General features: G+C 31.4%; 18 protein-coding genes, 1 long non-coding RNA gene and 4 other non-coding genes across 34 annotated transcripts; 12 read left to right on the forward strand and 11 right to left on the reverse strand.

Annotated features, from left to right (window-relative positions):
• Positions 1 to 4,205: 4,205 nt before the first annotated feature.
• On the reverse strand, positions 4,206 to 4,278 carry TRNAK-UUU (transfer RNA lysine (anticodon UUU)). Its single transcript has one exon. It is a non-coding gene; the product is annotated as a tRNA-Lys (tRNA).
• An 8,245-nt stretch (positions 4,279 to 12,523) lies between these two features.
• Positions 12,524 to 14,152, forward strand: LOC149032110 (uncharacterized). Its single transcript, XM_089173832.1, has 2 exons — positions 12,524 to 13,702; positions 13,795 to 14,152. Exon 1 carries the CDS (start codon positions 12,749 to 12,751, stop codon positions 13,328 to 13,330), a length of 582 nt encoding a protein of 193 aa, XP_089029958.1. The 5' UTR covers positions 12,524 to 12,748; the 3' UTR covers positions 13,331 to 13,702; positions 13,795 to 14,152.
• A 1,041-nt stretch (positions 14,153 to 15,193) lies between these two features.
• On the reverse strand, positions 15,194 to 15,266 carry TRNAK-UUU (transfer RNA lysine (anticodon UUU)). The gene has a single exon. It is a non-coding gene; the product is annotated as a tRNA-Lys (tRNA).
• Positions 15,267 to 17,137: 1,871 nt separating this feature from the next.
• LOC149032112 (uncharacterized) lies at positions 17,138 to 17,885 on the forward strand. Its single transcript, XM_089173921.1, has 2 exons — positions 17,138 to 17,245; positions 17,387 to 17,885. Exons 1-2 carry the CDS (start codon positions 17,138 to 17,140, stop codon positions 17,675 to 17,677), a joined length of 399 nt encoding a protein of 132 aa, XP_089030047.1. The 3' UTR covers positions 17,678 to 17,885.
• A 10,633-nt stretch (positions 17,886 to 28,518) lies between these two features.
• On the reverse strand, positions 28,519 to 29,132 carry LOC149032113 (uncharacterized). The gene is made up of 2 exons (XR_016177033.1): positions 28,977 to 29,132; positions 28,519 to 28,701 (listed from the first exon to the last, which is right to left on the reverse strand). It is a non-coding gene; the product is annotated as an uncharacterized LOC149032113 (long non-coding RNA).
• A 1,005-nt stretch (positions 29,133 to 30,137) lies between these two features.
• LOC149032114 (uncharacterized) lies at positions 30,138 to 31,573 on the forward strand. The gene is made up of 3 exons (XM_089173984.1): positions 30,138 to 30,176; positions 30,344 to 31,390; positions 31,484 to 31,573. Exons 1-3 carry the CDS (start codon positions 30,138 to 30,140, stop codon positions 31,496 to 31,498), a joined length of 1,101 nt encoding a protein of 366 aa, XP_089030110.1. The 3' UTR covers positions 31,499 to 31,573.
• An 875-nt stretch (positions 31,574 to 32,448) lies between these two features.
• On the forward strand, positions 32,449 to 32,521 carry TRNAK-UUU (transfer RNA lysine (anticodon UUU)). Its single transcript has one exon. It is a non-coding gene; the product is annotated as a tRNA-Lys (tRNA).
• Positions 32,522 to 33,390: 869 nt separating this feature from the next.
• Positions 33,391 to 35,660, forward strand: LOC149032116 (uncharacterized). 3 transcript variants are annotated; one of them, XM_089173835.1, is made up of 3 exons: positions 33,391 to 34,354; positions 34,431 to 34,812; positions 34,886 to 35,660. In XM_089173835.1, exon 1 carries the CDS (start codon positions 33,706 to 33,708, stop codon positions 34,276 to 34,278), a length of 573 nt encoding a protein of 190 aa, XP_089029961.1. In that variant the 5' UTR covers positions 33,391 to 33,705; the 3' UTR covers positions 34,279 to 34,354; positions 34,431 to 34,812; positions 34,886 to 35,660. The 3 variants fall into 3 exon arrangements, with proteins under 3 accessions (XP_089029961.1, XP_089029960.1, XP_089029962.1); XM_089173834.1 differs by lacking the exon at positions 34,886 to 35,660 and having other exon boundaries at positions 34,431 to 34,813; XM_089173836.1 differs by lacking the exon at positions 34,886 to 35,660 and having other exon boundaries at positions 33,391 to 34,330; positions 34,431 to 34,813.
• Positions 34,869 to 35,086, forward strand: LOC149032117 (small nucleolar RNA U3). The gene has a single exon (XR_016177059.1). It is a non-coding gene; the product is annotated as a small nucleolar RNA U3 (small nucleolar RNA).
• Positions 35,661 to 35,663: 3 nt separating the features above from the next.
• Positions 35,664 to 40,280, reverse strand: LOC107073352 (odorant receptor 13a). The gene is made up of 8 exons (XM_089173837.1): positions 38,358 to 40,280; positions 38,105 to 38,224; positions 37,805 to 37,922; positions 37,463 to 37,715; positions 36,899 to 37,021; positions 36,670 to 36,760; positions 36,435 to 36,571; positions 35,664 to 35,906 (listed from the first exon to the last, which is right to left on the reverse strand). Exons 1-8 carry the CDS (start codon positions 38,499 to 38,501, stop codon positions 35,684 to 35,686), a joined length of 1,209 nt encoding a protein of 402 aa, XP_089029963.1. The 5' UTR covers positions 38,502 to 40,280; the 3' UTR covers positions 35,664 to 35,683.
• Positions 40,281 to 40,680: 400 nt separating this feature from the next.
• On the forward strand, positions 40,681 to 43,142 carry MED8 (mediator complex subunit 8). 2 transcript variants are annotated; one of them, XR_016177051.1, is made up of 6 exons: positions 40,681 to 41,400; positions 41,478 to 41,723; positions 42,097 to 42,267; positions 42,445 to 42,562; positions 42,643 to 42,784; positions 42,882 to 43,142. XR_016177051.1 is itself a non-coding variant. In XM_015333961.2 (5 exons), exons 1-5 carry the CDS (start codon positions 41,236 to 41,238, stop codon positions 42,720 to 42,722), a joined length of 780 nt encoding a protein of 259 aa, XP_015189447.1. In that variant the 5' UTR covers positions 40,682 to 41,235; the 3' UTR covers positions 42,723 to 42,858. The 2 variants fall into 2 exon arrangements, 1 of the variants encoding a protein (XP_015189447.1); XM_015333961.2 differs by lacking the exon at positions 42,882 to 43,142 and having other exon boundaries at positions 40,682 to 41,400; positions 42,643 to 42,858.
• On the reverse strand, positions 42,710 to 44,861 carry LOC107073357 (methyltransferase-like protein 25B). 2 transcript variants are annotated; one of them, XM_015333959.2, is made up of 6 exons: positions 44,427 to 44,861; positions 44,082 to 44,300; positions 43,385 to 43,976; positions 43,186 to 43,320; positions 42,865 to 43,106; positions 42,710 to 42,769 (listed from the first exon to the last, which is right to left on the reverse strand). In XM_015333959.2, the coding sequence occupies exons 1-6, from the start codon at positions 44,634 to 44,636 to the stop codon at positions 42,764 to 42,766; spliced, it is 1,404 nt and encodes a 467-aa protein (XP_015189445.1). In that variant the 5' UTR covers positions 44,637 to 44,861; the 3' UTR covers positions 42,710 to 42,763. The 2 variants fall into 2 exon arrangements, with proteins under 2 accessions (XP_015189445.1, XP_015189443.1); XM_015333957.2 differs by lacking the exon at positions 42,710 to 42,769 and having other exon boundaries at positions 42,808 to 43,106.
• A 989-nt stretch (positions 44,862 to 45,850) lies between these two features.
• On the reverse strand, positions 45,851 to 49,556 carry LOC107073355 (presequence protease, mitochondrial). The gene is made up of 2 exons (XM_015333955.2): positions 49,398 to 49,556; positions 45,851 to 48,968 (listed from the first exon to the last, which is right to left on the reverse strand). Exon 2 carries the CDS (start codon positions 48,953 to 48,955, stop codon positions 45,878 to 45,880), a length of 3,078 nt encoding a protein of 1,025 aa, XP_015189441.2. The 5' UTR covers positions 48,956 to 48,968; positions 49,398 to 49,556; the 3' UTR covers positions 45,851 to 45,877.
• Positions 49,557 to 49,995: 439 nt separating this feature from the next.
• LOC107073351 (uncharacterized) lies at positions 49,996 to 63,926 on the forward strand. Its single transcript, XM_015333951.2, has 7 exons — positions 49,996 to 50,358; positions 50,476 to 51,186; positions 51,958 to 52,212; positions 52,317 to 52,509; positions 52,636 to 52,849; positions 52,912 to 53,054; positions 53,135 to 63,926. Exons 2-7 carry the CDS (start codon positions 50,549 to 50,551, stop codon positions 55,718 to 55,720), a joined length of 4,029 nt encoding a protein of 1,342 aa, XP_015189437.2. The 5' UTR covers positions 49,996 to 50,358; positions 50,476 to 50,548; the 3' UTR covers positions 55,721 to 63,926.
• Positions 63,927 to 66,037: 2,111 nt separating this feature from the next.
• Positions 66,038 to 70,278, reverse strand: YME1L (ATP-dependent zinc metalloprotease YME1L). Its single transcript, XM_089174037.1, is given in 13 exon segments — positions 66,038 to 66,304; positions 66,396 to 66,542; positions 66,630 to 66,776; positions 66,863 to 67,105; positions 67,368 to 67,605; positions 67,698 to 67,830; positions 67,926 to 68,169; positions 68,260 to 68,354; positions 68,439 to 68,670; positions 68,761 to 69,189; positions 69,268 to 69,312; positions 69,315 to 69,398; positions 69,833 to 70,278. Coding segments are annotated over 13 exon segments (2,304 nt in total). The 5' UTR covers positions 69,860 to 70,278; the 3' UTR covers positions 66,038 to 66,064.
• Positions 70,279 to 70,790: 512 nt separating this feature from the next.
• MED16 (mediator complex subunit 16) lies at positions 70,791 to 77,902 on the forward strand. The gene is made up of 14 exons (XM_015333953.2): positions 70,791 to 71,108; positions 71,198 to 71,344; positions 71,431 to 71,629; positions 71,710 to 71,956; positions 72,046 to 72,201; positions 72,282 to 72,451; positions 72,540 to 72,867; positions 72,954 to 73,161; positions 73,255 to 73,429; positions 73,507 to 73,653; positions 73,767 to 73,977; positions 76,085 to 76,194; positions 76,721 to 76,866; positions 76,963 to 77,902. Exons 1-14 carry the CDS (start codon positions 71,047 to 71,049, stop codon positions 77,084 to 77,086), a joined length of 2,430 nt encoding a protein of 809 aa, XP_015189439.2. The 5' UTR covers positions 70,791 to 71,046; the 3' UTR covers positions 77,087 to 77,902.
• Positions 73,984 to 76,005, forward strand: LOC149032118 (uncharacterized). Its single transcript, XM_089173760.1, has one exon. It carries the CDS (start codon positions 74,366 to 74,368, stop codon positions 75,593 to 75,595), a length of 1,230 nt encoding a protein of 409 aa, XP_089029886.1. The 5' UTR covers positions 73,984 to 74,365; the 3' UTR covers positions 75,596 to 76,005.
• Txl (Thioredoxin-like) lies at positions 77,810 to 80,781 on the reverse strand. Its single transcript, XM_015333954.2, has 4 exons — positions 80,516 to 80,781; positions 80,005 to 80,272; positions 79,132 to 79,415; positions 77,810 to 78,450 (listed from the first exon to the last, which is right to left on the reverse strand). The coding sequence occupies exons 1-4, from the start codon at positions 80,611 to 80,613 to the stop codon at positions 78,237 to 78,239; spliced, it is 864 nt and encodes a 287-aa protein (XP_015189440.1). The 5' UTR covers positions 80,614 to 80,781; the 3' UTR covers positions 77,810 to 78,236.
• A 289-nt stretch (positions 80,782 to 81,070) lies between these two features.
• LOC149032119 (uncharacterized) lies at positions 81,071 to 82,309 on the reverse strand. Its single transcript, XM_089173986.1, has 3 exons — positions 81,486 to 82,309; positions 81,278 to 81,407; positions 81,071 to 81,197 (listed from the first exon to the last, which is right to left on the reverse strand). Exons 1-3 carry the CDS (start codon positions 81,631 to 81,633, stop codon positions 81,071 to 81,073), a joined length of 405 nt encoding a protein of 134 aa, XP_089030112.1. The 5' UTR covers positions 81,634 to 82,309.
• A 46,009-nt stretch (positions 82,310 to 128,318) lies between these two features.
• LOC107067324 (uncharacterized) lies at positions 128,319 to 450,208 on the forward strand. Of its 4 annotated transcripts, XM_089174040.1 has the most exons (12): positions 128,319 to 129,181; positions 210,787 to 210,913; positions 242,042 to 242,088; positions 315,278 to 315,425; positions 325,610 to 325,717; positions 386,577 to 386,655; positions 410,674 to 410,691; positions 432,173 to 432,330; positions 434,870 to 435,004; positions 437,996 to 438,216; positions 442,667 to 442,888; positions 445,576 to 450,208. In XM_089174040.1, exons 3-12 carry the CDS (start codon positions 242,065 to 242,067, stop codon positions 445,669 to 445,671), a joined length of 1,209 nt encoding a protein of 402 aa, XP_089030166.1. In that variant the 5' UTR covers positions 128,319 to 129,181; positions 210,787 to 210,913; positions 242,042 to 242,064; the 3' UTR covers positions 445,672 to 450,208. The 4 variants fall into 4 exon arrangements, with proteins under 4 accessions (XP_089030166.1, XP_089030167.1, XP_015178213.1 ...); XM_089174041.1 differs by lacking the exon at positions 210,787 to 210,913; XM_015322727.2 differs by lacking the exons at positions 128,319 to 129,181; positions 210,787 to 210,913; positions 242,042 to 242,088 and adding an exon at positions 272,244 to 272,270.
• A 4,450-nt stretch (positions 450,209 to 454,658) lies between these two features.
• On the reverse strand, positions 454,659 to 455,652 carry COX7C (Cytochrome c oxidase subunit 7C). 2 transcript variants are annotated; one of them, XR_016177052.1, is made up of 4 exons: positions 455,638 to 455,652; positions 455,281 to 455,563; positions 455,076 to 455,185; positions 454,659 to 454,791 (listed from the first exon to the last, which is right to left on the reverse strand). XR_016177052.1 is itself a non-coding variant. In XM_089174042.1 (3 exons), the coding sequence occupies exons 1-3, from the start codon at positions 455,365 to 455,367 to the stop codon at positions 454,785 to 454,787; spliced, it is 204 nt and encodes a 67-aa protein (XP_089030168.1). In that variant the 5' UTR covers positions 455,368 to 455,476; the 3' UTR covers positions 454,659 to 454,784. The 2 variants fall into 2 exon arrangements, 1 of the variants encoding a protein (XP_089030168.1); XM_089174042.1 differs by lacking the exon at positions 455,638 to 455,652 and having other exon boundaries at positions 455,281 to 455,476.
• Positions 455,620 to 461,703, forward strand: MAN1 (LEM domain-containing inner nuclear membrane protein MAN1). 4 transcript variants are annotated; one of them, XM_015322742.2, is made up of 12 exons: positions 455,620 to 455,747; positions 456,005 to 456,190; positions 456,336 to 456,994; positions 457,051 to 457,153; positions 457,233 to 457,441; positions 458,002 to 458,219; positions 458,288 to 458,416; positions 458,543 to 458,672; positions 458,948 to 459,221; positions 459,325 to 459,546; positions 459,659 to 459,843; positions 460,279 to 461,703. In XM_015322742.2, exons 2-12 carry the CDS (start codon positions 456,006 to 456,008, stop codon positions 460,428 to 460,430), a joined length of 2,466 nt encoding a protein of 821 aa, XP_015178228.2. In that variant the 5' UTR covers positions 455,620 to 455,747; position 456,005; the 3' UTR covers positions 460,431 to 461,703. The 4 variants fall into 4 exon arrangements, with proteins under 4 accessions (XP_015178228.2, XP_015178230.2, XP_015178227.2 ...); XM_015322741.2 differs by having other exon boundaries at positions 455,692 to 455,849; XM_089174038.1 differs by having other exon boundaries at positions 455,693 to 456,190.
• Positions 461,704 to 490,096: 28,393 nt separating this feature from the next.
• On the reverse strand, positions 490,097 to 504,017 carry LOC107067350 (ATP-binding cassette sub-family G member 1). The gene is given in 12 exon segments (XM_015322778.2): positions 490,097 to 491,044; positions 491,127 to 491,245; positions 492,789 to 492,944; positions 493,045 to 493,145; positions 493,610 to 493,778; positions 493,923 to 494,047; positions 498,736 to 498,846; positions 499,146 to 499,356; positions 499,465 to 499,562; positions 499,565 to 499,637; positions 501,113 to 501,426; positions 503,685 to 504,017. Coding segments are annotated over 12 exon segments (1,887 nt in total). The 5' UTR covers positions 503,872 to 504,017; the 3' UTR covers positions 490,097 to 490,821.
• Between the last annotated feature and the right edge of the window lie 7,387 nt (positions 504,018 to 511,404).

Raw genomic sequence — 511,404 nt, forward strand, 5'->3', positions numbered from 1 at the left:
TTGTTTATTTATACTAAAGGTTTCTAATCATAAGATGAAACAAACATAATTTGAATTATTATGAATAATAATTTTAATATTTTAATAAAAACCACACAATGTATATTTTGTATATTTATAAAAAAAAAAACATGATGTATCAGTTAGACCTAATTAGATCATGTAAATATGAATAATTAAAATGAATCTGATCTGAAAAATAAATACAAATGAAGATATTTTTAATTTCTTATTCAATTGATATTATTCTAACTATCTGTTAGAAAGATAATACTTATTTTTATTTATCTCACCTTCAAATTGAAAATATATGATAAATTGTTTATTGTAATCATTAGTAAATATATATTATTTATTCTACCAAGGACAATTAGATTTAAATAATAAGTCGTTAATTATATGTCAAACTGTCAAGATATTAAGTTAAACATTTTTAAAGTTCATTCTCGTTAATTTGATTATCTTCATTATAAATAATCATTAGGAAAAAAATAATGAAAAGAAAAAATACAAAATCATATAAATATAAATGTTCTTAAATAAAAATTACATGATAAAAAGTTCATTGAGTTTTATGTGGTAATTGTGAAAAAAAAAAGAAAAAATACTTAAGTCAGAACAAAAAACAAAACAAAAAAGAGAAACATTCGACAAATTATCCTTTTACGTGCAATTCATAAAAAAAAAAAAAAACGATTATTCTCTTTATTGAAATATAATGAATGACGATAATTCGTTAGATCAAATTCATTGTTATCAAAAACAAGCTCTTAAAATGATGCGTATTTTCAAACCTGATACAGAAAGGTTTTTTTATACGTGGTTAAATCGATTTGAGTATGTAGCTGAAACGATCAAGGTACCGCATGATAAAATGGTTAAATTTTTTGTTGCAATGGTGCAACATGATTTCCATGAACATATAAAAATGACTCACATATCTGAAAAGACTGAATTAACGTACAAAGATTTAATATATCTTTATCGAAGTTTTTTCAATCTGTCCAATGAAATGAATTTCAATAGATATCGTTTTGTGTCACGATATCAATACGAAAAAGAAACGTTTGAAAGGTATGCGAACAGTTTGAAAAAAATCTGCAACCAGTGCAATTACAAATGTAATATAGAAATCATTTTACGTAAACAATTCATCAATGGAATACGTGACAAAGTTATTAAATCTTTATTAAATAAAATATCTGTTATAAGTAAATTATCGTTTGATCAAACTGTAAAACGAACTATTAAATTTTCCAAATCAAATTTAATAAATTATTACATAAATCACGTTTCATCAATGATAAATGCTTATTATCCGGAAAAGGAAGGTCCATTTTTCATTTGGTTAAATAAATTTGAATATGTAATAGATGATATTGGTGTAACAAATGATAAAATCGTCGAATTGTTCAACAGAATGGTTTATAATTCTGTTCATCTTAGTATTGGTTATACCTTTCCTACTATAGATTTTTCTAAACTATCATACAATGGTATTGTAAATCGTTACCTTCGTCATTTTCATCCGCATGAAGCTGATTTACATATAAATCGTTTACTACATCGTAAACAATATCAAAATGAATCGATAGAATCTTATGCAAATAGTTTATTTAGATTGTATAATAAGTGCGAATATAAAAATAATATTGAAGGTGGATTAGTCAGATTATTCATTCGTGGTTTACGCGATAAGATTATCAAATTATTTTCAAGCATTAATCAATCATTACCATTTGATCTGATAGTAGTTAAAGCTATTGAATATTCTAAATTTGATTTAATGCCTTATTATAAAGAGCTAGCATGTATGGATATTAATCCATACAATCTAGCAGAAGGTCAATTTCACGTTTGGTATAATATATTTGAATATCGTGCAAAAAATATTGGTATACCTGATAACAGGATGATCAAATTTTTCGATATGATGATTGACGATGATGTACAACAAAATGTCAAGAGATCATTTCCTTCGGTCAATTTCGATATTATTTCGTACGATCAAATAATAGATTATTATTTACTTTATTTTTCTAACGATTATGAATACGATTTACATAGAAAACGTTTTTATTGTCGTAAACAATATCATACTGAAACTATTCGAACATATGCCAATAATCTCAGTGAAATATATAAAAAAGTTCGACATAAAAATGACCCAGATAAAGAACTATCCGCAATATTTATCAACGGATTATACTGCGATGATATGAAACTTCATTTAATTAATAATCAAAATGTATTATTTCATGAATTGGTAGAAGAGGCTATTAGATTTGATATAGAAGAGATTCATAAATTACATGAATAATTCTTCTACTTAAATGAACTATTTAGTATTAAAGAGTAAATAAATGGACGTAATATAATCAATGTAAATTTACAACGTTCATAATTCCATCAAAATAATCGATTAATTAAATATTATTACATCATGTTAATATCTGTCAGCATAATTGTTGCATTAACCCTTTGCATTCGAGTGTTAATCAACAACTCGAGACGATTTCGGCCAAATGACGGAAACAGTTTACATGTACAAGTCATTTATAAACAAACAAACGTATACAAATAATCAAATTTCACCAATTTATTTATTTATTCATCTCTGTAATTAGTTTTTGTATGATATTTCGTAAAACAATATCTAGGATGTATCCTAGGTTTATCAGGACACGTATCACACTTACTTTCAGTTGTATTACGATCAGAGCAAACCTTACAGTCCCTTGTCAGCCCTTTATGTATTATCTTTAAAGAAATATTTTATCACACATCGTAAATAAGCAAATAGAGTTAAAACAAAAGACTTGAAATCAGCCGCTGGGCGCCGTATCAGCGCCTCTCGACTTGCCACTTAATAAATGTACCGTGCGTTAATTCTGCGCTGCTCGAGTTCAAACGGGTTAATCATTTTTTTAATCTCAATGAGATTTTATTAAAAAACAATAACATTTATCAAGGAAAAAAAAGAAATAATAATAATAATAATAATCATAAAAGTTGTTACTGGTCTTAAACAATATTCCTACGAGTTACTGTCAAAGTTGAATGATTTCATTTTGGATTTTACAAAATTATGAAAATATTTTTATACTTAAGACGCAAACATTTGTTTTTCACACTAAATGTTTTTAATCATAAGACAAAACTAAACAATTTTAATTATTATTAAAAGTATGATCAATTTTAATTAGTTATATTTTGTTCTGAATATAAACTCAATGTATATCCTATATTTTATAAAAGAACCAATGTATTTTATACAGTTTTAATTAGATCTTACAATTATAAATAATTAAAGTGGATTTATTCATAAATATGTAAAAATCCACAAAATGATCAATAACAGTAATTTCTTAAAGTTTGTAAAGTTATGACACCCTTAAGAAAATAATGTAATGTTTAATGTTACTAACATTTCAATTTTACAAAATGTGCAATGTATTATTTATTTTGCTCATTAATAAATATATTATTATTTCTATTAAGAACAAATTTAAAGCGTTGAATATTTTTACCCCTTTTTGCAACAACATTTACACAATAATGTTCAAATAATTAGCCATTAAGATATTAGTTTGGATATTAATGAAATTTGTTTTTTTTTTATTTATTTATTCTCGTCAATTTTGTAATTTTTTTTATAGTGAACATTTCTTTAGAATGGGAGTGATATTTGAAATCGAATACAATGAAAAAGCAGCAGATAGCCATACAAATATTAATAGAAATTAAACTTTATTGCAATTCTTTAAAGTTTTATTCAATGTCTTTTCATTTTTGAATACAATTTAAACATTACAAAAACAAAGAAATTAGTCAAATAGTATCAAACATAAATTATTGAAAAGTAATATATTAACAGATGAATGGTGTAGCATTCTTGTTTCAATTGATACAATCATGATGAGTTATACAACATCTGGAAAAATACGCAAGAGTTCAAAATTAATGATATTTGGAACAGAGTTGTTGAATTTTAGTCAAGGTTGCTCTCATTTAGAAGTATGTATGATACAAAAAAAATAAACACGTTAAAAAGTCAAAAAAAAGTATTGTTTATCGATCCAAGTTCATAACTTAGAGATAACTGAATTGAGTCTCATTGGGTTGATGAACTTGTTTACAGAAAGTTCGATTTCTTTTTCTTATTTAATAAGTTCATGTTTTAATATATAGTAAAAAATATATTTCGCCCAAACAGGGACTTGAACCCTGGACCCTCAGATTAAAAGTCTGATGCTCTACCAACTGAGCTATTCAGGCATGTTGTACACAGTAAAATCTTCTCAGTATAAAGATGAATCGATGAAACTGTGATGACGAGTTGTTATTCTCCTTAGTAATGTCAAGACTATTGAGAATATTATTGGTAAACCAATGGGGTCGTTCGAACCTTTTACTGAACACTTTAAGGGACCGAAGTTATTTTATAAGGACCATTGTTCTTTATAAAGCAATTTTTGTGAAACATTCAGAAATTGTATAACAGTTATTCATTTAAAAAAATTAATTTGTACGAAATTTTTATAAATTATAAAATAGGATGCAATTTAGGTATTATTATTAAAAAAAAAAAACTAATATTTTTTTAATAATCATGATAAAATTGTATTTCAAAATAAATTTCGCCATAGTTTCTAATAGTTTCCTAAGCCTTAGTACTGCGTTGTCGCCGTTGAGGCGACATTGAATCTAAGCTGATAGCTACGTTGTCGTCGCTACGGCGACAACGGCATGTCGGCATCTATTGTATCTTTATAAGGGTAGGAAAATGTTTCGCCGTACGATTAGTGTGTGTAATCGGTCTTGTGATCAAGCTTGCTAGGAAATCCTTTGCAATTTCTATGAAACTTCTTAAAATCAAGTTTCGAGAGAATAAGACGAATGTACAGTATCAAGAGTAGGATAATTGTAGGATTTATTTATTATAATATTATTACCATATATAATAAAGGTCACCGGTATGATTAGTGAATGGAATAGACGATAAAAAGTACACTTTTCCAAATTCTACCAGTGAAGATAGAATACCGAATACAATAACCATAGATAGCCATAAAAATCGTCGAATGTTTATCGACGGAAGGATTCTCCGTTCCAACCTAAGAAAATATAATACATCCTTTTGTTAAACTCAGGTAGAATATAATTTGTTCTGTGAATTTTCTTCCCCTCTTTTCATTTCAGTTACCTTGCTTTAAATTCTTTCCTCTTTCCTTTTCTTCCTTATTGCTTTTCTTTGCGCAGCTCGTTTTTTTTTCATATTGTTTACAACACATTCTTGAAACAGCTTTCAATCTTGGGATTGAAAGTGGTCTCACAAATTGGAGGTGATCCCATGTTACTTTCTATAGATGATTTGAGAATAATTCTTGGCACGTCAAATTTTTGTGCAGCTGTTCTTATAGGCATTTTTCGTAACTTAACATATACAATCGCTACCTTCATTGTTTCTTCAGAATAATTTTTAAGAGCACCTTGATACAAGGCATCTTCAGTTCAGTATATTATAATAATATATTAAATTATTGCATTTGTAAGTATACTTAAAATTTTGGTTAATTTTAATAATTGTAAGTAATGATTTAGGATAATGGAAACTAAATCATATCAATAATTGACGCAGCTTAAGGGGGGTAAGGTTAATTCGTACAAAAAAAAGGCATGTTTTTGTGAATTTGTTTGTGACGACACAGTTAAAATCTCTTTATTAAAACCAATGGTATACATTAAAGTATGATATTCGAAGAATATTGTATCAAATTTTCACGAAGAAATATTCAAAAATATGACAATTGCAACAATTATTTAGACATGTCTCAGGAAAAAAGTACAATTGCAGTGGCCCTCATAATTTGGTGCTGAATCATCTGAAATTAAAAAATCAAAGTTCATTCGTCAGATAATAGTGTTCCCCAAATAACGTTGGAAGGGTTTTTCGAAATTTCTTTGAACAGAAAAATGCAATTTTTTGTTCGCAAAAGTAAATTAGATGATCTTTGAATAATTATTTTTCCCAATTTTCTCACACTATTACAATTAACAAAAAGAATATACTTTAGATTTATTAATTCGAATAATTTTACTTTTTTATTTAATTATACACTTGTCTCATATACGAATTAAGAACTGTCAATGTTGACTAAGTCACATTTATTTAGTAGTGCTTTCTTCCACCACTTATTTTTACTGAACTCCCCTCCAACATTCATTCTCCTTCATCCAATCATATCATTCGTGTTCAATTCTTAACTTGCAGTTGGTCAGCAGTGTTGCCACTTACTCATTAGAATTTTAGGGTAAAAATTGTAAAACACTTATGCCGTCTGCACTCTTCTCTTCGACACCATTCCCACTCACTTCTTCGATCTACTCGTTCAACCACAGCATTCAAATCGTTATTGCTACAAATCATATTAAAAAGTGGAAGAAAACATAGTTCGTGATCAAGAGACTGCTCGGAATTAGGTCATTAGAACAATATTCTAGAAAAAAAAAAAAAAAAGTCAGGACAACAAATACAGGAGTTTATACAGAAGTATTGAAAAATTAAAGGAAACACTGAAAAAGAAAGAAAGAAGCAACAAATTTCATAGGAGCGAAGCTTTTATCAAGTGAAAACTACCCATTATTCTTGCGTCTAATGTGAATACTTAATTTATGCACAAGGACAGTCTCTGGGACTGGGATCGAGCATTTATTAAGGTGAGTTGTTTCACGGCAAAAACACAATATCCAAATATGCTAATAATAGTAATCTGTTGTCATTTGATAAACTTATGATCATCGTCAGAAGGATAATGTTTGTTTTAATATTTCCCGCGTATCAATTTATAATATACAAGGAATTGTTTATTAAGTTTATCGTTATATATACTTTATATGTGTATATTATTATATAAATTAAGGACGCGAATGTATGTAAAACGTTGAATATTTTCTACTTGTCACTTCTATCTGAAAACAAATTAATTTGAAATTGTGAATAGTTGAGTATACTTTAAATCATTAAGATATTAGTTTAAAAATTTACGTGTTTAATATTGTAAATATTATAGTTTTTTTCTTTTTTTTTTAACAATTTTTGTTAATATTCGTAACAACATACAAGATCTATAATTACTTTTGTATCATAGAAAATATAAAACGTTTACGTGTTATTAAACGAATAACTATTGTGAATAATTGAGTATAGTTTAAAAATTTACATGTATAATATTGTAAATATTATAGTTTGTTTTTTTGTTATAAACAATTTTTGTTAATATTCGTAACAACATACAAGATCTATAATTACTTTTGTATCATAGAAAATATAATAACGTTTACGTGTTATTAAACGAATAATTATTTTCACTAACATTTGGAAAAAGTGTATGTTCGTTGTTATTGATAAAAAAAAAAAAAAAAAAAAAAAACAAACAAAGTGATATTAAAATCCGAAGAAAAAAAAAAAAAAAGATAATCTATATTTACATAAAATAAGTAATAATAAATTTCTTTGAAAGAATAAGAATGTTCAAGGATATATCGGGGGAAGAAATAATAAACATTTATATTTTTCGAAATCGTATGTTACAATACATGGAAATTTATGAATCGGAAGAAGTGGAAAACTTTCACATTTGGTTAAATAAATTGGAATATTTATCATATAGTTTTGGTATACCAATTTTAAGAAGAAATTTCTTGTTCATTAAAATGATGTCCAATGATATCAATGATAGAATTAAAGAAATGACTCCTAATGTCAATATGAAGAAATTATCATACGATCAATTGATAACACTTTACGTTCAAAATTTACTTACAATTACTGAATTAGATATGCACAGAAAACGTTTTCTCATTAGAAAACAATTTCATAATGAATCTATTGAATGTTTTGCTTATTGTTTAAAATACATCATTAATAAGTGTAATGCGAGAAAAATAAAACATAGATTGCGCAGACAATTTATTAATGGATTACTTGACGACGATACCAAAATTTATTTAGAAGAAAAAATTCATAAATTATTATCGTTCAGGGAAATAGTTGAATTGGCCATTGAATATGAAAAGAAACATTTATTATCGTATTATTTAAATAAACTTCATTTCGATATTGGTAAGTACAATGTAAATGAAGAAATTATCTTTTATGATTGGTTAAATGCATTTGAGTATGCAATTGAAAATTTACGATTACCAGAACACATGATTATCGCATTATTCTTCAAAATGATAGATTATAAAGTAAATGAAGCTGTTATAAATGCTAATCCAACTGTCGATTTTACTAAACTTTCATACGAGAATATATTAGAATATTATTATCGTTATTTGTTTCCTGATTCAACAGATTTCAATATTAGCCGTGTAAAACTTCGTTTTCGATATCGTGATGAAACAATCAACCACTATGGTAATCGTTTAAGAAAAATACTCAATATAGGTAATTATTATTCAAATATCATTGATCAATATTTATGCGAACAATTTTACGTTGGATTACGTGAACCTCTTATTAAAGAATATTTAGATAAAATACCTAGACCACCGTTTGAAAAAATTGTCCCATTAGCAACTGAATTTGCCAAACAAAATCTATTATCGTATTATAAAAATTTATTATTGATCAAAGTGTCTCCTTTCATGTTAGAAGATAAAGATGAATTTCACTTTTGGTTGAATAAATTTGAATATGTTGCGAATACGATCGAAGTACCGGATAATAAAATCACTCAATTGTTCATTCAAATGATGCACATTGATGTACAAGAACTTGCACAGAGAACTTATTATTATCTTAAATTAAATGAACTTTCTTACGACCATTTAATTGGTTATTTCGTCCTTCTTTTTGTCAATTGCATAATTAATTTCAACAGATTACGTTTTATCTATCGTAATCAATACGAAGATGAAACTGTAGAAAGATATGCCAATAGTTTACGAAAAATATTTAACAAGTGTCATTATCGAAGTTACTTGCATGATAAATTGTGTAAACGATTTAGAAAGGGATTGCGAGATGTGAATGTAAAAAATTCCTTGTATAAAATCAATTTCACGTCTTACGATGATATGGTTGATAAAGCGATTAGTTATGAAAAATTAAATCCATTAAATTATTACGTTAAATGTGCATTATTAAAGATCGATATTTACAATCCACAATGCGATGGTCCATTTTATCTTTGGTTGAATAAATTTGAATATATTGCGGATAGGATGGAAGTACCTAATAATCTAATGATCGAATTTTTTTCTAAAATGATATTAAACAATGTTCATTTAGCTGTACAAAAGAAAAATTCAACTGTTGATTTTTCCGCAATTACATATGATGAATTAATAAATCATTATCTTCATTATTTTTCTCCGAACGATGTTGATTTACATAAATTACGTTACAAGACTCGAATGCAATACGAGGATGAACCTATTGAAAGATATAGGGATTGTTTACGAAAATTATTAAAAAAGTGCAATGATAATGAAATTAAAACAGCAAAACATTTATGCGTCAAATTTATCGTAGGCTTGCGAGAAGAAAAACTGAGAGATCATTTAAAAACACTGTTTCCCTGTTCATTTCATAAAATCGCTACAAGTGCAATTGATTTTGCAAAAAAATATCTAATCACGTATTATTCCGATCGTTTTTTATTAAAAATGGATATTTTTCATTCAAGATATGGATATGAATTTTATCTCTGGTTAAATAAATTTGAATGCTTGGTAGATATGATCGATGTACCAAAGAAAGAAATGCTTGTCGAAATATTCAATAAAATGATTCATAATGATGTTCATGCAATTGTAAAAGAGGCTTATCCTAATGATACATTTTCTTCATTAATGTATCAACCATTAGTAAACAAATATCTTTCATATTTTTCACCCCATAATGATAATCCCCACAATCTACGTTTCTTATGTCGAAATCAATACGAAAATGAACCTATTGAAATTTATGGAAATTCTTTAATAAAAATAATTGTATTATGTACCGAGCATAAAAAAGATCTTTCTTATATATTATGTTCAAGACTTTTAATGGGATTACGTGAAAAAAAATTAATTGATTGTTTACCTATGGAAATTTGTTCGATCCATGATATGTTGGAAAGTGCTTATAAATATGGTAAAAATAATCTATTAACGTTTTATACCGATCGTGCTATTTTAAAGATGGACATTTTAACTAATACAAGTGTAATTAAGTTTTATAGTTGGTTAAATAGATTTGAATATGTCATGGGTATTATCAATGTACCGAATAGTAAAATGATCGATTTATTTTTTTCTATGATAGATAATGATATTCATATAGGCGTAAAAAGAGTTTATGCAATAAACAGTTTTACTCATCTGTCGTATGATGCAATAACGAAAATATATTATCATTATTTGTGTAAAATTAATAATATTGATTTAAACTTAAAACGTTTTTTTGCACGAAATCAATATGATGATGAACCATTGCATGATTTTGCTAATAATTTAAAAGAAATGCATAAAAAATGTAAATTTAAATCTAAATCTAAATTGGAATATATATTATATTTAAGATTCATCAATGGAATGCGCGACAGAAAATTATCACGTCAATATTCAACATATGGTATCAATAATATAGATCAGTTGTTACTATATGATTTATTAAAATAAATTTATTATTAATCGAACAATTACAAATTATTATTAACAATTTTTTTTACAAATGCAAGAATCATTCGAAATCAGTGTAATTGTTTCTTAAACAAATTTAAATGAAAAAGAAGAAGTAACCAAATCAAAAAACAAAAAGAATAAACTGTATTTCTTTTCTTTGAAACAGTAATCTTGCGTTTTATTTAAAAATTTCAAATAATAATTTTTTTTTTTTTAATTATGCGTAATTATAGAAAAAAAATGTATTTTTTATTTTTAAAATCAGAAAAATGTTTTTTCCCGAAAATTAAAACTTTTGTTAAAATAATATGTAAAAAAAAACAAAAAACAAAAAATGATAATTGTAATTTATATCAAATTTTTCATTTCATAAAAATACAATTTATATATAACATTTGTATATATAGTACCATTATGAGTTATTATTATTATTATTATTATTATTAATTGGCATTAGGAACTCGAAAATTCATTGCCGCAAATATCAAATTCCGGGACCATTGTTTCCGTCCCTGAGCGCGATCCTTCCATTCGCAGTCTTCGTATCCTATTTCTTTCAGGTCCCTTCTAATATTATCCTCCCATCTACGTTTCGTTCTACCTAATGGTCTTTTCCCATTTGATATACCGACCAATATTATGTGCGCCGTTCAATCCACCCCCATGCGAGCCTAACTTACAATTTTTTAACTTTTTCAGTATTGTTTTGCGGAAAGGGGAGCTCCGCCCCTCCCCCCAACCTCCCGCCGGGGCTCTGTCCCTGGACTCTGCCGGAGCTCCGCCCCTGGACCCCAATTATGTACCAAATATGTGCCCGCATTCGTAATAAAAAATAATTTTCACCACTTCGTGCGAAAAGTGTCAACTTTTCGGCCGCTGTTCAAAACGAAGTTGCCGCTTTTCGCCTACTTCGAGCAGAACAAAAATATACACACCATGGGCAATAAATGCCCATGAAGCCGAGCTCAACAATTACATGTGCTCTGAGGAGCATTCCTTACTTTACAGCCTTAGGTATGTAATATGCTAATATGCAACTAGTGCGAAGTTGTCGATTGCCCACGTGAGCAAAGTTGAGCGCATGAGCGAAGCGAGGGCGCTCATTCGCTCGAGTGGGCAATCGACAACTTCTCGCACTAGTTGCATAATATACTATTAAGTTTACAAAATAACAATGAAAACTTTTGATATGTCTCACGTTTATAAATTTGTAATATATTAAGTGTTTATATTATTTTAATTATTGTATATTATTACATCGTTATAATGTATGTGTGTATACCAATAAATATGTTAAATAAAAACGATAAATTTTGGAATGTATGCGTATTTATATTAATAATATCACACGCTTCCTATATATATATATAGAATAATAGAAAAAATCAGCCATTGGGAACAGATTCAGAGATTCAAAATCTTCATATTTATGACATTATTTTTTTTGAAGGAGGATTTGGTTGCAGACCTGTGTAATTAACACCCTCTATTAAATTAAGATATCAAAAATACAAGTATGTATGTATAAATGTATGTGTTGTGCATGGTGATTTGATAAAACTAATTTAACGAAGAATTATTTTGAAGAAAATGATGATTATTATTGAAATAATTTGAAGAAATAGAAACATATTCTATCAGATCTTGAATACATTCTGTTTACATTATCTGTTATATTATTATTATTATTATTATTATTACTTTCAATAACTGATGTAAGGACGTTGACAATATGTTTCTCGCGAATTTCTATCTAACGTAAATAAAATTTAAATAGATTCAGTCGTTAAGTATACGTTAGATCGTCAAGTTGTCTCATTTATATTGTTGCCTGTTATTTATTTTTAACATTAACGGTGGTTTAACAATTTTGTAATCTACATTATAAAAATTATATAAATAATTGATTTATTAAACAAAACAAAAGAGTAGGTAACGTGTTTAAGAAAAAGTTATTAAGTTTAATTGTAAATGTGAAATCGATAAAACAACGAGGAGTAACCATTGACTTTTAAATAAATTTAATTATTATTACGTGTAATAAAAAAAGAAAGAAAGTAAAATAATAAAAATGGTTTATAACGAGTATTGTTATGGCAGATCTGATGAAATATTTGATTTTCAATTAGGTAAAGCACGTTCAATGTTACAACCGTATAATTTAAGAAGCGGTTATTTTTATGCATGGTTAAACGATTTTGAATATGTGGCACGTGTCGTTGGTATAGCTCATCACAAAATGCTCGATTTTTTTTTAATGATGGTGGATAATGAAGTATTTGAAATGAACAATGATCTACGACCACGTTGTCGTCAACCTTCTAGCATTACTTACGATCAATTGGTGGAAAAATTTCATTATTATTTCTCCGTACCCTATCATGTATCATATTTACATAAAACACGTTTCTTAATTCGATATCAATATGAAAATGAAACAATGAAACAATTCGTTGAAAATTTGTGCTCAATATATCTCAAATGTGAATACGTAGGTCCTCAAGAATATGATTTACGTGCACAATTCATACGTGGAATTCGTGACACGGAAATAAGTGCTGCATTGCGTAAACTTCGTAGGATGAAATTTCACGAGCTTGTTAGAATAGCAATTTTACTTGAAAGAGGAAAAGATACATTGATGACTCCCTGAAACGAATGAAATGAACTAAAAAAAAAGGATCGGTTTTAAATAATGAACAAATGAAACAATAAGAATAAACAAAAAAAAAAAAAGAAAGAAATCAGCGTTACTTTATAAATCGTCAATAATTGAGAAAAAATTATGAAATAATTTGACAAATATCGAGAATTATTATAACAAATTTAGAATATATCTACATTTGCTAAAACAACAACACGTTTTTTTCGTAATGTGTTTTTTATTTGTAAACAAATAATCTTGCAGATTATATTGAAAACAAAAAGTTGGAAATTGTAATCCTGAAATTAATATATGTACGTTTATAGAAGAATTATATTCATAGTGAATATGAAAAAATTTTTAATAGAAAAACGAAAAATGGTAATTGTTATTGAAAAAAAAAAAGATTATAATATTTTCTTTCATAAAAAAAAGAAAAAACCAATAATTTATTTTGAATATTTCTTATTTAGGAACTGACCGATCAGAGGAAACCATTTCAATTGACAAAATTTGTGATAATGAAGTAATATTTATCAAGATATTGACGAATTGTAAAAGAGACTTTTCTAAATAGGAACATACCAGAAAAAAAAAAGGATACTCGAATGGCAACATTGAATTGATGATAAACAAACAAATCGGTAAACCACCAATTTTGGTAAAAGTTCGAATTTTCTTTACATCTTGAAATGAAAATTATATTTATCGTAATTATTGTTCCTTTAAATTTTAAATGTGATGTCATATGGTATTAAAATGTTACATTATTTCGATAACTTATAACTTCAAATCAAATATTTTCAAATTAATAAGACAATTGTAAAAACGTAAAGACATTTTTTGACTTGTGACATACATTAGATATAATTTATTACTTATTTACAGAAATTTATGCAAAATTAATATGACAAATATCTTAAAATTACAAAAATATCATCCCCTTTATGCAGAATAATTTTTCTGAAAAGAATTTTAAACAAACAAATAGATTATTATTTTTCTTATTTTTTTTTACGAACTTTTTTTTCAAACTAAAAAAAAAAAACCCAGACAATTTCTGTAATCTTCAAATTTATTTAAGATATTTAAAGAATTTTTGTTAATCAAATGCATAATGTAAATAACGTAGAGTAATGTAAAACATTGTGGATATCATTTTTTGTTTGTATATAATGTTTATCGAATTACATTGCATAACAAATTTGTACAAAATAGCTACAAAATATTATGTTGTATCTACAAACTTTTATTTTGTTAGTAAAAGTCACGTAGCTTAAGTCCGAATATTTAAATTATTAATAAAAGACTAATATTTAAATAGATCTTTATACAAACTACTTCTCAATTCGACATATTTTAGAATTTGTGTTGGAATTGTTTTAAACGTATTAATTAATTTAGTAGGCTAAGATTTTGTATTTGAAAATACGAAATTTGTAAATTTTATTAAAACAAATCAAATGTATATTTTTAATTTTGTAAATACTTATAATACTACTTTTCTATACAGACTATTATAATAATAATAATAACATAATAATTAATATTTAAACAAATACCTATTTTTATAATATATTTACATTTTACACTACAATGTTATAATGAACTGTTTTTCATGTCAAAATAAAATAAAAATAACTTACAAAGAATTAGTTTTATTTTAGAATATAAGAAGTTGTGGTGTAATGTTTTTTCCAAAAATGGTTTTTTTTTTCTACATCTACTAAAGACAAAATCAATATAACCCAAAAAATGTATTATATTATTAAGACTAAAGGTCCAATTGACAAATTATTATCAGACTCTAACCTTTCTATCTCCTATGAGTATAAAAAGTTCATGTTTTAATATATAGTAAAAAATATATTTCGCCCAAACAGGGACTTGAACCCTGGACCCTCAGATTAAAAGTCTGATGCTCTACCAACTGAGCTATTCAGGCATGTTGTACACACTAAAATCTTCTTAGTATAAAGATGAATCGATGAAACTGAGATGACGAGTTGTTATTCTCCTTAGTAATGTCAAGACTATTGAGAATATTATTGGTAAACCAATGGGGTCGTTCGAACCTTTTACTGAACACTTTAAGGGACCGAAGTTATTTTATAAGGACCATTGTTCTTTATAAAGCAATTTTTGTGAAACATTCAGAAATTGTATAACAGTTATTCATTTAAAAAAATTAATTTGTATGAAATTTTCATAAATTATAAAATAGGATACAATTTAGGTATTATTATTAAAAAAAAAAAACTAATATTTTTTTAATAATCATGATAAAATTGTATTTCAAAATAAATTTCGCCATAGTTTCTAACAGTTTCCTAAGCCTTAGTACTGCGTTGTCGCCGCTGAGGCGACATTGAATCTAAGCTGATAGCTTCGTTGTCGTCGCTACGGCGACAACGTCATGTCGGCATCTATTGTATCTTTATAAGGGTAGGAAAATGTTTCGCCGTACGATTAGTATATGTAATCGGTCTTGTGATCGAGTTTTCTCCATTTCTTTCGATCTTTTTTTTGTCTGTAGCATAATATACAAAAAAAAAAAAAGAAAACGAAAGTTGAGAAGCGATCAGTCCAACGCTTTGAAACTAAGACTGATTTATGGTAGGATTCTCGTAGACAGTCTGCTACAAGACACACCTGTGACTCAGACCGGACCTTAAACCATTGATGGCTGGTGGCCCTAAGTCACGTAGCTATCGAGGGTTTAAAGCGTCTATTGTTGGTTTGTTAGTCCGCATGTTGAAGTAAGGTAGGCGGTCCTAGGTCGTCTTGTCTGAAAATGCACATTTTGAACGTTACTGACCTATCCAAGGAGTTGAAAAAGCAGACATTAGTTCGATATCATCAAAATCTGTTGCTGGATTCCAAAGCTATTCTTAACTGAACAGCTAAGCTTAGTTATACAGCTATTTATAATATTAATTATATTATATATAAATAATACGAGTAAATATATTTATTTATATATTATATATAAATAATTATTATTCATTCTTATGAAACCTTATCAAGGTTTTATTAAACGAGCCTAATTAAAGGTAGAAACATTTCAAAAAATTGTAGAAATATATTTTTTATATTAATATAAATACAGTTAAGTGTGTATAAACTTTTGCAATAGTATGTATTAAAACTAGTCAGGTTTTTTACAGCTAGTCTTTGTTTAGTATTTAAATAAATTAATTCAATACTACCATCATGTTGAGAGATCATGCAGTATTTTAGTTACATTCTTGAAGAACAATAGAAAAAAATTGAATTTGACAAAATCATGAGCTCGTTAGAAGAATGATAAATAATAATCAAATTTGTAACTGTTAGTCTTAGTACATGTTTACATTTTGAATAATCAATAAACTGTTTAGAATGTTCAATGATATTGATAATTTGATATTGATACTTTAAAATCTATCCATGGTTCCTCTTACCACTTAATTATTGAATTTAAACTGTTGAGTCGATCAGTATTCGTTAGATGGTTAAGATATCAGTTGATCTTTTGTTTCAATTTGTGTTAATTTTATACTTTCATACTGTAAACATTTTTATTATTCGTTACAATATTGATTAAAATATCCACTTTTTTACAAATACACGTATATAAATAATAAAATAGAAGACAATATAAATTATTGACGTATTTTCAAGAACAAATATTATATCAAAGTAAAATACAAAAAGGAATAGAGAACATAGTGTTAATTGGTGAAATTGAAACCAAAAACAGAAAAAAAACTTGAAACATATTACATTTACGTGATATAAAAAAATTATCAAAAGTTTTATTTGTTTAGTGGAATAATGGAAAATTTAGAAGAGGATATCAGAAATTTTGGTTTTCGTTTCAATAAAAAGTTTAATCCTGAAACGATGAGTTTTCTCGAATGGCGAAATGATTTTGAATTTATAGTTAAGTTACTTGAAATAAAACGTAAAAATCATTATTTATTAAAAATGCTTGAACCATCGGTTATCAATTATATTTCGAAACATGTAGAACCATCAAAACCTAACGAAATTCCATACGAAATGCTCATATTGATATTACAGGAAAAATATTCACCTTTAGGTTTATATGATTCAACTCGGATGCGTACGGCGTATCGAACTCAATTTCTTGGTGAATCTGCACAAGATTATTATAACGCTATAAAAGAATTAGTATATCAATACCAAGATGGACCTCAAGTAAACAAACTGATACTGAAACGATTTATAGCTGGACTAAGAAATAGGGAAACTCGTGCAATGATGGAAATGATACCAGATATAACACTGGGAGCTGCATTATACATTGCCAAATATACAGAACTTGTGGAGAATCCATTAATACGTACTTAATTATTCAATTATTAATTGCAATAAAATCAATTATTTAAACAAGTTAAAAAATACGATCCATACAGATGAGCCTGTTTAAAAGACATTTGAGAACAATTTTATGGAAAATCATGAATTTTATTAAAAGATTCGATTCATTACTGAACGTTATAATATTATAATATAATCTGTGAACACAAGAAGTATTGAGAATCAATAAAATTGTTACTTTATAGGTATATTTCTATCATCCAAGATGAAACTTCATGTTTTATAACTTGTAATACAGTATTATTGTTTTTTCATTTCAATTATTGAATCATAATAATTTAATTGTATTAGGAAATATATAATCATTTTAATCAAACAACATGTATGTTTATAATAAATGTTCATAAATGACTGATACGTAAAAATCAAAACTTATGTGATACAGACTTCAAAAAGCGAAACCTTTTTTTGATATTGTTAAAATATGTATAATCGTAATTGCAATAAATTCTTTTCGAATAAACACTTATGAAGACAAATTAAATTATAATTGGGCTTTTTTTTCTTATTATTAATACATCCTCTTTATTATTATTATTATTATTATTATTAACTGGCATTAGGAACCCGAAAATTCGTAGCTGCAAATCTCAAATCCCGCCATTGTTCACGCCCTGAGCGTGACCCCTCCATTCGCAATCTTTGTAGCTTATTTCTTTAAGATTTCTTCTTATATTCTCCTCCCATCAACGTCTCGATCTACCCAATGGTCTTTTCTCGTTTGGTATAACGTCCAGGATTTTATGGTACCGTTCTATCCTCCCCCATGAACGCCATATGACCAGCCCATCTTAATCGGCGTGATTTTACAACGTTAATAATAGCTACTTTGTTGTACAATCGATTTATAAATAGTTATAAATGTATAATTATTTAATGTTAACTGTATATGAAGATATTTATTTAAATTTTTTTTTTGTAATATTTAATATTAACTGTAAATGAAAATACAACGAACTTACATACGTCTATCAGACAAAATAAATTTGTTTTTCAAATAATGCGTTAAATAATATTTTAACGAATGACTGTATAAGTAATTTTAGATCTGACATATCAAGGTTTTATTAAACGAGCCTAATTAAAGGTAGAAACATTTCAAACATTTGTAGAAATATATTTTTTATATTTATTAGTTATCTTAAATAATATAATACAGTTAAGTATGTATAAACTTTTGCAATAGTATGTATTAAAACTAGTCAGGTTTTTTAAAGCTAGTCTTTGTTTAATATTTAAATAAATTAATTCAATACTACCATCATGTTGAGAGATCATACAGTATTTTAGTTACATTCTTGAAAGATAATAGAAAAAAATTGAATTTGACAAAATCATGAGCTCGTTAGAAGAATGATAAATAATAATCAAATTTGTAACTGTTAGTCTTAGTACATGTTTACATTTTGAATAATCAATAAACTGTTTAGAATGTTCAATGATATTGATAATTTGATATTGATACTTTAAAATCTATCCATGGTTCCTCTTACCACTTAATTATTGAATTTAAACTGTTGAGTCGATCAGTATTCGTTAGATGGTTAAGATATCAGTTGATCTTTTGTTTCCATTTGTGTTAATTTTATACTTTCATACTGTAAACATTTTTATTATTCGTTACAATATTGATTAAAATATCCATTTTTTTACAAATACACGTATGTAAATAATAAAATAGAAGACAATATAAATTATTGACGTATTTTCAAGAAAAAATATTATATCAAAGTAAAATACAAAAAGGAATAGAGAACATAGTGTTAATTTGTGAAATTGAAACGGAAAAAAAAAACAACTTGAAACATATTATACTTACGTGATATAAAAAATAATCAAAAAAATTTTAATTTGTGTTGTAAATAATGCTATGTGTACACAGTACTACTATAACTTATCCACCTATCGTGAAAAAATTTAATTTTCAAACGATGAATTTTCTTCGATGGCGAAATGATTTTGAATTTACAATAATATTACTCGAGGTGTACGATAAAAGGGATTATTTGTTAAAAAAGCTCGAACCTTCGGCTATTCAGTTTCTTTCAAAACATGTAAGACCTTACAAACTTTTCGACGTTCCATATGAAATGTTAATATCAATATTAGAGGAAAAATATTCACCATTAGGTATATATAAATCACTTCGTAAACGTTCAGAGTATCGAACTCAATTTATTGGTGAATCTGTACAAGATTATTATAACACTATAAAAAACTTAATATGTAAATACCATAATGGACCTCAAGTGGATGAAATAATACTGAGACAATTTTTAGTTGGATTAATAAACCCGGTAGTTCGTGTAATGTTGCAATCGATACCAAATTTAACACTTGGGTCTGCATTATACATTGCCAAATATACAGAACTTGTGGAGAATCCATTAATACGTACTTAATTATTCAATTATTAATTGCAATAAAATCAATTATTTAAACAAGTTAAAAAATACGATCTATACAGATGAGCCTATTTAAAAGACATTTGAGAACAATTTTATGGAAAATCATGAATTTTATTAAAAGATTCGATTCATTACTGAACGTTATAATATTATAATATAATCTGTGAACACAAGAAGTATTGGGAATCAATAAAATTGTTACTTTATAGGGATATCTTTATCATCCAAGATGAAACGTCATGTTTTATAACTTGTTATACAGTATTATTGTATCTTCTATTAATTTAATTTAATGTTTTCTTTAAAGTATTATTATTTTTTCATTTCAATTATTGTATCATAATAATTTAATTGTATTAGGAAATATATAATCATTTTAATCAAACAACGTGTATGTTTATAATAAATGTCCATGAATGACTGATACGTACAAATAAAAAGTTATGTGTTATACAGACTTCAAAAACGTGGAAAAAAAAATCAAAACCTATTTTTAATATTGTTATCATAAATATAAACGTAATTGCAATAAATTCTTTTCAAACAACAATTTCACAACATTTTATTTAAAATTGATCGGTGTACGAATACTTTTTACATTCACTGTATATCTTTGTCTCTGTTGAAAAGTGAAAACTTTTGAAGTAAAAACTTCTTTGCAATTGGGATGATTTAAAACCGGAAAGAACAAAAAAGGGAAAGCTGCTTGATGAAATTGGACACGTTTCATCAAGCTAAGAAAAGAGAAAAATATATTTACATCTTTTCCCAAGTCCCAGATAAAGGGGGAGGGTTTGAGGACGAAGCTGGCAACCTAACATAGTCCAAAAAAAATAATCTCTCCTAGAACTAACAAAATAGCTACCCTAGGTCCTCTTCTAAGAACAGGACGAAGTCCTAAGAAGAAGAAGAAGAAAGAGATATATATCTACAGGTTTTAGCCTGCAATAGAATGAAATAGGAAAAAGTTATACAGCATTTCCTATTCTCAGTCTCCTCTTTGTGCAGTGGCTTTGTATTCCCCACTTTTGGTTACTAAGCGTTGTAAATTTGTGTGTGTGTGTGTGTGTTTGAGTACGATGCATATTGCGAAGCATAAATTCATATTAATCTACAGTGAACCAACAGCTTCAATTTCTAAGACGTTTATGAAACTGTATAAATTTGAATGGGTTCGGTATTGAAAAATTTCTTCAATCAATCTACCCCCACCCATCCACATTTGATTAGATCGGCTGGAATCGAGTCGTTTCTCGGTGATTTATGATTTTTTAACTTTTGAATCGCATTTTTTACATCTGCAATTGTCGGTTCACTGATCATGGATGTCCCATCGTGTGGAATTCGAACCGACCTTTAGTCGTACGGATAAAAATTCCTATTTGGTATAACTCAGAGGATCCGTATAGAGAAGAAAACGGTGAGTTTCTTTTTCCTTTTGAAAAACCTTATGGGCCAGGAAATGAAGCAGACTTTCCATTGATCAGGAACGTTCCTTTTTGACCTGTTCTCAATTTTGTCGGTCTTAATAGCATTTCTTCAAATTTTTTTCTTTTGTCCTGTAAAATAAAAATCATGGTCTTTCAAACACTTTGTCATCATAAGAACCATTTGGTTTGCATTAAAAAGGGTCTCTTTTTCAAAAAGTATAATCAAATTCAAAAATTTTACAAGATATAACTCAAAGCAATCACGCATCAGTACCAAATTCTTCTGATCGTTTCATCAATTTGTTCTTTACACTTTATTATTGACTAACTTTTACAGTTTAACAAATAGTGAACAAAAGTTCAAAGTGTAAAAAAGAAAAAAAAAATTAAAATAAATAAATAAGAATAAATTGAATTGGAAACAAATTAGAAACAATTTTCGTTTTCATTGATCGCTCAATCACAATAGCCAATAAACAAAGAATGTGTGTGTTTGTGTGTGTTATGTCTTAAATATTACTTTAGTCCCCGTTCTCCGAAATCGAACAAGAAGACATACCTGCTCGTTGTCGTGGCTTTGGAATCTTGGGCGTCAGAAATGATGTCCTTGTGACCACCCTCAACATTCAACTGGGTAGACTCGAGGGGAACCGGACTGTTGCGCTTCGCACGGGAGAGGGGCTGCCGGCGGGATCACCACAATGATAGGTGCTCCCCGCAAGGGGCCCAGGCACAATGGTCTAGGGACTGAACGTCCTGGATAACAAACCACACGAAAAAAGGAAAAAGAAGAAAACACATTGCCAGTCGGCAACCTAGAAGAAATTTAAAACCTGAGCGCCGGCAACGTATCGGCCCCTTAAACCCCGAACGCCGGCCTTATTCACTTTTTTCTGATCACTGAATAAATAGCCACAAAAAAATGTTTGCGGAATACGCTGCACAAGAGTGATTCTTGCCTGGATTGTTTCTGAACCATTGTATATGTTTTGTATTTAGAGTATAACAAATGAAGATCGGCGTAACCATGACAAGTAAATACAAATTGATGTGTAAGACACTCATACCAGCCAAAAAAAATCCACATTATTGTAGGGCAGCTACTCAAGCGACAGTCTCAGAAACCCGCGTTTTCGCGGGGCCGGCTGTCAATGTGTTAACACGTTCGTTGCTCAGCCCGTTTCGATTGAGTTTCTCGCCAGGCCCAAAATTCGATTGTCGGCGCGCCTACGTAACGTAAAGAAGCGATAAGTAGAAATATCAACAATGCAACCCGTGTAATTATGGTTATATTATATTTTATTTACCGAAAATAATTTTGTTTCGAAATGGGAATTGTAATAAGTTTTATTTTAGGTATGATAGGATTTATTTTAACCTAAAATACGCTTATTGACGACTGCTTCTTTTTCTTTTTATCCACACCTTGATACGTAAATATAAAAGAAGTCAATGTGTATTTATTAATCGCAGTATACACGTCATAATTCGTACATGACAAGATTTAATAATACAGTTTCTTCCATCATTTCATCTCGAAACGAAAAACGATATTCAGCTGCCAGTTTCTTCGCAAAGAAAGCCAAATATTTCCTTTGATTTGGATATATGCATCTCGTATAAAAGATTTTACTGAGATGAAAGTTGCAACCTTTTAATCCAAGATTTTAAAAATCCAACTTTTCATGACGAATACAAAAGAATCCAATCTGGACAGTTCCATTCCAAGGCCAGCATATTGTTGTCCAAAATCCCAACAATCGAAGTTTTTATGATGAATACAAAAGAATCCAATCTTGTCGGTTCTATTCCAAGGCCAATATATTGTAAGACCCATAAGACCCTTCTATCCGCCTTCTGAATCTATGGAATTTAGAAAACCCTGAGGAAAAAGAAAATGATTTGATGGAATTTGTTGAAAAAAGGGAACATAGGATATGAATGATTGACACGAAATGAACAGAGGAGAAGAAATAACAATTTCTAAAATTTTAAGATTTACTTACAACAAAGAAAAATATTGTTAAATACTGTTAATAATTAAAAATTTTAATATAAGTCATATTCTATGGTAGATAATTTTTCTTGATGAAATTAAAAAGAAAGAAGCAGAGTTAAAAAAAGGTAAATGGGCCGATATAAAATTTAGCATAGATTTAAAACAGTTTTTATTTTCTTTCATCTGATACTGTCGCCATAACCCTGACGCAATCCTGACGCAATCCTGACGAAACCCTGACGCAATCCTGACGCAATCCTGACGAAACCCTGACGCAACACTGACGGTTGTTGTGTGCAAACAACAAGATTGTTCTTTATTGGCGCATTAGCGAAATTTTTGCTGCGCATTGCTGCGGTGGCGTTAATATGTAAGTACCCCATTTATTTAAGCCAACAGTTTGTAAATAAGTAATATTACAGATATTGTTAGGACCTCACGAAAAAAATTAACAGAAAAAAATACAACAAAAAATTTAATTTATATTTCAGTACCGTGACTTTCAAATTGTCTACTTTTATGTATATATTAGGTTATTAACTATGAAATGTCTGATTACTCGAATTATTTTCATTTCGAAATCATACATTTCATATTTAATGACCTAATAATGCGAGAACAAAAATAACAATTAATGGTTCGATGGGTGCACGTGTTGTTGTTCAAGGTTTAGCCTGTTTTCCGTACCCTGCAGGTCGAGACACGTTTTGACGAATAACCCAACTCAGTAGTTCTCAAAAATGTTTCTCCTACCGCTCACCCTTTCAAGAAAAAATATTAACTATCGTCCTCCTGAAAATTTTTGGTTTCCTAATTTTTCTTTTTTTTTGGTAACTGAAAATAAAATTTAATCGACCTTACCTCTCCCCAAATGCACTTTTATGCATCTGTGCTGTGCTGTGACCATCCCCGTCTCCCTGAATTGCTTCATCGCATCCTTTGGGAACCACTGACCTAACCAATACCATTGCTGTTTGGAATATCCTTCTTTTTGTGTGTGTTGAGTATTTATATGTGTTAATAGCTTAGGAATGAAATGAAAGTAGCTTAGGAAGCTATGAAAGGAACAAAAAAAAAATGAAAAAGGGAAAGAAAAGGAATGTATTGAAAAAATAAGGAAATACCAAGAATTCTAGATTCCAGATACTGACCATCTGATTCATTGTAAAACGTGAAAAAAAAAAAAAAAGATATGTTCTACCAACCCTAAAATTCTAAATCTTTACTTTTCCTGAACATATTTAAAATCTATCTGTGATCGTGTTTTTTGTACGATTATTTTAAATATAGTGAATATTTGTCTTGAAAAAATCTAATTTAACATGTTCGTCGCCATGTCACCGTATACAATGACGAGTATGCTTCCTTGGGGGCCCCGTCACCGTATACGGTGACGCTCTTCTTGTTGAAGTTTTATATTTGATTATTTTCGATAAATAAAATATAATAATATAATATAACAATAATACCCGGGTCGCATTGTTCATATTTAATGTTAAATATTAAAAACTTACGCGATTGATATCGAACCGCTGTAAAAAGTTAATGACTGTAAACGTCATTTCTAAAATTATTACCGTATTTATACTTTTCTGATCTGACTTTGTACAATTCTGTTATTACTCTGTTTCTTTTAAGAAAAGAAAAGAATGATGGTAGTGGGTATGGAAAAATAAGAAAGATTGAAAAGCGGAAACAAAACAAAAAGTATCGGAATCAATTGTCTGATGAGTAAATACAAGAATTTTATGTTTCTTTGTTTTGTTTTCAAAATATTTTTAGAATTAACGACTCAATACGTAGACATATTGTATTCTTTAAATAAATAATTATGTGCTTTTGTTCTTATCATATTATTGAAAATTATTTGAATATTAGTTTGTCCGAAAGAAATTTCTTTCAATTATAACTACATTACAAATATATAATATTAACTGTATATATGTGTGTGGAAATATATATATATGTATAATACAATTTTGTTCTTTTTAAAATCTATATCGAAATGTAAATGCATTTGAAACTAAATACAGTTTTCGATATTACCATATTATAAATAATTATTTCAATATTAGCTTGTTCGAAAGAAGTTCTCATACATGAACACATGAATTATTATTATTATTATTTATTATTAACTGGCATTATACAGAAACTCGAAAATTCCTAGCTGCAAATATCAAATCCCGCCTTTGTTCACGCCCTGAGTGTGACCCCACCATTCGCAATCTTTGTAGCTTACTTCTTTAAGATTTCTCCTTATATTCTCCTCCCATCAACGTCTCGATCTACCCAATGGTCTTTTCTCGTTTGGTATAACGTCCAGGATTTTATGGTGCCGTTCTATCCTCCCCCATGAACGCTATATGACCAGCCCATCTTAATCTGCGTGATTTTACAACGTTAATAATAGCTACTTTGTTGTACAATCGATTTATAAATAGTTATAAATGTATAATTATTTAATGCTAACTGTATATGAAGATATTTATTTAAAATTTTTTTTTTTGTAATATTTAATATTAACTGTAAATGAAAATACAACGAACTTACATACGTCTATCAGACAAAATAAATTTGTTTTTCAAATAATGTGTTGAATAATATTTTAACGAATGACTGTATAAGTAATTTTAGATCTGACATATCAAGGTTTTATTAAGGGAGCCTAATTAAAGGTACAAACATTTCAAACATTTGTAGAAATATATTTTTTATATTTATTAGTTATCTTAAATAATATAATACAGTTAAGTATGTATAAACTTTTGTAATAGTATGTATTAAAACTAGTCAGGTTTTTTACAGCTAGTCTTTGTTTAATATTTAAATAAATTAATTCAATACTACCATCATGTTGAGAGATCATGCAGTATTTTAGTTACATTCTTGAAGGACAATAGAAAAAAATTGAATTTGACAAAATCATGAGCTCGTTAGAAGAATGATAAATAATAATCAAATTTGTAACTGTTAGTCTTAGTACATGTTTACATTTTGAATAATCAATAAACTGTTTAGAATGTTCAATGATATTGATAATTCGATATTGATACTTTAAAATCTATCCATGGTTCCTCTTACCTCTTAATTGTTGAATTTAAACTGTTGAGTCGATCAGTATCCGTTAGATGGTTAAGATATCAGTTGATCTTTTGTTTCAATTTGTGTTAATTTTATACTTTTATACTGTAAACATTTTTATTATTCGTTACAATATTGATTAAAATATCCATTTTTTTACAAATACACGTATGTAAATAATAAAATAGAAGAAAATATAAATTATTGACGTATTTTCAAGAAAAAATATTATATCAAAGTAAAATACAACAAAGGGAAAGAGAACATACTGTTCATTAGTGAAATTGAAACCGAAAAAAAAAACTTGAAACATATTATACTTAAGTGATATAAAAATTATCAAAAATTTTATTTGTTTAGTGAATAATGAGTTATTTATTAGAGGATTTCGAAAATGCTGGTCTTCAATTAATTAAAAAGTATGATCCTGAAACGATGAATTTTCTTCTATGGCGAAATGAGTTTGAATTTACAATGAAGTTACTTGATATAAAACATAAAAGTTATTATTTAATAAAAATGCTTGGACATTCAGCTATCAATTTTATATCAGAACATGTAGATCCTTACAAACCTATAGAAGTTCCATACGATGTGCTAATGACAATATTACAGCAAAGATATTCACCACATGATGTATACCATTCACTTATAAAACGTTCAGAGTATCGAGTTCAACTCCTTGGTGAATCTGTAGAAAGTTATCTTAACGCTCTAAAAGACTTAATATATCAATACCTTGATGGACCTCAAGCAGATAATATTATATTAAAGCAATTTATAGCTGGATTAAGTAGCTATCTATGTCGCGAAACGTTGGAAACGATACCAAATTTATCACTTCGGGATGCATTAAACTATGCCAAATGTATGGAATTGAATGAGAAGTCATTAATATGTTTTTAATTACTCAATTATTAATTGCAATAAAATCAATTATTTAAACAAGTTAAAAAATACGATTCATACAGATGAGCCTGTTTAAAAGACATTTGAGAACAATTTTATGGAAAATCATGAATTTTATTAAAAGATTCAATTCATTACTGAACGTTATAATATTATAATATAATCTGTGAACACAAGAAGTATTGGGAATCAATAAAATTGTTACTTTATAGGGATATCTTTATCATCCAAGATGAAACGTCATGTTTTATAACTTGTTATACAGTATTATTGTATTTTTTATTAATTTAATTTAATGTTTTCTTTAAAGTTTTATTGTTTTTTTCATTTCAATTATTGTATCATAATAATGTAATTGTATTAGAAAATATATAATCACTTTAATCAAACAACATGTATGTTTATAATAAATGTCCATGAATGACTGATACGTACAAATAAAAAGTTATGTGATATAGACTTCAAAAATGTGGAAAAAAAATGAAACCTATTATTGATATTGTTAAAATAAGTGTAAGCGTAATTCCAATAAATTCTTTTCAAATAAACACTAATAAAGATAAATGAAATTATAATTAGACTTTTTTTTTCTTATCATTAATAAATCATCTTTATCATTATTATTATTAATATTATCGTTAATAATTTTTATTCTATTAATATTTATTTTTTTTATAGGAGTAAAATAATAGGGAATTTTTATACTGTAAGGTTTAAAACTGCAAGAAATTTATTGAAAAATAAACGAATACTAACTCATTTTTATTATATAACTATATTACATTTAAAAGTAAAATTTTCTTATATTGTAAGAAGTTTTAGGAACTACATCATATCACATTAAATGGAATATTATTTTATCAATGATTAACCTTTTAGCTACTTAAGCTAAATGATTACATTCCAAATAATAAGCAAACTGTTTAAAATGTTCAATCATAATTAAAACTTCGAAGAAGGACTTTTTATAACTACAACTAACTGACTCGTCAGTTGGGATATATCAGTATTTGAGTTAATAGAAAAATGTTATACTTACTGTACAATTGAGATGTTGTCTGTTTTCTCAAGTACCCTTAGGTCGACTTGCCAAACTTTGTCTTTTTCAAGACTCTCGATTCCTTCCTTTAGAAATCTCACGTAGCTATCACCAAAATTGTTACGCTGAAATATTTATTCGATGTTAAATTTCTCTTAGTCGAATTTAAAATCTTGTCAACTCCATTAACTCCTTCACCATGTAATTTATTTTCTAACGGATCAATCACATTAGTTACTTCTTCTTTAATGTTAAAAATCGATGGTGTAGTTTCTTCATCTTGCATTACAAGATGTATTATCCTAGCCCATGTTCTGATGGCCATCTAAAATAATTTTAATCTATCAAGTATAATAATAATAACAAAAAATATTATACTAAAAAATATAAATTTTAATACCATTGTAACTTTATGACCTTGAATATCGCTACCCAAAGCAACTTCCTGCAATCCACCAACGATACCTAGTAACATTAAAATTATATGCAATTATAAAAAACAACTTTATACCAGTATCAGTTAAGTTAAATAAATGAAAATTGTTATACATACCCTTTTTAGGTTCATTCTTGTCATAAATTAAAGATAAAACAATAGTATATAACTTGTCAAAAGCTTTATATTTTGTTATTTTACCTTTTGATAAAACAGCTCTTATGATTTTTACTAAATGTTCCTTGCAATGTTTAATAAAAATAAATAGAACAAACAAATGAAATGACACAACATTCTTATTAAGGTTATTAAAATATATTATGCATTATTATTATATTACCTGACAATTTCATTTTGTAAATGTACAATTACAGGAAATAAAATGTAATCATATAAATCTTGAATAGCACCATCGGAGATTGTTTTTATACACTCAATAATCTCCAACGAACAATTAATACTTGGATTTTTCAATAATGAATCACAAACTGGTTTGTGAAGTAAAACCTTGTTGAAGTTCATGCCGATCCATTATTTTTAAATAATAAAAATAAATCTATCAATTTTGATCTTCGATAACATTAATATGTTAATAAATACCTTAAGAGCTAGTACTTTTATACGTCTTCTTAATTTGAGGTTATGTTTTTGAACCATCGTTAATAGAAACATTTGTTTACGTGAATGGTCGGAAATAGTCGGCAATTGTCGAAATTTACCAACGGTGAAGCCAGATGGTAGAACATTTCTACCCCTTCTCTCGAGCGTTCGCAGCATGCCTAGTACACAACGAAATGTTACGTGTCGGTGTGTCGGGAAACCGAAAGAAGCTGAGGGAAGCCGAGATTAGCTACGCGACAGAGGACAAAAAATACCCCCACCACGCGCTGCGGAGAAATACATGGAGACAATGCATATTTGAACAATGTTTAAAACAATGTCGCTGGGCTCGAGGGAAGGGGTAGAAATGTTCCGCGATCTGGCTTTCACTGCTCTGACGTTTGGCGATTGTTAAACTTACAATAAAAACGACAAACTTATGAAAAATATTGTAGTATGATGCTAGTAGTCAGAGAGAGAGACAGTTCAGAGTGCAAGAGAAATAGCGACGACGGCGCAACTGACATGTTTACAAGATGGCGTGATTCCAAATGTACATGTTTGGTTTGTGTTGTTTTTACTGTTTATTGTTAAATTTTGTTACAATGGCCAGTAATAAAATAAGATGTGTTTTTTGCAAAAAGAAAAATGATAAAAGAGTACTTTTCGTGAGTAAAACACTAAACAAATGCCAGGAAATTTTGAAAATACGTGTGAAATATAAATTAAAGTACAATGACATCGAGTTGCCTACACAAATAAATAACACAGATGGATATCATAGACACTGTTACAATCGTTTTACAGCTTTAATGGCAAGATACCGCAATTCATTGTCAGAAACAGATTATGCTAGTAATTCCAGTTCACCTACTTCGTCATCGAATACTCCAGTAGATATTAGTCAAACTATTCCAAGAAACGTAACTCTAAGCTCAAACAGTGAGATTGCATGTGAGGTTGCTTCTTCAAGTTCAAATAGTAAGATAACATCAGGAGATTCTGAACTGAATTTAAACAGTAAATTAATACCAGAAGATGTTGCTCCAAGTTCAGATAATCAGTGCATGTCAGGACATCCTTATCAAAGTATTAAGAGTGAAATACTATCAGAAGATGCTGATTCAACTTTAGATAGTCAGACAACGTTAGGAGATGTTGCTTTCAGCTCCACTTGTGATTCAATTGACATTTCTTACATTAAAATTGAATATATTGAACAACTTGAAAATATATGTTTTTTTTGTGATAAAAATCGTAAGCAGACTAAGGGTAAAAGACAAAAGCTACATTCGTCAAACGATGCAAAAATTTATGAAAATATCATGGAGTGGATGGAAAAACTCAATAATGAAGAGTTGTTACAGAAAATTGATCTTTTTAAATCCACAAATAGATCAATTCTTTATCATCGTGTGTGCGAATTAAAATATTTAAATGATTATAATAGAGTAGTTACAAAACTTCCATATAAATCTTGGCGTGAATGTCGTAATATCCATAAAGATATTTTTAATCATATCGTGTCAATAATAGAAGAAGAAGTTTTAAACAAAAGAAAATGTGTATTGGTATCATCTCTTTTTGATACGTACAATAATAAGTTGAAATATGAGCAGAAACTTCAGCCTCAGTCAGATATTAATTTAATAACTAATCATTATCTTGAAACAAAAATACAAAAACATTTCAAGAAATCAATTAGAATACTATCGAGACGAAAGAAAAAAATTATTATTCACAAAGATTGCAGTTTATCAGAAGATGATTTGACAAAAGTAAGTATGAAATAGAACATCTATCAATAATAACTAAAGTATCATATAAGAAACGAAAAGAATTAACGCTAATGTTAATTTATTTTGTTACAGATGATAGAAGATTAAATGACAACGACGATTCCCAAGACGATGATGATTATGAAGATGCATCCTTCTTTTGTAACACTATTAAGGACTGAAAAAATGAAAAAACTTAAATACCTCATTGATTGAGGTGATGATTTGCAATTCGTGTGCAAATTCTGTGATGACCAGAGCATTTGAAATAAAAAATGTAATTTTTAAATCTTTAATAATGCACTTTTAATATCCTCCTTTCTAACACAGTTTTATTCTTAATTTTATTTTATTTTTTATCTTAACATTTTTTTATTGGGACTTGTAATTTTGTAATGGTTTTCTGTCTCCTTCTTAGCAATATATTCTGCAATTGTCTCTCTCTGATTACTAGCATTATACTGCAATACTTTTCATACTTTTCAAGTGTGATCTGATGTTATGTTAGTGCTACTTGTGGATTGAGAAAAACCGTCCCGGTTCACTTGGGATAGGCACGAAACAAAGTAATCCTATGACGTGGAGATACTGTTCGCCTATTCCCTGCGGTTTAAAAACATTTTTTTAAAATTTAGGATTATTACCTGTACAGGTAAAATGTGCACTATTAAACGCAACCACTACCGCCAGCCAGGTAGTCCAGGCTCTAATTGAAAGAGCAAGAAGAAAGAGAAACATAAAACAATCAGCTGACCTGAAATTATTGTTTTCCCAATGTTGCTAACTCCCGTACTACTAGCCGCCCACCGTTTTGTTGCCTGACGGACCATGTTTCATTTTTTTCAAATCACTCCCTATTCTAAAGAAGTTTTCACTTCAACAATGGTCCTTATAAATAACTTCGGTCCCTTAAAGTGTTCAGTAAAAGGTTCGAACGACCCCATCGGTTTACCAATAATATTCTGAACAGTCTTGACATTACTAAGGAGAATAACAACTCGTCATCACAGTTTCATCGATTCATCTTTATACTAAGAAGATTTTAATGTGTAGTACATGCCTGAATAGCTCAGTCGGTAGAGCATCAGACTTTTAATCTGAGGGTCCAGGGTTCAAGTCCCTGTTTGGGCGAAATATATTTTTTACTAAATATTAAAACATGAACTTATTAAATAAGAAAAAGAAATAGAACTTCACACTACTTTGTTTTTTTTATTGACTTTTTAAGGGGTTTATTTTAGCACAAAAATTACGTAATATTTTACAAAAGAAAATAAACAAAAAGTTTGAAGTATAATTCTTTTCAGGTAGGCTTAATTTAAATAATAATTAAATAAGAAACTAAATAATAACCAGTAGCTTATTTAATTTCGCTAAAGGAAATAATTAATAATAATCCCTGTAGTAGAAGATAAGTTTAATCTTTAGATTAAAATTTTATATTAGCATCTAAGCTAAACAATGACTATTTATTTGAGTTGCGTCGAAAAAAAGGAAGCATTAAAATTTGGAGGAGATCATATCCATGATTTGAGGTTGCCCTAGTCAGGACGTTGGGTGCATTGAAAAAATTGAAAGTCAAATAATTGTAACATCATGCACACCCATTCTGTAAAAAAGTTTAATTGAAAGCTTGGCAAAATGGAATAAGAATGCAAAAGAAGTTATTTTTCAGCATGAAAACGACCCTAAAGACTAGAAAGAAATCATCAAGGAATAGTTAACAGCTCATGGATTTACTTTTTTAGACTGGCCCCTACAAACTTCTGATCTGAACCCAAATTTACAAAGAGATGAAACTAACGTCAAGAGAACAATAAACAAAACTATATCCGTCGATTTCGGTTAAGGTTCAAATTCATCATATTTAAACACACTGTTTATTATGTTTATTTACAGTCATATTGATTTATGTAACAAGGACTTATCCTTTCACTGAATAACTTTCTTTGTCTTGTTAGTCAATATTAAAATTTTATTAGACAGTCGATTAACGTTCATTAAACAATCAAGAAACTGGTCGGAAGTTTTGTATTGTTAATCTTATTAGAGAGTATTCCACTTTTAATAAAACCATTATCAATCTTAATTAAGAAACAAAGATCAGATGTAAATGCATTTACATTTTGTTTTGTTTATTTTTTTCTCTTCAACAAATAATTGACAAGTATATTACGAAAAGTGAAGTGTGTTTATTGGTGAAAGTGAAAACGAATTTCCACCAGGTCATCTACTTAACGTGCATAAAATATAACAGACTATTAATTTTTTTCTTGATATAATATAAACTATAATTTGAAACATTGAAAAAAAAAATGACAAACCAAATACATAATTTGCTTTCAAAGTTTGATTCAGATATGATGGAATTTCTTATATGGCAAAATGATTTTGAATATTTTTTCGATTATTTACAAATACCAAAACATTTAAAGGGTCCTACTTTATTAAATATGATTGAAGAAAATACTCGTTCGTCGGTTTTGAATAAAATAAGTTCTATGAAACGTTATGATGTTTCATACGATATACTTATAGATATATTAGAAGATATGTTCTCGTGGTATCGAGGAAATATAGCTGCAAGATATCGTTTTGATCATCGACATCAATTTGATGGCGAGTCAGCAAAACATTATGCCGACACATTAACGAGTTTAATTGTTAAATGTAATTTTAATTATGACACAACCTCAATCTTACTCGATCGATTCGTTATTGGTCTAAAAAATAATCGAGTTAAAGACAAATTGATACAAGTACGAGATTTAACGTTGGTCGATGCAATACGTATGGCAGAAATTATTGAATTTCATGAGAAACAATGTCACGACGCTAATAAAAGAATTGATGAAATTTGCAATAACTTTGAAAAGTTTTTAAAATAAGACATGGACACAAATTTTAGAAGAACTCCAAGAATCTGCCGTTACAATATATGTAATCATTTATTTTATTGAGATAGTGAGTTGATTAAAGAATTCGAGAAAACAACAGCATATAATTAATGGATATTGTTTCATATAATCTTTTGTTTCAGATATTTTTACAGGGATTGACATAACAGATGGTTCTGTTCAGATTTTTTATGTATAACTAACCCTTTGCACTTCGCACAACTTTCGACGCTGGGTAGCAGCAACTTTGCACAACTTCGCAGCAGAAATTGCACATTTACAGACCCTCGTATTATTATTTAATATAACTTTGGAACCAAATAACGGATTTTAATGATATTGGACTTATATTAATCTGTAGACATCAAGGAACATATTTACTTAAAAAACTTTTACCAAAAGAACTTATTTACCAAAAGAATGTATGTGTGTAATAGCGTTGCAATTGAAAAAAAGCGTTCACTTGAAAAAATCAGTTAGTTCTTTGACTGAACACTAGATGGCAGATTCCATTTACCGTTTCTCGTAAGTAATACTATACTTCGAATTGTATATAACGCTTAAAAAATCACGGTAGAGTTAAGATCATACTTCACAGGATCATTTCTGTAGTATATCTTCACAACTGTTTAGCGTAAAGCTGAGACGTTGCAACTACGATGACGAGTTGTAGTTCCCTTTCCTGAGCGTGAGGACGATTCAAGATCTTGATTGAAATTTCAAGATTTTGATCACCGATGATCGTTCACTCCTTTTACTTTGTAAAGGGAGCTATGGAAAGCGGAGCTTTCTGAGTAGTCAATGAACAATCAACCAAAAACAGAAATCATTTCAGTACAATTATACAGAATGTGACTTTTAAGGACTTATGAAATTATTGTTAAGGAATTTTCATAATTAGCAAAGGGGCGAGGAGTTTGTCGAAACTTCTCATGCTAAATTTTTCAGGATAAAAAAAAATTGCATTAAAAAAAAGATCGCACAAAAAAGAAATTGCATAGAAAAGGACAGCACAAAAACAAGCTCTACTGTATTTTCTTATTTTTGTATTACTTATAAAACATGTTAATAAAATTACATTAAAAAAAAAAAACAGATTTTTGGCAATCGTTTTTACACGTGCACGCGTATAAAGATATCTTAATCAACGAGATTGTATTTTATTTTGTTTAATATATTTTAAATATTTTTAAATAATAGATAATTTGTTTATTAGGTTTATAATATTCTCACAATCAGTGATTAAACTGTAATAAATCTTATTTCAATATTTATATTATACATTTTTCACAAATTTTGTAAAATTTTATTGAGCAGTACGCAGAACAGTGAAATACGACATGGATGTACGGACAATCTTAAAGAATAAAAAGAAAACAAAACAATTTATTTATTACTATATATATATAATAAAATGATACATAATCGCGTAATATAATCGAAAAATAAAAAAAGAGTGAAAGAAAGAAAATGAATTATTTCTTACCGAGCTAAAAGTTTCCATAGATATGACAAACATATTTGCAGCAGTTAATGTGCAAGGTAATCTTGATCTAATTAACATAATATTTATTATTTTTCTTGTTCTAATAGATGTTTGATACCATTGCACATTTATTCTATAATAATTAATAATATAATTATTAAAATAATAAATATTTAGGGGTACTTATGCCACCGCAGCAAAAATTTCGCTAATGCGCCAATAAAGAGCAAACTTGTTGTTCGCACACAACAAGCTTGTTGCTTGCACAAAGCAACCGTCAGAGTTTCGTCAGGGATTTATCAGAGTTTCGTCAGGGTTTTGGCGACAGTATCAGGTGAAAGAAAATAAAAACTGTTTTAAATCTATGCTAAATTTTATATCGGCTCATTTTCCATCGAAATTCGACTGACTACTTTTTATAAATTTTGAATTTTATAAGTTTGGAATTTTTCAAGTGTTTTGATTTTAAATAAAGTTTTTTATTCTATGTTTTGTCGCAACAATTTTAGATGCAAATTGGCGCATTAGCGAAATTTTGTTGCGCTTGCGTTAGCATATGCGTATCGTAATATATTTTATAACGTTTTGCGTTAATTTCAATAATATTATAACTAAACAAATAAATAAATAATAACTTAAGAATGTATTATTATTAACTTACAAATGTTCATGCATTCGATTACTATGATCTATAAGACGTTGAGCACTTATACATTCAAAAAATAAATGAAGTAATTGTGCATAAGAAAATACCATTTGTTGAAGAAACTTAGCCATTTCGTCCATATACGTAAATGCCTAGAAAAACAATTGTCTATAATTATGCGAAAATAAAATGCATATACTTAATTATTTTTTCAACATTGATCACAAAATGTATATAATGAGGGATGTACTTGTAAACTCGTAAGACTCATCGCGATCATATTAAGTCCTGCCTGTAGAAAGAAAGACGTGGAATAAAAGGATTCCATCAAATTAGCAAACCTTAATAAACAAAAGAAAAAATTATTATTGCATTTTTTGTTCTTCTTTCTATTACAATTTTTTTTTCATCGTACGATATCGTACAAGATATAATTTAGTTTAAAAAAAAAAAAAACAAAACAAAAAAGAATTACGAACTCTATCGCTTTTTGATGCCTATAAATACATTCGGCAATATTTTTATATGGTTTGTCATCTTTTATAGCAACATTTACATCTAAATCCAATGTTTCTTTGTCTGCCAAATGATAAAGTTGATATCTGCAAAAAAATATTATTTTTTAATATTATTGTGTACTCGTTTATAACACAATTTGTAAAGACTTAAATGTGTTGATTTTTGAAGAAAACATTTTATGAATAATGTCGGTAATATAGGTGTGTCGGTACACACGACCTTATGTAGTACGTGCATAACTTATCGATAGGGTAGTTACGTAAGTAACTTCTTAATCTGTGCGTCGTTTGAGTATCGTATGAGTATAGTATGAGTCACGTCGAAGTGAAAGTTCTCTTAACTATTGCGTTAACTTACTAACAAATAATCTATTTTTTTATTTAATTTTATTAATAATATTACTTTGCTTGAAGATAATTATTAAACACTAATTATTAATACTAAATATGCTATTGGATAAAACGAAAAAACTTTTGATTTGAAATAAGGTTTTGTAAAAAGAAACAATAATTAAATATACATACCCAATCGTTGAAAATAATCCGCAAACGTGTTGTATAAAAACAAGAAACATTGTGTCAATTGCAATAACTATTGATATACAAATAACAATGGTAACGTAAGAATGAAGAATAATAAAATAATAATATCTTTGATTATCCACGAAATATTCAACGTGATGTACCATTGGTCGTTCATCAGTTTCGTTTAACGTATTCAAAATAAGTGGTTTCAATGGCGTAATCATAAATACCACCATTATTCCATACAAAACACCTAGAATCAAATCATTTATATTCTCTATGATTTATTTTTTTGATTTAAAAAATCGTTTTTTTTTTCATTTAATTCTATTTTTTATTTACTTGCGTATATAAGTGTAAATTTTCTACCATCTTTTGCGTATTCTTTAAGTGTATGAACTTGATCAGCTTCGGTATATGAAATAATATCCGTTTTAATACGATTAACTAATATCTTCATCTATAATAAATAATAATAATAATAATAATAATATTCATTTATATTAAATCATGAATAAACATAATATATAAAAATAAAATACATGAATTATAAACTGCAATTATTGTAACAATACATAATACTACTACAAGTATATATAATATAATAATTTGATTTGTAAAATAGGACATGATCGTTCATACCTTGTTCATTTTAAACGTACAATTTAATAATTTAATAAAACTAATTAAATCAATGATGAACGGTGACAAGTTTTCCAATAAAACGTCTATTTCATTGAACGAATTTATCAAAGCGAAGAACTATCAAAGGAAAATCAAAAAAAGCACAATAATATTAACAAAATGTTATCTATGATAAAAAGAAAATTGTTTAAGTTAAGACAGGAGGAGAAGAGGAATGGGTTGAAAGGGATTAAAACAATTAATATAATACCTTGGCTAAATATTGTGTACCAGCTAAAGACAATAAGATGAATAAAGTGAAATTTCTTCGTGTTATCGTTTGATATGGCCATTGTCCGATAAAGGATAATAAAACTTTATTGATCTTATAGTGACGACTATCAAAGAAGTCCATTACGTTAGTGTACTATTTTAAATAGTCACTAAGAGAGAAATACACGTTACCATATGAAAGTGAACATAATGCATTCACTCGTTTTCTTGTCATTTAAGATTCCCTTAGTGACGATAATAGCTGTTAGACGATAAGAGGACATTTGTAATTATGTATGTAACATGTGTGCATTTACACACGTACATTAAAACAATGTACGACTATCAACAATTATTTCCGATAGTTTTCCTTTGGAGTTTCTAAGACTGATTATTATTATTATTATTATTGTTTCTCTTTTATTGTAGTAGTAGATTCAACATAGTGAAGAGGATATAATACACTTTTCTATTTTCACCTGTTTCTATTGATATTTCTAATATACTTCATTTGTCTCATTGTCAGTGGTTTATTTCTAATCTAACATATTTAAGGTAAAGGCACTAATGTGTTCGACCAGTTAAAAGAAATGTTTATCTTAAATAGTGCTAACTTTTTTCATTATTATTGAATAGTAAAAGTATTGATGCATAAAGATATTCTTTGAACTTTGGACGTCATATCATAACGAAGGATATTTTGTTGAAAAAAGTTGTGTTACACGAAAATAATAAACATTAATGGAAAGTTAAATTTCTTATGCTTAACCCCTTACCCAAAAACATGAGCTCTTCCATCGGAAGACCATGGTGAATGGACCCTCCTACTATTAGAGACTATTGGATCCCCCATTAAACAAGTGCCCTATAAAATCGGACTATAAATTCAAGAACGAATCTCACGGCAGTTTAGATTACAGATTTGATGTGAATAATGAAATATTTTGTGTAACTTGAAAAAACAATAAATGTGTTAAAGTCTTGTCAAATTGTCAAGGTGTACAATCGTTAAACAATGTAACTAAATCGTCCAAGTCTGAGAAAGAACAAATCAAAATAGTTCAATCGTATTGCATAAGTAACTTTAATAAGTTTATGGGAGGTGTTGACAAACTGGACTGGAATGTTAACAAATACAGGATAACAATTGGTGGAAAAAAGTGGTATTTTCCTATTTTTATCAATATCATCGATACAACAGTTGTAAACATCTACGTATTATATTGCCATGCTAACAAAGCCCCATGCCATTATTGGAATTTCGACGAAATATCGTCCGAACATATTTGCAGCAAGTGTCTCCTTCTAATCTTAAAAATTAGAGGCGTAAGGACGGGCCCAATAAGACATTACTTAAAAAGAACTCTTGAAGGAAAACAAAGAAAATGTGCAATGTGCAAAACAAATGTAAGAAAACAATGTGGCAAATGTAACGTCGGTTTACATGTGGATTGTATGAAAGAATGGCATAAGTAACAGTTATTCTTGTATGTATGAGAAAATGCATATAATAAAAGAATTAGTTTCCTATTAATTTTCTTTCATGCAACCTGCCACAATCTCCATTTGGGACTTTTTCAAAAATATTAAATATTTTCAAGACAAAACATAATTCAAATATAATTATACTGCTACACAAACTTTTGTGCATATATATATATATATATAGTTAGTGAAAAATGGTCAATTTCTGGAACATGGTCGATGACTGGTGCCTTCATCCTACATTTATTTTCTAGAAATTTATATTATTTAAATATATATAATAATAATATAAAAATATTTCTTTTTTATTATATTATATTGAAATATTAATATAATATTATTTAATTTAAAATATTAAATTATAACAATTATAAATATATTAATAATATTAACCCACATTACCCGCCGCCATATTACGAAAGTGCAGAAAAAAGCAAATTAAATTAACTGCATAATGATATTCATACTAATCAAATAGAACTATTTTTGCAACAATTTTTTTTTATTTATTTAAATATAAAAATTATTGATTTAAAATAAAATAGTGTGAATTTTTAATATTTTCACGCAGCACGAATTTCATTCTGAGGTTGCAGTTATTAAAAAAAAAAATGCGTCCTAATAAAAGGCCATTGGCGCGAGTAATGGATTAAATTAATTATTAAAATAATATTATATAAAATATTATATAAATTAATAAATATTAATTAATAATATAATAGAAATAAATGTACATAATCGTAAATTCAAATAATTTATTTCAAAGTAAAATCGATCGATCTTGTATTTGATTTATCGAGATATATCGAGAGTAGTAGTTTCATAATTCGTCGATAGAGGGAAGTAAATTGAACTTTCCTAGTACAATGTTTATGAGTGATCATGATCAGTGAAGAAATTGTATGAAATCTGTTATTCATTTTTATTAACATAATAATTAAATATTTGTAGAATTGTTTTATTAATTGATTGTTCGATATATTTAGAAAATATGTGTAACGTTAAATGAATTATATGTAACTTTGGTTACACACACCATATATAGTTCGATCTCACTAATCCAACACTATTAAAAACAACCAGAGGTTGCCGGATTATTGGATTACAGTGAAAAAAGTGATAAGTTTTGAGGTTAGACTGCTACACGGTCTCACTAATCCAGCATTATTAAAAACCAGAGGGTGTGGAAATATTGGAATGTTCGGATTATTGGATTACAGTGAAAAAAAGTGATAAGTTTTGAGGTTAGACTGCTAGACGACGACGCAGCGACGGAGCGCATAAGCGTAGAGGGACGTAGGTGGCGCTAGCGGGGGGTGCCGGATTATTGGACGTATCGGTCTATTGAAATATATATATTATACTTAAAGATTTAAATAACAATTGAAAAGATGCAACGTGAAGAAAAACAATTAGATGCTACCTTAGAGGCTACTATTATGAGAGTCAATGATTTGAAAACATCCATTGCATCGATGATATTTAAATTAGAACACGAATATGAGACATTAAATTGGCCAAATTTTCTTGACAACTTTGCTCTTATTTCTGGACACGTATGTAAACTTATCTATTATTATATTATACCTATATCAATATTCAATATATTATAAATAATAATTCTTGTTTATAGTTGACCAGTTTATCAAAGATACTCAGTCATGACAAGGCACCAAATTTAAGAAATCTTACAGTTTTGCCTTTACGTTTAAATCCTGAAAAGGACGAAGAACTTCTTCGATTAACCGAAGGTAGAATTCCAACATTTGCTCATGATTCAGTACCGGATTATTTGAGAACCAAATTGGAACCTCAAGTGGAACAAAAAATGATGCAGTTAGAAGCCAAAGCAGCTAATTTAAATCATGAAGCTTCCCACGTAAGATAATTCTATATATATATATATATATATACAATATATATTTTCTTGGTATACGTATTAAGTGTAAAAATATTGTTTTACAATTGAATTTGTTTAGATAAATAAACATTAAAGTAATTTATTCTATTTCTTTGTTAATGTGCTAACTAAACCACACGACTATAGGAATATAATGTAAGCTACTATCAGATAGCTTGTATTTTTTATCAGTTCCATTAACTATGGACTGTGATTAAGATAAAAGCTTAATTCATATTTATATATATATATATATAGTTTATAATTAAGCATTTGTCATATACAGTCCAATGGAACTCACAAATGACATATTATGGTTTAAATTTCATACGAGTTTTTATATGAATTTCAGAAACAAGTCACGCAATACACTAAAGTTATTAGTCATGTTTGGGATATAGCAAATAAGGCACGTGAGGAATGGGAAAGTGAAGCTGGTAATAGAGCAACACAAGCACAAACGAGTAGTGCAGCGGATACTCATGCACTTGTCGCTGCTGTTGGAATGGGAAAAGGATTGAAAGTAATTAATCGTATTTTTTATGAAACAAAGAATGGTGTTTTTGTCATTAATAAGTGCAGGACACTTTTCATGGTGTTTTTTTTTTTGTACTATTTGTATCTGTTATAGTAGGTAAATACGAAAAATAGATTCTACATCGATACTGTAAAAATATTATTGTTTAATTTACTTGTATAGTCAGATTCAGTTCCAATGGTTCAGTCAAATGTTAATCCTGTACCAAGTGGTATGATGGTTGGCAGACCCGCAAATCAACAACAATCTGGAGGACAAGGACCTCTTGGAAATACACAAAGTAATGAAATAGTTTTTAAATCATCGTATATAATACTTAATAGAATAGAATTCTATTAATTTTCAATGATTTTCTTATAGTGGGACAAATGAATAAAGCTCCTAGTGCAATCAAAACAAATATCAAAGCTGCGTCACAAATTCATCCTTATGGAAGATAGTGAAATTATTAATATTTTAATTAGAATATGTGCAACATAGATTATTGCTGAAAAACAAAAAGGTATATATTATACACGTTGCATATAATATTTATACATTTTTATTTCTTTTGAAAATTCTGTTTAACGTAATGTTGTTTACTTTTTGTGCTACAATAGCATTAGATCGTGGAGATAATATATTATTCATAACAGGAATAATAATAGCATTTAAACCTTGTTCTCGTAACCAACACAATCGATCTTGTAAGACCATTGATTCTGCTGATGCTTGTAAAATTAATTGTAAACCAGTATAAATCTCAACTTGTTGTAATCTTTGACAATGATGTTTCCATAATTCAGTTATTTCATTTTCAATCAATTCGTGATCATTCAATTTTTCTTAAATACAAATAAAATTCATTTTATGATATTATACGTGATAATCTCATGTGTAACCATGATACATATATTATTTTACCTTCATTTCGTGGTACAGTTTCATTGATAGGCTCCAAAGTATATCGCAGTAAGGTATCCTTCACATAATTTTCAATACTAGAACATTGTGATAGTCTTGTAGCTTTTCGAACTTGCTTTTTTAAATATAATTTATCTAAAATCAATTATATGAATTATAATATATATATACACACACACACACACACATGTTTACTTACTTTGATTTACATATAATTCAAACACAGCTCTAGCAAGTACATGGAAAGCATGTATATCATGTGAATCCTGTGACATATTGATCCATCTTTCAGCAGGTTCTTGACATGCTAGTCTTAAAAATGGTTGTCTTAAAAACATACTAGTATCTAAATTAGAATAATCAATTGCTTTCTTAAGGCATTGCGACATTGGAAAATGATCAAAATGTTGTACAACACCATTAGAAATGACATTTTCATTTTTAGATACAGTAAGTTTATGGTAACAACAAGAAATTAAAATCAATAATTGTGCATTCTTCATATGATTGAATATTTTTGATACGTATACGCTTAAGTCACCGCAAGCATGTAATCCAATAAAACAAAGATTATCAATTTTTCCAAATTCAGATAATATTAGAGATTCTATTGTTTCTATTGTTTCTATTGAATGACACGATAATTTACAGTAGGCATATTTAACATGATTTACAGATGTTGGATAGATATTCATTTGCCTATTACGTGCTACAGTTATATTTGCTTCATTACCATCTAATCCAAGCACTTTATATCCATATAAATGGTACAGTAATTGACTGACATATCCCTACAAAAAAAAATAAGAAATTATATATACTTTACAGTGTATAATATTATATATTCAAAATCTAAATTATAACTTCTGTAAAACAATACATTCTTGATATCTTACCAGACCACTACCAAAATCAACAATAACTTCAATCTTTAATGTTTTACATTGTGCATGTATCAATTCTGCCAAATGTATTATTTCATGTTGTTTTTTAGGATTTAACCGTTTTATAAATTGTTGCGGCACTTTCAATGTTGTTGAAGGATTTACACGTGATAACCTATTAGTATATTTACATTTGTCTATGAATTCTTGAAGTGTTTTAGGCCATACTGGCTGTAATATTTAAAAAAAAAAAATAACAATTATCAAATGTTTATAGATGTTGGAAAATATTTGTATTATTATTAAATCATTTTTATCATCACTAAATTCATATTATTCAAGTATACTACTACTTACCAATGTTTTGTTAACAACAAAGTTATTTAATTTGTTATTTGATAAACTTTGCAATACATCTAACCATTCTTTAGGAATAGCATCTAACGATCCATTAATTAATATTTCAGTAACTGGATGATTATAAATCCATTGTGTTTTATGAAATAAACATAATGCTTCGAGAAAATATTGAATTAACAATTCTTCATCCCGTTGAGAAAACATCATAGTTATGTGATAATTGAGAGATTAATAATTTGAAATTTTCTATCACGTGCACAATTATGATTAATTTATTAATTAGATAAAATATCATTTGAAATTATTCTACATTTGTTACTTTTTTTTCATGTTTTAACTTGAATCAATCTGATCTGGTCTGTTTTATCATTTAAGGTATAGTTGTGTAAACGGCCTGCAGAGGCGTGACTGTAGATACGTGTCCGCCACACTGAATTGATTGAAGCGCCTTCATGCCTTGACGCGCGAATATTTCAAATTTCTTTTTATACGATAGAAACACTGTTGATTTTTTTTTTTTTAGAAATAAAATAGAACAACGGGAAAAGGAATATTTTTTATTTAAAAAAAAAACAATAAATAAAAATATTAATATAATTATAGGTGTAACTCTCTGCATACAAAATTATTACAAATATATTATTATAAATATATTGTTACATCACAGGAAAACAAAACCTCTTATTTCATCTATGTAATAACCAAACAATAACATTCAATAATAACATTTATATACACACTATTAATCTTCTTCAAAATATTAAAGTAACTTTTTTAATTTAATTATTATATTAATTTAAATATTTATAAATATTAGTTTGCTTGTTCTAATATAAAATAATATCTTTTGTTTTATATTCAATTATGAAGATTTTACACTGCCATTACTGTGACGCGACGTCAACGCCAATGTTTATTATTAAAGACTCTGTCGGTAATGTAGATTTTCAATGTATGATACTGATTAATACTATATATGATAACTGTACAGAATACCTACACACTTTGCGTGTAAAAAGTAAATTATTAATTTATATTTTCACATACAATTTACTAGATTTATGTGAGACGATGATTATAAATTATTAAATTACTTATACACATTCTTAATAACGTGATGTTTTATTTGACAGTTTTGTTATTATAAAATTCTGTCAACATTTGATACTTTTATTTGTTGGAAACAAAATATTTGTTTCTAACTATTAAGTTTGATTATTACTTTAGGTTTACCTTTATGTCTTCAGATATAAATTTTCCTCAAAATTATTTTCGTTTAACATAAATAGACATGATATATATATATATATATATATATATACACTGTATACATTTTCTTATATATATCTTGAAAATAATATTAATAATTTCGAATGAATAATATAATTATTTGATAATACTTATTTCAGTTGATTATTAACTTTATTGTTTTTTTTTTTTTTTTTTTTTTAATTATTATAAATAGTCCAATTTTCCATTTGTCTTTGCGACAAATCATTATTCTGTGGTCCAAGAAGGGCACGACCAATTTTAATACCTTTTTGTTCTGGTTTTAAAAATTTGTCAACAACTTCCATAATCTGTTCTTTGTTAACACTTTTTAATTGTTCTCTTTGTACTTGTATATCATTATCGGTAATTTTATTAGTAAATTTAAGTAAACCACGTTGGGATGGAGATAATGGAGCATCAATTTGTTGAAAAACGGCTAATTTAGCTTCGTCTATTTCTTTGTCAGACAATTTGTAATTTTGAAAAAATTCGTACGACTTATCAAATATATCAAATGTTTTAGTTGAATTAGGATCTCGATAAGAATAGAACGTAAATGTTCCTGAAGTAGTCAAGTAAGCTCCACCACCATAAGCTCCAGCCTTTTCACGAATTTCAGGATGTAAATAAAGCGATGTAAGAAGTTTCGATAATATTCGCAATTTGGCATATTCTGGATCAACATATGGCACTGTTAAAATTGCCTTTGATGAATAATTAACTGTATATGGTAAAACATAATGTATTGCATTTTGTTTGCTATTATTATCATTATCATCTGTAGCTGTAGTTATAATATAAGGTTCTTTGATATCATCTTTTAACGATTTGTAAAATGAATTGATACTTCGTAAGATATTTTCTTTATTTTCATTAGAAAAATTAAGTGCAGATCTTAAATGTTTTTTGTTCAAAACATATCCAGCTATTTCGTTCATTTGATTTAATATCGGTGTTAAATCATCAAGTTGTGCTATGTTCTTCATTCTTTTTATAAATTGTAATCCAGAATAATTTTCTTTAAGATTAGCTACAGGTGAAACCAAGCTACTAGCAATCGTGGATGCATAATGATGTCCTTGATTAGCAATACCACTGACTAAATATGCCGCATTCGTTTTAACTAACGTTTCAAATCTTTGAAGATCATCTAATTTAACATTATTGAATAATTCTAACCATAATCCCCACATATCATTTATATTTCGATCTAAACAATATGATTCTATCATAATACCTTCTTCGTATTGCATGACATTACTTTTATGTTGAGCTACGTGAGTATCAAAGTTTAATCCACCAGTTTTTAATTGTATCATTTGATCAAAACTTCTGTAATCATAATTATTAGTAGCCATTTTGTCTATAATAGAAGTGAACAGTGGTAATAGATCTTTTAATTCTTGTGGTAATCTTTGCGTATTAATTATTCCACGATAATAAGAAATTCCATTTGTTGGTTGTACTGTTACTTGTAATGGAACACCAGAGACATTTACGTTCAATAATTGATATCGTGTTACATCCTCTTTCAAATCCTCTATTTTTAAAGTTGGAAGAAGATCTTTATTATCCTTTTTCTCTTTTTCCTTTAATAACATTTGTCCTTGTTCATATATTTGATCTAATTTTTCTTTGGACAGTTCATTCAATTTAGTTTTTAACAATTCTTGTTCGGCAACAGCTTTTTTATCATCATATTTTTCATCGGGTGACATTGTTACCGTCAATCTATGATTATTATTTATTAAATATTTCTGCACCAGATCTTGAAGATAATTAGGATTGTTTTTCATTTTATCTAAAAACTTTGTAACTAATTCATTTATTCTCAATGATTGTTTAATATCACAATCATGATTCCATAGAGACATTATTTTAAATAGAATACCCAATCCAAAATTAGATGATTGATGTTTAACGCCTAATTCGACGCCATGTAAAACAACTTCTATTTGATTTTGTTCGAAACCCTCTTCAATAACTTTTTGTAAAGTTTCGTCAAAAATTTGTTCTACTTTAGAAAAATCTTCAGGTTTGACACCTTGTAGACTTACAGTAAACATTGTATCTTTACGTTCAGATTCATATCCAGTACTTGAACCATAGCCAGTACTTATATTTGATTCAATTAAGCTTTTATAAAATGGCGAATTAGGACCATCTAATAATAACTTAGCTAAAACAGCCATTTCAAATGATAATTGTAAATCAGTTATATCATTACACAAAAATCCTATTGCAATGGAACCATTTCTACTTGGATCTGCGATCATAGGATCTGGTCTACAGAAAATATGTTCGTGTTTAGGTTTATCCCATCGTTTTTCTGAAGGAACTAACGGTACTGGTGTATCAGTCTTATTCGATGATGAAAGATATTGATCATTGATAAACTCCAAATGACCTTCAAGTGGAAAATTGCCATAAGAATAAAATCTTGCATTGGATGGATGATAATAAGTATTATAAAAGTTTAAAAGATCGCTGTGTTTCAAAGTAGGTATAACAAGAGGATCTCCACCAGATACATGAGCATAAGTGTGACTTGGTAAGATTGAATTAAAATATTTTTGAGCTAATATCGTTTGATTTTCATTAAATACTCCTTTCATTTCATTAAATACTACACCCTTAAATATAATAGGAGAATTTTGATCATTAACATCGGTATGTTCTAATCTCCATCCTTCTTGACAAAAATCTAATTCTCTTAAATTAGGTTTAAATACGCTATCTAAATAGACAGATTGCAAATTTCTGTAATCTTTCAAATTTTGCGTAGAAAATGGATACATCGTATAATCTGGAGCAGTAAGGGCATTCATGAATGTAACTAAAGATCTTGACAACATTTGAAAGAATGGATCTTTGCATGGATATTTTTCACTGCCACAAAGTGTCGTATGTTCTAATATATGTGGTACACCTGTAGAATCTTTAGGTAAAGTACGAAATGCAACACCAAATACATTATTACTGTCATCTCTTGCCAAATGTACATATTGTGCTCCAGTAGATAAATGTGTAAGCCTTATCGCAGTAAGATATATTTCATCTATTTTTGCTATTTCATCTACCATAAAACCATGTAGAACAGTTCCCTTCTGAAATTTATCCGACAGACTATCTATTCCTTCGTGATTTATCCTTTCACATTTTACATTTACAGAATAAGATCTCTTTAAGCTATGTAATGTAATGTTCTTTTTCTTTAAATAGTTTTTGTTTATGAGTTTCAGTAATCTTAACATTGTGTGATTATCACTAAAAAAAAGAATCAATAAACATGTGTCAATTAATTAAATTGTATGAATAATTTAATGTTATGCTTTCAAATTAGTACAATTGATCAGATTTTTATCATTAATCAAAATAATGTTACAATTAATACAATAATAATTAATTAGAAGATGAGTAATAGAAAGTATTATTGAAAAGTAATAAAACTCGCTAGTATTTTACTTTGAATTATTATAAAATGAATGAAAGATATTTACTTTATATAATGTCCACAATATATTTCAATGTCTTATTTAAAAAAAAAAAAAGAAACGTTTATTGAAAGAATTCTTAACAACAGATATACAAATTGTACAAATTCTGATGCAACAAAGCGGCATTCATCGATGATGAATTATTACGAGAAATTATATCACAAATTAATGATTTTACAAATGCAAATTTATTTATTACCTTATGTTATTGTCTTCCTATGTAAACAAGTTTTGACAATCTAATTTGACACAATAGATTATAACTTTTTATCTTTTCGGTTAAAAATCAAATTGAAAACGAACGGTTGGTTGATTGAGGAAGTTTAACCGATTTTACTCGAGCAAGGAAATAATAATCATAAGAATAGCCATTTTATATTCATAAATTTGCAGTCTCCAAAATAATGGCGCCATTGCAATGGAATTATGAAAATTCGTTTAACACTTTTAGATATATATCACGGGAAAACTATTAAATTTATTATTTCATTTTGTATTTATTATGAATAATAAAATAAATCAATGATTTTTCTTTAATTCGTAACAAGAAATACGTTGTATCTTTGTTAAATATAATAAACAAAATATGAAAGAATCAAAAGAAACGTGAACGAACATTGAAAAGAAGAAAGATGATTGGCCGTTGAAGAATTGAAGGATTGAATATGATTGGTTAATAAATTTTCGAACGGATCAATGGGACGTTATCAGCTGTCACAGAGGGCGCCGCCATTTTGCGGTGAAATTTATAAACTCGTTGAATTCTTTCGAATACGTAATAGAGGTGCGTCGCGTCGAATAAAAGGCTTAAGTTCTATGACGAACGAAAGAACGCGCAAAGTGCTATCGGTCTGACTTCCGTGGGCAATACATAGAGAGAGAGAGAGAAAGAAAGAGAGAGAGAGAGAGAGAGACCGTCAACCGATTGTCGTGTAAGACTGTTGTGTGTTAGAGGTCCAACATGGGCCGCGGATGAGTGCTATCAACCGTGACCGATTTATGCCGGAACGATCGGCGTTAAAGTGTCGAGCGTTGTAGTTATGAGGGTGAAGCGTTTACGATCATATTGCAAGCGCTTCGGCGAATTGTCGGTACGCGCGAGTGGAGGCTCTCGAATGGCGCCCACGCAGGACCTAGACCGGAGAGTGCGATGCTAACAAGTAGTAATAATAATAGTAGTTGTAGTTGTAGAAGTAGTAGTAGTAGTAGTAGTAATAGTAGTAGTAGTATTAGTAATAATAGTAATAGAAGTCCAGCTGACTCTGACAAAATGGTAGGGCCCTCTCTGTCGGCGGGAGGTTATAGATTCGTACGTGCTACATAATCCGGTACCGTCGCGGTTAGGGTACGATGAGTACTGATAATCATGATCAGTCCAAGCCCAAACCACCACCATCATCGTCAACATCATCATCATCATCGTCAACATCAACATCATCTTCATCATCTTCATCTACATCATCGTCAGCAGCAGCAGCAGCAGCAGCAACAACAGCAACAGCAACATTACCACCACCACCGCCGCCACCACCGCTACCACCTCCACCTGCGATACCGCCATCGCCATCACCACTACTATCATCATCGTCTTCTACGCGAAACAACGTACCCATCGACGAGTACGCTTTTGACGGTACGCGCATCAAGAAAGAACAAAGTGACACTTGTCTCGAGAACGGTGACGGCGCCGGTGCCAGCAACAACGTCAGTGGATCAAACAGTGGTGGTGGCGGTGGTGTTGGTTCTGGTTCTGGTTCTGGTGCTGGTGCTGGAGGAAACGCTGCTGCTATCACAAAAGCCGGTATCAACGACAACAAGAGAGGACCGGGGGGTACCCCCGCTACTCCAACTGCTGGTAGACTCTCCAACGGGTTCCACGAAGGCGACCTACTTCAGGACATCATCGCGGCCAAGTTCACGACCCTGGCGAATCACGGTTCCACCGGCAAAAACGACAAGATTCGTCTGATGATCGAGGACAGCGTCAGGTTCATATATTTAACATTATTTGTTTTCTCTCATAACTTGATTATTTCATTATTTTCATTCATAAGATTTTCATATCTTCTCTTCTTTCTTTTTCTTTATTAAGATTTATATTAAGAATACATATTAATGATTTATATTACCTTAAAGTTCGTATTTGATTAATTGAAGAGGTAAATCAACGCTAATCCTAAATCGACAAGTACTTTATTAGTTACTTTATTATATATTAAAAGATATATAAATAAATTCTTACTTGTATTATTACTTTCTTTATTTTATTTTATTTTTTTTTTGTATCACATTGTATATCTTTTGATGCAGTTTTCCATACCTGGAAAAAAATTGTTCTCTTTATTTATAATGTATTCTCATTCATTCGAGTATAATTCGTCCAAACGTTTTATCAAATAAAATAATATATATATATATTTTCGAGTTAGACCGAATAATCAATAGCATGATTATTTTTCAAATTAACTTTTATTTATTTCGATTTGTATTTTTGACGCTTTTGTTATTTAACAGGAAGAACATAAAAAAAAAGAAAGAAACAATTGGCATAAAATAATCATAAAAGTATCAGCAGAAATATTTGATGAATAATTATTGTCAATCATTATTTTCATATTCATGATTTGTTAAAATAAACAAACGTATCACATTCTCATCGATTTTTAATGTTGAGATAGATTTTCTTTGTTTCTTTTTTTTTTCTTTTTTTTAAATACATCATAATTAATGAAGCTTTCTTTGTATGTTTAAATATATAGCGAAGAATCAAAATCACGAGTTCAGGAAATATTTTCCCAAGTTGAGCAACTTAAAATAGAAGAAAAATTGTTGCTGTATCTGAAGCTACCATTGTCGTTGAACAATACAGGAGGAACCGTTGATCCATTGAGGCAGCCATTAAATCCATTAGGAAATCGTTATGAAATTCATCAGACTATTATGTGGATTAAAACACATTTGGAAGAGGATCCTGAAGTTTCATTACCGAAACAAGAGGTCTATGAAGAATATAAGTATGTTTAACATAAATATATTATAAATATACACTGGATCTCTGTAATGAATTTCTTGTAATCTTAAATAAACCGTAATATTTATACAATATTTATTTTTTTAGCATGTACTGTATAAGGAATTCTATGAAACCGCTATCAACTGCAGATTTTGGAAAAGTTATGAAACAAGTTTATCCACGGGTACGTCCTCGAAGACTAGGCACACGAGGCAATTCTCGCTATTGTTATGCAGGAATGCGCAAAAGAGTTAAATTGGAAGCTCCAACGTTGCCTAACATATCTGGAACACAAACTGTGAGACGCATCTTATTTTGTTTGTTTGTTTTTTTTTTTTCTAATATCTTATATGTATTATATAAATGTTAAATATAATACTTTAACGTATTAATAATGATTATATCAGTTGTTTGATATTTTTAGGAGGATGGTACGGAAGAAAATATTACTGAAGAAATGCTAGGTGCTGCTTCAACGTTAATTAGGGAATGGGCAGAAAATCTGTTAGGTTTTAAATTTCCAACATTGAGTGCCTTAGCACGTCATCTTGTGGATAATGTTTGTGTCGATGTACGATCGTTAGCTGCCATATGCATTTTATCTGCTTCAAGGAAACCGGATACTTCATCCAACGAAGGTATATACAATAAAATATTTATAATATTTTGATACTAATCAATAAATATATTTAATCGATAGAGTCAACAACTGATTTGTCAGTTACATCGATAACTGGAAAACCAGGAAAATTAAGAGAAGCGCAGATACAATTACAACGTAAGCTACAACAACGAGAACATATAAAAGATCAAAAGCATAGGCACATTGACAATGTTACACTGGTATGATATTCAATTATTCATGATATTAGAAATTCCATATAATTAAATATATATATAAATATAAATAATATTTTTCACAGAATCAGAGTAAAGAGAAGATAGTTGATAATAAAGCAGGAGTGAATAAGGGAAGTAAAAAAGTTAAGACCAATCAATCGCCTCAGGGTACAAATACGCCAGCTGGACAATATGTGTTAAACAAACATAATCTACCTGCCACTGTTACAGTTCGGCAGAAAAAGGTTCTTAAAGCTAGCAGTCAAGCTTGCAACAACGTTTCTCCGGAATCTAACTGTGATAATATAGTGGTACAATCGATCGAAGATGTTCAGAATAATAGCAGCACTAGAGTAGTAACGACCAATTGCGTTAATTCAAAGCGAGACGTTAAACCTAAAAATTCCAGAAAGCGTGCCAATCTCAATGTACCAAATCAACCATCGGAATCCAGTCCTGAGAAGCAAACTAAACTTGCAGAACAGCAGGTACATGAAAATGTAGAGCATTCCAGTATGTTGTTACCTAGGCTCTCATCTGTACAACGTGCGGGGAAAATATCAGTGATATTAGCTAGTAACCTGAAGCCTACCAAGTGTAAAGCCACAGAGGCTGTTAGTAATCAGCCTGCCAAAAACTGTGATATTGAATTGCCAATATGTTCCAAAAATTCCATCAAAATAAATGGTTGTCCCAGTAATTTTGATTCCAATGGAAATGGAACTGAAACATCGACTCTATTAACCAAGGATCAACTAAGATTGTTGCAAGAAAATTCAAACCTCATAAGTAAGAATGATAAGCTATGTTCCCTCGATGCGGATGCTTTGGATGATTATTTAAACGGGGGTAATAATTCTCAAGAACAAGAAGAGGAATTGTTGCAGTATTTTCAACAGAATAGTTCGTCTAGTTCAGATGTAGAGGCAAATGCCATTACCGGTGACACAGAACAAATTTCAAGATCCGACAAAGTGTCTCAGCTAAGATTAATATTAGAACAAAATTTAAAGGCTGGTACCGAGCACCCACCTATCGACATAGTATCCGCTACTATTGTCAGGCAGAATACGGTTAGTGAAAAACAGGAGGTTACTCAAACGCATAATTTGATACTTCCAACATTGTTAAATCATTCGAATCAGACTAATACCAGACGCAGGGTTAGTTTTGAAACGAATGTCGTCGAACATGTACAAGATTCCAATGTTGTTGCAAATACCGTACCTCAAAGCCCAAATACGCGTCGTAGGATATTTAATTTCACACCAATATCGCCTGGTCCACATTCGCCTATCAATGGTCGTGCTTCCAAATCTAATTCAGCAAATGCGAGTCCCTTCGTATCACCAAGAAATACACCAGTGCCTCGATCACGGAGTAATCTACAGGGTGGCAGTTTTAGATCACGAGCGAGTCAAAAATCATTGTCGCGTTCCATATCATGCAGCATGCCATATACTGGAAAGAACGATACATTTGTAGTACCTACTAGTGGTCCTGAATTAGTACGACAGGTGTCCATGCCGCAATCACCTCTTACTTATACAAAGTCATCTGAAGTACAAGTTGGTGGTAGCACGACGCACATTGCTATAACATCCAAGCAAGAAAATCAAGGATCACAATGCCCTCCATTTTTAGCATCTGATTTGGCACCGCAAAAACAACTGCTTATTAATTATCCAAGCCAAGAAAATTTACAAGAGATTAAGAACGTTTATCAAAGATCGCAACCAACAGATCAGGAGATCAGTGAATTATTGCTTGGCAATAAACAGTTTACCACAGAACAGCTTTTTTATAGATCGCAATCTGTTCCTTTACATCGTATGGTAAATCCAGCGTTAATGTCTCCTATCTCAACGCAACAGTGTATCTCAAGTTTTCAAAGTCATAGTTTTAATCCATCAACAAGCAGTTCAATAGCTCCTACTCCTGTACCTAGTGAATTCAATGACTTTGGTTCTATAGGTCAATCAGAAGGGACTTCTTATTTATTAAATGACGTCGATCCTAACTTTATATCGGACGATCAACAATTTTTAATGAACGACAAAGAGATTTCAACGGAAAATATAACTAATATTCTTAATATACTGAGTGAGGAGGGATCACAAAGTTTACAGATTTTACCTGAACAATCTGGTGAAGAAGATTTGATAGATAATAATGGAATAGTTTTAGATACTTTACCTAATTCTAATATCAATTTGTCTGAAGAGGACATGTTAGACTCTTCTAATGTTCTTGATAGTTCGGTGAATGGAGCATTGCAGAAGATCATGCAATCTCGTTCTTATCCAAATACGCCACTTCCTGCACCGGTATCAACGTATACACCATCTTACGCTGAAGATAGTAATGGTTCAAGATCGTATCCATCGACACCTTTGCATACAGTTCAATCTCAGGAAGTTTATCAAGAGTCTAACGAACCAATGCTCTCAAGTCCTACGTTAAATTCATTGAATTTACACGGAGACACAACGAGTATTACAACATCGGATAATGGTTGTAGGAACGTCGCAGATTTACTTGGAACCACCTTCCTAGAAGAGCACGACGGTGAAACAGACGATTTGGATCCTCTTAGCAATTTTGATGGATTGCAAGATGTTGATCCATTGACTCCTTTGTTCAATGAAGTGACAGAGCCTAATCGTTGAAAAAAAGGTCTATTATTGACACGAGGTAACTCAGATATTATATTGCATTCTTTATAGAAATTTATTAAATATTTTTTTATTTAGTAGTTCTCTCGCATGTTTTTCTCATCAATTAATTATATATATATATATATAAATATATATATCATATATAAGTACTTTGTAAAATAATAAATACACAAATGTATTATTATTATTATTATGCAAAGTACTTTGATATTATCGTTATCACAAAGAGAAATTTTAATGAATTTTTTTAGTTCATTCACGGTGTCACAGATGTCAATCTATTTTTATTAAGTTTAATGTTTAATTATGAACATTTTTTTGTATTTTTCAATTTTCATTATATTCTCTTTTTTTTTTCTTAGGCTGCTATTTTTTTTTTTGTTACTTCAATTATTTTTATAATTATTGCAAGATTTGGACAAATTTAGGATCACCTTTTTCTCATAGTTTCATTGCATAAAATTAATCAATTTTACTCATTGATATAAAAAAAGGATTATAACAAGAACAACAACAACAACAACAACAATAACAACAAAAGAAACAAATAAAGTTTAAAAGTAAAGATGCGATGGAACAATTTTTGTAGTAGCCTGTTTTTTTTTTTTGTAATATCTGATATTGACAATATTTTCCGATGATTTTACGAGAACACACCAACACACATGATGTTCTCGAATATTTACAGAATAAAAAAAAACCCCCCCAAAAAAAAAAGCTCATATAACTGCCGTATTTTTAGAAAACTCGCGTATTATTTGAATTGTCGTATATCTAATTTATATTAAACAATAATAAAGGCACTGTGACACGAGAAGAGTTTTAAACTTTTGATAGTGTTTTTTCTGACTGCCAACTGTCAAAACATTATATGAAATATAAAATATTATAATAAGGATTTTAAAATCTTTTGATGCAAAATTAAAATTATTATAATAATGTTAAAATAATGGACAATGAATAAAGAAGAAAAGAAAAGAAAACAAAAAAAAAAGAAAAGAATTGCTCTCAACTGAGGAGGAGGACTTATTGCTATCTTATATCATCTTACATTAGATATGAGAAAGAGAGAGAGAGAGAGAGAGAGAGAAAACAAGTTGATTTTATACAAATACTTTAATATTCGTCGTTTTCAAGTGCTTGTTTCTAACCAGGAGACCGATGGTCCGATCGTCGCCCCTCCAATTTTGTTTGAAATTTGGTACACTTGTAGTAGTAGTCCATGAGAAGATTCATGGTGCTTTTAAACTTGGCGCATATAACCCAGTTAATATAATTGTACAGGCTACAATTTTATTCCACATATATAAAATACCACAAGTATAGACATAATATAATAAACAAACCTATCAGTATGAAAGGTAAGAGATCAGGGACACCAGCGACAACATGGAAGAATCCTCTCCGATCATTTGATTCCACAAAAACTTGAAACAATTCACAAAAGAGCGCACACCGCCAAGAATGATTACATCAGATCTGTTACAGACAGTCCTCCTTGCAAGGTAGTGCAATTATATGACAAGTTTGTGGACTCAGGCAGTGTTGTAGTCTCACAACCTGTTGATTCTAAAATAGGTGGGAGGAAACCAGTGGAGAAATCCTCGTCGAGGGCTCCAACAACACCTGTAATTGTTTCCCCAACATCTACAATCCCTGAGGTGTCAGAACCTCCCCCAGAGAGTGAGACACCCTCTCGTGGTACTTCTCCTGATGATCAGGAAGCTCGTTATCATGGGATTGGTGCAGATGATATAGATAATGATGACATTACCAATCTACCGGTAGCTCAGAGTACACCAAATTATGGTGGCAAGTATGGAATGGATAATGATGTGATGAATGTCTGATTCGACACACAAAAATGGAACCCATCAGGTTCAAGGCTGTGATGGATCTCTGGTTCAGAAATAGATGGGACAATCTGACAAATCCCCCAGCTGAATTGGAAAGCATTCATTATCTCTATTGTGTCCCTGCTGAAACCACTATTCCTCAGGCAATTGAGGTTTTACAGTATGTTAGTAACAACCTGGCAATGGCTAGGATAAGGCAAGGACTAATGGCGGAGACAGTCACCCCCTCAAAGACTAAAATCATGGCTGACTATATGGGCCAAGTTTAAAGACACAATGAATCTTCTCATGGGACTACTACAAGTGTGCCAAATTTGCAAAAAATCGGAGGGGAGGTAGATCCCCTGGGTAAGTCATTTAAGAACATGTTAATGTGACTCTGTTATTTAACCACTCTATGAAATATTAGCAATCAACTGTTAGGCATTGGTATTGTGCGGTATTGAAACCAGTATATATAATAGAAAAACGTATATACTTTATAATCCTATAATTGATTAGTAATTACATTATTTTTTTTTTTTTTTTGTAATAAAGTATACAGTCTTAGTTGATTCTATTTTTTTATTACTTATCAAATGAAATTTATTCAAACGGTGTTTTGTTTTTTGTTTTTAAATCTTATTACAGTGAACGCAACGTTTTAAAAAACCCCCTTGCATATACTTTGGTATATATTATATTAATTTTTATATCATTATATTAAAAAGAACATTATAAATTATTAGCTGTATATTAACCAGTTAAGCGTGGCGATGATCTGTGCGCAGAGTGCGCGCTCTGGTGTGTGTCGTGATAATCAAGCGACGACGGATATAGTCGTCGGAACACGCTTAACTGGTTAAATCTTCTCGCTCTTCTTTTTCTTATTTTTTGTTTTGTTTTGTTTCTTTTGTTTCTTCTTCGTTTTTTTTTCTTCTTATTTTTAATAATGAACGATTTGTAAAAAAGAAAAAAAAAAGAAAATTGATCTCTCTTCCAAGAGAATGTGTTTTATATTTTATATTTATATAAAAATTATATATATATATGTATATTAAATTTTTATTCTGTTTATAAATCAAATATATATTTTAAATCTAATTTGTTTGTTACATCGATCGGTTAAAAAAAAAAATCTTCTTTCGTTCTTTCAATTATATATTTTATGAGACGAATTAGGAACAACGGGGTTAAAAGTTTTATCGGATTGACACACTTTATAACACGTGTAAAATTTAAAATTTATGTTTTACAACATAGAACATAAATGTGTTGTATGTATTACGTACATACATTACGTATGTAATAAATAAAAATACGGTGATCGTGATTTATTCGCATTTAACTTATACATAAATTATTATTATTATTATTATTATTATATATTTATATGGCCGTATATATTATATATATATATATAGCATATGTTATATAAATATATATATACATAAATTGTTATATTAAATTATGTAATTAAATGTTTTTCTTGATTTTTTTTTATTTGTTTTTTTTTTTAAATCAAATTTTAATCCTTTCTGTGACTGACGTATATATACGGCACCCGTCGCGAAACAGTTTTAATAAATATTTTCTTAAAAGGTTGATTTATAAAAAAGAAAAAGAAAGAAAAAAAAGAAACACTAAAAACACATACTTTTCAATATTTATTTGATTCTTTTTAACACTAGATATACACCACCATTTTCAGTATACCTCTTTCTACTACAGTAGTCAAAATGACTGGTGTATACAAACAAAAAAAATGCTTTTTGAGACTTCCAATCTTTATTTACTCTTAAAAAATAACAAAAAAATGTTTAACAATAATAATTTTAATAGTTAAATGGATTGATTAGACATTTTTAAATAACAAAATGTTGAATTACTTACAGAAATTAAATGTTATCATGAAGTAGACATTTTGAATTAAAAAATGGCCGACCCGACCAGTCAAAATGGCTGGTCTGATATATCTAGTGTTTAATTTCAGGATTATTACTCAATTATTTCTTAATAACAATAAATATAAAATAATTTGTAAAAATTAAAGATGAAGAATCATTACACAGAGATTAAACAAAATATCAAATAAAATTTGATGAACGACTTATTTTTTCTTTCTTTTTTATTCAATTATTTTCAAAAGATTAAAAAAGCATTTAGCAAAATTTCGATCACGAATTTAATTTTGTTTCAATTTGCGTTTTGCTGCAACGACAACGAATTATGTAAAAAAAAATTAATGAGGATTTGTTCTTCTTTCTTCTTTTTTTTTTTTTGCTTTTTGTTTTCTTCTCTTTCATTTTTTTGTTTTTTTTTGTTCTCAAACGCAAAAATTATTCGATTAAGATTGTTTTTTATATTGCATTAACGAAAATCGTTGTGCATAAAGTTATTATATTTGTACAAATATTAAAAATTGATTATTAATAATCAAGTAGTATATATAAATATATATATATATGTATTTGTGATAGGGGAAAGAGAATAAGAAAAGAAGAGAAAAGAAAGAGAAAGAGAAAGAGAAAGATTTAATATAATTAACGAATAAATCGTGATAGAAAGAAAGAAAGAAAGAAAGAAAGACAGAGAGAGAAGATCGTATTTGAAAAAAAAAAAAAGAAAAAAGGAAATAATATATAAAACCGGATTTATATTCACAAACGTAACTTAATTACTTACGAAATATTCTTGTTGTGAGAAATATATTAAAAAAAAAGTATTTAAACAAAAACATTCGACCAATTCTCAAAAAATCTTTGCGAATTTCTATAAGAAAAAAAAAACAATTAAAATAAAATAAAAAAGAAACTGCTACTTGTAATTAAATATAAGTAAGGAACACGTATTATGATATTATAATTGTTACACGCACAAAAAAACGATTTATAGCTAGAAGTTATTATTCCAATATAATCGTATAATCAGGGTTTATAGCCAGTTAAGTGTAGCGATGATTTGTGCGCCGCAGAGTGCGCGCTCTGGTGTGTGTCACGATAATCAAGCGATGACGGTTATAGTCGTCGAACACAGAATAAGTGGGTGTGCGGCTGTTAAAATATTGAATAGTCAAAATGACCAACTTTATTTTAGAAAATAATGAACAATTTTGTTAGTAATTTACACACAGTTTCTTAAAACGAAAAAAATTAGAGAATAAATCGAATATTTAATGAGCCTTTTTCCTTGGGAAGATTAAAAAAAGATCCGCTAGGAGGGGCAGCACCAGTAGGGGAGGGATGGTTTCTTATGTTTTGAATTATCTATTGACAACAACGTTAAACGTACGTCTTATTACTATTAGAATAAATAAATATTGTGAACAAACAAAATTATCATGCCTACAAAACATTGTGCATTCGTTAATTGTACATCTGATAGTCGGTACAAGCAGGATGTGGTGTAAAATTCACATATGTACCCTCCCCCCCAGGCTCCCACTCCACTGGTGCTGCACCTCCTAGCGGATCTTTTTTTAATCATCCCAGGAAAAAGGCTCATGGAGGTTAAGTATTTATTCGTGACTTTTTTGTTTGTTTTTGTTTTTTGTTTTTCACCTCTAAACATTTTAAACATATTCAAATTTACGAATATAATTTAATTATTTGCTAGCAAAATTACAATTGAAAATATCAAATTGTAAGAAAGTTTTTTGCGCATGACGTATATAGACGTCATAACACGAAATTTTGTCACACCTCCCATGACGGATATAGTCGTGAAACACGCTTAACTGGTTAACGTACTGTCGTACGTGCTTTTTCTATTTATCTAGATACAAGTTTAAAAATAAATTTAAAAAAAAAATTTATATATATATTGGGATCTCTGGCAGGGACGTAGCGTAGCAATTCGACCTATCTAATCTAATTTTGAATTTAGCCACCAGATAGCGTATTCAAGTGCTAGAGATCCCACCAAGTGGCATAGCAATTCGACCTATCTAATCTAATTTTGAATTTAGCCACCAGATAGCGTATTCAAGTGCTAGAGATCCCAATATATATATATAGCTATACATATATAAGGAAATAACTTGTATCTAGATATATAATTAGATTTTATTTGCAAAAACTGAAAATTAATACACGAACATAAACGCGTAAACATATATACATATTATATTCATATACACAGAAAAAAATCAATACATGTTTTAAAAAAATATATATATATATATTTGCAAGAATATTAAAATAAACACAGTTATATTTAAAAAAAAAAAGAAAAACAAATGGGTGGACAACGGTCTTGTCCGAAATATAAAACAAAATAATAACAATTTGAAAATAAATTAGACAAAACTGCCATGAAAATTATTCTAATTATGCAATAATAAAAAAAGACAAGAAAAAGAAGCTTTTTTTTCTGAAAGTAATAAATAATCAATAATTGTATTGTTGAACGTGTGACAAGATCGTTTGTTATCTCAAAAGAAAGATAATATAACAGTAATTTTACGTCTTTGTGTAATCTATCCAACACAACAACACATTTTTGTGTATTCATTTTCTCCTTCGATAGTTGGACGATCCATTTAAAAAGATCTAACGATAAATAATATTATGTTTCAGTTTTTTTTTTTTTTTTTTAAATCTATCTCGATTGATTTTAACTAGTTAAAGTGTGGCGATGATCTGTGCGCAGAGTGCGCGCTCTGGTGTGTGTCGCGATAATCAAGCGATGACGGTTATAGTCGTCAAACACGCTTAATTGATTAACTTATTGTTCGATTAGATTATTTTTTATCTATTCGAATCATATAAAAGATAATTATCTGAAGTGTTTTCTTTTTCAAAGTTTAACCCTATGCACTATGCGAATTATATTTTTCAATTTTGTTATCAATAGAGCAATTCTTAACCCTTTTTCTTTTTTTCTTTTTCTTTTGAACGTTTAAATTTGAAATATTTATTTATCAAATCAAAGGTAAAATTTAGAATAAAATAAATAAAGTAATGAAACACATATTCAATTATAAATAATACTACCATTTTATTTATACAATTGTTGTGTTTTGTAATTTTCAAATTGTACGACATTAAATATACCACCCACCATTTTCAGTCTACCTATTTCTACACCACACTAGTCAAAATGACTGGTGTATACAAAAAAAAAAGATGCTTTTTGAGACTTCCAATCTTTATTTACTCTTAAAAAATAACAAAAAAATGTTTAACAATAATAATTTTAATAGTTAAATGGATTGATTAGACATTTTTAAATAACAAAATGTTGAATTATTTACAGAAATCAAATGTTACCATGAAGTAGACATTTTGAATTAAAAAATGGCCGGCCCGACCAGTCAAAATGGCTGGTCTGGTATATCTAGTGTTACAAAATTTTGATGACGAGTCAGACTCGACATAGGAGTGAAGGGGTGAGAAGGGAGGATGTGCAAAGGGTTAAAAGTATATTTACAAATTTCGAAGGAGAAAAATGGTTCCATCGAAAGAAAAAAAAAGAGAGAGCAAGAGAGAGAGAGAGAGAGAGAGAAAGAAAAAAAAGAAACAAAACTATTATTACTTACATTAGATATCAATAGTATTGCATGGGGTAGATCAGTGAACTTATACATTACATATTACAAAAATATATATATATATATATACACATATATATACATATATATAATATCAAAGAGGAATCGTAGAATACAATAAATTTACAAATGATTTTGATTGATGTTGCAAATGAAAAAGAAAAAAAAAGGCCCAGACAGGCACCCCATATGTGTGTATGTATGTATATATATATGTATATACATGCATAAAAAATTCTAATCGGTTATAATAATAATAATTAGATCTTTGAACAACAAAAACAAAAACTATAATTAAAGTCACTTCGATTAATTAAATTTATATGCGGATATGAAAAAAAAAAAACAAAAAAAAAAATAATAATAATAAAAAACATAACAAAACAAAAACATAAAAACACCGTTTTGGTATGAAAAGAAAGGGAGGGGGGAGATATATCGTTTATCGAAATAAAAATAAAAATAAATAAATAAATGAATGAAACAAAAGGAAGAATGTATGCGAGAGAGAGAGAGAGAGAGAGAGAGAGAGAGAAAGAGAGAAAGAGAAAGAGAGAAAGGTGGAAAAATTAGAAAAGAATTGAAAAAATAATTAGTATGAAATAAACAAACAAACAAACAAAAAACATTGGATGTATTAACGTTTTACTGACATACATTAATTAAATGTATTACCGTTGATATATTGTTATCTTGCCAGGACGTGATCTATCTGCGTTTTTGCGACAATCGCATTATTTTCACATCAAGATAATAAATCTAATGATATATCGTATAAATAATAAAAAAGGAAAATGGTTAAAAAAAAAAACATAAAATAAAAATAAAACAAAACAAAACGATCGCACAGGTGAACATATATATATATATATATATATACATATATATATATATATATATATATATATAGATCTTCCTTGAAGAATAATTGGTTTAAAACGATATTATTATCAAGAAGATTCTTTCATTAATATTTATATATATGTATATATATATAAATTATAAAAAAAAAAATTACAAAAAAAAGTATATAACAGAATAAAAAAAAACCCATAATAAAATTAATATTAATAATTAATATTAATAATAATAATAATATTAAATGATAATGATAATATTAATTAATATTAATAATAATAATAATTAATAATAATAATAATAATAATAATAATATTAAATGATAAATGAAAAAAAAAAGAATGAAATTTCCTTGATCTTTTGTACCGTCGAATGTTCAAGCGAATAATAAAATCAAACACAATTGGAAAAAAAGCGGTCTCTTCCGATTGTGTGAGTTTTCTAATAATCGCTTGTTATTCGCTTTTCTTTGTAAATAAAAAGTCTTTTTTTTAGAAAATGTTATAAACAAACAAAAAATATTATAACAACGATGTATTTTGTGTCCATTTTACTATTCCTATTCCTTTTCAAAGTCCTTTACCAATAATATATTGTCGCAAAGTGGATGATATTTTATTTAAAAAACTAAGTGAATGAATTTTTTCGCAAAAATTAATTAACAATAATTTAATTAAAAATACCAGCGGTCACATTTTGATAGAAAATTTGGTAGATACATATTCTCCTAATCATAAATATATGTAAAAATGAGGTTTATTGCAAAAATCTGTTAGAATCTCGTCGAACTAACAGAAATAATCATGATTCTTTGTTAATAAACAAATAATTTGATTATAAATTGAAATATAAACTATCCTATCTTTCAAGTTAGATGAAACTGCACACAGTGTACACAATTTGATTAAAATCGGTTCAGTAGTTTAGGAAGTTCATTGCGAACAAACAACGTGACACGTAATTTATACATATTAAGAAGAAGATATAGTATATATAGTATGTATACTATATATATACTATAGTATCAGAGAATAGGTAAGAAAAATATACAAATTATAAAATACATATAAATATATATATATATGTATTATAATTTTGTATAATTTATAATATCTATATGCAATGATAAATAAAATGTTAACATTGTATGGCCTAAGTATTATTCATTTTTGTCAATAAATGTAGGTAAGTAAGTACATTATATGTTCGATATTAATATATAAACTATTTAAAAAGGTATTTTTTCAAATATAAAGCATGTGTATTGAAAAATCAAATATAAATTGTCAAAAATGATTTTTATAATATCCTCTGACGGTATTGTTCTAAAAGAGAACATTCCTTTTATTGTATTAAAGATAATCTAATACAAGACAGAACAATAATAACTTGACAAAAGTTAATGCACGTTATTAAATATCTAATGATCAAGTTATTTAGTGTTGACAAATTGAAAGTGGTGAATAATATCATCTATTATTATTATTATTATTATGTGATAACATAAAAAAGTAGTCACAAATTTTTTGAAATATAATACACAACTTCTTATATATTATCTATTATTATGCATCCACAATATTCTGTGGTTAAATAGAATATACTAGGATAATTAATACGAGTATTCAATTGACTTTATAATTGATTTAGTGTTACTTAAAAAAAAATTCTATCTAAATCATTTGTGTGTTTTCCAAAATATTTATAATAATAATAATAATTTCACTGTAATTTTTGTTTTTTTTAATTTTATTTACCAATTATAAAGTCTCAGGGATATTAAGTGTAGTGTTTGAAAGAAAAGCAAGAAGAAAATAAAAAAAAGAATTCAATAAAAAGTGGATTACGACGAATGATGTGAACGTTTTCAAGAAATATTTAAGCATAATGAATTTTGTTTTTTTTTTTTTTTACTTTGAGATATGGAATTATAGGAAAATTGTTGTTAACATTTGAATTTTTTTTGTTTTGTTTTAATTTTACGAAATTATTTCTTAAATTTACATCCACGTGATAAATATGGTACATTGTGTCTATAAATTGTTTCAATTTTCACAACAAAAGTTATACTTTAGTATAGAATATTATTAATTACATTTTATTAGGTACATCTAAGAGTCCCGTATTAGTTGGATGATTAGGTACATTCTTATTAGGTACATCTATAATTGTTGCTTTTTTATTTGGAGTTTCATTTCTTATTTTTTTTCCATTTATTACAGCTTTTATCTCTTCAGAATCTAATATTTCATATTCGATTAAAGCATCAGCTAATTGTTTGTGTTCCTTAGCATGCAATTTCAATATGTTCTTAGCACGTTCATATGATTCCTAAAAGAAATATATATAAAAAAGAATAATATATATGTTTTATCAATTTTCTAATACACATATGAAAAATCATGATTTTATTTATACTCACTTGTAAAAGTCTTTTAATTTCGTTATCAAGCATTTCATTAGTACTAGGAGCATAATTCGAATTCTTTTGTAAATCGTACATCCTAACTCCAACTTTATCAGACATTCCATACGTTTGTACCATAGTTTCTGCTATCTTTGTAGCATTCTACAAAAAAAAGAACAAATATATAATTATTAATAAAATGTGAATAATAAAATATATAAATGTTAATATATATGTATATATATATACTTGAAAATCTGAAGCTGCTCCTGTAGTAATTTTGTCAGGACCAAAAATTAATTCTTCAGCTGCACGTCCTCCCATCAAACAATCCATTCTAGCCAATAGATGTGATTTGGTTGTAAGGTAATTATCTTTTTCAGGAATATATGAAGTCTACAATAAATAAATAGTATAATAAAACATTATTAATTATTATTAATAATACGTGATTAAATATAAAATAAAGTTTTATATATTACATGTCCTAAAGAAGGTCCTCGTGGAATAATTGTTACTTTATGAAGTGGATCTGCCTCTTTTGTATATAATCCGACTAATGCATGACCAGCTTCATGATATGCTGTAATACGATTAGTTTCTTCATCAGGGATTTTAGATTTTCCTTCTGGACCCATAAGAACTTTGTCTCTTGCATACTCCAGATGTTTCATAGTTACATTTTCTGAATTAAGTATTGCTGCTTGTAAAGCAGCTTGATTAACCTGTTACAAATATGAGTGGTCATTGAAGAATCAGATTGTTAACAGATTACAGATATAAATAGGGGTGCCCCGCCACGTGTTGCTGTGGCTTACAATCAGCCCGATACTTTGTTAATAAACAAATAATTCGCAATAAATTAAGATATAAACTATCCTATCTTTCAAGTTGAATGAAACTGTACACAGTGTGTACAATTTGATTAAAATCGGTTCAGTAGTTTGGGAGTCGATTGCGGACAAACTAACAAATCATTGTATATACCATATTTTCTATATCTGCTCCAGTAAAACCAGTTGTGCCTCTTGCTAAGTAATCTACATCAATATCACGAGTCATAATTTTTGCTAAGTATAATTCTAAGATTTCCTTTCGTCCTGTATAATCTGGTATTCGAACGTTAACTTCAACGTCGAAACGACCAGGTCTCAATAATGCTTTGTCTAAATCATCTCTTCTATTTGTAGCACCTAATACAATGACTCCTTCATTTCGATGAAATCTACAAAATTTGTTAACAAAATTATATACGAGGAGTTCATATAGAATTTTATAGAATTATTAAAAGAACAGAAAAATTAATAAGAAATTTACCCATCCATTTCTGAAAGTAATTGATTAATAGTTTGATTTGCATATGGATGAAGAACCGAAGGTGTTCTCGTTGCACCAATAGAATCAATTTCATCGATAAAGATCACACATGGTGCTTTTTCCTTGGCTGTTTCTGTAAAGGATATAATATAAATGTGAAAAAAAAAACCAAACTGTTGTTTTATTAAGATATATTATAGATATTTGTTTTTAATTGATAACACATACTGAATAAATCTCTCACTCTACGTGCACCTTGTCCTACTAAAATTTCATCAAATTCAGGTCCAGCTGCATGGAAAAATGGTACGCCAGCTTCGCCAGCTACTGCACGTGCTAATATCGTTTTACCAGTTCCCGGTTGACCTACCAATAATACACCTTTTGGTAATTTTGCACCCAATGAAGTAAATCTTTCGGGATCTCTTAGAAATTCCACTATATCTTTCAATTCTTGCTTAGCTTCCTCAACCTGTACGTTTAAATAAGCAAATAATTGTGTTTAAGATAGTAAAAATCAATTAAAAATTTGTTCTTTATAAATAACATTGCAATTACTCACTCCTTTGATATCATCGAACGTAAAATGAATTTCTTCTGGATCAATTTCACTTTTGTTACTAAATGAAAATCTAAATACACTTCCTAGGTTGGCAACTATGTGAAATTAATACAATAAAATATATATTAATAGATTTTTACAAGAGATTTAAGAAAATGATAAATCTATTATGTGCATACAAGGGAAACATATGATGAGCACCAACAATGCTATAGACAACCAATTAATAAATTTTAACCATCCCTTGCGATTTTTAACTTTTGCTTGTAAACCTAAAGCATATCCCTCAGCAAAAGCTACTTTGGATTTTTTCGTTTCACCAGTAACATCGTTCATATTTGCAAAAATCTTGTTCATAAATTCTATATCCTGTGGTTTGAGATCGCTAGGAAACGACGTCTTATGAGACTCCTAAATAAATCAAATGAATATATTTATTAGAATAATTTTGAAAAAGAAAAATAAATAAATAATAATAAATAAATAAAATATATATTATACCGAAGATAGACCAAACGAATCAAACCATTCCTTCATCCTAGTAAATACCGATGGATTCCTTTTATACGTTACTTTTATGTCACGTTCTGTTTTAAAAGAACGTACTTGTACATTATAATCTGATGGTATTATATTCCATACATTATGAAATGGTTTATATTGTTTTTTAAATGATAAACATATTGTTGGTAAAATCATAGATTGTGTAAGTTCCGAGCATGGAAATTTTCTTTTATTTTCAGTAAAATTACTTCCTGATTTATATGACACATTCCATTTGGAATCTATTCTTAATGATTTCTTCTTAGACGTTTTATAAAAAATATTATCCAATATTAACCACGAATTATCATTTTTCGTTCCACAGATATTTCCAATGTTGTTGACATTTAATTTGAGAATTGGCAAATTTTGACAATTTTTTGCTACCTATAAATATATAAATAAATGATTATCACCATATTGAACGATGTGATCAAAATATAACAATATGTTTAGAAAAATTACCTCGACGAAACTGTCTAAACAAAGATCTTCATTCCTATGAATAGGTGGTTTGCTTTTTTCTCTTCTTTTACAACGAATGGTACAAATCTGGGATTAATGCTTGATGTTAATTGTGTCAGATGGAAGAGCACCTATACAAATTGTATATTTAAAAAAAAAAAAAATTCATATATATTTTCATTGCATTTAAATGTATTTCAAAAATTATAGAATTTGTATATACATGTTGTTTTATTAAATTAGTAAACAAAGATAATTTTTAATAGAATAAAATTAAAAAGAAAAACAATCAAAATAATCAAAAACATTGTTTTTTACTAATAAAAATAACAAACATTTCATAAGATAGGTTATAGGATAAAAAACGTATGAATGACATCTACAATGACACTGTTTCCAATAATTTAAGGTTAGAAACTATTTATTTTTATATATATTTTTTAATAAAACATACGAAAGAAAAAGAGAACGAGAAAATAACTGTAAGATAATAAATTAATAAAAAAAAAAAAATAAAAAAAAACAGAAAAAGTTTACATCATTCAAATAAAAAAATGGTACAAACCTGATTATGTGACTGAAGAGTGATCATTTCCAATTACGTTTTTTCTTCTGTACGTGAAAATAATAAAATACACAACAATTTGTATACTTTATGCAAGGGATAAAAAAAACCACACACACACACACACAGATTAATTATAATGAAATATTAATTTAATTGAAAAATGATAATATACGTGTATAAAATCGTGCTATGTCAAGTGAACTGAAAAAGATCATGGCTTCGGTCTGTCTAATGATAGGAAGGTAACGGAAATGATCTATAGGTTATATTTCCGTGCAATTTTTTAAAAATAGAATTTCTTTAAATGACCGTTAATGTATTTTTCTTTTGATTTTGTAAAATTATTCTGTAAATTTGATTTATTAACTTTTCGATATAAATGACGGGAAATTGTTTTGACAGGTGAGGGGGGGTGTGAAACGTCAGACGAAGTTAACAATTTCACAATCGAGATTTTTCGATAGTTGATAAACAACAATAAATCGCAATACTCCGTGTTTCTCTCTCTCTCTCTCTCTTTTTTTATCTCTCCCTCTCTCTCTCATTTTTGAAACTTTCGTTATGTGTGTGTTGCAGTGTTATATAAATAAAACTATTTATTTCTAATTATAAATATTCTATTTCATTCTATTTTTTATTTTTATATACTACGATATACTACACAATATTTAAATCATCGTTGATTTGTTTATTTAAAATCACGCGCTCAAATTTAACCAATGACATTTTAATATTTGAATTTCGCGCGATTTGATTTATTCAAATAATGATTAATTATTTATTATATTTATAAAAAAAAGAAATATATTTATATTAATATTTGTAAAGTTTTTAATATATAATATATAAAATATAAAAGAAAAAATGAAACGAAAGCGAAATCAAAATTAAATTACGAATTTTCACACTCGTTCTTTTATATCGAACGCTTATTGGTCGATTATCGACCATTCGACGATTTATCGATTGTGACATTATACGCGTGATGAGGTTAACGTGACACATCGTTGAATGTTTTACAAACGTTTATGTTATTTTTTAATACTTATCGTATTATTAATTGTTTAATTAATTATAATTATGTAACTTTATTTATTTATCAATAGTATATATAATTTTTTTACATTCCTATCATTTTGATTTATAAATAATATACCTATATATACATATATATAATTAGTGGTTAGGAACATTTTATCTTTCATTAAAAAATGGAATTGCTTTATACCGTCAATAGAAAAGTATTCTCTAAATCATTCTCTAATCAAGAAAGGTATGTATATTTAAATTATCAATTGTTAATAATTATATAAACATTTTTATGATATTATCATTTGATTTTACTTTGATTTGAATTTTTAGTCTTTACAATGGACAATCATTATGTACATTGTCTTGTCGTAATATTGCTGCATTTACGACAGTTACAGAATTAGATGATAACAATGGTAAAACATGGGGTTCTCATGTTTACGTTGTTGATTTAAATATGCCATGGCACGCTCACAAGTAAGTTGAATAAAAATCAAAATGCGTTTTATGATCAAAATTACATTGTATATTATTTATTCTAATTGTTTTCTCTTTTGTTTTAGAGTGTTGTCCAGTAAGCATTCAATTACAGCATTAGAATGGAATTTACCTGGTGACAAACTTGTCGTTGCTAATTCAATTGGAAACGTTCAATTGTGGATGTTCAAAGACCACGTTCTCAACGATTGGACATTAATAGGTTGCACATGTTTTGTTGGTGAACACATATTAGGCGCAGCTTGGTTTCACAATGGAAAAAAGGTTTTACACGTGATAAATAATATATAAATTATTAAGAATATAATCCTAGGTATTTATTATATATTTTATCATTTTGATAGACTGGTTTAGTAGCTGAAAAGAAAGATAGTATTCATTATAGCGAGAAGTTCAGTCATTTACCTTTCGCTCCTTCTGTAAGACAATTTGGTGGAAGAGCAGCTGAAGGTGTATTAGTAGTTTCAACAACAGGAATGGTCGGTGCTGTAATGATTACAAAAGACTTTCAAAATCCTATATGTTCCTCTACCGAAAGTTTAGGCAGTACTCGGCATAGAATAACATCTGTTGATCTTTGTTATGGCAAAAGTATGTATATTTATTAATATCTTTTTCTAACAATATTTAAATAATTCTATATATATAATTTATAAAATATTGTTTTTATATTCTTACAGATGGACATTTTTTGGTAGCTGTTAGCAGTGGCAGTATTTGTTTACCAATTAGATGTTACAGAGTATTGGTACGTAAAACCGATGAGAAATGTACAATTACATCACAAGCATTGCCAAGCTTTTTTTTACAAGATGGAGCACCTAAAGATAATACTTGTAAGTTTAATATATTGACATTTGTTGATTAATCTATATATGAATTAATTATTAATAATTATTATTATACTTTTTTTTAGGTACTAATGTTACGCATCTTAAGTTTGTTGTAAGAGAAGATGCAGATTCTTTAGTAGTTGCAGCAAATAGTGAAAATGGTGGTTTCGTAGAAGTTTGGGAATTAAGGGAGAAATCACAACCGGTTCATAAGTTATTTCAACCAAAGACTTTGGAACCATTTAAAACGGTGGTACGTAGATGCATACATTTATCCTAATGATTAATTATAGATATATAAACAAAAATACAAATTAAAATATTAAATATTTTTTTTATAGGTTTGGCAACATCAGTCACAATATCGTTGTCAATCACCGGTTACTGCGATAACTACTACCAAATTGCCTATCATTACAACTTTACCTCCACCGAGTTATGTTATAGTTGCATTAGCGGATTCTTCAATTCATTGTCTCAATCGTGATTGTTTGAAAGAAGTATCATATTCATCGTTAAATATGGCATGGAGACAAGATGAACCTACTAATAAATATTTCAAAAGTTCAACATCCTTAGCTCACATGGATATTTCATGGCTTGGATGTGTTCTATTGGCATGCGATAATTATGGGAGTTTATATTTATACAAACTTTTACCTGACGGAGGTATGTTTCCAATATTATTTGTTTAAAAGTTCATTATTGTTCAAATATATTATATGTAATTTTTATTATAATATTTATACTTTTAGGATCATCATTAACACTTGGTTATGCTTGTACATTATTGGAATATTGTTTAGTTACTGGTTTAGATTGGTTGGATGTACTTTTATGTTTAAGAGGTTCAATGATAGAAACATTGTGTGAACGATTAGATGCTTCTTATACGAGACAAACACAACCCATACAACAGTACCTTTATGTGCAATTTCTCTCTATTAAAACATCTTTGTATAGGTATATATATATATATATATTAAATTATAAAATATATCAATCAAATATAGTATGACAGAAAAACAAATGAATTCTATTAATATTTATTTATAGAATGATAGTATCTGGTCAAAACAAAGCTGCTGATTTATCTTCCTTACTTATGGTACATTCAGTGGCAACAGCTTTTAAATCATTGTTAAGACCATCGGATTTAATATCTCATGATAAAGGACCTGCTGAAAGTTTAGCTGCAGTAATTACAGAACCTATTAGTGATGTCGATAAAGTATGTTGTTTTCTCATCATTATATTATAAATTTGATAATATTTGAATTAATGAAATAATATATTCTATCATTTAAGGTACTACTACATCTTGATCCGAAAGAATTTACAGTTGAACCGAGCACCCTGCAATCTTTACAACAATTAATTCAATGGGTTGCAGATTTAGCGTTAAATCTTTTAGCACGACTTCCTGAACAACGAATGCAAATGAAAAGTGGCGGTGTTAGTATATTTATTTATCTATTTATCTTTTTGTTATTTATTTGAAAAATGTCTTCATTTCTACATATAAGTATCATTTTTTTTCTTCTTCTTATATTTTGTTTCAAATGCAGTACGAATTACTCAAAGATCATAAGGCACTTAACACAATAAGAGAATTATTGGTCATCATACGAATTTGGGGTCTTCTTCGTCCATTGTGTTTGCCAGTATTTTTACGCAGTGCGGATAATCTCGATGTCTTGGCATTATTATTTCGATTATTGTCCAAACTTGTACAACCTAATGGTGAAACACAACAACAAATAGATGACGGTTTAATAGGTAAGTTTTATATTTCATATCATTTCAATTTTAATTATTATATGAAAAGATTGTATTATTAGATATTATGTTGCGTATTTATTACAATATAATTAAGAAAGTATTTTATACATGTATATGTAAGTTGCTCTGTACTATTTCTTTTTATCAAAGATATATTTAGTCTGTATAGGAAGTAAGATAAAGATACCACTTCCTGACTCATTTATATGTAAAACCTAAAGGAAAGTTTCTTGATTCAGTGCATATAAATTCAAGTGATCGTTTAATACGTATAAAAATATTAATGAAAAAAATATATTTTTTCGTATAATTGTTAATGTAAAACAACGGTGTGATTTTGTTTATTTGTGGAGTTATATAATAATTAAATTTTTTCATATATACAATGGCCAATAAACTTGCGGTTAAACACAAAAATTCATTGGCATTGAATGAAAATAAAATGATATCGAGAGAAAGTGAAGGAGGATCTAAAAAAATTGTACGATCATGTTTAAGACCATTTGGAATATCATCTTTTTTGATAATTATGTGTTGCATATTTATAGGATTTTGGTTTATCATGTGTCCATTGATATGGACTTTGTGTTATTCATCTTATATTCTATATGATTGGCCTAAATACTGGCCTATTTTATTTTGGATAGTAGCTTTAATTATTTGGATTTTAATTGTAACATTGCTCGTATATATTTGGAAATGTATGAAGAAAAATGTAAAACACAATGCAAATGTAAAAAGAAGATCGTATGGTTCGGATGATACAAATAATCATACTTATTTAATGAGTGAAAATGTTCAATCAACGATAGATAATGTGAATAAAAAAAATGATAAAACAGACATTGATATTGAATCATCGTTATTAGATAATAAAGATCGTGATGAGAAAAATGTTAATGATTCTAATGTAGATGGTGGTGTTATTCGAAAAAATTCTAAAAGAAAAAATGATCTACCACCTTTGGTAATTCATAGAGAATCAAGAAACAACATTGACAATATTAATTCAAATAATATGAAAACAAATAATGATAAGGAATTAAAAATGAACGATGATATACGAGATACTACTAATGACGTTGATAAAAATTCGATGAAAGATTATTTGACATTAGTTACTGTAACTCCATTTGAAGAAGATACTAATACAAATATTTTATCATCACCAAAAACACCAATGTCTCCGAGAGATTTATTTTTTATTGATTTGATACGTCAGGCAGAGCAAGCTGAGAAAAATAAAGATAATAATAATAAGGATGATTTAAACAAAAGACATTCGAGATTTTTTCCAGAAAATTCATCAATACCATCATCTACGATTGATTCTGTTGACAATAAATCAAATAATAATTCTAATGATAATAAAAAAGATGATAAAGAAAATGATGAAAATAAAGCACAAAGAAAATCGGAATATTTTATTGCCGAAGTGGAAAGTCCGAAACATGAAATAACTGAAGTATTTATAGAAGTTGATGATAAAACTATTAAATCTGATAATAAAAAAGATAGTTTAGATCTTTGTACAGTTAAAATGAATGATAGTAACTCGGAATTACCCGTATTAGAAATTAAAACTATCGAGAAAGATGATGCGAATAAAAATTAAAAATATATAAAATGTAGATTAATAATTAATTTTAGTTTAAGTTTTTTTTTTATATATATATATATAAACAAGATTAAATTTATTAGAATTATTTAGAATATAATAATAAAAAAAATATAAAAGAAAGTATACAAATACTAGGGGTGCTGCCCCGCCACGCATTGCTGTGGCTCACAATCATTCCGATACTTTGTTAATAAACAAATAATTCGCAATAAATTAAGATATAAACTATTTTATCTTTCAAGTTGGATGAAACTGCACACAATGTGCAAAATTTTATTTAAATTGGTTCAGTAGTTTGGGAGTCCATTGCGGACAAACAACGTGACACGTATTTTTTATATATTTAGATAAAGATAATGATTATAGGAGTGGTATATTTATCGATAATTTTGGATTGTAAATAAGTAAATAATATTAATCTATAATAGATATATAAATAAGTTAGAATTAACAGTATTATTTCAATGATTTGTTATATTTCAGATGATTGTTGTTTGTTACCAAATCAAATAATGATACCTCAGTTACATCAAGGCAGTAGTATTACAGCTTTAACATCGCCAGTTGTTTTTTATCAAAGTCTTCCTTTGCAAGTAATTAAAAATTAACCTTTTTTTTTCTTAATAAGTTTATAATTATAAAAGTGGTCTAATTGTAAGTCATCTGTTTTTTTTTCAAGATATTCAAAGGATTACATTTGAATACTAAATTAATATGAAGTAATATTGAAATAACAATTACGATTTAACAATAACGTTAAAATTATATTAAACTAGGGGTGCCCTGCCACGCGTTGCTGTGGCTCACAATCAGTTTGATACTTTGTTAATAAACAAATAATTCGTAATAAATTAAGATATAAACTATCCTATCTTTCAAGTTGGTTGAAAGTGCATACATTGTGTAAAATTTGATTAAAATTGGTTCATTAGTTTAGGAGTCCATTGCGGACAAACAATTTAATTTAATTGAAAATAATTTGTGACGTGAAATTACTGATAAATTCATTTTGTTTTTTTTTTCTTAATTTTGACATAAACCACTTTTATAATTATGGATAAATATATATATATATATTTTTGTATAAATATGAAAATAATTCTATTACATTGAATTTAGTTGGAATATGGTATAGAACCTGAACAATTATTATATACACCTGAATTAAATCCAGTGGAGGGATGTATGCATAGTGGACAAGTAGTTGACACCATTCGACATTTATATCTTGGAAAACAACCGCTTCTTGTTAAACAGTGTACAAGGTATTTTGTTAAAAATTGCATGTACAATTTGAATGTGTATACAATATAAAAGTATATATATATACATCATGTATGTGTAAATATATATACTTTTAGATGTGGTGGTAAAGTTCAAGTTCAAAACATGACAAGAACAGCTGCTATCAGAGCATGGGATCAAAGATGGACACGTGCTTGCAGATGCGGAGGATTTTGGAGAATTCACAAAACTTGTTTGTAGATATTTATAAGAATTAATTAGTTTTTAAAAGTCTCTCTCTCTCTCTCTCTCTTGTAATATAGTAGGTTACATTAAGGTTTTCTATTGTATATTCCATTTCAAATTGGAACACATTTTTATATTTAAACCACGCGTTACTGTGGCTCACAATCCAGTCCGATACAGACGTCTCTTTAAGTCAACGAATTACTTTATACCGCTGTCTGTTAGAATCTCGTCGAACTAACAGAGATAATCATGACTCTTTGTTAATAAACAAATAATTTGATTATAAATTGAGATATAAACTATCCTATCTTTCAAGTTGGATAAAACTGCACAAAGTGTGCAAAATTTGATTAAAATTGGTTCAGTAGTTTAGGAGTTTATTGCGGACAAACAACGTAACACGTAATTTATATATATTAAGAAAGATGTTACGCCAAAAAAAAAAAAAAAAGAAATGTATTTATGTACGTATAATGTGTATGTATATAAACACAATTTTAATTATAATTCTTATAAATGATATAGAAAACTTTTGGAAATATTATTTACTGTATAATTTAATTGAACAATTTCTACGTTGATTTTATTTTATTTTCTTTTTTTTTTACAAATACAATATATAAATACAACAAAATGCATGAAATTTTGTTTCGTAATTTTTCAATATAGGCTGACTGACCATGGTCCAAATATGATTAAATTAACATGAAACAAATAAAATACGCATACAGTATGTAAGTTTATAGTTTTATTATTATTATTATTATTTTTTTTTTTTTCATTATTACGAACAATCGTGTTTTTCACAAATAGCAAAGAAATGAAAAATCCTTGGAAAATATATTTCAAAGTAATTTAATATTCATAAGAATATGGGATGATAATGTGTTTATACCTTGGTATAATTAGGTTTACATATTACAGTATATATCTCAGGATATATCTTATACAGTATTTGAACGAATATGTAGGAAAAGAAAAGAAAAGAAAAAAAAAGTTATAATACACGAAGAAACTTTTTACTCATATTACAATATTACGTAAATTGTAATATGCAATCTTTATATTTAAGATTTAACATTTATTATATCATTACGTAACCATGGTCAATTATTATTTTAGAATAGAATTCTTTTGAATTCATTTTGTTTTCAATATTACTTTAATGACTTTCTCCCTTTTTACCAGTTACTCTTTTAAATTCACCCATATTGGTTGTTGAAATTGGTGATCCATATATAATCAATTGATCGATTCTAGTAGTATCAGTTCCAGCTTGATTAGTTTTTATAAATATTTGAAGATTCTGTACATTTTGAAATTTCACGTAACGCAGTGGAATTGGATTTCCTTCTTCGATATCTTTTGACGATAATCTATAAACAAATTTCACATATATATAATAATATTGAAGGCAGCATGAGAAAAATGTAAGTGCAATTATAAGTGTAAGTCTGAAGGAAAGAGACAAAGAAACACAAGACCAACTGTAAACCAACAAGATACACGAAACGAGGTACAACAGGAAGTATACAAGGATAAGATCAGCAACAAGACTAGAATACCTCAACAGGTGTGAGAGAGGAGAAAGCCAGAGATTAATAGCAAAGGCGAGATGTGGAAACCTAGCTAGAGGAGTTCAATAAGTATTGGTTAGATGAGCATGAGAGGAGATGTTGACTATGTAGCGTTGAGGCTGGGACACTGAGGCACCTGATGGAAGGTTGCACAAAGTTAGAGAGAACAGACCTGAAGGAAGAGAGGAAAATGAACGAACAAGTGGAGGGATGCTTGAGATATGTGGAGAAACAAAGAAGGATTTGCAGTGAACATAACAAAGGGAGAAGAAGTGAAGAGACAGGCCTAAGGGATGATGCAAGCAGGAGAAACAATAAGGAATGAGTGGGATGGATGAATGAAGAGGAGTGGATGGATGAGTGGAGAAAGCAAAAATGTAAACCAAGTCACACACACCACATGGCTGTAAAGCTGGGTTAATTAAAGATTATCTATTTATCTATCTATCTATATATGTATAATAAATGAAAAATATTTACGTAAGATCTTGAACACTAGTATTGGAGTCTGCCATATCAAAATCTATAGTTCTAGGTTGATTGATAAAAAGCTTGACATATTTTGGTCCCGAATCTGTTGGTGCTTTGATTTTTAAGGAATGTACTTTAACAGCTTGTGTAAAAGTAATAGATAATATTAATTGTTCATCGCAATCACTCTCTAAATATCCATCGTCGGTTGTTAAGCATTGAACAAAGTTGTGATCGTCCGATTCATTTAAACATTCGCATTGCGTTTTAGCAATGAATGTATTTAAATCCATCTGCAAATTAAAGACATTTTTATCAAATTAATCTATCAAATGGGATTGTACAATAAAAAAACAAACAAAAAAAACAAGATAATTAATAATTGACGTATAATATTATTTGAAATGAAGCTTTTATTGCATTAATGTTGTGTAATTAGAATTATTTTAATTACACATCGTTAAAACTACTTGTACAATATATTATTATTACTTTAAATTCATTTTTAGTTGATGTTTTAGATGTTTGTTTGATGATAATCAAAATAAAAAAAAAGATAAAAAAAAAAGAAGAAGAAGATAGATGATAAAATTAATAATACGTAATACTAGAATAATATACGGAATGTTTTAAAAATATCAAATGTAAGATTCAATGGAAGGCTTGAAAAATCATCAACGCTTGCCACTTATCAAAACTATATTTGTTTGTAAAGCCAATAAATGCTTTGTTTGACAATGAAATGTTAAAATTCATTGAAGAAAAGAAAGTTACCGCACAACTTTCTTATTGAATTGGTTGATACTTATTCCAATATACGAGTATTGCAGCAAGTAATATCATTCCAAATATATGATAATAAGCATTAGTGCTATTTCGTACATGTCCAGTAACTGAACTCTCAGATTCTTCGTTATCACCATTTCCATAATATTGTTGTATTTTCGATTCGAGTCCAGCTGCATCTGCTCCTTGACAGGAACCCAATTTAGTTCTGTTGCGATAGAAAATAAAAGTGGGCATTACACTGACACCTTGGGAAGCTGCAATTTCTGCACATTTGTCGACGTCTACTTTGAGAAATACAGCGTTGGGATATTTAACTGAATATTGTTCAAATACCGGTGCCATTCTTTGACATGGTCCACACCTACAAATAAATTTCATATTTTTTCATGATATTTTGACATTAGTCATATGTGTCAATGAAACTTTAAATGCAATCAATTTTTTTTATAATGTTATGTATGTTACACATTGTTATAAATAAAAGTATTGTCGTAATTGGTAAAAATAACAATTAAAAAAAAAAAGAGATATTAAAAAATTGCAATATTTGTAATACATGGAGTTAAAGGGGGAAAAAAAATTCTAACCTATAAAAAAAACTTACCACGTAGCTGTATAATCTACAACGACCAATTTCGTACCAGCACCAGTCAATTGACTATAAAATTGACTTTCATTGTTGATTACACGTACAGATCCCATTTTGTTTGATTTGATTTTATTTGTAATAGTTTTTTATAACATTAATTACAACGTTAAGAAGCACAAAAGAATCGGCTTAAATTATCGAATGACTGGCAGGTTTCAGTATATTCTTGTTACACCGATTTTCTGTTTAAAGGTGGATCCACTAACGCCACTCTTTATACGTTTTATAGTTCAAGAAAAAAAAAGAGGTAAATTCGGTTAAATTATACAAATATTTGAGTTATCATTTGAGTCATTTCAATGGTAAAACAGAGACCAATCTGTTTTATCGGTAATTGATTTTTAGTAAATAGTTTTCTACGTTACCGACAATTAACAAAATTGATACGTCGGTATATAACGATATTACAGAAATACAATGTTAAATATATATATATATATAATTATATGCAATTATACAAACAATTTATAATTTAACTTTGATTTGATTTACATCGTTATTCAATTATCTTTATTTACGATCAATCGTGTAAGGAAATTTGTTTTCAGAAAATTTGATTCCTAAATAAATTTCACATCTTGGACAAGTGTGTACGGTATCTTTGAAGTTGATAGAATAATACGGCAAAGCGCATATACTGTATAAAATAAAGACAAATTTAATAGGGTGGGGGTTTATTGTTATTATAAATATTATAATAATTTATGAATATCTTACCATACTGGTAATAAAGTTAAAGCTATCAAATGTGTCACACGAGTGTTGTAATGTTTTACATTGGTTTCAATGTAATACAAACAATTTGGACAAGTTGTTTTCGTCGAATATTTATCAAACCTAGTATGTTCTATAAAATTGATATATATATTTTAAAATGATTAGTATAAATTTGAACGTGGTGTATATTTGTTTAAACAATTCTCACCCCACATTGATCGAGGTTTTTTAATACGCTTCCTGCGATATTTCGATTTAGAATAATTCAATACTCTTTGCAACCATTTCCTAATTTTAATTCTTCTTTTCTTTTTAGGATGAGATTCTAAGGATGACAAATCCGCATAAAAGGACATTTTGTAGCGATTAGTGTTATCCGAGAATATATCTGGAAGATGTAAAAATGTTGAATTTCATGAATCATCATCAATTCGATGATTCTAAACTTTTACTATTAAATATGGAAGGTAGTTTAAAAGTGTCCAGCGTTTTCTGAAAATAACAGTTCAAAAACCTTCCAGAATGGCACTGGTGTAGACAAAAGGTATAGTATGAATGTAGCAATTGTAAACGAATTGAAGTATGCCGAGTAATGTAATAATGTAGTAAATATAACCTTAAAGAAAGAAAGAAAGAAAGAGAATAATTATATATTAATAGACGAGAGGAAAACGTGACAAAGTTCCACGCTTTTGAACATAAACAACATGATACTGACTTTACCATGAGAACATATATACTAGTTTGTATAACATATTCAAATCGTTTTCTAAACACACGTGACCCAATGTTGCCTTAAGGTTCGCATTCTCTCAGTGCAGTTTAACGTGCTAAACAATACAATAAAGTTTCCTGAAATTGTACAAATCAAATGAAATTGCAACAAATGTGTGCTTTTCTTCTAACAACATTTTTATTCTTAACCTTTGTTAACCACCCTTCCTTAAGTAACACGCTTACCACACCCGGGTCCTTTGGACCCAGGCGATAAAAACCTTTATAAAAAATAAACTATTGCATAGATTTACTTCAAAATTGTTTTTGACACTTCTTTAATACTTACTTCAAAAGACTATATAGGTTTTATAGCTTAAAATTAAATGTAAATATGTTTAAAACATTACCAAAGTTGAACAATTGAGAATAATGAGGTTGCAAAATAGGTCTAGTTCCTTTGGACCCAGGCGATAAAAACCTTTATAAAAAATAAACTATTGCATAGATTTACTTCAAAATTGTTTTTGACACTTCTTTAATACTTACTTCAAAAGACTATATAGGTTTTATAGCTTTAAATTAAATCTAAATATGTTTAGAACATTACCAAAGTTGAACAATTGAGAAAAATGATATTCAAGTTGCAAAAAAGGTCTGGTTACTTTGGACCAAGTGTGATAAGCAAAGGTTAACAATGATTTTAACGTGATACTCACGTAAAACTCGACGATTAGATGTAGATGGGATTTGATTTTCTTCCATTATATTTTGTTGTTTAAAGAAATTTTTGATTAGAACAAAAATTATGGGAAGTGGAAGTGGTGTTAACCTCGTTGACAAAAAAATATGACAGAAAAATAGAAACAAAAACAAAAAAAGCAAGGAAATAAAAACAGGGTCTTCTTGTTCCGCTCCTTTTTTTACAGCTGATTAAAAAAGAAAAAGAAAGAGAAAGAGAAAGAGAAAGAGAAAGAGAAAGAGAAAGAGAAAGAGAAAAAGAGATGATACAAATACAAGAATAGAAATTGATTGAATGATTGATTGATTGGTTTATTCCAGTTGCTTATTCAATTAGAAAATAAATGACTCAAGGTGAACACTAAACAAAGAACAATTCAATAACTAATTTATCCTTAACCTCTTAGACATGGCTGAATGTTGCGTAGGATTGTTTCTCTGTACAACAGCAGAGTTCAGTGAGAATACGTGTAAACCAGTGATTCCCAAAGTGCTAAAACGAAAGCCACTATAGTGGGACATAGTAACTTAAGTTATACTTAAATTAATTAATATAATGTTATTTATTTATTTTTTTTTTAGATATCTAAAGAATCAAACAATCGACAAATTAGTTGATAAAATCAATCATCAATTAAATGAATTTAAAACAAAACGAATGATAAAATTGGTGCTTGCTTGTTTATTTATTTAATGCAATAATTTAAAGATTGTTGACACTTGAAATTACATAGCAATTGATTTTTACGATAAGTATACCTATTTGCGTTACATTTAAATTTACATTCACATTTTTTGAAAATGTCAAAGGTATCAAGAGATTATTTTATTGTTGTTTGACGTTAAATAATATTTCAACAACAACTTCTTGAAACGATACTTTAACGATATCGAAACTGTTAATGTAAACACAATTTTACACTTGTAATTTCCTTTATTAACGAATTGAATCAATCCACATATATTAACTAAATTATCGATAAAACAAATACTCAATCATTTTTTTCTTACTTCTTTCCCATTTTATTTTGTAACATTCTGTATATCTGTATAAATCTCGTCAAAGTACAATTGAATTTTGAGGGTGAATTTTGGGGATGGATGAAAAAGAGAGAGAGAACAAAATAATAAAAAAAAAAGAGGTAAAATAAAAGAAAAAAGAAAAAAGAAAAAAGGAAATAAAGGTTAAAGAGAGTGAAAGATGGAAAGAGAAAAAAAATGAGAGAGAAATAGAAAAAGAGACAGAGACAGAGATAGAGAGACAAAGAGAGAGAGAGAGAAAAGGGAATAGGGAAAAGGGGAAAAGGCCTTCCCCCGAAGATCCTAAAGTGGTTGGACTCGATCGAGAAGCGATAGGAAGGAGAGAATAGAACTCTTAGTAGCCCATCGGGGTTGCCACGGCCTCTCGAACATCAATATCGGACAAGATCAGAACTTAAGGCAATTGCGCACTGATACAACAAAGAGCATCGTCTAACGCGGTTATATGTCTCGTAAGCGAAACTCTATTGCTATATCCCCATCTCTCCTTGTCTCCTCTCTCTCTCTTTATATTGGCCCTTCTCTCGTACTGAACACAACTATTCTCTCTCTCTCTCACTCACTTTCATTCTCTCATTCTCTCTCTTACGCATACATCTATACACACTAACACATTTACCTATACACATCCTTCCTTCCTTCCTTCCTTCCTACCTTCCTACCTTTACCTTTACTTCCTTCTCTTCATCTCACCCACTATTTCTCTCTTTCTCTTTCTCTCTCACACTCTCTTTCTCTATCAATACCAACCTAATCTACTTTGCTAGCAAATAGTGTTCACGTTCCCCAGACAATGCTTCTCTTCTCTTCTCTTCTCTTCTCTTCTCTTCTCTTCTATTCTATTCTATTCTCTTCTCTACCCTTCCTTCCTTCCCTTCACTTCACTTCTCTTCCCATCTTTAGGTCTCTCCATCTTCCTCTCAGCTCCTTTAACCCCATCTCACCATCCACGTACATATCTACTCGATATCTACTTCAACTAGTTCGCTACAGTTTCCATGTTTCATGAGTTTCGTTAATCGTTTCGTTCTTCTCCTTCTCCTCCTCCTTCTGTTCCTCCTCCTCCTCTTCCTCCTCTTTTCTGCTCATCCTACATTTTTCTTTTCTTTTATTATTTACTTTGTTTTGTTCTTTTTTCTTCTTCTTCTTTTCTTCTGATAAGAACAATGTCAAAGAATCTTAACAGTTTAAGAAAAAACAAAAAAAAATCAATTTATAGCCGTTTCATTTGTTTCAAATCAGTCCTATTCTAAAGAAGTTTTCACTTGAAAAAAATGAACACACACACACACGCACATACAGTTCGATCAATCGTGTTAACCTAACCTAACTTTCTTGACTAATGTAAGTTGTTCGACGAGAGTTAAGATCGAAACCAACAGGTTTACTCACCTTCCCCACCTATTCTTGGAATAATAGTCAAAGGGATGATCGAACTAGGTCGCTTTGTAACATCATTGATCACCAATAGAAGGAGCTTACCTTTGCACTACGAATGCATATAGATTAACGAAGGAAATTCGAAGGAGAAGATATCCTTCCTATATTACTTTATGTACTTAACTATATATACATATATATACATGAACACCGAATGAACCAACATGGTGATTGGTTACGTCGATAATATTACCAATCAAAAAAGAAAAATATCCAATATTAATGATGACACTTCTATGAAAATAATGATCTTACAGATAACGTATATTTGATTATTATGAATTTTATTATTATTTCATGTTTTTTTTTTGTTTTTTTCTTTTCATATTTTTTTGAAGATTTATTTTTAACGAGTTACGTGACTCATCCTTGTGTATACTCCCACGTTTTTTCAAAGTCATTCTTCTCTCTTTTTCTTTCATTTTTTATACTCTACTTTTTTCTTCTTCTTTTATTTTTGTTCTTTTTTAAATTTATACTTCATTACTTTTTATCCCTGATAGTTGAACATATCTTATTGCTGAATTTAAGAGAAGTTGATTCTGGAAACTAGATCGGAATATTCGAGGTATAATAGTGAGTTTAATTAGGTGTCATTGCAACGGCATTCGTATTATCCCTATATCTGATGTTAAACCATTTTCTTCTCTCTCTCTCTCTCTCCTTCCCTCCCTCTCTTTATATATATACTAGGGGTGCCCCGCCATGCATTGCTGTGGCTCACAATCAGTCCGATACTTTGTTAATAAACAAATTATTCGCAATAAAATAATAATTATAATAAAATAATACTCCTATCTTTCAAGTTGGATGAAACTGCACAAAGTGTACAATATTTTATTCAAATCGGTGATGTTACGAAGCTAAGAAACCGAAACGGCTAAGAAACGGCCACAATAGTAAATAAGAAGTGGAAAAAAGAGACGAACATATTGGATTAAGACTGCGAGAGAATGAGGCAGAATATAGTTATACAGTATTTTCCTATTCTCGGTCTCCTCTTTATGTTATGCTTCGTAATTATCGTTCCTGGTTGTATATGTGTTTTATAGGATAACGTGTTGTAGGAGGGTTCCCGCAATTATGAATCGTGTTATAGCGAAACCGTGTTGTTGGAGGGATACCTGTACTGTATAACTATATTCTGTCTCATTCTCTCGCAGACTCAATCCTAGGTATTTGTCTCTTTTTCTCTTTTTATTGAGTATCGTGGTCACTGTATCGAGAATCGTTACATCGGATCGCTGCATCGCTGGCGCGTTTCATTTTTTCAAATTACTCCCTATTCTAAGAAGTTTTCACTTCAAAAATAAATTTATACCATTTTCAATATATACCATTGTAGATTCGAATGATGAGACACGAGAATGGAAGACGAGTTCTCGTCGATTTTGGAATAATCAGGTGCGTCCGCGTGTAGACGGTTTCGAAGTTTCTATTAAAATAGGAATAACTCTTGAGTAGAGGTAAAGAGAGAGAGAGATGATGAGAGAGGGAGAGAGAGAAAAGCATAGTCGGTTTCTCTGGACGTTATGTTTCGACTCAAGCCATCGAAACGAGAATTTTGGTGTACTCATCTACGGATATAGCGTAGAACGCGATAATTATTCGTACTTGAAATAGAATTAGGATGGTAGAATCTCGACTATTCGTAGCCGTGTGTTACGTTGACTTTAACATTCTCTGCGAATTACGGGTCTCGAATGTCACTGTACTGTGAGAGAAAGAGATGAGAAGAGAGAGAAAGAGAAAAGGGAAAGAGAGAGAGAGAGAGAGAGAGAGAGAGAGAGAGAGAGAGAGAGATGGGAAACGATGCACTTTAATGCTCTCGAGTTTAGAACGTATCACAATGTTTCGTCGAGAAGTTCGAAACATTAAACTGTTTCTACGTATAGTTATACGTGTATATTATAATTATGGTTGTTCTGTTATCTTTATTTATTTATTTATTTATTTTCTTTTATTATTATTTTTTTTTGTATGGTTGTTATTCTCGAACGAGTGAGAACAGTTTCTGAAACGTATAAATGTGTCCTTTAAATCTTTGATTGTTATATGGACATATGTATATGCGTTTGGTTAAATTTGTCAATGTAGTTTATCGTCGCATACAGAGTGAGTCACTTAATGTGACGTTTCAAAATAACTCGTAAAATATACACTTTATGAGAAAATATTTCCTGGGTTACTTACGTATTAACGCCATAGTACCGCAGCAAAAATTCCGCTAATGCGCCAATAAAGAGCAATCTTGTTGTTTGCACATAGCAACTGTCAGGGTTGCGTCAGGGTTTCGTCAGAGTTTCAACCGAAATCCGATTGACTACTTTTTATTAATAAAATGTTTGGAATTTTCAAAGTGTTTTGATTTTAAATCAAGTTTTTTATTCTATCATTTGTCGCAACAATTTAAGGTGTAAATTGGCGCATTAGCGGAATTTTACTGCTATGGCGTTAATACGTAAGCACCTATTTCCTGTATAGTTTCAATAAATTTGGGTATAAATGTAATGGTAAATAAAATCTTTTTTTTTTTTATTGAATAATTAATATTTATATTAAAGTATCGTAATATATTTAGTAATAATATATAACTCTAATGCAATTCCGTTATTATTATAAATACTGATCAATTATTTATAAGAAAATAAAATATTCATATATTTATACTAACAATTTATTTTAGATAATAATGAGATTAAAAAATATTTAAAATAATACAGATAAATAGAAGTATATTATTATTATTGTTATTATTTATGGATATTGTAAAACTTATTACGCTTTAACGATAAGTGTATCAATAATTTCTCTTTATCGGGAACGTGGTAATGAAAATTCTAATGCGAGATAGTCTTTCTTGCAATATTTCAGAAATGCATGTATTCATTTTCCAACTTTCAACCGACGGTTTTACGCGGTGAGAGAACTTGTGCAGCACTAAAGAAAGAATGAGAGAAAGAGAGAGAGAGAGAGAGAGAGAAAGAGAGAAAGAGGGGCGAGGCATGGGGGACGGGGGGAGGGGGAGGGGGAATGAGAGAGAAAGGAGAACCGCGTGCGTGGAAAGCGAGATTGAATTTTTCACCGTTTCTCTGTTGGAGAGGAAAAGGAAAAAAGGGGGACCGGGGCGGGGGGCGAAGGCGAAATAAAATAAAATGGAAAAAGAAAAAGCAAAAAAGAAAGAAAAAAAAAATAAAAAGAAGAAGAAAAAAAAAAAGCTCTTCTTTCTTTCTCATTCGTTCACAAAATGTAGAAAAGATAATTGCATACCGTCGTCGAATAACGAAAGTGTGAACAACACTTCTCTCTCGTCTTGGTTTCGTATCATTTGAAATAATAAAAAAAGAAAAAAGAAAATAATAAAAAGGATACACTTATTATATGCGTATAAATGTAAAATATCTATTCATGGAAACTGATATTATCTGTTCTAACATATACTTGTCACCCCCCTTTGTTTGTTATTATTTTAATTTGATCTTAGAGAAAATGAGAAAGCATTTCGTTTCAGGGTTAAGAAAAAGATTCGAATAATAATACGAAGTAGAATATGGATAGACGTGGATTTTCTATACGTTCAAAAAACTTTCATCTTATTAATCTGAATAACTTTTTTGATGAGATACATATATATGAATTACGTGTCACGTTGTTTGTCCGCAATGGACTCCTAAAATATTGAACTGATTTTAAAAAAATTTTACACACTTTGTGCAGTTTTATTCAACTTTGGAAGATAGGATAGTTTATATCTCAATTTATAATTAAATTATTTGTTTATTAACAAAGAGTCATGATTATCTCTGTTAGTTCGATGAGATTTTAACAGATGGCGGTATAAGGTAATTCGTTGACTTAAATACGTGTGTATTGGATTGATTGTGAGCCACAGCAACGTGTGGCGAGGCACCCCTAGTAGATATGTATATTTTTCCTAATAACTATGGAGGGTAGAGGTAAGGAGTGACATCTCTTATGGGAAAAAAAGTGTCCAACTTTTTTTCTATAAATAATAGTTCAAAAAACTTCCAGAATGGCGCTGGTGAACTTAGAAGGTATGGTATGAATGTAGCAATTGTAAACGAATTGAAGTATGCCTAGTTATATAATAATGTAGTAAATATAACCTTAAAGAATTATTTTGAGAAAATGTGTAGCTAAAGTGATTTTATTTCGTCAACTGTAAATAATACGTTTATTGATTTAATTTTATCATTTAATTTTATGAAAAAGTATGTGAATAACAAAACAGTTATGGGTAAAATTTGTGTTGTGAAAAGTTGTCGAAGTGGACGTAAATCCCTCTACGTACTGTGGCGCCATCCTAATTGAATGCATTTCAACGGACACTTTTCATATACAGAGATGTCACTCCTTACCTCTACCCTCCATACGGATAACATACAAATGAAGAGTTACGAGTTGTTCACAACTGTAAAACTTGGAAAAAACAAAACGCGAAGATGGTTATTCACTTATAGAAAATTAAAAAAATCAAAACAAAAAAAAATAATAATAATAAACATAACCGTATAAATGATTCTTTGTGTGTCAATCATGTCTGTGAATGAAAGCAGACAGAATACACCATGATTTCAGCTTCTCTCCACCCCTCTCCACCCGGTTCTTTCCATTCCATCGGAAGGTTATTCATTGAGGGATAAATTTTGTCGAGGATTTTCCTCGCGAAGGGCCAAAAGAGCTAGAGAGCAGTGCTCGTTTTATAAAAAAGAATCGACAAGGGTCTTCTCTTCTTCCTCCTCCTCCTCCTCCTCCTCCTCCTGCCCCGGCCCTCTCCCTTCCTCCCACTTCGAGCAAAACGAAAAGGCTTCGACGTTAATTCACGGGAAATGTCGGGGTAGGAAAGATTGGAAGGCAAATCGAAAAAATAATCCTCTTACTCGCACGATTATTTAAAAAAATTGTGGTTACGTCGAGAACGGGACTGAGAGAGAGAGAGAGAGAAAGAGAGAGAAAGAGAGAGAGAGAGAGAGAGAGAGAGAGAGAGAGAGAGCTACTACGTGAAATCTCAAAGCTATTCTCTTTTTCTTTCTTCTTTTTCTTTCTTTTTTTGTTTTATTTTTCTTTTTTTTATTTCTCTTTCTTTCCTTCTTTTTCTCTTTGGTACTTTTCAACATGAACGTATACAGGGTGTGTCAGAATTAATCGGATACCTGAATATATCTGTTGGATTTAAATTCTGTTATGAAGTATGTCAATAGATTATAATCAATATTTTCCGATTGCACATGACCTTCAAGTCAGATCTTTAACTTAGAAATATGAAATAAATAAAATCTAGAATTTAGGATTTATTTGTTTTATTTAGGTTATATTTGAGCTGAGCTTATGTTATAATTGAGCTTGAGCTGCGATACATTTATTTAATTTTTAAAGAATAAAATTCTAATACTCTTTAATTCATTTCAGAGAAAATCGATGTATAAGTTTGATTATTCTTTCTTTCATGTTTTTTTTTATGGTGTTTGATTTCCCAGATAAACTTTATTTTTCAAAAATTCATACAGATAAAAATCAAGAAGTATAAGATCTAATTACCGAGCTGACTATTATATGAGTTTGTTCATCAAAGATCGTTTGAAGGTCATATTGTTATAATTAACAATAATTAATAATTGTTATTTAATTACGATAATGTATAGGAGAAATAAAAAAATATAATTTCATTTAAAAAACAACAAAAATGTTGATAACATAAAAAACACTTAAACACGATATTACGATGATCAAGTGTGTCCCTTAAAACCATTTAGATTTGGACATAGACATACTTCGTAATTTTGAATCCAAGATATTTAGGATGTCTGATTAATTCTGACTCACCCTGTATATACATATGCAACTTCAATACATATACCGACATAGGAAGCGTAAACGAGACCTAGCCTGCAGCGAAGCAGGTGGGAGAGAGAGAGAGAGAGAGAGAGAGAGAGAGAGAGAAAGGGAAAGGAGCGAGTGACCGAACCGTTGCTAAACAAACATGAACAAACCACGTTGTTTTACGTGCCATCGGCGATTCGCGGTTGAAACGCACTAGCTTATATCTACACGCATTTCCCTTTATCTCTCTCTCTCTCTCTTTCTCTTTCTCTTTCTCTTGCTTGCCACGCCTGTAATTTAGTAATGAATACGTACGTGAAGTGGTACCTGCTGATATGTAGGTACGTAACATCTGGCGGCCTATGAAACGCAGGGTCGAGCAGTCTGCAGTTGAATGTTACGACCAACAAGAGTTATGAGCCTCGACTCAATCTCCGGGTGCTTTCCAACATTCCCAGACCGTTCCCATCTCTAAACTTCCCTTTCTGTTTTATCCTTTTCATATAATTGCGATATAATAAAATATTATATACTTTTCGTTAAACTTTGGATATATGAGTCTGTAAGATATTTTTTGATCTTAATCTTTGTATGAAAGATATAGGTTAGGAAAATCGAATTATTTGTTTTGATAATATAGAGGGTAGAGATAAGTTACTATGTCCCACTATAGTGGCTTTCGTCTTAGCACTTGGGGAATCACTGGTTTACACATATTCTCATTGAACTCTGCTGTTGTAAAGAGAAACAATTCTACACAAAATTCAGCCATGTCTAAGAGGTTAAAGATAAATTACTTATTGAATTGTTCTTTGTTTAGTGTTCACCTTGAGTCATTTATTTTCTAATTGAATAAGCAACTGGAACAAACCAAACAATCAATCATTCAATCAATTTCTATTCTTGTATTTGTATCATCTCTTTTTCTCTTTCTCTTTCTTTTTCTTTTTTAATCAGCTGTAAAAAAAAGGAGCGGAACAAGAAGACCCTGTTTTTATTTCCTTGCTTTTTTGTTTTTGTTTCTATTTTTATGTCATATTTTTTTGTCAACGAGGTTAACACCACTTCCACTTCCTATAATTTTTGTTCTAATCAAAAATTTCTTTAAACAAAAAAATATAATGGAAGAAAATGAAATCCCATCTACATTTAATCGTCGAGTTTTACGTAAGTATCACGTTAAAATCATTGTTAACCTTTGCTTATCACACTTGATCCAAAGGAACCAGACCTTTTTTGCAACTTGAATATCATTTTTCTCAATTGTACAACTTTGGTAATGTCTTAAACAGACTTTCATTTAATTTAAAGCTATAAAACCTATATGGACTTTTAAAGTAAGTATTAAAGAAGTGTCAAAAACAATTTTGAAGTAATTACATGCAATAGTTTTTTTTTTATAAAGATTTTTCTCGGCCGGGTCTAAAGGAACCAGACCTATTTTACAACCTCATTATTCTCAATTGTTCAATTTTGGTAATGTTTTAAACATATTTACATTTAATTTTAAGCTATAAAACCTATATAGTCTTTTAAAGTAAGTATTAAAGAAGTGTAAAAAACAATTTTGAAGTAATTACATGCAATAGTTTTTTTTTTATAAAGATTTTTCTCGGCTGGGTCTAAAGAAACCAGACCTATTTTACAACCTCATTATTCTCAATTGTTTAACTTTGGTAATGTTCTAAACATATTTACATTTAATTTAAAGCTATAAACCATATATGGTCTTTTTAATTAAGTATTAAAGAAGTGTCAAAAACAATTTTGAAGTAAATCTATGCAATAGTTTTTTTTTTATAAAGATTTTTCTCGGCCGGGTCCAAACGAACCAGACCTATTTTGCGACCTCATTATTCTCAATTGTTCAACTTTGGTAATGTTTTAAACATATTTAGATTTAATCTCAAGCTATAAAACCTATATAGTCTTTTTAATTAAGTATTCAAGAAGTGTCAAAAACAATTTTGAAGTAAATCTATGCAATAGTTTTTTTTTTCTAAAGATTTTTCTTGGCCGGGTCCGAAGGAACTAGACATATTTTGCCACATCATTATTCTCAATTGTTCAACTTTGGTAATGTTTTAAACATATTTACATTTAATTTAAAACTATAAAACCTATATGGTCTTTTTAAGTAATGATTGAAGAAGTGTAAAAAACAATTTTGAAGTAAATTTTTGCAATAGTTTTTTTTTTATACAGGTTTATCTCGGCCAGGTCCAACGGAACTAGACATATTTTGCCACATCATTTTTCTTAATTGTTTAACTTTGGTAATTTTCTAAACATATTTACATTAAATTTAAAGCTATAAAACCTATATGGTCTTTTTAAGTAAGTATTAAAGAAGTGTAAAAAACAATTTTGAAGTAAATTTTTGCAATAGTTTTTTTTTTATATAGATTTTTCTCGGCTGGGTCTAAAGAAACCAGACCTATTTTACAACCTTATTATTCTCAATTGTTTAACTTTGGTAATGGGCCGATAATAAATGCCGGTAATGGGCCGATAATAACTGCCGGTAATGGGCCGATAATAAATGCCGGTAATGGGCCGATAATAAATGCCGGTAATGGGCCGATAATAAATGCCGGTAATGGGCCGATAATAAATGCCGGTAATGGGCCGATAATAAATGCCGGTAATGGGCCGATAATAAATGCCGGTAATGGGCCGATAATAAATGCCGGTAATGGGCCGATAATAAATGCCGGTAATGGGCCGATAATAAATGCCGGTAATGGGCCGATAATAAATGCCGGTAATGGGCCGATAATAAATGCCGGTAATGGGCCGATAATAAATGCCGGTAATGGGCCGATAATAAATGCCGGTAATGGGCCGATAATAAATGCCGGTAATGGGCCGATAATAAATGCCGGTAATGGGCCGATAATAAAAGCTTTAATAACTGCGTATGGAACATGGCACCTAAACACCTGTTTAACGGCAAAAAAGTTGTTGAAATTGCGTGCAAAGTTTCAGCATGTATCTTTAACGAAGGATTTCAAACAGTGATGAAGATAATGGAAACGATGGGCATGAAACTTGGGCCAGGAGCGATCGACTTTGCTAAAAGACGCGACGACCGACGTATCGAATCTGCGAACCGTCGAAGCTCTGAGTGCTCAAAAGATACCAGATCAAAGTGGAAGAAGGCAAGACTGGAAGAAATTGAAGAATATGAACAAGAAGAAGGTCTATTGTACGGTCCAGGCATCGCAGATTTAGGTAAGAATTTTTAACGATTTTGAGTAGAAAAAAAAAACTTTAAACGCGTTTATCTCGAAACTATGTTTTGAAATACTAGCTCCATCGTATCTCACGAACCAGTAAACCGATTTTTATAAAATTTAATCCACATATTCTACACATGAGCTGTAACAAAGTGACGGAGAGTTTTTTCTTATATTTTAATTTTTACTATTTATTTTTAGTTAAAAACAATAAAAAAAAGGTCAAATTTACGTTTTTTTTGTAATTTGTCCACCATTTTTTTATTTATTGATAAAATTTTTATATAAAACTGTCACTTTGTAGCTGAAGTCATACAGAATATAAAACCATTTTACTTTTATGTTTCAGGTAAGCCATTCTCAAGTATATAGTTTAAGACTCAATTTAACAAACCCAACAACTTTTAGATCGATATCTTTTATAGTTTTCTTGGAAAAAATTCGCGAAAATAGCCTTTTTTTTAGGTGCTCAGAGTAGAAGGTCCCCTTAAAGCTATAAAACCTATATGGTCTTTTTAAGTAAGTATTAAAGAAGTGTAAAAAACAATTTTGAAGTAAATTTTTGCAATAGTTATTTTTTTATACAGGTTTATCTCGGCCAGGTCCAACGGAACTAGACATATTTTGCCACATCATTATTCTTAATTGTTTAAGTTTGGTAATTTTCTAAACATATTTACATTAAATTTAAAGCTATAAAACCTATATGGACTTTTAAAGTATGTATTAAAGAAGTGTCAAAAACAATTTTGAAGTAATTACATGCAATAGTTTTTTTTTTATAAAGATTTTTCTCGGCCGGGTCTAAAGGAACCAGACCTATTTTGCAACCTCATTTTTCTCAATTGTTTAACTTTGGTAATGTTCTAAACATATTTACATTTAATTTAAAGCTATAAAACCTATATGGTCTTTTTAAGTAAGTATTAAAGAAGTGTAAAAAACAATTTTGAAGTAAATTTTTGCAATAGTTTTTTTTTTATATAGATTTTTCTCGGCTGGGTCTAAAGAAACCAGACCTATTTTACAACCTCATTATTCTCAATTGTTTAACTTTGGTAATGTTCTAAACATATTTACATTTAATTTAAAGCTATAAAACCTATATGGTCTTTTTAAGTATGTATTAAATAAGTGTTAAAAACTATTTTAAAGTAAATCTATGCAATAGTTTTTTTTTTATACAGGTTTTTCTCGGCCGGGTCCAAAGGAACTAGACATATTTTGCCTCATCATTATTCTCAATTGTTTAACTTTGGTATTGTTCTAAACATATTTACATTTAATTTAAAGCTATAAAACCTATATGGTCTTTTTAAGTAAGTATTAAAGAAGTGTAAAAAACAATTTTGAAGTAAATTTTTGCAATAGTTTTTTTTGTATAAAGATTTTTCCCGGCCGGGTCCACAGGAACTAAACCTATATTGCAACCTCATTATTCTTAATTGTTTAACTTTGGTAATTTTCTAAACATATTTACATTAAATTTAAAGCTATAAAACCTATATGGTCTTTTTAAGTAAGTATTAAAGAAGTGTAAAAAACAATTTTGAAGTAAATTTTTGCAATAGTTTTTTTTTATACAGGTTTATCTCGGCCAGGTCCAAAGGAACTAGACATATTTTGCCACATCATTTTTCTCAATTGTTTAACTTTGGTAATGTTCTAAACATATTTACATTTAATTTAAAGCTATAAAACCTATATGGTCTTTTTAAGTAAGTATTAAAGAAGTGTAAAAACAATTTTGAAGTGAATTTTTGCAATAGTTTTTTTTTTATATAGATTTTTCTCGGCTGGGTCTAAAGAAACTAGACTTATTTTACAACCTCATTATTCTCAATTGTTTAACTTTGGTATTGTTCTAAACATATTTACATTTAATTTAAAGCTATAAAACCTATATGGTCTTTTTAAGTAAGTATTAAAGAAGTGTAAAAAACAATTTTGAAGTAAATTTTTGCAATAGTTTTTTTTGTATAAAGATTTTTCCCGGCCGGGTCCACAGGAACTAGACCTATATTGCAACCTCATTATTCTTAATTGTTTAACTTTGGTAATGTTTTAAGCATATTTACATTTAATTTAAAGCTATAAAACCTATATGTTCTTTTTAAGTAATGATTGAAGAAGTGTAAAAAACAATTTTGAAGTAATTACATGCAATAGTTTTTTTTTTATAAAGATTTTTCTCGGCCGGGTGTAAAGGAACCAGACCTATTTTGCAACCTCATTTTTCTCAATTGTTTAACTTCGGTAATGTTCTAAACATATTTACATTTAATTTAAAGCTATAAAACCTATATGGTCTTTTTAAGTAATGATTGAAGAAGTGTAAAAAACAATTTTGAAGTAAATTTTTGCAATAGTTTTTTTTTTATACAGGTTTATCTCGGCCAGGTCCAACGGAACTAGACATATTTTGCCACATCATTTTTCTTAATTGTTTAACTTTGGTAATTTTCTAAACATATTTACATTAAATTTAAAGCTATAAAACCTATATGGTCTTTTTAAGTAAGTATTAAAGAAGTGTAAAAAACAATTTTGAAGTGAATTTTTGCAATAGTTTTTTTTTTATATAGATTTTTCTCGGCTGGGTCTAAAGAAACTAGACTTATTTTACAACCTCATTATTCTCAATTGTTTAACTTTGGTATTGTTCTAAACATATTTACATTTAATTTAAAGCTATAAAACCTATATGGTCTTTTTAAGTAAGTATTAAAGAAGTGTAAAAAACAATTTTGAAGTGAATTTTTGCAATAGTTTTTTTTGTATAAAGATTTTTCCCGGCCGGGTCCACAGGAACTAGACCTATATTGCAACCTCATTATTCTGAATTGTTTAACTTTGGTAATGTTTTAAGTATATTTACATTTAATTTAAAGCTATAAAACCTATATGTTCTTTTTAAGTAATGATTGAAGAAGTGTAAAAAACAATTTTGAAGTAAATTTTTGCAATAGTTTTTTTTTTATACAGGTTTATCTCGGCCAGGTCCAAAGGAACTAGACATATTTTGCCACATCATTATTCTTAATTGTTTAACTTTGGTATTGTTCTAAACATATTTACATTTAATTTAAAGCTATAAAACCTATATGGACTTTTAAAGTAAGTATTAAAGAAGTGTCAAAAACAATTTTGAAGTAATTACATGCAATAGTTTTTTTTTTATAAAGATTTTTCTCGGCCGGGTGTAAAGGAACCAGACCTATTTTGCAACCTCATTTTTCTCAATTGTTTAACTTTGGTAATGTTCTAAACATATTTACATTTAATTTAAAGCTATAAAACCTATATGGTCTTTTTAAGTAAGTATTAAAGAAGTGTAAAAAACAATTTTGAAGTAAATTTTTGCAATAGTTTTTTTTTTATACAGGTTTTTCTCGGCCGGGTCCAAAGGAACTAGACATATTTTGCCTCATCATTATTCTCAATTGTTCAACTTTTGTAATGTTTTAAACAGACTTTCATTTAATTTAAAGTTATAAAACCTATATGGTCTTTTTAAGTAAGTATTAAAGAAGTGTCAAAAACAATTTTGAAGTAAATCTATGCAATAGTTTTTTTTTTCTAAAGATTTTTCTTGGCCGGGTCCGAAGGAACTAGACATATTTTGCCACATCATTATTCTCAATTGTTCAACTTTGGTAATGTTTTAAACATATTTACATTTAATTTAAAACTATAAAACCTATATGGTCTTTTTAAGTAATGATTGAAGAAGTGTAAAAAACAATTTTGAAGTAAATTTTTGCAATAGTTTTTTTTTATACAGGTTTATCTCGGCCAGGTCCAACGGAACTAGACATATTTTGCCACATCATTTTTCTTAATTGTTTAACTTTGGTAATTTTCTAAACATATTTACATTAAATTTAAAGCTATAAAACCTATATGGTCTTTTTAAGTAAGTATTAAAGAAGTGTAAAAAACAATTTTGAAGTAAATTTTTGCAATAGTTTTTTTTGTATAAAGATTTTTCCCGGCCGGGTCCACAGGAACTAAACCTATATTGCAACCTCATTATTCTTAATTGTTTAACTTTGGTAATTTTCTAAACATATTTACATTAAATTTAAAGCTATAAAACCTATATGGTCTTTTTAAGTAAGTATTAAAGAAGTGTAAAAAACAATTTTGAAGTAAATTTTTGCAATAGTTTTTTTTTTATACAGGTTTATCTCGGCCAGGTCCAAAGGAACTAGACATATTTTGCCACATCATTTTTCTCAATTGTTTAACTTTGGTAATGTTCTAAACATATTTACATTTAATTTAAAGCTATAAAACCTATATGGTCTTTTTAAGTAAGTATTAAAGAAGTGTAAAAACAATTTTGAAGTGAATTTTTGCAATAGTTTTTTTTTTATATAGATTTTTCTCGGCTGGGTCTAAAGAAACTAGACTTATTTTACAACCTCATTATTCTCAATTGTTTAACTTTGGTATTGTTCTAAACATATTTACATTTAATTTAAAGCTATAAAACCTATATGGTCTTTTTAAGTAAGTATTAAAGAAGTGTAAAAAACAATTTTGAAGTAAATTTTTGCAATAGTTTTTTTTGTATAAAGATTTTTCCCGGCCGGGTCCACAGGAACTAGACCTATATTGCAACCTCATTATTCTTAATTGTTTAACTTTGGTAATGTTTTAAGCATATTTACATTTAATTTAAAGCTATAAAACCTATATGTTCTTTTTAAGTAATGATTGAAGAAGTGTAAAAAACAATTTTGAAGTAATTACATGCAATAGTTTTTTTTTTATAAAGATTTTTCTCGGCCGGGTGTAAAGGAACCAGACCTATTTTGCAACCTCATTTTTCTCAATTGTTTAACTTCGGTAATGTTCTAAACATATTTACATTTAATTTAAAGCTATAAAACCTATATGGTCTTTTTAAGTAATGATTGAAGAAGTGTAAAAAACAATTTTGAAGTAAATTTTTGCAATAGTTTTTTTTTTATACAGGTTTATCTCGGCCAGGTCCAACGGAACTAGACATATTTTGCCACATCATTTTTCTTAATTGTTTAACTTTGGTAATTTTCTAAACATATTTACATTAAATTTAAAGCTATAAAACCTATATGGTCTTTTTAAGTAAGTATTAAAGAAGTGTAAAAAACAATTTTGAAGTGAATTTTTGCAATAGTTTTTTTTTATATAGATTTTTCTCGGCTGGGTCTAAAGAAACTAGACTTATTTTACAACCTCATTATTCTCAATTGTTTAACTTTGGTATTGTTCTAAACATATTTACATTTAATTTAAAGCTATAAAACCTATATGGTCTTTTTAAGTAAGTATTAAAGAAGTGTAAAAAACAATTTTGAAGTGAATTTTTGCAATAGTTTTTTTTGTATAAAGATTTTTCCCGGCCGGGTCCACAGGAACTAGACCTATATTGCAACCTCATTATTCTGAATTGTTTAACTTTGGTAATGTTTTAAGTATATTTACATTTAATTTAAAGCTATAAAACCTATATGTTCTTTTTAAGTAATGATTGAAGAAGTGTAAAAAACAATTTTGAAGTAAATTTTTGCAATAGTTTTTTTTTTATACAGGTTTATCTCGGCCAGGTCCAAAGGAACTAGACATATTTTGCCACATCATTATTCTTAATTGTTTAACTTTGGTATTGTTCTAAACATATTTACATTTAATTTAAAGCTATAAAACCTATATGGACTTTTAAAGTAAGTATTAAAGAAGTGTCAAAAACAATTTTGAAGTAATTACATGCAATAGTTTTTTTTTTATAAAGATTTTTCTCGGCCGGGTGTAAAGGAACCAGACCTATTTTGCAACCTCATTTTTCTCAATTGTTTAACTTTGGTAATGTTCTAAACATATTTACATTTAATTTAAAGCTATAAAACCTATATGGTCTTTTTAAGTAAGTATTAAAGAAGTGTAAAAAACAATTTTGAAGTAAATTTTTGCAATAGTTTTTTTTTTATACAGGTTTTTCTCGGCCGGGTCCAAAGGAACTAGACATATTTTGCCTCATCATTATTCTCAATTGTTCAACTTTTGTAATGTTTTAAACAGACTTTCATTTAATTTAAAGTTATAAAACCTATATGGTCTTTTTAAGTAAGTATTAAAGAAGTGTCAAAAACAATTTTGAAGTAAATCTATGCAATAGTTTTTTTTTTCTAAAGATTTTTCTTGGCCGGGTCCGAAGGAACTAGACATATTTTGCCACATCATTATTCTCAATTGTTCAACTTTGGTAATGTTTTAAACATATTTACATTTAATTTAAAACTATAAAACCTATATGGTCTTTTTAAGTAATGATTGAAGAAGTGTAAAAAACAATTTTGAAGTAAATTTTTGCAATAGTTTTTTTTTTATACAGGTTTATCTCGGCCAGGTCCAACGGAACTAGACATATTTTGCCACATCATTTTTCTTAATTGTTTAACTTTGGTAATTTTCTAAACATATTTACATTAAATTTAAAGCTATAAAACCTATATGGTCTTTTTAAGTAAGTATTAAAGAAGTGTAAAAAACAATTTTGAAGTGAATTTTTGCAATAGTTTTTTTTTATATAGATTTTTCTCGGCTGGGTCTAAAGAAACTAGACTTATTTTACAACCTCATTATTCTCAATTGTTTAACTTTGGTATTGTTCTAAACATATTTACATTTAATTTAAAGCTATAAAACCTATATGGTCTTTTTAAGTAAGTATTAAAGAAGTGTAAAAAACAATTTTGAAGTAAATTTTTGCAATAGTTTTTTTTGTATAAAGATTTTTCCCGGCCGGGTCCACAGGAACTAGACCTATATTGCAACCTCATTATTCTGAATTGTTTAACTTTGGTAATGTTTTAAGTATATTTACATTTAATTTAAAGCTATAAAACCTATATGTTCTTTTTAAGTAATGATTGAAGAAGTGTAAAAAACAATTTTGAAGTAAATTTTTGCAATAGTTTTTTTTTTATACAGGTTTATCTCGGCCAGGTCCAAAGGAACTAGACATATTTTGCCACATCATTATTCTTAATTGTTTAACTTTGGTATTGTTCTAAACATATTTACATTTAATTTAAAGCTATAAAACCTATATGGACTTTTAAAGTAAGTATTAAAGAAGTGTCAAAAACAATTTTGAAGTAATTACATGCAATAGTTTTTTTTTTATAAAGATTTTTCTCGGCCGGGTGTAAAGGAACCAGACCTATTTTGCAACCTCATTTTTCTCAATTGTTTAACTTTGGTAATGTTCTAAACATATTTACATTTAATTTAAAGCTATAAAACCTATATGGTCTTTTTAAGTAAGTATTAAAGAAGTGTAAAAACAATTTTGAAGTGAATTTTTGCAATAGTTTTTTTTTTATATAGATTTTTCTCGGCTGGGTCTAAAGAAACTAGACTTATTTTACAACCTCATTATTCTCAATTGTTTAACTTTGGTATTGTTCTAAACATATTTACATTTAATTTAAAGCTATAAAACCTATATGGTCTTTTTAAGTAAGTATTAAAGAAGTGTAAAAAACAATTTTGAAGTAAATTTTTGCAATAGTTTTTTTTGTATAAAGATTTTTCCCGGCCGGGTCCACAGGAACTAGACCTATATTGCAACCTCATTATTCTTAATTGTTTAACTTTGGTAATGTTTTAAGCATATTTACATTTAATTTAAAGCTATAAAACCTATATGTTCTTTTTAAGTAATGATTGAAGAAGTGTAAAAAACAATTTTGAAGTAATTACATGCAATAGTTTTTTTTTATAAAGATTTTTCTCGGCCGGGTGTAAAGGAACCAGACCTATTTTGCAACCTCATTTTTCTCAATTGTTTAACTTCGGTAATGTTCTAAACATATTTACATTTAATTTAAAGCTATAAAACCTATATGGTCTTTTTAAGTAATGATTGAAGAAGTGTAAAAAACAATTTTGAAGTAAATTTTTGCAATAGTTTTTTTTTTATACAGGTTTATCTCGGCCAGGTCCAACGGAACTAGACATATTTTGCCACATCATTTTTCTTAATTGTTTAACTTTGGTAATTTTCTAAACATATTTACATTAAATTTAAAGCTATAAAACCTATATGGTCTTTTTAAGTAAGTATTAAAGAAGTGTAAAAAACAATTTTGAAGTGAATTTTTGCAATAGTTTTTTTTTATATAGATTTTTCTCGGCTGGGTCTAAAGAAACTAGACTTATTTTACAACCTCATTATTCTCAATTGTTTAACTTTGGTATTGTTCTAAACATATTTACATTTAATTTAAAGCTATAAAACCTATATGGTCTTTTTAAGTAAGTATTAAAGAAGTGTAAAAAACAATTTTGAAGTGAATTTTTGCAATAGTTTTTTTTGTATAAAGATTTTTCCCGGCCGGGTCCACAGGAACTAGACCTATATTGCAACCTCATTATTCTGAATTGTTTAACTTTGGTAATGTTTTAAGTATATTTACATTTAATTTAAAGCTATAAAACCTATATGTTCTTTTTAAGTAATGATTGAAGAAGTGTAAAAAACAATTTTGAAGTAAATTTTTGCAATAGTTTTTTTTTTATACAGGTTTATCTCGGCCAGGTCCAAAGGAACTAGACATATTTTGCCACATCATTATTCTTAATTGTTTAACTTTGGTATTGTTCTAAACATATTTACATTTAATTTAAAGCTATAAAACCTATATGGACTTTTAAAGTAAGTATTAAAGAAGTGTCAAAAACAATTTTGAAGTAATTACATGCAATAGTTTTTTTTTTATAAAGATTTTTCTCGGCCGGGTGTAAAGGAACCAGACCTATTTTGCAACCTCATTTTTCTCAATTGTTTAACTTTGGTAATGTTCTAAACATATTTACATTTAATTTAAAGCTATAAAACCTATATGGTCTTTTTAAGTAAGTATTAAAGAAGTGTAAAAAACAATTTTGAAGTAAATTTTTGCAATAGTTTTTTTTTTATACAGGTTTTTCTCGGCCGGGTCCAAAGGAACTAGACATATTTTGCCTCATCATTATTCTCAATTGTTCAACTTTTGTAATGTTTTAAACAGACTTTCATTTAATTTAAAGTTATAAAACCTATATGGTCTTTTTAAGTAAGTATTAAAGAAGTGTCAAAAACAATTTTGAAGTAAATCTATGCAATAGTTTTTTTTTTCTAAAGATTTTTCTTGGCCGGGTCCGAAGGAACTAGACATATTTTGCCACATCATTATTCTCAATTGTTCAACTTTGGTAATGTTTTAAACATATTTACATTTAATTTAAAACTATAAAACCTATATGGTCTTTTTAAGTAATGATTGAAGAAGTGTAAAAAACAATTTTGAAGTAAATTTTTGCAATAGTTTTTTTTTTATACAGGTTTATCTCGGCCAGGTCCAACGGAACTAGACATATTTTGCCACATCATTTTTCTTAATTGTTTAACTTTGGTAATTTTCTAAACATATTTACATTAAATTTAAAGCTATAAAACCTATATGGTCTTTTTAAGTAAGTATTAAAGAAGTGTAAAAAACAATTTTGAAGTGAATTTTTGCAATAGTTTTTTTTTTATATAGATTTTTCTCGGCTGGGTCTAAAGAAACTAGACTTATTTTACAACCTCATTATTCTCAATTGTTTAACTTTGGTATTGTTCTAAACATATTTACATTTAATTTAAAGCTATAAAACCTATATGGTCTTTTTAAGTAAGTATTAAAGAAGTGTAAAAAACAATTTTGAAGTAAATTTTTGCAATAGTTTTTTTTGTATAAAGATTTTTCCCGGCCGGGTCCACAGGAACTAGACCTATATTGCAACCTCATTATTCTGAATTGTTTAACTTTGGTAATGTTTTAAGTATATTTACATTTAATTTAAAGCTATAAAACCTATATGTTCTTTTTAAGTAATGATTGAAGAAGTGTAAAAAACAATTTTGAAGTAAATTTTTGCAATAGTTTTTTTTTTATACAGGTTTATCTCGGCCAGGTCCAAAGGAACTAGACATATTTTGCCACATCATTATTCTTAATTGTTTAACTTTGGTATTGTTCTAAACATATTTACATTTAATTTAAAGCTATAAAACCTATATGGACTTTTAAAGTAAGTATTAAAGAAGTGTCAAAAACAATTTTGAAGTAATTACATGCAATAGTTTTTTTTTTATAAAGATTTTTCTCGGCCGGGTGTAAAGGAACCAGACCTATTTTGCAACCTCATTTTTCTCAATTGTTTAACTTTGGTAATGTTCTAAACATATTTACATTTAATTTAAAGCTATAAAACCTATATGGTCTTTTTAAGTAAGTATTAAAGAAGTGTAAAAACAATTTTGAAGTGAATTTTTGCAATAGTTTTTTTTTTATATAGATTTTTCTCGGCTGGGTCTAAAGAAACTAGACTTATTTTACAACCTCATTATTCTCAATTGTTTAACTTTGGTATTGTTCTAAACATATTTACATTTAATTTAAAGCTATAAAACCTATATGGTCTTTTTAAGTAAGTATTAAAGAAGTGTAAAAAACAATTTTGAAGTAAATTTTTGCAATAGTTTTTTTTGTATAAAGATTTTTCCCGGCCGGGTCCACAGGAACTAGACCTATATTGCAACCTCATTATTCTTAATTGTTTAACTTTGGTAATGTTTTAAGCATATTTACATTTAATTTAAAGCTATAAAACCTATATGTTCTTTTTAAGTAATGATTGAAGAAGTGTAAAAAACAATTTTGAAGTAATTACATGCAATAGTTTTTTTTTTATAAAGATTTTTCTCGGCCGGGTGTAAAGGAACCAGACCTATTTTGCAACCTCATTTTTCTCAATTGTTTAACTTCGGTAATGTTCTAAACATATTTACATTTAATTTAAAGCTATAAAACCTATATGGTCTTTTTAAGTAATGATTGAAGAAGTGTAAAAAACAATTTTGAAGTAAATTTTTGCAATAGTTTTTTTTTTTATACAGGTTTATCTCGGCCAGGTCCAACGGAACCAGACCTATTTTGCAACCTCATTTTTCTCAATTGTTTAACTTTGGTAATGTTCTAAACATATTTACATTTAATTTAAAGCTATAAAACCTATATGGTCTTTTTAAGTAAGTATTAAAGAAGTGTAAAAAACAATTTTGAAGTAAATTTTTGCAATAGTTTTTTTTTTATACAGGTTTTTCTCGGCCGGGTCCAAAGGAACTAGACATATTTTGCCTCATCATTATTCTCAATTGTTCAACTTTTGTAATGTTTTAAACAGACTTTCATTTAATTTAAAGTTATAAAACCTATATGGTCTTTTTAAGTAAGTATTAAAGAAGTGTCAAAAACAATTTTGAAGTAAATCTATGCAATAGTTTTTTTTTTCTAAAGATTTTTCTTGGCCGGGTCCGAAGGAACTAGACATATTTTGCCACATCATTATTCTCAATTGTTCAACTTTGGTAATGTTTTAAACATATTTACATTTAATTTAAAACTATAAAACCTATATGGTCTTTTTAAGTAATGATTGAAGAAGTGTAAAAAACAATTTTGAAGTAAATTTTTGCAATAGTTTTTTTTTTATACAGGTTTATCTCGGCCAGGTCCAACGGAACTAGACATATTTTGCCACATCATTTTTCTTAATTGTTTAACTTTGGTAATTTTCTAAACATATTTACATTAAATTTAAAGCTATAAAACCTATATGGTCTTTTTAAGTAAGTATTAAAGAAGTGTAAAAAACAATTTTGAAGTGAATTTTTGCAATAGTTTTTTTTTTATATAGATTTTTCTCGGCTGGGTCTAAAGAAACTAGACTTATTTTACAACCTCATTATTCTCAATTGTTTAACTTTGGTATTGTTCTAAACATATTTACATTTAATTTAAAGCTATAAAACCTATATGGTCTTTTTAAGTAAGTATTAAAGAAGTGTAAAAAACAATTTTGAAGTAAATTTTTGCAATAGTTTTTTTTGTATAAAGATTTTTCCCGGCCGGGTCCACAGGAACTAGACCTATATTGCAACCTCATTATTCTGAATTGTTTAACTTTGGTAATGTTTTAAGTATATTTACATTTAATTTAAAGCTATAAAACCTATATGTTCTTTTTAAGTAATGATTGAAGAAGTGTAAAAAACAATTTTGAAGTAAATTTTTGCAATAGTTTTTTTTTTATACAGGTTTATCTCGGCCAGGTCCAAAGGAACTAGACATATTTTGCCACATCATTATTCTTAATTGTTTAACTTTGGTATTGTTCTAAACATATTTACATTTAATTTAAAGCTATAAAACCTATATGGACTTTTAAAGTAAGTATTAAAGAAGTGTCAAAAACAATTTTGAAGTAATTACATGCAATAGTTTTTTTTTTATAAAGATTTTTCTCGGCCGGGTGTAAAGGAACCAGACCTATTTTGCAACCTCATTTTTCTCAATTGTTTAACTTTGGTAATGTTCTAAACATATTTACATTTAATTTAAAGCTATAAAACCTATATGGTCTTTTTAAGTAAGTATTAAAGAAGTGTAAAAACAATTTTGAAGTGAATTTTTGCAATAGTTTTTTTTTTATATAGATTTTTCTCGGCTGGGTCTAAAGAAACTAGACTTATTTTACAACCTCATTATTCTCAATTGTTTAACTTTGGTATTGTTCTAAACATATTTACATTTAATTTAAAGCTATAAAACCTATATGGTCTTTTTAAGTAAGTATTAAAGAAGTGTAAAAAACAATTTTGAAGTAAATTTTTGCAATAGTTTTTTTTGTATAAAGATTTTTCCCGGCCGGGTCCACAGGAACTAGACCTATATTGCAACCTCATTATTCTTAATTGTTTAACTTTGGTAATGTTTTAAGCATATTTACATTTAATTTAAAGCTATAAAACCTATATGTTCTTTTTAAGTAATGATTGAAGAAGTGTAAAAAACAATTTTGAAGTAATTACATGCAATAGTTTTTTTTTTATAAAGATTTTTCTCGGCCGGGTGTAAAGGAACCAGACCTATTTTGCAACCTCATTTTTCTCAATTGTTTAACTTCGGTAATGTTCTAAACATATTTACATTTAATTTAAAGCTATAAAACCTATATGGTCTTTTTAAGTAATGATTGAAGAAGTGTAAAAAACAATTTTGAAGTAAATTTTTGCAATAGTTTTTTTTTTATACAGGTTTATCTCGGCCAGGTCCAACGGAACCAGACCTATTTTGCAACCTCATTTTTCTCAATTGTTTAACTTTGGTAATGTTCTAAACATATTTACATTTAATTTAAAGCTATAAAACCTATATGGTCTTTTTAAGTAAGTATTAAAGAAGTGTAAAAAACAATTTTGAAGTAAATTTTTGCAATAGTTTTTTTTTTTATACAGGTTTTTCTCGGCCGGGTCCAAAGGAACTAGACATATTTTGCCTCATCATTATTCTCAATTGTTCAACTTTTGTAATGTTTTAAACAGACTTTCATTTAATTTAAAGTTATAAAACCTATATGGTCTTTTTAAGTAAGTATTAAAGAAGTGTCAAAAACAATTTTGAAGTAAATCTATGCAATAGTTTTTTTTTTCTAAAGATTTTTCTTGGCCGGGTCCGAAGGAACTAGACATATTTTGCCACATCATTATTCTCAATTGTTCAACTTTGGTAATGTTTTAAACATATTTACATTTAATTTAAAACTATAAAACCTATATGGTCTTTTTAAGTAATGATTGAAGAAGTGTAAAAAACAATTTTGAAGTAAATTTTTGCAATAGTTTTTTTTTTTATACAGGTTTATCTCGGCCAGGTCCAACGGAACTAGACATATTTTGCCACATCATTTTTCTTAATTGTTTAACTTTGGTAATTTTCTAAACATATTTACATTAAATTTAAAGCTATAAAACCTATATGGTCTTTTTAAGTAAGTATTAAAGAAGTGTAAAAAACAATTTTGAAGTGAATTTTTGCAATAGTTTTTTTTTTTATATAGATTTTTCTCGGCTGGGTCTAAAGAAACTAGACTTATTTTACAACCTCATTATTCTCAATTGTTTAACTTTGGTATTGTTCTAAACATATTTACATTTAATTTAAAGCTATAAAACCTATATGGTCTTTTTAAGTAAGTATTAAAGAAGTGTAAAAAACAATTTTGAAGTAAATTTTTGCAATAGTTTTTTTTGTATAAAGATTTTTCCCGGCCGGGTCCACAGGAACTAGACCTATATTGCAACCTCATTATTCTGAATTGTTTAACTTTGGTAATGTTTTAAGTATATTTACATTTAATTTAAAGCTATAAAACCTATATGTTCTTTTTAAGTAATGATTGAAGAAGTGTAAAAAACAATTTTGAAGTAAATTTTTGCAATAGTTTTTTTTTTATACAGGTTTATCTCGGCCAGGTCCAAAGGAACTAGACATATTTTGCCACATCATTATTCTTAATTGTTTAACTTTGGTATTGTTCTAAACATATTTACATTTAATTTAAAGCTATAAAACCTATATGGACTTTTAAAGTAAGTATTAAAGAAGTGTCAAAAACAATTTTGAAGTAATTACATGCAATAGTTTTTTTTTTATAAAGATTTTTCTCGGCCGGGTGTAAAGGAACCAGACCTATTTTGCAACCTCATTTTTCTCAATTGTTTAACTTTGGTAATGTTCTAAACATATTTACATTTAATTTAAAGCTATAAAACCTATATGGTCTTTTTAAGTAAGTATTAAAGAAGTGTAAAAACAATTTTGAAGTGAATTTTTGCAATAGTTTTTTTTTTATATAGATTTTTCTCGGCTGGGTCTAAAGAAACTAGACTTATTTTACAACCTCATTATTCTCAATTGTTTAACTTTGGTATTGTTCTAAACATATTTACATTTAATTTAAAGCTATAAAACCTATATGGTCTTTTTAAGTAAGTATTAAAGAAGTGTAAAAAACAATTTTGAAGTAAATTTTTGCAATAGTTTTTTTTGTATAAAGATTTTTCCCGGCCGGGTCCACAGGAACTAGACCTATATTGCAACCTCATTATTCTGAATTGTTTAACTTTGGTAATGTTTTAAGTATATTTACATTTAATTTAAAGCTATAAAACCTATATGTTCTTTTTAAGTAATGATTGAAGAAGTGTAAAAAACAATTTTGAAGTAAATTTTTGCAATAGTTTTTTTTTTATACAGGTTTATCTCGGCCAGGTCCAAAGGATATAACCTACAATTAATTAGCATAACCACGTGTATTAAAAAGTTTGAAATTTTTGAATTTAAGACGTGTGTATCTGCCTGATTGTGAGCCACAGCAACGAGTGGGCACCTCTAGTGTAATATATATGTAACATTACATAAAATTAATAACACATAATCGATTAATATTCTGAAATTAAATGTTCGTTCAAAAATAATGAACTATTTACCTGGAATTATGATTGCATATTAATGGGTAACTGGATTGCTGGCTTGTTTCAGGAGCGTAATTTGAACGATTGTAACACTAATAATAGATTAAAATGAGATTTTGCATTAGTCGTAATAATAATAATAATAATACAAAGAATAAAAATTCTTTCATTGTTACGATTCGTTAAGAAATTATATTGAAAAGAAACAAAAAAATATACAAGAAGAACAAATGATTATTCGTGTTAAACGTTTCTCTTTTTCTATTCTCTCCTCCCATTTACGATCGACTGATTTTTACAATAATCAACGAGAATTACAATCTAAAGATATAACCAGTTTGAATCTGAAAATATTCATAATGAATCGATAGGATAAATGACTGTTTTTTTTGTTTTGTTCCTCTGAAAGAAAAAAGAAAAAAAAAAGAAAGATAAAAAAGAAATTGTTGTTATTACATTTGAGGCTTTGATTTCATTACGTCTCGACATCTCGACCGACGTAACGAACGTAAAAAAAAAAAAAAAAGAAAAATAAACAAAAAAACAAAACTGAAGAATAATATTGTTTTCTTTTTTTTTTTGTTATTTTTTATTATTTTTTTTTTTTTTTAATAAGCCGATATTCTCTCCTCCAACAACAACTCCGTTGGATACCTTTACTATCTACTTCGTTACGATTCTTTCAATCTCATTCTCTTTCTCGTTCTTGTTTATTTCCCAAAGCGATATCGAACGCGTGCATCGTTAAAACCCTCCTAACCCCACCTCTCACCCCCACACCACCACCCCCCTTTTTAGTTTAAATCTGACAAACATCGTCTGTCTCGTTTTCCAAAGTAAGTATTGAACGAAAATAAAAATAAGTATTGCTATCTATTTTTTCTTGTTTTTGTTTGTTTGTTTTTTTTTTAGATTCTTTACAAGAAATGATGATGGAGAATTGATTTATGCGACCATAATTATGAAGGTGATCTATATAAAAGTTTAAAAAAAAAAAAGAAAAAGAGGAATATACATGAGACTTTATTATTTATTTAATATCGCATTATTTTCAAGGAAAATTTATTTCACAAGATTATTTTTGTTTTCTTCATTTAATTAGCGTTCAAATTGTTATACCTTTTAAATATCTCAAAACAAAAGATATTTTTTTTCCCCCTGTCAAATAATCATTGTGATATTTATTGTTTAGAACATATTTTTATATAATTAATAGACACAATGATCATACTGACATTGATAACTGATTTTAGTATTAAGTTCTGACTCATATTTCGCCGTTTTTATTATAATATTCATATTTTTCAATATTTTATACATTATATGATACGTTAATGATAAAAAATCAATAAACGTACTATTTACAGTTGACGAAATAAAATCACTCTAGTTAGCTACACGTTTTCTCATAATAATTCTTTAAGGTTATATTTACTACATTATTACATAACTCGGCATACTTCAATTCGTTTACAATTGCTACATTCATACCATACCAAGTGTCTACACCAGCGCCATTTTGGAAGGTTTTTTTGAACTATTATTTATAGAAAAAAAGCTTCACACTTTTTCACATTTTGTCCCATAAGAGATGTTATTTCTTACCTCTTCTACCCTTCATAGCTTAACCTTTGTTTCGTTGTTTGTTCTTTTGTAATACAACACTCCCTATCGTTTAATTCAGAAACTAAAGTTCGTACCGTAATCTACCATTTTTTAAATAACTATTGTTACGATTAAGTTTGTATAGAAAAAAAATGTGAATTACATTTTTTTTTCTTCTTCTTTTTTGTGTATGTCTCTCGACGATGATCAACGCGACGAAAGATAAGATGAAGTTGTTCATTGAAAATCGTGAAAAGAGTGTGTGTGTGTGTGTGTGAGAGAGAGAGAGAGAGGGCTTGGGTAGGACACGATATAAAATCTACGAGGATCTTTTGATTCCGACTTTCGTCTAGAATTCTCTCAGCAAAATATTTCGCATCACTCGTCTGAGTTTTCTTTTAATGCGAGCAAGTACTGGGCGTATCCTTTTTCCCCCGTGAATCCGATATGGCAATTTAAGTTTTCTTTGCACGTATAGGTAACACAAATTTTTATTCCGATGCTTCTTTACCTTCTTCCTATTTCTTGTTTTTTTTTTCTTTTTTTTTTTTTTTTTTTATCTCTTTTTTTCCTTTTCTTATTTTACATTTTATATTTTATATTTTATATTTTATATATATATTTTTTTATTTTTTCGTCTTTCTTTTCCGCAAGGATATTTCAGTCAAGGAATGAATATACTTTTGCACGGGGTTACTGTAAAAAGCGTTTCCCCCTACCTTTACCTCCGCCCCTCCCCTCCCTCTTCCCTCCCCCCACTTACTCTCTTCTTTTACTCCTCCTCTTACATTTGGCTGACTTTTTATTTTGTTAATTCGCGTCGCATATTTTCAATAAACTTTTTTCTTTCTGGTTCATTCGTCGATTAATAAAATAACCATCAAGTAGACGTTTATATTCGTTCGAGTGAAGTAACCACCAATGAAAAAGTATATTTCAATTGGGAGTTTACTTACAACATTTATTTATTTATTCAATGTAAGCAGTAAATGTGAACGTTTATTTTTTTTTAATATCTATTTATATTTTATATTTATACTTTAAGTAAGAACTTTTAAAATTCAATTATAATTTTCATCTTAGATCAATTGTGATCGAATAATAATAGTTCGCATTTAATTGATTCACGCTGGCAAAATATTAGAGGACAATCAAGTGAGTTAATACGATCGAACGTGATCAGGGGTGGTGTGTGTGTGTGTGGGGGGGGGGGGGGGGGTCGTGGGCGAGTTGGTTGAGTTGGGAAAATATGAGGGGATGAGATGTATCGGTAGGGTAAGCTTAGGGATGGTGTTGAAATTATAGTTACACCGATACGGCAAATGAGATAGAAAGAGACAGAGAGAGAGAGAGAGAGAGAGAGAAAGGGATAGAATGAACGAGGGGTTAAAGGGTGGAAGAGGAGGGTAGGACAAGACTTCTCCCTTTGGCAGTAAGCACGCGATCCTTTATTACTCATAGGCATAAATTGATATTGATGTGACGTTCCTTTCAAGAAAACTGATCGATATTAATGCGACGCACCTTCCAAGGAAATGGCTATTTAACTGGTCTAATGTTCTGCCGGACTTCGATGTTAAATGCTCTCACGTTTTCCCCAATTTCTGGATAGTTAACTTTTCAATCGATTTTCCTTTTTTGTTTTATTTTTTCTTATGTTTTTCCAATTTGTTTGTTTTTTTTTTTTTTAATTTTCTCACCGATGATGAGTTATGAATCATTAGACGTTCGTTACAGGGATATGAGGAATCATCAGTCATTTCACCTTTTTCTTTTTTCTCTCTCTATAATACTATATAATAAATTAAAAATATAACTTAGTATAATATGGAATAATAATGTGAAATTAAATATATGTAAAAATATAATGTTTGATTAATAAAAAATATCTAATATAAATTATTCTATCTTTCAAGTTGGATGAAACTGCACAAAGTGTGCAAAATTTGATTAAAATTGGTAGAGTAGTTTAGGAGTCCATTGTGGACAAACAATGTGACACGTAATTTATATAAATTAAGATAAGAAGATATAAAATAACATAAGCAAATATAATACAAATATAATAAAACAAAAATAGATAGAGAAAATATATAATAAATATATGAATAATATAAAATAGAGAAAGAGAGAAAGAGTGTGATATCAATATAAGAGAAGGCACTTAAATGGGAACACCTAAACGTCTTGATTGCTTATGTATGTATGCTAATATTTTCCCATAGTGAGACTACACCGCTCGTAGAAATAAGTATAACGACAAGGGATAGAAAGAAGAAGATGAAGAAGAAAAACAAAAATAGTAATAATAAAAAAAAAATAATTATTATTTCTTTCACTTTTTAAAGGATCATACTTTTTCTATTTTTACAATTACTTTTTTTTTCTTATTCATTCATAAACAAACATAATAATAATATCGTTAAAGTATTATTTTTAACGTATGTATATTTTATCATAGAAAATTTTTAAAACAAAGCTATTAAACAATGCAATTTATTTAAAATGCAAGAATCATTATTTCTCGAATAAAATTCATAAATTAAAATTTAATTCAGGTAATATAATAGTATAATTAACAAATTACCGAATAAAAAGGAAAAATCCCTTAACGAGTTAACGCTTAAAGAGATTTATCTCCATCTACTTTCTTTATCTATCTTAGTTATATTCTATATTACAATAGTATACACGTATTTTAGGTTAAATGCCAGACGTTAAAGTGCACGTATTAAATAACCTAGAATGATTATTAACGTAAAGGTTATCTGACTAGCAAAAGTGTCAAGAAAACAATACCCAATTGTTGTTCGCGTAATTTCGTTTCTATAGGAATAGAAACCAAAACCTAACCTAACTCTTTTCTTCTCATCTAACCTAACCTCACTACCACTAATCCTCTCCATCATCGACTTCAACCAGTAGTAGCAGCAGCAAGCAGCACATCATCCCCCTACAACAACAACAACAACAACAACCACAGCAGCCGATAGTCGAAGGCACACCATTTATCAAAAACACGTAACACCTATGCAAGAAAAATCGACAATGTTTTACCTCGGTGGGTACCTTTTAAGCCCTCTCTCCCCCTCTTCCTGCTACTACCTTCCTAACCTCCCTTCCATCCTCTCATCATCATTCTCATCCTCTTACTTCTCATCTCTTCCTTTTCGTCTCTCTCTCTCTCTCTCTCGTTGAAGAGACCTGGTGGTGTGCTTATGACACGAGAGATGGATGTTAGAACCGAAACCTTGTACATTCTACTACCTAGCAAGAACATTATGTATTATACGTTGATAGTTTGGGGGGTTATGCGAGACCACGTGGTTGTTGCCCTTTCCCTTTTCTTCTCTTCTCCCTCTCTCTCTCTCTCTTTGACTTACTCCTCCATCCCAACTCCTCGATCAAATTCTCGATCATTAAAAAATACAAATTATTTTCTTTTGTTGAAGTGAAAACTTCTTTAGAATGGGTGTAATTTGAAAAAATGAAACCCGGTGATGTAGTGGGAAAAAGAAACCGGGGATGTAGTGAAGGAAAGTATTCAATTTTTATCATTATTTATACAAATATTTGATTTGCAGACATTTTTTTAAGTGTTTTATTATTTACTTTCTTTGTAATTAACATAAAAATTCGCGCTTGTATAAATGCAACCGTCCAGATACATTTTGAAAATGTTGCTTGCGAGCACCATCTGTCAGGATAGAATTTTTTTTGCCCGAAAGATAGGCAACCCGTCATTCATTCGTGTATAAACAGTTTTGACTGCAAAAAAATTCCGTCTCAGTAGATGACGCTCGCAAGCAACATTTTCAATGTGTGTCTGGAGAGTTGCATACGAACAGGCGCGAATTTTTATGATAAAATTATTAATTAAATAAATAATTACAAATTAAAAGTACAAATTAAGATTATATAATAAATTATCTTCGAAACTTATTTATTTGAAGGTTTCACTTCTAAATTGTGTGATATGCACACATGTTTTTTTCTTTTTCTGGTTAGAAAAGTTCTCAAATTGTGGATGGGTTTAGGAAAAGGAGGACATTTTGTTTGCAATTAAACGAATTTTCTGACATAACTTTTGAATTATCGCGCGAAAAAGTTTGTTCAATGTTATATAGAAGATAACGAAGCGGTTAGACGGCATTTTAGATTTTAACCTGAATATCGATTTGAAGATGAAGTTTTGGTTTTGATTACCTCACGTTTATTTGACTTTTAAGCTTCAATATTTCAACGACGTGTAGTCGTCGGGAAATTGATTAAATTGTTTGAATCGATAATATAGGAACGGAAGGGTCTAGAATATTTAGATCTTTCCGGATCAGTTGAATTAGTTATCACGGATTTTTCGATCATGTCAAAATTTCCAATAGTTTTCTGCTATTTTATGACATCGTTAAACGATCGTTCTAAAAAAGAAAAAAAAGTATCGCGATTGATGGCCATGTTGTTGAAGTTTTTTTTTCTCAAAAACTCTCGGTGAGTAAATGAATCAATGTACATTTATAAGTATTCGTGGGGAAAATCTGTTTGACGTGAAAAAAGAATGAAAAAAAAGAGAGAGAGAGAGAAAGATCGAAATAAACTAATATCCGGAAACTTCAAATTCGGTTTGCATCGTTCATGAAGCGTAAACGTATTTAGTCTAATTAAACGCTGAACTATGATTAAAATGCGTTTTAACTTAGTTACAATTTATGGAACGTTGAAAAACTTTTGCTTAAACGTATGTCGCCAATGTTAAATCCCATTTACATCGATTATAATGTTAAGAGATCCTGACCTAACCTCAACAACAATTATAACATTAAATAGTTCAAGTATGAGTAATAAGTGTACAAAGTATATTATTATGCAATACCACATAGTCTTTTTGTAAATCGTATTAAAAATATTTCCATCATTATTCAATGGAAAAAAAAAATAACAAATGTTGAGGTTAGGTTGGCGCACATACGTTTGCCCGAAATTCAAATTATCGTTTTTATTCGAACCTCTTTGGCGTTATGGTAGCGTAGGGTACTAACACCGGTGAGCCGTGTAAATCAAGCAGACCTCGTTTACTAATCCCCATTAGAACGCGGTGTGGTACATAAATCACTGGGGGGCCTCTCATCTATGTTCTCTGATAGTGTAGCAAGTTGTACCGGTGTCGTCGAACCCTTAACCTCTTAATCATCAACTTTATTATGTAACATCCGATAGGAATAATATTTTTTTTTTGTCTAGAATTAATTCATTTTAATTTTAATGAAATAATGCGTGAGTATAAATAGTAATACGTAAATCAATCGATATTAAACAAAGTTATATTGAATTTTTTTTTTAATAAAAAGGTATTTTTTAATAAACCTTCTTTTGAAAATAATATTTCATATTTTGATTTCATTCTGACGTTACGAGTAGTAATCCCTCAAAAAGGTTTTTTTTTTTTATTGGGTTGATATGCGAATACGTTTTGGTGTATTATGAGATATCCATAATTCTCGTATTGTATACAATGTGTGTGTATTTTTTTTTAATCGTTGTTTTGTGTATAGAAATAAAATGATCTTTTAAACGGAATTATTTTTTTTGTATAATAGAAGAAAAATCGCATTTTAAAATATCAATGCAGGTCAGGTGGTTCATTATTCCGTCAATAAATTTTAATGTGCCAACATCAGGTGCACTCTTGTAACCCCTAAAACAAGTACGGAACTTTCATCGTGTTTCTCCGTTGGTCGTAAGTTTCTGATTTCAGTTGTTCATTTTTTTTTTCTGTTTCTCTTCAAATAGAACAGTGTCCATTAGATTTGAAAATATTAAACATAACTCTCGTCTTTAAAAATAACTCTTTTTCCGATACTCCATTGATTCGTTAATATTATTATTTGTGAATTTTCAATCTTTTCTTTTTTTATTCGCTTCATTTACAAAATATTTTTCAATGGTCTTTGTTAACATCAATATTTTTAGTTTACCATTGAAATCTAATTTTAATAAATAAATTTAGAACATTGAATCTTGCTTGAAGCCTTCTTTAGAACCTTGACAACCACTTGACCCAAGCCCCTTACCAGGTGAAAAGAAAACATTCTTTCAGTTCTTCCAAAAAAAATCAAAATTTTAACTCCGCCTAGTTATTATCTAGATAATTAGATAATATCTAGCTGGTCCCAAGCCCAGATAAAGGAGGAGGGTTCGAGGGAAAGGCTAAGAAACCTACCCTCGGTAAAAAACAATAATTGCACCCAGAACTAGCAAAACAAACTCTTTAGGCCTCTTTAAATCTCTTTAAGCTATGAAGTTAGGGATAACATGATTTAATCCCATTAATAATAATAATAATAACAATATTATTAAGAAGAATAAAAATCACGCCCATTCCAAAGAAGTTTTCATTTCAAAGATTTCCTATCTCGAATAATATTGTTTAACGATTGAACGTAATTTCACGTGAAACTGTTGAAGATGTCTCGTATAACGATAGGGGTCCTGTTAGGGGTTCGTTTAGAAACAAAGAACAATTCGTACAGAAGGAATCGAAGTATAGAATCTGTCCCCTTAATGGTTGTCGAGAAACGTTACTTTTCAACAACAACGGACACCGTCTCGTAACTTTGTCCGATCAAGAACATCTGTTCTAAGTGACCGGTACAGATTGAACGTGCTCACAAGTTGCTCTTGCAATCGACAAATTTCCGATGGCTACTACTGCGTTGATCGCTTTCTTGACATTAGTTGCTGCAGGCTTCGAGAAACATCCGGTCTATGACAGTATCGATGCTGCTTGCTTCCGTGAAGCTAAGGTAAACCGCGCATCCAATCGAACAAGCCAACCAACCAACCAACCAACCAACCAACGAACCAACTAACCAACCGGACATTTGGTTTGTTGAACCGAAACGTTTCTTCGTTTTATGTAAATACAATTTTATTTTCGTACGAAATATATTTTACCTTTCCCATCACAACCCCCCACCCTAAACCAAGCTCAAATCCTTCCAATTCTATCCCCCAAAAGTATTTCTATTTACATTTTCATTTAATTTTATTTTATAATTAAATATAATAATTAAATACAACTGCTGTATAATACATTTTAATCAAAATATTTTAAACGACAACAATTTCGCAAATATTTTCGCGAATTAAGAGAATTGTAATAAAATTTAGTCTGATGTGAGGTGTTGATTATACCGGGTGTTAGAAATAAACATTATCTGCATTTTTATCAATAATAATAATCGAAGATAAAAATATACGAGCCGAAATTGTTGTAAATGATACACATTGTATTAAAAATTTGATCGAACTTGTCCAAAATAAGATCCATTGGTCTATTCTTCTTCTGTAACCATAATCATAGTATTATATTGTATCAACGTATTTCTCTGGTAGTAGGAAACTTTATCAAGCTTTTTGTTCAGAGACCTCTGTACTATAACGTGGGAAAGATAAAAGACAAATATAAAAAGAAAAGTGTCCTCCTGGTACTGTTGTAAAATTACGCAGATGCACGGAATTGTTTTCGCGAAAGGATTGGTTGGGTGAATTAAAGGAAGAAGGGGTTGGTGCGGGGGGTTGGTAGGTGATGTGGGAAAGGGTTAGGGTGGGGGCTGTTGTGCAAAGTCCGCGCTATTTTCGGGCGCGTAACTACCTGGCGGATTATTCACGCGGCTGTAATGTAATCCAGCTCGTACAGGAGAGAAAGAGAGTGAGAACTAGAATGTGTGTGTGTATGTGTATGTGTGTGTGTGTGTGAGAGAGAGAGAGAGAGAGTAGTGGGTAGTTTAGGTTAGAAATTGGCGGTAGTTTCTCTACACGGAATAGCACGTCTATTCTTCAGTCTGCGGTTACGCGGGGAATATCTTGTAGATACCTTCGTGGAGACCATGTAATCCTAGAAGGGCCGAATAGTAAGTACCTTAGGAGTAGTATTCGGATTAAACATCGACGTGTTTGTAACATTGTTAATCGCAAATCACGTTTTCTATTGAAAAGTACAAAGGAAAGCTCATTATAGCCGGTAATTTGATTATTGTTATTATTAATTACTGATTTTTGTTTTTTTTTTTTCAATATTTATTTTTAACATTAGGTGTCACGTGAGATGTGACAACTGTACTTTGTCTCGTTACAATAATTATTATAATAATAATAATTTAATAATTATAATTTAACATTAAGTGTTAGGTTTTTTTAATATTAAGTGTCACATCTCACACGTGACAACTGTACTTTGTCGCACTAATAATAATAATAATAATGATAATTATAATAATTATAATAATCTTGATATTTGTATAATTATTCCTTGGAAAAAAATATACAAATAATTTTTAACGATAATGTTATTTTAAAAAATAATGCAAATTTGTTGTTTGTTTGCCTATTTTTTCTCGAAACAACTAACAATACCTGGTGATAATTATTTTACAATATGCCGTGACGATCAATAAAAGGGTTAATCATTTTGATTAGTTTTTTTATTATTATTATTATTATTATTATTTTTTAAATCCCTATTTTTCCGAAAGTCAGATAAATTTCATTTTGAATATTTAACGAAAGGAAAAGGAGAATGATCATCATGGAAAATGGAGTAGTAACTTTTTGCATTATTCGATTTGGTTTATAATAACCAATGCGTGTATGTAGACACTTTCGCATGAGGTGTACCAAATGGGTGGATGGATATACGCATAGGAAAGGTATAATACAGTTGTATTGAGAACAAAGTTTTCAGTGAGTTCGCTATGACCCGAACCACCCCTCGTCCGCGCCCCCTCCCCATCCTCACTTCTCACTCCTCCCCCCCTGTTCAAATTGTGATCGATTGTTCCTATACGAAATTTCAGAATAAATGGAACGTCATTTCGGAGTCGTATTCAATGGTTGGTTTCGATCGATAACCAGAGGCTTTTTAATGTTTTAAACTACGTACGCATTGTTGTATGAAATATACGCGCGATATATGAACGATTATATACATATATATATATATATATATATATACATATATGTATTATGTTTGTGAAAGTTTTGATAGACATTGTAGAAAAACAATCAAACCGATATTCAAAGGATATATATATGTATATATGTATAGAAAAGATAGAGAAAATGTGCAAACAAAAAACAAAACAATACGAGGGATGGGGGGTGGAAAAAAAACAAATGTTTTAAGTTTTAGGGTAGTGGGGGGCTTAATCAAAGGAAAATTTGTAGACGTGAGATAGGAAGGCCACCTATAGAGAAAGTAAAGAGTGTTGTGTGGTGTTGTTGTTGTTGTTTTGTTTTGTTGTGTTGTGTTTGGTTGTGTCGTCGTCATCGTCGTCGTAGTCGCGTCGTTTGGCTTCTCTATGCAGATACGCATTGAACAATATACCCAACGTTCAATGGAATTGTTAGTTGTTGATCGAGCGAACGTAATTTGTGGGTCCACTCGATATTCCCTTCTGCTTCTCTATTGCGATCGTCGGTCGCCCGTCAAAACGTTGCGTGAGGGTGCACGCTAGCGCACAAGCGCACAAATGTGAGTGTATCGTGTCGACAACGGCCGTAGAAGTTGATCCAATAAACGATGGAAAACTTTACGCTTGCGGCGTAATACTACTAGCACCCGGTTGCTAGTAGTTGTTGCTGGTACTGTTGGTGCTGCTGGTGCTGCTGGTGCTGGTGCTGGTGCAGGTGCTGGTGTTACTGTTTGTTACTGGCCTATTGCAATACGATTTCTACGCTCGAGTTAGATACGGAAATGGATCGGTTAAAAAGTATATACACGTATCATCTTTTTTTCTACGTATTTAAACCGTTTATGTGATACGGGCGCATATATGCGTCCAACTAAAGTAATCTGATTGGACTAAGGATTCATATATGCGCTTAACAATTTGTTTGTTTTGAGGATTCTTGTCTTTTTTACCGTTTGCTTTTATATGGATCAAAATAGTTTGCATTAGCAGTAAAATCATTTTGTACATTTATAATTTTTAATTCACTGTGTATTCTGGACGCATATATGTGCTTATAATTTTTTTTTCCTTACTCGAAATTCTTTTTCCTTTTATTTTTTTTGTATTTTATCCCAAAATGGTTAAACGTTTACAAAAAAATCATTTCTCGTTTCCTATGATTGAAGTTAGGCGAGTTCCGCATTCAAAGAATTAAGCATAATAAATGTAATAGTTATTTACATGCATGCATAGATATATACATATATCTATTTACATAATGTACATCGTTTTTCGTAATATATTAAAAAAAAGTGAAAAGACCAACGTGGTAAGATAAATTTATGTATAACTTTAAACGTTCAACCGTAAAATATCGAGACGCATTTCTCTATCTTTCACTTTCTCACTCACTCTCTCTCTCACACACACACACACTCTCTTGGGTTTTTGAGTACATAAATTTATCGTCTCTTAGCTAGAAAACGACTTTTTTCGCGAAACGGAAGAGTTCGATCCGACAGGAATGGACTTTCGATTATCGAGTAAGAGTCTCTCGTGAGAAGCTAGAAGATCAATTTGAAAGGGGGTCGGAGGTTTCGTTTTATTGAACGTATTTAAATGTTCCTACTAACCTTTTTCTGCTTTTCATGATGGAAGAGGAAGAAGAATTTTCACCGATAGTGCCAGTCCTACCGGTATAATTCCTGTCGTTTCGCGTTTGCCATGTATTACGCAGGCATTAACAACAAATGCAAACTCGTTTACAAATCGCCCTCCTGGGATTGGTTGCGTGGTTCTTCCGCGGCAAATATACACGGAACCGACACCGACGTTCAACAAGATATTCTCTCTCTCTCTTTCTCTCTCTTTCTCTTTTTCGAAAATAATTTCAATGAAATAAAACCGTACTCGCATTACGTTTTTACATTTATAATACAAAAAAATGAAGAAAACCAATTATCAATGATATTCATAAGCCAATTATTTTCATGTAACATCTAACGTGTATAATAATTATTTGATACAACATAATTTATAAGCATTGAAAAGATTTCATCGTAATGAAATAAATTAAATGATGTACAAATTATTTTTACATACAATGAATTCCCTTCTCCCCCTTACCCCATTTTGTGGAAAAGTTTGTCTCAATTATCCTTGGACAGACAATAAACGTATTATATAATTGCGTTGTTTAATATTATTAGTTGATATTTATTAAAGTCTTCTATATTATTTATCGTTAAAAACAATTCTTAAAATATGCTAACCCCCTTCCTCCCCTAGATTTGGTCATCGAACGATATAAATGATTATATCATCTACATACGTTGGGTATGAAATCGGATGATAATCAATCATCATCGATCAGCCTTACTAATAGACGGAAGCCTAATTAATATTCTTTATAATGTTTTTAAGTCTCTCTCTCTCCCACACACTTCGCATATGAGAGATATGTTTCGTTCGAGGGAACATAGTAGAAAGAGATAGAGAGATAGTGAGAGAAAGAGAGTGAGAGTACAGGGAGCATGCGAGATAGAAGCGATAGCATATCGACCGGATAGGAGTTTCAACCGGCACGGATCGTACGTACGCCAACACCCGTTGCTAACAATAATAATTATCGCAGGGTAACCTTTCGCATCTAGCTCATCAGCCGGCCTTTGTGCACCGACATCCGACGTTTAGCGTTCGGCGTCGTTCCTGAACACATTTACCCCGTTGCCGTTGCCGACACTAACGCCGCTGCTGCTGGTGTTGGCACCCCCTTTCCAAATTCTCTGTTCATCCTCCAAGTCCCTACCCCAACCCCAACCCCCAATTCTCACACTTTCATCCTTGTTGGATAGATGCTGGAACGAACAAATGGGCGTCTGACGCCACTTTGTGTACACGTTGCGTGGATCAGTGCCGAGAAATGGTGGATCGAAGATGGGGGAGGGATGGGAGAGAGGGTGTGAGAGTGGAATTCCCAAGAGGAACATAAAGCTGTGGACGGGTTTAGCAAAGCGTCGCGACGCCACCCTCTGAGGGAACCCCCTAGTCTCCCTCACCCACACCCTTACTTCCCTTGCTACACCTCCACCACCTTCCGGCGTGACGGCGGCGTCCTGACGCGGCATCCTGGCGTTACTATCGTCTCTTTAGACCCTCTGTGTGTCTCTGTGTGTCCTATTCACGTTTGTGTGTTCGGGGGTGTATGTATGCGCTTTACACCGTTGCAGCTAACAGGAGCAAGAGAGTGAGAGAGGGTGGCAGGGAAAGAGGGGAGAATGTTGGCGAGGCGACAGACGAGCAACTGTTGCATCCGCGTTACCAGCAGCTGCAACCGTCGCCACTTTCCGTATCCCGGCTTTTACAATACCCTACCTAACTAGCTGGGGGATTCGATGAAAACCGGAACAAGTCGGGAAAAACCGCGATATAAATACGTGCACGCGCCTCGTCTTGCGGTTTACCTTGACTAGCTTCGGGCTAATCGATTAGATCGAAAAAATAAAAAAATAAAAAACAAGAAAAAATAACAGGTTGAAAAGGAAAGAATCAACAACTAAATAATAAAAGGAACACATAAAAAAGTCCCTTTTATTGGGATCAATTGAACGATGGTACATTGTAATAGGTATTGTTTTGTGGAAGGGGAGGGAACAATTCTCAAAAGGATTATTTACCTTATTGTAAATATAATTTGTTAACTTAACTATTCCCATTCTATAATTCTGAGATGTCAAAGAAATTGGAAACATTTCTGAGTTAGGTGCAATTGATTTAGGATGATTTCTGTGATGATATTATTAATCCAATCACTCCCAACCTAAAATCATCACCCCACCACCCTCAACCCACGTTTGAATATAATTCAGAGATGTCAAAGAGTAGGAAACACTTCCGAGTAAGGTGTAAGTGTTATAGGTGATAATAAAACTAAAAAGAAAAATCCTTACCTGGGATGACCCTAGGTAAGTACTTAGATAGGTTAGTGTCCCTATATATATATATATATATACCGTGTCAGAATATCGTCTTTGTCGGCAAAAATAGGAGGATGGGGGGACATGAAAAGGCAAACAGTGATTCTTTGTGCACTGTAGGAGATAGGTAGGCAGGCAACAGGGAGGACAGTTACAAAGTCGCGTAGGAGCGTGCGACGAGCAACTGTTGCGTCTCTTGCCTCCTCATTCTCACCTAACCCTACCCTTCCCTTCCTCTCTTTTCCCCGTTTCTCGGGTTTCCCGTTCTCGTCTTTCCATCTGCACCTCTCTCTTTCTCTCTCTCTCTCTCTCTCTCCTCTTCCATCTATTCAACTCGAAACCGAACTCCTCTTTGTCCCATCTTTCATCTCCACTAGAGTACGACACATGAAAGGGTTGCGCGTGCAAAACAACTGCTCGACGACGGTTCTCGGTTGCCTTGTCGGTTTTCACTCTAAAGTTTTTCTCTGATATAAGCGTACACGTTATATATATGTATTTACTTAGGAGGAAGTGTTAGGGGTACGCGAATGATAACATGAAGATGAAGAAGAAGAAGAAGATGATGAAGAAGAACACGAAGATGAAACGTTGTTAAAATGTTCGTACTGATATTACTCGACCGATTCAAAGATGAGGTTTTTTTGTACTTAATGGTGAGAAAAGGCCGGCGTGGGTTGGGGGAGAGACAAGTGAAGCAAAAAAAAAAACAAACAAAAAGATGAGAACGACTTTTGCTTACAGTACAAAGAATCCATTAAAAACCAAATCGTATCTTTACATTCTGCTTTTACACGATATATATATATATATATATATATAAATATTTTTAACCCCCTTACAAAAAAAAAACCAGGATAAAGATAAAAAGTAGGATTACGTTAGATTTGGTTGAGAAAAAAAAATTTATTGCGCGAAATTTAAGGTATTCCCCTTAAATAAGGTAGATTCTTTTGTTTTTCTAGTAGTACGAACATATATTTTCTCCGACAAGTCGTAAAAATTGTATATATAAATACTCGGTTTGGTGTGTGTGTGTGTGTGTGTGTTTATATTAAAATAGTAATACTGTAAATATGTAGATGACGTGAAGTAAAAACAGTAGAAAAGGTGAAGGACTAAAGGTAGATATTATTTCTCGCGTGGGATTGCACGTGAGAAATTTTGCCATGTTGTATTTTGGCTTATGTTAGTGGTACCTCGCATGAGAAGGTTTATCATTTCACGGCAAGTTCTACATGACCGATGATGGTTCCGAGACGTGTGTAGCAAAGGACGACGACAAACTGAAGCAACTGTTGCATCCCTTCTCTTACCCTTTCCCATTCCCTTTCCATCCCTTTTTCTATCCTTCCTCTCACTCTCTAATTCTTTTTCTTTTATCTGCTTTACTTCGTCGTCTACCTATTTTCCCTTTCGGTATTCCACAGACTTCGAGTGTCTCGAAATTTATCTGGATTTCTTAACGGCCTTTTCCTTTTGTACTCGGTTTAAATTGCTTTCCCCCCTACCCCTTACCCCCTTACCCCCCCTAAAGTGGTGGGAGTAAATTAAATTCTTCAACGTCTACGAACGCAAAAGATCGAACAATTATAACAGGGAGGGAGATTTAGGGGTGGTAGAAAGAAGTTAAGTTATATCGTTGAATATTTTGTAAGTATCTTATACCGTGTCGTAAAGATAATTTGTAACAAAGGGTGATAACATTGATACAATAATTAATTGTTTTTATGGGAAATAAATTTTTTCAATGATTTATAAACATTTTTCGAATGAAGGGTTTAGTAGAGGATGAGGAATTAATATTTATGTATATTTCATAAGGTAATTAAAAATCAACATATTATGTTTCTAAAAAATAATATTTAAGTTTTGTATATATTGTAATTAAATTATTAATGAGTCAAATTGGTTAAGTCAGTAAATCTGTAATTTGTATTAAAATATCTGATATAATAATTATACATGGTGTTAGAAAAAAAAATCATTCAATATTTATATGGTATATAAGATACATTGCACTGACAATGAGTTAAAAAAGTTTAAGTTAACATAAGTCAATAGATTAACCGTTTATGAGATGTCAACATTTTTGTTTGTTATTATCATAATTGTCTTTGACCATTGTATTATTTATTTTGACACAAAATTTTCCACCTGTGTTCACTTTGAATTTTTACACACGTTTGGTCATTTTGTTTTGAACAAAATAAAAATGTTATTATAATATTTAATATAATTGAGAAAAATAAAGGGAAAATATATCGTAAAAGGATCAAAAGTAAATGGTTGAATTATAAAAAGAATTTATGAAGATATGGGCTTGGTTTGTTAGACAAGTGGTAGCCGCCACGAGATGAGCAACTGTTGCATCCCTCGAGTTTGACGATCCCCACCTTTCCACCCTACGAGTTTACATTCTGGGTCTCACTTTCTCATCTACTCTCTCTCTCTCTCTCTCCCTCTTTCTCTACTTCTCTCTCTCTCCTTCATCGTCACACTTGCCAAACTAGAACTATCCCAATCTCAACCCTTGAAACGTGCTCGATTCATTCCAAACCGGTATGAAACGTCAAATGTTAGATAAAAACCATAAATATTCGTTCATTCTCAAGCGAACGAAGTTAATTATCCGAATGGATTTGAAGGTAGGTTAACATACGAAATGAGAATCATTTGTCTTTTTTCTTTTTTTTTTTTTTTTAAATAAATCTCAAATATCTATTTAATAATACGATGTAAAATTGAGTGTATTACTACTAATAGTTTTTTTTAAGGTTGAGCCAGGGATTCGTTTTATCCATTTGCAAGATATTTCACGGATTAATATGATTTGACGATGGGATGGGTTAAGGTTAAAAGAGTGGAATCTTTTCTAATGCATTAAGTGCGGTCAAGAGGTAGAAAAAGATGGAAGAAGAAAAAAATTTGAAAAAGAAAAATCGTAAAAAAGAAAAAAAACGAAATAAAGGGTAGTGAAGTTGAAGAAGATGAAAAAGAAGATGAAGAAGAAATAGAAGAAGATGGAGAAGAATGTGAAGAAGAAATGGAAAAAGATGAAGAAGAAGATGAAACAGAAGATGAAATAGAAGAAGAAGAAATAGAAGAAGATGAAGGAGAAGAAACAAAAGAAGGAACAAAAAAAGAAACAAAAGAAGAAACAAAAGAAGGAACAAAAGAAAAAATAGATGAAGAAAATGAACAAAACAAAAGAAGAAACAAAAGAAGAAATAGAAGAAGATGAAGAAGATAAAGAAGAAGAAGAAACAGAAGAAGAATGAGAGAAAGTATGTTTGCAGGTAAGAAAGAAAGATAGAGAAAGATAAAAGAAGAAGAAGAAGAAGAAGAAGAAGAAGAAGAAGAGGAACGGATGAAGAAGGTAAAGTGGGAGGGACGATGAGGGTAGTAGCCAGAGAGGGAATTTAGATAAAGAGGGGAAAGCTGCGAGGGGGAGGGGGATGGGAAAGAGGTAAGAGAGGGTAGTAGGGACGCCTAGCGTCGTGGCGCGTCACGCTGAGTGCAACAGAGAGAGAGAGTGAGAGAGTGAGTGAGGGTGGGAGGAAGAGGTAAAGGGTGAGGAAGAGAGAGGGTGAGAGGAGGGTGGGTGGTGGTGGTGGTGGAAAGAGTGAGCCGCGCCGTGGCTCAGCTTTCGAGTCAGTCTGCGTCCGCCAGTCGTCGCGACGTCCTCGCGAAATTGTCGAATTGTCCAACTTTTGCAGAGAAACTAAACCTGCCGACTGACCTTTCCTTATTACCTTAGTACCTTTTGACCCTTATTTATCGTCCCTTTTTTCTTGTCATCTTTATATCGTATATATATAGATATATACGTTTTTTTGTCCTTCATCCCATTTTTTTCCTACGGCGGTATTTATAAAAATTCGAATTTATATTACACTCGGTATATTTTTGGTTGTTCACTTTGATCAAAACGGAATATTGTTTTTTTTTTGTTTTTTTGGTTGAAAAACTTAAGAAAATTTTTTTGAGAATTGTTTAAAAGTTAATAAGGAAAAGGGGGTTAAAAAAAAAGATTTGGAAGAAGTTGTTTTATATTTTAATTAAAAAAAAAAAAAAAAAAAAAAAAAAAACGAAACGTTTGAAAATTGAATATAAAATAATAAAGGATAATATATAGTTTGAAGTGGTATTATTCAAAGTAATATATATATATATATATGTATTCTTGAATTGTTTGTTTTTGTCAAGAAAGTGGTTTTATGATAAACAATATAATATGTTTTATTGTAATAAACATATTTGATTATTATTGAACGACGTATATAATTACAGTGATAAATATACATCATATATATATTTATATATTCGTGATAAAAACGAAGAAAGTGGAGATTATTGAAAATAATATATGTAGAATAAGACTTTTGATCTACGGGATAAAAAATAACAAAAATAAAAAATAAAAACAATTGTTTTAAATAAATAATTCTGATTGGTATATAAATAAATTGTTAAATTGATTTCTGTACGAATGAATTTTACATCGTGACGAGAAACGGTATCAAAATTTCTCGTAACTTTTATTATTCCCACGTTATCTGTCATACGTAAAATAAATTAATTAATTAAAAAAAAAAAAAAATAATAATAATAATAAAATAAAAAACCTGTGAAGAAATATCGTCGAAGAAATTTGGATAATATTGAATAAAAAAAGGGGGAATATAAACGTGGTGAAATAAAAATCTCTTTTCTTGAGAATATATTTACTCGTGCCATTCAAGAGAAAAAGAGAGAAAGAGAGAAAGAGAGAAAGAGAGAGAGAGAGAGAGACAGTTCGATCGTTGTACATCGTTCGAAGACAACGAAGATAAAAAACTACGGATGGGTACCCCCTTTTGAACTTTCATCGAACAAGAAGAACAAGAAGAAGAAGAAGAAGAAGAAGAAGTAGAAGAAGTAGAAGAAGATTTTTAACTACTTTTCTTTCTACTTTCTAAGTAAGTAAATCAATTTCATAACACGTAATACAAACTCATTCTTCTTTCGTTAGTTTATTTTGATTTTCTTTTTTTCTTTTGTATTTTTTCATGTCATTATAATTTATTAAAAGAACGTTGATTATTGGAGGGAAAAAAAAAATAATTTAATAAATATAGGAAACAAAGAACAAAAAAATATATATATATAAAAATACGATTATAGTATTAAATTAACGAATTGTTAATAGGTATTATAATATATTTTTGAAATTATTTTTAATCATTATAAAAATAACAAATATTTGGGCTTACACGTATGTATCTACACACGTACGATTTTATTATTATTTTTTTTTATTTATATAAAACTATTTTCTATGTTTTGTTTTTCTTTCTTTCTAATTTTTTTTTTATTTTATTTTATTTTTTTTTTTTTTTTGCAAATAAATAACGTTCGACGGATCGTACGAATCCGCGTGCTAATACCTTTAATCGAGGAGATTAATTCGCACGGAATTTCGCAGCTGCCGAATCGAGTAGATTTATTATAGATTCTGCGATTTAACTCGAACGATCTCACTCTCTCGTTATTAATTCGAGAATATAATACATATATATATATATATATATATATATATATATATATATATATATATATATGTATACAAATGTAAGGATCATTAAACATATTCATAATTAATCCTAGAAATTGTGTAAGCAAAGAAAAAAAGAATGAAATTCTCTTAGATCATTATCGATAAATAATCAACGTTAATAAGTATCATTCATTACGTGTTTTAACCGATTGACCCTTCAACGATGCTCGACTGTAATAAATGAAAAATCTTAATTAAATTCTTTCATCTAAGTTAATGACACTTTACAAATATTCGTCAGTCTAAAAATCGAACAATTAGATTTTAATTTAAACAACATTCGATTTATTTATTAAAACTAATGTCGCACGTCAGATAAAAATCATGCGTCTTATGCACGTTCGTTCAAAAGTATCATCTAAGTGTGTATTATCACGCACCTTTAGAAACTAATATTATTAACCCTTCATTCCACGTGACTTACAATCGATAAGGGTTGCAATACAATTAATAATTTATCATATATTTCTAATACTACTTCAAAACAAATACATACAATTTCTAATAAATAATAAATTAATTATTCTTATAATACTAAGAACAATTATGTTGCATAGTTACCCTCAAAAAAAAAAAAAATCACTTACAACCTATTATTAATTAGCATCATCAATATAAAAATTTAAAGGACCGATAAGGGTTAATATTATTTGTTCCTTTTCTCTTTTCTTTCTTTTACCATCCACGATTCTACGAGTTATTCCGTTTTCTAATGCAACGATGATAAAAAGCAAGCAAAAAAAACAACAGAGAGTATGGGTGGGGGTAGGAAAGGGGGGCGGGTGGGTGGATGAGATAGAGGGGGATGGTGAGGGTGTAAAAAAAATACACGTTAGTTCGATGATCGATCGATTAAAATGATAGTTGTGTGAGCAGCCGGCTTTTGTGTGAAGGTAAAGGATAAGGGGTAAAGGGGTGTGTGGGAAAGGGTTAGTGTTGAACGTAAATGCGGCATTAATGTTTCGCGGGGATGGATGTTAATGCGCTACCCCACGCATTATTATTTATTCAACGAGCGTGCATTAACGAACGAACCACCTACACGCCCGTAAATTACCTGGCCGTGCCGCCGTGCTGCGATGTGCGACTGACTTATCTGCATCGATGACAACTCGACCGCACCACCGCGAACCCATACGTGGGTTTACGTTGCAGCAACACCTCCCCAGGTTGACTATAGTGGTAGTAGTAGTAGTAGTAATACGACTAACGCACCAACATCATCGTCCCATCACCGATATCAAATAGGTCTGCTAGTCGTGTCGTGAAATGCATGCTAGTAGGCATTAATAAAACATCGCGAATAGTGGGAAAATTGAAAATCGTCACGTGAAAAATTGCGGATTGACGGCCGATTTGCGTTTTACCTTTAACCACACCCCCTTCCTCAATTCTAACCCCCCATCCGTAGATGAAAAAAATACTAATACGAAAAATGAATAGAATAGTATGTGAAACGAAACTAAACTCAACTCCTTGTTTCAACAAGAGAGAGAGAGAAATAGAAATAGGCGATAATAAATAAATGTATGATAATTTTTATGATAGTTTCAAATAATTATTTATCAAGTTTTTAAAACGTATGATATTTTTTTGGAAACAATTTTCAACATGAAGGAATGCTTTTCTGTTGCAATTTTGAGTGGTTTATTCGTTGTCACTTTTCACGTGACGTGCGACTGCAACGACAAAGTACCGTTGTCACGTGAGAGAGAGGTGACTTATAACTGTTACAGGGTTAAATATTCATCAATGATCAAATGCAACATCTACATCGATATTCGGTGGTGGTGATTGGTGGTATAAATGTAAAATGTTCTGCTACTTTTACGGTTGGTCTTTGTCTTCTCTTATTTCGTCTAATTTTCGTTGGATAGGTGTAAGTAAATCTGTGAAGTACTATTACTGGATATAGAGACCAGACTCAAGTAGGAGTAGAAGGATTAATTCGGCGATTATATTCACTGTAAATCAACTGAGGCGGTACCAGCCTAGGCAAAATTTCACAATTTAATCTTCGGCGACACTCTTGCGATACGTCGTCGTCGTCGTCGTCGTTTCTCGTCGCAGTCCCCGACACAGTAGACTCTACCAACGACAACGAAGACAACGATGCTGAACGTTAAGTCTCTTTAAGCACGCACGTAACATTTTCTCACGAAATCTGCTACGGCCAGGCCAAAAGTTAACGTTAAACTCGGGAATGCACGGTTATATATCCTAGTTTTCGAGTAAATTAGCAAGAGTGTACGACAGAGACACAAAAAGTCTGAGTGTGTGTGCATGTGGGTATGTGTGTTGAGAGAGAAAGTAAAAAGAGAAAGGTAGGAAGAGAGATATAAACCCGACAAAGACAGTTCTTAGTTTGTACAGACCATCGTGTGAACTATATATACGCTTTTCAAAGTTTCAAGATTTATATTCGAGCCACCACCATGGTAGTAACCGCACCTATGGAGTTTCAAGAGTACTCTGACAATGTTGATTGAAAAAAATGGCCTAACATACTACACACTTTCTTTCTTTCTTTCTCGTTTCATACTATTCACGATTTTATCAACTAATTTCAAGCTAAACATTTCTAATTTTTAATACCTTAGAGTGCTATGAACGAATATATGTAATCTGTATGGATTTAGAGCGCATATATGCGCTTATTATTTGTTCTCGATTTTCTTTGGTTTTTAAGATTCTCTTCTTTTTTATTTTGTTTTTATTTGATCCAAATAGCTTGCATTTTGGCAGAAGTATAATTAAGTAGATTCCTTATTTTTAACATTTTTAGTACTGCGGACGCATATATGCGTTTATCAATTGTTTTGTCGACATTTTTTGATTTTAAAGATTATTATCTTTTCTATTTTACTTTTATTTCATCAAAATAGTTTGCATTAGCAAAAAAATCATTACGTTTCTCAACGATTGCATTCAAAAAGTTGAAAGATTACTTGCATCGAACTAGTTTCTACGATGAGGAAAGAAGAAATATTTCGTTTTAACCAAAATTGAGGATCTTTTTCGTAAGAACGAGTGAAAGGAACAAGAAGAAGAAGAAGAAGAAGGAAAAGAAATAAAAAAAATAAAATGAAACAAGATTTCAGTGACTTTTTTTTTATGATCGTACGAAACGGAGAGAGACAGAGAGAAAGAGAGAGAGAGAGAAAGGTAAAGGAAGAAGAAGAAAAAAAAGAAGAAGATGAAATCTTTTCTCGTCGTAGCATTCGAGATACGATTCTTCCTTCCCGCGAGGGGGTTGGGGGATGAAAAGTGAGGGGTGATGATAGGGGGTTGAGGATGGGGTGTCGGGGATGGGGGAAATACGGCTCGCTTTACTTCTGACGAGCGTATATATTTTCCAATATCTTCTGAATGGAACATCCAATCGAAGTGCACCTTTTAACTGCATGAAACATTGGAGGCAACTCCTTCCGTATTCGCCTTTTAGCATGGTTGAAAGAGCTACGGAGACTTTTGTACGTTACCTGTGTTTCCGCGTTTCTTCAAAAAAGAAACAAAAAATAGAAAGAACCAAAAAATAAAAAAAATGCACGTTTATTTCTATCGTAACGCGTATTGGGGTTGGTAGTGTAACGTGTAGTCCCGGAGAAGCGGTTAGAGGAGTGGAAGGGGGTTGTATAAATAGATTCGATGCATTACTTCGATATCGAACGGATCATACACCAGAACCCAACACGTTCATTTTTACGCTTTTACTTTCGAAAACGTCGAATTGAAATTTTATGTAAACACATCCACCCACATACACACAGACACACATATACACATAAGTACACGTACGTACACGTAGAAAGGAAGTACGCAAAATCGCATTTACGTAAGGGATAAAGAATTTTCGGGTAGACTTTAAAATAGTTCAAGTTAATATCATCTTCAGATAGGAAAGTGTGTTTAGTTTTGTGATATTCTTTTCATTTTTATTTTTGTTATTTTTTAAAAGTCTACGATATTATACACGCCAGGTACCATTTCGCCAGGTCTCTTTTGTGAGCTAGGACCCCGAGATGATAATGAAACAAAAACATTGATAACCATACGCGTATATATTACCCACAGTGAATATTATTCCGAATTTACGTCGTTCGCACAGGCGGAAAGCATTGTATTAGATTAATCGCTTATTAAATCACGATAAATATTTCACGAATATCCTGTTGTTGAAGAGAGCCCGCGCGCTTCGGCCACATTTGCAAGCTGCATTCTTGGTTAATGGCCATTGTGAAGGTGCATTGCTGCTGTTGCTACTGCTGCTGCTGCTGCTGCTGCTGGTTCATGCACACCATCCACTCGCGTCAACGTAAATATTTTCGTTACGATTTTCTTTCTCTCTTTATCTATCTTTTTCTCTTTTCATCTCTTTTATTTTTGTCTTTTGAAACGAGATTTTTTTTTCTATTTTTAAAATTACGAAAATATGCGAATTTTCAAATATTTCATTTTAATCATTATTCTATTTATTTAAACCTTATCTATCGCTAGCTTTTCATAGGTTATAGTTAGTTTCGGTAAATATGTTTTTTTCAATTCACTCATTGTCACCTCCCACGTTACATGCGATCGCAGCGACAATGTAATGTTGTCACGTGATGTGCGATCACAGCGACAAAGTAATGTTGTCACGTGACAAATTACTTACGATCATTAAAAAGGGTTAATAGATTTTACAAAATGTAAAATTAATTTTATTTATGTTGTCTACAATATTTTAGTTAATTAATTTACGAAAACACGTTGATCGTAGTTCAACAATACGTTCATAAACATAACCTAATTATGCGTTTGATTTTAAATTTTACGCGGGAAAGAATGAATCGTTCAAATGGTGATGGTGGGGATTTAAAACAAAAGAACGACAAACAAGCGAACTCGGATAAAGTAACTTCAACGTGGGGATAGATATCAGGTAGGTAACAGAGATGCTAAATGATGTTCTCTGTTCTGTCACTCGGCGAGACTGCAAAAAGCGATACGTTTGAATCGAAATGATCCATTGTACCAGTTCTATACGAGAGTGTTACCACCTAGAACACGCGTGGTTTTGATGTAAATGCCTTTGGTGGTCGACTTGCTGCTACGTAATTTCACTATACCGAATACCACCAATACCAAACCGATACTACGAAATTTTTCAAACCCCTCTCCCTTTTTTTAAACCCCTTATACTATGTTCTATCACTTTCCTATCGCAAAGAGTTATAAGGTAATCCCATGACGGTTTTATTACTTCATTTTAAAATTGCGTTTAAGTTTTGCAAATATTCTTTTTGTCCGGTTATATTGGCTATCTAAAAAAAAAGGAAATAAAAAAAGAGATAAAAATTATCAAAACTTTATTTCTGGACTAAATTCGTATCATCGATAGTAGACTATACAACAACACTTATCGGATACCTTGTAAGAAGAAAAGATATCAAAATTTGTCATCAAACGTGATTATAAATTTGTCGATACGTGAGCCGTATATAACCGGCATCTATCTAACAATCTAAAAGTATAATTTAATCCTTTTTTTTTTTTAATGTGAACCCACAATATAAATGACATTTATCTAATAACGTATATCCGGTAGTATTCATTGGATAATGTGTATGTACGGATGCCGGATATATCCGACATCTATCCAATTGCTTGTATACACGAACACCGGATATTGTCTAACTTGTTTTTTTTTTTTTTTTTTGAAATTAGTATTGATCACGTGATGTGTGTATGTAAAATGATTACATTTTTTCGAGAAATATAATATTCACGATCTTTTGATTATATTTCAACAATTATTCCATCTGAAAAGATTTTGTTGAGAATTTTCTTTCATTTGTTTGCTTAATTATTATTGTTTAACAGTTACAAGAGAATTGTACTGTCGTACAATTAAAATAAACCGTATATTTGATTTCAGTATTATTACAATATCATTTTATCACATTGTTCAACATTTATAGCATTGTACGTTAGTTCGGTTAAAGTAAAACGTATGTTTTATTATAAACGTTATTACATTTCTTTTTTTCTCTCTCTCTCTCGTTTTTTTTGTCCTTGATAAATCATAAGTAAAAAATACCGTCAGTTTATTCTCCACCCTTTTTCTCGTTTCTTCTCGTATTCCAAGGAAATATAATGCGTCGGTGGATACGTAAATCGTAGCCAACACGCGGTATATATTTACAGGAAAACGTATACGAAAAAGTCGCAGAACGCATGCGACTCGTGGGACGAAAGAAAGCATTAAAGGGTGAGAGGAGAAGGGGAAGGGAGGAAGGGAGGGAGGGAGGGACTTGTTACCCTCTACAACCACCAGTACTACTACCACTACCACTACAACCCCTTCTTCTTTCTCACACTCTTTTTATTACGGTTTCTGAAAAAAGGAAGAAGAAGAAAAAATAGAAACAAAGAGAATAGAACAAAAAAGAAAATAAAAGCAGCAACAACAAGAAAAACAGAAGACAAAGGGATGATGGGTGACGAGTACAAAAAAAAAAGAGTTGATAAAGAGTTGAGTGGGGGGTGGGGGTTGGGAATGGGGGATCACCGTTCGGGGTTGACAGTTTACTACCATTGGTCGGAGACTCGCCGAATTTTACGGTAGCAATTTAACACATTATACACACATTATCGGGTCCCAAATCCAACGGGTTGCGGAAAGTTGCGATAAACATATGTGGAAATTCACGTGAGGTTCATGCCTGCGGATGTTCAACTGAGAGAGAAAAGCAGCAGCAAGTGTGTACACGTACGTACGTGTGAGTATCAGAGAAAGGAGGGTTGAGTTTAGGGGTTGGAGGTTGGGGAGGGACCGGGGGAGAGACAGAATACCTCTACCATAGGTTCATCGTTATACATGAACGGGAGAGAGCGTCGAAAACCCAGAGGAGTTTCAACCTACGGGAAAAATAGGACTCCAGAGTCCTCTTAGCATGTCCAACTTACGAGCCCTGTTACCGATACATTTCGCATAACGATGTAACCACCCTGGAAAATCTTTCGATCCTGTTTCCCACCCCCCATCCCATCCCATTCCCCCTTTTTCTTCCACCTACCCTATCTTTTCACATGATCTTATTCCAACCTTTATTTCTGACGTTTAATCATTTATTATCGATACTTTGGATGTATTTATTTTATATATAGTGTTTAATATATTTTTTAAATCCATTATTTTTTACAAATATAATACTACATATATATAGATAATACACTTGTGTGAAATTATGTTTTAATGGTTTATGTAAAAATGTTATGGTGTAATGTAACGTAAAAGTATCGTGCACCGAAATAATCTGACATTTTTATTAATTTTTTTTTTATTTACAAGAAACAACAGAGTCCAATTGATGGGATACTATTTGTTGTTGTTGTTGTTGTAAATTTTACACGATTATTTGTTTGGAATTATGATCACATATTGTGCAAATGGTAAGATTCAATATTAAATCGTTTAAAAGTGAACGTAAAGGGGAAAAAGTTTCACCTGCATTCCTGTATATAATAGTTCGGTTTTTGTTTTTGTTTTTTTGTTTTTTGTTAGATGAAAAGTTTGAAATCAAATACAAGGAGGGTTGAAAAGTTTTGAGCCAAATAAAGGAAAAAAAAGAATTGGGGGGGGCGGGGGCGGGGGAGGAGGCACAAAAGTTGTTGATTGAAAAGTGTTGAGCTTTAAGATTTTCCACATCGTGTTTAACCTCAAAATTTTGCACGTTGAGTTATCAGACTCAAGGCTTTTCAAACTTTACATTTATTTTTCTATTTGAAATAAATTGTGGTATATAAAAAATATATTAAAATGATTATAAGGATTGGGTCTTACAATTTGTAATGGTGTATAATGATTGATACTGTATTTTTTTAGAATCAACAGAAAAATTGGTTTCTCGTTAAACTAGGCCTTTCCTTCCGTTAACCAATTGCAGTGAAAAAAACGTTCCACGCACGTCGAGATGCTTTTGTTACTGGAACACCACACACGTGTTACACACGTCGTCAGACAATTGTTTCAAAAGAGAAATGACGTGCGTTTTACGTCGTCAATTGTTAAATTACATTGCTCCGTGAGTGGTTAAGTTGATTAAGTTAATGAATTAGAATTTATTTTTTTTTTACGATTTAAACAAAATTTCATATTGTTGATCATTCAATTTATCTTCTTATTTTATGATCATTCATCATCATCATCATCATTATCATCATCACCATCACGATCATCCAATTAATTTTCTTGAATCGTTTCAAAAAAAAAAACAAAAAAAGAAACAAATTGCAAATAAGATAAGAAAAGGATCTCGTGTTTAAACCATTAACTAAAATTTTACATACAACATCGACGAAATATTCTTACAAAAAATCGTAGTGTTAGATTCTCTTGGTACCATCACGTTAATTAAAATAGTACCAGGGTTGAGTTTAATTGGAGGTCGAAGGAATATTGATTCCAAATAATAAATTTTGCCGTTGGAATGAAGCGAAAACGCTCCTCGACTAACTTGTTATACGAAAAACTACGGAATGAGAGAGAAAAAGCTTCGATTTTATCCGTGTAACGAACTATTGGGAATTATTAGCGTGATTTAATAATGGATCCGTCGAAATTGTACCGTTCGTGAAAATCACTGAATTATAAAATTATCGACTGGCACGTATATATAGGGGGGTTGGGAAGTGGGGGGTAGTATACTACTCTCCCTTAGTACGATGAAACGATGTGCGTGCGTCACCCCCTCCCCCCCTACCCATCCCCTATGAAAGAGAAATTATTGCCAAACAAATTGAGGGAGAGAGAGAGAGAGAGAGATGAGAATGATGTATTCCTGTAAACTACATTTTAATCGACGTGTATATATATATATACTCACAAACTCACACAAAAAATGGCTAAATAACAACTGCAAAATACGGTTTTACTGTTAATCGAACTAGAATTTTACTTTCGTGTATATATATATATATGTTGTAAAAGCAACTCAATTTTGTAAATCCAATTATTATAACCCAGATTACGTAATAACAGAATCGAGATTTATCTCAGGTAATTTTTATTTCTTTCACTCTTCATTGAGAATATTCTTTTTAATATCAACGAATTAAGTAAATCATTTATTTCTATATCCTTCTTCTTCTTAATATATATAAATTACGTGTCACGTTGTTTGCTCGCAATGGACTCCTAAATTACTGAACCGATTTTAATCAAATTTTGCCCACTGTGTGCAGTTTCATCCAACTTGAAAGATAGGATAGTTTATATCATTCTAACAGATGGCGGTATAAGGTAATTCGTAGACTTAAAGATGTATCGGACTGATTGTCAGCCACAGCAACACGTGGCGGGGCATCCCTAGTATATATATATGTATGTAGATGTATATTTTGTTTGTTTGTTAATGCATGAACAAAATCGTTGAAAAAATATGTCGAGGTGGAAACGTTTGGTAGGATATTTCGTTGGAATGATTTGCGAAGTGATATAAATATGAATAATATAAACGATATGTTTTTTCGGTATTATTGTTTGATATCATTACAAGGAGGAGAGGGGAGAGGAAAGGGGGAGGAAAGGGGGGAGGAGGGGGAAGGATATACGATTGTATCAAAAAGAACGACGACGACACACGCTATATTTTTATTATTATATTCGATACGAGTAATTCATGAAACGAGAATAATACAAAACCGTAGGAGAAACCGGCATGACTATAAATTCTTCTTCCTACGCTTTACAACGTTACTAAAACATTCGACGTTATTTCGAATCGCAGTAGGGTAACGCGTTGGTTATTTTTTGTTTTGTAATTTTTTTGTAATTTTTTATTTCTTTTTATTTTTCCTTCGAGAATAGAATCAATGTTTTTGCAAATTTTATCTACATTTTTTTTAATAATGAAAAAATTAATTTTTTATTGTTATTTTATCAAATTTATGATTCATAGCGAATTGGATTATATATTATTCGTTAACAATTGAGATATTGGATAACTAAAATTGAATAATTTTTACAAGCTGTGATTTTTTTAGAATAAATGTTTTAGTAAATTGTAGGAAATTTTTGTCAAATTTGTTGTAGATCAGTTGTGAAAATTGATTATAACATTTTTATCTTTGTAAGTTCAGAGACAGATTTTTTCAAATTGGGTTTGATTTCAGAAACTATAATTGGTCAATCCCAACTAGTTGTAATTTTAAAAATAAACACTTTGAGAAATTGTAGAAGTTTTAGTCAAATTTGTTTTGCAATTAAACTACAATAGTTTAGAAAGTTAATCCTAACATTTTTACTTTTGTAGGTTCAATAAGAGACAGATTTTCAAATGAATTAATATTAAAAGTTGTTGTTGTTTTTATATTATTATAATCTTAACTTTATAACTAAATATTGAATATTTAAGAAGAAAATGAATAAAAATCTAATACAGTCTGATTAAAATCCTCAACTTATCAATTAATAATCCAATTAATTAACTCGACCTTTGAAGGTAGTCCTGGTATTATATTAACCAGTTGTGTTATCCTAGTTAATTTTACATAGTAACGATGTAAAATAACACGAAATCCCTTTTCTCCAAGGAACCCAAGTGTATTCTCTTTTTGCTTAACAGTATCGAGCTGTAACACCGTATAGATATTCACTGGGATCAACCAACACAGTCAGTCGATTTTACGTCACGATCGTAGAAAGCAAGCAAGCCAGCAAGCAAGCAAGCACACAGGGTGTAAGTTAAAGTTGCCCCCTGGAATTAAGTTGGGTGTGCCACGGGGAGTAACTTCAATGGTGAAAAAGGGTAGGATAGAAGAAGGGTTGGCAGTTTAGAAAGGAGAGGAAAGGGATGAAGGTGGCGTTTGGTGGGAGTTAGGGGATGGGGGTGGGGTAGGTTTCACCCGATTTTACGCAATGCATTTTAATCGTGAGTTTAACGTTACGGGACTCTTGGACGCTAGAGAAGGGTCGTTTCGGGAATCGACTTCATGCTGTCGTTCCACATCCAGAAGAGAGAAAAAGAGATAGATAGATAGAGATAGATAAAGATACAGAACAGGATAAAAAAGGAAAAAGAGAAGGAAATAAAAGAGAGTAGAAAAAAATTTGATTCGACGAGCAATGTGTTGTGCTCGAGTTAAAAAAACCTGCTACGATTTTTTGCCCATTCGATTCAGGGTCAGCACCCTCTCTCTCTCTCTCTCTCTCTTCATTCTCATTCTTTTTTCTCATTCCTTTTGGTTTCTTGCCCTTCGAACACGTTAAACTTTATGCTAATTACTAATCGAACGGGAAAATCTTTTTCGCTTCGATACGCTTGAAATAAATTCACCTCCTTCGATAGTACGATTATCGACGTAATGTTTTTTTTTTTGGCTTTTCTTTTCTTTCTTTCTATTCTTTTCTTTTCTTTTTTTCTATTTTTCCGCACCAGCCACCTTGAGGGTCGTCCACCCTTCAACCTCTTCCCCTTTATTACTACTACTACTACTACTACTACTACTACTACTACTGCTACTGCTACAACCCTCATCTTCCTCGCACACCTTCTATTCTTGTTCTTTAAAACTATTTCCATTATTTCTTTTTTTTTCTTCTTTTTTATATTTTAGTTGAATTAGTTGAATTCAGGACGAGGTTTGTTTTCATTTCTTATAACACGTTGGCAAAGTTTCAATTCGCGTACGATTACGAATAGATATAAACTACGATTATTTTCAGATTTTTCTAAATAGTTATGACAGGAATACTACGAGACAGAAACAAAATGAAATAGTAACAACGAGACCATGATGAATGATCGTCGTTTGATTTTTGTTTTTTTTTGTCAATTTTAACCTCTTAGGCACGATTGAAAGTTGCGTGGGTTGTTTTTCTGTAAGGCAGTAAGGGTTCAACGTGAATTACGTGTAAAAAATAAAACTACCGATGTATGACGAACAATGGCTGTTCTTTTATGCGACTACATTACACAAATGAAGTTTTTTCATGATTTAATTATAATTAATAATAAAACTAAGTATGATATATTTTAAAAAATGTTATCCGCGAAAGCCATTATAGTGACGCGTAGTGCCTATAAGGTTAGAAAACAAAAGAACAAAAAGCTGAGCTAATTTTTGCGAGTGTCTCAACATTCGTTTCCGTTTCTGTTTTCGTTTCAGCACCTCTTACTTTCCTCCCCCCCTACCTCCATTATACTTTCGTGAGATCTCACATCTCGCGGACTCATAATTAAAGTCTCCCGACATGGAGTATTTTCTATTAACATTCCTAGCTAACTCAGCATACTCAAAATGACCGAAAGCCATTGCGGTATGTTGCACGTGTTGGCATGGCACACTTCTAAGCAACGGGAATGTCACGAGTAGGAGTCTATCTCACCCCCTCTACCCCTATCTTTCTCTTTTACTTCTCTTATCGTCCACTACATTCTCAAATGGAATACCTAATCTGCTTTAGTGATTCATTCACTCTCTTTCTCTCTTTCTCTTATTCTATCTTTTCTCGTTTTTCTCAAAGTTTTTGTCTTCTAGTATTCCATTTTAAATCTTAACTGTGAAGAACAATTAAAATACTCCTACGTTTCTTTTCTCCCCCCCCCATTTCTAATCTTTTTCTCATTTTATCATAGAATATTTTTCAATGTGAATTGTTAAAGATGAATTTGATTTGAGAATATTCATAAAATGGTGTTACCAATTGGTATAATTGAATGGGTACGTATGTCAAACAAAATGCTACGTTTGTTAGAAACGTTACCATCAGAACTGGTCAAATTTGTTGCCAAATATGCAACTGCAAGCAACGTTTCACATTTGTCTTTTGTTTCGGATAAAAAGGTTGGGATTTTCGCGTTACAATGGTGGTATTTGAGGGATTCAGATCGTTTCGTTACGCGTTGTTTTTTTTTTTTAATATTCGTCATTTGTTAATTGTAATGCAACAATGTGTAAAGATCATCTGCAGTTGAATGATATATTATAATAATTATTAACATATAAAAATGATATCATTTTAGTTTGTAATATTAAGAAAAAATGCTAATTAATGATAATAAAATTTTATGAAATAAAATAACGTGAGTTGTGAATAAGGGTTGGACAAACTATGTATGCATGGTCACGAATAGAATTTGAAGTATTCATAATAACGGAAAGTTGGTCGTTCGTGATAATATTTTTCAATGGTGGTCAACAATTTGAAGTATTTAAAAGATCTATTTTTAAATTAAAATAATAAAATAAGAAAAGAGTGTAAAGAAATAATTAATCTCCTTGTTGTTAACTTTTTATTTCTCAGGTTACGATAAACATCGAACTATTATCATTAATATCAGTTTATCATTTTATTAACATGTTAGTCATAAGGGTTGTTCAATTCTTATAGAAAATTATAACCTAAAAGTAATATTACATATAATTAAAATAAGAAAATATCGAAAACAATTGAATCACGAGTCTGACACGTGTTGCTTACAATTGATCCTTACGAAGTAAAACATGTCAGGCTTGTGTTAATTGTTCTAGGTTCAAATTTCTCATCACGTGTCTCACTTGTGTTAATTTATGTTTCATTCGAATGAAGTATCACGAGTCAGGCTCGTGTTAATTGCTTTTTAATTTGATGAATGTGTACTTTTATTGGAATGATAAATAACTTGATTCCCATTGAAAAATCATAATTTACAAAACGATTATCTTACGAGTCCCATATGACAATTAATCATGGTCACTAATGTTACAAGAAATGAAAAGCAAATTTATTTCGAACAATCATCGGAACAAAATGCTGTTGATCAAAACAAAATTACATAATACAATATAGCCCAGATGTTATATTAACGTCATAAAATCGTGTAGATTAGGACGGCTAAGGGGATCACGTGGCACGTATGGATGAGGATCGAACCACGTATAAAATATTAAGTGGTAGAACTAATGGTGGGGCTGGGGGGGGGGGGAGGAAGGGATGGGAAAAAGACCATTTAGTAGACCAAGAAGTAGATGGGAAGACAATATTGCAATAGATCTTCACGAATTAGGGTACGAGAGCCCAAAATAAAGGGGATCTTGTTCGAAAATGGGATTTGGTATTTCCCACAATGAGTTTTCGTATCCCCACCCCCAACTAATAATAATAATAATTTATAAATTGTATAGCAAAATAGATGAAAAGATAAATTCGTCAGAGAGGTTTGATCTTTTTCTTTTTTTTTGATTGTAAATGTCGATAAAAGATTTTTCCCTATAAAATAAAACAAGTAAAGTAAGTTTTTAAGTTGATATTTTTGTGTGGTTAACACGTGAAAGTTACCAGGATCGATATATCACGATAAAACAAAAAAGAAAGTTTATTTGGAGCTTCATCAGATAGATGGGGATGCAAAAGGAGGATTGGGAATGTTAAGAGGAAGATTGGGATGGAGGTGGGGTTACCAGACTGGCTAGTATAATCGTCCGGACGTTTGATCTTAAATACTTTTCAAGTCGAGGTTGTGATGCTAGCAAGGTAATCGTTCGCGGAAATTAGGTATTCCAAGAGTATGAAAAGTAAGATCCGAGTTTTTCATGGATATAGGAGTCTTTCCTAGTTCTTAACTGGTATTCCTGATGAAAATAGTGGGCGGGGCGGGGGGGGGTAGGAGGGGTATATAAGAAAAACTATTCCAGGTAGTAGTTTAACCAGAGAGTGTGATATTTGCGTTAAGTAAAATCCCCCTAGGTTCTTATACAGGGAAACTATGGGTCAGGAAAGCATGTTAGGTAAGTGGTGTAACTATAATCTAGTATGATGTAGCTTAATTTAAAATCCCCGCCATGAACTTTTCCAACAGCTACCAACCAACACCAGGGGTAACGATAGGTTAGGTAGATGCAACAGTAGCTGAGCAACACCTGGAACATTCTTTCTGCCCATCCCAACCCCCCTTCTTCCCTTTCTTCCATCCCTTTAGTTGCTTATCCAAGTGGACTGGTTATTATCAAATTTGTTTGGAATAAACGAAATAATGAATTCAATGGCTTCAGAAGGAGTTTATAAATATTCCGTGTGATGTTGGTACGCGATTTTAACGATACACACTCGTACGAAAAAGGAATTATTATTTATTTATATATATATATGTGTATGTATTATTATTATTTGCATGAGAGAATATATTTTTGAAACAACGATTATTATTTATTTATTTATTTATTTTATTTACACGATAGAGAGAATAATTATATCAAAGGATATGGGTTTATAAAGCGTGTGCTTTTGACTCGTTCATTTTATATGCGTGAGCGTAAAGTTGAGTAGGTGAGGGGGTGAGGAAGGGGAAGGAGAAAGGGGATTCAAATGAGTTTATTAAAAATGTTTAATTAACTCTAGGACGATTTATGTTATTTGAAATATTTTTCTAAATTTTATACAGGACGTTAGGTTGAGTCAAGAAAACGAGATTTTTGTATAAAAATGATACGGGAAAATGCGTTTAATTAATTCGTAGGACGATTTATCAGGGTGAAATAAAAGTTCGTGAGTTTATTGTTCTATTAACTAAATAATCATTGATTATTTTTATAAAATTTATTTTGAAAATATTAATTAACAAATATATGAAATAGGGCTGCCCTGCCACGCGTTGCTGTGGCTCACAATCAGTCCGATACTTTGTTAATAAACAAATAATTAGCAATAAAATAATATTGCTATTATAAATTGAGATATAAACAATTTTATCTTTCAAGTTGAATAAAACTGCACACAGTTTGCACAATTTTATTAAAATTGGTTCAGTAGTTTAGGAGTCCATTGCGGACAAACAACGTGACACATAATTTATATATATTTAGATGATGTTCATCTTCATATGTTCTTTAAAAGTCTTTTCCAAATTTTATATATGGGAAAACGTGTTTATAGGATAAAAATGATACGCGAAAATAATGTTTAAATAATGATCTATTTTATTTGAAAAATATTTCCATAAATAATCTCACGATTATCTCAAATCGAACTTATCTCTTAGCAAAAGTCACGATTACAAAAGGTACTTCTATCTCTCTCTTTCTTGTACCAAGATACCTTGCGGACGAACACAAAACGATTAATCTTTAGCAATGAGAGAGAGAGAGAGAGAGTCACGTTAACCTAACAATAGATATATTATCTCGTATAGCAGTTGGTACTTTCGAAACGATCTCTCATGAAGTCTATTATACTTCTGCCAGGCTTACCTACCTTGCTAATTAATCACCCGGTAGAATGATTAAAAACTGGTTAACATGGGTCCGATCAACTGGTAGTAGTATTCGAGTATTACGTTCCTCAGTGGGCTATCATAAGAGAAAGAAGAATAAAAAAAGAACGGTCAGGGAAACGAGGAGAGTAACCTTTAACAAAGACCCTTTTGTATATACGATGTGTTGTTTTGTGTCATGCTCGTGTGTAGGGTTAGTACGGAGGAGTTGTTGAGTACTAATCGTTCGTCGTAATGCAAACCTATGGGATAATGCACACACGATCGGTATGGGTGCGGTGCGTGCGTTAAGATAAACCATTCCCTTCGTCGGAAGGGTTTCCACTACCCCCTTTTGATTACTTTCAGTGTACGTTTTCCGTTATGAGAAAAGAAACCGAGAACCCCTTTTGCTTTTTGTTCTCTCGAAGATTACCTAGGTTTCACTTTCTTTTTTTGTTTTTTCTTTTCTTTTTTCCTTTTTTTTTTTTTTTATAACGCGTATTTAAAAACTTTGATACATATATTTATAAATGTTTCGTATTTTATTCGTCAATGTATTAAGTTGGCACAATTATAAGTTTTATGATTAAATAATTAGATTTCTGGATGCGTTTACATCTTCTTAATATATATAATTTACGTGTCACGCTGTTTGTTCGCAATGGACTCCTAAAATACTGAACCGATTTTAATAAAATTGTATACACTGTGTGCAGTTTCATTCAACTTGAAAGATAGGATAGTTTGTTCAATTTATGATTTGTTTATTAACAAAGAGTGTGTATGTGTGTGACTGATTGTGAGACCCTAGTAAACTATAGAAAGTATTCGTAAATTGATATATTTGAAACAAAATTTGTACTAATTAGATAACTTGTTTTTTTCTTATAAAAAAGAAACATGAAACGTTTATATTCTTCGAGATCTTTGAACACACGAATAGTAAATATTATAAAATCGATATAACGTTCTTATTAAATGTTAATTTAATATTTATTTGAATTTTCTTTCCTGCTCAATTACGTTCAAATACTCTATTTATTTATTTTTTGTTTTTTAATTTTAATGATATTTGCAAAAAAAAATTATGATACACTCATTAACCTACATATTTCAGCTAAATATAATATTCTCATTTATATCTAATTAATTTCATAAATTATATAAATAAATGATTATTCGTCGTTGCATAAATAATATCTATTTTAGAGGATTACGAAAAATATCTCTCTTCAATATTTCTCGTTGATAAAATATTAATTAATGTAGAACAATTTAATATTCAAAGCATTGTTTAAAATTGAATACGTTGAGCGAATACTTTTCTACGAGCCGGTTGTATATAATGCACAAATATATTTTCTACTTCCCTCCTCCACCCCTTGCCCACATCCCCTCCCCCTTCCTTTCTACCCTGTGTTCGTTCTTTGCGGATAACTTTGATGTTATGCAAAACGCAGGAACAGTATTTTCGGTATATTGTTTTCACGCTGTTTTATTTAGATTTCATATAATTCCGATTGATCGTATTAGTATCCCTCGGCTAATTCGAACGTACGCACGCGGTTAATTGCATTTTAACGTTCCGTTCCGTTTGAAGTTACGAACGTAAAGGTAGAGGAACTCGTATACGTATATCGGGATAGCTTAATTAAATCTTCTTTCCTATGGTGAAATAACGTTGAATGGGGGTTTTTTTTGTTTTTTACCTATTTTTTTCCCCCTTTTGTTTTTAACATGCTTATTTTATTTAAAAAAAAAAAATAACATTCATAAATATCTTTGTTCGTTAAATTTTTAATTGTATTTATTTATATTTTGATAATATAGTATGATAAAGAAATAAATAAATGAAGAGATTGTAATATTTTGACTGATATAGACGCATATATGCGTTTGTTCAAAATTGTCAGCTTAATCTTTGTCAATATTAATGATAGAATAATGTAATGTTAGTTTGAGTATTAATTATTGTTTCGAGTCTTGTCAAAAATGTTACACGTGGCCTAGAAATGGCAGAAAGTGTGTTAACGAATAAAAATCACTGGCAAAAAAATAATTCGAATTATGAAAACATTTAATATTCGCGTAACATTTCAATTCTGTCAAATACAAATTTGATTCGTCGTTGAAAACGACCTCGGTGTGGAGGTGGTCTTTTGGTAAGTGGCTCTTCTCGACGCGTTCACTGATACGAGAAGCTCGTGTAAAGTGACACCCCCCTTCACCCCCAACCAACCACCTCTTAGACCCTCGAAAATTCTAGTGGAAGAAGGTGGGGAGCTTTTCCCCACTACGATTTCGTCATTGCGATTACCTATCTTCAAAAACGATTTTATATCCAACCAACCAACTTTAAACTGTGAGATTTAATCCAAACAAATCGTTCGTAGACTACCATTATTCTTTCGTTACAATAGTATTTCTTGTCGCTCAAATGATTATCATTTATTTAACATCTCGTATTTCAATGTCTTGATAAAAAAATCTTTGTCTTATTTCTTCTCATTTCTTGAAAACGTAACCCATCACTTTTATCCGTTCAAAATCTCACACATCTTCAATTTATATATCTGATAATGTGTTTTATTAAATTTTCAGAATAGCATGTGTTTGATCGATCATTTCATTTTAGATTCAATTATTAAGAATTCTGATTAAAATTATTTGAATTTTGCTAAACATTTCTACGATCTGATTTTAGCATACATTTTAATAAACACATGGTTTAAAGTTTTAACATGTCAAGGTTAGTTTTCACTTAAAAATCTCCGAAAAATTGTTGACTCAATAGTTTTTTGTTATGCAAATTCATATAAAATACTAGGGGTGTCCCGCCACGCGTTGCTGTGGCTCACAATCAGTCCAATACTTTGTTAATAAACAAATAATTGGCAATAAAATAATATTACGATTATAAATTGAGATATTAACTATTCTATCTTTCAAGTTGGATGAAACTGCACAAAGTGTGCAAAATTTGATTAAAATCGGTTCAGTAGTTCAGGACTCCATTGCGAACAAACAACGTGACACGTAATTTAAGATAACAATTGTATTATTTACGGTTTAATTATATATCATAAGTATTCATTCGTTGACCTAAACATCATTTATGTGTAATCCTGTCGTTATCAAGGCTACGGGTTAGCATTAATTAATTAATTAATGTTAGATAGTACAAAATTGAATTTCAGAAAGGGACAAGGTACTTCATTAATTTAATTGGAGGTATCTAAATAAAATTTTCTTTTCGACAAATTAGTATCTCGTTTATGTTAACAACAAATATAGACCAACATAAATTTACAAGTAATTAGAAGATTATTCAATATTATATTACTATTTTTCTATATTTGAAACAAAAAATAATAATAAATAGTTTTATTACATTTGCGAGGAAATAATCATAATTTTCGCGTATTATGAAATACGTGCTTGAAAAATCAAATAACACACGTACACACACACTCACACACACATATATATCGTATAAGATGTAAATATGTTGAGAATATTTCGATCATTTTCCGTGTCGCTGGTTCCGTGAAATAGCATAAAAAACCCTTTTGAAGAAAAGTGACGTAGAAGAAGTAGAAGAAGAAGTAAAAGTAGAAGAAGAAGAAGAAAAAGAGGTAGAGAGAGACTTGCATTCGCTGTAAAAGAGGATTTGTGAACTCAAATGAAAGTTCTACGGTTGATCTCTTGGATTTTCTCGCGATGATCTTCCACGGGGGTTGCTAAAAGTTTCAGTAAGGTGGGTAGGTAGGTAGGTAGGTAAGTAAGGTACGGATGATCGGCGATTCCGAAATTCTTCTTCGGTAGAAAATCCATTTCGGGGTTTTCTCACCCCCTATTCTACCCCCTATCCCCCTTACAATGTCGAAATCAATTATATAGCAAAAGGGATGATCGTTATTGGTTCGCACAAAGTTTTCTTACTTTTAAATCGTTTTTAACTGGCGTGCCAAGTGCACACAAACACTCACACACGCACACACATATGTACATACATACATATCTATATATATATACACACACGTATATCTCTAACTTTGTTATTAATCTTCTTCTTTTGCATTATGTTCCCGATTCTTCGGTTATTATTTTATATTTATTTAATTTTATCGTTTGTTTATTTGAAAATTAGTATATTAGTACGTTTGGTTTTTTTTCTTTTTGAAAAATAAATGGTAATACAAGGTAAGATTATTTTTTTTTTATAGTAGAATTAATGAACTTTACTTTAAGTTGAGAATGATATTATTTAGTGGGAAGAATAAGAGTATAAAACAAGGATATACGATAAGAAATAGGCGTATAAGTAACACCACAGACGATGATTCGCTACACGTACACATATATACATATATATATATGTATAGAACGTGTACCTATGAGATTCAATTTTCATGGTGTTTACACTAAGCAAGTCACTACCGATAATGACTTGAACAAGTTTCTTGCTCAATTTTCTTGCTCGCTCTTGGAAAGCCAACTTCGATGGTAAATGCAACCCAGCGACGTAAAGAAGCTAACGCACGTGAAAACTTCTTAGTAGTTGCAATTTTAGCTAGTGCGAACGACTTTCAAAACCATCGGACACGTTCATACAAAAAACTTTCCGTACAAACATACATACACACATATATACTTACGTAGAGACACATACACATAAATTCATTTTTGTTCTTGGTAGATTATAACTTAAATGTTTTCACCGATGTGCTACTGTATACACCTTCTCGTTTTTTCATTCATTTTATTGGTTTATACGGACAAGATAGAAAAAAAAAAGAAATAAAAGAATATACACTCCGTTAGAACGAATTATGGGGTTGTATACAAATAAAATGTATTACAGTAATTCTTTTGGAATCAAATCGTAAGGTTTCTTTTTCTTTTTTCATTTCTTTTTTTTTTTTGGAATAAATTACAATAAAATATTATATAAAATCATGATGGTTATAGACGAGTCTATTGTTACACGTCAATAATTTGATTATTAATATTCCATTGTCGTTATAACACCCCTAAGGCATGCATTAAAGATCACATTGATCCTATCTATTTCTGCATATTTATGAAGTCAACGATGTTATCGATTTAGTCGGTGCTCGTACGATGAATTCAAACCTTTTCTCTCTTCCTTTTTCACTTTAATATATAGTAAAATACATAACATTTGTTGTTACTTTGTTAATTTTAAGATTATTAAAAACAAGCAACAATAAAAAAAGATTTCAAAAAATGAGTCAGTAAGTTAAAGGTAATGGTAGTGGTGGGGGAAGTTTGTACAGGATGAGATAAAACAAACAACAGTAAAAATGATTTTGAAAAAAGAATTAGAAAGTGAAAAGTGATGGTAATGGTGGTGGGAGAAGTTTGTGTAGGATGAGATAAAACAAACCAACAAACAAACAGTAAAAATGATTTCGAAAAAAGGATCAGAAAATTAAAAGTAATGATGGTAGTGGGGGGAAGTTTGTGCAGGATGAAATAAAACAAACAACAGTAAAAAATGATTTTGAAAAAAGAAATAAAAAATGAAAAGTGATTGTGGTGGGGGAAGTTTGTATAGTATGGTATAAAACTCGAGATAAATTTTGCAATGAAGTATAATACTCGCATTATTCTCAAAAGCTTGTAGAGTGGGGATGACAATGGTAGATAAGAAGATTGTAATTAGATGAAGTTATTAATAGAAAATTTCTTTCTCCCTCTTTCTCTCACATTCGATTTAATATCTGCGTTCTGGAATGATGAAACTAAGTAAGTAATATTAGAATTAGAATATGATAGAGAGAACATAGTTGTGAATATAATTAGAAACGAAGAACTGTGGTTGGGTAGGTGGGATAAATACGCGCTTGAGAAAAATCTATTCTCGCGTAAACATCGGGTTCGTGTTACTCATCTGTGAGTTGGTGGAAGGAGGGAGAGGTGTAGGTAATGGGGGGAGAGGGTAGGGGGTGGTGGTTGTGGTGGTGGGGGGTTGGAGGCTATTCCAACAACGATAAATCAGTGCCATCGTGGTCTTGTACCGACGTCGAATCGGTACACTGGAACGATGTTTACGATGACAGATTGCCCGCAAAATTATCTACAAACCGAAGAAAGGTACGCGAGTTTACGGTACTAAAAGGGAGAAAAGGGGATAGAGGGTAAAAGAAAAAAAAAGATAAGGTAGAAAGAAGGATAGAGAGAAAACGGCGTTTTTTCTTTTTTTCTTTTACTACGAACGTTTGTCCGTCTGTCTCAATTTTATCTTGAGAAATAGATAAAGATAAAGATAGAAAGTATAAATATAAAAGAATGAAACAAATGAATACGTACGTTTTATTTGTTTTCTTTTGTTCGAATTTTTTTTCGAGTTATCTAACACGTTTACATTTATATGGTTGTTCTACGAAGTTAGATCTTTCTTTTGTTTTTTTTTCTGACCACTTGCGGTACAAAGAAATTTTAACAGTTGACGATTGACGTGCCACACACGTCATTATTCTTTTTGAAATATCGCCTGTTAACAACGTTTGTAACACGTTCCGGTAACAGAAGAATTTCGTTTTGTCAATGTAAGTGTGTTTGAATGTATACAAAAATTGTATATTTTGCCTATAACGTAATTTGGAATGAAATATGGATAATAATTTTGGTTTTTTTCTTTCTTTTTTTTTTTATGGAGATTACATTGTATGGAAAATACGTGAGATACAGTTTTGTAGATATTGTAGAAAAACTGTATATACTTAAATGGAAACTTGGATATGGTTTATTGGTATTTAGGAAAAGAACATCGGAGAACCATAAACTTTGACGCTCGTACAATCCTGCTTTCTTCGGTCGAATCGTACTGTAAAAGGGCAAAGGGAGATAGGTCGAAGAAAATAGGGAAAAAGGGATCGAAAGGTGGGATGGGGTAGGGGTTAGGGGTGCCGAAGGGGGAAGGTGCATCTGCATTTAAAGTGGTTGCGCTTGGCAGACACTACCTGCGTCAAATCGAAATCACGTGTGCGTCACGATACACGTTCATATATACAAACACACATATATGTATACACATTTATACACACGTATGTATGTACATATCGAAGTGAGTAACATCGAAGAAAAACGCGATCTTCTTATCTCGAGAAAAAAAAGGAAAAAGGGAGAGAAGATGATAGCGATAGGATCTCGTAAGGTAGAACTATTCCCTTTGAATAGTGAACTTTTTTCTGGTAATGCAATATATGTATAAATATTTTTTTTTTCATCTTAAACTTTAAAACATTACTAGGGGTGCCCAGCCACGCGTTTCTGTGGCTCACAATCCAGTCCGAATCACACCTCTTTAAGTCAACGAATTACCTTATACCGTCATCTATTAGAATCTTATCGAACTAAATTGAGATATAAACTATTCTATCTTAAAAGTTGGATAAAACTGCACACAGTGTGCAAAATTTGATTAAAATCGGTTCAGTAATTTAGGAGTACATTGCGCACAAACAACGTGACACGTAATTTATATATATTAAGATTTATGACAAGCAAATACAATGGCTTGTTAATGATTTGATCAAATAAATCGATGAAAAAGAAACAACATTATTTTTTAAACCGAAGGTTAAATTATTTAAAATATTCCACTGAAGTACGCTTAAACAATTATTTGTTGGAAGAGGGCGCAGTAGAATAAACACATTTCCTCTCGATTACGTTTTCGTATTAATTGTTTTTGTCAATGTTTATATTTCGTAAACATATATGTACGAACAAATGGAGGATTTAATTTTTGTAATTTTTAGTTAGTCCTCTTATCGATCCTAATTACGGGATGGTAAATGGAAATACAGTTGAGTATTATAAAGAAGAAAGATATACAAATAATTGTTATATAGATAAATAAATATGGTATTGTTTATTTAATAAAACAAAGATATTTAATCTATTGTACCGTATTTTAAAGAGTCTAACTTGTGATAACAATTTTCAATAATCAAACACGAATATTACTAGTCAGACTAGTAAAAAGAAATGCAAACATAACCTCAAACTAACGAATGTTAATTCCTTTACTTCGATTTATTTTTATACGATATATATATATATTGATATAACAATTTAGAATATAACCAAACACAAATATCACGAGTCAGATACTAGTGGAAAGAAATGCAAACATAACCTCAAACTAACGAATGTTAATTCCTTTTCTTCGATTTATTTTGATACGATATATACAACAGTGAATCCATTTTTTTCGAACACGTTTTGCATGGATATATATATATTATATTTTAATTGAAAAAAGAAAGTAATTTTTGCGTAAGAGTTAAGACCTAAAATAAAGGGAAACATAGGAAATCTGATATAGGGGAACTAGTAGGATATTAGTCAAGAGTCATCTTAACGTCCGTGAGAGGTAGTTGCGATGTATCCTCGTTTCTCCACCAGAGAGCATCCTGCATAAATCTAAACACAGTAGAGTTAAGGACTCTATTAAGCTTAAGCTTAAGTTAGGACGAGAAAGCGGTGATAAACAAGGCAGCCAATTTGCCAAGAACTCGACTTATTACGGATAAAGGATTCAACGATTCTTCGAAACTTTTGTTTAAAATATTCGAATGAAAGATATATCTTTTTTTCTCTTACTCTCTCATTTTCCTACCTTCTTGTATATTTATGGTGTTTATTTATTTATGTAATATCTTACAGAAAGGGTTAGTCGTGTTACGTTCTTGAATTTATAAATTTGATATAACGTTGGTCTTTTTCATCAAAGAGATCCCATCTATCTTGTGTAACGTTAATTACATTCACCATCGTTTAAAGATACCTCATTACGAAAAAAGCATCCTGCAACAGGGTGGTTGTGTAAATAACAAGAAACGTACTTATCCAACGTTTTCTTTACTTATTTCATTTTATACAGATACTCGAGTACTCTGTTTGTATTATTTCGAAAAATGTTAAGTAAAATAATTTAAAGTACAACTTTTAATCAAAATAAGATAACAATTGAAGATTGTGGAGTAAATTTTTTGTTATGATAGAAAATGATTTTAGCTTTGTCATTAAAAACGACGACTATTGTCGGCATCAATGCGACGTTTAGTGTACACAGGTGCCGATTATAAATCGTCAATAAGATTCTACTTTAATTGTTGAGTATTATTTGATTTTATTCATCCGGTATTAGATGAATCTTACAAAAAGTATATTTTTTAAAGTCAAGTCAAAATAAGTTGCCAAAGAACACCGAGGATTATTAAAGTGCAATGTTCAGTTGCATTATTTCGATGAAACGGATTGCAATGAAAAAAAAGGTGTTTAGAATAAATCGTCAAAAATCAATCTTTCTTTTTCTGTTAAAAACAAAAAAATGAATTATTTAAACAAGGTAGAAAAATACATATGGGTTCACGTCAAATACGTGACATGTGAGACTTTTATAGTTCTTCTGAACCATTTTGAGTATTGTGCTATATTATCTAGTGGGTATAGGAACCAGAAATAAAAAGAAACAAAAAAAAAAAGCAGCAAACAGTAGAAAACAGGGTGATGAGTGTGATACTGCAATATAACAACCGGTATATGAAGGTAAAAGACATGTTGCAAGCGGTTCATATCAGTGAGACAAAGATCGTGTTATAACGTATGCATATTTGTATTCAAAGCTGTGAACAACCTGTTAACGAAAAAAGTCAAACAAAAAATAAGTTAAAAATAGTAGGAGGTAGGACAGGTAGTGTAACGTGTCAGGGGTTGTTGACATTCCTATACAATTTAAAGAGAGAACACAAAAAGTGTTTAAAAGAGTATGTTTTATGATAACGTGAATATGTACAATGCTTTACCAAATATGGTCAAAATTTTGGTGACACAATTGACCAATTTAAGGAAGAATATTCTTAACATAATTTTGTACATAATTAGGATGAGATCAGATTTGATTAAATAGATTTAACGATTAATATGTAATAATTAGGATTAGATATATTTAGGATTAAATTAAATATAGTAAATATTATTATTTATTAGGGGTTTATAATAAATTAAGGTTTAATTAGTATTAACCCTTTGCAATTGTATGTTTAGTTTCAGCTATGAAAACTTTTTTACCATTCCAACTACTAGTAACAGCTAAAAGTACATAAATATATTTAAAAATATCTTAAATAATAATTTTTCTTTAAATAATTATCTACATTAAATATTAAACAATGAAAATTAATGTCGAGCAACATTATACCTACGTATAATACATAAAACTTAATAAGACCGTAAAAAGGTTTGATAATAACACATGATATGCAAATAAATATTAAAATAACAATAAAATAGTCGATAAATCGTAACGAATAAATGTTAATTCATTCATTTATTCATTCATTCATTCATTCATTCAAATTCTATTTCTCTTTCTATTTCGAATTAGAACCGTTAATTTTATCGAACGACTGTCGAACTGTCCGTAGGATTAATAAAAGACTTTCGTTGGGATCTGGTTAATCTGGTTTACCGTAATTGTGCTCACCCTAACGAGATCGTACTCTCTGGTATGGCTGCTCGGTTGTTCGTTGTACGCGAGCGTCATTAATGGCAGTAACGTTGAAGTTACGAACAAATCGATGTGTGGCAACCGTAGCAATTCATCCCGCTCCAAAGTTCAACAGCTGTTAACGCCGAGTTGAGACTCGCATTAAGGTCCCACCCCTTCACCCAACCACCATCCCCACCCTTCCACATCCTCACCCCACCTCGTATACCTCTACAAAGTGATTGGTGCAACGTTGTTGGGAATGGTAGTCACCGTTCATCTCGTATTGTTGTTGTTGTTTTTTGATTTCTCTTGTTCAAACCTTTACATGTATCGTTTTTTTTTTAAGGGAAAAAGGGTGAAGGAGAGGGAGGGGAAGCAAGAAAAAGAAATTATTCATATCAATGAATATCAGGTTATCTATCGTTTCAGTTTCCTAACCTTACTTTTTTCTAACCTTCTCTTTTCGTTTATAATTCTACTCGCGTTGTTTTCCTTTAATTAATATCTTTAAACGAATTAAAAACAATGCGAAATGTCATTCGTAGTCAGATTGTATCGAATGCAATTTTTAATAAGTTTTTTCTTTTTTTTTTTTTTCTCGTAATATATTTCGTTAAATGATAATTCGAATTGATCGACGTTAATCAACAACACGATATCGCCATCATTAATTTCCACGATGCATTGGTTGTTTAACGGTTTAAACGTAATTACGATTTATCGTAGAATATATAAATATATTATAAATGTTTATCAAATTTTCTGATTTAAGTCATTTTATCAGTTGGTAATATATTTCTTTTGAAAATGTGTTAAACGTTCAGACATTTTGACATCTTCACGAGCTACGGGAGTTTTTTTTTTTTTTTTAACCCTCTCTTTCTCTCTTTCTCTTTCTCACGATGATGAAAGTTTAATTAAGCTTTTTTCTCTTTCTGTTTCGAAAAAATAAAAAAATAAAAATAAATAAAATAAAATTCAAGAAAATGAAATTTAAAGAAGAAAAAACAAGATACAAATTTGAAAAAATGAAAAGATGAGGAAAATAACAAAATAACACACACACACACACACGTAAAAAGAAAAAAAAATAGGAAAAATAAAAAGGAGGAAGATAGAGGAAGTTGTAAAAAAAAAAAAAAGGAAATAAAGAAAAAGTAAAAAAGAAAGAACTGAGAGAAGACCAAGGAATAAGAAACATGGTAGAGGAAGAAGATCTATTTTCCTTTTTTATTCAAGTACCCATTCTTTCCATATCTCTCTCTCTCTCTCTTTATCTTTATCTTTATCTTTATCTTTCCTGAACAATCTAGAAATTTCTGCGTTGATAATCCCGTAAGGAAAGTACCGTGCGTAGATTACACGGAGGTCACCGAATAGTTACACAACCCTTGAATGCAGTAGAACTGGCAAGTAAGGAAACTAACGATGATGATGTTGCTGTTACTGTTGTTGCTGCTACTGTTGGGGTAGATCTCATTCTGTGACGTAAGGACGTTTACGAGGGTAAAAGGGAAGAGGAGGAAGAGGAGGAAGAGGATTAGCAGAAGTAGGAGTGGGGAGAAGGGGAAGAATTGGAAGGAGGTGGTGGAAGACAAGAATGAAGGACATTGTTTGTATTCCCACGCGTCTACCAAAGGTGTTCCTTGAAAAGCTCAGCCCATAATTTTAATGTTTTTTTTTTTTACTTTCCCCCACCCTTGATTCTTTTTCCCTTATCACCTTCTCTCTATCTTCTCTCTCTTTCCCCCTCTCTCTCTCTCTCTCTCTACCATTCTCTTTCGTTGGAGCCTTTATCATCCACGAGTTGGATGAAAGCTCCGACCGCATGAAAGCGCGCCTTTTTGCCCGAGGAAATAAAAATTACCATGTCAGACATAAACCGTTCTCTCGTTCTCTCTCTCTCTCTCTCTATTACTCTTACTCTTCTTCTCTCTCTCTTTCTTTCTTTCTTTCTCTTTCGTATTCTATCTCCACTTCGTTCGTTCTATTCGAGACAACAAAGATTTTCTCCTGTCATCTTTCTCCACTAGCAAACTCGACTCTAACCACTGTCCTTTTCCAAGCTCACATACACAAACACACATACACCCATACACATACACATACATGCATACTATATTTCTCTCTATCCTTCTCTTTCTCTTTCTTTTCTGGAGCTTTATTAACGCGACATTTAAGCCAGGACGCATACAAGCCCGAACTCATCCTAGGTCTTACGCGTAATTACGAATAAGTATTCATCCCCTTGTGCTTCTCAAAATCGCGCCCTTTCTTTTCCTCGACGTTACTTGTCATCCTAAGCTTATCTCTTTCAAACTTATTATTATCGTATAACGTTACCATAGTAATGGAAACAATTTTTATTACGTTGGAATTTATATCGCAACTATGACGATGAATATTTCATTTTCATCTTCATCTTCTTCATCTTCATCTTCTTCTTCTAATTTGTTTATTTTTCAATAAAAAATTCAACAATTATACGATTATGATTTCGATTTATTTCGAAATGATTAAAAATATTTAAAATGTCTAAGAGGGTGAGGGGTGTATGCACGTAAGAGGAAAATAAAAACACGTAGAAGAACCAATTATGATTTAAAGTTATTCCCCGAAAGTTCGAACAAAGGGTTAAAGGGGTAACCAAGGGGTTGTGGTGAAGGGTGATGCGGGGTAGAAGGGGTGGAGGAATAAGTAAGACTTTCGTTCTTCCTAGGAAAGAACGTACACTCCCCCTGTCTCCCTTACTCTCGTTTATATCAAGTTTCTACTACCTTTAAGCAGTCAGTAGAATTTGCCCTGGTGCTGATGTTGCTTGGGTTCTCTTGGTGCGCTGGCTTAAACAGTCTTCTGTATGAATAATAGTTGATGAATAATAGCTAAAGGTGTCTGTTACTACTGCATTAGGTAATTCCTTAGTTATTATTCGCGATTCAATTTTAAAACCTTCGTACGCATACATATACTTTTATGTATGTATATATGTATTATATTTGTAATTATTTATTATGTGCATTATAATTCAGGTTGCAGGATAATGAATTAAAAAATTTGTTTCGTGTTTTTATTATTGTGAATTATTATCGATTCTATAAATGAATAAGAAAATAATCGGTTAAAATTCGTTTATAAGAATATTTTTTTGTTTTTGTTTTATAAGAAACTAGGGGTGCGTCCTCCCACTCGTTGCTGTGGCTCACAGCACGTGTCTTTAAGTCAACGAATTACCTTATACAGCAATCTGTTAGAATTTTATCGAATTAACGGAGATAATCATGACTCTTTGTTAATAAACAAATAATATTGCGAATTTAAATTGTGATATAAACAATCCTATCTTTCAAGTTGGATAAAACTGCTCATAGTGTGCTAAGTTTGATTAAAATCGGTTCAGTAGTTTAGGAGTCCATTACGCACTAACAACGTGACACGTAATTTATATATATATTAAGATAATAATGTAATAAATTTTGGCAAACTAAGCTTTCTTCTCTACTTTTTTTTCTCCACATTATAACATTTCCCGTGTCATTGTGTTATTAATTGTTTATTAAATACTTATTAGAAAAAGAAACTTTTGAGAAATTCATAATAAAAAGAAAACTTCAAAAACGTAGAAATATCTTGAAAAAAAAAAAAAAACGAACAAACTTTTGTTAGCATAAGCGATCGATGAAATCATTAAAAATTTCTTCTCGGAGAATTTTTCGAAAACGGGGGAAGGGAAAAATTTTGGCCATCGAATCAAGAACATTTTAACCTCCCCCTCTCTTCACCTCGTGCCTCCTGTTCCATATCCTTGAACTATTAATACTCGTGTTCAAATTTTCAACGAACATCCGTAATCGCAGTTAGACGATGATTTGAAATTTAACGAGTAATGGGAATTCTATAAAACACGTAATTCCGGTTGTGAAATAGAGGGGGGAAAGAAGAGAGGAGATGGCAGGAGGATTTTGTCTGCTATTTTTTTCCTTCTTCAGATTTAAGTTTAGAATAATTTTCTCGATTATTCATTAATGATCTGATTCGAATGAAATAACGCAAGAAGAAATTCAAAGTTACTGAAGGGGGTTAATAATAATAAAATAAAATATAACGGTATTGTTATGGTTGTTCCTTTATATTATTCTTCCACATAAACGCATATATATACATACATATACATGCACACACATACGTAACCATGTTATTATAATATTCAGACAGACCGCAGTGTTCGATATACCTTGCTTGCATTAATTATCTCCTGCGGTAAACATCCCCGACGCCTATTTATCAAAACCGTTTGCTTTTCGTGCCTCTCTCTCAGTTGGGCTCCTTCTTTCCAGCGAATATTTATCATCCTAAACGGAACCGTTTAGCCTCGGAGAATAAAATGAAACGTTCAGGCTGTCGAGAAACAAGCTAAAACATTTTGAACATCCCCTCTCTTTCCTACTTTACCTCCTGGCTAGCACTCCCATTCCACACACACCACAATCCGACGAAACAGAAATGGGGAAAAGAGAGAAAAAGAATTTTTCGGTTTATGTCTTGTCATTGTCAAATAACGTATAAAGTCAGTCATAAGTGATTTTAAGGGGTAACACCTACGTAAATTGGTTTTTGTTTACAAACCTTAAAATAAAATCAGCTTTAACTGAGAGAAAAAACATTTAATTTATGTCAAAAAAAAAAAAGATTATAAATAAATTTTGTTTGTTTCATAATACTGTTACAATCTTGTGAGATTAATTATAATAAAATTATTTCAATTATATTTTGTGCTAATTCGATAAATATAGTTTTGAGATAAACATGTTTGAAATTTCGATTAATAATTTTGCACATATGTAAAATGGGAAACCTATAAATCTTGAAAATAATCAATTTTTGATTATTCCGTTAATAACAGTTCAGTTTTAAGAGCTTATAAAGTATTCTAACTATTGTTCTTACAGACGCCGGATATATCCGACATCTGTCTAATAATCTTAATGAACGAGCACCGGATATTATTTAACATTGAAGGAAAATGTTCGTATAAAATATGAATGATCAAGTGCTATGCGTGTGTGCATGTATGTGTGCGCATTTTCGGAATAGAAATACTCACGGTGGATGAAACGTAGAAAAAAGTTTAAAAAGAAAACCAAAAAAAGAAAAAAAAGAAAGCTAAATAAAATAATGAATTTTTTGTGTGTAAAAATTTATGTAAAATTGTAAAATATTTCAATTAAAAATCTTCTCATACAAATTCACATTAAAAAAAAAAGAACTTTGATAACAGTCAGTATCTAAATTCGTAAAAGGATTTTGTCGTTTTTTTTTTTTTTTTTTTTTTTTTTTAATTTAAATAAGAGTTACGACTTTTTTTAAATGAAAAATATTTCAATGAAAAATTTTCCCCATTGGAATTTACACATACACACACACAAAAGGAACTCTAATAATAATAATCAGTACTTAAACTCGTAAAACGATTTGTCGTAGGTTGGTAAGACGGTGATTAGAATCATTTAAACTTGGAAAAGGTTCAAGAGTGTAAAGTGGATAAGCTTTTGCGTAGAAAATATTGGAATGAGAACGGTTGGTAGAACGTGATTGGGTATGTATGTTCACGCGTGCGTTTTTCCAACGGAAGAAGCTTTCGAGCTTAAAACGGATTCCCCCGCCCCCTTGACTTCTTATCTCTAAAAATAAACAGAAAAAGAACGTGTATCTTATGTTAGTTTGTTTTGTTGTTGTTGTTCCTTTTTCATTACGCTCCTTTTTTTTTTACTCACTTCTATTCCCTTGTACTTTTCTAATCTTTCTTACGTTCCTCTAATTCTCACATTCTCTTTCTTTTTTCTCTCTCTTTTTCTTCTGTGCTATTCTCACGCTTTATCTTCGTTTTTCTTCTTCAACTCGACGATATATATATATATATTATATCTCTATCTCTTTTCTACGAAGAACCACACGTACGTGTATTAACACACACATATATATATATATATATATATATATATACCATACCCAACCATACTAACTCTCAACGAAAGAGCCTATGAATATTTCAACGCTCGAATCTCGACACTAACAGTAAATCGTCTGCATGGTAGACGTGCGTGCCACGAGACTACGTTTGTGAAAGAGAGTGAGAGAGAGAGTGAGAGAGAGAAAGCGTGTCTATTATACACGTTTGTGTAGCTTACGTTATATCTACCCGTGCGAATCTCTGGCTTCCGCAATGACGCGATTTTCTAAATTTGCGTACCTTACAAAACCGAAAATAGAACGTGATAACGCGAGAATAGAATATTCGGATAAATTAGAAAGAATTTTTAGATAGATACGATCACATACTTACTTCAATTTCTTTTTTTTCTGAAGTGAAAACTTTTTTAGCCTTTTAGGAACTACGCGCCACTATAATGGCTTTTGTGGATGTCATATTTCAGTAGGATGCACTACTATAGTAGCTTTGCGGATGCCATCTTTCAGTAGGATGCGCTACTATAGTGGGTTTCGCGAATGTTATGTTCCAGTACGATGCACTACTATAGTAGCTTTGCAGATGCCATCTTCCAGTAGGACGCGCCACTATAGTGGCTTTTGTGAATGTCATATTTTAGTAGGATGCACTACTATAGTAGCTTTGCAGATGCCATCTTTCAGCAGGATGCGCTACTATAGTGGCTTTTGTGGATGCCATTTTCCATTAGGAAGCACTATTATAGTGGGTTTCGCGAATGCAATGTTCCAGTACAACGCACTAATATAGTGGCTAACGTGAAACCGATGAAACAAAAATGTTTCATTAAAAAGAGACAAACGTATATACATTTATAGGAATTAGCGTGCGAGAGAATGAGATAGAAGACAGTATACATTTGTTTCCTATTATCTCAGTCTCCTCTTTGTGCGGTGCTTCGTAACTTCGTAGTCTCCCCACTCTTGACTACTAAGCGTTGTACATATATGTGTTTGTATGTGTATGTGCCTGCATATTTAACCCTTAGAGTTCTATGGACGCATATATGCGTTTGGTAAAAATTACCAGAGTGATCTATCGACGTATATTCGTGTTTGTTATTATAATAATAATGTAAAATAATGTAATGGTTATATTAATTAATTAAATTTTATTCAGAAACAGTTTTTTTAGAAGGTTTCACTTCTACCATATGTGTAATCTACACACATAATATTATTTTTTACACTCTTTCTCTCTTTTTTTTCTTCTTTCTTTCTTACTTTTCCAAGTGAGCCATTGGTGGTTAAGGAAAATGAACGAACTAAACGTATAAAGCATGGGATTAGAAATGTTCTTCAATCTTTCTCTTAATCAAACAAAAGTTCGCGAATCGAGGAGAAGTCGATTGTTGAAATCAGCAAATTCGAAGAAGATCGGAATAATGTAAACTTTTCTCTCTCTCTCTCTCTCTCTCTCATCTTTCTTTCTTTTTCTCTCTTCCTCTTTTTCTTTCAAAACCGTCTTCAAGTGAAATCTGCTGAACGTCGTTTTCGCGATTACATCTCTTCTTCGTGTTTTTCTTTGCCCGATAGGTAGTCGTTTGTGCACCCAGTAGACTCTCTCACACACACACATACACATACATACATACATATACCAATATACATATTCAACCACACACATACACATACACATACAGATAGGAGACATAGTTGGATAGAAAACAGACCGTCCCTCTTGGAATGATTCTTGTTAAATATTTATGAACCTCCTGGTGTATTTAATGATTCATGGAACTTTACTCTCATTCTTTCTTTCTTTCTTCTTTCTTTTCTACTTCGCTACATTCATTCGGTTGCTGTCTAGCAAAAGATAGCACTACCTATCTACAGTTACCTTTCAATCTCAATCGATATATGTAAATACAATTTTGCGTACTTTTAAACTTCTTCTTTTTTTTTCTATCTCCACCTCGTCATAACTCGGAGAGTTTTTAAGAAGTATCGTTAGTTGATTTTATCATTAGATACATAAAAAATGATGATACCGTTTAGATAATATCGTTTCAACAAAAGGATCTAATATACTTTAAAAGAGAACTTACCTATGTTGATATTAAAATATTCATATAAAGGTATTTCTCTTATAAAAATATATATACCCTACGACACACACACACACGCACACATGCCGTTTAGGTATCGCGAAATGTTACTAACCCAAGCAAACTTGTTAACAGTTTTGAATAGGAATTACATATGTCCTAACAGAGCATAGTTAAGAACTGCTCGAGGCATACAGAGAGATGCCAACAATGAACTTTGAATAGCTAGGATTACAAACGGTTTGACAAACAGACAGAGACAGTGACAGACAGAGAGAGAGAGAGAGAGAGAGAGTAGGGGTAAAGGGATAGGGGTAAAAGGAAAAGGTACTTTGACAGAAAGTCTAACGGACCATCCATATATCGGCATTTTAACAGCATTGACAGTAGGGAATGTTGAATAGCACCCTTGTTGTTGTATTCTTCTCTTAGCCTAGGCGAGTTAACCAACTTCGTGCTTGTTAGCTTGGGGTTGCTTCTTTTACTTCGAGCATGTACTTACTACTACATTAACACTGTCGGTTAATTAAAATTGTTCTTAACGGTGTAAAGTTATCTCGGCGATTAATTAAAATGAGTCCGCAAGTCTCCTTTCATTTTCTCTCAGACACACCTTGTAAAATTCGTTTTATGATTTGACCCAAGAGTCACATTGTAAAATCGTTTCCACTATGTTATACTTGTCGTTCTTTTATTCTGAATACATAGACCTTATATATATATATATATATATAAAGTTATGTTACATATCTTTATATAGAGATGAATAGAGATGATGTGAAACGTTTTTCCTTTTTTTACAAAATGTTTCCTCTCGAGCGTGATGGTTCCACGCGCGTTAATCTCGAAACTGAAAATTGTTATGCGTCATTGAACGATATTGTTGCGAATAAAAAAGAAGAAGAACGTGCATTTAATAGTCGTATAAAGATTGACAATATACATCGAGCAAGTGTGTATATATATCATAAAGAGAAAAAAAAGGAACATTAAAAAAAGGGCTGAAGGGGTCAAGGGACGATGACGTTTGAAACCTCTCTTCTTCCTAGTTCATTGTCAACGAGTATGATCGATGAGGGGTAGAGAAGTCTATTGATAAAACTTGAGGAAGAAGGGATCCCTTTTTTTCTTTCCCTCTTACCTCAGCAACCCTATCAAGCAAGCAAGCAACCAACCCTACCGAGCAACCAACCAACCAACCAACCAACCCTATCTACTGACAAATGACTCGCGCGAGCTTACTGTAATCGAACGCGAATCTGAAACGCACGATGCATCATCGGTAGCAGCACACAACGTAATACTTGTACGTTGTGCACCTATTCTATTTCGCAGATAGGTAGGTATGTTTAAAGCTCGATTTATCATATTACCTTTCTCGATACTTCACCTCATTTCTTACCCACCCACCTATTTCCCCATCACCTCTCAACGTTTGTCGACTTATTCTATAGACGAAAAGGCTCTTGGAATATAGTAGAATAAAGTTTCATTCTTTATAACGGGGGAGTAGAAACGTATAGTAGTTAGATACTTAAGTTATTGTTGTACGAGAATATGATAAATTATAAGGGTTCTTTTATTAATATTGAAAATCTTATCGTACTACTAAAAGAAAATATATTTATATATATTTTGTTGTTAATGATTGAAATTGAATAATGTTAAGATTCACAAGATTGGTGTATGTCCGAAATATTGATCTACAAAGATAAACTCAAATAATTTGGTCTTTCATTGATGTATTTATTTCGTATGTGTTAAGATTCACCATGTGAATCTTGACATTCCCCAATTTTGGTTTTTCATAGTAATACATATATGTATATACCATGAAATATATATCTTAATATATATATAAATTACGTGTCACGTTGTTTGTGCGCAATGTACTCCTAAATTACTGAACCGATTTTAATAAAATTTTGCACACTGTCTTCAGTTTTATACAACTTGAAAGATAGGATAGTTTATATCTCAATTTATAATTGCAATATTATTTTATTGCGTGTATTTATTTAAAACGTGTGTATCGGACTGATTGTGAGCCACAGCAACGCGTGACGGGGCACCCCTAGTAGGATATATAATTATTCTTTAAGAATGATTCCCGTCATAGTCATTTAAATATAGTAACAAAAAGGATCTTATTAGGTTTTATGCAATAGATCTCAAATGGAATGAGGGAAGGACATCGAGCAGAAAATTGATCTCCATGAGATTAAATTTATCGCAGGTATCTAACTAGCGACGATTTATGATCGTGGATTATTTCCGAGTCTCCTCATTCTCTCTCTTTCTCTCTCACACATACACACTCTCATTGTCCCTCTCTTTCTCTCCTTCTGCTACATTTCTATCCCCTCTTATGGAGTGCTTTATGAGGTAGACTTGACGATCGTACCAGCCCGTTATCCCAGGGCTTTTTAATTCGCCATTAAATGAGTGCCACACCCCCGTCCCCATCCCTTTCATGTGAGGGAGAAGTCTTTTATACCTTTAACGACTAAATGTTATCATTATTTCGTATTCTTCGATTTATTATTCAAAGTTTTTTTCTCTCTCTTTTATGGTATTATTTTTTCTAAACTTTCACAACGAAATGAAATCTTTTGTGTCTTCTAATGTGAAAGTTTTTTTCTTCTTTTTTCTTTTTACTATAGAAAAATAAGAGAAAAAAGAGAAGAAATAAGACTGCGAGGGGGAGGTCTGAAAAATAAAAAAAATAAAAATAAAAAAATAGACGGGAAGAAAGAAAAATAAACAGAAAACTTTGGCACGTATCTCTAAAACTTTTAAAGCTAAGCAATCTTATAAACTCGCGGAAACAGAACTACGTAAGAGAGGAGATCAACAGACTGTTACCTGGATCGAGGAAGATCGAGGAAAAAGGAAAGAAAAGAATGAAAGAACTATAAAAAGAAGAAAAAAGAAAAAAAGAAAAAGGAAGAGAGAGCGAGAGAGAGAGAGACAGAAAGAGAGAGAGAACAGGACAAACAGAGGAGTCCAGAGTAAAGGGTGTTATCGAAAAAGAGTTTTTCTAACGAGCAAAGCACACGGAAAAATCAAACGGGGGTTTGAGTGAGCTAGGGTGAGCGACGGGAGGTTAAGGGGTAAAGGGGATAGGGAAAGGAACTGCTAAATAAAAAGCCTAGTAAGTCGTACCGAAAAACTTTCATCGTAGTTTTACGTTACTAACGGAAACCCTCTTTTTTCTTTTTTTCAACTTTACTCTTGTATTTCTTTTTTCTTTTATTATTTCTTCTTCTTCTTCTTCTTCTTCTTGATGTTACCGAGCTTCATTAACTTCTACGAGTAGGAGTGGGATTCCATACATTAGAGACGCGCCTTATCCAGGTGAAACGTATGGACTGTTCGCGTGCGTGAAGTTGAAAAAGGTCCGAGTTTGTGTATCCGAAGGAATAACAGAGAAAGAAGAAGAAGAAGAAGAAGAAGAAAGGGGCGGACTGATATTTGCTGCTACCAACCTATGAATCGTAATAGTAGTAGTGTATAGTAAATAGTAGTAATGTTGGTTAGTATTGGTGGCGGTGTTTAGTAATAGTAGTGGTGATGTTTAGTAATAGTGTTAGTGGATGTCTCGGTATCGGGAAGGATCTATAGATCGTGGTACCTGTCCTCCATGAATCACACCCCTATCTACTGGAATACGGCTTGTATTTACAACGTCACGCTAACCCTCCCACGCATAGACACTGACATACACATATATATATATGTAAATGTAGGTATACGTAAGAACGATTGCAAGTGAAGCTTCATTCATATATACGTACTAGCACATACACATGTATATATACACCACGTACATGTATATGAAAAGTCAGTAGCCGCGCCTATATCTTTCTAATCAACTGTTTGTCTAATGTCTATGTAAATACGGTATGTTAATTATCTCTTGGAAGGTAACGTGTGGTTTGACTATTAATCTAAGAAACATGGTTCTTCCTACCTAAGTTAGGTTCACTTCCTCTTTCGATTTTGTCCTACAATCATCTGTATTTCTGTCTGTGTTCGTCTGCTGTGTGCCTGTCCGTCTGCTGTGTGTCTGTCTTCCTGTTTGGCTGCTGCGTACCTGTCTGTGTGCCTGTCTGTCAGTTTGTCTGTCTGTCTGCTGTAGGTTTATTTTATTTTGTTTTTGTTTTGTTTCTTTTCATTATCCGTACGTTTTCATCGTCTACCGTTGACGCGTACAACGACGTTGAGAATAGACGAGAATCTGTCGGAGGTACCAGATCGATTTATATCTTTCGTTCGGATTTAATCGGACACGCTCGTCAAGAACGTTCTTTTACCTGGTGTGTCCCACGATCGATCTAGTTCGTTTCATTGCGTAGTAGTAGTAGTAGTAGTAGTAGTTGTGTAGTATCGAAAAAGAGTTGGTGTGTATATGTGTGTGTGTGAGTGGGGGAGGGGGGTGAGGAGAGTGAGGAATCACCAAGTTTCTAGTGTGTGTTGTATCGTTTAAACGATTGGCGAGGAATAGTTTGAAAGGACAGAGAAGTTGGAACAGCTTTGTTGTAAAAGGAACTTGTTACAGTGAGTTAAAAATGTTATTGGTATATTTCGAATTTTTATTTATATTAATTTATTAATATAAATTATATAATATAATAATAATATTTATTATATTATATATTTTGCTTTATAAAAAAAATATATAAAATTGTTTAAAAAATTTATCATTAGTTCATTCTCTTTATGAATACATCGAAGAAAAAAGATATTTTTGAATATATTCAATACTTTTGTCAAGTGATAATAAATTTTAAGAACAAAAATAATCTAATAAATTTCATCGCTCTTAAAAAGAAATAAATTAAATTTGTAAAAATTGATGATCAGTCGCGTAACCGTCTTCGTGGAAATAATAAAGAAAACAAATCTCGTAAAAATATAATAGTTAACGTGATGATGATCAGTCGTAACCGTCTTCGTGGAAATAAAAAAAGAAAACAAATCTCGAAAACAGTCAACGACTTCTTTTAAGAACGGAACTATGTTAATCACTACATTTATAAGTAAACCTATGTTTACTTTTTTCTTCGTGACACACATGTAAACACTCGAGAGACAGTTACAGTTCGGCCGTTCTAGTGTACACAACTCGGATTCCAAGTGTATCACGTAAGAATATTATTTGTTTTAATATTTCATTGATTTTATATTAATTGTTTAATAATTATTTATTATTAATTATTATATATCTTTCGTTTTAACCATATCGCATTTTATTGTCTACATCATTTTCTAATAATTTTTCATCAAATCATAAGTGAGTTTTTCTTTGACAAATAATCAATTTATTTTCTATATTTTATTTTATATTTAAATTAATGTTTTATTAATTTGTTTATTTCTTTAACAAAATATTACTTGTATTTTTATTCTCGTTAACATTGCGAAACAAACGACAATTTGTATTGAACAGCTGATCAATTGTCAACGAATTAATATTTATACAAATTTTTATTAACAATTCATTATTTTTTCATCATTTATCAAACTTCTACAAATCACAAGAAAATAATCTTCAAACATTTCATTTATTATGAATAATTTCATCAATATTTAAACAATTTTCAATAAACCAATGATCCAATTTGGTTATCATTTCAAATCTTTGATTCATTAATTTTCATCATTTCTATTTTTCATTTCGAATCTGACGAAAAAAACAAAAAAAATGAAATATGACGATTTAAATCAGACTGAATGTATTTTTGTTTCAACATATGAACGTTTTGTTTCCATGCACCCATTGAATTCAGCTAAAGTTTTATCAACAACCGATCAATTTCTTCTCTACCTTTTTTCCCCCAAATCATATTTCAAAACTGTCTTTTAATGCAATAAAAAGACTACAAATGTTTTTCACCTAGTTGTATTTTTCCTCTAGATTATTTCTTTCTCTCTCGATCTTGTCGTCTTTTCTTCAACGAACATTATTATTATTATTATTATTATTATTACTTTATGTTATGTGTCGCACTTTTCTCTACGTTATTTCATTTCTTCCTTTCATATCTTCCATCTTTGTTTTCTGTTTTCTTTTCTTCTGCTCGGTTACCTCTAAACTCTCATTCATTTTCTCCCTCTTTCGTTTTCAACAGGGTGCATACACACATATACAGACATAGACACACACATACATGAACATACAAACGTATCAATGCACTAACAAACGCACTCATGCATACACTTACATGCCAACACTTGGACCTGTAACACCCGTTGTTTTTAATGAGCATCGTTCACACCACTTAAGAAACTTCGTCGTATACTATTTTGAAATATAACTAGAGAGAAAGAGAGAGAAAGAGAGAGAGAGAGAGAGAGAGATAGATAGATAGATAGATAACAGTAATCGTATCATTATCTATTATTATTTTTATTCTAAATTATCTTACCGACTGAACTCTATGATTTTTGAGAAACATTTAGATAATTTCATTATTTTTAATTAATTCCATTTTAATATTCGCAACGTATGAAATGATAATTTATAATAGAATAGATGAAATAATGATGTGAGTATGTAACATTAATGTAATATGTATTTACAGTAATGAATTTTCAAAAAGATTCTATATATATATATATATTAATTATATTGTTATTATAAATTAATATTTACATACACATATCATTAGATAGTAGATAAAAAATCATTCAAAATTATCAATCAATTAAATAACAATTTTTCCAAAATTATTAAAACAATTTTATTAATTTTGATTGAATTCACACAATTGAATCAAATGAAATAATGACTGTGATATACATAACATGAACGTATGTATGTATATACATATACGAGAATGAATTTTCTAAGGTATTGCATATTTATGTACTTACACGTACACGTCGTTAGAGTTAGTAGGGAAAGAGAATCGTTTGTCTCGATCATTATCGTCGGTTAACTCCCTCACCGAGGTTCCTTTTATTTATCGATCGTTTTGGAAAACACGAGGACGTTTTTACGGTTCTCGTAGATCGCTTAAATCTCACGGAAGATGTTTTGCCTGTACGAACGAACCAACCAACCAACCAACCAACGTACAAACCAACCAACCAACGAATGAACCAACGATCGTTTACTTTGCGGTCAAACGCTTGGTTGAATGTTAAACGTTAATGAATATACATACTCGTGTGACTTGCATCCTGGCAGGTAACGTTCGTTCATGCTGTATATGCAGATCGATCAATTCCGAGAACAGTAGGAAAGGGAAGGAAAGGAAAGAATGGAAGAGAGAGAGAGAGAGAGATAGAAAGAGAAAGAGAGAGGGATGGTAAAAAGGGAACTATCGCGTGAGTCTCCAATTTCGAAGGTTGAAATCGAACGTTTCTACTTGGACGTCGTTTCGTAGGAAAATCTACTCGATCGGAAAAATGTTTTTCGATAGCGCGAGAATGTTTGCATAGTACGTGCATCGTCAAAAGTTTCCACTTGCTTGCTTGCTTACTGCTACAGTATTATTCGTTGTTGCATAGTTGCATTAAAGGTCGATAGGATTTTTCTTTGTTTCTTTTTTTCTGAAGTGAAAACTTCTTTAGAATAAGGAGTGATTTGAAAAAAATGAAACGCGGTTCCATCAGGCAACGGAGCGGTAGGCGGCAAGGCAACGGAGCGGTAGGCGGCGAGGCAACGGAGCGGTAGGCGGCTATGCAACGGCCACGATATTTAGTAAGAAGAGAAATAGAGACAAACATATAGGATTAAGCCTGCAATTATTTTTTTTTTTTTATATATTCATAATCAAAATTTATGTAACTTTTATTGGAATATTTTATTTATTTAAATATGATCGTAATTATGAAAATCATAGAAATTTGTTATATCTTTTGGTTTCGAGATATACAAATGATTATATTTTGGCAGTAAATATAATATATATTCATATATATCATATATAGCATATTAAATATTATATTAAGTATATATTATTATATATTAAGGTGAACAAACAATGTTCATGTGTTTTCAGATTTTTAAAATAAATTTTACAAAAACAATTTATTATGCAGTTTCAAAGTAAAGGTTCATTTGATGAAACGCACAAATTTTTGATTTAACCTAATATTTTTTATTATTTATGAATATACATACACATGCATTATACATATTATATAATATGATATATATATATAAATATGATATAACGAATGAAATAACGAGCATTATCTAATAATAATATCCAAATTACATTGAATTCATTTAGTTTAATATAATTTAATGCGAAATAACTAATATGATAATTTTGTTCTTTTTCATTGTTCTTTTGACTTACAATTAGATCACTTTTATAATTTTGTGCGTAATTATGAGAGTGGTTTGAATCATATATCTCTTGTTTTCAAATATTTAAATGATTACATTAGAACAACAAATGATTATGAACTAATGTTGAAATAACGAATACTGTTAAACGTGTTTATTTTTTGAACAATATCATCTAAATTACGTTGAATTAATTTTATTTGAATTAATGTCACGCAAAATTAAGCGATAAATTTATTTATATTTGTTCATTTTGACTAACATTAAACCACATTCATAATTATAAGTCACAAATAAATGGCTTTTTTTGTTCTTTTTAAACAAATAAAAAGTATTATCTTTTTACAAGTATTTTTAATGTTTCATTAATGAAATACAAAAGCTACTTTGTAATTAAAACGCGAGTTAGATCAAAAAGAAAGAAAAAAAAGAAAAAGAAAGGTGGAATATTCGAGTCGTAGTATTTGTTTTTTTTTTAAGCAAGTATACCGACCCTTTTTCTGTTTCCCATAGAGAGGAACAAAAAAAAAACAAAAGAAGAAGAAAAAAAAAGAATCATGAAAAGGATCTCTTCGATGTGGCTTCGTCTTTGGTCAAGGGATCCAAAAATAAAACAAAAAGAATGGAAGGGAGTAGGGATTCGTAAAACGAAAGGGGGAGAAAACCGCAAAATGTTAGCGAGTAGAGGAAACCGCTAGGAATGGTTTACGTTAGTACTGTGAAAAGATAAGACTTCTGTTGCTCGACTTATTATTCTTCATCTTCATCTTCATCTTCTTCTTATTTTAATCTTTCTAATTAATTTTTACGCCCACCGACGTTGATTATACAACGAATTTCGAGTATTTCGCGGTTTCACGATAGTAAAATCTTGAAATTTGTTCGTATGTTATTAACTAAAGTACACCATAATGAAGAAGAAGAAGAAGATGGTACCACTTTTGAGAGAGAAAGAGAGAGAGTGAGGTTAGGTTTCCCTTTTTCGATTTCGTGGAACACAAAGTCTTTGCGTTTTAACGTGGTAGATAAGAAACGAAAGATAACGCACGATTATATCTTCCTTAGTCGAGGACTTGCAAAAAGATTTCAAAGCACACTCAAGGTAAGGTGTATTCAATTATTATACTTGAAAGGGAGAGAGATGGAAGAACATTTGCTTTTTTTTTCTTTTCTTTTCTTTTCTTTCCTTTTCCTTCCTTCCTTCCTTCCTTTCTCTTTCTCTCTCTCACACACTTTCTATCTTTATTCGTAGCAGACGACTACAAACACAAAGACGAGACGACGACTAGAACGAGGACGTAGTGATGGTGATGGTGATGGTGATGGTGATGGTGGTGGTGGTGGTGCAGATTGTAGACTTTGAAGTTTCGCGAAATTCCTTCGTTTGTGCGAAAACCCGGGCAAGAAGTTGTCTTATACAAAGCTGAAAATACAATTTTCTTGCTCCTTACGTAGGTACGAATTGCAGTGCCGTCTGTTTGAAGATAATTAAAGTTTTCATTATCCGGTAAATGCGGATGTACCTTCCGGGCTCAACAAGTTCCCTTTCAACAATCCCTCCCCTACCCCCTTCCCCCTGAGTCTTCTACAACGATGCAGAGCAAGCGCCATGCGAAACTAATGATTAGCGAGCATTTTCATTTTAATAAACTACCACTTTCTTCCCTATTTCCTTCGAATAACTCTCTCTCTCTTTCTCTCTCTCTCTTGAATTTTTTTATTTTAATTTTTCTTCCTCTTCTTCTTTTATCTTTTTTTTTCTTCTTTATCTTTTTTTTCATAATTAGAAATGTTAGCACAAATGTAAAGTCAAGTGCTTATTGTCAGGTTCAATTGCAACTTTGAGACTCAAAGATAAACTATCTCAGATTTTCACATTTTATCAGAAAATATTAAATATTTGATTATAAAACTAATACATTTTTAAAAATCTGTATCTTATTGAATTTACAAAGACTGAAATGTAAGGATCAACTGTTAAAATCAGTCTAGAAGTAATTTGATCATAATTTTGTACTATTTTTAAAAATGTTTATTTTTATAATCAGGAAATGAGATTAAGACACTTTTTAAAGATTTGTCTTTTATTAAACTTATGAAAGCAGAAGTCTACAATAAATTTGACAACAATTTTGTATTATTTGTTAAAATGTTTATTCTTATAATTAATTACTTATTGAGGTTAGTTTACTCTAAGTTTAAAATCACATTTTAAGAATCTGTCTCATATTGTAACCTACAAGTTAAAAATGTGTAAGGATTTACTTTTAAAATTGGTCTAAAACAAATTTGACAATAATTTTATACAATTTGTTGAAGCATTTATTCTTAAAATTACAGCTAAGTGAGGTTTAGTCTACTTTGGTATTTTAAAATTACATTACAGTTTAAAGATAAGTCTCTTATTGAATCTACAAAATTAGAAACGTGAGGATTTACTTTAAAAATTAATCTAAAATAAATGTAACAAAAAGTTGTAGAATTTTCTGAAACATTTATTCTTAAAATCACAACTAAATGAGGTTAATAGTCCACTTTTTGGTATTTTAAAATTACATCACAGTTTAAAGATCTATCTTCAATCTAAAAATTGAACTTACAAGTTAGAAATATAAAGATTTACTCTATCAAACCTAAATCTACAAAATATTGAGAAAAATTTGTACAATTTTCTAAGACATTTAATTTTTCAAATCATAACTGCTGACACTGCGTGTTGGTCCATTTTGATTTTAAACGCCCCAATTGAGAATACAAATTGAAAAATCACAGGTAATTGAGTTTGATCAGAGACATTGATAAAGAAGAAGGAAGTAAGGTAGGGAAAGGAAGGAAGTAAGCTTTGGTAGACAAGATTTGGCAAGTTTTCCGTGCACGTACGCTTTAGATTTCACAATTTAGCTTATCAGGTGGGGGGATCCGTTACGCCTCACATGAACAAACATAAACTCAACGCTCGATCTCGTGACGGAGTATCGGATTTGTGTCTGTCAAACGGCTATCGCACATTATATATGTACAACGTGTATCACCGTGTGTTCCTTGTCCTCTCATTCTCGCTCACACCCCATTTCGAATCAACCTGCCTAAGATCTTATCGCATTGTAACGTTTATGGCGTACCTTAAGCTCCTTTGAAAACCTTATCTGTGTGTGTTAGAACGCGCTTTTCACTGTTACCATCCTCGCGAATGTTTCGGCATAAATTTATCGCGTAAAAACAATGGGGCCTGGCTACGGTTACGAATTTTCTTCAACAATGGAAACAACGAAATTCGTTATAACATAAAAAGAGAAAACAGACACACATTGAAAGAGAAAGAAAGAAAGAGATAGAAAGTGTTGTTGTTCCGTTTTGTTTTGTTTTGTTTTTTATTTTGCAATATTTTTCTCTCATTTTTCTTTTTTTTTTTTCATCTTTTTCTTATCATGTTATCAATTTTTTTGTTCTCTTCAAAATAATTTTTGTCATATTTATTGTTAGATAAGATAAATCGTACATCATTAGATTCTTTTTAGAGAACATTATTACTGTAAAAAAAAAAAGTATATTTTCTATTTGTTAGAGATTTTGTTTTTTTCATTCTTTTAATCTCGATGAAAAATTGAAAAAGGAAAAAAGCACAAACATTTGGATTAGGATAGAACGTGTTACAGGTGTTTAAACGATGAATGAAAATGTAAGAGACGTTCGTTTATTGGGTTGCGTGTTAATCCTTACCATCTTAGAGGGTTTTCTTTTTGTCTTTTCTTTTTTTTTTTTTTTTTGTTGGGAAAGGAAATAGAAGTAAATTCAATTGACTTAATACCCGTTAAGGACAAACGTAAAAGAAGAGAAAACGAGAATCTTGTCGAATAAGAAAATAACTTTAAGCTATGCTGTAAGAGATTTGTCTTTTACATATTCCTTGATAAAACAGAATATTTTTTTTCTTTTTTTTTTTCTATTAAATTGTATTTTATTTTTCTTTTAAGACAACAGACGTTGAGAAAATCTTGCTAGGAGTAAAAAGAAATAAAGTCCTGAGTTACATCCTGTCCTATTATCGATTGGTATAGCAAAAAGTTTGTTCGATGGGTCAACGATCTTCGAAACCATTAGAAAAAGAAACAAACTAAAAAAGATCTTTTGCTCTGTCTTTCTGTTTTTATCTATTTTTCTTTTTCTTCCGCCGATTTTTTCAAAACGATTTACGATAAATCACCGTGCACAGTCTCATCCCTTCTTCAGCTTGTTAACACTTTGCAAAGAAACGTCTTAAAGTTGGTCGGTACTCTCGTTAGAGATCGAAAAATGAACTTTTTTCTTGTTTCTTTCCTTTTATACAACCTATAGATATATATTACGGTTAATTTGGAGAAAGGTGGATTCTATAAATTTCCGGAAACAAATGAAAACAAGTTTTGAGCGTTCTACAGATTGTCCGAAACAAATGAAATCAAATTGTGATCATTTTATAGATTGTCCGAAACAAATGAAAACAAATTTTTAGCAGTCTACAAATTGCTAAAAACAAATGAATAATTTTTAGCATTGTATTGTTTGAAACAAATGAAAATACGTTTTGAGAATTCTACAGTTTGTTCGAAACAAATGAAATCAAATTGTGATCATTCCACAGATTGTCCGAAACAAATGAAATCAAATTGTGATCATTCTACAGATTGTCCGAAACAAATGAAAACAAATTTGTAGCAGTCTACAGATTGCCCGAAACAAATGAACAATTTTTAGCATTGTATTTTTTGAAACAAATGAAAATAAGTTTTGATAATTCTACAAATTGTCTGAAACATATGAAAACATGTTCTGTACATTCTACAGGTTGCTTGAAACAAATGAAAGTTTTAGCATTCTACAGATTCTCAGAAACAAATGAAAGCAAGTCTCGAGCATTGTTTAAATTACCCTGGACCTGTGTTTAGGTCAATAAGTTTTTTATTTTGCTGTGTTTAAACAATATCTTGAGATTTGTTTCTCTCCTTTTCGTGTTCAAAACGCACCCCATTGTATAGGGTTATTCACTTGATTCACCAGGTATGTAAAACAATGAAGATACAATGTTACAATACTAAGTTCAAACAATATATACATTTATATACTTTAAGTATCTTATTTTAAAATAAAATATGTGTAATAGAATGTGTATATATGTGTATGTATGTGTTTCTGATTTCACAAAAGTTAGAATTTCAAACTAAAGCCTTTTAAATTGATGAATCCCTTATAAATAATTTGATACATTATTTATGTTTAAAAATGATTGTTTCTATTACTTTAATATTGGTATCAAATATTGCATTGATATCTTTTAGTTGTATACTATTAACTGAAGACTTGATATCATCTACAATCAATCAACTTTTTAACAATCAACATATTTAAATTCGAATTATTGTTAGAATCTTGGTTGTTAACTAAGAAACAAGAATATTTAGTTTTCAATGTTGTTTCATCTGTACCAAGATTACTTCTATTATTCATTCCCATGTTATATGCACAATAGATGAGATATTATGTTATTACAATGATTTTCCTGGTACTTAAAAGTAGGAATTATAATTTTATATACGCTATTGGAAAATTAGTATAATTGTAAGATAAAAATACAATGAATTGTAGAACTTATTAAATCTATTCTGACTATTGTAATTAACAGAAGAAATAGATTAAATTATTTCTACTTGATGGTTTAAATAATTTTTTGCAAACTTTCTAGATTCTTATATATTATGATTATTATAAATAATAAAAAGATACAGACAGTCATGAAGATCATTTTTATTTAAATGAAAATTATTCAATGATTAGATTCCTTTTGCAATAGTGCAACAGTTTCTTTGTAAATATAATTTGATATAAATTTTAAACAAAAGAAATATTATAAGTGTATTTCCATTTATATGATTCACCCTGTATATATTCTTCCTTGGTAAGGAGATTAAATCACGAGAGAATAGTCCTTCTCCTTGAAGAAAACATCGTAGACCGTATTCGTCAGTAAGGTGCGTAATTAATGAAAGTAATTAATAATTGGTGTTGCACAGGAACGTTCGTTGAGCCTGTAAACACTTAGACGATAAATGATCGGTCCGGGTTCCTGTAATTAGTATGCCGTCTTCTCCGCTAGAAAGGTTCGAAAATTAAAAGTTCATTATGCTGTCCAAAGGCGTACTATACCAGGACGTTGAGTGTGTTAGTACTTACTTACTTCAGGATAATTCTAATAAGGGAAGTTTTCAAAGAAAAGAGAACAATTCTTGCTTGATATTATGTCGTCCTTAGTTCTTCAACAAAGTACCATGATGTCTTATAAAATCTACTATATATTATTACGTTATTTGATATTGATTATTATTTCAAATACCAAAATCTTAATAGAAGTATAATATCGTGAATAAGTTCATTCACTGAATGGTATATGTATGTGGCTCACAATCAGTCCAATACACACGTCTTTAAGTCAACCATCTGTTAGAAACTTATCGAACTAACAGAGATAATCATGACTCTTTGTTAATAAACAAATATTGCGATTATAAATTGAGATATAAACTATCCTATCTTTCAAGTTGGATAAAACTGCACAAAGTGTGTAAAATTTGATTAAAATCGGTTCAGTAATTTAGGAGTCCATTACGGACAAACAACGTGACACGTAATTTATACATATATATGTATGCATATTTAATGAATCTTAACATTCATAATGGGAAACTGATTGAAAGGAATGAAACTTTTCGAAGGAGTACAATTCTTAAACGATATTATGTCGTTCTTAGTTCTTCAATGAAGTACCATGGTGTTTTATAAAATCTACAATATATTATTACCTTATTTGATATTGATAATTATTTCAAATACTAAAGTCCTAACAGAAGAATAATATCTTGAATAAGTTAATTCACCGAATGTTATATATATGTATATTTAACGAATCTTAACATTAACATTTATAATGGGAAACTGATTGAAAGGAAAAAGAAACTTTTCTAAGGAATACTCCTTCCTCTTGTAGATTCTTCTCATCGTTCCACCTACTACTGTGTGTATTCCTAAGAAAAGCATGAATATTCTTAAAGTATCCGTGCTATAATTTAACGCGGTTTAACAGCTTCGATATCTCAAAGTATTCGGTGTTGGGGAGTGCTGCGGGAGTGGGGATGGGAATAGGATTCCTCGTTGCTTCATCTACCTGGTTACATTTACTGTACCAGCGAAAGATGAAAAAGACGAAAACGAAGAAAGTAGATCAAGAAGAAGAAGAAGAAGATGAAGATGAAGATGAAGATGACGATGAAGAAGAAGACGATGATACCACTTTTTCTTCGTTTTCATCCTTTTTCAACTGAATATGCAAGGAGAGTACCACTTGAAATTTCCATTTTCGCTCGAGTTCGTTGCAAGTGCAACATCGAATATAAAGTTTTACAGACTGTGTTCCGATGGACCCGGGTAGAACTCGCGAATCCCTTTAGCTCTACCTCCCCCTCATCCCACACCACCCCTCCCCTCATTTCCCCCTTCCAGATGGTAGAAGAAACGAGTGCACGAATAATAATCGCCTTGGAGGAATAATGTTGACGATTTTGCAGACGCGAATTATTTATTCCCTACTCTCTTTTACGTTATTACAACATTTTTATTAGCTTTTTTGTTTTTTGTTTTTTTTTTCATTTCCTCCTTTTTTCTTTTCTTTAACTTTTCTTTATTTTATGTATATAGTAGAAAAGATGGAGTATACAATATATATTTTTCTATTTCTATTAATGTATATTGAAAAATTGTATCTATGTGTGTATATATATATATAAGATCATTGATTGCTTAGTGTATATCCAAAATATTAATATACAAAAATGAACCCCAAATCTTAGGTTTTTAACCAACTATACTTATGTTGATATTTACTGTATGAATTTTAACATTCTCCAATTTCGGTTTTTCACTGTAACACATATAAATACCATAGAAAACCTAAATTGTAGAATGTTAGGATTCACATAATCGCTTAGTGTATGTGTGTGTGTTCAAAATATTAATATAGAAAAATATACCCAAATATACTCGGTCTTTCACCAATCGTATTCGGTACGTGTTGACATTTACAACGTGAATCTTGACATTCCCCAATTTCGTTCTATCACACTAACATATATACATATATATATATAAAACGTTGTAGAATGTTCTCATGAAATCTTTTCTCCATTCGTATTTTACTTTTATTCAAATATTGACACACGTTTAAAGCACATCTTCTGTATCTCCCTTACGATGTCTGGGTCCTCCTATTCATCGGATAAAACGGGAATATATAGAAGGAAGTATGTTTCGATCGGATATCATGGAGCTTTCTCGTTTTACTTTCTATAAGTTGGCTCCGAGATAAGGTGTAGGATATCGCGAGTTCAAACAGTTGAATTCTCTCTCTCTCTCTCTCTCTCTCTCTTACTTACTGTGTGTGTTTCTGAACCATTTTCTCCCTTTCCTTAAACTCCGTCAGTTAGCTAGAAAGAGAACAAAATCTTGCTTTACGTTCTACGCCAATGGATTTGATACTCATTGCTGGCCTCGCTCAGCAACCGTACCTTCTCTTTCAAACACTGTGCTATGCAAATTTACTTCGCTAGGTGTAGTAACTACGATCTATCTCTTCTTCTTCCTTCCTATACACCATCATCATCATCATCATCATCATCATCATCATATACCCCTTATCATACTATTCTCTAAGTTTAGGATAATGTTCGGTTAGTGTAATAAAGACTTCTAGTAGTAATTGGCAATTATGTAGAAGATCCTGACGTGTTCTTCGATTACATCCAGGTTTTAAACCTTAAGTCCAATTACTTAGTTTCTTTTTTATTTTTTTTTTATCTTACTACTTTTTTTTTTTTTTTTTTAATTTTTCAATTGATCGTACACGTTTGTTTGATATTAAACAAAAATAAAGAAGATATGAAGAATATGAAGAATTCTGTATAAACTTGACACAAAAAATTATGTTTGTTCTTTTTTTATTTATTTATTTTTTTTTTTTTTGAAACAAAAAATATATATCTTAGATCAATGAAACGTTCGTTCGTAAGTTTGTACTTTAAATATGTGTGTTTGTAGGAAATGTTAAGAGTACAGTTTACCATCATACTGATCGCAAATTTCAACAAGTCAACCTGCCAGTTTTACTTACTTACTAACTCTTGTGTTAGCTATGTGTAAAGAGTAATCTTTCTCTCTTTCTCTCTTTGTCTCTCTTTCTCTTTTCTTATCGATCAGAACTAGGGAAACAAAGATAAAACACATTGTTGATAACATAGGCACCTATGTTGATTCTTGCCTAGTTGATCTACAATTTGTAACTAGCTAGATGTCGTTTTTCTTCTTTGTTCTTTTCTGTTTTCTTTTTTTTTTTTTTTTACATGAAATTTAAGTCGACTAAAGTACGATGGACAATTTTTGAATAAAGCAAATATACCTATGTACTTTTTTTTATTTCTAGTAATATAAATCGAGTTACGAGCTCGTTGAAATTGAAATCAACTATCGTGGATAATATAAAAAGTACATACACGTGCACACGTGTATACTCACGTTCATGTTTAACATATGATAATATTATCGATATTTTTATGTTAGATAAAAAGTATTTGATAAAAATACAAAATTCATCCGGTTGAATAAACTGTCCCTTTTTTCCAATATATATACTAGGGGTGCCCCGCCAGTCGCTGTGGCTCACGATCAGTCCGATACACACGTCTTTAAGTTAACGAATTACCTTATACCGTCATCTATTAGAATCTTATTGAACTAAATTGAGATATAAACTATCCTATCTTACAAGTTGAATGAAACTGCACAAAGTGTGCAAAATTTTATTAAAATCGGGTCTGTAGTTTAGGATTCCATTGCGAACAAACAACGTGACACGTAATTTATATATACATATATATATGTATACTATTCTTGTAAGTTATTATATTCTTCAAAATTATCAGGATACTCGTAAATTATTATATACAATATCGTTTAAGTATGAATTTTATTCGTTATTCAAATTACAATGATTCGATTAATTAGCGGCTAAAATAATATACTACATATATATTTATTGTAATAATATTAATGTGCGATACAAACTCGTTGAACAATTAGCAAATAATTACTGAAACCTTATACCATTACCGCGATTATTTAAAAGAATATTAAGAAAAAAAATATAAATTAAAATAAAATAAAATAAAATAAAAGAAATCAGGTAAATTATAAAACGTTGTAGAAAATTATATATTTAAACTAGGGGTGCCCCACCACCCGTTTCTGTGGCTCACAATCAGTCCGATACACACCTCTTTAAGTCAACGAATTATATTTTTATTATAATTATTAATTATTTATGATAATTTCACGCGTAGATTGTTGTTAGTGATTTATACTGTTTATTTCTACCTTGGTAAATCCTAGAGTACTACTACGCGTTTATGAATTGTATATATACTTATATACAAAGGATATATGTGTATATATGCATTATTGTATATATTGTTGTCGTTGTCGTTAACCAGCATGACGGTTGGAAAGCAGGGACGAACGTATGCAATAATACGGACGTAGTTTCGCTTTGGTAGTCATTTAAAACGAGATGACATGGAAGCTACGCGTTTCTGGATTCGGTGAGGGTATGAGGGAGGAGAATGAGTAGGAGGAGGAGGAGGAGGAGGAGGGGTAGTACATGCTTTATTCATAAATCAATTTTTCTCTCCCAACCAGTTCAAACCATTCTCATTCCCCAAAGCTTCCTTTATCTTCCCCGTCAATGTTCTTTTTCTCTCTTTTTTCTTTTTTTTTTTTCAAATTCACCTTTCTTTGATGAAAAATAAAAAGTCTTAACAATTTTCTACTTCCAAACCTCCCCTGTACCACGCGTCTTACGTTTACAATAATTAAAAAAAAAAAACCCACCCTAACTATATAAATATATTCCAAAAAAAGAATCAAATATTTATTCCTATTACCTTGATATTATATACGGTGTATTCCTTAATGTGAAAACAAGAAAAAGAAAAGACAAAAAGGGCCAAGAATTTTGATTAATGATAATGAAATAGAAATGAACGTGGTAGAATCGTTAATTTTGCCTAAATAGAAACGTACATATACACATACATACACATACATATATATATGTATAAACATATAGATGAGTGTGCAGCAGTTGGAACGTGTCCGCCATGACAGCTGGCCGGTGCATTATATTTTCGGCCGTCATACTGATATTACTGGTGCCCGGTGCTTGGCAGTTGCACTAGGGGCTGCTGCTGCTGTTTCTGCTGCTGCTGTTGGGGTACTCGTCGTACGAGCTGGCTGGCCCGCGTGTTTGTTCCGCATGGCCGCAATACACCTTGCTGGTTTGCTGTTGTTGCAGGTGGATCATCCTGGTTTCCTCGCGACTCATCGACCAGACTTCACCTCTTGTGCTAGCTCAAATCTCTCTCTCTCTCTCTCTCTCTCTTATACATACACTAGCCCCCTCCCTCCACACACATATACACGCACACATACACATATATATTCAGTGTCCGAGGCAGCCGGGTCCATATTCATAACCCACTTGTAGTTTTGAATAATGCTCGTCATCCCGCTTGGAAAAGCATCGTCCGTTGGTCTTGCTACCGTTGAAAAATCGACCACTGCATTTCCACCCCTTATCACCCCTCTCCACCCTCTCTTTTTCCCAACCCCATCCCCACTTCACCCCACCCTCAACCCCTAGTCCGTCCCTCCTCCTTCGAAAACGTTTTTAAACCACGTGAATCTGTAGCTTCGCGTTTCCGAATACTCATCCTGCTATCCTCCACCCTCCCATGTGTGTAGAACCGTGACAATTTTATCCCCCTTTAAATTTCCACGCTGAACCTCACCCTCTTTCACCTTCCCCCAAAAAGGTTCAAGTAAAGTGCTCGTCTCTTTTTATTTCGTCTATCTCTATGTCTTTCTCTCTTTTTCGTATGATGAGAGGGATGAGGAAGAGGTTGAGGAGAGAGGGGGTAGGAGGAAGTGGGACAAAAAAAAGATAGTTTGGTTAGAGAAAGTACCGTTCGAATATTTTTTTTTTGTTCTCTGATACTCCTTCCCCCACTCCCACTTCCACCCCTTTTCTTCTACCATCTTTAGCTACTTCGTTTTCTTTTTAATACGAAAGTATTGTTTATGGAAAATTGTATAGGATAATTTTGTATATTTATATTGTATATTGTTTTTGTTTTGTTTTGTTTTATATTTCTGTGCGTAAGTTTTTTTTTTTTTTTATTATTTACACATCGTTAAGAATGAAAATTATTTAACGGGGGTGTAGTAGAGCGCGAGTTTAACTATAAAATATTCTCTTAATGCTTTGATTATATTGTTTATGCATTTTATGGCAGATATATTAAAATCATGGAAAAAGAAATACGTGTAACAATGTTGATTTTTCCTTCGTGAAAAAAATATATATGTATATGTGTATATGTGTATATGTATGTATTATAATAATCTGTTTTTCCTGGCATATATTATTTGTGTAGTTATATTTCTCTCGATCTATCGAAACTGTTCTCTGTTTTCTGATAATTTGAAAATACAGTTGAGAGAATGTTGCACGTTAAAATAACTATAATTCGGTTGTACTCTTATGATTACCTATTACAACATTCGCAAATATGACGTTTAAATATCCTAAATGTTATTTCCTAAACGTAACAACAACTGTGTTACATAGCCACGTGAATTTAGTTTCGTTGAAATTGAAATATATTAGTAATTAGATATGGTACACCTTTCTCTCTTACCTTTGTGAAAAGAACAAATAGATGAGAGATTAGTTGGAAAAAAATAAAATAAAATAAATTAGAAAATACTATTATTTTCTTAATTAAAACATAAAAATATGAAAATATTATGGATATCACATTTTTATGGGGAAGGGTTGAACGTTATTTGTAAATTTTGTTGTCTTCCTAAAGTTTGTTAGGGTTGTGTCAGAGTTACGTCAGAGTATTGGGATTCGCTAAAACAGGAGTTCATTTATTGGTTTCAATGAAATTCAACACTAATTCAAAAATTTTGGCGTAAAATGTCTTGAAAAGATTTGTCCTCGTGTTGTAACAGAAAAAAAGAAGAAAGGTTACATCAAAGTTTCGTCAGAGTATTGGAACTTGTAAAACCATAAGTTCACCTCTTGGTTTTAAAATAATTCAACACAATCTTAGAAATTAGGTTCTCAGATATCTTTGGAAAGATGTTTTCTTCTATTGTAACAAAAAATTGTCAAAAAAAAAATTGCGTCAGGGTTGCGTCAGAATTGTGTCAAAGTATTGGGACCAGTTAAACCAACAAATCACATTCTGGGTTTAACACAATCCAACATTACGTCAGGAATTGAGTCCTTAGAAAGATTTTGAAAGATTTTTTCCTCCTATTGTAACACGAAAATTAAAAAAAAAAAGGTTTTGTCAGAGTATTGGTAGCATCTAACTAGAAATTCATAATTTGGGTTGAAAGAAATTCAAAACTATTTCTAAATATGTTCTCCTCATATATCTTTGAAAAATCTGTCCTCCTGTCATTACCAACAAAAAAACTATTCACTTCAAAGTTACGTCATAGTTATGTCAAAGTTTTTGTTCTTATTGTTTCCTTATCTCTTTCTACTTTATCACCAGATTCTTTCAAAGTAAAACAAAGGTACCGTTTCCGCAATAAATGACCATTGGAATTCTCCAAGTAGAAGAAGAAGAAGAAGAAGAAGAAGAAGTTAGGGTAATAATCGTTTGGTTCGCATAATAATGTGACGTGAAAGTTGAATTCTATTGCGTTTGTCCTAGCAAAAGTTCAAATATGCATCTAAGTACACGTATGTGTGTGTATGTGTGTGTGTGTGTGTGTACCTTTATCTCTCTTTCCCTTTAACGTGTTATACGTCAAATAGTTTGTGTATTGCTCGTGGTATAGTTCTGGTCTTTCCACGTGTAGAAATGGTTGTACACTTACGGAAAAGGCTAACGTTAGACAACAGAGCAAACGTCTGTTTATTAGCTTCCTCTCTTCCACACCCTTGTCCTTGTCCTTTCCTTCCCTTTCCCTTTCCCTTTCCTTTTCCTTTTCCCTTCACGAGTTTTGAATGAACAAACCTCGAAATGAGAGAGACGGGGACGGTTTCGAAGGTGGTATGCTGCGACAGTGAAAAGCGCCAAACGAACCCCCATTGTGATCCCGTTTGTTTGATCCACTCGAGTTTACCCAACCCACCATAATTTTCGTCCATTATGAGAATCCTTAATGAGACTACACTAGTATTCTCATCTTAGAATCAAAATTACTAACTTATCTGTCAAACTCTAGCGCGATTTATCTTTCATCTAACCTATTACTGTTATATGGAGATAAAAAATCAACCGCTCTTACATCCCCTTCCCCATCCCTTTCCCTAAACCATTTGGTGGCTTACGAGGAGCTATCATGTTCAAGGATTATGAATAATTTCATGGAAAATTGCATGAAATTCTCACGATTATTTATTTTTTTTTTTTTTTTTTTTTATTATTAACTTCTTATGTTTTTCTTTTATGAATTACTTAATGTTTTTTTTTCCTTCTTAATTTTTTTTGCTCTCTCTCTCTCTCTCTTTCCTTTCTTTTTCTTAGCTACCCTTTCATCCATTATTTTGTTTTATTTTCTTTTTTTGCTCAACTAATCTAACTTTTACGAAGTAGAGAAACGAGATTGATTTTTGTTAAAAATAGTAACGTTAGTTTTCCATGAATTTTCATCTGGATTATTTTATGGTGTAATATTCTTATGATCAATGGCATATAGTACTTGGTTTTCATGGTTAATCCTCTTTCTTTGGGAAATGTTAAAGAAAAAAAAAGAAGAACATTCAAATGGTTTGATTTATTTGAAAAATGCATTTTTTTTCACAATTGTAAATAATAGGAAAATAAGAGGGAATAAAGGGTTGAGGTTCGGGATTATGGAAGGAAAAGGTTTTTATATATTACTACAATTAATATTGCAATATTCTTTTTTTCACCATTAATCGTTTCGTTTTAGTGTGAAATTATTTCACGAATGGTGTGGTGAATTGAGGTTTTGTTTGGTTTGGTTTGTCGTTGACGCGTGATATTATCATGGGTTGCGTTTGTACCGTGTGTTATTATTTTTTTTTTTTTTTTAAACAATCCTTCCCCCTTTCCTACCCATACCCCATTTTTCTATACAAATCCCACATAACCGGAACACCCGTTATTTTCCGTAAGTCGAATTAAATATGCAGTTGGATTAAACGTTCGTTCCGATATATCACGTACATACACACACACATTTATATATATATATATGTATATTATAGGTGTATGTGCATACGTCGAGTATAATCGTACATTGCAGTTAGGTATTGTAGATACAGTAGAAATAGGTGAAAGCTTTATCTAATCAACAGGTAACAAATTCACTTTGCTGTATTGCGAGAGAAATGAAACGCTTTCGTTTGAAAATTGAACTTATTTTCTGAAACGTATGAACCTTTCTCTTCTCTCTCTTTCTCTTTCTCTTAATAAAGGTATTTTCCCTTATTATTATTATAATGAATCAAAAGTTCGTACAATTTCTTTTTCTATTAATATTTCATAAGTAAATTTTATGAAAACCAATTGCTTATGCAATTTGCAGCAGAATAAAAGTGCGAATTAAATCGTGAATAAATAAATACAATATATTAATTTATATTATTATTATTATTATAAAAATATTTTGTACGTTTAAAATATAAGAAAAATATTATTAAATTATTATTAATATAAATAAATATTAATATAATATTTAATACAAATGATATTAATGAATATCAATAATAATAAATAATAATATAAATGAATATGATTAATTATTATTATTATAAAAAATATTTTGGCGGTTGAAAATATTACAAATACATGTTGACGTTTTTACAACGTTACGTCGTTGATTTTGTTAGTTAGTATGCTTTCTAAAGAAAAGGAATATGAAGGTAAAATGTTCGTACATAAAATAATTCGATAGTCTATGAATGAAAGGATGGAAGAAAGAGGAAGAAGGAAGAAAGGAAGAAAGGAAGAAAGGAAGAAGAAGGCAACACAGCACCCATGTATTAATTTCTAGCATGTTTGTTAACGTACTACCGCACTACCTTTAAGCACTCGGTTATGCTTTGCCGTAGCTACAAAAGCACAGCTTAGTCATGAAATTTTGAAGCCAGCCAATTACGCGTTAAAGAAGAGTAAGAGAGAATGAGCTACTATGAGAGAGAGAGAGAGAGAGAGAGAGAGAGAGAGAGAGAGAAAGAGAGAGAGTAAGTAAGCGTCGAGTAAACCGTTGAGCACGATCTATGCCCAAGAGTGTTTAATCTAATTCACTGGCGCCTCATGCATTTAATCACTGGCTCAAAATTCCTGGAACGGCCGGTTTGTTTTTCTTCCTTCTTTTATATATATACTTTATGTTTGAGGAGAAAAAAAAAGAGAGATAGAAATAGTATGACGAACACGTTAAACGATAAAGCACGTTATACGGTTTGTGTATTTTCTCACATTGAAAATCTTTTTCTTCTTGTATTACTCTAGTTTGGTTACACGTATTTTACAGATACACACACACACACATATTTATATACAGACACATACATGTATTTATACTAATATATAACAAAATCGTACTGAAGAAAAGAGAAACATAGGAAACACAGCATGTAATATAATACATACTGAAAATATACATTTTCGTACGTTTCGCGATATAAAATCGCACGAACGCTCACGTTAGAAGAAGAAAACTAACAAAACTTCTTTTTTCTTTCTTTTTTCTCTCTTTCTCTCTTTCTCTCTCTCTCTAACCCCCATTTTGGATAAATTAAATTCCAGTAGAGAGAGAAAGAGAGAAGATGGTTGGTAGAACGAACGGTGGTTCTCTTCAAAATTTTTCTTTACGCGCGTATACTCGAAAATGTACGAACGAACGAACGAACGAGAACGAATGAAATACACATCTACACATATACAGAGATACACAATATATATATATATATATATATATATATGCGAGTATGTTTTATAATAAACATAACTCTTTTGCTATTTTTTTTATTTTTTTATTTTTTCTTTCTTTTTCTTTTTTTTTTCGTTTTAAAACGCAGCTTATGTATCTTAATATACAGAAACGTTGGAGTAGGGGAAAGGAATTTGTTTAAAAGGAATTTTTTTCACGATGGAAAATGACATTTTTTCAAAAACGTAAAAGCATTTATTATCTCTCAACTTTATACATATATATATATATATTTTATTTTTTCATGGTTACATTAGCAAATTCGTTTCTTAAATCCAAATGGGTACGTTTGAGTTTAAGTCGATTTAATACGTACTCAATGATAAAAGACAAAACCATGAAATATTTACCTAAGTTATGTATATATGTGTGTGTGTTCTTTATCTTAATACATTTTAGATAATTAAATTATTTTTAAAGGTTAGTTAGTGAAATACTTTAACATGTGTGAACAATCGAGGATTATTTTAAAGTATTTTATTTTATAATTAATAAAATACGAAAAATGTAATAAAATAAATATAATACAATTAATAGTAATAAATAAATTAATTAATTAATAATAAGTAATAACGGCCGTAGCCGTGCTAAGAACACATGATCTCGTTCGATCATTGCGGTCAAGCAGCACTGGACACGGTTTAGTAATTGGATGGGTGACCCGCTTGGGAACACTGTGCCGCCAATTTTTTAACAATTTTAATCCGCCTGCATGATCGATCACTGGGTGGGACTGTGTTGTTGTGCAGCTCAGTTTGGATATGTTGCCGGTCCCAAACCTTGAATTAAAGGATGAGGGTTGTGAAAAAGGGGTGGTTAGGTTTTTTTAGCCTCTCCGGCCCGACGTAAAAAATCCCCTAAAATAGGCTCAAAGAAAATCCGATGACTCGCCTGGCGAGTCGTGATGAGAGAAAACAGGAAAAATTGTGCCTCTTTTGAAGGAAGAAGAAGAAATAAATAAAAATAAAATATAAATTAAAATAATTTATAATATAATAAATTTATGTGATAAATATAATAAAAAAAATAAGAATATTATATATATTTAATATAATTGAAAAAATAATTCTAAACTATTTAGAGTAAATTATAACAACATATAAAATAATACCACAATTACACAATATAATACATAAAATAATAATACAGGAAAAAATATAAAAAGTAAGGTTAGCTAAGTTCATATGTAAATCTGAAAAAAACGTATAACATGAATAAATTGAAATAATTGAATTATAATACAGTGCCATATTTTGAAAATTATAACAATACCTAAAGACTTATATAACCTTTAAATAATAAATCCTTAAATTAGCAATAAAAAATAAGTAATTGCGATAAAACTATCCAATATCCTAAGTTGGGAAAAATCACATAAAATACAAAAAAATATTTCAATTAAGATTTGTTCAGTAGTTTTAAAGTTCATTGGAAATCAACAATGTGACACTGAATTTTATGTATACATATATGTATACTCTTATATACTTTATTTATTTTTTAATCTTCAAATGGGTGGTCAAAGTAATATGATCTAATGTATATTAAACTTTATAGTAACATGTAGTATATGGTTATGTAAGTATTACGATATATCAATCGTGGATATTAAAGTCATTTAAAAAAAGAAGAAAAAAAAGGAACTATTAAGAAAATTTGTTGCTTTTCGAAGTATTTGGATTAACGACACGTTTTCCAAAATGGTCTTTCTCGAGATTTATGCGATACGATTCTAGACTATGAGATTCTCTCTTCCATACACACACACACACACACAAACATACAACCCTCAGAACTTTCCGTAAGGTCGAGCAATCGTAAATTATTCGAGTTGGTTGCAATGCGATCAACGTGTTGCTTCCTACCTACAAACATACATGTTTCTACTACAACGTTTTAGTATTATCTGAAAATTACGCAATAACGTCTACACGTACCTATATCATTTGTATATATATGATAGTGTTGAAGTATAGAAATCAGTTATTCTGTAAATTAACTAGGATGATCCATTAAAGTATCAAAAATTGTTTAACTTCTCAAATTACTTAAATAATTTGAGAAATTATCTATGAATTACTTACTAGGCACTCGAAACGTGAAGTGAACGTGAACGTGAAAGTTCACGTCGAAAGTATAAATTACGTGTCACGTTGTTTATGCGCAATGTATTCCTAAACTACTGAACCGATTTTAATAAAATTTTGCACACTGTGTGCAGTTTCATCCAACTTGAAAGATAGGATAGTTTATATCTCAATTTATATAATCGTAATATTATTTTATTGCCAATTATTTGTTTATTAACAAAGTATTGAATTGATTGTGAGCCACAGCAACGCGTGGCGGGGCATTCCTAGTTTAATAATAAAAATAATATAAAAGAAATACACTCAGGCTTGCAGGCATACAAAATACAAATAAATATAATCAATAAAAAAGAAAAGGACAAAAAAAAGTAACAAAAGCAAACAACAAAAATAGAATATGAGACAAAATAGTGTACGCACAGGTATGCAACGTTCTCGTAAATATAAAAAAAAGAGGATAAAAAGGGAAAAAAACGAATCTGAATAGGATGGAAATGTCACTTCACGATCGGATTATCGAAACGATTCCGAGTCGCAGTAGGAGTAATCGAACGATTGCTATTATGTTTTGTTGGCGTTCAGCCTATGTACCATCAATATTGGTAGATTGTACTGTGTACAAAGAGGGGTAAAAGAGAGAGAAAGATAAAAAGAGAGAGAGAGAGAGAGAGAGAGAGAGAAAGAGAGAGAAAAGTAAATATGAAAACAATGATATATAGGAAAGCAAACAAGTCGGCCTCGCCTCACCTTTATCGGTGACCATTGAACGTCCGATGTACAATTTAAACAAATCGATTCGTCGATCGACGACCACTCATCGGTTAAAAAGTGACATCGATGCGGTGGTGTTAGTCGAGGATGACAACGAAACGCGAACTACGACGAGAAACGGATACTTCAGGGGGAAATGTTACTATCCCCCGCCCCTCTTCTACCCCTTTTTTATTTTTTTTATTCATAACTATATCGTAGTTCGGTATAACTATGAAAGTATATCCAAATATTTAATATTTGTTTTCTAGTTATTGTTGTTTTTCTTTGTCTTTTTTTTTTTTTTGTCGATGATAAATGCAAAATGGGATGAGTTTTTTTAATACGACTATCTTAAATAATTTGTAGGTTATTCGTTATACTAACTAACAAAAGGATGACAGATTTTTTGGTACCATAATCTGGTTTTTTTTTAGGTTAATGCATTTAATGTGGAACTCGCTTAACAATTGCAATCGTAGGGAACGAAATGATCTTTTATTTAACCTTTTTAATTATTTTGTTTAAGTAAAAGAAAAAAGGAGAATTTTTCAGGCAAGGAAGTTCGACAAAAATTGCTAAACACTTGGTCGATGAGAATTGCATACTATTTTAAGAGGTTACTTTAAGTTTTTCTTTTTATTCGAATTGAACGTCTAAATATTTTTTGCATTTAATTCGACTATTCGAAAATGAATGGATACGTTTAAATATATATTGTTTATAGGTTAGGTATTATACAATTTGTTTACATATAGTAAATAAAAATGTTACAGATAGAAAAGAAAAGAGAAATGAATTGGTAAGAAAAAAACTAGTTAGATTTGGTATTTATTTGATCCATATATATAGGTCAGTAGTAAAACAATGAAATATTTAAATGTTTCGCCGTGAGAAGCAAAATGTTGAGGTAGAAAGAGGAAGTAAAGGAGGAGTAGGTAAAAGGCAATATATGCACGTTTTATGATTTATGGGGTTAGGTGAGAAACGACAATCGACTGACCCCCCGTATAGAACGAGAACCTCATGTTTTCGACCATTTGGGAATTTCAAAGATTTATAGAGAGATTTTAGTTGTGAGATGTGCCACTAGTAGAACGTGTCTCCGTTTTTCGTATTTTATGCGGCAGATGTCTCTTTGCAAAGTGAACTACGGGAAAGATTAAATTACGTTTTGCTTGGTATTTACCATAGTCAACATTTATTTATTTATTTATTTATTTGTTTATTTTATTTTATTTTACGGAATAAATTTGTTAATACCAAATGTACAAAAAGATGGTCAGGTAACAAACAAACAAACAAACAAAAATAAACATAATTACAGATAATTAAAGTAAAAATAAATTTACGTAACAATTGGTTGTTTCAAAGTTAATTTTGTAATATAATTTTTTGGTATATTTTATTAAATAAATTAATAATACATTACACAGAACCAATATGGATAATGTGTATGATATGAAGCACTGAACAAGAAACAAATTGATTGATTACGTGATGCAGATGATTATACAGATTATAATTATCAACAACAACAACAAAAATATCAGAGTCAACATTAATCATGAGAACTTCTTTAATAGATTTATCATGATTTTACATAAATAAAAATACAATAAAATATATACACATTATCAAAAAAAAAAAAAAAACTTAGAATTACATTTCTCCTTTAAAGCAGATTGCCAATTTTGATATTGTATTGGAGAATGTACGTTTAAAAACTAAACAAAAGAATAAATCAAATAACGAACTTACTGGTTCTAGAAGTTGGGGGTGGGGGAGGAGAAATAATGAACTGCTCTAAAGTCGTTGTGTGCGTATTATATACTGGAATTGGGGAGGGGTAAAGATAGGGGGTTGAGAAGGTTCGGTGCACGTAAGCTGTACTCTTTCCTGTTTGCTTTCGTTAGTTTACGTGAGATATACAACAAACTTTCCTTTCGCAATGGAAACTAAAATCCATCTCTTTTACTTAATATATATAACGATAACGGCAGGGAATGGGGGTGGAAAGTGGGGGATAGGGGTGGGTATCTGGCATATCTAAAATAACGTTTACTCGTTACCAAGTAGAGAAAATTTTCCACTTTTCTCTCATTTTCCAACGCACAACGCACACAATTTAACTCGGCTTATATTATATTATTACTACATATATATACACACACACACACATACACATGTATATATATTGTATATATAACCCTTCCTTTGCGGACAATCTCTTTTGTTCGTTAACGAACCTAGAGTCTGAGAGTACACGAAGGAAAAGGAATTAAAAGGCGATTCGGAGTTTCTCCTACCTAAGGTTTCGACAAATATTACTAGCAAATATTCTAGGAACGTTTGAAACGATTTTCAACGAATCTGCAGTAACGTTGAAACCGTTGATAAGAACTCCGAACGACTGTAGCTAACCGAGAAGCTTTTCCATGAACATTCGTAAGAAGAAACATCATAGCTGAGGTGTTCTCTCTTATCGAATGGTGGCTTAAGGGGGTTGGAGTGGTGGGGTAGGGAAAGATAGGGGGGGGGATGAACGCAAAGAGGACGACGACGATGACGACGACTACGACACACAATGAAACGGAAATCTGGTGGAAAGAACGGATACCGTTCTTTTACTGGTGAGATAAAAAAGAGAAACATACAAAGAATATCACATTGAACAAAAAAAAAAAATAAAATAAAACTGGAAAAAAAGAAAATGAAAGAAAGAAAGAAAATGTTTTCCTTCTATAACGCGGTTAACTTCCTACTTACGTACCAACTGGAAGAAAATATAATGATGAATAATAGCAAGCAAGCAAACAAGAGGATGAATACAATGATCGTACTTCAATATGTGATGTGCAAATAAGAATTCCTGCCTAGTTCACGGTTCATGTTTATAAAGTTTCTCTTGAAACTACATTAGCTCTTTATCTATCTCTCTTTTTCTCTCTCTTAGCAACCCCCCCCCCGTTCCCTGTCCCCCACCTTCAACCCTATTCCCGTAATTTCATTATGCATGGTGAGACATATTTAGTCTCACTTCGAAATATTGCAATAACTTCACGCGTATAGGTTTATTAATCCTTTCGCTGCTAACAGCGCCTTTTGGCGCTCGGTTATGGACATTTTTCCTGAGCGAACAGCGCCTTGTGGCACCGTGAATTTGATTTACGAAAAAAATTGTGTCGTCCGTACAAACAACCTACTATCGCGTCGGCTGCTAAGAGAGCATTTCATTTTTAGGCGCTCCGCAACGAAAGGATTAACTTTAACATCTTATTTACTTAAATCACACAGTTGATAATATTTCTTTTGTTTTTTTTTTTTATTTTTACATTACGCCATACCCTTATTAATAATAAAAAAAAAATATGTCAATATTGTTTCATTTAAAATACAAATAAAATTTCTCTACAACATATTATTATTTTATTATCTGAAATTTTGAGTGAAGCAAAGAGTTCAAACTAATTTCATTTCTACTTTCTAGCTCGTTGTTTCTCTACTTTAGAACGGGGGGAGGGTGGTGGGTAAAACGGGGCAAAAGACATTACTTTTCCTCGGCTTTAAATGACATTACTTAACCGGGAGATCTCCTACTAACCCCTCCCCCATTCTCCCCCATCTCTCTTTCCAACTCTCTTACTTGACGCTCGACATCAATTACTAAGGACAATGATAAATGTTTCCACCATTGTTGATTCGGGTCTTGATTCTCAACACCAGTATGTTTCTCTTGCTTGGTTGCACCAATACTTTTATTCACCTGCACTACCGTTACTGTCAAGGGGAGGTTTTGGGGGTAGTTGGATACGAGAAGGGGAGTGGTTGGGAAACGAGTTAACGCTTTGAGGTTAGGTCGACCGCGTTCGAAGCCAACGCGATTGAATTCGATAGACGGCCGTCACGCGCTATCGCGTTATACAGTTTTCCGTTCCGTTACGGATACCGGAGAGAGAGAGAGAGAGAGAGAGAGAGAGAGAGAGAGAGAGAAAAGGGACGATTTTCACCCTACCCGCACACACCAAAACCACGTACTTTGTTCTTTTCGCTTTGTTTTTCAATACGCAACACTCGTTTTTCCCTCGATTTTAAAACTCACCTACTAACTTTAACGCTTATCGATTTTATTTTTCGATCATTTTTTTTTTTGGTTTTTGTTTTTGTTTTTTGCATTCTACGGAATGCAAGTGGACAGTAGATTTTTCTTTTTTTTTTTTTTTTTTTTTTTTAACGATACCTGAAAGATAATGCGAGTAGGATTTTAATTGTGCAAGATTGTACGAAAGGAAAATTTATCGATAGGAAATATTCGAGAGTCCAGGTAATTTGTTCATTACAAATTAATTACATTTTTATTTATTAATTATATAATAAATAGAAATTTCTATAATTATTAATTATATAAAATTATCGATAAGAAATATTCGAGGAAGGTAATAATGAGTACGTTGTGTTTTGATTCAGATAATTTGTTTTTTTTTTTAAATAAAATAATTTTATAATTGGGAGAATAGATTTTCTTGTATTATTGGTCATTATTCTTTTGTTTTCATATACATTCATACATACATACATTCATAACACATTCTCAATACTCTATCATACATTTGATCCTGATTTGTTTATAATTTCTTGTTAGCCAATCATTGTACATCCTTTCGGATTGTCTTCTTTCCTTAGTAATTTTGTTTTTTAATAATACAGACCTTGTTATTTTACAATAAACAACGTGAATTTTAACTTTAGCAATGCTTAAAATTTATATTTGACTAGGGATGCCCCGCCACGCGTTTCTGTAGCTCACAATCAGTCTGATACTTCGTTAATAAACAAATAATTCGCAATAAAACAATATTGCGATTATAAATTGTCATATAAACTATCCTATCTTTCAAGTTGAATGAAACTGCATAAAGTGTGCAAAATTTGATTAAAATCAGTTTAGTAGTTTATATTTCTGCCACAATGTGCGCTTCGATCAATTTCGATTTCCCCCACTCTATGATTGCGCACGTTCCCTATATTGTATACTCGTAAAACTAAGGTTAAGTGATTAAATCATATGACTGAGACAAAAACGAAGGCATTGAATCCTCTGAAACGTCAAATCATTTTTTTTTTTTATATGTTTCTATATTCTCAACGTATGACAGGACGACAACGTAAACTCAAAGCATAGGATGATACATATCGAAGAAAATTGAAAACCTTTGATATATCAAAGTAGAAAAAAAGGGTATGCTTGATTAAACCGAGCAGATATTTAACTTAACGGAATCAATCACGAGATCTAAGTTCTAAAAAAAACAAAAACAAAAAAGAAGTAAAGAGAAAATAGCTAAACGGAAATTGATCGTCTATCTGAGAAATAAAAGGAACAATTTTAGCGAGAATAAGGTATAAAACAGGTAACTTAGTTTTACCTGAATTATCTACGAACCTACTTCTTAAGTAAAAAAGCTCTCGCTACGGATATTTCCCCTTCTTCTTCTTCTATTACTACTTTTTCTTCTTCTTCTTCATCTTTTACATCCTTTTTCATTTTTTTTTTATCCTTATTCCATCAGATGAGGGAAAAGGGGACGGATGGGAAAGTGGTAGGGGGGAGTAGTAGAAGGGCGAAAGGTAGGCGTACTTTCTGCTTGTTTAGCTCTCCACGTTGGATTAATCCGTCTGTCGATGAAGAACAAGAGAACGGAAGAGAGACATGAGAGAAAAGAAAGAGAGAGAGAGAGAAGGAAATAGGGAGAGGACTGGAGTAACTTCAGAGAGAAGGGTTTGAAAAAAAAAGGGTGGATCATGCTAGCGAGTTAGGTACATATGTATGCACGTTGTGAAGGCTTACTATTTCTTTCCCTATCTCATCTCTCTCTCTCTCTCTCTCTCTTTCTCTTCCTCTCTCTCTCTCTCTATATATATATAAATTTAGTATTACATTGTTGGTTTGCTATGGACTCCGAAACTATTCAAAAGATCATAATGACATTTTTTTTTACTAATTTAAGGATTTATTATTTAGAGGTTATCTAAGTCTCTGGGTTCTGTAAGTTTTCAATAGATAGCGTTGTATTACAATTCAATTATTTTGATATATTCACGTCAAACGTTTTTTCTATAAGATTTAAATATATGACATAACCTTACTTTTCATATATTTCGTGTATTATTATCTTGTTTATTCCATTCTCTAATTGTGGGTATTATTTTGTGTGTTGTTATAATTTACTAAATAGTTTAGAATTATATTAAATTCAACGTTTTATAATAAAGCCACAGTAACGAGCGGCCGGACCATCCTAGTATATATATATATATATATATATATTTTTTTTTTCTTTCCATCTTTGGATAAACTGACGAAGGCGCGTCGGGATTTGTGGCCTTGATTTATGCCAAAACTGGCGCCGTTTATTATCGGTAGCGTTGAATGTGTGCATGCGTGAAATTGGAAACGCAGACAAGCGTCCATGCAAATTTAACTCGTCCGTCTACCTTCGCACGCTATTCACCGTCACCCGTCCGACAAAGAAACTTTACTGTCTAGCCTCGTGTTACCCTTTTCCCTTCCCTTTTCTCACTATCTCTCTATTTCTCCTATGAAGTATCGTAACTTCAACTCTACGGGTTGTCCGTATGTCTGTGTATGTGTGTGTGTCTCTACCTTTAACCAAAAGCTTCCCTTTCATTCTCTCACCCCCGTACAAATTCCATATCCCTATTTCGCGAAGGGAAGAAACCCTCAACGCGCTGCCAACCCTTTTATCGCATTTCAGATTGCGATAAGTAAAAGCAATCCGACCAACGGATAAGAAAGTTCTTTTTAACTAAGAGTGAAATAATGTAACCATTGTTAACGTGTATCATGAGTAAATATTAGTTTTTTTATTAGTATCAATGTTTATTTAGGATTATTATTGTTTTATAGTCATTGAGACATTACATTTGTATTTTTACATCTTCATTATAATGGTCTGATTCGTTGAAGCAATGCCACTGCAAAGTATGCACATATTGCTTGCTCATTGTAGACCTCAGTACTTCTGGATGATTTATTTTGTTGTTTAGAATATATTAGGTGACCTCAAATTATGCTTTCAATTGAATTAATCCAATTTTAGATTCATTAGGGGATCAAAAGATACTCTATAGATAAAGTAGAATTTTATTGCTGATTATAATCAACACTCGTATACTCAAGTCGTTGTATTGATGCCGACTATAGTCGGCACTCCTAACAAAAAGGGGTTAATAATCATTGTTTATTTATAGAAAGAGTAATTCGAATCGATGTGAAAATGTATTTGTTTGTTTAGGTACGTGATATTACTTGAAAGAGTCAGTCTTCTAATGTTTTCTCAATTATTTTTTATTGAAAATAAAAATAGAGAAAGATAGAAGACAAAGAAAAATGAGAAAGGATTCGCAATAATTCAGTTCAGTTCAGTTTGAATCAGTGCTAGCTGTTAAATGGTAAACTAATAGATGTGTAACATTATATCTGTGTAATCTGAATAAAATTACATTCATTGACTATTTACTGCTACTTTTATCTTATCTTTACAGATATATGTATACAGGTAACCTTCCTGTAAAAAGGTAGATAGGTTTCTAGAAAATGCTGTGTTAATTGAAACCCTGTTATATGAGACCAAAAGTTCATTAATTTAAGGTGATTTAGTTTTTAAATATGTTAAGCGAGCATTGTTTTATTCAGTGCTGTATCACAAGATTTTTAGCAAATTATTTCTCTCGTATTAAAACGAACTCATTTTGCAGTAGGGTTAATTGTATATAGAAATAAAAAAATCAAAAAAATCAGAATTGAGTTTAGTTGGATATTTAGGAAAGTACATCGGTAACTAATTGAAGTAATTCGATTGTATCGTATTCGTGACGATACGCGTAATGGGCTTAGTCAGTACCGGTATGAAGGAATTACGGGTGATCTGTAGGCGATTCGAGAACTCTGTGGTGCATGCGTTGGTGGATGGAACCTTGGCGAATGACGAAGGCACTAATGGGGAGTGACAGTAGCTAATTAATTAGTATCAAATGTAACTCCCGCACGACTACGGTAACGGGTACGTACCGTAACTACGCGGATCTATGCGCATAGCTAGGCTCCATTCCTGTATACGGCATTTGATACAGCCGTTGGTGATTAAGCGCACGCAGGATAGAAACCAAATCCGTGTGCGCGGATCGTCGAACGCAGAAATATCCCTGTCGACGTGTTCTACCCGGACTTTCATTGAGACCTCGTAATCGCGAGCAATATTTTACCCGGAAAAATATTCCATCCCTTTTATTTTTTTTTCTGTTTTACAACCTCTCTCTCTCTCTCTCTCGCTATTTTTATTTTTATATATATATATATGTATTTTTTTTTACGTCACCAAAAAAGCGTCGGGCCACCAATAACGATTGCAATCGTCAGAATACATGTGTTTTTTTCACGTTCGTTAACCTATATTTTTCTCTTTCTCTCTCTCTCTCTCTCTCTCTCTTTCGTTTTTACGTCGTCATTGTTAGGGTGGTATGAAAAAATACTACCCAAATAAATATGTCGTTCTGGTAGGATAGAGAAAGAAATGATTTTTCAAATTGTGTCTCGATCGACGTTGATTTGTTTTATTGTTTTGTTTTGTGTCTAATCGTAAGTAGCATTTCTACGATTGAGGTTATGTTCGTGACGGGGAGGATATAGAAATATAAGATAGAACACGTTGATTTTGTTTTTACAAAAGAAATGAAAGATATATTTACTCTCTCGTACGCGGTTTAGAATTTTCTCCTTTAAAAAAAAAAAAAAAAAACCAGGGACGATCATCTCTCTACGTTCTAATTAATGCCGATCTTTCTTTTTACATCGACGTAATTAACATGCTCAGTTCCCGCATATTTATTTACTTTTCGGGGAAATGAAAATTATATGAAAATGTACGGGACGTGAGTTGAATCGAGTAGAAGCGAGAGATGATAATTAGTTTTCTAATTAACCACATAGACACAAACACGCACAAACGTACATACATAAATATATATACACACACGAATAGATCAAGGTAAGCTTGCAACTATATATACACACACACACGTTCTACGCTACTGGTTTTATCTGTGTATATGTGTCTTTGTGTGTTTCTACGCGCCATCGTATATATTTTTGACAACGAAGTTTAACTCACAAATAATAATTACCCCAACATGTAAAATCTCGTCTCGTATATATATTGTATTTGCTTTTATTTATTATTAATATTCATCGAATCGTAGAAACGCCAAAAGAAAACTAAAGATTTAACCGAGCTAAATAATTATGATTAATTAATCGTTAATTGTTCTTATACCTTACTTCGTACAAATTTAGAGAAGAAAAGGAAAACAAACAAAAAGAATGCAAAAACACCATACTCGAGAATAAATAAATTATTCATCCGTCAAGTTAGACATTTCTTTATCTCGCGCTCATCCGACGATCTTTTAATCTTAACAATTGTACCACAACTCTTCGTCCCTTTTTTTTTGTTGTTGTTGTTTTTTTTTCTTTTTTTTTTAGTACGTTCCCTTGGCCCCGTTTCTTCTTTTCCCGGTACTACTTGGTACTTTTTCCCTTACGTTAGAATGTTCCAGCGAACCGACATGAAGGAAAAAAAAAACCTTGACGGTTGCTCGGCAAATTAATAGAGTAAAGAGACTAGGGAAGAAGATTACAATGCTTTGCTCGTGTCCTCGAGTACCTTTTTTTTTTTCTTCAGCCCCCTCCCCCTATCCCCGTCTCCACTCCCGTCCCAACTATTACTTCCTTTCAACTATTTTAAAGTATGAGCAAAAAAAAAGGTACTTTAGTCAGAAGAAGTCTGTCACTCTTCTTCTTATTCCCTCGTTTCAACCGTCCTTTTTTTTGTCCTTCCTTCTTCTTCCCTCGAATAAAATTATTACACTTTTGATAATATTAACATTTACAAGTTGTTCGTTATCCTTGTTATCAAGAGAGAGAGAGAGAGAGAGAGAGATGGTGATAAAACTTTGGAAAATTTTTAACGACGTTTAAGAGCAAGTAGGTATATCGGAGCCGACCATTAAGCAGGTCATTAGTAACAGCTGTTACGTGCCATCAACACACACACACACACAAACCTATACACACAGATATATACATACAACTTGGCTGATATTTGATGTTACTGGTTAAGGATCCGTCTACTATCTCACTCTCGGCAAGTTTCCATCGTCTTGGTTTGAACGTTGCATGAATCCTTAGAGACTTCACGGGTTTCTGATTAACTTGCTATGAAATTATCCCAGGTAGACCGTCTCTGTCTCACTTTGGCGACGACGGTTTCACACCTCGTGCCTCGACCATCCTAACCCTTCGCTCGCATGTCCGATGCAAGCCACCGTCTCGGTTGCAACTACAGTTCCCATGTGTATCCACATCGACGACATTAGTTACTATCTGATTAAAGACGATATCTCATCTTCAATGAAATATATTTCCTGTTACGAATACCATAGAATTTACAATTTGTATTTTTATAATATAAATATGTTTGTAATCGTTTGTTGTTATCTTACTTTTGATGAATTACATATTGGGTTTTTCATTGATTTCTTTAATTGATCTCTAAGATTGATTAATATTATCTTTAATTCTCAATCTCTAATATACTTATCAACATATAACAACTATATCTTCTTAATATATATAAATTACGTGTCACGTTGTTTGTACGCATTGGACTCCTAAACTACTGAACCGGTTTTAATCAAATTTTACACACTTTGTACAGTTTTATCCAACTTGAAAGATAGGATAGTTTATATCTCAATTTATTGCGAATTATTTGTTTATTAACAAAGAGTCATGATTATCTCTGTTAGTTCGATACTAACTGTTCTAACAGATGGCGGTATAAGGTAATTCGTTAACTTAAAGACGTGTGTATCGGACTGATTGTGAGCCCCAGCAACGCGTGGCAGGGCACCCCTAGTTAAATATAATCTATTATTAGACTTTGGTTGATAATAAATTATTCCTTTCCTAGAAAACATTTTAGGTAAAAGTATTCAGCACTCAAAGGGTTAATTGTTTCATAATACAATACGGTTTTCGATACCTTTAGTAAATCAGTCTTTAAGTGATCCTTTATCACGTTATAACTCAAACATTCTTAGCATAACTAAAGATAAGATTTACACTAAATAAACAAAAGGGTCTATAGTTTACCCGCATGACAAATCTACATCAATAGGGAACCGGTTTTTCTTGAATTCAGTTGACTTCAAAGGATCTTTAATACCCAGATACCAACAATGTTGAAAATACCTCACATTTCGTACAATCTAATCTCATTCACTAAACATTTATTATATTCATAATTCTCTATTATGGATGTATCTATTTAAAAATAAAATAAAAAATAATAATAAAAAACAAGCCAACCCCATAGAATATTCTTAAGTATAATGGACGTGTTTGTTTTCCGATGTCTAGACAGAAACATATAGGGGGTAGGTGAAGGGTAGAAGGGAAATACGTAGGGTAGCAAGCAATAGGCTCAGACGTGTGCGGTAATGTCGGTGGATACGGTGTGCCAGTCAAACGCATACCGTATTGATTTTAATATCCGTACGACTACCTACCGACGCGGAAGCTGCCGTCCACAACGTTCTACCAAGAGAGAGAGAGAGAGAGAGAGAGAGAGAGAGAGAGAGATACAGATAGCGAGAGAAGACGGCACGTTAGGTATTCCAGTATAGGGTTGATGCACACCTAGGCAAACAGCAACAACGTGGCTTGGTAGCAGCAAGCAACGTTGTTAAACGATCGTGACAACCTGCTACATTATCTTAACTATTTCATGATAGTGTTAGTAATAGTAATACTAGTCTAGTAGTAGTAGTAGTAGTAGGAGGAGTAGTAGGAGTAACAACGGTGAGCTGCTAACATTTCTCTTTTCTTTCACGGAAGTAGAAGAGAGAGAGAAAGAGACAGAGAGTGAGAATGGGAAGGGGTTGGGAAGGGGTGAAGGGATTGAACGATGTTCTCACAAAGGCGTCGAAGGGTGACGACGCCAACGACTAAGAGGAGAACTGGTAGTAGTACGGCTAGGTTGTAGATGATGTTGGTAGGGGGGAGGAGGAGAAGGAGGAGGAGGAGGAGGAAGAGGATGACGGGAAGAGACGACGGTTGCTTTGCTTTTGTGTCAGCCGTAAACGCCGCTCTTGTTTGCGCGTTAACGAGGAGGCACCTGTGGCTGATACATCCGCAACGAGCCATCCTTGACTCCGGCTGACTATATATATATGTATATATGCTTCTATGTACCAACTTTATGTATCTATCTTTATCTATTTCTCTATTACAGCACTGATGTAATACGACAATCCTAAATCATAGTTTCATAGTTTTGTATGTATGTTTAAAGATGTCTTCTCAATGTTGGAGTTCTTTAGTTGTTACGAATAGGTTATTTTGAGGTTATGATAACAAGGATTTGTAAAATAATAGAAATAATTGTGGCTTGATCAATAGAAATTGTGAAAACGTTTTATTGGTTAGTTTGAGATAAGAATTATCCCTTTTTTTATGGGTGTATGAGTAGAAAGATTATGAGTATGGTGTTTAAATGCCATGATTGGTTTTCGTCCATAATTTTTATTCGCAAAAGTATAGAAAAATGTGATGGGATTTATAATGTATTTAAAAGTAAATTGAGATATTTTATTCGTTCAATTAAGGTCGTCCTCAAGGTCGTCCCAAGTGCAAAAAAAATATAGTGCGAACGGTTTTGGAAATTGACAAAGCAGGTGGCTTGCTACTGCAACGTTGATGAAAAGTGGAAAATTTCGGAAAAAATTGACGCACACTTTTTGAATATGTAAAATATAATAGGAATATTTTGTTTTTTAGATTATAAAATAATCCTATGTAAATATTGGAATATTTTAATTTTGAATATGTAAAATATATAATACCTGTTTCAAAGATGAGATTTTTGACAAATAACAATTTATGGATATTGACGAGAATTTTTCTACAGGGTGAAATATTTGTTTCTGATACTCAACTATAACTGAAAAAATATTTTCAGAAAAATCAAAAATTCTGACGATGCAACCCTATAGATGGGCAGTACCAGCGAACAAGTGCTTTTTATTCAAAAATCACAAATACACAAGAACGAGATAAACGTGACGAATTGCATAAGCTGAAAACAAAATATCATAGGAATCAATTACCAATTGGATACAACCTTTTGTTCAAAATTGTATACAAAAAAAAAATAAAAATGTAGATTTTGTAGAATAATATCTACTTTTCTTTTTTTTATACATATATGTTATTAGAATAATTTCTATATCGATTGGATACTATCAATTTAACCATATTGTACGACTCTAACGAATAATATTGCTTTTTCATTTGAAGTCAACGTTGACAGAAACAAACAAAAAAATATCATTCTCCGAGATTAAAAAGGGTTTTTATTTTTTGATTTTTTTTTGATTTTTTTTTTTTAGTTGTTCTAGGAAATTCACGTTAAGTGTACTCTCATTGCTATTGTGTCCTAGCATAGAAGAGAAGTGTAATTCGTAACTCGTTTTTACGAGGCATATATCCACAGAGAGAGAGAGAGAGAGAGAGAGGGAGGGAAAAAAAATCGATTATTGCTAGTTTTGTAAAATTCAGAAAAACTCTTCTCATCTCTCTCTCTCTCTCTCTCTGTCTCGCTCGCTCGTTTGGTTTCTTTCGAGCCATCGGTTTTAACCAATTCCGAAGGGCGCTTTAGTTCCGCTCGTTTTCAATCTACTCGAAAGTTGAATGAAATGTTTTGATAAGCGTCCTCCGGATTAATTCTCGTCGCTGGAAGAGATCAAACGAATCGGAAATTTTTTCCTTTTTCGTACGTCCCCGTTTGAGTGTTGTACAGGCGATTAAGCACATTTCAATGTATACATGTGTACACGTGTACTAGTACTAGTGCGTATGTATACATATATATATATATATATATATATATATTTTAAATATTCGCGAGTGAAATGAGACGTTTGAAAAATATTACGAAATCAAACATAACCTATCGAGAATTTCTAATCGTATCAATTAATGTTAAGATTATCGATCTAAATTTATATATCGATCCTGTAATTTATTACTAAAATCTTTTGAGAAATAAAAATATATTTGTTGATTGTATGCACAAGGTATCTTGGTTGCTAAAGTGTTGTCTCAAGTTAATTTACTCATGCATTTACATTGAGTTAATTGGTTAACGTTTTTTACGCTAGGTTGCAGCTCATACCAACAACAACATAACCTATCTGAGATAACTCTAATCGTATTAATTAATGTCAAGATTATCGATCCAATAATTTATTAAAATTTTCATAAATGAAAAATATATTTTGACTGTATTATTTTAATATAAATCATATACAAATTTATATGTTTTCATTATACACATGGTATCTTGGTTGAAAACTCTTCGCAATTGTATTTTTTTTTCTCGAATTAACTTGCACACGCATGTCGAGTTAATCGGTTAACGTTTTTTTTTTTACGCTAGATTGCTGTTAGTCGTACAAAGGTGGTAACATAATAATGTGACACTTCGATGACGATGACAAGATATCAAATTATTCATACGTGAAAACAATCACTCTTTCTTTCCCTGTCGTATGTGGAAAAGGGAGAACAAGATAGAAGGGGTGGAAAGGGGAGAACAGGGGAGACAGATGAAATAGTAGTAAATGAATTCAGCGTAAACTAGCGAACCCGGTTGCTGTAGATGAATACGCGATAAAACCGATCCCGACAACCTGTTTACAGTTTTATGGGGTACTGAATAAATGTAAAATGCGTTGCTTTAATAATTCTAGCGTGATACTAGAATAGAAATTCGTCGAGAGCAAGAAAGAAAGAAAAGAGAGAGAGAGAGAGAGAGAGAGAGAGAGATATGGCTAGACGAGTAGTTTGGTTTTACTCAAGAGTTGGTGGTGGCCTTTTTAAATTAACGAAGGAAAAAGGCTTTTCTTTTTATTTCATTTTTTTTTTTATTCCTTTATCTTTTTTTTTGTCCTTTAATTCCTTTTTCCACCTGCCACGAGTGAAGTTGGTTAGACCAGGATAGAAAGAGTAGTACGTTAACAACGAACGAGTTTATTAAATTATTTAATATAGAGTTACGAACGATCCGTACACGCTTTTGTTAAAACTACCACTACCACTACTATGGGGTGTTACTTAATGAAAAAAAGAAAACAAAAAGAAGAAGAAGAAGAGAAATAGAAAAGTGTTCCCTAGAGTTATAATCTAATATTACCTCCCCCTTCCCCATCCCCTTCCTTCCCTCCCTCTAGCCATACCCCCAACATCTATCTCTTTATTTTATCAAACGAAGAAGAACACAATTAATATTGCGATCAATTCTCAACAACTTTTTCAAGATTTTTTCTAATGATATTAATTTAAAGAATATATATATATCGATCGATCGATTAGATCATTTTGTTTATTTCGAATTAGTATTTCTAGTATACTAGAAATGGATGCTTAAAGAATTGTTATACGATTTGATCTCGCGTGTCTGAGAGACATCATCATCACGACACGGGATTAGGGCAAAAGATTATAAGACCTGTCTCAAACTTGTTTTCTTCATCCCGATTGCTCTCTAATGTGACCATTTACGATCTAATAAACTGGCCCGAATGATACCTTCGAATATAGTTAGTCTAACGTTATGAGCACTCAGGGAGTATCATTAACTTGGATATCGCGAGATTGATAACAACCTATTCGAGTATCTGACAAATAGTTCAGAATTGATTAAAAATATTCAACGAATAATTAGGCACGAAAAATTGATATATGCCCTTTAACCCTTTAGTTCCAATAAAATATTAATATCCATTGAATGTGAGTAGTAATCCACGCAATAGTGTGCACATTTGCAAGTATGTAAAAAATTATTCATTTTATTTTATGTGTTACCATGAAAGATGAGATTGTCTGGATTCACATGGTTGTATGCTGTTGATTTGAAAATAACCTAACTGTTAGATCTTTCATTGAAGTATTTGATATGTGTTGACATTCACCATGCGAATCTTGACATTCTTCTAATTCAATCTTTCAAGGTAACATGTCTACTTTTTAGTTTAAGTGTTACATTACTATTGTTTCATTGTATTATTTGAGAAATCATAAAAGTAAATACATTTTATGGGAGCACGGCATGGCTCAGTCGGTAGAGCGCTCGACTCCCACCCGGAGTTTGCGGGTTCGAGTCCCCGCTCTCCGACATCAATCGAGGGGACATGCCTGCTCGTCGTCGTGGCTTTGGGCTCGCGCGGGCGTCAGAAATGAAGCTTTTGGGACCACCGCCAACATTCGACGTGATGGGCTTGGGGGGGACCGGACTGCTGCGCCTTCGCACGAGGGACGGGGTTGCCCGTAAGGGGCCCGGGCGGACACAATGGTCCAAGGGCTTGAGAGCCCCCAGGATAACAACAAACCACACGAAAAAAAAAATACATTTTATGTATATTCAGTTATTTGATAGATGGTTCATGGTATAATTGCCAACTATAGTGATCGTTAGGATACACTTGTTTGCCACATGGTTGGTCCATTATAGTTGATGCTCGTAATGGAAAGAATTAAAGTTTGGGAATATTAAACCCTAAAGAATTATTAGTTTTCAAAGAGAAAATTAATCAGTCATAAAGACTAATAGCTCCGTTACTGATGAAAAAGAGAAAGAAAAAAATAGAAGTAAGAAAAGAAGGAAGGGAAATAAGTATAAGAAAAATTATAAGATGCTTTTTCTGAAAAGAGTCAAATCCTGTTTATGGCGTCCTCTCGTTCTAGGGACATTTCTCTCGAGTCGTTCTTTTAAAATACCCAACACATTTACTTCTTACATTAAGCTTAACTTTTGAGCTATTAAGTTTAAGCAGCTTCGAGTAAGCAGCAGTAGCAGCAGCAGAAGCAAGAAAAAGGAGAACGACTAACGTTATAATAGGATGTGTTTGTACTACGCTTTACCGGTAACACTAATGTGCAAAAATTCTTGGTTAAAATGGAAAGCGCTCTTGGTAAGAGAGAGAGAGAGAGAGAGAGAGAGAGAGAGAGAGAGAGAGAAGCTGTGCTTTTTACCGTCTTCGAGACTTAACGCGCGCCAAGAACCAAGTAACTTGAATTATGTACGATCTTTTTATGAAAAAAAAAGAGAGAGAGAGAGAAAGTGAACGGGGAGGGGGGGATGAAACAAGACAAATCTCCCGTTCCATAAAAATATATATTTTTATCGGATGATAGTTTTAAATCATTTCTCTGATAAAATGTTTCTCTTTTTACGGTTCAAGTACTTCAATAAGAATTTTTATCTTTAGCTTTAATTATATAGTCTCCTTTTAACGAAGGTAAACGTTATATTATACTTCTTTTTGGACAATTAATCAAAAGAATTATACTGAGGGAGAGAGAGAAAGAGAGAATATTTCGTCTTCGATTAATCTTAATTATTATTTTTTTTTTTTATCGAAAGGATTAACGATCTTTTGTAAATTAGGTTCATTAAACTAAGAGTATTGTAATTGAAATGAAAATCCTTATGGTACTTGTTATTATTATTATGTGAGACGAATGCCTCCATGCCAAACTTGTTAAGCCATTCGTGGAAGGGAATTGGTTGGTGGGTCTTGGATAGCTCAATTGGTTAAAAGAGCAGTCGCCCGGAAAGCGACAGATCCGTGGTTTGAGTCCCTCAGTCCAGTGTCAGTCCAGCGGTCCAATTTTTTTCCCGAAGCTTACAATTATGAAAATAAAAAGATAAGAGGAAAAATTATTTAGATTGACTTTAATATCAATCATGTTTTATTGTTACAGGATCGGTTGGATTTTAAAAATTCCCTTTTTCGAAGGGATACGGTTCCTTCGGTCGTATATGTTCGAGTTCCTTGATTCGCAGGTGAGATCACGTCGGCGAACTGGGAAGATTTCACGAGAGAAGAAAGTACGTCATTTTTTTAATTCTATTTTTTCTAATTAATAGGTTAACATTCTTAAATCAAAAGTGAAAGTGTAAAAAAAAAAACGTTTTATCATGTAAACGAATAGCTTTTTCTTAATTTGTTGCTTCTACATGTGCAAATGAACGTTTCCATGTCAAATTCCATGAAAAAATATTCGTGAAAAAGTTAAATGTAGGCCTCGGATAGCTCATTTGATGAAATAATCACTCAGAAAGCAAAAGATCATCCTAATCTTAAGTCCCCAGGCCCAATCAGTTCAGCAGGGCTTAATTTTTTCACGAATTCTATAAATTGTGGGCCTGTTTCAGCATATGGAGGTTTGTTTCGTAACATACTCCAAAATCGTTGTAACAATACGAGAAAGTGAATAAAAAGAAGATCGAAACAAATGATTGAAGACGATAGTAGCGACACGATCGGTAGGCTGAGGAAATTAAATTTAAATAAACGCGCCAAACACGTTCAGAGTTTTTAAAGAATTTAAATGAAACATTTAAGGTTAAATGGTTGTTGCAATGGGGAAGAGTTTTGAGATTAAATGCTTCCATGTCATAAACCATTAATAAATATTCGTGTAAGGGTTGATCCATGTGTCATGCATAGTTCAATAGATAAAACAGGCACCCGGAAAACGAATGATTATTCTGGGTTCGAGTCCCTAGGTCCAATCAGCTCAGCGGATGCAATTTTTTTGCGAATTTTACATACACATACACACGTATAATAGATACATTATGAAAAGCAATAGACCTTGTCAACGTTGAAATATAACTTTACCCTTCGTTCGAAAAATGATTAGATCCTGTGCTAAAACGTTAACCAATTACAAAAGAGAAAGAGTGAAAGGGAGTGTTAAGAGAGGGGGGATTGGAAACGGAGATTGGAGAAACGGGGGAGGGGGAGGGGGAAGGGGGAAGGAGGGGAAAGTGAAAAGTGGTATTAGAAAAGGATTTTCGATGGGAAAGGGTTGGACTCTTGTTTTTCCGGGCACAGGAAATTTAACTGTAGGACTTGACTGGTTTTGCGTCTAGATTCGGGTGGAAAATGTACAGACCAAGTTTGCTATTGGATTACGATGGAATGATGGAATGATTGCAGTCTTAATGAAGAGGGGTAGGGGCAAACTGGTTGCACCAGTAACTCTACTATATTCCTGTTTCTACCGTACAACTCGAAACAGAGTTATTCTCTCATTGTCAATTAGCGAAGAATCTATTTCACTTTTTCTCTGTATACTGTAAAACCAATACCTTCGTGTGATTTACTCGTTCTCGAATGAAAAATCAAAAAAAGAATGTTTAAACAAAAAGAAATATTATTGAATATGATTCCTTAAAAAAAAAGGGTATACAAAAAAGAAACTACAGTCAGTAGAACTTTCTTTAACAATTTGATCGAATATTTCTAACATCAGAGTTAACTAATTTCAAAGAAGAATATAAAAAAGAAGCATAAAAAAGAGAAAGGGAAAATAAAAGGGAGGGTGGGGGTTAAAAAAAAAAAGGTAGGCAGACACTTTGATGGGCGGCTCGTTGCCCCAGAATTATCCGGTTAGCTCTCGTAGTCTCATAATTATTCGTGGAACAAAAGCACCGCGTGCCTTTGGGGGAGAAAAGAATTGTAGGCGCGCGTGTGCGCAACAGAGTGGCACGCGAACCCCGTAATCCACCGGGTTAACACTTTGTAATCATAATGCTAGTTAATGCGAGTGAAAACGAGAGAGAGAGAGAAAGAGAGTGAATATCGCTTTATTAAGGTTCTTGTTTATATTCACTTCCCTCGAGATGAAAAATAAGGCTGGCGAGCGCGCGAGCGCATGAATGAAAGAGGCGTTACAATAAATTACTTGCAATCTCAGTTTCTACGTTCAATTAGTAACTTACTGCGATTTATCGTGCACACTATATAACTATCTTAACATGCACGTGCAATAATATTTCCTACATCTAACAAATATCGAGTTAATATAATCTTAATTTAATTTAATTTTTATATATAAATAAATAAACGTTATGCTCTTACCTCGAGTCAAATGAATTTGAAAAATGTGCAAAGAAAAAACAACAGAAAAATTAAAAGGGTGAGTAAAGCTCACCTAATACCAATATTCACCTAACTATTGCAATTACTGCAAATGGAATAATTTTTCTATTAATGTTAAACTATTTTAATAAAAAAGAATTTCGAGTCAAGGAAGGTCGTAAAAAAATTGATAAGCGCATATATACGACCATAGTCCACTCGAATTGCTTACGTTATATATGCGCTCATTGCAATCAAAGGGTTAATTTAATGCACCGAAAAATGATTTTGTTCGTAGGCTACAAAGCTGTTAAGTAAAACAGTGACGGTGATGGTGGTGGTTACGTCGTATTGGCGAAACTCTGAAAAACGATCGTAATATTTGTTGGGAGGATAAATAAATGGGTACGTAATGGGCGTATGGGTGTTAGTGAAACGCGTCGTTTCTGTTTTCCAGGGACACTCGAGTTTCCCCAACAACGGACAGAGATTCGCTTTCGGGTTTTGGGCGCAGTTAGCTCGGGCTGCTGCTGCTGCTGCATATTCGTGTGTATGTTCAATGAATGTTTGTGGATAGGGGAGATAGAGAAAGCTATAATGACTTGGGAACCTGGTGGCATGGGGTGTTATAGGATGTTTACCACGGAGTAGGATCCTTTGTTACGTCATATCCAATTTGCTCTTTGTGATATGGACGATCGGGATTGATCATTAATGCCAATGGGGATTCTATCCACGCTATGTGAGATCTTCTTTTTTTTTTTTATTTCTCTCCTCTTTCTATCTCTTTTGTTCAGCTTTGTTTTTGTTTTATTATGCAACTGTTTCACTATTATTTTTCTTTCTTTTTGTTTTTTTTTCTTTTTTCCATTCACAAATATTTTTCATTTGACTTTTCGTCCATTAATTAAATCGAAAAGGTAGTAGTTGATTGATTAGTTTAGTTCATTAGTTCGTTCAATATTTGAGATTGTATATTAGATGTGAGAACGTAGGAGAGTTTATCTTCTCTGAACAAAAAAAAATATAAAATACCGATTTTAACTAAATTAAAACTAAAGTATCGAATAAAGAAGAGGTTTGGATTTTATTGTAAAAATAGTCTAAAGGAATCTATTTAATTCAATTCTAAATTTCTTTGGATCAATTGTCATAAACCGAAATGTAAAATGAGTAAGATAAATTCGAGTTGTCACGTTAATTACCCCCACTCTTTGAGTCCTTCCTCACTCTCATCAAGTTCGTTTTCGTCAACGTGAACAAATATATCCAATAATTCCGACACTTCTAATTTTGTTTTATTTCTTGTCGTCATTCGTTAATATTCCTTTAGTTATTTCAAGTTAAACGAAAATAATAGTATTTATATTCTTCTCGTTATATTCTTTTTACCTTTAGGAATGTACTTCGTTTGAAACGTCATAGACGTGAAACGAGAACTCGTGCCCGTTGCTTGCCATTTTACCGGCTTCTTTTAAAAGTATTTCATTAGCAGCACCAGTACCAGTAACCAGTACCCAGTACAAACTACCAGTACCAGTATACCAGTAGCAGCTTGCAATTAAGAATTCGTGGCAAGCTTCTTCCTTGCTCGAGAACAAAGATAAAAATACACAAATTAAATACGAGTATAAAATAATAAAAAAGAAAAGACGAAAAAAAAAAAGAGAAAGAAGAAGAAGAAGAAGAAGAAGAAGAACGAAATCATTGAGTTAGAAGAAAAGGAAGATGATGATGAAGAAGAAACAAAAGGAAAAAACAAAAAAGAAAAGAAAATGTAAATGGTTGGTAAAACAAAAAAACGAAAGAACAAATGGAAAAAATAAAACGCGGAGTAAAATGAACATTAGATAAGAAGAAGTCAAAAAAATATCATGTGTACAGATCACACGTGTTAGAAATGAAACTTTCAAAAAAAAAACACACACACACACACTTATACAAAGCTTAGTAGACGGGAGTGCGGACTACGAATCGAAGACCGAGAATAGGAAAAACTGTATAGCTATATTTTGTTTCATTCTCTCACAGGCTCAATCCTACATGTTTGTCACTTGTTTTCTTCTTATTAAGTATCGTTACCGTTTCATAGCCGCCTACCGTTTCGTTACCTCGCCGCCTACCGCTCCGTTACCTCGCCGCCTACCGCTCCGTTACATTTTTTCTCAAGTCACACCCATTCTAAAGAAGTTTTTACATCAAAAAAACAAATGATAGCTTTTAATTCTAAATTTAAATATGGTATTGAAAGAAGATTAGCAAACTGGGTACTTTAGATTCCACTTGGCCAAAGTATCGAGTGAAATAGATGATAAATAAAACTACATAAATTAAATACAAGTATAAAATAATGAAAAATAAAAAAAAAAGAGAGAAAAAACCCGGAACCATTGAGTTAGCAAAAAAAAAAAAAAAGAAGAAGATGATGAAGAAGAAGAAGAAACAAAAGAAAGGAAAACGTAAATGGTTGGTAATACAAAACAAAAGTAAAAAAACAAACGCGATAGAAATAATACGATGAAGGGAAAATTAGAAAAGAAGGGGTAAACACACAAAAAAAAACAGATGATAGCGTTTAATTCGAAATTCGAATATGGTATTGAGAGAAGGAAAGGGTGGCAAACTGGGTACTTTAGGTTCCAGTTGGCCAAAGTACCGAGTGAAATCGATGGTTAATGGACAAAGTTGACACCGTTACAACGTCCTGTGGAACCTGCACCCGGAAACTACGTGCATTCGTTTCACTTAGGCTCTCTCTCTCTCTCTCTCTCTCTCTCTCTCTATCTCTCTCTTTCTCATTCTTTCTCTTTCTATCTTTGTCTTTATCCTCTTGTAAGGTACATTAGACCGATATTCCTACAAACTCATTCGTACAAACGTTGTACACGAGTTCTCGATGTAATATTAACCCTACGGGTTTTATCTCCCATAAAAGCTCGCCAAACTTTTTGTTCGAAAAAAAAAAAGAAAAAGAAAAGAAAAGAAAAAAAAAAAGAAGGCGCCTAACAATTGCAATTTCCGCTGAAGACGGAATACGATATTATTTTATAATGTCAACTGTTTTGATCACAAATAAACGGGAAAAAGAACAAAATAATTGACAAGCACATACATATATATATATAAGTCTTTAGTTTAGACGTATTATTTTCGTTGGACGCATATATGCGCTCTATACCATTCAATTGTGTTCAATCAAGAGCAATCGAATTCGATGAGAGATAAATAATGATAGGAAAGAAAATCGAATGAAATCACGATATTACTTTCTAGGTCATTTCAAATATATCACACTAGAGAGAGAAAGAGAGAGAGAGAGAGAGAGAGAGAGAGAGAGAAAAGGCTTTCGTGTTTCCATTCAATTTCTTTTACTTGGCAAGCCTTTCCACGTGTCTATCGTGTTGGGTCTATCGTGTCAACCATTTCATCATTGTTATCTACCTAATTACATAGATACCTTTTACGTGTTATCATCTATGTTACCTTAACATGCACTCTCTAATGTTATTCTCAGTGTTCATTTTTTTTTTTAAATTGTTATCTTTCTACAACAAACTATATGAATTTATTTATCGATTATTATTTCTATCCTTTGATAACAGTACAATTTAATTGATTATAAGATTGTAGAAAATTACAAGGAACTTTGATAAATTGAGAGAAATATTTTTTGTTTTTATGATTCATTTTTCTAGATAAAAATTATACACCCTTATTGTGAGATAATTCGATAGGCGACGATACTTTAAAAATTAAGTGGAAATTTGAATCTTTGTTATCCTCGATGTACGATCGAACTACTACATCTCGAATTTCACGTGGTTGATTTTTATTATAGCAATCTTAGATTTGATATTACAATCAATGTAAATTTGATATGAAAATTTAAAAATAAAAAATTAATAAAAATAAAATTTAAAATAATAATTTCAAATTAATCATCTTGTTAAATCTTGATATACAGTTTTAGACAATTTGTGTTACGTACGTATAATTATTTAATTAATTAATAATATCAATAATATAATTAATTAATACTGATTTAATCGTTTATGTTAATTACTGTTTATAAATTTCTTTAATTTTTTATATATTGCGTAACTTATTGTATTTAAAATTATTTATGTTATTTATAATCATTGATGTTTCATATTATTTCATTTTATATTGTTTGTATGATAGTTAATTTTATTATTATATTTATATTATTTTATCTAAATTTAGCCGTGAATATAGCCTCAATGATTAAAACAGCCGAAAAATCTTGGATTCGTTTTCCGGTTTGGTTTAAATCCAGCGTTTCAATATTTTCACGAATCCTACACACATTATTATTATTATTATTATTATAAAATATATTATTTAATATTATTAAATTAATGACCGCACGTCTATGCAGTCAGGAACCCAGCAATATTTATGAATTATTAATTTATAAAAAACTTTACGCGTAAATTTGCGAAATAATTCAACATTCTGGAACGTACACATTTAAAAGAATAAAAATGAAAACCAACAATAAAAACACATTTAATAAAACAAATTTTACAATGATTTAACAAGAAATTTAATATTTCTTTTTTTTTTATTATGTGATAATAATAATAATGATTTAATAAAATCAAAATATCTAAATTAGGTGAATGGCAAATAAAGTGTTAATAATGTTATTAATATTAAACATTATAATTATAACATAACATTACCACACATTTAATTATTATTTCACAGCATGATCATTAAAATCATGTCACGTGTAAACTGTTAGTAACACGAATGAGTGACTCATCTTAAGAAAAAACAAAATAAAACACAACTAGTGTGCTGTGTTGATTTCAGAAAGATAAAAGCTCAGCTTACGTAGGGCGCTGAGACACAAACTCTAACAAAGCTTACAACAAATAAAATTAGAGTAGCCCAGAGAGCTATGGAGAGAGCAATGCTGGGCCTGTCTCTGAGAGATAAGGTTCCCAACACAACAATAAGAGAGAGAAGTGGAGTAACCGACGCCATAGAGAGGATTGCCAACCTTAAAATGGAACTGGGCCGGACACCTGGCCAGGGTCAGTGATGATAGGTGGACGAGAAAGGTGACAGAGTGGAGACCTCGAGCTGATGCATTTCGCAACAGAGGAAGACCACCCACCCGATGGTCGGATGATGTAAAACGTATCCATTTCAACTGGATAAACGCAGCTCAGGACAAAAGGAGATGGTAACTATTACGGGAGGCTTACATCCAGCAGTGATTGAGGATAGTTGACTGATGATAATGATGATTATGAAAAGAAACCCGAAATTTTGTCCTTAATAATTGACAGTGTGAAATATTTAAAAAAAGAAGTAAATCATACCAGCGTTAAAGGGGTGTGAAAAGGGATGAAACACTTCGTGTTTTCCAAGGATTCTCAAATTGTTCGAATAACTCTATTGATTATGTGAAACTTCATATCACGTTTTTTGTTTTACTTGTTTCCTATTTCTCTCTCTCTCTCTCTCTCTCTTTCTATTTCTATTGGTACTCTTGTTACTGTTCTCGTTGTTTAACTGCATCTGTCTGTGTTTTGGTTCTACGTGTAAATGTGTTCATTACGTTTATAGGTATATACGTGCGTGTATATGTTAGACAGAGAGAATGAAAGAGAGAACGAGAGAGAGAGAGAGAGAGAGGAAAACTCGACAGGACGATTTGTCGCAGCCAAATGCAATTGTCCTCTTATTTCTTCGATAATTGCGAAATCGGGTGATGAAGCTGCTGTTGCAAAAGCACGCTTTGCCTAACAGCAGCAACACAACACAACCTTCCTTCCTCCCCCTGCCCCCCGGGTCCCCCCTTCCCCCCATAGCCCGTTCAATGTTAGCAAGTTAGTACGAATTCGCTAGAGGAAAACAAAACGTTCCTGGAATTTGTAGTAAGCTAGATGGAGAAGTGGTCATTATTAAGACATATTTATAGGTTGGTACGTAATTTTAAGGACTAATTTCAGTTTCTTTTTATTTTTTAAACAGATTTTAACGAATGAAAGAGGGAAAGAGATTAAAAAAACATGATGGCGATGGTTTTTAATTATACAAGAAATAAAATATGAAATATCACTCGTTAACGATGTTTTAATGAAATAAATCATATGTAATTGATAAATGATGAATTGATAAATGATCTATAATGTTTTTTTATTCGTTAAATGAGATATAAAGTTAGAGATTATTCGACGTTAAGCATTTAACCCAATTAGTTGTAAGATAATATAATAACTGTTGATAATATTGTTAACGAACGTTCAAGAACTCGTAGTGGGTAATTTAAATGGAAACGTAAACCGAGATAGAACGTATCTACCAACTGCGTAAGGATTACAAGCTTATCAAGGAAACTATTTCGATTTGCTGGCTAGAACTACGTTATTCCAATACTATTGCATCGGTGAGTATCAAGGAAACATTCTAAGGCTACCGCGAATCGCATTTTCGTTAGAAACTTTAGCGAAAAGCAACGTGTGACGTTGATCGGTACCCTTGTCAGCCTTCAACCACATTCCGAAGAAGATCTCCATCGCGTATCGAGAAACCCTTTTACTAAGGAAAACTTTATCTAACGAGTGTACGAATAATTATTAAATTTATCCAAAGGTAGTAATTTGTTGTTGTTTTGTTTTTGATAAAACATCATAATTTTGTCGGTTATTTTGTATCGTATTATTTTCAAGTTTATTTATTAATTAAACTCAATTCTGATGATATTATATTTAATGTCTTATATTTAACCTACAAAGTTAAGAATCATTTTTTAAAACTGAATTTGTGACGAAAATTTTGTACAATTTATTGAAACATATTTATTATCGAGATCACAACTGGTGGGATTGGTTCAATTCTATTTCATCAAGGTCTCGAATACGAATTGAAATATATTTGTTAATAATTTTTATTAAAATTCAAAATTTGATTTGTTGTCGTTAATCATTTTTATTGAAATTTAAAATACCGATATTAATTCGACAAATTTTTCTATTAGATTTTGTGAAAACGTATTAACGAAAAGGGGATCAAGGAAAACTTGTTTAAATTATTCTTCGTGAGACTACGATAAAATGCTTTTCCTGGGTAAGAGAGAAACAGAGAGAGAGAGAGAGAGAGAGAGGAAAAAAGGTTAAAAGAAATAGCCCAATCCTCGAACGTCGCCTAGGAACACGGAGAAAATAGCTTGGGAGTTAATTTTTCACGCGACAACTTTATAAATAAATTCGCCAACTCGTCGTAGTTCTTGCAACGTTTAAAAGGGTTTTTTTTTTTTTTTTAACATTAATGCAGGCTAACTTATTTTTAGTATTATTTTTTTCTTCTCTTTTCTTTTTTTTTTTTTTAAGGATTTATTTTTATTTTTATTTTATTCTACGAATTCCAAAGTTCAATTCATTTTTATTATATTTTTCCCCTTTGTTTTTTTCGTTCTTTCGTTCGACAAGTATTTTCCATTTAAATACTCTCGATTTGATTGGAACACTTTAGCAGATCGATAAAGATATTTTTAAAAATAAGACAATAAATATATTTGACACGTTTAATGTTATGCTGGGTCACCGATATTGGATTTGGTTGTAGGGTCGTTGCAAGGGGATGCACCGGTGACCGTCAATGCTAAGAATCATTCAAATTATTATCTAAAATAAATATGTTAAGATTTTATTATAGACAGCGGTCTCTAAAGAATTTATAAAATAATTGTATTTATACATAAAAATCTACATTCAGTCGTATTAAAACATTTCAAATGCGAAAAATGTAAACCGAAATAATCTTCGCAATATCTTACCACATTTTAAATATAATTTTATTGCAATGTTGTTTTTTTTTCCGAATAATTCAAACATAACCTTACATTTTTTTCCTTATTTATAACCTAATTTTCTCTAAAGTCTTTTTGAATTATTATTATAATCATATTTTGCAAAATCATTAAAACATAACCTTACATTTCTTCTTAATTCATAACCTAATTTTATCTCGAAGATTGTACACGGATAAACTTAACCTTCACTTTCTTAATCTCGACATTTCATCAAATGCATAATAACCTTCAACAAAAAAAATTGCATAAATGCAATAGACTGCAACGAGAAGTGGAAAAGGGGGTCACCCTAACCCCAATAAGATAAATTCATCGAACAAGATTAGACAACTCAACTAATATCCGTTGTAGATAATAATTCAACGTGAGATATCAATCGCATAATAAATCTTCACGTTGACGCCAAAAGGGACAAGAGGAGGGAGACAGACCGTCGTAAATCCGTGTAAAATCAGCTTGGCATTCGACGTGTTAATCGAGTAAAAAAAAAACAAAACAAAACAAAAGAAAAAGAAACAACAAGAGGTAGTAGTAAGTAAATCGATGAAAAGGTTGTTAAAGTGGAAGGTTCCGTTCGAAAATTTCGCGGCCGTTGTGTGTGGTATGGTGGGGAGGGGCAGAGAGGAGGGGGGGGGAGTAGGATATAAAGGTCGGATCGATTTTCCGACAGGTGGCTTTCGCGCAACGGTTGACAATATGGCGGCGGTGGCGGCGGCGGCGGCGGCAGCAGCGGTAGCCGTAAAACGCGCGGCTAACACACAAATATACACAGACACAAATACACATACTCACATATACAGAGAAAATATCGATCGTTTCTCAGGTACGACGAAAGATTTACCGGCGTGGATGCCAGCCGTGCCTCCTACGAACATATGTCATGTTATTTACGAGCGAGGCATTACTCTCTGCCCGATTTACTATATTTTATGTTACGTGGATGGACTTGCAATTCTTTTGAATAGATCGACGACCAGCAGACGTGACCGGTATGCATGTATTCGTAGTACAGGTCTATGTGTGTATGTGTGTGTGTGTGTGTGTCTGACTGGGTTTATATCCGTGCATTGGTTTTATAAGTTAGTATGTGATGCCCTCGGTCACGTTGGTCATACACGAGAAGTGCGTATGACGTTTCTCTCTCTCTCTCATCTTTTTTTCCAACGTTTTTTTCTTTCATAAGCTTTCTCTCCTGTGTTTCATCGACTCGATTCGAAAATCTCATCCCTGCGAATCTAACCTTTCAAGCTCGTAGTATCTCCTTTTTCTCTTTCTATCTCTCTCTTGGTAGAACTCTCTCATTCCAGGCCGCTCCGCACGGTTATTTAATTAAATCGCTGCCAATTTGTGCCTTTCACCGATATATATATATATGCACTCACTCCTCCATCTGCTTTGTTACTTTTCATCAAGCAACCAGGCACGTTTTCATTCGGTGTCAATGACCTTCCATCCTTGTTCAACCAGCTGCTGCTAGCTACTGCTGGGTAAAATACCTGCTGGGTAGGTTAATAGCCATGAGTCAAGTCAATGAGTCGTTAGTACTTCATTTTCGGAAAAGGGCAAGTTCATCGAAGGCTAAAAGAAGCGGGGAAAATATACCTGAAATATAATGAAATTATCAAAATCTTGTTTCTCCCAAGTCGATCGTTATCTTTCTGATTAATCTATTGTTCCTTCTGATTAGAGTAAGAAAGAGAGAGAGAGAGAGAAAAGTTGTGCTTGTTCGTTCCATAAAAGAAATAAAAAAAAAAAGAACTACAGAAGACTGGCGAGGGTAGAAGGAAAAAAAGAGAGAGAAAAAAAGATAAACCAAGCAAGAAAGTAGATCGAAAATGAATCCGATCGAAACTGGGAATAGGTACTGTGTAGCACACAGTCCCTGAAATTTGTTACTTCGACCGTGAAGAATTTTCAGACGTAACCCCTGCGTACGAGCTGACTCGTCGAACGATCCACCAAAACGACAAAATCGAACATTCCATTACCTTTTGAAATTCGTCGGGATCAAGAAAAGGTGGTGGTGGGGGATGAGAGGAGAGAGAAGAAGTTGAATCGCGCGCATGGCATGCTATACAAGAAAAGGGACCCAGAACCACTAGCTATGAGAGAGAAAGAGAAGGGAAAAGGGAAAAGTACTAGGTAGGAGTAGTGATCGAGAACTTCCGAATGACGTTTTCGAAAAGCAACGTGGTTTCCTTAAGGTTTGATATGAGAACGTGCATTATCGCGGTAAAGGGCCGACCATTCGTCAGAGTAACGCCGGGCTGACCTCTTTCGGAGAATGGTAGCCCCCCATCAGACTTTTCCGATTGGTATTTCTCCCCTTTTTGGAGAAAGCATCTGGTACGACGGTGATCGAGGAACGTCTTAAAAGCCTTCGATTCACCTACCTTCCTACCCACCTACCTACCCAGAGAACCCGATTAATTTGTTTTATTCGGTATATCTTACAAAAAAAAAACCTAACCTATCTACTTATACTCTATTTCCATTTTCTTTCTTACTACACTTTCCGTATGAAAACATTTTTTGTTTTTTTTTTTATTTTTCTTTTTCCTTTTTCTTCCATTTCTTCCATTTCTTCCAATGGAATTTGAAACTTTTCAAGGATGTAAAATATTTTCAATATTCTTTACGTTTATATTATATATATATATATATATATATATATAGAATGTATTCTTTTTTTTACTTTTTCTTATACATACACACACGTGAACACGTATATACGCTCATTTGTTCTTGTATTCCCGTTGTAAAAATCCTCTTGGCTCCTATCGCAGTAGTAAAAAGAGGAAAGAGGGGATAGGAAGGAAGGAAGGCAGGTAGACACGTAAAATCCTTTTCTTTGTGTTTCCCGATCCCGTTCCTGGGATTTCCTTTGACCCAGCAATAAAGAGGCCTTAGACTGTCTGTTTGACCCACGCATTCGGAATGATTTCGTCCTTTCGTTCTTATTTTCCTTCTCTCTCTCTCTCTCTCTCTCTCTCTCTCTCTCTCATTGGTAGGATCAGAGCATAGGGGAGAAGGTTTCGTTTGCTAGCCCTCTTCACTCCCCTTTCATTTGTAAGTCATAATTCGTATCGCCGACGGCGTAATACTTTTTCTTTCGGTAGTGGGGGAAAACGGGAATGGGAGAGGGGGAAAAGAGATTCGAAGGAGTGGGGGAAACGTGCAGACGCTTAATCGAAAAGAAGAAATAATGGGCTGCGGGAAAGGGGAAACAAGTAGGGAAAGTAGTGAAAAGGGCGTGCAAAACTGGTCGGAGGTTCATTTGTTTAATCTTCGTTTAGCTATTTTTAAATAATACTCTGCAAACAATACTGTGATTGTGGTTGTGGTGGTGGTGGTTCTTTGATTTTGCAATGGCTAGTTTTCCTTTATACGATACTCTTTTATTTTTTTTTGCTTACTTTCCCGCCCCCTCCAACCATTATTCAATCCCCATCATGCCATCGTTTTTATTCTTTTCACAGTCAAATGCTATTCGTATTACCGTTACTTTATAATCTTTTGCGAATGGAGTATGAAAGTTACCGAAACAAATTTGCGTCCGTTTCAATATCGAAAGGATGCTGTGTTCTTTTTCGTTTCATATCTACTACCCCCCCCCACCCCCACCCCTACCCACCCTTTCCTCCCTCTTCTATTTCTTTTTCTTTCATTTTTTCAAGTCAAAGGAATATCACGTATACGATTCCTTTTTTTATTTTTTTTTTTTTTTTTACAAAAGTCCGCTTTTCCTTTTTACATTCGGTCCACGACAGTTTTTATCTTCCTTTCAAAAGTCGGATAAATAAAGAGGAAATATTGCTATGAGGTGAACGTTTTAGATTTTTTCATACCATATTATTCGAGATTTATTAATATTATCGATATCCGTTACGTAATGAAAGAAAAAAGGAAATATTAAAATGAAAATTGATGTCATTGAATTTAACACGATATATTAATCATCATTCGGTTCGATACCGATTTTGTACGTTTCTTTTGTAAACGAAATTGATTTTGTCTTGAAAAGAATTGTGGGGTTAGACACAATTTTATTTGAATTTTATTTTTCGAAAGAAATTTCTAAGGAGAAGGGTAAAGATAAAATTGTATGAAACGTTGTGAAAAAAAGGGAAAGGTGTTGTATAGGAATGAAATATTCATAAAAATATGTTAAAATATGTAAAACGTGTGCAACCTATGTAAAATTTGATCCGTTCATTATTTATTATTATTATGTTATTCTTTTTACAAACAAAAAAAAAACCAGTTAGATAAACAAATAGAAATAAATATAACGAATAAAAAATAATTATATATTAATGTAAATGAATTGTAAAGTTGGTTTTCATAAAGAACAGTGAATGGATTTGATATTTAAATCGATTAATTAATAATTATTTGAAAATACATTTATGTTTTCATGTGTATACGAAGAAATATCTTTCCCAGGGTACATGTGCCAAAATCAGAATGTTATAATAATAAATTCGGTTTATTACGAGAGTATATTATTTTTGTTTTAACCTTCGGAAAGTAATAATATAAATAAAGTATCAACAAAAGGAAAATATGACCGATCATGATAGGTGAAAAATGATCAGTTTACTGTTGGATTTCGAAGAGGAAGGTACGTCGAATTTTTTACTCCTTTTGCTTTTAAACAATAATATACATTTTCGTTGATTACTTATCGATCATTTAGGATATTTAACATATTCTATTATTTATTTATTAATATCTCGAATTGTTTAGACAAATAATACATTAGTTTGAAAATTATTGATTAATGATGAATTTTAGTTAATTATTTTCATTTAATAAAATATCAGATCGAAATTGTTTATTTGAATTATATATATATATATATATATAATTCATTAAACAAATGTATTTTGTATTACCCTTATTTAAGTGAATATTAAATAACTAAATATTGCGATAAAAATTATTCTATATCCTAAATTGAAAAGAATTCATACAAAATTAAAAAACCAAAATTTCATTAATATCGCTTCAGTAGTTTTAAAATTCATTGGAAACCAACAATGTGACACTGAATTTTTATATAAAAGCTCGTTATAAAATGTTGAAAACGATTAATCATTTCAAACTAGGTACTTGGATTAATGCGTGCACGAAGAAAATTCAATTTTTCGACGATGCAATTCTAGTTGAAATTATGTATGGTTAAGGGGGGAAGAGGAGGAGGGGGAGGGGGCGTGCAATTATTAGAAGTAGACCTCGACTATACTTCGTGGTAACATTTGTTAGATTAAGATCTGACCTCGCCTACTCTCTCTCTCTCTCTTTCTATCTGATGCGATAGAAGAAAATTATTACGGTGGTACGATAGGTCCTTCGGTTAATAACGTTCCATTTCAACTTACACGCACGTCAACAAACACACACACACACACAAACACACGTATATCACCCACGCAGAAACGAACGAAACACACTTACGCGCATTCTTGCACCCGATGCGTTAACGCGAACGCATTTTAGCGTTCCAGAATTAACGGGTAAAATAGTTCGAGTAACGAATTACCATTCCACGTGAATTATATCAACTCACGTATATATATATATATATATATATAAAACAACGACTTCATGGTTGCTGGATATATAGTATACCCCTCGTTCCAAACTTTCGATACTATTTTCATCTTCCTCTTTTCGTGTTCCCCCGTCCTATACCCCTCTACCGACCTAAATATAAAAGCGAGTACCTAGCAAGCGTATGAAATTGACGCGCCGTATATATTCCTGTTGAAAAAACCCAAAACGCAATTATCGTCGGACGGTTAAAAGTATTCTTCAATGCAAATGGATTTCTCTCTCTCTCTTTCTCTCTCTCTTTTCGTTGTATCTCAAATTTTCTCTCATTGTCAGTTCGATTTCTCTTCCTTCGATTTTGCCAAACGTAAGAGAATAGAATAAAAAAAAATATATATATATATATATATTCACATTAAATAGAACATTTTTACAAGATTATATATTATCATCAATTATTCGTATTATTCATGAGTCAGTTTTTTTGTTTTGTTCTTGTGTTCTTTGTTCAAAGTGTTTTGAACGGTTTTTTTTTTGAATCGTTCTAGTATTGTTTCATTATCAACGATCAAACCCTTTTTCTCTACTTCGTTTCGAGTTATACAGTCTTTTGTAATTAATGTTGAGAATTACAACAACAACAAAAATAGCTTTAAATACATACATATATATATAAATATATACCTGTACAAAAGTTTTAGAGAGAAAGTAATGGAAATTCACGCTAGATGTTTTACTACACTAGTCAGAAACGACACAAGAGATAGTAAGAAGATACAAGGATGAATCTACGTGTAAAGGTTGATATTAAGGGTATCTTCTTTGTAGAAAGAAAAAAAAATGCTTACAAAAAAAAAAAGAAACAAACAAACAAACAAACAACGAAAACAGAAGAAAGAGAAAAGGGAGAGAGAAAAGAAAACAAAAGAAAAGAAAAAAGAAAAAGAAGAAAAGAGAAGGTAAAAAAAAAAAAAAAAGAAAAAGGGAACTACTGCGATACTACACGGAGAAAAGCAGAAGCAGAAGCAGAAGCAGCAGCAGCAGCAGCAGTAGCAGCAGCAAGGTGAATCCGGAAAGTGCATTACACCTTGTTGCAACGCTCATTATTTCGGTCCATTCTGCGATTGCATCGCGCAAAAGGGGCCGCCTTTTACGGCCGAAAATTCCTTTTCCCTAGTTTTCAACGTATCCCGTTTCTTTCTGGAATATATAAGAGAGCAAGAGAGACAGAGAGAGAGAAACATGTATAAAGATATAGAGAGAAAGGGAAAATGTTCTACAGTAACGAGCATGCACATAGGAACGATTCTAATGAAATGTTTCGTGTAACACACACACACACACACACACACACACACACATACTGTGTCTCTCTTCACATCGAACAAGATTCCTGGGATCCTGTTATTGAAAATTCATTAACGTTTCTATGTTCCTTTTTTTTCTATATATATTTTTCCCCGTCCCTTTTTGCCCTAGGCAACGCACGTACAGTTGTATCTACTAATGTAGATTTAAAAAGGGTCTACAAATTGTTACGTGTTTTTTTTTTTCTTTTTTTTAACAATCGTCTCGTTAATTGTATCCCGAGTCCGAGTGTTGTACTTGTTCACCAAAAAGGAACCTTTTTGCGGTACTAAACCCCTTCCCTTTTCTCTCTCTCTCTTTGTCTCATTCTCTTTCTCTATTTTTGCTAAAAAGTTTTACCCGACGTGCCAACTCGGCGGTTACCTTGGCCAAAGAGTCGTACGACGATAAGAAGAAGAAGAAGAAGAAGAAGAAGTTTGATCAAGACGCGTCTTTAAAAGCAATTCGCGCTGCTTTAATTCGCTCGATTATCTTCGAGAGCTTTTGCCAAAAGTCTTGCACCCGTCGTAGCCTAAAGAAATAATCTTCCTTGCCAGCCCTCCTATACCCCCACCTCTCAACTTCCTCCCACTCTCCAGTTACTTACCTCCCCACCACCGCAACTACCTCGTCACTCTACCCCCACTACTTCTCTCGTTGCCACCAATTCCTTTTCCTTGTCTCCCACTCCATTTTCTTACTTCTTCAACGTGGATCGTTCAAAAGTTTCGGCATTTACGATTTGGATTCAAAATGAAAGTCGAATAATGGGGAGGGGGAGAGGGGGAGGGGGGAGGGAAGGAGGAAAATGATTTATTTTTATTCGTGATTATATCCAGATAGTAATTTATATCGTTTCTTTTGCTTTAAACGTTTTGGCAAAGCCGTTGTGGATATATTCAATTGTATGCATTGTGAACGAGTTCGTAAATAATCCCCCGTTACTCCTTTTCATCAGCTTACTAATTTAATTACGACTACGACGACGTCGTTGTCGTCGAGTTTGCGAAAGGGACTCTTTCCCTAAAGGTAAGAGGAGGAATTGTGGACGAGAAGGAAGAGAAGGAGGTTGGAAGAAAACACCACCACCACCACCACCACCATCTTTAACTACGAAAGGGTTTTGTTGTTTTGCTTATTCTTCCAGCGGGGATAAAGAAAAAGATAAAAAGTGAAAGAGAAAGAGAGAAAGAAGATTAAGTCAAGCTTGACTAAACTGCAGTATGCAAAACGTGTAGAATTTTATTACCGAGTCTGGCTTTAACCTAATGATGTACGAGGAATAATTAATAAAATGTATAAACGTGTTGGTTAACAAACCAATATAAAAATTGGCAAACAAATAAGATGCTAGATTTTTGAAAAAAGAAAAAAACAAACAAACAAACTAGGATTCAATTTTGTAAACTAAGAGAATCGAGAGTAAAGCTAAAGGAAAATATTTGCAACTTCAAAAGTGGCAATATTTGGTTTTGAGATTAAATGACATTTTAGAAATGAATAAGTAAACTCCTCATTAACATCAATTTCTAATTGGTCTATTTTGCGCTCAATTACTGGATACTAAAACTGTCAAATAAAAAAAAAAACTATTACTAGTCCAATCGAAATAGGAAGTAATAACGTCACCATATAGCGGATTATTATATCCTAGGGTGTCCCCAACCCTATCTCAACCTCCACCTCCATTAAAAGAGCTACGAGTTTTAAAGTACTGCCAGACCTGAAGACCACCACCACCACCACCAGCAGTCACGGTTCTGGTTGTTAAAATCCAAAAACGTTTTAGTAACAAGCGCAATAAACTTCCACAGTACTCCGAACAGTTAGAATCCACTCGAAACTCTTTCGTGGTTCTGTTAATTATGCGGTCATCCATTACATTCAAGTTACTATATTATATAAACTAGGGGAATAATTGTTTATGCGACATGATTATTTTTTTCTTCAATTTATACGATTCCATAATACTAACTATAAAAGTATTAGAATAATCGAAGACGAATGTTATTAGTAATAATAATAATATTAATGATGATGATGATGATGATGTAAATGATAAAAGAAAGAAATACAAACTTAACTTTGACCACGCGCAATTGATTTTTTTTTCTTCAAATTATTTAATTAATTTTTTCTTTGGCAAATTTTTCTTCGTTAATTTTATTGTATTTTATTTTTGTTATTTCGCTTAACCAGAGCTAGACACCGTAATATACCAAGGCAAAAGCTATGAATCTTAATGCGTCGGTTTACCTTAATTACAAAGTGTAAAGCCTTATCCGTACTTTATCCTATCCGCCTTTTTCTAACACAAGATATACCCACTTTGTAACGTACCACTTGGAAAACGTACATGCGAACCTTACATTTATCTTACTCCAAGTTACAACCGGCTAATCTTTCTCGAGTGTTTTAAAAAGGAGAAAAGAGAATTAGAAAAAAGAAATAAGAATGAGATAGAGCACGAGCCTTGTTTGAACTTTGCGTAGTTACGATAGCCACCAAATTTTTCGCATGAAATATCGCAAAAGAAATACAAGGTTAAAAAGACAAAATAAAAGGCTCACTTACTATAGGAAGGGTTGGGGGTGGTAAAAAGCGAGGGAATGGGATTTACATATAAGTTTGTTTCGTGACGATGACGACAACGAACACGAAAACGTTTCCGCCACGCGTTGCTGGGGCTCACAATCAGTCCGATACACACGTCTTTAAGTTAACGAATTACCTTATACCGCCATCTATTATAAATTCAGATATAAACTATCCTATCTTTCAAGTCAGATGAAACTGCACACAGTGGGAAAAATTTAATTAAAATCGATTCAGTAATTTAGCAGTCCATTGCGAACAAACAACGTCACACGTAATTTATATATATTAAGATATTAATAATAATAAACAAAAATAAAACTAATATTAATTATATTGTATACATAATATTATTCAATAATATCTCATTATTATTATCAATATAATAAGAAGAATGAAAAGTACAAGAAAAAAGAAGAGTCTACTATTTTTTATAAAAGCGCGCGTGCGCATGCTAGAACCAAGAGTTCGGATCTAAGGGTTGTAAAAGATGAATTGAAAGAAAAAAAGGACTAAAGTAGGGGGATGGGGATGGGAAGAGAAGAATGTTTGGAAAAGAAAGTTTTTCGTAGTAGTTTCGTGCGACAATACTATCTGTTACGTCATTACTGTACTTTATTGTTATTGATGAAGTTACGAAATTTTATCACTAGGAGAAATGGTGCAGTGCGACGTTCGCATTTCTAACTGCTCCTGTTATGTGCCATACGTTTCTGTGTGTGTGTGAGTGTATGTGTGTGGTTTACACATCATGTTGTATGCATGTATATAAGAGTACGTATATATATATAATACTATATATATATATATATATATATATATATATATATATATAGTATTATATAGAGGTATTACACATACATAGTGCATCTCTCGTACTAACGAGGCTGTAAATTCTACACGTTTGCTCGGTAATGATTACGCGTTATCACGAGTTAATGGAACTAACAGATGACGTTGCTTCGTGAAAAGTGCATCATCTGCCCTGGGCGCGTCATAACCTACCAACCCCAACCTTCTTTTTACTCTTATTTCATTCTATAGAATTTGGTTCAGTGTGTATTTATTTGTTTGCATTTTTATTTTTAATTTAAAGCAAGAAAAACACATCATCTCTTTGACATAGCAGTTTGTATCATATTTGATTTTTATTTGTTGTTATTGTTGTTGTTGTTTTTTTTTCTTATGGAGGATTTGTAAGGATTGTTAAAACGACGTTTTGTTATTTTATTTAATTATTTGAATTATTTTTAAAAATAGACGTCAAACTCATTGAGTTTGGGTGGTGCTTGTAACGTTGGCTAAATTTCAACTACCACCATTGGGTATAGTCATCGTAGTTGCGGTTAAGGCATTAAATGCAGAAAGTCGGTTTGCCGATGCGTTAGAATCTACAAAGTTCAGTCGTGTATATTCTCTGTATTTTATTTGCATATACGGCCAACGGACGTGGCGATGTGCTTTCATCCGTGGAAGGATATATGTATCCCATGTATGTACATACGTTAAGAGAGAGAGAGAGAGAGAGAGAGATAGAGAGATAGGGAGATTGAGAAATCGAGGTTACGGTGTTTGACTTTAGCGAGATTCATGGAACCGGATCAAACCTTAAACGAATGCGCATATCTTTCGATATGGTGTCCCGTTAAATCGGATAAAATATTACCAACTGACTTTTCAACATTTATTTTACAGCTAAGGGAAAAAATAAAAATGTTTCCTTTCAATATTCAACTTGTGGGACGAATTCAATTATCGATACAAATAATCTAACAATCGTTCGTATTAATTACTCTTGTAAAAATCTCAATTAAATCTCGTACAAATAAAAAATAAACTGATGAAGTCAAACGTATGTTTAGTATTAACCTAAAAATGGTTAGGTTATGTTGATAGAAAATATATCATGATTAATTGTTGATATAAATAATTCAACAATCCTTATAATTAATTATTCACGTAAAAATCTAAAAATAAATCTCGTAGAAAGAAAAGAAAAAGATAAAGAAATTGATACGTCAAACGTATTAGCATTACCTAACCTAAAAATGATTAGATTATGTTTGGTAGGAAATATATCATGATTAATTGTCGATTAAAATAACCCAACAATCGTTCTAATTAATTACTTTTAAAAAAATCTAAATAGTACTCTCTTACAAATAAGAATAAACAATATTACATCAAACGTATTACAAGTATTAACCTAAAAATGGTTAAATTGTGTTTGCTAGGAAATATATTATCATATTCCCGTTCCCAGTTCTACACCACCCTGTTCCGACTCATCCCAAAAAAGTTAGCACATAGAGATAAGTCTTAACAGCAAAAACACATTAAACAACTCTCGGTATGTTCTGCCACCGGCAATAACCCCTTTGGTTTTCTTCTTCGACACGGTCGCGTTTGCGTCGGGAACGTTGGCCGTTGGTTCCTAGCTTCGACCAGCACTACCTACAACCACCACTACCACCTACCACTACCACCTAACACCATTACTATTACTACCACGAGTAACCCTAACACCAAGACACAGAATAGTGGCAGCCGCCGGCAGTAGTAGCGTTGGTATCTGTCGGATCGTATGCAAATCTCTTGTGGCTTAATTACGCGAACACGCCTACTATATGAGGTTTCAGATCGTACGTAACGCGAACCGGAACCCAATATATTTCTCTAGCGATAAGAAGTAACCCTCAGGTGTAGCCTTTAGCTTCTCCGATGCTTTCCCTTCCTCCTCCTCCGCCTTTCTCCTCACCCACCCCAACTCTCATTCCACCGATCCCCTCCCCATCTATTAGCGTTTCTGTTTCTCTCAAGCTTTTTACACATCCCACTATCTATCTTTTTCATCACGTACCCTGCGTGTTCCTAGTAGTCTCCTGGATTTCGCCACGTCCGTTTTACAAGCCTTTACACGGCGATTTTCGGGTATCTCTTTTTTTTCTTTTCTGCTTTTTTCTTTTTTCCCTTATTTGCGAATTCACGAATCCACTCGTTGCCTATAGTTTAAAATTGTTACAGTTCATACAGTTTATTTTCTATTAAGATTATCGGATATAGAAGTGGAAAATAATGTCAGATTTTCTTATCCTTCTTATCATTTCATCTTCCCTCTCCTAACCCCACCCCCTCCAACTCCAACTCCAATCCACCATCACGTGATATAATATAATACCGTTATTTCTTCATTCGTTGCGATGATGAAGATTAAATAGTGAGATTCTACTTATGAGGATGGTGAAAAGGGTAGTTGGGGTGAACAAAACCCTTGGTGAGGCGAATTTTTGCCTTCAACGGAACTAACTTCTTCCTTCAGTTTTTATTTTTTTTTACATCAAATGAAAAGTAATTTAAAAGTAACTAGACTATTCTATTACTAGGTTTTATTTTTCCTAAACCTAATCTATCTTTTTACTCTGATTGTCTTAAATATAATATGCCTTAAGTGATTTATTAAATCACATTTTTCTCATCGTGAATATACGTCATTTTGTTTAGAAATTTATCATACGGGAAAAGTTCGTAAACGTTTCAACGTGATAAAAAAAAAAAAAAGAAAGATTGTTTTGTTTTTTAAAGTTTAAAAAGAACGATGTTATGAAAGTGTAACATTGTTGTTTCAACGTTTGTGTACGCGATCTAGGTTGTGTACTTCTACTAGAGATGCTAGACAACAATTCACCAGTTGGTAAATAAATTATGGTAAACTGTGGCCGAAACAGTTGGCCAACAAACTATCGTAGTGGAAGGCGAAATCTAAAGTGTGTAAGAAAGAGAGAGAGAGAGAGAGAGAGAGTGAGAATAGCAAAGGGTGGATTTTAATCTTTAGTGAACTTTCTCGACCCTTCTCTTTCTATCTCCATCTCTCTCTCTCTCTCTCTCTCTCTCTCTCTGAAAACTATGAAATTTAGTTAGAGTTGTTGATATTACCTAGAAGAACGATAAGTAATGTTTCATAGTATGTAAAAGTCAAATAAATATTAAGAAAATTACGCGTTAGTCAATTTGTTCGCATTGGGATCTTTAGCCCTTGAATATGCTATCTGGTGGCTAAATTCAGAACTAGAGCAGTTAGGAGGAATTGCTGAAAGCTGATTTAAACTACACGATATTTGTGTTGAAATATTTATATTTTTAATTTTATGACTTGCACCAGTCTTGCAATGTAAGTTTCATTTTATTTAATTTAATTAAAAAAACATTATAATAATAATAATAATATAAATCATAATGTTATACACGTTGTTCTCTATTTTGGTTATACAAGTAATGCACAGCACATCATTCAGTCTCTAGTTCATATTTTTGCCGCAAGGGTAAGCCACGCCCCTGCTAAAGATCCTAATAACCAAATAATTATTCGTAAATGATAATTAATTACTACTAACCTTTGTAATATTATTTCAAATAATTACATTTGTATGTTCGATTAGATCCTTTTAGGATTATTTGCTATATCATGGGTATTAATTGTATCCGAAGTTTACGATTGGACTTTAACGTTCACGTGACGACGTCGTGTTGTGCGTTTCTCTACTATAGTCTCGATAACAACGTCACAACGGAATACCGATTAGGGTAAAACTTTACTAGCAATTTCGTATGTCCTTGACGATGTAACGCGACCTGGAGTTGACCCCTTCTCCATGTCTCTCAGAACTATACAAGTGCTATTTTGGGTATTATTGTTGTTGTTAGTTTCGAACAAAATGCAACATCAATATGATGAATCGATGCATCATTTTCTCGAGAGATTCTACAACGTTTGAACGACCGTTTTGAACTTTGTAATTGTAATAAGTTTGTAATAATTCAAAGATAGTCGAATATCTTTTACTCGATATTTTCATTCGTAATGCGTAATCGTGTGAAATTTAAAAATGAAGTATCATGGATCGATTTTTGTCCTTTTAAAAATGTCCGAGAAAATGGGGGAAGTGCGTTTCTACCGTAACGTTCAACTTATTTAAAAGTTGAAAGAAAAAGCGTTTCGATAAAAGTCGAACTCCTTTCGTCTTTCCTTTCTTCGTCTTCGTTCTTCTTCTTCTTCATCTTCTTCTATTTCTTTTTCCAGTTTCTCAGAATTTCCTCGAGGAATCTTTTCGCAAACCAGGTGAACGCATTGCGGGTATGCGGATATTTCTTTCTCTTTCTCTCTCTCTCTCTCTCTTCCTCTCTATTCTCTATTCTCTATTTCTTTCTTTCTTCTTTTCGAGAATACAGTGCTGCTACTAGTTCATTGTTGAACACAAGAAAAAAAAGTACAAAAAAAAAAAAAAAGAAAAGAGCGAATAAATGTTAATAAGAATTCACGCTGAATATTTTTCTTCTTTTCTTTTTATTATTTTTTAAATATTTTTCATATCGCGTTTCACGTCCTCTAACAATTTTCATTTGTTTTCATTACAAAACCTCCTCATACCAATCCAATTCTCTTATCTCACCATTTAACCATTTTTACAAAATCATTGAAAAAAAAAAAAAAAACAGAGAAAACAAACGAATTTCCATATACGTCATCTAAATTTCATTCATGAAGAGCCAAAGGGAATTGGTGGTAGTGGGGTGGGGTGGGGGTAAGGGAGAGTAAACAGGAGCCCTAGAGATGTGTTGGTGTTTGTGTTGGTGGTTGGCAAGAAAAGTGGGATGAGGAAAAGGGATAATATCAAAGAGATAGTCTTCCGTTGGTGCCTAATTCGAAATTATACAGCGTTTATGCTCTTATTAATGCGAGCCTTGGCAGACAGGGGTTGGAGATTGAGGAGGTTGAGTTATGATTCGACTCTCCCCACCCTCCCCATCTCTCTCTCTCTCTCTCTCAGTCTCTCTCTTACTTTCTCACTCTCTCATCCGGTTCCCTACTCAATTCTTGGTGGTTCCTTGGGCGCTTTTGAGCCGGCACCGCCATAATGCCCTGTGATTAATCCCCCGGGGCACGAGCTGGCAGTACCATGGTGCATCTCACCACCTTCCACAAACCCCACTTCGAGCTTTCCAACCCTCTCTCTCTCTCTCTTTTTGGTCTACACTTGGGATCTCTGTATACGTTTGTGTGTGTGTTATATACAGTTTCTCCACACGGATCACTATTTTACTAGACGTCCGGAATTTTAATACGCGGTTTTACCACTCCTATATTTCTCTTTCTTCCTTCTTTACAACCCCACCCTTTTCCCTTTTTTGGGTTGGAGGTGGCTTTGGGATGGGGGAGGGGGAAGGCTGGCTCACCTCGGCACGTCCTGTGGGCGCCTCTCGTGTCAAAATTTATACACGGTCTTGTCTGCCGGCGGCTGATCCATAATTAGCCCACGTGCATCGTACTACGGGTGAGTTGTTCCTTTCCGTGCTTTGCTCATCCTCACCTCACCTCACCCCCCAACTCATCCTCATTCGCTCCCCCCTATATTGTCTATCTTCCTTTTCCCCCTTTTTTCCTTCCCTTCCCTTTCTTTTCTTTTCTTTCTTTATCCCTTCCTTCCTTCCTTCCTTCCTTCCTTCATTCCTTTATTTTCATTTCTCTATGATCCAACGGTGATGCGCCCAAAGGGCCGTTAGTTAATATCAAGCTGGATTTCTTTTTCATTCTCCTAATACTACTCCCCTTTCACTCCCATTTCATTCCTTTTTTTATCATGACAAAACCTGTGTGTTTTATTTTTGTTTTCTATCAACATCGGTAGGTGGTGGTAATTTTACAGACGTTTCTCCGATTGTACAAATATTTTTTTTTTTATTATTTTCAGAATATAATACTTTATTCAATTATAATTTTGTGTAAAAAAAAAAATGTCGATTGATTTCTTACAAGGTTGGAGGGGTGAGTGGGGGGGAGGGTGTTAATAACGTTGAGAATATCCTCTAATAACGCGCATACCTTTTTTTTTCTTTTTCTTCCATTTTTCACCCTTTCATACATGGTACCACGATGGGAATAACTCATCAACGATGTAGAGATTTAAACGCGCCAAGTAATAAGGAATTTTTTAATATTCACAAATCCCCCCCTCCCTCCCTACCCGTCTTATTGAACGATAATTTATAATGGTAGGCAAGCATTTAGACGACCGAAATAGTCGGGGTAAGGAAGGGTGTTGTAGGATGGTTGGTAGGGGTAGAAATTTTCCCTTTTGTTCCACGAATTATTATTATTATTATTATTATTATTATTATTCCTATTATCATCATTATTGTCGATGATATGTTCTAGTGGTAGTACGATGAGAATCAAAAGGTAAAAAAAAAGAAAAAAAGGCGCAATAGGGGGTAGGGGGGGTTAGACAACGTTGGGAAGGATTAATTACGAATGCAGCATATGATTTATATTAATTGGTGCACATGATTTACTACCTTCATATTACTCGCATAAAATCGCGACGTATGACAAAATATCTACCACATCAGAGAGAGAGAGAGAGAGGGGGGAGGGGGAAACGGGAGTGTGGGGTGGGAAAAAGGGAACCATAAATTAGCATCCATTTTCGTCGTACTTCTCGATCGTTTGCCACCAACCGCGAAATATATATATAGCAGTTTATACAATTAATAATTCTCAACGTAGAGACGTTACCATTCATACGTAATTATTATGCCAGTAGTAGTAGTAGTAGTAGTGGTAGTAGTATTCATTATTACCTTAATTTTTTTTTGCCCCTTTAACACCCTTCCCCCTCCCCTCCCTTCCCCCTCTGGCTATTCCCTGATCCCAGTTGGTCCCACAGTCCCATTTGATTTCGCGTTCCCATTTCTTTTTTTTTTTTTCCTATTCATCGTTCAAATAACGAGATGGGGTAGAGAGAGGGTAAGGAGAGAGAGGAAAATAAGTAGGGATCTTTATTGCCATAGTTACAAAAACGAACGATAGTAACGAAACTGGCGTTCATCGTTCAGATTGCTAGTCCATTGTCGTGAAAACGAGGTCCTTTGCTATTTCTGTAAAACTCGTAGCACGATTTCTCTTGGCGCGTTGGAAATTCTCGCAATAGTATCTCTCTCTCTCTCTCTCTCACTAACTCTTACTCATGTGATGACTATAGCTACGGGTAAAAGCAGATTCGTTAGGCGGTATAAGCTGTAATCGTTAGCATGTCTGGGATTAGGGGTTGGACAGGACGAGGTTAGATGGTAGGTGATTAAGAATTCAGTGATATACACGGACATTGGGCAACCGTTCCTAGTTTCGTTCTCTCTCTCTCTCTCTCTCTCTCTTCATCTTTCATACACACACACACACACACACACACACATGCACACGCATAGAGATACATATAAACTTAAGTAGAGAGTAGGAAACGTTCAAATACACGTATTACACATATACATATACATGGATGTAGTCTTCCAACTTCCTGCACAATCGGTGCTATAACACACTACCCTTCTTTAACCCATTCGTCTGTTGGTCTTTCGAAAGTTAAAAAGAGATGAAGTGTACATGTGAGAGAGAGAGAGATAGAGATAGATAGGGATAGATTGTAAGTATCTTTCTCTTTTTCTATTTCTCTCTCGCTCACTTGAAAATTGTTAGAATGTATGAAATCTATGTAGGATACCCCCCTTTTGCGACTTCCTAGAAGTCACAAAAGTTATATTTATAAGCGAGAGAGAGAGAGAGAGAGAGAGAGAGGAATTAATTCGGCGCCAAGGCGAATTAACTTTCTATGGCGTCATGCCAGGCTCACAGTCTGTTGATCCAAAGGAATTCAAACTCGCCATTGGATGTAATTGAGTAGACTTACTACGTAAACCTTCCCGCCAATGGTACTGTTCCTTTCCACACTTTCTTTTATTTTGTCTTATTTTTTTCTTCCCCCCTCCCCTTCATCTTTTCCTGCCTTCTTTTCTTTTCTTTTCTTTCCTTTCTTTTGTTTTCTCTTTTTTACTTTTGTTCTTTCTTCTTCTTCTTCTTCTTCTTCTTCTTTATGCTATGTAAACTATATGGATAAGTCGTTCATCATTTGTTGTTACATTTTGTTTCATTTGTTTCTTTTCTTTTTGTGACTTTAAGAACGAGAAAAAGAATAGATTTGTTTGGGGAAAGTATAATTAGTCTAACAGACGGCTTGTGGATGATTTAATTGCAATATAGTGGGAACGGGAATCTAACGTTTGAAATTTATTTTAAAATGTTATATAATGAAGACGAATTGGCAATTTTTTGTTTAGCAATTATAGAGAAGAAAAATAGGTGAAAGGGTAGGGGACAAAAGTTAATTGAAGCTTTCAAAGATGAAACAGTAAGTTTGTTCGTATATTTAAACATGTGGATTATTAAATAGATAATATTTTAATCTTTAGTATTATCAATATTATTATATCGTATTTTATTATATCAAAGATTATCGATAGATTTAAATTTATTTATTTTTATTTTTTTTTAATCAGGATCAATGTAATAATCAAATTCATTCACATAGTTAAACATTCTAAAGTATTATTTGTTAACAAATAAATGTTTGATGTTATATATTTGATAAATAATCGATAGATAAACAGACAAATTGATAGATAGATTGATAGATAGGTTGACGGATCTAATGACATGATAAACTTTTGTTCAGTTTCATTGAACAAACGAACCACTGAGAACATCAAGCTTTTCGCTCTATCGAATTTCGTGGTGTAAGAGAGATTCTCGATCACGAGTCAAAATGTCGATTGCGGTCCCCTGATATTAACACTATGTTACGAGTTAATAATTAGATCGTTCAACCATCATTCGATCCTAGTTGTAACCAAATTTCAAAGCGTACAAAAGCGTACGTATGTTGTTACGGAACATCCGTTTCTGCTTCTCTCTCTCTCTCTGTTTCTATCTCTTTCTCTGTCTCTATGTTCATCTCTTTTCAACTCAAACCATCTCTTTGATTTGATAGAATGGAATAGTTTAATGTTGCATATCTGACAAGCAAAATTATAATGGTAGAATTGATTGATTACAATGAGAAAGCCTACAATGAAAATGGTACTGTAGTAATCTAAAAATGGCGATAGTTATCTTAATGACTTTGACGAGACGTGTGTATCGGACTGATTGTGAGCCATATTTGATATAAAAGTGCAATGATTTAAAAAATAAAAAATATTCAGGTTATTACCTGCAATTTTTTTTTTTTTGATTATTTCCATTTTTCTATATTTTATTTTATATTTGTGTTAATTATAAAAGTTTTGTTCATGTTTTTTTTGTACAGTCTTGCTATAGGTTAAAATTAATTATTTTTGCAGATTATTTGATTATGAGATAGAACAAAGCAAATGTTTCGATAGTTAAATAACCAAGTTTTGAATATAGTTTACAATTTACACGATGTCTATTAAAAAATTGTATTTGATGCATCCTTCATTTGGTATAGGTTATGTAAAATTTTCCATTAACGTAACAATGCCTATATAAAATAAGTAAATTAATTTTTGATCGTGACGTGTTTTTTTTGTTTTTTTTTTCTACATTTTTAACCCTCTCGTTATTATTTCTTTATTTTGGAATTTTTTCTTTTATATTTATCGATGATTGGCGTTTCATCATACGGAAACTAAAGCGCGCGCTGTTACGTCGATTCGTAAAGTGTTGGAAAATGAATGAAGTGAGAATGAGAGAGAGAGAGAGAGAGAGAGAGAGAGAGAAAGAAAAAAACAAGAGAGACAGATAGATAGTCTTTGTCAGAGAATTAATTGGAAAACGCAATGGATTATTGACAAGCATAGATTCGCGGCAAATAGCGTGTGGACACGTGAGCTATCGAATATTGAAAGGGTTCAATACACGGTACGTTTGTCTCTACTGCTTCGCTCTCCAAAATCTTGCTTAACTTTTCACGAAAACAATCAGGGCTTCATATTCCCTTATTCTTTTTTTGTTTCCCCCTCCATCTTTTTTTCTCTTTATTCAACTGTCAAGGCTTACCGATGTTTTTGTTTAAATCCTACTACAGACATTGAAGTTGATTTGTTTTTTCTTTTCTTTTCTTTTTGAAGTGAAAACTTCTTTAGAATGGGGATAATTTGAAAAAAAAAACGAACGACAATCCATGGTAACGGTAATGAAACGATGAAACGGTTACGTTACTAAAAAGAGAAAACGAGACAAACATATGCACATCTATAGGATTTAGCCTAAGAGAGAATGAGATAGAAGACAGTATGCATTTGTTTCTTATTATCTCGGTCTCTTCTTTTTATGGAATGATTCGTAGTCCCCACTCCTGGCTACTTAGTGTTGTATATGTGTGTGTTTGTGTGCGACTGAATACTACGAAACGTAGACTCCATATCAACTCAATCCACACATTTAAAAATATATGTTAGTTCTTCGATTGGCCACTAGACTATCCACATTTCTCATAAGCAAAGCTGGTTTTTTTTTTATAATAAACAAACCCTACAATTATCTTACTCCTGATTCTCTCAAAGCAAAGGTTTTAAGAAGGTTTCACTTTTAACACGTGTGATTATCTGCACAGATGATATTTTTTTTTATATATATTTTTATTTTATATTCCATTGTTTCGCTCTTATTGTTAATATTATTAAAAATTGTTTACAAATAATTAGATAATATTTCGTTCTATCTTTGATAATACGACGCAAATGATGGATGATACGCCAAATTGTTCGATTCGTTTGATTATTCATATATTTGTTGATGAAATTGTTTGTAATAATCATTAATTAATATAAAAGAGTAATATCTGAATGGTTTCAATGTTTATTTACAAATTTCTTATTAATTTGATTTCAGATAACGGTGAGCGAGTTCTCTGCATGACAACGGGAGTAACATCAACAGTGAGTTAATCTTTGATACGTTTGATGAATCTGTAAAAAGGAAAAGTAAATCGAGTAGTCATATATAAGATATAAGATTATAAATTCCGTGGCTTTGGTGGTAACTGTTAAATGGGACACCTTTAGTGATCATTTATTTCTACGAGTAGTAAAGAATCAAATAAATGTCACTTCCTACGACCCTGTGTCTGTGTTGGATATTTAACGCGAACATTGAGATACTCGTCTAGTTTTCTAAAACCATCGTTGTGTTTCTTTCATGTTACAGGATCTTAAATGAAATTCATTCAATTGCTTACTATTCAAATTTATCATCAATTAATTCAGACAAGAATTGTTTATTTTTTTATTTCTTTACCTTTTATCGAACAAATATTTACATTACATTTACATAATTACATTTTTAAGGTACATGTATTATTGTTCGAGTCAAATTTAGGATCAATTAATGTTCATAATTATTTTTTATCATTCTATATTTATTTATCATTAAAAAGACATTAATTAAAGTTCGAAAAAATTGTCGAGAATATTCAACAACAACAAAATGTACCGCCATCATGATGACGTTACTATCGTACCTAACCTTACATTTATCCAAGCAACACGTAATGGAATAATTTTGGAAGTAAAATAAGCATTTTGTGAATTAAAATAAATAGAGAAAAGAAAAAAATAAGTTAATGAAAATAATAGAAAAGGAATAAGAGGTTTGTTAGATTTATATATATATACATTATAACGTAACTCAATTTAAAGTCTTACCTTTCTGGCGGCCACTTCTCCATAATCAAGCCATCTAATTATAGGACAGCACCTTCCAACTTCTTGGAGGAGAGAAGTTTAGTTCTTACAATTAGCTGGCTCCGAGCTACATCCTAGAGTATGGCGAACCGTGAATCTTATTTCGCATTTAATCAAAGTAATTGCTAACCATAGTTGCTTCCTTGCCACAGAGGACTTCCCCTACCCACCCCCCACTTCTCTACTCTTTTCACCCACTTTATTTTTTATATCTTTTAACCCTCTATTTTCTACGAAGAAATAATGCGTTCTAAAAATACAGAATATTATTATTATCATCATCATCACCATAAGCCATTTTGCAATTCTTTTTGGACAATTTGAAAATTTTTCAATCAAACGTTAAATCTGAAACAAAACCGTTAGGTTTCTTTCAACGGATTGACCCACCAGTTGTCACTAGTTTTTGTTATTACGAAACGTTTGTTCCTCTTTGGCGTTGACAAAAAGATCGTTAGCGAATACTAGGAAGTGCTATATGTATCGATATCGTTTATCGATTCTAATTTACTGGAAAGTCATTAACGGATAAAAACCATTTGAAATGTATTTAACGTTATACCCCGCCTTTTTTTCTATTTATTTATTTTTTTCTCTCTATAATTATCCAAGTGGAGAAATTTTATTCGTATCTACCTCTGTGCATTTACGCGTAATGTAAATTACGTTAATGTATCAACTTTGGGCCGTTTACAGTTAAATACAATGCGCTACTAGTTAACCACGAGTTTCGTTTAACATAATTCAAACAATAAAACGCGTATTCTAATATTAACTTTTACATAGAAAAATGAAAAAAAAAGAAAAAAAGTAATTCAACGACGAATAGGTTACAACGACGACGACGACGACGACGATGACGACAACGACCTCTACATGAAATTTCGAACAAGCGTGTAAATAATGTTAGCGAAAGGTTATTACAAAAGGGCGGCGCATGTTCGGTGCTTTACAAAACTCACGCTTATTACGAAACTAACGAGCAAAGGTAAATATCGATGAAGAGAATCCTGTTTTCGAAAATTATTCCCAATACGCAAGATGGAAATCACGTTAACGTCGTTTTACGCGGCACCGAGTTGAATTAGCGTCTCGATCATTCGCCATTGTTTTCGAATATCGATCGAAACCACTCGCACTCACGTATACACGTACGCATACCATATACAAGCTATGGCATATATGAATACAAATGATTTCGATAATGAAATAAAATAAAGTCACATATTCTCTTATTTTCGATATAAATACAGTAAACTCGCAATGTGTAATTTACAGTCTCAGGGAAATAGATTACTTTTTCAAAGTGTATCTCAAGGGGCGGGGCTAATCATTTTTAAACCAATTACGAGAAAATACTTGTACTTGTTAATTCAATCGAATTATTTTCAAATTAGTGACAACTAAAGCCTGCGAAATTTGAACAATTTTTTTTTTTAAATTTAACGACTCTTTACAGGACGTATAGGGGAGAGTAGGGTAATGGGAGTCACTTAAGCGAGAATTCAAATAAATTTTTAATTATAAGCAAACTATTTATTGCAACGGCCTTTAAAAATCATTTACCTTATTAACTATCATTATAAATACTTCTCAGTGTCTTTGGCAATCAACTTTGGATATAATAAAAGTTTAAAAAAAAAACAGATTTGACTCCCATTGCACCAACATGGGGGTAATGGTGGTCACCCTGTGGGCAATTGGAGTCAAAAAAAATCTAAGAATCGTGAGCCCATAGCCCACATGAGGTGCATCTAAACCACATTAACAGTCTCGTTTGTTTCTTGAAATACTTTGCGCTTCGCCTTTTCAGAACCCTTTTTCTGTATCGCAGTCTTTTTTCCCTGACCTTTACCTTTCCATCTCTTTTCTTTTTCTATACCCCCTGTTTTTTTCTTTTTCTTATTTTCTTTTTCTATTAGGTTTTTTTTTATTGGCGTTAAAGTTATAATTGTTGCGTGTTGCTTCTTTCGACCCTTTCTTGAAATTATAATAGATGTTTTCTCTGGCAACTTGATTAAATCATGCAAATTAGCACTAATTTGGTTTGACGGGCCAGGTACTGGTGATACAATATCTGGTTCAGAACCAAGTGGGCCTACTTGTTTAGACATCCTAAGAACCGGTGAATCTATTTGTTTTGTTTTGTTTTGCTTACCCTATACTTGCGGGTAATAGGAGTCACCTGACTCTCATTTCCCACAATTACACTAATGAGTAAAAGAATAAAATAAAAAAAATCTTTAAAACATTGACATAATCTGAACTGCACATCACAATTTCGAACGTCTAACTAGGCTCGTGTAAAAGTCTTAATCGCATACTGCAAGATATTCGACACTTACCTTCTAATTTGCATTGACGTAAAATTATATCAGCGGAGCACAAAAAAAAATACCGCGCGTATCTCAATAGCGCGGGCGCTGACTAGCGCGAGCCGTTCCAGGTAGTGTTGAGGGGTCAGAGGGAAGCTAGGTACGTTGTTTACGCGTCGCTCACACGTACTGATTCGTAGATGTAAGGGTGACTCCTATTACCCGCTGACTCCCATTACCCTACTCTCCCCTATATTTTTTTTTTTTTTAAATGCAACACAATGACAGATTAAAAATAAATAATACTTAAAATATATGGCTAATAATAAGTTAAATAATTAATAAATGTAAATTATCGCATTTTTATTTGTTAATTTTCATTTGGAGGTTAGGTAAATGCGAAAAAACAACCGCATACAATTAATTTCTCTTCAATTGTTTTAAGAATGAAATAGAATGATGGAAGACTAATTCGAAGATGTAGTTAACTATCAAAAACTTAATTAAATTAAGAGTTTATTATAATTACATGTAATAATATATCAAACGATATTTCATTGTAGTATATTTCTATATTTTACTTTTGAGTAAAGTGAAAAGAAAACTAATCAAATGTTCTCGCTTACATTCTTAATTAGAAAACGTAATTTGGATTAGATTTCCGTAAAATAGAGACTAATCGAACGTCATTTAAATGAAAGGGTTTAGTAATCGCGAGTTTGGGCCAGCAGGTTCGAGCATTTAACTTGGCCCATTCATTTTCGTGATAAAAGCCGTTAATAAACCATAATGATTTTCACTCGGTGAACATTTCTACGAGACTTTAACGAAAGAGAGAGAAAGAGAGAGAGAGAGAGAGAGGGAGGGGTTGAAGAAAGAGGGAAGAGGAAAGGAAGATGATAGATATGGTGGTATATTGGTATCTCGATATTAGAGAGATGGGAATGGCAGTTTGGCGAATGTATACACGCGAGGGTATAATTTAATCATCGATCGTGCTATCGTGCTCGATTACGAGTATCGTTCATGGTACGTATCTGCTTCACCAATACTAACCAACCGAAACAGAACCCTAGTGAAGCTTTCCAACTGGTAGCTTTGGTGGGGTATGGCTTTTACTTGAATCCCAAAAGTAGACGTAGTAAAAGTACTAGAAGTAGAATAAGAAGAAGAAGATGATGATGATGATGATAGTGATAAGAAAGGAAGAAGAAGAAGAAGAAAAAAGATCGTGGGTTGAGGTAAGGTGGGCCAACTTATTCTCTGTGTAAGTCTCAAGGTACACGAGAAGCCCTGTCATTATTCTAATACGAAATAACGGGTTCTCGCGTTATCGATTCGACTTAATATCCATCGTCGAGAAGCTTACAAATTGTTCGTTCAATTTTCATGAAGAAAACCTCTTCCACCTCTTCTTCTTCTTCTTCTTCTTCTTCTTCTTCTTCTTCTTTTTAGAGTCTTTTTACTTCTACTTTTCTACTCTTGTTCTTTACTTGTAGTATTCGCTAAAGCGAGAAAATCGGTGTTTAGGATAGAATGAGATAGTAAGACAGACGAACGGAAAAAGGGGTGTAGGGGTGGGGTGGGGGTGGGGGAGAACTGTACTACACCTACACTACTCTTGTGTCGAGTTGAAATAGGGAAGAAAGATATAAATAAGAGTAGCTGTAGGACTACTACTACTACAACTATTACAAATACGAGTGGACCATTAAATTGCAAGCAAAGCAATTACATCGATCCTACTTTCTTTTCTTTATATTTTTAATTCTGTTCTTTATTTTTTTTTTTCTTATCTCTTACTCTTCCCTTCTTTATCATCTACTACTACTACTACTATTACTACTGTTATTATTGCTATTACTAAACGGTGTTTATTTAATTCGTAGCTTAAAGAAAATTATCAACGACTTGAACGTTAAAAAGGAAGGAAAGAAGGAAAGAAAGTAAGAAGAAAATCGTTTTCTGTATCGGTGAATGGGTTCAAAAGGTCACACTTTTGTATCATCATCTTTTGCGCAACTAGGATGCTACTGCAAACTAGGATCAATCTATCAATCCTTCAAAAAGAATAAGAGGGAGTATGATTAATAGAATGAATTTTACTGGATAAAATAAAACTAAGAGAAAGTGATTGAGATAAATAGATAGAAAGAGAGTGAGAGAGAGAGAGAGATAGGAATAGACTTTTTTACGATCGGACGAATTTCAACGTTTCCTTAGTCGTGAATTATTTAAAACGTCCTTTTTCTGTCCTCCTCCTCCTCCCCTTCCCTTTCCCCTTCCCCCTCCCCCTCCCTCTCACACCCCTTTTCTCTTTTTCCTTATTCGTTTCAGTATCTTTCTCATTCGTTCGCGGATAAAATCTTTGAATCGTACTTTGATTATCATTAATGGCATTTCTCGAGGAATAAGGTGAAAGATTTTCTCATTTTCCCCCTTTTTATTTTATTTTATTATTATTATTATTATTATTATTGTTATTATTGTTATACAGCTGATTGGAGAGGAGATGAAGAAAATAATGTTGAGTATATTTTCGTTTAAACGAGTATTTAATAACTATGGATCTCATGTTAGGAATTGTACTCGAATTATTGATCAGTATGTCTGTGTGTGTGTGTGTGTGTGTTTGAGTTTGTTTTCTTGTGTGTGCTTTTGTATGTGTGAATACGAGAGGATATAGATCCGTTTATTTTGAAAATGTTGTAATTTGATTAAATATCAATTACTTTTAGACGAATTTAAATGAAATAACGTGTATTGAAGAAATGTGAATGGGACTTGTACCTTTTGTTGTTGTTGTTGTTGTTGTAATTTGTCAATAAAAATGATTTAATTTTAATTATGAAAAATTCAATATCTTTTTTTTTAGATATATCTCGTATTAATTCAATTTTGTTTATAAATGATAAGAAGAAAATAAGATTAGTATCTTTTATATTGAATGTGTTAATTATATTGAAATATTTGTAAGCTTAACTTAAAATATTGACAGGTGTAAGATTTTTCTGTATGTTCATTCACTTTGAATGAATTTATTTATTTTAATTGATTTTCTTTAAATTTATTTATTAAAAAGTAAATTAAGGTTATTTTATTGAAATTTATTTCAATAAAAATAAAACATTTTTAATCACGTGATTTTATAGAAATTGGACCTACACCACCATTATCATAATCAACCCCTACACAATTTCTTTTGTTAATCAAATTTTTATTTGAACGAAACATTGACATATATTTTATGATATTAAATATTAAATAATTATAAATAAAAAGTTCCGTTTTAAATTAATCACAAATTATGTTATATATTTTTGTTTCTTTAAATTGATTGACATTATTTTCAAAATAAATTTTAAATATTAAACGACAGTTTTGCGTTAGACAGGATACTTCGAGTTTCTAATCAACGATAATTTTTTTCCTCTACCCTCGTTCATCTGGAATTATATCTACACAACATTTTGAAAATATCAATAATAATTGAAATCGTAAACGATAATAGTTATAGTAAAAAGAGATGTAATGCAATTTATTGTCATCGTGAGAGAGTGAGAGAGGGAGGAATAGGATTTAAATGTTATTTTTATTAAACAACACATACACATAAGTATCATCTGTTCTTTTCAGTATATGTGTATTTTCGTATTATTTTATCTTTTCGAAAATAAAAATAAGAAAAGAGAGAGAGAGAGAGAGAATGAGAAAAATAATGATTTTATTTTTGGTACGTACTCGACAGCTTATTTCGAAATGAATCGGAACGGGAAAGAAAACAATTTTATAATTTTATAGAAATTCTGTCAGAAGCACGCGGTGATTTTAGTTGGAGAACTTTTATCGTAAGACGCTAAGAACGTAACGAGAGAAAAGAGAAAAGTGAAAAGAGAAAAGAGAGAGGCCGACGAAAATGGGGGTAACTTCTCTCAAGCAAACCCCTTCGAAATTCTCAGCAAAATATCGACGTGATTTCGATAACTTATGACTCCTGCTGGTTCCAGTTCTCCACTTCTATGGTGATTGCCTTTTGTTACGGTTGAATAGCGTCTGCGGGTGCCGGGACCCCCTCCCCCTCTCTTCCCTCTACCTCTCTTACCCCGTACCCCTACACCCCTTTCCATGGGTTCTTTCTCTTCACGTCTGGTCTACCTTTAGGTAGGAAAACCTTCTCTTATTCTCTCCTTCTTCCACTCTTTAGTGAGGACAACTTCCAACGGACCTAAACTGACCGCAACGCTGAGTAGGCAGAGTGAGACAAGGACGGAATAACTTCGATTGTGTTTTTTCTTCCCCCTTTTTTTTTTTTGTTCTTTTTCAAGGTATATCGTAAAATAAATGAAAAAAAAAGAAAGGAAAAGAAAGGGAATATGGTATGTAGTTAGATTAAATATTATTATTATTAACGTATCTGAAAGATATTAATTTGATCACACTATAACTGAAAACAAAGTTGAGTTGTCTGAGTAAAACAAGAAAAGAACATCTGAATTTTATTTTTTTTTTTCCAATCTATATTGTAAATTAAAATAAAACAGTGAACTTATTTTATTTAGTTAAACTAACAACATAATTATAATTAACACATAAAAAAAAACTGCCGAAATAGTATTTGTGAGGAGTACGTACGTGTAATGCGTATCTTCGTTAAAGAAAAGAAATGAAAAAAAAAGTAAAACAAAAGTAGTGCATTTTACTCAAATGGTCATCGACAAGGAGTGAAAAAAACAAAAAGAAATAAAAAGGATGCCACCTAACCCTTTTATTCCATAACCCCGTAAAATTATCGGAGAATAAAGTTTTAGCAGTTGTATGTGTATATATATATATATGTGTGTGTGTGTAGTTTCTACAACAAATCCTCTTGCATTTCCTTTTCTCTTTTCTCAAAATCGTTTCGATTTCTTTTACAGGAAACAGAAGTGGCCACCCACTGACACACTTTATTTCTTTTATTTCCTTTTTTTACTTTCAATCTCACCAATCGGATTTTAAATTCAAATATTGTAATAAAAAAATTAACTAAGTTTCGAGAGAATCAGACGAATACAAAATATCTGGTGTAGGCTAATTGTATTCTCTTCTTATTTAGTATCGCGGACGTTACATATCCGCCTACCGCTCCGTTACATAGCCGCCTACCGCTCCGTTACATAGCCGCCTACCGCTCCGTTACATAGCCGCCTACCGCTCCGTTACATAGCCGCCTACCGCTCCGTTTCATAGCCGCCTACCGATCCGTTACATTTTTTCAAATCACACCCATTCTAAAGAAGTTTTCATTTCAAAAAATCGAACGAATAATTATTATTTTGAGGTTTTTAACGATTTTTTTCATTTTTTATTCTATTTCTTGCTCTTCTATTATTATTATTATTATAATAATTTCCGTATCAAAATGAGAGAGAGAGAGAGAGAGAGAGAGAGAGATAATAGAAACGAAAGCATGAAAAATTAGAACACGAATGGGTAGAAGAATGATCGGCATTTGGTATAAATTTGACTGCGAACGAATTTAAATGTTAAATTTCTGGATATTTTTGCAGCTACCATTATTCGACTTGGAGATTTTCTTTTTTATTATCTCTCTCTCTTTCTCTCTTTTTCTCTTTTTATTCTCTTTTGTTTTTTTTTCCCTTCTTTTATTTCTTTCACAACTGGAAACAAATCCGTCGTTTATCGGGTGCTAGCTTGATTCCAGAATATACGCGTCGTTCGCGTAACTTATCGCATTTGTCGGGATAGTCAATGGTGGGGGTAGAAAGTTGGAAGAGTGGGAGTGAGGAAGGGAAGAGTAGTGGGGGGAAGAGAAGAGTGTACTACGGATCAACGGTTGACGTGCTGACGCGAAAGTGTCGTACCGAATATGACGCTGTTAACGTCACTCCTCATTTTCATATTTCCCACATACCATGCTCTCACTCTCTCCTTCTCTCACACACACTCTCTCACACTCTCACACTCTCTTTCTCTACCTCTCTCGACATGTACTCGTAGCGTTTCGCAATTATCGGAAAATGCACGCATTGCGATACATCCGTGCACGTATCACGTCTACATATATAAAGTTGCGTATTCGAATACGCTTATCAAATACACCCACACACACATATATATAATATATATAATATGATTTAGTTTGTAGAGAAAAAGAGAAGGGGTGGGGTGGGGAGGGGAGAGTACGAAGGGTGATTGGTACGAACGTAGGGGTTGAAAAGGTAAATGACAAATACAATATTCAGAGGCATTTATTTGAGCAAAAAAGAGACTCTCGAAAAATATTAAATGCGAGAAATCAAAGCACCCGGGGATCGGGTAGTATCGTTTGGACGACTGAAATTTCTGAACCCCTTCTCCCTCCCTCCCTCCCACCGTTCCTCTACCTGCCTCTCCTCTTTCCAACGTGAGCTCTCGTCGTTTCATTTGACAAGAATCCCTTCGACGATATTTGTTTTAATCCCGGCAACAAATTTCATCTGGATTATTTATCGAACATGTCAACGCCTTCAGTAGCAGCAGCAGCAGCAGCAGCAACAACGGATCACCCTAACACCCCTATTTTATACAACCATATTTTCTCATAATCGTTCGGAGACGTGCTTTTAGTTAAAAAAAAAAAAAAAAAAAAAAATAGAAGAAAAAAGAAATATCTTTAAAAAATATTCATTTCATTTTCATTTAGCAGAGAATTTGGACAATTCGATTAAAAGGTTTTCCAAAAGGAATTCGATTCTAATTGACAAAAAGAATATCGAAGAACTACTTTTGATAGTTGATCGTCTTTCGTTTTGAAATTCCAGTGTAAAGTGACTGCCAGACTTTATTTTCCTTCTCTCTCTCTCTCTCTCTCTCTCTCTCTCTTCGTTTTCTTTCTTTTATCCTTCTTACTCACTTTCCTAGCAATAACATTCCTTTATTCGCCGTAACAAAATTAAATTCTCCGTTGACGGATTGGTAACCGCCATTCTGCATTCTTGAATGCGTCCTACGACCAACTATCCTCTTCTTTAATTAATTTTTTTTTTCGTACACTTTTTTCCTAATTTTTTTTTGTTTTTTTATTCAAACCGCAAAGTCAGAAAGAAACCGATTAGGTGTACCTTCAGGTCTTGCGCTAATTTCTCTCCTCCCCCCCCCAATCCCTTCCTCGTTTAATTAAACCAAACTTCCATCTTCCGAACGTGTGTGTCCGATCGACATGAATTATTGTATTTTGAGTTCAAAAAAAAAAGAAAGGGTGGAAGGTTGAGATGAATAAAAACAGTATACACCTGTTGAATATGTACAATTTGTTTAGTAATATTCTTTGGTAAAGAAAAAAACAAATTATGACGAATTATGAAGTATTATTTTTATCGAAGATAAATTGTTGAAGTTTAACGTGAAGGTTGGTAATATTTTATTACTATTATATTTGTAGATTTATTTAACAACTATATTCTGTTATAAGAATATCAATATTATTTTTTCATCTTATTTTATTTGCTCATAACTTGTATTCTCGCATTCTCATGTTATTTACAATACTTCTTTTTTAATATTACACATTGAATGCAATACACTAAAAAGATATTAAATATTCAAGATAACAAATTGCAAATGACACGTCATCGATAATATTTGATAAATGAAAAATGAATTGATGTATTAGATGAGTTTTAATAAGATCCATTTAAATCGTATCTTAGGAAGATTCTATTTTAACTGTTACTGTATAAATTTAACGTAGTTTTCTGCCATCATTTTTCTCAATACACCGGTTATTCTCGACGATAAATCGACGACGGAGATTTTGCCCACGACAGGTAGAATCCGTGACGTTTGTAAGGACACGTTATATAGAAGATTTATCTCACGTATACGCGTATTCTTGTCAACTCGATTTAACCAATTTTTACGTTTGATCGATGTATAACTATCGTCTTTTTTCTTTAATTTTTTTTTTTACCAATACTCTTCTTAGTTCTTGCGATATAATTATTCATCGACATTCATTAGAAACGATTTGATCTGTTTAATTACAATTGCCATTTTTATTCAAGAACAAATTATTTGACTCTAAATTGTTGAACATTATTATTATTATTATCATATATTTTGTAAACTTGTTTGGGTTTAAATTTAACCCTTTCTATTTCGTAAAACGTGTAAGAAAAGATTTTGTTTAAAAAGTATCTTTGTTACAAGTCCATTGTTACATTTATGCACAAATTGTATAATACTTAACCTATAATAAATACGTGAATCAGATGAATTTTTATAGGTACTGTACGAAATCGATCGAAGCGCCGTTCTGGCAGAATTGTGCAACATATTTCTGGGACTCCCGCATATTGTACACTATAATTCAAACAATTTGTATGTAAATTAACAAATTTTTATAGGGATTGTACGAAATCGATCGGAGCGCCGTTCTGGCAGAAATGTGCAACATATTTCTGGGACTCCCGCATATTGTACACTATAATTCAAACAATTTGTATGTAAATTAACTACCGAAAAATTTCTTTACGTAGTTTGTCCTATTTTATAATAAAATATAATTAGACAAAAATAATTAATTTTAATCTAACGAGACTACAGAAAATACCAAAAATACATTTTTACAACTGACACAAATGTAAAATCAAATGTACAAGAAATGAAACAGTGAAAAAATTACAAAAAATCTCACCTAATTAACTTTAACAACGTTAAATACTGTAAATATATGAAAAGTCCCAAAATGTTGGATACGCTAGGTGGCGCTGAAATCGAACACAGTCCCTACATGTTACAGCACTGTTAATGGATAATCCTTTATGCGTGTGTCGGTAATATTTCATAATAATCGAGGACTTGGAGAAAGTAAAAAAAGGGGGTTGAAGTTAAAACGACGATAATATTTTAGCGCGTTGTTCAACGGGGTCCACGAGAGTTCATGACTTCAATTAGCAACATTAACGAAGTCACGATTATGAGATGAGAGACCTAGGTAGAACTCGAATAAAAAAAAAAAAAAGAGAGAGAAAGAGAGAGGGAAGAAAGAAAGAAAGAAAGGAGGGGAGGGGCGGGGGAGGGGGAAACTCGATAACAACGTAAAGTGCACTTTATCGCTCACCCTCATTTTTTGTGTTTTTTTGTTTGTTTTTTATTCTTTTTCTCGTGAGAAACACGAGGTGTGTACCGAAGAGAAAAGATTCAACCTTTCCTTCCCTTTTCTCTCATTCTCTCTCACTCACCCCCCTTTTCCCCTACACCCTCTATTTTTCTCTCTCTCTCTTTCTCTCTTATTTTTCCCATCCTTTTCTCTTGGGAAGTCTTAAAGAAAAGCCGCGGACATTTCTCGCGGGTAAGTTCTTCTTTGACAAAGTTACCCTTTCCTGGTTGGGCTGCCACAACTGTTCTCAAGTTTTCCATCGTATAAACTTTTACCTTGACCCAGCGGGCAACAGACTAGAAGAGAAGAGAAGAGAAGAGAAGAGAAGTGAAGAGAAGTGAAGAGAACGAAGTTGGTTTGAAAGCGTGCGATGCCTAGCGTCTCGTTTATGCGTCCTCGGTAAGGTGTTGATAGTGTGAAATACTTGTGGGTGTATTGAAACGTTCATGTATTAGTATAAAACGGAAGTGGGCAGTGAGAATAAGCGCAACTGGTTGGACGACCAACATACCAGTCCAACTTTTATCCGACACGTGAGAATTACAGATGTTGCCGGATCCGCGCCAATCCAATGTCTCTTCGCGATTCCCCCCAACCCCATCCCAGCCCACCCCTAATCACTCATCCTTTCCCCACTCCTCCACCATTCTTTCCCACACTCACTATCTATCTATATATATATATATATGTTTTTTTTTTTTAGTCTATTTCTATCGGAGACTACGAATTAAACTTGTACTTTCGTTGGCTCGTATCACAGGGTCCTCTTTTCTAAGCTTGGAAAGATAAAATCGATTGGTACCTAAGAAACTTCTTTTTTATCTTCTTCAACTTTTTCTTCTTCTTCTTCTTCTTCTTCTACTTCTACTTCTTCTTCTTCTTCTTTTTCTTTTTATTCTTTTTTAACTTGAAGGTACCTATCCCGAGAGACCCCGAACGTTTCCCAAAAGCCGGTACTAGCTTCTATTTGAACATCGTACAAAGTTGTTCTAATATCGGATATCGGATTGAAACGCGCGACGTCCTACCTACCTACCTACCTACCTGATATTTCTACGAGTCAAACTTTTTCTAACCCCTTTCCACCCTTTCATCTCTACCTCTACCTCTACCTCCAACTCTACTACCCTAAATTTTACTAAACTTCTTTTTCTTTAGAAATAGAATTAGATGGACATGGTGAATAACGTATCGGTGTATTTATTATTATTATTATTATTATTGTTTTTTTATTAGGTTTAATCAAAAGTTTATACTTTTATTGTGTTATTAATAATATTATAAACTGCATAATTGATTGCTCTTTGTTCTTAAATTTACTTTTGAAAATATTCATTTAAAATGCAAGAACATTTGATTCAACTTAATATAAATAATTTATGCTATAAATTGATTATTATTATTAATATTAAATATAATTGTATAATTTATTATCGTTAAAACGTCAATAATTTCTATTTATTTAATAAATTGTTCATAAAACAATAAAACTGACAAAATATACAATATAATTTCTTCTTATTATCAAGGTGTCATATCAAAGGAAATAATTCAACTTAACTTGGTAGATAAGACACAAGGTGTATCTTGTCAAAAGAGAAATCCGAGATTTAACAGAGTTAGCGATAAATCAAATCTTAAGATGGTTTATATCCTCCTCCACCTCCTCCTCCTCCTCCTCCTCCCTATCCGTTAGTCACATGGTTTGACTATAGCGTTAGAATCGTGCCAAGAACAACAATTTTCTTCGTGTACCTAATGTTATAGATAGTTTTGTCATTTGAGATGATATGGGGTACCCTTTTCATTTGCCAACATGAGTAAGAAACTTTTGTCAAAAAATCGGAACGCGTGCTATCAAAGATATGAGAAATATGATTTATTATAAATATATAATATAATATAAATATATATCTTCTTATCTTAATATATGTAAATTACGTGTCACGTTGTTTGTCCGCAATTGACTCCTAAACTACTAAACCGATTTTAATCAAATTTTGCACACTGTATGCAGTTTCATTCAACTTGAAAGATAGGCTAGTTTTGTATCTCAATTTACAATCGTAATACTATTTTATTACGAATTATTTGTGATTATCTCTGTTAGTTCGATAAGATTCTAACAGAAGGCGGTATAAGGTAATTTGTTGACTTAAAAACGTGTGTATCGGACTGATTATGAGCCACAGCATTTTTTATATTATATTTTATTATATTTTTATTATATGTGTATATTTGTATCATCTATTGTTCATTTTCATTATCACGTTTCTACATTTTCATCAAAGTTATAAGCGAATGAAAAGAGAAAGAGAAAAAGAAATAGAGGAAAAAGAGAGAGAGAGAGAGAGAGAAAGAAAGTGAAAGTTTGAACAAACATAAAGAGAAAGAGAGAGAAACATATCTCTCAACGCATTCCAAAAGCGAATATTTGTGCGTCTGCCAGAAGTAAAGAACGGCCGATTTACCGTACGCAACGCGTCAAAGCGTAAATGTATTCGTTTTGAGAAAATATGACAAGCCAATTAAAACGAAGCTTGTTAAAATCTTTCTGAATATGGTTATTACTCGTTTAAACGTTTAATCAATCGATACCGATTATTCGTTCTTTTTTTTTTTTAACACATCCACCCTTGCACCCACTCACTAATCCACTAACCATTTTATTTCAATTATCATTTTTATTTGTTATAATATATATATATTTTTTTTTTTTTAGTAAATCAGATATTTGTTATAATATTATACAAAAATGTTTAAATTTAAATCAAGGTTAATATATATATATATATATATATATATTCTGCAGATTAATTGATTTGTTCCGTTAAGGTGTGGAATCAAAAGTTTTTCACATTTTATCTAAGTAATATACACATCAATGGTGTTTTCATATCTTGAAAGTGTAGTTAAAGAAGTTGTCACACCTGTAGAAATATTTTTACATAGAATAGCAATAAAACAATCCTTTGGTACTCTGGGCAAGGTTTCAGAAAATGTGATTTCAAATCTAAATGTGTCACGCAAATAAGTATGCTTATAATAAAAATCAATTGCTAAGTAATTCACAGTGTCACTAATTTATAGATTACACTTAATAAGTGTTAGCATCATTTTATTATACGTTTTGTTAATTTATTTATTTAATTGTAATAATATCTGTCAATTGTTTGATACTTTAGATATCGATAAAAAATAAATAAATAACATTATGTTAATTTAAGGGTAGAAAAACATTGTTGTGGTTTCGAACAAAGATTTGATTTTCATTTTAAGGTCTATCTAGTTAGATAATGTGCAGATTATCCAAATAATATTCGACACTTTAATGGATAACTTTACTTAAACTACAGAATAACTGATTTCTATACTTTACTAAGGGTGCCCCGCCACGCGTTGCTGTGGCTCACAACTCAGTCCGATACTTTGTTAATAAACAATTAATTCGTAATAAAATAATATATAAATTGAGATATAAACTATTGTATCTTTCAAGTTGGATGAAACTGCACACAGTGTGTAAAATTTAATTAAAATCAGTTCAGTAGTTTAGGAGTTCATTGCGGACAAACAACGTGACACGTAATTTATATATATTAAGATAAGAAGATGTTATTTATAATATATTATATTAAATAAATGTATTCTCAAAATCATAGCTAATGAGACTAGTCAATTCTAAATTTTTTAAATTAAATCACATTTTTCAAATTTGTCTTTTATTAAACCTACAAAAACAGAAATATAAAGAATCCATTATTAATATTGTTTTAAAACAAATACATATATATATATATATATATATATATATATATATATATATATATATATATATATATTTATATTCATATTTATATTCATAGAATAAGCATAACATGTCCTTTATGTTCACGTGTTAAGTCAGTCGCGTTACTTGCTAGTTTTGCACGGGGAATATTGGTTAGAATTTCTCAAGGAGCGCAATAATTTTAGATACTGCTGTCCATAAATATCTCTCAGGCTTTAGGTAATTTTAGTTGCAGTATAGTCGCCTCTCTGAATATTTCGGTGAGAAACACCGAAAGAGAAAGAGAAAGAGAGAGAGAGAGAGAGAGAGAGAATGGGGCGGGATTCGTTAGCGAGGCGCGAGCATTTTAAGTGGTTCTTCTCTGTCTTACGAAAACGATGATGAAGAATAAAACAAAATGAATAACTGTATAGATAGATCATCAACTATACAAAATTTATTATAAAACTATGGAAAATCATTATAAAATTGTCAAATCATTGATTTTGCTTTTCTTCTTCTATTTTTGTTTTCTTCATCCCCTATCGAACATAAATAAAACAAGATTGGGGAGAATAATAGAAATAAAAATGGTTGTTTTCTTTTGTCTTTTTTCTTCACCTTCTATCGAACAAAGATAAAACAAAAAAAAAAAAATCAAAAAGGTGATGAATAATAAAAATGAAAATGGTTTTCTGATTTTTTTTTCTTTTTTTTTTTTTTTTATATCAATCCTTCGTCGTTTATTAAACTTAGATCGTCACAGTGCAATTCGTTCAGTTTCTTTTAACGAAACTTTATACTCTTCTGCGTAATCATCTCTACGTTCTCGTTAATATCTTTCTCTCGAAATCGAAAGAAGTTACCTGAAAGAGGAAGGAAGATTGCTGAGCTTGCTGAGGATTAGCAATTCCTCGAGTATACTTTTTTTTTTTATTTTCTTCTTCTTCTTCTTCTTCTTCTTCTTCTAACTCTTATCTATCTCTATCTTTCTATCTTTTTCTCTCTCACACACACACACACAGAGACATGAACACATATAAGCATACTTTTTATCTTTTTCTTACTATCTTGGTTCGTGCGAAATAGGAAAAAGATTCTCATTCCTACCTTCAGTTTCACAGTTTTACATTATACTAAGACGAGACATTTTATTCCCTACATATATATATATATATATCGGGTGGATGATAAATTAATTCAAGAATTGGCAAAAAAAGAAAATGAATACTTTTGCGAATTGTCGACGATGCAAAATCGTATATTGCATATAAAATTGTTATCGTAATTATGTAAATGCTAATATAATTTATATATCTTTTGTTTTAAGATATTTTAAGTATTATTGAGTTCAATGTCATATAAAATAATTGATAAATTTATTTTTCTAACTCCTGCTTCCTAAGTTCAATACTGGAGCCTTACCTAGCAATCGTACTTAAATTGAGATAAGATTGTGGTATCTAAATACCTTAATAATTAACATAAATAATCTCATGTTGATTTTATTTAAACACAAACTATTATTCCTAAACCATTTATCATAATAATAATAATAATATAATAATAATAATAATAATAATAATAATAATAATAATAATAATAATAATAATAATAATAATATTTATCTATATCACATTTACAAGCATACCATTTAACGTTTCTCACGAACGACGAAATAGTATGCGTATTTATTCCCCGCCATTTGCCCATATTATCCGGCTATTGCAATTCACCGAGGCGTTTACTTCCGGTTGCTGTTATGACGTCATTGTTCGCATAGCCCGAGACATCCAGTTGCACGCGTAGCATCGAAATGTTGTGTCGGGTGTGAGACGACCATGCGGATGAAAACGGTAAAAGGGACAGGGAGGGAAGGGAGGGGGGGGGGTGAGGGAGAAGGGACTGATGGAAAGGGAAAAGGGAGTGTACTATCTTGCTAAAACAGCGAGTGCAGTTCCGCCCTTTGTCCCTACCGATTGTCCAGTTCGATCGCGTTATCGACGTGTACGCGTATTGTACGTGTAACTACATATGTATTTCCTCACCCTTTTTCGTAACCCACCCCACACCCCACAACCCCACACCCCAAAACCCCACACCCCATTCTTTCTCATTTCTCTCATTTCTCTCATTCGAATCCTGCCCCCAGGCTTCCAAGCGTGCACGCAAAATTCTATTTAATTTTGAGGCGTCATACCGAGAAGGAAATAACGTGTTCATGGACATGGCTTTTTCAAACCCCCTTTTCCCTACCTCAGCCTGTTGTGTTTGTGTGTGTGTGTGTGTGTGTGTCAACTCTTTTCAACCCTCTCTTCTTTTTCACCTAGGCTCGTGAAATTTGCCGATAAAATACGACACGTAGGAGAGACAAAGAAGCATTTCATACGTTTCAATATCTTTTTCTCTCTGGTGTGTTTGTTCAATTTCCTTTATCTTTTTCGATTATTCACGATTGTTCAAATTATTTTGTTTTTTTACAAAAAAAAAAAAAAAAAGAAAGAAAACCTGCACCTTCATCTTCCAAAAAAAAAAAAAATAAAATCTAAAGAATATCATTATATTCTATGTAAAATTTGTTCGATCATTTTACCTAACGATTAAAAAAAAGGAAATAATTATTTATCCTTGATACTTTTAAATTATATATATATATATATATTACAAAAACCGATTAATTGCAATAACGATCGTATTATTTTAATTATTTCACTTATTACATGGTCATAGTTAAAAACCGATTGCCGTTTATCGAAAAGGGAGAGAGGATCTGAAAAATCAATGAAAACAGTAAAACACAGGGGTATAGGGGTTGAAAAAGAAGTAATGGTGGGGGTAAAGTAGTCAATTAAGCCTTACGTTTCGAAAGAGATGATCAAACATAAAGATAAAAAGTAAAAGATAGAAAAAAAGAAAGAAAGAAAGAAAGATAGTCAAAGCTGTATACTCATATCTGTGTGTGTGAGTGTGTGTGTCAAGAAGAATGCGCGATTACGTGGTGACAATTGATCATAGATAAAAAACGATTTCTATTATCGAACTATAGAGGGGGTCAAAAAATCAATGAAAAAGAGTAGAAAAGGTGGATAGGGGTTGGAGAGGTGTCTGGAGGGATAGTAAAGTAGCCAATTAAAACCTTACGTTTCGAAAGAGATGATCAAACATAGAGATGAAAAGTAAAAGATAGAGAAAAAGAACGAAAGATAGTATACTTATATCTATATCTATATATATATGAGTATGTGTAAGTGTGAGTGTGAGTGTGAGTGTGCCAAGAAGAATGCACGATTACGTGGTGACAATTGATCAAAGTACTTTCGAGAGACTTATTTGTAGAGTGTGCACGCGTTGCCACGAGACATTAGAGAGATGAGGTGGAAAAAAGGAGTGGTAAGGTGAAGCAAGGGAGGGGAAGAGGGGAGACCAAGAGAAGGATGAAGAAGAAGAAGAAGAGAGAGAGAGAGGAATAGTGTATTATAGCGTTGAGCACAGCTGTGTGTAAAGTTGGAATGTTGCGGGGTGTGTTGTGTGTGCCTTTGGTGGAATGACTCATGAAGTGCGTGCTAAATTCAGACAAGCTACTAGTAACGTTAGGTATAGTCGACGTAACTGCAAAGCGTTTGTCAAACGAACATCTTTTTGCGTCTTTAGAACCATCACCAATACCACCATCACCATCATCATCATCATCATCATCATCATCATCATCACTATCACTATCTTCTTCTTGGTTTAACTATTTTTCTTTATTTGGTTTCCTTTTATTCTCTTTAATCTTCCTTTGCTTTCCTTTCCTTTTCGTCGTACGGACAAAGGAAAGAGAAGAAATAAAAAAAGGGATAAAATAAGATGAGAAAGAAGAAGGTGAAGAGGATATAGATAAAGAGGATGAAGATGAAGATGAAGATGAAGAAGAAGAAGAGGACCATGTCAAACTGTCCAAACTGTCGTTCTCTGTCATTAAATCGTTACCGTTATTGGATACAAATTAGCATTTCAAACTATACGTCTCTTGGTGAACGAACGGGCCACTTTGCGTGATCTATGATCCTTTTCAGAATATTCATTTTGAATACTATCGTTATACCAAAGATAATACGTTTTAGTTGTATATTTTATCATAGGTGTCATTCTTAACGTTAGACACGTTTTCTTATTTGAATATTGTTCAATCGTTTGATATATAATATAAACAATTAACAAACGAATTTATAGATGTAAAATGTATCGTTTTAATTCCCATATCGATTATAAATATATATCGTTATTATTTTCATTTTAAGTATAAAGTTCATTAGTTTATTATATGCAAATACATACAATTAACTTGTATGCAAATAAACAGTGAATATTCTGAAAATGTTGTCTCTCTCTCTGTCTCTCTTTCTCTTTCATTTCGTGGGATCAATTACCGATAATTTTAATTATCTTTCGAATGAACTTGACAACCCATTTGAACAACAATAACTTCCTGAAATGAAATGAAAAAAAAAAAAAAACAAAGAGGGTAAAAGTTATTCTTATTTTACGAAACTCTTATACCCTTTCACCCTTGTTTCCTTCCACGATAAAAGAAACGACGAACGAGTTATTGTAATTAACATCGAACCAACTATAATTGTATTCCCACTGAGTGTTTCATTGATTTCTATTTATATACGAATGGATAGTTGATCTTGACCAATTTGTACGATCAACGAGAATAACAACAACAATAACAACAACAACAACTACAACGTACGCTTGAATTTCTATTCGTGTTTATTTGTCCAAAAATACACATTAACGTTAACGTCGATTAAAATTTGAATAATCTGCGTGACCCGTAATAGTTTTGAAGGAAAATTGTCATAATTATTCAGATGTGCCATTCGGATGGGTATCGGGGGGGAAGAGGAGCAAGGGAGGGAGGGGTGGGAGGAGGTCTTCTCCGTCATGTAACTAATTACTCTACGCAGTTTCCAATTAGCGTCATGGGCAAATAATAACGATATAACAAATAAATAATTAACAACTTATTTATTTTGCAATACTACCAAGCGATACCCAACAACGTTGTTGTCGGGCTGTGGTCGACGACGTAATTAAATTATCGATTTACAATGGACACTCCTCCTCCTCCTCCTCCTCCTCCTTCTATCCCCTATGCCCTTCCACCTGTTCCCATTCCTACGCTCTTACCGCGACTTGTCATTGATATTTAGTGGCTGTACGCGAACGATTCTGCGTTAGTTCTATCAATCTCTCTCCTACCAACCCACCTACTTTCCCCCCTCTTTCCCCTACGTCGTTGTAAATAACTGAATTCAAATTAATCTCGAAACAAAAGAAACGTTTACTGTAACTCATTAAATTAAACTATTACATTCGTTTGACTTTATTTCTAATATTTGTTTGTGTATGATATTGCGTATTTTATCATAAGTACGTAAATGATTAATAATATGAGGAAAAAAATAAATAAATCGTCATAGACCTTTCGTATAATTATAATTTGGTAAAATTGATTTAACGGGGAGCAGAGGGGGAGGGATTTTGCGAGCAGTTTCCCAGATGACGTCGCATATAGTCGTGAAATTAATGATTGAACCGGAAGAGGTACTTATCCCGGATTAAGTTACACGCTTCGTCATGTGTAGTGTTGCGAATCGTTGTAATTGATTTAATTATAGAAAGCATCGGACGACGAGTGAGAGAACGAACGAATGAGAGAACGAACGAACGAACGAACGAACGAACACTTCCAACTAACTAAACGTAACTAATCCCAAAGCTCTCGAAATACATCGTCGACGTGTACTTGTTGCATTCGTCGATTACGGAAAAGTCATCCGAGTAGTCCGAGATTATAGTTGCTTTTACAACATGGAGAAAATACTTTGACCAAAAATATGATTAAATTAATTTATCATAAAAAAAGAAACTCTTCGTTATGTCGAAGAATATTCCAAAAATTATCTAACATTTTATTCAAATCAAATATTTCAGATGAAATATAATCAATTGTTTTTTTTTCTACAGAAATGCACGTGTTTGTTAGGTTATGTTAAATCACTTGAAAGAAAAGTTTATCGTTTAACGTTTCATTGCATTTGCAAAAAAAAAAAAAAAACTTTGGATAAAATATTTCCTTATCGAATATAAAAGTACAATTTAGATTGTTGTGTGTGTTCGTAAATGATTGAAAAAGTTTCGAAAAAAAAAAAGTTTCACGAACGATCAAGAACAAAATCTACAAGAAAAGAATAACTATTCGTAGTATTGAGAGGTTAGAGTTCAATTTGAAACCCAATTTTTAACTATACTACATGATAAAATAATACATTCGTAACATTATTATATTCTCGTTTAATCTAAATACAAAAAAACCACACTTTGATTTATTCTTTAATATCACTTTTGCTATATATTTCCCCCTTCATCCCTTTTCCCTTTCCTTTATCTCGAACAAATGTAAGATACAATTTTAGCAATCAAAATCCATTTGGGTATGATAATAATTCATATACATTAACGGGAAATATATATATATATATCAAGGGAGTTTTATAATTCATCGGGCAATAAAATCGAGCATTGTAATATCATCTATCTGTAGGAATCTCGTACAAATTTAAATGACAAGAGATAGGGTGGGGGGAGGAGGGGTTAGGAAAAAAAGAGAGATGAGTAGATAGGAATCGTCGTTCTGTATTTAAATGTCAGGTGTACAAAGAATCGATCAAATTTTTTAATAGCGATTATTATAAAATACATATATTTTTATTATAAATAAATAATATACATATATATCTGTGTAATAATATATTATTTACGTTTATTATTAACGATATTTCGTATCACGATTGTTACGTTGGTTATTAATTAACAAAACTGTAATATTAAAAACGACTTGAGTGAGATAGAGAAATAGTTGGGGGTGATGGTTGTGGGGATGGGGTTGGGGGGTGGAGATAAAAAAACGAAATAGAAGAAAAATAAAGTATAGATGTATTCCATATGGTTGAACACGTACGATGATAACGCTAGCAGTCACGTTCGTGGATAAGTTTATGGATATGTAGATCGAAAAGAAGTTTGCACACACCTCGTCTCTTGTCTAACCCGAACCCCTACCACACTTGTCTCCCTTTCCCCCCCCCCATTCCTTACCTCTTCACACGTATACAGGAATGTATGTATGTATATATTTATATATATAGTTACGCTTACAACACACCTTCATACCGCAAACGTTTCACCATATATATATTTTTCTTTTTCTTCTTTAGAATTTCCAAACGTCTTTTCCTTCTTCCAGTATATAGAAGGTAGGAGGAGGGTAGGGTTAGGGAGAAGGGGAGAGGGGAGAGAAGGGGGGAGGGGGGTGGACGTCACGCGAGATGCATTTACATGTATACGTAAGAGAATATTTTTGTGTCGATACGCGTCGGCTCAACGAATATATCGATGCCTCGAAGTAAGAACGTCTGTTTTTCGTGCTCTAAGGTAAATATTATTCCGCCAAGCTTTTCCGCATTGGCTTTGCTCACGGCACTCAAACTCTTTAGTTCTGTGCACGCGTTTCTCGTCTTTTCATCGAACCTCCTTTCCTCCTTCCCACCTCCTTTCTTCTTCTTCCTCTTGACGAAATTTACGAGCTTCTTTTCACGTTACAACCCACTCTCGTTCACTTCTCTTACTTCATCCCTTCTACTCTTCGTATGTATATAACCAATAAAGATAGATATGGAACGTTTATTTAGAAAATGGCGTTAGTCCACTTTTTTGGTTTTTGTTGTTTGGAAAAAATTCAAAGGTTAGGTACATATTAATCGATTTAAAAATGTTAATTGCTTTTTGTTAAGTTTGTTAATTTGTCATTTGTATTATTTAGATTAATTTTTTTTTTTCGAAAAATTTTAGTGAAATACTGTATATATATATATTTATGAACTGCAAATGGATTTACATCTTTTGTTCATTATTCATTAATCATCGTTTAATTTCAACTATGAAAAATTAAATGTTGCTTGCAAATGTATTATGTATTAATTCCCAATTAGGTTTATAAATAATAACGAGAAATAAAATAGGAATAATATTTGAGGTGTTAAACGTTAATTATAGTAATATATTATTGAATCTAACCTATAATATTAACAGATGTAAAATTTTCCTGTATGTCAATTTAATAACTGAATTTAAATTAAGTTAATTTTAATTATGAAAAATTAAATGTTACTTGCAAATGTATTATGTATTAATTCCCAATTAGATTTATAAATAATAACGAGAAATAAAATAAGAGTAATATCTTTGGTGTTAAACGTTATCTTCTTATCTTCTTCTGAATATATATAAATTACGTGTCACGTTATTTGTCCGCAATGGACTCCTAAAATACTGAACCGATTTTAATCAAATTTTGCAAACTGTGTGCAGTTTCATATAACTTGAAAGATAGGATTGTTTAGATCTCAATTTATAATCGCAATATTATTGTATTGCGAATTATTTGTTTATTAACAAAGACTCATGATTATCTCTGTTTTTATACTCTAAATTAATCAAAACTTAATCTCATTTAAAAAATACATTAGAATTACATCAATTGCGAAACAAACGATCGGATTATTTATGAAACAACAATTTCAATCCTTTTTTTTTGTTATTCAATACGACATAAAACACAACTAACATAATTTCACAACAATTCTTTACACATTTTATTATATTTTCTCACTCCACCTACTACCCCAATGAATTTTTTTTACAACCCTTTGGATAGGATAATTTTTGATGAAAAAAATATAAATTAGAAAGAAAATATAGTTATCAGGGCAGAAAGGGCGGAAGAGAGAGAGAGAGAGAGAGAGAGATAGAGATGAGTGGAGATGAGAGGAGAGAGGGAGGGGTGTAATGTCTACGTTATTACAGGGTTTATGTTCATAAAATCGAACGCTTACGCGAACGTTCTCCAATATCGTGAACGTTCTTGCGTGCAGTTTTGACGACAGCTGCGCTTATAGAGGTGTCCCTTTTTTAAAAGTGGTTATTCGCTGACATAATCGTACGAAGATAGGTGATTTTCGGCGTACGTGATTCAAACCCTGAACGTTGAGAAACAGAACATTTCCCTTTTCTACCATTTTATGGTATGGTACGTATATTTCAAATGATTACATAAAAAAAAAAAAGGAAGGAGGTGAACAAAAAAGAAATAAAACAATAATAATAATTATTATCTAATTGAAAATACAAAAGAAATTTATCACAAGTAAGGGGTGAGGATAAGGATGGGGTGGTTCTGTTAGCCGAACTATGAAACGAAATTAATTATTTATCGTATTTGCTTTGCTACCACAAAATAAGTCCCATACGCTCCTATTATTAGAAGAGTGGGGGAAGGGGGTGAAAAAAACATGAAACAATCAATTTATAATTATCTAATTGAAAAGTAAAAAAAAATAATCAGTAAAAGTGGTGATTAGTGAAAAGATTAAAGGACAATATTAATTGTTCGTGTGTTTGTTTCGCTACCATAAAACAAGCCCCTATCCTATGCTACTACTGTTATTAGGGATGGTTGGGGGTGTTTAATTCGATGTGTTCAACGTAGAAACACGATTATATCATCTCGCTATTACTAGGAATCGCAACGTCTCGATAATCGAAGTGGGATGTAATATTGTACAAGCGTATTCGGATACCACATATTCGAGGAGACAGCGGGAAGGATTATTGCTCTTATGGTTAGGGATCGAACATATTCGTACCATGTTCCGTTGACAACCTGCCAAGCGTAATAAACGCTAGTATTATCGTTAACCAATCCTTAAACTTAGAATAATTAAAATGAAAACACAACACGCGAATGTTTTATTTTTCTTTTTTCTTTTTTTTTTGTTTTTGTTTTTTTTTTCTTACAAAGATCTACGTAATATTAATTCATACTTCTTTTTTATTATTTTTTTTTTGTTTCGTTCGCATTTTCTACGATCCTGTTATATGTTTTTTCTTCTTCTTCTTCTTTTTCCTCCTTTTAACTCGAGGGGAAAAAAAAATTTGTAGAAAAAGGAAGCGATGTAGGAAGTACAAAAAGGGTAGGAAGGAAGGAAGGAAGGAAGGAAGGAAGGGTGGATAAGAGGTGGTGGAGGAGAAGGAGGGGGTTACGGAAAGGATAAAGTAAGGGAAAGAAAAAGTATAAAGTAGAGGGTATCGCGATAAGAAAATGAATAAAAAGAAGAATGCTAAGAGGATCGAAGGGTGGAGGGAGGGAGTGGGGGGGGGGAGGGGTAGAGTTAAAGGTAAGGGGGGAATTGCGATAGAGAGGCGTGACTGGGCGGTTCGCCAGCTCGTGCTAATCGCACCGCATTCTTGCGCTTCGCCGCTCGATAGATCACACCACCTCGGGAAATTAGGCTAATACCTGAACGATCGATAAAATATCTCCGGATACGAGAATTCTCACGCGAATTTATCGATTGATTTTATTATTCGATTAAAAAAAAAAAAAAAAAAAATTACAAAAGGGTTACAAGAGATGATCATTCAATGAATCTTTTCATTTTTTGGTATTAGGATAACTTCATTTATTCTATCGCAACGGTTTTCATTTTTATTCTGAATTTTTTTTCAACGATTTTTTTTTATATTCATTTTAAATTATCGTAAAACAATTATCAAAATTTGTCATATTATTATTTATATTATATTATTATAATTAATTATATATTTTATTATTATATTATGTTAACATAATTAAATTTTGTTAAATCGAATATCTTTGGGGTTAAATACTTAAATACAGTTTTTGGGGGAAAATTTCATATGGGTCCTAGAACCTACAGGACATGGTAGCCGATTCAGAATTAAAAATCCTGTGTTTTCGAGTCTACTCGATAATAATATTTTTATTTTACAATTATATTTGTTATGCACAATATTTTTAATAATTTATATAAATCTTATCTGTGTAATAATATAACCTCTCCCAACGACGGTATTAATAAACATTCACAGTTTTATTTGTGATCGATTACGATAGGATAAAAGAAAAGCAACCCTTTATAAATAATCTTTGATCTCATGATTTTAAACAGTTATGCACGAGAAACACGTACACTCGGTGTCTCTCTGTAACTCAAAGGACAAATTGATTCATTCGCTCAGGTCGAATGTAATTAAATTGACAAAGTAGCCGTAACTGGTCACGGTGTATTACGCGGCTCGAAGAAACGGATGCCAAGATGGAGAGAGTTGGTAAAATGTACAGAAGAAGAAGAAGAAGAAGAAGACGACGTCATTTTCATTTATACTAAGAAGAGACACACATGTGTGTTCGTCAACGCACGCGCGCGCGCTCTCAAAGATTTATGTGAAAAACCTTCGCGCCAAATTCGACGCAATAAACGGTCCTCGGTTCATCCCCCCTCCCTTGTCTTTTACGACTACCAAATAAAAGTAAAACGTAAAGGGAGTATCACACAACTACCACTACTATTACTACTACTATTTACTATACTCTCGTTCTCTCTCTTTCTTTTTCTCTTGGAGGTTAGGAAGACTGGTTCTCCCCTTTCCTCTTTCCTCAACCTCATCCCGTTAGAGTTGGCCATTGGATCAGATCCAGAAGCTGCTTGTTAGTTTATCCGTTCATCGTGTCGCCCGGCCGACTCGCATTAGCCGGTAAAAGACGTTCGGTTCAAAATCCGGCCCGAATTTCCCCTGCACGATCGTTAATTCTCAACCTCTCCTCTCTTTCTCTCTCTCTCTCTCTCTCTCTTTCATTATATATCTTTGCTTGGTCTACTTGATCGTAATTAGTCATTGTATTGACTTTTTTTTCTTAGACGTTAGTGCACAATTTTGCAATCATTATACAGTTATACAATTATTACAATTGTTTTTTAATTTACTATTAGTTTAATTATGCATTTAACATTTTTTTTCATACAATTTATATTTTAGGAATTATTTTGTCACGTTGTTTATTCGCAATGGACTCCTAAACTACTGAACCGATTTTAATCAAATTTTGCACATTGTGTGCAGTTTCATCTAACTTGAAAGATAGGATAGTTTATATTATTCTAACAGATGGCGGTATAAGGTAATTCGTTGACTTAAAGACGTGTGTATCGAACTGATTGTGAGCCACAGCAACGCGTAGCGGGACACCCCTAGTTATTTTCTAAATGCTTATAATCATTATAATAATTTATTAATAGAATTTGTCTTGATTAGTACAATTTTTCACATATCATTCTTATTTCATTCATTTTCTCTTTCAATCTTACATAGAAAAGTAATTCAATTGGTAATCCGATTAAAAAAAAAAAGAAAAAAAAATTAATATCCAATGGGAAATATATTTTTAATTCTAGATGACGGGTAAGATTGACAGCGGTAGAGATTTCTTTTCTATTTTTTTTTCTTTTTTTTTTTTATAAACTTATTCGATGAATTTTAAGACGAAAAGTAAAAAATAAAAAAGGAATATCTCAATCCGACGTAAATTTCATGAGTATATTTAAAATACGTAATATACGATTTCGACGTAACATTCGGGAACATTTTGCATCGCTGCTTAATACGAGGGAATATGTTGGTGAAGTCTAACTCCAGTCAGACCGATCAATCTTACGATTTTACGTTAGTATTTTTTATCGCAAAGAAAATTCATTGACTTGTTGAAGTTTATCCATTCCTTCGAAACGTTATGTCAGTCAGTAATTCAGTTTCGAATAGTTTCACGGTTGTGAAAAGACAAAAAGGAATTTTACTTTATTGGTTGTCTCATGTCAGTTTTTAGGTTGATTATTTTCGAATGACTGAATTTACCAATCAAATTGTTGCAACATAAAGTAACCATGTAATAATGAGTCGTTTCTATGAAAGAAACTTTAAAAGAAATCGTTCAAAGTATCGTTGTTAACTTTCCACGAGTTCCCTATTTTTGTTGAAGAAAGAAAGAAAAAAAGGGTGGAAGGGGAAGAAAGTTTTTTCTTTACCTTTTCTAACTCATCGTCATAGTCGTTGTCGTCATCGATTAATTCAGTATCGTCGTATTAACCCCGAAGTCTCGAGTGCTATGATAAATCGTTTCCCGTCGCGAATATATTCGTCTTCCTTTCCCTTTTCCTTTTTTCTTTTCTTTTTTACTCTTCTGAATACAGTCCCCGACAAAAGAATCATCTCTCTCCTATCCGCTTTAGCGATATTCTTTTACGTAAATCTAAAACTCTAGCTGAATCATTCTCCCTACTGTAAGGAAACACTATTCACGTTCGAATATTGTGGCAAACCGAAGCAAGACCCCAACCTTCCTACCCCCCAACCTTCTCCACCACTACCACCACCACCTATTCCCTATCGTTTCCTTCGTCCCAACTCGGTGTGTGTCCAATAAAGGTGAAATTGCGAAGCCCAAACACGCGGAATATACGCATTGATGTTTAATGCAAAATTCAAATCGTCCTCGAGCCTGACGGCAAGCTGGGATAGGAGTCAACCAACAACAGCACCAGCACCAGCACCAGCAGTAGCAGTAGCTACCAACAGCGAGAGCTGGTTCGAAGATATCCGTTCGTCGTTCTCCGAACCCTCCCACAACGAGAACCTCCCAACTCAGTTTCGGGGTGCGGTGAGGGTTGGGGAAGGATGGAAGAATCTCCGTAGGAGGAACGACGGGCTGCCGTTGCCAGCGTCGGGTAACATATGACGCAATCTTGGCAGGTATTGTCAGGAAACTGGCGACATCTTTAATGTATGAGGTAGAGGTGACGTGGGGTAAGCTGTAGAGAAGGAGTAGGAGAAGTAGGAATAGGAGTAGGAGTAAGGAATAGTAGTAGGAGCTGCCACACGGGGTAATTGTCACCGTGCAACACTTCTCCACCTCTTTCTCTTATATACATGCATATATCTATGTATGACTTTTCTTCGTGAATATGTGTACTTTATATAAGTATATATATATATATATATAGGACATACGCGTATATGTGTTCTTTCTCATACACGTATGTAGTTACTGCTGGTACTGCTGCTGATGCAGGTGGTGGTGCTGCTACTAGCTGCCTGTGAGAATCCCATCGTGGAAAATTACGCGAATTTATACCTCTAACCTTCCAGCACCGACTCGTTTCAAGCTCATCCTATGAAGTCCATGGTACGATATCTATCTACCCATATCTATCTACCTACCTAGCTAGTACTGCTACTGTCTCTCTTTTTTTTTTTTTTTTTACGAAGCTTTTGCTCTCTCGTTCACCGCGAATTTCACTTCCTGCCGTCGCTACGAATGAACACCCTAAGAAATAAGAAATAGAAAAAAGGGAAATAAAGTATATACCGTGTCTTCTGTGAGTTCAATTGAGTTCAATGCCGCTCTAAAGGAGTATTTATTTTTCCCTACCACCCCCCCCCTTTTTTTCTTTCTCTTTCTATTCGTTATTCACCTTTTTCTTTTTTTTTTTTATTCGATTTATCTAACTTTTCGAGATAATTCTTCGATACCGCATGAATGGGCTTATCGTGTCGATAAGCTATTTGGATTCAATCCTTTTTTCTTTTTACACATTGCAACAGGTTCAAAAGTTACGATCCACTGAAAATGGCTTCTATCGTGAAGCTTCATGATCTAATAATATTTCAACACGATTACAACGAATTTATTTAATATAAATAATAATATTTAAATAATACTAACGACTAGACGAAAACTCTCTTGAATTTGTACAAATGACAAAAACAATATTCCCCATTGTATCCCGTCGGCTCGTAGAAATTTCTCCAGAAATACAAGCAACGTCCCAGGAAAGGTCGTGCGCGTAAATTAGAAGACACCCTGTACATCCTGTACGCTAGCCAAATTACATCGGTCCCAGGAGATATTTATCTCTTTCTCTCTTTCTCTCTCATTCACAGATTTGTTTTCCTGTCTCTCTTTCTATCTTTTCTTTTCCTCTTTCTTTTTACATTACCTACCAGCGTGTGACTGATCACGATACTCCCCTCCCAATTCATCCTCCTCCTCCTCCTTCTCCATCCTTCCTTCTTGTTTTTCTCCTCTGTTTTTGTTTTACTCCTTTTTCTGGCCCTTCTTTTTTCTCTGAAACACCCACGTCGACGAAGAACAGCAATGACGGTAGAAACAAGGAATGGCAATTAGGTATCGTCCTTGCTCGTCTCGTCCTTCTCATTTCCGTCTACTTGCTGCTTTTGCATTTGAATATAAATCGCTAATGTCGATGACACCTGCAGGATCGCGGAATTATTAGGGTTAACGTAAAAAGAGATAGATAGATAGATAAAGAAAGAGAGAAACCGAGAGAGAGAGAGAGAGAGAAAGAGAAGGATGAAAGTATAGTACGTGATCTGTGTAACTTAAAGCCAAGGATAAAAATCGTGAAATCTCTTCTGATTCTTCGCCCGGAAGAAATGTAATTTCCTATGTAAGGAGAAAATATATAAAAGAGCAAGAAACGAATACGAAATTAACGAGATCTTGGAACAATTCGGTTTGAAACGACATCACCATTACGATTTACTTCGATGAAAGAATGAGAGAGAGAGAGAGAGAGAGAAAAAAAAGGTCATATTCATTCGTCTAATTATACTATTTTTCTTCCTTTTCATTTTTTCATCTTTTGTTATCTTATTTTTATTATATTATAGATAATTACGCGAGAAATTCAAATCTCAATGAAATTTGATGTAATTTCAAACGAATCACACACACACTCATACTATATCGTTTTATTTGTTTAAACGTATGTACTATACGTCGATTAAATAAATATTCTATATCTCTTCTATTTTTTGTTCTCTCGTCTATGATTAATCATAGTTATTTCCATTTACATTGTAATTTAACTGACGCGACGGCTTCAGTCAACCCTTTTTCGAAACGCCACTAATCTGATGCTAGTAAAAGAGCCCACAGAGAATATAATGAATTCGCAGCTGTGCCACAAAACGTTTTGTATATTTGCATTAGTTTCTATCTCTCTCTATCTCTTTCTTCTCATTCTCTCATTCTCTCCCTCCCTCTCCCTCTCTCTCTCTCTCTTTTAGGTTGGCAGTAATTTATTCAGCGTGTTGCTTAATGCATCGTATTTACAAGGACATCTTTCTCCTCGTCATCATCGTTGTCTCTTTTTCCAAACTCCAAGGACTCATAGTAGGATCGCGAGTAAAGGATTGAAAAGAGAGATGGAAGAGACCGGAGAAATGCTTTTATCTCCCTTTTTCAATCCTTTCCCTTTTCCCCCTCTCCTAAACAAGTTTTACCATCCCTCTGTTACATTCCATGATCCTGCAATTTACAACGTTTCTCGACTGGCGCGAACGACAAGCATAAATTTGTTTAAACGAGTCCGTTAATGAATACGACGTATACCAACTGAAAATGTGTTTTTACCCTATTTAGAATGATTCTCCATTAAGTTGTCTAATTTCCCGCTAAATTGTTTTCCAATTGTTTTCTACGTTTACCCCTTACCCAACCTCTCCACTACCACCCCCTGTCTCGTTCATACTTCCTAAAAAATTTTTTATAAGGTTTTGTTTTTAAATTAGACAACTGGTACACTGTGGGTGTTATCTGATAAAATATTTTCCATTATTGTTAACATTTTTTTTTAATTTATCATTCATCATTGTTAATTAATATATATATATATATTTTTTTTGTTGCAACTCTACATTAAGATATAAAATTAATTGTCATTTATTAAATAACATTGAAAAATTATTGTCGTTAATTTTTATTTCGAAACGATATAAGAATAATATTGTCACGGTTGTTGCTCATTTAAAAAAAAGAAAAAGAATGAAATAAAAGGAAGGAAAGGTAAAAAAAAAAAAAGAGAAGGAAATAAATTATTCAAATGAAATGAAAATCTAGTAGTATGTACTGAATGTTTTGCTGGCAAGATACAACACAACGTACATATTTACACACACACACACACACACGTTATTCCATGGTCATGTTAATTTAATTATCGAATTGAAACGCGCGTGCCGCTAGTTTTCGTGCGGGGGCCGAAAACTTTGCTTTCGTCGGTTTTCGAGCTTTCGCAAAATTTTACGTAGGTCTCACTCATATCTATGTTTGTCATCGTAGTCAGTCGAGGTTTCACATTCAAAGCGTCTAGACGGGTGTGTGTTGTTCTCTTCTCTCGTGATTCTATCTACACGTATAACAATATACACACATATTTATACATATATATATATATATATATATATATTTCTTTATCAAACGTACCTCGTTAGTCTCGAATTGTAATTAATTAAATAATTATTCGTAGTGAGATAAAATTAAAAACAAAATAGAACAAAACAGAAAATAACGTTGACAGTGTTTTCGAAATGATTATGGTGCAGTGCATGAAGGACGGCCAAACAACGACCTTAACTAGGATCAAAGAAAAAAGGAAAAGGACACGAAATGTTCAAGCAAAGTCTAACCCTTTGAACAAGGTTGGACGTTTAGACGAAGATAGGTTGTGTGTTTCTAAAGCTCGATTAACAATACTTGCGTATTCTTTCTTGCACGTATTAACAATGCACATACATATACATATATACACATATACACGTGTTTCTGTCTGTTGTTATTGTGTTTGATATCGACACGTTTACCCTTAACCAGAATAATACGTATATCTCGTGTGCGTTATATTGTGTTATATGGTAACGATTCGACAGATAGATCAAGAACAAATGCCCCGTCAAATATTTGTTGTTTCACAATTCCACCCCACACAGGACGACACCCCCCCTCCCCCTCCCCTCATCCCCATCCCGATCCCGTGGTAACTATATTCGATTGACGTTTATTTCATTGATTAATGACACGTTCATTTCTATCATCTTCTTTCTATTTCTCTTTGTCAAACAATGTTTTTGTTAACTGTATCTTTTGGTTTGTTTTCTTTTTGATGTTGTTGTTGTTGTTGTTGTTGTATAGGAAAAATAATGAATTATATATAATGTGTTCATTTTTAATATAGTTCTAATTATTATATTATTTATAATTATTACGAAAACTTGTTAACAAACTTGACAAGATTAGAAACACAAATCTGATAATTCAATCTAACCAAGTTGCTAAACTAAAAGATTACTTTGGTTTATTATATTCAATACTTTGTCGATATTTTTATCATAATCAATAGTTCATAAGATTAATTATTATATCGTATCTTAAAATAAATTATTATATGTAATATATATATATATATATATATATTATTTAATATATCATATAATATATAGAACACACACAATTTGGGTCTTGTTTTTTCTTAATTATATCGTGTTGACACGTGATATTGATTCAAGTATTAAAAATTTTCTACGATTATTAATACCCATCTTCTTCTTCTTCTTCTTTTTCTGTTAATGTAATATATGTATATATATACATGTTTATAGTTATCTGTGTGTTAAAATACAAGCATGTATAGCTTGTCGAAACTTCATCCGGGTAACCGCGGAATCACGCGCCACTATAGATTAAAGTTGGACCACGTATGCGAGATGAGTCGTCGTCGTTGGTTGGTTGGTTGGTTGGTTGGTAGGACACGCGTTTGAAATTCGAAACCCGACACCCTGAGTTAGTCGAGAGTTTCCTCGATGAAATAGAAAGAGAAACCAACTAAATCCCATACGTGTGTGCATACAACACTGAGAAAGACGATGAAAATCATCAACGTATCCTTTCCTCTTCTACCACCCCCTCCCCTCTCCCCCTCTCCCCCAATAAGTAATAAACAAGTTCAAAGTTGTTTTTATTATCATGTCGCGAATGAAGTTTTTATTTTATTTTATCGATTTATTAATCGATCGGATGAAACTGAGAACGATTTATTCTTCTTTCTTTTTTTTTTTTTTACTTGAAGTTTTCACTTCTTTAAAATTGGGTGGGGTTATTTGGATATTGTGAAACGGAAGTGGGTGAAACCGATGAAACTAAAATGAGTCACTAAAAAGAGACAAACAAACATATATATAGGAATTAGAGTGAGAGAGAATGAGATAGAAAACAGTATGCATTTGTTTCTTATTATTTCGGTCTCCTCTTTGTGCCGTGTTTCGTAGCTTCGTAACATCCCCACTCTTGGCTACTAAACATTGTACATATAGATGTGCTTGTGTGTGTGTGTGTGTGTGCTTGCATATTACGAAGCATAGCAGACTCATATTATCTCAATACCAATATACATAAAAACATAAATTAGTTCTTTGATTGGACACTAGGTGACAAATACCATTTGCCTTTTTTCGATAGAAACTCGAAACTTGGTTTCTTGAAGGTTTCATTTCTACCGTGTTGTGATCTACACAAATCTGTTTTTTTTTGTTCTTATTTATTCTTATTTATAATAAATATTTTCTTTATTTTTTAATGTTGTTCTTTTTCTTGTATCTTTTCTCTTTCTTGCTCCAATATAATCCTAAATCATCGTTTGTAACTTTTTCAATTACGCGAAAGGTGTATAATGATAAAAAGTAGATAACAAAAATTTCTCGTAAATGAGAAGAATGATACATATATATATATATTTTTTTTTGTTCCTCCTAAATTTGAAATTTTTTATTCGTGCAATCGATTTATCGTTGTAAAAGTGAACAGCATAGTACGTATAATGTAATAGCTTTGAAAGGTTCGTTCGTTCATTCGTTCATCGTTGAGAGTAACTACCACGATTCTTTTCGATCGAACGGCAACTCGAAAATCAGGAAGAATCGTATTCTGATATTATCAGGGAAACAATAGTCGAGTTGCTCGGTAACGCATCGTGTTCCATTATCATCCTCCTACCTCCAACCCCCTACTCCCTAACCCCCCACCTTTTCTACCACCTTTCTCTCTGGGATTGTATCCATTTATTGCAACGCGATTAATGGTATGAGAAACGAGAGATAGAAAAGGAAAAATATATATATATAGAGAGAGAGAAAGCAAAGTGATGGAAAGAGGTGTATGGTGGTGGTGGTGATGGTGGGTTGGGTAAGCCAACGTTGCGTTGTCCACGTTCGCGGAAAAAGCGCTACATTTGACACATTACTCCCGGAAAATTTAATAAAACTCGAGCGACAAATTTTTATTGGTACTTCGGTCCGCTCGGTAGCCCTCCATTACCGCGATATTATCGCGACACGTTACGTGTACGTGTTCTCTATCACATTTCACCACCACCACCACCACCACCACCACCATTACCACTACCACTACTAACCATCATTCCTTCCTTTTTTTCACTTTCTCTCTTTCTCACTTTGGGCCAATCCAAATTATGTTCCTAATCCAATTACACCAGCAAAATGGAGATCTCGTTTATCATTTCATCCAACCAAAGACGTTCAAATGATAATAGTAATAATAATATCAACAAATTATTAAGATTATTTTCTATTGTCAATTATTATTATTATTATTAACTGGCATTAGGAACTGGAAAGTTCATTGCCGTAAATACCAAATCCCGGGGCCATTGTTCCTGTCCCTGAGCACGGTCCTTCCATTCGCGGTCTTCGTATCCTATTTCTTTCAGGTCCCTTCCAAACGAGGGACTAGTTTACTTCCGGAAAATTTTACCCTAGTAGAATTCATGGCGATTTTCTTTTGTTTCTTGATAAAGTCTTTTTACGGAGTGGGGTAATCAGACCTACACCCAATCCCTGAATAGGAGGGCCAATTCCAAGTCGGCTGATCCGCGACTACTTATTCAATTTATTGGCAGCTAACCTCCGTTTCTATGCAAGGCCAAGAGGCCCTTCCTCTTTTCGCAACTTGAGGACACGCTGTGTTGTGGTGACTGGGACCCACCTATCCCGGGGACCACTACAAACTAGTTTTCCTTCCCCGAGACTAGCAGCTGTTATACTAAGACAAATTGTTAATTATACGTACGTTTATTTGAATTTGATATAATTTAATTGTCAATTCAATCCTATTTTGATATTTGATGATTAACAATAAATCTTAAATGAATTTAATTGTTATCTTCGTAAAATTGTTATCTTCATTTTTAATGAAAACTATTCTTTTTAACACAGACACGTTACCATTTCGTAACATTCATAAAATGTGTGTGAGAAAATATAATGTTTATATTTTATATATACGTACAATGTTTTATGTATAACACCATGTATTATTAACGTTTTATAATTATACATATAAATATCATACAATTATTCAATAAAATCGTCAAAGACGTCTGCCTCTAATATTTCTCTAAATAAAAACAAAACAAAAAAAAAAAACAAAAAAAAACCCAAATGTAAAAAGGAAAGGAAGGAAGAATAGTAGACACCATTTTCCTTTAATACGGTTTCGTTTAAAATTCGTTTATCACGTGAGTGGAACGGAAAATTCTACTTAATCGTATTGCCCCACACGTATATATATATATACACATATATTCTACTCGTGTTATTTTCTTTCGTGTTATTTCACGAATGACGCTTGTTATTACAACGCGAAACCATGGAGAAAGTTCGGGGACCATTTTGTGGCAAAATATATATACATATCTATATACATATAGATAGAGAGAGAGAGAGAGAAACGTAGCAGATACATAAGAGAAACTAGGTAACATTCACGTTCCAGGTTGTTCGATAACGTGCGACGAGAACATTTGTGCGTGCACCAATGACGACGAGTTTCTACCTTCGAACCCGCAGCATCGTTTTACTAACGAGTTGCAAACAAGCAAAGTCGCCGACGGTCGGTTGGTTCGTTGCTAGTTTTCTCTTTCTCTCTCTCTCTCTCTCTCTTTCTCTACCTCGTTTACTTTCTTTCTTTCACCTCTGTTTTCCCATCGATATTCATCTTTCATTTCTACCAACGAGACAAACCTTGTTCTTCTTCTTCATCATCCTTTTCCTTTACCCCCCACTACTTTCCTTTTACTGCCCCCCACTACTTTTCCTTTACTCGCTCCCCCCCACTACTTTCCGTTCTTCTTTCTTTTCTCTTATTTAAATTTCTTTGCTTTTTTTTTTCCTACTCTTCTTTGATCATCCGTTTCTTTTCTTCTTCTTCTTCTTCTTCTTTTTCTGCTTCTTCTACTACTTCTTTTACGTAAAACTCATTAATTTATTCAACAAAATTTACTTTTCTCTTCTTAAATGATTTTTCATTCCACTTTCTCTCTCTCTCTCGAAAAAGGTTTTTATCTCTGTTTCTTCGAATTAACTTAAAATAATGGAAGAATGTCGTCTCGTGGGTCTTGAGAATCAGAGACGAGAAGGAGAAACGGCATAACTATCAAATGATAAAAACGTAATTCCCCCGTTTGAAGATTTTTACGTTATCTTATCGCGACGAGTAATCAATTAGCTGATGAAAATTCGTAAGAGATGATTTTAGATGGAAAGAAGAAGAAGTAGAAGAAAAAAAAATACGGGTGTACAAAAAGAGAGAGAGAGGGAATGAGTCGCTGTGGTGAGGACAGGGGGGTGGGATTGAGAGAGAGAGAGAGAGAGAGAGCTAAAGTAAAGTAAAGTAAAGAAAAATGTGCTATGAAATACAAGATATTAATTATATCCGAGTAAAATTTTCAAATCTTTCACTTAATTACTTTTAACCAATTCAACCGTTGAATTAATCCAAATTACCTGACTGTACAAAAATAAAGAGTACGTTTGAGTCTCTCTCTCTCTCTCTCTCTCAGCAAATTCACCATAAAAGCATGCGCATACTCCGGAAATATTTAATTATTGGTAATGAATAGTTTACCATTCTTTTTGTACGTTTCAATCGAATTGGTAACGAGTAAGAGAGACATATATATATATATATATAGAGAGACACACACGTGGAAAAGAGATAGAGATATATTGAAAGAAATAAAGAGAGATAAAGAGAGACAGAGAGAGAGTGAATGAACTTTCCCAAACGGGTTAATCTCTTGAATTTATTATAAATTTTACATTGCCCGGGGATATTCGTCAGCATAAAGTGAGTTTATACGATCGATTTGCATTAACTCTACGATTTATTTAACAATCTCTCTCTTTTTCTATCTTTCTTTCTTTCATTTCATTTCATTTCTTTCTTTCTTTCTTTTCATAGACATTTTCACTATTCGCAAATCATACACGAAAATATTATTTCAGGTTTTTTTATATTGATGATTCATACTAACGATAAGTTATAAGCTTTGTTTCGATAAACAAGCAACAAATTTGTTTTTAATATTTTAAAAATTAATGTATATTATTTATTAGAAAATTATCTACTTGTTTTGAATGAGTACTAAAATTATATGAGAAATTATTAATTGTTTTAATTATTAATCCATTACTCGCCAATGGCTTTTTTTGTGATGCATTTGTATGATTGCAATATTTTGTGCTAATAAGGAATATTATTATACAGTTAATTTAATCATTTGTTGTTTTTTTTTTTTTTGCATTTTCGTATTGTGACGAGTAATGTGATTAGTAAAATATTTTTATTTGTAAATCACTTTCCACGTGACTTACGAACGACAAGGTTTAATTAACAATTATTAACGAAACTATTTCATAATTTGTTTCAATTATCTTCTTTTCTTTTCTTTTCTTTTTTTTTTATTTTGTTATTTATTTAAACTGTTTCTTGAAAAAAAAAAGAAAAAATGTTGTGACGTATTTATTATTCAGAAGACAGTGATTTTCTAATAAGTTTATTAGAAAGTAAAATTTGTTCAAAGTAAATTAGCAAATTTTTTTTCTTTTTTTTTTTTAATGAAAAAAATCGATTATCTTCTTTCACTTGTTTTGTACCCATACCTTTCTCAACCTTCACCATAATCTATCTTTCTCTTTCTCTCGTCTTTTATCTCATGGGAATTGCTCCTACTGGTAACTACGTTTATTTAAGTAATATAATGTCGAAATTTTTTGTTCCTTACCAACGTACCAAGTTTAAAATCATCGAAGTCAACTCTTTTATAAAAATACATACATAAAACATATATTTTAGTAAGAAGAAATAAAAAAAGAAAAAAATTAAGACGTATATATAAAAAGTTAGTTACAATGATTATGGAAGAAAGGTCTCAAGTATGGTGAATGAAATAAAACGAAAATGAAACGAAATGAAAATGAAAATAAAAATGAAGAATGAAAATGAGATAAAAATTAAATAAAATAAAATTAGAAAAAGAGGTATACAGTATTAGAAAAGTATATTTAGAAAAGAATAGACAAAAAATTGGAAAGATAATGAGATATACAGGGTGATCCATTAACTCTTGTCACCACCTAAGAGCTGAATTATGCCCAGCTTGTTACCCATTTTTGACTTTCGTTAATCCTCAAAAATATTAATGTTGCATATCATTGGATTCGTTTTGTCAGCCACTATCCAAAAAAATAACTCAACCTATCAAAAATATACTAATATCACATTGTAGTTCGGAATTTTTCATTCAATTTTTTTTTATACAATTTTTTTGCTACTGTTATACTTTTGAAATTATTTACGTGGCAAGAGGTGGTGTGAATCAGCCTGTATATAATCAACTTTTTAACCCTAGTCACGTAGCATTTGACCGAAACGACGTTTCAAGAATATTTCGAGTAAATTTTGAAAAATAAAAAGAAAAAGTAGTAATAAAATGAAAAAAGAGGAAGAATAAGAAGAAGATAACTCGAGTATAGTTTAGGTATGAAGAAGAAAAGGAAGTGTCTAGTGTGCAACGCCTGGAAATAGCTTTGGCAACGATTCCACCACCGTCACGCCGTCTTCCACCATAAAATGGAAGATTACTATGATGTTGCTTTTCGCCACACAGACCGCTAATATTTTGCCACTGGCTAATGCCCACTCTAGATCACGCACTACTAACCTCTCTCTCTCTCTCTCTCTCTCTCTCTTTCATGCTAGTTTCTGTTAGACCAGTGTTGGCCGAAAACGTTTCCGATAATACTCATCGATCGTTGCTAACCACGATCCCGATAAAATTTCCTCGTTGAATGGCTTAGAAAACGGACGAAAAGTCACGCTTCCGGTACGTGGATATCGACTTCTTCTCTATTTCATTTCTACCGCCCCCATCCCCACCCCCATCATCCTCACCACCTTCACATACCATCCCTTCTTTAACTCGTATCGTTTTGTTTCGTTTCGTTTCGTTTTTTTTCGGAAAGATAATAACGTTTTGTCTTCGAATTATTTCATTTGATACAATGTTGGACTAGGATGAAAATTTGAAAATTATAATTTTGAAAATTATTTCAATGGAATAATTGAAATTGGTGATTTTCAAACCTTTTCTTTTTAAATAGAATGAAATTCTTTAAATAATTGTATTAAAAAAATATTTTACCGAATGTTTTGCTTTTTAAATCGAATTTAAGTATAAAATTAGACTCGATCGAAAGTTGAATGACTAAAATTTTGAAAAATGTTTAAATAGTATGATTAAAACGTTCACAATCAAGCTGGACTATCCATCTCAACAGTTGTAAAAATTTCTAACATTTCCACTTTTGTAAGTTCAAATGAGTGGACAGAATTTTGAAAAAAACCCTATTGATTTTATTATACCATAATATCATGCAGATATTTTTGGGTAAAAAATTGACATCACATCGAATTTCATTTTGGATAATGTCAAAGCTTCGTACATTTGGATGACTATTTTTAACTAGCAGTCAATACGTTATCATTCTATCGACAAGTTAAAAATAATATAATAATACAGATGACACCGAAAAAGGGGTGTGAAGGGGTCGAGTAGCAAGTATAAAATAAAGAAAGAAGAGTAAAATGGATGATTGGGGTAAGGGGGTAGGTAGGAAGGGGTTTGCAATACGCGAGAATTTTTCCAAGAGAAATATTTAATGACGATTCATAAAAAGAATCCTCGTGAATGTGTAAATGTAGGTCGTATTAAACCACGAAGAACGAAACTGTACGAATGCGATGACACGGATGCAATTTTCGTACCACTCACTCTTACCAACTGCCCTAACTTTTCCGTATTTCGTTTTGAATTAGAACAAGGTCTTTGTCTATGATTCATTCTATTTCGAATGCTAGCAACGCGTTATTAAACAACTTTAACGTCGATCTGGATCTAATCCAAACGTTGTATCTTCCCCCACTCCTTACCCCAGTATGACTGTTCTTTCCATTATACTTCGCAAGACAAACTATCGATTATATTTCATTCTAATTATTTCTAATTGTGTAGTTTTTATTTCAATTTTTATATAATATGTAGATTTGGATCTAATTTAAACGTTGTATTTTTCTCCACTTCCGTACATTTTTCTTTCTTTTGCACTGCGCAAAACAAAATATTAATTATTCGCAATACTTTTAAACATTTCTAATTGTATTTTAATTTAAAATTTACATAATATGTCAATCTGAATTTAATTTGAATGTACTATCCTTCCCCCACCATACATACCATCTTCCCCCACTATACATACCATCTTCTCCCACCATACATACTATATTCCCCCACTTTTCTACCTTTTAACATTCGCAAGACAAAATGTACATTATTTTTAATTCTAACTCTTTCTAATTCTATTTTTTTATTTCAATTTTATATATTAAGTAAATCTGAATTTAATACAAACGTCGTATCCTTCCCTTAACGTACCACTTTTATACCTTTTACCCTTCGCAAAATAAAACATCAATAATTTTCAATATTTCTAAATACTTTTCATTGTATTTCGTAATTCAATTTTAATTTTATATTATTTTTACACTTTTTTTTTTTAGTTCAATGTAACTCTCTCTCTCTCTTTTATTTTTTTTATTGCTTCTTCTTTTTATTTATCGTGCACCTTCTTCCTGGTAAGATAAAACTCTTCGTAAGTTTAATGGAAGAGATTGAAGGAGAGAACGAACGGTAGGAGGAGGGAGAGTTGGGGGGAGGGGGGTGGGGTTAGTAGAACGGTGTAGGAAGACAAAAGGGAGAAAAAAAAGGTAGAAGGAAAAGAATAGAAATAGACATAGAGAGAGAATGAGATAGAAAGGCTGAGTGAGTGAGTGAGTCAGTCAGTGTGTGTGTGAGAGAAAGAGAGAGAGAGAAGGAAGCAAAATAAAATAAAAAAGAAGAAGAAGATGAAAAAAAAAGGAAAGAACAGTGGAATAAGGAAAATAAACCGCGGATGGGAAGACCTTACTTCGGGATTATAAAATAAATGGAAAAGAGCGAAACGAGACGGGCTTGTTTTCGCCGTTAAGATTAGAACGCGTGTCTGTCTATTTGTACTGAAGGCACGTAACCTCGGTTCCGGTTATTTTGCCTTCGCGAATTTTCAAACGTTTTACGTCAAACAGTCTCTCGTCAGTTTTCTCTCTCTCTCTCTCTCTCTCTCTCTCTCTCTCCTTTTTATTTCTCTCTTTTCCTTTCTTTGTCTCTATCTCTTTCTCTCTTGCTTAACCATCATCCCCCTAGTTTCATCCTTTTCTTCCTATTTCCTTTCTCAACGCGCGTATATAAAAATTCCACTTTTCCGGAAGCAACCAGTTTAGGATGAATTTTTGTTTATTTTTTTTTTTATCTTCCTTTTGTTTTTTTTGTTTTCTTCTTCGTTTTTCTCTCATTTTATAGTATGTTCTTTTTTTTTTTGCATTTTCTCTTGCTCTCTTTTTTTCTTTCTTTCAACGTATATAACGTTGAACACAAACACGACATTACACAAAACGAGTAATTTTAATTTTTTACGATTTCATAACTTACACGAAACGAAGAATAATATTCAGACCCTTTTTCTCATTTCTTTCTTTCTTTCTTTCTTTCTTTCTTTCACGGTTTCGTGCTCAAATATTAGAGAGAAAGAGAGAGAGAGAGAGAGAGAGAGAGAGAAAGAAAAGAAGAATTTGCGTACATTTTTATACATTATTATTATTATTATTATTATATACTCGTACGCACAACTAACGTTTTCTCATGGGAGTATAAAAAGGAATAGAAAAAACAGAAATTCGATTTTTTCTTCTTTTTTTTCTCTCTCTCTCTCTCTCTTTCTTTTTATCACTATTTTTATCTTCAATTTCTTTCATAGCAATTTGTTTTGATTTCGTTTTACTGAGGAATGCTAGAAAACACTATTGATCGTTTTGTTCATCATCTTCTTTATCATCTTCATCTTCTTTTTCTTTATCTTCATTTTCTTCTTCATCTTAAGCCTTATCTTCTTCTTTTTTTTTATTTTATTCACTGTCTTTGTTACCTCTTTCTTCTCTAATTAATTTAGCAATGAGGTACAACAACACGTTTAAAAGAAGGAAAACGTGATGAGCGACTTTCTTAGGCCAACTGCGTGTTTTTGTCTAGTTTCTCTACGGTATAATTGCAATTCTAATTGCTTTTGCGTGCTTATCGGTATACACGGTGTCGTTATTCGTTACTACTTCTCTTAAACGAGTAATAAAGTTTGTGCTCTCGCTCTCGCACTCGCGCGTGTAAGAGAGAAAGAAAAAGAGGGTGAAAGTTCATTCGATCGAAACAAGAGAGCACAGTTATTTAAATCCTTTTCATGACGCATTAATGAAGCATATTATCCGTTCTTTTTACTACCTTTTGTCATTTGTGTTTACTTAATGTTAAATACTTCGATATAATTAATGACAAACCTTTTGATATCGTTTTCAAATAGATTATTGTAACATAACCTAACTTTCATTCTAAAATTTGATCTTTTAATACAAAACACATTTCTGTTTGTATAATTACGTTGAATGCACCTTCGGAAATGTTTTATAATAAAGAATTCAATTTTCCATAAGGATAAATATAACAAACAAAAGGTTAGTTTATTTTTTATAAAATCTGCATAAAGTAGAACATTTACTTTTATAATTAATATACTTTGTCATTTATTCATATTCTATTCTATAGTAAAAACTATTGGTACTTACGTATTAACGCCACTGCAGCAAAATTCCGCTAATGCGCCAATCTACACCTTAAATTGTTGACACAAATTATAGAATAAAAAACTTTATTTAAAATCAAAACACTTGAAAAATTCAAAACATGTTATTTCTAAAAAGTAGTCAATCGGATTTCGGTGGAAACCCTGACGAAACCCTGACGGTTGCTTTGAGCAAACAACAAGGTTGTTGTGTGCGACAAACAAGATTGCTCTTTATTGGCGCATTAGCGAAATTTGTGCTGCGGTTGCGTTAATACGTAAGTACCAAATAATCAATTTTAAGTAAATTGAAAAAAATAATTAAGTACTTATGCATTAACGCCACCGCAGCAAAAATTCCGCTAATGCGCCAATAAAGAGCAATCTTGTTGTTTGTACACAGCAACCGTCAGGGTTGCGTCAGGGTTGCGTCATTTTTTAGTGCTACGAAAATGTTACAGAATTAGGTGAAATAAAATTTTTAAAAGATTTTTCGCAACAATTTGAGATGTAGATTTGCGCATTAGCAAAATTTTGCTGCAGTGGCGTTAATACGTAAGTTCTGATTATTTTGTTCTATTTAATTTTTTAACAATATATACAGGGTGGTTCAGAAACTATTAACACTGAAAGAGTTTCGTTATTTGTTATATCATAGAAAAATGTTATATACAAAACTTATGTTTTCCATGAAGAGTAGCATTAAAAGTAGGATAAATATTTTTCACGTGGGTGAAAACGTATTAAAGTTTTTAAGGTAACCTGGATTTTTTGGAAATGAATTATTTATATGTTTTTTCTTTTCTTTTTCTATGTGGGAAAAGTTATAATTTGATTTTATTCATTCATACGTTGTCCACAAATCGTACGAAATAATTTATTAAAAATTACTAAGTACGATCAGATTTTGTATAATAAAAATTTACCTGGATTGGTTTAACGATTCTATAAAAGAATATTATTACCATCACTGCACGATATTATGGATCGTTCGCGTGCACTCGAGTAGAATAAAGATGCTTGTTTTGGATCATCGATGATACTTGTCACGAAGTACGTATTGCTTTCCCTCAAAAGGTACTCGATACAGGAAGTAATACAAAAGAGGTAGAGAGTGAATAAACCGATCTTTAAAGTCTCTTTTTATTCAACAAAAACCCCAACAAAGTTGGCAACGTGCTAGTCTAATAAAAGGATAGATATTTATAGTAAACTCGTTTAATCTGAAAGGTTGAAAAAAATTTACTTAAGGGGTTACACCTGCGTAAACTTTCTCAAAAAAAAAAAAAAAAATCGATTTCTTTTAAAATATAATTTAAGATTTTGACAAATCAAATACTTTTAATAGAATACTCAAAAAATTGATCATTTTCATACTTGATAGGGTTCTGTGTTCACACATACAAATTAACTTCAAATATTAATGTATAATATTTAAAAATTTACATTTACATTAAAGTAATATGTAGGATTTTTTATACACACACACACAAACACTTAAGTTAAATTTTTTTATCAGTTACGGCTAATTTCATTTGACTTTTTAGAAAAAAAAAGAAAATCGATATGTTATCAATTCTTCAACGAATTTAGTTGTAGACTTAGGTTAGGTTAGGGTTTCTATCTATACGCACACATATAAATAAATATAACTAGTTACGAGTAGGAATTAACTAAAACATTTGGAAGCTTTCGTTGCTAGGCATGCTAATGGATTAATAGTTGCTGGCAGATTAATCGCATCTGTTATAGGAATGCCGCACTAATCGCGCGTAATGGTTATTCGATCGATCGAAAATTTAACGTGTATCAATCTGCATCTGACGTAACGAACGAACGAATGAACGAATGAACGAATGAACGAACGAATGGCCTCAGTCCCGAGTAGTCGATGCTAATGAGTCGTCATGAATATTAAAATTCACTCCCTTTATTATTCGGTTAAACTAACTTCTTTTACAATGCTTTTCTTTTTATCTCTTTTCCTAACCTATAAATATCTGATACACTGTACAACGATTAGAAATTACCAAAGAAATATAGAATTACACTAACATTGTAAAAACCAAATTTTATTCTTTCAAAATTTGACACTTTTATTAATGATATTTTGTATAATCTTCTTCTTCTTAATATATATAAATTACATGTCACGTGGTTTGTGCGTAATGGACTCCTAAACTACTGAACCAATTTTAATCAAATTTTGCACAATGTGTGCAGTTTCATCCAACTTGAAAGATAGGATTGTTTATATCTCAATTTATAATCGCAATATTATTTGTTTATTAACAAAGAGTCATGATTATCTCTGTTAGTTCGATAAGATTCTAGCAGATAGTCGGTATAAGGTAATTCGTTGACTTAAATACGTGTGTATCGGACTGATTGTGAGCCACAGCAACGCATGGCGAGGCACCCCTAGTTTAATATAGTTTATAATATAATTTATAATTTAACTTTATTATTCTGTTAAACTCACTACTTTTACAGTACTTTCCACTTTAGGTACTTACGTATTAACGCCACCGCAGCAAAAATTCCGTTAATGTGCCAATAAAGAGCAATCTTGTTTGTCGCACACAACAACCTTGTTGTTTGCACAAAGCAACCGTCAGGGTTGCGTCAGGGTTGCTTCAAGGTTTCGTCAGGGTTTTTTCAGGGTTTCGTCATATAAATTAAAGCTTTCCACCTTTCCTTATCTCCTTCATCGCAATCTTCTCGATTCTCTATGAAATTCGATCGTTTTTGTAATTTTGTGCGCATCCTTCCGATTGGTCGTTCAAAAAATTTTCCGATCACGTTTACATTTCTTATCGAATGTTCTTTTTTTTTTTTTAACCGATCGATTGCTTTAAAAGAAACTAAAAGACAAAACAAAACAAATACAGACGAAACAAAACAAAGCAAATAAAAACGAAACGAAACAAAACAAATAAAACTGAACGTTTTATATGAATTTATCCACACATACACACACACATTCACACACATATTTATATATGTATAGATGAACATTTTTCCCTTTCTTTTTTCATTTTTTATTGGGAACGAAAGGTAGGTAACATCGATTTTGTTCTTTTTGTTTCGTAATTTCGGATGAAACTTTTGCTTTTTACGTGGGCAACATCACCGAGAAAGAGAGTGAGAGAGGGTGTAACATCGAAGCTTCCATTAATGAAGTGCTGTAACGCGTATCAGAGAACATATTCCACGTGGAAAATCATACTCTAGCTTTATTGTAATTTATACGACAGGGCCCGGGTGCATTGTTAGTACGCGATAAACAGATTCTCGCGTGTAGCTAATTACATTATCGCCGTTCGTTCGGTTGCAAAATTAAAAAGGCGCCGTTGGTACGCGCCCCCTTGCAAAACACACATACACACACATATATATATATATAACACCTACATGGGTGTAACCTTTCTCGTTTAATCTAATTCACGTTCGGCGAGATGATTCGTGAGAGATAATTTGTCTTCTTTTTCTTTTCTTTTATCTAACACAAGTGTCATTCTTTTATAAATTATTTCATTTTTTTTGGTTTTACTTGATCATTGATAATTAGAAAATTTATCTTGAAGAAAGATAAGATCAATGGTATGTTAGAAAAGTTTTAAAGTGAAACTCTCATAGACAAGACGACAATTATTTTGAATCTAAAGGGCCATCTGTTTAAAATAGAATTTTCATAGGATTATCCCATTTGCGTCGTCCGAAGTATACATAATTTAGGTTGACGCGTCGATATCCGGAATATCCATTAAGTCCCCGTAGAATATATTCTCCTATAGATCGTAATTTAATCCTCGATACTCTCTCGCGTGCGCGCGCGCGCGCGAGCGCCAGGGTTCTCTCTCTCTCTCTCTCTCTCTCTCTTTCTCTCTATCTCTACTGTTGCTCTATTAATTTTCTCTCCCATTGGACGTTTTAATAATAAGACGCAAATGAAGACAATCGAGACGTTACTGTAATACAATTTACATCTACATCTATATACCTGTATTTATATATAATGGAATATTATAAAATATATATTCAATATATATACATATATATTCGAAGCAAAAGAATTCCTTTTCTTTATTTTTTCTTTTTTATAAATCTTCGTTAATAATTAAAATATCAGATTGATGATAACAAAAAAGAAAGTAAAAAGAACGAAAAATACATCGGAGGTCAAGATATGGATTATTAATTTTAAAAGATATAACCATTTTTGTTTCGTTTCTTTTCAAGAAATATTCTTTTGAAAGAGGTCAATTATATTTAGAATTATCAAACATTAACGAAATAATAAAATCTCTCATTTATGAGAGAGAAGCAATCTTTTAATTAATAACTTAAAGACTTATTCTCGTGCTTGACATAATCTGTGACTGTTTTGTTTTATTTTCTTAACCCGTTTTAATGGTAAATTATTATTAACTAAAGTGTTTTGTAAGGTTATAAAATAGTTTATTATTAATGTTACTATTTTATTTACTTCATTGATATTATTTATTAATTAAATTAAGTATTAATAATATTAAAATTACACTATATATTAATTATTACTAAATAAATTATATTAATAATATTATATATCTAACTAGGGGTGCCACCCGCCACGCGTTGCTTTATTAATAAAATAATAGTGCGATTATAAATTGAGATCTAAACCATCTTATCTTTCAAGTTAGATGAAACTGCATAAAGTGTGTAAAAATTTATTAAAATCGGTTTAGTAGTTTAGGAGTCCATTGCGTACAAACAACGTGACACGTAATTTTTATATATATTAAGAAGATAAAAAATCAAAAAAATAATCAATACCACTAACATTAACACTATACCGTCTTGATGGCATCACATTGGTGCCATTAGGAAATTTTTGGTCAATCGCCGGTGGCTCCACATTTGTGCCATACTGAAATTATCAGATCAATAATTAAATGGTTTCATTTAAAAGATAAATACAAAGAAATATCCAACAAAATAATAAATAAATAGATTAATGCATAATACCAAAAGAAAAATGTTAATAAAACGTGCGAACGGCAAAGTCTTAACAAAAATAAATAAACACATTTATAAATCACTTTAACAATTATCACCAAACGCATATATGCGTCTATAGCAATCAAAGGGTTCAAACCGAAAAAGTTCGAAGAATAATAATATATTCATTTGTTTGTCTCTTAACGCAAATTCAATTACCCTACGAACCCTGTTTTAGAAAACTGGGTTGTTGGTTGAAAGAAAAGGGTTTAACGGGTATTTAAAGAAGACACCAACCAGTTTTTTTCCACATGAACGAACAATCCTTCCCATACTGGGCAACGATGAATCGAGTTATCGTTTTAGTCCGAACCAAGTGTGGCTATTCGTCAGCCTCAACCCAATTGCTTTCTCCCTCTCTCTCTCTCTCTCTCTCTCTCTCTCTCTCTCTTTCTCTCTTCTGTATTTCTCTTTCTCGTTCGTTCACTTCTCGAAACGGCCAAAACGCTCGATTATAACGGACCACAGCCAACGTCGTTCCTGCCTCGTTGCCTTTCTACCGTTCAACCCATACCCACTAGGTTTCTGCCATTTGAAAGTCAAATACTCGCGTTTAGGTGCCTGGTTGCTTCTGCTGCTGCTGCTGGTTCTGCTGGTTCTGGTGGTGGCGTTGGTTTTGGTGTTGGTACTGGTGCAGTGTTGCTGTTGTGTTACGGCTGCTGGTTTCAACTGTGATCGGAGAAAGATGGAAAAGACTCAACTTTCCATATGATTCTTTTCTTTTCTTTTTTGTTTGACTTGAAAAGTTTTTCTTTTTTATTAAATCTTATAATGTCAAGACACTTGCCATTGTGTATGTGTGTGTTTGTGATCACGAAATTATTTCAATGTTAAAAACATTTATAGAATATTGTTAATACTTGTTTAAATTATACGAATTGTGTATGATAAAAATTGGGTTGATCAATTTTATAAGTGGGAAAGATAAAAATATTGGAAATGAATGGTGACAAAGTTATAGATATATATATATATATTTTTTTTTATTATTAAAATAATGTAATGTTTATAATAATTAATTAAACTATATTCACATAAACAATAACTTTAATTATTAAATATAATTTATTATTAGAAATTGATTAATAATAAATTATTCCGTTCCAACAACATATTTTAGTTAAAAGTATTCAGCACTCAAAGGATTAATAGTTATACACGAAACAATTAAACTATTTAATAAAATAATCTTTAAGTGTTTTCATTGAAATTATTCACTCCCAAAAGCACGTATAACATAGTTCATTCAATCTTTCGTCATTCTAAAAGCACACGACCCGTAGTATACTTCATCCGATTAACCGAAGCTTCTATAATGCGAACCGAAGCGTCTTGCCAAATTGCCTATGGCAGACTTAATTAAATCCGAATCACCTTGTCCCGCATTTCTCCGCGTCATCCTTCCTTACTCTCTTTCTCTTTCTCTCTCACACACACATATTCTCATACTCTCACTCACATTCTATCTATCTATCCATCTATCTATTGGTCTTACAGGCTTTCGTATAACGCGTCATACTGAAAGATTTCCCTTCACAAGAAGGGATGAGACCGTCTCGAGAGATTCTCGGCTATTTCAGATACTCTCTGTCTCACTCTCTCTCTCTGATTCACTCTCATTCCCTTTTACTCTCTCTCTCTCTCTCTCTCTCTCTCACTCATTCTCTTTCACCCTTCATTGTAACGTGTCTTGTGTAACCATTTCCTTCTTGGTAAACACCCATAATATACCTAAGTGCAATGAGAAATACTATATATGTACATAAATATATACGAATATTCATCTATTACGTGTTTATTATTTACAACAAATATTATTATTTATACTAATGTCCATTAAATTGTTATTAATATCATCGTCGTCATATTGTAACTATTGAATAAATTAGACTGTTGTATAATTCGTTAGATTATTATTGGTATTAGGATAAAATAAATATTTACTTTATGATATGTACAAATATTAATATTTATTCTAACGTCAATTTAATAATTATTATATATCGTGATTATTATAATTATTGGATAAATTAGACTATTTCGTAATTAGTTAAATTATTATTGTGGTATTTATTATGATTATTGAATAAATTCAACTATTTTATAATTCATTAAATTATTATTGATATTTGAATGAAATAAATATCTACTTTCTGAGACAGACAAATATTAACAATTAACATGCGGATATATTTTATCGTCAAGTTATTTTTTACATCTATGTCAAATTAAATACTACATATGCATTGAAAAATGCACAATTCATCAATATACATTGCTAAGTGCTTTGTCCACTTCAATGTGTGTGTGTGTTGTAATTATACGTTACTCGCTATATACCACAGATCTATTAAATACGTATTTTTACGTGACCCGCGTTCCAGTAACAGACTGCGGAAATCGTAAAAATTCTTTGCCCGCATGCCAAGTGTTAATATTTATTCTAATCTCGATTCAATTATTATTATTATCATCGTGATTATTATATAATAACTAGGGGTGCCCCGTCACGCGTTGCTGTTGCTCACAACCAGTCTGATACACACGTCTTTAAGTCAACGAATTACCTTATACCGCCATCTGTTAAAATGATATAAACTATCCTATCTTTCAAGTTAAATGAAACTGTATACAGTGGGCAAATTTTATTAAAATCGGTTCAGTAGTTTAGGAGTCCATTGCGAACAGACAACGTGACACGTAATTTATTTATATATATTAAGATTATAGAATAAATTAAACTATTGTATAATTCGATAAATTATTATTGATATTAAAATGAAATAAATATTTCACTTTTGGTATTCTTTAATCAGATTAAAACGAGAAACGTTCACTTCAAGATCGTTCCATCCAGATAATAATAATAATAGTAATAATAATTTGAGATGCAACGTAACAGTTAACATAAAAGTAAAGAAATTTCACGACCAGGGTAGTTGTATTCGCGTCATCCTACACAGGAGATGTATTTTACACTCGAGAATATGACGAGGCATCAGGTGCGAGAAAACCTAACCTATATCCCCTACGATGCACACGCATCTAGATGCAACGACGACGAAAGACCGGCAACGTTTTCACTGCATCTACTTGGATGACAAAGAATAGGATAGGTGGTAGAAAGTAGGGATGGGAATGGGGTGGTTATGTGGGTGGTCGAGAACACCATACAGTCGAGTATTATATCGTTTATGTCGTACAGTCTCATACACCTTCCACTAGATAATAACATCTTCTTCAACTAAAGTACGTAAGTCGTCTTTCTTCCCCTTTCCAAACCTTCCACCCCTACAATTTTTACTTTTTTTTACCCTTAAAACTGACGATAGTGATCTTCGCGAGCTTAAATTTTACCCTCTCTCTCTCTCTCTTTTTATCTTACAAGTGTATGTAATTATCTTTTAGGTGTATTCATGTGTCTCAAATTCTTTCTTATTATTACTATTATTATTTTTTTTGTAATATCTTATCGTTCTTATCATCTCCCCCACTCTCTCTCTCTCTCTCTCTCTTTTTCTCTTCCGACATCGTTTGATTTTTTTTCCTTCTCTTCTTCTTTTTTTTTGTTTTATGACATTTAGGTGAAATAAAAATCCATAGAAGATTGCTAGCAGATGACGTTCATTGCACGAAACACTTAACTCTTATCCCATATACTTACACTATTACTACTACTACTTCTACTACTACTATTCATCGTTTTAAAGAAAATGTCCTCGAGAGGGAGATGGATATCTTCTTCAAGGTTACATGAGATTCATTCGCGAAATTGGAAATTATTATTTGTCCCTTAGGAGCTACGTTGTAAATTCTTTTTTTTTCTTTTTTTAAATGAACGAACGAGGAAAAAAGGGTTTAAGTTACCTTGATGCTTCCTTAAAGAGACATCATACGTGAACATGCGTGTATGTGTCTCTGTGTGCTTATTTGTTATGCTAGTAATAGAAAAAAAAAAGGGAAAGAAAAAAAAAGTCTTGTATGAGGTACGAAGGGATAAGGTTTTACTGTAACTTTTCCATCCTTTCTCGAAAACTTGTCAACTTCTTCACCTTTTCTTTCGCATGTTCTTCTTCAGCATGCCCTGAAATAATAAACTTCGTTCTTCTTTATCTTCTTTTCTTTTTTTTTTTCTTTTGTGTCTTTTAATATTTTTTTTTGTTTCTTCATTGACTCATATAGGCAGCATGACCTACTTTCGTGACGATGTAGTATGATTTTGTTGGTTTTTTTTTTGTTTTTTTTTTTTAACTGGATCTAGGAAATTCTTAAATCCAGCGTTCAAAAAAAAAGAAATTTGAAAAAAAAAAAAGAAGAGAGGAAAGAAAAAATCAGATTTAAGCTAAGACGACAAGACGTTCAGGGAAATTTTAATTAAAACAAATTTCGTTTAAGTTCAACGATGTAATTTGTATTTTTTGTTTTGTTTTGTTTTGTTTTTTCTTACTCATCGGTATGTTCATTTTCTTTTGTTTTCTTTACGAAGAAAGAAAAATTTAGTTGATATAAAATATATATTTGTTATCTTGGATTAGAAATGGAAAACAAAACAAAAAAAGAATAATCTGTTAGAGGTTTTACTGGTGGAAATAAACTTTGCGAAAGAAAGTCAGCCATATCGAAACGATTCGCCACTCCAGCTTCTCCCCACCACTCTCATTCGTACGGCGTGAACTAAGTCTCTGAACTGCAAACACGTCGAACGAAATAGAAAATGTTCTCGGTCGTAAGTTTTACGATTATCTTCGAAACTAAATTTTCCCTTTTAGAAAATGAGTCAGTCTCTGACGTAGAGGAAATTAAAAATTCTTCACTACCCTTTTCCCTTACCCCACTCATCGCCCATCCCTTTCAAGTAAAGAAGTTCAACAATTTTACAATATCATTCACGTAATATTAGGACAAATAAAAAAAAGAAAAAAAAACAAACAAACAAAAGCAATTAACAAACAATTTCAAATAAACATGGAAAAAATAAATTATTAAATAAAACGATGGGATTGTTTATAAAAAAATATATATATATATATATTACAAGAACGTGATGATACTTTATCAAAAAGAAAAATATAAATTATTAAAAAAATATTGCAAAAGTTTATAAAAAAAAAAAGTAAATAATCCTCGCATTATTTTAGTTAGGAGTCCATTAAAAAAAAAAAAAAAGAGGGAACCTTTAGGGTGAACGGTTGTTGGATTTAAAGTATAAAGGGTGTGTATCTTCCAAAGTTTCTTCCAAACCCATAACGATACTACTATCATTCGATGAGAGGGTTTCCAATGGTAAGATTGGAACTGGGGAAAAAGAGGGGCGAGGGGGGGGGATGAGTGATTTAAAAAAAGGAGAAGTTGAGAAGAATAAGGTCTACCGGGTCAGAGAACACAAGCAACGCACTTTGCCGCCGAACGTGATTCGATTTAGCGCATTCCGATTTAAACTTTTTCTCAAAACGATTCGCGAATCCTCTCACTCCTTCACTCACACTCTCTCTCTCTCTCTCTTTCTCTTTCTCTCATCTTTGGAGCCTCGAGTATCCGGAGACAACTTCGCTCGAGTAATTTCCGTTTGATTAAGGAACCCAAGTAGAATGGGGGAAAGGAACGCAAGACAGGAGAAGGAAGAGGTGGAAGATAGGGGTAAGGGGTGGTGTAGGGGTAGGGGTAGGGTGTTAGAAAGAGGAGACGACAAAAATCCAATATTCTGAAGTTGGACGTGCTCTCTCTCTCTCTCTCTCTCTCTCTTTTTCTCATTCTCATTCTTTTTGTACACGTGAACAACGAAAAGAAAAGGAAGACAGTTGTGTGTTGGTGTTAGTAACAGCTTCGACAGACTGAAGTGAGAAAAATTTGTACCTAGAAAGAGCTTTTTCTCTTTACCCCTCAATATCCTAGCTTCAACTCTACCACCACCTCCTCTTTCTCCTCCTCATCCACCTCCCACTTCTCCACCTTCTTCTTCGTCTTCTTCTTCTTCTTCTTCTTCTTCTTCTTCTTCTTCTTCTTCTTCTTCTTCTTCATTCCATAGCATTCGCGCCCGTTCTAATTAAATTAAATCCGAACTTAATTTCATCCAACTTACGGTGAACGTTTAACGGCTCGGAAGAGATTTGTTGGCTCCTGACGGAAAAAGTACACTCGTACTTGATCGTCCTCGTCCTCGTCCTCGTCCTCGATCCCCTGTCATCCCCACCTACCCACCCACCCACTCACCGTATCCCGGCTCCCTTATAGTCGTATGGAAGAAAAAAGAACTTTTCCGAAGAGGGTTGGGGTTATATAAATTCAAGTCACCGTGTCCCAACTCGGAATGCGATAATCGATTTCCATCCGGATAATTCCTTTCTACACAGGTCAAACATTTCTTTACTTTACTTTTCCTTTTTTTTCTTCTTTTTTTACTTTTTATTCTATTATCATTCATATCTATTTCTGTGCTATTGTATCTTCTATCCTTTTTTATTTTTAAACCGTATTACTTATATAAAATGTGTACGTATATATGTATATATGAGTTATTTTTTCCCCCACTACACTCTCTCATTTCCATGTCCTTGATCTCAGTTTACTCGTTTTTTAAAACTACAACAATACGTATCGCGAATCAGTAAAGGTGTTTCTTATCGGCATCTCACAATCGAGAAAATTGACCTGACGTTGCCAACGCATTGCTACCTTTTCTTTTTAGTATGAAAAACTATCGGATTCCGCGTTTATGACACACACACACACACACATACACACATTCGAACTCGTACACACTTTTTACACGTTGATGCACAAAACTCGTTCCGTTTATAGTCCACTATCTTGAACGAAACTTTTTTTATTCTCTTATTTTTCCAGCTTACTTTCATATTCTACCGGTAAGAGATATTGAAAGGGAGGAGTATGTGGAGGGGGTAGGGAAAAGAAAGAGGGAGAGGGAGAAAAAGGGAGGATAAAAGTTTTTACGTTTATTTTTCGTAAATTTTGTCGAAGAAATAAAGAATTTTCCTGCAACATATATATATATATGTACTATTTACAGACACAACCGGGTCCATTATTTATCTACTTGCATTCAAAGATATGCGCTTTGTATCGAAGTAAACGCGATACGGTTGCCTAGGTGTATTCCACTTCGAATACCTTCGTAAAAGAAACTATTTATCTCTTGTCCTACCAAGTATTATCCTGCGTGGCAATAAAACGAAATCAAATATTTTCCATGTGTATATATATATATATATACATATGTGTGTAAACGTTGTAACTGTAAATTTCCGATCGAATCGTATTCGAAATGGTACGGTAAAAATTTCAACTAACATACAATGATAAGGAATAAAAACCATTCAAATTCATCGAGAATTATTTTGTATTCTTTGTATTTGTATTCGAACAAAATTTGCAACTTAAAATACATTAAAAATGCATTGTTTACGATAACAATGAAATTAATATATGACCAAGTCTTTTGTTCTAAAACAACGAATGAGATTGATGATAAGAAATTTAGTCACGAGTTTGACTCATTTGAATCAAATATTTGAGACACGAGTCAGACTCGTTGTATTTTGTTCAAACAAAACATAAGACACACGAATCAGACTCGTTGTATTTTGTTCGAACAAAACATAAGAGACACGAGTCAGACTCGTTGTATTTTGTTCGAACAAAACATAAGACACACGAGTCAGACTCGTTGTATTTTGTTCGAACAAAACATAAGAGACACGAGTCAAACTCGTTGTATTTTGTTCAAACAACGAATCAAACTCGTGATTCGATTCTTTTCGATATTTTCTTACTGTTTAATTTTACTTCAATTATGTTTTATTTATTGTAACCCGAAAAATCGGAAAATTAGTAATCGAGTAGAAACAAAAGGTTAACAAAAGTTGATTTAATTTTAACGATTCTTGATGAAATATTACTTTAACGAAGCAATTCGCGTATCCGAGACATTTTTTCTTCGAGGTGAGAAATGTGAGAAGCAGCGAGAAAAATACGATTACGTTTGGATAATACGATTATTCCGAGAACCGTGCTATATCGGAAAAGGTAGCTGTCTCTATTCATAAGAAAGAAAATTGATCTTATATAGGGAAGACTATTGTGGTAAGGGAATGGAAGGGGTGTGGTAAGGGGTGTGATGGGAATAGGATAAAAGATACTCGATATGGTTTCTTTCGGAACACACCCCCTTCTTCTTCTTCCTTTCACCCCCTCCCCCAATCCAGACAGTCTTACGACTTTTTCTTTTTTTTTTCTTATTCCCATTTTTCTATTTTACCCCTTGGTACTTTGCATTCTTAAGCGTTAACTAAAAAAAAAAAAAAAAAGAAAAAAGATAAGGGTTAGGGAAGGATATTCCCCATAATATTTTCACAACACACGATGCGTGGACGATTATCGAATTGTTGAAAAAGGTATGCAAATCGAACGAGTCTAACTTTTTGATTCTGAAAGCACTCTTGTACAAAGGGTGGAGAGGAAGGGAGGAGGAAAGTGAAAGAGGGTTGAAAGAGAGTAAAAGAGGGTTGTTCGAGAGGTTTCATCCCTCGAGTATGGTGGCGATTGCAATCACGTCGCACCGTAAAACGATCGGGGCTACGTTTCAAACCTTCCTCTTCGGTAGGTACCGGTCGTCGTCTGACTAAATTCCTACTCGTACTACTGGAATAGTAGGAATATGCCATGAAATAGAAAGAGAAAGGTTGGAAAGAGTGAATGAGGGAGATGAAAAGGGGTAAGAGGGTAGGAATGGAGGAAAGGGTAAAGGAAAAGGAAGAACAGGGAGAATGGTGGAAAGTCGAAGGAAAAGCGGCTAAATTCCAAGCTGAGCTTTAAAAGCATGTACCTACAATCGTTCCCGCCAAATCGTCCCTGAGATTGGCTATTTTATTCGGCCGCAGTAAAACGTATTGGCAGGTACGACCGATTTCATGCATCGAAAGTGGATGGGATCGTGGCTCCCACCCCTCTCACCCTCTTCCTACCCCCCTCCATCCTTTTTCAACTTATCGACAGATGATTATTATTATAAGATCTTAGAACGAATTTAGAAAGGATTGTCTAATTTAAGATGATACTATTGAGAAATATAATATCATTCATATATATATATTTAATATTATTCTAAACAATTTGATAAATTATAACAATGCACAAAATAATACCACAATTAGAATGGAATACATAAAATAATAATACAAGAAAAAATATAAAAAGTAAGGTTAGTTATGTCATATGTAAATCGGAAAATAAAAAACGTATAACGTGAATATATCGAAATAATTGAATTGGTATAGAGCGTCATCTATTGAAAACTTACAGAACCAAGAGATAACCTCTAAATTAACAATAAATCCTTAAATTGACAATAAAATAAATAAAAATAATCTAATAAATAAATCAAATATAATATATTATAGTAGATAAATTCTAAGTTTGAAAAAATCACATGAAATAAAAAATAATTTCATCAAGATTGGTTAAATAATTTTGAAGCTACACTGAATATTTTCAGAGTATATATAATACTGTAAAAATTTGCTTCTAATTAAATGGAATAAAAGGAGCTTAAATAAAATTCAAATAATTTCTAGATTATTATTCCTTACCATTAAAAGGATGTAGTAATTGTAATCCTATCTAATATCTTGGTTTAAAATATCGGTTTTCCATTAAACCTCGAGAACATTTTATATCAACCCGGGTCTTCTGTGATATTTCTATTTATTACGATCTCAAAACTTTGTTTAAACATTTAATTAATAGCTCTTTCTCTCTACAGTATAACAAGGTTCATTATTAAGTTTCCATTAACATCGTTGCATACTTATTTCTTTGAAGTATATTTTATCTTTGTTTAACAAATGATAAATGCTTGCGATTGGATCGAGAAAGATGAAAAAATATTCCACCATACCAAATGACTTTCTCTTTCTCTTTCTCTCTCTCTCTCTCTCTCTCTCTCTCTCTCTCTCTTTCTCTCATTCTCATTCTATCTTTCGTTGAAATTTTATACCTAATAATAAATTCAAAGCGAGCACGTGCTTTGGATTATTCGAATCGATCACTATCTCACATACACCCCCACTCCAATTGGTAATCCTTACCGATTCTATTCCAAACACGCGTACAATCCCCTCTGCTTAAGGCCCAAATTTTTCTTTTTTCCCCCCCTTCCATTCTCCCCCCTCCACCACAGTTTGTTTTTTCCGTCCTTCCTATGTTGCTCTTTTTTCTTGTTCTTTTCTTTCTTTCTTTCTTCCTTCTTCTTCTTTCGTCTTTTCTCATCCGTCCAAACCAATACCGGGCTGGGGGTGGGGGTGAGGGGTTTGTAGAGAGTTAGCTGGGTTAGCTGGCGTGTCTTTCTGATTTCGGTTGAATTATTAAAAGTCCGCAGTGGGATTCCCAAGTAGTCCTGCTGAGAAATAAAGAGAAAAAAGGTAAGAGAAAGAGAGGATGATTGCAATCACGTCGGCTCGTAAAGTGATCGCCAACGCATTTCGTGCGCCACACTGAATCTTGATTCGTTTCGCATCCGGACTTTCTTTCTCTCTCTCTCTCTCTCTCTCTCTCTTTCTGTTTCTCTTTCTTTTTTTGTGTTTCTCTGTTTCTCTCAGAACGTAGTGGATTACTAAATCGTGCCGGGGCACTTTGAAATTCATTGTTTTGCGCGGTTTATACTCCAACAATGCTCGGAGAAAAGTAACGTGGAAAATAGAAAATTCGTTTTCCATTTCTTATTTTCTCTTTTTCCATCTCTATTTTCTCTACTACTTCTTATTCTTCTTATTCTTCTTCTTTTTTCACTGTACTTACATTCAATGTATATGTATGCATGTGTGTATGTGTATGTGTAATATGTTCATGTAAAAGACAAAAAGGAAATAAAATAAAAGTAGAAAATATTTAGCATTGTAACCTCGAACCAATTGTTTCGGTATTCTAAATAGATATTTTCGAAATTATTTTAACCCCCCACCCCCACCCCCACCCCATCCCACCCCTTTATATTCTTTCTTTTATTCTTTTTTTTCTTTTTATTCAAGTCAAACGAGATCTCAATGTTTTAATTTAAATATCGATAATATTATATAAGACAACAACAACAAAAGAAAAAAGAAATAAAAGAAATGATACTCAATATCGAAAGAAAAATATTTTGATAAAAAATTGTATCTCTTATTGTCAGAAATAAAATGGGTTTTTTTTCTATCTCTCTCTCTCTCTCTCTCTCTCTCTCTCTCTCTCTCTCTCTCTCTATCACAGACTCACTCTTACTTCCATTTCTTTCTTTTCTTCTTTTTTCCATTCAGTCAGTGAATCGAAATCTACTTAAAAATTTAAGTTTAAAGCGTATCGCTTTTGACTTACCGAATTTCACCCCGTTCGCTAAGCTAAACTCTGGGAATAGTGATGGGGGAGGAGGCAGGTCGGGGGGCTTGAAAAACAGGTCAAACTTCTACCCCTCGTTGAAAAGTTTCGACGGGCCGGAATAGCGAACAAGTACATGTGCGAAAGAGAGAAAGAGAGAGAGAGAGAGAGAGAGAGAGAGAGTGAGAACGGTATATCCATCCAAAAAGTTAGACAAAGTTCTTCGCGAGCGGTTTTCCTTACAAGATTTCTTGATTTCAGTGAGAAACTTCTTAGTATGGTGTGCTGCTTTTTCGTTTTCTTTTTTATTGTTTTTTTTTTTCTATTTTTTTTTTTTTTTTTTTTTTTTTTTCGTGAAAACGAGTTGCCGATCGACGAAGACGAGGAAATCGAATGTCGCCTACGACTCGGCACTTAAATCTTTGCTACTCCCCTTCCCCCCCACACTACCCCCACCCCACCCCCTTAACCATACTACATAAACCATCCTTCTTTTTCTATCACTTTCTGTCTCGAAGAAAATGAATCGATATAGGTTCAGACTGATTAGTCATTTTTTTTTTACAAAAGATTTAATACAAATTAGTTCAATTTGAAAATGTATAATATAATTTGGAATTAAAATATTATTATAGTTCAAATTGACTAGTCATTTTTTAAATACTAAGTCTAATACAATTTGGTTAACTTGAAAATGTATAATATTAATTGGAATTAATATATTATTAATTGTTTTACAGAGACTGATTAGTTTCTCTATAGAACCTTAATTCAATTTGTTGTACTTAAAAATACAGAATATTAATTGGTTCAGATTGATTCGTCATTTTCTAAATACTAAGTCTAATATAATTTGGTTAACTTAAAAATGTATAATATATATAATAGAATTAATATATTACTAACTATTAAAGACTGATTAGTCATTTTCTACAAAGCCTTAATATAAATTAGTTCAAATTGAAAATGTATAATATAATTTGGAATTAAAGTATTATTATTAAGTTCAAATTTTGATTAGTCATTTTTTAAAGACTAAGTCTAATACAATTTGGTTAACTTAAAAATGTATAATATTAATTGGAATTAATAAATTGTTAATTGTTTTACAGAGACTGATTAGTTTCTCTATAGAACCTTAATACAATTTGTTCTACTTAAAAATACATAATAATTATTGGTTCAGATTGACTAGTCATTTTCTAAATACTAAGTCTAATACAATTTGGTTAACTTAAAAATGTATAATATATATAATAGAATTAATATATATTATTAATTAATAGAGACTGATTAGTCATTTTCTACAAAGCCTTAATATAAATTAGTTCAACTTGAAAATGTATAATATAATTTGGAATTAAAATATTATTATAGTTCAAATTGACTAGTCATTTTTTAAATACAAAGTCTAACACAATTTGGTTAACTTAAAAATGTATAATATTAATTGGAATTAATATATTGTTAATTGTTTTACAGAGACTGATTAGTTTCTCTATAGAACCTTAATACAGTTTGTTCTACTTAAAAATACATAATATTTATTGGTTCAGATTGACTAGTCATTTTCTAAATACTAAGTCTAATACAATTTGGTTAATTGAAAAATGTATAATATATATAATAGAATTAATATATTACTAACTATTAAAGACTGATTGGTCATTTTCTAAATACTAAGTCTAATAGAACTTGTTCCACTTGACACTGTATAATATTATATTATATAATTAATATATTATTAATTGATTCCTACTCTGATAAGTCATTTATTGCTAAAGCATAATACAAATTAGCTCAACTTGACTATATATAATATTAATTAAAATTAATATATTATTAATTGGTTCATACTGATTAGTCATTCTCTATATAACCTTAATACAATTTGGTCAGTTAGAAAATATATAATATGATTAGGAATTAATGTATTATTAATTAGTTCAGATTGATTAGCTATTTTCTAAATACTAAGTCTAATGGAATTAGTTCCACTTGACACTGTATAATATTATATTATATAATTAATATATTATTCATTGATTCATACTAATTAGTCATTTGCTACAAAACCTTAATACAAATTAGTTTAACTTAAAACGTAATATTAACTTGAATTAATATATTATTAAATAATTCAGATTTGTTAGTTATTGTTTACAAAGTTTTAATACAATTTGTTCAACTTGAAAATATATAATATCAATTCAAAGAAATTTATTATTAAATAGTTCACAGACTGATTAGTCATTCTCTACACAACCCTAATACAATTTGTTCTAATTAAAAATATATAATACTATATTACGTCAAATGAATATATTAATTAACTCAGTTCACCGACTAATTAGTCATTCATTGCAAAACCTTAATACAAATTAGTTCAACTCGACGATATAATATTAATTAAAATCAAATAATCAAAAAGACTAATTTTATATTTGTTCATTTCTTCTTTAGTTTGTATAAAATAAAAAAAACTTATTACAAATGTAAAGTGATCAACGAGAAGAAGAAAACTATTTATTACTTTGATAGAGAAAAGAAAAGAAAAAGAAAAAAAAGAACAAACCCGATTTTTCATCCAACACTTAATTTAGGAGTTAGGCGCATCTTTGTTATACCTTTAGCTTGTAACTTGTAATGCATATATACACATATAATATACATCTATATATATATATATATGTGTGTGTCGAGGAAGAACAGTAGCAGTAGCAGCAGCAGTAGCAGCAGTAGTAGTAGCAGCAGCATCAAGCTCCTTCATTTTAGCTTCACTCGTGTTGGCAAAATATGCAAATCTCTCGGACGATTTTGATTAACTCACGAGCTCGTGCACGGAATATACTATCATGTTATAGCTTCTCTTTCCGCGATACCAACCTCTTTCACCATGGTTTGAGTTCTCTACTACCTACACCAACCAACCAACCAACCAACCAACCAACCAACCAACCAACCAACCCCATCGACCGATCGAACTTTAACCTTTTCCTCTTTTAGGATGCTACGTACAATTCAACTCTATATTAGATATACGAGGTATAGCAAATAATGTGTTTGTTCAACCTCTTCTTTTCTTCTATCTTAATTTTTTGTCTCTCTTTTCTTTTCTTTTCGATTCGATATGATGTCATATTAAAAAGAAAAAAAAAACCAAACAAGAAAGAAGAAAAAAAAAACACACACACACACATATCCACATATATTCATATATACATTATATACTTACATACACATATGTATATAAACGTACACATGCAACACGAGTAACATAATTCTAACACAATAATATCTCAGTAAATCCACGTAGTTTTTCTTTTATCGGATAACTCGAGAGATTATTTGACCCTTATCCTTTTCCACGATCTCTTTTCCTTCCCTTCTATCTATCTATCTATCTATCTACCTATCTATCTATCTATCCTATCTATCCTATCTATACGTATATCCATCTCTCTCTCTCACTCTCACTCTCACTCTCTCTTTTTCTCTAGTTTCCTCGTTCTCTCATCGAGGGGTTGGTTCACTTGCACTGTAAACATTTGCACAACTTTCGCTTCACTTCACATTTGCTCTCCCTTCCTTTCTCAGTTTGATGGTAGAAAGGGGAGGGGGATGGAAAGAGGGGAAGGAGGGGAAGGAGAAGAAGGGGATGGGGTGGGGGAAATACTGGTGGTAGTTCGTCTACCACAGTAAACTACGTAATTGTTTACTCTGCACTTAGGAAGAATTTACACTAGCACATCGGGACCCTTTAGCATCCCTCGTGGGCTGAGTTGGGTTGGGTGCTTACTATCTTTGGTAAAGCCCCCTCCCCTCTTCTCCCCTTCTTACCCCCCCCCTCCCTCATTCACTGAACTTCCTTTGGACAATTTTCAACGATTAAACGACGATTACCTTAATCGATAAGAAGAAGAAATATCAGCTGTTATTTATGCTGCATGAGTGAGGATATAAGGAAGAGAGGGAAAAAAAAAGGAAAAAGAAAATGGGGGAAAAGAAAATAAAAAAAGGAAAGAAAAGGGAATCGAAGAAATAAGAAGAATAAAAAAGGGAATTGAAGTGAAACGAGAAGGCACGCCACGTTCTTAGCATTCTAGTCCTCGTAGGGATCGATCATTCCGACCTATTTTTCCCTCCGTTTTCCTTTCTCGAAGTTCTTCTTTCGGCTTGTCGTCTTTTCTCAAACGTTCCTAGCGATCCAATCGTATCGAATTATTTTTTTATTTTCTACCAATATATATATATATATATACCACCTTACTTAATACGTTTTCTTATTCCTATTCGATGCATTTGCAAACCGATTTACACGAAGAAAGATAATAATAATCTTGCTTAGGGTTTTATAGGGACGATTGATTGATCATTCACAATTATCAATCAATCATTTACAATTAAATACAATCAAAATTACACATATATGTAATATACGTATGATATTTACTTGACAATGTCAGAAATCCTTTCGTTAATTTAAATAATATATCTTATTATATATAAATTACGTGTCACGTTGTTTGTTTGCAATGGACTCCTAAATTACTGAACCGATTTTAATCAAATTTTTACACACTGTGTGCAGTTTTATTCAACTTGAAAGATAGGATACTTTATATCTCAATTTATAATCGCAATGTCTGTTAGTTCGATAAGATTCTAACAGAACGACGGTATAAGGTAATTCGTTGACTTAAATTATAAAAAGCAAGGTTAGTTATGTCATATGTAAATCTGAAAAAACGTTTGTCGTGATCTCACGTATCTCAAAATAATTGAATTGTAATACAGCGCTATCTATTGAAAACTTATTGTACCTAGAGACATAGATAACCTCTAAATAATAAATAATAAATCCTAAAATTAGCAATAAAAAATAAATATAATCGTGATAAAAACTAGCTTATATACTAAGTTGAAAATAATCACACAAAATACACAAAATTTCATTAAAATGGGTTCAGTATTTTCGAAGTTCATTTGAAACCAATAATGTGACACAAAATTTAGGATTTTTTTGTGACATTGTCAAAGAATTGTCAAATGTATGTTAAAACGTGTAAATGTAATCGTCGTGAATAGAACTCACGTGGGATCCCATGTGAAAATGAAATTTACTCGCAAAGGTGTGGTTGTATGCAACTATAAGGCAGATAGTTAAGGAATACAGAAGAGATAAAGAGAGAGGGGGAAGAAGGAAGAGGGTAAATAGACTAAGAAACATATACATATATGATATATACTAACTCTACGAATTGGAACAGTTAAATTATACTTGTGTGATTCATTAGTGTTCTCGCTTTATGAAACAATAAGTGAATTACCAATGGTATATATGTATCACGTGTGAGATTCGGTTATAGTATTGTTCAACTAACTCGTGTGCACACACACACACACACACACACACACCTAAAGACCGAGCTTTATCTTTCTATTCCTTTTATACGTAGTATACATTATCAAATAATAAATTGAATAAAATTGGATCAATTTATTTTTAATCACAAAAACTTACGTTTATTTTCAAATATAAATTTATTCCAAACGCGTTTGAACAAAATCTATATGAAATTATAAATCCACGATTTAAAATGATTTTTGTTTTTACCATAAAATGAAAATTAGAAAAGAAATAGTGTTTGAAAATAATTCAAAATCAATCGTTACTTACGTGTATTGTTATAGCCAGGTACAAGGATGAGATGAATATTTTTCAACACGTTTACGGATACGTGACGGACAAGTCACGGATTTAAATTCCCTCACGTATCGTCGGACGAGTTCAATCGGATTGATAATATTCCTGGAAGCATTATTGGCCACAATCCGTCGATGACTTCGAAATCGCATATCGTACAATTGGAACCAAATTCTGCATTTAAGAGGAATCGGCCAGCACCACGTTATGCCGTCATCTGCATTGGTGGTGGTGATGGTGATGGTGGTGGTGGTGGTGGTGCTTGGTACTGGTTCTGCTACATAACGAGCGTATTCAAAGCATTCAGAGATTATCGTTTCGCTTCTCTGCTAGCCAATTCTCATGGCATCACTCATTATACTTAGAAATGTTCTACTATCGCTTAGAACATTTTCAATAGAAACTCAAAAAGGATTTCAACTAAGAGATGATTCATTTTTTATATTTATTTGATAGAAAATCAACGAATTATAACGATAAACATTTTTAACATATTATTTTTACAACAACGAGTCAGACTCGTGGAAAGAAAAACAATAAACACAAGTGAAACTCGTCGTTCAGTTGTTTTCAATATTTTTCTTACTATACTTTAGTTACGTGTAATTATTTCTTACGTTTACATTTTTAGGTTAGAATTCTTTAGTAAAGAATTACAAACAACATTAAGCACGAGTGAGACTCGTGGTTCAGTTGTCCTCGATATTTTCTTACTTTAGTTACATGTAATTCATTGTTAAGTTCACACTTTTAGGTTAGAATTTTTGAAAAGAATTAAACAACCCTTATATCATATCAGTAAAAAGGAAAATCTAAGTATCGATGATAATCATTTCATATTTATCGTTGTTTGAAAACATCGGGAGGTTAGCCAATAGAACAAGAAGTTAATAAAAGCTAAAACGAACAAAAGAACAGTACGTTTGTTCCTTTAATCATAGGTTATATTTTGTTTGATTATTTCTTTTTCATCTTCTTTTAGAAAACCGTGCAGATGCGTACAATCGTCTCCATGCCTTTCACGTGCTGCGGGGTCCAGCATGGAAAAAAAAAAAAAAGTAAAAAAGAAAGAAAGAAAGGAAATGGTTCGTGAGGTGGAATGCTGATGCTTCGATTGGCTGTTCATCGAATTCGTATTCCTACTGTTCTCTCTTTCTGTCTCTCATTTTATTTTATTTTTTCTTCTCTTCCGATTTCCTCCTAGGAGACTACTCGATTTCTCCTTTCCCTCGTGTGTCCTTCCCAGTAATTATTGACCGGAGAAAGGTTGTAATTAGGGATGGACCTGAGCTGCATCTCGGCCTATACACAACTACCACTAACCCCTTTCCCCCTAGCCCCATCCTTGCCCTTTTCTCCAAGTCCCAATACGAATTTATCTAATTTAACAGAGTTTTAGATAGAAGAGCTTACAGTATCAGAGTTTCACATACTTTCGTTGCTATATATACATTATATATATTTACGTATGTATATACACACATACATAGAATCGATAAAACGTGGCTACCCTCTTCGTGTATTTCCAGTTTACTAATTTGCTCTACCTACGTAGATCGTGTTGGTTAAAGCAAATAAGGGTTAGGTAGGGAGAAAATTTACATTGCCATTAATGCCGTCGTATGTTCGGTGTTTGGAAACACGTTCGCTGCACTCGCGAAGAATGATAGTCTCGTTTGGATCGGCCTGGAAGTGACCTGAACGAACGACGATAAACAGATCTTCTTGAAAACGTGATTACTCGAAATTAGTGATACTAATGTTATTATTTTCTTTTCTACGAAATTAGAAGACAAGAAAAGAAAAAGAATAGAAGAAAAAAATAACAATGGTTGATCTAATTTGTAATCTTTTTACTTTAAACTTATATGAATTCTCGCGACTAATCGATAATTCCTAAAAGTTCGATATCGCATAGAAAGTAATATAATGTTTTTTTTTTTAAGTTTCGTTAATTATCACGAAGTATTTTATATTCACCTTAAGAGGTAAAATGTTTTACTTCGATCGAAATTAGTCTACTAATTAGCACGTGTCGAATATATCTTTCTTTAACGGTAAAGAGTCCAGAGACCCAACGTTGGACACGATGGGAAGAAAACCATTTTCAAAGTCGTGAGAATGATAAAAAAGAAAAAAGAAGAAGAAGACCAAAAAAAAAAAAAAATGAAAATTAACGAGATTTCAAAACTCTTAACTATGGAGAATTTCTTTCTCTCTCTCGCACACACACACACTTTCTGTCTTCGGTGAATCGAGAGTTTCCGAAAATTATACGGCTCTGCCTTTTGTTTCGGTTCCTTACATAAATTAGGGATAATCTTCTTAAGTTTTCCCGCGTAGAATTTAAACTTCTACTTTCGATCATCGTCGTAGGAAAACCGTGGTATAGTAGGAGAGCTTTCAACTTTCAATTCGAGGATATTCGAATCTTGCGTTCATCCAGGTGTCACTTTATTAAGAACATTTTTTGAATCATTGTTCTTTTCTTTTTATGGATTAAATAATTCATAATTCACACGAATGAATTATGATTAGAATGATAAATCGTTTTTTTTTTTTTTTATTGAATTATTCCAAATATCATAAATAATATGTTATAAAAATAAAATTAATTTTTTAATTATTTCTTTATATTGTTCATCAAATTATATTATTCAATAATTTATCTGTTAATGTTAAAGTATAGAATCAGGTAATCTACAAATTACCTGGATAATGTTCATATTAATTGATTTCAAACTTTAACTGTAATACATTTATAACTTTTACAAATCAAAATTGTTAAATCAAATATAATTATTTATTAAACAAATTCTATTCTAATATTTATTATTTTTACAGTATGAAGTGTTTTAATAAATAATTAAAATGTAGGGTGGAAAGTGAATACATTGAGAAGATTTTTACCTCAGAAAAGATTCACATGCAACCCTCGATGTTTGAAATTCTCGCGAATGGCCCTACATTAGTAAACCCCCTTCCCCTACCTTGTCGATGTCTCGAACTTATGGTTAACATCGATAAAGGAAAAGGGAAGAGTAGTGAAGAAGGAACGATACGAGAATGAACGTAAAGTCGATAATATAAATGACATCTAAATGCCATAACTGAGTTAGTACACCCCTCAGTCATGGGCATCAGATATATATTATAATATAAGATACTATTTAGAGGGAAAAATGGGCAAGGGGGAAGGGAAAAGGGGGATGAAATCTTTCCTTGATATCGTCTGAAATGAAATCTTACAAACCGTTTCGATTAAACGAATACAAACAAAAATATATATGTATATGTATATTAATATATCTTCTTATCTTAATATATATATATAAATTACGTGTCACGTTGTTTGTCCGCAATGGACTCCTAAATTACTGAACCGATTTTTATCAAATTTTGCACAATGTATGCAGTTTCATCCAACTTGAAAGATAGGATAGTTTAGATCTCAATTTATAATCGCAATATTAATTGTTTATTAACAAAGAGTCATGATTATGTCTGTTAGTTCGATAAGATTCTAACAGATGGCGGTATAAGATAATTCGTTAACTTAATGACGTGTGTATCGGACTTATTTACATGGAAAATTAAAAATAATAAAATTATTTATTACGATTGATTTCACGTCATTCTTAGTCAAACGTTCATCAATGCTACGACGAGTTAAAGGCTTGCACTATTCTCAATAAATATCGATAAACGCACACATAAATGTCGTCCCACACACACAGACACGTAAATACACACATACACAAAAAGATATCCCAGTTGACATGTAAATATTGGATATTCTCGTGAAAATTAGCTTGCGTTGAATCGACGCTAGTCAGAAAATCTAATTCGCAAAAGGATCGGTGTGTTTCGTTTCCAATTTCGCAACTCGCGATGTTATTTTTTTTATTTTTATTTTCTTTTTTTTTGTTTTTTTTTTTTTTTTATTAGCAAACCCCTAGTAGGCAAATGCATTTGCCACCGATTGCAAGATGGGCTAGGGAAAATATCACGAACGTAGTAGTAGAGGCAATAATTTAAAACGAATTTTATTGGATATACCATTGGAGTGGGGGAAAGGGGCAGAAGGGAGGGAGGAAGGGAGAGTGGTGGGGACGAGCACACGTTTGATCGGGAAAAATCATCCGTCTAGGAACAATAAGCTGTCAAACTCTTTTTTTTTTTATATATCTCTCACTCTCTTCTATTTCTTTTTTTTTTTTTTTTGTAATTCGAATATAAACTAACACGTCTAAGTATCTGAGAATATAAAAAAAAAAAACGAGAGAGAGAGAATAACCAATCATTTGTTTCGTCAGTTTCGTATAAAACAATTATCGGATTAAAATTGTTCGTCACCACCAATGAACACAATGAACTTTGGATGAATTTACATTACACGTTAGTATCTCGACGAATTGAGAAGCTAAATTTTGTTCTTTGTTTGAATGCATCGAGACGACATCCAATTAAGCGTCATACCGAGCGTAATACAATGCAATCACCTGATATATATATATACATACATGTGTACGTTTTGTGTGTGTACGTGTACGTGTACGAGGGATTGATTATTTAAAAAAGTATATTTACATACATATATTTCAAAAAAAAATGTGTAGGGGGGGGGGAAGTTGAGGGAAGCAAATGAAGAAAAAGTTGGGAGATGAAAATGAAACGTGAAAAACAGTCCCTTGGATTAATATATATATATAAAAACACAGGTAGGAAGCAAGTAGGTGATATGCAATGTCTACCTATCAGGTGTACGTTGAAAATACACAGAAATGTTGCTAACGATCTCGTTAGTTTTGTATGATGTGTATATCATTTGATCGAAGAAACGTAGAAACACACACATACACACACACAAACACACATACGACAGCAGCAGACAGATAGAATCGAGTTTGTGAACGTGACATAACGCAACGAAACGGTTTCACCGTCGCGTGTTAATTAACACGGGAGGCGGGAGGAGGAGGAGGAGGGGGAAGGTGGCAGGGGGAAGGGAAGGAAGTGAGGGTTATTTTTTTGTTTGTTTCAAATCTATACGCGTTTCATCGATACATGCGAGCAGATGAATGATTCGTTCGAATGATTCGATAGACAAAGAAATATTGTGATAGTGTGAGAGAGTGGGGGGAAACGTATTACGTCATTCGTTCATAAAAAATCAGTTTACACAACGTTTTATTCAGTAAAGATAAAAAAATAAAGGAAAAACAAAAAAAAAATAAATAAATAAAAATTGGGAAAAGTAACCAACGAATGACCCGGGATACACTTTGGAAATTCATCGTTTCCGTTTTATCGTCCGGAAAATCGCATTTAATCTACATTCTATTCGTAGACGTTTAATTAAAAAACTACACACCGACTAACCGGGTGGTACAGGGGAAAAAAATACTCGTGAAATAAATTACGCGACTCGATAAGGGATTTTTTTTCTCATTTATTTTCGTTATTATAATATTATTATTATGCACTGTATTTGTCGTTTCACATTTTGAAAAAAAAAATATATATATATATAAATTAATATATTTATGAGAAAAAATATTTGACGTCTCTTTCAAATTCATTTCTCGTGTATCATCGTTTAACAATTCTCTTCCTATCATTGAACGTGTCGAGAAGCACGGTCTAATCATGCTCAACGCGAATGATCTATTGGGTGCCTTGGTTCATTGGAAATTATGATACCACCGATACGGATTTCACCAATACACTACCACTACCACCATTACAACGATTCGCATTCGTCATACCCCCTTTTATCATTCACGTTCGCGATAATGTTGAATCAACGCTCGTGAATAAGGATTTATAAATTGAACGAATAAGTCTGATGGAAGAGAAATTTTTCAAATTGTTTAATAGAGTAACAGAACTTCTTTTGTCAATTATTTTTGTAATTTGTTTATAATATAAAATAAATAAATTAATAAAAAAAAACTATAATAGGATAAAAGCTTTTATTCCTAATGATGTTACGGTCAATATTAAGATAATAAATAATATTACTATATAATAATAATATTAAATATTCTTATATAATATATATATATATGTTTTATATATTTTGTTAGTTGTAAAATTGCAAAAAGATTTGGTCAGCAAGATTAATGTTCATTTCGTTGGTTATTTGTTTGTTTCAGGCGATGAAGATGAGCAAAGTGGGCAATCAGACGAATTCGCAGGACCCACAGGCAGTGAATTCCCGGGTGTTTGTCGGCAATCTAAACACGTTTCAGTGCAGTAAGACCGATGTGGAACGAATGTTTCAACGTTACGGCCGTCTCGCTGGTAGGTTTGCTATTTCTCTCTCTTCATGCTGCTAAAATCACATAAATGATAACCGATGTATGTAAGAGTAAACTTGTCTCTCTCTCATCCTCCCTCTTTCTCTCGCTCTTTCTCTGCAAAGTTTATTCACAAACGTTTCGTCCCATTTTCAGCTTAATTCAAAATACATTTCTAAGTTGGATTATTATTTAAATAATTATTTAAGAAAAAAGTAAGAAAACATTGAGAAGAAAACTGGACCACGAGTCTGACTCGTGTTGTTCATATTTTGTTTGAACTAAATATCACGAGTCTGACTCGTGTTGTTCATATTTTATTTGAACTAAATGTCACGAGTCTGATTCGTGTTGTTCACGTTTTGTTTAAATAACCACGAGTCAGACTCATGCTTATTATCATTGTTCCAAATTTCTAACAACGAGTCTCACACGTTGTCCTAAACATTAGATAAAATTAATAAATCGTTCATTTTTTTATTTCATCGATTAACTTGAGCGTATAAAATCTGACGAAATCGTCTACCATCGGTGACATTAAGGGAATAACAATGAGAAAAGGAAACACAAAACTTACAAAAGGTTCGAAATTGATAGGATTCGAGTACGGATTCGAGAAGAAAATAGACAAAAGAAAAAGACCAAAAAAAAAAAAAAGAGTTCCCGGACTATTATCCGTCGTGAAAACAGAGAAAGAGAAGCAGAGAGATAGAGACAGAGAAATTGGGGGGAAATTGGGGGAAGGAGGAAAAGCTTCGGTTACAACTACGTGGAAAATAGAGAATTGGAAATAGGATTTGGTCGATCCGGTTCTATGTCGGTAACCCAATTTGTAGGACGATAGAGCTCCTTGACCTTCGATATCCTGATTGATTATCCCTCCAGTTTCAGGACAGCGATTACCGCTGACTCGTTTCACGTACAACCAACCGCCATCCATGGCTTTTTGGTGTTCCTTTTGGTAAGAGAGTGGTACGGTTTGTCGCGGTAAAGGAAGATAAATTAAATCTTCCATCGTAGCTCGTGACGCGATCAATGTAATTATCGATTAGATTTTCTTCAATCGATAAATCCTACATTTATCTTTTTCAATCATCCATTATAAATTTATAAAAGGTTTCAATCTCGTGTAATCGTAATAATAATAATACATGGAAAAACTATTAAACGTTTTAAAAACGATCATTAACCTATCTTAGGCACGAGTGAATGTTGCTCGGTTTTGTTTCTTTGTACGACCGGGTTCAACGAGTGTAACGAAGCCACTATAATGGCGCGTCCTAACTAAAAGGTTAACGCACAGGTCCGCACATTTCATCAAAATGTTTTCGTTTTGCGCCAGTAAAACTGATTATTATGTTGTGAAACAAAAGAGCGTGAAACCAATGAAACTGCGACACTAAAAAGAGACAAACATTCACCCATCAACAATTATCCGATAATTTCCGCATGACACAAACGTGGAGCCACCGTCGATTGGCCGATAATATTCCCATGGCACCAATGTGGTAGCACAAGACGGCATAGCGTTAATTTCACAAATCCTAATACAAATCTTTCTCCCTCGTGATAATAACGAGAGATTAAATCTATTTCGTTGTTTATTGTACGTAGTATAGTCATGTTGCACGTTGAAAAGTCCAGTCTAGTCCGGGTCCAGTCCGGTTCTTAGTTTCGATCTTTTGAAAAGCTTTCTTTATCTACTTTTTCCTCACTCTCTTTCTCTCTTTCCCTCTCACTCTGGGGATGGGGAGGTTGTTCTCTCCTTGAAAAGTCAAATCTCAAGAGAATGAAAGAGAAAGATAGTGAAACGTAGTGAGTTGAGATCAACGGGGAAATACTATGACGACGGGAATGGCTGGGAGTTGCCGATAAACAGCTTACTTTCGCGAGCTTTCTCAATAAAGTACTGAGAAGGGTAGACAATAGGGAGGGGAAGGTATGAGGCAGGAAACACGGGGGAGAAAGAGGAAGAGAAAGACAGAGATAAAGAGGGGGGGGGACTTGGGGGAAAGGGGGCGATGGGCTTTCCCTGTGTATTGCTCACACAATGCGGCTGTGGGCAACTTCATCCTAGCTTGAGTTAAGAGAATTAGAACGGTTTCGATCGAAGCAACATCCTGAACAGGATACGGCTGAATCCTTACTTTCCTATCGATACCGGTCAGCCTGGGGATCGTTTCGGGATCGTGTTCTAGGATCATGTTATGCTATCCTACCATGACACGCCTCTTCTACTCGTCCAACGGATTGCGGGATTCGAAAACTCTCGACCAATCGGGAGTAGTAAAAAGATTTCTAGGATCAGGACTAGTTGAATTTATCCTTCGATCTCAAATATCTTATCTATCGAACAACCTCCAGATCCAAACCCCCCACCTCCCTCCCTCCCTCCTTCCTCGTCTTCTACTCTCTACTTGCGCATTATATTTTCATTCGAACGATTGATCGATACTCACACGGTGCATGTGTGTGTGTGTGTGTGTGTGTAAATAACGCTGTTGGGATATAACGCCGGATTTGAGACTACTTTTTGTTTTTTTTTTACAAATTTTTGTTTCTTCTTTTTTTTTTTTTTTTTTTTAATTGTTTCGGTTTTATTTGAATTTAGGATTATTTTGTATTTCGCAATTTTTTTTTTTTTTTATTCATCCATATTAGCTTTGTATATAGCATCGTTTGCAATTGAAAGTATCGTTTTCCGAGATCGTTCGTAATACGATAAATTTGAAAACAAAAAAATTAGTTTTTAAATGTTTTTAAATGTTAGTCCACTTTATTGGTCGTTATCCTCTATGCGCGAACAAAGTTATCGCGTTTTTGATAAATACATTTGCAAAAGTTATTTCAATTCTTTTTTTTTTTTTTATATCTTCTTCTTCTTCCTCTTTAGTTTCATAAAAATACGTACAAATATAATTTGAACAAATCGGAAATATATAACGTGGCTTATATTCATCCTATTTTTAATAATTAAACCGTTTATTTTAAAATTAGAATAAATCCATTTGCAGTTAGTAAATATAAGTTATATCAATTAAATTAGTGTAAAAGAGAGAGAGAGAGAGAGAGAGAGAGAGAATATATATTAATCAAATTACATATCGATAAATCGATAGAAACATTACCAGATTTAGCATAATTAATAATTATTTTTAAATTGACCAATATACACAAAAGCAAACCTTTAATTTTCAATTTTAAATCAACAGCAAAATATACTTGCACTAATTTCTAAAGAAATATTTTACAATTATTTATAAAAACTTTATTTGATTATATTAAAATACGAAATAATTACAAATTTGACATATATATATATATATATATATATATATATATATTTCATCTGACTAGCATCGATTTATCAGAATCGATTTTATTCCCATTCCTCTTTCCAATTTCCCCCCACTATCATCACCAACCTTGTTATTTAACCAGAGGAAAGCCTGAAATAAGTATTAAAATACTATGCACTCTGGTGTCTGTACTTTCAGGCCAATGGCGAATTACGTTTCGTGATGCGAATAGATAACGTGGGACACACGATAGAATTTTACGTAGGATGTCCAGTAACATTCATGGAGATCCAGTGACGGAAGGGAAAAAAAAAGAATGTATAGAGAGAGAGGGTGGGGGAAAAGGGGGATGAGGGGGGGGGGGTAGGATGAAAAGGGTGGAACGAGGGCATTCATATAACTTACCTAACGATCATGGCGTCCATCGAATTTTTTATATTCGTTCCACATTTCCCCCCACCCCCACACCCCTCTCTTTCTCTCTTATTCTATTCGCCTGTTGTTTTGTTTTTTGTTTTTTTTCATTTTCATTTTCATCTCCTTTCCTTTTATATTTTGTATTTTGTCTTTTTAATAATCGTTCGTAGATTATTTTTATTTTCGTATCAAATCTCACACCCACACACTCCCAGCCTTGTTTTTTAAACGAGATTTTGTTTGCTCGAAGAATATTTTCATTTTCTTTACTATTTTATTTTTCTTTTTCTTTTTCTTTTTTTTTATATATATATATATACCGATGCAAGTTTATCCGATAAATTTGAAATAACTCTTGTACACTTATACACACACATATATATATATATATATTTTTTTTTTTTTGAGATGAGAAGGTAAGAATCGATTTTTTTGAACGATGTGACTTCAATATCTAATCTTCATACGTATATACACATATACATACAAGCTGTCTGTATACACTTGACTTATATATCTATAAGAACCTGTAACCGTATGTGTTATGTATATATATATATATTCCTCTCTCTTTCTCTCTCTCTTTTTATCCATCTTACTGTCTACCTTTCGTTTCACACCGTAGGTAAACTATATTTAAATTTTCAAGCAAGCTAAAGGATACTTGTATTATAAAACGTAGCGACGTATCCTATTTTTCGATTTATCGTCAACATTTTTATCGATACTCGACAACAGACAAGTTTATTTTCGAATGAAGAAAACAACCATATTATAATTTTTCTATATAACGTACTTCGAAATAATATGAACAGATAGATATCATTGATAGATTATTAATCTATAATGTCAGCCATTTAATTTTGATTCTAACCTAACTCCCATTTTTTTTTTTGCAAAACAGTTTCTTTTAACGATTATACTTCCATTAAATGTTATTACGATCAACAACAAAAAAAGAAATATTAAAATGTATTTAATTTATTTATATTTAATCAAAGACACATATCTTAATATGTATAAATTACGTGTCACGTTGTTTATACGCAATGGACTCTTAAACTACTGAACCGATTTTAATCAAATTTTGCACACTTTGTGCAGTCTCATCCAACTTGAAAGATAGGATAGTTTAGATCTTAATTTATAATTGCAATATTATTTTATTGCGAATTATTTGTTTATTAACAAAGACGTGTGTATTGGACTGATTGTGAACCACAGCAAAGCGTAGCGGGGCATCCCTAGTTCAGTATAAATTAATGAACAATAACAAATGTATTTGATTTAATTCGCGATCGAAATAAAACATTTGAAAATCGATTCATTTAACCTAACCTATATTTCTTTGTTATGAAGAAGATAGTAGTACAACAGAAAGAGCAAGAGAGAATGTATGTATGTGTGTATTCGTTTTAAGATTCATGAACAATAACAAATGTATTTAATTTAATTTGCGATCGAAATAATACATTTTAAAATCGACTTGTTTAACCTAACCTATATTTTTTTTTCTGTTACAAAGAAAATGGAAGTACAACAAAGAGAGATAGAGAGAGATAGAGAGAGAGAATATATATACGTGTGTATTCGTTTTAACGGAGAGAACCAACTGTAATCTGTGTACTCGTAATAAGTTTTGCGTGGTTAGCAGCTGACCATGCATGGAATTCATTATGCCGAAACAAATATGTAAATCTCCATATATTCCTAGCGTGGTTACACATACGTACATTATTCGTTGTATACGAAGAGAGAGAATGAGAGAGAAAGAGAGAGAGAACGGTGCACGTAACATGGAAGATGCAAATATGTTTCGTCCAAAACCAGTTGCAGTGGCGACCGTTGGGCGACAGTAGGGGGCAACCGTTGGGCGACCGTTCTACTAACGTTTAAAAAACTTATCTGCATGCAACGTTCTATTCTAACAGACATAACGTTAATAACATAACCTTTACATTTTTATTATAGTTTAACTTACATCTACTAGAGAACCTTTTGAAATCGTCGTTGACAAGCTTGTTTTACGATTACAACGATTGTTTTAGTCGTTTAACATTTTGGGGGAGGGGGAGGTTATCTATTTCTCTTTCTTGTTTTTGGGTTTTTTTTTTTAGGTTAGGAAAAATGATTCGAAAGAAATATCTTTGTTTCAGCATTTGGTAATATTTTTTTCTACGAGTAATTTTGACGACGTATTCTTTATACGTTATTTTTCTTTTTTTTTTTTTTTAATAATTCGATTATACAAATCACGTTCGTTATTAAAAAATATTGATTTCCGATAGTTTTTTAATTTTTTATTATTTTTTTATATATATATGTATGTATGTATAAAAGTGATGTACGATGATTTTGATTAGTTTCGACCAAAATGTTATTTCATTGTACTTTACTTTTTCTATTTTTTTAAAAACGTACCATTATTTATTTGCCTTTATTCATATAAACATTTAAAAAATTTTTTTAATCATCGAACAGAGAGAGAGAGAGAGAAAGAGAAAGAAAGAATATGTTTCTTTCTTTTTTTATGTTTTTTTTTTTATTAAATTTCCAATCGCTCACGTTACGAAATGCTTTTGTATGAAATATTTCTACGTTATCTTTTCATTTTTAACATTACGTTTGGAACGTTATTAATTATTGGTTATTCATAGTTTCCTACAAATGATATCATTCGCGACAAAATTGCAATTAATTTGTTTATAACAAAAGTTCAGTTCCTTTTTTTTCTTTTTTTTTTTCCTAATCCAAAGAAACATCCATTTCTTTTTTTTACAAACATTTTGCATAGACACATTTGTAATCTTCTCGATCAAGTATAATAATAATAATAATAAAAAAAATCAATTAACATCAATCGTTATATTATTGAATTATTCTAATCATACTTTCCTTTCTTTTATTAGACATTTTTTCCGATAAATTTCAATAACGAAATATTTCGTCTAAACATAAATCATTGATTTATTCGCACGAATATTTTACAGAGTACTCTACTTACATAAAAAATAATAATAATTAAAAAAGGAATCGTTGAATTATCCAAACCTTCATTCGGTCAACTCTCTCCTACCACCCTTTCTTCACAATCCTGTATAGTAATACAGTTTGTTATAATATGATTAAAAATTCCTTGATGTATATGTATATGTGTATGTGTGTGTCCTCTTCTTTCAACATAAAAATTCAATTCAATTTGAATCGAGTTTGTTGATCGTAGGTAACAACTATTATCATCCATGCGTTCATTCGTTCGTAACAAAACAGAAACAAACCGTACCACTTTTTTTATTTATTTCTTTTTTTTTTTTTTTTTTTTTTTTTTATTTTTTCACCTGACGTACGTCATGTTAACCAACAACGAGAAAGAAATGAAGAAATAGAAAAAGGAAAGAAATAGAAAGAACGAGATGGATAGTACATACATTTTTTTTCGTTGATTCATCTCGTACTCGAGATTGAAATGCAGTCGGCGAGGCGCAATTATACGGTAGGCAGAGGTAATTAGAATAATTCCCTTTGTATCTATTTACCATAGACCCTTCAATAATGCCGTTCCTGCTTGTAGAAACTCACCGAAAAAAACTCTACTACTACTGCTACTGCTGCTACTGACTACTTCCTTATAAACGCAATTACACTAGAATATACACGTTTTTTATCCGCAACATTCTTTTTCCCTCCTTTTCCTCTCGGTTTTTCTCTCTCTCTTCCTTTTTTTTATTTGTTTTGTTTGTTTTGTTCTTTGTTTTGTTTCTACCTTCTTTTCTTTTTCTTTTTTTTGGGGGGGAGGGGTGGGGAGGTGAGGGGGGAACCGGGGAAAGTTGTCTTTTTTTTTCTTTTCTTTTCATTGTGTAACAAAAATTTCGTATTAATTAGAACGGGACGTTATGAAAATGAACGAGACTCTACGAGATTTTCACGTAGTCCTTTGATATTCTTTCGTTTTTCAACTGTATAACTGTAAAAACTATTTTTTTTATATAAAAAATTAAAAAATATAAAAGAATTGATTAAAAAAGGGTGTGGGAGGGGGCGTATGAGAGACTCACGAGATTTTCACGTGGTCCTTTGATATTCTTTCGTTTTTCAACTGTATAACTGTAAAAACTATTTTTTTATATAAAAAATATAAAAAAATAAAATATATGATAAATAAGGAAAGGGAGGAGGGGACATATGAACGACTCACAAGATTTGCACATGATCATTTGATATTCTTTCGTTTTCTAACTGTATAACTGTATAAATTATTTTTTTATATAACAAAATAAAAGAATAGGTAAAAAAGGGTGAACAAGGGGTACATATGAACGACTCACGAGATTTGCAAGGGATTCTTTGACGGTATTTCGTTTTAACTGTATAACTGTATAATCTTTTTTTTTATATTAAAAAAAGGAACAAACAATTAAAAGAATTGATAAAAAAAAGGAGGGTGAGAGAAGCATATCAACGACTTACGAAATTTGCTCGTGGTCCTTTGATATTCTTTTATTTTTTAACTGTATAACTGTAAAAACTATTTTTTATATAAAAAAATAAAAGAAAATAATAAAAAAGGAAAGCGATGGGGAGTGCATATGGACGACTCACGAGATTTGCACGTGGTCCTTTGATATTCTTTCGTTTTCTAACTGTATAACTGTATAAATTATTTTTGGATATAACAAAATAAAAGAATAGGTAAAAAAGGGTGAACAAGGGGTACATGTGAACGACTCACGAGATTTGCAAGGGATTCTTTGATGGTATTTCGTTTTAACTGTATAACTGTATAATCTTTTTTTTATATTAAAAAAAGGAACAAACAATTAAAAGAATTGATAAAAAAAAGGAGGGTGAAAGAAGCATATCAACGACTTACGAAATTTGCTCGTGGTCCTTTCATATTCTTTCATTTTTTAACTGTATAACTGTAAAAACTATTTTTTATGTAAAAAAATAAAAGAAAATAATAAAAAAGGAAAGCGATGGGGAGTGCATATGGACGACTCACGAGATTTGCACGTGGTCCTTTGATATTCTTTCATTTTCTAACTGTATAACTGTATAAATTATTTTTTTTTTATGAAAAAATAAAAAGAATAACTAAAAAAGGGTGAAAAAGAAGTACATATGAACGACTCACGAGATTGTCAGGTGGTTTTTTGATATTATTTCGTTTTTTTTAAGTGTATAACTGTATAAACTAGTATTTTATATAGAAAATATAAAAAGATAAAAGAATTGATAAAAACGGAAAAGAAATGGGGGTTGCATATGAACGACTCACGAGATTTGCACGTGGTCCTTTGATACTCTTTTATTTTTCAACTGTATAACTGTAAAAACTATTTTTTTATATAAAAAGATAAAAGAATAGATGAAAAAGGAAAGCGATGGGGGGGGGGTGCATATGAACGACTTACGAGATTTGCACGTGGTCCTTTGATATTCTTTCATTTTCTAACTGTATAACTGTATAAATTATTTTTTTTTATGAAAAAATAAAAAGAATAACTAAAAAAGGGTGAAAAAGAAGTACATATGAACGACTCACGAGATTGTCAGGTGGTTGTTTGATATTATTTCGTTTTTTTTAAGTGTATAACTGTATAAACTAGTATTTTATATAGAAAATATAAAAAGATAAAAGAATAGATGAAAAAGGAAAGCGATGGGGGATGCATATGAACGACTCACGAGATTTTCAGGTGGTCCTTTGATACTCTTTTATTTTTCAACTGTATACCTGTATAAATTATATTTTAATAATAAAAAATATAAAAGAATAGATAAAAAGGGAGGGATGGGGAGGGAGTATGACGATGAAACGTTACAGTTAAAAATCATAGTGATTATTATACAATTCGTAAATATGAAAGATCATTTCAGCGAGAGATGAAGATATGTAAATAATTAATTAACATAATTAATATTATTTTCTAAGAAAAAGGAAAAGAGAGAGAGATAGATAGATAGATAGAAATGAAGTGAGTGAAAGAAATCAAGGAAAGCAAAGAAGAAGAAGAAGAAGTAAAAAAAAAAGAAAGGGATGGAAAATCTTGAGACAATTGTTTCGATTCTTACTCGAGTACTCGACGAATAATAAATCCCGTGAAACATTCTTTAGGGAATTTTCTGTTTACTCATTTCCTACAGTTATTGCCCGAAATAACTCGGATTTTGTCGGATACTCAGGTAATCATTTCAATTCTCTTTTCTTTTCCTGTCTCTTTCATTTCAAATGAAAATCCCTTTGTGATACGTTTCTATCTCTCTCTCTCTCTCTCTCTCTTTCTCTCACACTCATTCACTTTCATTCTATTTCTATCTTTTTCTACGTACCTTCTTTACGAACAAGAATGAAAAGAAAAAGCAAAGAGAGATAGAGAAAGAGAGAAAGAGAGAAAGTGCCAGCCGCGTTTTGAAATAATCCGAAAACGTCGTAATTATTCAGTTTGTTTGTTTGTTTGTTGTTTCGCAGGGATTTCCATGCACAAAGGATACGCCTTCGTGCAATTCACGAATCCCTTTGACGCACGCAGCGCCTGTCTTGGCGAAGATGGCCGTACCATTCTCAGCCAGATACTCGGTAAGTTATTGTATTATTCTACGAATGATAATTTAGCGGTATTACGTGCTAATTTCAACCACCTCCTCCTCCTCCTTCTCCTCCTCCTCCTCCTACTACTACTACTACTACTATTACTACTCGTCTTCTTCTTCTTCCTATTCGTATTCGTTCTTACTACTTCTACTTCTCTGCCCACTTTTCGCGTCTTTCATCGTCTGATACTCAAATGACGACGCTCGTTTATCTTTCCACGCTCGTATTTCTAACGAAATGAGTTATCAAGCCGACCGTCGCGTTTATATCTTTAAACTAGAACCATTTCAAAAGATATTTTCAAAGAAATACTATACATTCCATTAAATACCATAATAAACGTCCAAGAAAACGATCTATTTATTATCATCATTGTATTATTATTTTTCATTGTTTTTTTGTTTTGTTTAATATCATTAATTTTCATCAAATGTAACATTGAATTTGTTTTTAATGCTAAGAAAAATAATCATATTTTTCTATTAAATAAAATATAATGTATGTAATATGTAATTCGAGTATATATTTAAGAAATTTTGATCATTTTATTTAAAGTAGCATAATATTATTTATTATTTTTTTTTTTTTTATAATAATTTACTTTGTACAAATCGAAATTATACAGTAATGTGATTTTTATCTCTATCGTTTGTCTATTTTATATTACCTTTATTGATTGTCTATACTCTAATCGAATTTAAATTTTAATAATACAATTATTGCAACAATATTGAATAAACTATAACAATAAATTAAATACAAATATTTGTAAATACAAACAATTTATAAAACTCGTACGTTCATTTGGAATATCGTAGAATATTTGTCAATTTTAAATTATCTTACAATCATATGTTGTATATAGGTTAAGAACTTCTCCAATATGGAGTCTTCTTGTTGTTTCGAATGAATTATGTTGAGGTTATGAAAGTAAGCATTAATAAAGTAAAATTAAAAAATAGTGATTTAATCAATAGAAATTAAGAAAAAAAAATGTTATCAGCTCGTTAGAAAAAACTTGTCAACATAAGAATCCTTTTTTATACGTGCATGAATACAAAGATTACAAATATGGTTATGTAAAAGTAACTGAAATTCATTTATACATATTTGTGTCGAATTTCATTGTAATATTTGTGCCAAATTTATTAATTGTTCATAATATTTCTGTCAAATTTGATTATTGCCTATTATAAATATGTCCTTGAAATAATCCTGCAAAAGAATAAAACAAACGCCTTTCAAAAGTTAACCTAAAAAGAGGCAAATTATAACAGTGTTACGAATAGGAATTCGAATAATTATTATTAAATTCCAAAATAATGAGAATAATACATTTACCGTAAAAATAATAATATATTTAAATAATAAATATAATAATATGTAAATAATATATTTATATGAAAGAATCAACAAATCAATTTTCGATAGTAAAATATTTTTTACCTATATGCAACAATTTTATTTAAATAAATTAGAATGTCAAGAGAATAAGAATTGTTAAATATTTTTGTAGAAATTAATAAATCAATAATAACATTACATGGAACTATTTAAAGAGGGAAAATTTTATGACTATCAGATAGTCTCTCTCTCTCTCTCTCTCTCTCTCTTTCTATATATTTCTATCTCTCTCTATTTCTCTATCCCTTTATGGCTTTAACTTCGCCTTTGAACGTTCCCAACCGAGCGAAGGAACGCAAAGGGTGGAACCCTTAGAAGTGAAGCATCATCGACGTTCGACCATTAGTTTAAACCTTCCGAGAAGGGTTAAGGTGTTCTGCATGCTCGCCAAGGGTCTACCTAAGGTGAAGGGTTTAATAAAGCGGACCTCCACCACTCCAATCCACAGGGAACGACTTCTTCAAATTTAGGCGTTCCTAATGTTCACCTTTGCATCTTATCAGTATATGGGGTGTCTTAAATTTTATATATTAATACAGATTAAAATCACCATATACTAAAAAACCTGTTTTTTTTTTTTTTAATTAACAAATATTTTCATTTTAATTTCAATTGAAATATTCTTCCCAATCTCCCCCCCCCCCAAACTCGCCTCAAAACAAAAATAAAATAAAATAAAATGAAGAAATTGACAAAATTCTCATCGTTATCTTATCTTAGATAAAATTGAAAACAAGTGATTCGATTAGATGAGAGAATCGTTCGAGAATCGAACACACCACCCGATACGTGAGAGGTCAAACGTGCACAAAAGGAATTTCGGGGGTTTCTTCTTCTTCTTCTTTTTCTTCATTTTCTCTTTCGTCTTTTCTCAGATCACCGAATTGGCTTTGAATTTCGAGGTTTAACTCCGGTAAATGAAGAGAAATAGAGAGACAGAGAATAAAAAGAAGAAGAATAAGAGAGAGAAAGATAGAGAGAGTAAGAGAAATTCCATTCGTAACATTGCCGAACAAGGAGGGTGGAAAATTACGATGGCTCTTTTCTCGGAAAATCTAATCAACGCAACTACGGGAGGCACACTTTTACTCCTCTCAAATAAAACCTCACGTGGTTTTTCTTTTTTTCTTCTTCTTCTTCTTCTTCTTCTTCTTACTCTTTTATTCCTAACCTCTTAGAAACGTAAATATATATATATATATATAACGCTCCACCTACCTCATTGGTGGAAAAAGAACAAAACAAAACCTTACGTGGCTTTTTGTTTTCTTCTTTTCTTTTTTTCTTTTTTTCTTTTTCACACACAAAATGTAGATGAGTGGTAAATTGTTTTATAAGGTTAAATTTTTAATTTTGTACATTATGTAGTTGGACAAATGTTTTCAATCGTATAAATGATGTTTCTAACATGTTTTAAAGATATGTACAATCAATTGAGTATTGTTTCTTTTTTTTTTCAATTTGAAGCATCTTAACACACATTGACAGCGGGCCCCACGAAAACGCAAGTTTCTGAGTTTGTCGTTTGAGTAGCTGCCACACGATGGCGCTCAGGCTTTAAATGTCTCTTAGGTCGCCGGCTGGCAATGTGTTGTCAAATTATGTTGAATGTAGTTAAGTCCCTTCGAAATTTTAAAACAAATCTAATTGCTGATATTGACAATGGCCTAACTTTTCATTCGTGATTAGAAAAAGCATATTATTCGCTTAATAATTGCTACTACGTTAATAAGAAATATAAATTGAAAGCCTTTAGCTACACTTAAAGCAGTATAACTCGTTAGTATCTTGTACGTATACTTTTAATTGTATTGAAACACAAACCCTTCAATATCTCGATTCAAACATAAATGGAAATAGGCTACTTTCAAAATAGGCGGCCCATGTAACGTTCCACCTACTTCATTGGTGGAAAGAAAAAAAAGAAGAAACAAAACTTAACTTTGTTTGTTCTTTTCTACTTTCCTTTTTATCTTTTTTCCTTTTCTTCTTCTTCTTCTTATTGTTTCCCTTTCTTCCTAACCTCTTATAAACGTATAGATATAACATTCCAACTATCTCATTGATGAATCAAACAAAAGGAAAACAAACAATGCTCAACATTGTTTTTTGTTTTCTTCTTTTCTTTTTTCTTCTTATTCTTCTGTCTCTTTCTTTCTAATCTCTTATAAACGTATAAATATACATATATATATCGTTCAACTTACCCCATTGAAAAGATATCGATCGTAACTGGTGCTTGTAGATTTTTTTCTTTCTTTTATTTTACCATTTTTCTTTTTTCCCCTCCTTCAAAACTCTTTCTACTCTATTTTGTTAGACGTTCTTTTCTCTCTCTCTCTCTCTCTCTTTTTCTCTTTTTCTCATCCCCACTATTTCTTCCCCTTCCCTCACCTAACAACCGTACAAACGTCCCTTTGTAGTCGTGGCAACGCGTCAAACGGATTTGTTAGTGCAAGAAGAAGGACAGATGCAACAGGTTGCAGGGTTTAATTATTATTAAAGGGAAGTCACGATCGAATGATCGCGTTAAGGAGGATGGTAAAGCTTTAAAAGGGCAAGGGAAACAGTGAGAAAGATAGAAAAAAAGAAGACAAAAAAATTTGATTTATTCTTTCTGTCTATTGTAATAGTATTCCCTTAGACGAATCTCATCTGGCTATTTATCATTCGTTTGTAACAAAAGAACAAAAAGAAAAAAAAAAGAAAGAAATAAAAAGAACATTCAAAAGCCATTCGAAAAATTAATCATCTCTTTTTTTTATTATTATTATTTTCCTTCTAACACGTCAATTTGTTTTCAAAAAGGGAAAAGAAAAGAAAAGAAAAAAAATGAAAACAGTATGGTTGAGAAAAAAGATGAAAGAGGAGACAGGGAAGGGGAATAGCATTGGTGATTGTGGTGGTGGTGGTGGTGGTAGATGGTTGGTAAGCGTGGGTTTTGCTATAAATTTTTCTTCCGGTGTACGGTTTGGCTATAACTAACGTTAGCGCGTAAGAGAACATAGTAAAGTTGGCAAGAATTACTAGATTCGTAGGTACATACCTTTAGAACCCAGCGTGCACACACACACACACACACACACTAAATGGGATACTCAAGTTAAACTTATGGTAATGTTTACTACGATATAAATTCAACGAGTTACTTTCCGCGCGAGTACTCACGATAGTTTCGCCAAGGTTTTACCTACCAACCTACCAACCTACATATATTTATACAAAACGTTGTCTTATTCTTTTCATACACTTTTCTATTTCTATCTTTCTCTTTCTCTTCTCTCTGCTTTCCGTTTCATTACCCATTTTTGCTCGTGCATTATATAACATTGAAAGAGGGGCAATAAGAACGACCCATTGTTCCCTTATTCCAATATTATAAAGCATTCCTCTATCAGCTTAGAATATTATTTTATGATCTAAAATGTACTTCATCAAAATCTAACCACCCCTAATCTCTCATTCTCTATTTTCTTCCTATTTTCTCTAATGTTAACACATTGACAGCCGGCCCCGCGGAAACGCGGGTTTCTGAGTTGGTCGCTTGAGTAGCTGCCCCACGATGATGTGGATTCTTTTTTTGCTGGTATGAGTGTCTTACACATCGATTTGTATTTACTTGGTTACGCTACCATGGTTACGCTGATCTTTTTGGCTAATCAGTGATTAGAAACAAGTGAATAAGGCCGGTGTTCAGGGTTTAAGTAGCCGATACGTTGCCGGCGCTCAAGCTTTAAATGTCTTTTAGGTTGCCGGCTGGCAATGTGTTAATATTACGTCATCTTTTTGTATTTTTTTGAGGTTTTTTTAAATACCATTTATTAATCGCAAGTATTAACTTTGACTAAAATTATAAATCGATCTTGAAAATGAATAAATAATAGAGAAAAATGTTTAAATAAATTCAAAGGAACGAGAGAAGGACCAAAAAACTTATTAGAAAAATCGAGCCAGAAACGAAAATATAAAAAACCTTCATTTATTAATTTTTTTTATTACAACCATATGAAAATGTTAATTATTATTATTATTATTATTCCGATCATATTATTTTATTTTTACTATAACCATCCTCCCTTCACTTTCTTCCTTCATCCCTTCTCACCCAACCCTTTCTATCACTATTTTCATCTCTGCCAATGTTCGTATGGTTTGTTATTTCTTTTCTATAGGTTTTTTTTTTTTTTATAGTTTTTTCTTTTTATTATACACGTTCTTCTTGGCGTAGACGAAAAATTGTCGTTTCTCTTTCTCTCGCGAGAATGTTCTTTTCCATTCTTTGAAAATAGAACGACGAGCATGGTCGCTAAGGGATCCGAGAAAGACTAGAAGAGGAGTAGTAACTAGGAAAATAGGCGAGTTGCAAGAGAAAGTTTCTCTCTCTCTCTCTCTCTCTCTCTCTCTCTCTTTGAGACAAGTACTAACCGGTGGTGGAACCATTTTGCTATAGGTACCATACTTTCAATAAGAAACACATCGATATTGGCTAGCGTTTCGTTTTCTACTTTCAACGACACGCCATTCTCCATTTTCTTTTCTCTCTCTCTCTCTCTCTCTCTCTCATTCTTTCTTTATTTTTTTTTCTTCACTCTTTCTCCTTTTTTCACCCCTCCTCATTTTTTGTTTTCCATTTATTTCCGCGTTCCCTTTTTTATTTCCTATTTTTCTTCTTTTTTTTTATTCAGTCCTCCCTCCCCACTCATTTTACTTTTACGGAATATTTTTCTTCAATATTCTTCCACGTTATTCGTAGACAAGAAAAAAAAAAAAGAAAAAGGAAATAAAAAAAATTGAAAAAAAATGTTTATCGTTTACACAATTGCTATGTATTTGTTCTTTATTTCTGTATTATCAAACTTACAATTAGTTTTATTAGTTTTTCGAGAAAAGTATCAACGCATACACACTCACCAATTTACACATACACACACACACATATCAATATATATATATACTTTTTACGTAAGCGACTGAATTACGTCTAAAGCATAAATAAATCGTAACTTGGGTTCTCTTTTAGCATCGAAGTGCACTGAAGTAAGTGGAAAAGTAAAACTTTTGCGTTCCCGTTAGACTCCGTAGACTTTAACCCCCTACCCCTTAACCCTCTTGTCTCCGTTAATGTTCAAAGAGTCTTCCATATTTCAGAAGAGAATCGAAGAGGTTCCTTATGACGATGAAATCACAATGGCGTTCGAGAAAATTCATCCTACAAACGAAGAGAGGATCCCCTCTGTATAACAAGATCTTCATAATCACATAGAATATTTTTTTTTTCCTTCTTACTTTCTTTACTTCTTTCAATCCTTCTTTATCCTTCCTTAATAATGCTAATTTTTTATCTATTTTTTTTTTTTATTTCTTTCCCATACCAGAGCTTGTTAAAATCTATGAAAATAAATGATGTTTCTATCTTTCTCCACACACACACACACACACACACACATAGAGAGAGGCATACACACACTTTTGTATCTCGTGTCTCCTTTATGGGAACTGGAATTTTAATTTGGACGTCTTCCTGAGTGAGTGAAAGACAATAAGCAACGAATTAAAACACTTTAAGCGTATCGGTACAGGTTTTATAATAGAATTGTTTTCCTCATTTTTCTCCTCTCTCACTCCCTCTTTCCCACTCACACATACTTCAATTAAATGTACGCGTACGCTGGCAGATGGAAACGATTAAAATAGATTTCTTGTTTAATAATTGCGCATAATGCGTAACGATCATTAGACATCTGAACGTGGTCGTTCAACGAAATTCGAACTCAAGATTCATCTATAGAATTTGTAAATTTTCATAATATTTTCAATATATCCGTAGATAATTGTCAAGCTAGAGATGTGTAAAGTAAAATAGATAGATAGATGGATAGATTAATGGATGAATAGATGAGAATAGGGTAAAATGACAAAAAAAATTTAATCTGCGAATTTGATAGTTCAATGAAATCCTGAAAAGGAACAAAATGTAATTTAAAGTTGAATAGAAATATATTGACTGACCGAACAAATAAATCTATAAATATATACATATATACAGTTGATTTTTTGACCTACATTTACTAAAACACTTTTATTCAGTACAATCTATTTTAAATAGCGTATAAATATTATATGGTTTTTTTTCTGACACCCTGTATATAACTATTCTAATATAATAAGAGTACACATTGCAATATTAAAATAATTATTAATTAATTAAAAAGATTGTGTATTTTTACCTAGAAACACCATGTATATGATCGGACTACCGTCTTCCTTGAAATTCATCTTCAAACTGGCACGTTGTCCTTTGTGAAATTACTTTTATTAAATGTTATATATTTATATGACTTTATGTAGCTGAAGCTAGCCGAAGTTAGTCAAAGTTAATCGAAGATAGCCGAAGTTAGCCGAAGTTACTTGAAGTTGGCAACGGACCAGTCTGAAGGTGAATTTCGAGAAGGATGGTACATAAATCATATACTTCGAGGTTTTAAACAATAATAGACACTTGTATCGATTAATAATCAATTATTTTGATATTCTAACACACTCTATTTATATTACAGAGAAACGTAACCATCGAAATCATCACTGAATACAAATAATTTCATAAAGAACAACGTGACAGTCTGAAGGTGAATTTCGATGAGTATGATACTCCTGATCATATACACATGGTGTTTTCATGTAACAATAGTCTTTTCTATAGATTAATTAACAATTATTTTAATACTCTAATGAACTTTTACTTACATTACGATAGTTATTATACAGGAGTTATATAAAGGGTGTCTAAAAACCATGCAATATTTATATGTTACACAGGATACAATTTACTGAGTAAAAATGTTTTAGTATATATGCGCATATACAAAAACAGATTATCTCACACACCACACACATACATGGAGTTTGCAAATTTTTTCTAAAAACAAGCGAGGTGGGTAACATGAATTAAAAAAAGACTGATAGCTACATAGATAGATAGATAAATAGATAGATAGAGAGAGAGAGAGAGAGAGAGAGATCCAGATGTTTCATTGAATTCAGGATTAAGCGAGCAAACGTGGGGTTCGCTGGACGATGGGGTTAGACCATACGACGACTGGTCGTTCTGTACATTTAACACGACCTTCCCCACCTAATCAAAATTAACGTCATAACACGCATGATACACACACTGTGTACGAACAGATTTCATTGTATCCCCTTTTTCTTTTCCTTCTCTTCCCCTTTCCTTTTATCCACACTTGTACATAACGGTGTTACTATTTATCCTTTTTCTATCTTCATATTTCTTTGTCTCATTCCAACAAGTAACATTTCTCTAGACAATGGTCCAACAAAAGAGAGAAAACCTCATTCCTTTATCTTTCTTTTATCTCTTCCCTGGCACCTCGATTCAACAGAAATCTTTCTTTGGCTAATGCAAGAACTGTGTTTCCGGTATTGTATAGGTGGGAGGTCTGTCCCGCCTACGATACCTTCCGGTGGCCATGTACGTTCTATGTATACATGGAGGTGTCTGCCGAGACGATACCACTACCTACCAATGGGGGGAATGGGAAGAAAGGGGGAGGTGTAGTTGAAACTGTGAGCTTCGATGTAGACCGAACCTTCCTTCTCCTCCTCCCCATCCCTCTCTTTTTGCCCGGATACCGAAAGATAGTCGCATTTACAAGCCCAACATGCCGCAAATGCTCGTCTTAACGTTAGAAAAAGAAAGAAATAATCTACTCGTCCCCTCCCCCCTCCCTTTTCTTCAACGTTGCGCTAACTTCTGTCTTCTTTTGCTACTTTGCTAAATCAGACTGGCACCTTTTCGTATCGTCGGTACTTGCCATCTCACTTTTCTCACACACCTATGATAAGGGGGATATAAAGAATGACACAGGAGTCAGCTTGTGTGTGAAACTTTCAACTAAAACTTTACAAGTTCCTTTTCTTTTCCCTTTTAGTCTCTTTTACTTTCTATCATTCACTTTTTGCAGTCTTTTTTTTCTAAACTTGTTTCGATCCAATAGAAAAATCAAGAGGGATTAGCATTTCGTTCTTTTTCTTTTATGTACGTATATGTGTGTGTGTGTGTATAGAGGGGGGGAAGGGATTTTTTGGGAGGATTATAATATGAAAAAATATTATTTAATTATTATTACAAGAAAGTATGTATCTATGTTTTTACATTCGTGTCTTGAACTGTATTTCTTTTGTCACTTCCAATAAGTTGGACACCTAACTTGTACAAGTGGATGAATCAAATGCCTAATCACAGCTAAAATATCTGGTTCAACATTACATATATGTATAATGAAAGACCGAAATTGGAGAATGTTAAGATTCATTGAAATGTCAAGACATATTAAATACAGTCGGTGAAAGAGCGAATATTTAGGTTCATTCTTATACATTAATATTTCGGATATATATCAAACGATCATGTGAATCTTGACATTCCCCAATTTCGGTCCTTCACGATAATATATTATATATATATATCTAGACACATTAACGTTCTATACGTCACTCCGAAGGTTATGCTTCAACTTTCAACCCTTCTTAATTTGAAACGAACCCTCGATACAACCTTCGAACTATACGCGTGAACATCCACGAGGTCTTCCCTCACGCACTTGTATAATTAACTTTGCAAATTGGTTTCTCTACCAATTTGTCTCTATCTCCTTCATACCTGTGATATACCTTGAAAATGCATTTTAGGTCTTTGACGTTGTCGTCGCCGTCGTCGTCGTCGTCGTCGTTGTCGTCGTCGTCGGTGGGTTTTCGCATATATCGAGTGTCTGGTCCAATAACGTTAACGAACTCAAGTTGTCTCAATCGATATATAAATATTTCATTTGTAATACTTTTTTTTTTATTCTATCAATTATTTATCTCTTTCATTTAATTTATTTTCAAAAAGATCATACATTTTTCAATATTTTTCGTCAATTTTCGAACAACTAGGGGGGAGGACAATAATTGTGAACTTTTGAATTCCATTTTTTGTTCTCGAACAAAATCGATAATATTTACTTATAAAAAAAAAAAAAATAAATAAAATAAAATGCTGAGAGACAAACGAAACGAATTCTTTTTATATCTAATTGGAAAGGTCCCTTTCCTCCCTCTACCGGTCGAAGATGAAACCACCTTTCCATCGGGGATTCACTTTTATTCTTTTTTTTTTTTTCTTAACCTCCGTCACATTTTTCCATATCGAAAGCACCGATGAAGTACCTCACTGTTTCGTTTCCGTACCACCAATCGATCGCACTTTTCTTTTCTTTTTCTTTTTTTTTTTTATTTTATTTCTCACTGAATCTTCTTTTCTTGTACATTTGTTCTCAACTTTTCTTACTATCTCTCTCTCTCTCTCTCTCTCTCTCTCTACAACCCCTTATAAATTTATCTTCTCTCTCGTTCTCCGTCTTATTTCTTCGTAACTTCGATATTTCTTCGTGGCTCTGATAGTTTCAGCAAGACTTCAACCAAACCACCCACCCACCGAACCACCCTCTCCTTTTCTTTCTCTTTTTCTTCCTCTGAACATCTTCCCTCCCCTCCCCTCCCCTCCCCTCCCTGTTTCCCCTCATCCCTTCCTCATATTTCCTGACATAAAAAAGATATCTCGATATCAGTCTACACTTTGTCGCATTTGAGGGAGAACGAAGAAACGCCATTGAATGTTTTACGGCGTTATTTATTAGCATATGGCGAACATCGTACATGTGGGTATGGGTAAGTGTGTGTGTGTGTGTGTGTGTGTTCTACACGTATAAGTGTATTACATACATACGTGATGTATTTTAGCGACGTCTCGCGTCACTTTACGGGACAGGTTTTACTTCTTCATCCGAGAACTCGTACGGCCGTTGCAACGTTTTACTATGTCCCTCTTTCCCTTATTCGTTTTCTCTCTCACCTCAAGCCCTTATATCCCTATACGTTGAGAAAGATGATAGGGCTTATCTTCGGGTATAAAATAGTCATACACTTTGGCCTGAAAAGTTAGTGAATAAATTATAAATAAGTCGCTTGTGTGTGATGGTGGTGGTGGTGGTGGTGGTGGTGGTGGTGGTTGTACCTGTTTTGTTTTTCCTTTACCATCCTAACTTCATTTCTCTAAGTCTAAACTGTTCACGTGTTTACCTTTCAACCTGGCAATCAGCCAATTGGCCAATATCGAAGAGATGCAATCTTTTTAAGAATTTTATTCTTGTTGTTGTTGTTGTTATTGTCTATATCGACAATAATAATAATAATTAATTTTTCACGTAATATGTCAAAGTTTAGCAAGCGTAACGAAATAATACTCGTTTATCGATCTAATAATAATAATAATAATACAGGTTGTATATATATCGGTAGGATAATTAAACGAATAATTTGGTATAATGAAATATCGATGACTACGAAATTGAATAGAGTAAAGTTGATGTAACTGAAAGACCTGGGGGGAAAGAGATTTGTTTAATGGTATTGGTAGAAAAATATGGGTCACGCGTAAACGCACACAAAATTCCCACACGAATTTGAACCTACTCATCTGGATGCGGGAATTTACGATTCGGGTGTACGTATGTATGTATGTATGTATGTATGTATGTATGTATCTGCAAATAACGTGAAAAAGGATGATTTATCGGACTAATCTCATTAGAAATTAATACGCTGATTTATCGGAGGGGTTTGTTGCTACTGTTTTTCGGTTTGGTTGGTTCAGCTTTTACGTTTTATCCTACCTCGTTTGAACCTCTCCCGTTCGTTATAATAAATGCTAACTAAACAAAAATCTGGGATAATTAATAAAATACCTATTGATAAACATCTTTTATCTTTTATCTCTTAACCAATGAATATATCTACAAAATGAAAAGTATTGTCGCGTCATCGAATGATAAAGGTATTCGAACATAAACAAAAATACAAACGTATATGATGATGATGATGATTCTCATTTAATTAATAATAATAATAATATATACACGTAATGAAACTCAGATTGTGAAATAACAATTAATAACTTCAAAATTAGTCAAATAATTTGATTTTCCTATGGACAATCCTACTCGATTTGTTTTTTTTTGTTTAATATATTCGTGTTTTCATATTACATAACCTAAAAGTGCGCCAATTATACACGGTAGTACGGATATTACAAATATCATTAAATTATGTGTCCATTGAAATGTTACAAATGGTCACGTGTAGCACACATAAGAATCAAACCTCGTATAAAATAATAAATAGTATAATAGTTACCCTATGGGGAAAAAAACCATTGAGTTGACCTAAAAATTAATCGGAAGATAATATTACAATTGATTTTAATGAAATAGGTTAAGTGAATTTCGAATAAAACAATCTTACTCCGAAATAGGATTTGTTTTCGAGTTCCTAATAATAATAAATAATAATAATAATAATAATAATAATATATTCACGCATTAATTAGTCATTTCTTTCGTATTTGTTTTTCCAGTATTCATATATTAAATATCTCAGTTTAGGTTATGTACTCATTGTTAGATAAAATCTGCACGATTATTTACAGGATGAAAAACGTTATCTCAGTTTCATTTGATTATTATTTATTCAAGTTGGTTAGAAAAAGAAAAATACTGCTGCAAACAGGCAAACGTATTTTACAGGAGTTTTACCTGTAAAAACCGACATCGTTTTGCGTTTATCTCTAACAGTCATTCTTTCCCCGAGATTTGTTAACTGTATTAACGGGAATGAAGTAGCAGCAGCAGCAGCAGCAGCAGGAACAGGAGCAGGAGCAGGAACATCAACGTGCGTGGACACGGAGAAGGGTTGGTAAAGGGTTGGGTTGGGTTGTGAGCATGAACGTGAACGTGAGTTACCTTCACGCTTGTTATTTTACTTCAAATTCATTTGTATTTCCTGGAAACCACCACCTATTATCCCCCTGAAATTTCTGTTCATTACAGAGAAAGATATAATATTATATAATTGCATTCGCTAGATACGCATGCGACCACAAAGTTAACTCTTTTTTTTTATTTATATTTCACGCATGTATAATATATATATATATATGTATATGGAAAATTCCACGTTAAATTTATCTATTAAAATAAAATTTGCATTTGCCACTTTCCGTTGAAAACTGTTATACGTTATTGAACCCAACGAAAGATGTATTTACTATCTTTATTTTTGTTTTGTTATTTTCTCTTTCCCGCCCCCCCAATTTTTGACGACCACTCCCATTTTAAAGTATTTTTTTTTTTTTTTTGAAATTTCATATCTTTTGTTTTAAATGTTCGTGAGTATTCGACAAATCCAACGAAATTAGTCGACTTTTTATTTTTTTTCTTCTAATCGTAGTACGTTTTTAAGCGGATTTTGCAAAAGATCTCGTTTTTTGTTTTTTTTTTGTTTTTATTTTTAATCAAATTTTTTAAATTTTTTTATCCTTTTTTTTCTTTTTCGTCCAAAGCTTTTAATGCCTTTCTTTTTTTATTTCTCGTGATGTATTCCATTTGCAATTTTTTTTAATAATAATAATAATAATATATATGTATAAATGTCGTTGCGTGACTCAATATAAAATAATCGCGAAATTTGAAGAATTATTACAATTGATAAAAATTGAAAAAGGCAACTAATGTGATTGGTACAGGAAACGCACACTGACCATTGATTTTACAATAAATAATGTTTTATAATAATAATAAAATTTAAATATACTTTTTATTCATTTGACGTATTTCTATGTATGTAACCTATAAATCTACACATAACCTATAAATATATATATTAATAAGTTATGAGTATATTAACATTATACATATAACCTATTTCCTAAAATTACTTCAAACATAAAACATTATTTTAAATATAAATGAAAAAACAAATGTGTGAAATAGAAAACTGTATATATATATATAATACATAAAACAAGAACACACACTTAAACAAGTCTCCAGTCGGAAGCTTATGAAAAATACAATTGAGGGGTAGAAGGGGTTGGGAAGGGTGAGAGGAGTGTTTAAACTAAAAAAAAAAAAACACGAAGAATATTTTGTTTATACATAGCTCCATTCATCTGTATATTCCAATGTTGGCATTTTATTCCTAATAAAAATCTTCTCGACAGTGTGCACACTGTTAGTAAGTAATAATATATATATATATATATATATATATATATATATATATATATATATAAATTACGTGTCATGTTGTTTGTTCGCAATGGACTTCTAAACTACTGAACCGATTTTAATCAAATTTTGCACACTGTGTGCAGTTTCATCCAACTTGAAAGATAGAATAGTTTAGATCTCAATTTATAGTCGCAATATTATTTTATTGCGAATTATTAACAAAAAGTCATGATTATCTCTGTTAGTTTGATAAGATTCTAACAGATGGAGGTATAAGGTAATTTGTTGACTTAAAGACGTGTGTATCGGACTGATTGTGAGCTACAGAAACGCGTGGTTGGCCACCCCTAGTATATATATGTCAATGTTAAATTGACGTTCAATTTAATACCAACAAATATATCTTTTCTGTACAAGTAATACTTTTTTATTAAACTAATACATACTGTAGTTTGTTATAACGAACGTTTCAAACGTAAAATCCTTTGATAATAATAATAATAATAATAATAATATACATGTTTGAAAGGAACAAGTTGAATAAGAGAATATAATATATATATATATATTGCTTGTTATAACGGTTGCGTACAAACAAATAATGATTTTTATTCAAAGGTAAAACACTCTGACTGGTTGGATAAATAAAAACGAATAACAAAAATGGCCAACCCTTATTTACGATCATTTCTATCAATCCTTTTTTTTTCTTCTTTTATTTCAATTGATCATCAGTAACGTATCAGTTTTGAAAAGCTATAGGTATTCGTATTCTCGTTTTTTTTTTTTTAACGCATTAAGAATATATCGTTAATAAAAAAACAATGTAAATCGTTGAAAATAAATGTTTCTGTTTTTTTTTCTTTTCAATGAATTTACAATTACATCAGTAGCATTGAAAATTTCATCTAGAGAACATACAGTACCACATATGATGATAATAATAATGATAATGATAATAATAATAATAATAATAATAATAATCGAAGGTTGGGAATCGAACGAAGAGCAACGACTCGATTTAATAGCGTATATCGAACATCATTAAAAGTTCGCCAACGTGTGTATAACCATTATTGGTGGATATATATCGGGTTCGGGGTTCGACCTTCGTAAACCAAACTGCAATTTCAAGCTCATTTCGTCACGACATTACGCAACGTTAGTCTACCATTAACATTAACAGTCGATATAGAAATCGCTTTGTGTCTTGACTCTTTACATATTAATAAAATGGAAATTAACGGACCGTAAGGTTTAGTTTCTCTAGAAATAATTCTACTCGAATTGATCAAAACCAATACGTCAAAAGTGATCATTCATTCATTCATTCATTCGTTCATTCGTTCACTCAATCGTTCGTTTATTATTCAACTTTCTTTTATTTTAAAAGAATAATCTCAACATATACAGAAATTCATAAAAGTATTTGAATATTTATCATCAAATATTTTATTCATTATAATAAATATATTATTATACAATAATTACCTATATATTATTAAATATTACATGAAGGGGTATTACTCTTTAGATTATATAGGTAAAGTTTCAAAGTAATTGAAATATACAGGCTGATTCACCAACCCTTGTCACCTGAATAGCTCCGAAAGTATAATAGTAGCAGACAAATGGATAAGAAAATAATTACATGAAAAATTCAGGACTAAAATATGATATTATTATATTTTTGCTTGGATTGAGTCATTTTCAAGATTTGTCGTTCAACTTTGTTTTTTTAAATACTATGTAACGCGGCTGTCAAGACAAATTCAATGATTTAATGTATAATACATTTCAATTATTTCTGTACTATGTAAATTACGAAAGCTATGTAAAAATTTAAACACTTTGAGAATATTTGATCAATTGTTTGAGTCACTGTATATGTACAGTAGTTATGATTAGATGAGTGATAGTTATGATACTCGAAGTATGGAATGTCATATCATCATGTGTTTCATAGTAAAGTTACAGTAAAGAGTATGTATAATCGTTTACGAGATGTTATTCGTGTCAAATGTGATCCTATTAAATTATTAAATGCTTCAAAGTTAGCTGTTGAAATATTTTTGTAGCTTCAGTAATGTATACGTTTGTCAAAAAAATAAATCATAACTACAGTATTAATGTATATTTCAATTTGATTTTAACTTTACCTGTATAATCTAGGATGTGTTACAGAAAAGTTAGTAAAAAGTATGCATAATCATTTACGAGATGTTATTCGTGTCAAATGTGTGTGTGGTCCTATTAAATTATTAAATGCTTCAAAGTTAGCTTATTATAATATTGGGGATTTTTTTTTTGTTGGAAAAGTTCGTGCCGATTTTCGATAGATGGCATTAAAGTTATTCTGCTAGAAAAAAAAAAAAACCTGAAAAGTTCTGTTAGCACGAAATTTTAAAATTATTATATATTATATTTATTATTTATTATTATATTATTTTTATAATTATATATATAGTTATATTTATTATATCATAAATTTATAACATAAAAAAAAACTTAGATGGGATTGCATTTAAATCTTCCATTAAAATCGAGACGAACTTTAAAGACAATCCAATAAATCCAATATTTCATGACAAGTGTTCAAATATTTTCATAAATAATTGCATATCACGTTATTATTAGCTTCATCATTGTTCATTAATTAAACAAACTATACCAAAATAAATACAAAGTCATACGTATTATACCTAAATACCTTTTTTTTCTTTTTTATATATCTCGATCACCATATTTATAAGCAATGACACAGAAAAAAAGTAAAGAAGAGTAACAGACAAAAAATTGTGATGGAGTGGGGATGATGTGCTTATGAAAAACGGAAAGAAGTTTATGCATATATATGTGTATACATGTTTGTATATGTATGTGTATGTGGAATAAAGGGAAAGATCGGGAGAGTGGTATTTAATCCGACTAGAAGAGAGCATATCGCTAGACTCGATGTAGTAGGTTCATTCTCAGGAAAGTGGTGGTGGTTGTGAGGGGGGAGGAAAAAAGGGGGTGAACAGCTAGCAGCAGGGTAGTGAAGGGGGAAGGAAGCAGAAGAGGAGGAGGAGGAGAAGCGTTATAACCGTTTTACGATCTTCCCCCTTTTTTCACCTACACCCTCACCCTCAACCCCATCCCCAGTCTTTCTCTTTCGTAGCTTTGTGTATCTATATGTGTGTGTGTGTGTGTGTATCTATCTATCTATCTATTTTTCTCTAACACTTTCTCAATTCTTCTGGGTACTTTGTCCGTCTGACAATATATAGTACTATCTCCCCAGTTTTTCCCTTATTTCTCTTTCAACCGGGTCCGACGGTAGACAAACCTGGGCACAGGGGGTACTAAAATGAACGCTGAAAGCTGGCAAACTCTTGAGAATATAATCCCCGGCTTTTGCCGATTTTCCTATGCCACCGCATGAATTTATATGGGGGTTTGGGGGTTTGGGGCTTGGGGGAGGAGAGAAAACCCCGTTTTCTCTAGCTTCCGTTCCCCATTATGGCATGCGTGTATACTTCGTGCGTGAGTGGGTGCGTACGTCAACGGGAGTAGTGAAAAGAGGGGGCTTCTTTTTCTATTTTTTTCCCCTTTTTTACCCCGTCCCCCACTCCTCGACTCTTCTTCCCCCGAAACACGGCAAAAAGAAAATGGTGAAAAATAAATGGAAAGATGGAACGCGTGCGTTCCCTTTTTTAATCCACACCTACCAGAATTTTGTCTGCGTTGACATTAAGATAGGAGATAGAATGAAAAATAGGGATGAAAAAAAAAATAAATTAAAATGTGTCAGATGTTGAGAAAAGATATATATACTTGGTGTCACAAAAACGAGCTTTCCAGAGTAAAAAAGAAACTATAATGAAATAATACGCTTTGCAAAAGGTACGATAATCCAAAACGATTGAAATACGAATTAATAAGAAACGAAAAGCTTGTTTTAAAAAAAAAAAAGAAAAAAGGGGGAAAAAAGAAGAAGAAATACGAAATAAATGAGGTAGGGTAACGAGAGAATGTGGGAGGGGGGAGGGAAAGGGAGTGGAAAAAGAACTGGCCAAGTGGTTGTTGTTTTTTTATTAGCTAATATTTACGTAGGTTAATTAAAAATTTAAAATTAAAAATCCAACGAGAAGAAAACAAAAAAAAAACAAAGAAACGATGGAGAAAGGAAGGAAGGAAGAAAGGAAATTCATTTATTATCACTCGACTTAGCCTTTTTTATTCATTCATTTTTCTGTTTAATTATCAAAACAGGTTGACGCGATGGAAAACACACCCCCTGCTCTTCCCATTTTTTTTCCTTATTATCTTTCAAGATCGTAATCTCTCATTCTCTCTCCTTCTTTCTCTTTATTTTATCGACGGGATTATACCACTTGGTTTATTTTTTAAGGATTTCCTTTTTTTTTATCTCTCTCTCTCTCTCTCTCTCTCTCTTGTCTTTTATAAGTGGAAGCCACGAGAAGAGAGGTTTACGAAAGCAATGGAAAGTCTGTAGATATGCGGCCCTTTAGAAAAAAAAATAAAAATCAAGTTGAACCAAACCGAGCGTAGTTTGAGAAGTGCCAGTGGACTCACTTTCTCTCTCTTTCTCTCTCTCTCTCTCTCTTTTTCTTTTTTTTTTGTTCAAGAGAGAGAGAGAGAGAGAGAGAGACAAAGAATTGGAAACTCGCAGAAATGAAAATAGATAAAACGAAAAAGAATAGGGTGACATCGTTTAAACGTTGACTCGTACTACTTCTCTCTCTTTCTCTTTCTCTCTTTCTCTTTTAGAATTTTTTACAAATTCCAAATCTCTTTCTTTCTTTCTTTCTTTCTCTTTTACTTTGCAAACGATCCCCGATTGCTTTCTCTTTCTCTTTCTCTCTCTATCTCTCTCTATTTTTTACTCTAAATGAGCATTGGTACTCGGCAAACTCTTGAAAATCTAATTTTTCGATGTAAAAAAGAAAAAAAAGAAACGGTAAAGAGTCTATCGTGATAGAAAAACAAATAAAAAGAAAAAAAAAAAAACAAACAAATTCGTACAAGAGAAATGAGATTACGCTTTCCAACTTCATTAAATGTAATTTTCATTTATGTGAACTAACATAACCTATATGTACTTTTACTTTTCATTGGCGAAAATACGTTTGACCTGATTTTGGTATAAACGCTAGTGTTAGATTTTTTTTAAAGCACTCTTTTTTTTACATACTTATATTTTATTTAAATTATATTGCTTAAAATTTTATGTTATTTCATTTATATTATTGCAAAACAAAAAAATGAGAATTAATAATTACGTTAAATGTGTATAATCGTATTTGAAAATTCGTTATAGTTTCAATAGATGACCGTTATTGTAAATTTTTCTTAAAAAACAAAAAAAAAACAAAAATAATAATAATTATAATACTTAATTATAAACAGCTATAATTACGTTTAATTAAAAATGAAGATATAATTTTCTTAGAGTAACACCTAAATATTAACTCAAACGAAAAACGTTAAATCTGTCAATTTGGTTTGCCCGTATAAAATTAAATACGAATATATAAAAGTAATTTATTTAATTAAAATGGCAATGATAATTTAATAATTAAATGGAAAAGGATGAAACGTCGACAAGAAGATTCTGGTTAGAAATAAGTGAAACTCGCCGAACGAATGATCTTCTTCGACGTTATCCCCACTCCTATTCCATTCTCCCCTCCCTCGCCACTCTCGCCACGATAGATTCCTCAAAAGCAGCTTATTTAGGCGATTAAACTCATCGTCGAACGATTAATTAATATTTTCTAATTAAACAACGTTGAGTAACGTGTATCGTAATGCCACCGAGATTATGGTAGTAATTGGATATGGCGTTCTTTGAACTTAACATTGAAGTTGTCCTCTTACTAGATTTGTTCATTTCAATTAATCCTTTTCTTTTTATTAGATCATTATTTTAATTGAAGGAAAGGTCATTTAATTTTTATTTTAATTTTTGTTCTTTATTAAAACTAAACTTATCTTCTTACATTTATTTTCTTTTTATTTAATTTGAAAAAATGACGAAATGAAATTAATACCTAATGGTATGCAAAAACCATTGAATATCTTATAGAATTTATTATTAACAAACGAAGATACAAAATAGAATAAAAGTATTGGTTTTGGATACTATAATAACCCATTTGTGGACAATGTGAAATTAACTTTGATTAAATATACCAATTATTAAAATAAATGTTCTAAAAGTATCTTTGAATATTATAAAAATATCTGTAATATGAATAAGTATCATTTTAACACTAAAAATATTTCTACCACACGGATGAAATGACCTATCTTCAAAATGTCATATATTTTACGATATATTTGTAACAAAAAATATATCATTTGTGCAATAAGAATTTTTGATTCACCAAATATTACACAATAACATTTAAAAAAATGTCTTTAAAGCATTGACAATCTGTCATTTGACCAATCGTAGTACGTTTAATGTTAATAACCTCTCTAATAAAATACAATCCTTTATTCCATTTGTTTTTCTAGGGACAAAAATGTATGTCCACTTTCATACTAGTGATTTTTCTAGATGGCGCAACTTATTAGCCATAACTAGAGACCCTATAGGAGGGACGCGTAATGTAGATTGCTGGGGGATAGGAACTCGTGTAGTCACGTGATTGCGCGCAAATGATTCAACGCAACAGCTTCGATGCAACGGAAGCTGTCCCCCCAAATTTTCAGCCTAGCAACATACATGGCGTGTCCCTCCTATAGGGTCTCTAGCCGTAACCAAAAATATACTAGGAACACTAACTTATTCCCTTTCCTAGTGACTTCATTTATTTCAATATCAAATTTTGATGAAATAAAAACGTTTGTAACTAAGAATAAAATGAAAATGTATAGTTAAAAGAATAAGATAAAAGAATAAAAGAAATATTAAACAACGAATAGAAATAAACGAGGTTAAAGTAAAATGTGTGAAGAGTGGAACAGGAAGAAGAGTGAGGAGAAAGGGGAATATAGGGGAAAACGTAATCTTATCGAAGAGTAAGAAGTTTCATCGTAAGAACGAGAGTAGGAGTAAACCGAGTCCATTCGGGTGTATACCGCATGTTCGAATTTTCGCGTGTAGCTGTTGGGTACGAGTAACATGTCGAGAGTCATGTACCAAAGGTGGATACCTGGCAAGAAGAGGTTCTGAGGAATGAGGGGAAGGAAATGAGGGTGAGAGAGAGAGAGAGAGAGAGCGGAAAATGCTGGACGGGTGGCCTCTCGCGGGAAATACGTCGAGTATCTGAATAAATCGAAATAGCCAAAGTGATTCTCCAACTTAAATTAGTTTCTGCCCGGTATGGAGAGGTTAGGTTGGTAGGCGAATGTACGCCTTCCCCTTCCCCTTCTCTTATTCACCTAACCTATCCTTTTCTCTCTCTCTTTCTCTCTCGTACAGTGCATTTCTCTTTCTCGCATTTACGTTATCCAAGAAGACACGCGAATATACCATGGCCCTTTACTTTTATACCCTAACCCTATCCTTCTTCTTCTTCTTTCTTTTTACTTTCTTTTTCTCATATCTTTGTTTCGGTTTATTTCTCTGTCTTTTATTTTTATTAGGTTTTCGTTTTTTTTTTTTTTTTTTTTACTTTCTAATGGTTGAAATATTTTAGGATGATTACAGGTAATAAATTAACGACGATATTGAACTTTTCTAATCAGGAAAAAGGGTTAGAAAAGTATATTGAAATTAATTTTTATAATTTTTCCAAAGTTCTCTTTTTTTTTTATAAAATTTTATTAAGGGATGAAAATGATAGCAACGATGTAAATGATGCTAAAGAGCAAATGTTATTTTCTTTCGTTTAACATCTACCTAAATAACCATTTGCAATTTCCCCAACCCCTTCTTCTTTGGTTCTTGTCGTAAACGATATACCATAGGAGTATCTCGAAATTTTAGCACGAGCATGAAACGTTCCACGTGAAGGATTTTTATATCTTCGAAACGCATATATGCGTTCATTGCACTCGATCAGTTTAAAAGTGGCACGCGAAATGATTTAAGTTTCGGGTTACGAGTTAGTTAACTAGTCTTTTTTAGATTTTCTTTTCTTTTCTTCTTTCTTTTTATTTCCATCCACGCTAACGGAAATTTCTAAAACAATTATCGAAATTATTGACAATGGAAAGATGGTTTATTACCATTTACAATTTCTATTTTTATTCATCTTCTTAAATTATTGTTAAATGTACGTTAAAAAGTCAAGTTCGCGTGCAAAATTTTGAATAACTTTCTTTTTTTATAATTTTGCTTTCTTTTTTTATTAGGTAATGGTTTAATAAATAATTCAATATCAATTGTAATAAACTTTGTATTTTTTTTAAATAAATAATTGTAATGCCGAATCATAAACACGTTACGACATATTATTTATTAACAATTACATTTATTATTCATGGTAGTTTTTAAAAACAACATTTAATTATATTTATTGTCAAACGAAGATTTTATATTAATTTGTTGAAATGAATTATACATTACGCGGATTTAAAGAGATCATAATTTTTTTTACTCAGTTTGTTTTTTTTTTTTTTTTATCGTCCTTTATAAAAATAGAACAAAGTTTCAAACCTGTTTGTGAGTGTGTCTGTGTATGTTATTATTACGTGAATAATATTAATTAATTAGACATATTATTTATTTTTGTATTCATATCTCATACTTCGATAAATCTAATCCTATATTATCCTCGTATAATAATAATAAAAAAAAAATATATTTTATCTTCATATTTTATATTTTCCAGATAACTCTCGCAAAAATGCTTAAAATTCGAATAGGGATAAAAAAAAAAAAAAAAAGAAAAAAAAGTGATAGCTTTTAATTTTTAATATATTTTACCAAAATTGTATTCCTACCCCCCACCAACACACTCACCTCCCACCCTTCCCATTACGTTATAACAATCATATATTCGCGAATTTTGTAAAAAAAATAACAGGGGCCGCGGCAATGCGCTCTGCTGTTACTTTCGCGTATATTCGTCATATCTCTTCGTATTATCATTTAAACTACGACGATTTACGCGGCTCGCGAACGAGAGATACGAAGTGTAAACTTCGATTTAATCCGGAAACGCGCGTGGCTCTATGAAAATACGAGAGACTTTAGTGGGAGTGGGAGTGGGAGTAGAAGTGGAGTGGGGGGAGATAGCGTAATGGTAGTGGGGAGGCGCGCACCTAAATTATGTTATATCTACTATTTGCCGCGGAAAAATATAACTGTCCGGTTTTTAACGTTTGAACAATTTTTTTCTCCTCTTTTTTTTCTTTTATTTTATTTTTTAACATAGAAATGTCGAAAATTGCGTTCGTCCCTTCCCCAAAAAAAAAAAAAAAAAGAAAAAAGGGTCTAGACAAAAAAAATAACAAATAAAATTGATACAATTTCGTGCGCTAGATAAATAAATCAATGTACGTTCACAAAACTGTCATTCGCAATGCAACGTACGATAGAAAAGTATTTTTGTCGCAAACGTACCATAGCCTAAAGGGTGGAATTAGGAAATGGAACTGTGATTGGTTGATTCGTGACAAAAAAAAAAAAAAAAAGAAAACAGAAAAAAAATACAAAAGAAAAATATTGTCACATTAATCTGATCATTTTGATAGGGCTTGGTAATTGGCAAGTTAATAATCAGTAGTCGAGTAGTACTCTTGCATGCACGATGATTCGAAAACAAGCAGTCAGTCAGTCATGCAGGTAGTCAGGCAGGCAGGTAGGCATCGATTATGCGATGCCATACAAGTACCCATCTCTCTCTGTCTGTTCTCTCTCTCTCTCTCTCCCTCTCTCTCTTTGATACACACGTTACATGTTGTAGAATAATATTTTGTCGAACGTGGGGTATCTAACAGCTTTTGTTTTGCTTGTCCTCGAATAGCAGAATGACCTACGGCAACCATGCGTAAAACGAAAAGCCACGCGTTTGCGTTAGCCATAGGCAGGTATTCTGTTATTTCTGTACGTTCGATCAGTTATATATATATATATATATATATATAGGATTTGCTATGTCAATTAGGACCAAATAATATCACCTATTTTATATGCTTGTCAACTCACAATTATCTACTACTACTTGTCTCTCTCTCTCTCTCTCTCTATGTCTGTCTGTCTCTCTCTATCTCTGATCAACCTTTAATTCTCGTGCGTATTAATTTAACGCTACATTTGATACGTTTGTTAAACGTTCGATACTTATCATTCCTTTTTACTCCATATTTGTTCTCTATCGATTGATCATTCACGAATATCTTGTAATAGGAGGAGAGAAAGAAATAAAAAAAAGGGGGAGATAAAAGTTCACCATTGTAAATCGTGTTGTTTTTTTTTTCTGCTACTTTAAAAAAAAAAAAAAAAAAAAACCCTATCGAAACCTTTTGTTATGAGAGATATAAAAAGATGAAAAATAAAAAAAAAATATCGTACAATTTTATAGATAAAATCGTGCAAAATGATGAATGATATTTTCCATGAGGTAAAAAAGACAAATCAAGGTAATACGAGATAAAAATATAAAATAAATAATCATTTACGTTCGACGTGTAGATTTTCTATAAAAAATTTTCCTACCCCCCTTTCCTCTTCCCTCTCTTTCTCTCTCTCTCTCTCTCTTTCTTTCGTTTCCCAATGATATCGTCAAATGAGCTTGTCGCTTTGGTACAACGTTATGAATTTGAAAATCGTCATCGAATGGACAGAGGAATAACCTCGAAATAAAAAAAAATTGCAATGTAATGCGATTTTACCTCGACTATTTTATTTTCTTTCTTTCATTCTGTGTATTTTTTTTTTCCCCGTCTCTGTCGAACCGTGGGAGATGACCTGACCCTTCCCCCTCCCCCTCCCCTTCCCCCTCCCGCGTAATTACACGCATGCCGGATTAAAGCGTCATCGAATAGAATGGACAATTTGTAATTTCAGTATCGATTCGTTGAATTGATCGATCGAGTTTTGTACGTGAAATGAAACACGCAGCAGGACGGCCACTACGAATGAGAATTTGCCCCGACCAGCACTTTCAATGAACGATTCGATGCTGACCATAGTTTATGCGCGTATTAACGATAGATAACATTCGAATACGAATGCTATACGCGTACATAGAACATGTCGATAACATTCTAACGGCCATTATATAACGACCCTTTTCGAGATTGAAGTAGTTTGAGTGTTAGATCAACCGAAAGATATTTACACACTATAGTCTATTATTAGGTTTTACAAGATAAATATAAGGATTATATTAATAATTTATAAAAAGAAATTTGGTTCCTATTGCGTTTGTCACGTTGTTTGTTTGCAATGGACTTCTAAACTACTGAACCGATTTTAATCAAATTTTACACACTGTGTGCAGTTGAATCTAACTTAAAAGATAGGATAGTTTATATCATTCTAACAGATGGCGGTATAAGGTAATTCGTTGACTTAGAGACGTGTGTATCGGACTGATTGTAAGCCACAGCAACGCGTGGCGGAGCACCCTTAGTTATGTTATAGTAATAAGGTTATAGGTTATGTTTAACTTAAACTTGAAATTGATATTTTCGCACGATGAAAACTCACGTATATTTAAAACACATAATCCAAAGTAAAACTTATTCAATAACTTTAATTATAAATAATACATTTAAGTAATCTTTTTCTAATAATTTAATAATTAACAATAGATAATAGTAAACATGCATTAACAGTACTACTGTTGAAACATCCAAAAACTTACTAAAATTTATTCTCATTGAAAAAAAATCACATTTATCAAATATAGCTACTGTAAAAAAACAAAATATAATAAATCTTCAAATCTAATTAAAAAATATATTTCAGCTTATGTTAAAAGATTTACTCAACGACAATACTTAATGTGCAAGAAATAAAAACGAGTTGATGAAACCTAACAAATTGATTGTCAAATTGTCCAACCATTTTTCAATTTATATATTTAAAAAAAACCATATAAATTATAATTGAACCATCTTATGGGATACCAACCATACCTAATTAAAATATGCACTGATCTTAAGGCATAGATAACACAAATCTTCTTTCTTTTTTCCAAAGATAAATAAAAAAAGAATTTTATGGCACGATCTCAAATCGAAAGAATGACATGTAGGGGGAAAGAAAAAAGGTGGAGGAGAAGGTAAAGGATGAAGGATGGGGGGGGAGGAGGAGGAGGGAAAGAATAAAAGATATATAGAACGTTTTCCCGTCTAAAAAATGTACCACCTCTTTTATGGATTTTTCGTGTCGAGCACTCCGATCGTGGCTGACCGGCAACCATAAAAAACGCCAACAGACCGAAATAGAAAAGGGAATGGTGGGAGTTTGGGGATTGGGGCTGTGGTGGGTTTTTGGAATGGGGAAAGGACAGGTCAATGGTTAGAATCGTATTTACAAGACGCTTAGATAAATATTTAAACATTTGAGAGGAACTGAAGAACTGACTACTTGTACTACTATATACTGTACTATATTATACTACTTTGTTCTTATTTTCAGCTTGCCAAAAGCTATACTGTTTGATTATTTATTACTATTGTCTTAGCCTAACTCATTTAGAAATAAAGAGAGAGAGAGAGAGAGAGAGGAATGGGAGAGAACGTTGTGAAATATTCAATTAGTTCATGTTTAAGTTTCATAATTTGACCCTTCAAGAAAAGTGAACAGATTTGAAACCTTCTTTTTGATATAATCGAAAAGAAAAGTTATAAATTAAATTAGATTTTATAAAATATTCATATCCTTGTTCTACACGTTAAGTTTTGTATTGGTCAGGACTACGATAAACAAGAAACTATACTATCATCAATTTGAGATTTGTTTGTTTATTATGACATTACTATGACATTGTTTAATTTTTTGAAGATATTTAAACATGTGAACGTAAACGAAGAATTAAAGTAAATAAAATATTTAGAACAATTGAATCACGAGTCTAACTCGTTTTAGTTACTATTGGTTCGAACGAAATACCACGAGTCTCACTCGTGCTTATTGTTTCTTGTTTTTTTTTTATCACAAATTACACTCGTTGTTCTAAGAAAAAGGTTTACATTTGAATAATTAAATTAATAATAAGTCTCATTTTAATTATTGCAATTTTGGTAATACAATACCAATGCACACACATATAATATTTATTATTATTTTCCCATAAATTAATTTTCAAATATTATGTAATACACATGACTAAATATGTTTGATAAAATCTTATATCTATATTATTATTTTAATCGATACACTGTATATTGAAATATAAACCTGATAATCGCTGTTACGCTTAACAACCACTTATTCACGAACACATACTCATACAACCTTCTTATCAAGAAACCCATCGATCTTTTTTTTTCTTTTGCTTCCTTAAGAGGAGACATACTTAACCATTGTCCTCATCCACCATGTATATATATGTTATAGTTAAATATTTAGATTACGGGGAATTTTATAAAATGCCTGAAGCATTTTTTAAAAAGTATGTACACAATGTCATTAATTTTCCTTGATTTATTTCCCCTCCCCCCTTTTCTTCCCCCTCTTATACTTTAAACACACCTAAACTAAAGCACATTTTATAGATTTAATCGAAAATTATGAAGAACATTTTGTTTCACTTGCTTACAACTTAGAAAATTACTTTACTCCTCCTTTCTTTGTTTCTAAAAAAAAAACAAAAAAAAGAAATCAAATGAAACTTATTTTATAGATTAACCGAAATCTTTTCTGGACATTCTGTAGAATAACCAGACAATTTAGACAATACTCTAAACTTGCTTTGAGAATGATAATTGTATAAAATGTTACAGCACAATATTGCAATTATTTTGTTAATAAAAATACACTTGACATAAATTTATTTTATATTTTTAATAATTTATTAGAATGCTGCAACCACACGTTGCTGTTGCTTTGTTATAAAATATTGATTTTAAGTAAGGTTTATTTGAAAGTAAGGTTATGTCGTATGAAAATCTGAAATAAAACGTGCGTGTGACGTGAATAAATTGAAATAATTGAATTGTAATACAGCACCCTCTATTAAAAATTACAGAAACTACAAACCTACATAACCTCTAAATAATAAATCTTTAAATTAATAATAAAAAGTAATAATACAATAACACATGAAATAAAATTTAAAAAGTAAGGTTATGTTGTATATAAATCTGAAATAAATTGTGTGACGTGAATAAATTGAAATAATTGAATTGTAATATAGCATTATCTATTAAAAAATTACAGAAACTACAAACCAACATAACCTCTAAATAATAAATCCTAAAATAACCAATAAAATATAAAAAAATAATTAATTTTGTGTGATTTTTTAAAAAATCACACAAAACACCACAAAATTTCATTATAATTGGTTAAGAAGGTTTCAGAATCCATTTTAAACCAACAATATGACATGGAATTTTTATAGATGCACATAATAAAGTGTAGTAAAACAATAAAATATAATAAAATTCACTAGATACTTGAAACTTTGAAAATATGAATTGAAAGATACGTGTATAGGTGTATACGTATATACATATGAATATTTTCATAATGCATCCCTATGGAATACAGTTACCAACCCATCATCATCTTCTTCTTCTTCTTCTTCTTCTTCTTCTTCTTCTTCTTCTTCTTCTTCTCTACCTTCTCATTCCTTCATCATCTAGTCTTCTACTACTTGTCGCATAAGCACGAACGACACATTGTACGTCATTGTCTCTTGAAGGAGCATAACATAAGGCAAGGACAGAGGTCGTTAAGAATGAAATTCCCTAGCTTATCACCAGAGGGAAAGTGGGAATTTAACTAATTAACTGAGGAAAGGACAACCCTCGAGGGTATTTCGGTGTAATTAGCGAGGAAACGCACGCCCGTAATCACGTTTATGGGAATCTGTTTCACCATTTCCCATCTTCCCTTCATATTCATCTTTTCTCTTTACATCTTCAACTCGTTTCTTTTCTTTTCTATTTCACTTTGACTTTTTCTTTCGTTCATTGTGACTTTGTCTTTTGGTCTGTCTGTCTGTCTGCCTGTCTGTCTGTCTGTCTGTCTGTTCGTTCAAGCCATTTTTCTTTATATTTGTTTCATCTTTCTTTTTATTGTACGAGTACTATCCGTAAGGATTAATCTGAATTTTCCTCTTTTATTCGTCAAGTTCTTTTTAGAAAAAAAGAATAAGGAAATGAGTAATATTCCCTTGTGGGGGGAGGGGGGGTAGCTGTAAAAATTGTACTTATCGTAATAATGATTTTCCTTTTTATATATTTATATTTTTATCTCCATTTTTCTTCATTAGATGAAATATAGGGATTAGAAATTAAATTCACAGTGCATTTTTTAAAAGGTTTATTTTTCCAAATTAATATTATCAATTAATTAATGAATAATGACGTGAATGACAGAATGTTAGAATTTAAAAAAATGGCGGGAACTTTGTTCCTAACCTAATTAAATACTCGTATTACTCGTTCAAATTGTCTTCCTAATTTTTTTTATACTTCTTTTTTCATTGAGAACAAGATAGGAGGATAATTTGGAAAAGATCGAAAGGGTGGTTCGACGATTTAACGGATAGAAAGAAAAACAATGAGAAAGAGAAAGAAAAAGAACAAGAGAAAGACAGATAAGGATAAAAGAGAAAGTAGAAAGTAGAAAGTAAAAAGTTCTTCCTTTGCACGGGTTCATAAATTCAACCTCGAAGACGGTAATCTGGCAATCGAAGTTTTCTAATCGTCCTTGTGGCCCGAGACATCGCGGAATAGTTTATCGAGTAAAAAAGAAAAAGACAAAAAAAAAAAACAAAGAAAGAAGTGGAATATGCAGTAGGAGGCGTTGCAGGGTTGGCAGTTGCATGAAATATGGCTTCTTCGAATGCACTTCGGATGCTATCGACTTACCCGAAAGTGGAAAAGCCCTTTTCTTTACTCTTCCTTCTTCTTCACTGCAACAACTTCTTGATGCTTGTCGAGAACTATCCTAGGCGTCAACCTTCTACCTAAGATCGGCCCTTTTTTTTCTATACCCTTTTTCTTTTCTTTTCTTTTCTTTTTTTTTTTACGTAAGATAAAAGACAACAAAGTGGATAAACAAAAAAGAAAGAATACGTATGGTGATTTTCTTTTTTTACTCTATCCTTTGATGAGAATACTATAATAACGTTTGTTCGTTCATCGGCAACGTTATGCGAATAAATGTTCATATCTTAATATATATAAATTACGTGTCACGTTGTTTGTACGCAATGGACTTCTAAATTACTGAACCGATTTGAATAAAATTAGGCACACTGTGTGCAGTTTTATCTAACTTAGATGATAGAATAGTTTATATCTCAATTTATCATCGCAATATTATTTGTTTATTATATATGTATATATGCATAAATATAACCTATGCAAATGAATAAAGCTTTTGTGTTGGTTTCATTCGTAAAAGGGTATTAATATACATAAATATGATAAAAAAAAACAAAAAAAAAGATAGGAAAGGAAAAAAACCTTTTGATGAGAGAAAAATACGGAATTTGTATTGGTGCATCGAGTAAAAAGCTTGGCAAAACCTGATGGGGGTGGCTCCCCGTTTTACGGTTAATGGAGAATCCAATATCTGCCATAGAGATTGATCCTTATAAAGTTGTACTTTTTGACATACCAAGGATTAATCTTTTGATTTCGTTTTTTAATATTTTATGTTTTGTTTCCTTATTTGAAAAAATTTTTTCACTTAATTATTGCTATTTACATATTCGAGTTTTTAACGAATGTTATAATTAATCATATATTCGAATATTTTTCAACCAATCAATCGTTACAATTTTAATCGTAAATCACTTTCATTTGTATTATCATTCCGATAAAAAAAAAAAAAGGTTTTTTGTCTACAACCACTTATAACTTACAATTGAAAATCATCAATATAAAAATCCCGACAACCGATAAGAGTTAATAATAATAATAATAATAATGATAAAAACATAGTACGTCAAGTTGATTAGTCATTAATGAGGAAAGAAAAAGCGTCTAACGTGTGGCACTCGTGTGTATATTCAACTTCCGCTTCAATTTAATCCCTTTTGAGTTACGTCGAATAAAGATTAACTAGCTCTTTTAAATGCATGTGTTGTTCCGTATTCAAAGTGCAACTGACGAAGGGGTGCAGGTGCAAAGGAAGAAGAGGGATTTAAAAGGAGTCGGGCTGGGTGGGGAGGATGAGGCGAACGGAATTTACGTTCTCAAAGAAATTTATAAATACGAAGTGACTTCGTCTAACTAGAAAGTATCGCGTCATGCATAATTATATTCTCTAGGCCCTTTTTTTCTTCTTCTTCTTCTTCTTTTTTTTTTTTTTTCGTTCCTACCCATTCTCACGCCTTCCACCTATCAGACACGAGAATTTCTTGGATGTCATCGTACGTTGTATTTACTGTAGATACATCATGAGATACAAAATTTATGTAAAAAGAAAAATGTCCTTTAACTTATCGTTCTCAAACTTATCGTAAGGCACATCATTTATAACCATTTGTACCGGAAACGGTCAAATGATCATTCAAAAGAAAATTATAAATGTAGAATTAGATTTTAGTCAATTGGATAATGAAAAATATTGGCTTGTTCGAAAAGTAATTTTGTTTTTTCTTGACACAATAATGACATTACTTGATCCAAACCGACAAATAACAGCACGTGAGATCGGTGAGTAGTTAAGTTTATCAAATTCAATTGTTTATTATCACTTAAAAGCCTTGACATGTACAAGTACGATTACAGTAATAGATAAATCTACAGGAAAATTTAGACGATCAAATTGTATCGAGAATGGGATAATATTTAAAAATGTCCCGCGCGCCCGCGCGCGTTTAATTTGTCCCTTCCCCCTGCTCATTTTGGGATAGGTAGAAGGACTAGGAAGGTGGGGGGAGGGGGAGGGGGTAAACATTGATAAGAGAGAAGCCTTCTGGTGATTGGCCCCGTAGGCATTTCGTGTCATGTGGTATAGAAGAGAAAAGCACCGATTCGAAAAGTCTACCGTTACGAGTGTGCAGTGTGCAGTGTGCAGTGACTACCGCCACGCGATTGGCTGATTGACTTGGTCGGAGGAAGGAGGCGGGGGGGAGAAAGGAGGAATGGGAGCATGAGGAATGGAGGGGAATACTCGATTTCTAAGTCAGGACACGCGACGCAACGCGACTCTAACTCAACAACGAGAACGGTCTAGACCAACCTGACTGGAATTTTTTCCATGTAATTACATCCACGGAGTATTTTCTCTCTTTCTCTCTCTCTCTCTCTCTCTTTCTCCCTTTTTCTCTCTTTCTCTCTCTCTCTCTCTCTCTCTCTGATTCTGTCTTTTTTTGGTCTACTAGAAACCCGAGCAAACCTCGACGATATCAACTCAATATCCCTCCCCCCTCCCCACATTTCTACTACTGGTTGTGAGGGGGAGGGGTGTCCCGTTGAAACTAAATCATCCCCCCTCCCTCCTTACCCCTGTCCCCCCTCCTCTTCAGTCCAGGGTTTTCTCTAAAACGAAAATGTCCTGTGCGATACACCGTGGAAAATTGCCCTTACCGATACCTTATACAGCACGGAACATCGAATTCAACTGCAACCAGTAACCTTCCCTTTCTGTTTCTCTCTCTCTCTCTCTCTTTTTTTCTTTCTTTCTTTCTTTATTTTCCCCTTCCATCTTTCTTTCAACCATCACCCTCTTTACCGTCTTTTGTTTGATATCTTTACGTTATCCATGCCTTTTCGCTTCCATGAATTTCTTTATATCATCGAATTCATGCAAGAGTAGAAACGTTTCTTGTAAAATCGTTTGAAGCAGATGGAAATGTAGGTATAAGGGAGGGGGAGGGGATGTAAAGGGATAGAAGAGGAATGGAGAAGGGAGAAAAATGTATAACTCGTTTTGATAGTTTGCTAAACTTGAATAAAAATAGATAGAACTTTTTGTGTTGAAAATATAATATAATAAAAGTATAAAAATTAAAAATATTTAAAATAATTAATAAATAATTCGCCTAATTGGAATACGTTTTAAATGATGATAATGATATAATAATACGTGATTAGGTTTTTTGGTTTCCTTGAATTTTTTTAATATCATCGATTAACTAAGGTAACATTATATCATCAAATTAACTAAAGGGAATCCGTTGAAGTGTCGATAATTTGTGTCATTTCCCAGATTACCTAGATAATCTGCACATTATCTATACTAGGTACTAGTCACAGTCCAAATTAAATCTTTACTGGAAACAACAGCAATGTTTCTTTATACTTAAATTATTAATATTATTATTATTATTATTATTATTAATTGGTATTAGGAATTCGTAAGTTCATTGCCGCAACGACCAAATCCCGCCAGTGTTCTCGTCCCTGAGCTTGACCCCTCCAACTTTATAAATTTTAGCCTTTTTTAAAATGACTGATACTCAAAAATTTTCTACGTCTTTTCGGTGCTCCTGTTGACCCACCCACCGCTAATGCGCCAGCTGACGGTCACTATGCTTTACAGCGCAACTAAGTTTAACATTCTACAAATTATGGTTAGGGTTAAAATTGGTCGCCAAAAACTATCACTGGTCTTCGTAGACTATTTCTTTAAGATCCCTCTTAATATTGTCCTCCCATCTACGTCTCGGTAGACCTACCGACCAGTATTTTATGCACCCTTTGATCCTCCCACGTGACCAGCCCATCTTAATCAGCGTGATTTTACGACGTTAATGATGTCCGGTTTGTTGTACAGTCGGTGTACTTCTACCTTACGGAGTATTCTCCATTCGTCCGTTCTCTCATCGCATTGTGCACCGAAGATTTTACGAAGAATTTGATTTTCAAAAACCCCACATTTCTTTTTGTCCCGTAACGTAAACGACCATGTTTCGCTACCATTAAAAACTACCGGTATGATGATTGTCCCGTATATCCTAATTTTTAAGCGCCTAGACAGCAACTGCGCGAACTGAATAATTTATTGACCCGAATAAAAGCATGCATTGTCTAAATTAATTCTATTCTTAAATTGTTCCTTTAATTTCGTTCGTCTGGTTTACGATCGATCCTAAATACCCAAAGTTGCTGACCCGTTCAAAAATTTGATCCCAAACGACCAAAGTTCCAGTATTAGCCACATTCTAAATTCAACAAATAAATTATTATTCGCATAAATGGAATACGCTTTAAATCATGATAATGATATAATAATAAGTGATTGAGTATCTTTGTCTTGTTTATATTTCAACATCGAAGTAAGGTGCATTAATATTGTATAACAGGGTAGTACTATAGTAGTTAATAGTAGTAGTACTATAGAACGGTGATACCATAATTGGAAGATGGACAGGAGGGATAGGGGGGAAGGGAGGTGTATACGAAAGAAGAAGCTGCCACCGCGTGCAAAAGATCTTTCAAAATTCTGAAGCTACCTTCGAAACGCATCCCCAAAGCACAGCTTTCTCTCTCTCTCTCTCTCTCTCTTTCGGTTACTAAGCGGAATTCTAAATGACGCGAAAGAGATACAGAAAGTTTCTTTCCTCTCAAATATTATAATTTATTCTTCAAGAAAATAGAGAGAAAGAGAGAGAGAGAAAGAGAGAAAGAAGAAACGCGAAAAGTGACTGGGGGGTAGCGGGTAAGGGGAAAAAAGAGGTATGAGAGGGAAGGGAGGAAAAAATAATCAAAAAGGAAATTGTGTTCTCCTTTTTATTCTTTTTCTTATCTTACAAATATCTTATCGGTAATACGAATTGATTAATGAATATGCAATTAAGCGTATACCCGTTATCTAATCTTAATGAATAATTCGATGCATAATACATATGTATTGGAGGGTGATGATCAAGCAAATATTTAGTAATATAAATATTATCGTTATTTGTTATAATATTGACAAAATGTTATCTACGAAAAATGTAATAAAACGAAATTAGTATAAAATGATAGTGTAAATAATTTTTTTTTGCGTGGGTGAAGGTATACAAAAATTCTTAATGTTGCTGTGGCTCACAATCAGTCCGATACACACGTCTTTAAGTTAATGAATTACCTTATACCGCCATCTCTTATAAATTGAGATATAAACTATCCTATCTTTCGAGTTAGATTCAACTGCATACATTGTGTAAAATTTTATTAAAATCGGTTTAGTAGTTTAGGAGTCCATTGCGAACAAACAACGTGACACGTCATTTATATATATTATAAGATATTAATTTTATTATTTATAATATCTTATATATTATAATTAATATATTTTTATACATTAATTATATATCTAATTAATTGATTATATTATATATTTATTAATAAATTAATTAAATGTGTATTTAATTATATATTAAATAACATTTTGTCTTATATTATAACAAATAATATTATATAATCGTGATTTAAATAAAAGATCCGTGAATATTGATATTATTTAGTAGGGGGGGTGGTGGGCGGGTTTAATAAACGAACGAGGTATCTTCTTTTATCATAAACAATCTATTACCAATGACGTTCATAAAATTTCGTCGACGTAAATTTCTATGGTAACCGCCGTGGAGTTGGATGATATTTTTCACTTCCATTTGGTAATTCTATTTATTTACACGTGCCATAACTTATGCCTGACGTTATCTCGAGGCCGCTGTCCAGCACGAAAGGTTTATAGGTCTACACTTCATATTCCTAGCATTGTCGTTCGTTGTTTTCGCATTACGTTTGCTATATTCTTTCTTTTTTTTTTCTTTCTTTTTCAACCTAACCCTTTCCTTTTCTTCTTTCGTATTACCCCAACCCCTCTCCCTCACCCAAAAAAAAATACGGGATAGAACGATTCACTCCCTTTTCTTTTTGTTTTCTCTTTTTTGTTGTGTTCTCTCGTCGTCCTCGAGTCTTCTCTCTTTTTTTTTTTTTGGTTTTATTTGTTTCTTTTTTGTGTTTGTGTGTGTGTGTGTGTGTGTGTGGTTTTTTTTTTTTTTTTAATGCAATGGGCTAACATTTTACGAAAGGTCCACAACTATGTTGCCTGTAGCTATGCTCACACACTTCTTATGAATATTCATCTAGCGAGGTTACATTGTTTTACTGCAAATTCGATTCTCGGTCAATTTATTTTCACCTACTACTACTACTATTACCACTACTACAACTATTACTACTTTTACGAATAAGGTTAGAAAGACTTGGTGTTGTTACGTGTATACAACACAAACACACTTTTCGAGGGTTGTGAAGTTGTTTTTTTTTTCTCGTCTCTGGGTATTTTGACTTCTTTTTTTTTTTCTATTTTTGATTTTCTTTTTTTTTTTTGCTTTTTCTTTTTGGGTTGAACTTAAACGACTGAAAAACGTAAAAACTAGGCTGCGAAAAGACGTGGCAAGATAAATTGTTGAGTTAGGTAATGAAAGAGAAAGAGAAAGAGAGAGAGAGAGAGAGAGAGAGATAAAAAAAATTGAGAGAAATATATATATATATATAAAACTTGAGAATTGGTTGAACTCGTACAGACTTTGAAAAAGTTCAGCCGAAATTCGAGCCAATATGTCGAACCTTAAGTGGTAGTTTTTATTTTCCAGAGATTTACGTGAACTTTGTGTGTTTGTATGTATGTGTGTGTATATATATATATATATCACGTTGAAGGGAATTAAATAAATGCATTGTAAAAAACGAGAATAAGGATTCCTTTTTTTTTTCCAGAATTTTATCGAATCGTTGAGAAAATGAAGTTTTCTTTAGAGATCATTTACAATTAAATTAAATATCGTTTAAACTTTCTAACACACACACACACACACATATATATATATATGAGTAATGTGATACTCGTATGATCGGATATTTGATACGATTCTTAAAGAATTAAACGTAAAATAAAATAATTGCAATTAAATTGAAAATATTTCATATTTGTTCTATTTCAATTAATGTTTTTAATCGTTTCAATATATTTTGAATTAATTTAATGTATATATATAACATTTCTTTGATAACACGTTTCGTAACACGTGTATCTGTGATTATACACGCTCTAACATATTTATTTAATACGTCAAAACGTCATATGGCTCGAATAATAATTGATAATTAAATTTAAACGAGAATTATTTTTACGTAACGATATTATAAAGATAATATGAACGATGTCATGATTAATTAAACCTATGATATAGTTATCGTAATTTTTGCATTGATATGAACAAAAAAAAAATTAAGTGAATAATATCGAAACCATTGTTTACATTAAATTATTTGATTACATACAAAGAGAGAGAGAGATAAATTCAATGTTGAATTAATTGATAAAACATTAAAAGTGTTTACAATAATAAATATATAAATGGCGTATTTTTACGTAATTCATACATATTGATGATTATGACATAATCTATAAAAATATATATGCTTTTAACTTCTTATACACTACGCGTCCACTATAGTGGCTTTCACGGATAACATCTTATAAAATATACTAAGTCTAATTTGATTATTAATTATCCAGTAAATTGTTTAATCGTATGTTAAAGTATATTTGTATCATTTCTTAAATCTTCATTATCTTTTTATTATCTTATTTATTATTATTATCTTTTAATTCTTTATTAAAAAAAAATGTACTCGAGTAAAGAGCAGCATTTTGTTTGTCACACATCGTAGTTTTATCGTTTACACGTAATTCTTGTTGAACCTTACTGCCGTACAAAGAAACAGCCTAGCGCAACATTCAACCAAGCCTAAGAGGTTAATAATCAAAAGGGTTACAAAAAGACAAAACACAAAATCAAATGACCAATCAAACGTTCTACCAAAGAAAAAGATATTGGTAAAATTGAAATGGGAATGCAATCAACAGCCCAAAAGGTAAAAGAAGAGATTCAAGTGAAGATTCGAATAGGTTAGATGAAATGAAATAGTACTTACCAATAGGATGGGGTTATAAAGCAATACATCGGCTAACAACAACGGAAACACAATAGCTCCGTTAGAAATGGAAGGGTTGTGTTTGAACGTGTTACTGAAACACGGCTAGGTCGACCCACTTTGAAGGGTTGAAAACGTGGTGGCCGTGTAAATTCGAGGATCACGCGTGTACCTTGTCCGGACCCCCCGGAATGCATGAGGCGTAGGTACAAATTGCAACCATTACTCTTGCCACGAGCCAAGCTTGCTCTCTCTCTCTCTCTCTCTTTCTCTCTCTCTCTAAACCCCATTCTCCCTTTACCATCACACCACTACCACCATCATAAACACCAACACTGACACTCAGTGTTAACCGGCACCGATTTGGCCGATCCAGTGTTGCCAACAACGTACTGGTGTGTTGCCGGCAGGAATACCGCGACGACTATACTATTGTGTATGAAATGATTATGGCTTGGTACCGGGTATGAGGTCGTGAGGTCCTGCAAAAGGGCCGTACGTCACTTAGATTGGCCCCGTTGGCAGTTACAAAAGACGCCAAACCCCCTTTCGCACAGAGGCTCGCAGTCCACCCCCCGCCCCTGTCCCCCAGAGTGTGCCAAATACAAGCACTCCCCTTATGCGTGCTTTCTCACTATGACAGAAAGAGAGAGAGAGAGAGAATGTAGGGTTAACAACCCCTTTTGCAACCTGTCTATCTACCTGTCTACCTACCCACTCGCTTATCCAACCGATTGAATCTTATAAGCCTTCAAAAAAATCTTATCTTTATTAAACGTTACACCTATAATGTGCCAAAATCAGCTTACCGTCACTTAAAACATCAAAGGATTATCGTAAATAAATCCACAAACACACACACACCCCCTGTTACAAGATTAGCTTTTCAAACCCCACCCCAACCCCCAACCCCCAACCCCTATTTCTTTTAAAATTGTTCTCGACTTTTCGAGGGTGTGTGTTTTATGCACACTCTAATTATGAACGGTAAAATGCAAACACAATTTTCTTTATAAATGTGTACATACTATATACATATACCCACACATATGTATAAATATATATATATATATATATAGAGATATTTCAGAGAGTAAAGTCGGCATGAAAGAAAGAGCAAAAGAAAAAATGGGGGATAAAAAGAGGGTGCCTCGGTCAAATCTCTTACCCCTTTTTCTCTGCCCCTTTTCAGCTACTTCCACAAGGCTCGGTGCTGAATTAGCGAGGTAAACTTCAACACACATGTATATATGTATGTGTATGTGTGTGCGTATAAGCGCCGAAGTAGCCGCGCTTTTCCACGTTAAAGGCGGTTAAGAGGCCGAGAAGCGGCCTTTAGCCGTGGCATTCACTAAACCACGCTAACTCACCCCATTCCCCAGCCCATCCCTTCCTCACTACCCCCGCTATTCCTTTCTTCTTTCTTTTCTTTTCTTTTCTTTTCTTCCCCTTTCTCTTTTTTTTTTTCTGTCTTTCTTTCTTTTTTCCCCCCACTTTGCAGCGGAACAAATCTCCAGCAATGCAGGAATAGGCTTTCTGGAATTACCTGGCTAATTAAAAACCTTCCGTGTCCGTCGTACGAGGGATTCCATCTAAATGTGTGCGTGTGTGTATGTATGTGTATGTGTTAGAACGTGTGCTGCCATGCGGTTCCCTCTTTCCCTTCCATTCCTTTCTTTTCTTTTCTTTTCTTTTCCACCCTATTCGCGACCTACCCACCTCTCACAACCTTTTCCTTCTAAAGAGTGGTCCCTTTTCTCTACCTTCTTGTTATTTTTATTTTTATTTTCATTGTTTCTCTTTTTCTTTCTCTATTTCTCTCTCATTCTACAGCATTAACATCATCCACATACGTATCTATACGCTTTGGTAGATACATATGTTTGTACATGTATGGGTGTATGTATGTTCATTTTAGTTGTCCCTCGTAGCGGCGCCAAAGCGAGATAATCTACGAGAAAAAGGATACGGTGGAAAAAGTACGTAACAGATTTTTGTTTGTTTGTTTGTTTTTGTTTTTTTTTTTTTTGGTTTTTCTTCTTTCTACGTGGTAAATCGTAGAAAAACCCATGAGGGGTTGACTACTATGCGAAAGCAACGTTCATGGTGTATGCTTCCAAGCCGCGAAGGATTACGCATTTCGTTTCTCGACTTTTCTCCCCTCCCCCCATTTTTTCTCTCGACCCCCTTTCTTTCTCAAACCATACAACCAACCCACCCACTCACCTTTCTCACCGTTCTTCTATTATTCTATTTTTTTTCTTTTGTTTTGTTTTCCTCAGACCTGTGCTATGTCTTTCAAAATAAAAACACATATGGCAAATTTATACGGGTTATTTTGCATCAACGTTAAGTCATTTACAACAATGTTTTATTTTACAGTTAGGGAATTCGATTAGGTTATTAATTTCGGACAAATTTGTAGTATAACAATTGAATTTTGTACAAAATAAAGTTGGTCATTTTTGGAATGAGCAGACATAGAAAATAAAATGGAAAGAATCATCTTATAATCTTAGACCGTATTTGAACGAATGAACAAACGTGTGTGTTCGAGAGAGAGAAAGAGAGATGATAGAGAGAGAGATAGAGAAACTTGTTCGAAATTACCCCGAGAGGGAGAATTTCAAACGGCACGTAGCAATTCCGATAAAGCTCCCATTGTTTGGTCATCGCCAGCCTGGTTTCCGCTTGGATTACTCGTTGAACTTGATGTGGTTGCTCTCCAGGATTCTCAAAGTTTCCTCGTGATTTATATTTAACGTCAGATTACCACTCATTCCTAGCAAACGGTCCCGTTCAAAACCTACGAATAAGACGAAGAGACAACGAAGACAACGAAGAGACAACCAACAACAACAACGAAGACATCAACTGTGTGACAAGTTACATAACTAAGTATTTATTCGAAATAATAATAACAATAATGATAATAAAAGACATTTAGATTTATTTATCATAAATCGTCGAAGAAACGGTTTTCAGCTTAAACATCATCCCCCTCCTCCAGTCCCACCCTTAAATCGTAATAATACTTAGGTAAAGCTTTAACGTATTTGTGATGGGGGTAAAAATGACTGAATTTATTCAGAGTATTGTTGTTTGATTCCAAAAATATTGCATCTGTGGTGTTGGATTGAACGATTTCAATGGGAAACAAGAAATATCCTAAACGAAAAAAGTTAGGCAAAAAGTATGGGAGAATGGGATGAACTCGGTGCGAGTTTGTGATTAGATATTTTGATTATTATTTATTGTAGTGAATAAAAAGCTTCATTTATTTCTAAATTATTCGAATACAAACAAATGTTTAACAATATTCATCCTAATTGGATCCTAGTTGTACAATAAAACATTGTTACGCACATTTATAAATGATCTGGCATTGATACGTTATTCAATTTTGAATATAAGTAGAAATTTTAAGTAGTACAAACTGGCATTGATCAGACAAGTCATAAAATTCATACAATTGAATTTAAAGGAGAATCGTATCTGCTATGATCGATCAAAAATCATTTTACGAACGATACGTTGACCAATTCAAATGTATTTTACTCATGTATTCGAACCTCAAAAGAAACCTGTTGTTTGTTTTCATTTTTATTTCTTGAAAAAGTAACTCGTTAAGTATCGTTAAAAATACAAGATAAAATCGTTTTGAAATCAGTAGTATACTCAACGAGATGCGTTAGAAGACGAACAACCAACCAGACTGAAAATCGATGGTAAAGCTTTGCTATAATACAATAGGGGCCGGCATTGTATAGTGAGTTCTAGTTTGAGTCGATTTAATTATCTTCTCCTACGTTAGTAGGACCGTAGTAGTTCGACTCTTACTTAATCCAGACGAAACTCTGCAGTAATAATTGCAGTTACGGAGTAAGGTACCATATCCAAACTCTAAACAGACGAGGTTTGCTAGATGTATATATACATATATACTCGTATATACATATGTATTTAATATTCTTTCATGTTGTTTTTTCATATAATAAATCAACTCCTTCCACTAGTGTGTAGTTTCGAAAATGATCGTAAATTTAGTGACAAATTTCTAGTGATTTTTGAATATAATGTATATTCGGAAAGGGTGAGTCAATCTTTTTGGAATTTTTCGAAATGGAAAGTTAACGTATCCTCACTTTTAATGATTCCTTTAATTAGCCCTTTAATGAGGTACTTAGAAAGTTCCCATATTTGGAAAGATAACTTGCAAATGCTAACCAGACGAATATTATTATTATAATACTCGAATAATTACTTTCATTTCTACTTTTAATTAGAATACATTATAATATTTATATTTAATTTTTAATATAATATATTAATAGATGATATTATATATTATCATTTAATTTAACCATATTTTATTTAATAAAATTTAATAAACAATTTAATATAATTAATTATATATAAAAAATATTATAATTAATATTATAATCCCATTTTTCTATACTCCTACGAATAAATAACAAGATTCAAAAAAACAAATGTTACGCGCAACAAGCGAATTTGGCACAAATATGGACGACAGCCAAATATGAAACTTTTACACCACACATTATATTTTTAATCTTTATATTCACACACGCAAAAAAAAAAAAAGGATTCTTCGAAAACTTTTTTCCCAACGAATCAGTCAGAAGAATCTTCCCTATTTTTAACAACTCAATCACTTCATTTATTTCATTTCATTTCATTATTTTTAACTTTCATCGTCAACAACATAACCTATACGAAACAACGAGAAGACTCCATATTGTAGAAACTTTAAGAACATATATAAATCTAACCAAAATATATATAGATATATATATAGTGAGAGAGAAAGAGAAACTTGTCAAATTCTCATAAAGAATACGAATAATAATAATGACGAAGAGAAAATAAACGACCTAGACGATTTGGTAGAAAAGATAAAAGATAATATATCGAGATAGGTATCTCGTATAGAAGAACGTTACAAAGGCGAATAGGAGAATGGGACGAGAGGGAGGAGGAGGAGGAGGGATTGGGGGGACGGGGGAAGGGGAAAGGGGGAAGGGGTTAGAAAACGTTTTGAGAAAAGTACGATAAACGCAGAACTCGTGACATAACTAGTACATTACTATTTTTAGCTTCGATCGCAAAGAACCGATAAGGTAAAAAAAAAAAAGAATACAGCAAAATGGGAAATGGAGTGGGGATAGGAGTAAAAGAGCGGTGAGGAGGGGGAAGGGGAAGGGGGAGGGGAGGGGAGGGGGTTAGTAACATCGAGTAGAAAAATTCAACGCGAACAAACTCCCTCATTCCACCCCTTTCCTGAGATTGTCGCTTGACTATCCACTATTTCTTCTTGCCACATCGTTAAAAAGACAATACTGTGGATAATCGAAAAGCCGATCGTTGTTGCAACGAATAAAATTCCGAAATAGAATGTCTTGTGCGTTTTCTTGTTTCGTTTTCAAGCACACATACACACACATACACACACACACACACAAACAAACACATATGATGAACACAAATTTTCAAATCGTTAAAATCCAGTAATAATCGTAGTTGTACGATCTTATTCGAGATTCTTTTAACACATTCACGCAAATGTGCATCACCGGTGGGTCAGGCTTGAATATTCGATTAAAACAATTTGCTGACGAGAGGCGACTGTCGGTCACCACGACGTTTCACTCAGCAGGGCGAATGATGAGTAAGAGGCGACAGTCGGTGTTTATGTTATATTTTATTATTTTTGACTGAAGGGAATAAACTATTGGGTTCCTTAGCTTTTGTTTGCCAGATTTAATAAGAAAAATGACAAAATTTATATGTAAAATTATTTAATTGTATCATGTAACACACTCGACATATTTGCAAAAACCTTCTCGTTCTGCTACCTACACAAACTGAAAAAGTTATCATCCACAAAAGATTGAACCCAACTTATCGTCAAAAATTATATTTCATTTAAGTAATTAGAAGAAAAAAAGTATAATTATTTAATTTTATGAATGCATAAAATTATAAAATAAAAATTCAGTAGACAAAAATTACATAAGAACGATAATATAATAATTTAGTGCAGATGAAGCTGAACGTGAACTCATGCACCGTCTCGCGGCGGAAACTCTAAATATTGGCGCTAAATCGTGCCAATGTGTTAATCCTACGTTTCTCATAACATATACTTAACTATTATAATATTTAAACATTAAAAGGAAAACGTGTTTGTGCGTTAAGTTTGATTCTTTTAAAAAGATCTCACAAAACTGTGCGACATTATTCCGCTTAACAACTATAACTACACAAGCACCTGTACAACACAACAACAACAACAACAACAAAAATAGCCTCAGGGCTTATTTCGCCCCATTTTTTTGTTCCTGTTTTCGCTTAGAATATGAAACAGAGAAGAGGTTATGTGTATGAGTGAGAATGAGAATAAGAGTGAGAGAGTGAGAGAGAACTACCAATCCTAGAGTGTTAGTTGAAAATCACTGGAAGAAAAACTTATAGTGGGGTGTGAGGGGGTGAATGGGTGAAGAGAATGAGGGATTGAGGGGGTGGAGACAGAGACAGAGATAGAAAGAGAGAGAGAGAGAGAGAGAGAAAGAGAGCATCATCCGCAGACGGATTGACCAACGAACCCAGCCGAGCACACGAAGCATATAAAAGGACTTCTACTCTACGTTGGAATAGAACACGAAATGTGGCTGCCGTTCAATACACTACGCTTGAATGCGCCGCTTTCAATGGCTCCTGCCACGAGGCTCTTGTACTTTATCTATCTATCTCTTTCTCTCTCTCTCTGTTTCACCTATCTATCTATCCATCTATCTCTTTTTAGTATCTTTCACGTATATCTGCCCACGCACTCTTATACAACTGGACCCCAGGTTTCTCTTTCTTTCTTTCTTGCTTGCTTTGTACAGTATGCGTGTATATACACTGGTTTGTGGTAGGGGTAGGGGTAGGGGGGGGAGGGGAAATGAGGAAGGGGAACAGGGAGAAGTGAAGTTAAGGGAAGAAAAATTAGTTTTGCTCAGCTCGATTCCTTTCCTTTAAAATGCACTTTCATCGTCAAAGCTTACCACACACTCTCTCTCTCTCTCTCTCTCTTTCTCTCATTTCTTTGTGGTCAGGTATCTATCTATCTATCTATCTATCTATCTATCTCTTTCTTTCTTTCCTTTCCTTTTCTTTTCATTGTGATAACCGCGAAAGCATTCGTAAACGTCGGAAAGTCGATCGACTTCTCTTCTACCTTTCGAAACTATTTTCCACCAATTCGATGGTAACGATGAACGATCGATTCTTTCAGCAATGATTTCGTTTTTTAAAATGGAGAAAGAAAAAACCATTTACCAAAGCTTCGAAATATCGAATAGTTTCTTTTTATTTATTTTTTTTTTTGTTCTCGTTAAATGATAAATTTAAAAGGTTTAACCAGTTAACTGTGATTATCGAGTATACTCGTCATGGAGAAGTGAATATTTAATTGTTATTGTGTTTTTAGTCTAATATGTATGTAATGTATGTTTATGTTAACCAAATAAGTAAATATTAGTAATAAAATTGTCAATTTTATAAAACAAATCGATTTTTTTGATCTAATATCTTATCAGCTTAATTTACACTGTGATTGACGAGTATACTCGTCGTGGCTTGATTCTGGCGACACAAAACGATGCGAGCTTTTAAACAAGGACGCTACCAGTTAAATGGTTAAGAATGTTATATTAAATTTAAAGGAATCATGTTGCAAGTGAATTGAATGTTATTGCAAGTGAATGTCAGAAGTGTTTGTAATTCAGAACGATGATTTTAATGAATATTTTCAATATATGTCTTGTCAAATTGTTTGAATGAATTTTCTAGAATTATTCAAGCAATTTTGATAAAATTTGACACGAGTAAGACTCGTGGTATGAAATTTGAGCAAACCCGAGTCAGACTCGTGGTATTTCTTTTGTATCAAACGTAATTAACACAAATCAAACTTATACATTTTTTCTTATATTATTAAAGTCAAACAATTCTTCTAATTTGAAAAAAGAAAAATTGTTGACCTTGTAAATTGCCTTGTTCACACCCCTAAACGTATCGAATGTAAAACACAAGTCCCTTTCACGGGACAGGAAACAAACTCGTTGCTAATTATCAATCATAATTCAATGCATCTCTAGTAATCTCTTTGGATATATCCATGCGTATTGATATCCCCCGTATTCGAGGATTAATTTTACCAAAGCGTTAACTAATTTCAATTTGACGAATGAACGGTCTCTGACAATTGAACGAGAACGATTTGACGAGTATCAAATGAATTAATGATACAAATTTCGTTAGATGAAAAAAAAATTGACAAAGCTAACTAACAAGAATTTTATTATACTTACGTAAAATACAGTTGAGTATTTTATTATATTTATATTAATGATTTTTAATAATTTATATAAATTTGACAATTTTATTTCAATTCATTTGTCTCAACTGTAAGATTAACGTAATACGATTTTCAAGTTGATGCGATGGTTAAAAAATTTTTTCGCAAAATTTGAACAACGTACATTTCAAAAAAAAAAAAAAAAAAAAAAAAACACATTGAAGAGTGTGTTCATGTGTAATAAAAAAAATAGACGATGGGGTAGACAAAAATCATCAGCAGATAATATCATTGTGCAACATTTGAGAAAGTCGTACGTGAATGTAGAAAGATAAGTAACAAATGAAAAAAAAAAGGTCAAGTTGGTGCATGAACACGAGAAACGAAAAACGAGTAGGTGTATTTTCCATGACTTCTTTTGTTTTTTTTTTTGTATACTTTTTAAGAGAGAAAATTTCACGTGTACATTAGTTGTCTTTCATAGGATTGCCAAAACAATATTTAGAAATATAATACTCGCAGTTTCGGCACAAAATCATTCTGCAAAATTATACTTTCTTCTAATGGTCACGAAAGTAATGTAATAACTTTAAAAAAATTTTGTTTAAATACGAGAGCTAGCGTAGATGTAATTAAGAAACTTGAAACTACCAGGAATAACGTAGAGATAGAAAAAAAAACAAATAAAATGAAATCTTACTACAACTCGAACGAGAAGGAGGACGGGGAACAAGGTAAGGAAAGAAATAACGAAGAAAACAGAAACAATAATAATCATCTTAAGCCACGTTTCTAAAAAAAAAAAAAAAAAAGGAACAAAAATACCTAACTGTTGATAGTTCAACCTACCTAATTTGAATTGTATATGTGGATAATTTCCACAATTATCTACATATACATAAATTGGTGCAAGCAAAACAGTTGAAAAACAAAATCACGATTAATCCTTATCGCGAAATTGTTGGAAACGTTGAAACGATTAAATTTGAACAAAAAAAAAAAAAAAAGGAAAAATTACGAAAGAATAAGGCTCGTTGTGCATTATCGGGTTCGTTACGTTAGGTTCGTTCATTTGCAACGTTACCGAGACTCTCGAAAATTCAAAACTTGGTTCACGTGCCGTGGCATATGGACGAAGTTCTAGGACTACGTTCCTCTTTGCAACGGGAGGAGTAGAAGGAGGGGGAGGGGGAAGGGGGAAAGGGGGAAAGAGTAAAGGAACTTTCGTACTTTCGTACCAGTCAGTCCGAGTCTCTCCTGTTCGATTAGCTCGGCGTTGCACGCACGCACTGGACTATTAGCTAGCGACACGACATCCTTACCCGTCTCTTTCAAAGCCCTCCCCCCTCCTCCCACTCCCCCCTACCCTCCCCTCCCCTCCCCTCTCTGCCCTCTTCTCCAACCACCAACTTTTATCTCTTTTTTCCTCAAGACTTTGTTCCCAGTTAATTACCTTGCTCTATCCCCGTTATTTATTACCATCCTTATAAATTGCTTTCATTCTTTCGTTCATTCTTAACTTAAACCACCCCCCCTTCACCCACCCATCCAACCTTCACCCTCTGACGTTAACTCGAACCTATTTCTAACTTTTGAACGAACCTTTTGTTTCCCCATCATGTGTCCCATGATTTAAATATATATCTGTAAAAAATGAAACGAGATACTGGTTTACATTTACTTTTTTAGAAAACAAAAAGGTTTTCTTGCTAGACAAGTATCTTTTTATTAAAAAAAAAAGGGTTTATGGGATATATAGGATGGTAATTTGATAAAGGTTTTAAGTTAAAAGTTTGTTGGAAAGTGATAACGATCCTAACAATCTTTGTGTATTCGCACGATTCTAATGTTTGGTATAAGCTGTCATAAGTCGAACGATAATCAAGTGCAATCGTTGATCCGTGTTGTATGCCAATGTCCCGACAAATAGTCAAACTTAACTTTCTTGGATATAACTAGGCATGGTAAAGGCACGCAACGTTCCGACAGATTTCCTTAAACTAGAAGGAGACAGAACGAACGTAGAATAAGTGAGTGAGATAGAGAGAATATCAATGTCATCTTCAGCCCCTATCCTAACAGTAGTAGTAGTAGTAGTAGTAGTAGACGTCTTTTTGTTGTTTTAGTATAGTCGAAACTTGACACATAGATAGAGAGAGAGAGAACATCAGGGATGATTGTTCATTCAAGAATGTAGGAAAGGGATTCGTGTCTCTGTAGTCGGCAGAAACGGTAATAGAATATTGTTACGTTAGGTGAATAATAATAATCAGGAGGCAACGCTTCTCGTTTACCAAAACTTTGTAATAAAACGAGTGTCCTGGAATTTGTATCTGACATTTCCTCGTTTTCCTATCCAGTAACCTTTGCCTATTTCTTCCTCATCCTCATCGTCGTAGTCGTCGTATCATAACAATCCATAGTAACTTTCTACCGAATTGTGATTCGGGACAAGTCGCTGCTGGTTGATGATATTTGGGATTGGGGATGCTGGGGGTGGCAGTAAGTAAAATCTCATCTGGTAGTCCACGGTTATTCGTTCAACAGATTTATCCCAATTGATACGAACCCAACAGGGGTTGAAAAGTAACTTGAAAATGATATATATCTAATATGTCATACATTTTCAATGTATAAACTCCTACAATTATTTGTTATCTTTCAGTTAACGAGATAGGGTGAGAATAGAATCATCGTTTCAACTTCGCGCTATTGTACAAACCTGCCAATTAACATTTCGTAAGACAATGGGTGTGGGGAAAGAGGAGAAAGAGGGGGTGGTGGGTTGTTAATGTACCTTTATACACACGTAGAAACTTTCACGATGCACTCGCTCGTTAGATCGAGTACCATGAGTATAGAGAGGCCTGTTAGATAATTGCAATCACGTTTATTGTTTCACCTCTAACCCTCACCCCTTATCACCACCCACGATGAAAGATGCAATTGGAATTCGATGATTTCAAATCCAATGAATTTCAATCATAACAAGTATTGTCACGTATAATATTTTAAATCCTTTTCCTCCTAAAATTGAAGTTCCGATTTTATTCGAAATTTCTCAATTGTAATGTTTCTTTTTTTGTTTCTGTTTACCACGAGTCTCACACGATGTTGTAATGCGATCAATAGTAATTAAGAAATATTTCGAAAATTGTCAAATGTAAAAAATAACTTTTCTTATTTCAATGAATTAAGTTTAATGGGAATCTTTGGGTCGATTATAACGAGCATAAAACGAGACTATATCAGGTTGTTCGAATATACTGTTATTTCTCTTAGAAGGTTGTAGCAAGGTACAGCAATGTGCAATTAGCACTTTGGACCGTTAACGAATCGATCGTTTTCGAGAAGAAGAGAATAATCTTCGTTGTTATGCGTCTATAAAATTAGGAACTACCTTGAAGAAACGATTTCTATATTCAAACGGGGAAGCCCATTATGCCAGCAATATTGCTCCTGTTTTCCATGAGTAAATGGGATAGGTAAATGCAAAACTAAAAGGGAAAGAGAGAGAGAGAGAGAGAGTAAGAAAGAGAAAAGGTTAACTTTGGAAGCTTCATCGTTACAAGATTTAACGAGGAAACTGATCTTTCTCCCTTTTTCTCTCTCTCTCTCTCTTTCTCTTTCTCTCGAAGATTCTTTACGTAACGTTCAACCATTTCTTCATCCCTTCGTGAATATATATATATATATATCCTTTTTTTTCCAACCCCTTTGTAATCTATCTCTTTTTAAAACTTTCGAGAAAATAATTCGATACGCGAACATGTTTATTGGAACGAAGAGAAAAAGAAAAACAATTTTATAACTTTGATAAATAATCTTTCGTTAAAATATTTTTATTCGTATCGATTACAGATAAAAGTAGGAGAAAGTCATCTAGTGGCGAACATATAAGGTTTTTTTTGGAAATAAAATAAAAATTATTTCAAAAAGTGTAATTTTATTTATTAATTAGTGAAGTCAATTTTAAATACCAATTTAGTATTATTTAGAGGTTATCAAAATCTCTAGGTTCTATAAGTTTTTAATAGATGGCACTGTATTACAATTCAATTATTTTGATATATTCATGTCAAACGTCTTTTTTATCAGATTTAAATATGACATAACCTTACTTTTTATATATTTTCGTGTATTATTATTTTGTTTATTCGATTCTCTAATTGTGGTGCCATTTTGTGTATTTTTATTTATATATTATATTATATAAATTTATATAAACTACGTGTCACGTTGTTTGTACGCAATGGACTCCTAAGCTACTAAACCGATTTTAATAAAATTTTGCACACTGTATACAGTTGAATTTAATTTAGAAGATAGGATAACTTAGATCTCAGTTTATAATAATATAATAATAAATTGCAAATTATTTGTTTATTAACAAAGACGTGTGTATCGGACTGATTGTGAACCACAGCAACGCGTGACAGGACACCCCTAGTTATATTTATAAAATTGTGTTATTTTATGCTTAATTTGAATTCGTAGAAATTATTATTGAATATTAATTTGACTGCATTAAATAGTTTAGAATTTTATTTAAAATCAACTTTTTATATTTTGAAGTATTATTACTTAGTAGCATCCTAGTTATTCGACTATATAAAGAGAAAGAGAGATAACTATTCATCATTACCCAACATACTACTTTCATAGCAATCCTTTTGACCGTAACTAAAATTGAAAAGAAACGTCAGTGTCAAAACTAGAAAATAAAAGTTTTTCTTTGAAAATATCTACATATCGAACATGGAAACAATTGAAAATCATCTTTTCTTTCCATTTAAAAATTTGTTATAACACGTGGCACGAGGGAGGGTAGTGGAAAAAGGATAAAAATTCCTTTTAATTAGGAGCCAGTTAATAATAGGTAGGATAGTACTATAATAAGGTTGAACGAAGTGAAAATATCTATCTAGATAGATAGATAGATACATAGTTAGAAAGATAAATTATCTGCGATTGTCTTTGAAACGAGTTTTCGAATGCTTTTGGCCGAAGCTCTTTGTTATTCGAAAAGAAAACGTCTGAAAAATTTAAAGGTGCCACACCAACGACCTTTGATCGTTGTACGGTTATGCCATTGAGGAGAGGCTAAAGGGGGCGGAGGGGGGCGGATGGGGGTTGGGGAGAGGGGGAAAGAGAGAAATCGACAAGAAGAATAAAAAAAAAAAAACAGAAAAGAAGGAAAAAGATAGGAAGAAAAAAAAGGTACGTCAATTTGGTTCAAAGGAAATGCTACGGTACGCGTACCTAGACAAGTAATGGTTCACGTTTTCTCTCTTTCTGTGCTTGCTTTTGCATTCACGTCAAATAAGTCGTATTTCTGCGACAGCTCGACGAGAAAAACAGGAATCTAACCGAACGAAAGAGAGTGAAAGAGAGAGAGAGAGAGAGAGAGAAAGATAGATAAAATGAGAGATAGATTTCTCTTTGTTCTACGTGAAACTATTTGCCAACGCGGAAGTAATTAAGCGAGTCGTGATTTATTTTTTTTTGGGTCCTACTTTCTCTTTCCCCCACCCCATTCGCGAATGGGGTTATACGATATCGTGTTTCTTCTCTTATATAAATAAATTTCATATTATTCTATATTCGATGGAATACCCCTTCGTCCCATCCCCAACCATCCCACCCCTTTATCCTTTATTGTTTTTATGTTTGACGCTAAAGACAATCTTTATCTTTTCTTTTCATCCTTCTCCCACCATCATAACCACCATCATCGCTGTCATTACTATATCATAAATGTTATAATAATTGTCATTTTATTTTTAAATCAAAAGATACACATACGTGTGTGTATTACTATACATATATTTAAACATATAAAAAACGAAACGATTATTTTAAAAAAAAAAATACAATTAACTCAATTCAATTTCTTTTCAATCACAACTGGTTTTTATTTTATCCCAAAAAAATAAGAAAAAAGAAAAAATAAATCCATTATAGCATATTTTAACCTTCGTCCGATGTGTTGTTTCGAAACGCCCCGTCAGCAGGAAACTTTTTGATACGAAAACTATCTATCTATCTTTGTAAAATATTAAATAAATACAGTAATACAATATATATGATACAAATATTGTGAGAATGAATGAAAAAGACCAAAAAAAAAAAAAACAGAAGGAAAAGGGTGAGGTTAGGATGGTGGGGGTTAGTTGTAAGGAAAAATTTCGAAACGATCGTAACCCACTTTAAGGTTGATCAGTAAAATCGTTGAAAACAAAAGGTATGTGATAAGAACGGTGAAATTTGAGAGAATAGATATAGACACCGATAAGAGGTAAGAAAGCAAAAGAGAAAGAGAAAGAGAGAGAGAGTGAAAGAGAGAGAGAGAATGTAGAAGAGAATCACTGAACGAACGTTCTCAACAGCCAAATTGAATTTATCCACCGACTCATTATCCATTCATGTTCGTTGAAAATACCTAAAACTCGGTAAAGCGTAAACGTTAACCTCCACCTCCTCCTCCTCCTCCTCCTTCTCTACCTCCTCCACTACCACCTCCTACTGGTGTACGTATACTCTCTTGTCTCGTACGCTAATCGTCAATTCGATTCGCGGCAAATCGAATTTGCACGACAATCTGTCGTACTCGACCGTTAAGCTTGTCAATTCAAACGATTTTCGTTCCTCTGCGATAACAAACTCTTTGCTCTTTCTCTCTCTCTCACCCTCTCTCTCTCTCTCTCGTTTTCTCTCTCACTCGTTCGTTCGATTATAATTTATCCTTCAGTAAACCAATTTACCGTCACGTGTTAAAATAATATTTATCGAGATTAAATAATATTTGTATCGTTTGTTTTTGATAAAACAAAATTTAAAAAAAAAAAAAAACATTAATTTTTATTTTATTTTTATTTTTTATAGTTTAAATATCTTAAACCCTTAAGGAACAATTTTGGCTCAACGTGATACAACGCTACTCGAGTTAACTCGAGTGTGCAACTTAAGGGGTTAAAAGTGAACAGTGGAAATGATTTTCGTGTGAAATTTATTTATTAATCTTTTAATCATGCCATAACTACTATAGTATCTTTGGCGAATTTCATCTCCTAATATGACACATGCCACTATAGTGGCTTTCGCACATAACATACCATATATAATTGTACTATTAATTACTAAAATAGATTGAACAAATTTTAAGTATGTTTATCACGTCTTTGTCATGCCTCACACATATATATATCATTTCAAAAAAGTAATAAATATATTTTTGTATTAAAACATTTATTGAAATAAAAATTTATAAATATCATTTAAAAAATTCGTACCACTACGAACACTTCCATATATTTGATCGTGTTCACTCAGACGACCCTTACAGGATAGGTCGGTTGAAACTTCAATATCACATTCCCATGTTTTAATCCGATAAAAGATATAATTTTATTTGCAAAACATTTAATGCGATATTGCAAATGGGTAAAGTATAATTTTGAATTTTTGTTTTTTTTTTCTTTATCTTTAGCGAAAAGAAAAAGGAAATATTACTCGTAAAAGAATAGAAGAAAAAAAAGGTGTATGTGTATACATATATATACATATATATGGTTAACTCACACACGTGTGTCATAACTTTCGAATATTCTTCCCTTGTCTCATGAAAAAAGAAAGAAAGAAAGAAAGAAAGAAAAGAAGAGAAAAAAAAAAGTAAAGTCAACGACAACGACGAAAAGGTAGGAAAAGTAGGAAAAATCGCGGAATACTGTTATTTCGAATGGTCGTTGAGAGAACGGTTAAAAGAAGGGAAAAATAAGAAAGAAAGAAAAAAAAAGATAATATGTGTGAGTTTGAGAATATTTAACCATGACTGGATGATAGCGGCCTCGTTTGGTAAAACATTCGCCAAAGTTAAGCGCCTTTCTCGGCTTTCGTTGGAACGTTCTGCACACTCCGGCTTTCGAAGATAAGAATTATCGGAAGTTTTCTCTCTCTCTCTCTTTTTCTATCCCCACCCCTCATCCCTAATTCTCTTTCTCTTTCTCATTCGAGCATTGGCTTGGCTTTGCTTGGCTTGGCTTGGCTTGGCTTGCCAATTGGTTATGCAGTTAAGGCAAGTAGTTCCGATTTCTTGACGCAAACTCCTAACCCTCATACACCCCCACCACCTTTTTGCCACGTACGCTTTAGCCTTTAGCCCCCTTCTAACCAACCCCTTAACCCACCCATCCTCTTCACCTAGGAATTTCATTTCTACTTTTGAAATCGTACTGATAAACGTACGGGGATTCCTTTTAACGAGGGTTTTATAAAGCCATCGTTGAAACTCGGCTTTATCCCACTGGAGTATATATAGGATACTTTTCTATTTTTTTTTCTTTTTTTTTTTTTTTTTACTTCTTTTTCTATTTTTGGTCTAGATAGAACGAAATGTTAGAATCGCGGGATATTCTTGAAACATCTTACTCACACGCGATTGTTTCACGATTTGTAAAATATAAAAAAGAAACATGGTTACAAGATTGATTATAAACTCGTTTATAGTTTCTTATTTAATTATTATTACTTTTGAATATATATATATATATATATAATGGAGGAGAGGAACTAATTGATTACAAATTTGTTGATTATTTTTACAATTGTAAAAAATAAAAAAATAAAAAGAAACGTGTGTGCAGATCACACGTGTTAGAAGTGAAATCTTCAAAAAACTAAGTTTCGAGAGAATTAGACGAATACAAAATATCTGGTGTAGGATAATTGTATTCTCTTCTTATTTAGTATCGCTGCCGTTACATAGCCGCCTACCGCTCCGTTACATAGCCGCCTACCGCTCCGTTACATAGCCGCCTACCGCTCCGTTACATAGCCGCCTACCGCTCCGTTACATAGCCGCCTACCGCTCCGTTACATTTTTTCAAATCACACCGATTCTAAAGAAGTTTTCACTTCAAAAACAAATTTACAAGATTGATTATAAACTCGTTTGTATTTTTTAACATAATTATTATTATTTTTGAATATATATAAAGGTTATTTAATTAATTACAAATCGTTTGATAGATCTATTCAACGATTTTGGAATGTCAACTATTACATGTTAAATTGTTAGATAAAAGGGTCTTTTACATTATTGTATTGAACAACTAATTTATCGATCGACAAATGGCGTGTTAATAATTCATAGACTATTAAACGGTCACTGATAGATTTTATGTGATACTAGCTATATATATATATATAGTATCTGCATTATTTAGAACACAATTGTATTATAACTCGTTGAAATTTATTAGCCGAATTAACTTTTAGTGGTATGGTACGAGTGTCATCGTTTCAATCCTATCCTACGATACTGATAAATGTGTTTATCGAATTACCAATAGTTCAATTATTTCTCATTTCAAAAAGGTGATAAGTATATCATTTTACGGACATGAAAACTGATAGGAAGATTAATCCTGATACTAAAAACAACATCCCTACCAGCTTTTCGTCAACATAGTCATCGTTATACATAACCTGTAAACAGGTTAACATAACCTATAACCAACCTAGTATTTCACGATAATCGAGCTGACCTTTGACAACGTGACCCTTGAAGTGTATGCTTTTGTATATTCTCTCTCTCTCTCTCTCTCACACACACACTCTTGCACTCTTGAAATTTCGTGTGTACGACATGTTTGGTTAGGTTACAAGTACGATAAGGGATTCGAATGGTGGCACGCGTTTTGTGGTCAACGTAAAGTCAGGATAGTTCAGAAACGGTTACTTACTATGAAATTATGTTTGTTCAATGGAATCAGCTAAAAATCATTACTTTGTTCCTTTAGATACTTTTATCTATAATAATAATAATAATAAGGTAATATTTAATGAATCATAATACTTTATAACTAATACAAATGACAAAACTGAATTTTTTTATGTAATCAAAAATGGTGTACAAATATGATCAAAATCAGTGTCATATACAAGTTACCTGAGTATCGAAAATCTTTTGTTTATTTTTGTTTAATCTGTGACAATTGGTCTCACATTATATATCACAAGTGTATAGAAAATATCGTAGAACAATTTAATTAACAAAATGAAAGATAAGAGTAGTGTAGCATGGTTGTCAGAGAAAACAACTAAAACTTGAGAAACCTAACATCACGTTGATCTTTTGTATTAACAAAATAACAGGGTAACAGGAATATATCGTTACTTAACCCTTTCGTTGCTGTAGTATGTTCCATAGGAGTAATACCATTGAACGGGGTCCCATAATTGAGGCGTTGTAAACCAGAATGGACACCAATCAACAAGCTGTGATTTTTATATTTCTGTCTTTGTAGGGTTCAATAAAAAAAAAAAAAAAAAGGAAACAAATTTGAAAAATGTACATTCATTTTATTATCTCAAATAACGTTTGATATTTTTTCTAGAAAATTATAAATTCTAGAATAGTTCATTTTGATTGTTAACATTTCATATAAAAAATATACTCAATGCATATCCGGTTATTTGCACATCTACAGATTTAGCAATTATTAATAAATAAGAATACAATTTAATATATAATTCATGTGTTAAATTATAATTCATAACAATTGAATAAAAAAAAATAGTATAGCTATGAAAATATCAACTATAGTTAACGTTCGTATGCACAAATAGTCACGTGAATGCCGACTATAGTCGTAATGACATCGTACTGACATCGTACTGACATATAAAATCAAAGAAATATCTTTCGACATATACGATTGAATATTATTTTCCAATGAAACTTTTTCTTTTCTTTTATGAATATTTAACCTAAAAAGGGGCTTTTCAATTAAGATATTTTAATTAATTAACGTAAGTGATGGAACTAGCAAAAGGTAAATAGTCTGCTTGAGGTCAAGTAAATGGTTTTTAGAGACAATCTAGATTTTCATTATTTAATTAAAGACAAAGACGAATAAGTGAAATACCACATGAACCAATAGAAACCACTAGATTCCTGTGTCTAGGTGACCAAGTGTGGGGGAGTTCGGAAGGTTTGACCTTTTACATACAATGATGGACGGATAAAATACATTTTATAAACTGTCCATTTCATTTTATTTCTTTTTCCGATCAACGTTATCAATCGTTAAAAACAATACTCGTTTTTACTCGAGTTTTTTTTTCTTCATATTGGTATAGAGAGGAAAAATACTGACAAACAGTAAATTAATCCACTACTTTTCGTATCACGTCGATTCAAAAGGCAAAATAAAAGGAAACTATATGAAATACGAATAAATTCGAAATCAAACAAACGATAAGTAATCTTACTTCTTTGCCTAGGGGGCAGGAGAGAGGAAGGGAGGGAGAGAGGAATGAGGAGGGGGAGGGGGAGGAGAGGGGAATAAAAAAAATATAAAAAGAAATTAGGTCAACGGGAAGGAGGTTCTTAACTTTGGAAAATACCACGTTTTATTTGGTATTTACCGTGTTAGGTGGGTTGGGTCATCATCGATGATTGCTATGAAAGAGAAAAGGACAAAAAAATAAAAAAAATAAGAGGAGAAGAGAGAGAGACAGAGAGAGACAGAGAGGGAAGATTTAATGAGGGAGATTGCAGGGAAAGCGGATTTAAATGGACCGTGTATATAGGTATAATATATACGTATTATATCTACAGGGTGTATGAGATATTTTCACTCGAGACGAAATTTTTCACTCATCTTTTATGAACGAGGATAAAGAAACGATATTGCCTAAAAGACTTTAACGATCTTTTACCTTTTATGATACTCTTTCTTTTTATTAGAAAAATATAATAAGGGTAATCATTATAGCAAGGTTTATCAAACTGTGGTTGGTTACCCCTAATACCGGAGGGTCTGAAAATAAAAAAAAATAAAAAAAACAAATTGATGGTCATTGGAAAATATTAAATGAAAAGGACACAACGTTACAAATTTAAATACAAAATTTATTGCATCAAATTTATTTGAAATAAAAATAATGAGACTTTTAATATTCACACGTTATGTTAAAAATTTAAATATCGAACTGTGGTTGATTATACAGTACCAAATAAAAATACAAATTGACGATTATTGGAAAACATTGAAAGAAAAAGAGAACATTTTGCAAATTTAAAAATGCTCAATTTATTGCATTAAATTTATTTTATTATAAATAAAAAAAAATGAGATTTTTATTAAACACACGTTATGTCAAAAATTCAAATTAACGTCATTAAATTAATATGATATATAATATGTCTTTTATATATATATATAAAAGTAGACAGTGTAAAAATTGTACAAAAAAGTTTAACAAACCAATGCATTATAAAATAATAAGTATAATTAATATTCCAGTCTAGAAATAAATTCTTATTTAAATATATTTATAATATTTTATTATATAAGAATATATAATACCACACACACACACACACAAATGTTGTATACTTTTATCACGAAAATATGAATGAAATAAAATCTAAAGTATCACCCTTTATATACTCGGATTTACGTATACTACTACTCCTAGTTATATAAAAAAAAAGTACACCTACACATATATAAAGATACCTCACCTACCTTGTCATTTATTTTTCTCGTCCGAGTATATTATAGTACGAGAGTAAAAAAAAGAATATATATATATACATTCTGGTGACAGAATGGCTCAAACCGGTTCTCTGATCACTTGAGCGCATCCATTATCCACCTTAGTGGTATCTCCGCAACGGCTACTGTACACAATCCGTGTTTCAAAGGGACGAAATTAATAACTGTTTGCAGAAACTCTCAAGCGTTACTGTCGCCGCCTTACACTTTATTAATTTGCCAGGCCTGTATCCCCCAGCCAGCCAGGTTCGCTTTCTCTAAACCCAAGAAGAGAAATTTCTACCACCCCCTACGACACGTTATTTCATAAATGAAATGAGAATCCGGTAAAACATAGTCTACATATTCTACATACAACCACCACCCAATATCCAACACCAACGCACTAGGACCAGAACCAGGACTAGAACTAGGGGACAAGCATCGTCATTCTCTTTTCATAGTAATTTCTCGTGCTTCGGTCATTTGAGTTGGTTTTAAAGATCTCTTCCTCTTATGCTGGTACTATCATCACGTTCCATAGCAATGACGAAGAGAATTTTCAAACGTTTCCTAGATAACGTCAGCCGGTATTAATTACCACCACCATCCCAACTCCCTTTTACCTCTTTTCGCTATTATTCTCTATTTTCACCTCGTTTCACGCTTAACACGTTAAATGAAAACGACTCCACTCGACTATACTCACCCTATATAGGTATACGTATATATTTATGTGAATATTTAATACGTTCACAACTGCTGATATTTATGTAAGATTAATATATATATAACATATGACATTTATTTCAAAAATATTCAAAAGTACGAAGAATATTTAAATATACTGGGATGCTTTGACCACACGTTGCTGTAGTTTTGTTATAAAATATTAATTTAATACAATTCTAAATTATTTAATAAATTATAACAACACACAAAATAATACTACAATTAAAATGAAATACATAAAATAATAATACTCGAAAAACTATAAAAAGTAAGGTTAGTTTACGTCGTAAGTGAATATATGGAAATAATCAAATTTTAATACAATGCCATCTATTGAAAAATTACAGAACCTAGAGACTTAGATCACCTAATAATAAAATAAATAAATAGACAATATTTTCTAACTGGACAGAGATACTGCCCCAACCCTGTATATAAAAAGAAATAAAAGTCACACATTGATAAAATACAAATGGAAGATTTCCCAAATCGGTCATGAAAAGAAAATTCCCATTCAATGGGAACATAACCTCTATAATCGATTGGCTAAATGTTTTACATTATTGTATATGTTTCTAAATGTAAATATACGAAAAAACATATGCAATATATATTTGCGTAAACATTAAAAATCTGATTAGGTGCATAAATAGAAATTAAGTATTAAAGTAGCCTAATTTATTTGTTTTCAGACGTTAATATGGTGGCAGAACCAAAACCTCATCAAACCGGACGAAAACGTCAAAACGTTACCAAAACTGGAAACGATTGGTAAGTTAATTGAACACAAATGTTTCATCAATTAGAAAAATGTATTTTTGAATCACAACGTTTGGGATAATTATTATTATATTCCAAAGGATAAAACGGGAAATGATTTTTTGTTTCTGTTTTTAACCCTTTTGCACTTGGGGCTATTCTTTCTCGCGAATATTCTGATGTTGTCTTATTAAATAGTATAATTTTGAAACTAAGTGTGGTATTATATAATGATGTTTGGTATATTTGAATTTGTGGATTTGGGGGAATATACAGACTGTATTTCTTACAATTATATATACAGTGTGATAAAACTTTGAAACTGTCTCTGACATGCATCGATGGTTTATTTTTACACGTTGCACAATCAAATCTTATCAGATACTTTCAACCTGATGTTTCTGAAAATGTAGAAAACCTATTCTAAAATAGGTGCTGAACAAAACACCGATAAACAAATTTATATTTCAAGACTGTAAATATAATTTCCCAAATTTACGATTAACTTCATTATCTTATCAAGTTTCAATACGTCATTGAACCATACTCTCATACCTTTCTTCCACAAATTTAATCATAAGTGGCTTAAAAAAAGAATATAATCCGTCAGAAACACACTTTGCACTTTGACGTAAAACCAGTTGATATATTTTTTCACAAATCTCCATAAATTTAACATAAAAACATATGATTCTAAAAAAATTACTGTAAAATGAGTTCATTCATTGTATCCACAAATAAACATTGATATAACTTCAGCATTGTCACTGAATGTTTGATACAATCCCAGTGACAAAATGATTTAAGAATGATTGTTTGCTTGAATACAAAAACTAAACAAAGATAAATAAAATGATAGAAGATGATAGGAGAGACAATCGAGTTGACTCGCAACACACGTTGCCATCTTGTCAAGGATCACGTGGATCAGAGCTTTTGCGTTGAGTCACGAAATCGAGAACTTTGTCACAGCCAACACATAAATCCTCTTCTCACCTTTCACGAGAGGGAAAGGTGGCCTTATCCTAGAATAAACTAACTCTCTCCCTCTCTCTCTCTCTCTCTCTCTTACTTTTCGGTAACAAGAAGAGAAGATAGTCGCGAAACAGACGCGACTAAACTCTCGGAGGTACGTTCGCGTTTCTCTCATGCCGTTAAGCTCTACCCACTTTCGACCAAAAGCCTTGCCAACCAACCGAAGACGTGTTTTACTGGGAATACGTGACCGTGAATGTAGGTAGAACAAAACGACGTGTATACTCGACCAAAAAGCTACTATACTTCATATATATATATATATAAATGGAATACATAAAATAATAATACACGAAAATATATAAAAAGTAAGGTTAGTTATGTCATATGTTAATCTGAAAATAAAAGCGCCATCTATTGAAAACTTACAGTACTTAGAGACCTAGATATAATCTCTAAATATAATAAATCTGTAAATTAAATTTAAAAAACATAATCGCGATCAAAACTATCCTATATATTTAATTTGAAAAAAATCACTATAAATACAAAAAAAAAACCACTGAATTTTTATATATAAAGAATATATATAATTGTAACATTAAGTAAACTGCAACAACACACTTTCTAGGTTATCTTTTAAATAAGATTAGATTTCTATCGTATTTTATAAATTGAATATTTTTTCTACGAATCGTATAAACGTGGAGGAGAGGCTGGGGATTGGGGTTGACTCGATAAATCAATTTTTTCCCTCAAATGATTATTATTTTCTTCCCCAACCATCCCTTTTACCTCTACAACCCCTCTACTTTCATATAACACGTACTATCATCGTGTTTAAGCAAATAATGTGCACTCGTGCGCATCGATGAACGCAAAGTCTTTTAATCCGATCCTGATTCATCGGTGTTGTTATTGATACACCGGATAACGATAAAGTTCACTTCGCGAAGCACATTGACGGCCATTTCTCTAAAACATAAATTTAATCCTTACGTGATAACGAGCATTACGAGAACTCGTCTATTCTGTTCATGTTTTTCTTTTTTCTTTTTTTTTCAACATTAATACGAATAACTCATAAGAAGATAAACGAGAGAGATAGAGAGAGGGAGAGAGAGAGATAGAGAAGGATGCATTTAAAAGGGTTAAGAGACATTTTAGATAAATGTTGCAAACAGTTAACACTAGTCGGTGACTTCTAATCAAATGCTGTATGAATTTACTACACGACCTTAAAGTGGGGTCATTAAAATTATGCAAGACCTAAGTCCTTGACGTTCTCGTGATATTTAACAACGAAATACACTCAACTGCTAGAGAATTATTCTAGGAATATGTAATATACTCTGATAGAAATGTAACTATTTTTCAAAAATATATTTTAGGGCTTTTGATCTTTTCGTTTCTGTTTACTTCTACGTTTCATTTTGTTTCTTGCAAAAACATTTTATTATTTTCTTTTTTTTCTGTTATTCCTTTGAATACTTTTAGATAAAATTAAATAATTAAATATAAATTTTTTCTTTCTTAATATAATTTACATGTGACGAAACACAACACAATAATCAATACTGAAACTAACATAATTTTATTGTATCATTAATATTAAAAAAACACGTATATACATGCTGACAACTTTTACCAAACGCATATATGCGTCCATAACAATCAAATAGATTAATAAAATCTACTATTTATTTTTTTCTTTTATTTCTAACTAATACACCCTGAATCGGAACTCATTTTTTCGTAACAATTAAGCTTTCTATCTCTCTTGTTTTTCATGAGCGCATAATATTGAAGAAAATAAGGTGGATCCTTGAACACCACCCCTTTCACCACCACCATAGATTGTATTCCAAACGGTTCATTAAAGTACCGGTCAGCTTTATACCGTCACGTCATTTAATACCGAACCATCCCGGGACACAGAATTGCCATCGTCGTTGTCGTCGTCGTAGTCGTTTGAATTGTCTTCGGTTAGATGCGAGAACTTCAAGGGGGCAAAGGCACTTGACGCCGTTAAAATCGCTACACACAGAGTTCTATTGTGTTCGTCATCGTGTCTATGTATGTGTATGTATGTGTGTGCAAAGATAGATAGATAGAACAAACATATGCAAGGAAGCTTAGAAGAACCATACTCGTATATAGATCCCTATCCGTGTTTGCATACATGTACATACAATACGTATTGAGAATATCAACACGATGAAAGGGGTAAGAAGAGAGGGTGAATGTGTGCATATATGGTGTATATAGAAGATTCAAGCGTGAGCGCGCGCATATACATACACACATGCTCAGACCTGTATCTGATAGTAGAACACGTTGGTATGTAGGAAATAACTGCACGTTCGAAAGCATCATGAAATTCGTAGCTAGCCCCTAGAAGATTCTCTAACAGCACGTGTGCTTGAAAAAGGGATGGACCTATCCAAGGGGAAAAAAAGAAGGAAAAACAGAGAAAAGAAGGGGTAGTGGTGGTGGTGGTGGTAAGATCGAATAAAACTTTTTCAACCCTCGCCTCGCGTGGTGGTATTTTCGTCGTGAAAATACTCTCGATCTTTCGACGTTAAAACGAGACCAAACGAAATACGGCGTTTCGTTTCGTACAGTTAAACGACGTTCCATCGACTGTCTTTTACTTTTATTCGATACGGCACATGTCCTATCAAATACTCTCTCTCTCTCTCTCTCTTCTCTTTTATTCTCAAACTTTCTGTCAGTCGACACATTGAGTTATTTCCCTTGGACGCGCGTCCGTATTTTCTATTAGAATGAACAAATTTGTTTCGTAATTTCTTGAAAATTCTGACGCGTTTTCTCGATACAATATTAAAACAAACAATACGTTTTTTTAATTATGCTTACGTAATATACAAAAACGTTGAGGAATTAATTTTTTTCTAAAGTTGATTTTCTCATTAGTTTATTTTTTTATTATCATTCGTATGAGTCTTTAAAATTTTTTTTTACAATCGTTTTGTAAACAGCTCGTTGATAAATAAATATGATTATTATTAGTAGTAGTAGTAGTAATAGGTAAATCGTCACGGTCATTCAAATCGCTAAAATAAAATTAGTATTGACTGTATAAAGATAGTATCATAAAGAAGATAGGTGAGCCATTTTTAACGTGGATTTATTTGCCATGCTAGATTTTACGATAATATGCATTTCTTTGAATACACTCCAAGCTCGTAAATGGCCGCGAATGTGCGGTGGAAGAAGCCACGATAGCGAACCGTTTCGTCTTACTCGAATCGTACTACTTACTACTTGCAGTAGTAAAACTGACGATACAACCAGTCACAGTGATGTAGTCCGATATCAATCAGACCTACAATGCAGTCTCCTTGTTTCTTTTTCTTTTCCTAACTTTCCTCGCATTTTTCGTACACGTTATTATTTTTTATTAATAAAAGAAACACTATAGAAAGATATTTTTGTCAAATGGACAAAACAAAATGTTATCTAACACAAGTTGACGTATTTTTATTTATTTTTTTCTTCTTATCATAGAAAAAAAAAAAGGAAGATAGAAATAAAATGAATGTTGAAAGTGGAAAACATATTTTCCAACGGTTGATGCATTATCCGTAAGATGTCTGCGACAGATAGCATCGTGGGAAACGTCGATACCCTTTTTGCTAGAGCAAGTTCTTCACACCTTTTTTTACTCTTTCAATTCTCTCCCTTTTCTCTCTTCCTTTTTCTCTTTCTTCTTTTCTCTTTGGTTCTTCGTACTCCAACAACCCTTCCTCATTCTTCCCATTCCCCCTTTCTTTTACCCTTCCTCCTATTCCCATTTCGTCATCCTCGTCTACTCTTCGACTGCCTATCAGCCTTTTCCCGCCCGCTGAGAAAGCAGTTTCGCGACGATTTTCAGAACGACGGCCGCTCAAACCTTTCCTCTTTCTACCTCTTTCATCCAGTTTTCCAGGTGATTTTCGACGTTGTAATTTTCCTCATCCTTGGTACAACGAACAGAGCTCGAATATATCTACGAGCAGGGGAAAAAAAAACGTTCTTCTTTATTTTTTTATCGGAAAGAAAAAAAAAGTTAATTTGTAAAAAGTGAACAACAAGTGCCAATATATATTTCCTTTTCGCAAAATTCTACCCAAGGGAAAAAAGGGGTCGATTAACTTATAAATATATATATATATATATTACCTGAAAAAAAAACTCCCGCGGACTAGGATTGGAAGAAAAAGAGAAAAAAGAGGGAAAAATTTTCCTTGACCGTATATAAAAGGGAAACTCTTTATCAGTACTGTATATTTCCATTGAAAACCTCGAGCTAATGTAAATACCAACACACGCGTTTTATCTGGCGCATACTCGATTCCCGTCGAAGATGCAAATGCCGTTTCGCCGCTTTACGGCAAATAAATTTGCATATTAAGCGCAATATTTTAATGCGTATGCGTGTTCGTAGCGTATCGGATGTGGGAGGAAGGGGGAGAACATTTAAAAATTATACTTGCAAAGAGGATATATAGAGAGTGAGAGAAAGAGAAAGAGGGTGAGAGTGAGGGTGAAGCGTGGACATAATTAACGTCACTGGCACGCACCATTATCCAGCTGGCACTGTTGCGCCCGAATCCTTGGCCGAATTCTACCGGTTGATTCAAAAGTTATAGTTCGAGTTCTTTTTCTTCCAAAAAAAAAAAAAAAAAAAAAAAGAAGAACCAAACAAATTTTCTTCAATACGATTAAATATTGACGGTTAGTGGTAGATCAGTCACGTAATGATAAAGAGAACTATAAAGAAGGATGAGAGTATAGGCATGGGCACCATGGGACGATCAAGGAAACGATCGGTTGCTAACATGTGTGTGTGTGTGTGTGTATGTGTAATAGCCAAGGGATTAATATTTCAGTTGGGTCAGAACCGATCCTGAACGTTCATCGGCGATTCTCTTCTGCCTAGGGGATTCGATAATCTCCACTAATGCTCTTGACCTAGAACTAACAAAGATAGGCCCGAGTAATATACCTAATGGTCTAGGTATTTTAGTACGGTTGTTGCCTTTTTCCCTAGAGATAGAAACCATATCCTTTAACGGGCCCAACCCCTCTCCTTTACTGGACCAATTTTCTTCTTCCCCCTACTCCCTGTTGAAAACTCAACGATAGGATGTAAACTGAAACGCAGCATCACGTTTTCAACATTTTCCAGCTACCCTACCGGTTACCACCATCACTACCATTTAACTCTTTATCTCTTAACATCTTATTTCGCAGTAGAACGGCCAAGTAAGCAGCTGTTAAACGATGTGGAGAAAAAAAAGAAGCTGTTCCGTGCTTTGGAAGATTTAAAAGGGTACGCTAACGCGAAAAATTTGCGTTAGAGAACCGATGAGCTCCCAACCCCTTTCCCAAATGCTTAATTGCTGCACTATTCGCAAGAACAACGTTTTCTTCGCATTTTTATACAACTAAACGATTCTCTCAACTCACCTTTCCCCTCTCCTTCCTTCCCCCCGCCCCACCCCCATCAGCACGTTCACCTCAATTTTTCTTTCGGTTTTTTTCAAAACGTTTCAAGTGGATCGTGTTTAAATAAGTGCCACTGTTATTATCATCGTAATTGTTCCTTATTCGGTTGAATACTTTATATGATCCTAATTTAAACTAGACAAATGTAGACATTACAAATAACTGGTTATCATCACGATTAACAATGACGATTAAATCGTGCACAAATAATGCTTAGACGCTCAAGATTATACATAACGTTTGTTTCATTCACTAAGATACACGTCTAAATATATCTAAGGTTACGTTGGATTAATTTAGATTAACAGCAGATGGAAGTAATTAAGGGGCTGAAAATAGTTTGCCCCGCGGAACAGCTTGAATCGATTTGGGAAAGGCTTTTGGAGCATCTCCAATATCAATGTTAACTAATTCTTCACCTCTCGTTGTTACCACCTTAAAGAAAGAGAGAGAGAGAGAGAGAAATAAACAGATAAAATCAGAACTAGGTTACAAAAGTCTACATATTCTTGCTCGCTGAGAATTCATTTTTAACATGGTCGACCTACAATAGCTTCAAGAAAAACAAATATATTGAGAAATGGGAATACATTAATGTACCCAATAGGCGTACCAATTAGCTCCCTTGAGAACTAAATTCCCCTTAATTGGTCCATTTTCCCCTAAACACAAATCTAAATGGTAATCGTCGTCTACTACCCAATGACAAGAACGTTAATGACAAGTTTTACCTACTTTTCGACGATTTCTACTGATCGTTAACAAGTTTAATACAACTTGGGGGTTACCCATAATCGAAACTTTAATTTGCCTGTAACCCAATAAAGGGTTCACCGGTAACTAAGATTACTATATTGTTTTATATTTTATTTCAATAATCGAAACTTGTTTAACATTGAATTTTTGTCCTATCCTCTAACTTGTGATCACGAGTCTGATTCGTATTCATTACGTTTGATCCGAACAACATGTCAGACTCGAGCTTATTATTTTTGGCCCACATTTCTTAACACGAGTCTGACTCGTGTTGATTACGTTTGATCCGTACGACGTGTCAAACTCATGCTTATTGTTTTCTTACCACAAGTCTTTTTTATCATAAAGTCAGATTCGTGATTATTGTATTTTTAACTAACATTGGATACCACGAGTCTCACACGTTGTTGTAAGACAACATATTGAATGTATCTTATTTTTATTGATATTTAAATAGATAACTGTTATAATTGGAGTATGAGATTTTTGTAAGGACTTGTACGGTCTGCCTAACTCTTCAGTTATTCTTTCTTTTTGCTCTATTTATTCCCACAGTTACACTTTCATCCTAACGTATATAATACTCGGTATGGCAGACATAAATATTAATAAGCAAGCGGTGAAATTCACGCTTATCGTGCCACCGTGAAGATTTACATGAGATAACACGACTTTCCTTTTGAAACTCGAGTGTGTGTAAGTTCACGAGCGTGTACAGGTAAAGAGAAAGAGAGAGAGAGAGTTGAGAGAGGTAACGTGCGTGTTTCCAACAGGAAACACGTCAACATTTACATATACCGGTCGGATAAGCGAACTAGGAGGATCGTTTAGCAGTCTCAACTTTTCTATCGCCGTTGATATCACGCAAGCTTTATTACCAGCTTTCTCTCCAACCCCCAACCCCACCCATAACCCGTTCCACCACCCATTGATTCCTTCCAGATTAGAAACATCAAAATTGTACGTTTCGACGTTTCTACACAGGAAAACTACCATGAGAAATGTTTCTCCTACATCAAAGAATATTTTACCATATGTATGATGTATATTAACCGAACTTATGTTTCCTTTTATTTCTTTTTTTTTTTTTTTTTTTTAAATAGTACGCGTTACAAAACGGAACTATTACAGATACGAAACCTTAAGGGGAAAAAAAAGTACCTAGAATAATATTAAACATACACTGGAGTGTCGAGTTGTTTTTAATCATTAAACGTGTAATATCAAAGATACGCATGCAAATGCTATTACAATTAGTATCACACGGGGACTAGGTTTAACGTAGTTTAACTCTCTCTCTCTCTCTCAAGAGAACGGGAATTCGTGGAACGAACTAACCCTAACTAGTTACAACGAGATCATTCGCAAAACGATAGATACAATTTTAATTAAACGAGCCTATACCTGATTATATCGAATACTAATAATCGTAGTTGCCACCCTTCCAAACCCCATAGACCCACCCCACCCACATAAACAAGCATCTTTGGCAATACCCGAATAGAAAATGTCACCTCTATGGAGGTGTTCGTATTAGTCTTTCCCTTCACACGCACACAACTACCTCTCATCGAGGAAACGTGAATTTGCGTATTGCGTTTATAACGAGTCGCATTAAACACACGGTTAATCGGCAAGGTGAAACGATAATTAAACGAAACCCCCAACCCCACCCCCTTCCCACCCCCGATATATGTACGGTTCTCTGAGTAATATCTAATTTCACGGTTAGGAACGTCGACGAGAGATATGTACGTTCGTAGAGCCCCCTCCCCCTTTCCCCACTACTCACCATCAATACGTACACACACGCACGTGTGTGTATGTATACATATATACATATTGAAGCACTCACACGTTATCATTCCTTCTCCCTTGCTATTCATATCCCGAATACGCCGTATAGCTAGCTCCGATAACATTCGGTCCACCACAAACCGCAGCATAACTCGGTAGGCCCCCTACTATGGTGTTAAACAACATTGATTAGTGACACGCGTACAGTTAATATTACGTTAAATTTAATATCATCACTTTCCTATATCATTTTGCTTATATATAAACTCATAGAGATTCATGTTAAAATATATATATGTATATATGTGTATCTGTGTATGTTAACCTACCACTTTATGGATAATAAACGTTAAATAAATCGTTTTATTTCTATGATTAAGTTAATATTAACAAATGTGATTATTACAAAATGTGAAATGAACTTATTCATCGTCGTACATTTTATTTATTATATTCCATGTTAGTTTAATTTTGGTTTAATTTTATTCGAAATTTTTAATACAGTATCATTGTACTTTTGATTGTTTTATATTATGTATAAGATTTTACTCGTTTAATATTTACTCGTTAATAATAAATAAAAGAAAATACGAAAAATTTAATCAAAAAAAAAAAAAAAGAAAAAAAATAGAAATCTATCTTTTCGTTTTATTTTTAACCAAACAAAATTAATCGAAAAGAAAAAGAAAAAAACCCCCCTATCACAGAATTGTAACGCACAACATCACATTTGTGTTATATAAATAAAAATCTAAACTTTGCCAAATAATTTTATCGTACGAAAATAAATAGAAATATTTCTCAGAATGTGGGTCTGTGATAAATAATATAAAGGTGTGTATTTTCGATATGTACCTACTACTACCTGTAGAAAGAGAAACACACAGAAAGACAGAGAGAGAGAGAGAGAGATCGTTGGCCCAAATAAATTCTCAGAATTCAACTCGACGAATCAATTGCAAACAGATGTGTGTGTATGTGTGTATGTATGTATGTGTTGATTTTTTTTTTTTTAACAGCTGTCGTGTAAAGGTATCTCTGACCCAAATTATTTCTTAGTACTCAACTCGACATTGAACACATCTCGTAATACTCATTCGTTCTCGCACGGTATTAAAACCAAAATATCGATCAGTAATCTCTCTCTCTCTCTCTCTCTCTCTCTCTCTCTTTCTCAAAAGGCACGATCTTTCGTTTGAAAGATCGTAACGGAAGTATCTAACGAAAATCCTTTCAAAATGAAAAATTTCTCTCTATCTATCTATCTATCTATCTATCTATCTCTATCTAACTACCTCATTCCTATCTGTTTATAAATACCGTCCATTTGAATCATTTCAAATTCAAAGTATAATTAATCATCTTCGAAATAATTCCCACTCCCGCGATTTGAGCTTTAATTATTACCAAACAGATACTCTCATCATGCCGATAATTTTAATGAAAGTCAACGTGTTAAACAATGTCCATCAGTTATACACAAATAATTAATGTTAAACATTACCTTTTCAATATCACCACCCTTCTTCTTCTACTGTTTATTATTTGACATATCCAACATCGGTAATAATCGCACGATCAGTCATTATAATATCAACGTCCATTTATTCGTCATGATTAATTTATTCTCATTCGAGAATCATTATTATCATTATTATTATTATTATTAATAACAACTAGTGTCCCGATCCATACTTCTATATATATATATATATATATATATATATATATATATAATTATTCAAATATTATTTGTTTGAAAAATACAAAAATCAATGTAGAATTAAAAAGTCATGAGATAAACGTTTCAACAATATCCGATAAGATGAAACTGTTTGTAACTAAAATTATCCAATGTTTCGTAGATGTTACCTGTAAACCTAAACGAACAAAGACACGTGTAGAGATCGTTTGAACAGAGATAGAGATAGATAGAGAAGAGACAAGTTCACATAGATGCTCGGAGTCTCTCAATAATCACATAATTGAACGTTAACGATACTGAAATGTTGATAGAACTCGCTCGACTGGTCTGCAAATATGCTCTTCGGTGTTTCACTAGAGACTCACTGACAGAAACACACCTAGTGGTAGAGAAAGAGAATGCTGTTTATGCTACCGCGGTTTGCTTGTGTATCAGAACTCGAAATGAGTACTACTTACAGGTAACAGTCTCTTTCACAATATGTTCAAACCTATTCTATTCTCTATCATAAAGATACCGAGTATAGTATACATAATATACATATAGTATATATAAAGATACCGAATAGGTATTTATGTTACAAGTGAGAGAATTAGTTAGGTTATGGAAGATGAGTTTTATTTCTTGAATTGGCCGATAGGGTCTACTGTGTCGCATTAAAACATGTCGGGGATTTTCGAGAAAACGAATAACACTAGTTCTATTTTGATACTATACAATGATATATAGGGGAATTTTAGTAATTATTTATAACAGATTTGTTGTTTATCAAACTTGTTGCTTACGATGTTTTATGCAATTAGTGAGAAACAATATTATCTTATATTCTTATTTATAATTATAATTAATACAAGTTATAAGAATTTTTGTTAATTATAAATAAACTACGATTTATTATATTACTTTAATTAATAATTTAGTAAGAATTCTATTTAAATATTGCACGTATAAATTTTTGAAACACATACCAGTCATTTAAATTGATAATAATAAATGACGTACACTCATATTACTATATATTCCAGTTAGTGATATAATATGGGTAACCCTCTTATACAACATGATATTTTATAAGAAGATAACAAAATAGCGAAAAGATTTTTATGCAAGATTACATTAGCAGCACCAGATAACACGATATTTCGCTTAATATATTTAAAAACTAAATTACATTAAAATAATGAACTCTAGGTCTCATATAACACAGCATTTTTTTTTAGTAATCTACCTAGCCGTGTTATAAAAAGATCATCTATATTTTATTATAACACTTTATACTAAATAAAAAAAAAAAAAAATTACAAATAAATTCAACCTTACGATTGCATAAATATATTCTTAAACATTTTTTATTACTCACAGATTTTGGTGTTTTTCAGATATAACAAAGAAAAAAAATTCAATTCTTCAGTTTTTCTTTCGTTCTCTTTTCTACGTCTGTCTTGTTTTTTTTTTTTTTCAATTTATTTTCTTTAAAAAAAAAAAAAAAAAGTATGAAAAATGTACACCGGCGATCGAGAAGAAAATTCGATTTTACCCACGTCGTGTTTGTGTTTGCGTTTCGTGAACGTCTACACACTACGGAAGAGATGATTCGACGAGAGTTCTTTTTCCGCTATGAAAAGGAAATACAGGAACGAGATATAAACGACATTTTCATTGGAAATTTGTTGGCTCTCAGGTAGCTAGCAGGAAGAGGTTAAAAGAGAGACAGAGAGAGAAATGCATTATACGATATTATTATACTAGCAACGATTTAATATCTGTTTCCTTATTAGTTTACTTCATTTATTTTGATTAGTAAATAAAAAAAACAATCCATTGAATTTCACCTGAATGTAGAAACGATGCATTTCGATAGAGACAAAAAAAAATAATTATAAATAAACGCGAGCGTTGACCCCGTTGACACAAGAAATATTTTAATCAACCCTTCGAATGCTACGTACGGGCGCATATATGCGTCTAACGAAAACAATTCGCGTTGACTTACAACGCACATATGAGCATCGTACATTTTTTGTCTACCTTCTCAAATACACACGTAATTCGTTTCCTGAATTTTGTGTTCTTTCATTTAATAAAAATAATTAAACGTTAATAAAAAAAACAAATCATTCCTGTTCAAAAAAAAACATTCTCTCAATTGGTTAGACGAGTTCTTACTATTTAATTGATTTAATAAAACGATAATCGAAGAATAACTCGAACGACGAAATTAGATATCCCATTAAATTAATGATAATAATAATTCGATAATACTCAATTGTTTTCATTACACGATATTATTATTATTAGTAATTGATATTAATTTGATTATAGGAGAAATGATAGTCTAAGAGTTAAATATCGATCAGGTTATAAATAAAACTTTTAAGATGGTCGATTATCTCGAGGTTATAAGGGAGAGGGATGGGGGAGAGGGGGTGGCAGGGTTAAAAATCGATTCTAAGAGAACTCGTATAGGATCCTAACAACGAGTTATAGTAGGAAGAGGTAATTTTCCGGTTTGGCGAACATTAGTGTGTTACGCGTGCAACACGCGAGAAGAGTTAGAGTAGTTTCCCTGGCGTGGCAACCCTGGCGTCAATATTGTCCGACGAACGTCAGTTTCTACGAATCCGCGCGTGGCATCGTCTAGGGATTTCAGGACTTGGAAATGTTACCGGATTGATGAATACTCAGCGATAATTGGTCTCGTACTTCGTCCGAGAATTCTATCCCTTTCTCTCTCTCTCTCGTTCTCTCGTTCTCTTTCTCTGTGTTATATTTCGCGAAACCGAAATATACTTCGATGTAAATACTTGGATATGCATGGAGTCCAGACTTTACCTAATTGCATTCTCTTCCATCTCTCTTTTTCTTTTCTTCTTTTTGTCCAAATAATAGAAACAACAAAAGGGAATAAAAATACGAAAGGGGAAAGGACTTTGTCATAGTTTAATTATTGATGAAGTTTATTTATATGATATGATTATTATGTGTCAATTATTTTAGGTTAAAGAGGTTAGGAACTCTTGATTTTTCTTTATTTTCCATAACTTTCTGTTAACTAACAGCAAAAAGTAATATCTGAGGGTTTTTGTATTAAAGTAGCTTGTAAGAAATGTTTGTAAGATGTTGTAATTATTAATAAACTCTATACTTATTTTACAGTAATCAGTCAAAATATGTATACTTGAAGTTATACCGACATCAGTTGAGTTCAAAATCTTGTAAAATCGAAAATTATTGTTGAAACATGGGACAAAAATATGTTGAAACAATGATAGAGGAAAGAAAAATTATTATTAATTTACATAATCAATGTAAAAGTTTATTAAAAATATCGTGAATTATAAACAGATCTCGATTTACTACTACTTACTAGTACTAGTAACTAGTACTAGTCTTAGTTTTGTACTAGTAACTAATACACAGTTTTACAAAGTACTAGTACTTAGTACTTTACTAGTATTCAGTAGTACTATTTACTAATACTATTTAAAGTATCATTGATAGGTATGAATTAAAAAAGAAACTGCAAAATAACTCAACAAATGGACATCTACGAAAAATTACTAGTACAAATTGAAATTTTGTTTTTTCAAGAAAGTTGAAATTATTTTAAGAAAAAAAAAAACGTACAATCTTATAAACGTTGTGTTTTATTATTATTCGAACCACCGTAGAAAGATGATTTCCTCCCTCATCCACGTGACAAAATAAACACAGGATAGTTGTTTGCAGATAAGCTTGAAAGACTTTGTGTTATGTATCGAATATCATTGGTAGAAAACGCGTTGTGCAAAATATTCCAAGTGCGTTTTCCAGCGTCTATGAGAGAAGAAGAAAACTGTATATACACCGCATTCGAAGCAATTTTAGGATATCCAGAGGATTTCTAGCGTTATCTCTGGTTTTCACGCTTCAAACAGGATACGTGTCGCGAAAGCAAAGAACGTTTAACGAAGTTTTCCAGAAGGGAGTCAAATAAGGGATGAAAGAAATGATACACCTATAAATCAAGAAAATGTCTTCTCATTTAAGAATACTTCTCAGATGATGATTTGACGAATCGTATTAAGAAACGAAAAAAGGAAGAACAAAAAAATATATTGGGTTGTTCGAAAAGTAATTTCGTCTTTTTCCTGACACAATAAAAGGATTAGTTGATGCAAACTGGCAAATAAAAACACGTGAGATCGGTAAAAGGTTAAATTTATAAAATTCAACTGTTAATGCCCACTTTAAAGGCCTAGATCTTTAAAGGTAATATCTGAATTGTAATACAGCACCATCTATTAAAAACTTACATTACCTAGAGGCTTAGGATAACCTCTAAATAAGAAATCCTTAAATTTGCAATAAAAAATAACAAAATAATCGCGATAAAAACTGCCCTATATTCAAAGTTGAACAAAATACTACAAAATAAAAAGAAAAATTGCATTAAAATCGATTAAGTAGTTTCGAAATTCATCAGAAACCAACAATGTGACAATGAATTTTTATATACGTGTAGAAAAGATATTTAATTGATAAACATAGAAGAAAATACAGAAAGAAAAAAGGGAAGACCCCAACGATAAATACTTTTTCAATTAAACACCCAGAGAAAAGTTGGAAAAGAAAGTGGTTGGGATCCTCCCCCTTTCAGACTAATCGTTCGCGATCAAGAAGGTAAAGAAGAGAAGAAAAAAAGAAAGAAAAAACAAAGATGAGAGAAGAAGCTCTAGGTTATCCCTGAAGGTAACTTCAAAATCATCCGGATCCCTTTCCTAATTAAATTCGAATCCTACTTTTACCCGAGACAAAAAAAAAAGGTTAACACGCATACGAACAAATTCTGAAATAAAAAGAATAAAACAGTCAATAATAATATAATAACACACATGATGTAAGACAAAAGTATCATGAAAATCATACTTAATCTCGTTGTTCTACAAACAACGTGTGAGACTCGTGACATTTCATTTTGATCAAACGTAAGCAAAACGAGTCAGACTTGTGCTACAGTTGTTCACTATATTTTAATTAGATCTAATTATTAAAATATGACAATGTAATTGTGTAAAAAGAAAGGGTTGAAGAAACCTTTAATCAAGATATTCTTCAAGAACACAGTTACCAACATAACCACAAATTGTTTTTCGAAGAAAACGGTATCAGCAATGAAAGGTTCATTCTCGTTTCTCCATTTGAACGGTGCGTGCCCTGCAGGAATCACGGGATATACCGTGGCAGCAGGGTGCGTCAGGGTTGGCAAGGGTGGCAAAGGGAGAAGACTAGAGAAGGGCTATAGTCAGACGGGAATGACGATGCCTGGATTAGCCCAGAGGCACGTGCTGTGGACACCATTCTCCACTTCGCTTGAGTGCTCGAAAATCACGTTCCCGCTGAACTCAGCTAGAAAACATCGATTCGCGCATCCTTCTCACTCTCTCACATACACATATACACAGAGAAACGTGCATATTGTGTATAAGTATACTATAGATATATATATATATATATATATACAGGGTGAATCGTTTAACTATTGATCAATCGAAAATTGATTAAAACTCCCAAAAAACCTTCATTGTCCATCAATTCTTAAAACATTCTGTTATAATTCCTAGTTAAAAATAAAATATCTATGATATAATAAGAGTAATTTAATTTTCATTTTTTTTTTCATTATAAATAATTATTAATGGAAAATACAATATAATGTATAAATAATGAGGAACACGGGGGAATAATTATATCGGAATATACGATCAAACTTGTAATAGGTCAAAAGATAATGCACCCCTTTTCTCGTTGTTATTAAAGATAATTTAACGTTCGTAGGATTACCCTGTATATTATATATATATATATTATTTAAATAGTTTATATCGATGAAGATAAGCTGTATACTTGAGATCGAAAGAACCAACCCCCTCCCCCTCCGAGTACTCGTTCTGCCCAACTTTTACGATACTCTTTTCCACTTTACCCATTTTACGTCATCCTTCGTAGTATTTCTTTTGTTATCAAGGTCTCTTTGTCCCTATAGTTTGTCGATAATGTTCTAAAGGATAGGTCACGTCACTTCATCCACTACTACGAATGGCCAGGAGAAAAATGCTTGAGAAAGTATGTGTGCATGTGTGTGTGTGTGCATGTGGATGAAAAAAGATTCACGTTATTTCACGTGAAAAATAATGGAAACGAGAGTTTTTTCAACGTTAGGGTAAAGTAGTAGTATCGTTTGGAAATTCTCCTAGGTTGTGGTTGAAAGAGCTTCCAATAGTTTGACTTTTCAATAATTTTCTCTCTCACTTTCTTCCTTTCCTTCCTTCCTTCCTTTCTTTCTTTCTTTCTTTCTTTCTTTCTTGTTGAACCCGATACCCCACACGTTCTATTACCACACTCACGAAATCGTACACGTATGTAATCCGTTGTAAAGTCAAAGTCACTCTATCGAAAACTTGAAACTCCTTTAAAGATTAACCAAGGAACGGTTTAACTACTTTAACGATAAAGACCAATACCGTTTTCCTATTATTGTACTAAACTTGGATTTACTTCTAAAAGATAAACTCAAATAACACGAATAGGGATGGGGGAGGGGAAGGGAGGGGGTAAGATGGGGGGAGAGACTTTGCTTTCATTAGATCTTTTTGATTTAACTTGGAAAATCGTAATATATACTATACTTATATACGAGTTAATAATAATCATGATACTATCAGACCTTGAACAAGACAATTTTCATTTTTTTGTTTTTTCAACTTTAAACAGTTGTAGGAATTATTCATTAAGTTTAATGCAATAAAATCTAAATACTTGAAAAATAATTCAATTAATTTTCACACCTGCATTTTCATTTACCAATTCGTTTGAAAAATCTTGAGCCTACGACGAGAAGGGGTTGAAAAGTTTTCTATGTGAATCTGATAAAAGTAAAAATAGAAAAATTTGGCAGCTTAACTATTCGAGGGGTTGAAAAATTCTTAGACTACACGTAACACAAGAAACTTGAAAAGTATTGAGCTTTACTTTTGAGCTTAGCAAGTTAAACTCAAAACTTTTCAACCAACCAACCATCATAGTCTATTATACTCAAAATTATTTTCTTATTATTTTCTTTGATTAATAATTAAACTGTCAAATATTTATTTTCCCCTATACATGAAACAAATGAGTATACAATAATGCAATTGAAACTTCAACCTTCGTGAAAACAATTTTATATTAAGTTTCCCTTTTTTTTTACACGGTGTATAATTCAAATGTATTAGTACAATCATACTAATGCAATATTTAACAAAACTTATCTTTTTAAAATTTGATTTAAAACAATTGTACTGACGTAATCCATATTACAAAATTACTCTGTTACGTATGTAACAGATAAATAAAAAATGCACAAATAATAATAATAATAATAATAATAATAATAATAATAATAATAATAATAATAATAATAATAATAAAATAAAATAAAAACAAAAAAAAAAGGAGAAAACACGAACACGTAATTACGATGAAACGATGAAGGGTCGGCCATTAGGCCGATAACGTTATTTCGATTGGTGAATTATCGATCATCGTTGTTCCTCTTGCGCGTTATTAACGATAACTCGATGTACCCCGTCAATCGAGAATATTATGAATAAATGAATTTATATTTAATTTAATAACAAACTATCCTCTCTCTGTCGCATTCACCCCTACCCTAACCACTCCCTTATCCCTCCACCCACCGTTCACCATCATTTCTAGCTCTCGAGGGGTGGAGGTAGGTGGTGGGGGGGGGGGGTGAGTGCTACGGAAAGAACAGAACAGAACAGAACAGAACGAACGAACGTAACAAAATATACAAAATATTTTTTATGTGCGTAACGGTGTAGAGAGAGAGAAAAATAAAAAAAAAAAAAGCTGCGTTAGATCTGGGACAACGAATAAAAATGGGATGAGTGGGGAAGAGGGTAAAGAGCCAAATGGGAAAATGGTGGGATGGGTTGGCATGGGGGAGGATTCGGGTCGTCGGTTGGCGCGAAATTTTTGAAAATGAAAGAGAAAGAGATAGAGAGAGAGAGGAACGGGAACACAGCGACACCGTCAATCAATAAACCCCACGGAAAATACTTTTTGACCGTAGGTGAAGGAAAAATTTGTCCGAATGAAATATGAAAACCGGCGTAAAAAAAAAAAAAGACACCATCCCCCTCCTCACCCCCCGATAACGGGAAGTTTCGTCGACAAAAAGTCTAACGTTGGTCACGTGGCCATCCTACCACCAACGTAATTGCACGGCATCATTTTTCGATACGCGTGATCGTTTCGGAATATTTTCGACGTTTCAAGAGAAGGGCGGGCGGGCGGGGGGTTAGGGGGAAGGGGGAAGGGGCTACTTTTAAAATGCGCGGGCTAGCTTTTCGTTTCAACGTTGATTGGTGAGGTACCTTCCCCCACTACTACAACTACTATTGCGTCTCGCAATACCATTCGCGAATATGCTCCCGCCCCCCCCCCCGCCCCTCCTCAACTCTTCCTCCTACTCCTACGATGGTGTTTTTCAATTTCTGTCACGGCTCTCTGTGTTCATGTTCGCGAGTAGATACCCTTTTTTTTTACCTGAATCCCCCCGCCCCTTCCACCCCATCCAACCCCATATTCCACGAAAATTGGCTCGATCACTCGGACCTCGGCCATAACCTCACTTTTTTTCTTCTTCTTCTTCTTTTTTTCTTTACTTCTTTTTTATTTACTTGAATTTAACGTAACAGCCGAACTTTTATGTTTCTCGTTCTTTCCTCCTCCCCCCCTACCCTACCTCTTTTCTACGCCACTTTTTTGATTTTTTTTTTAAATGGCTCATTTTTGAAAGAAATTTTGACTAAAATTTTTTAATTCCTTTTCAAATATTGACACGAAATGTTGTATTAGGTGGTAATATGTGTTTTGCTAGTACTATATTCGAATAAATGTGTTTTTTTTTTGTTAATATTCATGATATTATTTATAAAATTTGTAAATAACGTTAACAAAAGCAAAAAAAGAATAAAAGTGTGTGTTAATAAATGGCCAAGTTATTTTTATTTTCCATTAGATTTGTGATTTGATTAATTTATTATTAAGAGAGAAAGAAATGAATTAATTAGTCAAGGGATATATTGAGGTAAATAATAAAATTCTTAAATCTTTATAAATACTGTATATATATATATATATATATATATATATATATATATATATATATATATATATATATATATATATATATATGTATGTATGTATGTGTATTTGTTGACTTCGTTATTTTTATACTTTCCTAAAAATCCGAATATTTTCGAATAAAAGCCAATTGTTCTTTTATAATGTTCGAGAAAAAAAATAGTACGTCGCGTTGCAATGCCAATTTACTTGCATATTCTGTCATCTATTTTCTGTTTTGTAATATAAATATTTATTTATATCTCGCTTTATTTCATACATATGGGAATTATTTTTACGACCAGTGGTCAATTTATTCGCATATTATCGAAATAAAATAGAACGTCAAGCATTGTTGTTCGTGTCAATTTACTTTTATATTTCAACCTTATTTTTTTTTGTGTTTGTGTGTGTGTGTTTCTTTTTAATATAAATTTTAATTACACAAACACACACACACACACACACACACATTAAATTTATATTCCATTATCTGACTTTCACATTGAACACCTTTAATGTTTATCTCATTATCGATCATTTTCTTTTATTATAGAAAAAATTAACTCTAGGAAATAATAAGAATTGACAATGATTAACAAAAATATATCAATTGAATTCATTTTCTTACAAAAAAAAAAACAAATATTTATTTTATATTATTAATTACATTTATTTATTAAAAATATAAAAATATATTATTTCAAATAATAATGTTAATAAATGAAATATCATTTGTCAATGATAAAAATAAAAATAAGAACATTGTCCTTTTCCTATTTTCGTTCGTTATGAGAGTTCAATTATACTATCAAGTAATTCGAGTAATCGTCGGTAAATCGTCAAACATAGGTCAAACAATTTAGAAGGGTTCATTCAAAGATTGGATCAAGTTTGTTAGAAACGACAAAGACGAAATCGAAGTTAATTGGCAATTTTCTCTGGCACCAGGCTCTCTCTCTCTCTCTCTCTCTCTCTCTCTCTCTGTCTCTCTCTTACATTTACACACACATACACACATACACACACACACAACTCCTTATCCAAGCTTTTCACCTCTCTTGTGGAATTTATCCTTCGAACGTCAACAATTCTCCCACCCACCCTTTTCAATCTCCCACTCTTGTTTCCTCTGACAAGAAGAGAATGGTAAAGGAAGAACGTCGTTTGTTTAGAATGACGTTTAACTCGGTTTAATAGACCATTTATCGTAGATAATACTTGAACCTAGCTACTGTTCGATTAATATAATAAATGACTATTTTTTTTCTTTTTTTTTTAAAAAGATCAATTAAAAAACATTTCGAATAAAAGAAAATTGGTGTTGTTTTTAAATCAACTTGTGCTTAATCGGATTCCATTAGAACAATTTCATCCACTGCATTATCAAAATTATACAAATACATATCTACACAAACAAACGAACAAAAGTGAAACAATAAACGTAAAATAGACGAGTATCTATACGCGAGTATTTTTTTTTTTTTTTTTTTTTTGAACGAACAAACTTAATCCAATAGTCCAGACGGGATCGATAAACAACAAAACCGACGAATTCGTTACATTGAAATATTCATATGCCTGACCAGTGAAAATCCAGAAAATGCTCGATTGGAATTGACACCGGACGATTGAAATTGTTATTTTTACCAAGCCGCCCCGGTAAATGCCTGAAAAACCAACCACAACCCCATCCCCTTTAACACACCACCACCACCCTTAGCTAGCAACGATACTTTTGTGATTTTTTTTGTGTGCTTCATAACGACAAGAAATAAAGAAAAAGAAATAGGGAGCAAAAGGATTGAGGAATAAAAGAAAGGTACAGGTCTTCCCACCCTTTAGGGATTTACGATTGGTTGAAAACTAATTTTATCATCAACAACGACAAAAATCTCGTTTAATTCTTTGATTAGAATGTCACAGATTGAATATAGACGAATTTTTGGGAATGGTTCGAGTATTTTTGTTTCCTTTTTTTTCAGAAATAAACGAAAGGAATATTCGTGTCGTTGTTATAGGAAGGAGGGAAAAGGGAAGGGGAATGGGAAGGTGGAAATGGGATGAAAGGGTGTAGCACTAGTTGCTTATCAAAAATTCTATTCCGTTGAAAACGGAGTGATCCTCTCGACGCCAAGTTCCGGGTCAAAGAGAACAAGAAAGAGAAAGGAAGAAAGAAAACACATGGAAAAAGGATATGGGGGTAAATTGAGGATAGAAAAATAAAAATGAATCCATCGTTGTATGAACTTTTTAAATGACCGATAAAATACAAACCACTGTTGTACGTATTTAAACTTTGACACGCTCTTTCTTCTCTTAGAAACAAAAAAGAAAAGAAAAAAACACGAAAAGAAACAAAAGAAGGATAGAAAACAAATGAACCACGAGTCAGGCACGTTTCTAAATAATAACGAATCAACGTGCACAGTTCGACGAGTATTTTTCAATTATTTATCCTCGAATCTCAGATCTTATCTCCACTGTCTTTTGTTAAAAAAAATAAAGAAAAGAAAAAGAAATGAAAAGAAACAAAAGAAAGATAGAAAACAAATGAACCACGAGTCAGGCACGTTTCTAAATAATAACGAATCAACGTGCATAGTTCGACGAGTATTTTTCAATTATTTATCCTTGAATCTCAGATTTTATCTCCACTGTCTTTTGTTGAAAACAAAAAAGAAAAGAAAAGAAACAAAAGAAAGATAAAAAACAAATGAACCACGAGTCAGACACGTTTCTAAATAATTACGAATCAACGCTTAGTACGACGAATATTTAAATTAATTATTCTCGAATCACAGTTGTAGTTCCTCCTCCTTCTTTTTGGAAACAAAAAAAGGAGAAATAGAAAATGGACGACGAGTCGAACACGTTTCTAAATAATAACGAATCCAAGAAAACATGACGAGTCTTTGAAATTATTTATTCGCAAATCTATCAGCTGACCAATGAAATATTTTATTATAAATAAATGACATGAATATACAAACAAGATAATTTGATTATTTTTTTAAAATCTATCTCATACAAACGGATGTCAATGGATTAATATTTGTTTTATTTTTGTTATTAACGTAACAACGACATTCCAATTAATTACAATCTCGTAGGGCAAAGGGAAAATTATATTCGAGAGAACTAAAATTAGGGAGAGAGGGGTAATTATTAGTACATATATGTGTGTATGTATAAGAACAATAAGGGTTAAGTCAAAAAATAGTTGAAAGAGTTGTAATCAATATCAGAAAACTACGATTAGTTTTAGTACGAAAACAAACAGGGACAAATTTCGTTTTCCTATTTTTTCTTCCTTTTTCTTCTTTTTTTTTTTTTTTGATGTTGTTGTTGTTCTTTTAGACGCTTTTATCGATTATATAATCGATATTTCCGACAGGCAGAATGATACATTGACTTCGACGATTTAGCAGCGGCGTTGGATCCGATAGGAAACGGCAATATATCATTCCAATTTCAATTACAACATAACATTCGTCATAAACGCTTGTCCTTCTGTTTCTTTCTATCTTTCTATTTTCCTTTCTCTCTCTCTCTCTCTCTCTCTCTCATATTTATAATTATTAATTATTTAAAAGTAATGTTTTCTATCACATATTTTATATTAATTATAATAATAAATATTATTTTATTTTATATCATATATATATATATATATATGTATTATTTGATAAATAAATCAATCTACAATGAGAACGGGTTCTATGATAAGGAAAGGGTGTATGGGCTCATTTAGCCCTTTTATGGAATCCTTTAATAAATTCAAACAGAAACCTGTGCATCGAAACCACACTTGTTTTAATCCTTCAAAAAAATTGTATATATATAACTTATATTGTGTATAATTAATTTTATAATATAAATATTTATTATATAATAAAGTTAGGATAAAAAAAAATTTTCGTTTAACCGATGCGTATTATCTAACAGGTTAAGGAAAAATTTCAACAACGTTAAATCGATAAGATGATCTAACGATAAGATGATAATCTCGCGTGTACATAACTAATTTTGTCCTAACATTACGAATATTGATTTTGATTTTATTTCATTATCTTTTCATACTAATCGATCGTGTTTCTTTTTTGTTACAGGGACTATTACTACGACAGGTGAGTGAGTGTGCTTCGTCGATTATCCTTCAAAAAAAAAAAAGAAAAAAAAAGGGAAAAATGAATATACGTCATCTCTCGGGTACAGTATAAACAAATAAATTACATTTTAATCGTATTCCTTCGTAATCTGCCGAAAAAAAAATAATATCATAAAAGAAATATATACAGAGAGAGAGAGAGAGAGAGAAAACAAAAAAAAATTCGAATAAAAACGTAATTTTTCTCTATTATCTTAATATACTTAAAAAAAAAAAAAAACAATTAAAATAAAATAAAAAATGAACAAGAAAAGGGTTGTTCAAATAATTATCATAATTACGAAAGCGCAGGTACGTATATATAATTGAAATGAATATAATTGGATTTACCTAGAAAATATTATTTTCTTCAAATTCTTTAAATGTTACCAACTCTTTCTATTTCACTCAATCTTTCTCATCAATTGCTATTCAAAAACCCCATAGAAAAGATTATCTAAAAGACAACGTGCTCGTTTACGAACATGTTCCTGATTAAAAAGGTATTGTCCTTTGAGAAAGCAACTTTTCAGATAGCCTCTATACAAACCCCCATCCCGAACCCCTATTCCAGCCTCCTAACCCATCCCTTCGTATGGAAAACGGGAAATGGATTGAATATAAACATCAAACCCACCTACCGGGTTCTATGACTTTTGAAAGGGAAACGAGAATTCGTATTTACGTGACCATAGGTAATAATTATTATTAATTCGACTTTATACTCGAGAGTCTCTGAGTTTCTGTTTCTTCTTCCTATCACAAAATAGAAAACGTTTCTATTTCTCTCTCTCTCTCTCTCTCTCTCTCTCTTATTCTCTCTCATTCTCTTTCTACGTATATATATATATGTCTTTTTTTTTTCTCCATTTGTTGGAGTATCCGCGTACAGAATTTTAAAATAAATTAACACGCATGTGCACCAACCCGAGAACCGAGGAAACAGGACAGAAAATAAAGAGAGAGAGAGAGAGAGAGAGAGAGAAAGAGAGAAAAGTGGTGAGTAGCACACCATAATACACACACACACACACACACACACACACACAGACAGACAGACCGAGTACTTTCTTTTGCTTTAATTGTCACAATTCAGAGAAGGTTCGTGACCAGCCTAAAAAAAACCCCATTCGGATATATATTCCGTAGAAAACGAAAGAGTGAAAACATGGGGTGAGGGAGGGAGGCTAGCAACACTCCCCTTTTTACCAAATAAAAATCATAAACTCGGAGAACCGTTGGTAGTAGCAGAGGAACGAATAAACGAACGAATGAACAAATGAACGACGAACCGGCTTTGAATTAAAACAACGAAGTATGAACTCGCAGTTGGACTTTTTCTTTCGAAAAAATGCACAACGATAAAATGTCTGACGTATTACTTCACTTCCCCTCCCTAAGCAGCCTTTTTTAAATCCTTGTCCTATTTTTTAACACCTCTCATTGCTTAGGACATCATAAGCAAGTAATTATTATAATAAATATTTAATTTCATTTATACTAATATGATAAGTATAAGGGTTGTTTAATTATTTTAGGACATCTTAATTTAAAAGTGTAAATTTATTATAAATAAATGAACAAAAATAGGCTCCTTAAAGAGCCTCGTGAACGACCCTCGTAAAATAGGCTCGTAAAAGAGCCTCGGAACTATTCGAAAAGTAGTGAGGTTTTTTCCGAAAAGTAGTGAGGTTTTTTCCGAAAAATAGTGAGGTTTTTTCCGAAGAGTAGTGAGGTTTTTTCCGAAAAGTAGTGAGGTTTTTTCCAGAAAGTCCTGCGGTTTTTTCCAAAAAGTTCCGAGGTTTTTTTCGAAAAGTCACTCCCTATTCTAATGAAGTTTTTACTTTAGAATATCATGAACCTTAAACGGAAATTGAAAATACTTAAGCTCTTTGTTAACTTATGGAAATATGTTATAACAATCTAGCTTATGGGTTTTGTTTAAATTCGAAATATGAAGGAAGGTTTATTTTTGTAATGTTAAAAAAAGTTATTGGTAAACTCGAAAACAACCGTTAATTTGATTGCATCTAACAATAATTGACGTAATGGAAAGTTCTTAATTTCATCGGGAAAAGTGGTTTCTCTGAATGGAAAATTTTATGAATGGGAAAATTCATTAGAAAATAACCAAAAAAAAAAAAACAAAGAAGGCATAATGTGCTATCATTTTAATTTAAATTTATACACGACGGAAAATCATTTACTTGCTAATCAAAGAATTAAATTAAAATCCCGTTGTACTAATTTTTGGTAGAAATGAAACATGAATTAGAAAATTAGGCCGCGTGAATATATATATATATATAAAACAGAATGAATTTTCGGAACGAGTAGTTGTGTCTGCGTTGAAATACCGAAATAATTTTCCATTCGTTGAACGATGAATAAAATTATCTACTAACAAATTAATTCCTATTTTCAGCGTTAAATTAATAAACTCGATCGATAAAACGAATCTGTTCATCGTATCTTTTCTCCCCCAAAATTGTTTTAATGTTTCTTTTGAAAAAAGAAAAAAAATAATAATAATAGCAGATCGTAATAAGAAAATTATATATGTACAAATTGAAAACTAACAAGAATAGAATATTTGTTGAAATATTTTCATCGATGTATCAATGTATGCGTTTAATTTCCAATTACCTCTTTGAATGTTGAATACTTTCAACTAAAATGTTTATTTAGGAACAGAATAATTTATTTCATTGACTAGATTCTAATTATTCAATTATATTTAATAATTAAAGTTTTTGTTTCTGAATATAATTTAATTAATTAATATAAACATTACGGAGCTATTTAAGTGGTAAGAGCTGGTAAATCATTCTGTATATTCGTATGCATACACCCCCAGTTGATAAAGTATCAATCAAAAATCTTTCATAAAATTAATTGGCACTCGTTGCATTTAAATTTGATTTGCAAAGAAAAGTGTGATAATAGAAAGGAAATGACTATTATCGAATGTCAAGCATAAATGAAATCGTAACGATAGAGAGAGAGAGAGAGAGACACGTGATATTAGAACGATTGTGTTCCGATTAAACGTCACTCTTTAGTTACTCCTATCCTAAGTAAATCGATGTTTAATTTGACGGGCGAGTGACGGCCGTCTCCTATCCATGCAGTTGGTCGATTGGGATTAAGCACATCGACTCAGTGAACCCCTTCTCCCCCTCTTACGTTAAGTGAGCCCGAGGTCAGAGCGTGTTGGGGTTAATCCGGATACAAGTCACACGACTATGTCTTGACTCTTAGGGGGTTGGTAAAGGGGTACGACGAATGTCCATAATTAACCGTACACCCTCTAACTGTTGTTAAAATTAATCCTAACCCATCACGTTAGGTTTGGATAAAAACGATTAATTTCTTTCCAAAGTATGCCTAAAATGAACGAAATAATAAAGTAATAAGATACTCTAAGAGATCGTAAAGGTTTTTGATAAATTATTATTAAGGGATGCGTCTACGGATGATACTATTAATAGAATTAACTGGACAAATAAATGAAATAATTTTTTCCAAAATATTAATGCTTTCAATTACAAAACCTAACCTAACTTCTAAAGATGAAACTATAAACATTGTCAGGTACAAGTAATCCTACTATAACACAATAAATAAGTTCCTAGACAATGTAGCATCATTATTACAAATTAATTTAATTTTATAAATATGTTTAACAAAAATTAGGTTATCCAATACAGTAAAAGTACAATGCTATAAAAAAATTAGTCTGAATTGTTCGTGTTGTGGGAGGATTAGCTGTACCCTAATTTGATAAAAATCAATTAGATGACTCTATCCTATATCAGGTTAGATATTTAAAATAAATGGAACAATTTAAAAGACACTGAATGCAGGTTAAATCGAATATTATATCATCGAGTCCAGTTTTCTCTACCTTTCACACCCCACTCTTATATACACACAAACACACAGACACATACCTAAACCTCTTACTATTTTCCTATCTCTTTCGGAGGTAGCAATAAATACACACCTGCGGCATTAGAGCTCTTATCTAACATTAATAATTCTTTCGATAATACAAGCAAAGAACGATAACTATATCTGGTTTGCACGATCGTTATTACCACTACTATTATACTTGTCTAACGGCAGAAGACCCGACGCATTAATTTCTTGTGGATGCTGTTCCACAAGAAGACCTTCCTCCTCCTCCTCCTCCTCCTCCTTCTCTTCCTCTATCTTTTTCTTCTTCTTTTTCTTTGTGTTTGTATTTATGTATTTAGGAACAGTATTCTGGTATTGGTAAATGGGTGAACGACGTAAACCTTTGAAAAAAATGAACTAAGAACAATTCTTGAGAAATTCTAACAGATAAATAAATTTCTATGAGAAAAAATAATCACCTTTAGAAATAAAAGAAGAAGAAGAAGAAGAAAAACAGCAAAATTTTTTTGTTCCATCCAACCAAAAAGAAAAAAAAAAAAGAAAAAACAAACCCTAGAAAGAAAGACGAATTTTTCAAATATCTACAAATGGAAAGTGATTTTTTGTAGTATACCCTAAAACCCATCTAACCCCACCCTCCTCCCACCGCGTGAGATTGATCGAACAAATCTTATGGGGTTGAGTGGGGGATAGCAGATTTCTCGCACTTTTTTAACGCCTGCGCGTCATTTTTCTATGTGGTTTACGTTCGTGAACGAATAAGAGATGATATAATGGGTTATATCGTTGAACGTTGAATGAAGAAAGAACGGGAAAAGACGGACAAAAGGAAAACCAAGAATGATAAGAAAGAAAAAGAGAAAGAGAGAAAGAGAGAGATAGAGAGAGAGAGAGAGAGAGAAAGCTATAATAAAGATTTTCGGAGAACGAGAGAAAACTTTCTCAAGCTTTATAAGCTCGTCTAGGTCTCTCTCTCTCTCTCTTTCTCTGTGGTAACTCTGTGTGTATGTGTGTGTTTGTGTGTGTGTACATGTATTTTGTGTATCCTAGTATACAGGAGGAATATTTCTCGTCATCTCATTTCCTTTCACGAGAAAACTTTGCACGATTTTGTGTCCATATGACATGACGCTACTACTACTACTACTACTACTACTACTACTACTACTACTACTTGCTTCTTGGAGTCTGCTTTTTTATATTTCCTTTCTTCATCTTCCATTTTCATGTTCTTTTTCTTTACTCTTGTTGTATTTATTCGTCTCCTATCTTTCGTAGGAAAAATTTAAAAAGGTTCACATTTTGTTCGGTCAAAGCATTGGAATGAACATTACCTAAAGCAAATTCGATCTCGTTTTACATTTGATTCCATATTTTATTTGTTCGATTATAGAAATAAATATGAATATCGAATGATCGGTATCTAACGTTTTTGAATGTCACGTTGATTTTACACGAATTTAAATCGATTCGTTAATATTTTATTCATTTTATGCTACGGTTATTAAGTTTGAAGTTATTATCTGCAACAGATATGGTTAAAATGTCTAATAGTGTTTAATAAATTTATCTTACTAAGTGCGAGATATAGTGCATTTTCAATTTTAACTGTTACTTTTTAATGAAAATCTTATCTATTTGCAGTCCGCCATTTTGTTAAATAGAAAGTACAAAAATAATATCAAATTTGTAATCAATGAAAACCCCTTAATTTATTAATTTTGACAAAGTTTCATCAACTTATGATAAAAATGTCCCTTCATTTTTAGTCGGCCATGTTGTTTTTAAAAATTTCCTCTTTTTTCAGCCAACCATTTTGTCAAAGCACAAAAATAATATCAAATTTGTAATCAATGAAAACCCCTTAATTTATTAATTTTGACAAAGTTTCATCAACTTATGATAAAAATGTCCCTTCATTTTTAGTCGGCCATGTTGTTTTTAAAAATTTCCTCTGTTTTCAGTCAACCATTTTGTCAAAGCACAAAAATAATATCAAATTTGTAATCAACGAAATTACAAAAATATAATTTTACAAATTTATCAGCTTGACATATATCAACTAGAACTGATTTGAACTAAACATAACCTCTTAATACTACCGATTGTTTTTCTTTTATATTTTTCTCAACCGTTTCGAAATTTTCCCGATCATTCTCGATCTTTCCCGAACACAACAATCTAACTTTTACTTTCGATAAAGAATATTTTTGAGGTTAAGGTACAATGAAACATTTTAAAACAGAATCCTTCCAACTAGAACTAATTTGAACTAAACATAACCTCTTAATACTATCAATTGTTTTTCTTTTATATTTTTCTCAACCGTTTCGAAATTTTCCCGATCATTCTCGATCTTTCCCGAACACAACAATCTAACTTTTACTTTCGATAAAGAATATTTTTGAGGTTAAGGTGCAATGAAACATTTAAAAACAGATTCCTTTAAATGGTGTCACATAACCAACAACACATACAACAAACGATTTATTTCATTTCACAGTTTATTTTCATTTTAAAACGATACAAAAATTTGTAATATTTTTTGAAAAATAAGATCACACATAAATCGTTATAAAAACTCTCTCCCATTCACTTTTTCTTCATATTACGTTTTGACGTAACAATTTCGTTATTAACTTCAACGAGAGAATCGGGTTGCGACTAGACCGTCCGGTAAAGAGGTGGAGTACAGAAAGGGCCAGAAGGGTCAGGGGTCTGAGGACTGGGCTGGCTGGTTGGCTTTGCAGCTTTGTACGCAACAACAATTTTGTGACGATGAGAGAAGAGCGTCAACGAACGCGGGAATCATCAGATAAAGGGAGACAGAGATAGGAAACAGTGAGAATGAAGGGGTTGGGTGAGAAAGGGGTGATGAGGGAAGGTGAGGAGGGGCTGAGAGAAAGATAGGTAGTTACGTTCGTCGAAATTAAAGGGTTCCCAACGTAACGTAATTCCAAGCAGCCTGAAACTGGCTGTTAAACCAATGCAAATTAGTGCAAGACAATCCAGTGAGGGGTTAGACAGAGAAACAGTGAGAGTTAGGGTGAGGGTGAGGGTGAGGGGGAAAGGTAGAAGAAGAAGTTTGTTGCTTCTAATTACGTATCGAAGAAAGAAACGGAAACGGAAGTACTTAAGCGAAAAGTCTCCAAACAAATCAGATATTACCACGACTACTCTCGTACTTCTTCTCGAAGAAAAAAAAAAGGAAATAGGATTAACAAACAGACAGCATAGTTTTTGCTTTAATTTTTATTTTTTCTTTTTTATTTTATTTTATCTACTTCTTACTTTCTTCATCAACAACTGTTGCACGATCGTTACTTTGATTGGTTATTTGATTAAAATCGTTTGAATAAGGTTAATTCGTTGGTTAGCTGAAAATAAATTTTGGGGTATTTTCTAATCTTTTTTTGATAATAATTTAATTACCGATAGGTTGCTTGCTATTATATACTACATATATTTGTTTATAATATATTAGTAATTATATTATTTATTTATTATTTATTTTTTAAATAAAATTTATTTTAATTAAATTTAAAATTAATTTTTTTTCTAATTTTCTATTTTTCACAAGTTGCTTAATAATTTATGTTATTACATTTAATGCATAGAAAATATTGAACAAATTATTAATAATAAAATATTATTGAATAATAATAATTTTAATGAATAAAAGAAAAATAAAAAAAATAATATAATATAATAATAATAATAATGTATACAATTTATTTAATTTATAAAATACAAATTGATATATATATAAGTATCTGAAATTTTGATTTTTCAATTTTATTATGTATAATTTTGTTGTTTTTTCTCTCAAGTTGTTAGTTTATTTTTTTTTTTTTTTTTTTTTGTAATGAAAATGTGCATATTCGTTCATGCGTCAAATTGACCCACACGTGTTCGCAGAGATAGAAATATTCGTAAACACGTTAGTGTTAATGAATTTCCCGGTCCCAAAAAACAAAAAATGAATTTTTGATAGAAAACATAGACGATTTTACGAATAGAGTTGTTTTCGAGTTTTGATTCGTTGTTACGCATTTATACGAGATTTATCGAATAAAAATATATAATAGTGACGCAAAATAAAAAAAAAAATAAAAAAATAAAAAATTTAAAAAAAACAATTTCAACGTGATCTTTTGACAGAGATAAATTTGTTTATATATATATATATATATATACACGAATAAAATTCGTATCAAATTCATTTAGACATATTTTGTTTTGTTTTGTTGTTGTGCTTTTTATTTTTTGGTTTTTTGCGCTTGCTCTTTTTCTTTTTGTTTTTTTTTTCTTTTTTTTTTTTCGAATAAAATTCATCTCAGTAATTAATATAAATTTTATACTCTATACCGATTCAACGAACCAAACGAAAAATTGAATTGATCCGATAGACCGAACGATTTATTTGATCATCTAAGCCAGTGATGCGCGTACTATGGCTAGCAACACTCCCTCTCTCCCTCTCTCTCTCTCTCTCCCTCTCTTTTTCGCCCTTCATCCACCTTCCCATCCTCCCCGAGGGAGATTGCAAAATTTTCTTCAATATTATATATATATATATATATATATACATAGAAACGTTCAAAAGTTCGTTCGATTTGTTGTTATGTAATATTCAATAGAAAAAAAAAATATATCGAAACTTCATAATATAATTAGTTGTTAATAAAAAATCAAACGTACATTTATATTATCCTATAAATAAATTAATGATAAACTAACAATTAGTTAGCAACATAGGAATAGGATAATAAATTGACGATAAAAGGGTCATTTTCGATCAAGTTAATGTTCTTGAACGGAAGTAACTTCTCTCTCTCTCTCTCTAGAATGAACAACCAAGAAAGAGGCAGACAGACAGACAGACAAAGGGAGAATGAATGTCCTGTCGATGCAATAAAATAACACGTAAACCGGCTTTTAAAGGGCGTTTGGATACGATTCACCACTTCGTACGATCGTAAAACCCTGCGAAATGTCATTCGAACTGTTCGCGTGAATATCATGACGATCGTTAGGCGTCATCAGTATCCATATACGTCACGAGAATGTTCGAGATGTATCGCACATTCGAACAATCTGTACAATCGTGTTAACTGGAGTACCACTTTGTATCAATGATGATAGAAATAGTTTTTTTTTATTGATCTTCAATAAATGATTAATTTGAGCTTTGTGGTAAATTTTGCAAAAAATATGTTAATTAATCCTCTTTATTGTATTGGTTGATTCCCAAGTGGCAGTTTATAATCATAATAATAATTATACGTAATTATAACAATATTGAGAACAATTTAACTACGAGTCTGACTCGTCTTTAAGTTACGTTTTAATCTGATGTGAATGAAATACCACGAGTCTGACTCGTGTCATCGTTACGTTTTGATCTGATGTGAATGAAATACCACGAGTCTGACTCGTCTCAACGTTACGTTTTGATCTGATGTGAATGAAATACCACGAGTCTGACTCGTGTACCGTTACGTTTTAATCTGATGTGAATGAAATACCACGAGTCTGACTCGTGTACCGTTATGTTTTGGTCTGATATGAATGAAATACCACGAGTCTGACTCGTGTACCGTTATGTTTTGGTCTGATGTGAATGAAATAGCACGAGTCTGACTCGTCTCAACGTTACGTTTTGGTCTGATGTGAATGAAATAGCACGAGTCTGACTCGTCTCATCATTACGTTTTGGTCTGATGTGAATGAAATACCACGAGTCTGACTCGTGTACAGTTACGTTTTGGTCTGATGTGAATGAAATACCACGAGTCTGACTCGTGTACCGTTATGTTTTGGTCTGATGTGAATGAAATAGCACGAGTCTGACTCGTCTCAACGTTACGTTTTGATCTGATGTGAATGAAATACCACGAGTCTGACTCGTGTACCGTTACGTTTTGGTCTGATGTGAATGAAATAGCACGAGTCTGACTCGTCTCATCATTACGTTTCGGTCTGATGTGAATGAAATACCACGAGTCTGACTCATGTACCGTTATGTTTTGGTCTGATGTGAATGAAATACCACGAGTCTGACTCGTGTACCGTTACGTTTTAATCTGATGTGAATGAAATACCACGAGTCTGACTCGTGTACCGTTATGTTTTGGTCTGATATGAATGAAATACCACGAGTCTGACTCGTGTACCGTTACGTTTTGGTCTGATATGAATGAAATACCACGAGTCTGACTCGTGTACCGTTACGTTTTGGTCTGATGTGAATGAAATACCACGAGTCTGACTCGTGTTATCGTTACGTTTTGGTCTGAATGAAGTTCCACGAATCTGACTCATGTTACCATTATGTTTTTATCTGATGTGAATAAAATACCACGAGTCTGACTCGTATCATCGTTACGTTTTGATCTGAATGAAGTATCACGAGTCAGACTCGTTCTTATTGTTGTTGTTTCTTAATTTCTTTACACGAGTCTCACTTTAGAAAACTTGTTCGTAGATTTTATAGGAGAAATATTCCTCGATCGTTATCACTTTTCATTTTACGATATCGGTAAGAATTATTAAAAAAAAAAAAAAAAAGAAGAAAAAAATAGGCAAAAGAAAATAGAAAAAATAAATGTATTATTTGATTTGACTGACGTATGAGAAAAAATATTGCGAACATCGAATATTGTGCACACAAGAGTACTATGCCGTTGCAATATGAAACTATACTTCAATAAACAAATTTCATTGCATAGGTGGGACGTACTGGGAAAAACACGCGGCATTTTTCTTTCTACGCGACAAGAAACTTGCTCATCGACGTGTACGACACGTCATTGGTTACTTCTTTTTAGAAAAACATTTCGACGTGCGTAACGCGTCTTAACTTAACTCAAATAAATTATAAACGCTAAAAAAAATAATTTACATTATTGATCGTATTTATAATAACTTTTAACTAAGATTAAATTTATATTCAATTTTTTACGATGTCTTATGTATTAGTATAGAAACATTATACATGTGAAATTATAAGGTTTCTAATTCTTCGCTTATTGATTGACATATATGGGTCGTTACTTTTATCACGGATAATACTCAAACTCATGTTTTATATATTAAATTATATTCTTTTTCATGTTTGCGAGACATAATCGCATTTAATCAAATCATCTTTTATAAGGTTGTCTCTTTCATCTAATCGTAAACTCTAAATCATTTTATAATAAGCTTACAAATAATAATAATAATAATAATAATAATTCTCTCCACCACCACCATCATCACCCCTTGCGTAATCTCGACGTCTAATATCGTTGGAAAAAAAAAAAGAAAAAAGAAAAAAAGAGAACAGAACAGTGTGACATTGCGAAATAAAATTGCGTTGGCATCGGTCAAGAGAAAAAAAAAAAGTGCAATAATTTCGTGAAAATATCCCCGTAGTACAACTGACAGAAAGTTTATTTATGATAGTAGACGAGAACTGGCTATCTCTTTTCTCTTTCCTTTCTTTTTTTTTTTTTTGGTACCTTTTCTTCTCTTTTCTTTTCGTTACTTTTTCTCTTTTTTGTCCCGGAGCAACAAGCCAACCAAGTCGTAATAATTGCGACGGTGAAATGTAGGTAGTCATGGGACGCGTCCACCACCGTAACCTCCCACCATTCTTCTGTCCTAGATGAAAGCTAAAAATTTAACGAAGAACCTCAGAATAACTCCTTGATCCTGAACTCGTTTCATTTCTCCTAAGAGAAATCCAAAGTTTAAAATGGTTAGACGCACAACTCTGAAAGACATTTTCTTTATTTTCTTTTGTAAAATATTTTTCGTTCTTTAAAATGAACATTAATGTTTATTAATACATTAATCTTATCATTTAGTTCATTGATATATATTCATAAACTTGAATATATTCATTAACAATATGTTTTCTAACCTATTCTGATAATAACTTCATTTATGGTCATTTAAATGTAATTTATTTTGTTTATTTGTAGATCATGCTTTAATAATATCTTTGTAATATGAAAAGATGAAAAAGAAAAAGAAATGAAAAAAGAAGAAGTGTAGGGACAATAAAAAAACCATCGGTCGGTAATGAAGAGAGAAACAACTAAAGAAAATTTTAACAAACTTTTCTACAATACTATACTTTTATACTAATAGATAAAATAATACTTAATCTACTTATTTACTAATTATTTAACATATAATCTTTAACATCTAAATTACTATGAAATAATGAACCATATATCTCATATAAAACAATTTCATATAACACCATATTTTCTAACATAACCTATACTTCATATTAAATCAATTCAATTACAATAAGAATAAAATCAAATGAAACAAAGATGATTTATCGATGAACTAATATATATATATACATGACAGCTATCATACTAACTGTGATATGAAAAAAATAAAAAAAATAAAATAAAATATAGGGACAACAAAAAAAAAACCCCCGATCGTTCGGTAATAAAGAAGAGAAAGAGAAGAACTATGAAAACGTTTACAAACGGGCAGGTAGGGTAGACGTAGTGAGATGAGTAATGCAGTGCATGCATATGCATTCGGGATTGGACCCGACTCGACGTCGAACGAACCAACTCGAATTCAGAGGATGAATTTCTAGTCAAGGGCCTCTAATACCAAATTTCATTAAAATCCATTCAGACGGTGCAGCTGTTATACGTGTCGTCCTTCAAATATATATATATATATATATATATATATATATATACATGTAAAGGGACAGAAAGAGAAAATGAGAACGAGAGAATGGGGAACTATAGAGATAGATATACCCAAAAAATAAAAATAAAAAAAACCATAAGAGAAAGAGAGATGCCATAATAGGCTTATTGTATATCTCTCTCTCTCACACACACACACACACACACACACACACACATAGTACAAAGGAAACGAAAGCTCGAACAACGTTATCTCCGGGAAAAAATGTTGCAATTTCTCGACGTTGTAGGATGCTATCCTCCGGTTTTAAGTATTACCCTTGGGAACTACATAAATTATGGGGAATTTTAAAAATGGTGAAGAAGGGTGTAAGGGGTAAAAGTAGGGGATAAAAAGGTCGGGTTTGTTGCAACACACCATACAAAGCTAAACGGGAAATCTTAATTATTCTATCATCTAAATCGAATTATATTACGAGTTGACATTTGTTTTCTTTTGTTTCTTTTCTTTCCTTTTTCTCGTTTCAACTGTAATAATATAATACAGATAGATCAAATTACGTTCTTGAAAATTTTTTTGTTTTTTTTTTGTTAACTAACTTTACTGCACAATTACGCTGTTAACAAATTTGATTATTTTCTTATTTTGCATTTTCTATTCTTATTCTTTCAAGTCAAACAATATTTAACAAGATCGTTCATTTGCAAAAAGAATTGAGAAAAGAAAAATGTAGAAAAAAAAAAAAGAAAGAAAGAGAGAATGAGAGAGAGAGAGAGAGAGATAGAAAATGGGTGGACGCAGGTGTACAAGAAAAAGAAACGTTCTCGGAAACTCGAACCACGAAAATACCATTGTTTCATATTATATATTATTATAGTCCCCTAAACCACCCACCTATCCCGTCCCCTCGCAGCCTCTCCTTGCTGGAATTTTATTTGCGTTTCGTAATAATAATAATAATAATAATAATATTGCGTTTCTATCCACAGTCTACGAGAATATTTCGATTATTTGCGTTTAATTAAATCACCGTAAATAATTGTTACGTATTTAATGCAAATATGTAAAATAAATAACGTTATAATATATTGTTCTTGTCGTTTAACGTAAATAAAAATGAAAAACAAACAAACAAACAAACAGACAAAGAAAAAGAAAAAAAGAATAACAAATTTATAGACGACGAAATATTTTTCTACAAAACAAAAATTCCAACTATTACACACTTTTTTTGTTCCAGCCCCTCCCCCGCTCCGCATATTTACGTCCCATAAATAATAATAATAATAATAATAATAATAAGGATCGATAATGTTATTTGTCTCTTTGGAACAATATTTAAAAGAAAAAAACAAAAAATTGGTAATTTTAATTGAGTATAAATAAAAGAAACATAACCACCGAAAGTATATCATTCGTTCGTACATAATTCGATAAAAATGAAAACACGTATAAGAGGGGTGGGGGTAAGGTGGGAGAGGGCAGAGAATGGCGACATCTTTTTACCGATAAACACCAATACGATTTACATTAACGAGAAAAAGAAATTACAACAGATTATCTATTCGTAATAAAAGAGTTAAAAAAAGAAACAATAAAAAAGGGTTTCGTATTGTTTTTCTAAATCCCCCCTCATTATCCCCCTCCACATTATCCAGTCCTCTTAAAACAGTCCTAGACTAATTTGTCTCAATGATTTAGCTAAAAAAAACATCGTCGTTTGATAACAAACAATTGGACATATCTGAAAGAAAACTTATAGATATATAAAAGTAGAAAAATGTTAGGTTAGGTTGAAGAAGTTCTAACAACGAGTAGTCATTGGTCCTTTGAAATATCTAAAAGATGTCTTGGACAGGGTCACGTTGTTGATCTAAAAGAAATGAAACAAGACTTGTTACTCCTATTTTATCTCTTTAAAAGTGTATATATGTGTATATACATATATATATTTTATGTGGATGTGTGTTTGTATATGTTGGTGTATAATGTGACCTATTCTAAAGTAAAGTACGTGTTGTATACACGCGTATATATACTAAGGATAGTAGAAGAATAAAAACAAATAAAAAAAAAAAAGAAGAAAAAATGGGATAAGGGGTGAGGGGTAATGGATGGAGGAGGGTGTGGAGGGAGGGAGGGAGGGGGAGGGGTTGGTAGACAGACGAGAAGAAAAGAAGAAGCTCAATGTTCTTCTTTCCGGGATGGATAGGATAGAAAATAAGGAAATAAAGAAATAAGGATGGTTTGGTTTGGATTGGTTGGTTGGGTGGTGTCTCTATGGGATGAGGTGATTTGTGGAAAACAAATAATTGTCAGTGGTGCCAATCACAGTACTCGTTGGACCGTATATATACAACCTTGATGAAAAAAAATCTGTCGATTTATTTTCCCTTCATTCTCATCCTTTTCTTCTTTCCCTCTTACTCTTCTTCCTCTTTCTCTTCCTCTTCTTCTTTTTCTTCTATTTCTTTACTTCAATACATTACCTCATCCGGGCTACTGGATTCTTCGTCCCATATAAAACATTGGGGGGGGGGGCAACAAAGGGGTGGTGGGGAGGGGGAATGGGGGTGGGGAAAAGAAGTTACACGTTAACTCGAGATTTAAGGGATGTAAGGGTGAGGGTGTGGGGATAGGGTGGGTGGGGTTAAACCATCCTGACCCTTGTTGACACTTTGATCGATTCTTAGTTAAGAAGAGAAACAAAAGCTGATATACGGTGCAAGGGTAAAGGGTAAAGGGCGAAGGTGGGGATTTGTAGAAATTCATTAAATTCACGATCCCCCTTTAGTTCCCCCTCCATCCCCCCCCCTCCTGCCCCCTCACCCACCATAGTTCGATGACCGTAAGAAATAACGCGAACAAATAACAAACGTTATTAAATGATACCTCGGGATAGGAGAAGAGTGGCGAGTGAGAGACGACAGTGGCGACCGAGGGGCGACAAAACGAACGTCGTTAAACTTTCACCGATAATTGGACGTGGCCTTGCTGCTTTTCTAAACGAAATATAATAAAAAAAAAAAAAAAAAAAAAAAAAAATAGAAAGAATGAAAGAGAAATCAATTTGAAGAAAAAAGAAGAAAGAAGTAGAAGAAGAAGTGGAAAAAAGTGAATGGGGGTAGGGTGGGGATAAAAAAAAAGAAGAAAAAAAAAATTATAGAAAGGAAAATCGTCGAGACGACAGGAAGTGCCGGTGAAGATGACGTCTCTCTCTATCTCTTTCTCTCTCTCTCCTCTCTCTCCCCCGTTTTCTTGTTCTCTTTCGTTGGTTCGTTCATCCCTCTCTTTTTTTTTTCGTACTTAACACACCCGCCGTCTTCTCACCACCCTAAGAATCGTGCTCTATTATTCGAAAGTTTCTAAACGAAACACCAAGAAAAAAGTCAAAACGAGAGAAAGAAAGAGAGAGAGAGAGAGAGAGAGAGAGAGAGAGACTACTACTACTACTACTATTGCTTACTTGCTTGTCCCTTTAACAAAACTTTTTTAACAACGCCAGGAAGTCACGAATTTTCGTTGATGATATCACGAACGAATAGGTCCGTCCATCTTTTCTTTTTAAAAGGGTTGAAAATAAAAAAAGGGGCGGGGGAAAGGGTTAAAGGATAGACTGGTAGACGGATAGGTAGGATGTTTTTTATTATTTAGTTATTTTAATTGTTATATTGATATTTATTTGTATTTATTGAATTCGTTATTATCACTTTTGAGTGTTGAATATTTTAACCTAAAATGTTTTTGTAGGCACAGTATAGTTTATTATTAATCAAATTCCACAATAATAAGTTATATTAAATAATTCAAATTTGTCTTTATGAATATAACTTAATGAATAAATATTAATATTAAATTACTTTAACATTAATATTAATATTAACAAACACCGTATATGCTTCGAACGATAAGCTTAGTAATTTTTACCAAACGCATATATGCGTTTATAACAATCAAATGATTTTTTTTTTTAAGAATGTTCAATGGAAAAATAAAACCAAAAAAAAGAAAACGCAACGTCATCTTCACCTTTAGCTTTCAAAAAGAAAAAAAAACAAGAAAAACACGAACGACTAATGCAAAGAAGACAGAAGTGAGATCAGATGAGATGAGATGAGATGAAATGAGATGAGATGAGGTGAAGGGAAAGAAGAAGAAGAAGAAAAAAAAAACAAGAAGAGGACTTTTATTTCGAAGGGATGTTTCAGAGGGCAAAAAGTAACGGGACAGACAGAGGAAGTACATACCTGGATAAATACAAGGGGCTTGCGGGATTTCTCCCTTTTTTCTATTCTCTCTTTCTATCTTTCTATCTCCCTTTTTTCTCTCTCTCTCTTTCCATGAACTGTTCATTTTATTTTAACTCCCAACCCTTATCTACCACCCCCTCTAACACTGTAAAACTTTCTATTCGTCGTATTTTGGTACAAAACACTTTGCCAATGCTAGGGGGGATCGATTTTATCGAGAAGTCTAAACACGCACGATTAAATTCACTCTATGTCGTGAAATAATAATAATAATAAAAATAATCATACTAGTATATATATATACAGGGTGTCCCATATAACTGTATTCACGATTTTTCAAGTATTTGTTATAATTTGACAAAAAATGTTCATCCAAAGTCATGGTATATTAGTTCATTGAATTCGTATTATTACGGGCTATAATACTGTAAAGTCAAACATATAGGGTGTCATTTAAAAAAACAAAGATAACCTTAAAAAACATTTAAAAAAAAACATTTTTCAAATTTGTTTTTATTGCAATTTATAGTCAATCAAAAACAAATCAACTTTTGTTTAAACAATTTTTTTCTCAGATTATGGCAAATACTTGAAAAATCATGAATACAATTATTTGTGACACCCTACATATATATTTATATGTTTAGATGTTTGAGTGTGCGTTTCTACGTTCCCCTTCTATTTCTTCCTACTTATGAACCGATCTAACCCCCTTCATCCCCTTCTTTCCTTTTCTATACCCATTTTCTCTATCTCTCTCTCTCTCTCTCTCTCCCCCTTCTCATTTTCTCTTTCTCATTCAACTAACAAATCGATAAAGTAGGGTGAATGTTTTCTTGTAGAAAATCTGAACACGTAGGAAAGAAATTCGTCGTCACTTGGTTTACGTGCCGATACTTAAAAAGGGCCCCTTCCCCCCACCATACTTGCCCCCACCATCATCTGTCCCCCACCGCTCGATTTTTTCCCTGACTCGGACTGCGAAATTAGAAAATGTTACTTGATTTACATACTCTTTCGTATGAAGATAACGTTAATTAATTATCAAAATTATTATTATTATTATTATTATTATTATTATTATTATAATATCGTTCTCTCGTTCGTATTAATCGTACGAATTTTTGCATATTATAATCTATGTGTCCCTCTCCCCTCTCCCCCTCTCTCTCTCTCTCTCTCTCTCTCAATCTAAAGACTTTTTTTTTATCTTCGTAACGTCAAGAAAACGAACGAGAATAAATTTCTAACGACTGTAATAAACGTTTGAACTCGTTTCAATTTGAAATAATTCAATGTACGTTTAATACTTTAAAAAAAAAAAAAAAATTTCCATATTACCGATTCAAACGTTTAATTAATTACTCTAATCTAATATATGTATTTTCTTAAATGTGTGCGCTAATACTTATTTCATACACTCTATAAATAATCTAAATCTTATCAAATGACATTTTACTTTTTTTTTTAATTTTTTAAAACATTAAACGTAGCACGTTTATTTGCTTTCCTCCACCCCCGACCCTCCACCTCTATCATAAATCATCAAAGTATCTTTTCACGAGTCATATCTTTCGTGAAATATTTAAATAGACGTATTTAATAATTTTAGATAAGTATATTCGAATAACGTTTCACTTGAAATATCTTCTCTTACAGTATATATATAACCCTATATATACAGGGTGATTCAATAACTATTACCAACTAAATAGCTTCGAAAATATGACAATTGCAGAAAAGTTTATTGAAAAAAAGTTGTATAAAAAATTCAGGACTATAATAAGACATTAAAATTTTTTTGCTATGTTCAGTCATTTTCAAGATTTATTAGTCAACTTTGTTTTTTTAAATACAATGTTATATTTTAATACTTATTTTCGGATAGCGGCTGTCAAGACGAATCCAATGATATGCAACATTAATATTTTTGGAGGTCAAGGAAGGTGAAAACTGGCGAACAAACCGGCCACAATACAGCTCTTCCGCGTCATGGTCGCGTCAGGATTGCGTCAGGGTTGCGTCAGAATTGCGTCATGTGGACAACGGACGGAACAGATATTTTCCGAATAGTTTTTATTAGGTCATTGTCGAGTTTAGTATTTAATGTTGCACATCATTGGATTCGTCTTGTCAGCCGCTATCCGAAAATAAGTAATAAAATATAACATTGTATTTAAAAAAACAAAGTTGATCAATAAATCTCGAAAATTATTTAACCTACAAAAAAATTACTAATGTCATGTTGTAGTCCTGAATTTTTCATGCAACTTTTTATTTATCCACTTTTTTGTTACTTTCATAGTTTCGGAGTTATTAAGGTGGCAAGAGCTGATGAATCACTCGGTATATATACATTTGCGTAGTATCAAAGGTATACAAATCACACGATTGCATGAAACATGAGAAAATCAACTCGTCTAGATTGCTATAATTTAAACGTTCATAACACTTGTTTGCGTACTTACTTAAGACCAGAAATGTTTTTGTTTTCTTTTTTTTTTTTCCCCACCCAAAATAATAAAATGCCATTGTTATTTTAGTGATATCTAATTACGAGTTATACACGAATTATACATAAAATATCTGTATATGTATGTGTATGTATAAACGTGTGTATTTATTTGTGTATATTTGTGTATGTGTGTGTGTGAGTATGTGTGAGAGAGAGTGTGTGTGTGTATACACGTCATACATAAACGACGATCTCTTTGAAGTAAAAGAGAGCTTTGTATTTATATTAAACGTTGAGGGAAAAATAAAACGTTGTGCAAATTGAACGTGCTAACGTTTTCCTCGTTTGGTACGAAATTTAATGTCAAGTTCATAAGTTTCCATAGCGTGAACACTAATTGGGGTAGCATCATCGCGAATTTTCGTGCTTGTTAATTAACACGTTGCCGCACACTTTTAATTTGACGATCGTGCTTAGAAATACGAAGATCGGACGGCTATAGCCGTCATTTGCGGCAATGGGTTAATCGTTACGTTATGTGTCAACAACGTTTTTCCTTGTTCCTTTATTCTATTTTCTTTTTCTTTTTCTTTTTCTTTTACCACTCGAATATTTTTTTTTTTTTTTCAAAAGAACAACACCCCCTTACTACTATTCCTTGTTATAAAATAGTATTAAAAAATTCAAAAGAGAAAAATAAAAATGTATATTATTATCATATGAAAATAATATCGAAAATATTAGAGTATATCAAAAATTTGGTTACTTTAAACAAGTTTGTACGATATTTCGACAAAGTTTTGTTATTGTATTGAGAAAAAAAGGAATTAAAAAAAAAAAAAATGAAAGAAAATACATGAGTAACCCTCCAATAGCACGGTAGATAAGGTTCCTAGAAAATGCCGAGTTGTGAGTTGTATGAAACCGTGTTGTATGAGACTTTTATTTTCAGAAAATTGAAATTGAAAAACAAATTGCAACCCCTGACGCAACCGTGTTATAGAATGCCGTGTTGTAGGAGGGCTACCTCTATAAAAAATTTAAAGGAAAGGAATAATAAAATCGTTGATAATTGTACAATAATAATAAATTATAAGTAATAATAATTATAATAATAAAATTAAAATAATAATATAAATAATAAATATATAAATAAAATAATAATTATTATAATATTTTGTTTATGATAAATTAATGATTAAGAATATGAAAAAGATAAGTTAATTACACAGGTCATCGGGAAACACTTGAATTTAATATTCATAGAATAATAATAAGCGCGTGGATCATTTCACGAACGATACGGAAAATCAAATCCAAATCCTAATAATCTGTAATTAATTTATCACCATACACATATATATATATATATTTTGTATATATACATGCATAAATATTATATATATATATAACTCATTGTTATTCGAGCATCGTTTATTGCATGGATAATGCATGTTTTAGCCGATAACGTAAATTTGTCAATGTCTATTTTCCCTGGGATCGTTCGTGCTTTGAATACATTCGCAAATGAATTTAACATTGAGAAGTAAACATTAAAAAATGAATTTTATTCAATGTTAATGACGATCAAACGTTAATAGTATGGAAATGTAATACTGTTTTAATAATTAAAAAAAAAAAATAAATAAAGAAAAAATATAAATGAAAATAATAATTGATAAGTTTTCGTATGATTTCAAATGATTCGTAAGATAATTCAGAAGGGTAGGTTAACCCCTTGAGTACTGAATTATTTAAAGATTTTTATGCATATATATATATAACATATAATATGCATATATAATTTGTTGCTAGATGAATTAATATGTAAAAGTAATACATATCATTTGGAATATATTTATATTGGTGATATAAATATATATATTTTTTTTGCAAAAACATTTTAATTGCAAACTATAAATAAATATATGAATGAAACAAAATTGAAATATTTCGATATTTTATATTTATATATTGACATAAGCTTCTTAAATTTAAATGACGAGTCAGACACGTCCATCGTAACTTCGTTCAAGTAAACAGATGACAAGTCTCACTCGTCAAATGTACCCAATGGGTTAACCAGTTAACCAATAATCGTTAGATTCTTTTATTATGTAGATATTTCTGAAGTGACAAAATGGAAACTTTATTTTCAGTTACTACGCGTCTACCGCTTTTCCACCTCGTTTGGCACCACCCCTGAAGAGACCACGTTTAATGCCACCTGCACGATCCCAACATCCGAAGCAACAGAAACAACAACCTAGCAACAATACAGCCATGGTACCGGACTTGAATCAACTCAAAGTATACAGTGAGTAATACTACCTTTAACTTCATCTCATCCCTCCACCCACACACCCCACTCCTGCCTCCCCCCACCCCCACTCCTGATCTTTGTCTTTTTTATTTCATCCTTAAAAACGTTCACGATTATTTTTACAGATAAATATTGCGTTGACATACCTGTTTGAAATATCACACAGTACATTGTAACATTTTTATTTGTCCTTTCAATGTACTTTGATTATTTACAAAGAATATTGTTGAGATTTTTTTCTTTTTTGTTTTTTTTGTTAATTTTATACAGTAACATTTATCACTGTAATATTTTCTTTGAACTTACATTTGAAGATACATTTCATTGTATCATGTGAGCAAAAATTGTTTATTATCATCTTTGAAAATTGATATTGTATATTCTTTGATTAATTTAGAAAAACATTTTATACAGTTTTAAAGCTTGTTTTAAGAAGATTGTGTTAAACCTCACTAATGCTTTTAATACTTGATCACTTAAAAAATAAGTAAACGATTTTGAAATTAAACAAAATATATTCTTCTACATTTGCTTCAATTTTGTTCGTCTTAATATTTAATTTATTTTATTTATAGAGAAAATGTTATCATAATTTTATGGGAAAAATATAATGACAAATAATAAAAATGTATTGAAATTAGTTGTTTAATAATAATAATAATAATAATAATAATAATATAATTTATGTACATGTAATTTAATTTATTATTATTAATTACATTATCTGAATAATGAATAGTTTTAATGTACTTTTTTTTTCCACTACCACATATTCCCCATAAAATTATGTTAAAATATTCTAAAATGATGGAAAAGATAATCTTACGTAGTTTAGTTCAAGAAAAAAAAAAAACTACACAATAAAGAAATAATAAGAAATAATAAAATAAAATGAAAATTACGAGGAGAGAAGAAAGAAAAAAAAAAGCAGATATAAAAGGATGTAAAATTTCATCCCTTCAATATTTTACCAAAGATTAAATATAAAATGTGCAAAATAATATTTTAAACAAGTTTTTTAAGAATTTAAACTTATATTTGCAACATAAGTTATAATAACTGTAATAATATTTTTCAACATTAATCAAATACACATTTTATTACTGTATAAAATTAACAACAAAAACAAACAAAATCAAACAAACTACAAAATCTTGAAATTATCCTCGTTCCCTTCCACCTTTTTTTTTCTTTTTCGACAGCTTAAAAGCATGAGACAAACAAAAAACCAAAAAACAAAAAACAAAATGAAAGAAAAGAGTCTACAAAAAAGAGTAGAATTATTTTCTTAACTACGAGCAGTTTACCGTAAAGTGCTGACCAGGGGACAGACACCAACTGAGAGAGAACGCAAACGTAGTCCTTTGATGGGCCACGAGTCCTTTTAATGGATGATCGTTGAGAGAAAAAGAACGTCAGCCTTTTAAAGCCGTTGATTTAACAGTTTTAGAAACGCGATCTTTGCGACGTAAAAAACCTCACTCACCATTTACCTGCCATCTTCAACAACCAAACGGATTCTCTCACTCACTCACACACTCAAACACACACACACACACACATTTTATTTCTTTCTGATGATGCACTTAACCAATGATCGGTCGTTTAAAAAAATTTCCTTCTAAATTCAACTTGCAAATCTCGAAAAACTTAATTGTCTCCTCCCCTACCCGCCACCTTTTCCGTTAAGGACGCCGGCTATAGTCGGCATCTAAGTGAACAATGATATTTTTATACGTGTGCCGACTATAATCGGCATCTATGAGACAACCTGTGTATATGGAATGCAAATTATATCTGACAATTACACCTTTGAAATACTTAAACCCTACTTTGTCGTTACTGACACGCCGACTATAGTCGTCATCTATGAGAAGATCTGTATATACGAGGGTAGATTTTAATATTTTTTTGGATACTATTGACTGATCTTATGTATTAATCCTACTTAAAATATATATTAAGAAAAAATATAATAAATATAATATTTTTTGGAGTAACCTACGTTCAATGTCAACACAATTCAAAATAATGTTTGTATCAATGAAAGAAAGGGTTAAAATAAAACCTACAAATAAGAATATAAATCTTTGATTATTTTGAGAAAAATTTACATTAATGTTACTCTCATTTTTAAATACAAAAAAAAATAAATAAATAAATAACATTAAATATAATTTAAGTATACAGAAATTTAACAACTGTTGTTCCAGCAAAGATCTTATTTTCAATTTAACGAATACCCGTTAACCCTTTTACAAATAATGTACAAATTATTTAAATAATTTCAATTTTAATACTATAACAAATTATTTTAAATAATCCACAAGATCAATGATTTCTAAATTTAAACGATAACACGTTCATAAAGTTTGCAAAGTTTTCTTTTAAAAAAAAGATAAAAACAAAAAAGAGAGATAAACATCGTATATTATAATATTTCATTTTATTCGAATACCACTTGTGTGTATTTATTCAAAGATGTCTGTATGTATGTGTGTGTGTTTTTTGTTTTTTTTTTTACTTTTTCCAGGTAATCCAGATATACTTATATGCGGCAACTGCAGGGAAATGTTTTCCGATCTTGGGGAGCTGCTCGAACACAAGCGGAACTACTGCAAACTGCGGTTCACATGTAAATGTCACACCTTCAACGGAGCCGCCCCAAGTATGTACTCGAAAGAAAGTTAGAGGCGCGCCCTTCCGGTACGTAAACGCGTCTCTGACCCGATCGAGTGCCCAATCAAACGCCTCTCGCGAGGTGCACTCTATCCTTTTTCTTTTGTTTTTTTCCCCAACCCCCCAATTTTTTTTTCTTTCATCCCTTTTTCTATTCTTTCTTATTTCTTTACAAGAAACAAAACAAACAAACAAACAAATGCTTATCACGAGGTGCACTCTACCCTTTTTTTTTTCGTGCTTCTAAAATGTTTTTTTTTATCCATTTTCCTACTCATACTCATTTTTTTTATTAAAAAAAAAAAAATATATTAACAACAAAACAAACAAATTCTTTTCTTGTTACATTTTTCTCATTATTAACACTTGGCATGCGGGTATACTTCGCTGATTAGTTTTTTGTTTTTTTTTTAAATTAAATTTCAATGAACCCTTATATATTAGGTTAGGAACTAAAATAGTTCATAGGTTTTTTTATATTAATATTTCACTTGCATATAAAGTAATGTAATTGACTTCAAAAACTAAATTGCACATATCTGAAGCAACCAAACAAATGCACCTACTTTTGATTATGAAAATAATTTAAAATTAAATTTAGGTTCCCTACCATTAGGTTAAAAATCAAAAAAGTTGGTGGATTTTTTTTTTTATAACATTTCACTTGCATATAGAATTATTTAATTGATTTCAAACAAAAATTGCACGTATTTGAAGCAACAGAATAAATGTTACGAACTTTAGATTAAATTTTATAAATTAAATTTAAATTAACCCTAATATATTTAAGTGAATCCAAAAAAAAAAGAAAGGTTCGTGCATTTTTAATATCAACATTTCACTTGCAACTCACAATAAATGCACAAATTTTTTTAATATAACCCTAACAATTATAAAATCCTTTTAACACTTGGCATGCGCGTACACTTCACCGTCAAGTTACTCGTGCAGCGGGCATTTTTTCGTGAATCGCGCGGAAATTTGATCAAAAGTTTCCTGTATCTTATTTTTTGTGTCTTTGTCGAATTATATACAACATATGCATTGAAAAATGTACAATTCATCATATATATATAACTAAACGTTTTGTCCACTTCACTGTATTGTAATTATACGTTACCGGATTTTCACCATAAATCTACTAAATACGTATTTTTACGTAACCCGCGCTCCAGTGACAGACTGTGAAAAACGTAAAAATACGTTGCCCGCGTGTCATATGTTAAAACAAATAACCTATGCTCGTTGTATAAAAATATCTCACCCATTTTTTTTTCTCAAAATTTTTCTATCACTAACACTAATTACAAAAAAAAAAAACAAACAAACAAACAAACAAAGGCCTCTCGGGCGAGTTGCATTCACCCTTTCTCCCCCCCCCCACGAAAAAAGAATTTTTCTATCCCTTTATTCATTTTTTTTTATTTCTTCATTAAACCAAAAAAAAAAAAAGAAATACTAAGAAAATAAAACACAGTTTTTTTTTTTTACAGTACTTTTTTCTCATTATCGTAACAAAAATAATCTACGGTTGTTGTACAAAAGTATCTCGTTCGTATGACATTTTGTTTTTTTCTTAATTTAACTTTATATATATATTTTTTTTTAGTCGTTAAATCAAAAAAAAATATATCAAGTAAGAAAAAAAAGGTATAGAAAAAGTATATCAACTTGTTCTCTTTCAATGATCATCAAACGAGAGGAAAATATCTTTTACAAAGGAATTCTTTATTTTTTTCTCTTTTTCCTTTTTTTTATTTCTGCATCACATTATAAAAGATTGTATAGATAGAAATCTTTTTTTTTTTTTTTTTTTTTTTTTAATGGAATCCAAGCAAATGGATGGAAATACATATATATATATATATATCTTTACTGTCTTTTTTTTCTCCTAATTTCCCTACACGACTTTTCGTTTATTATTAAATCAAATAACTCATCCTAAAAAAGAAACTCCGTATTCGTTTTTTTGATTTATTTTCCTTTTGCTTCTTTTTCGTCTTCTTTGTCTTCTTTCAGTTTACATTATATTAAAAAAAATATATATATATTCTATATATAAAAAGGGAAATATGGTAATTTATTTTCATGTCGCATTATTATAAAGAATCAGAAAAGAAAAGTTAAACAACGAAACAAATGAAAATACATTCAAGCAAATTATCAAAACCTTTTTCATATTATTATCATTATTATTATAAAAATCGATAAAATTCAAAATGTGCCTAATACTTGAAACTTTAGTCAAAATGTGCCTAATACTGGAACTTTAGTCAAAATATGCCTAATACTGGAACTTTATTTTCCACCTCTTTCTTTTTTGCAAATCATCGTAAGAAGTAATCTACTTTCTCATTACATTTCCATGAAAATTTCCAATTGATATCGTCCATGAAATAAAATCTTTTTTCAACCCTTTTTTGTCTTTGCGCAACATTCGTGTGTATCAGAATTTCTTTATACCACGAAGGATCATAATGCACACCTGTGTCTACTGCGTATCGTATACATATAAATATGTTCTACGTTAAATGAAACCACTTCGATATCTCTCTGTAAATATGAACCTTTAAAGAAAAAAAAAAAGAAAAAAAACAGAAAAATATCTAAACCTGTATTAGCCTTTTTTTTAAATAATTTTATTCGTAAATAAAATAACCTAAATATTTTTACATATTTACTCAAAGATCAAAGTAATTCATTTAACGTGTTTTGAAATTTCCATTTGCAATCCGTCATAAAAATAAAATACAATTAATATAAACGTCTACAAAAAAAAAAAATAAAATAAAATAAAATTTTGTCATAGTATAAAATAAATAAATAAATATAAATAAATGAGTTACATTGATGCTACAATGTCAAATGGAAATTTGTCATAATTCCTACTAACGTGTGTAATAATTAATAAACTCATCTTAAGTTTAAGAAGTTTAAAAAAAATTACTGACGATGAACCGTTTGTTTCGTTAACGAATAGGAGACTCCACGACAGCCCTGCTCTGTGTCCTCTGCAAGGTTTCTTTCCCAACAGCATGGGAACTAATGGTTCATGCTCAAGCTGCTCATATGATAAACATATACGAACTTGGTACACGGCCACAGAGTCCAAGATCAACGCAAAGTCCACCCCATAGTCCACCACATAGTCCCAGTCAACATGTCAAGGAATCATCTTCACCTTCACCACCAGACTTTCAAGTAATTTACTTTTGATCTATTTATCTGTCATTAAATTACAATAATGGGATCAAGTTGAACCCCCTTGTCCTAAAACCACGAGTCAGACTCGTGATTCAATTGTTCCTGATATTTTCGTATTTCAATTCTTTTCCCTTATTGTAGTCCTAAACATCGATAGTTTAGTAATTTAACAGAATGGACAAAAATGTTTAAACAAACATTGAAACCTAATTTCATTTAACAAATGATAAACCGTATTTTATTAGCTTCAAAAATATCCAATAGAAAACATTGATAATACTGTCATGAATTCATTAAAAATCGTGATAATTTTGAAGGTTAGAAAAAGGTTTGAATAACACCAGTAAAAATAAAAAAAAATAAAGCAAACTTTGAAAAACCAAAAGTAGTTACTAAAGAGTCAAGTAAAAACAAAGAGTAGAATCATCTTGTCTGGTTCTTTTTGAACTGGAAGAAAAACCCCCTAGCGATTTACGTGATTTAGAAAAAGAAAGAAAGAAAAAAAAAAGGAAGCTTAAGTAGCCGAGCATCTGGCGGCGGATTTTATCGAGATGGACAAGGCCGATGGTGAAAGTCTTCTTACTCTCTTTTTTCACCTTCTCCCACCCTCCCCCGATTCCCCTTTTAACCCCTCACCCACCCTATCCCTCTCTTTCTATGTTCTTTTCGAGGTGAAGAAAAAAGTTAAGTGGAAGTCGCCGTTCATGTGGCTTTGCCTTTAGGCATACTTACCTTCTATCTCTGTTCAACTTATATTCCAACCGATAACAGGAATCTAAAGACTCCCCTCAACATAGTGAGAAAGTAGCTAACAGTTTTTCCTTCGATCCAAGTTCCTTCGTTGGGGTGGGGAGATTGGGAGGGGGAGTGAGCCAAGGTAAAGGTATTTTCTTCTACTTCTTCTTCTCTTTCATCTATAGTTTTTCCTCGACACCATTTACTACCAACTACTTGAGCCCGGGTTTGTTAATCTGAAAACGTTATTTGAAAAAAAAAAAATTAAACAAAAAAATAACAAATGTGTACAAATCACAAAACCCGGTAATAGCGGGAACCTTCAAAAAACCAAGCTTCAATTTTATGCTTTTCGATTCATGCTTTAACCCTCTTTTGCGCACCGTACTGGAAGATGGCATCCGCAAAAACCACTATAATGGCGCGTCGTGCCTAAAAGATTAACGCTTTGCCGTGTTCGCACGTTTCATCAATATGTTTTCGTTTTGCGCCGGTAGAACTGACTATTATTACATCGTGAAACGGAAAAGGGTGAAACCGATGAAACGAAAATGCAACAAGAATGAGACAGAAGACAATATACATTTGTTTCTTATTATCTCGGTCTCCTCTTTGTGCGGTGCTTCGTAACTTCGTAGTCTCCCCACTCTTGGCTACTAAGCGTTGTACATATATGTGTGCTTGTGTGTGTAACTACATATTACAAAGCGTACACTCCTATTAGTATTCCTGATATTCTGCATTCGTCTCATTCTCTTGTAGGTTAGTTTCTTGAAGGTTTTACTTCAAACGTGTGTGATCTGCACTCTCATCTGTTTTTATTCTTCATTTTTTTTTTTATTTCAAAAAAGAAACATATAACAGTTTATTATTATACCTTATTAAAAGTTGATAATAATGCGAGTTGTAAGATATCTTCTAGTAACGTTACTAAAATAAGATGAAACATTATTCTTTGACTTTAACCGTCTGATAATAATGACATTCTTTGTAAGAATGTAAAATATTCTTTCTTATCTCTCTTTCTCTCTCTCTCTCTCTCTCTCTCTCTTGGTCTTTTACTATCTCTCTTCCTTATAGAAAATGATTAAGAAGAAAATAAGGTTAGAAGAGGATAGAGCAATATGTTAGGAAATAATTCATCGTAACCGAGTCGGTGAATCATTCCTCTCCCCACCACCACTAACGTAATCCGTGGTTTCCTTCGCGGCAATAAATTACAATTTTATAATCCCCGAACGTCTTTTGGCGTTTCACGGCAAAAGTAATCTACGAGTTCTCGCGAAATAGCGTAAGATAGGTAAAATCAGAAAATGATAGTAAATGTCAGTAGAGAAGGAAAGTTTACGTTATTTCTTGTCTCGCGATAAAATCACAAAACATAAATACATATGTGTAAATCACAAAACATTAGAAGTGAAACCATAAAAAAAAAACCAAGCTTTGAGAGAATGAGACAAATGAACAGTATCAAAAGTAAGCTAATTGTAGGGTTCACTTAGTATAATCTTAAAACCAAATATGTATTCATATAAAAAATAATATTATATTATTTAATAAATATTGATTTAAAATAATATAATATTAACAGAATTACATATTGATATAGGATACAATTAAATTATTATTTATATTTATATATATATATATAAAATAAAATAATACTTATAAATTAAAAATTAATATAAAAAATATTATATTATATTAGAAATTATATGTTCATATAAAATAATATTCTGTTGCTAGTTATATCTAAAAAAAAATAAACTACATTAATTAAACTGAAAATATAATTGAGAATAAAAATTTTTAAGTAAAAAAATTGATAAAATAGAAGAGTTAATTTTAAAAATCCTGATTAAATAAGCATATCACTTAAAAAAAAAATAATTCTACAAAATTATATTTTTATAAAAAATAATCTATATTACTAAAAAGTAATATATATCATAGAGAGCACGGCATGGCTCAGTCGGTAGAGCGCTCGACTCCCGCCCGGAGTTCGCGGGTTCGAGTCCCCGCTCTCCGACATCGAACGAGGGGGGCATGCCCTGTGTGCTCGTCGGTCGTGGCTTTGGGCTCGTGGGCGTCAAGAAAAATGATGCCATTGGGACCACCGCCCAACATTCGATGTGGTGGGCTTGGGGGGGGACCTAGACACTACTGTGTGTGCGGCACTTCGCACGGAGGACGTGACTGCCCACGGGAACCCCACAATGATAAGTGCTCCCCGCAAGGGGGGCCCCGGGCCACAATGGTTTAAGGACTGAGCGCCCGGGATAACAAACCACACGAAAAAAAAAATATATATCATCTAGATTATATAATCATATAAAATAAAATAAAATTAGGCAATTACCGAAAAGTCCGTAGGGTGGGTAATTCCGAAAAGTCGTGAGGTTTTTTCCGAAAAGTAGTGAGGTTTTTGTATTACCAGTATCATCTAGTAAAGAAGGATTGTAAATTATCCTAATGCTTGAGTATTTTTTACGGTTTTCATGAAATAGTTTTGCTTATGAGAAGAATGCGAACACTAGCGACCAGTCGAAGAACTAACTACTGTTTTTAAGGTAGTTCTTCGATTGACCACTATACAGGTTTAGTATCGATATTTTATAAGCTACGCTTCGTAGTTGCAGTCGCACACAAACACACACATATACAAAACTTAGTAGTCAGAAGTAGGGACTACGAAGCAGCGCATCGGGAGGAAACCGAGAATAGGTAAAATTGTATAGCTATATTGTGTCTTATCCTTTCGCAGGCTCAAGCCTATATATTTGTCTCTTTTCTTTTCTTACTTCCGTTTTGCCACCGCTCGCCACAACGTTACACCGCGCCGTGTTTCATTTTTTTATAAATCACTCTAATTCTAAAGAAGTTTTCACTTAAAAAAAATAAAAAAAAGAAAGAAAAAGAGAAAATGAGAAAAGGAAAAAAGAAGGAAAGAATTAGGTGAAATCGTGCAATCCAAAGAAATATTACCTCGCTCGGTCCGTGTGTTTCAGTGTCGTCTGTCGATACGTCAACCCCAGAATGGCCCCCAACTCCGATGGAATCGACGTTTCTCGTCTAGGTCATTTGAGCTTATTCAGCCGAATAGTGGAACACATTTTTTTGTGTGTGTCCCAACCCCAACCCTCATCCCTTTTCTTAACCCCTCTTACCTGGCGTCAAAATCTGCTGAAAGATTTCTAAATCTAAGTTGATTTTGACGCGCCTGTTGTCGTCTCACACACACACCGATTCATTCTTATTTCTTACTATAGTATTTACGATCGATCTGGGGGAAGGAAAACACTGAATCTTTCTAAATTCACCTTTGACAATAAAATATAAATGAAACGAGATCAGGAATATGTACTTAAACATCTGTGAGTGTGTGTGTGTGTGTGTATGTGTTACCGTGAAATAACCAAAATTGCATAATGTCAAGATTCACATGATCGTTTGATGTATGTCCGAAATATTAATGTGCATAAGAATGAACCTCAAATATTCGGTCTTTCATCGATCGTATTTGGTATGTGTTTAACATTTCACCATGTGAATCTTGACATTATCCAATTTCGGTATTTCACAGTAACATTTGTGTGTGTGTGTGTGTGTGTGTGTGTGTGTGTATTTGAGTATAACAGTGAACTATATAAATGACAAAGCAATACTATCATCATCCTTATTGGAATGAACAATTATTAATTTGTCCAAACAGGAGATCAAAGCCACGGATTGTGAGGAACGCGTTGAAGAGGAGGATCTTGACGGGCATGAACTAATACCGTCCCCTGACAGTGGCAAGTCAACGGACAACGAGGGAGCTCTATCTCCGATCAAAATACGATCCGACGTTAATGGCTTGGATCACGAGGATTGCGATGAATTGATCCAGGTCGAGAACACAGCTCAGGCCTGCATCATGCACGCCCTTAGCATCGTAAGTTTATTATCATTTTATAATTCCCTATATTTATTTCATTTATTTTTGATAGATGTTAGGGTTCAGTGAAACACCGAAATTGGATAATGTTGAGAATCACATAATGAATGTCAACACATACCAAATGAATATGGTTGATTAAAAACTGAACATTTGAATGAATTCTTGCACGTCAATATTTCGAACCACGTGAATCTTGACATGTTCCAAGTTTGGTCTTTCACGTTTACATAGGACACAAACAATAAAATTGTTTTCTTCTTCAGACACCCTCTACCCAACCCCCAATCCCCTCCGGTCACCAAGCGTAAACTAGTAAAAACGTTTAAAATTGGATAAACCATGACCCCCCTGGGGGTATGGAATTAATTCACAAGTCTCGAGCAAAAGCTCTTGCGCTTTCTGTGATAATGAACCTCGTCGTAGGAACGTTAAAGTAGCGGAAAATAAAATGAAAGGGAAAAAGAAAGAAAGAAAAAGAAAACAGTCTTGTATAAAGTGTAATTCAAACAAATATAAAAAAAAAAAAAAAAGACAAGTATAACTTCAACGCCCATATCGAAATTGAACGACGAACGAAAAAAAATTACGTTGAAAATGGGAATGCAAGCAACGGTGTTGAGGGTGTGAGTGTGAATAGAGTTAGGTGAGAAGTAAAAATTGATGAAAAGAACAAAAAAATTAGCGAAGTAAAAAAAAAAAAAAAAGAAAAAAGGGAAGAGTAATCTCGGTAGAGAAAAACTGACGGTAGAGGAATTTTCTCGGACGTAGAGGATCGTTGTGTAATTGGGAAAGTAAAGCGTACCCTTCTACGGGTTACCCGGTAAGACGAGATGCTGCTACGTTGGCGGAGCAAGTTGGGGGTGAGATGGGAGGAGTTGGGAGAGGGGATGGGGTGATGGCAGATCGTAAAGACTGTAATGGACCCCCTTTAACTTCCTAATGACCGATACCACGAACGGGCGGGTGAGCGAGCTCTAGCGAGTGAAAATCGCTGGAGGGTAGGAAACGAGAGAATAGGAATGGGGTTGGTGCTTGCCAAGGGATGCCAGACAGCCTAGGACGAAACTGTTAAAAGCAGTCGTTCTCGTTGTTACTACTACAACTACAACTACTATTACTAATACTAATACGTGGAAGCATATTACGAAAGATCGTAAACCGATCAACAACTGTATATTCCTACCTATGTATGTATAAACATGTGTATATGTATATATGTATATGTATTTGGTGTAAGAGAGGAAGGATCGTTTGTAAAAGCTTTCTTCGCGACAATAAATCAAACTGGCGAGCTAACCAAAACGTTCGGCAGTCTGTTTCACTTCCTTTCTCACTGTTTTTCACTCTGTTTCTCTCTCAGACTCACTGACTCGTTCACATTTGCTCGTATTGTTCCTATTCGTGTGGCGAACTGTTCGGTTTCACGCGTACCACCCGGACGATCATTGCCAAATGTATCGCCGAAGCTGAGCCACAAGCGTGTAATGACCGCATAAACCAGTTATGGTTTCCTATATCATCGTAAAGCAACGTCGAACGGGTCGGAAACCTACCTGCCTGCCTGCCTGCCTGCCTGCCTGCCTGCCCGCAGGCTTTGCGGGTATGCGAATTCTGCGTGTTTTCCGTTATATCGAAATATACTTAATCTTTTCTTTTTGTTGTTGTTTTTTTTGTTTTCATCTTCTCAAGACATTTCATAGGAATTCTTCAAACCATTAATTAGGCACAGCTAAATGTTAAGCGAGCTTGTTTCTTTGTACGGCAGGATTCAACGAGAATTAGGTGTAAACGGTAAAACTACGATGTGTGACGATAATAATAAAATTACGTATAATACATTTAAAAAGATGTTATCCTCAAAAACCATTATAGTGACGTGTCGTACTGGAAAATGACAATCGTGAAAGCCACTATAATGGCGCGTAGTGTCTAAAAGATTAATCTTATTACATATAACCAAAAATTCTTTTCTACCCTAACTTCTATCTATTCAGGTTCTCGTATTTGACAAATTGACGATTATTTCGAACGATCATTCGGTTATGATTGATTTAACAATAGAGAACAATTTATTTTCCATTAGGAAAAGAACGTGAAAATGAATATTACGAGAAATATAATGTATAATAATAATCATACTTTTTTCCGAGATATTCGACGGTCGACTATCTCGTGTTTCACCCTTATAATAAATGAAAAACAAAAGAAGAAGAAAAAAATATAGAAAACAAAACATCGTTGTGGGTGGAAATAAATAATAAAAACAAAACAAAAAAAAAGAACAAATACGAACAGCTTTATCTAAAGAAGAAGAAGAAGAAGAAGAGAGGTTTCGTCGAATTAAAAACTGGTTAGGAGGAGGGAGGGAGGGGGAGGGGGGAAAAATAAAAACAAACAAAAAGGGATTGATAAAAAAAGGCTAAAGGTGGTCGACAGACGTCAGATTTATCGTAGTTCGAAACGAGTTGTAAATTTTAGTTCGACTTCAACCCTTTTTCCCCTGTCCGTTCTCTGACCAACCATCCACCCTCCCCTATCCCTCCCTCCTATCCTCTTCCTCTTCATTTCAACTAAATAGTTGACCAAAAAGAAAAAAACGAGAAAAAAATAATAAAAACGTCCTAATAATATATTTTTCTCGTACTTTACTCTACCAATGCTCTTTTTCTTTCTCATTTTAGGACTCGTCGTTGGAACTCAACTCAGACGCGAACTCTAGGGGAAGTTCTGGCCCGGTCATGGCGTTGACTAATGGATCCTTGTCCGCTAAGGAATAAGTCAAGAAAGAATTAACCACCATAGGAATAATATGGTCTTCCCTTTTACCCAGGGATTCTCGAACCAACACGCAACCAACCCCAAAACCAACGAGACATATCGATCTCCTTTTAAGGATATATATATACATGCATACACACACTTTAACTGAGAAAGAGAGAGAGAGAGAGAGAGAGAGAGAAAAAATCGCCATGTATATAGCTTAAATGCCTAACAAATAATTCAAGAATCTCGTTCCATGCCATATAATACTACAAAACAATTCGTCTATCGTACATTGGCAAATTTTCGAATATCAATCGAAGAAACTCGATTTGAGGAAAAGGGAACGAACAGGGGGGAGGGGGGGAGGGTTAGGTTAGGATTGAGAAATAGGGGAGGCGGGATGAATCGGGGGAAGGTGAAATATTATCAAGAGAATGCGAGAATTATTGGGAAATAGAAAATATCAAACGGTATTGTCATCTCTTCCCTATGGAATGTGTATAGATTCGTTAGAATTCAATTTGTGATTTTCTAATCAAACATGCGAATGAAACACACACACACACACACACACATACATACATACATACATACATGCATACATACATACACTCAAAGACGCGCGTATTTTAAGTGTATAAGCAAACGCGTATTTTGATTTGATTCGTTATTTATGAAAAAAAAATAAAAATAAAAAAAAATATTGTCAATTGAAACGTTGAGATGTTCATTTTGTTTTATTTTTGTTTATATTTTATTTTTCTAGACAAAATTATTCAAAGTATATAGAATGTTATAGAATGTGTTAAATTGGTTAATTTATTTATTTGTTTTATTTATTTATATTTTGTTGGATATTATTAATATTTATCTTTTTAACACTAGATTTAAGGACTGAGCCAGTTTTTGGACTTGTTAAAAATTTGATTACTGTACATGTATATGCAAAAAACTTCAATATTATGTTTTAAAAACATATATATTGGTTTTTAACCCTTTGAGTGCTGAATATACTTATTTTTACATAAAATTTTTGTGTACGAACAAAATAGTTTATTATTAACCACATTCTAATAATAAATTATATTTAATAATTGAAATTTTTGTCTCTGAATATAATTTAATTGATTAATACAATTATTACATTATCTCACATTAATATTAACAAACACATATGCGTTTAACGATAAGGTTAGTAATTTTTAACAAACGCATATATGCGTTTATAGCACTCAAAGGATTAATTACGTAACGAAATGTACGTAAATATTGATTACTCCATTTTACTACTCAACCCCTTTATTTAAACAATGTTTGTAAGTTTTTGAAAATTAGTAGAACCAAACATTCGAAAATCTAGTGTTAATTAAAATCAAAATCAAAAGAGCTTGTCTGATTTTTGTTAACAAATTTAATTGTTATAAAAAATGCAATCATTTTAGAATGAAAACGTATATTTATATACAGGGTGATTCAATAACTATTACCAACTAAATAACTTCGAAAGTATGATGATTGCTGAAAAGTTTATTAAGAAAAAGTTGCATGAAAAATTCAGGACTATAATAAAACATTAAAATTTGTTTGCTATGTTCAGTCATTTTCAAGATTTATTGGTCAACTTTGTTTTTTTAAATACAATGTTATATTGTAATACTTATTATCGGATAGCGGCTGACAAGACGAATCCAACGATATGCAACATTAAATACAAAACTTGACAATGACCTAATAAAAACTATTCGGAAAATATCTGTTCCGTCCGTTGTCGAAACAACTGAAGGATGACGCAATTCTGACGCAACCCTGACGCGATCATGACGCAACCATGACGCGGAAAAGCTGTATTACGGCCGGCGGCAGCTTATTCGCAAATTCTGACCATTTTTGTACATCAAAAATATCAATGTTGCATATCATTGGATTCGTCTTGACAGCCGCTATCCGAAAATAAGTATTAAAATATAACATTGTATTTAAAAAAACAAAGTTGACCAATAAATCTTGAAAATGACTGAACATAGCAAACAAATTTTAATGTTTTATTATAGTCCTGAATTTTTTATACAACTTTTTTTCAATAAACTTTTCTGCCACTATCATTCTGACCTATTTAAGTTGCAAGAACTGGTGAATCATCCTGTAAATATAATCAGGCCGTCCGTACGTGGTAAAAAGAAAAAAAAAACAAAAGAACAAAAATTCTACGAGAAGGATTTATATGTATATAAATGTTTTTTTCTTAATACGCGTGTCACGAAACAAAAAGTGAGAGAGAAAAGAGAGAGAGAGAGAGAGAGAGAGACAGTGACAAAGAGTGAGAGAGAGAATAAGAACACGAATAGGAAAAAACCAAAAAAATTCGAAGAAACTTGGAAATATGCGCGATTGTAAATAAGGAATCCTTTTTTTTTGCGTTACTTTTACATACAAACTTCGCAAAAAAAAAAGAACAAAAAATGAAGGAAAAAAAGAGAAAGAGAAAGAGAGAGAAGGAAAGATTAATTACCTCTTAGAGTGTTGTAAATATTACGCTTGTAATTTAAGTTAGTGCTTAAAGAAAAAGAAAAAAAGAAAAAATGGAAAAAGTGAGATAATGAAAATGAAAGAGAAAGATAGAGAGAAAGAAAGAGAGAGAGAGAGAGAGAGAGAGAAGAGACAACTAATGGTCTGTTATTTTATTGCGATTATTATTACAATAATAAAAAATATTTTCTAAGCGCGTATAACAAAAAAAAAAAATCCTTCTCGGACATTCGCAAAACGCTTATTATTACTATTATTGTTAACCCTTTTGCTGCAAAAACAGCGCCTTTTGACGCTCGACTATGAACACTTCCTCTAAGCAAACGGCACCTTTTGGCGCTCGACTATGGACAATTCCTTTGAACGAACAGCGCCTTTTAGCGCCGTGAATTTGATTTACGAACATTTCGCGTACCTTGTTGTCCCTACAAACAACCTACTATTGCGCCCCGGCTGCTGAGAGGCCAACATTTTTAGGCGCTCCGCAGCGAAAGGGTTAATTAAATGTTTCATTTTTTGTTTCTTAATTCATATTTTTCAATCTATGCACAGCTAAAAGAAAAAAAAAGAAAGAAAGAAAAATAATAATAATAAAAAAAAAAATATAAGACGATGAAAAAGAAACCTTCCCCCCCCCCACACACACACACCATTTGAAGCCCAAATTCCACGATTAAATTAATGGCATGGAAACGATCGAGTGGTATCATTTAGCGATTTTAAGGATATTTTAAAAATGAAATTATTATTATTAGTCGAACACAATTAAGAAAAGAAAAAAATGAAAAGAAAAAAAAATGAAAAAAGAAAAAAAACAAATAATGCGCGAGGATTGATCGTGAATAATAATAATAATAATAATAATAATAATAATAATATTAATAATAATATTAATAATAATAATATTAATAATAATATGAATAATAATAATAATAATAATAATAATAATAATAATGTTTATTTCATGATTCGCAAAATGGTCTCCTCCTAACTCCACACATCACTCTTATATTATTATTATTATTATAATATGAACCTTCTTCTTCCTTTTGTAGCGTTCACACACATACACACATACACACATACACACGAATAAAAGTATACATTGCACGTATACACAAATACTATTACCTAACTACTTATCTCAACTCTTACCCATAATACAACCCCATAATACTCATACACATTTTACATACACATACAATATTATAATACGTATACAAACACAGTATGGCAACAACAAAAAAATGATGAAAATGATCGAAGAAAGAAAAGGGGTAGAGAAAAATAGAAAAAAAGAGTGAGAGAGAGAGAGAAAGAGAGAAATAAACAACCACAAAAACCAAAATAAATTAAAAACATTTCAAGTTTTATCGAAAAAAAAAAAATAAATAAATAAATAAAAAATAAAAATAAAAAAAGCGAGGAATATTAGCGTGCAATAATTGTTAAGACGTTCAATATATCAAACGTGTATTTTTGATGATGTACGAATCCAATTTTCTTCCATTAAGAAAACAAGAGAGAAAGGTGAACGAGCGAAAGAGAATGAGAGAAAGAGAGAAAGAGAGATAGAGATAGATAGATAGTGATAGAAAGAGATAGAAAGAGAGAGAGAAAAAAAAACCCACAAAATTCATGATTTTAATTCAACCCTCTTACTTTCGCTTATTTTCTTCTTCTTCTTTTTATTTTTTTTTTTTTTTGATTCTTTTTTCTTTTTCTTCTTCTTTTTCTTCTTCTTCTTTTTTCTTCTTCTTCTTTTCGTTCGTTCGTCTCGCCTGTGAATCACATTATTCATTAGAAACGGAAAAAGTTTTCGTTAATTTTATGCAAACGATCGTATTATAAAAAGCACAGAGTTGACAATCCAACGATTAGTTTACAAGGGCGATAAAAAGAAACAAAAACAAAAACAAAACAAAAAAAGAGAGAGAGAGAGAGAGAGAAGAAAAAGTAAATACTTAAAAACCAAACGAAAGCAAAGAAAAAGAAAAAATAAGATAAAATAAATAAATAAATAAAATGAAAGAAAAATCATATTAATTATTACACCAAAATTATGAAACCAAATTTTGGTTGATCAAATGATGATAAAAAAAAAAAAAAGAAGAAAAGAAAAAAAGATTCTTATTAATCGAAGTAATTTAATCCTTAGTTGATTTTTCTTTCTAAAAAATGAGAGAGAAAATGATTGATTTGATTAGGGTGTCATTAACGTAAACATGGTGGTTTTTAATTTAATGAGAAAAATACAACAATTCACAGAACGATAATTACCTGTACGTAATAACTTATTTTCTTTTTTTTTATTCTTTTGTTTTGTTTTTTTTTTGTAATTGATTCTTACTTTTCTTCTTTTTCTGTTTCTTTTTTATTTTAATATTTTTTTTATTTGAGAAGCCTTTGTTGCTTCGTTGAAATAATCCTAAAAAAAAAAAAGAAGAAAAAAAAGTGTGTCCACGAGAGATTATGATAACTTGAATAAATAAATAAATAAATGAATAAATAAACGAAAAAAAAAACAATTAAAAAAAAAAAAAAAAGAAACAGAAGAAAAGAAGAAAGAAAATAGAAAATAGAAAAAAAAAACACAGATAAATAATAATGGAAGAAAGGAAGAGAAGAAAAAGAGATGCAAAGGGGAAAAATGAAAAACAAAAAAAATACAGAAAAAAAAAAGAAAGAAAGAAAACATAGAAAATTATATTTGGTATGAAAATAAAAAAAAAAAATAAAAATAAATAAATAAAAAAGTGAGTTATATGTAACCACCGCGTCGTCCTCATAAAATTTGTAGTTTTAAGCAGCGTTATTTGCTCGATAAAATCGAGTAACCCCCCACCCCCTATGAGTTATTAGAGTTGATCCGTATTGAAATCGAGTCGACTGTATCGTATACTAAAAAAAAAAAAAAGCAAATAAAAAAAAAGTGAAAAAAAAAAACAAACAAAGACAAAAAAAAATAAGAATAAATAAAGAATGAAAAATAATATCGAAGAAGCGAGAAATGCAATTCGTTGCATTAAAAATGTCACGCAACGAGACTCAAAAAGCTTCGTGTCCGTTTTTCTTTCACGCGTTCTAAATTTAAGTTAAGAGATTAGAATCCTATAGGCGAAGAAATGATATTTGTTCATAGTCCTACATATAAATAAATAAATAAATAAATATATATATATATATATACATACATATATATATATATATATATATATAAACAATGTTTTATGGAACATTATTATCTGAATAAAAAATATATTACGTCTTTTATCCCACTTATCTTAACACTAGACCTACCAACACTTCATGTACACCCTAATCCTACCTTGAGTTGAAGTCAAACAAACCCTAAAAAAATAAAAAAAATAAAAAAAATAACCACACATATATCTTAATACAGAAAATAATATTTTAACCCATTGACTGCCAACTACGAGATATCTCGTACGTAGTGTGTGCTGCAATTTCAGATTAATTACAAATGGTTATTTAATGGTTAAGAATTATTAAAAAAGGTTGAATAAAATATTTATATAATGTAGAAAACATTAATTATCAATTATTGTAAATACCATTACAATATTATATCAGTAACTTAATATTATTATATTTTTTTTAAATTTAAGCCAAGTCGCTTTAAATATGTCTGACAGTCAATGGGTTAACAGCCAATTAAAATATAAATCTCTTTTATTTATAAATTAATGCGATAATATACATTTGATATTTCATCTTTCCTTCTTTTTTTTTTTTCAAACAAATTACAATAAGCAATTATTCGATCTTGCGATTAGGTAGGTTTAGTGTTAAATTTTGGGTGCAACAAACAATTGAGGAAAAACTAATGAAACAAACATTTCGAAACTAAATTGGGAATGGAGATGAGAAATGGGGGAGGGATGTGAGTTAAGAAAAAAAAAAACAAGAATTGGTGTCGACGATACTATGTCGTAAGAGTCTCTTACCACTCTCGTTGGTTTTTCGGTAACTTTGCACGTTCTTCCTGTTCTCGTCTGCCCATTAACGTTTTCTCTCGCACCCTCTATTACCTCACTTCTTACTTTATATTTTCCTTCTTTCCCTGACTCCCCAACACCCTTACCCCTTACAACCCCCTCCCCCTCCCCGGCCGCCCGCCCCTATTCTCGCCAAGAATAACGAAACACAGAAAGAGAGAGAAGAGAAAAGAGAGGACGCTCGTTATGCAAAAGATTTCACGAACCACCACACTCGACGTTAAACGAGCCTCCTCTTCCTTTCTCTTTCCTCTTTTTCACAACTCCTCAACCGGTACGACTAATGAGTCTGTTGTTACCCCAATTAGACGAGAATGAGAGAAAAAGAAGAAAATATCAAAAGGGGGAAGAAAGGGAAATGGGGAAGGAAAAGAAAAAAACATTTCTTCGGATGGTTGACGGTTGCGATATTAAAGAACCCACCTACCTACCTACCTTGCTACTACCTCTTTTGGTAGCATCCAAGCACGTTAAAGTGTTCACCTCTTCGACTCGTACATGCGGTTTTCTTTAGTTGGGTAGTCACGTAAAAGATGAATGAAGAGAGAGAGAAAGAAAGAAAGAGAGAGAGCTGGTAAAAGTCCTTCAACAACGACGACGACGACGACTACGACGACGATGATGACGACGACAATGATGCTGGAATAATGTGTAATAACAAACCACCACCGGGCAGCCTCTTTTACTCTTTAATACGTGAAAAATCCTCGAGGTAAGTTCCGACGAATGAGAGAAAATAGAAAAAGTACCTAACAGGAACAAAATAAAATAAAAAATAGAAAATAAAAGCGAGAGAGAGAGAGAGAGAGAAGAAGAAATAATTTTATTCTTCCAACGAGCGCTAACTCTTAATGAACGAAAAAAAAAGAAGAAATAAAAAATAAAAAAAGAAATCAAATAAAAATTCAAATCCTAAAATTTACCTAAGTTGGATAACTCGCAACCACCTTTTGCAGAAGAGATCCCACTACCCTCCCTCCCCTCCCCTCCCCCCTCTGCCCTCCTCCTATGTTTTCATTATTTCAGTATTATTTTTTTATACATGTTTGTTATACGAACTTGCTTGTGCTTGTTTTTCCTCTCCTCTGACTTGTAAATATGAATTGTCGTTTTAACGTTGTTCGTTTGAAATTAAAAAAAAGAAAAAAAGACTAAAAAGATACCTACGTTTGTTTTACCTTTTTAATGTTCATTCTCTTTTTGTTTTGTTCAAAAAATTCCCATTTTCCCGCGCTATTTATCTTACCTCAATTTACCTATATATACAATTTTATTAACAATCGTATAATTAATTAAATATATAATGATTTAAAAAATAATAAAAATATTCAATGATACATTTGTTTTACCTTTTGAATGTTCTTTCTCTTTTTTCAAAAGATTCCCATTTTCCCGCGCTATTTGTCTTACCTCAATTTACCTATATATACAATTTTATTAACAATCTTATAATTAATTGAATACATAATGATTTAAAAAATAATAAAAATATTCAATGATACATTAGTTTTACCTTTTTACTGTTCTTTCTCTTTTTTCAAAAGATGCCCATTTTCCCGCGCTATTTGTCTTACCTCAATTTACCTATATATACAATTTTATTAACAATCTTATAATTAATTGAATAAATAATGATTTAAAAAATAATAAAAATATTCAATGATACATTTGTTTTACCTTTTGAATGTTCTTTCTCTTTTTTCAAAAGATTCCCATTTTCCCGCGCTATTTGTCTTACCTCAATTTACCTGTATATACAATTTTATTAACAATCGTATAATTAATTGAATATATAACAATCTAAAAAATAATAAAAAATATACAATGATACGTATTTTCATTTATTTTGGATTCCACGTGAATACAAATTGTACGAAATGGATTTATGTACTTTGAAAAAAAAAGGTTTCCTACGTTATCTAACGGTACCAGTTCTAGAATTGATTTTTCATTCGTCGATAACGCAAACATAAATAAATTCTATTGAATTGAATTCAATTGGACACTTTTATTTGTTTGTTTTTTTTTTTTCATCGTCGATACACGAATTTTATTCATTCGAAGTTTTTTTTTTTAAATTAAACGCATTTTCCAATTCGTTTAAAAAATAACGCGAAAAAAATTGCATCGAGACTAAACTAATATGACGGCAGTGGTATTACTACGCGAGTCATTAACTTCATATCTAAGGATAATAGGAATTATTATAATCACGAAATTTTGAATCAAATAATTATTATTATAATTTTGTTAATAATTAAAGGCTACTTTCTAAATGAAAATGTGACTAATAAAATATATCGATTTCTAAGTACATTGTAGAACGCCTCTGTTGTGAAATACCTGAACTAATTTATCTCAGTCGATATATCATACATACTAATACATTATACAACTACAAATAGGTCTTTACATTTATCAATTATTTTATATAATAATACAAAGAGACCAAAAAGTTTATTTATAATAATTTAATATTGATGAATATATATATATATATAATACATCAACGTACAATTACTACTTTTTACATTATCCTCAGTTTGTAAATCATTAATGTATATTTTATTTGCCAAATATATTTAAGGTCTGAAAGAAGAAAAGATGACATCAATTACATAAAATGATTTAACAATCACACACGTTGCTTATTATTATAATTCTTAACATAACCAACAATAATTCTTAAAATATATATATGTACATCTCACTATTAGTTCGATAATATAATTTATTATCACATTAATATACTTATAAATATTTCCTTAAATAATATTAATGAAGAAGTTGGAACACAGAATAGTCCAATGTGTCAAATAAATGTATAGTAAAATAGGTTATAGATATATAATGAAATAGTTTATGTAACTCACCTCAATGTTGAACGACGAAGCATGAGGAAAGGTATGCTGAAGCCACTTCCACAAAATGCACAAAATATTGCAACTGTCACATATTTGTTTTTTATGGGAAATGGTATATTCTGTATATAATAGAAACAGCTGATTATGTCATATGAACGAACGAACGAACGAACATTATTAATAATGAAATATTATTAAGAAATATTTTACTCACGGAACCGGGTATGCCTCCTTCATCACCGTGATCCGATCTTCGTACAACACTCGTAGTAAATCTTCTGATTAATTGTCGTCCAAACATTGTAAGAAAAATGTTAATTATATCTATAATATCTTTAATTTCTCTTCCTTCAAAAAGTCTATCTGTCTGTTCGACGACGTTCCTGCAGGCAATATGGCGTCGACCGAAGAAACACGAAATATGACGAACGAGATATAGTACACTCTACATAAGAAAAACCGAACGTTGCTCGAGGCGCCATCTGTCGGTACGTGAACTAATCAAAAGTTTTTAGTAATATAGAAAGCAACATTATAACTTTCCAACACAAATGACCAATAAGATACGAACTTAAACATAATGTATAGAACGCCTTCGGTTGATGCGTATAAAACTATGGCCGTTAGAAAATTGCGCCATGTTTTAGTTCACGAGTGAATTGTTTTCCGAAACTGTGTGTGGTGCGTGTGAATATATATATATATTAAAGAAATCTTTCTTAAATATTTCTATTTCACGAAGAAGATTGACGAAATATACGACGTTTAATAAAGTTTTATAACGTATGTGTGTTGCACGATTAAACTAGGTCAATTAAAAGTAGCCAAAAGATAAACAAATTATTGGCAATACAGAATAATTGAATTTCTTCATTCTTGTTCATTTATCGTGCGTTAAATTTGACCCGTTAAGATCGAAAATTGTTTAAATATTTCAGTATGGTATTGGTAAACAAAATGTCGGTAGATAATCTCAGTGATGCAGAATTACGTACCAAGCTGATGGAATATGGATACCCGGTAGGACCTGTAACACAGACAACCAGAAAAATACTTGCTAAGAAATTAAAAACTCTTATTGAAACCCGAGGTCTTGCCGGAACGCGTCATTCATTAGCTGCAAGGTATTTATATATACATATATATATATACACGTTACACTCAATTTTTATTTATATTAATTATCATAATGTTAATTATAGAAATTGACTAAGATCTCATATGAAGATATTTATATTATATTGAATATATGTATATAATTCATTACAGATACAGCAGCGATGAGACGGATGAGGACACCACTTCAACCGTCGTTAAAAGAAACAAAAAAACATCATCTAATACTCGTCGACAAACTTTGGCCAATCCTATGCCTCCGCCATCTTCTACGATACCAGTACCTTCCGAAACGAAAAATTTCATGAAAGATCCTAATGTAGAAATAGTTGATAATGTTATGCCGGAGCCGGTTGGTTCATCAACATTTTCCAGTCGTAACGTAACTACAAATATACAAAAGAAACATACAAAGATTTATAATTCAGCCAATCGGTCTGATGGATTAGAAACTGGCTCTGATTCTGATGTTAGAGAAGAGAACGATTCTAATTATGTACGTAGTAGATATTTAACTAATGTCGGAAAGTTTTACGGTTCTAAATTACATAATGAACATACTACCATTGGAGATGAACAATCATCAAAATTATTATACGAATCAAAGTTAAGACCTGTTCATACTCTTAAAGATAATAAGTATGTCGAACCTTCTTATAAAAAGTCATCACCGATTAAAGATGATACTAATTTAAGAGACTCGAAAGATTTACTTTCGAATTATGATACACCATTTTTATCAGAATTTACACGAAGGCTCAGTTCTAGAACAACGTTGGATAGCCCTTCTACTTCTCTCTCTACGATAAATAGTAAGTTATTAGTAACTATGTTATGAAACGTAGTTTTAACATATTTTCATTTGCAGGTTCTGTAATGCGAGATACACCTACTGTTTCTGTAGACAAGTATAAGAAGGAATTTAATCATTTTTCTTCTTTAAAATCGTTATGTTCAACTTTGCCTACAGGGTATGTAGAAAATAATATAATATATATACTATTTGAAATATCGATTATATACAAATTAACATTGACAATTTTTCTACAGTTTAAGAACGGTCGATGCAATTAACGACAAATCTCGTAAAACTATTGGCAAAAAGTTCAAGTCCAGTTCAAATAAGGAAGATTTACGTAACAACCAAAATATGATTTCCGTCTTCCTAGTTGTGGTACTTGCATTATTTTTTGCAGTCCTCGCAATAATATACTTGGGACTGGGTGGTAAAAGTGAAACTTTCCCATCATTATCAATGGGTAGGTATGCAGAAATAAAATAATAATAATAATAATAATAATGATCTCTTTAAGGTATCATTTTATTTTTATAATATTATTGCTAGAAGATGAAAACAAATTAACTTTTATATCTTCTATTTTACTAATATGATACAGAAACAGAAGTAAAAAAAAAAAAAGTAACGTAATGTCGTCTGATTGTTCTTGTGTTTTTTATTTTTTCTTTTTCTTTTTTTATTTTAATTTATTTCAAAGATTGCATTGAAGTTTTACTTAAATGTTTTTAAATTCATTAATGTACATGCTTTTTAAAAATGTCTAATAAATGGGTTGATTATATTATCAGTTTTTTTACATTATTTCCTATTCCCATTATTTCAATATATTTTATTTTAAGATCGAGTTATTGTTACATTAAAAGAGTTTGTTGAACAAAAAAAAAATAAAATAAAATAAAGCAGAACTTTTAAATAAAGTTACTTTTTAATAGAATAAAAAAAAACAACGATATAGAATCTTCTTATATATATATATAATAATAATAATCTGTAAAGAATTAACATTTTATGAATTTGTAGATAGCGATATACCGCTGTGTTTTATGGGAACGCCCGATCTCAAAGCACCAGGAGTTAATTGTGTTATGAAAGAAAATGTAGAATCCGTATTATCATTATTAAAACGACTTCAACCAATTTTATTGAAAAAAGCAATATCCGTCGAATGTGACAATTCCAGTGATATACCATATTTAACGGATTCACAAATAATGGATATGTTTTCAAACGCTAAAGTGGTATGTTTCTGACATTGTTTTAACGCATACAACGTATTTAAAATATATGATACAAGTCAATCTTACAGACACCTCTAGATGTGAAAGAAGATTTACAAAATGCACAACTTCTTATTATTAGGAATCCTCAATGGGGTATTTCACTAATTGACGTAAGCGATGGGGATAAGGCTTCTGGAGAAGTATTAAATTCGTTGGTAAATTCTTTTTAAATGTTCACTTATTTCTTACAGTTTTTTAACTATATATATACATTCCATTAATATAATATTTAAAATAATAGGATATAGGCAAAAGAAAAACTACAGCATGTTTTGTTACAGGATAGTATATTTACAGCCCGTATAAATGGAAAAATTGGAATGGTTATATTAAATCCGGACCGACCTTTGCAATGTCATATCAAGAATAAGTTATTCACCATTTTTTCAACTCTCCTGATAATCTCCCTTGGTAAATTCCTGACAGATAGTTTATTCGAAGAAAGCATCTAAAAAATGAATTTATTGTTTTATATGTAACCTAAAAAAAAAAAACAAACAAACAAAGTTATTATACTGCATGAGATATAAATATTTTGCATTAACGTTGATGATCATTATCGTGTTGATTAAATATAGACGTTCTTTTTGTTTTGTTTTTGTTGAATTATCCAAATGGTGGATATATTTATAGATATTATTTAGATATATATATATATATATGATACTTATATGATATATTCGTAGGCATTTTAGCAGTTATCGGAACGCAGAAATTATACGTTTGGTATAAAAGATATCAACAATCAATGGAAAGAGAATTATTTAAGTTAGTTAGCGAAATAATTAATGTTATTGAACAACATCATCAAAATGTTGGATTATCGACCCCCGTTTCGACGCAAGATACATTTCTCGTGATCAATCATGTGCGAGATAATTTGATTTTACCTAAGGATCGTAAAAAAATGTCTGCTTTATGGGAGAAGGCTGTTAAATTCTTAGACGAGAATGAATCTAGGTAGAATTATATAATACTTTTCTATATATATATATATATATATATATATATAACAATCTGTTTGTGTGTACGTATTGTAAAATAAATTATTGTTTAATTGTAGAATTCGAAGAGAAGTGCAACAAGTTGCTGGTGAAGAATTTCAAGTATGGCGTTGGTTACCTAATAATACTCTTAACGCGTCTAGTACGCAAAGTCCGTCGTTGAATAAAAAGTCCAAAGTATGGCAAGGACAAGCATTTGAGACTATGGAAGGATCGGTTAATAGTTTAACTTGTTCGCCAACCCCTTGCTTAAAAATAAGACATATGTTCGATCCAGATGCGTATGTATCATTTTGTACGTCTTTTTTTAGACTATATATATATATATGTCTCCTAATCCTCTGCGTGTGTATATATGTATATGTATATATGTACAATGTTACGCGTATATAGTGAAAATGACGACAACTGGGAGATCAAAATACAAGATGCCATTTTAGAAAAGTGTGGAGAGGGTGTACAGATACTTCATATTCGAGTAGATCGTGGTAGCAGGGAAGGTTGCGTTTATATGAAGTGCACATCGCAGAAAGATGCTGGCAAAGCTTACAGAGCGTTACATGGCTGGTGGTTTGACGGTAAGAAATTTATAGAACAAAAATTAACCCTTTCGATACTACGAGCGACTATAGTCGCTTTCCATGTGATGCCGCTGAGATACTACGAGCGGCTATAGTCGCTCCCGCTAAAGATGTCGCGTAATTGTATATATGATAAGCGCCTGCGGTTGCTATGCACAGAGTATCTCACTCTAGACATACCGCGTGAGTCTTTCGTTTTGCATCATTTGTTTTTTACGGGCTTCAATAATAAACCAAATGCCTCGATCATAAGTCTTACGACACCGGCATGAACGTTGCGTGCACCTTGCACTGTTTCGGTGTAACGCGCCGTACTGCGGGAGTACCGCGACGGACATCCGCCCCGTAGCGAAAGGGTTAATATAATTATTTATTCACATTTACAAATGATATATTATTAATAATGTATATGTTTTATTTTTTTTTTTTAAGGTCATTTGGTAACCGTCAAATATTTACGACTTGAACGATATTACAAAAGATTTCCAGACGCTGTGCAGTGCACGACGCCTTTGAAACCAAGCAATAATAAACGATTGTCCATGCAGTCGCACTATTGGCAAAGTCCGTTAGAATCTAATTAATAAAACTGTCCACACGTGCTGCTCCATCATCATATCTAGCAAAAAGAAGAAAAAAAAAAAGAAAATTTATTTTATATAGTTGTTTGTATCTGAAATCTATGTGAATATTTTTTATGTTTCGCTCTTATAATCTATCTCTCTCTCTTTCTCTCTCTCTCTCACACAGCAATACGATACGAAATTATTTCTTAATTCGTATAGATCGTTCGGAGAAAGAATTAATTTTTATAAAAAGAAAGACCAAAAAAAAACACACACACAAATAACCCATTTTCATTGTCATTCTTTAAAAAAAAAAAAAAAAGAAAAAAAAAGTAATTTTTACATTTTTTATTTATCTAATGTTATTTAAAAGAAAACAACAACAACAAAAAGCAACGCAACATTTCTCATTTATCAAAAGAAAAAAGAAAACTTTTATTATATGTCTAATTGTAAAAATGTAATGTAAAAAAAAAAAAAAAAAAAATGTTATAGAACTTTCGAATAGTAATATAGGTTGGGGTACCAGATTATCAAGAAGAAAAAAAATAATAATCTTCCATTCGTCAGACTTATTTCTCCTATATTATTACTTCGTTTCTTTTATTTTATTTTATTTTATTTTTTGTTTTGTATATTTTTTTTATAACAGTCTCCGGACATTAAATATTTTATTTTTTTTTATATATATATAAATATATTATACGCTTTATTCGATGAATAATAAATAGCACAATTTAAATCAAATCAATTTTTTTTTTCCAACGATTCTTTTTTTACTATATATATATATATAATTATTATTTATAATTGATTTATCGTTTGATATCTGGACCTGATTAATAACTAGTGATCTAAGAATGTTATTAATTTGTTAACCGTGGAAAAAAAAGTAATTATCATATTTACTCAAGGTTGAATATATAATTGAGATACGCTTGTATTTTGCAATATCATCATGATTAATAAAAAAAAAAAAAAAAAAAAAAAAAAAAAACAAGGAAGTTATATATTTTACTTTGTAAGATAAGTATAAATGTATATTTAACATTTACTGAGATCAATTCATTTCCTCGGTTAACAAATTGATATTTAACTTGGAAGCCTACGAGTTTGGGTGCTTAAGTATTGAAAAAGTGTCTTTAAAAGCATCCAATATTAGGAACAACACTATGATTAAGTTATAAATAAAGACAGAATAAGTCAATGGATTAAATCTGTCATTATGTAATGTATTTGTACTAACTTTTTATTTTACGTTTAATAAAACTCAAAATCGAATTTATATAAACCAATTTTTTTTTAAATCTTCATTTAGGAATGAATATCTGTACATAAGACGATATTCGATATTCTAATATAATAATAAATGTTCTCCACAATCGTAACGTAATATAAAACACCATCTTCTAATCCCCATTTCAAAAAAAAAAAAAATTATACCACTATGTAATTAATCTTTAGCACAAAAGTTATTAATTCATCTTGTACATATATATATAGTCGTCTGTTTCTTATTTTAATATATAAATATATATATATATTAAATACTCTATTCGAGTATTTAAAATGGCTCCTCCCCTATCCCGTAAAAAACTGTTTTACTACTAAATAACTTTACAAAAATTATATTGCTCTAAGTAGGATAACATGTGATACTTCTTTAAAAAAAGGAAATTAAAAATAATTGTAATGAAAAATAAAAACATTTGTAAAAACAAGAAGAAAATAAAATCTTAGAATTTATAATAATCTAATACACTCTTTAACACTCGAAGTCATCACTGCGCATGAACAATAAATTTATTACATTAGAATGAAAAGAATGTTCAAATCGGAACGTTATATTATTAATTTTTCTTTATTAGAATTATAATTACGGTTGCAGACATAATCAACATAAGAAAAATCATAAACAACTTTCTAATCAAAGTTTTGTTTTAGAGAACAATGGGTCAGTATATAAGTGAATTTCGAAGAGGAAGGTATTCCGAAAATATATTCCGTACTTTTCAATAATAATCGATACTTCTATTGATTAATTAATAATTATTTAATTATTGTAATATACTCTACCTATATTACAGCATAATTTAACAATCTAAGTCTTCACTGCTCATGAACAATAAATAAATTACATTAGAATGAAAAGAGTGTTCGAATCAGAACGTTATATTATTAATTTTTCTTTATTAGAATAATTATTACCGTTGCACAAGTTGTCACTGCACATGAGCGATAAAATAATTACATAAAAATGCAAAAAAATACAAATACGAACGTTTTCATCTTAAATTCTATTAATTAGGTTGATTATATTAGTTAGGCACATGCGTAATGTTCGGATAGTCATATCAACAACATTGAATGAATGAAACCTTCATAGAGGACAATGACCTAGTTTAACAGCTGATTTCAAAGAAGACGGTACTACTGACCTATATTCCGTTCTTCTAAACAACAATACACACTTTCTTCTAATAATAGACTATTATTATAATACTCTAATATATTCTCTTCATATTTTAGATTGTTTAAACATATATAAATTTGTTTAACCATAATAAACTATCATTAACATGCTTTGAATAGAAAATAATTTCCAAATGTTATTCTTGTAGATTAAAATTCTACCCCCTGAAGTCATAACTGCTCATGAACAATAAATTAATTACATTAGAATAAAAGAATCTTCATATCGGAACGTTATATTATGAGTTTTTCTTTATTAGAATTATAATTACGGTTGCAGACATAATCAACATAAGAAAAATCATAAACAACTTTCTAATCAAAGTTTTGTTTTAGAGAACAATGGGTCAGTATATAAGTGAATTTCGAAGAGGAAGGTACTCCGAAAATATATTCCGTACTTTTCAACAATAATCGATACTTCTATCGATTAATTAATAATTATTTTAATATTCTAATACATCCTTCTTTTATTACAGCATAATTTAACATTCGAAGTAATCACTGCTCATGAACAATAAATTTATTACATTAGAATAAAAAGAATGTTAAAATCTGTACGTTATAATCTTGAATTTTCTTTATTAGAATTATAATTAACGTTGGACACATACTTAACATAAAAACAAGTCATATAAACAACTTTCAAATCAAAGTTTTGTTTTAGAGAACAATGGGTCAGTATATAAGTGAATTTCGAAGAGGAAGGTACTCCGAAAATATATTTCGTACTTTTCAACAATAATCGATACTTCTATTGATTAATTAATAATTATTTCATTATTCTAATATACTCTACCTATATTACAGCATAATTTAACACTCGAAGTCATCACTGCTCATGAACAATAAATTAATGACATTAGAATGAAAAGAATGTTCAAATAGAAACGTCATATTTATAATTTTTCTTTATTAGAATTATTATAACCGTTGCACACATGATAAACATAAAGAAACAGTCATATAAACAACTTTCTAATTAATGTTCTGTTTTAGAGAACAACGGCTCAGTTTATAAGTGAATTTCGAAGAGGAAGGTACTCCCAAAATATATTCCGTACTTTTCAACAATAATCGACACTTCTATAGATTAATTAATAATTATTTTAATATTCTAATACATCCTTCTTTTATTACAGCATAATTTAACACTCGAAGTCATCACTGCTTATGAACAATAAATTTATTACATTAGAATAAAAAATATGTTCAAATCCAAACGTTATAATATTGAATTTTCTTTATTAGAATTATAATTAACGTTGCAGAAATAATCAACATAAGAAAAATTATAAACAACTTTCTAATCAAAGTTTTGTTTTAGAGAACAACAGCTCAGTCTATTAGTGCATTTCGAAGAGGAAGGTACTCCGAAAATATATTCCGTATTCTTAAACAATAATCGATACTTCTATCGATTAATTAATAATTATTTTATTATTCTTATACACTCTACCTATATTACAGCATAATTTAACACTCGAAGTCATCACTGCTTATGAACAATAAAATACTTACTTTAGAATAAATAAAATAATAAAAACTGTACGTTATAATATTGAATTTTCTTTATTAGAATTATAAGTACCGTTGGACACATGCTCGACATAAAAAGAAAAACATAAACAACTTTCTAACTCATGTTTTGTTATAGAGAACAATGGCTCAGTCTTTAAGTGAATTTCGAAGAGGAAGGTACTCCGAAAATATATTTCGTACTTTTCAATAATTATCGATACTTCTATCGATTAATTAACAATTATTTTATTACTCTAATACACTCTACTTATATTACAGCATAATTTACACTCGTAGTCATTACTGCGCATGAACAATAAATTAATTACATTAGAATGAATAAAACAATAAAATCTGTACGTTATAATCTTGAATTTTCTTTATCAGAATTATTATTACCGTTGGACACATGCTCAACATAAAAACATGTCATATAAACAACTTTCTAATTAATGTTTTGTTATAGAGAACAACGGCTCAGTTTATAAGTGAATTTCGAAGAGGAAGGTACTCCGAAAATATATTTCGTACTTTTCAACAATAATCGACACTTCTATAGATTAATTAATAATTATTTTAATATTCTAATACATCCATCTTTTATTACAGCATAATTTAACACTCGAAGTCATCACTGCTCATGAACAATAAATTTATTACATTAGAATAAAAAATATGTTCAAATCCAAACGTTATAATATTGAATTTTCATAATTAGAATTACTATTACCGTTGCACACATGTTCAACATTCATGAAGTCATATAAACAACTTTCTAATCAAAGTTTTGTCTTAGAGAACAACAGCTCAGTCTATTAGTGCATTTCGAAGAGGAAGGTACTCCGAAAATATATTCCGTATTCTTAAACAATAATCGATACTTCTATCGATTAATTAATAATTATTTTATTATTCTAATACACTCTACCTATATTACAGCATAATTTAACACTCGAAGTCATCACTGCTCATGAACAATAAAATACTTACTTTAGAATAAATAAAATAATAAAATCTGTACGTTATAATATTGAATTTTCTTTATTAGTATTATAAGTACCGTTGGACACATGCTCGACATAAAAAACAAAAACATAAACAACTTTCTAACTAATGTTTTGTTATAGAGAACAATGGCTCAGTCTTTAAGTGAATTTCGAAGAGGAAGGTACTTCGAAAATATATTTCGTACTTTTAAACAATAATCGATACTTCTATCCATTAATTAACAATAATTTTAATATTCTAATACACATTAATTATTTTTTAGATAGTTTCAACGCATATACATTGATTTAAACGTTACCTACACATTAACGTACATTGAATAGAAAATAATAATAAAATAAATTTATTTTTTCAATTTAGCAGATAACTGTCTTCAACTTGATTGCGTTCCTAGATCGGAAGGTAATATAATATACTCCAATTACTTACATTGCAAATAAAATTGTATTAATATTATTAAAAATTTCTGTTTCAGAAGTGGTTTAATGGGTAGCGGGTAAATTTTTTGTTCGTAAAGGGTGGTACCATTTACAAATAAAGAATTTACTTCAGGCATGCGACCCTGCCCACGCGAGCCATGATTCTATCTTACTCCCAAGGATACAATCATGTTCATTTTACTTTTAAGCTGGAACTACCGTCTTTTTTTTTTCTTTTTTTTCTATTTTGGCTTTTTCGGCTTTTTGATATGCATTGATAGATATGCATTTAGCATGGGAAACTGAAGCTTCATTGTAAGGGAAAATATCTTCCGCTAATTGTTAGACGGACCCAAGGATTCTTTTCCGTAAGTTCGCAATAGTATACGGTGTTGGACTGAACATTTAGTGTAGGTTTCTCCTAAATTTAGAGTCAGTGGACTAGTCCAATCGGGGGGAAACCACTTAAAAAAAAATCGTGAAAAGTTCCGCTCTAAAAGTTATACCCATCCCACCTTTTCTCCTATCCCTTTTATTTTTTAACTCTTTTTTATCAATTTGTTTTCTGTTGCAGGTTGGACTATGGTGAAGAGACGACGACAGGTGGACCAAAGGAAGACCAAAGGCAGACCAAAGGAGGACCAAAGGTGGACCATAAAAGAATAAAAAGTGGACTTGGTAATACAGGATAGTATAAAATAATTATTTGTTTAAATAAAATGAAAATTTGTATCTTTGTATTATTCTCTTTGTAGCATCGCACATGTGAAATAATTATTTGTAATGTATTTTCTTTATTTATAGGTTCCATGCATCTACTCATAATTGTATACTCTTTTTAATTATTGTACTTTATTTTATTTAGATTGAAAATTATGTATATATGTATATATTCTAGGGTGTATTAGTTTTAAGTGACATCGATGATTCTATTGAATTTCTTTTCAGGTTATACTCCTTGTTTAATCATTTTGTATTTTTTGATATTCAAATTTTTCTCTGGTATTCTCCCTAGTAATTTTAAGGATTTTTCGGATGGTACTCTTATGGTGGGGCCTAAGAGTTAGGTTCTTTCCTTTCAATTATATTCGGATGTGAGCATTTTTAGGATGCACATCCCTCGTGGGTCTTCAGAAGCGGTTACCTCCTCGTGGTTAGACCCGGGCAATGGTATTTTACTTTCGGTATAATGTTTAACATATTTTTTTTATGTGTTAAACATTCCATTGAAAGTAAAAACTAGCTAAAGACCGCTTACAATAAACGTTATAATTGTAATTAATTTCTTTTTAACTTCCTAATTAATAACTTCCATGTAATATTCTTGCAGATGAAAAATCTACTCCTGGAAGTTATCACTGCGCATGAGCGATAAAATAATTACTTCAAAATGCAAAAAAGTACAAATCAGAACGTTTTCATCTGAAATTCTATTAATTAGGTTGATCATTTTAGTTAGGCACATGCGCAACGTTCGGAAAATCATATCAACAACATTGAATGAAAGAAACCTTCATAGAGGACAATGACCTAGTTTAACAGCTGATTTCGAAGAAGACGGTACTCCTGACCTACATTCCGTTTTTTTAAAAACAATACACACTTTCTTCTAATAATTGACAATTATTATAATACTCTAATATATTCTCTTCATATTTTAGATTGTTTAAACATATATAAATTTGTTTAATCATATTAAATAATCATTAACATACTTTGAATAGAAAATAATTTCCATATGATATTCTTGCAGATGAAAATTGTACCCCCTGAAGTCATCACTGCTCATGAACAATAAATTAATTACATTAGAATGAAAAGAATGTTCAAATCGGAACGTTATAGTCTTGAATTTTCTTTATTAGAATTATTATAACCGTTACCCACATGCTCAACATAAAAAAATAGTCATATAAACAACTTTCTAATTAATGTTTTGTTATAGAGAACAACGGCTCAGTCTATAAGTGAATTTCGAAGAGGAAGGTACTTCGAAAATATATTCCGTACTTTTCAACAATAATCGACACTTTATAGATTAATTACCAATTATTTTAATATTCTTATACACTCTACTTACATTACCAATAATTTAAAACTTGGAATCTCATTACTGCGCATGAACAATAAAATAATTACGTTAGAATGAAAAGGATGTTAAAATTCAGACGTTATAATCTTGAATTTTCTTTATTAGAATTATAATTACGGTTGCAGACATAATCAACATAAGAAAAATCATAAACAACTTTCTAATTATTGTTTTGTTTTAGAGAACAACGACTCAGTTTATAAGTGAATTTCGAAGAGGAAGGTACTCCGAAAATATATTCCGTATTCTTAAACAATAATCGATACTTCTATCGATTAATTAATAATTATTTTATTATTCTAATACACTCTACCTATATTACAGCATAATTTAACACTCGAAGTCATCACTGCTCATGATCAATAAATTAATTATATTAGAATGAAAAGAATGTTCAAATCGGCACGTTATATTATTAATTTTTCTTTATTAGAATTATTATAACCGTTGCACACATGATCAACATAAAGAAACAGTCACATAAACAACTTTCTAATTAATGTTTTGTTTTAGAGAACAACGGCTCAGTTTATAAGTGAATTTCGAAGAGGAAGGTACTCCGAAAATATATTCCGCATTCTTAAACAATAATCGATACTTCTATCGATTAATTAATAATTATTTAATTATTCTAATACACTCTACCTATATTACAGCATAATTTAACACTCGAAGTCATCATTGCTCATGAACAATAAATTAATTACATTAGAATGAAAAGAATGTTCAAATAGAAACGTCATATTAATAATTTTTCTTTATTAGAATTATTATAACCGTTGCACACATGATCAACATAAAGAAACAGTCACATAAACAACTTTCTAATCAAAGTTTTGTTTTAGAGAACAACAGCTCAGTCTATTAGTGCATTTCGAAGAGGAAGGTACTCCAAAAATATATTCCGTATTCTTAAACAATAATCGATTCTTCTATTGATTAATTAATAATTATTTTAATATTCTAATATACCCTTGTTTTATTATAGCATAATTTAACACTCGAAGTCATCACTTCTCATGAACAATAAATTAGTTACATTAGAATGAAAAGAATGTTCAAATCGGAACGTTATATTATTAATTTTTCTTTATTAGGATTATTATAACCGTTGCACACATGATCAACATTCATGAAGTCATATAAAAAACTTTCTAATCAAAGTTTTGTTATAGAGAACAACTGTTCAGTCTATAAGTGAATTTCGAAGAGGAAGGTACTTCAAAAATATATTCCGTACTTTTAAACAATTATCGATATTTCTATGGATTAATTAACAATTATTTTAATATTCTAATACACTTTAATTATTTTTCAGATTGTTTCAACGCATATACATTGGTTTAAACGTTACATACACATTAACGTACTTTGAATAGAAAATAATTTTAATATGAATTTATTTTTTCAATTTATCAGATAACTGTCTTCAACTTGATTGCGTTCCTAGATCGGAAGGTAATATAATATACTCCAATTACTTACACTGCAAATGAAATTGTATTAATATTCATTAAAATTTCTGTTTCAGAAGCGGTTTAATGGGTAGCGGGTAAATTTTTTGTTCGTAAAGGGTGGTACCATTTACAAATAAAGAATTTACTTCAGGCATGCGACCCTGCCCACGCGAGCCATGATTCTATCTTACTCCCAAGGATAGAATCATGTTCATTTAACTTTTAAGCTGGAACTACCGTCTTTTTTTCTTTTTTTCTTTTTGATATGCATCCATAGATATGCATTTAGCATGGGAAACTGAAGCTTCATTGTAAGGGAAAACATCTTCCGCTAATTGTTAGACGGACCCAAGGATTCTTTTCCGTAAGTTCGCAATAGTATACGGTGTTGGACTGAACATTTAGTGTAGGTTTCTCCTAAATTTAGAGTCAGTGGACTAGTCCAATCGGGGGGAAACCACTTAAAAAAAATCGTGAAAAGTTCCGCTCTAAAAGTTATACCTATCCCCCCTTTTCTCCTATCCCTTTAATTTTTTAACTCTTTTTTATCCCTTTGTTTTTTGTTGCAGATTGGACTATGTTAAGTAAACGACCAAAGGTGGACCAAAGGAGGATCATAAAGGAACAAGAAGTGGACTTGGTAATGTAGGATAGTATAAAATAATTATTTGTATAAATAAAATGAAAATTTTTGTATCATTATATAATTCTATTTGTAGTATCGCACATGTGCAATCATTATTTTTAATGTATTTTCTTTATTTATAGGTTCCATGGAACAACTCATAATTGTATACTCTTTTTAATTAATATACTTTATTTTATGTAGATTGAAAATTATGTATGTTACGTATATACAGATTGTATTTCTATAAGTTGAAGTTATTCTAGGGTGTGTTAGCTTTAAGTATCATCGATGAATCTATTGAATTTCTTTTCAGATTACACTCTTTTTTTATCTCATTTTGTATTTTTTAGTATTGAAATTTTTCTCTGGTATTTTTAATAATAATTTTAATGATTTTTCGGATGGTACTCTTATGGTGGGGCTAAGAGTTAGATTCATTCCTTTGAATTGTATTCGGATGTGAGCATCTTTAGGATGCACATCCCTCCTGGGTCTTCAGAAGCGGTTACCTCCTCGTGGTTAGACCTGGGCAATGGATATTACTTTCCGTGTAATGTTTATCATATTTTGATATGCTCTACATTCCATGGCAAGTGAAATCTAGCTAAAGACCGCTTATCATTAATATTATAATAATAATTGGTTTCTTTCATTTTCCTAATTAATATCATATTCACATTCCTCTCATTACTTTCCCTTAAATATTCCCTTCATATTATATTTTACATAATAATACTCGATTTATTTTGTTGTAAATTTAATCATGTAAATTCTTTCAGTCGATTTTTTTGACGTGTAGTGCGGTCGGTTTAAACACGTCTCGGTCGCGATCGCGTTCGCGTTCGCGTTTGTAATAAAAAACTTTATTATAGTTTTTTATTTTCGTTACCGTCTATTAGTCAACGTCATCTTAAGGGTAGGAGACCGATCGGGCATTCATCACTGAAGACTACAAGTAAGTATAAACTTTCTATCAAACATTTTGATGATCATTTTAATGATCATTTTAATGTGTCTTTTATATTATGACGATGATATTAATAGTTCTTTTTCATTTTTCTGTTTCAGACTACCATTGCAATCGTGCGTGTTGGCAATGAAGGGATCGTTTGTTTGCATCGTTCAACAAAATCGCGAATTAGAGTCAGTGTTTGTTCGCCGTATGTAAAAATTTCGGTTTTGTTCGGTTAAAGAAACTCCGATAGTTTCTTTTATTCGATTGAAATGCGCGCGCATCGTCATCCAAAATTTTTTAACTGCGTGCAATGCAGTTAATAAAAATTAGAGTCAGTGTTTGTTCGAATAATTAAAGTAAAATTGAATCGCGAAGTAGAGTCAGTGCCGTGTTCGCGATAAGAAACACGTAGAAGTTTCTCCGTCGTTTGAACCGTCTACAGCATCGTCATCTTTAAAGGTGGGATACCTGTCGGGCATCATCTAAAAAGATGAAAAGGTAAGTTAACTTTTCTATTAAACATTTCATTAATAACTTTATATGATTTTTGAAATAATAACAATGATTCTAATCGTTTGGTTTTACTTTTTCTGTTCACAGGTAAGACGTGTTAGTGTTTGATGTTTCAACTGTCCGGTATGCAGTTGTAAAAGTAGAGTCAGTGTTTGTTCGAATAATTAAAATCAAATTTTTATCGCGAAATAGAGTCATTGTTTGTTCTTTTATATTATATTATTTTTATATCACGGATTTAGAATCATCTATAACTGCGAGCAATGCAGTTAATTACAATAGTGTATTTGTTCGTTTAAAGTTGTTTTTTTTTTATTTATAACAGTCGTACAGACTGTTCGCGAAAGTAGAGTCAGTGAAGTGACCGGGAGTGAAATTTTCGTGTGTTTGCATTTGACTGCGTGCAATGCAGTTTTTAAAGTAGAGTCAGTGTTTGTTCGATTAATTAAAAAGTACAATTTTGATCGCGAAGTAGAGTCAGTGACCGGGCGGGCGTAAATTAAATTCAAATAATACGCGTATGTAGAGTCAGTGTTGTTCGCCGTATAAGAGAAATTTCGGTTTCGCGATAAGAAACTCATCTATAGTTTCTTATATTCGTTTAACGCGTTATTAGAGTCACGCGAGTGAGTGTGGAAGTGCAAGGAAAGTGCATCAAGAAATTCTCCGATGGACCTGATGGACGAGGGATGCAGCTGGGACCATTTTCTACGAAGTAGGAGTGTTTTGGAGCCATCGCAGAACTTCTTAAACCGCGAGTTTTTATTTAAAGTCCCTCCGGTGCTCAATCATGCCGAGGATGAAAGGTCCGAATCGGCACGAGCTACTGGTTGTAATTTTTACAAGAAAAATTATTGACGAGCACATGAGTTTATTTCAAAAAAGGATTATTCCTTTTTTGGAATGGCTCATGAAACTGTATATTTCATTGTATGTATGTTTCATTAGTTTAGGATAGGTCTTCTTGTCTTATCGGTTAAATTCATTTTAATTTACAGTGCAAATTACTTAAATGCACTTTTATTTTTTATTACGTGTTTGATTCGGGTTTTAGTAGTGGTGAAATCGAGTATTAATTTACTCGATTTCGTACCAATAAAGCATGTAATAAATGTCTTACATGCATTGCTTCGTAATTAGTATATTTAATCGCGATTAATTTAGATATTATAAATAAATGAGCAAGAAGACAAACCCCTTTCGCGAACGGATAGACTCTGGCAATTAAGTGGCGGCTATAAAAAGCCCAGTTCTTCAATGAGAACAGCCAACTTAATCAAAGGAGTCGTCCGAGGTTTTTGAATTATTTTCAATTTTTAATATCTAATATCTTTTTTTTTTTTGAAAGTCTTAAAGACTTGTAGAGTCATAGTCCGCTTAGATTTATTTGAGAATATTTAAATGTATTAATCAATTTTTTAGATTAGGATTTTCAGCAACTAATATACTAATACCCCCTTTTCTCCCCCCTATGCACGCTTCGTTCTCATCTATGCGTGTTACCCAGGTGTTACACGTATGGGTGAGAAAAAGATTGCATGGGTTATTAGTTTTTAAGTTTTCCTTTGGCGGCTGTCATTGTGCTAGTGATTGCACGGTGTACAGTGCACCTGTGTGTGCGTAGTAGGTGGTGCATTGTACATCGTTCGGGATACGTGTAATTCCGCGTATTTTTGAAAAAGTTATTAAAATTAAAATAACTTGTAGAGTCACGCGTGCGATACGAATTTTATTTTTTTTTTTAATAATCGTTTTGCATAGTAGAGTCACCCACATTTATTTGTGGAAACATACACGTATATAACTAGTATGCACATATACTAGTGTATACTTGTATTTTTGCAGTAGTTTTATTTGCAATAATCACTAGCCTTGACAGACGATTACAGCAACTGGTACGTAACCTATTAGCATGTAAGTTTAGAAATACGCGGTTGAACTAGGGTGACGGAGGTGCCCCGGGGCATGCTCTCTAGTGTAGGCTTTTGCACCCTGGTGGAGTGTGTGAGAACCGGGGAGTGAATGGGTGGGTATGCATGTGTTTTTTACTGAGTGACTGTGAAACTTTAATTTTAAGTATGTAGGACCCCGGAAAAGCACATGGTACGCTTGCACTTCGACAGTGCAAGTCCCTTCTCCGGGTTTTTATATAGAATTGTCACAAAATTTTATCTTTTTATTTCTAACATGCTTACTTAGTAAATTTATTTTGTGACAATTCTATCATTTTTAATATGTATCATGATTCAAAGGTATTTGCAACCGTTTGAAAGATTTATTTTTACTTCGATTCTATCTCGAACGAGATATAATCGAAATTAAATTCGCAAAATCTTTGATGAATTTGATACTTAGTTTTAAGTATAACAGGTTTAACACTTCGCACTATCGCGATTTAGTCTTTGAAATGTTTCATATAATTCAATCTAAATTAAATAAAAATATTGCAAAGGAGCGCATTGCATTTTTAGTATTATTTTTATTTCAATTCGTTTTTATTATAAGATAGTAACAGTGCGAAGTGTCATGGATTAGCTTAATTAACTGCTCGGACATTCGATTAAATGTGCTCGTGTAACATGTGCACAGTCGATGAACTCAAAGTTCATTGATTGTCCACGAGCTAGGATAGTTAACGGTAAACGCGAATTTATTTTGTAATAATTATTTAACAGAGTTATTATACAACGAACATCGGAATTATTTTGCAAAATGGTATGTATGATAGAAAAATAAATGAAATGATTTCATAGGTATTGTAATATGAAATGTATTTCATTTATATTAATGTTATAAGCAGTTGAGAGTAATTGGGTGAAAATGTCTTGAAGTCGTTTCTAAATTGTAGGACCATAACTTGGCATGTTACAACGATATGGTATTAGAATAGAATCGATATTTTACATAGTTAATAATATTCCTTTCGACGAAGAGATATCTCTCGATCAAAAGGTAATAATTATTTTCAATGTAAAAAAAGCTCAGGATGTTTTACTAATCACATTTTTATTTTCAGGGTTGTGTTAGGGTTGGTTAGGTCGGGTTTCTTTTTTCATTTTATAATTTAGAATCAGGGACGATTCTGATTCTATATCATTGATCGTTGTAACATGCTAAATTATGAGAATACATTTGGGAATGATTGACGTTTTTGGTCAATGATTCTTTTCATGCTCGCACGTAGGGAATGTCCGACAGTAGGCATCAAGAAAGAAGTGGCAAAATGCCGAAGAGGCCCCCACTTAATTGTGGCTCAAGAGGGCAACTATGGACTCAATGAGTTATTTGCAAATTCAACAGCATGGTTGAATTTTTGCAAATAGCTCGTTGGTCATTTGATATATTGATTGTTTTATTATTTTGCTCGTCAATAATTTATAGTGGTTTTTTAAGAATGGAAGTAATTAATATAGTTTTCTTTCTGTTATAGGGGAACATCGTTGGAATTACCACCACCAACTATCAGAGATTTTTATTGCCAAAAATAAATCGAGTATTTGATAAATTTGATTTCATAGAGTACAATCCCATCTAGAATTCCCCCTCACTTTAATATCATATCATTTTTTCATTTCCAATTATCCCACACCTTTCTTCATTCTTCATTTTATTCATAGAAACTAATTATTTTATAATATTTTTTAATATATCTTTTTTTCTAGGGATAAGAAACTTAATTTTTATTTTATTTTATTTCAGAATATGATTAATTCAATGCACTTGTAAGTGCATCGGGTTTTTCATCGGGAACTTTCCCTTCGATGCATTCATTGCATCTTTTCAGACCTCCAATATAATCTTTTCTGTTTCTTTTTCAGGCTCGTTTTGAGTTTCTTTTTTCAGTGGGTAGCGGGTAGATCTTTCTTTGGTTTCTTCATAAAGAAAGGTCTACTTCAGGGATGCGACCCTGCCCTACGCGAGCCATGATTTTCTCCTACCTCCAATAATTGGGAGAAAATTATGTCCTTACCTTGAATTTCACCCCACCAACCATCACTCCTTCCTTACTTTTTTATTTTTCTTTTTGTTTTAGGTTTCTTCTTGTTCTAGGTTTCTTACAATAATGGAGTATTCATGAGGAGAGGAATATGGACCTAAAGAAGGACTGAGTTATGCTAAACAGATTGTTGTATTTTAATTTATTTATTACTTTTTTTATTCACAGGATGAATTATAAAGACGATGCAATATTACATCCAAGAATAATAGGAAGCAGATAATAAGAGGACTATAATTATAGTAAAGGGTAATATAAAATAATTACTTGCAAAAATATTTAAAGTATTTTCATTCTTTTCATTTTATTCTTTCTAGTATCATCCTATATGTATGATAGTTATTTTTAATGTATCTTCTTTTATTTTTTACAGGTATTATCTAATATCTTTTTTTTTCTACAGGTACCATCTAATATTATATATATTTATTTTTATTATAATATATTCTTTATAGATATAAAATATTCGTAACTAGTAATTTTCTTATGTGCATATATTGAAATTATTCTAGAGTATGTTACTTTTAGGTAACATCCATGATTTTATTAAATTTCTTTTTAGGTTATACACTCCTTGTTTATCATTTTGTATTTTTTGATATTTAAAAAATAATAAAAATAATTGTAAAGATTTTTTATGGTGGTACTCTTATGGAGGGGCCTAAGAGTTAGGTTAATTCCTTTGAATTATATTCGGATGTGAGCATCTTTAGGATGCACATCCCTCGTGGGTCTTCAGAAGCGGTTACCTCCACGTGGTTAGACCCGGGCAATGGTATTTTACTTTCAATGTAATGTTTAACATATTTTTATATGTTTTACATTCTATTGCAAGTAAAATCCAGCCAAAGACCGCTTAAACCATAAACATTATAATTGTAATTAGTTTCTTTGAATTTTCTAATGAACATATTTTTATTCCTTTCCTTGTCTCCTTTTATCCATTTTATCTCCAGAAACTAATTACCTTATAATGTTTTTTAATAACTTTTATATTCTTACAGACATTACACCGAACAAACAAGAAATCTTTTATTGTAATATTTATTTTATTTAATTTCAGAATTAAATTATTTTTGTTATGATGCATATTTTATTTTTTAATGCAGGTTTCTACTATCTCACAATATGTCGATTTCAAACAAGTCTGCAATTGAAAGGAAATATCATACCTTTCTAAAGATAATTTTTTTGCAGAGAACAACGGCTCAGTCTTTAAGTGTATTTCGAAGACGAAGGTACTTCGAGAATATATTTCGCTCTTTTAAACAATAATTGATACTATCGATTAATTAACAATTATTTCAATATTCTTATACACTCTACTTACATTACCAATAATTTAACACTTGGAATCTCATTACTGCGCATGAACAATAAAATAATTACGTTAGAATGAAAAGGATGTTAAAATTCAGACGTTATAATCTTGAATTTTTTTATTAGAATTATAATTAACGTTGGACACATACTTAACATAAAAACATGTCACATAAACAACTTTCTAATTAATGTTTTGTTTTAGAGAACAACAGCTCAGTCTATTAGTGCATTTCGAAGAGGAAGGTACTCCGAAAATATATTCCGTATTCTTAAACAATAATCGATACTTCTATCGATTAATTAACAATTATTTTAATATTCTAATGCACTTTATCTATATTACAGCATTATTTTACACTCGAAGTCATCACTGCTCATGAACAATAAATTAATTACATTAGAATGAAAAGAATGTTCAAATCGGAACGTTATATTAATAATTTTTCTTTATTAGAATTATTATAACCGTTGCACACATGCCCCAACATAAAGAAACAGTCATATAAACAACTTTCTAGTTAATGTTTTGTTTTAGAGAACAACGGCTCAGTTTATAAGTGAATTTCGAAGAGGAAGGTACTCCGAAAATATATTCCGTACTTTTAAACAATATTCGATACTTCTATCCATTAATTAACAATTATTTCATTATTTTAATATACTTTAATTATTTTTAAGATTGTTTCAACGCATATACATTGGTTTAAACGTTACATACACATTAACGTACTTTGAATAGAAAATAATTATAAAATAAATTTATTTTTTCAGTTTATCAGATGACTGTCTTTAACTTGATTGCGTTTCTGAATCGGAAGGTAATATAAAATTCTCCAATTACTTAGATAGCAAATAAAATTGTATTAATATTCATTAAAATTTCTGTTTTAGAAGCGGTTTAATGGGTAGCGGGTAAATTTTTTGTTCGTAAAGGGTGGTACCATTTACAAATAAAGAATTTACTTCAGGCATGCGACCCTGCCCACGCGAGCCATGATTCTATCTTACTCCCAAGGATAGAATCATGTTCATTTAACTTTTAAGCTGGAACTACCGTCTTTTTTTTTTTTTTTCTTTTTGATATGCATCCATAGATATGCATTTAGCATGGGAAACTGAAGCTTCATTGTAAGGGAAAACATCTTCCGCTAATTGTTAGACGGACCCAAGGATTCTTTTCCGTAAGTTCGCAATAGTATACGGTGTTGGACTGAACATTTAGTGTAGGTTTCTCCTAAATTTAGAGTCAGTGGACTAGTCCAATCGGGGGGAAACCACTTAAAAAAAAATCGTGAAAAGTTCCGCTCTAAAAGTTATACCTATCCCCCTTCTCTCCTATCCCTTTAATTTTTTAACTCTTTTTTATCCCTTTGTTTTTTGTTGCAGATTGGACTATGTTAAGTAAACGACCAAAGGTGGACCAAAAGAGGATCATAAAGGAACAAGAAGTGGACTTGGTAATGTAGGATAGTATAAAATAATTATTTGTATAAATAAAATGAACATTTGTATCTTTATAAAATTCTCTTTGTAGTATCGCACATGTGTGCAATCATTATTTTTAATGTATTTTCTTTATTTATAGGTTCCATGTAACAACTCATAATTGTATACTCTTTTTAATTAATATACTTTATTTTATATAGATTGAAAATTATGTATGTTACGTATATATAGATTGTATTTCTATAATTTGAAGTTATTCTAGGGTGTGTTAGTTTTAAGTATCATCGATAATTCTATTGAATTTCTTTTCAAATTACATTCCTTGTTTATCATTTTTTTTTTTTTTAGTATTGAAATTTTTCTCTGGTATTTTTAATAATAATTTTTACGATTTTTCGGATGGTTCTCTTATGGTGGGGCCTAAGAGTTAGATTCATTCCTTTGAATTGTATTCGGATGTGAGCATCTTTAGGATGCACATCCCTCCTGGGTCTTCAGAAGCGGTTACCTCCTCGTGGTTAGACCTGGGCAATGGATATTACTTTCCATGTAATGTTTAACATATTTTTATATGTTTTACATTCCATTGCAAGTAAAATCCAGCCAAAGACCGCTTACCATAAACATTATAATTGTAATTAGTTTCTTTGAATTTTCCAATGAACATATTTTTATTCCTTTCCTTGTCTCCTTTTATCCATTTCATCTCCAGAAACTAATTACCTTATAATGTTTTTTAATAACTTTTATATTTTTACAGACATTACACCGATAAAACAAGAAATCTTTTATTGTAATATTTATTTTATTTTATTTCAGAATAAAATTATTTTTGTTATAATGGATATTTTATTTTTTAATGCAGGTTTCTACTATCTCACAATATGTCGATTTCAAACAAGTCTGCAATTGAAAGGAAATATCATACCTTTCTAAAGATAATTTTTTTGCAGAGAACAACGGCTCAGTCTTTAAGTGTATTTCGAAGACGAAGGTACTTCGAGAATATATTTCGCTCTTTTAAACAATAATCGATACTTCTATCGATTAATTAATTAATATTTTAATATTCTAATACACTTTTCTTTTATTACAGCATAATTTAACACTCCAAGTCATCACTGCTCATGAACAATAAAATACTTACTTACGAATAAATAAAATAATAAAATCTGTACGTTATAATATTGAATTTTCTTTATTAGAATTATTATTTCCGTTGCACACATGTTCAACATAAAGGAACAGTCATATAAACAACTTTCTAATTAATGTTTTGTTTTAGAGAACAACGGCTCAGTTTATAAGTGAATTTCGAAGAAGAAGGTACTCCGAAAATATATTCCGTAATTTTCAACAATAATCGACACTTCTATCGATTAATTAATTATTATTTTAATATTCTAATACACTCCTCTTATATGACAGCATAATTTAACACTCGAAGTCATCACTGCTCATGAACAATTAATTAATTATATTAGAATGAAAAGAATGTTCAAATCTGAACGTTATAATATTGAATTTTCTTTATTAGAATTTTAATTACCGTTGCACACATGTTCAACATAAAGAAACAGTCATATAAACAACTTTCTAATTAATGTTTTGTTTTAGAGAACAACAGCTCAGTCTATTAGTGCATTTCGAAGAGGAAGTTACTCCGAAAATATATTCCGTACTTTTAAATAATAATCGATACTTCTATCGATTATTTAACAATTATTTCATTATTTTAATATACTTTAATTATTTTTAAGATTGTTTCAACGCATATACATTGGTTTAATTGTTACATACACATTAACTTACTGTGAATAGAAAATAATTTTAATATAAATTAATTTTTTCAGTTTATCAGATAACTGTCTTCAACTTGATTGCGTTCCTAGATCGGAAGGTAATATAATATACTACAATTACTTACATTGCAAATAAAATTGTATTAATATTGATTAAAAATTTCTGTTTCAGAAGTGGTTTAATGGGTAGCGGGTAAATTTTTTGTTCGTAAAAGGTGGTACCATTTACAAATAAAGAATTTACTTCAGGGATGCGACCCTGCCCACGCGAGCCATGATTCTATCTTACTCCCAAGGATACAATCATGTTCATTTCACTTTTAAGCTGGAACTACCGTCTTTTTTTCTTTTTTCTTTTTTGGCTTTTTGATATGCATAGATAGATATGCATTTAGCATGGGAAACTGAAGCTTCATTGTAAGGGAAAACATCTTCCGCTAATTGTTAGACGGACCCAAGGATTCTTTTCCGTAAGTTCGCAATAGTATACGGTGTTGGACTGAACATTTAGTGTAGGTTTCTCCTAAATTTAGAGTCAGTGGACTAGTCCAATCGGGGGGAAACCACTTAAAAAAAAAATCGTGAAAAGTTCCGCTTTAAAAGTTACACCCATCCTCCCTTTTTTCCTATCCCTTTTATTTTTTAACTCTTTTTTATCCCTTTGTTTTCTGTTGCAGATTGGACTATGGTAAGGAAACGACCACAGGTGGACCAAAGGAGGACCATAAAGGAACAAGAAGTGGACTTGGTAATGTAGGATAGGATAAAATAATTATTTGTATAAATAAAATGAAAATGTGTATCTTTATATTATTCTCCTTTTAGCATCGAACGTGTTTGATAATTATTTTTAATGTATTTTCTTTATTTATAGTTTCTTTTATGGAGATTGAAAATTATGTATATAAATGTATATAGATTGTATTTCTATAAGTTGAAGTTATTCTAGGGTGTGTTAGTTTTAAGTATCATCGATGATTTTATTGAATTTCTTTTCAGGTTACACTCCTTATTTATCATTTTGTATTTTTTGGTATTGAAATTTTTCTCTTGTATTTTCGATAATAATTTTAACGATTTTTCGGATGGTACTCTTATGGTGGGGCCTAAGAGTTAGGTTCATTCCTTTGAATTATATTCGGATGGTGACATCTTTAGGATGCACATCCCTCTTGGGTCTTCAGAAGCGGTTACCTCCTCGTGGTTAGACCTGGGCAATGGATATTACTTTCCATGTAATGTTTAACATATTTTTATATGATACACATTCCATGGCAAGTGAAATCTAGCTAAAGACCGCTTATCATTAATATTATAATAATAATTGGTTTCTTTCATTTTCCTAATTAATATCATATTCACATTCCTCTCATTACTTTCCCTTAAATATTCCCTTCATATTATATTTTACATAATAATACTCGATTTATTTTGTTGTAAATTTAATCATGTAAATTCTTTCAGTCGATTTTTTTGACGTGTAGTGCGGTCGGTTTAAACACGTCTTGGTCGCGATCGCGTTCGCGTTCGCGTTTGTAATAAAAAACTTTATTATAGTTTTTTATTTTCGTTACAAATCTACTAGTCAACGTCATCTTAAGGGTAGGAGACCCATCGGGCATTCATCACTGAAGACTACAAGTAAGTATAAATTTTCTATCAAACATTTTGATGATCATTTTAATGATCATTTTAATGTGTCTTTTATATTATGACGATGATATTAATAGTTCTTTTTCATTTTTCTGTTTCAGACTACCATTGCAATCGTGCGTGTTGGCAATGAAGGGATCGTTTGTTTGCATCGTTCAACAAAATCGCGAATTAGAGTCAGTGTTTGTTCGCCGTATGTAAAAATTTCGGTTTTGTTCGGGTAAAGAAATTCCGATAGTTTCTTTTATTCGATTGAAACGCGCGCGCATCGTCATCCAAAATTTTTTGACTGCGTGCAATGCAGTTAATAAAAATTAGAGTCAGTGTTTGTTCGAATAATTAAAGTAAAATTAAATCGCGAAGTAGAGTCAGTGCCGTGTTCGCGATAAGAAACACGTAGAAGTTTCTCCGTCGTTTGAACCGTCTACAGCATCGTCATCTTTAAAGGTGGGATACCTGTCGGGCATCATCTAAAAAGATGAAAAGGTAAGTTAACTTTTCTATTAAACATTTCATTAATAACTTTATATGATTTTTGAAATAATAACAATGATTCTAATCGTTTTGTTTTACTTTTTCTGTTCACAGGTAAGACGTGTTAGTGTTTGATGTTTCAACTGTCCGGTATACAGTTGTAAAAGTAGAGTCAGTGTTTGTTCGAATAATTAAAATCAAATTTTTATCGCGAAATAGAGTCATTGTTTGTTCTTTTATATTATATTATTTTTATATCACGGATTTAGAATCATCTATAACTGCGAGCAATGCAGTTAATTACAATAGCGTATTTGTTCGTTTAAAGTTGTTTTTTTTTTTTATTTATAACAGTCGTACAGACTGTTCGCGAAAGTAGAGTCAGTGAAGTGAAGACCGGGAGTGAAATTTTCGTGTGTTTGCATTTGACTGCGTGCAATGCAGTTTTTTTAAAAGTAGAGTAAGTGTTTGTTCGATTAATTAAAAAGTACAATTTTGATCGCGAAGTAGAGTCAGTGACCGGGCGGGCGTAAATTAAATTCAAATAATACGCGTATGTAGAGTCAGTGTTGTTCGTCGTATCAGACAAATTTCGGTTTCGCGATAAGAAACTCATCTATAGTTTCTTATATTCGTTTATCGCGTTATTAGAATCACGCGAGTGAGTGAGTGAGTGCAAGGAAAAGTGCATCAAGGAATTATCCGATGGACCTGGTGGACGAGGGATGCAGCTGGGACCATTTTCTACGAAGTAGGAGTGTTTTGGAGCCATCGCAGAACTTCTTAAACCGCGAGTTTTTATTTAAAGTCCCTCCGGTGCTCAATCATGCCGAGGATGAAAGGTCCGAATCGGCACGAGCTACTGGTTGTAATTTTTACAAGAAAAATTATTGACGAGCACATGAGTTTATTCCAAAAATGGATTATTCCTTTTTTGGAATGGCTCATGAAACTGTATATTTCATTGTATGTATGTTTTATTAGTTTAGGATAGGTCTTCTTGCTCTTCGGTTAAATTCACTTAATTAACAGTGCAAATTAATTAATGTACTTTTATTTTTTATTACGTATTTGATTCGCGTTTTAGTAGTGGTGAAATCGAGTATTAATTTACTCGATTTCGTACCAATAAAGCATGTAATAAATGTCTTACATGCATTGCTTCGTATTTAGTTTATTTATTCGCGATTAATTTCGATATTATAAATAAATGAGCAAGAAGACAAACTACTTTCGCGAACGGATAGACTCTGGCAATTAAGTGGTGGCTAAAAAAGCCCAGTTCTTCAATGAGAACAGCCAACTTAATCAAAGGAGTCGTCCGAGGTTTTTGAATTATTTTCAATTTTTAATATCTAATATCTTTTTTTTTTTTGAAAGTCTTAAAGACTTGTAGAGTCATAGTCCGCTTAGATTTATTTGAGAATATTTAAATGTATTAATCAATTTTTTAGATTAGGATTTTCAGCAACTAATATACTAATACCCCCTTTTCTCCCCCCTATGCACGCTTCGTTCTCATCTATGCGTGTTACCCAGGTGTTACACGTATGGGTGAGAAAAAGATTGCATGGGTTATTAGTTTTTAAGTTTTCCTTTGGCGGCTGTCATTGTGCTAGTGATTGCACGGTGTACAGTGCACCTGTGTGTGCGTAGTAGGTGGTGCATTGTACATCGTTCGGGATACGTGTAATTCCGCGTATTTTTGAAAAAGTTATTAAAATAAAAATAACTTGTAAAGTCACGCGTGCGTACGAATTTTATTTTATTTTTTTTTTTTTTAATAATCGTTTTGCATAGTAGAGTCACCCACATTTATTTGTGGAAACATACACGTATATAACTAGTATGCACATATACTAGTGTATACTTGTATTTTTGCAGTAGTTTTATTTGCAATAATCACTAGCCTTGGCAGACGATTACAGCAACTGGTACGTAACCTATTAGCATGTAAGTTTAAAAATACGCGGTTGAACTAGGGTGACGGAGGTGCCCCGGGGCATGCTCTCTAGTGTAGGCTTTTGCACCCTGGTGGAGTGTGTGAGAACCGTGGAGTGAATGGGTGGGTATGCATGTGTTTTTTTTATTTGAGTGAATGTGAAACTTTAATTTTAAGTATGTAGGACCCCGGAAAAGCACATGGTACACTTGCACTTTAATAGTGCAAGTCCCATCTCCGGGTTTTTTTATATAGAATTGTCACAAAATTTGATCGTTTTATTCTATCATGCTTACTTAGTAAATTTATTTTGTGACAATTCTATCATTTTCAATATGTATCATGATTCAAAGGTATTTGCAACCATTTGAGAGATTTATTTTCACTTCGATTCTATCTCGAACGAGATATAATCGAAATTAAATTCGCAAAATCTTTGATGAATTTGATACTTAGTTTTAAGAATAACAGGTTTAACACTTCGCACTATCGCGATTTAGTCTTTGAAATGTTTCATATAATTCAATCTAAATTAAATAAAAATATTGCAAAGGAATGCATTGCATTTTAGTATTATTTTTATTCTAATTCGTTTTTATTATAAGATAGTAATAGTGCGAAGTGTCATGGATTAGCTCAATTAACTGCTCGGACATTCGATTAAATGTGCTCGTGTAACATGTGCACAGTCGGTGAACTCTAAGTTCATTGATTGTCCACGAGCTAGGATAGCTAACGGTAAACGCGAATTTATTTTGTAATAATTATTTAACAGAGTAATAATGAACATCGGAATTATTTTGCAAAATGGTATGTATGATAGAAAAATAAATGAAATTATTTCATAGGTATTGTAATATGAAATGTATTTCATTTATATTAGTGTTATAAGCAGTTGAGAGTAATTGGGTGAAAATGTCTTGAAGTCGTTTCTAAATTGTAGGACCATAATTTGGCATGTTACAACGATATGGTATTAGAATAGAATCGATATTTTACATAGTTAATAATATTTTTTTTCGACGAAGAGATATCTCTCGATCAAAAGGTAATAATTATTTTCAATGTAAAAAGAGTTCAGGATGTTTTACTAATCACATTTTTATTTTCAGGGTTGTGTTAGGGTTGGTTAGGTCGGGTTTTTTAATCATTTTATAATTTAGAATCAGGGACGATTCTAGTTCTATATCATTGATCATTGTAACATGCTAAATTATGAGAATACTTTTTGGGAACGATTGACGTTTTTGGTCAATGATTCTTTTCATGCTCGCACGTAGGGAATGTCCGACAGTAGGCATCAAGAAAGAAGTGGCAAAATGCCGAAGAGGCCCCCACTTAATTGTGGCTCAAGAGGGCAACTATGGACTCAATGAGTTATTTGCAAATTCAACAGCATGGTTGAATTCTTGCGAATAGCTCGTTGGTCATTTGATATTTTGATTGTTTTATTATTTTGCTCGTCAATAATTTATAGTGGTTTTTTAAGAATGGAAGTAATTAATATAGTTTTCTTTCTGTTATAGGGGAACATCGTTGGAATTACCACCACCAACTATCAGAGATTTTTATTGCCAAAAATAAATCGAGTATTTGATAAATTTGATTTCATAGAGTACAATCCCATCTAGAATTCCCCCTCACTTTAATATCATATCATTTTTTCATTTCCAATTACCCCACACCTTTGTTCATTCTTCATTTTATTCATAGAAACTAATTATTTTATAATATTTTTTAATATATCTTTTTTTCTAGGTAGAAGAAACTTAACTTTCATTTTATTTTGTTTCAGAATATATAATAATTCTAATGCACTTGTAAGTGCATCGTGTTTTTCATCGGGAACTTTCCATTCGATGCATTCATTGCATCTTTTCAGACCTCCAAAATAATCTTTTCTTTTTCTTTTTCAGGCTCGTTTTGAGTTTCTTTTTTCAGTGGGTAGCGGGTAGATCTTTCTTTGGTTTCTTCACAAAGAAAGGTCTACTTCAGGGATGCGACCCTGCCCTACGCGAGCCATGATTTTCTCCTACCTCCAATAATTGGGAGAAAATTATGTCCTTACCTTGAATTTCACCCCATTAACCATCACTCCTTCCCTACTTTTTTATTTTTCTTTTTGTTTTAGGTTTCTTATAATAATGGAATATTCATGAGGAGAGGAATACGGACCTAAAGAAGGACTGAGTTATGCTAAACAGGTTGTTGTATTTTAATTTATTTATTACTTTTTTTATTCACAGGATGAATTATAAAGACGATGCAATATTACATCCAAGAATAATAGGAAGCAGATAATAAGAGGACTATAATTATAGTAAAGGGTAATATAAAATAATTACTTGCAAAAATAATTAAAGTATTTTCATTCTTTTTATTTTATTCTTTCTAGAATCATCCTATATGTATGATAGTTATTTTTAATGTATCTTCTTTTATTTTTTACAGGTATTATCTAATATCTTTTTTTTCTACAGGTACCATCTAATATTATATATATTTATTTTTATTATAATATATTCTTTATAGATATAAAATATTCGTAACTAGTAATTTTCTTCTGTGCATATATTGAAATTATTCTAGAGTATGTTACTTTTAGGTAACATCCATGATTTTATTAAATTTCTTTTTAGGTTATACACTCCTTGTTTATCATTTTGTATTTTTTGATATTTAAAAAATAATAAAAATAATTGTAAAGATTTTTTATGGTGGTACTCTTATGGAGGGGCCTAAGAGTTAGGTAAATTCCTTTGAATTATATTCGGATGTGAGCATCTTTAGGATGCACATCCCTCGTGGGTCTTCAGAAGCGGTTACCTCCACGTGGTTAGACCCGGGCAATGGTATTTTACTTTCAATGTAATGTTTAACATATTTTTATATGTTTTACATTCTATTGCAAGTAAAATCCAGCCAAAGACCGCTTAAACCATAAACATTATAATTGTAATTAGTTTCTTTGAGAATTTTCCAATGAACATATTTTTATTTCTTTCCTTGTCTCCTTTTATCCATTTCATCTCCAGAAACTAATTACATTATAATGTTTTTTAATAACTTTTATATTTTTACAGACATTACACCGATAAAACAAGAAATCTTTTATTGTAATATTTATTTTATTTAATTTCAGAATTAAATTATTTTTGTTATAATGGATATTTTATTTTTTAATGCAGGTTTCTACTATCTCACAATATGTCGATTTCAAACAAGTCTGCAATTGAAAGGAAATATCATACCTTTCTAAAGATAATTTTTTTGCAGAGAACAACGGCTCAGTCTTTAAGTGTATTTCGAAGACGAAGGTACTTCGAGAATATATTTCGCTCTTTTAAACAATAATTGATACTTCTATCGATTATATAACAATTATTTTAATATTCTTATACACTCTACTTACATTAACCATAATTTAACACTTGGAATCTCATTACTGCGCATGAACAATAAAATAATTACGTTAGAATGAAAAGGATGTTAAAATTCAGACGTTATAATCTTGAATTTTCTTTATTAGAATTATAATTAACGTTGGACACATACTTAACATAAAAACATGTCATATAAACAACTTTCTAATTAATGTTTTGTTTTAGAGAACAACAGCTCAGTCTATTAGTGCATTTCGAAGAGGAAGGTACTCCGAAAATATATTCCGTACTTTTCAACAATAATCGATACTTCTATCGATTAATTAATTAATATTTTAATATTCTAATGCACCCTTCTTATATTACAGCATAATTTAACACTCGAAGTCATCACTGCTCATGAACAATACATTAATCATATTAGAATAAATAAAATAATAAAATCTGTACGTTATAATATTAAATTTTCTTTATTAGAATTATAATTACGGTTGCAGACATAATCAACATAAGAAAAATCATAAACAACTTTCTAATCAAAGTTTTGTTTTAGAGAACAATGGGTCAGTATATAAGTGAATTTCGAAGAAGAAGGTACTCCGAAAATATATTCCGTACTTTTAAACAATAATCGATACTTCTATCCATTAATTAACAATAATTTTAATATTCTAATACACATTATTTATTTTTCAGATAGTTTCAACGCATATACATTGGTTTAAACGTTACATACACATTAACGTACTTTGAATAGAAAATAATTATAAAATAAATTTTTTTTTCAGTTTATCAAATGACTGTCTTTAACTTGATTGCGTTCGTGGATCGGAAGGTAATATAAAATGCTCCAATTACTTAGATAGCAAATGAAATTGTATTAATATTCATTAAAATTTCTGTTTCAGAAGCGGTTTAATGGGTAGCGGGTAAATTTTTTGTTCGTAAAGGGTGGTACCATTTACAAATAAAGAATTTACTTCAGGCATGCGACCCTGCCCACGCGAGCCATGATTCTATCTTACTCCCAAGGATAGAATCATGTTCATTTCACTTTTAAGCTGGAACTACCGTCTTTTTTTCTTTTTTTTTTCTTTTTTGGCTTTTTTGGCTTTTTCGGCTTTTTGATATGCATTGATAGATATGCATTTAGCATGGGAAACTGAAGCTTCATTGTAAGGGAAAACATCTTCCGCTAATTGTTAGACGGACCCAAGGATTCTTTTCCGTAAGTTCGCAATAGTATACGGTGTTGGACTGAACATTTAGTGTAGGTTTCTCCTAAATTTAGAGTCAGTGGACTAGTCCAATCGGGGGGAAACCACTTAAAAAAAAAATCGTGAAAAGTTCCGCTTTAAAAGTTATACCCATCCCCCCTTTTCTCCTATCCCTTTTATTTTTTAACTCTTTTTTATCCCTTTGTTTTCTGTTGCAGGTTGGACTATGGTGAAGAGACGACGACAGGTGGACCAAAGGTGGACCAAAGGTGGACCAAAGGTGGACCAAAGGTGGACCAAAGGTGGACCAAAGGAGGACCATAAAGGAACAAGAATTGGACTTGGTAATGTAGGATAGTATAAAATAATTATTTGTATAAATAAAATGAAAATTTGTATCTTTGTATTATTCTCTTTGTAGCATCGCACATGTGTAATAATTATTTGTAATGTATTTTTTTTATTTATAGGTTCCATGCAACAACTCATAATTGTATACTCTTTTTAATTATTGTACTTTATTTTATCTAGATTGGAAATTATGTATATATGTATATATTCTAGGGTGTATTAGTTTTAAGTAACATCGATGATTCTATTGAATTTCTTTTCAGGTTATACTCCTTGTTTAATCATTTTGTATTTTTTGATATTCAAATTTTTCTCTGGTATTCTCCCTAGTAATTTTAAGGATTTTTCGGATGGTACTCTTATGGTGGGGCCTAAGAGTTAGGTTCTTTCCTTTCAATTATATTCGGATGTGGGCATCTTTAGGATGCACATCCCTCGTGGGTCTTCAGAAGCGGTTACCTCCACATGGTTAGACCCGGGCAATGGTATTTTACTTTCCATGTAATGTTTAACATATTTTTATATGTTTTACATTCCATTGCAAGTAAAATCCAGCCAAAGACCGCTTACCATAAACATTATAATTGTAATTAGTTTCTGTAATTTTCCAATGGACATATTTTTATTCCTTTCCTTGGCTCCTTCTATCCATTTTATCTCCAGAAACTAATTACCTTATAATGTTTTTTAATAACTTTTATATTCTTACAGACATTACACCGAAAAAACAAGAAATCTTTTAATGTAATATTTATTTTATTTTATTTCAGGATAGAATTATTTTTGTTATAATGGATATTTTATTTTTTAATGCAGGTTTCTACTATCTCACAATTAAACAAAATTTACAGTTACCATGGATTGGCCCATAATTGTGGAATTTTTATCTTAAAATTTGTATTTTTTATTTTTTTTTGTTTATTTCAGTTCTCTTTTAGATTTTGTTGACAGGATGAACTACGATGCAAAATTTTGTCTAAGAGGAGTAGGATGTGGACTAGAAGAGGACTAAGTTATGGTAAACTATATGGTAATATGAAATAATTATTTTTATAGCTTAAATGAAGTATCATATTTTTACAGGTACCATCTAATATCTTTTTTTTTCTACAGGTATCATCTAATATTATATATATTTATTTTTATTATACTATATTTTTTAAGTAGATTGAAAATTATTAAATATAAAATATTCATAACTTGTAATCTTTCTATTATGCATATATTGAAATTATTCTAAGGTGTGTTAATTTTCAATAGGATCAACGATGGTACTTAAATTCTATTCAGGTTGTACTTCTCATTTATCATTATGTTTTTTAGAATGTTCAAGATAATCATTTTATGGATTTTTCAGATGGTACTCTTATGGTGGGGCCTAAGAGTTAGGTTCTTTTAGTTATGTAAGAGTTAGGCATCTTTAGGATGCACATCCCTCGTGGGTCTTAACATAATTAGTTGTAATAATTGGTCCCAGTAACGTTTACCTGTCAATTATACGTTTTTGTAACAAGATATCATCATCATCATCATCATCATTTATGTATCTTATTTAAGAACATTAAAATAAATTGTTCTTTCTTTATTTTCTCTCTCTCTCTCTCTCTCTTTCTTCTTCTCATTTACTTTCTTTTTTAATTATATATTATCTATAATAGCTTTGTTTATCAGTTAGCAAAACTAATTAAGTACTTGTTGTAATGTATGTTTTTATATATACGTCTACTTACAACTAATATTAAAACAATTAACGTAATTATTTTCTAATGCAATATAATTTCCATCTCAATATGGAATATATAATAACATGTAATGAACAAATCCATGCAATTAAAACACCGATGACAGTTTGAAACTTCACTTGTCTCATATCCATTGAGAACATAATTTTTTCAGATATTATCCAACGACAATATATTTCCACGCAAGATTCTTTATCAAGACTGTAAATGTTTTGCATCAAACCTTCGAATGCATACCTAAAATAACATTTAATAATAGAATGTGACACAAAAGTAAATCCATTAACTTTTATTTATGTGTATTTATATATATATTTACCTAAAGAAACTGATTGAACACAATGGTTGATAAAACCATGCAATTTCATTGATTTTTAAAAAGAAACCTGCGAATAGGAACATTGGTATGCTCAATGCAGGAATGAGGAAAGTTCCTATCTGATAAAAAAAAAAAAATAATTAATTCATATTAATGAACAATAAATTTAATTCTACTTTTTTTGTTTAACACATTGTGATAAATATTTAGGTCGAGTCATAAGTAACTTCCGATAAGTCCGTAGGGTCTTTTCGATAAGTCCGTAGGGTTTTTCGATAAGTCCGTAGGGTTTTTTCGATAAGTCCGTAGAGTGTGTTTAATTAGGCCTCGTAGAAGAGTCTCGTAAACAAGCCTCGTTAAAAAACCTCGTAATCGAGTTTCTTGTATTTACAAACTTTTCTATTTTATTGAAAAATTAGTATAAATTTTCTAAATACGCAAACATTATAATTAAAAAACATGTCTTTGAATATTAATAAAAAAAAGTATTCTACAATGTTGTCTAATTCTTTTTCTCTCATGTATCTTATAATCAATTTTTCTTTTTTTTTTTTTTTGTAAAATTTTGCAGACAATACAATTATTTTAATCTATATATTTCATAATCATTAATAAGAATAATATTTACGAAATAAATAATTTAATATTAATTTTTGAATAAAATAGAAACATTTTTAAATAGAAAAGAAATGACACGTTTGGTCACATATACAACCAGGAGCGATAACTACGAAGCATAGCATAAAGAGGAGACCGAGAATAGGAAAAACTGTATAGCCATATTCCGTCTTATTCCCTCGCAGTCTAAATCCTATGTTTGTCTCTTTTTCTCTCATTATTTAGTATGGCAGCCGTTTCATAGCTTCGTTACATAGCTCCGTTTCCGTACTTTTCAGATCACTCCCATTCTAAAGAAGTTTTCACTTCAATAAAAATATCTGATGTAGGATAATTGTATTCTCTTCTTATTTAGTATCGCGGCCGTTTCATCGCCTTCCACCGCTCCGTTACATAGCCGCCTACCGCTCCGTTACATAGCCGCCTACCGTTCCGTTACATAGCCGCCTACCGTTCCGTTACATAGCCGCCTACCGTTCCGTTACATAGCCGCCTACCGCTCCGTTACATAGCCGCCTACCGCTCCGTTACATAGCCGCCTACCGCTCCGTTACATAGCCGCCTACCTCTCCGTTACATAGCCGCCTACCTCTCCGTTACATAGCCGCCTACCTCTCCGTTACATAGCCGCCTACCTCTCCGTTACATAGCCGCCTACCGCTCCGTTACATAGCCGCCTATCGCTCCGTTACATTGTTTCAAATCACACCCATTCTAAAGAAGTTTTCACTTCCAAAAGTGCATATTCAACATGTAATGCTTTAGGAATTGAAACAAGGCAATAGCACTAAGGTGGCAACTGAAAAAATATACAGCTTATACAGTGCAGGACTGGATAACTGATAGGGCAGTCAGAAATTGGTTTGTAAAATTCCGTTCTGCAAAATCCAATAGATACGTTGAACAATTGCAAAGAGTGCAAAAAAAAACTCCATTAAAGATGTCTTGCATTTATCAGTCGCAGAAACGTCATTCTTTGTCTCATAAAAAACGGAAGTTATTTATGACTCGACTTAATAAATGATCATTTTTTATTATACTTACGTTAGTATCAAAAGCTGCACCTACTGCTATTCCAACTGATTGAGCAAGAATAGTATGTAAGATGCAAATTAACCAAGTTTTCATAAAACAATTCCATTCCATAGGTTGACCGGTTAGATAATATGCTATAGAAAAAAAAAAGGTTGGACAGAGTAACTGAAAAAAAAAAACACAAATGAAAGTTGTAAGGTTTTTTTTTTTTTTACTTAAAAATACCAAGTCACTTTAATATTATTGTTTGATTTTTTTCCCATACCTGTACAGGAATATCTGAGATTATTTTGGATGTATAATATGGAAAAAATTTATACCAATGATTTAAATGTTCTCGATAGAATACCTCTGCTTCGGTAGGAACTGTTTATAGAGAAATATTACAAAAATATATTAATGAAAAAAATACAAAAAAAAAAACAAAAAAAGTAATTAATTTATACGTATAATAAAGGTCATTTAGAATCGTATACGTTAAATTGTTTAATATTCAAAGTATATTAATAAATTCGTAACCTTCTAAACTGACGTAATCCCGTATATTGTGTGTGCTTGTGCGTGTATACACAAAAAACACATTAATATATGTATTGATAATTTTCAATGACAAATTTAACACACCTAGTTAACGTTTTACAATTTTAAATGACACATTCTTCCTATTGTATAATATTTATATTAATATTAAATAAATTGTAAAAAAAAAAGAATAATAATAAGTATTTAATAATAATATTTATAATAAAAATAATAATTTTTTGTATTTTTTTTTTTAATGTTAACATTAACAACTAATATTATATAATAAATTGTAATAAATTGCTCACATATTTGTACAACTGGCATAGAATTGGCGTAAAATAAAAATAGTAAGAAGAAAAAGATGCAAGAAACGTTACTGGTAACTTTTTTATCGTCATTACCAAAATCATAATATACAGAACCAATTAAAAGTGCTACTATTATATGTGCGGACAGTCTTAATTTTGTCATAGTCTGAAATGCAAATGAATTATTCTACATATCCTTGTGTCTACGTATGTATAATATATATATATTATACGTATATATTAACATGTATATACACGATTATTAATTATATATTCGTGTGTATACATTTTTTCATTCTCTTTTACTCACATTGTCTCGCGTCATACATATAAAAGACCGTAATAATAAAATTTGTAATTGTTGCCACACAGAATGTTCTTTATATCTATCATTTGTTAAATTATCTTTCTCGTACGTATCCGATAATTCCGCATCTGTAAATTGGTATTTAATAGTATTTACAAAAAAAAAAAAATAATTTAGCAGTATAAACAGAATTTAAATATTACATTTATTTTTTATTATTTTCTCACTCTTTACTAATTATATATATATATACAGAATAAAAAATATAATTATTATAAAATGTTAAATGGTAATTTCGATATATTCAATATATCGATAGTTCGATAGATCGATATATCGATAGTGAGAAAGATCGATATATCGATATTTCGATATATCGAACCTCGAGATATCGATTATCTAACTTCGAGATATCAATTATCGAACTATCGATATATCGAACTTCGAGATATCGATTATCGAACTATCGATATATCGAACTTCGAGAAATCGATTATCGAACTATCAATATATCGAACTTCGAGATATCGATTATCTAACTTCGATATATCGATTATCGAACTATCGATATATCGAACTTCGAGATATCGATTATCAAACTATCGATATATCGAACTTCGAGATATCGATTATCGAACTATCGATATATCGAACTTCGAGATATCGATTATTGATATATCGAACTATCGATATATCGATTATCGTATTATCGATATATCGATTATCGTATTATCGATATATCGAACTTCGAGATATCGATTATCGAACTATCGATATATCGAACTTCGAGATATTGATTATCGCACTATCGATATATCGAACTTCGAGATATCGAATATCGAACTATCGATATATCGATTATCGAACCATCGATATATCGAACTTCGAGATATCGATTATCGAACTATCGATATATCGAACTTCGAGATATCGATTATCGAAGTATCGATATATCGAACTTCGAGATATCGATTATCGAACTATCGATATATCGAACTTCGAGATATCGATTATCGAACTATCGATATATCGAACTTCGAGATATCGATTATCGAACTATCGATATATCGATTATCGAACTATCGATATATCGAACTTCGAGATATCGATTATCGAACTATCGATATATCGAACTTCGAGATATCGATTATCGAACTATCGATATATCGAACTTCGAGATATCGATTATCGAACTATCGATATATCGAACTTTGAGATATCGATTATCGAACTATCGATATATCGAACTTCGATATATCGATTATCGAACTATCGATATATCGAACTTCGATATATCGATTATCGAACTATCGATATATCGAACTTCGAGGTATCGATTATCGATATATCGAACTTCGAGATATCGATTATCGATATATCGAACTTCGAGATATCGATTATCGAACTATCGATATATCCAACTTCGAGATATCGATTATCGAACTATTGATATGTCGAACTTCGAGATATCGATTATCGAACTATCGATATATCGAACTTCGAGGTATCGATTATCGATATATCGAACATCGAGATATCGATTATCGAACTATCGATATATCGAACTTCGAGATATCGATTATCGAACTATCGATATATCGAACTTCGAGATATCGATTATCGAACTATCGATATATCGAACTTCGAAATATCGATTATCGAACTATCGATATATCGAACTTCGAGGTATCGATTATCGATATATCGGACTTCGAGATATCGATTATCGATATATCGGACTTCGAGATATCGATTATCGAACTTCGAGATATCGATTATCGAACTATCAATATATCGAACTTCGAGGTATCGATTATCGATATATCGAACTTCGAGATATCGATTATCGAACTATCGATATATCGAACTTCGAGATATCGATTATCGAACTATCGATATATTGATCTTCGAGATATCGATTATCGAACTATCGATATATTGAACTTCGAGATATCGATTATCGAACTATCGATATATCGAACTTCGAGATATTGATTATCGCACTATCGATATATCGAACTTCGAGATATCGAATATCGAACTATCGATATATCGATTATCGAACCATCGATATATCGAACTTCGAGATATCGATTATCGAACTATCGATATAACGAACTTCGAGATATCGATTATCGAAGTATCGATATATCGAACTTCGAGATATCGATTATCGAACTATCGATATATCGAACTTCGAGATATCGATTATCGAACTATCGATATATCGAACTTCGAGATATCGATTATCGAACTATCGATATATCGAACTTCGAGATATCGATTATCGAACTATCGATATATCGAACTTCGAGATATCGATTATCGAACTATCGATATATCGAACTTTGAGATATCGATTATCGAACTATCGATATATCGAACTTCGATATATCGATTATCGAACTATCGATATATCGAACTTCGAGGTATCGATTATCGATATATCGAACTTCGAGGTATCGATTATCGATATATCGAACTTCGAGATATCGATTATCGATATATCGAACTTCGAGATATCGATTATCGAACTATCGATATATCGAACTTCGAGATATCGATTATCGAACTATTGATATGTCGAACTTCGAGATATCGATTATCGAACTATCGATATATCGAACTTCGAGGTATCGAACTTCGAGATATCGATTATCGAACTATCGATATATCGAACTTTGAAATATCGATTATCGAACTATCGATATATCGAACTTTGAAATATCGATTATCGAACTATCGATATATCGAACTTTGAGGTATCGATTATCGATATATCGGACTTCGAGATATCGATTATCGATATATCGGACTTCGAGATATCGATTATCGAACTTCGAGATATCGATTATCGAACTTCGAGATATCGATTATCGAACTATCAATATATCGAACTTCGAGATATCGATTATCGATATATCGATTATCGAACTATCGATATATTGAACTTCGAGATATCGATTATCGAACTATCGATATATCGAACTTCGAGATATTGATTATCGCACTATCGATATATCGAACTTCGAGATATCGAATATCGAACTATCGATATATCGATTATCGAACCATCGATATATCGAACTTCGAGATATCGATTATCGAACTATCGATATATCGAACTTCGAGATATCGATTATCGAACTATCGATATATCGAACTTCGAGATATCGATTATCGAAGTATCGATATATCGAACTTCGAGATATCGATTATCGAACTATCGATATATCGAACTTCGAGATATCGATTATCGAACTATCGATATATCGAACTTCGAGATATCGATTATCGAACTATCGATATATCGAACTTCGAGATATCGATTATCGAACTATCGATATATCGAACTTTGAGATATCGATTATCGAACTATCGATATATCGAACTTTGAGATATCGATTATCGAACTATCGATATATCGAACTTCGATATATCGATTATCGAACTATCGATATATCGAACTTCGAGGTATCGATTATCGATATATCGAACTTCGAGGTATCGATTATCGATATATCGAACTTCGAGATATCGATTATCGATATATCGAACTTCGAGATATCGATTATCGAACTATCGATATATCGAACTTCGAGATATCGATTATCGAACTATTGATATGTCGAACTTCGAGATATCGATTATCGAACTATCGATATATCGAACTTCGAGGTATCGATTATCGATATATCGAACATCGAGATATCGATTATCGAACTATCGATATATCGATTATCGAACTATCGATATATCGAACTTCGAGATATCGATTATCGAACTATCGATATATCGAACTTTGAAATATCGATTATCGAACTATCGATATATCGAACTTTGAGGTATCGATTATCGATATATCGGACTTCGAGATATCGATTATCGATATATCGGACTTCGAGATATCGATTATCGAACTTCGAGATATCGATTATCGAACTATCAATATATCGAACTTCGAGATATCGATTATCGATATATCGATTATCGAACTATCGATATATCGATTATTGGACCATCGATATATCGAACTATCGAAATATCGAACTTCGAGATATCGATTATCGAACTATCGATATATCGATTATCGAACTTTCGATATATCGAACTTCGAGATATCGATTATCGAACTTTCGATATATCGAACTTCGAGATATCGATTATCTATTTTCGATATATCGATTATCGAACTATCGATATATCGAACTTCGATATATCGATTATCGAACTATCGATATATCGAATTTCGAGATATCGATTATCGAACTATCGATTATCGAACTATCGATTATCGAACTATCGATATATCGATTATCGAACTATTCATATATCGAACTTCGATATATCGATTATCGAACTATCGATATATCGAACTTCGAGATATCGATTATCGATTATCGATATATATATTATCGATATATCGACAGTTCGATATATCGATAGATCGATAGTTCGATATATCAATAGATCGATAGATCGATAGTTCGATATATCGATAGTTCAATAGATCGATATATCATTAGTTCGATAGATCGATAGATCGATAGTTCGATAGATATATATATCTATTGGTTACTTTGAAACCATTTTCTCCTACATAAGGTATTGTTTGAGGACATTCGGCTATTTTAAATGTAAATTTTTAAATGTATTTTTAAATATAAATTTACTTTATATGTATTTATTAATTTGTATGAAATATGAATATGTATTTATTAATATTCATATTTCATACAAATTTTCTGAAAATATTATAGTTTAATGCAAATTGAATCTGTATATATATTTATGAAACAGAAATTTAGTAACTTACCAATCGTATTATACAATATTTTTTTCGATTTTCGTTCATTGTATTCGTCTGTATGAATTTTCTTAAGATTATTTAAATTTTCATCACATTGATCAGTCACAACTTCGAGTACTATTATTAAAAAGATTTATTTTTTTTTTATAAATAATCAAATATATATATATATTTGCTAAATGATTATAAATTCATTGATTTAAATCAGTGGTTTCCAAACTTTCTTGTCTATCGCCCCTACGAAAATTTTTTAATGACTACGAACATTTTTACCTCTTCAGTACTTCATTTTTCTCATTCCAAAAGTTCACCTGTGGTCGTTATTGGCCACCCCCCCCCCTGGACTTCAAAATCGTCCACTTTGAGAACTACTGATTTAAATGGTGATTGAAAAAAAAAGAGAGAAAAAAAAATACCGAATTCAGCGATATTGTAAAAAGTTGGACAAACAAATCCAACATTCTTGAAAGTGTCTAAAATATTTTCACGTGATCCGCAATATAAAGTTGTACCATGATTTATAATTATCATATTATCAAATTTCGAAATCATTTGGCTGCTTGGTTGATGAACACTACAGGCTATTGTACATCCTGACCTTGACATCGAATGTAACACGTTGATAATCTATGGGATTTATAAACACTCGTCCGAACGAATCAATTTTGAATAAGTTAAAAAATATATTTAATAATTATAATAAATAAATAAATAAATAAATAAATAAATATTAACCTGATTAGACGATGAACTGTCAAGTCCGCTAGTTGGTTCGTCTAATATTAAAATTGCTGGTTTTGTCACAATTTCTATACCGATGGAAAGTCTTTTTTTTCACCACCGCTTAATTTTCCAACAGGTGTTTCAAGGCATTTCGTTAATCCAAGATTTTCCGCAATTTTATTCACCTATCGATTCAATTATTATTTCATTTGATTATTATTACGTTTTTTTTTTTATATATACAGGAGGGTGAATCTTGTAACTGGGACGAGTAATAATTTTTTTTTAAAGTAACAATAGAAAAAAAAACACGACAAAGGACAAAAGTTATGTGACACAACACACGTCAACATTCTATAACCTTACTTTTTTTGAAAATGCATCGATGCACTTGCCAAATGCAGTTGCACTATACATACATTAATATTTTCGACATACAACGAGAAATCATGTGTATTTTGACATTAACAGATTTCGATCTTTTACGGTGACGTATGAAAACCATTTATTTTAAAAATGGTGCAAGTCAATTTAAAAAAAAAAAATTGGCGATTAACTTAGTGTTATATTTCTTTTTATTTAATACTAGTAATTGTTTAATTTATTTTTAACAATGCCAATGTGTTTCGTTCAAATTCAAATTACCCTTAAAAAAATTACGTAAATACTGATTATGAAAGTGGTGTAAAATAAATTGAAAACAAACAAAAAAGAAATATCATATAATTTGCGATTAACTTAGTGTTAATTGTTTTTTTTATTTATAACTAGTAATTATTTAATTTATTTAAAAAAAAATGCCAATGTGTTTCATTCAAATTCAAATTAACCTAAAAAAAATAAAAAAAATTACGTAAATACTGATTATGAAAATGGTGTATTGTAAATTTAAAAAAGAAATATTTAATTTGCGATTAACTTAGTATTAATTGTTTTTTTTTTATTTATAACTAGTAATTATTTAATTTATTTAAAAAAAAAAATGCCAATGTGTTTCGTTCAAATTCAAATTAACCTAAAAAAAATTGCGTAATTACTGATTATGAAAATGGTGAGTATCCAATTTTCATAGACTCACGTAGTTAAAAATATTTCATTTTTACTTAAACGAATTTAAAATAAACAAAAATAAAAAAAAAACATAAATTGGAACAATAAATGGATATGCATGAACAATTTTATTTTTCTGTCTGCTAATATTTTTATGTTAAAGTTTAACAATAATTAAGATTAAGGTTATGGTTAATTAAGGTTAAAAAATTAAAATAAACCTACTATTCCTATTTTTTTTTATTTCTTCTTATTAAATTAATATAAAATAAATGTATAAGTGTTATTGAATTTCGTATAATTGAAAAATTAAATCATTTTTACGATTGATTAATTATGATAAAATAGTTTGGTTAGATTAATTTACATATAATTAAATTACGTGTTGTGATAAATTAACAGAAACATTGTCAGACTTGATATAAATAATTAATTTGTATTTTCTTTTTTTTTTTGAAATTTTGATTATTATGCTAATCATTGAATTATCTCGAAATAAACAAAAAAAAAAAACAAAAAGAAGACTTGCACAATTTTCAAGATAAATACAATTGCATACCTAAATGTATATATATATATATATATACTAAAAATGATAATATCGACTTACGATAAAACGTGACTTCAATTTTGAATAACCTTGACCAAGTTTAAGACGACAGGCAAAATAAAAGGTTTCTTTCGCAGTTAATAATGGATGCAAAGTGAATTCCTGCGGTATGTAACAAATTTGTTTTCGGAATGTATTCGCATTTATTTCCTCATGACCGTTTATCTTAATAGAACCTTTAACGTTGGACGATTTAATGCCAGATATTATGTTGAACAAAGTCGATTTTCCAGCACCTGACGGCCCAACTAAGGCAGTCAATTTTCCTGGCTCAAAATAACCTGTTACATTGTGCAATATTTGCTTTCGTTTATCTGCAATAATAGATGGTCTCATCACTTCTATCGATTTATCTTTAAAACATATATATATATATATATATATATATATATATATATATATATATATATATATATATAATATTTTAATGCTATTATAAAATAGTCAAATCATTTTATCGATTTATAGTCAAATAATTAATATACAAATATTATTTTATCGTTACACATATATATATATATATTGGTATAATATATTATTATATATTATTATATATATATTGCTATTATATATTATTATATATTATTATATAATAATAATATATAATATTAATATATATTATTATAATTAATATTATATATTTATATAATAATAATAATAATAATATTGATATATTATATATATTGTTATGATATATTTTAACAATTTATGTCAAAATATTTATACAAATAACATTTTATCGTTATATCTGTAATAATATGATCTGTAATAATATATAAAAATATATATATATATATATATATATATATATATATATATATATATATATTTATAACAAAGATGATTATCTACTAATTTACGATAAAGCTAAAGATTAATTGATTATTAGATTATGTACCTGTGACATTTTATGATAATTTATCCAAATTATTATAAAGAAAGAAAAGAATTTTATTAATGTAAAATTCATTTACATATATCTATATATATATATATAAATTATTATCGTCATTTATTCTTCCTTATATGTATATATGTATTATATATAATATTATATGTGAAGAGACGATGGCCAACGAAAGAAAATAAATAACAAAAAAAAAAAAAAAGGAAGAAATAGAAAGAAGGAAAATAACATGCAATTATTCATGAAAGTGATCTTTTATTGATGATGCATAGTAATACTTTTTTCTTACCAACACAGTTAACTCGCTACTTTGCTATTTGAATCATGTTTCATGTATATGCAATAGCAAATTTACTTATTAGATCTTTTGCATTCAACATACACGACTGATTTCGTAACTTTTTATTTCTTTTTTTTTTTTTTTTTTTTTTTTTATTACTATCAAAGGAAAACAAGAATAAATAACAGGGAATAAGAAACGACTTTGTATGGTGTTGATTTAATAATAGAAGAAAAAATTTGTAAGGAGGGGGGGGAGAGCCAGTTAGAGTTAGAAAATACAACAAAAAAAAAAGGAATAAACAAAATTGAAATAATTATAATTAATGATAATTTTAAATTAATATTATATTATTATTAATAATTACATTTTATCATGATAAAATTAATATATTATTATTATTATTTTTTTATATTATAATAATTATTTATATATATAATTATTAGGGCCGACGATACATGTAAAATAAAAAAAATAGAATCGAATTTTTTTCATTTATTTTTTGGTTTTTTTTTTTCATTAATAGTTAGTTTACCATCTTAAAAATATTCCTGTAAATGTTTCGAATGAAATTCGTATTATTTATCGTTTAAAAATTAATTTAAGTACCTAGCCTTAACTTGGCGCTAAACGCGAACGCTAAACTTTGAACTGGGTTTTTCTCGAAACGACTTTTTTTCAAACTGTGCTGTAAAGATAACACAAAAAGGTTTCAACTAATTTTTATGAAATTTAGCACACATTTTCTTGATAGTATTATCTTCTAGTTGAACTTTACAAATGCCATAAAAATATTCCAGAACTGTCATTTTTGATTCAAGAACCGTTAAAAAATCAGACTTTTTTTTGTCTGAGTCGTGGCAATTAACGATTTCTTTTTTTTTTTTTTTTGACTTTTGACTTTTTACTTTTTTTTTCTTCGTTCAACTAAAAGATACATGTTTTATGAACACGCTCCGACCAGTTTTTTTTAAATTTTAGATTGCTCTAATCAAAGCTTAAAATCATCATGATTGATGATGCGTTTCGCCGCGAGGGCCTCAGGAGATTAGTTACTATGGCGTCCATTTTGCAAAAAAAAAAGACCCCCCAAAAAAAAATCATATTCTTAGATTTTAATATGTAATGAATTAAACATGCTGAATTTCAAAATGATGAATTTATTCCTTCTATTTTGAAATATGCCTCTGAAAAAAACGATCAAAATTTACGCGTTTACACGTGTCGCCAGCCTTAAATATTATAAATATAAATAAATGTTATTATAATAAAATTAATCTAATATATTATTATTTAATATTGCAAATGGAAAATGAGTTAATTAATTAATTTGTACACTTTTGTTGATTTTTGTTTTTTTTTTGTTTTGTTTTTTGAAAGCTTACCTTTTGCAATTGGCACTTCGTAACACAAGTTTTCAAATTCAATGTAAAAACTCGACGACACATTACAACTGTCAGATTTCAAGTACTGATTTTCTTCGTAATTTTTATCGTTTATCATTACAACACAATTATCATCGTTTATTATCTCATTCATGTTCATATTGTCATTATTACACGTGTCATCCATATTTTTGTTGTTGTTAAGAAAAAAAAAAGAAAAAATTAAAAAAACAGTACAAACTTTACATATACGTTTTTACACACTTGTTTTATCGTATAGAAATTTTTGTTTGTTTTTGTTTTTTTTTTTGGTTTTTAATGGAGAAAATATTAATAAATTGATATTTAATTTATTATTATTATTATTATTATTATTATTATTATTATTTAATAATAATTTTATTTTATAAATATTTATATATATATTAAAATAATATAAATCTTTTTTTGTTTGTTATATTATATGTTTAATTATTTTACGTTTGTTTATCGTACAGACGTTGTTTTTGTTTTTTTGTTTTTAAATGAAGAAGTATTAATTTTTTTTTTCTTTCTTTTTTCTTTACATATATGTTAATACTTTGACACTTGTTGATCGTATAAAACGTCTTTTGTATTTTCTTTTTCTTATTTCAAAAAATATGAAAATATTTCTTTTTTCTTATTAAATTTGTCACAAAATTTTTTTAGTTTCAAGTATTATTTTTTTTCTTCTTTTTTAAAAAAAGAATAAAGCGAAAAATCGCGTAACTTAAAAAATGTTAATTATATTCGCGAGAAATAAAATCAACTATAAAAAAAAATTCTCTTTTACACGTGTGAACTTTGATATTAAGGAAATTACGATGATAGTGTTAATCAATAGACAAACTTTTCCACGAATTAATTTAAAAAAAAACACACACACACACACAGAGAGAGGCACATAACATACACAAACACAAAGAAATTTTCTGATAGAATAAATAGAAAGAAAAAAAAAGAGAAAAAAAAACAACAGAAGTCAGAAAAAGTCAACGACAAAACGATTGGATGTTGAATGCAGAAAAGAAACTTGTTCGTTCCTTTCTCTATTCTCTTATACTGTACATCAGTGGTTCCCAAAGTGGGTGATATCGCCCCCTTGTGGACGATTAAATGATTCAAGGGGGGGCCGATGATAACCACAGACACATTTGCAACGCATGAGGAAGTCCGATGAATTTTCTTTCAGGGGATGATGAGTAATATTTTTTTCTGAATAGGGGATGATAGGATAAACACGTTTAAGAACCACTGTTGTATATGAGATACACTTATATACATTTTTTTTACTTTTACTTTAATATGGTGTTTGCAGATTCCTCAGATTCGTATTTTCACCGCGCAGATTTTACGAGGCGCCACTGTATAGGATATACACAATAATCGTTCACTTGAATAACAATAAAATAAATATATATTAATTAAACAATTATTTATTTAAACAAAGATTAAAAAACAAGAAAATAACACGTGTTCATCGAGTGATTATTATTAATGAACAATTTATCACGTATTATGCATTAATTTATTTTTCTTTTCTTTTTTTTTTTTAACAAAATGATAACAAATGACCTTTTTACCACACACATGAGAAATACGAATAAATCCGATGTGAATATTATTATTAAATAATATTTTTATTTATAAATATTTAATATACACGAGAGAGAGAGAGAGAGAGAGAGAGAGAGTAACGTTTGGAAGACGCATGGATTTCTGTATCTCAACACTACAATGGATTAACTGTGACACTTAAATTACTACTTCAATTAAATGACGTATGTGTTATCATGATCTGTAAAAGTGTGAGTATGAGAGAGGTGATGAAAGTGGGAGAGACCAATCGTATAATAAACGTACCAACTATATACAACCGGAATTACGCTTTGTTTTTTTATTTTTTTGTTCTAATCTTTTTATCTCCAAGTATCTTTTTTTTTTTTTGTGGATAACGGACCCAATACAACTAAATGTAATGATGTATATGTTTGTATTAACGTATAGGATTTATCTCATTTTTAGATTATACTACATTGTTTTGACTATTATTATTATTATTATTATTATTATTTTTATTATTATACATTCTTATAATACTTATCTAAGAAACAATTCGAGATAATTAAAATGGGTTAAGCATATGTTACGTTTTCAAAATTATAAAATCATTTTATTTTTTTTTTTAATAATTAATAATAAATTTATTTTAATAATTAAATAATAATAATTTTAATGTAAATTTAATATTTCTAATAAATATATTATAAAAATAATAATAATAATTCCTTTTATTATTAATTTTATTTCAAATTTTAATTTAATTTTTCTTACCACGTGTCTCACTCGTGACGTTCATTTTTAGCTAATTTTTTGTATCACGTGTCTTCAGACGATGTTGTAGGACCTAGAGATTAATTGTTAACATCTTTTGATACCCAAAATCGAATACAGTAGGATTTGTTTAAAAAGACTTACGTTAAACAATGCACAAAACAGACTGTTTATGGGTTTTTGAAGAAAAAAACGATTGAACAATCGATTAACTTCTTTTCCTACGTTTTAATTTAATGATTCGAATAAGTATACACTTCCAAGTTGTGATTCTAGTGTTTGGTCAGTTTTTCTTACCACGTGTCTCACTCGTGACGTTCATTTTTAGCTAATTTTTTGTATCACGTGTCTTCAGATGATGTTGTAGGACCTAGAGATTGATTATTAACATCTTTTGATACCCAAAATCGAATACAGTAGGATTTGTTTAAAAAGACTTACGTTAAACAATGCACAAAACAGGCTGTTTATGGGTTTTTGAAGAAAAAAACGATTGAACAATCAATTAACTTCTTTTCCTACGTTTTAATTTAATGATTCGAATAAGTATACACTTCAAAGTTGTGATTCTAGTGTTTGGTCAATTTTTCTTACCACGTGTCTCACTCGTGACGTTCATTTTTAGCTAATTTTTTGTATCACGTGTCTTCAGACGATGTTGTAGGACCTAGAGATTAATTGTTAACATGTTTTAATACCTAAAATCGAATACAGTAGGATTTGTTTAAAAAGACTTACGTTAAACAATGCACAAAACAGACTGTTTATGGGTTTTTGAAGAAAAAAACGATTGAACAATCGATTAACTTCTTTTCCTACGTTTAAATTTCATGATTTGAATAAGTATACACTTCAAAGTTGTGATTCTAGTGTTTGGTCAATTTTTCTTACCACGTGTCTCACTCGTGACGTTCATTTTTAGCTAATTTTTTGTATCACGTGTCTTCAGATGATGTTGTAGGACCTAGAGATTGATTATTAACATCTTTTGATATCCAAAATCGAATACAGTAGGATTTGTTTAAAAAGACCTATGTTAAACAATGCACAAAACAGGCTGTTTATGGGTTTTTGAAGAAAAAAACGATTGAACAATCGATTAACTTCTTTTCCTACGTTTTAATTTAATGATTTGAATAAGTATACACTTCAAAGTTGTGATTCTAGTGTTTGGTCAATTTTTCTTACCACGTGTCTCACTCGTGACGTTCATTTTTAGCTAATTTTTTGTATCACGTGTCTTCAGACGATGTTGTAGGACCTAGAGATTGATTGTTAACATGTTTTGATACCTAAAATCGAATACAGTAGGATTTGTTTAAAAAGACCTATGTTAAATAATGGACAAAACAAGCTGTTTGATGATGATATTGACGATGATGATGATGATAATGATGATAATAATCCCTAGTAGCACAAAATATTGAATACATGATCAATATTGATGATCAAAGACATTGAATCTCTTTTTAATATTAAATTCACATGTATTTAATATATTTCAATATTTTGTACTACTAGGGATGATTATGAGTATCATGATTATGATGATGATGATGATGATGATGATGCTGGATATTTTTATTGTTGTTATCTTTTTAAATTTCAATAAATTAGATTCAATAGATTCAATAGATTTCAATAAATGAGACGTTTATTTTAAAAGTTTAGCCTTTATATAATCATAATATTAATTAATATATTATTAATATATAATTATTTTTTATATTAATATATTATTATATGTTTTGTGTGCAATGTTTTGTGTGATGTCAACGATTAAGTCAACCGAAACAAATAAAAAGTAGTAAACTTATAGATTTTACGATGTCACAGTTCAAGATGAATTATATATTGTAAAAAGAAAGAAAGAAAGAAAAAAAAAAGCTAAAATAACAAAAAAGAAGTAACAACAAGTTCAAAGAACAAATTTATAAAAATAGATTTAGATTTTTATTATTCTTACGTATTATGATATTATGTTTTATCGCAAAATTGTAAATGAATAATTAAATATATTAATAAACTAAGCTCGAGAATTACACAATTTAGAATATATTTGCATATAATTAATAGATTATAATAATAAATAGAAAAAAAATGATCGTAACTGTACAATAGAAATTCAAACCATACTCGAAATATTACATTAAAAAAAAAAAAACCAAAGATTTATAATTGATCGTTGTAATTGTAAAAAAAAAAAAGAAAAAAGAAAAAGAATGGGGGTGGAGAGGAAAAAAAAAAGAACAAATTAAAAGATTCGATTAAACAAAGTTCACGAATTTTGGGAAAGATTCGAAATATGAGAAAATTTATGTTCGGCACAGCTGTGTCTCTCGTGAATATATGCGTTACTAGAAGCTATGCAACTGAAGATTATATTTTTAAACATTACTCGTTGGCAAAGTATTTTACCTTAGTAAAATAATATCACCTCTACTATTAAATTTAACAACGTATATGAAATATTTGTTTTTTTTTTTTTTTATTTATTTATTGAGCCTTTTTCTTATCATCGTTGACTTTAATTACAAAATCATTTATGTTAAAATAATAATAATAATAATATTGTTAACGTTGTGAATAAAATAAGAGATAAAAGACAAACTAGTGACGATCAGCTGCTTATCTGAAATGAGCAAATTATTTTTTCCTTATCTTTTTTTTTTTTTTTTTTACGTCTTAAAATATTCTGTTGTTTTAAAAGATATCATTCTATTATTCTAGAATTATTTATTACAAGATATCATTACTATATATATATATATATAATTATTCAATCATAAAATGGTAATGTAATGTTTTTCAATAAAATTATTTTATTTTATTTTATTTCGTTTTATTTTATTTTATTTTATTTTATTTTATTTTATTTTATTTTATTTTATTTTATTTTATTTTATTTTATTTTATTTTGTTTTATTTTATATTATTTTATTTTATTTTATTTTATTTTATTTTTTCTGTTTTTTAAATATAATTATTTTATTATATTGTAGTTTATTTTTTTCTATTTTATTTTTTTTTATTTTTATTTTTTTTTATTTTTTTAAATATAATAATTCTATTTTTTTTCATTTTTTTTTGCATTTAATTATGTTATTATATATTATATTTTTTTATTTTTTTATTTATTTTATTTTATTATATTTTATTTTTTTTTTATTTATTTTTTTTAGATATAATAATTCTATTATATTTTTTTTTTTTTCATTTTTTTGAATATAATAATTTTATTACATTCTTTTTTATTTTTTTTTTTTTTTGAATATTATTATGTTATTATATTTTATTTCTGTTTTATTTTTTTGAATATAATTACGTTATTATCTTTTATTATTATTATTTTTTTTTTTAATATATATTATATTATTTTATTTTATTTTATTTTTTTCAATATAAGTATTTCATTATATTTCATTTTATTTCATTTTATTATATCTCATTTGATTTTATTTTAATTAATTTTATTTTATTAACACTGGAACACTTATTATACATTAAATATTATCGATTTCTTCTATCTTTTCATTTTCCAAATTTAAAATATACGATATTATATTAAGAAACGTATAAAAAGGGGTTTCAATCTTAATAACCAAAAAAAGAGGGATTTCTTGTCAAGGCATATTTAAAAAAAAAAAAAAACCCCCAGAAATAAAGAAAACGACGAAGTGGATCCCAAATAATTTAGTGAGTGAATGAGTGCTGTAGTAACGACTACTTGAGTCGAAAATAACTTTTGACCTATATATCATAAAAAAAAAAAGATTAAAAAAGAATGAAATTATCCGGAATAAAAGAACGTCCTTTCCCATTCTGTGATCAAAAGATGATTTGAATTTTTTCAAAAATTATTTTTTTTTTTTAATCTTTTTTTCAATACATTCCCATTCTACTTATACTATTTATCAAACGTCAAACATGCTGTATAATTTAAAAAAAAAAAAAAAAAAAAAAAACAGAAAAAAAAGATAATAATAATAATGAAAAAAAAAAAAATGAAAAGACGGGGGAAATAAAAAACTACGTCGGATAAATGCGTAGACGAATTAATTTAAAAAAAAAAAAACACATTTTCCTAACGGAAAATAATGTCAAAGAGAACAGTGCGCGAGCGTGCGAATTTCCGTTAAATAATTTAAACGTTCTTTTTACTCACGTCAAGAGTAACAAATGCATTTTACATAAATAATTAGCTGATTCATCGGTACGAAGGTGATTAAAGAAAAATCATTCATAAGTATTGTGTATACATATATATATATATATCAAATTATCACCTACGAATAATGTAAAAATATAAATGCCGCACGTCGTCGATTATTCGATCGGAAATTTAAATTCCCTTGTCGTGGATGATTCATTTTAATAGAATTCTTACGACGAAAAGTATTAATTTTAAATGATATTTATTAAAAAAAAAAAAAAAAAAAAAAAAAAATCAAATTACTCATTGAAAATTTATGCTGATGGAAATTGGGATCAGGGGGAGGGTGGGGAGGAGGATTGAAACGGGAAGGGGATGGTGGGATTGAAAATAAACTCAATTGAAATTTCAAAATAAATAATAATACAAATTCAATGTAACGTGTTGTCGTATGTCACGCGAATTCTTAGAGAAAATTCTTGTCCAGGCCGCAGGCTTTACTTTGGATTGAAAATATTTGAACGTGTCAGTCATTAATGACTGACGTGGCGTAAATGGAAAGTCTAGTGTCAGTCATTTGTGACTGACGTGGCGTTCAATCTGTTAAAAGGAAAAACGATCCAACGAGGTTATGTTTTCATGCTTATTTTTCTTTTATTTTTTTTTTTTTTTTTTTATAAATCAAGTTCAGTTGGAAGACGGCTAAACAAATGGAAAATCACAAACTATCGAGGACAATCAAGCAGACGAGTTTATTCGTTTATTTTATTTGTTTTTTAATTTTTTTTTTACAATAACAACGTAGTTTCGTGTCATTGTAAACGTTATTTTATTTATGTAATTATTTAATCGTTCAAAAATTGCAAACTGTACTAATTTGTTTATTAAATTGTTCAAACATTGTTAGCTGTACTAATTTGTATATTTAATTGTTCAAAAATTGTTAACTGCACTAATTTGTAAGGTGTTGCAACGTAAATTTCGTTGTTTTTGTTTCGTGTTTTTTTTTTTTTTTTTTTATTCAAATAGAACAAAACAAAAATTACAGACAATCATTGATATTAGTAGAAATAATATTTCGCTAATTGTTTAACAAATTCATTTTGTTGATAATAATTGTTGAAACAAATTATACGATATTACATCCCACGCCCTCTACTCCATCCATTTAAATGATATCAAACAATTTGATGATTTATTGAACGCATATGG

This window comes from Polistes dominula, unplaced genomic scaffold, assembly GCF_049000335.1.
Source record: "Polistes dominula isolate Pdom_NZ unplaced genomic scaffold, Pdom_raw_medaka contig_75, whole genome shotgun sequence".
Lineage (NCBI taxonomy): Eukaryota > Metazoa > Arthropoda > Insecta > Hymenoptera > Vespidae > Polistes > Polistes dominula.

Excerpts from the sequence above, each read along its gene's own strand:
- LOC149032110 (XM_089173832.1), top strand. The coding sequence starts at position 12,749 with ATGGTTTATAACGAGTATTGTTATGGCAGATCTGATGAAATATTTGAT.
- LOC149032112 (XM_089173921.1), top strand. The coding sequence starts at position 17,138 with ATGGAAAATTTAGAAGAGGATATCAGAAATTTTGGTTTTCGTTTCAAT. Across the intron at positions 17,246-17,386 it reads GAAATGATTTTGAATTTATA|GAAAAATATTCACCTTTAGG; the intron begins GTTAAGTTACTT and ends TTGATATTACAG.
- LOC149032114 (XM_089173984.1), top strand. The coding sequence starts at position 30,138 with ATGTTTACAAGATGGCGTGATTCCAAATGTACATGTTTG. Across the intron at positions 30,177-30,343 it reads ATTCCAAATGTACATGTTTG|TACAATGACATCGAGTTGCC; the intron begins GTTTGTGTTGTT and ends TATAAATTAAAG.
- LOC149032116 (XM_089173835.1), top strand. The coding sequence starts at position 33,706 with ATGACAAACCAAATACATAATTTGCTTTCAAAGTTTGATTCAGATATG.
- LOC107073352 (XM_089173837.1), bottom strand. The coding sequence starts at position 38,501 with ATGGACTTCTTTGATAGTCGTCACTATAAGATCAATAAAGTTTTATTA. Across the intron at positions 38,225-38,357 it reads GTACACAATATTTAGCCAAG|TTCTTCGCTTTGATAAATTC; the intron begins GTATTATATTAA and ends TTCCTTTGATAG. Across the intron at positions 37,716-37,804 it reads ATTTACACTTATATACGCAA|GTGTTTTGTATGGAATAATG; the intron begins GTAAATAAAAAA and ends ATTTGATTCTAG.
- MED8 (XM_015333961.2), top strand. The coding sequence starts at position 41,236 with ATGCAACGTGAAGAAAAACAATTAGATGCTACCTTAGAGGCTACTATT. Across the intron at positions 41,401-41,477 it reads TTGCTCTTATTTCTGGACAC|TTGACCAGTTTATCAAAGAT; the intron begins GTATGTAAACTT and ends TCTTGTTTATAG. Across the intron at positions 41,724-42,096 it reads TAAATCATGAAGCTTCCCAC|AAACAAGTCACGCAATACAC; the intron begins GTAAGATAATTC and ends TATGAATTTCAG.
- LOC107073357 (XM_015333957.2), bottom strand. The coding sequence starts at position 44,636 with ATGATGTTTTCTCAACGGGATGAAGAATTGTTAATTCAATATTTTCTC. Across the intron at positions 43,977-44,081 it reads TTGATTTTGGTAGTGGTCTG|GGATATGTCAGTCAATTACT; the intron begins GTAAGATATCAA and ends TTTTTTTTGTAG. Across the intron at positions 43,321-43,384 it reads TGAATTATATGTAAATCAAA|ATAAATTATATTTAAAAAAG; the intron begins GTAAGTAAACAT and ends AATTGATTTTAG.
- LOC107073355 (XM_015333955.2), bottom strand. The coding sequence starts at position 48,955 with ATGTTAAGATTACTGAAACTCATAAACAAAAACTATTTAAAGAAAAAG.
- LOC107073351 (XM_015333951.2), top strand. The coding sequence starts at position 50,549 with ATGAGTACTGATAATCATGATCAGTCCAAGCCCAAACCACCACCATCA. Across the intron at positions 51,187-51,957 it reads ATGATCGAGGACAGCGTCAG|CGAAGAATCAAAATCACGAG; the intron begins GTTCATATATTT and ends TTAAATATATAG. Across the intron at positions 52,510-52,635 it reads ACATATCTGGAACACAAACT|GAGGATGGTACGGAAGAAAA; the intron begins GTGAGACGCATC and ends TGATATTTTTAG.
- MED16 (XM_015333953.2), top strand. The coding sequence starts at position 71,047 with ATGGAATTGCTTTATACCGTCAATAGAAAAGTATTCTCTAAATCATTC. Across the intron at positions 71,109-71,197 it reads TCATTCTCTAATCAAGAAAG|TCTTTACAATGGACAATCAT; the intron begins GTATGTATATTT and ends TTGAATTTTTAG. Across the intron at positions 73,430-73,506 it reads CTATTAGTGATGTCGATAAA|GTACTACTACATCTTGATCC; the intron begins GTATGTTGTTTT and ends CTATCATTTAAG.
- LOC149032118 (XM_089173760.1), top strand. The coding sequence starts at position 74,366 with ATGGCCAATAAACTTGCGGTTAAACACAAAAATTCATTGGCATTGAAT.
- Txl (XM_015333954.2), bottom strand. The coding sequence starts at position 80,613 with ATGGGATCTGTACGTGTAATCAACAATGAAAGTCAATTTTATAGTCAA. Across the intron at positions 80,273-80,515 it reads GTAGATTATACAGCTACGTG|GTGTGGACCATGTCAAAGAA; the intron begins GTAAGTTTTTTT and ends ATTTATTTGTAG. Across the intron at positions 78,451-79,131 it reads ACTAGTGTTCAAGATCTTAC|ATTATCGTCAAAAGATATCG; the intron begins GTAAATATTTTT and ends ATTTGTTTATAG.
- LOC149032119 (XM_089173986.1), bottom strand. The coding sequence starts at position 81,633 with ATGTCCTTTTATGCGGATTTGTCATCCTTAGAATCTCATCCTAAAAAG. Across the intron at positions 81,408-81,485 it reads AAAACCTCGATCAATGTGGG|AACATACTAGGTTTGATAAA; the intron begins GTGAGAATTGTT and ends TCAATTTTATAG. Across the intron at positions 81,198-81,277 it reads TTAACTTTATTACCAGTATG|TATATGCGCTTTGCCGTATT; the intron begins GTAAGATATTCA and ends TATTTTATACAG.
- LOC107067324 (XM_089174040.1), top strand. The coding sequence starts at position 242,065 with ATGACAACGGGAGTAACATCAACA. Across the intron at positions 242,089-315,277 it reads CAACGGGAGTAACATCAACA|GCGATGAAGATGAGCAAAGT; the intron begins GTGAGTTAATCT and ends TGTTTGTTTCAG. Across the intron at positions 442,889-445,575 it reads TCATGCACGCCCTTAGCATC|GACTCGTCGTTGGAACTCAA; the intron begins GTAAGTTTATTA and ends TTCTCATTTTAG.
- COX7C (XM_089174042.1), bottom strand. The coding sequence starts at position 455,367 with ATGTTTGGACGACAATTAATCAGAAGATTTACTACGAGTGTTGTACGA. Across the intron at positions 455,186-455,280 it reads AAGGAGGCATACCCGGTTCC|AATATACCATTTCCCATAAA; the intron begins GTGAGTAAAATA and ends TATTATATACAG.
- MAN1 (XM_015322742.2), top strand. The coding sequence starts at position 456,006 with ATGGTATTGGTAAACAAAATGTCGGTAGATAATCTCAGTGATGCAGAA. Across the intron at positions 456,995-457,050 it reads TTCTCTCTCTACGATAAATA|GTTCTGTAATGCGAGATACA; the intron begins GTAAGTTATTAG and ends TTTCATTTGCAG. Across the intron at positions 459,222-459,324 it reads TTAGACGAGAATGAATCTAG|AATTCGAAGAGAAGTGCAAC; the intron begins GTAGAATTATAT and ends GTTTAATTGTAG.